This window comes from Aotus nancymaae, unplaced genomic scaffold, assembly GCF_030222135.1.
Source record: "Aotus nancymaae isolate 86718 unplaced genomic scaffold, 86718_ANA_hifiasm-v0.15.2.pri h1tg000014l, whole genome shotgun sequence".
In the NCBI taxonomy this organism is placed as follows: domain Eukaryota; kingdom Metazoa; phylum Chordata; class Mammalia; order Primates; family Aotidae; genus Aotus; species Aotus nancymaae.
This window is the reverse complement of record NW_026988425.1, coordinates 92,794,570-93,310,156: the sequence shown is the minus strand read 5'-3', so window position 1 is coordinate 93,310,156 and position 515,587 is coordinate 92,794,570. Positions and strand designations below refer to the sequence as shown.

The 515,587-nt window shown below is 35.1% G+C and overlaps 1 protein-coding gene, 1 long non-coding RNA gene and 1 other non-coding gene across 3 annotated transcripts; 1 reads left to right on the top strand and 2 right to left on the bottom strand.

Annotated features, from left to right (window-relative positions):
• Positions 1-106,140: 106,140 nt before the first annotated feature.
• On the bottom strand, positions 106,141-106,281 carry LOC135274911 (U4 spliceosomal RNA). Its single transcript, XR_010342656.1, has one exon. It is a non-coding gene; the product is annotated as a U4 spliceosomal RNA (small nuclear RNA).
• A 117,359-nt stretch (positions 106,282-223,640) lies between these two features.
• On the bottom strand, positions 223,641-267,589 carry FAM174A (family with sequence similarity 174 member A). Its single transcript, XM_012459457.2, has 3 exons — positions 266,953-267,589; positions 246,337-246,471; positions 223,641-224,196 (listed from the first exon to the last, which is right to left on the bottom strand). The coding sequence occupies exons 1-3, from the start codon at positions 267,384-267,386 to the stop codon at positions 224,193-224,195; spliced, it is 573 nt and encodes a 190-aa protein (XP_012314880.1). The 5' UTR covers positions 267,387-267,589; the 3' UTR covers positions 223,641-224,192.
• A 93-nt stretch (positions 267,590-267,682) lies between these two features.
• Positions 267,683-450,151, top strand: LOC135274812 (uncharacterized). Its single transcript, XR_010342546.1, has 3 exons — positions 267,683-267,755; positions 404,390-404,532; positions 449,080-450,151. It is a non-coding gene; the product is annotated as an uncharacterized LOC135274812 (long non-coding RNA).
• The last annotated feature ends 65,436 nt before the right edge of the window (positions 450,152-515,587 follow it).

Sequence of the window (515,587 nt, the reverse complement as noted above, 5' to 3'; positions counted from 1 at the left end):
AGGCCATTTGAATCTCCCCCATCATATGTTATCAAGACTTAAATTGTTCTTACTCTGAGCCAAACATAGTTTTTAATATCTTATGTGTATTAACTGATTTAATACTAATAAGTTTATGAGATAGATTCTGCAAATATTATAATTTCATAGATAAGATTAAGGGAGAGGTCCTGTGATGTGCTCAAAATCATGCAACTCGAAAATGAGAGAACAAGGACTTGAACTCACTGACTTCAGTGTTCATGTCCCTAACCATCACATTTTGATGCTGCCTTTTTTAGCAGCCAAGAAGTTCTTTGGGAAACAGTTTGCAAAACAGATGAATATTTAATGAGTACAGATCAAAAATATAGGTACATATATAAAAATAATATGTAATTTAGACTTTGGGAAGGTCTAATTACTGATTCCTGCCCCCACATAGGACAATCATTTCTAATAATAAGAATATCTTGACTTCCAAGTCAGTGTCTTTCCCCTGATTGGTGCTGGATAAAAACTGCAAATTCTTGCTCCTGATTCTTCTTGTTATATTTTTTTCGTGCAAGCTGGATTACCTTTGCGTTCGAATCTGACTTTATGTATCACAGAATTTATTACATTACAGTTATTTTAAAGTCTAAATATGAACTTCCTACATAAACGTTTTGATTGAATGTGTTTTATTCATCTCCATTTGCAACTGTTTATAGAAATCTCTTAAAGTTGAACTTCTTGCAGATGGCTATGCTCACCCATTTGATACCGTTTTCATTTTGTTTTACCAATTTTTCTCTCTTCCTGGGGATAAGAGTAACATAATCTCCAAATTAAGGTGGCAGCTTAATGATTTGCTCTATAAACTAGCTTCATTGTGCATAAGCCCATGAGAAGGAAAAATAGTATCAGATATAAGTATCAAACTAACTTAACCAATTTTTAAAAGATAAACTATTTCAGTCATTTAATTGCTTAAATTTTAGAATCTCAATAAACAAATTATGTAAGAAAGTGAATACCAATACAAAAATAACTCTATTTACTTTTTGCTTCCAGATTGCTGATTTCTGATTCAATCATCAAAGTAGGATTTCTCATGTAAACACAAAAGAATTCTAGCCCAGGATGTGTGACAACTCCATACATTTCCCATTTGGAGATTTAGAAAATAGATTAACATAGTAAAAGAGGTGAGAACCTACAATAAAGAAAGAAAATTCTGTTGTTTAAAAAGTCATATATACTTTTATAAGTACTTCTTTTGGCTATGAAATTATCTTCTGAAGAACATACTTTGGATAACACTTCTGAATGTAACCAATGTAATAATACAAGAAGAGAGAACAAATAAGAGTTTCACGTGTAAAAGCTGATACTTATTCAGTGTTTACGTACCTACCAAATATTTTTAATAATATTTTCAAATATGAAAAATGTTTAAAGTGATATATTTATTCTCTAAACATTTATTAAATTATTTTTTACAGAAATTATTACTCTCTTTTTAAAAATATTGATCACACACCTACATGGTTCCATTCCTAAGAGCAGTCAAACAACTAAAAGCTATTGCTCATTCTAGGCCATACATACAAATCAGTTAACTTTCAGGCCTTTTTTGTAGCACAGGAAGAAACAAGTGCTATGATGCACTAGTTTGCATTTTCTAGAACAAGTCAGGATATTATAGTAAGCTCATTCTCTGCTGTCTGTCCAGCCCAGCTTCTTTGGCTCCAGCCTCTGGGCACCACACAGATGGGCTGACTATGAGCACATCTGCCACTGCTGCCAAAATGTAAACACACTCAGCTGGCAGCAGATGTTTTCCAGGAAAGATCACTACCACTGGAGTTGTTCTGCTTTGGATTCTCTTAGCTGATCTCCATGGTTGGCCGTAAGGCCATTCTATTCAAATAGATCATTTGTCTCCCAGGTATAGAGCAATAACACAGTAGATTAAGGCTCAACTATTTTATAATTACCATGTTCATATACGTAGAAATGTTGCTAAAGGCTCTCCTAATGGGTCAAGATTTTTCTTCTTATTTAAAGGTACTTATTTTACTTTAAGATCTCATTTACTGAGTTCTTCAATGGTAAAAAATAAAGTTTAGAGGAAGAAAAATAAGCATCTTTTCTGCTTTTCTATGGTCACTGGTATAATTTAAGTTAGTGTTCTCTTGTGATATTCTAATAATTATCTGCATTAATAGCTCTAGGCCTGCATTTTTATTGGAATACTCAGCATTCATTTGTGGTAAATGTTATTTAATACTGTAGACCTTGAAAGCACATTTTTATATGAGTTTATAAACTCATTTAATATGTATGTATTTGTAAATCTTGATGGCATATAAAAATCTAGAAATACTCCATCTTATAAAATTTTTACACTTATTCAGCATTTATAAAGTAATAGTAACTACTTGTCACTGTTAAACATGGAGGAATACCTTTCTCAAAGGCTATCAAGATTTAAATAGAAGCAGCATAGAAGAAAATAAATGATATCATTTTCTTGTCAAGTACCCTACTCATCATGTGCCCAAAGAGTTAGGGAAGCCTCAAGGAGGTTTCTGGATGAGGGACATTGATCGTGGCCTATACAAACGGATGTTCAAGAAAGCATCTTCTGACTAGTGGCTATTAAACTGAGTGTTAAAGGATATCTTTAATTCAGTTAGACAACTAGTATTGAGTGTTGACAACATGCATCTACAACAAAGAGCTAGTAATTTTTACATCTGCATGGCTTTATTTCAGTTATTTGAATGACAAGTCATATAATTTGCCTGTGTCCCCACCCAAATTTCATCTTGAATTGTAGTTCTGAAAATCCCCATGTGTCGTGGAAGGGATCTGGTTGGGGATAATTGAATCATGGGCGTGGTTTCTCCCATGCTATTCTCATGAGAGTGATTAAGTTCTCTCAAGTTATGATGCTTTTATAAGAAACTTCCCCCTTTGCTCAGCTCCCATGTTTCTCCTTGCTGCTGCCACGTGAAGAAGGACATATTTGCTTCCCATTCTACCATGACTGTAAGTTTCCTGAGGCCTCCCCTTCCTCGGCAATGGTGAACTATGAGTCAACTAATCCTCCCTCCTTTATAAATCAGCCAGTCTTGGGTGTGTCCTTATTGCAGCATGAGAACACATTAATATGACAAGCAACACAGGAACTCTGATCATCCATGAGTGCAGCAGTTGATTAGGCAGGACATGGAGCAGAAGAATTCCAGGACAGATCTGAGCCTGATGGAAGAACACCACTCTTTTTAAATAAATTGCCCTTGCACATCCTCTGCAAACTTGAAATGTCCAGAGCAGAGGACACAGGCAAAGTTGGACATGGTTTGTAGTCTTTGTAAAATCAAGACAAGGGATACTTCATTAATAGACAAACAATATTCAATTAAGACAGAAGACCAAAATAACAAAAGGCAGCTGGTTTTTCTTGTTTGTTTTTATAAATCTAAACATTAGAGTTTGAAAGAAGCTAATGATTGACCTAGAAAATTGAAATACCTAACAATACCTGCATTTGGAATTAAAAATTCTCTGAGCTCCCCTCATCCTGATCATATTTCTCCAGATTAACTGTTGAACTACAAGTTTGAATAAAACTGAAGCATGACTTACTACCAATACCAAGTAACTGCAGACTTTCTGAAATTATTTATTTTATGACACCCTTCACTTGCAAATATTACTGTTAATAGTTTGTGCTTCCAACTCGAAGGAATGACTCATAAAAGAAAATGTCTCTGACTTGATTCTAAATAATGAATTAAAAATTATTTTAATGACTTTAATATATGTTTCCAAATTATCCTAATTATGAAGTTTGATTTTTGAGTGATCCCAGGATCTGAAAAATCTACCTGCCAAAATTTTCATGATATACAGTTTGAAACTTCTAATATTACTTTGTACTCAATGACTAGTCCTCTCTCCTCTGTAGGCTGCCCTTTTAGGTCCTCCTCTAAAATACTGTGTTTCAGGGAAGATATTTTGGTCTTTTTAAAAAATCTCTAGAGAGCTTATCTGTTCTGATGTATTTAACAGATAAATGGACACCCTGGAGATAATAAAAACAAGGAATCTATTCATAGAACAATGTCCATATGCATGTCTTAGTCTAGGTCCCCCTAAAACATAGCTCAAGGGAATTTTAATGCAAATGGTTTATTGGGCAAATGTTCCTAGGAAGCAGAAGTGAAGAACCAAGACAAGTGTAACAGAAAAAGAGTGAAAGCCTATAAAAAGATGTTTTCAGATAGGCTGTTTCTGTAAATAATGGGTGCTCAATCCTACTTGGACTCTCTGAAGGGCCTTAAATAAGGATCTGAGGATTCAAGAGATGAAAGAGGTAATTGTCCATCAGACCCTCATCACCTATGGAGAGTTTCCCTATGAGTGATTAACTTCTTGAAATTCTGTGTTGTGCTTTTGAATTCTAAGCTAGCTCCCACAAGTTACTCATAGCATATGCCAGAAAAAAACTTTCGGTATCAAGGGAGGTAGAGCTTAACATGACGCACTGTATGCAAAATATTGTCTGCTGAATTAGTGACAGGAATCATGGGTGAAGCAGAGAGGAAGTTATATAGTGTATTAGAACACAGTCTTCCTAGTGCATCACTTGCATAGGCTCATGCACTCTATTAATTCCAATTCATAGACAACTCTCCAAATTGTTAGAAGGCCATCAAATTTATGGAAGACTTTATATAAGAGAGTTAGTTTGGAAACTGTAGCCCATCTATCTGTAAATCATTTCAGGATGACTGATATTTATCAACTCCTTCCATTATCCATTTTAGAGCACCCTCATTTCAGTTGGTGTCTGTTTGTTAACTAAGGGACGATGCAAACTTTTACTCCAAGGAGTCTGAGCACTTAGTTGACTTTTATTTGGTGGACTTGATTGCTGAAATTTTCCATTCATATTTATTTGTGGGCACTGAAGCACCAAAAGACACTTGGTGACTCTTCCAGGTCCCAAACATACTCTCCTCTACCTACGCTGTATAGCAGGTAACTCTAACTCTTTGTCATAATGAATGTCAATCACTCCTTCCAGCATAGTAACTCTTTTCCTTGCCTATTTGTTCACTGTGATGAGGAGCCCAATTTCACAAGGCAGTTGTTTTAGCTTCAAGTTGAATGAGAACTTCATTGTGTCTCTTGGAAGAAACATTCCTCCATTAGAAACCAGGACTTCTAATGTACCACACACTGAATTATGAATATAGAAAATTTGAAGTTCCAAAATGGATTAACAGAAGTAATTTTACTTTCACCTCTTGGTTACAGAACTGGGATTCTAGATACTGGAGACACAACATTATATATTAGCCTTTAGTTTAATGTCTATAACAAATTTTAAAGGACAGCCTCCCAAACCTGCTTGGTGTCATGGCCCCGAACTGTCATTCTGCAAAACATTTAATAAGTCATTCCATTGTATGATGTTGGCAGTTTGTGGTAATAAGCTATGTACTGAGAGAAGTGGATTCTATGGCAATGCACTTATCACCTCACCTTGTTTGCTAAGAAATTGTTAGTCTGAAACAAAACCAATCATTGTCCAGCATCCCATTCCAATAAATTAGTGATTTTGTAAGAGCCTTGATGGTAAGGTTTGCAGAAGTACTGTATATAAGAAAGCAAATCCACATCCAGATTTAATTATACCAGGGTTTAAAGAGTCCAACAGAATTGCACCTGTCTCATTTCAGCATGCCTCTAAATTATTCAACTTGAGTTGATAACATTTTATGGGTCCATATTGGTTACTGTATTTGACATTTTGTCCAATTAGCAATGTCAGTAGCTAACCAGCCTTGGTGAGAAGGAACCCATACTGTTGGGCCCATACATAGTTCCATTTCTACCACCATAAATGGTGTGTATATGGGCCCATTGTACAAACACCGTGGCAGCTGAGAAGCCAAATGACATCAGCAGGACAAGCCATCCTATTCAGTTACTGGTTTAGATTCTCCTCTATAATAGAAGCTCTCTTTTAGACATCAATGAAACACACAGTAATTCACAAACTTTGTACCGCCTCCCCATATTCATCTGCTTATAATATTCCCAACTTTGTCTGTTTAACTCCCAATTCAACTAGTAGAAATCATTTGCCATTTTGACACCAAAATGAATGATCAAGTATATTCTTCTTAACTCTGCTCACTGGGAGGATATCCCCTCACCACTGTCCTATAAGAGAACACCTGGGATGGGCTTAAGTATAATAGCAGTACATATGTAGTTCACATCATCTATTGAGCTGACCCATCTGAAAACCAGACCCAAATTCTCCATCACTACAACTTAGTCATAGGGAACTCCCTAGAAGACCATATAAGTGAACTAAAGGATAAACAATGGTTCAATAGAAATAGTTTACATAGAATTCTGGGCCAACTATTTGTGTAACTTAGGTATATACCCTAGATCAAATTAGGTCCTGCTATAGTCTGAGTATTTGTGTTCCTCAAAATTCATAGGCTAAAACTTTAACCTTCTAGGTGATGTTATTATGAGGTAGAGTATTTTGGAAGTATTTGGGTCATGAGGGCAATGCACATTAATGGGATCAGTGCCCTCATAAAAGAAGGTTTCTTCGCTCCTTGTGAGTACATAGCAAAAAGAGGCTGTCCATGTATCATTTAGTGGGCCCTTACCACACCAATTTTACCAACACCTTGATCTTGGAATTCCCAGCCTCAGAACTGTGAGAAATAAATCTCTTTTTTTAATAAGCCACCAAGTTTATGGTATTTTGTTACAATAGCCCAAATAGACTAACATGGGTTGTATCCTGATTTTCATTCCACATTTAGTTACACTTGTGTGATCTTATGACCCAGAGTGTGTGATAATACCCAGCTCAAGGTGGGCAGTGTTAGCTACATAATCCCTTGAAGCCCAAGCACAGCCATTCAGTCTTTACCAGAGTCCATTAGTATTCCCAGAGTTGCTTCTCAAACTGCAAGTAGTTATCTCCCAAAGAAGACATGACTCTGACTCCACAACACTAGGGATTTATGGTGTGACATTCCAACTGGAGTATTCCAGAAAATCAACACAGAAAACTTAGTTACTACAAAAATGTCAAGCATCATCTTATCTGATCATAAGGCCAAAGTAGTATGGTCAGCTTCCACTGCAGCCTAGAACTGCCACAGAATCCTCTGTCTTCTGCCATATGGGTCAGAGTAATTTTTCCTAGTCCATTGTATGCTGCATTAAAAATCCAGTGTCCCTCTGAGTAATATGCCTCTTTCTATGTCTGAGGAAACAGACAATGTAAAGAAATATAATCAATGAGAAATTCTATACATTTATGGGCCCTGCCCCCATGCTTATGGGGCTGTCTGTGGGTCTGCAGTGGAGTTTGATGTCTTCTACTGCCAAAATATTCTTTCTTTCTCCCTAGTTCACAGATAATCATTCCTGATAAATATGCAACACATAAAACTCCATCTCAATGTCTGCTCCAAGAGAATTCAATCTGTGACAATTGGTGTTAGAGGTGGCAGAGAAATCAAGCAATAAGATGCCACTTAGCTGACAATTAGGAATTCATTTTATCACTGTTGGTAGGTAGAGCACAGGTATCTGTTTGCATATATTGATGTTTAATTGTTATAACTCTCATCCAGTGAATTTAGATGATATAGTGGTGTCACATAACAGGCATAGGGAAAATAGTGATTATAAGAACAATAAGATTGAGTGACTCTTGTTAAGCACAATAATTTATGCTCTAGGAAAAGATAATAAAAACTACTTCCAAGTAATAGGCAGTTGAAAAGTAATGAGAAAGATAAAAAGATTCTCTGAGAGCGCACACAAACATTCTTTTGCAATGGGAAGACGCAGATAGGCCCAAAATCTAATTATCATAATGGCAGAGTAGCCCTTCTCCAATGAAGGTAAAACTCTAAGCCAAAGGAGCTTGTTATGTCAAAATCAGGACCCTGGTTGGGAAAAAATATGAGTCTAACACATGGGTCGATGCTTCTCAACTTATTGAATTCCTGGATTCCTCTGGACCACATTTAATGTGTTCAAGTGCAACATAGTACTAATGACTATTGACTTGGACAGGACAGCCCAGAACATCCCTTCTTTGATAAATTGTCTATGGACCTTCGCAGTCAACAATCAGGTTACATCTATGCAGGAAAGAGCCCCAGGGCTACAGGCCTGGTCTGATCCTAGCTCCTTTACTCATTTGCTGGGAAGTTTCTGATTTTCCTCATCTGTTAACTGGAGAGAGTAGTAATATCCTCATAGAGTCTGATACTTAGATATGTCAAGATGCCATGATTAATAGAAAATAATCTTAGCAGTGAGAAGAACTGTGTGATGTGCTGAGTGTACTAGATATTGGGAATAGTGTAAAGGAACTAGTTTCTCATAACAAATAGAATACAGAAAACTTAACATATACATTAACTTCTACTCATAACAAAATAGAATACAGAATACTTGGGTTTCCATAATAATTTTACCACACGCTTACATTATTAAATGACATGTAGTTCATTCTGCATGTCTTTAAGCTCAATAAAAGTGGATGTTTGTCTGTTATATTGATGTTGATACATGTAGCACTATTTGATACATTTTCGTTACTATTTTGTATTCTATTTTATGAATATAAATTTTTAAACAATTTTGGTTGGGATACTCAAATTGAAGAATCATTTGACAATATCCTGCCTTCAGCTTTCCCGATGTAAAACCAGTTTCTCTGCATGTGTCAAGATGCATTCCATGTGCACACCTGTATGTCTCAAGTCAAAAAGTTCTGTTAATTACAGGTTGATTCTCTAGTTAAACATTTTCTCTCACCACAAACATTTAATTCCGTTTTCTCCAAAGGAAGCAGACTATCTCAAGGAGAAGGTCCACTCAGGGTGATTTGGACTCTTACTGTATTAAATGATAGCGATTATGGATCTAAATGTAGTTTTCTGTTAATCTTTGCTCATCAACCCTTCAAGACCATTTTTTGTCTCTTTAATCACATTTCTTGATGGTTAACTTCATGGGCTGTAGGGAAAAAATAATTATTTTTCTCATCCATCATTAGGTTATGGCTGAGACCCCTTTAACAAAAGGAAGATAAACAAGAGAAAAACATATTAATCTCTTCAATATATGTTTCACACGACACAAGAGGCTTCATAAGAAAATGAAGCCAGAAAGAAACAGGGAGACCTGTGTGCTTTTATGCTTAGGTTTGATGAAGAGTGGGCAGTGATGGGGGAGTATGATAGGACAAATGGGGTATGAATGAATAGTGTTTAGAAAGGCCTGTTTGGATTCTTATCTGTGTTTTTCTGTGTCTTCAGAGAGAAGGATGTTCCTTATTTCCAGGTATAGGAGGGTACATTTTAAGTAGGGTTTTATAACATGCTACAGGGGAAACGGTGGGAGAAAGTCAGAGAATGGTCTTTCTAGATTTTGTGGTCAGCTTCAGGGAAGAAGTTCAATGGGAAGGTCAGAGTGACCTTCCTGCTGCTTCTATATTTTCAAATGCCAATATGCCATATTTTGGGGTAGCATGTCCTGGGGCCCATCAGGGCCAAACAGAATATTCTAGCCATACCATATTTAGTTAGTTTTCTATGTGCACTGCCCTTTCTCTATTACCTCTGGTTTATTTGTTTCAGTTAGAGTATATGATACCCCATTTTCACTACATATTATCTGGTTAGTATCTATATTACTTGGGTCTCAGCTCAATTATCAATCTATATGCCCCCATCACAGCACCATCCAAACTTTATTATTGTTTATTTATCTATTGAATTCATAAAATTATCAAAATAATAGTGGCAGATTTTATTTTATCAGTTAAACCTGTTATGACTAGAGGCCTCTCAAACTACCTAGCATATAGTAGGTCCTTGATAATATTAGATGCACTAATTATTTACTTGCTGTATTTCAATTAATTTCAAAGCACATATATTTTAACATCTCTAAAGTCAGAGTGCTGCTTGTGTCTTAGGATCATTAGGGTGTCACTTTTCTAGCCAGAAACCTCTGTGGCCAATCCTACCCACTTGGTCTTACAGGCTGCACTTGGCTTGCACTATCGGTCTAGATCCCACACCTGTCAAGGGCTAGTTGGGTGCAGAGTGATGAGGGGGTGTGTGAACAAATGCAGGGCCTGGCCACTGTGCACAGCCAGGCCCGGTGGCTGTGGCAGGGCAGGCAGCTCCAGGTACTGGCACAGGTGTTGGTTCTGTGCAAGCTGCAGCTAGACTAGACACATCACAAGAAGCTTCTGCTGTGGCCACCAGCATCTAGACAAGGGGAACACAATGGTGCCCAAAATCTCGGAGCCACCAGAGTATAATGCAGAGCCCCAAGGAGGGTGTTACTGTGTGTCACAGCCTTAGCTCGGGGAGCCCAGAATTCTGGACTCCCAGAGGGACCTCAGCTCTTCTCTCCTCGTTGCCTGAAGCATAGAAAGTTGCAGGGGGCGGAGGCGAGGATTGGTGGTGGTGTTTCAACCCTGTTTGCGTTACAGCTCTTTCAATCCCACCATTCGGTAGATCTCAAGTTCTTGTCCTATGTCCAGAAAGAATGAAGTATGCTGACAACTGCAGTATGAGCAAGGTGGAGAGGAGCTTCATTGAGTGACAAAATATCTCTCAGAAGACCAGCACTGGGTAGCTCCTTTCTGCAGGTAGGTCATACCAATGAATCTAGGAGACCTGAAGTGGGTAACTCTTTCCCACAGCTAGTAGCCAGTTTGTGGGAGTCAGGCTGAGTCTGGGGGTTTTACGGGTTCAGAAAGGAGAAAGTGCCTGCTGATTGTTCCATGGGCAGCCATGTGTGGGCCTGGAAAATTACCCTAAGTTCTCACTCTGGTGGTGGACTCCACCCACAACTGGCAGCCCAGCCCCTAGGCTTCAGGCCATCCCTGGCTTGACTGTAGGGTTTCACCAGGGACCTGTCCCTTTCCGCCCAGGATACTGTCTTCTACCTGCTGCCATCAGCATGCAATCGATGGTGCCCAGGCTGTTCATGCCAAGGGGTGCCTGCAGGCCCATGTGTAGCTGCCTTCTGTGTTCCCTTGGCCTCCCTTCCATGCTCATTGGGACCCAAAGTCCAGATAGGCTGAAGCAGCAGAGGCATGGAGTGTCAGGGTCATCCTGAATGTGTACACACCTGGCTGGATGGTGACAGCACCTGGGTTCAGCCTCAACTTTGCTCTGAAATTGGAGCAGGAGCAGGGAGGAGTGGGAGCAGACACGTCCAAGACTGTTGGGGAAGGGGGCTTTCCAGGACCTGGAAAGTGCAGGGATGCCCAGGTTCAGAGCTGCCTCTGGGTGGCTGCAGCTGCACTAGAAAATGTAGAGCTCCCACCCAACCAACTCAGTAGGAGGCAAGGCTCCTGCCTCTTCCCAGACTTGTTGAATCCACGGAGCACACAGCCTTGGCTGTACCTCCCCGTTTCAACTGGCTGCTCCTGATGGGCCACGGCCACCACATGTCTATACCGACCTTGTAGCTGCATCAGAATACAGGGACCCCACCAGTGCCTTGTTACAAAATCCAGACTTCTAGGGCTCAGTGGGCAGGAAGTGCTGGTCTTGTTCTGAGCTGTTGCTACTAAGCAAGCTACAAATCTTGTTCTCTAGATTTTCCTCAAGAATCAGACTCCAGTTGGCAAACCCAAGTTCTGGTTGTGGGAAAAAAATACCTGGATGGACACATAGATATTGGTCTTCACACTCTTCTTTACCCTACTACACAGATGAACCCGCCTTGAGATTTTCAGAATGATTGTCAAGATGAGAAACACATCTAGGTCTTCTAGGTCCATTTAGACCTCGCCTACATTGCTTTCGTTCCCATGCTCTTCACAAAATGTTCATATTTCTAAATGCATTTTGACAGTATGAACACTTATGTGACAAAATACAATAAAACTCTTTCTTGGCTCAGGGAGGAAGCTGAAGTTACAGGGATTAGACTTGTTTTGAAATGCTCAAAAGACTAGCTGTCAAATGAATCTTGATATTGAAAGAAAATGTATATATCAGAGTAGTGAAAATTTTTAAGATAAACGTAACCCCTCTGTCATCTCACTCAGACATAAATTCAGTCCTAACAATGGCCCAACAGGATCTGCTGCACTCTGACCCACTCACATGCTCTGATCCACTTACATGTTGCTCTTCCTCCTTCCCCTCCAGTCCACTGGCTCCCCTGCTGTTGCGACATGTAAGTCATGGTCCTGTCTCAGAGCCTTTGTCCTGCTGCACTCTCTCTTCAGTGTTCCTTCTGCTTGTGGATATCTCAGGGCTCACTTCTTCATCTTCCTCCTTCACATTTCACATTCTTACAGGGCTTTCCTAACTACATTAAATTAAACTTAAACCCACCTCTCTTTCTTAATTTATTTTTTCCCCTAACATTCATCACTATTGGATATATATACATTACTTACTTCTTATTCATTGGCTAATTTCCTTTACTAGAATGTTAGCTTTGAGAAGACAGGCAGTCTTGATCTTAGTGTCTGTATTATCCTTGGCATTTTAAACATTATCTGATATATAACAGGTGCTCGAAAAATAGTTTTTGAGAGAAAGAAATATTTTCAAAACATTTTAAGACTCAGGACAATCATGATATTCAGGTCCATAATTTTCATAGCTGATGAAAGGATTAAAGCGGAAAATATATCTAATTCAACAAGCCCATTCTCTATTACTAAAATTTATTAATTTTATACAATGAAATTCAGTGCAACATTCATTCCAAAAGTATCTCATGCTTTCAATTAAAAAATGTTGGATTAATCCTTTGTATTTTCAAAAATTTCTGACACTGTGATTACAATCATAGATTAAATTTAAAGAATCATTAATCTATTCACTTGTTCATTCTTTTAACATAGGGATATGAAATGACTCATCTGTGTTAAAGATTTTAATGGTCTCACAGTACCAACTAGTCAGTTTGACTTATCATGAAGCAACTTATAAAACAAAACAATAAATAGCAAATATAGACTTTCTTGTCTTAGGTTCCACAATTTCACCCCACAAATAAGACAAAATGAATTTTGTTTATCTGAGCAGAGTCTATTTTCTCTTCTTTCATGTCAGATATGTTTCTCTAAGAACATTTTAGACACAGGAGTCTTCTAATTTTTTTTTTTTTTTTTAAACAGGCATTCTACTAAAGGTAGAAGAGAAGTACGATTCTCAGCTTGGCAGAAAGTGTGCTGCATTTCACAGCTTACACATGTATACAAGCCAGTGTCCACACTGATGGTTTTGGCTGGTTTCTTTTATAACTTTAACTATATTATTATGGGTTTTAAGTTTTTACTATTAAAGCTCTCCCTGTGTTTTCAAGTAACATGGATACATGTAAACATTTTCCGTCAGGTCCAGTTATGAACATAGTCTCCATGGCACAATTGAAATTAGGTTAGAGTGATGTCTTGGAGTAAGGAAAAATAAAAGGTAAGAAAGAGAAATGAAAAATTTTTTTTAATGTGTTCTGAGAAAATTTTTGTTCAGACAGGACTCACTTTCAGGGAGGCTCCAATAGGTTTTGAGGGAGAGTCTGACAAAGTTTCTGGTGAGTGAAGAATAGTTAAAATTTAATCAAGTGTATTCAGGTATCCCTGGCTGATTATAAGTGGTTATGTAAATCATTAAAAGAAGGAAGGCAGCAGTAGAGATAGGGGGTAGATTTTATTACAATAAGTAAGTCCTAGATAAGTCTATCTATATTGCAGATATATTTGTTTCACCAATTTACAAAAATCTTTAAAATGCTAAGCAGCATACAATTTCATTAAGACTTTCACTTAAGGGTATGGATAAAATGCACTTATACAAATCAGTTCTTTAAGCTTACTTTTGCATTTGCACTTGGAATTCATTCATAGTAAGGTGATTATACAATGACACACATAAAAAGTAAAACCTTACATTCCAATAGATGGAATTTTAATTACTGCCAACTAGATTGAGATGCTGCTCCAGTTCAGGGAGTTAAGAAATTAGTGCAATGCTATTTATGTTCTTCACAACATATGATGCAGCAGTCCTGTCTTTCTATTAACTATTGTTTTGGAAACTGATTATGCCAGGAGCTATATAGCTTGTGAGGAAAAATTGAAATGCCCCCACCTATTTCTAATTAAGATTAAGAGAATCTTTTGTCATGTTAAGTCTATTTAGGCATAAAATTACAATTATTTTGACATTAAATTCCCATTATTGTATTTCCCCTGTGTGATCTTTTTACAGATATTTGTGGAAATGCTGACTGACAACCATATTTTCTTAAATACTATTCCCTTGTCTACTTTATTTTTTCTTACCTAGATGTTCATTCCTCCTGACACTAACACCACCCTCTTATCTGTCATGACCTTTGAAAATGAATAGTAGGAAAGAATTAAAAATGAAAAGAAGCATAAAATTATCACTTCCCCACTGGTTTATGTAGGAAGAAAAACAAAGACAAGAAGCAATCAGTAAAATCGCTGTCATACTAAATAGGTTTCTGAGAGCGCATTTTAGATGTGGTGAGGCTGCAGTGACAGCAGGAAGACACATTTGCAGTGCTCTGTAATACTGAGCCCTGGCAGCTGTGGCATCAGGGTTCTAATTTAGTGCCCTGGCAACTGGAATGTGGCCTGAGGTCTCAGATACAGACCAACCCACCCTCCAACCTTCAGTTAACATAACCACTGACGCTACCACCTAAGTGCTACAGGTGGCCCCTTGAGCAGTTGAGGGCAGCTTTCTATAATGTCCTGAGAACTTGCTCTTTTCTGCTGCACACAATGCCCCTGAACTTTTCTGTGCTTTCCTCTCCGGAAAAGATGACAGGCACAACCTTGGACAATGGAGCCTTAAAGGAGGCTTGCTGACTTTATTGTCTCTTTTAAGTGTTCCTTTTGAAGTGAAGGCAGTCAGTCCACAGTAATCATTATAGCTCCCTCTAGGATGGTACTGCAAGGTCAGCTCTGCACAGGAGTCTTGCACTGAAGCATGAGAATAAGATAGGAATATTTGACTTCAAACCTCCTGGCGATTTTCATTAAAAGATAAATCTACCTCAATCTATTTTGAGACTGGGTTTTTTGTAACACAATAATAAAAGAGTCATTGTGAAAAAGATTTCATTTCATCTACCATATTTTTTCTACTGCTTGATCTACTCTATAAATGCATTTAGCAACTCCAAAGGCAATTGGAAAGTGTGTAACATATGGTAGCTTTGCAGCCAGGTAAAATATTGCTCAATCCAGTTAGAAAATTCAAGATCTGACTCTCATAGAGTAAGTGTCTTTGTTCATTTCTGAGAACACCACAAAAGTCAACATACTCTCCATCTGAGTCTGTTCGTGTGAAGTGACAACATGATCGAGAGCTGCATTGTGTGAAAACACAGTGAGCAACAGAATGTCACCTACTATTTCAAAGCCATACTTCAGAGCATCTGAGCGTCTGAGAGATCCTGAATAGGTGATTTTAGTGAAAAAAAAAAACCTACCTTTAGTGGGCAATGTATCTTAGAACCCACTGCTTTTCCATGCTTTAGGGTTAGACTGTTTCTTGCAGAAGATCTTCTGCTGCTTGGAGTCAAGTCAGAAAAGATACAGTCATATGAGAAGGGTGTGATTATCTCTGATGGGATATCCAAGAGGCCACACATTTTCTGGAATGGCACATAAAACCTGACAGCATTTTAAAATGAATTAATTTCCAATATTTTGAAATACTTTAATCCATAAGACATACCAATTGTGATTAAAATGAATGACAATAAAGCACTGGATTTGAACTAAAGAAAGATTTGTTGTTATGATAATGGTATAAATAACACTAAAGGAGGAATTGCCTCCAATGCAATCATTAACATTTGTTTCAGGTCTAAGGCACCTGTTTACCTTTTATCTCTGTCTCACAAACTTTAATTTTCTTCTATTTCATTAATTTTTGAATTATTTCTTCTTTCTACTTTTTTCTATACCAATTCTAGTATTTTTTTTTTTTAAAGTCTTTCTCATGGACCCATATATTTCTTAAGCACTTATAAAGGTTTATAATAAGTCAATTATAAGCTTATTACAGGCATATCTGATTTTGTTGCACTTCATTTTATTGCACTGTGAGATACTGAATTTTTTAAATGTTGAAGGTGGGTGACAACCCTGTATGGAGTAAATCTGTGAACACCATTTTTCCAGTAGTATATACTCGCTTCATGTTTCTATGTTAAATTTTTGTAATTCTTGAAATATTTCAAACTTCTCATTATATTTGTTATCATGATTTGTGATCAGTGATCTTTGATGTGACTATTGTAATTGTTGTGGGGCACCAAAAACTGCACCATGTAAGATAGCAAGCTTAGTTGATAAGTGTCGTGATAGCGTATATGCTCTTACTGCTCCACTTACTGGTTGCTCCCCAGCTTTTGTCCCTCTCCTCTGGCTTCGCTATTTCCTGAGCCATAATAATATTGAAATTAGGCCACTTAATAATCCTACAATGACTTCTAAATGTTTAAGTGAAGGAAGAGGTTCAGGTCTTTCACTCTAGATCAAAAGCTACAATTGATTAAACTGAGTAAGGAAGGCATGACAAAAGTTGAGATAAGCTGAAAGCTAGGTCTCATACACCGAACAATTAGCCAAGTTGTGAATGCAAAGGACAAGTTATTCAAGGAAATTAAAAGTGCTACTCCAATGAATACATGAATGATAAGAAAGCGAAACAGCTTTATTGAATATAGGGAGAAAGTTTGTGTGGTCTGGATAGAAGATCAAACCAGCCACAACATTCTCTTAAGTCAAAGCCTAATCCAACACAAGGCCCTAACTCTCTTCAACTCTATAAATGTGGACAGAGGTGAGGAAGCTGCGGAAGAAAAGATGGAAGATAGCAGAGGTTGGTTTAAGGAAAAAATCCATCTCTTTAACACACAAGTGCAAGATGAAGTAACAAGTACAGATGGACAAGCTGCAGCAAGTTACCCAGCAGCCCTCACTTTGATAATTGATGAAGAAAGCTACACTAAATAACAGCTTTACAATGTAGATATAATAGTATTCTATTGACAGAAGTTGCTATCTAGGACTTTCATAGCTAGAGAGGAGAAATTAATGCCTGGCTTCAAAGTTTGAAAAAAGAGGCTGACTTTCTTATTAGGATCAAAGGCAGCTGATGACTTAAAGTTGAAGTCAGTGTTAATTTACCATTCTAAAAATCCTGGCGCCCTTAAGAATGATGCTAAATCTATTCTGCCTGTGTTCCAAAAATGGAGGACCAATGTCTAGTTGATAGCACATCTGTTTACAGCATGGTTCACTAATTTTTTTCTTTTTTTTTGAGACAAAGTCTTGCTCTGTTGCCCAGGGTAGAGTGTGGTCGTGTGATCTTTGTTCACTGCAACCTCTGTTTTCCAGGTTCAAGCAATCCTCCCACCTCAGCCTTCAGTTGTAGCTGGGACTACAGGCACATATCACCATATCCAGCTAATTTTTGTATTTTTTTGTAGAAATGAGGTTTCACCATGTTGCCCAGGCTCGAACTCCTGGGCTCAAGCAATCTGCCTGTCTCAGCCTCCTCCCAAATACTGGGATTACAGGTATGAATCACTGTGACCAGCCAGTTTGTGAAATATTTTAAGTCTACTATTGAGACCTATTGCTCGGGGGGGGGGAAATTATTTCAAAATATTACTACTCACACCTGTAATCCTAGCAGTTTGGGAGGCTGACATGGGAGGATCACTTAAGCCCAGGAATTCAAGACCTGCCAGAGCAACATAATGAGACTCTATCCCTACAGGAAAATTTTTTAAAATTAGCCAGACATAGTGGCACATGCCTGTAGTTCCAACTACTTGGTAGGATGAGATAGGAGGATGGCTTGAGCCCAGGAGTTTAAAGCTGCAGTGAGTTGTGATCATGCCATTGTACTCCAACCTGGGCGACAGAGCATGACCATATCTCAAAAATTATACATATTACTGCTCGTTAATAATTCATCTAGTTACCAAAGAGCTCTGATGGAGATGTACAAGACGAATGTTTTTATGCTGTTAATACAACAGGTGTTCCACAGCCTGTGAATCAAAGAGTAATTTTGACTTTCAAGTTTTGTTATTTAAAAAATACATTTTGTAAACCTATAGCTGCCATAGTGATTTCTCTGATGGCTTTGGGCAAAGTAAATTGAAAACTTTCTGGAAAGGATTCACCATTCTAGATGTCATTAAGAACATTCATGATTCATAGGAGGTCAAATTATCAGCATTAATAGGAGTTTGAAAGAAGTTGATTTCAACTTTCATTAATGATTTTGAGGGGTTCAAGACTTCAGTGAAGGAAGTAAGTGCAAATGTGATGAAAACAGCAGGAGAAATAGAGTTAAAGTGGGGCCTGAAGATGTGACAGGAATTGCTACACTCTCCTGATAATATTTTAACAGAAGAGAAGTTGCTACTTATGGATGAGCAAAGAAAGCAAAGACGCAATCTACTCCCAGTGAAGATGCTGGGAACATTGTTGAAATGACAACAAAGGATTTGATTATTATTTAAACTTAGTCAATAAAGCAGTGGAAGCTTTAGAGAGAACTAACTCTAAATTTCCAATTTAGAAGTTCTACTATTGGGTAAAATGCTATTAAGCAACATTACATGCTAATGAGAAATATTTCATGAAAGAAAGAGTCAAATTTGGCAAACTTTATTATTATCTTATTTTCAGAAATTGCCACACCCACATCAACCTTCAGCACCCACCACACTGACTGATCAGAAGTCATTATCACACAGACGAGACCTCCCCCTGGCCTCCACACCAAGTAAAAGACTAGGACTTGCTGAAGGCTCAGATAGCCATTAGCATTTTTAGCAAAGTATTTTTAAATCAAGGTATGTACATTTTAAAAGATATAATGCTATTGCACACATAATAGACTACAGCAATCACACCAGGGACTGGTGCTAGGGACTTTCTGCCATCAGGGACTAGTTTCATGGAAGACAATTTTTCCATGGACAGGTGTAGGGAGTGATGGATGGTAGGGTGGAGATGAAACTGTTTCACTTCAGGTTATCAGACATTAGATTATCATAAGGAGCACACAAATGCACAGTTCACAACAGCGTTTATGCTCCTATGAGAACCTAACGCTGTTAAAGCTCGACAGGAGACAGAGCCCAGATGGCTTACTTGCCTGTCAGTCACCTCCTGATATGCAGACCAGTTCCTAACAGACCACTGACTGGTACCACTCTGGGGCTTAGGGGTTGGGGATCCCCGAAGCTCACGATAGTCTATTAAGTAAAAGTAGTGTAGACATAACTTTTATATGCACTAGAAATCCAGAAAATTTTTGTGACTCACTTTATTGTGGTGGTTTGAAGCCAAACCTGCAACATCTCCAAGGTAAATATATATATATATTATTGCATTTTAGGTTTTGGGGTGCATGTGAAGAACATGCAAGATTGTTGCATAGGTACACACATGGCAGTGTGATTTGCTGCCTTCCTCCTCATCACCTATATCTGGCATTTCTCCCCATGTTATCTCTCCCCAACTCCCCACCCCTCACTGTCCCTCTCCTATTTCCTCCTGACAGACCCGTGTGTGATGCTCCCCTTCCTGTGTCCATGTGTTCTCATTGGGTAAATCTATATTTTTAATAGGACTTTTTTTTTCTCTGAATGACAACTCCTAGTGGTATCTGTTGTCAGAATCTTGCGGTCCAACTTACAAGGAAAGCGTCTCAGTGCCCTTCCCTTAAAGCCATCACAAAGAGTCAGGCCATCATGAGCCAATTGCTACACTGCAGGGATAGACAAAATCAAATCAGAAGCTGACACCAAACTAAACATTTTAATATCCAAAACTCCATCTTTGCTCTGAGAAGACCCTTAAAAAATCAAAGGAATTTATTCATTTTTCATTAAATTTTAATTTTGGACTTGATGAATATCAACTATATGCAGGGATCACTGCTCCTAATTCCAGGTAAGCCACTCTCTTTCACTTCTTCCCATGCTACATATTCTCTATTGGCAATCTCTTCCATTTGTGCAGTTTTCATGGTGGCCCCTTTATACCTACATCTTTATGATCTGATCGTTCACCCAGACCAGGCTCCTCACTTCAAGGCTCATAGAAACAACTGCCTATTGGCAAATGTAACATATTCAAAGCTAAATATTTTACCCCATTTCTGTCCCTTTCCTTCTTTTAATGTTTCTATTTTAAATGGTATAATCACCCATCTAACTGAAATTTAGAGCCATTTATTTTCTTCAATACTTAGAAATAATGAAATACCATTCACTAAATTTCTTAATACCTCCTAAAAATATAGATTTTTCTCCAGTCACTTTGCCACTGTAATAGTTCGTGATGCTATAATCTTTCACCTGAAAAATGACACGATGTTTTTGTGATGGTCTCCCTGACCCCACAATCTATTCTCCATACAGGCAGATACAAAGACAAAGCTGATTATACCTATGCTTTGCTTTTAACAACCATCCACCTTCTGACAAATTAACCCTACCTGATTTGCCTTGAAAAATCCTCCATTATCTGAATCCCAACTGAGATGGGGCAATATCTTTCCCACCTCAGTTTGTTCTTTCATTCATAAATCTATTCCTACATTTCTAAGATTTAGTTCCTAGACAGAACCAAATTCACTCCTACCTCCACATGCTATTTATTATTTTTTCTATGTTTCTGCCTTATCTCTTAAATTTATTATTTTTCTATGTTCCTCCCCTATCTCTTTAATTTGACATATTCTTGTTCATCACTCAAGATTCAGTCTAAATATCACTCTCCTTGTAATACTTTCCATTCCTTCCTAGAGTACTTTGTAAACCTCTAGGGTGTTTTTTAGCAAGATGACATATAGGTCATGATCACAAAATCCCGTTTGTGTGAAAATCATACCCAAATCATACTTTCAAATCATCTTAAAGCTTTCTTCTAAATAACAAAAAGAACATAATTTCTTTCAATACTGGAAGCTCACTCTCTTCTATGTGTAATGCTAAGTGCTTTGCATGCACTTTAATTCTTTCTTATAGCATGTACTAGTATCATCTCATTTTACTTCTGAAAGATCTGAGGCTACATTAGTGAAAAGTGAAACAGGAACTTAAAGGCAGAAAGTTTAACTCCTAAGGTTACTCTAGGCTCACAGATTAGCTGTGCTCACTCACAGTCTTTCCACAAAATAGCACAGAGATAGGAAAGGATAGTTGTGATTGAAAAGTCAGGAGTCACTCAGAAAAAGGAAGAGTTGTAGGAAGTTGAGAGTCTACAAATAAACAAACAAACAAAGAAGACAGTGAAGATAACCCCCACTCAGTAGATCACAAAGAGCTTAGAGTGAGTGCAGCCTGAAAGGATTTTCATGGTAGCTAATCCCTGAGGTGGACCTCGCCTCTCATTTCTACCTTCAGATATTCTGGAATAGATACAGGCTGTAAGTGTGCAGATCCCTTTTTTTGTCACAGAAATTGGGCAATTTTTCAACATGACCAGAGTTGCCCAGTGTCACAGACATTGGTTATGTGGCAAAAGTAAATCTCTAGTAGACACCAGCAAGTGCACTCACCCTCACCTCCGTCCTGACACATACCTTCAATCAGGAAATGGCCTCCCTTGAACTACCTCTCCCAACAACAACAAAACACAAAGGCATAAACAGCACCAGGTCAAGCCAGAATTTGCTGATGACTCCAGGCAAAATATCTCCCAAACACCCAGACTAATGTAGATATATATACACTAATAGTCTAACACATATGGCATGATCAACTCACACTTGTGGCCTAGGCAGGCAGATCACCCCTAGATAGGCTGCCCATTAATGACAGAGCAACAGTATAGAAACACTAACACCTCTGAATGTACAGACTACTTTTTTTTTAACAAAATGAAAATTCATGAAACATGGATGATTTGGCCATTGAGAATCCACTGAACTTTCCAGACATATTCACAGCCCTGCAAATATCAACTAGTCTGGACTCATTTACAGCCCTTACTGCATCCTAATACTTAGATGGACTCGATCTGTTCTGTCCCAGCATCCCATGGGCAACAAGTTAAGGAGGAGGTGCTTAGGTCATTTGGAATTCCCAGCAGGCCATATTACACCTTCATGTTTTTACTAGATTTAACAGTAGTGGTTTTTATTGAACATTTCAGTCATTGAGCCCACTACCCACCTATTAATTACAAGAAAGCTATGCCTTATGTCACAAATACTGATATCTATTTAATCACTTTGAACTCAGTCTGTGAATTTCTTAATATGTACTGTTAAGCATGTAATCCATGTTGAACGTTACATAATACATTAAACGGTATATAAAAATTGACTATATCACTGAGTATTTCATCAGGGTATTTTTTAAAGGAATTTATTTATATCTTCCAAATCAGAATTACATCACGGACAGCTATAAGTTACTTTTTCAAGATTTCTATAGCTGGATTCATAAGAAGCCATATCTGATGCAGATTTTTAATTGTCAACATTAAAATAGAGCATGTTAGGGGTTTATTAGTAATTATTTAGATCTGCCAAACAGTATCCTGGAGACAATTAGTTATTGTTAAATTTGGCATGTTAGCTCTGTATTCCTAGGTCTTAGTGTAATGTCAGGTAAGTAATACACCAAAGCATTGTTAAATGGTTAAATGAATCAATGGTTCCTCTTTCTAGAAGTTTCTACTCCAGATGAGAGTATGAAACAATAGAATCACAAAAACGGTACCATAGTGGTAACACTAAAATGTTAGAGACAAGATTGAACATTGTGGGAGGTAATGTTGCAGACACAGCTGAGTTTTAAGCCACATAAACTTGGTTTCAACCCCCTGCTCTGTTACTGAGTAGCCAGGGGACTTCAGGCATATGGCATCTCTTTTTGAGCCTTAAATTTCTCATCTGCGGAATGGGTAAAAAGGAAAGCACATTACTTTCCAAGATATTACTACTTTATAAATTAAAATAAAATTTGAGGGCCAGTAGAAATCACGAAAACGTTTGAAGAATTGGACCATAAACTGAGATTTTTAAGAAAGAATAGAATTTCTGATAAATGAAAAGAAAGGAAATGGAGACTGACTGTAGTTGCAATAAAGAAAGCAGGGTAGAGAAGAAAAAAAGTGTTTATGTGAAGAGAATTGTTAAGAAGCTATGTGATAAAATGGGGAAACATGAAGGTAGCTTTGATGGACGTAGTGGTGATGTTTGTATTGTATTGTATTGCATATGTGGATAAGTCAAAGATAACACCCATGTTTCTAATTTGTGAAACAATATAGAGAGTGATATAATTCACTGAGGCAAAGGACCCCAGAAAAGAATCAGATTGAAGAGTGGTAAATCAAGAACACTGTGTATGGTTAAGTTGAACTGCTGTAACTTTTTCATGTTACTGTGTAATTATTAAAGAATCAGTTGAAAATTAAATGTACTGATCTGGAGCCTAGAGGTTTGAATGATTAGCGAGGCGGCTGTTATTCACGGGGTAGAATCTGGCAGCAAATGCACCAAGGAAAAGATATTTCCCAAGTCCAGCCAGCATGATCAGAATAGGCTGGAAGCCAGAAATATAACATAGGATGAACTTGTAAAGCTTACGGATGGGGAGCGGGAAGTTTAAATAAAACCAAAAGAGATCTGCTGCCAAATAAATGAATGGAGAAATCTTAACTTAGTAGCAACATTTAAAGCCATAGGAGTATATACAATGTATAAGAGAGAAAGCATAGAAAGGGAACAGAAACTTGGCCGAGGGCCCCGTTTATGGGAGCAGAAGCGGGAAGAGAAATTGAAACAGGAAATGAAGAAAGCATGAGTCACTGGGAGAAAAACTTTAAAATGCAACTTCAGAGGAATCAAAGGGAGATAGTTTTTTTTGTTTGTTTGTTTGTTTGTTTTTGTTTTTGTTTTTGTTTTTTTTGAGGCTGAGTTTCTCTCTTGTTACCCAGGCTGGAGTGCAATGGCGCGATCTCGGCTCACTGCAACCTCCGCCTCCTGGGTTCAGGCAATTCTCCTGCCTCAGCCTCCTGAGTAGCTGGGATTACAGGCACGCGCCACCGTGCCCAGCTAATTTTTTGTATTTTTAGTAGAGATGGGGTTTCACCATGTTGACCAGGATGGTCTTCATCTCTTGACCTCGTGATCCACCTGCCTCGGCCTCCCAAAGTGCTGGGATTACAGGCTTGAGCCACCGCGCCCGGCCCAGGGAGATAGTTTCAAGATAGGCCCAATGAACATTTAAAAAGTCCTCAGAGAAACCAAAAAAAAAAAAAAGCTGAGAGATACCCCATGAAATTAGCAATTTTATCATACTTGAAGACAGTGACGGAGTCTATAGTCAATTTGTAAATAACGTGTGAAGTCTATAGATATTTCTCAAAATCTTTACTGGTTGTTTTCCCAAAAATCCAAATTCTTTCTACTAAACAATATGTCTTTATCTCCGGGATCAACATGAGAATATCAGAAAAACAAAATAACATTTGCCATAATAATGTATATGCATAACAATCTGTTACAAGCATGCATATTAGTTATACATGTTAACAGTTATCTGAATTACATTAAGATTAACATCTCCATTTCCAGGTGGATATTTTAAGGCCAAGGAGATGTCAGATGTCTTGACATTTGTTCTGGTAAATCAGAGAAAATGGTCCTATCATTTAATATTAATAGTATTGGAATGTCTTCCAATTTATTTGAATTAAGATCACCTTCTGTGCACTTTTAGATAATTTATTTTAAAATAACATAGCAAGGAAAAATTTTGATTTATTAAGAATAATCAGGTCTCAATTCAGGCTGATAGAATACTTTAGACTGGGTGGCTTAAACAACAAATATTTATTTCTCACTGTTGAGAGGCTGGGAGGTCCAAGATCAAGGGGCTAGTAATTTTGTGTCTAGTGAAGGCATTCTTGCTGATTTTCAGATGACTGATTTCCTGCAGTATCCTCACATACTGAAGAGAGAGGGAGAAAGCTCTCAGGGTCTCTCCTATAAGGGCACAATTCCCACTGATGAGGGCTCCACCCATACGACCTAATCACCTTCCAAAGGCCTCATCTCCTAATTCCATCACATTATCGGTAAGAATTTTAACATATAAATTTGGGAATGATACAAACATTTAGGCCACGATAAACCACAAGCAAATAAATGCTTCCAAACTTATTAAAAGCATTCTTCTCTCCCTTAAATTAATGTTGACACTAGAAGTGATTAGAGAAGACTATTTTTTTTTTTGTATTCTGCTGTTATGTGACTCAACAATACACACTTCTTCAATCAGCATCTCTCCTACAAGCCTTATATTTCACAAACAAAGGTTTGTGAAGGAAGTGTATATAATATATGTAATTATAGCAAAGAAATATTGTGATTTGTAAAGTATAATCATGTCTTAGTTCAGGCTGCTGTGACAGAATACCATAGACTAGGTGACTTAAAATATAAATAATACATGTTTTTAAGTATATGCATCAGAGACATTTAAAAATATTTTAAGCTTTAGGATAGAGTTGTGGTAGGGAAAATTTATATTTCTTTACCTATGCCGCTGCATTTTCAAAAAAAAAAAGGAACTAAATTATCTACGTTAAAGAAAATGCGTCACATTAGTTGACCCAATTTCCTTTTCTTGGTGCTTATTATCAGAATGGATTACTGTTTATTGAAAATACAAAAGTGGACCTCCTTCTACCCTGGGAATTTTTGCAATACTTTGAAGAGCAAAACTTAGTTTAAGAATTCTCTTTGAATTTAGACTGTTGTAAGCCTTAAGTACTTGCATTTTTATATATATTTGCAGGCAGATATCACACTTTCAGGCTTTTGTACCCTCTGGCCTCTACCCACAATGTCACTCTGCATGCCTCAGAAAACACAAAGAAGTAATGCCACTGGATAAGTAACTTGAAGTGAGACCCTGTTCATTGCTACGAAAAGCCAGCGATTTGTTTGACCCCTTGCTCTAGCAATAATATTTCTCTTGTCACTAAGCATCAGTAACATTTAAGGTCTATCAATAAAATAGAATACTATGTTTGCTCCAAAAATGCAGCAATTTTTATACCACATTTTGTGGATCATCTTCATTTTATCATTCTCTTAAACCTCCTACTTACTTTCCTTCTTTAAAATTCAATAATTTTATTTTTTGTTGTCCATTTTTGATATTCATTTTTTAGATCTTCTTTTCTTTTGTAATCAGCTGCTGTTTTGACCCTTCAACCCATCGCCACATACACCTTCTAAAATTTGATGAGTGTGCCCTACATATCATCATCAGAACGTCTCCTTCCTTGTGCCTAGTATCTAAGGAAGAAAGTAGATTATCATAACACTTAAAAATATGTTTTTTAGATGTTTCACCTTTTTGTGGTAAAACTATTTAATAATGATTTTTAACATTTTCTTGAAAAGATAAAGGACAGTCTTATATCACCATGATACAAATTGCTTATTTTCAAGAACAGAATTTACAGCATCTAGAGAGTAGAACTTGAGGAATCTCTGTTGCCACTTAGACTCTATGCTCTCATCTACCCTGTCCTCAGAAGGCCCAGCTAATATTGCCTGACTAGTAAACCATGAAAACAAAAGTGAATAACTCAATATATTTCATTAAGATTCCACTCAAAGGGAATTTCTACCTTGGGGCCAGTGTAGTTCAAGATTCGGCTAATGGTCTTATGCTAACTTCCAATTTTCCCTCCATCTATGTTTACTTTATACTCTTTAAAACGTATGAGCTATAAAGTGTAGGATAAATAAAAATAAAGTATTTTACGTGCAGATGGCAATACATGCAAATGTACCATCATCCCCCAAGATATGGTCCTAGCATAAATGGATCGATCCCAGAGAGGTCTGGACACTTTTGTAAATGATAGAGCCATAAATGGTATTGGATAGAGCATGTGAGTGAGTATTGTGCCATTCAAGTTTGAGTTCAGGCAAACAAATACAAACTGTATGGTAGGAGCCTCAGAATTCGTTTTGGAAGCAGAATTCGGAGCAAAATTACAGATAAAAATGGCCCTTCATTAGCTACCCAGTATCAGCTTAGTACCTTGGTTAAAATAGGCTTGCCAAATCACTTCAGGGGAGTTGTTTAATTCCATCTGATCAAATTTTACAGGTCTGTGATTCAAATTATTCCACGTTGTCGGCTGCAAGACTTCATCAGGAATGAATTTGTTCTGCTTGGAATCCTTAGTGTTTGAGAAAGATCTCTGTGATTAGCCAAATCAAAACTTTTCAGCGGTGGCAGCAGCCACATTCAGACTGAATTTCTGCAGCTGACTTATCTAACAAAACATTATGTTCTCTTTAATCAAGGGCCTAAACACATGATTTTGTTAGGCACTTTCAGTAAATAATTGAACTTTGAGCATAATGCAGAATCTGAAGGAGCTACAAGGAGACACGCCCTATCCCCACTCCCCAGGTGGGGGAATCTCTTCAATGACTCTCCACATAAATCCTCTCAGATCTTCTTAGTCCTCTCAACTCAGCTACTCATTCTGAGTGAAAGAAATGAGGCCTTTAGAATACTTCTGCCAAGGGAGCAGCTGAATGCACACAATCCAAATATGTGTGAAAAATCTTAACAGGAGCACATCAGGGAGGTCTCCGCCTGACCAAATTAGGCACTTCTCCCACATTTACCAGCCAGAATCTGCTTTAGGTTAATTGTTCTGCATATTGCAGGTAGCTTATTTCCTGGGGCTTCCAGGAGCCACAGCTTCTTCCCACTACATGCAGAATCTGGAGGAGCTAGGAAGACACTAGGTACATTTCACTAAGTCTTGAAGGAGATTCCAAATAGCCATCTTGTTTTTGGCTCAGACTTTCTTTTTTAAAAACAAGCTCAGTGACTGGCATCTCTCCTAGCTTAAGCATGCATACAAGTATAAAATTCTGATTTCTTGTTTCATGCACGGTTAGCTGTTTATTGTTATCATTTGCTGGTTGGCTAAGCTCATTGATGACTTTAGAAGGCAAGCAAGTACCTCCAGTTTACAGCTGAGTACCTTGGCTTGTGTGGAGCTGTATTGGATGGGAGCTTATTTGGATGTCTAGTGTTTGTTCACAGTTATGTGATGCTCTTACTTCTGCTTCAAAAACAGCAATTAATCAAGACATCTGACAAGTATTCTAGGATTGCTGTAGAACATCTAGCTGCCCAGCATCACCCGCAATCCTTCCACAGCCCCTAAGAGAGTAATGTTTCACTAATATTGCAGAAAATGCATCTTGATAATTCTGTGGCAACTCTACTCATAACTGATATTTTTCCTCCTAAACATGTATATTCTCTGCTCGATTCTTTTTGTGACAAACAGCTATTAGTTGACTGGATGTTAAAGGTGAAGTCTATGACATGTAGATAAAATAATAATGAGAATACTTAATGACTATTGTTATTGTTATTTAATCTTTATAATAACCATGAAAGATGGGTACAATTATTTTTAAATAAAAATATTATTATTGAGGATAAAATAAAAATATTATTGAGGAAGTAAAACACAAAGAGGTTAAAACACAAAGAGGTTAAAATACAGCTAAAAAGAATACTGTATTATTAGCAGAAGTTTTTTCCTTTGTTATTTCCACCTTAATTTTCCAAACCAAGCAGTGTATTCATCATCGTTGTAGGATGAGATTTTAGTAAAGTAAAGAAAGAGCTAGTCTCTGGCTTTTGCATGCCCCAAACCTGAATTTATTAATACAGTGTTTGAAGTAAATATCACAATAGAAATAATGACTTTTAGGAAAAAAATATCAAAATTTTAAAGAAGGAAAATGCCTTCCCATCTGCAACTTTCTAACCCCAACCCCTGGCTAAAGAAAAATTCTCCCACTTTAGATATCTGTGCATATGTGATGGATAAGAAATAAAGGTAAAGGGGGAAAAAAGATGAAAGTGGTCCTGGGTTGACACTATTGCTTCCTTAGAAAAACCAAAGCGATTGTTAATTGGTAATAGACTGGGACAGCAGATTGCCTGTGAGAGAGTCTCACATCAGAGGTGACAAGCAGAGATGGCTCAAATTCATTTAAATGTGAATAACAAGATGAATGATTTTGCATGAAGAAGATGTATGTTAGTTAGGTGTTCCTTGTATATTTGTGGAACTAGTGATGAACTTTTGGAAGAAAAGATAGGTTTTAATTTAGAAATACTGAGTTTGTATGACAGCAAGTCCTCCAGGATAAGATACCAAGGAAGCAAGTCTGCAATGCGGTATTGGTTATTAGGAGAGAGAGCCAGGCTAGGAACATCATTTTAAGAGTTAAGCATAGAGATGTGATGGTTAAAGTCACGAAAAATAACTGAAAAGGGACTTAATATAAATAGCAGTCATTTTCCAGTTACTTTTTTATTCTCAATTTCTTAAACAATACCTGACACTTCACTGATTAGACAACCCATTGGACAAATACGTGAAAAGAGTGGCTAGAGAGAGAGGGAAGGAGGTCAGAAACATTGGAGAAGAACTAGAAGCACAATCTGTCAAAAAATGAAAACCTCTCAAAGGTATCAAGATCTCACTGAATTTCAGGATAATCTTCAGATTAAAGGATATAGATTATTTTTAGAGGTTTCCAACCTGGCTAAATTTTCACATCACTTGGGGAACTTAAAAACAGTCAAATCAAATCAAATCAAATAAAGAATATCTGGTCAGACCACTTAAATCCAAATGTCATGCAACCGACTACAGATACCTGTCTTTTTAAACTATTCCTGCTCAGTTGTTTTTGATGTTCAGCCAGTCAAGAACCACTGGATTCAATGAGCTTTATAATCTCTTAGAACACGGAAATGTTAACTTTTAGAAATTTTTTAAGTACTTGCTACATGTCAAAATATTTTTTTACTTTTCAGAAAAAACTCAAGAACTATTGACCTTGACATTTCCAAGTCTTCTCTGTCTACATCGTCCTTAATCTCATCATTATCTTTCTGTTATCCAAAGACATTTTTGACCATTGTTACTTCATCTCCTACATTCCATCACTCATGAAATCTCACTGCTATGTTCCTTCCTTTATATTTTCTTTGTTACAGCTGTGGCTCCACACTACATGTCCCCTTCTTTCGTGTTAATAATTTGTGAAATGATCCCTTTAATTTGAAGTGTTGGTTGCTGCAATCTATTCCTTTCTTTGCTACCAAACTTACCTTCTCAAACACAGGTCAGATTGTGCCATTCCCTGCTTGGAAACCTTTTATAGAATCCTATTATTTAGAGAATAAACTCAAAACTCTGTAGTGACCTTCATGAATTAACTTCAACCGCCCATTTCAGCCTCAATTCCTGCATCATTCTCCCTCCCTCCCAGTGTTCTAGCCTCTAGAATACCACCTGCTCCACAAGCCTCACCATACATTAACTCCTTCATGTCTCACAGATTCCTTCCATCCTTTCCCTATCACAATGTGAACTTTGCAAAACAACTTGTTCAAAAACTACTTTCAGGAAACTTTTTCCTTCTCTAGCCAGAATTAATTCTTCCTTTTGTTCTATTCTCCTGTCACATTGTATCTATATTACAGAACTTAATACATGATGTCTTACTTTATAGTTAATTGCATTAAACTTCTTTCTCCCACACTAGATCGTGATCCCTTGGAGGCTAGCTGTCAAGTTTTACTATCTCCCTATCTCACATTTCATCTAGCACTGTGCTTTGTAGAAAGTAATTACTTAATACGGACTTATTTCTTTGACTTGAACGGAATTGACTAGCTTTATGCTAAAAATGTTTTTATATAAAATAATTAAAATAAATAAATATGCCCTAGGAACCTAGTAAAAATTTTTCCATACTAAAGGTATATTGACCTTTAATACGACTGATGTGATTCAGCTTCCTTTTTATTATTGTTTTGCAGTTATGAGAATGTCAAACAAATCAAACAGTTTTTGTTTTTTGTTTTTCACTTGACCCTATTTATCTGTCAAACAAGAAGCAATTAAAAAAAAGTCCTAAGAGAAAGGGTAGTGTATCTAACAAAATTGCCTTTGTTCTTTCGGGACTTAAGGTAAATTGTGTTTGTAAAATCATTTTGGATTTAGCCTGTCTTTTTGTTAGAGCTAATGGATTTCTCTTTCTATTTAGTAATTATTGTGAAGACTATTGCTGAATAATCATAGGCTTAAAAAAATCTAAAATGACAGCTCTTAAATGTTGGCTCCCCACCCTTTTAATAATACAGAAGTCAAAATTGCTCTCATTGTGTTGTCTAGGTTTTACTATGCATTAAGAAAACGTTCTTCCAGAATAAATAGTAAATGAATTTCCTAGCCACATGCCTTCTGCTTAACTTGAGGAGCCCTAATCAGAGATTGCTTCCCTGGGCACATAGGTGATACAATGGCATGGATAGAAGCTATAGATATAGCATTCATTTTTTATTTTTTCCAATGATTTACAGGAAATCACTTTCTGAATTATCTGAAAAAATACTTTATTAATAAGCCTTTCTAAATCCAAAATGTAATCTATATTAAAGAAAATCAAACAGTTCCCATTATATCCCTTTCTGTATTACAAAGAGTTTCTTTTCTGCTTTTCTAGTTTCTGTTATTTTGCCCATGCTGTTTGAATACAAAAACTAAAATGTAATTTAGAGTTGCTGCCAATGAATTAATATGCACCTCTTTCAGTTAATCAGAAGTTCAAATATATGCTGCCATTTTATAATATAGAAATGCATTTTAATGCGAATTATAATCACAATGGGAATTTCAAATGACATGAGGTATTTGGTAGTGGTAGTAGGCAAGAAAAGTTTTGAAATGTAATAGTCTCTTATCAGACAGGACATTAGTTTTTGCAGATGTGTGCTGCAAACCAGAGACTATTGAAAGGCTATATAAACAATTACACTCACTTTACCTGTTCTCATAAATATCTAAATTGTTATATTAAACAAAACAATATAATGTCCATCATATGTGTCTGTTATTTGGAGGGGGAAGACTAGTTTTTGTGTGTTTATCCACTGTTGTCCTAAAGGCTACAAAAATAAAAGTTGTATCCAGCATTTTTCCTACTCTGTTTTAACTCTACTCACCTGTCAGTCTTTCCTATGTATTTACTATTTCTGAACAACCTTATTAAGAATCTGTCTGCTCTATCACAGAATGCCTTTCCTGATCATCCTAATACATAATGGCACCCTGTATATTCCATTGTCTTTATGTATTATTCTTCCTCCCACTTATAATTACCTGATATTATTTTGCATATTTTAATTTATTTGTTTATTATCTATTTTCTGTCAGAAGGTAACCTACATGAAAGCAGGACCTTTATCAGTTGTATTTGTCATGGGATCCCCAGTACCTAGAACAGCTGCTGCCACAGTGCAGGTGATCTTTAAATCTACACAGAGTTTTGAATGAATGAATCCTAGGTATTACCTTTCACTCCCAAAACAGTAGGTACAAGTTTAAATAATTTGGTAAACTCCAGAAAGTTTCTACCTTCAAAAAGAAAATGTCCAATAGTTCAACAAAACATTGTTAACAAGTAATATTTTAACATTGGAGATGGTAATAAGTATTATGCAACTTCTGCATAATTATTTAGTCACAAAGCATCATTTTGTGTCTCTTTTGGTCATTTTCTGTGCTAGATTATAAAGATACAAATATGAATAATGCATCACCTTTATTCTTGTGAAGAGTATCTCTCTTCAAGAAGATCATGTGCTAATAAAGTAACTTAAGTAAGTAATTTCAGTCCTGTGATTAAAGAACAAGCAAAACAAAACCAAGGAAATTATAAGGAAGGGTTGTTCGGTGGGAGGTGTAATTACTTCTTTAGGGGAGGTCATCAGGGAACTGTGACAGAGTAGCTGAGTCTTGAGCTGCAATGTGTAGTTCCCTCTACTACTTCTTCTGGAACCCTTTACGGTAAGAGAGTGAAAAAACATTATAATTTTGCAAGTTATTTTGAACAAGACTACAGATTGTGGGAATCTTTCTTACACTGCCTAAAAGTTCATACAGAGATCTAAAACTTCACTTAGAGCTAATGAGTCCACACATAAAGAAACATTTTAATCTTTATCCATATTATTAAATTGAGCAGATTTTGACACAACTACTACCTGGGTTATTGAAAGCTCTAAAAATTTTCATCAGCTGAAAATGAGTCATTGAACAATAAAGTCATTGCTAAAATATAATAAGTAAAGTTTCAAGAGGCCATCTGCTCAATAAATAACTGGCTATGTTTTTAAGAAATTAAAACTTACGTATCTTTCTCTATTTGGTTCAAATGGTGGCCATTTGTCCATTGCAGGCAAATAGATAGGCAGACACTTCAGAGATTCTAGTTTTTTCATTAACCTGCTGTGAGTCCTTAGAAAAGCCAGTAATTATGTATTCTTTTCCTGTGCAAGGGAAGAAAGCGAGCAGTTCTCTTCTCTATAAGATTGTTCTGTATGACTGCTGCATGTCACTATGCTTCTCACTCCCATTATTGAAAACTATTACTACCACACCATCTTTGCCTCAGTACTGCATCTTAGCTAAACATTACCTTATTTAATTGTATTTAATTTTAAAATATCTATAGGAATAAAAGTGTGTGCTTTCTTTAGTTTTTTGTTTGTGTGTTTGTTTGTTTGTTTGTTTATTTTGAGACGGAATCTCACTCTGTCACCCAGGCTGGAATACAATGACAAGATCTTGGCTCACCTCTGCCTCCTGGGTACAAGTGATTCTCCTGCCTCAGGCTCCTGAGTAGCTGGGATTACAGGTGTGGTGCACCACGCCCAGCTAATTTTTGTATTTTTAATAGAGATGGGATTTCACCAGGTTGGTGAGGCTGATCTCAAACTCCTGACCTCGTGATCCACCTGCCTTGGGCTCCCAAAGTGCTGGGATTACACACGAGCCACCGCACCCAGCCTCTTTATTCTTTATGATAAAAATAAATAGTTTAGGTGGTCTAAATTTTAACTGTAGGGAATATAAGACTAATTTCCAGCATCTTAGGGCCACTACATTCCAATGGCAATAAGAAGTCATTTAGGGGTTTTAATAAGAAAACTGAAGTCAAGAATAAATTGAAGAGGTCCAAGTGAGAGGAAGCCAAGCCAAATTTAGGTGCAGCAATCTACATGATGTAGATAGTGACAATGGTTTTGATGAGAGAATTGATAGCAGGAACTGAAAGGCATAATGAATTTAAGAAATAAATTAGAGGTGGATTCAACAGGGATTTGAAATTGATTTAACAGAATAAAAAGAGAAGAAAGGTTGAGAACTCAAGAATAATATTCTAGTAGCTGACTTCAGGACTGCTAAACATGTAAAAGTAAAACTAGAGGGAAAAACTGGTTGGGAGCAAGAAGCAATAATTTAAATTTTGTAATTTTTGGATGTTGGGTTTCTAAGTCATTCACATGGGAGTAGTTAGTAGGTAGCTAAATATATGCCTGTGTAGAATTAGAGCTCAGAAGAACAATCTGTGTTGAAGACAATTTAGGAAATCAATACACCTGATGTCACGTAAAGCCCTGGGAAAAAATGAGTGATCTAAAACAGAAAGACTCTCATTGGCAGAAGAAAGATTATCTGTAATATAACTACAATGATCACCACTGTATAAGTGTAAAAACAGAAGATTCACTACAGGTTATTAGCAATGGTGGACAGACAAAAAATTTAAGAGAAGGGAATGTTTTTGAAAGCAGGGAATGTTCAACAGCATCTTAATCTACTGGAATTGAGGTAAATATGGACCTGAAAACAGGCACTACATTCAGAAGCAACAAGACTGTGACCATGGTAATAACAGTGTCAGTGTGGACCAGAGTAGCAGACATTCAATCAGATTGAGGAGGGTTCGTGGAACAGCACTACAAAATGGAAACAGCGAAGGTACCAGCCATTTTCCGGAATTTGACTGTAAGTGGAAAGAGAAAAGATGGCTGGCGAGAAGACATGGAACATAGACTATTCTTTTGGATTAAAGAGGCTAAGGCATATTCACGTGGAAGGAGGCAGTAGAGATGGTGAAGCTGAAAAGCAGGGAAGAGATGGTAAAATTCTTGTGGCAATGTTCCCCAATTCAAATTTTAAATCTGGGTAATGCTACATAATCTATTTCCCTTTGGGACATACTTAATATATAATGGCATTTTAATAAAGCAAGCCTCTGTGAATTTAGTTGTAAATCTGTATGATTTTGTGTATCCCAAGTTTTCTCAAACTAATTTCATCAAAGAACATCTAAATAAATAGAATTCCCATTTTGGAACTTTGTGGAAAGACTAGGTTCCTAGCTTAGGAAGAGAAAATAATGGGAAAGGGGGATTCATTTTAAAAGTAGGATAAATTATCTCAGTGTGACAAGATGAAAAGAAAGAGTTTGAATGCTACCTGGTTTATAAGCTTGATGGCAATAAGTTGATAAATTCTATTTATCTTTAAATTTTAAGACTATGTCTTAGCAACACATACACAGAAGTAAGCTCACAAATACATAAACTGAGCTACACACATACAGACCAATACACAGACATTCACATAAATACAAATCATACATAAACTCACAAATGCTAGCACTTAACACATAAATTCACACAAATGGAGACACTATATAATATTCAGATGGAAGAGGATTACAGTTTATACAAAGATACTATTATTGAAACGATCTCTGAAGAGAATGTCAGAAAAAGCTGGGTAGAATTTCTTAGCATTGTTGAATCCCAAAGTAATGTAGAGATCATAATTTATATTGACACTCATCTCCTTGCTAGTGCAATTTCTTCAGCAGCTTTAAATAGCTTCTTTTGTGGAAAAAAAGGAATTCATAATTAGGACTGATTCAGGATCAAGGTTTTTAAGGCTATGTACAGGAGAAAAATAAGGTGAAAGAACTGAGCATATTGGGAAAAGAAAAGTTGAAGTATTGCATAATAAATTCAATAGCATAAACATAACACTAATTATAATTATAATACAAGATTCTCAGAAGATCTAGAACCAACTTAGATAATCTGATTTCAGACTTTGTGCTCTAGAGAAGACTGACCAGACAAATAGTGAGATAAATTCTCTGCATGCCTTGATGGCCTCAAAGATCAGTTACAGTAAGTAACACTGAGTAATAAAAATAGGAAAAAAAAAGCAGCTTGTATTAGGCAATGTAATATTTGAAATTAGGATTTTAGAGACGAAGTTGAGGTGATAAGATCTAGGCTTGGGCAATAACAAATGGGTGATTGAAGTACAAAGAAGATTAATGTCACTGGAGAGAAGATTACGAGATTGTAAAGATAGAATATTGACTAGGTCATCTACATAGCCACTGGATTTACCTACTATAATGTTAGAGAGAGAGGGAGCAAAGAAGATGGTGAAGTCTAGAATTTCAAGGAACTGCAGGTAGCTGGGTGGCAAGGCAAGATAGAGAACATGTAACTGGAAGAGTAGAATAGCATGTCTCATATAAGCTGAGAATTATTTTATATGAAAATAGGGTTTTTTGGGTAAAATAATGTATGATTATCATTACAAATTCAAACAATGAAGAAAATTACAGAGAAAAAGAAATTAAAATCTAATCACATGGAAATTACTATTATTAGTATGCTTACATAATCTCTTCTAGCATGTCTATAATCACAGAAGCAAGGTTTTTTCAAGAGAATGGAGTTCTTATCAGGACGTGGAAAATGAGGAGAATGTCAAAGCCACATTCCAACACTGAGAAAAATTGGTTGTGGGAAAATGTATGTCCGCCTGAAAGGGGAAATAGTGGCTTAACGAGATAGCCATTCCCAGATATAAGAAAGAAAGAAAGATAATGTTCTTTGAATAGAAAGTGATTGTGATGATATGGTATTTATCAATAACAGAACATAGATTTCAGATGTCATGAAGAATGTTTGGAAGCAGGAAAACTGATAAAAGATGGGTCATGCTAAAGGGAGTGCACATCTGCATTGGCAAAAATGTGGGAGAAGAAAGATAATACAGAGATTCCGTTTCAGATGGCAACCGAAGAACATGACGCAGGGCAGATGAGGCTGATGCATGGCTAGCAATGCATTTATTCCAATGGTGTCTTCAGAATCTGGTGGGCACACATGCCTCTCAGGATTCAGTGGCTGAGATGGCACTCATTTATTCTCTCATTCACTCAAAAACAGGCTTTAAGCACCTAGTTTGGCCAGGAACTATATTCATCTCTAGAGTATACACTGATAAATATGAGAGTTGTAGTCCCTGCTCTCATAGTGAACAGAGTGGCAAAAAAGTATGTGTTTCTAAATGATAATTGAACATCTGAAAGTAGATAATATACAAAGAAATATGTCCTCCAGCAGAGGAATATAAGAAAAATTTTCAGTGAAGCAAGAACTGACCCAGGAAAGGAGAAATACACTTCAGTCATAGTTTTCAGATAAAATAGCTAAAAAGTTCAGCATCTCCAAACTGGTTTTAATTACCTGGACTCTTCAGTTAATAAATATCAGCATTTTGAATACATTTTAACACATTTAAACTTTAGGGAATTAGTATAACCACCCAGGAGTGCCCATGTTTTAAAAATATTAAGAAAAAGAAGATACTAAGTTTTATATATATTATGCACTTGAATCTTCCATATGTAATGACTAAGTGTTATTTAATAGACAAGATTCCTTTAATGTAATAAGACACCAGATAGTTTCATGCACATACACAAAGAAGGAGTCACTGGCTTTTTGAGTAATGATTTAATTCACAAAGACACAAAGCATGACTTTGCAAAACTATAGCAAAGCAGATCTGACATCAATAGCAATGTCATCATATGCATACCCAGAGGAGTTGTTAGTATGTCCAATATATTTATAAATCTCTAAAGACCACACACAGCAAATTTCTCCTATCAGATACTGTTTCATTTCTGAATCTTTCCTATCTTTCAAAGATAAAAATTATAATACTCTTTCAAAAAGAAGATTCAGTGATTTTGTACATTTATAGATTCTTCAGCAATGTATTCCAAATAGATTTTAAATAGTCTTTGGCCTGAAGAAATATCTTGTACTGTTAGCACCATGATTCATAACATAAGCTGTATCCATAGGTAATATTGTTAATTTGTTTTTTTATTTTTAGGATCTGATGGACTGTGGTTGAAACAGTTATTCGTAAACTAAGGAAATGTGATATGCTTGCCCGTGAGGAGAATAAAAAGCTTTTCAGTTTATTCCGGGGCAACTCTATTACAGGCAGTGATGCTCCAAGCTTTAGTAACATTTTTCTGAGAACAGGCACCACAGGGAGACAGAAGAGTGACAGATGGGTAGTGGCAGTTACATTTTAGCACCACAGAGTGAAGGCAATTGTTCACCTTTGAAGGCACTTGCTCCTGTGGCATTGGCTTGAATGTGGTCCCCATGACAGGACATCACCTGGTTCACCTTAGGCTGTGTAAATCAGAAACATACTGTCTAGCAGACGAGCTATAGGGATACAAACAAAACAGCTGAGATGTTTTAAAATTCTAATTTCTGATTACCACTGGCCTGAAAACTAATTTGTCAATAATCTCATTAAGAACAGCAGGAAATTTTTCTTTGTGTGAAGATGGTCTGGATTAACCTACTGAAATAGGTGGCTGTTTTTCCCCTACAGGTGGTTATATATCCCAGGAATAAGCCACAGAAGAGAAAATTCTGGGAATAATTCCAGCCAAGGAGAAGAAAAGAATCTCACTTAAAACTCCCTTTCAGTCCTTCCCCTTAAGCATCTAATTCTTTGAATAATTATTATATAATTTCATTTTTAATTGTTTTTCCTGACATTCATACAGTTAGGATACCAGTAGCTCTTCTGATTATTTTCTGACTCATTGTACAGGAAATCACGACACAAAATGGCTTAATATAAGATGTGTATAAATGAACGATTTAGACCTTAGTTAAAAGTAGTAAAATAATTTATGAAGCTTTCCCATGTGTGACAACTTTCTGGATGCAGAAAAATCCCAGGTATTGTGTTGATAATTAACATCCCTTAAGCATTCAACAGGGAAATAAATTCACTTAACATTTCAAATTAATTAAAATTTTAAAAGCTGGCTAATTTGTAGTGTACATACTCGTTGTTTGCAGAGCAAAAGGTGCAAATTCTGCTTTGCTGTAATGGTTTTGTTTGTATTGTGCATCTTCATGTTTCATTGACCTCATTTTTCATGTCTGCATCACACTTCATTTCTTGCTCATGTGTGCCTGCCATCTGAATGGTCGGAGTGAATGGAATGCAGGATCGTAGGCAAGACTTGGAAAAGGACTTCATCTTCTACTTACCCAATTCATCTAAAACAGGGAGGTAACCAGATAGCCATCAATAACCGAGACAGCCATTACCTCTCTTAAGAAAGCCTGTACTATATTAGGTGAATCAGAAGCCAATTTCCCTCACACCCCAACTGTACATTTTTCTTGGATTCTACTATCTGTAACATTTTTCCTTATGTATCCTTGTGGTTGGCTAGTCACAGAACATTGAAATCATAAAAATCTGGAGCTACTTAATATTTTTTAAAAACCCTAAAATTCCTATGTAAGATGTTACCCCTGAAAGTCACATCAGTTACATCCTAACTGCTTTCTACTCTTAGGAAAAGACATTACTTTACCTCTCAGACATCTTTGAAAAAACTAATAAAATGCTGAGACATAAATTGAGGACAAATGTAGTGAAAACAAATTCTTTTTTTTGTAAATAAGTATGGGTCATTTTCAGGCAAGGGTTTTGTCTCTGCACACACCAGACTTACTACCTAAATAACAAAATTGATGCTGCTACAGTTTGAATTTTATCCTCTCCAAACCTCATGTTGAAATTTGATTCACATTATTGAAGGAGGAGCCTAAGAGGAAGTGTTTGGATCACAGAAGCATGTCTCTTGTGAAGAGATTAATGCCTTCCCTCTGAGTGATGATTGCCTTCTTACACTATTAGTTCCCACTAGAGCTGGTTGTTCAAAAGAGCCTGGCATCACCTCCCTCTCTCTCTCGATGCCCTTCTCACCATGTGATCTGTGTACACACTGGCTTCCCTTCACCTTCCAGAGTGAGTGGAAGCAGCCTGAGGCCCTCATCAGAAGCAGATGCTGGTGCTGTGCTTCTTGTACAGCCTGCAGAACCATGAGCCAAATAAACCACTCCTCTTTATCAACTACCCAGCCCCAGGTATTTCTTTACAGCAACATAAAACAGACTGAGACAGATGCTAACATACGTTAAACACCCATTATGCATCAGGCGCAGTGGTAAGTGCTTATACGAAATAATTCATGAAGTCCTTCCACTCTGCCAATGGGTCAGGCACTATTATATTTAAGAAAAAGGAGACACAGAGAACTTAAGTGATTTTTCCAACACCACACAGCTACTAAGTTGCAGACAAGACTCAAGATCACAGAAATCTGCTGCCAGACTGCACGCAGCTGGTAACTCTTTTCAGTGTCTTTATCCACTAAGACACTTACTGGCACAAATCTCACTAGAAAACAAAAACTAATAAAATATATAGAAAGCTAGAAAGAGCAAGAAGAAGAGAAATTATGTTCAGGTTTAAATCCAACCCCAAGGTGCCATTCTGCATCCAGCATACCTAGTAATTCTTTCTTCTTCTTCTTTTTAATATAAGAAATTTGTGTTGAAACAGGACTAATTACCTACATGAAATATTTAATTACATGTGCCATTTGAACTGCAGAAAATATATTAAGAAGAAAAATTCACTGTGGCTTTTGACGATAACTACTTTCAAAGAAAAAACGTCAGATAAACATATCTGGGTACAGTTTCCAATTGCATAGCTATGTGTTTTTTCTGAAGTAATACAAATCAAATAAGATCAGCAAGTTATTCCACTGAGGAAAAACTCACCTTTAGAATGGAGGAATTTGTGTATCGCATATGCTGATTTAAGAGTTATACACATGAAAAGGAATCCCCATGGTGTCTGATCTAATCTTGACACTGACAGCATCCACAAGATCGATTGTCATTCGCCGCTCAAAGCTACTGCCTGGGGAAGAAAAAATGCTTTGATAACTCATTGTGTCAAAGAAAAAGATTTCACGGTGTGAAATATTGATTAAAACTTTAACGTAAAATTGGTACTTTCTGAAAGAACCTTGTAAAAGGAACAAAGAGAATAACAAAGAAAATCCAAAGGGCACTTTTTAAGATTGTTTTCAAAATGTTGATCTTTAAAAAAAACTTGTGAAAATATGTGCTTTACATTTTAATGTCTACATCAATATAATTTTTTCACTGTGGCACTATGCTTTCTTCATATTGTTATTATTTTATATTTTAAGGTCAGAGTGCATCACTGGTTAACGAAATAAATGCATTTGAGCTCTAACTTTCAGACCATTATTTCTATCAGTACAAACAAGTTAAGGAAAAGTCAATAGTGCCAATAGATGTTTTACAGTCAAGGAAGACCTGTGAGTTTATCTAAGCTTTTCAATCAATAAATATATTTATAAAATACTATAATGTACTCACAGTAATTTTTGAAGAGTTCCTATTGTATTAAGGGTGTGGGAAGTTATATAATATTCTAACAGTAAAGAAGTAATGGCAAATTGGGGCCCCTAAGGTGATTACATTACTAAGAGTGTTTTGAGAAATGTTTAAAACATTAAAAAGTCACCCTGGATATATCACACTGTTTTCAAAAAAATGGGGACAGAGTGGAAAGAAGGTAAAAAGAAAGGTTAAAGCAGGAAGCTCATGTTCAATCCCAGCTAAATGACTGTAGCTCTTCAGAGAAAGGTAAGAGCAAAGATATGTGCGTTGTCAGACTACCTCAAATGCCTCTTTCAAATGACTTATCACTCAGTCCTCCTACATTAACTGTGCACCCACTCTGATGACTGCTATAAAAAAGGTGAGTCTAAAAATATGGCTCCTACAATATGATTAAGAGAAGATTTCTAATGAAGTATTATAGTGCATAAGGTTTGTCTGAAGATATCCATAATATTTTGAGAGGACGTGATGAAATGGCAAATTATATTGGCATGGTTCCTGGGAAATAGTAAACAATCAAGAAATATCAGTTGATAATGGTGTAGAGACCACTGAAGATCCAAGGACATGGGTTGGATCCTACTTCTTTTTCTGACACTTCAGTGTAAGACCATGAGTTTGGGGCCCTATTTCTCCATTGGCGAAACAAAACAAGGACAAAACACTTCAAATGATGGATTCTCCCTCTCTAGCAATATTATTATATGAATTTTGAGAAGGGAAGGGTATTCTAGATGAAACAAAGGGGGAATGATGGCAGTACTAAAGATGGAGGTCAGAAACCAATTAAGAAAAGCAGCTAGGTTGAAGCTCTCAATTCGACTCCTAGAATCAAATCTTGTGCCTACCACCAGGAGTGTGATCTTGGCAAGCAACTTAGACCCTGCATCTCAGTGTCTCCACCATAAAATAGGAAGATAATTGTACTTCCCTTATTGAGTTAATGGACAGACTAAGTGAGTACATATAAGGCACTTAGAATTGTGATTAGAACATAACATATGCTCAAAACATTTTAGATGCTGGTAAAAATGACTCAGGTTTATAGCATCCTGGAAATTCACATGGTTCTCCTATTTTAATCTGGTAAGTTTGCAAGCATAAGTCCATTCTTCCATGAAGGCACATAGTCCTAACTCAACTTTGTCGTAATAGGATGGGTCTTTTTTAATCCTCTTGACAGGACTACAACCCAGAAGTAATGTTATACTACTTACGAAATAAAATGAAGAGATGTATATTTAGCTCATTTATTTAAAGAGAGTGACTGTTTTATTCTTCCTCATTTCTACATCTGAAATGAGTTTTTCTAAAATATCCAAAAATAAAGACAAACCATAAAGATTTTCTTTTAGTTGGTTTAAGATCTTTGCCTAGGTATTTCACATGACATTACAGAGACAGGCATGTCTGAGAAGCAGGGGGCAACTCTCAAAACACTCTTTTCTTTTCAACTTAGCCTTCCAAACTATTAGTCTTCTTTGTCCTTCAAATCATTTTATATTGCATAGCCAGACAAATCCAATTATTTTCTTAATGCTGAGGTCTGTGACTAACATTCATCCCTTTGGGATTTGGTTAGAAACATTAAACCTGCATGATGTATAATATGAAGCAGAGCATATTTACTAGCTGTGACCTTTATCATCCATAGTATCAATAAGCAGTTTAGACAAACTCAGGGAGAAGGTCAGGTTAAAGATAAAGAAGGTGGTCTCAGATAAAGCCCTTTAAGTGATATTTAATTTAATTGGCTGCCTTACCTTAAAAATTATGGAAACTTTCCCCTTCCTCCACAACCTAATATGTGTCCTACATCTCTCATTCTGTGATTCTAACTACAGTACAATTTTTCTTAGTTGTGCTTTTAAAATCAATTTTTTTATCATTTTGCTACATGACAATGATACTTTCTGATGTATTAGAAAAAATATCTTTTTATTTAAGATAATTAAGAGTTCAATGTGTGTAAATGTATGGTAAGTTTAATATTTCAACGTTTAACTTGCCCTATGTTCAGCATTTCTGAGAATGTGGTGTCAATACAACTAAATTACCCATATATTTAACTCTGCATTTCATTCATTCAACCAGTAGCTATCCATGCATTTTGGAGTACTAAGCATTCGCTCCCTAACACTTTTATTTGAACGTCACATTAGTTTGACTTCTTTACATAGTTGACCTTGTTTTGACACAGTTGTCACAAATGTAAATTTTTATAGGATCCAGGCAAATACAATTAATGCCAAAAGCAGGTATAAGATGGATGTTTGTATGTGTTAAGTTGTATTTTCAGGGAGCCATATAATACAACATGGAATTAACATTATTCTGCAAATTATAGCCTAAAATTTTTGAGATGATGTCCTTTTTTCTGTGAGCAACTGATTTGTTTAGATTTGGATGAGAAAAACTTATGCCAAGCTCTTACAACTATTTCAGAATTTCCTCAAAAAATTGTCCATGTGGAATTCTGGCCTGGACTATAACAGAGCTATCCCAATATCTAGGCTTTATGATTATACATCAGGACTCTTGCCTCGTTTGATTCTTGGAATTTTACATAGCAGAAATGGACTCTGTTCACTTTTAAGGCTAAAAGAGTATGTGGTTTTGATTGATGTATATTAATGCATCAAATCTCCAGGTACTGAGTTCCATCTTATAGAATACATTGCAGCATCCACAATAAGTTCACTGTATAGAACCCATGGAAAGATTCCCAGGTGCACATCATCACTTTTGTCCACAGGCGTCTTAGTATGCGGCCTTTAAGGATCTTGATCTTATTGTCCACTACATCAGTCTGGCCCTCAGATTCTTTTTCCATTTATTCAAATCTTTATACTCAAATCTTTATTATTTTCCAAGAAGAAAAAGAAAATCAAAGTACTATAAACCTTGTTACCAGACAAGATTCAAGTAGCAAATGATATAAATAAAATTTTAAAAATGCATACATAAAAAGAATACTCATAGTAACCTTAAAAGTTATTTTGGGGTGACATCAAGCTGTATTTTATTTAATTGTAATTTCTTTCTTTTCTCTTTTTATTTTATTGTATTTTTTAAAAATAGAGGCAGGGTCTCCCTATGTTGCCCAGGCTGGTCATGAACACCTGGGCTTAAGGGATTTTCCTGCCTCAGCCTTCCCAAGTTCTAGGATTACAGGCATGAGCCACCATGCCTGGACTTTAACTGCAATTTCTATTAAAAAATTAGCATAAAAAATCATGTCTTTACAGAAAAAAAATTCTTGAGATATGTTAGTAGGTGCTTAATTTGTTGTGGTACCACTGTGGTTAACTTTTACTCCATCACAAAGTATTTAAAAACAGTTGCTGACTCAGAAAAATGCTCCTCAGCCTCTGAGAGTTATGCAACTGCTCTCACTGCACCAACATTTTATCATGGTCCCCAGCAGTGCTATCCCCAGGTGAATAGTTTTTGCAGCATCTAGGAATTCACCAATATTTGATTTTTAAATGTATTATAAATTGACTGACTCATAGAGAGTATAGTGATTTATCAATGAAATCTAGAATAAGAAATACAGTAATGGTACTTATTTAGTTTTTGTTCAATCAGTGCTTATGAGATATCTTTATACTTTGTGTAAAGTGAATGAGAATCACCCCAAATCATTGTGTCAGCATCATTCTGATACCCTAATTGCAAACAAGTCAGCAAAAGCAATGTCATGCTGAGGAGAAAGAGTGGTACATATCTAGGCCTCATTCTTGGAACCCCAGCCCGGTCAAGAGGCAACATGGTCTCATATGCACAAGTCCTGAAACTCCTTGGCGCATGTGTTTTACTCCACTGGTCTGTTACACAGGCAGAGAATTAGAGAACTCCTAGAAGGGGAGAAATGGGTTCAGAGCCCACACATTTTTCCAGTTCAGCTTCTGGGTAAGGAAACAGCACTGCTTTCTTCACCTCCACCATGTCTAAGATGACAGCACTGGGAGACATAGAAAATTTCCAAAACTGCAACCCAAAGTCACAGCAAAGGCCTTATTTGCCATGGTCAGGGAACTATACTGGACCTCAAAGAAGACTTAAATCATCCCTGAACTAGATTCTATTCCCTACTGCTCAATGGGCACAAACTAATTGAAAAATAAAATTGCTTAGGTAAACTACCATTCTTAAGATGATCAAGAAAGCCAGGCTTGAGTTGTTTCTGTTACCAACTGCCTTATCCTACTTATTTCTATACCTACATCTCCCTAACTTGCTTTCCACTGTCAGTCTGCCCTCCTTTGTCTGTCTAGGTTCCTCCGGAGATTGTATCTTAACTGTTGCTGATTGCTAGAACAACTCGTCTTTATAAACAACACCTTTATATTCCCAGTCTTCCCAACACACTAGCACTGGCATGAGTCTGACTTTCACCTTATCTATTGGCTTTCTTCCTCCTCACTCTAAATATTATTAAATTTTACTTTCCTGAGCTCTCGGAGGAGATCCAAGATGGCCAATTACTAGCAGCTCAGGATTGCAGCTCCCAGTGAAAGCACAGAGAACGAGAGGACACCACACTTTCAGATGAATTTTTGTTGCTCACGGACCAGGAGATTCCCAGCGGAGGAGCCCCACGGGTCACCAGCACAACTCTTGTGGCCGGCACAGCGGTTCTCGGTGCAGGTTAAATGTGACTGGGTCCCCTTCTAGTCGACGTCTGGAGCTTTGGGAAGGCAGAGTCACCCAATCAGCTGATTGAAAAAGGGACTCAAGAGGGAAGCCAGACCAGAGATTCCCAGGCAGAAAAGCACCATGAATCTTAATGCCGCTGTTTTAGCCAGTGCAGTGGGTTGCTCAGATTTTGGTGCTGGGAATCAACAAGTTTGACGTCCACTCAGAGATCTAACTTGAAAGTCGGTAATTACAAAGATGACAGGTGGATAAATTTACAATGATGGGAAGAAACCAGCATAAAAAGGCTGAGAATACCCAAAATCAGAATGCCTCTCCCTCTACAGGGGATCACAGTTCCTCATCATCAGGGGAACAAGGCCTGATGGAGAATGAGTATATTCCATTAACAGAATTAGGCTTCAGAAGGTGGATAATAAGAAACTTCTGTGAGTTAAAAGAACATGTTCTAGCCCAATGTGAAGAAACTAAGAATGTTGAAAAAAAGTTTGACGAAATCCTAACGAGAATAGACAATTTAGAGAGGAATATAAGTGAATTAATGGAACTGAAGAATACAATACAAGAACTCTGCGAAGTATGCACAGGTTTTAACAGTCTAATTGATCAAGCAGAAGAAAAGATATCAGAGGTCAAAGACCAACTTAATGAAATGAAATGAGAAGACAAGATTAGAGAAGAAAGAGTAAAAACAAATGAGCAAAGTCTCCAAGAAATATGGGACTATGTGAAAAGACCTAATTTACATTTGATAGGTGTACCTGAATGTCATGAAGAGAATGAATCCAAGCTGGAAAATATTCTTCAGGATATTATTTAGGAAAACTTTCCTAACCTAGTAAGGCAGGACAATACTCAACTCCAGGTAATACAGAGAACACCACAAAGATATTCCTCAAGTAGAGCAACCCCAAGACACATAATCATTAGATTTACCAGGGTTGAAATAAAGGAGAAAATTCTAAGGGCAGCTAGAGAAAAAGGTCAGGTTACCCATAAAGGGAAGCCTATCAGACTCACAGCAGATCTCTCAGCAGAAACCCTACAAACTAGAAGAGAGTAGGGGTCAGTATTCAATATCCTCAAAGAAAAGAATTTTCAACCCAGAATCTCATATCCAGCCAAACTAAGTTTCATAAATGAAGGAAAAATAAAATGTTTTGCGAACAAGCAAGTACTCAGAGATTTCATCGCCACCAGGCCTGCTTTACAAGAGCTTCTGAAAGAAGCATTACATGCAGAAAGGAACAACGAGTATCAGTCATCCCAAAAACTTATCAAAAGGTAAAGAGTATCTTCGTAATGAAGACTCTATATCAACTAATGGGCAAAATAGCCAGATAGCATTAAATGCAATATTAAATTCACAAATATCAATATTAATCCTAAATTTAAATGGATTAAATGCCCCAATCAAAGACACAGACAGGCAAATTGAATAAAAAGTCAAAACCCATCGGTATGCTGTATCCAGATCCATCTCACAAGCAAGGACACAGAAAGACTCAAAATAAAGGATTGGAGGAAGACTCACCAATCAAATGGAGAGAAAAAAAACAAAAACAAAAACAAAAAAAACGGGAGTCGCAACTTTCGTCTCTGACAAAATAGACTTTAATAGTAACAAAGACTAAAAGAAACAAAGAAGGACATTACATAATGGTAAAAGGATCAATGCAACAACAGGAGTCAATGATCATAAATATATATGCACCCAATATAGGAACATTCAGATACATAAGACAGATTCTCAATGACTTATAAAGAGACTTGGACTCCCACACAATAATAGCAGGAGACTTTGACACCACATTGTTGATATTCGACAGATCAATGAGATAGAAAATTAACAGGGACATCTATGATTAGAACTCAGACCTGGAACAAGTAAACTCAGTGAATTTCTTCACCCCAGGTCCACAGAACATACATTTTTCTCATTACATCACATTACACCTGTTTTGAAAGTGACCACATAATTGGAAGTAAATCACTCTTCAGCATTTGCATAGCATTTCACAGACTTAAATGAAATATTTGTTGACTGTTTGTTTGTTATTTTCTTCCCTTATTCCTTCCTGTCTCCGCTGTTAAGCACAATTATCGGCATAAAAGAGTTTTTAATATCTATTTTTAGATTGCATTCCAGCCTGGGCAATAGAGCAAGACTCCTGTTCTCGCTCTGCCTTTCTCTTTCTCTTTCTTTCTTTCAAATAAATAAATTTTACTTTCCCTATGTCTGGTTCATGATTGTCAAGAAGCTATTTAATTAGAACAGGTTTGTAAAAATGTATTGGGAAGTCTGAGCAATTTAATGAAATGAGCTAAGACTACAGACTTAAATAGACTAATTTCAGCCAGGTGCGGTAGCAAATGCCTGTAATCCAAGAACTTCGGGAGACAGAGGCAGATGGATCACGACGTCAAGAGTTCAAGACCATCATAGGCAACATCTCTAGAGCCCCGTCCCTACTAAAAATACAAAAAATTAGCCAGGCATGGTGGCGCACACCTGTAGTCCCAGCTACTCATACGCTGAGGCAGGGGAATCACTTGAACCTGAGAGGCAAAGGTTGTAGTGAGCCAAGATCACACCACTGCACTCCAGCCTGGGTGACAGTGTGAGACTCTGTCTCAAAAAAAAAAAAAAAAGAATAGTTCCAAGTGTCTGCTTGCTGTGCTTCTGTAATACAGAGAATACACACACTTTGGGAGTTTTATATTTCATAAATGAGATGACTGAAATGACTAGCAATAGTATCTGGCACACGACTATTATTTTAAAGCTTAATAATCATTACAGTGACATGAGTCTCACAAAAGTATCTTTTGTGGAATCTAATAATATAAAAGACCAAACCCGTAGAAAAAATATGTGGTCATGTTAAAGGGCAATTGAAGATGAAACAGAGAGTTCAAACTTGGCTGTTTTCAGCTTTGAGGCACATTTACCATCATATTCCTCATCTTCATCTTTCTTTGAGCACTCACAAAGTTGGTTTGAATCAATGACCACAGTCAGACTTGGCTTTTAAAAATTTTTGTTTGTATCAGGAAGTCCTCATGTTCTACCATATTTTTCCCCCTAGCTAACATGATGTCTGAAAAATCTCACCTGTGAGGCCAGTATTTTGAGTCAATTGTGGCAGATACTTCTTTAAATCCAGGGAAGTTGTGTGAATGGTATAACACATTAAACCATTATCATTCCGTTAGTCTCTTGAACGAATTAGCTGTCACAGTACACAGAGTAAAGCCTCCAGGGAAAATGAGGGGCAAGCTCTGATGAAGAAAAAAGAATTTTCTGTGTTTAGATTTTGCTGTCCAGTTTAGCAAAGTTCACATGAAAAACCTGAATGAACTCTATATAACTTAGAGTTCCACTGAGGATGAAGGATCAGGAAGCGCAGAGACAGACTGTCAGAAAACAAGCCTTACAAGAGGTCTTGATCCTAAACATACATCTCCCAACTTCAAAGCATTTTTCTTACTTTCCCCTTTTATATTTTAGTAGGTTTAAAAAATCATCTATGTTTTATAATCTATGTGATTAATAAGGAGTAATATTTTATTGAAGGCAAGGTATTTAGTATTTATAATTAGAGTAGATATAGTCTCTGGCACAAAAATACACACCTATACTCAATATTTTTGAGCACTTGCCACACATCAGTTTCCTTGCCAGGAGAGGTAATTCAGAGAAAAAGAACTTCCGTTTTCTAGACCAGCCAGCATTAACACTCTAGTGGAAGCCAACACATACAAGACAACTACATTGCAGGAGAATCTCCCTTCACTATTTCAGTCAAATGTCTCATCTATCAATCCTTAACTTATCCAAATCCAAGGCAATTTGTTCATCCCCCTGTAAAGACATCATCTCTTGTACATGTCTTGCACTGTACTTACCATGCTGAGTAACAATCATGTTTACATTTCTGTCTCCAGAATTAAATCTTAAGCTTCTTTAAAGCCAAAGGTCAATTTTTGTTGAATTCTGTGCCCTTAGTACCTAACACAGAGTTTGATTTGTAATGGGCACTCAAATATTTAATGAATGAATAAATGAATATTATAATCACAAACTGTCTTTGAAGAGAGCATAAAAAGGCAAAACATTAATTCCAGCAAAGAGGAATACATCACTGAGGAGATGACCTTCAACTCAGATTTTGGAGGCTGAGCTAAATTATACTAGTATACAATTAGACAAAGCTCAACAGATTTCTAAGCTGATTCTAAATGCATTCATCTAAATTGCTTAGCGTGTCCAAACACAATCTAAAGACAGCTTATCAAAATAGAGATTGCTTAGAGAAATATGTTGAAGCTCAAAGCAGCAAAAGTATTTATTTTTCAAGCAGTGTAAGAAGGAATTTATGAGTGAGGGGGGAGCTAAGAAAATTCATATTAGTGAACTTCAATGAGCACCATATGCCACGGTGGGCCTTTTCCTTGGATTTCAGAGCACACAGCTGGAATCTGTGATGAGGCTGTGATGCAACTGATCCTTTAATAGCACAATGAAGGTGAGCTGACAGGTCTGTAGCAGTGTGTCATATGATTGACAGGATTTGGCACACTTTGGGTTCTCCTCACATGGAACTTGTAACCGGTTTTTAAGCTTATCTCTCTTCTTGCCTAAAGGGGGCAAATCAGCCTTCTAATGTTTTTCCAGATATTTTCATGCTGAGACCAGAATGATGTGTGAGGACATCTTGCCTAGAAATAGGAAAAATGAGTCAGGATATTATCATGGCCAATTTGACTTAGATTGGTCCAAGGAAACCAGATCTCCTGTGAAATAAGCTACAATAGCACATTCACTGTACTTAATGGCAACTTTGTGATGTATGACTTTGGAAATGACCTATCTATATATGGTGTATCTTGACAAGTAACAAGCCAAGAGTCTCTTAGTCCATAGAAAAAAAGATTTTGAGTATCATAAATTTAACTGTACTCAAAAATATTGTTTTATTTGTTTTAGTTTAAGGAGATTTAGATTCATGCCAGTGATGACGGTTAGTAGACTTGGGTAATTTTTGTCTGTTTTTTCAGTGTGCTACATTTTAAAGAGTTACGTTAGGTAAGCCATGGAAAGAGAACCCAACAATCATGTTTTAGTGGCCCCATGAAGAGGGGCTATGATTTCACTGTAGTCAATCTTTACCAGACCACATCTGAATTACTGGTTTTTCAGTTACACATGCAATATTTTGAAAGGATCAAAGATCAAATGGGTTGTGCAGGAAGGATAGCTATAATTGAGACACGTCTGAATATCATGGCTCATGAGGACAGATAATGTAGCCGGGGATATTAAACCTAAAGAAAAAAATGCTATAGGGATGACAACGATAGCTGAAGAATTACTGGGTATAAGATGAAATTAACCTTTTTTAAATTTTCAGAAGGCCTAGTTATAGTGAAAAGGTAAAAGTTACAAGAGGATAGGTTTTATTTCAAAGTAAAATGATCACGGGTAAAGAAACCTAATCAACATTGTGATAGGTTACCTGGAAAACTGTTAACAAGGCTGTGTAAATGACACTGAGGATGATCCATCTAGCTTATTGTAAGAGATATTTGGGTACTAGATGGAAATTTGGCCTAAATAACATTATTATTTCTTCATATCTAAAAAACTGATCAACTAGATAATTAGAGATTACAAAGTCAAATAATAAACATGGTATAGTATAAGACAAAAACAGACAATGGTTCAGTGACATAAAAAAGGAAGCTCAGACACAGAAACAAGAAGCTATAGAACCTAAATTTACAATGATTGGTTTACACAGATGAATAAATAAACGGTAAACTTTTATTCTATAATATTAGAAAAACTAGCACATTATATGGAGAAAAATAATATTGGATCACTACTGGCAACACATAAAAAAAGAGGATTCCAAAAGAATTAAATACTAAATGTTAAAGATAACACTGTGAAAATAATAGAAGGAATGTCAGGAAGTATCCTTGTGATAAGGAAGAAATTAAAATTTCAAAAGCCCAAACCCTAAAGCAAAAATCTCATTTAATTGTATTGTAAAAAATTAATAATGGATGTTTATAAAAGACTTGGAACAAAATTAGAACTTATGTAACAGATGGGAAAAAAAAATTGAAGCATACAAATAGTAGGGCAATCAAAGCTAAAATTCCTGAAAACTCAACAAACCAGCCACAATGGAAAAAATGTCAAAGGATGTGAAAAATAATTTTACAATGGAAAAATAAGAAAAAGCTAAGAAACATATAAGGAGGTGCTGAAAATCATTAGTGAACAGAGAATTCTACATCTAAAGTCAATGAGATATCATGTTTCACCTATTAAGTTGCGAAACAATTAGAAAGCTGATAATACAAAATGTTGGCATAGATATGAGATGTATGATTTCCATGTGCTGCTGCTGAGAATGTAGATTAGCATCTCTAAAGGGATACTGTCATTTCCTAAAATAACATATACCTTATGGTCCAGTAATTCTACTTCTTGGTGTACGTTTCTAAAAAATTATCACACAAGTCACCAGACAGATACGTATACAAACGTTCATTGCAGCAGTTAAAATTTTTGAGGAAACCTAAAAATGTTTTGCTAGAAGGGTAGAAAAGAAAATAAAGTACATGTATACCATGAAATACTCTGTAGTGTTGAAACAATGAATTAGAGGTATACAAATAACCATTAATATTCTTAGAACATACAGATATTTGTAGAACATCAATCATATGTAACACAATATCATTTAAGTACATTAAAATACATATACACACAATGATGCACATTTGATAAAACATATGCATTCAAAATATACATTAAACATTAATTTAATATTTGATAAGCAATGATGAATAGAATACAAGAATAAGGAAAAACAAAAACCAAAAAAAGGACTTTGGATGGATCTTTGATCATTGCATGGATCAGTGTCATGAAATGAATTAGCATAATTAATTCAGTCTATGCATCTGAGATACAGAAAATAAAATAACAAAGCAATATAGTTATATTTTGTTTTCAAGAGACCTAGAGACTGAGGACATACTATTTTATGTGGTTCTATACATTTTAGCTGTTATTAACCTATATCCTTTAGTCAGATCTCCTAGGAAGGTATACAATTTCATTATCACCACATGGAAAGTCTCAAGTTTTTGCCTATAAAATGCAGATGTTTCTAAGGAGTTTCTTCCAGCTTATGATGTGCATACATACATGAAAGAACAGCAAAAGAGAATTATATCTGGATTCTTCACTTTGAAACAGTTTCCAACTATGTACTAAAATATTTCAATCACTTTTAAAGGTTTAATTTTTTAATGGAAGAAAAGTTTAATTCGAAGATAATATGAAACTGCTATAATAGCTTTTTAAACATAAAGGATAAAAGAAGTAGTGAAGCTTTAAAATGGTAATTAAAAGAGCTGATGTGTGTCTAATGCATTTATTCAGCATCTTCAAGCAGTAAGTGAGGATAACGTTAAAAATTTTGCCTATATAGTCAAGTTATTATTACTTCTGAAATTTCTATCTCCATCAAATGTCAAAGTACTGTGCTATTACTGCATTGGAGCCACCAAAAGTAATAAATGATATACTCAGAAAACCAGACATGCGGACACATTGCCTGCTGCAACCCTACATCCTCCATATAGGGAAGTACACAGAGGCTGTGTTGCTGTCACATATCTGGGGAAGCAGAGTGGTGTGAATGTGACTTCCAGATCAAAGCGAAACTAAAAGTGACAAAAATAATTAAATAGTTCTCCATATATAGGACATCTACTCGTTTTAAGGATGCTTCTATGTTTGCAAAGAAATTTACATATATTAGTAATCCACTGCCTCATAAATGTCTGTGAGATAAGTGGAGAGGTATTATCTGGATTTTGCAGAAAAGGAAACTAGATCTACAAGGACGTTTTTGTAAATTTTCAGAAAGCCACATTGTTGTTATGCTAAGTGGTGATTTGAACACAGGTTTCCTGGTCACAAGTCAGAATCATTTTCTCTATCACAATTTGAAATCTCCATCAGATTGTAAACAATTTCCTTAAGTTCTTTAAGTTCTTTCTCAGTTTGAATCAGAAGTTACATTTCCCTAATGCCTGCCATTAGGGAGACGTATAACTTATACCAGAAAGGGTTGGGGGAAGAGGGTGAGACACTGTGATGGAATCAGAATATTTTGGTACAATGTATGTTTTGAAGTGATAGTTTCAAGCTGGATTTATGTTGATTTGGTTTAGTTTTATGGTAATAATTAGCAATTTCTGTGGAAGGATTAAGAAATACATATTTTCAATAAAATATAAAAAAAAGATTATGTTGGTAGATTGATTAATGCATACAGTGCCCCATCTTTAATTTTATTTATATGATTCTATTGCATAATAGTGTAGAAACAAAAAACTCACAGAAAACTAAATAATGAACAGAAAAAAATGTTAATGTAGAAATATAGTACGAGATTCTTCTGTAAATCAGAATAGTATTTTCCATGTCAGAATTGTGTTGACAACAACAAAATGACATTACGAGTCCATGGGATACAGATTTGTTTGTAGCAAGTCAATCTTAAGTGACTGTCAGGAGAAAGAAGAGACCCACAAGTCCTTGAACAAGCATGGAGTTTCAGAAATCCCTGTTCAGAAAAACCTCTCACATACTTTCTATAACTTGTGATTAATTTGGCTAATGGCTCCTTTTAGCAACCACAAATAGCCTAGGGTGAGAGAGAAGCTATTTTATAGAATATTCACAGCTTGGTATCAATCATTTTAATTAAATAGGGGTTTTACCAGTTGTAGATGTTGACCCACTAATGAGTCTCCATGAGCAGTTTTTAAACATAAAATAGAATGAAAAAATGAATAGAAGACTCAGGTGGTTTGTGTACAATCTGATCTGCACAATGTTTGTTTCAGTTACTTTATGTGTGTGTTTTTGTGTTTATATTTAGGATGTAAAGTCTATTGTTTATGGTTCCTAAATTTTTAAAACCAATGAATGCAGTGAATTTTATGCCAACAGCTTAAGAAATGTTGATGGAGGAGGACAAGAAGAAGTAAGGAACTGAAATAATAGGTTTCTTTGAAGCCTGTAACTATTTAGGGTCAAAAGAACCGTGGACACGGATAAGCCTCAGAAGAGTTGGGTATGACATAGGGACTAGACATTTGTGTGTGATGTAAGATCCTTGGATTAGTTAGGAATGCAACTCAATCCAGTCTTCCCCAACTCAGGCAATTTTCTACAGTTTAGATCAGGAGTCTGCAAATTATCTTATATAAGAGCTAAGATTACTTTTTACTGTTTTTAAGGACTGAAAAAAAATCAAAAGAACATTTTTGTGACATTTGAATATTATGTAAAATTCAAAATTCTCTACACAGCCAACACCCATTTGCCTATACCTATGATTTCTTTGGCACTACAACATCAGAATTGAATTGTTGCAACAATGTATGGCTAGCAAAACTTAAAATACAACAATCTGGCTCTTTGGAGAAAATATTTGCTGACCCATGGTTTAGGTTACTCCAGGTACATTACAATGTTTAGAACCATCTCAGACCATCAGACTGGATCACAGAGCAGATTGAAGCCTCTCCTCCTAACTCCATGTTTAAAGACATCACCTTGATAGCTTGGCATTACCATGTAGGAGAATTTACAACACTGAAATTAACAGGTACAAATTAGGGCCTTTTTTTTTAACCTGAGAACTGGTTGTTAAATATTTGTCAAACTATCACTGTATTAAACACATATGGAAACAAAATCTGTGTGACATTTTGTTTGGTAATAACCTACGTGAACCATATTTTTCTGTTTTTTAGCCTTGACCACTTACACCACACAAAATTGCTTTTCATCCATGTCCCTGCAAAGGACATGAACTCATCTTTTTTTATGGCTGCATAATATTCCATTGTGTATATGTGCCACATTTATTTTATCCAGTCTATTATTGATGGGCATTTGGGTTGGTTCCAAGTGTTTGCTGTTGTAAACAGTGCCACAATGAACACACATGTGCATGTGTCTTTATAATAGAACAATTCATAATCCTTTGGGTATATACCCAGTAATGGGATTGCTAGGTCAAATGGTATTTCTATTTCTAGATCCTTGAGGAATCGCCACACTGTCTTCCACAATGGTTGAACTAACTTACACTCCCACCAACAGTGTAAAAGTGTTTCTATTTCTCCGCATCCTCTCCAGCATCTGTTGTCTCCAGATTTTTTTTTTTTTTTTTTTTTTTTGAGACGGAGTTTCGCTCTTGATACCCAGGCTGGAGCGCAATGGCGCGATCTCGGCTCACCGCAATCTCCGCCTCCTGGGTTCAGGCAATTCTCCTGCCTCAGCCTCCTGAGTAGCTGGGATTACAGGCACGCGCCACCGTGCCCAGCTAATTTTTTGTATTAGTAGAGACGGGGTTTCACCATGTTGACCAGGATGGTCTCGATCTCTTGACCTCGTGATCCACCCGCCTCGGCCTCCCAAAGTGCTGGGATTACAGGCTTGAGCCACCGCGCCCGGCCCAGATTTTTTAATGATCATCATTCTAACTGGTGTGAGATGGTATCTCAATGTGGTTTTGATTTGCATTTTTCTAATGACCAGTGATGATGAGCATTTTTTCATATGTTTGTTGGCTGCATAAATGTCTTCTTTTGAAAAGTGTCTGTTCATGTTCTTCACCCACTTTTTGATGCAGTTGTTTGTTTTTTTCTTGCAAATTTGTTTTAGTTCTTTGTAGATTATGGATATTAGCCCTTTGTCAGATAGGTAGCTTGCAAAAATTTTTTCCCATTCTGTTGGTTGCTGGTTCACTCTAATGATTGTTTCTTTTGCTGTGCAGAAGCTCTAAGTTTAATTAGATCCCATTTGTCTATTTTGGCTTTTGTTGCCATTGCTTTTGGTGTTTTAGTCATGAGGTCCTTGCTATGCCTATGTCCTGAATGGTATTGCCTAGCTTTCTTTGTAGGGTTTTTATGGTGTTAGGTCTTATGTTTATCTTTAATCCACCTGTAGTTAATTTTTGTATAAGGTGTAAAGAAAGGGTCTAGTTGCAGCTTTCTGCACAGGGCTAGCCAGTTTTCCCACCACCATTTATTAAACAGGGAATCCTTTCCCCATTGCTTATTTCTGTCAGGTTTGCCAAAGATCAGGTGGTTGTAAATGTGTGGTGTTACTTCCAAGGCCTCTGTTCTATTCCATTGGTCCATATGTCTGTTTTGGTACCAGTACCATGCTGTTTTGATTACTGTAGCCTTACAGTATAGTTTGAAGTCAGATAGCATGATGGCTCTTGTGGAGGGTTTTATATGTACCAAACACTACAAAGAGTCAAAAGAAAAGTCAAAACTTCATTTCTTTTTTAGGAGCAATATAACACAGAAACTCCAACAGGCTTTTTTCAAGGTAGGTCTGAAAAGTCAAGTCAGCTCTCTGAATAAATATTACAGACAGGTTTTTATATAAGGTCAAAGCAACTTGCCTAGAGAGGATCATAAGCTCCTGTAATTTTCATTCACTCCTTTAATAAAGAAATAAGTAGGTATATGCATATATACATGTATATATTGGTGTGTATATGTTTATATACATTTGTGTATAAATATATATACACATGTATATATAGGTGTGTATAGATATATATTTTTACACACATGCACTTCTTCATTGCTCTCAATACATATATATATATTTATATGCATGTGTATATCAATATATACATATATATACTAACAGTGTACACCTGAGAACAAAGATGAGTAAGACATTATACCCTGACTCAAGAGAAATACTCGTTCAAGTGGTAGAATTGGACATATAAACAGATAGTTGCCATGCAACAGGTTGAGCACTAGAATAGAGCATAATCTCATCTTCAGAGGCAAGATTACCTAACGTAGCCTGAAACATACTCTCCCATAATTTATGGGGACTGGAAAGAGAATTTTCAAGTCTGCCTTATGTAGAAGGAGTTCCAACAGCTCAACAGGAAAAGAATAAATAATCTAATTTTTAAAAGAGTGAAATATCTGAATAGACATTTATCAAAAGAAGACATACAAATGAAAAAGAGGTGTATAAAAAAGTTCAACATCACTAATCACCAGAGAAATACATTTTGAAACTATAGTGTGACATCATTTTACTCCAGTCAAAATAGTTTTGATCCAAAAGACAAACAATAGTAAATGCTGGCAAGGATATGAAGAAAGGGGAATTCTCACACACTGTTGATGGGAATGTAAATTAGTATGACCACTATGAAGAACAGCATAGCACTTCCTTAAAAACCTAAAAGTATAACTGCCATATGATCCAGCAATTCCTCTGCTGGGTATATATTTAAAAGAAAGAAAGGAAATCAGTGTATCAAACAGGTATCTGCACTCTCATGTTTATTCTAGCACTATTCACAATAGTCAAAATATTGAATCAACCTAGGTGTCCACCAAAGGATGAATGGATAAAGAAAATGTGATATATATTCGCAGCACAGTACTATTCAGCCATAAAAAATAATGAGATCCTATCATTTGCAACAACATGGATAGGACTGAAGGACATTTTGTTAAGTGAAATAACCCAGGCAAATATCTTAGAAAGACAAATATCTTAGGTTCTCATATGCAGGAGGGAAAAAAAATTGAACTCATAAAGAGAGAGTAGAATAATGGTTACCAGAGGCTGAGAAGTATAGCAGGGAGAGGGGGCATAAAGATAAAGTGGGGATGATTAATGGTTACAAAAATACAGAATGAATAAGATTTAGTATTCTAGCACAGTGAGATCTAGCACAATGAGACAATGATAGTTAACAATAATTTACTGTATATTTCTTAAAACTAAAAGAGTGGAATTAGAATGTTCCTAACATGAAGAAATAATATAGGCTGGAGGTGATGGATACACTAATTCCCCTGATTTAAGCATTACATATTGTCTGTTTTAGAAATCATCACATGTACCCTATAAATATATACAACTCTTATGTTCCCATTATAATTTAAAATAGAAAATTTTAAAATAGATTCATTCCTTAGTTATGATGTCAAATCAAGATGTCTATGAATATAGATTTATATTTATGAAAGTTTATGTTTGATGACTATAAAAAACTAAAGTACATAATTTCAAGCTCTGGATTGTTTATTAAATACTACACTGGCATTTCTATTTCCTCATGTTTTATTGAATCATTATTTAGAAGTAGATTTTTTTAAAAAATCTACTTCTAAAAAGTAAATGTTTTAGCTTTTTCTCAGTTAACTTCAGCATCATCACTTCTAAGTAAAGCAGACTAGACAGGAAGATATTATTTCTTTGAAAGCATGACTCCTTTAAAATTTCTTGACAGATTTGACATAAGTTGCTATAGAAATGCAGAATTTATAACTTAAATTATTATTATCCTTTGCCACAAATAAAAGTATCTATACCATTTAAATAATATAGTTAAGTACTGACATTACTCAATATCTTCTAACTTTAAAGACCTCAGATTCAGCAAATGATATTCCAAATCATTACTTTGTTGACATATTAAAATTTTCTATTGAGTACCAAAAAGTACATATCATTATGATCTTAAAATATTTATGTATACTCATTAATCAAACTGATACTTTTTAACATTAAAAAATAGAATGAGCTTTAATTATTGAGATCAATAGAAAACTAAATATAGTATCCATAAATTGAATACTAGAGATATTTTCAAGATGCTATTTTTTTCATAAATTTAGTTTTACATCAAAATCAAAGTAAAACTAACCCTCATAGTCACATAAAAGTTTTATTTTTATGGTGATTTTTCTAAGTCCATCATAAAATGCTCTTATAAAACTGTATCATAGATTTATAATGATCAGAGTGGCCTAAGTGAGAGCCTGAGATAATTCTGGTACATGTCTGATATCTTAGTATACTTATTAGTAGTGCCTATTTACTTTCAAACGTGTCCTTTATTGAAAGATAAATTTTCTTACTATCCAAATTATAATTGAATATGAGAAAATGGCCATATTTCACTTGTGAATACACTATGTATCAGAAAAATGGGAGAAAAGTTTGTAATTGCTCCCAATTTTCAAACGCTAGATTACAGTAAAATTTTATTTTCAACAATTTGTGAGATTAGTTCATTAGCCATATTCAAATATACACCTAATAAAACATTTAATAAATAAAGTATCTTAATTTCTTTGGCTTAAATTTGCAACTACAAAAGAAATACCAAATTTGATTGACCATGATAAAGTTCACAATTATTCCTTTTTTATAAAACTATAAAATTACCTAGTTGCTTAACACCAGCGTAACTAGTGTAACTGCCTATCACATGCTTTCTTTATAGGGACATCAGCTCCATTGTCTTGCTGAATCACCTTTGATTCAAGGTTATCTTTGTAATTTGATCTCTCCATTATGCCAAAATTACTCTTACCAAGAATATCAGCCCCTTCCCTTGATATCAAAAGGATAGTTATTATGTATATCAATGACTGGAACTTTGCTACTAAGTATTATAAATTGCTAGGACTGACAAATTAAAGTCTTAAAATGTACTTACTTCAATTTGTTGAAAGTGCATTACGTTATTATGAAAGGAGCTACACTGAAATCTCCAAGTACCAGTCTACCAGTCTTTTCTCTGTATCTAAAGAACAAGTTGCTGCTTTTCATGTCATGCTTTATGGATATATTTCATAATATAAAAATCTATCAAAAGAAATTAGAATATAAATGTTCACTTTCTATTGTTTAGTCTTTAACCTTTAAGCAGTGTTTCACCACAATTGTACCCTCTGCCACGGTGGTAGTACAAATCAGTTTTTCAGTGATTTCATTTGTTGAATCATTGTAAAATCTTTGCTTATTAATAATCATCTTCATTTTCTCCTGATACAAATTTACAGAAAAAGAGCCTATGAAGAACTCTATATTAGTCTCAATATAATAACAATGAGGCAGATATTTGCTTCAAACATATCCATTGCACAGAATCAGAAATAGAAGAATTATTTTTGTATTAGAAATAGGAAGAAACAACTTAAAATAATAAACACATAAATTGACTTGATGTTCAATTATTTTCTCCTTAGCTAATACCCCAATTCTTTACTTCCATGTAATATTAAAAAATAATCGTTTGCTTATTATTTTATTAATCTGTAAATTCGACTATAATTCATATATAGAGTGTACGTTTTTATATCGAGTGAAATGAGAACACCATCATTTTAAAAAACAAATTAACGAAATAACACAATGTAATTGTTTTAAAATTAAACACAACAATTTGTCGACAGAGGCCAAAAATGTTAGAAAGCAAACTGTTATTTTTTTTTAAAGTGTTTTCCTTTTATGTGATCGTGTTGACTTAATGCTGTTGAAACAATAAAGAATGAGAAAAAGGATCCTTAAAATTTTTGAGACATGGACAACATTGACAGTTTGGGAAAAAAACTATAGATTCTTTCTCAGAAAAATACTTTTAAATGTATAAAATAAAATGTACAGAGTTACAAAGGATGCCAAAAATAATTCTAAATTAAATTCCAGTTTAAGATCCCTTTATGTAGAATATAGTAAGTTAATACATTGGTTTCTTCTCATAACAGTCCACCATAAGGCAAGTATATCAGAGTGATGAATGTCAACACAATTGACAGGAATAGAAACATGAGTTAAATCTCATATCTAAGGTATAAAGATGGATAATGAAGCTATTTTGAAATGATAGAATAATTAGCTTGTCAAAATTGTATACTAAATTTTGTGTGATCTGTAACAATCCAATCTATTCATGTACAGCCTAATTTATCCAGCTGTATATAGCAAACTGATTTTTTTTGTTAAATATATTAGTTTATTTTATCTGAAGTGCCTTTTTGCTAGTTTTTCTTTTTTTATTATTTGCTATTTTATTTATGCTTTTGTATTAATATTTATTAATTAGATGATTGGTTAAAGATTTCTTTGTTTATTTTTTTAGACAGAGTTTCGCTCTTGTTGCCCAGGCTGGAGTTCAACGGCACGATCTTGGCTCACTGCAACCTCTGCCTCCCAGGTTCAAGACATTCTCCTGTCTCAGCCTCCCAAGTAGCTGAGATTACAGGTGTGCACCACCAAACCCAGCTAATTTTTATTTCTTTAGTAGAGACAGGGTTTTACCAGGTTGGTCACGCTGATCTTGAACTCCTGACCTCAAGTAATCCACCCACCTAGGTCTCCCAAAGTGCTGGGATTACAGGTGTGAGCCACTGCACCCAGCTAAAAGTTTCTTTTGTAAAACAAAACAAAACAAAAAATCCATTTTTATTTTAGATACAGGAGACACATATGTAGGGTTGTTACATGGTTATATTGGACCCAGGTAGTAAGCACAGTACCCAGTAGGTAGTGTTTCAACCCATGACCCCAATCTGTCCCTTTCCTCCAATAGTCTGCAGTGTCTATTTTATTATATTTATGTCCATGTATGCTGAGGGAAAATATCCCTTAAATTAAAAATTGTAAAATATTATCTGGCCATGATATTAAAGAGTTCTCAGAGGTAATACAAAAGATAAAAGCATGTGGATTATAGAATTCAAATGTTTATCATACAATATGTAAACATAAGGAAAAATTAATAACAATAACAAAGCCTTTATAAGTTATGAAAAGTATACTAGAGGATAATCACTATAGGACAATTACAAAAAAGAGAAGAGTAGAATGAAAAAGGAATAAAATCAAAGTCATCAGCTTTCTAATTTTCTGTTAACTTTTAAATTAATAGCCTATAGAGTGTAATAGAGGAACACAGGTCATTCATTTCTTTTTATTTTAAACCTTGTGTAAGGAATAGAAAGACTAGGCTGTTTAACGTAGAATATAAAATATAATGAATAAATTAGGTGGTTTTCTATGCTATCTAATTAAATTGGCCAGAGGTTTGCTATTCCAGCTGTAATTTGACTTACTCAGAGATCACTGTATTTTTCAAGTTCTGAAGCTGGGGTCCTGGATAAGACCGGTTAAATTACCTCTCCAGGGCTGGCAGTATACATATTTCCATTTCATTCTCCAAGAAAGTGAACATCAGTGAAATTTTTCATCTATTAAAAGGGGTAATGTAAATTATTACCCCTTTTTATAGATGAAGATAGTGTGGCTCAGGAAGTTAAGCAAGGTTGAGGAAGCTAGTAAATAGCAGTATGGACTCAAATTTGATTTATCTGATTCCATCTATGACATTCTTTCCATTTGACAGTGAAACTTCACTATTATTAGTGGATTTTGAAATAAGACCTCAGGGCCACTGGTAACTCTTTAGAAATTACTGTAGTATAAAAAGGGTCTCTGAGGGATGCAAATGGCTAAATGCAGCCTAATGGAGGATGCTAATTTATATACAGGATATTATTGTGCCCTGCGATAAGACTGACAGCGAAATATATAAGGTTCTTAAGGAAAGTGAAGGAAAGTATTTTAGCAAGTGATACATAGAGAAGAATCTCATCCTTTCAATAAGCTTCCTGTCTACAAAATTTGGCTTTAATCAAAATGGGGGCCTATTTTAGGACCTTGAGTTATTTCAAGAAATTCTACTGAGGATGATAAAACCTGCCCTTCCAAGTCCCAGAAAGCGAGCAACTGGTTAGTCTGTCTTGTTTGGGAGGTATGTCTCCTCTTGTCTGTCTTGCTCTGCATGTTGGCTGCACCCACTTCTGAAACTGGGCTTTATCTTTTTACTCATAGCTTCTCTGCACAGGTGGATACGCCTCTGAGTACACAACATTCCTTTTTACCTTTCCCTGCTTTATATTTCTCCACTGAACTCTTATAAACTCTATACTCTCCTTGTCTATTTACCATCACTTTCCCTGACCAGGTAGCATCACATGGGAGGTATATTTGTCAGTTTGAGTCACTGCTGTGTCCCCAGTACTTACTTGGTAGTTGGCATATATAGACCCTCAATAAATATATGTTGAATAAATTAATGAGAGAATAATTAGATGGAGACTTCCATAAAAACTTAAACATTTTCCTGATGATTTGAGATTTACTGATATTGATCAGGAAATTAGTTCAAACTCACTCTTCAGGATCTCTGTTTGTCGTATTTGACAAACAAGATTTGCATTTACCTATTCTTAGGCTTCAGATATATTTCTTCCTAATTCTCTGGAATAACTAATATTATCGATTTCTTAACTTCTAGTTTATAGTACTGAGGCAGCATCATGATCAAATGGAAAGACCAATATACTTGGAATTACAGATTTGAAGTGGCAGCCATACATAAATCCTAATGTAGTTATTGTCTTAGGTGATGAAACACACAAAAGATATAGCCCATTTTAAAAGTGGTAATTATTAATTTTTTCTATGAAACTGTATCTTATTTATGACTATTAAAGTTGTTTTTAATTTAAGGCTATTATATGTATGAACATTCTGCCATAAACACTCATGTAAACTTCTTCTACATGAATGTTCACAGCAGTTTTGGGCATGTGCTGTCACTCACCTGGTTAAATATCTTAGAGCATAATGGCTGGATCATATATAAGATTTATGTTTAACTTTTTAAGAAAAGGCCAAATGCCAAATTATTTCCAAAGTTGTTTAGCACTTTACATTGCACCAGTGGTATGTAAAAATTCTAGATCCTCTGCATCACTGTCAACATTCATCATGTCTCTTCTTTCTAAATTTTGCAATTCTCACAGGTGCACAGTTATATATCACTGTTGTTTTAATTTGCATAACTAATGATATTGAACATTTATTCTTGTGCTTATTTTCCATCCACATATCTTCTTTGATGCAAAATCTATTAAAATATTTTGCTCACTTAGTTGTGTACTATTACTGAGTTTTGAAAGCTCTTTATTCTAGATATAAATCCCTTTTCGTACATATTATTTAAAGTATTTTTCTTAATGGCTTTCCTATATATATGTATTTATGTACATGTGTGTGTATATATACACACACACACGAAGGCAGACTGCTGCTTCATCCACTGCCTCATTTGGATGGTCTGGAGTCTTGGAAGCTTGACTACCCATATTCTCCTACAAATAGACCTTGAGAGCTTGTTTGGAGGTTCTAGCAGGAAAGCACAGCTGCTCGTATACCTTTGACCAAAGACACATCTTCCTCTATCAAGGATTGTTGTCTTCTTTGACCAAGCGTGTAGCTTCAGGAAGGATGCACATGGAGCAGTGAGGGAGGAAGGGGACGCACGCCTAGTCAGCTAGATCGGCGGAATCAACCTGGACGATGAATGGGGTGACAGATGTCACAGCCAGATCGCCTTCACATCCTGCCTTTATTAATATATTCTCTTAATGGTATTCTTAAAGGAACTTTTTTTTTAATTTTAAAGAATTTAAATTTATCAATATTTTATTTTACAGGTAATGCTTTTGGTATCATATCCAAGAAATATTTGCCTATCCTTGGATCTTTAAAAATATCCTATGTTTTCTTCTAGAAATCTTATAATTCTAAGTTTTACTTCAAGTCTATAACATACTTTGAGTCAATGTTTGTGTATGGTATGAGTTATGGATTTAAGTTCAGTTATTTTTACTTATGGATTTCCAATATTTCAGTAACATTTATTGAAAGACTATCTTTTTTCACTAAATTGCCTTTGTACTTTTGTTGAAAATAAGTTGTCAATTTCTTGGTTCCTTTTCTGAACATTGTATTTTGTTCTAATAATTGAGATTTCATTCATTATCTTACTACAAAAATGTCTTGTTGGTTATACTTTTATAATAATTTTTAAAATCAGTCACAGTTCATCTTCCAATTTAATTACTTTTTTACATAGTCTCTTTTGGTAATTTTAGGTTCTTTGAATTTTAATATAAATTTTAGTGTAATCTTATAAATTTCTACCAGAAAACTTTGCTGTTTTTTCACTTTGGATTGTGTGCTAAATCTATAATTCCATTTGAGAGCAATTGATAGCTTAACAATATTGAATCTTCAACCTGTGAACATAATATATTTCTCCATTTATGCAGGTCTTTAAACTTTTTTCTCAGCATTTGTTAATAGTTTTCAGTGTGTGGTCATCTTACATCTTTTAAAATATGTATTTTACATAATTCATAATTTTCATGTTACTTTAAATAGTATTTTTAACATTTTAACTTCCATTGATAGTGTGTAGAAATAGTTATTTTGTATTTATGAGTACTGTGATATTCCGTTATTTTTGCTTCAGTTTATGTGTTCAGCACTGTCATGCATTTTTAACTACTTCCACAGAAAGCAGTGATTTTCCACTCAACAGATTGAGAATTTTAGCAGAAATGGAAGAGAGGGACTCTCCATCAACGTGAAACCACAAAAATCCTGTTTACTTTGCACTTTCGGTTTAAGCATAGCTGAACCACATAGCAGCCAGATCAATTAGAAAGGCTGCTCTTTCTTCTTCCTGTCCCTGTCTTCTCTCATCAGTGCACAAATTCTAAGCCATGTGACTATTTGACTCTCCATTCTAGGATGGCTGTGCTAGGAGTCCATGTACTTGAAGAACATGATCTCATGTCTATTTCCTTTAGAGAGAAGCTCTGGAAATACATTTGATAGCGAAGGTTTGGAAGACTATTCCAACTTATCCTTCCAACACCTATTTTCATTACCTCTTTTTCTACACTGTTTCTTCTACACTATGTATCAGCCACATAGTGGCAAGGATAATCAAAGTTAAGCACATTTTAGGTTAAAAAAACGTATTACCAAAAACAAGCAATGGGGAAAGGATTCCCTGCTTAATAAATGGTGTTGGGAAAACTGGCTAGCCATATACAGAAAGCAGAAACTGGACCCCTTCCTGACACCTTACACTAAAATTAACTCCAGATGGATTAAAGACTTAAACATAAGACCTAACACCATAAAAAACATAGAAAAAAATCTAGGCAAAACCATTCATGACATAGGCATAGGCATGGACGTCATGACCAAAACACCAAAAGCATTGGCAACAAAAGCCAAAATAGACAAATGGGACCTGATCAAACTCCACAGCTTCTGCACAGCAAAAGAAACAGTCATTAGAGTGAATAGGCAACCAACAGAATGAGAAAACATTTTTGCAGCTTACTCATCTGACAAAGGGCTGATATCCAGAATTTACAAAGAACTAAAACAGATTTACAAGAAAAAAACAAACAAGCCCATTCAAAAGAGGGAGAAGGATATGAACAGATACTTTACAAAAGAAGACATACATGAGGCCAACAAACATGAAAAAATGCTCATCATCACTGGTCATTAGAGAAATGCAAATCAAAACTACATTGAGATACAATCTCACGCCAGTTGGAATGGCGATCATTAAAAAATCTGGAGAGAACAGATGCTGGAGAGGATGTGGAGAAATAGGAACACTTTTACACTGTTGGTGGGAGTGTAAATTAGTTCAACCATTGTGGAAGACAGTGTGGCGATTCCTCAAGGACCTAGAAATAGAAATTCCATTTGACCCAGCAATCCCATTACTGGGTATATATTCAAAGGATTATAAATCGTTCTAGTATAAGGACACATGCACACGAATGTTCATTGCAGCACTGTTTACAATAGCAAAGACCTGGAACCAACCCAAATGCCCATCGATGATAGACTGGACAGGGAAAATGTGGCACATATACACTATGGAATATTATGCAGCCATCAAAAATGATGTGTTCGCATCCTTTGTAGGGACATGGATGAACCTGGAAACCATCATTCTTAGCAAACTCACACAAGAACACAAAATCAAACACCACATGTTCTCACTCATAGGCGGGTGTTGAACAATGGGAACACATGGACACAGGGAGGGGAGCACTATACACTGGGGTCTGTTGGGGGGAAATAGGGGAGGGACAGCGGGGTGTGGGGAGATGGGGAGGGATAGCATGGGGAGAAATGCCAGATATGGGTGAGGGGGAGGAAGGCAGCAAATCACACTGCCATGTATGCACCTATGCAACAATCTTGCATGTTTTTCACATGTACCCCAAAACCTAAAATGCAATAAAAAAAAAAGCAAGTCCTAGTCACCCTCCTAATGGGACAAGTAATGTAGAGGATGCCTGTCACTTGGATTTACTGTCTGCCTAGTTCTATGAAGAGCATTAAAGTACCCAGTTAAAGTGGAAAAAAAAATGTATTATCAACTTTTCTCATAAATTATAATATACCTCTATGTATCTTTTTTCCTCTTTGCATTTTTATTTAGGTTACCATGCTTCATGAATTTTACCAAATAATACAAATTAGATGAGAATGTTAAGGTAGTTGGTTTATATGAGGATATCTGCCTTGTAATTAATATACTATTTCTTGCTAAAGTATTAATTTGTGTTCTTAAGTTGAACTTTTATAGTTCAGTATCCCATTAAAATGAAAAGAGCACAAAATTTAAAACAAGTAAATATTAAAATAAAAAAAAAAACCTCCCTCTGAAAATTCCAAGTTTTATGAAGGAGCTGATTTCACAAAAGGCCAATTTTGTACATATTTTAATTTTCTAAAATGTGATGTGCCACCTATCGTGTGTGTGTGTTTGTTTTTGCGCACGCTACATATTCTGTTTCCTAAAAATAAATTGGTTTATTTTGCAAAATCGGTCCTGCTTTTTGAAGCAAACTAGACTCCTTCTTTTCAAAGTTTGATACAAAGTATATATTTTTGCCTTTGAAGTTTCCAATAATTAACTTGGTTTGGAAGATAATGTTTGAAAGTATTTATTAAATTATGTCCTTTTTCCACCTTTGACATGTTTTATTCTTCCTTTTCCTACATTTAATCTCTCAGATAATTGAGAATATGAAATAACAGGGAAATGAGATACTAAACCATTTGAACTAATATAAACAAATTTCCAATATTCATCTCAAGCATAAAAATACTTATGGGATCATGTTGGGATTAGTTCTTAATTAGATCACAAAGCTCATTTTCTTAACCATATTCCAACAACTTTGAATGACATTTTAAATACTCCGTTGCCTTGGTGTTTTATATCAATTAGCACTGTTGTTTTCTAGCTTACTTATTATTCTTTACTTACGAATTTATCAGTCTAATGATTTCATATGTATATATCCTCATATTACCAGATGAATTTTGAATAAGTTTTTAAATTATTTTCATTCTTCTTTAATTAAATGGTCTCTACTGAAAACAAGATAAATTTGCATATATTCCATATGCATACTGAATTGAGAATGCAGGTTTTCTTAAGCAGTACCCAAGGTAGTTGTTATTTCATATTCAAGCATTTTGGCAATTTCTTTATATGCTGTTATTGACTTTCATTGGACTAATTTCTTTATATTCAAAAGTAAATGGCCAGTGTTAACTCAGAAGATTTTATAAATTTGTTGTTTTACATAATTATACACAAAAATAAATCATTCAAATCTGAAGAAGTATTGAAGCTTCAATAAATTATATTAAGTCAGAAAGTTAAAATCAAATATATGCTGATTTGGATCCAATAATAGGGACAAAATATTAAAAATTTAAAAAGGGAAGAAACAACAAAATAATAGAAAGTGGAGAACCTAAGATAAGCGTTGAAATATAGATGATATACTAATTTTTCCTGAAATCCATGTGGTTTTCTTCATTGTGTCACAAACAAATATATCAAATAGTGCTTTATCAAGATAGTATTCATTTTTATATTTCTGCTTTAATTAATCTAACATTTATTCAACAACATCTGTGTGCCAGATACTTAGGTAGGTACTGAGCATGCAAAGAGGAGCCAGCAATATCATGTGGTAACAACCTAAATAAACAACTGACTCCGTTCTCGTAGAGTAGCAATACAATCTGCCTAACTTGTAATGATTCTTTGACTTTTAGCCTTAATGCCACTTTTTGTAGACATTCTTCCTTGAGTAATATTCAACTGTATTAAGAGACACTGCTAGGTATTTCCTTAACATTGTGTTCTTTCTTTATTGTATCACTTAATGTAAATGCTTGTTTTAAAATTAAACATCTTGATTCTAAGTTTGGGACGACAGATCAAAACTCCATTGCTCATATTTATACCCCTTGTGCCTGTCACGATACTTGGTGCATGGTGTTTGTTTACTATATGCTAGATGAATGCATGCAAAAAGGAAGAGGGAGGGAGAGAAATAGAGAGAGAAGAAGGAGGGATAGGAAGGAAAGAAGAAAAGGAGTGAGGAAACAAATTTCACACTGAAAACTTCTATTAAAATCTGTTTTGCATGAAATTCTCTATTTTTAGGTAAGTTGAATTTACAGATGGAATGGTTTGACAGTTGAAGAAACTAAAATCTATAAAAACATTATTTTCCTGAAATATATTGTGGTGAGGCTTCTGAAGACAAACATGCACATGAGGTCTCATTCTACTTTCAATCTACCACTAAACTATTTAAACAGTTTGAAGAAGACTCAGTAATTAAATTGTAGATAAAAATGTCTATATTCATACATCAGTCAAATATCTACCCAAGCAGACCCAGACGTAGGAAAATTTTTAAATGTTATCTGTCTAAACAGACTCTATGAGATACCATTTAGAAACATCCGAAAGTCATTTTCATATAACAAACCCAATGTTGGAATTCCAAATAAGATATTCCCAAATCATTAGGAAATTATATATATATATATATATATATATATATATATATATATATATGTATGTATATATAAAATACATATATATATATATTTCATAGTACAAAGTTCACTTAAAATTAAAAGAGCAAGTTTTATATTTTCTTTGGTATATTTTCTCTCTGATTCTGTATTTTCAATATTTTCTACAGCTAACATACTTTGTATTTCTACTTATACAAAATAAAGACAAGTGTTAATAAAAATTAAAATGTGGAATTGAAATAAACATAAAATCATAGAGCAAAATATTCTCATCTGTGTTTATATTTAAATATACACATAACTATATATGTACACTACTTTGTCAAGAATAACATAGTATGTATTGAATTATGCCCTATTTAAAGCAAAGAGATTGTTTTTCTAAACTGGCCACAGATTTGTCTTGCCCATGTATTTTTGGTCTATTTGATTTTATAACTTTGCTGCAACATCTTCTGGAAATTATTTCAGTGAAAAGTTGAAACACCTGAGTCAAAAGTTTATATACTTTCCAGGATTTTGAAATGTTTTAATACATACTTTCTAGCCAGGTTGCCTATTTCATCATTTCTATAACAAAACTGATCATTATAATTCTTAAAATATGTGCTAATTTGATAGTAAATAAATGATGGCTTACATACACTCACTTCAATTTTGTTTTTGTTAATAGCATGACTAAATATTCTTTCATGTATTAATTAGAGGATTTTTGTACCAATAGTTTACTTGCATTATTTTAATGCATAGTATTTATGTATTTATGTTTCATACTTTGTAAATTACTTGTTTGAAAGATTTTTGCAAATCAAAATTAAGCTGTCAGCTGTATTCAGCGATATGTAAACCTATTACATAAAAATATATGAAAATAATAATTTGATCCAGATAAAGATTTTGAATCCAACTTGAAAATCAATATGTCTGAGCCATAAATAAACTATCTGGATTGCATTTACATGCTAAAATTCTAATCATTAATCTATGCTTAAGCTATATCAATCTGTATTCAGCTACCAGATTTTGGAAAATTAAACTATAAAATTAACAAGGTACAAGTTTTGCCAATAAATCTGTTGTTTTTACTGCAAGACAGGGTAACAATTTATAGTACAAAAAAGAATTGCTTTCAATTACTAATATGCTTCTTTTGAAATAGCATCATTGTATTTGTGGCAGTAAATGGTTCAAAGTGCATCTAATACATTCAGAGTTCACCAAATTCTTTGCATTTCCAATCTGACCCACATCATATTTATTGGGCTATAATGACTGTGTATCACAACAAATTCAGGATGTTTCTGGAAAGGCAAAACCTCTTCTATTAATAATGCAGCAGTTGGACATTAAAGTACTGTCACTATGTTAGTTTATGATGTGATAAAATTGTTAAAAGTACATTGCTATGTAACTACAGAGGTATATTTGGCCATAAGTGTATTTTAAGTACTGAAGAGAAAGAGGAATTAAGTAAGGAACATGGAAGCCTTTATAAAGGTTAAAAAAAAAAAGAAGAGGCATACTATGTGCTATCTGCCTGGAATGATAGTTTGTGTTTACGTAGTGTGCATGTGCTAAATGCATGTGCAAAACTCTGTATGTGTTTTAATACGTATGTGTGTACATGCATGTGTCCATATGTGTTTATCTACTTATATGATTGTGCTCATGCAACTGTGTGCAAAAGTGGCTTCCAGATTTCTCAGCTTGCAGGTGAAGGTGCTAAAGACATATAGAGTGGGTGAAAGGAAGTATGGTGACTACATGAAGTCAGAGTATGAATATTTCTGAGAATAAAGCAGAGAGTGGTGAAACCTAAGTAGCTATAATTACTAGTAAACCCTGCAAGATCTAAACTAGTTTGTAGCACAGTGCTGATTTCTCTCATGGGAATTATATATTTTTATAAAATTGATTTTGGGAGTTGTCTGTATTTGTTTCCTATCGCTATGTTACAAATTACCACATTCAGCGTCTTAAAACAGCACACATTTATACATCACTGTTTCTGTGCCTCAGAAGTCCAGGTACAGCTTAGCTGGGCCCTCTGCTCAGAGTTTCACAAGGCTGCATTCTGGATCTCTGCCAGGCTGCTTCGACATCAACAGCTTCATTAGGGAAGAATTTGCTTCCACGTTCATTCAGATTGTTGGCAAAATGTATCTCCTTAGCATTGTAAGATTCAGTTGGCCATTTTCTAGCTGGCTCTTGGCTGGGGTGACTCTTAGCTCACAGAAGTTACCCACAATCCTATGCCATGTGGCCTTTTCAAGACCAGGAGAAGAATCTCTTTAATCTCAAGAAGAGTGCATTTGCTGCTTTAAGGTCATTAATTTGAATAATTAGGCCCACAAAAATGATCTTTCTTCGGAATGAGAGGCTCTCCCCGTGGAGGCATGGTGCAGAAACCAGGATTTGGAGTGGGAAGGGGGCTTGCTCCACGGCAGTGAATCTTCATGGATCTTCACGGAGCCATATGAACCCTAGTTCCTACAGAATGGTGAATTTCTTCGACCAGCCTTTGGTATCTTTGGAGTATGACCCCAGTCTGTTATAAACTGCTTAAGTTTGTATAATTTTACTTTTTTTGTGTGTTAATGGTGTGTGCTCCCTCTCCCTCTCTTCCCTTTCCTGATCTTTAGTCTTTCACTTCCAATTTTGTGGAATGATATTTTAGGAGTAACACATTTTTAAAGAAGAAAAAAAGAAAAGGACTGAATTTCCTTGCTTACTTTGCATATACAGACCGGACTTTTTTTTTTTAACAGCCGTTTCCCCAAAGGAATGTGTCTTGTGTATTACTGACATTTGGTATGTTTCATTCATTGGAATATTTCTTATTTTCTATGTGTTTCAAAAGCCTGTGAGACAAACAGGATTTGATAACATTTTGAAGGCAGGAAAAACCCAAATTGTTTCTTCTTTGAGAGTCATGACTTCCTTCTGGTGTGGAGATATTGCCATTGGAAAATTTGACAGTTTTGATTCTCACTGGTGTATCTAAAAGCTGAATAAAAGGAAGAGAATTTTTCTTTTGATATAGGATCACAAAACAATTCTAAAAGCTACTGTTTTTACCACTGAAATTTAAATTGTTATATATAGGTTTTAAATGTCTAGAATGCAGCTGATAGGCTTTTCTTGAACTTAGTTTTAGTTTTTTTGAAATAGAGTTTTTTCATGTTTAATTTGTATTTGTAAAAAAAAACAAAAAACAAAAAAATTCCCCAAACCCAGAATAACAACCAGAGCAAAACTGTTGTGCCTTCTATTTATCTTTGATTTCAGTGTTGGCAGTTGTTTAAAGAAAAATAATTTTAAAAAAAATCTAGATTTGTTTTATTATTAGGTTCAGAGTACGTGGGGAATTGTAGAATCCCTCTTTCATCACCTTATATGTCTTCTGTTAACATATTTGTTATGCCTTATTCTAAAATTGAGTCTCAAACTGGAATGCCTTTGAAGACAGATGCTTCTATAGAGGTTCTTTGGCCTAAATAGTTCAGCATTTGTATTAAGTTTTATTCTGGTATCTAATCAGATTCCTAATCATAGCCCATAAGAAGGAATGTGACTTTAATATTGGACTTTGCTGATGTGCTTGTGTAAATTTTCTATTTTGTTATGGTTCTCTTTTATTGATGGGCATGCAGTGGGTGTTTCTTGGAAATGGCCAATTTTTATTAAAATATTTCTGGAAGAAAATTTAATCTGGCAATATAGACTAAAAAAAAAAAAGAAATCAGCTGATCTTATTTAACTAAAAATCAACCTTAATTTCATCTACAAAATCCTTTTATTTTTGCCTTATATATGACAGGAGTAACATCCCATCATATTCACAGTTTTCACTATACTCCAGAGAGGCATTATACAGGGCATGGGCATGTACCACAAGAGGCTGAATCTTGAGGTTCGTTTTACAATTCTGCCTGCCATGGTGTCCAAGCTATTTTAATAACCTATACTATTTACCTTTCCCTGATTATTCCTCCAATTACCAAGATTGTCATTTGTTTAGGAAATGTTTCTAATTGTCTTATTATATTATTTCTTCTCTCACTTTTATCTATTCTATTGCTTCATTTCTTGAATTTTTATGGTGCCAAGACCCTTAAAATTGACAAACTATTACACAGAGCTGCTGGCCGTGGATTAGTCTTCCCCAATATCTCACTGTACCTTGTTGCAGAAGCAGCATGAAAAATAGAGAGTAAATACATTTCCCACAGGCAGATCTGAGTTTGAGTCTTGATTCTTTTATTAATTATAAGGTCTTGAGTAAGTGATTTTACTTTTTTGAGTTTCCGTCTCCATGTCTGTTAAGAGAAATCATAGTGCTTACTTTTGTTATAACTAGAAGTAGAAACTATATAATGCATGTATAACACCCAGTAGAATAATTGGCTCATAGAAAGTAATCGATAAATTGGAAACCCATTTTCTGAGTACAAATATCCTTTAGTATCAGTCTAAATATTCTTTAGCATAGGTCTGCTCAGGTTTTGTATATATAATATATTTGTATATATAATATATCCTTTAGCACTGCTCAAGTTTTGTATAAATAATAACTTCTATTTATCAATATCATGTATGTTCTAGTCCATGTATTATGCATATTCTTCACAATTATCCCATCGAATGATGTATTACTTTTATGTGGTTGCTATGTTAAGTTACCACAATCTTGGCTTAAAATACAAGTTATTTCATAATTCTGGAAGCCAGGAGTCCAATATCAAGGTATCAGTAGGGCCACACTCCCTCTGAAGGCTTGAAGAGAGAATCCATTCCTGACCTCTTTTATGTTATGGTGGCTCCATGTGTTCCCTCCCTTGTGGCCACATCAAGTCAATCTCTGCGTCGTGGTCACATTATTTGTTCCTCTTCTGCATGACTCTCTTCTGTATGTCTCTTGTAAGGATACTCATATTAGATTTAAGGTCCACCCAGTTAATCCAGGGTAATTTTCTCATCTTAATATCCTCAAATTAACTTCAAATGCAAATGCTCCTTTTTCCAAAATAAGATATCGTTCACAGGTTCTAGGGATTAAAACAAGAATAGTCTCTTTAAGGGACATCATTTAGCCCACTACCAGTAACAATCTAAATTTTAAGTACTACTATTATTTTAACTTTATTGAAGAATGAACCATGTCTTAGAGATGTTTAAGTACTTTTCCCAAAATCACACAGCCATTTAGTGGTATAAGGGTTGGAAGAGAGGCTAGGTATACATTTCTGACTTCAAGCTTGTGTCCTGAAACCCACTGTGCCGTATACTCTGGCCCAACTAAGCAAGTCCTAGAATTCTTGGGAAACCATATCTTGGAGGACACATCCATCACTAAAAGAAGAACATTTTACCCTTTTTTCCTTATATAAGCTTAACTTGACTTTCTGAAACTGTCAACATTATTTCTTCCAGCAAAAATTAACCTGAATGTGGGAGTAAGAGTTGAATTGCTTTAAATTTGAAGATGTCAAAGTGAGGGTCGAGTAGATGCCTATCTTGGTTCTTTAGTTAGAAGATCTTAGAGATCTGTGATAAGGATTAAAAAGCAGGGTGAATCATTTCACCTTTGTGCTGTGATCTTTGATGCTTTGTTGCTGACCGTTCACCACCACAAATTGCAAAGGTCAGAAACTATTTGGAAAAGAAAGTTCTGATGTCTATAGAAGCAGGTTGTCTCCCACGCTTCCCCACCATTCCACTTTTGTCTCACCTTCCTAGCTAACCTACATTCCTCTCATCTACATACTGTGTTTTATTGGCAATTATGATAATTGGTTAATATGTCTCAACTTGTACCTATATTTTTTCTAATCAGAATAAATTTCCTTCTTAATAAAACTCTTACCAGATCATCTAATTAGTCTTCCTCCAACCTCAGCAACTAGAAGTCACTTTTATGTATTTGTACTGCATATATATTTTTGTGATGACCATCGAATAAATGTACAAGTCACACACTCTAGTAAAAAAAAGTCTTGGTCTGGGATAACAATTATTATCCATGTTCTAGTTTCAGTTCTGCATTACTTAATTGCGTGCCTTCATCTGAAGGCCAAGATGACTTTTTATGTTTTTGCTTTATTTGTAAAACTGAGAAAATTACTGTTTCCTGACTCAAGGCATTATTGTAAGTATAAAAGAACTTTTAAATGGATGTCAAAATGCTCAGTAAACAAAAAAAGTTGTATAATTTTAGCCAGAAAAGATAAGAGAATACAAAGCAATTGAAATAAATAAATTTAAAATCAACAGAATTATTTGGATGTTCTTCTAAGTCAGGAGATTCTCTACAGTTGTCATAGTCTATTTACATGCCTTGGCATTTTCTGCTAATGACATTGGGATAATCAAGATTTCAGAAGAATTTTAATGTTGTTAAATATAAATTTGACTCTACTGAATATAATTCCTCCTATAATGGCAATTCTGCAAATTCTAAGAAATGACTTTGGAAACTGATTCTAGCCTCCATTTCCTCTTAGCCCTGATTTGCAGAGTTATTGGAATACTTACTCTATGTGAAAGCTCATCAGCCAACTCCAGGGAGCTTTAATTCTCAGACAGTAACATCAATAGATAAGTGGTTGAATAGTAACCAAGGAGGCAGCCCCCTTCCAACAGAAGGTGAAGACATTTATAGTGAGAATGCAAGGCAGTTGAAAAGTATTTAAACTCAAATGATTAGTGGAACTGTCCAGGGTCCAAAGGGACTTATGTCAAGTGGATAGCAAAAAAGATTTTCCTGCTGTTTTTTACAGATAGTTCACATTTAAAACACAAAATAATTAAGTGTTTTAATTTTGATCCCCCTAGTGCTTCTCCTTTTAAGAGCACAGCAGGGTGGGTGAACATAATTGGCATAATTTGGAAGGTTGAGTGCCTAAGGTTGTATCAAGTTCTCTGTTTGTATCTAAAAAATGACATTTTGGTTTAATATCTTGCTGTACTTATCCATACTTTGTTCCTATTCTAATTATTAAGCAGAAAGTTTGTGCCTATCTCAACTTCAAAAAGCAGCTCAAATCTTCAAAAGCTTCATCTGAGAGACTTAACAGTATGTTTACTTGGGAAGAAACCCAGGCTAAAAATGTTTATGTGTGTATTTTTTTTCCTAATATCATTGTGACTCAGACAAGATGATACAGTATTTTTATTGTTTTATTTCACTCTAAAACTCATTCATACACTATTCAAGGCCTTCTATGGTCCCTTTGGTTTCCTTGTTAACTAAGCCTCTGAATTAGGCTCACATACCAAGAATAATTAAATAGCAAAATAGACCCTTTTTCAGTTCGTATAGTAATAATAGAGAAATATGAAAGAAGCAGCTCCTCTTTAAAAACAGACTTCTTTACCAAGGCACTGAAATTTCAAAATAGTGGCTGGCATGCTGTAATATGCTCAGTATAAATATTTGAAGGTTAAATAAATAAATAAGTTTTCACCATTATTTATTCCTGTTATGTAACAGCATGGCAGCTTCTGACCCTGCCCTCGGCTATATAGCTTGAAGATCAGATGATAGACATCGAATGGGTTAGATTCAGTGTTTCCGTGAGGATATTTCTATTTGATTTACCAGTGTCAAACAAGTGTTTTCTTTGCATTGCAGTTAGAGGTGTGTTGAATTAAAAAATAAAAGACCTTGATTCTAGATGATATTTGAATACATGGCCTATTTATCTCACATACAAAATGGAAATCTTAATATCTTTCCTACCTATTTTACCTAATAGTGATATAAGCCAAAGAGAGTAAAGACACGATCTTTCAGACCTTCCAAAGATGCTGTGTTATCCAGATGTGAGAGATTTTACTTTTCGGAATAAATGAGAAACACATAACCTGGGTGAATAATTCTTGTCATTATAAGAAAAAAAAAAAAAAAAAAAAACTCCAACATATGAGGATTTAGAAACAGAGTTTTCCAATCTTTTTTTTTTCATGTTGGATTGAATCAGAGAAATAAGCCTATAAATTGTTGACATTTTGGCATAGCTGTTTGTTAATGAAAAATAGTATACAACCAATACACCTATGATACTGTTTTCTAAACATTAAGATAGGACTATATTATTTAAAGCAAATAGGTAAATGTTGAATAAAAACAGTATTTCACCATACTCATTAAATATTTCAAACAAGGGCTATTCTTTTTTGAAATTTATTATTTTTTTAAATGCCATATAAAAGTACATGTATTTACTATGTACAATATGATGTTTTGAAGTATATATACATTATAGAATGGTGAAATCTAATTAACAAATTAATTACCTCAAATAGTTATCCATTCTGTGGTGAGAACACATAACATCCACTTTCTTAGCATTTTTAAAAAATACAATATATCATCGTTAACTATGGTTACCATGCTGTGCAGTAGACCTTGAACTTATTCCTCCTATCTAACTATATATATGTAGCTTTTGACTAAAATCTCCCCAACTCCTTGTCCCCCACTAACCACCCCAACCTCTGGTAACTACCATTCTACTGACCTTTTCCTTTCTACTTCTATGAGATCAATGTTTCTAGATTCCAAAGCTAAGAACTATTCTTGATCAGTTCACTGTTCCATATAATTATTCTTATATTTTTATTTATCTAATATGTATTGTTGTAACTCAACTGCAATTGATTAGTAAATAATAAATAAATACAACAAGATATTTCTTGTTTCAAGGGAGACAATTTTTAGAGATGTTTTAAAATTAGGGCATTAAAAAAATCACAGTACTGTAAAAGGGGAGATAAATTGAGAATAAAATTAAAATACACAATTTTAGAAATAATGAAACTAGGAATGCACAAAATTTGAAGCTTGTTGAAAGTAGTAATCTTCTAAATCAAAATGGCTTAAGAAAAACAAAGCATGGTATGGACATTATTGCATCACAAAATGAATGTCGAGAAATGCTTTGATCTTTAATTATAGCATATCTGGATCCAGTGCTCAAATAATATTGACAGAAAATGTTTTTCTCTCCATCTCTTGGCCTTGCTACCATTTAAGTTGGCTTCATTCTCAGAAAGGAAATATCCCAGCACCAAAATGGCCACTGACAGACCCAGACTACCTTTCAAAATCCAGCAACCTAAAGCAGAGTTTTGCTTCTATCAATAATTCAAGCAAAAGCCTCAAGACTGATGTCCATTCACTTGTATTGTTCAAGCTTAGTTCACACGTGTACTTCTGAACCAATCACTATGGACAGGGGAATATGGGAATCTCACTAGCAACTATGGATGATGGGACCAATGCAGGTGGTAGAAAGTGGGGTGAGGCTTACCAAATCATAGGAGCAAAAAGGCAAAGTAATGAGCAGTTACATAAAGAAGGGATAACCAATGCTGGGAAGGCAAAAATCAATAAATGTCCACCACAGAAAAAGGTACAGCACTGACATAACGTTTTAGAGAATGGAATGAAGTGTTTCAGAGAAACACAAGAAACATAAGAAGGCATCAAATAAATTAGCTGGGCACGGTGGCGCGTGCCTGTAATCCCAGCTACTCGGGAGGCTGAGGCAGGAGAATTGCCTGAACCCAGGAGGCGGAGGTTGCGGTGAGCCGAGATCGCGCCATTGCACTCCAGCCTGGGTAACAACAGCGAGACTCCGTCTCAAAAAAAAAAAAAAAAAAAAAAAAGAAGGCATCAAATACGCCTTAAAATTAATCTTAGAGGATATTATCCTGCAGAGTGAGGGCTGTCAGTTACTTGCAAGATGCTCAATAAGATGTCAGAAGAGTAAAGTTGATAAAATCATAAGAAAACACAGAAGCAAACCTGTTTTCATCATCCCTCAGAAAGAACAGTTTAAATTTCAGGCATGAGGAAGCTTCAGGTCACAGTTAAATTCAGTAAGTAAGTATTTAGTTCATCCAGTATCTTGTAGCACTAAGGAAACTGGAAGTATTTTAATGAATGTAACCAGCATTATAGTGACATATTTGAAAGCATCAGTTCTGGAGCCAAATTGTCTGATTTGATTCCTACATTTTCTCTTTGCTATCTATGTGACCTTAGGAAAGGTATATATGCTCTGTGTCCCTTCGTTTACTCGTTTAAAATGTATATAGCTGGGCATTGTGGCTCATGCCTGTAACTCCAGAACTTTGGGAGGTCAAGACAGGTGGATCACCTGAGGTCAGGAATTCAAGTCCAGACTGGGCAACATGGTGAAATCCCATCTCTAATAAAAATGCAAAAATTAGCTGGGCATGGTGGCGTGTGCCTTTTATCTAAGCTACTCTAAAGGCTGAGGCAGAATTGCTTAAACCTGGGAGGCAGGGATTGCAGTGAGTGATTGGGCGACAGAGTGAGACTCCATCAAAAAAAGAAAGAAAAAGAAAGAAAGAAAGAAAAGAAGAAGAAGAAAGAAAGGAAAGAAAGAAAAGGAAAGAAAGAGAGAGAAAAGAAGGAAGGAAGGAAGGAAGGAAGGAACGAAGGAAGGAAGGAAGGAAAGATAATAATATTAGAAACGATTTAACAGGGCTTTGTCAAGAATGTGAGTAGTCTGAAATTTTATTGTTGTCTCAAGCTAACAAATTATCCTGTTATAGTTTCATGAATGCTGTTAGAAGACCAAAGCCTCCTGGGTCAGAGACAAAGTACTTAATTACTCATGGCATATACCATTTCTTCTTTCCCTCAAAGTCCCATCAGAGCAACATAGAGCATTTCAGATGGATGCTACACATATGATGGATCCTCAGCTGAGGATCCCTGAGGACAGGAAAGCCCAGTCTTTTCTAATAAGCTGCAAGCAAAGCTACCTGAATCTTTTTCCTGAAAGGAGACATAATCTTTATTTTATAGGGTAAAAAACAAGTCAGCTTTTGCTCGGGAAGAAGACACAGTATCTGTCTTCCAAGGATGTTCCTTACACAAAAACTTTTAAAAAGATAATCAGAAATAAAAGGGCAATTATTACCTCTAATTCCAATAACAAAATAAATTCAAGAGATCTATAAAGGATTTTTTCTTATGTCTTTCACCAAGTTGTTGTAAGTTGAATAAATGTATTTTTATTATTAAATATTTTTAAACTAATATAGTTACAGATTTTCTTCCATCTATTTAGCTATCATGCATACGATTTATTATAATCATATCTGACTGGTCCAATTAGTGTGAATACGACAGTAAATTGTATAAGGCCCCAGATATTCAGAAATGGAATTAGGTCCCAAAATAACTTCCTAGGAAGTAATTATTTAATTTCTTTGTTCTTTTCTTAATAGACCTTACCTTACATGTCGAAGTTTCCCACTCTCAATTTATTTCCCCCATGCTGACTGCTATGGTTTGAATGTTTGTCCCCTCTGAAACTCATGATAAAACCTAATTCTCAAGGCAGCAATATTGAAAGATGGGGTTTTTAGGAGGTGATTGGAGTAATAAGCCCTCATGAATGAATTAATCTATTCATGGATTAATGGATTAATGGGTTAATATGAGAGCAGGAGTGGTGGCTTTGTAATAATAAAAAGAGACACCTGAGCCTGCATGGTAGCAGGCTCATATCCCTTGCCTCGTGATGCTAGGCACTACTTTGGGACTTTGCAGAGAGCAACTACCAACAGAAAGGCTCTCACCCTATTGACCCCTTGACCTTGAGCCTTTCAGCTTCCAGAAGTATATAAATTACTTTTTAAATAAATTACCCAACTTTAGGTATTCTGTTAAAAGCAACGGAACATAAACAAAGGCACTGACTTAGTGTACTTTCATATACGACCTTGTAATTGGCAGAATAATTTAATTTCCTCAATATATATGTAAACAATTTTGTGTATTATAAAATAATCTGTTGATAACAGTAATAATCTGGAAGAGTCCTCCATAAGAGTCCACATTATCTCTGCATAATACTTTTTTCTGCAAATTTCATGAGGAACTGCTTTTTTATAGTTAAATTAGAAATATTGAAGAACATTAAGAAATACTAATAGGAAAAGGTTAATTAGTAATATGAGAAAATTTAAAGGTTTAAAATTGCACAAGAAATGCTAGCATATCAAAAATAGTCAATGATAAATTCAGGGATTTTATTAAGTTAGAATAAAACAATTTACATTAGCCAGCCCTAAAATATGACCAATAAAGGCTTTTTATGCAGATGTAGAAATAATTTTTAAAAATCCAATATGTGTACCCAACATAGAAAATACATGGAATGAAGATCATACACCACAGGGTAATGGTGGCTAACAATGCAACTAAACCCAAACATCCATTAATAGGCTCACCAAGGGATAACCCTGTAGCTGCCAACAAAGTTGAATTTTCTGCCAGAAGACCAGATGCAGTTCTATTTAAATTAAAAGAAAATAAAGCCTCTGAATTACTCTATAGCCTGTGGGTCTATTTTCAAAAGTGGAATAAAACAATATCTAGAATAAGAATCAATAAACCTTTTTGTGAAAGCAAAAGTTAGCAAAAGAAAAGATAGTAAGGGTATGCTTGGGTACATATAGGGTTCTGTATATAAAATCTATTGCAAAATAATGATATCTCTTAATTGTGCAGTTTTTTATCCTTTTTAATAGAATTTTTAAAGTAATATATTGAAACAAGTAAGTTTTGTTATGGCTATTATTCTGCCATCACTTTACATGTAAAAAAGTTGATGTCAGAAAACATAAGTAACAAGTGACATCTAATAAAACTAATTTTAACCTAAGAACATAAATGTCTTAAAACCAAGAAAGCATCAAACTGTAAGTTAATAGATGCCAATTTATTTGGGAAGAAATTCAATTTCTGAACAGACCAATAATGAGTTCCAAAATTGAGGAAGTAAAAAAAAGCCTACCAGCCCAAAAAACAAAAAACAAAAAAAGTCCAGGACTGAATGGACTCACAACTTAATTCTATTATATGTACAAAGAGGAGCTAGTAGCGTTCATGCTGAAACTGCTCCAAAATATTGGAAAAGAAGGAGTCCTCCCTAACTTATTCTATGAGGCCAGCATCTTCCTGATACCAAAACCTGGCAGGGATACAACAAAATAAAGAAAACTTCAGGCCAATATCCTTGATGAATGTCAGTGTAAACGTCCTCAACAAAATACTAGCAAACTGAATCCAGCAGTACATGAAATAGCTTATCCTACCATATCCATCAGGTAGGCTTCATTCCAAGATGCAAGGTTAGTATAACATACACAAATCAAAAAATGTGATTCATCACATAAATAGCACTAAAGACAAAAACCACATGATTATCTCAATAGATGCAGAAAAGGCTTTTGATAAAATTCAACACCCATTCATGTTAAAAACTCTCAATAAACTAGGTATTGAAGTAACATACCTCAAAATTATAAGAGCCATCTATGACAAACCTATAGCCAACATCATACTAAAAGGGCAAAAGCTGGAAGCATTCCCCTTGAAAACCAGCACAAGACAAGGATGCCTCTCTCACCACTCCTATTCAGCATAGTAGTGAAATTTCTGGTCAGAGCAATCAGGCAAGACAAAGAAATAAAGGTATTCACATAGGAAGACAGGTAGTCAAACTATCTTTGTTTGCAGAGCACATGATCCTATATTTAGAAACACCCATAGTGTCAGCCTTAAAGCTTCTTAAGCTAAGAAATACTTCAGCAAAATCTCAGGATACAAAATAAATGTGAAAAAATCACCAGCATTCCTGTACACCAACATCTGTCAAGCCAAGAGACAAATCAGAAACAAACTCCCATTCACAATTGCCACAAAAAGAATAAAATACCTAGAAATAGAGCTGACTGTAGAGGCAAAAGAGTTCTACAAGATCAGCAAGCCACTGCTGAAAGAAATCAGAGATGACACTGACAAATGGAAAATCATTCCATGCTCAGGAATAGGAAGAATCAATATTGTTAAAATAGCCATAGAGCCGGAAGCAATTTATAGATTCAGTGATATTCCTATTAAACTACCATTGACATTCTTCACAGAACTAGAAAAAAACTACTTAAAATTCACAGGAGCGCAATTAGGTGATCTAGTCAACACAATCTTAAGCAAAAAGAACAAAGCTGGAAGCATCATGCTACCTGACTTCCAACTATGCTACAGAGCTACAGTAACCAAGATAGCATGGTACTCGTACAAAAACAGACACATAGACCAATAGAACAGAATAGAGGACTCAGAAATGAGACTGTATACATAAAACAATTTGATCTTTGACAAACCTGAAAATAATAACAAGCAATAGGGAAAGGGTTCACTATTCAACAAATGGTGCTGGGATAATTGACTAGCTATATGCAGAAGGTTGAAACTGGACCCCTTTCTTACACCACACACAAAAATTAACTAGAGATGATTTAAAGGCTTAAATGTAAAACCCAAAACTACAAAAACCTTGGAAGACAACCTAAGCAGTGCCATTCAGAACATAGGCAAGGGAAAAAATTTAAAGAGAAAGATGCCAGAAGCAATTGTAACCAAAGCAAAAATTGACAAAAGGGATCTAATTACACTAAAGAGCTTCTGCACAGCCAAATAAACTATGAACAGAGTAAACAGACAACTTACAGAATGGGAGAAAATGTTTGCAAACTATGCATCTGACAAAGGTCTAATATCAAACATCTATAAGGAAATTAAACAAATTTACAAGGAAAAAAAAACCACTCCATAAGAAAGTAGGCAAATGAAATGAACAGACACTTTTCAAAAGAAGGCATGCATGCAGCCAGCAGTCATATGAAAAATCTCTCAACATCACTGATCATTAGATAAATGCAAATCAAAACCTCAAGATACCATCTAACACCAATCAGAATGGTTATTATTAAAAAGTCAAAAAAAAAAAAAAAACAGATGCTGGTGATGTTGTAGAGTAAAAGGAATGGTTATACACTGTTGGTGGGAGTGTAAATTAATTTGTCTATTGTGGAAGACAATGTGGCAGTTTCTCAAAGACCTAAAGACAGAAATACCATTTGGCCAAGCAATCTCATCACTGGATATATACCCAAAGGAATATACGTCATTCTATTATAAAGATACACGCACATGTAAGTTCATTGCAGCACTATTCACAATAGCAAAGACATGGAATCAACTTAAATGCCCATCAGCAATAGACTGGATAAAGAAAATGTGGTACATACGCACCTGGCAAACTATGCAGCCATAAAAAGGATGAGATCATGTCATTTGCAGGTGCATGGATGGAGCTGGAGGGCATTATCCTTAGCCAACTAACACAGGAACAGAAAACCAAATACTTCATGGTCTCACTTATAAGTGGGAGCAAAATGAGAAGAACACATGGACACATAGAAGGAAGCAACACACACAGGTGCCTTTCAGAGGGAAGAGGGCAGGAAGAGGGAGAGGATCAGGAAAAATAAGTAATAGGTACTAGGCTTAATATGGGGGGGGGAATGAAATAATCTGTACAACAAACCCCCGTGACGCAAGTTTACCTATGTAACATACGTGTACTTGTACCTCTGAACTTATAATAAAAATTAAGAAAAAAGAGATATGCCCTCAAAGCTTTCTTCAATTTTATTCAGAATTTAATACAAAGGCAATGTTTACTCAGAAGGTGACTCTTGGCTCCTTTATCTTATCCAAGACTTTGTATTACTGAATGGCAAAAGTCTAATTGCTGACCACTTTTATTTGATGCATATGAGATAATCTTTATTTTAAAGAGTAATGTGTTTAGATTTGGTAATAATTCCATGATACCATTTTACCATGGCTACCTCGATTAAAATAACAGTAAGAAAATTGTTGGTCATACCCAAGTATATCACTTTCTCAAATATATTTCTATGGAAATTGTTTTTAATAATTAATAATTTCTTTTTATTCTTGTATAGCTGAAAAAAAATCACAATTTAATAAACTCAAATCATGACTATATTTTCTTAGGGAATGTAATGAAGGAAAAGTAAAAACTGAATTGGAGAGCATTTCAAATACCATAGAAGTTGCAGGCTTCCTTAACACACCTTTTAAAACATGTCAGTAATTATAGTTATTGAATCTCCCCAATTTATCTTCTCTGTCCAAAAAAACTCTATTAGGGGAACAGATGAATTTTAGTAAGCAGTTTCATGGCTGTAAACAGAAGTCAAAAATCACAAAACTGACTGAGCTGAAGCAAATTTAGAAAATGGCAGTGGTTGCAAGCATGAGGTCTTTTAGAGATATATCCCTATTAGTCGTGCACCAATCTGTATGCAAGCCCTGTCTCAGGATGAGATGCCAGGGAGGCCTAATTGGGTCATACTTGTCAAATCAGATATCGAAGATTAGTATCACGATATCACATGTAGGACTATTGTGCAAATAAATTTCCTTTCTTACCAAGTAATGCTTCCGTCGTTCTTTTCGAAATCTGCAAAATATAATCATAAAGTCAACACAAAACAAGAAATTTCGTGTTGCTGCTACTGAGCAACGATGTAGAGAAAAAAATTTACTCCCAGTAGCTGCTCCAAATTTTCATTGAATAAACGGGTAATTATTTTCAGGTATGCCCCTTTTATACCTTTGCCCTGTCACTCAAGTGGATCACAGTGCCCTCAAACTACCACCAGAAATCGTGTTTTATAATCATGTATGTATCCATGAATTAATTAATTAAACATATTTACAGATTCTTATATAATGTCATCATGGGCTCATTGATAGTCAAGATTGAACAGAGTTCTCTCTTGGATAGCATAGCCTGAAAAAAATAATGATTAGCCCTCCTTACAAGGTGCTGCCACTTGCCCTTCCCATTTCCCTTTTGTTCTCCTTGTTTTTAGCTTAAGATATCTTCACCAACATAACAGTAGTTAGTAATTACCTGACATCTTAATGTATCCTTAATAATATTTTAGTTGTATTAAACACAAGGATACAATAATGCAATTTTATTTTTAATTAGAGTGATCTAAAGGTATTCTAACCAAAGAGTAGAGGCATAGTAATATACTCATGCAGGACAGTTGAAATCTGTCACAAATCAGGTTTTCTTTATGTTTGTCTCCTCTACTTGATTACTAACTCCTTAGAGGCTAAAATTCATCTTTAGATCCCATACTCTCGAACAATGACTGGTAGTGTTTGTTGAAACAAATGGAATTGAATTGTAATGCAAAAACAGCTACTTCTACTTTTTATAGATTCTGCCCTAACTATAAACCATTTAGAAATATATTAAGAATTAATGGTTTATGAATTTCTGTGTTCTGGCTTGAGTTCTTTGCACGCATTTCAGTAAAATCATCCCTAACTTGATATAAACTATTAAAATAAGATCCATGCTTTACATATAGATAATAATAGGTGTTTTTTCTGTTGGTTTTTGAAATTATTTTAAATGTTCCTAATGATAACTAATGTTGACTCTAGAATGTTAGATATTTTTTAGAATATCATTTTCTTACACAAAATGAATAAATACACTCAAAAATGCAGTTTGGGGAATTATTTTTCACCATACATTAAAATTTTTCTTTATCTACATTTATTTTTCTAGTGTCCTGAATAAAAGTCAAAAAACAATTATATTTATATGTATCCAAAATACAGTGGTTATCATTAGCCAAACGTAGATAGTGCATCAACGAAAAAAATATTTAAAAGCCTACTTTTAGTTTGCAAATCTTATTTTTATTGCCTCTTAATTAGTCTCTGATTTCCTATATGCCACTCAAAATCCATTAGAGAAATAATGGCATGAAAGCAAGAGTGTAAGAATTCTCTGAGAAACTAGAGCTTCCAGATAGAAAAATAGTATGAAGAAGGGAAGAATAAGTTCCACTTGGTTCTTCAAATGTTTCACAGTTTTCAAAATTTATTTTCATCAGAATCGTTGTAGAGTTTAATGGATGAAGGTAAGACAGAAGACATTTTGTCACTGGCTTACTCATTTGTTAAACATTTTTTAATACCTTCTTTGTGTCACAGACCAAAATGGGTGTAGGGCATTCATTAGTGAGGAAACAAACAAACAAAAAATAAACAAACAAAAGCATGGTGTTGGCCTTCATGGTATTCGCATTTTCAGTAAGGACGTGTTAATTATGTAATTAATGAATACAGAATTGAAGTTTGGCCAGTTCTGTGAAGAAACGGCTAGAACAACAGGAGAACTTGAATTGAGATGCTTAGCTTAAATGACAAATATGAGTAACTTAGGCAGAAAGAACAAGGGTTTCCATTTTGCTTTTTAGAAACATCCTCATCACAACATATTCATAAATATTTTCACTAATATGCCCTTATGCAGAAGAACATTAATTCATATCCCAGAGACTTGAGGACACAGACAAAAGCTTTTCACATAAAGAAAGATCTCAGTGATTTAATTTACTTTCAGACTGGAGTGATCTCACCTTTCAGTCTGCCCTTAGTCATCCTAGTTTTATACCTGTTGTTCCAGCTTAATTTTTAATAGTTTACCAGTTTACTCTCAGAAGTGTAGTAGTTAGGACCATAAATTATACTATCATTACTTCTTTACATTCATATTTTATCCTAAATATTTAGGAAAGCATTTCATTTTGTGCCAGAGAAAGCCTGAGTTATACTATATACAAAAAGGTAATAAAGAAGACATTGTTCAAGATGAAATTATTAGTCTTAGAGTGGTTGCAATGTGACTGAAAGCAATTTCAGTCGATCATTTAAACACATAATTTTAAAGTGGTTTTTATAAATACATATAATACAGCCTCATCTTTGGTGTCTCCAAGGGATAGAAGATGAACACAAACAACTGACCACAATTACAAGAGAGGATGAGAGAATTACATAGTAACCAAGGACAAGGCAATAGTTATTACTGTTATTAATTTTAAAAATATCATTGTACATTTTCATTAATTTTCCACTTAATTTCACAATCATTAATTTATTCTCTTCTTTATTCAGCACATATATTCTGAACACCGATATATACATTAAGCATAATTCTGCTCAAATGTGGCCAGGCACGGTGGCTCACGCCTGTAATCCCAGCACTTTGGGAGGCCGAAGTGGGTGGATCACTTGAGGTCAGGAATTCAAGACCAGCCTGTCCAAACTGAAACCCCATCTCTACTAAAAATACAAAAAGTAGCCAGGCAGATGCCTGTAATCCCAGCTAGTAGGGAGGAGGAGGCAGGAGAATCACTTGAACCCGGGAGGCAGAGGTGGCAGTCAGCAGAGATCATGCCACTGCACTCCAGCCTGGGCAACAAGAAAGAAACTTCATTTCAAAATAATAAAAAATAAAAAAATTCTGTTCAATGTGTTGGAAATATGATGGGGAATAACAGAAAAAAAAAGATTTATCTTCATGGAGCTTAGAAGCTAGTATTTACTCACTTTTACATTTAAAAATAGCTAAAATAAAGTAGTACAGTATGTATGTGAAGATAACATTACGTAAGAACTTGTATAGCATCAAGGTTAAGGAAAAAGGAGTCAGACAAAACAGTAAATAATCTTTCCATGATTAGGTCTTAGATTGGTCTCTGGATTTTGTAGTTGAGAAGGAAACAAGGAAACTCCATTCATATCAGATTTTGCCATCTAAGGAAAAAAAAAAAAGCCCTGACAATGCCCAAAAATTTTTTAGCAACAACTTCTAAATACACATACACATACACATACACATACACATACACATACACATACACATACACATACACATACACACACAGGAAAGCACTTTAAAAAATGATAATATAAATCGTTCAGTGCTTCCAAAGCAAAGGTCCACAGAGTTGCTGCACATGAGAATAAAGCAGAAAACTTGAAAAAACAAACAAAAATAACAAAAAAACCCACAAATTCTCAGACATCTTTTCCCTAATATTTTAAAAATAGTTCTTAGGTAGTTCTGAAATACAGGTTGCTATGGGAAGCCCTTGTACTGGCAGAAATATTCAATAAAATTGGAGCAGACCTTATATGGTAAAATGTGTTTGAAAACAGAGGTTAATTTTTGACTGACTAGAAAATTAAAATATAATAAATATATAATATATAATAAACATTTAAAAATTAATTTATTAAATAAAGCTATAATAAATCTTGATACCAGTACATGACAACAAAAGCCCTAAAAGTAACAAATTAACTATTATTTTAGAAATAATAGTTATTCAGAAAAACATGGCAGTACTGGCTAGGGGGACGTTTTTGGAATTATCTTAGTGCCCTACTTGACCTAACTGGTGCTCACCCAGGCGGTTCCCAGAGACTTTGGAGCATTTGTTCCTCCTCGGAGTGTGCAGACTCATTGGATAACAATTTATGTTTTGTGTGGGGCTTAAAACACAAATACAGAAATTTTAGAAAATATCTGACTACATGTAGTCAGGAAGCACAGCTCCAACTGAGAGAGACCAGAGTCTCAAGTAAACCAACATATTTTAGACAAATATTTAGAGAGAAAAAAACAAGAGTCAACAGAGAGGCAACATAAAGACACTGAGGTTGTGTGGGGTTGCTGAATGCTCAGGCCAACTGCAAGCCCTGAATGGCTCCTAGAGAAAGGGATGAGTGAAGAATGGTGGGATAAACTACTCTCACTACAGAACTCTGAGATCCTAGCGATAAAAGATCCCACAACCCCCATGGACATCTGAACTGGCAGAGGGATCTGCCTGGAGAGTAGACAGAGACAGAGCTCCAGCCTGCATGGAGCCCAGGGGCTTTTTCATGCAAGGTAGCTGCAGTAGAATACAACCATGGGTACCCACCCCTCAAGCCTCCCTGTCTTTCTCCAAGCATCTCTAACCTTGGCTAACTGCTAGGCCAAGAGGAAGTAGGGCCAACTTTTCTGCAGGCCTAGGGTATATCTGTTCTGTAGTCCTTCCTGTTCACCAGTCCCTCCCAAGGCCCCTGCCTGACTGCTCCTGCAGGAACATGTGCACAGCACAGCCTGGGTAGTATTGGTTTTGCCTATAAAATATTTTATGGATGAGTAGAGCGAAGTAAGTGAAACATATCTTTTATATGTCACCATTAGGATTAAAAATCAGTATATCATTGTGGAACTAGCTTTGGTGGCCATATATCAAATGTCTGAAATATTTCCATCATCTCTTACCTAATGTTTCCACTTTAGCTAACTTATCCTAATGAAATAATATGAATCCACATTACATAAACAAAATGAGGCCATTGTGATTGATGAAAGTATAATAAACAAAAAAAAATCAAAGTGCACAAAAAGTAAAATTAAAACATTTGTGGCATATTTGTAGGCTGGAATTCTCTAGCTTTTATAAACCTTGTTTGCAACATTATATAATGTCTTAGAAACATCGTCATTTTTTATTAAGTGAAAATAAAAATACTTCAAAAGTTATATGAAATTATTATTTGGAGAAAAAGTTCCAAATTGTATTTTCAGTGTGGGCATAATTTCAAGGAGAAAATAAATTTATGCTGTCACACCTATTGACTCAATACTTGAGAATTAATTATAAGAGAATTCCAATAGAGGTTTTCTCTGAGAATGGGTATATGAGTAATTTTACACTTTTAATAATTTTCTGTATTTCTCATATGTTATTATTCTGAAAATGTAGTAAGTTTATGAGTAATTCTGCAGTAGCTTAAAAATATTTTGTCCTTGAAACAATTAATCTTTTAAGAACGCTATGTTTATATTATTCAGTTATGCAGACACAAGTGACATAGAAGAACTCAGAGGATGGGTTTCAAAGTTATTCTCAGAATTTTACATTATCTATAAATGTGACTGTTATCACTGGTTTGTCAACAGATAAAGAGAGGCACCAATGATTTGACTGTCATACATCTCTATATTTCTTTTCCGGAAACCATGACAGAAAGGGCACTGACAACCAGGATTAGAAATTCAACAGCAAATTTGTACCTTCTTGCAAATGAGATGTACTTAGTAAAACAATAATCTTCCCCCATCTCTACAGCTTAGCTTGCTTTGAAAAAAAAAAAAAAACTGCCATAAGCACAGAGGTAAACACTGTGTATGAGCATCTTATGGAAACATAATGTATATCTTCATAGAATTCAGATCACAATAAACTTTTAGTGTTGCTTTCTCCATTGTGGGTAGGATGTGTATTATTAAATGCCCACATGAGTAAAAGATCGTTTGAAAACAAGATTTTGCAATGTTTTCCACGGATAGCCATTTACAAACTTGCTGAAGGAGGAAGGAAATTGGGTAATAGTTTGCATTCTTAAAAGCCATCAACTCAAAATAAATATTATCCTCAAGAAGAGGAAACTGCACTTGTGTAGCTGACACTGAACCCAATTCTGTTTTTCAATGTGCAGTTGGCCTTCCTTAAATGGAGAGAAAAGAAATCTTCTCAAATCTTTCTTGAATTGTCTACAAGCCAGACTTCCATTTAATTTTGTAATAGAAAAACACACAGAACTAAGCTTATAATGATAAATCTCCATTTTCTCTGTAGTTACATGTAGTCAACAGTATGTGTGAAGACACATCCCAATAGCACATCAGGAATCTATCAATACATTATAAAACACATGCATATGCAGAGAAAAGCCTATAGTTTGCCAAACAATATGATAAACCCTGTGGAGGATACAGAAGAAAACTAAGGCATGATATTTGCCTTCAGCAATATTACAATTCTTCTGCAATGTAAAAATTTATTCAGTGTTTTCTCTCTTACTGAAACTGAGCTAAGCTCTTTGCAAAAAATTACCTTACTTAATCCTTAATAACTCTTGAAATAATACTATTATTCCTATTCTACAATAATAAAAACCAATTCTAAGAGGTTATATATCTCCCCTACAAAGACATATTAGCAAGTGACAGAGCTGGGATTTGAAACTCTGTTAGATTCCAAAATTTATGATTTTAATTATATCCAGGATTTCACCATGAGTTATCTGGATAATGCTGGTCTTTACCAATAGTATGACTTGGCTGAAATAGAAGACATTTGTGAAGAATGTGTATCATATTAAATGCTATTTGAAGCTATTCCCTTTTCTCTGGTTAGAGACATGGGCTTATTGAATCACAAATAATAAAAATTGTATATCAAATTTGAAACATTCTGTATATTTGCACATAAAGCTTTTATTATGTGTTCTGACCTGGCATCTAACTTCATTTCAGATTACTAAGGTTTTTAGTTTTGCTATAAATCAAGGCATGAATCAAATTGTTTCAACATCCACCTCTCCCCTTATGCATTATTGCCACCGCTAAGGTCAGCTAATGCACTACCTGCTGAGAGTCTCAAATTTCACTCACAAAACCATGATCGTATACTATAAAGAAATTATTTCATTTCTATGCAAAATATTATTTAAATTTAAATGTATTGAATTATCAATATGCCCCAAGCAGATGCTCTATTGTCAAATGTATATTACCTAATTTATTTTTAGTGACTTTTTTCTGATGAGTAATCCATTTAAGACTTATTAATAATGATATTTCACTGTTATTTAATACATATAAAGACAAGCGAAAAATATATATATACCAGTAAAAGATAATAATGACTTTTCACTGTCATTTAATATATATTAATACAAGTTATATATATAAGTAAAATATTATTTTCTGTAATATTTATTTCTATAATATATACACCTGACTACATGTGTATCTGTGTGTCTATATATGTGTGTGTGTGTGTGTGTGTGTGTGTGTGTGTGTGTATAGCTTGCAGAAGTTAGGCAAGTTGCAATAGGAAATTTTATTGGAACTATTCCAATTTCCTTATAGTGCTGGTGAGTGTCTAGACTGTGTCTGGCACTTATTCACCAAGAATAATTCTTAGTACTTGAAATTGTATAGCCCACAGGTCAAATCTATTGCATTGTGATAAAATACCAAACATTTACTAAACCATTAAACCATGATGAACTTAGTGTGGTAAGTCCAAATTAAGAGGAACATACTGGTTCCAGATCCTTGAAGTTTACATTGTTCATTTTTCTCCAAGTTGAATAATTTAAACTCTTCTCAGTTGTGTGCAGAAGTAGAGATTAAGTATTGATGCAAGTGTATGTAGAACCGAGGATCAAACTCTGGGGTTAACAGAGAGAAACATGAATTGTTCCTACAAAGAACTGACTGATATGGCTGAGTTAACTGATTATAAATTTCAATGTGACCTGGAAATTATTTAGATGTTTCCTCATATCGGAGTTTCATCAACATGGCGAAAATCCCATCTCTACTAAAAATTTAAAAAATTACGTGGATATGGTGGTGCACACCTGTAATCCTAGTCAAAAGTGTCAGATACGTTCAACGATGATCAAGGATTTACTATGAAGATATAATCGCAACTCTCCTTAAGAAAAAAATATGGAAACACAAGCTAGTATTCATTTCAGTAATGCAAAGGGCTCTCTTCATTTACTTAATAGACTTTGCAAAAAAATTATTTAAAATTTATATGTGTGGCAAGTATAATAATTTCCAGTCGACATACTCAGTTGTTCAATACAGGCACTACATAAATCTGCTCAACAACGTAAACACATTGCCTCAGAGCCTTCTTACAAATTAAATAGTTTGTTTCCTGGAGAGAGAAAAGTACAGAACAAAATTAATAGTATAGCTACTGTATCTCAATGGGGAGCTACCCTCAAGCCTGAATCATTCCAGAAGTGAACAGAGCTGATTTTAGTGAGCATGAGAGTGAAAAATGCCTGGGAACTCAAAAGAAAAGAGTAGGAGAGTTGAGATTCGGTACTGTGTTATTAATTAGCTAACTTAACAGAAATGAAGTCATGTAAAAAGCTAATTAAGTGAAATTGATGTGGATAATCTTCATCTTCATTTTTTAACACAGCCTAAGCAATCTCTGAGCTCTGGAATCCAGCTCTAGAGAACATGTTTCTATGGGCTGGATGCCAATAAAAGGCATTGATTTCAGCTGTTCTTAAAAGCATCCTTTTCATGCTCTAGTGGTTTGCCAAGCCCAGACATCCATGCCAGTTTTGTCTTGAGAGAAACCTGCTTTTTGTAAGATTGTCAGGCACATTAAAAGTAGGAAAAAATTGATACTGTTCTCATTTCATTATCTAATTATAATGCCCCCAGCCTTAGTTAGCTGCACTGTTTACTTACAAAGTACAATGAGCTTACCATTCCACCCAGAGCTGAAAAGTACAAAGTGTGGGACGTTTGTATTTAAAAAACATATGACTTTTTCATATTGCTTCTTATTTAATTAAGGCTGCATTTTATCACTTCACCTTGCACATATTAAACACGTATATGAGTGTTTATATGTTTATAATCCAAGGAATCTAAGAAAATGTGAAAATATTCCATCTTGTTTTGGGGTGCTCACTTTCGACAAATTTAATTGTATGTAAATTATAGAAATGAATAGAAGAAGAATGGGTAATTGTAGCCTAAAGTCTGTGACAATTTATATAATTCATCCTTGCACAGGTAACAGAGTAGAAACCATGAAAGTTCTAAGGTTTAGAGGAACTATTTGAATAAATTTTTAAAGTAATAACAGTGACCATTGAGTGCTCTCTACATTCTAGTGACTACACTAAGAACATAAATTATTTTATCATTTTCATAAAAATCCTCTCTTAAATTATAACTCCTCTCCAGGTATAGTGATTAATGCCTGTAATCCCAATATTTTTGGGAAGCCGAGGAAGGCGGATCACTTTAGGTCAGGAGTTTGTGACCAGCCTGGTCAACACGACAAAACCCCATCTCTACTAAAAGTTCAAAAAATTAGGTGGGGGTGGTGGTATGTGCCTGTAATCCTAGCTACTTGGAAAGCTGAGGAAAGATAATTGCTTGAACCCAGGAGGTGGAGGTTGCAGTGCGCTGAGATTGCACCACTGCACTCCAGCCTGGGTGACAGAGAAAGACTCCACCTCAAAAAATATATATATTTAACTCATATTTTTTAGTAAATTAAACTGAAACACAGAGAATTTAAGTAATTGTCTATGATCACAGTTAATAAGAGGAATAAAAAGGCTTCCAACTCAAGCCTCTCTTTATAAAGCCCATGCTTTCAATCTGAAATTCATAGACTGCAAAATATAAGAAGTCTTCTCTCCACTGGCATTTTTCCTTAAAAAAAAAAAATCTCATTTGAGAATTTTTCTCAATCATATCTTTTTAGCAAAGCTCATATTATTGATATTGAACACTGGTACAAAGTATTTAATATTCCAGATATTGCTGTTTCTTTTTAGAGAATTTTAACTAGTGTACATTATTAATATTTGATATTTACATTCTGAATATAGGTGACTAGATGAAATGCTAGGAAAGCCAAAACCTCTTTTATATCTTTTTCACTTTAAGAGTTTGAGAATTTATTCTCTCTTTTATTAGTTGTAACTATTTATATGCCTTCATTGTCAAGTTGAATAATTATTTATCAAAAAAAACCTCCTGTAAGATAAGGATTTACAGTTTTTCAATTGAGTCTAAGATATGTCTAACCATGGCATAATTGGGCATGTCTGATAGATTGATTGGGAGGGACAAGACCTAAGTGTTTTTGTGTGAGGTGCAAAGAACCCTCCCGGGAAAAACTTTACCCTTAGAGGACACCCCATAATTTTGCACAAGGAGAAAGCTTCTCTGGAGCTGTGAAAGGGATGGACCATTATAGTGAGATGCCTGTCACTCAAATTTGCCCTCTAACTCATCTGTTTTGGGACTAGGATTGATTTCCAGAGAAAGTTGGGCTGAAGTATATATAAAACCTGGTAAAGGATATTCCCTAAGAGATCAACAGCATACTGAGGATGCAAGATATCATACACAGTGAAAAGAGTATACTATGTTTATGAACACAACGTTAGTGTGCTGACTGCTCCAGATGATCTCTGGGTGTAAATGGTTGCTTTGACATATTGAGGGAACACACCTACACTGGCAGCAACAAGATCCAGTGTCCAGGTGTGAGGACTGGTCCTGCATTCAGTGTAGGGGACCTCAAGGGGAGTGGTGTCTAGTGCCTGTTATTTGGTAGCAGCAGACATTTATGTCAGTGGCAACATTGGTGCAAAAACTACTTTGGAGTTTCACAGGACCCCTTGGCACAAAAAGTAGATCCCCCAAACCGGACACTTAACTATTGCACTGATGATACAGTTTCTTGAATATGTATAGTGGGTTTTATTGAATGGAGAGCAAAAGAGTGAGGAGAGGAAATCGGCAGGCACAAATGTATGTGATAAAAACTACTCCTTGTTCATCTGGTAGCAGACTATCAACCAGAGTCTTCTTTCAAAACTAGGAGATGTTTTGAAAAGGAAAATATTTCTGATAAAAGTGAGTAGTTGTATGACAAGGGAAGACTACTTTTTTAAATTCAGGTTATAAAAACTGTAAGACCCTGGCTAGGAGAATACCAAAACTATTTATTGATTTTACTTTTGCAAATGAAACATTATTTATCTTAGGTTCATAATGATACATCAAAAACACCTAGGCTGATATACATTTGGTGTTTGCGAAACAAACATTACATAGTTGCCAAATAAAAACTATTTTGTCTCCTTTTCTATTTATGTGCCTTGTTCATAGTCATCTTATTAATATATGTCTTCAATTCCATTTTCTAGAATATCTAGCAAGAGGCCAGTGAGACCTAGTGTGCAAATTTTAAAGGGTCACTCACTTTCAGAGTTGTGCAAATGTTGACCTTGTCTTTTTAATGGCTTCACCCTAATTCCAGCTCTGGAAGACATTTGTGTCATGTTCTGATTTAATTGAAATGCTTTTGAAATTTTTCCATTTAGAATAACGTTTGCTATAGGTTTGTGAAAGGTACTCATTATTTGATTAAGAAAAGCCCTTTATATTTTTAGTTTGCTGTTATTTTCTAAATTGATATTGAATTTAAACAATTGCTTGCCTGTAGTAATTGAAATTCTCAAGTGTTTTTATAATCCATTATTCAGTCAGTGATATTAATATCATAGATATTAATAAATATCTATGATGTTGATTCATTGTTATGTTCCTGAGCTAACCTTGCTTTTTGTAAAGCCCAATTCAAATATCGCTTTTGAGCAGTCCTCCAAAAGCAATGTATTTCTCTCTCCTCTAAATTGCTACAGAACTATATTTACCCTTTACTTTAGCATATTCTACCTTGTATTGTATCTGGATATGTGCATGTTATCCCTCCTACTTCACTTTACCTCATACTGCAAAGAATAATGGATTGGGAGCCAGAGAAATTGAAATAGATCCAGGTCTGCCACTTTAATATTTCTAAAGCTTAATTTCTTTTTATGTAAAGTAGAGATTATAATTCATGGCTTGCCATCCTTATGTTTAAGTGAGATATGTTTATCACGGTATTTTGAAAATGTGGAAAGCTTCATACATATTACTTTTATTATTAATCGTTAAGCTTCAAAACCTGCAAAAATTTTCCTCACAGTTAGCTATGCTTAAAAGTAAAAATTACTTTGAAGAGGTCATCAGATTTCTATTTAAATATCATCCCTATGCCTGGAATAAATATGTAATAGCAAAAATTATATTGAATATTATCAGTGATTTTTTTCATGTACTGTTAATCAAATTGCCTTGTGGCTCACCATATGATCTGTGAATGGCAGCCACATCTTCCAAGAGATGGCAGCTACAATTGGAGCAAAGTGATCACTGATCTGCTTTAATCTTAAAGATTAGTTATTGAGATCCAGTGAAACAATTATCTTGAATGAAAGAACTTATAAAATGGGTGAAAGGGGTTTTTTAACTCTATATAATTTCCTTCTACACTGCCAAAATAAAGCTGAGTATCAGTACATCTAATCTTGTAATAAGAGTGGGCATAAAAAACACAGTATATTCTGTGGGGTAAGTAAAACGGAGCTATATTACTTTCATGAGAAGAAAGAGAACAACTCATGTATCAGCCATTGCTATGTAACAGACAATACCAAAACTTAGTGGTTATTGACTATTATTTCCTGTGACTCTATGAGTTACGAATTGCATTACTCTGATCTCAGCAGCTTGTGTTCTTTTTCTTCCCATGGTTTTTCATCTTTCAGCATTTTATCTCAGGCATGCTTTCGTGGTGAAGACAGAGGACCAAATACACAGAAGTAAACTATAAAGTGCTAATTCCCAGCACTTTATAGTTTAGTTCTGTCTATTAGGTCCTCTGTCTTCACCGTGAAACTATAAACTAAACGGGAATTTCCACAGTGTTACTTCTGCTGCTTCATCTTATTGATCAAAGCAAATAACTAGGCTAGCCCAAGTTGAAGTAGTAGGAAAATAGACACCATCTCTTGAAAGGCAGAATTGCAAATTCACAATGAGAGGGGTGTAAATACATGGAGGGATAAAGAATTGGGGGAATTTTTATAATGTTCACACCTGTTCATGGCAAAATTCTATAATGGAAGTACTGGATATGATAACTGAAAAGTAAAAAATCAAGAGGGCTTGGCCTAATTCTTATTGATGATGTGAAAGGTGACAGCCGCAGAAGTCCAATGACCGGTAGGAAGTTATAAGAGGACCGTTGGTTAGAATATTCATCTCTCACTGTGCCCATGTGTAGTGAGGTCAATCTGATTAGAAGTTTCTGTATGTCCTGTGAGAGACAAGATAGTGATAATTTTGATCATTCTTGAGAACTGACATTCATTCTGCAATCACATAGCAAGAAGCAATCTGCAGAAGCTGGGCTAGAAAACCAAACAAGAATGATGTGATGTTGCTAACACATACAGAGGTGTGTAGCATTGATAAGTGATTCAGGAAGAATTATCAGGCACTGGCTGTATGAAAAAACAATGTCCTTGATCTCTAGCTCATGGAACAGACCAGTTAAAATGCTGAAGTAGAGACTAACAAAGACCATAAAAATAATACACAAACTTAATTGTTTTACCTTCCCCTCTCACACATGTATAACAAATCAATTACACCATCCTGTATTTGTTCAGGATGAGAAAGATTTCCTTCTTGGAGAAGTCGGGGGTGGGAGCAGAACACTGAAGCCTGAACTTTTACTCTAGAGACAAAGTTTATTTGAAAAGGAGATGTGTATTTCAGAAAGCATTGAGGTAATACTATTTGACAAGGGTTTTGTTGTTGTTAAGTTCAAATTTGGATATGAAATACATAAACGTCAGATTTTCTTTGCATATCAGAGAAGCAGTAAGGGACAGTTCCAGGTTTGTGGAGGCTCTGTTAAGAATAAATACAACAAAATGTATTACTTTTACAAATTTTACATAAACCTACAATCGTGTGACTCCTTGTGAGGGCTCCTTGTAAGTTCTTAGAAGGGATTTATCCAAGTGAGGTGTCGGCAATTTATGCATCATTAGCTCCACGGTAAATCTTCATTGGTAGCAGCAAATGAACTATGAGTTTTTAAAAATATATGTGTATTATCATTATTCTTCTCTCTTCTTTCTACAGGAATGTTTCTATAATGAATAGGTTAAGTAGTACTTGCATATATTAGGTTGCAAAACAGAGGTATTCAGTTATTCAGAACAGAACATGCTATTGCAGAGAAATTCATTCTCCTCTAAGTTTGAATGAAAAGTATCATTTTAAATAGGTCTTTATTGAAAATTACTTTAAACATGTCTTCAAAAATCTTGAAGACTAAGTGTCATATGTTGGCAGCAAAGCCATATGAACAGGGTGGCTTCAAACCCCAGAATAAAGAGCCAAAATATCCTGGGTTTCAGAGGTTGTGGAAGAAGAGAACACCACTTCCCAGTCTCGACACAGTTAACTCTCTAAACTTCTCAGATGTAAACATCATAGCAGCTTCATAAGAGGGTCTCTGATATGCATTACAGACTTCTCACCTCTCCATATAATTGCCCTCTGATTATCTGAATGTAGTAGAATATTGATGTTTCTTGTTCTGCTTCTGTAAGCCCACATCTCTCTCTTTTCCTCCAATTCTGTTTAATCTTTCATTGTCCTCGTAGCTAAATTGTGTTTACAGCAACCTTTCTTTGCGGGTAGTAGTTAATACACTGAATGCTCTTGCCCAGATCCAGTCTTTAGCCAGGACCATGGAATAGGATCATCTCCCAACAGACTGCCTCCATCTTTCCCTTGGGAAAATGACATTGTCTTGGTCAATCTATGCTGAAACTGATCTTTTATGATTTCAGTCTATTGTGGCATCATAATTAATATACAATTCTATATTTTATTACCTGAGTAATTTTATTTTTCCATTTATATGTAATACAATATAACATACCCAATTAAACTTTATTCTATATTTTAATACTTTATAATTAATTAAAATTAATTATTATATATGTTATTTTATGTATTTTACATAAAATGAAAACATTTTATATAAATGCTTATGTGAACATTCCCACTTAAAATTCAGGGTTGTCATTGTCCTTATTTAGTTTTCATTTAATTAGTTTTTTAGAATCAGACTTTATGATTATGCATACTAAAAATTACAAGTTTTCATATTCTCCCATTAACTGGCTAAACAACTTGTCTTATATAGTCCATCTTTTTTTGCCTCATACTTCACTGAACTGTGAAAACCTACTCAACTAGATTTGAAATGTGTTTTGCAACATTTACTGATATAATCTGATATTCCAATCTGCCTGCTCACCATGAGATCATTCTAAAAGTTTCAGAGAGATAAGAAGATAGATAGCTATGGAGGATTTATACAGTATTTTATACTACTTCTTAAAAATTGCAATGTAAGGCAATCTGTTCATACAATTTTGACATTCTTCTTCTATTGTCAAGACTGAATTTAGGAAAACATACAGAAGTTGAATCTATCTAATTTTCAAGTCCTGAATAACATTTTCTTCTTAACAATGGCTAAGCTAATATGAATACAAGTACTTCCACTGCAGTAAGAAATTCTACAAAATAGATATCCTCAAAAACTCCTGTTTATATGGCATTTAGATCTTTTAACAATGATTCTGTACTTTTAGAAAGTACTATAACCATCATGTTAGAGATTTCTGTGACAAAAATGGCTCACATCATTTAGAGGGATCAAGGGATCAAGCAGGTGGACTTGGGCCCTCCTTCTAGAAATGTGAGGTGTGTCTGCCCAGTAAAGAATTATTAACTCCTCCATTTAAAGATTTACCAAACAATGTGAATGAAAGAGAAACAGTTTGTAAAGGAAATGAAAACCAATGAACCAATGTATATTAGATATTATAGAAGAAGAAAATTGTCAGAGGGTATAGAAAAAGTCAAGCTTGGGGGTATAGATTTGAATTTTAAGTATCTCTAACTCACACTCTGTGCGAGCCAGTCATGCCACTTTTTATCTCTAGTACTTAGACTCTTGGTATGTGGCACTCTGTGATTAAGCTCAATTAACAGTTTTCAAAATATGTTCCATAATCCCTACAGACATGAAATGATCTATGAAAATAAAGGAAAGAAAAGTAAGCAAACAGAAAAGAAAAATGAAAGAAAGAAAGAAAGGAAGGAAGGAAGGGAGGAAGGAAGGAAGGAAGAAAATATCTGAGGCGGGCAGATCATGAGGTCAAGAGATTGAGACCATCCTGGCCAACATGGTGAAACCCCGTCTCTACTAAAAATACAAAAAAATTAGCTGGGCATGGTGGCGTGCGCCTGTAGTCCCAGCTACTTGGGAGGCTGAGGCAGGAGAATTGCTTGAACCCGGGAGGTGGAGGTTGCAGTGAGCCAAGGTCGCGCCACTGCACTGCAGCCTGGTGCCTGGTGATGGAGTGAGACTCTGTCTCAAAAAAAAAAAAAAAAGAAAAAGAAAAAAGAAAATAAAGGGAGGGAAGGAGAGAGGAAGGAAAAAGGAAAAGAAATGAAAGGAAAGGAAAATAACAAAAAAAGGAAAGGGTCTAAGGAAGTTTAGAGAGAGTACATGCTAAATCAATAGATTAACAGTGCATATTTAATGAGACTGAGTAACTTGGCAGTAAGAAAATGTCTTATATTGTTTTGAAAAATTCTTTCTCAACACTTTTAATTGGAAAATCCCTTCATACACTCTTTTTACATAATTTATATTAATAAACCAAAGAAACACTACTCCAAACAACATATATTGGGAGACCCATGTCTATAAGCTTCCTCTACCTTTAATAGGTAATATGTTTTTCTGCAAGTGCTGCTCTTCAAAATTTCATTTTCTGATTTTAAAGATTCTGCATGAAAAATGTTCTTCTGTCTGGTACTGCACTCACCAGTTTTGCCTGCACAAATGTGGTCACTGCCTTGGAGTTAGTCCAGCTCTTCAGAGGGATGAGCCACACACATGAGTCATCTGATCGGCCCCTGCTCTGGTCATCTTCCTGAAATGTGTTCCCTTGTCCTCTGCTAAGGACCCACATGTCCCAGTCTAACACATTCTCCTAGAGTTCACAGCAGTCTACAACTCTACTCAGACTATGGTTAGGAGCACAGAGTCTGGGAAGCGCTGCTCCCCCTCCCCACTTCTACCACCATATCTAACCAGAGCTGAATTTGAGGTCTGCACGAGAAAGAGCATTCCATTGTAAGAGGATATAAAAAAACAAGCTCTTTTGTAATCTTCCACAAATTCACAGATGCTTAAGCTGCAAACAAACAAAACAGCATCAAGAGGAACAACTACAAGCAAAAATGTAACCCATAATTAGTATCCTCATACAGTACAATGGCTACAAAAAGATCTATTGTAACAAGCTGAAAAAAAAAAAAATGTTCTTTCTCTGTATTATACAGAGCTTATGTTTTGCCCCAGGCTGAGTAGAACTCATGATGACTGACTTTAGCCTCTCACCTAGTACTACTGCTTTTCCAACTTTTCTGGAATCCCTTTCCACTCACTTTTACTCCTTAAGGAAACACAGTTTGCTGTATATTACCTATATTAAATATATTATTTTGTGTAGAGCTAATACTTACTGAAAGTCTAAACCCTTCATTCAATAAAGTTTAATCTAAGAAAAATATTTCATTAGTTGGACATCTTCCTTTTTTTTTTTTTTTTTTGTACTTTAGGTTCTGGGATACATGGGCAGATCATGCAAGATGGTTATGTAGGTACATACATGGCCAGGTGGTTTGCTGCCTCCATTCCCCCATCACCTATATCTGGTATTATTCCCTATGTTATCTCTCTCCAACCTCCCCACCCCCCACTGACCCTCCCCTACACCCCCTGACAGACCCCAGTGTCTGATGCTCCCCTCCCTGTGTCCATGAGTCCTCATTATTCAACACCTGTCTATGAGTGACAATTTGCAGTGTTTGATTTTTTTGTTCTTGTGTCAGTTTGCTGAGAATGATGGTTTCCAGATTTATTAGTGTCCCTACAAAGGACATGAACTCATCGTTTTTGATGGCTGCATAATATTCCATGGTGTATATGTGCCACATTTTCCCTGTCCAGTCTGTCATCGATGGGCATTTGGGTTGGTTATAAATCTATTTTCATTCTCTGTAGATTCTGGATATTAGCCCTTTGTCAGATGTGTAGATTGCAAAAGTTTTTTCCCATTCTGTTGGTTGCTGGTTCAATCTAATGATTGTTTCTTTTGCTGTACAGAAGTTCTGGAGTTTAATTAGATCCCATTTATCTATTTTGGCTTTTGTTGCCAATGCTTTTGGTGTTTTAGTCATGAAGTCCTTGCCTATGCCTATGTCCTGGACAGTTTTGCCTAGGTTTTCTTATGTTTAAATTTCTAATCTATCTGGAGTTAATTTTAGTGTAAGGTGTCAGGAAGGGGTCCAGTTTCTGCTTTCTGCACATGGCTAGTCAGTTTTCCCAACACCATTTATTAAACAGGTAATCCTTTCTCCATTGCTTGTTTGTGTCAGGTTTGTCAAAAATCAGATGGTTTTAGATGTATGGCGTTACCTCCAAGGCCTCTGTTCTGTTCCATTGGTCTATATCTCTGTTTTGGTAACAGTATCATGCTGTTTTGATTACTGTAGCCTTGTAGTATAGTTTGAAGTCAGGTAGCGTGAGGCCTCCAGCTTTGTTCTTTTTGCTTAGGATTGTCTTGGCTATGCGGGCTCTCTTTTGGTTCCACATGAAGTTTAAGGTGGTTTTTTCCATTTCTCTTTTTTTTTTTTTCTATAATTCAGTCTCTGTAGAGACTGTCAAAAATTGCCAATGCCGACTATATTTCAAGTCGTCATGGCGGGGTATTGGGAAAAATTTTCAATCAGCAATAATTGCGCCTCGGGTAAAACTCATTGGCTATGATACTTCCACTGCCCAAAGCTTCCATTTCTCTTAAGAAGGTCATTGGTAGCCTGATGGGGATAGCATTGAATCTATAAATTACTTTGGGCAGTATGGTGATTTTTACAATATTGATTCTTCCTAACCATGAGCATGGAATGCTTTTCCGTCTGTTTGTGTTCTCTCTTATTTCCTTGAGCAATGGTTTATAGTTCTCCTTGAAGAGGTCCTTCCCATACCTTGTTAGTTGTATTCATAGGTATTTTATTCTCTTGTAGCAATTGTGAATGGGAGTTCGCTCTTGATTTGGTTCTGTTAGTCTGTTATTGGTGTATGTGAATGCTTGTGATTTCTGCACATTGATTTTGTATCCTGAGACTTTGCTGAAGTTGCTTATCATTTTAAAGATATTTTGGGCTGAGATGATGGGGTCTTCTAAATATACAATCATGTCATCTGCAAATAGAGACAATTTGACTTCCTCTTTTCCTAATTGAATACCATTTATTTCTTTTGCTTGCCTGATTGCTCTGGCTAGAACTTCCATTAATATATTGAATAGGAGTGGTGAGAGAGGGCATCCTTGTCTAGTGCCATATTTCAAAAGGAATGATTCCAGTTTTTGCTCATGCAGTATGATATTGGCTGTGGGTTTGTCATAAATAGCTTTTATTATTTTGAGATACGTTCCATCGATACCTAGCTTATTGAGAGTTTTTAGCATAAAGGCCTGTTGAATTTTGTTGAAGGCCTTCTCTGCATCTATTGAGATGATCACATGGTTTTTTCTTTGGTTCTGTTTATGTGATGGACTATGTTTATAGATTTACATGTGTTGAATCTGCCTTGCATCCCTGGGATGCAAGGAAGCCTACTCGATGGTGATGGATAAGCTTTTTGATGTGCTGTTGCATTCAGTTAGTCAGTATTTTGCTGAAGATATTTGCATCAATGTTCATCATGGATATTGGCCTGAGGTTTTCTTTTATAGTTGTGTCTTTGCCAGGTTTTGGTATCAGGATAATGTTGGTCTCATAAAATGAGTTAGGGAGGATTTCCTCTTTTTGTATCATTTGGAATGGTTTCAGAAGGATTGGTACCAACTTCTCTTTGTAAGTCTGGTAGAATTCAGCTGTCAACGTATCTGGAACTGGAATTTTTCTGTTGGTATGCAAACAATTGCTGCCTCAACTTCAGCCCTTGTTATTGATCTATTCAGGAATTCAACTTATTCCTAGTTTAGTCTTGGGAGGATGTAAGTATCAGGAATTTATCCATTTCTTTCAAGTTTACTGGTTTATGTAAATAAAATTGTTTGTAGTAATATCTGATGGTAGTTTGTATTTCTGTGGAATCAGTGATGATGTCCCTTTTATCATTTTTTATTGCGTCTATTCGATTCTTCTCTTTTCTTTTCTGTTAGTCTGGTTAGCAGTCTGTCTATTTTGTTGATCTTTTTAAAAAATTAGCTCCTCAATTTACTGATTTTTTAAAGGGATTTTGTGTCTCTATCTCCTTCAGTTCTGCTCTGATCTTAGTTATTTCTTGTCTCACTACAACCTCTGTCTTCTGGGTTCAAGCAATTCTCCTGTCTCAGCCTCCCGAGTAGCTGGGACTACAGGTGTACACTACCACACCAAGCTAATTTTTGTTCTTTTTGTAGAAACGGGGTTTCACCGTGCTGGCCAGGATTGTCTTGATCTTCTGATCTTGTGAGCTGCCCGCTTCAGCCTCCCTAAGTGTTGGGATTACAGGTGTGAGCCACCATGCCTGGCCAATTAGTTATTTTTTATACCATGTAACATGCCCTCTGCAGTTGATGGATCTTAGGGTTGACTCACCCTAAAGCAGCAAATCCATAGTCTACAAAACACTTTGGAAGACAATCAGACTCTAATCTTCAATGTTGAGATACAGTTAACTGTTGGAGCTGAGGCTGGAAGAATGTGCTGGTCTCACAGGAAGCCAAAGTTGTGAGGAATACGAAGTTGTGAGACAGAGAATTCACACAAGTTAGAAAGGGAAGATGGCTATTCTTAGTAAGAGTAGATAAGAAAGTAGAAGAGGAAAGATGGAAAAAACAAACAAACAAATAAAAACAGAAAGGCACAGAAAAATGAAAAAGAAAGAAAGGTATGTAACAAGTAGCCAAGTCTGGAATGCCTCCATTCCTAAAGGCTTCCATTCCACTTTCTGTGACAGCAATTCCACTTCTCATTTGATATCCCTGCTGTTAGTGTTGCTCTCCATATGTTCCTTCATAACTACATAACCCCTTATGTGTGGTATTTTCACTAAGTTTTTGTTCCATGTTAATGAGTGAACCAAACTGAGGAACGTATTACAAAATGATTATTTACTTGACTAAATAATTCACTCTGGAGCTGATTTGAAAATAGTTTGCTCTTATGGTATATTAAGATTTTACTTTAAAAATGTACTTGGCATGCAATTTGTTAAAATTAAGTGTTGTGTTCTTTTAGTTTGCCTTCCAGAAATTTGAAGAATAAAAAAATACAGTCTCCAAAAACGTACTAGTCTATTGCTAATAAAAAATACAGTTTTCAAAAATGTGTTAGTCTATTGCTAGACAAAACAGCCTTGGGTCAGCCATACCTTTGAGCTGGGGAAATGTGGTCTTTATATATATATGCTGTTTTTCTGACTGGTTAAGTCAGGGAAAGTTGAAATGGCAATTTACTACATGTGAAACAAGACTGTTAATTGGTTCACCAATTTATTATTAAATAAATACGAACTCTATTTCTAATTTACAAAATATTTGTAAAGGCCTTTAGATGAAAAATTATTAAACACTTCACTTCAAAATCACTGTTATTAAATATAATAATTTGATCCCATTTTTAAATTTTGGTATTAGTTTGATTGATGAAGTCACAATTATATTCTGGAAATGAATTATAATATCCTCCAGTACTTTTCTTTCTATTCTGGAAACAAAATGCGCATTTGGTAAGGTCACATATCTCACCAACAAGGCAGAGCTGCTGGCATACTGATCACAATCAGCATGGAAATTTGCTTAGAAGCAGGGGTTCTGTTCTCCTAATTGACCTGACAGTTTGAAATCTTTTCTTGGCAACTGTGACTTCCTACAGAGTCGAAAATATTGTCCACCTTGAGCTCAGATAGCATATTTAGTCTGAGATGACATGTTCTTCAAAATAATACTCCTTCATGAGAGATAAAAAATATCTATTTTTAATGAAACAATCAAAACTGTTGAATTCAATATTTTGAATACGTATTCAACATTTTGAATACATATTGACATATCACAGAGCTGTTATTTCTGAGGACATTTAAGCAGCTGTCTAATTAAAGTATAAATTTATGTGGAGAGTAAATTTTCTTTTCTATAAGAATTATTAATAATTGATCAATTAGTGTGATAAATTAATCTATAAGGTGTTTCTATGTAGAAAAGATAGACTTACAACTTTGCTTCTCAATGCATTTCTTCAGTCTGGATCTTCAAACACCATGAGCAGTTTCAAAAGTGTCTTCATGATATACCTAGCTGCCATACTCCTAGCCATGATAGCAGATATAGTTGGTCACTGGCTGTTTGGTACTCTTCCCTACCCTAGAGCTAGCTCTGTGTGCAACTTCAGCAGAAACTCTTGGAGTCTATAGGAGTAAGTTTCATGCCCTTCAAGTTATAGTCTCATTTAAAAATTTGGCAGGGCACAGTAGCCCATTCCTATAAACTTAGCACTTTGGGAGACTAAGGCAGGAGGATTGCTTGAGACAGGAGTTTAAGACCAGCCTGAGCAACAACAAATGACCCCATCTCTACAAAAAATGAAATAAATAAATAAATACATGGGCATAGTAGTGTGTGCCTGTAGTCTCAGTTACTTGGAAGGCTGAATTACTGGAGCCTAAGAGTTCGAGGCTGCAGTGGCCATAATTGCACCACTGAACTTCAGCCTGAATAACTTCAGCCTAATATATATATCTGAGACATGGACTCACTCTGTTATTCAAATATGTGTGTTTGTGTGTGTGCGTGTGTGGGTGTATATATGTGTATATATATATATACACACATATACATATATATACACACACACAAATATATATATATATATATATATATATATATATATATACATACTACACATGCACACATTAATATATCAGGTCCACAATCTATGTTTACTATGCACTACTGTGTTATATATTCCTGAATGAATAAAATCTGTAAAACCCAAAGTGACACCAGCAAGATGGTCAGCTACAGTTACCTGGTGCTTGTTTCCATTAGAAGATAAAACAAAAACAACAAATAGGCAATTGTATTTCAACTAGATTGACCAAAGAAATAAGATCAAGAGCACCAGGGTAGCAGCAAAATCCTTGTGGAGCACAGTAGCCCAAGATAGCACAATAGAGAAGAGAATGAGTCATCCTGCCTCTGCTACATTGTCTATCCTACTGGGATCACCTCAAAGTTGAGGGAGCGGGTGTGGCTCTTATGAGGAAAAGGTAAAGTGAATATTTCCAGTAGCCCCTATTGCTGACACGAACATCAGCAATCCTTCCTAAACGAGCAGCTCCACATCTTTACAGTCCCACATTCAGTTTGGAGAGTAGACAGAAGTTCACAAAGTTGTATTGTTTCAGGTAGAAGTCCACATTGAGCATCCCATACCATCAGTACATAAGCTGCTATGACTCAGTGTCATCTTATAAGTGGACCAACTACTATAGAGTGCAGATCCAGTAGCAACTGACTATCCATCCCTGATGCCCCACCGTCATTCTACCATGTTCTCACAGATGACTATAGCATCACAGGCCTGGCTGTTCAGAGCCTAGGCCATATGGAACAACTGAGATCCTGGCATGTGACCCAGGTGGCACACCACCCTCCTGGGAACAATTAAACCTGCACAGTGGCAAAGTCATTGAATAGTCAGCTTGCCACCTTGGCTTCACACACCCATGCCACACTGTTTTCAAATTTTCTCACCCACACATGCCCCCAATGATCTTATAGCCAGTCCTATGGTGGCCCTACCCCACAGACAGACCACTATTGAGCCACCTGGCCTCACTGCATATGCATGCATCTGTACCAAACTTGACAGCTGGTCTGGCAGCAGCCCCACTCCCCCAGACAACTTGCCAGGAAGCCACCTGGTCCTGTTGTAACCACATGCACCCATGCTAGGGTGCTACCTCCCTGGAGAGCATGCCAGTCAGACTGTAACCCCTCTGAGCTCAACCAACTGGTGTCTGCCTTGCCCTTCCTACCCACACCCCCGTTTCCACCCCAGCAAAACTACACACTCTGACTAAAAACTCCCACAACTGTCTGGGCACAGCAGCTCATGCCTGAAATTCCAGCACTTTCGGAGGCCAAGGCAGGTGGATCACAAGGTCAAGTGACTGAACCAATCCTGGACAACATGGTGAAACCCTTCCCTACTAAAAATACAAAAAAACAAAAAAAGCTGGGTGTGGTGGCACACACCTGTAGTCCCAGCTACTTGGGAGGCTGAGGCAGGAGAATCACTTGAACCCAGGAGGCAGAGTTTACAGTGAGCCGAGATCATGTCACTGCACTCCAGCATGATGATAGAACAAGACTCAGTTAAAAAAAAAAAAAAACCTCCCACAGCCTAGGCTACTGAGGCAATCACAGACAATGCTGACAAGGATCATAGCTAAAAAAAATTGCACAGAGATCATGCTACTGAGCCTATCCAGAAGCAAAGCCAATGCACTGCACCATACACTACCAACACCCTACTCTAGGACCCATCTACAGAAAAAAAAGTCTCCAACAAAAGCTCTTCAATAAAATTGGAATATACAAGTATTGTACAAGATGAACAGATATCAATGTAGAAATGCAAAAATCATGAAAAAGCAAGGAAACATAAAAGTACCTCCTCACAAAGGAGCACAATAAGTCTCCAGAAACAGACCACAAATAAAATAATTTTATGAAATGTCTGAAAATAAATTCAAAATAATGATTACAAGGAAACTCACAGAATAAAAGGAAACTCAGACAAAGAAGTCAGTAAAATCAGAAAAACAATTAATTGACAGAATGAGAAATTCAACTAAGGAGTAGATGTCATAAAAAGAAACAAACAGAAATATTGAAACTTAAGAATTTAATGTGTGAAATAAAAACTATATTTGAGAGCCTCAACAATTTATTAGCTCCAGCAGAAGGAATAGTTTTCAAACTTAAAATCAGGCTTTAAAAATAATCCAGCCAGAGGGAAGAATGGAAATAAGAGTATAAAACAATGAATAAAGCTGACAGGACTTATGGGATGTCATTAACTGAACAACTTTTCACATTATAGGAGAACAAAAGAAAGAACCCATGAAAGAAGGCACACACCTATTTAACAAAATAAAAGCTGAAACATCCATATTGAGAAAGCTCACAGATTCTCAATTTGATTAAACCACAAAACATTATCAAATTATAATAAAACTGTCAAAAGACAGAAAAAGAGGTAATTTTTAAAACTTTAAGAGAAAATTGTCAACTCACATATAAAGGAATCTCCATTAGACTATCAGTAGATTTTCCAGCAACAGCTTTGCAGAGCAGGAAATAATGAGTTAATATATTCAAAGTGCCAAATGCAAAAAGCAATTGTCAGCCAAGAATACTAGGTTTAGCAAGTCTGTCCATCAGAAATCAAGAAAAAATGAAGACCTCCCCAGAAAAGCAAAACACGAGGAACTTCATCACCAGTAGACAAGCCTTAAAAGAAATGCTTAATGGGGTGGTAAAACTGGAAACAAAATAACAATAATTACTATCATAACAACACATGAAAATATAAACCTTACTAGTTGAGGCAAATTTATTAACAAAACTCAGAATAGCTTGGTGATGTAATGGTGCTATGTAAATCTCTTCATCTTTTAGTATGATGGTATAAAGCTAAAAATAGTCAAAAACAATAACACATAATATATTTTAAAAAAGTAAATTAGGGCAATAAAAATATAAATTTTAGGGAAAATGAAAATAGCCTCTTTTTATGTGATCAAAATTAAGTTGCTACCAGCTTAAAATAGTGTATTATAACTAGAAGTCTCTTTATGTTAGCCCCATGGTAACCAGAAGGAAAAACGTAACAACAGATAACAAAATGAGAAAGAGAAAGGAAACAAAGCTTAGTATCACAGAAAACCACCAAACTACAGAGATAAAAAAATAGAAGGAAAAATAACTCACTAAGGATCTACAAAAGAACCAGAAAATAATGAACACAATGGCGTAGATATACAAGGAGTAAGCATGGCATGGATAGATAAGAAGTCCTGATATATCAATGACAGACAGCTTTGAATATAAATAAATTAAAGTATCCAATTAAAATATATTGAATAAGTAAATGGATAAAAATACAAGACAAGATTAGTCATATTTAGATAAAATAGACTTTAAGAAAAATGATAAAGGATCAATTCAACAAGATGATATAACAATTGTAAGTATGTATGCACCACAAAACACCCTATATAGATTCAAAGTGGACCTAACAGACATTTACAGTACAGCTGCAGATACATATTTTTCTGAACTACACATGGAACATTCTCCAAGATAGATCACGTTAGGCCACAAAACATGTTTTTTTAAAAAAGAGATTAATCAAGTATCTTTTCTGAATACTATGATTTAAAATTGGAGAACAACAAGAATAAGAACTTCTGAAACTATACAAATACCTGGAAACAAATCAACATGTTCTTAAACAACTGATACTATAATGAAGAAATTAAAAAAGAAATTTCAATGTTCCTCGAGACAAGAAGAGAAACACAGTATACCAAAGCCTGGTGTACACAGAAAAAGCAATTCTAAGAGGGAAGCTAATAGAAATAAATGTTTATATCAAAAAACAAGAAAGATTTCTAATAAGCAGCCTAATAATACACTTCAAAGAACTAGAAAAACAGAAACTAAATATGAAATTGTTAGAAGGAAAGAAATAATAAAATTCAGAGTATAAATAAACAAAATAGAGACTAAAATAAAACAATCAAAATTTAACTAAATGAAGAGATGTTTTCTTGAAAAAACAAACAAAATTTTCAGATGTTTGCTGGACTAAAAAATAGAATATTCAAAAAGATAAGATCAGAGCTGAAAAAGGACACATTACAACTGATACCACAGAAAAAGAGTCATAAGAGGCCACTAGGTACCATTACATGCCAACAAATAAAAAACATGAAAGAAATGTATAAATATTGGAGCACATACCACTTTCTAAGTTTAAATTATAAAGAAATTGAAAATCTGAACATATCATTAATGAGTGAAGAAATTGAATCAGTAAATAAAAAGCCTTCCATCAAAGAAAACCCAGGATCTGACAGATTCATTGCTGGATTCTGTCAAACAATTAAAGAATTAATACCAATTTTCCTTAAACTATTTCAGAAATTTGAAGAGAAGGGAAAACTTCCGAATTCATTTTATGAGGTCAACATTTCCCAGACTCCAAAACCAAACAAGGACACAACAACGAACAAACAAGCAAAAAACTACAGGCTAATATCCCTGCTGAACATAGATACAAAAATTCTTAAGATGCTAGTAAAGTGAATTCAGCAGAACATTAAAAAGGTCATTGTGATAAAATGGAATTCAACCTAGGAATGCAAGTTTGTTTAAACATTTGCAAATAAATAGATGTCATACATGACACTAGCAGAAAGACAAAAATATATATGATCATTTCAATAGAGAAAAGCTCTTGAGAAAAGTCGACATCTCTTTATGATTTAAAACTCTCTACAAATTAGGTATGGAAGATACCTAATAAAAGCCATATATAACAAACCCACTACCAATATTAGATTGCATGAAAAAAAAGCTGTAAATGTCTCCTCTAAGATTAGGAGCAAACAAGAATGCTTGCTTTCAATACTGCTGTTCAACATAATACTGGAAGTCCTAACCAGAGCAATTAGTTAAGAAAAAGATATAAAAGCCATCCTAACTGGAAATGAGAAAGTCAAATTATTCTTGTTTGCAAATAGTATGATCTTATACAGGCATACCTTGTTTTATTGTGCTTTGCATATACTGCATGTTTTACGATTTGAAGGTTTGTGGCAACTATGCGTTCAACACATCTATTGACACAATTTTTCCAAAAGCATGTGCTCACTTTATGTCTCTGTGTCAGCAATTTTTAGTAATAAAGTATATTAGATTAAGGTATATACATTGTTTTGTAGACATGCTATTGCACCCTTAATAGACTCTATAGTGAAAACATAAATATGATATGCACTTGGAAAATGAACAATTTGTATGACTCACTTTATTTTGATATTCACTTTATTGTAGTCATCTGGAAATGAACCCACAATATCTTCATGGTATTCCTGTATATAGACAATTCTAAAGACTACATTAGAAAACTGTTAAAACTAATAAACAGATTCAGTAAAGGTGCAGGGTATGAAATCAATAAATAAGATCTAGTAATATTTCTATATGCAAATAGTGAATTATCTCAAAAATAAATCATAAAAATAACTTCATTTATTATAGCTACAAAAAATAAGATACATAGGAATAAACTTAACCAAGAAGGTGAAACATTTGCACACTGAAAATTATAAGACTGATGAAAAAAAACTGAAGACATAAATAGATGGAAAGTTATCTTCTTTTCATGGACTGGTAGAATTAATATTGTTAAAATGGCCACACTACCCAAACAAACTACAGATTTAATACAGTTTCTACCAAAATACCCATGACATTCTTCACAAAAATAGAAAAAAAAATCCTAAAATCCATATAAAACCACAAAGCTTCCAAATAGCCAAAGCAATCCACAACAAAAAGAAAAAAGCTGGAGGCATCATATTACCTGACTTCAAAATATAAAGCTACAGAAAACAAAACAGCATGGCATAAAAATTGACCCATAGACCAATGTAATATAATAAGAGCCCAGAAAGAAATGTTTGCACCTATAGCCAACTAATTTTGACAAAGGTGTCAACAGCACACATTGGATAAAGACATTCTCTTCAATAAATGGTACTGTGAGAATTGGGATGTCCACATGAAGAAAGTGAGGCTAGATTCCTACCTCTCACCATATACAAAACTTAACTCAAAGTGGATTAAAGACTTAAATATAAAATGCAGAACTACAAAACTACTAGAAGAAAACAAAGGGGAAATGCTTCATGACATTGGGATAGGCAAGAATTTTTTAAATGAGACCTCAAAAGCACAGGCAACAAAAGCAATAATAGATGTGGCACAGAATAGAAGATAATTGTAAACAATATATTCTACAAGGGGTTAATATTCAGAATATATAAACAATCTAGGCCAGACATGGTGGTTCATGCCTGTAATCCCAGCACTTTGGGAGGCCAAGGCGGGTGGATCACCTGAGGTCAATCAAGAATTCAAGACCAGCCTGGCCAAAATGGTGAAACCCCATCTCTATTAAAAAACACAAAAAATTTAGCTGGGTGTGGTGGCAGGCACCTGTAATCCCAGCTACTCAGGAGGCTGAGGCAGGAGAATCGCTTGAACCTGGTAGGTGGAGTTTGCAGTGAGCTGATATCCTGCCATTGCACTCCAGCCTGAGTGACAAGAGGGAAACTCTGTCTAAAAAAAAAGAAATCATCATCATGATCATTTAATGACAGCAAAAAAAAAAAAAAAAAAAAAAAACACCCCACAAATAATAAGGTTAAAATGGGGGAAAAATGCCTTAATAGACATTTCTTAAAAGAAGAAAAACAAATGGCTAAGACATATGTGGGAAAATGCTCAACATTACTAATAATCAAGGAAATGCAAATCAAAACTACAATGAGATACTGCTTTAGTTAGAGTAGCTGTTATCAAAAAAATAAAAGAAAACAATTATTGCTGAGAAAATGGAAAAAAAAGGAAGACAGACAGACTATTGGCAGAAATGTAAATTAGCAAAGTCATTATGAAAAATAAGATGTAGTTTCCTCAAAACGTTCAAAACAGAATTGCAATACAACTCAGTAATCTCACTGCTGAATTTAGAGCCAAAGGAAATGACACCAATATATTGAAAAGATAGCCATAGCCAAGATATGAAATCACACTAAGTCTTTAAGAATAGATAAATGGATAAAGAAAATATGCTATATGTACAGAATGGAATAACATTCAATCATGAAAAGTAATAAAATCTTGGCATTTTTGACAATATTAATGAACCTGGAGATCATGATGTTAAGTGAAATAAGTCAGACACATACAGTTTGATCTCATGTGTATGTAAGACCCACATCCCACCCAACACTCCCCCAAGAGTTGCTACGATAGAACCAGAGTAGAATAATAGTTACCTGGTAGACACTAGATATGACAGAATGTGGAAGGAAGAGTGGAGAGGGGTTAGTCAATGGGTGCAAAGTTACAATTAGAAAGGAGGAATACATTCTGGTATTGTATTGCCCAGTAGGGTGACTATGGTTGATAGTAAAATACTATACATTACAAAATAGCTAAAAGGAAGGGAGTATCTTCATCACAAAAGAAATAATAAACATATGGGATGGTGTATACACTAATTGCCCTGATTGGGTCAGTTTACAACACAGACATGTATCAAAACATCAAATCCTATCCCATAGATAGATACAATTGTAATGTGCCAATTAAAATAATTTTTAAAATCTGTAGAGCTTACAATGTACTTCTTTTATTTACCAGTTCTTACCCAGAGTTATATAAAAATATATATTTTTTACCTTAGCCTAGGTATATTCCTTTTTAAAGCTTTGTTATGGATATTTAGCTCCATAGTAATAGTGACAAATTTCAAGGTTTATATTGCATCCGCAATTAGGGCAAAGCCAGAGACTTCTGTCTGAGACCCAAAGTGTAAAGTGGCTCTGGAGCCCTTGGATACTACAGATCATCTCAAAAGGTAGTAATTATGATAAAGGCTGCTTGTTGTCTTCTTTCATCTGCGAATTTTCAATTACATCCATAGGTTCAATAGTTTCTCTCTGTGGAGTTAGAAAATAACAAGAATCTCATGAGCTCCTCTCAGAATACACAGTGGTTTCCTGAAGTGTCTCTGAACCCTCATTATTTCCTGTAGCACCAAGCTCCACCTTTAGATGAAACCTAAAGGCCACCTAACAGATTAAAAGATGATTATGATTTAATCTTAAACAGCATAGAGATAATTGATTTTTTTTTTTTTTTTTTTTTTTTTAAGATAGAGTCTTACTCTATCGCCAGGCTGGAGTGCAATGGCGCTATCCCGGCTCACTGCAACTTCCTTTTTCCGGTTTCAGGCAATTCTCCTGCCTCAGCCTCCCGAGTAGCTGGGACAACAGGTGCGCACCACCACGCCTGGCTAATTTTTTGTACTTTTAGTAGAGATGGGGTTTCACCATGTTGACCAGGATAGGTTCGATCTCTTGACCTCGTGATCTGCCCGCCACGGCCTCCCAAAGTGCTGGGATTACAGGCGTGAGCCACCGCGTCCGGCCTGATTTTTTTAATCTATTTTGTTTCTTCTGATAAGGCAGAGACCTGGAGTAGGGATTGAAATATTTATTAATTCATCCTTATGCAGGTAAATCACCGTGATTTTTTTTAAGACCAAGAAGTTACGGTGTTATTAACTCCATCCTCAATCTAGTAGTGAACGTGGATTTAGATTTGTCCAATCACAGCATGCATGCCTCTAGTTACAGTGATTGGCTCAGGGAAGAATACGTGAGTTGCAAAGAGCCAGTAACATACATTATGAGAACATTTTCTCATATTGTTGAACAAAAGGAACATTTCATAGTCTCTCCCTCCCTCCCTTCCTCCCTCTCTCTCTCTCTCTCTCGCTCTCACTGTCTCGTGCACCCTCTCACTCTCTTTATTCTTTCAACTCTCTTTATTCTATCTTTTTGGTGGTGTTTGTGTGTGAATTTGGAACAAGTAAACATGAGTCTAGACTGTTGACAACAATATTTCTCCCCAAAGGGGAGCATTCTTAAGAATATAACTAAGGTAGAGCAAACCAAGAGATGAAGAAAAATCAGATCTTAGTAACATTGTTTGAGCCTATAGCTCCAGCCTGGCATAAAGTCAGTTCTACTTTTAGACTTTTGTGATATTTCAACGAGAATGTTTCCTTTGTGCCCAAAACAGTTTAAGAATTTATTTTTGAACTTACAACATGACAAGTTTTAATTTGTACTAGCCACAAACAGGATTATGATTTTTTGGCTGAAAGCTGAAGACAAGTTAGGTTTCCTTATTGTGGTTTCTAACCTTTAGCCTCAGGAACATTTGTATCTGATATATCTAGAATTAAATACAAATTTATAGCCTGTCAAATAGAACTTATTTAACTGCTGTAAACTAATACTTGAACTAATATTGTCTCTAGATGAGCCACTGAGATCGTATTTGGCCCAGGAGGCAGAACAGTAACAACAGTTAGATATCTATGAAAACTAATGCCAAGTAGCCCCAGTAGCTGCAAGATGACAGATAACCTCCCAGCACTGCATTCATTAGCTACTGCGACGAGTGCCAAGCGAGAAAGGAGAGAAATGATGACTGAATAATTCTCTGTCATTTCTACTCTGCCAATTACTACATGCACAAAAGCAAAATAAATAACACATCTGATTTTTGGCAAGTGAGTCAGTGCTTTAAATATCCCTCCTTAAGTTGTAGAAAGCATGTGTACTTTGGCAGGGATAGGCTTTGCTTTACTCTGCCTCGAAACCAGCTGTGTTTGTGTTAGCTTTAGAAACCCCATTTTAAGGAGCACTTGATTGAATATACTTTTCACTCAGATGAAGCATTAGCATTAATGAAAACCTATAAATCTTCTACACATTTCAAATGAAATTACCACAAATGTTTAGTCACTGGACTAGACAGGATATGCTTTATGGTATCCATGATGGAAACTTAAATTTGGGAAAAGGAGTAAAAACTGTCAGTTGTTATGCCCACAATTGTAGATTGGACTTAATGTACTTGAAGGGATGGGGGTATAGTCAAGTGACTTTTATTTGGTCAAAAGTTGGCAAGAAAAGCATGATTCTATTCAACATGTTCCAACCCACAATGGAGACTAAACTAAGCTACAGTTACCACAGGAGCCTCAGAAGAAAATCTGTGGCTGTGTTTTTGCCAATGTCTGAACGACACAAGGTCTACTAGACTGTACAGAATTTATGTATCCGTATAGATCAGAGAAGGCTTTGCCTCCATTCTTTAGCCATGGATTCATTGTGTCCCAATTCCATTTTCCCATTCTATCCCTATCATCAGCATAAAAGCCTCTTGGGTTAATTTCTTTCTATATATACATAGATAGATAAATAAAGAAAGAGAGATAGAGATTAAGAGTGTGTATGTATACATTTATATATACATATACATTTACACATTTATGTATATACATATACATTTAGGTATATACATATATAAAGCTTCCATGATGTTAAACAGTTTTGTATTATACAATACTTTTACATTTATTTAATTAGATATGTAATCCAGGAGCAAAATGGGAGGGGACTTGTCAAAGGCTTTCATGTAACAGAAAAACATACAGTTAGAACAAAAAGGGTCACAGTTGGCTGGGGTGCTTGGCAGATCTGATGCTTTTTTATTTTCTTGGGTGTGATAAAAGGTACCTGAACACATTTTATTTTATTATACTCTATAGAGAGATGATAATTTTTTGAAATATTCTTGAGGTTTCACAATTTATACTATATTTCAAGAGTTAAAATAATCAGATAGCTGTTATATTTAGATATGACTAGGGCCTACATTTGAAATAAAGTTTTGCCATATGCACATTGTTTGATTTATTTAAGGTCTCTTATTCATTGTAAGCCAGCTGTTCAATGAAGAGATGAATTAAATTTTCAGTTAACTGGAATATTATTATTTATAATCCCATCACATACAAGATATTTTGCTAGGCACTTTAAGGGCATACAAAGATACTGACTAACTATCACGTCTCTCAATTTGCATTCCAGTTAGTAAACAAGTGCTGGACACTGAAAATATAACAATGATTGCTGCAGTGATTGAAGCCACTGCTAGTGTTTGAGGGAGAGAAGTGATGCGAATGACTTTTCAGTTCAGAGAAAATCCCGCATCCCTGCAAATTTTTGAATGTCCGACTGGAAATGTAGTTTTAACATCCATTTAGAATTACATGAGTCTGAACTTCTGTTTACATATGTACACAATTCAGACAGATTTAGTTTCTATTGAATGTTCTACTTTAATATATGAATTAAGAAATTACTTTACTCTTATTTCCTGAACTTTGTCAGGACAGGTTTACCTTCTCAGAAACAAAAACCCCAAAGGAAATACTAGCATTAGAGCTGTCAAAATCATACACTTCTATCATTCTGCATTTGTGTTTGCTTCATTCACAGGATATGCATGTGTGTGCACACACACATAGATTTGTATTTGAAAGTGCCCAGTAGTATAAAAAACTCAACAATTATTTGAATTTCTAATATTATGTTCTATAGTGCTTCCTATAAATTGAATTTACAGCTCTTTAGCCAAGAATTTTGTTTTCTTGATGAAGTAAAGTATACAAACAGTTCGGGTGCAGTGGCTCACATCTGTAATTCTAACACTTTGGGAGGCTAAGGCAGGCAGATCACTCGAGCTCAGGAGTTCAAGAGCAGCCTGAGAAATATGGTGAAACCCTATCTCTACCAAAAATACATTAAAAAATTAGCCTGGCCTGGGGCCACCAGCCTATGGTCCCAGCTACTGAAATGGGAGGCTTGGTTGAGCCTGGGAGGCAGAGACTGCAGGGAGCCAAGATTGAGCCACTGCACTCCAGCCTAGGTGACAGAGTGAGACACTATCACACACACACACACACACACAAAATACAAAGTTAAATGACAATTTTACAATGAAAGTTGGCAAAGTGATGGAATATTTTCTCCAATTCAGCAGTTTGTAATTGTTTTGCCCCGTTTATGTATTCAATTATTTCCCATTTTTCTGTTTCTTATTATACAATAATCTGACTGTTCCATAAATATATATCTTAACATTTACTTTTTTTCTTTTCCAAATTTATTTTAGATTCAGGGGTTCAAGTACAGGTTTGTTATAGTGGCATTTTGCATGACGTCCACCTTTTGGGAATGATTGAACCTGTTACCCAGTTAGGAACATAGTACCCAATACGTAGCTTTCCAACTCTTGTCCCTCTCCCTCCCTTCACTTCTTGTCAACCCCAGTGTCTGTTGTGCCCATCTTTATGCCCCTGTGTATCCAATTTAATGCTTATTTTTGTATTAATGTGTAACAGAATCTCTTTTCACTGATTTTTTTATAGATCATGTACACAATAGCTTCTAATCTTTCCTTCTCAAACCTAATTATTGTAAAAAGGAGAATGAATGAAATTCAAACTTAATTATTGTAAATAGGAGAATGAATCTGAATACTTCATTGAGCTTTCTACTGTAGTCATGCTTAAACATTTAAACATTAAAATACATATAATTGCATTTCTTTTCTTTTAATTATCTTTTAATAAGAGAAAGTTATATTGATTTTTCAAAAAAAAAAATCTCGGTGCTTAAATATGTTGCCTGTCTATTTAATTTCAGGATAGTACAGAAGTCATTGTCAAACAGATGTTTTGAAAAGAGAGCACTGGGTTTGAAATCACTAAGATCCACAGACTCAGAGTTTTAATGAAAGTTAAATAATATGGTATATGTACATTGTTAAAAAATAATTGCCTTATAACACACACTCAATAAATATGAAATTTTATATAATAAGGAGATATACTCACTCTTACTTCATCAGGAATGGTCTCCAAACTGCACAAATTAAATTGCATTTTAAACAAAATATAAATTTTGATTATTTTTGGCAGGAATAGAGACAAAACTTACTTGATGGGTAAAATATTTGAGCAAAAATGTAAAGATATAAAAATACAATTCACAGTGTGTTCAGTTTTCCTCCACGAACTGAGTGTGATCCAGTGTTTGAAGCTTTAGTTGAGAAGTGTCTGTATATGAAAATGATACATCATTGGGCCAAAAATCCCAAGGAAATACCAACAGAAGAGATAAGATAGAATGGAGAATATGAATGTCAGAAAACTAGATAAAAATAAGAAAAATTTGTTAAGAGGAGGGTTTAAAGTATAGATAAGAAACAAAGCTATAGAAATTCCTTTCTTGAAAGAGGGTAAACTAGGTAAGTTCTCTCCAGAAAGAACTGGTTACTTTAGTAAGGGCAGGAGGGATGACAAGGTCTGAAAAACTTAAAAAACAAGGAGCACAGAGGTAAAGAGGAAGATTGCCCTGCAAAAACCCCCTACAGCTGCTTTTAGAATACAGACCACTTATTTTAAGAAGTGTACAAGGATGTGTGGATAAATTATGATAATATTCTTAATAAGTCAAAATCCTGGATTGATTGGTTAGTCTCCTTTGCCAATTTTTGACCTGAAAAGCCAGGTGAAAAAAGAAAGCAAAAAAAAAAAAAAAATAGGTTTTAAGAGAAATGAAATTTGATATGGTTTGTCCACATCAATATATATCAGTTCACAAATAAATCATTGGTTGAAAGAAGCCACAACACTAAAGGATGCTTCTTCAATATCATATTCTTGAGAAAAATCTGACTCAAGAGTTTTCTAAAGGACGAAAGTGGGAAAGTATATTTTCCATTCACTTCCAAAGATACACTTGCCCGGTACTGTCCTATTAGTGAGAGGGGTAATAAGGACCAAAGTCATCATGGCGTCAGCTGAGAAAATCAGTTCAAAAGACTGAAACATGATTTATCTTCCTTAGAGATGTTTTTTATATATAGAAAATGTATATATACGTAGATATGTGTGTGTGTATATATGCAAGATGAAATTTGCATTAATGGTTTGATTTCTAACTGTGATTTTCTGGTTGATTTCATCTACAGGAAAAGTGCGTATCACCATAACTCTCTAATAACTTAAAATATTCCTATAGGACCTTGCCTTTTCCAATTCAAAATACTAGTAATATTATAATAGTGGAAACAACTTTGTTTAGATGTTATTTGACTCATTTTACTTTTTGCACACAATTTTTGCACTCATTTTACTTTTAGCAAACAGGAAACAATTGTTTGAATCCCAATACTGAATAACAAAGAGTTTATGTGAACACTGTTTTTTTCCATTTAGAAAAATTTGGACTAATTCAAACGCTTATAAGAATATACAAATTGCAGCAATGCCTACCATAGTGAAAACGTTGAATAACATAATGGCTGTCAAAAGATTTGGTTAAGGCATGCAAAAACAGACTTAGAAGATATAAATTTTAATATTTGATAGTAAAGCAGAAAAATTATTATTAACAATGATTTATTGTATATGTCAGAATAGCTAGAAGAGATGACCTGTGGTGCTAACAACACATAAAAAAAGTAATAAATGTTTGATGAGATGGCTATTCCAATTACCCCAATTTCATCATCACACATTGTATAAACATACCAAAATATCATATGTACCCCCAAAATATATACAACTCTTATATATTAATTTAAAAAATGACTGGAGTAAAATAAAAGGCAATACAAATGCTTAAACTCATGCTAAAGACTTGTATTTATTGACTTTGCATAAACTGCCTATCAATAATCTCCTAAAGTTGTTAACAAATCAGTTTAGGGGTTCATGAGCAGTAAGTGTGTGTTTCTAGAAATTATGCATGTGTGTATTCGTAAAAGAATTTTTAAAACCACATAAAAAGATGAATATTCTTTTGGGTAAGAAGAATAAATAATTATAATAGTTCTATATATTTGCAGTAATTAAAAATAGTAATATAATAAACACCTTTGTATCTGCCACCCAGTTTTAATTTATCTTAACGTTCTGCCACACTGGCTTCAGATCTGTTTTGTTTTACACTGATAAAATTTTTCTGTACATTTAGAGTACCTTCCCTTTTTAAAAAAAATTATTTTATTTTTTCTTTCTTTGTAAGAAGTAGTCTTTATACCGAATTTAATTTTTATTTTTTGTTCAATTCTTCGTTTTATTCTATTTTATGTTCTGGGGTACATGTGCAGGTCGTGCGGGATTGTTACATAGGAATACACATGCCATGGTGGTTTGCTGCATCCATTCCCTCAGTCATCTACATTAGGTATTTCTCCTAATGTTATCCCTCCTCAATTCCCCCACCCCCGGCTATACCTCCCCTAGCTCCCCCACCCCGCAGCAGGACCCGGTGTGTGATGTTCCCCTCCTTGTGTCCATGTGTTTTCATTGTTCAACTCCCACTTATGAGTGAGAACATGAGGTGTTTGGTTTTCTGTTCTTGTGTCAGTTTGCTGAGAATGATGGTTTCCAGCTTCATCCATGTCCCTGCAAAGGACATGAACTCATCCTTTTTATGGCTGCATAGTATTGTAAAACTTTTGCTACATATATATGTTACTTGACAATATGTAATGTCTTTTGACTTGTTTTTAATCATTCATTATTAGATGTCATATTCGATTAATCATTTTCAACGTATTTTTCCTATTCAAAATTATGTTACTGAGATATGTCAACTTTATTTATGGGATTCTAGTTCATTCAGCACCAGAGAAGAAAGAGAGCAATGTGGTTAAGATTAAAGCCTGAAGACAGAGTAGTTTAAAATCCTGGCTTTGGCTGGGCATGGTGCCTCATACCTGTAATCCCAGAACTTCCTGAGGCTGAGGTGGGCAGATCACAAGGTCAGGAGTTCAAGACCAGATTGGCCAACATGGTGAAACCCTGTCTCTACTAAAAATACAAAAATTAGCTGGGCATGGTGGCTCGTGTCTGTAATCCCAGCTACTTGGGAAGCTGCAGTAAGAGAATTGCTTGAACTGGAACCTGGGAGGCGGAGGTTGCAGTGAGCCAAGATAGCGCTACTGTACTCCAGCCTGGACTATAGAGCAAGACTCCATCTCAAAAAAAAAAAAAAAAAAAAAAATCCTAGCTTTGATATTTATTAGCTGTGTGCTACCTTTTATATAGTACTTAACCTCACTGTATCTCATTTTCCTCACCTATAAAATTATTTAATAGTCTTTATTTGACAGACTTCTGATAAGTATTAAGTATGTTAATATTTGTATGTTACCTGGAGCAGCATATGACATGTGGTAATTTAAAAGAGTCTGTTAAAGACATGACCTGTATCATATTCCATTATATGAAATGTATTCATCATATTTTGTTGAATCTTTAGATATTTCTAAGTTCTTTTAACCATTGCACACTGTGCAATATTCGGTTGCTAATAACATATCTTTGAGGATGTCTCTGTGTGCATTTGCTCAGTCATTTCTCTAAGGTACGTTTGCGATGTGAAATTGTTGGGTCAGAAGATGCAGATGCTTGGTTTCTCCCATATTGCCATTGCACTAGCCATAGCTGTTTTCTGACTTACAGTAAAAGAATGTCTTCTATTACTGGAGAAAATTTAAATTTTAATGAAATCAAATTAATTGTTCTTTTCCCTTAAAATTTAATTTCCTTTGTAGTTTCATCATTTCATTAATAATGTATTCCATATCCTAAAGTTACAAAAATATGAAATAGGACCTTATTTCTTTAGTTATGGATGACTTGTCTACACTATTTGTTGAATAGATTTTTGAGAATGAAATTGTTTTATTTTCTTGTTTAAGCCATCTTCTATTTGCTATGTATTATTTCTTTATTAATATATTTTAAATCAGAAAAAAATAATTTAAAATATTTCCATTCAAGCAACAAATATTGAACCTTCAGATTTCTTAATTATCCCATTGCCTTAACAGTAAGGAGACAGAAGAGAGGAAAGCTAATACAAGTTGAGCCAGGTTCTAGGCTCTTAGTGAGACCTCATATACAGAAGAAAATCTTATCACTAATCTCCACTGACCTAAATATTAGAAGTACACATCACTCCCCATTTCCTGTGTTAATCATATTCTATTTCCGTGGCATTTGGTATGCTACATATTTCTGTTTTCACTGATTTTCAATGAACCAATCAACTACCTGTTTCAGCAGTGTAAGATAAGTGACTTTCTACTGTAAATCACATTATTTAATCCCTCTAAGATTCCTATGAAGTAGTTATAATTTCAACTTTCCTTTTTACAGAAAAGTGAGGATAAGAAAGATTACAATCATGCACAAGCTATATTTATATTTTCTTTGTTCCCCCCTTTTCCCCTTCTTTTCAGAGATCAAATTTTCCTCTCTCACCAAGTTGGGAGTGCAGTGGCATGATCACAGTTCACTGTAGCCTTGACCTCCCAGGCTCAAGTGATCCTCCAACCTCAGTTTCTCCAGTAGCTGGAACTGGAGGCACATGCCACCACATCAACTAACTTCTTTTTTTTTTTTTTTTTTTTTCATTTTTTTGTAGATGTGTGTCTCACTATGTTGCCCAGTCTGGTCTCAAACTTCTGGGCTCAAGTGATCCTCCTGCCTTGGCCTCCCAAAGTGCTAGGATTACAGGTGTGAGCCCCCATGCCTGACTCTAATATTTTCCATTCTCCTCTTAAGTGAACTAAAGTCAAAATTCTATGGCTCTAAATTACATGGCTTACCTGAAATGTAAATGCCTACTGGCACAGAAAGAAGTAATGAAGCTTTGATGGAATTATTCCCATCTCAGGGTTAACTACGGATATTTATTGTACAAAAAAAAACAAAACATTGTTTTCTAAAAAGTGAAATATAACGAAAGAAAAACATTAGGAACCTATTAAAAATAAAACATAAATCACCATTTGTTTCAATTTTCTTCAAAAATTTTACTTGAATTCACATTTCTATAAACATTTGGACTATGTTTTTTACAATCCAGTTACTTTCAGCATTGATGAAACAAAATAACACAAACACTGAAGGCTGTTTCTGAAAACTGAAATACAGATTTCGTAATAGCCAACCACATCCTGAGTCATGCTTAAATGAGTGACACAATAACAATGTATCCTTTCTAATGTGGAAATTCTTTCAATCACCAGGCCAGCTATTGTTTGTAGCTCCTCATTTTCTTGCACAATACCCCCTCCATTACTGTTTTCTGTATGTTTAATTGTGGGGCTCTCCGTACTGCTATTATGAGTTTTTGAGTGGTGGATATAGATGTCACATCAATTGCAACTCTATTTCATAGGTTATATGGACATATATTGTCTACCATCTACAATTGGACAACTGATTGCCATGCATGAAGTGCTCCTCCTTCCTTCTTTTATCCAATTTCAAAACAAAGCCAAACATATCTAGCTAAGCTGCAATGAGAACAGATCTTGAGGTGTGAGGACAAACTTCACACTGAATTCCCATTCTTGAGAATGTGGTATTGTTATTTCCTGAATGTAAGAACACTTGGGTCTCATAAATAAAGTCTCAGATATAAAAGACACTAGCTTTTCCTCTGCAACAACAGCAGTACTTAGAAATGCTTTCATAAGAAAAATATCTTGCAAATAAATTCTAATCCTTTCTTCCTCATAGTGTCTTTGCAAAGTTCTTCCTATTAATCTATTTTCAAATGAAAGCCTATTTTTGTACTACTCATTTATTTTTTATCTTGTCACTCAGAACTTTGCTAATTGACTGTAAAAATCAACTTTCTTTTTCAGGTTAGCAAATCAATATATATTTTTAATCTATAGGAATCAACATAAGATGGGCTCACATGTCAAATTGCTGGGTTCAAATATTCACACTGTTTTAACTAAATGGGTAACTGTTATTAAGTGTCTATTTCTCTGTGACCATGTCCTTATTTGTCAAATGAATTACAATTGGACAGATTTTGTAACTTAGGTAAAGCTTAAATTAGCTAATGCATGAAAAATATTTCGAAAAACAACTAGGTTATACAGTCAGGGATAACATTGAAAAATATTAGCTGTAATAAATTTGGCCATGTTAGTTATTAATAAAGTGCATATATACAGGCAATATTGGTAGGTTTTGATTCAATCTTTCTCTTTGTAAAGAACCCTTAGTTTCCATGTATTCCTTTTGTTTTTACAAACAAAAGGTATTTTGTTTGTATTATCATATTTATATTTGATTTATAATCAAAATAATTATATTTGATTTTGAACAGCATAAAGTATTATTTATGCTGTTCAAAATCAAATATAATTATTCTATCCTCATCCCATGTTTGTTGGATTATTTTGTTTACAAAATGCATTTATTTGTCTAACCTTTCAATCAAGTGACAAGAATCTTGTTATTTACTGCTCAGAATAAAGAGGATAGATGAAATAAATAAGGTTGGCCTAGAGGAGTGATTCAGATTTGCATATGTGTCCCTGCCCAAATCTCATATTGAATTGCTATCCCCAGTGTTGGAGGTGGAGCCTGGAGGGAGGTGAATGGATCATGGGGGCAGATTTCTCATGCATAGTTGAGCACCATCTTCTTGGTTCTGTCCTCAGGATAGTGAGTGAGTTCTCATGAGATCTGGTTGTTTAAAAGCGATTGCATCCCAGCCTGGTGCCATGGCTTATGCCTATAACCCCAGCATTTTAGGAGGTGGAGGTGGGGCGGATCACGAGGTCAAGAGATTGAGACCATCCTGGCCAACATGGTGAAATTCGTTCTCTACTAAAAAAAAAGAAAAATACAAAAATTAACTGGGTGTGGTGCCATGTGCCTGTAGTCCCAGCTACTCAGGAGGCTGGGGCAGGAGAATCACTTGAGCCCAGGAGGCAAAAGTTCCAGTGAGCTGAGATCATGCCACTGCACTCCAGCCTGGTAGCAGAGCAAGACTCCGACCCCCGCCCCCCCCACCAAAAAAAGGAAAAGAAAAGCAACTGTATCCTGACCACTCCAGCCATAGTTCAAAGAGGCTCAGGCACAGCTCTAGCTGCTGCTTCAGAGGGTGCAAACCTTAAGGCTTGGAGACTTCCACTTGGTTTTAAGCCTGCAGGTGCACAGAATGCAAGAGTGAGGCTTGGGAGCCTACACCTAGACTTCAGCAAATGCCTGGAAAACCCCAAGTGTCCAAACAGAGGCCTGCTGCAGGGTCAGAGCCCTTATGGAGAACCTATACTAGAGCAGTGCAGAGAGAAGATATGGGTTGGAGGCCCCACACAAAGACCCCACTGGGAAACTGCCTAATGGAGCTGTGAGAGGAGGGCCACTGTCTCCCAGACCTCAGAATAGTAGATACACTAGCAGCTTACACCTTCAGTGCAGAAAATCTGCAGGCACTCAACCACCTGTGATGGCAGCCTCTGGGGCTGAACCCTGCAAAGCCACAGGGGTGGAGCTGCCTGAGGCTTTAGGAGTCTACCCCTTGCATCATTGTTCCCTGGATGTAAGACATAGAGTCAAAGGAGGTTATTTTGGAGCTTTTTGAATGACTGCCATGCTGGGTTTTGAACATTCATTGACCCTATAGTCCCTTTGTTTTGGCTAATGTATACCTTTTGGAAGGGGAATGTTTATCCAATGCTTGTATTCTCATTATATCCTGGAAATAGCTAACTTGTTTTTCATTTTACAGGCTCATAGGTGGAAGGGACTTGCCTTGTCTCAGATGAAACTTTGAACTTTTGAGTTAACACTGGAATAAGTTAAGATTTTGGAGGATTGTTGGGAAGGCATGACTGGATTTTGAAATATGAGAAGGACATGAGACTTTGGAGGGGCGGGGGGCAAATGACATAGTTTGGATATGTGTCCCCACTCTAATTCTTTTATATTGAAATGTAATCCCTAGTGTTGGAGGTGGGGCCTGGAGGGAGGTGACTGGATCATGGTGGTAGATTTCTCATGAATGGTTTAGCACCATCTACTTGGTACTGTCCTCACAGTACTGAGTGAATTCTGGTTGTTTAAAAGTGTGCAGCACCTCTGTGCTGGCTCTCTTGTTCGTGCGTTCCCCTTGTGATGTACCTGCTATCTCTCTGCCTTCCACTGTGACTGGAAGCTTCCTAAGTCCTCCCTAGAAGCAGATGCTTCTATGCTTCCTGTACAGCCTGTAGAATCATGAACCAATTAAACTTCTTTTCTTATAAATTACCCAGTCTCAGGCATTTTTTAATAGATAAGCAAGAATAGACTAACACAAGGAGGAAACAAAAGGTGATGAATTGGACCAAGTACAGTATCATAAGAATAAGCGGAGCCTGTGATGAACATGATTGCCCCCTATGTCACCCTTTAAAAAGTCAATATTGAAATATTCTTGGGAGGATCCATCATGGCCGATTAGGAGGAAGTCGGGATTGCAGCTCCGAGAGAAGGCGCAGAGGGTGAGTGGACGCCGCATTTCCAGACGTATTTTTACTGCCCACAGATGAGGAGATTCACAGGAGGAGGAGCCCCACTGGTCGCCAGCGCCGCTGGTCTGACCAGCGTGGCCGCTCGGCCTACGCCCTGGGGCGGGGGGCAGCGGCTGGTTGAGCAGAGTGAGAAAGACTGAGTCTCCTCTGAGCCAGCAAGGGGAGCTGAAGCAGGAAGTCAAGCCAGGAGATTCCTGGGCAAGGGCGCACCACGAATCTCAGAGCTGCTGCTTCGACTGACACAGTGGCTCACAGGGCAGCAGATTTTTACTGCCCACGGACCAGGAGATTCACAGATGGAGGAGCTCCACAGGTTGCCAGCGCCGCTGGTTGGAACGGAGCAGCCATCGGCCAACACCTGGGGCAGGGGACAGCAGCCCCTTGTGCAGAGTGAACAAGACTGGGTTCCCTCTGGGCCAGCAAGGGGAGCTGAGGCAGGGAGTCAAGCCAAGAGATTCCTGGGCAAAGAGGGCACCACGGGAAGCACGGCTGAACCCGGGACGGTCCAGCTCAGTGAGGGAGGGGCGTACCCCACTGGAAAACACCCTGCAGTTCCCAGGGCAACTTGCCGTAACCAAGGTAACCCGCCACTACAGAGACTCTGTCACTACAGGGGCGGACCAACATAGCGGAAGCAGTTCTAACTACACCCATATAAACAGGACTTCAGGGAAGTTCACACGGAAGGTGGGCGGAGCCCACAGCAGCTCAGCGAAGCCTCTGCAGGCTGAGTGTGACTAGGCTGCCACCTTGTGGGCAGGGAAAACGATAGCAAGACAGCGGGAAATCATAAAGCCCTAACTCCCTGGGACAGAACACCTGGGGGGAAGAAAAGGGGGTTTATGAGTTCAGCTGCTGCAGACTTAAAATTACCAAAACCAGAAAGACAGCAACTACAAAGTCAATAGGTGGATAAATCCACAAAGATGGGAAGAAACCAGTGCAAAATGCATGAAAACACCCAAAACCAGAACACTTCTCCTTCTATAAGGGAGCACAACTCCTCACCAGCAAGGGAACAAGACTGGATGGAGAATGAATGTGATGAAATGACAGAATACGCTTTCAGAAAATGGATAATAAGAAACTTCCGTGAGCTAAAAGAACATGTTCTAACCCAATGCAAAGAAACCAAGAACCCTGAAAAAAGACTTGACGAAATGTTAATGAGAATGGACAACTTAGAGAGGAATATGAGTGAATTGATGGAGCTGAAAAACACAACACGAGAACTTCACGAAGCATGCACAAGTTTCAACAGCCGAATTGACCAAGCAGAAGAAAGGATATCAGAGGTCGAAGATCAACTCAATGAAATAAAATGAGAAGGCAAGATTAGAGAAAACGGTAAAAAGGAATGAACAAAGTCAACAAGAATTATGGGACTATGTGAAAAGACCTAATCTACGTGTGATAGGTGTACCTGAATGTGACGAAGAGAATGCATCCAAGCTGGAAAATACTCTTCAGGATATTATCCAGGAAAACTTCCCCAACCTAGCAAGGCAGGCCAATATTCAAGTCCAGGAAATACAGAGAACACCACAAAGATATTCCTCAAGAAGAGCAACCCCAAGGCACATAATCATCAGATTCACCAGGGTTGAAATGAAGGAGAAAATACTAAGGGCAGCCAGAGAGAAAGGTTGGGTTACCCATAAAGGGAAGCCCATCAGACTCACAGCAGATCTCTCAGCAGAAACCCTACAGGCCAGAAGAGAGTGGGGGCCAATATTCAACATCCTTAAAGAAAAGAACTTTCAACCCAGAATTTCATATCCAGCCAAACTAAGCTTCATAAGTGAAGGAAAAATAAAATCCTTTGAGAACAAGCAAGTACTCAGAGATTTCATCACCACCAGACCAGCTTTACAAGAGCTCCTGAAGGAGGCACTACACATAGAAAAGAACAACCAGTACCAGCCACTCCAAAAACACACGAAATGGTAAAGAACATCAACATAATGAAGAATCTGCAGCAACCAATGGGAAAAACAGCCAGCTAGCATCAAAATAACAGCATCGAATTCACACTTAACAATATTAACCCTAAATGTAAACGGACTAAATGCCCCAATCAAAAGACACAGACTGGCAAAATGGATAAAAAGCCAAAACCCATCAGTGTGCTGTATCCAGGAAACCCACCTCACAGGCAATGATACACAAAGGCTCAAAATAAAGAGATGGAGGAAGATTTACCAAGCAAATGGAGAGCAAAAAGAAGCAGGAGTTGCAATTCTCATCTCTGATAAAATAGACTTTAAAGCAACAAAGATCAAAAGAGACAAAGAAGGACATTACATAATGGTAAAAGGATCAATGCAACAAGAAGAGCTAACGATCCTAAATATATATGCACCTAATACAGGAGCACCCAGATACATAACACAAGTTCTTAAAGATTTACAGAGACCTGGACTCCCACACAATAATAGTGGGAGACTTCAACACACCATTGTCAATATTAGACAGATCAATGAGACAGAAAATTAACAAGGATATCCAGGATTTGAACTCAGACCTGGAACAAGCAAACCTAATAGACATATACAGAACTCTCCATGCCAAATCCACAGAATATACATTCTTCTCAGCACCACATCACACCTACTCTAAAATTGACCACATCATTGGAAGTAAATCACTCCTCAGCAAATGCAAAAGAACGGAAACCATAACAAACAGTCTCTCAGACCACAGTGCAATCAAGTTAGAACTCAGAATTCAGAAGCCAACCCAGAACCACACAGCCTCATGGAAAATGAATAACTTTCTCCTGAATGTTGACTGGATAAACAATGAAATGAAGACAGAAATAAAGATGTTCCTCAAAACCAATGAGAACGAAGACACCACATACCAGAATCTCTGGGACACATTTAAAGCAGTCTCCAGAGGAAAATATATAGCAATAAGTGCACACATGAGAAGAAAGGAGAGATCTAAAATTGACACCGTATCGTCAAAATTGAAAGAGCTAGAGGAGCAAGATCAAAAAAACTCAAAACCTAGCAGAAGACAAGAAATAACTAAGATCAAAGCAGAATTGAAGGAGACAGAGACATGAAAAACACTACAAAAAAATCAATAAATCCAGGAGCTGGTTTTTTGAAAAGATCAACAAAATAGACGGACCACTATCCAGACTACTAAAAAAGAAAAGAGAGAATAACCAAATAGATGCAATAAAAAATGATAAAAGGAATATCACCACAGATTCCACAGAAATTCAAACCATCATCAAAGATTATTACAAACAACTCTATGCACATAAACTAGAAAACCTGAAAGAAATGGATAAATTCCTGGACAGTTGCCTCCTCCGAAGCCTAAACCAGGAAGAAGTCGAAACCCTGAATAGACCAATAACAAGGTCTGAAGTCAAGGCAGCAATTAAAAGCCTACCACCCAAAAAAAGCCCAGGTCCAGATGGGTTCACAGCCGAATTCTACCAGACATACAAAGAGGAACTGAAGAGGGAATCCTACCCAAATCATTTTATGAGACCAACATCATCCTAATACCAAAACCCGGCAGAGACTCAACAAGAAAAGAAAACTACAGGCCAATATCCATGATGAACATAGATGCAAAAATCTTCAATAAAATACTGGCAAGCCAATTGCAACAGCACATCAAAAACTTATCCACCATGATCAAGTAGGATTCATCCCGGGGATGTAAGGCTGGTTCAATATATGCAACTCTATAAATGTAATTCACCACATAAACAGAACCAAAGACAAAAACCACATGATTATCTCAATTGATGCAGAGAAGGCCTTCGACAAAATTCAGCAGCCCTTTATGCTAAAAACTCTCAATAAACTAGGTATAGACGGGACGTATCTCAAAATAATAAAAGCTATTTATGACAAACCAACAGCCAATATCATACTGAATGGGCAAAAACTGGAAGCATTCCCTTTGAAATCAGGCACTAGACAAGGATGCCCTCTCTCACCACTCCTATTCAATGTACTGGAAGTTCTAGCCAGAGCAATCGGGCAAGAAAAAGAAATAAAGGGTATTCAATTAGGAAAGGAGGAAGTCAAATTGTCTCTATTTGCAGACGACATGATTGTATATCTAGAAGACCCCATCATCTCAGCTCAAAATCTCCTGAAACTGATAAGCAACTTCAGCAATGTCTCAGGATACAAAATCAATGTGCAAAAATCACAAGCATTCCTATACACCAATAACAGACTTAAAGAGAACCAAATTAAGAACAAACTGCCATTCACAATTGCTACAAAGAGAATAAAATACCTGGGAATACAACTAACAAGGAACGTAAAGGACCTCTTCAAGGAGAACTACAAACAACTGCTCAACGAAATAAGAGAGGACACAAACCGATGGAGAAACATTCCATGTTCATGGTTAGGAAGAATTAATATCGTGAAAATGGCCATACTGCCCAAAGTAATTTACAGATTCAACGCTATCCCCATCAAGCTACCAATGACCTTCTTCACAGAACTGGAAAAAACCACCTTAAAATCTTCATATGGAACCAAAAGAGAGCCCGCATAGCCATGTCAATTCTAAGCAAAAAGAACAAAGCGGGAGGCATCACACTACCGGACATCAAACTCTACTACAAAGCTACAGTAATCAAAACAGCACGGTACTGGTACCAAAACAGAGATATAGACCAATGGAACAGAACAGAGGCGTCAGAGGCGACACAACATATCTACAACCACCCGATCTTTGACAAACCTGACAAAAACAAGCAATGGGGAAAGGATTCCCTGTTCAATAAGTGGTGTTGGGAAAACTGGCTAGCCATATGCAGAAAGCAGAAACTCGACCCCTTCCTGACACTTTACACTAAAATTGACTCCAGATGGATTAAAGACTTAAACATAAGACCTAACACCATAAAAACACTAGAAGGAAACCTAGGGAAAACCATTCAGGACATAGGCGTAGGCAAGGACTTTATGACCAAAACACCAAAAGCATTGGCAACAAAAGCCAAAATAGACAAATGGGACCTAATCAAACTCCACAGCTTCTGCACGGCAAAAGAAACAGTCAATAGAGTGAATCGGCAACCAACAGAATGGGAAAAAATTTTTGCAGCCTACCCGTCTGACAAAGGGCTGATATCCAGAATTTACAATGAGCTAAAACAGATTTACAAGAAAAAAACAAGCCCATTCAAAAATGGGCGAAAGATATGAACAGATACTTCACAAAAGAAGACATACATGAGGCCAATAAGCATATGAAAAAATGCTCATCATCACTGGTCATTAGAGAAATGCAAATCAAAACTACATTGAGATACCATCTCACGCCAGTTAGAATGGCGATCATTAAAAAATCTGGAGACAACAGATGCTGGAGAGGATGTGGAGAAATAGGAACACTTTTACACTGTTGGTGGGAGTGTAAACTACTTCAACCATTGTGGAAGACAGTGTGGTGATTCCTCAAGGACCTAGAAATAGAAATTCCATTTGACCCAGCAATCCCATTACTGGGTATATATCCAAAGGATTACAAATCGTTCTACTCTAAGGACACATGCACACGAATGTTCATTGCAGCACAGTTTACAATAGTAAAGATCTGGAACCAACCCAAATGCCCATTGATGATAGACTGGACAGGAAAAATGTGGCACCTATACACCATGGAATATTATGCAGCCATCAAAAACGATGAGTTTGCGTCCTTTGTAGGGACGTGGATGAACCTGGAAACCATCGTTCTCAGCAAACTGACACAAGAACACAAAATCAAACACTGCGTGTTCTCACTCATAGGAGGGTGTTGAACAATGAGAACACATGGACACAGGGAGGGGAGCACTATACACTGGGGTCTGTTGGGGGGAGTGGGGGGGACAGCAGCGGGGGTGGGGAGTCGGGAAGTAATAGCATGGGGAGAAATGCCAGATATAGGTGAAGGGGAGGAAGGCAGCAAATCACACTGCCACGTATGCACCTATGCAACAACCTTGCATGATTTTCACATGTACCCCAAAACCTAAAAAAAAAAAAAAAAAGAAATATTCTTAAAATTGCTAGATTAGGCATTTTGAAGTTACTTCAAACCACTAATTTTTCAAGCTCATGTACAATGTATTAGGTCTAGAAATGGCTTCAAAAGTGTAAGATTTATCAACTTTAACAGAAGCATAGAACTAATATTTACTACACACATATTCTACTCTGACAATATAGGAGTAGAACTGACATATTCTGAAGTGCTGTTGTGTTCCTATGACCTAAAAGTTCATATTCCACAAAGGTAGGAAAAACACCTGCCTTTTTATATAATTTTCTTCCAAGCAAATTGAGGTGACACTGAACCCTCATTCTGTAGGATTACCAGGAAATGCAAGCTCACCCATGCGTCTGTGGTGAGGTCTTTATCCTTACCAGGAACATGTATACATATAGGAGGGCTACTTGTGAAAAAAAAAAAAGGAAAAGTAAGAAAGCCTGAAAAATATTTTTTAGATTGCTTATATGGTCCCAGGCAGGCAGGTGGTTTAAAGCAGAGTGTGAGAGACCATGGGAGAGATGTCCATCTCCCTGGGTGAGCAGGGTAGACAGAATTCTCAAGGCTATTTTATCTTCCTAGGGTATGGGTAGGAGTTCATGCCAATCTCAGAAATTTAATCAGACTTCTTTGCCTGTTTGGGAAAACATCTTGTTACTTTCATTTGCTTCTATTTTCTCTTTTACAATAACCTTTTTAATGAACTCAACCTTATAAGAACTAAAGGCAAGAGGGAAACATCTTGAGACAACTTCTCAGCCTAAAAAATTCCTCTGAGGTAAAAAAGCAAAAAGGTCTAGCTAAAATAACGAAAAGAATGGGGAAATATCCAGATTGCAAAATGTAAATAGCAATTTATTTTAATTTTTTAACTATAATAAAAACAAAAGTAATTAATATCCCAGCAAATTATCTTGATGTAGCCATATGTTTTACATATATTAACTTATCTGGTTTACATCACAATCCAATTTTAAGAAGAGAAAACTTCGCCTCCGATTTGCTAAAGCCCAATAATATGACTTAAAGAACCAAACAAGGTGAGATGTGATATGGTTTGGCTGTATTCTCACCCAAATGTCATCTTGAATTGCAGTTCTCATAATCCCCAAGTGTTGTGGGAGGGATCCGGTGGGACATAATTCAATCATGGGGGTGGTTACCCCTATGCTGCTGTTCTCATGAAAGTGAGTGAGTTCTCACAAGAGCTGATGGTTTTATAAGGAGCTTTTCCCCTTTTTGCTTGTCACTTCTCTATGCTGCCACCACGTGAAGAAGGATTATGTTTGCTTCTTCTTCCACCATGATTGTAAGTTTCCTGAGGCCTCCCCAGCCATGCTGAACTGTGAGTCAATGAAACCTCTTTCCTTTATAAATTACGCAGACTTGGGTACTTCTTTATTAGCAGCATGATAACAAACTAATACAAGGTCAAAATCTGTATGTGTCTTCCTGCATAGATCTTATTCCTTTTAATAGACCAGTCCATGGGTAGATATGCTGCTTTCTGGAAAATAGTGCTATCCTAACCTGGAGAAGCAGATTTGGTGGGGGGGGGGGGGGTGGTGGTGGCATAAATCGTACCACAGATCTGTCTGTTGATCTTCTTGCAAATGTGCTACAAGTCACTAGACCCTAGAGCTTGCTCTGGATTCCACCTTGCAACTAGAAAATGACAGTTTTTTTACCATGGACCTTAAATTTCTGGGCTTGGTGCATCTGATTGGTGTAACCAATCTCCTACTCTAACAGACAGGAAGGCTGAGTAAGCATTTGTCTGCCGTTTCAGTTTCAATAACACAAGGCAGATTTGCTAACTAACTAAATTTATGAAGTGAAGGGATCCTCAAATATTGGAAGAAGTTCAGATGCAGGTTGGGCAAAATTAAAGATAAGTGGCCTCTATATTGAATAAAATGCAGCTTAGACACTAGCACCTTAATAAAAACAAGAGTTTCATTTGGTGAAAAGATTTGAGATGGAAATGGATTGGTTCCCTTCAGAGTGGCAGCTAACAGAGCGGTTTTTGGAAAAAATTATTCCTAAATGCATTGGGCTGCTTCTTGCTTGTGGAACAGAAATTACTGACTATTGGTTAAAATGCCATGTGAATTAATTTTCAGCCTCGTTTATTCTCTGGCTAAGCATAAAAGCAATTTTGAAAGGAGAAAAATGGCCCCAATATGCGTTGCCACAAATCTTTTGAGATATGAAAAATACCAGCAACTAGTATAATTTAATTCCAGACTCAAACAACTGTCACTGTTGTAGTTAGCAGTTCTGGATGTGTTCTTTGCAGATTCATAGAAAAAGATAAAATAATTGTTTAATTTTAGATTACAATTACTCCTTTTAGTAGCTAATATACTTATAATTGCTCCAGTCTAAGATAATATATTTTAGCTTAGAATCCATCCTCTATAAACCTTCTCACTAGGGATTGGTTGGATGATTTAATTAATTCTCTTTTCTAATTAATTGTCTCCCCTCACCATAAGAAGAATAGTTCTTTGTCGATTATTGGTTACTGTCACTGTTTTCTATGACTACCATAGATTAAGTGGTAGTTTCTTTAATTACTTAAAATAATGTCACCAAACAAGATGAGTCTTATGAAGATGAAATGATGTCTAAAAACTGTGATGAAGCAGGTATACTTATTGCAGCTACTGAAAATGAGTGAAAAAGCCACATGGAAATGACAATCTTTGCATATTTCATGCATGCCTCTACTAATGAGCTAAATTAATATACATTCATTTCCAAATGACTGCATGAAAGTAAATTAAAGATAAAAACTGAATCTAAAATATAGATGATATTTACCATTTGCATCAAACCAGAATCTTCTAGGTAGGATAGTGTGGCTGTATTATTGCGATTTTTGATGTTAAGTTAGACTCAGATGACTAATTGCTTTATCATTTTTGTGGAGACTGAGTCTCCTTCTGTTGTGAGGCTGAAGTGCAATGGTACAATCTTGGCTCCTTGCAATACCTGCTTCCTGGGGTGCCAGCGATTCTCCTGCCTCAGTTTCCCAAGTAACTGGGACTATAGGTGTGCACCACCATGCCCAGCTAAGTTTTGTATTTTTGTACAGACAGGGTTTCACCATGATGGTCAGGATGGTCTCAACTTCTTGACCTCATTGTCTGCCCGCCTTGGCCTCCTAAAGTATTGGGATTACAGGCATGAGCCACCGCACCTGGCCTAATTACTTTACGGTAACCTCAAAGAACAAAAGCCCACCTTTTATTGGACAGACAGGACACTTTACATGAACTGTTTTTTAATTCTGCAAGAGAGAGATAGGAAAGATTAGAAAACAAGATTGAAAACATTTTAACCATCAGGTTAAAAAAATAAATCGGATTCTTTAAGTAATTTGTATCTGTACTTTTAAATTTGTGCCTTTACTCTTCTTTTTAATGAGGACTACAAACTGTTTTCAAACTTATTTTTTATTAGTAGAGCTCTTAAACAATCTGAGAGGCAATTGTAATATCCTCCTACATTGATGTACTACCATGAGAAAGTAATTCAACCATTTTAGTTTGTGGGCATTATAAAAGTATATTCTGGTGTGTGCTGATTGAGACATGACTGATCACAGCATGACATTTCTTTTAGGCAAGTTTTCTTATTTATTTTCTGAAGAGACACATTACATAGCACACCTGGGTCTCTGTGGTCAGAGGCTCTGATTAAAGAACAAAATGTCAAAACCAGTAAATTATAAACTACTGAAATCCTCTTGTGCATGTTATTAAAGAGCCAAAATGAAAGACCTGCTTCATGGATACAAATGGAGAGGTTGCTGCTGCCTCAGAGGCCAGGCCTACTGTTTATTCACACTGCATCCCAGCAGAGTGAGTTATTTCATATAAAATAACCCAGGTAGCTTAAGTGTACACTGTCATGATAAAGTTTTAAAGATTCTATTTAGCCAATTTAATTTTACATTTTTTAAACAACAGATTATATCATATGCTAATTTATAAACAGAGGCTATTGACTATAGTTGCAAGTTTTTCTGATATCTCAGGTTACCATTATTATTACTATGTCCAGTTATAACTCAGCAATTTGTCAAATTCAGCTTCCCTAGCTTCTTTGTTTTAAAATTATCAGCTATTATTTTCTCACTTATTTATTCTCCTTCTTAAGCAAGTTCTCCTACCTATTTTTAATTATTGGAACAAGACAATCTTATAGAGTAAAACAAATATTATTAGTTAGAAAAAATAAAAACATGATGATTTCTTTCAGTTTTACTCTAGAGTTCTAAGTGAATTCTCTGAAGAAAGTTTTGCATCTGACCAAGATATAGTGGGAACTGATTGATTCAGTTCTTGAGCAACAAAAGGATAAACCAAATTTATGAAACAATGGTGTCTAAGACACTGGACATTAGGCAATAGAAATGAATTCTCCCTCAGTCAGGAAGCAAATGAGATGAGTCTTATAATTATTCCAGCTTAGTGCTCAGAGACCATTTCCAGGCCATGACCTGAGGAGGGGATCGCAGTTGAATTGCATTGAATAAATGGAATATCCTGGAAATGGATAATATGCACACAAAACAAACTATACAATAAAGGTGAGTTTTTCTTTATCCACTTAAATTTGATACTTTAAGTACTATCTTTCTGGTTTCAGGTGTCATAACTTGATAGATGTTCTGTTAAATCATTCATATTTTTATTGTACAGCTTACATATACTGGAAGGCTTTTTAAAATACATCCTACAAATTCATTCTACAAAGCATTTTGAGCAAGCTCTTCGTGGAAGATTTTAGAGACATCATGAACAAAACAGACACAGTTCTTAACCACATGGTGCTTCAGTCCTGTGGGTTAAACAGTCACAAAATAATAAAAAAGGAAGTATGATCTGTGAATCAATTGTAATCCTAAAAACTTCTGTCATCAGCACCATGTCAACATACACAGTAGGCTGGTTCAATTTCTAGTCTTAATCTAGATGTTTCTAAAAGTCCATTATTGTGTTTTCATTGGTAAGATATCTAGAGAAAGTTAAAAATGAAAAAGGAATGCATAAAAATAGAGTTGGTACTTGAGATAGCAAATCTAAGTGTAGAAACCCATAGCTTGCCTTCTCTATGAGATTGTGAAAGTAGAATACGAGGGGTCTTGCTTTTAAAATGACAGTTATGTGTGTAAGAAACAAATGCCCTGGAGTTCTCATCTTGAGGGAAAAGAAACAAAGTAGCTGGACCTCTGACTTCTTTATAGTGTACTGCACAATGCTGAGGGAACCATTATGGCAAGCTTATAATAAAGTGCATGACTTGCATGAATATATATGGTGGCCTGAGTAGATTTCTATGTAAACTCGTACTTTAGACTTATGAAGTGGGATTTAAGCCTGTCTCTCAGTCTTTCCACTCTGCAGTGACGGCAAGTAGATCTAGATTTACTGGATTTACTGACCTATTCATACAGGGTGCCAACTCTAGTTAAAACAGCTGAGCTTTCCTATACAGTCAGAAGAGAGATTCTTCCCACCTAGTTTCTAATACCTTAGGTTAGTAACCTTTATCAAACAGAATTAGTGACAATTACATTAAATCAACAAATTCTTTAGGTAACCAGAGAGCTAGAACTAACAAGCCTTTAAGAGGCTGAGAACAATTGCATTGCCATCTGAGATGAATACCTGAAAAGCAGTTAAATGTGTGTAGACGGGTAAATACAATGAGTATAAACATTTCCAAAGATTTCATTTAATCATAATCATTCTCTCATGCGACTTCTTGGGTATGGCATTTTCCGGAATACTTTTGCTTCTATCTTGAAATATGAATAGAACTAAAAAAATGAGCATGACTCAATAAATTTGAAAAAGCCACTGGTTCAGTTGTAACAAAAGCCCCTGAAAGCCTTCCATTATGTTTAAATTTACATCAGCCAGGAATTGTTCAGGCATATAGCATGTGCCAAATAGGTGTCTGTATATGTCTTCAAAAGGTAGTATTTTTGGAGAAACCTAAAATCAATATTAAATAATATGATTATCAAGCTGACATGAATAAAAGTAGAGCAGGACTTATTTCCACAGGTCTAGCTGACCTAATACTTTCAGTAGATAATAATTAGTATAATCAAGGGCAATCTTTGCACTTTAATGCAGTAGAATTCAATGGTACTAAAGGTTGTCTTTCAGGAAAATTATTAAGGTTAAAAGGCAATAATGTTGAGAAAGATGTTAACTGATAGACATTCTAACCTCCACAATATTAGCAAAAATGCTCTTAACCCTTGCCTTATAGCTCCTATTCAAACATTGACCAAGATAGCCAGGAAATTCTAGTTTACTCCAATGTCTTTAGTCAACATTCCTCTATTCATTTCACAAATACTAATTGAGGACCTTTCATATTCTAGGCCCTGTGCTGGGTAAAAGAGATAAAATGAGGAGCAATAACACACCTAGAATCAAACTAAAATTAACTTTCTTTTGCATATAATGTACTATCTATAAAGTTAAATCAGGAGTAATTTGTAATAATTTCAATTTTTTGACAGCTCGAAATACTCTTATCTAAGCCAAAGAAGAGAAGTAAGAGGGGCAAGGAATGTGCAGCTATGAGGGGCTTAAGAGAAAATGAATCTAAAATCTGTTTCCTAGTGCTACCTTTAGGATGGAATCATGCCTTCTCCTTAGTTTACTTGGTGTAGTGTTAAAGTATAAGTAAGTCATATTCCAGATGTGAATTCCATTGTGATTATTCACTATATTCCTTACAGGCAGCAAAATTTCACCAAATTTCATAGCACTGTAACAAAAATTAGCATAGTTGCAGTTGGTGTTGCAATAAATATTAAACATGAATTAAAATACATATATATATACACACACACACAGAGAGAGGGAGAGAGAAGGGAATTAAATATTCATAAAATTAGACTGAACAATATTTACTTATTTTAAATACACTACTCATAAAACCACATGTTTACCACTCTGGTATTGTATGAAGTTTATGCTCTTAACAGTTTTTTCCAGATTTAGGATATGTAGGAAACCACGTCATGCATCTGAATGGTAGAAATAAGAAAGAAGTATTTCCTTCTCCACCAGAGGATACAGAACCTGGAAATTCCATGGATGAACATTGCTAAAAAAGAATGCATGAAGAGCTAAACTGAGGAAAGAGCAGAAATTTATAAGTAATTCAGCTCTGCCTTTAACCAGTCAACCTTCCTACCTTATTCCTGGAAATCTGGCTGCTGGTAACTTTTAGTGCCACAGTTGAGTCACAGGTGCATTCCATTCTCAAGGTCCAGTCCCTACTCTTAAAATCCACTCAAGAAGTCCTGGGAGAGACAAGAAGTCAGGCCAAAATTATGGACTATTATGCTAATAGAGAAGCTTTCACTAGCACAAGCAAACAATTTTTAAATGTTTATGTGTGTGAAGTAGAAATATTTTTCATAACAATGACCTTGTTTGGTTTCTTTTTTGGGATCTCTTACTCTTGGAATACTATACAGCTGTTAGAAAAAGATAAATCAATTCTTAGAGTTTGGGTAAATGAATTAGTAATGATTTTTCTTGATCATATTTTTCTAGACCTCTCTTCAGTAGCATGCAAACTGCCCCAAAGGCCTATTTTTCTGTTACAAAAGCTGATACGGATTAAACAAAAGGAATTCTTGTGCCTCAGATATGTTCTATACTTCTTCATAAAGTCAGCCATTCCATACAGATTTAGAGAAAGCACTAAATTCCTGATAACCTGCATACTTTTTTCAGAGATGTAAAGGGAGAAGTTTTAGAAGATATCTATAAAGACGTGACTTGAGGACTCTGTTCCTGGCTTAACACTTGCTACAATATTGTCCTCTGTCTTTTTTGGTGTTTGTGTGATAACAGCACCTGCTTCTTATCAAAGACTATAGGATGAGTCTTGATGATAAAGTAAGTGGTAAATGGCATACTTAGAAAATGTTTCTGCTCCCATGAAATGTATAGTGAGATAGTATCATAAATCTTTAGGTCTTCATTAATTAGAAAATGGCATATAGGAAGATAAATAGAAAAAAAGTTGTATTGTTCATTGTCTTGTTTGCAGTTCCTAACTCTACCCTAGGAGATAATACATGGTCTCTAGTACTGGGAACCATTAAAATACAATGACCCTTAGTAGATTTCATCATGCTAGTGGCTCATGATCACAAGAATAAATCCTTTCAATAAGGACGTCCAATAGAATGAAAATGTAGCCACCTTGACAACAGGGTCTTGTGATGCGTAACTGTACTGAAAGAAACAGCTGAGGACCTTGAAGCACATGTTCTCGGCCATAATGAAATGTGAGTCTTATGGCATGGAACAGTGTTTTACTCATTGCTCATAATGTGGAAGTATCACCCAAATCTACCTAAAACACTTCAAGTGATTGGCCTTGTTAGCTTAATGAAACTTGACCCATCAGAGAAATTGTCCTCATATGCAAGAGAGAATGTGTTTAAACTCTCTGGCAGTCCCACTGGGTTTTGCATTAATTAGTCAACATCCATATAATTACATATTTTTAAATTGATCCTGACAAAACATTCACACAGGTGCACAGAATATTGTCTTATGGAACTTCAAAAATCATTAGATTCATTGTCATAAAAAGAACCCTTGCAATCAAATAACCTGCTTCCAGGAAAGGAATGGCCAAAGCATATAGACCAGCCTGGACTTGCAGACAAAACTATGCTAATGGGAATCAATGTATTTAAATTTGAGTTTTAAACTGAACGTCTGCCAGAGAAGGAGACTTGATTTGATATATTTATATAATTTGTATTTTAGTAAACTAAAGTCTATGTATGTAGTCTGATACATGTAATAAATAAATAAATATGCATAATAAATAGCATGCCAGCATAAAGAGATGTTCTTTCTTTCCTTATTTTTCTAGTTATGAGGAGCACTGAGTTTAATGGTGAAGAGTGAGCACTCCACTATGTGTGTATGTGCATCTGGCAAGCTTGAGCAGAGTGTGAATCAGATAACAGTATTTTGACAAAGCAGAGTGAGACTATTGGACTCATTGATTGTCCTGTAAAGAAAAATGGGTTAGAGTTCTAAAGAGCTTGAATGCAAGTCAAGGGAGAATTCCAGTAGAAGCTGTGGCATAAATGAACTATAGAAATTTAAGAAAATTATTTTAGTACTCTGGTCTCTATTCTTACATGTGGAAATTTAAAAAACCAGATTACATGTTTTCTACAGTCTGCAAAAACTTATACTTCTTTATCATTCTGTGAATAAATTTAGTTAAATGCATCAAACAAGAATGCTGTAGTCACCACAGTCACAAAACCAGTCTGGAGATTTTAACTAGTGTGATTACACAAGAAAAGGTATGATTGTTAGGAGAAAAGCACAATAAATATTTTCAGACACAATATTTGCATAAATAAAAAATCAAAAAAGACATGTAAAATCTATGTAAAAGCCATAAAGTAAATAAGCAAATAAGAGTTTTTCCATATATTAGTAATAACAAATGTTAAATATACACAAATAATAAATATCCTTTTTAATTACAGAATATGTAAAATACAATAATAAATAGAGCAAAAACTATGTAAACCTGTCTAAAGAAAGCTGTGAAATATTACAGAAAGTTTCAACAAGATCAAAGTAAATGTGAAGTAATATACTGTTTTTGAGTGAGAAAAACCTAAGACTGCAAAGATATTAATTACATTGAGAATAAGCTATGCATTTAATGAAATCTCACAAAAATCCAAGAACATTTGGAAAATAATAATAAAGTAAGAAAAGCCATTCCAGTAGTCAAAATATACTGTTGAGTTTTAACAATAAAATAACAACCTTCAACTCTGGAATGGATAGAAAGTTAAGAAATGTATATAAAACAGAGCAGAGTCCAAAAATAAATCTTCAGTTAGTATTGAGAACTCTGAAAAAGTTGATTCTGACAATTTATGCCAGTTTTCTCACTGCTTTTATAGAAGGGACAATTTCTGGAGTTTCTTACTCCACATTTTTGTGGACCTAACTCCTTTCATGCAATTTAAAATCAGTTTTATAATTGTGGATGGTATCCATGGAGATCAGTAGAGTGATGATTTGCAAGTTCTAAATACCGTGTATACTCTAAAATGTAGTCACCACATTTAGTTGCAACTTAGATTTTTTTCTAACTAAATATTTTCTGGATTTCTTGCAGTTTTCCGCATTTCAACATTAATTTATCTTAGTGTTCATATAAAATATTTACAAGAATATTCTATCTACTTTAAGCTTTTTCTTCAAAAGCTTAACATGATACTGGATATGAAACTCTGGAAAATGTATGTGTATTCGAAAAGGTAAGATCTCAAAATCTTTTTGCTGCACACATGTATTAAATATCAAATGCATTTTTATCAAGTGAAAGATCATGATGCCCAAATCTCAAGCAAAAATATTCTTCTCTCCCTCAAGTATATTTTGATGTTAACAATTTGGAATGAGAGATGCTTTAAACAACTTTATTATAAAACTAATGTCTATAGAAGACTGGCTTAGAATCTGGGGGAAAAAAATGGAAAATGGTTGGAAAAAGATGATCCATAATAAACTCTCAAATTTTTATGATCATTCAAATATTTACTTAATACAATAAAATAATTACACAAATGATGTCAACATCTTTCAAATTCTGATATCTGCTTCGGAAGACAGATGGAAGGGGAGAGACAGAGAGTCTTTGAAAATAGCTAAATATACCTTTTAAAATATAATGTAGCAATTAGGACTTTACAACCAACCTAGTAATGTTTCTTTGGCAAAGTTTTAATATTCCTTTATGAGAAATATCTGCAAAAATTTTTACTACTTTTATGTCATAAAAATAATCTATGAAATTGTGACAGAACAGTCTTAAAACTAAAGTCACCAAGCATATTATAAAACTGATTATAATAACTCTAAAGGTATCATCAGAAGCTTAGTGATAACTTTTAATTTTTTAAAGTCTAGAATTACTCATTTACTCATACACATAATATGTCCATATGCAATACCATGCAGGTTAATATATTTGTAAAATAATGGTAAAAAATACAGATAATCTGTTGACTTTGGTCACCTTAGTAATCAATAAGAATTACTAAATATAACAGCAATGCAGAGCAAAGATCTGAAAAGAAAGGAATTGACCATATATGCAAATAGTAAACCATATCATTTTCATTTCTTTCTTTCTTTCTTTCTTTTTTCTTGAGATCTTGCTCTGTTGCCCAGTCTGTAGTGCAGTAGCATGATCTCAGTTCACAGCAACCTCTGCCTCCTGGGTTCAAGCAATTCTCCTGCCTCAGCCTCCCAAGTAGCTGGGATTGCAGGTGCCTGGCCTAAGCTTGGCTATTTTTGTGTGTGTGTGTGTGTGTGTGTGTGTGTGTGTGTATCCTTAGTAAAGACAAGGTTTCACCATGGTGGCCAGGCTGGTTTCAAACTCTTGACCTCAAATGATCGGCCCACCTCGGTCTCTCAAAGTGCTAAGATTACAGGTGTGAGCCACCATTCCTGGCCATTAAACAAACAACAAAAAATTACATCTATCCTTTTCCTTGATGTGCCTCATCTAGGAATACTAGATGCCATTCCAAAATTAAGCAATGTAAAATTTCTAAGCAGGCAGTGGCATAATAAGATAAGTGACTGTAAAATAGTCATAAAATCTAATAGTGATTTGAGATTCTGCCTAAGTTAGAGAACTTGCGTTTGTAGAGCACTGATATGGGTTGGAATTGGGTCTCTGCTCAAATCTCATATCAAAGAGGCGGGGGGTCTGATGGGAGGTGATTGGATCATGGAGGTAGATGATCCAAAGAGCCCCTTTTCTGTTCTAATGACATTGAGTGAGATTTCAGGAGATCTGATGGTTTAAAAGTGTGTAGCCCTTCACACTTTGCAGTCTTTCTCCTGCTCTGCTATGGAAAGGTATGACTTGCTTCCCATTTGACTTCTGCCATGATGGTAAGTTTCCCCAGCCATGCGGAACTCTGAATCAATTAAACATCTTCATTTTATATATTAGCAAGTCTCAGGTATTTCTTTACAGCAGTGTGAAAATGGGCTAATACAAGCTCTCTTTTAAATACACATAATATTTAAATTTTGTTTTATTCCAATATTTAAAAGAGGAAGTAAAGAGTAAGGCAGGCAATCTGATATTACATGAATACTCTTACCATGAAATTTCAAAGACCTGTGTTCTAGCCTTAACTTCTAATAATAATTATGGAAAATTATTTAACATCCTTGTAAAATTATTGGGTTGAGCCATCTATTATGCTAATAAATAATAAAACATACTAGCTGTACAACTATAATAGTTGTAGAGTTTTCAAAGTGTTTCATGTAACATTGCCTCATTACCTAAGGTCTCTTCCAGGTGTAGGATCTATGAAATAAAGCTTGAAGCATAAGGATTCTAATTAACTAAGGTATTTAATGTGAAACCTTTGAGGAACTTGGGAAGGAAAAAAGGGAATATCTTCTTTTATAATCCATCTTTCAAGACAGTAGAATTTTCCTTCAATCATACCAAATACCTTCCTTTTTGAGCAAGTGATGTTACTTCTAAGGAGGCACAACCAGAATTTTAAAAGACAATCAATTAGATATATTTTATGTATTTATTCGACTAAAACTCATGGTTCAACTATTGTTTAGAGGGTGTATTTCCTTTGTGTTATATGATGTCAATCTCCAAGAAGACATCTGTAATAAGTGACTCAGTTTCATATACAGAACTTCATCATAGAATCCTTTGATCCAGGCTGTAGACAGACCTAAGGGGTTTCCTTTCGTCTTTCTCTCCAACGACCAAACACAGTCGTGTGCTAGACCTAATGTGTCCTGGCAAAGGAGGGCTGATCATGCCCACCACTTCCCAACTCCAGACTCAGTAGCATCACATTACCAAAATCAGGCATGGTGAGAGTAAATACATTATGGAAATTAATAAACACTACTAATATAGGCTCTTTCTTAGGATGGAGAGAGGGACTCAGGGTGGCAACAAGTTTTCCAGTCATTACAACTTTACCATCATATTACTAGTCAAACCTTTGTAACTTCTGGCTGCAAGTAAAAGTCAAATGAAACCAACATTAAACATGTGGACAAAGGAAAATGCCAAGCTTTTTCTGCCTTTGAAACTAAAACTAATCACGAATCTCACAGTGATGTGATTCTCAAAGTGAAAAGCTCTCGAAAGGAAGCATTTCTTGCTTTACCTCTGAAACTCAGTGACAGAGGAAAGAATTTTAATATACTGAATTCTGAGAAGACACAGACTGACAAATTATATACTGAAGCCCATTAAGTGTTCTTGTCCTTGAGGAGTCTTAATCAATGATAGATGCTGAGCAGAGTAAAGGAAAATGACAGTTTCCTCTTATTCTGCCATTGCCCTCCCACTGGATGATGAACTCAGGTTAACTAAGCAGGTTTTCGTGCCTCTTTGAGTTTCTCCTGGGCCTTTAAGTTAGCAGCTTATTTGTCTCTATATGTAGATGTTGGAGTTAGATGAAGAGAGAATAGAAGAGACTTTAATTTATTAATTGATTGTTAAGTCAATAACTTAATAATTAAGTTATCTGACTTGTAAGGAATTTTTAAATTTGACATTAATTTTATCATAGAAGCAACTACAATTCCAATATTCTTTATTTTATGAACATAGGAGTAGATTTGCTAAAACAGTCTCTAACTTAACATATTGAGAATTTTTTTTTAATAATTAGAGGACCGTAGGAACATTTTATGTCAATGATGCTAATATGTGCTGAAAAATTTGATCATTATTTTAATGTACCCATATGTGTTAGAGAAAAGTAAAAACAGAAAAAAATTATTAAATGACTAGATAATAAATGCTATTTTTATTTATTTCATTTTCAAATTTTCATCTTTCCCACAAAATGCCTCAGGATAACAGTACTAAAATTAACATAAAATTAATCCAGAAAATTATATTTGTGATTATATTAGCACAAAATAGGTTTTTTTAAACTTTCCCTTCATTTATCATCTATATCTGGTAGCCAAATGAAAAATATAGTCATTATGTGCCCCTTTAAGAAAGGTGGGGAATATGAGACTTTACAATGTCACAGCAGGGAAGACATTACAGAGTTAAATGACCTTTATTGAAAACAACTTATATCCAGCTGCCTGATGTTTACATTTGAAGAATCTGAGAAGTTTGTGAAATGGAATTGAGTAAAAATATTAGCAACCTCAAAGAATCCAAGAGGAGGAAGAAATGAGTCAATTAATAATCTCATCCATTAATAATCTTTATACCATCCATATTTGTTGACTCAAAATGAGAAAAGTTTTAAAAGTTAATTAATAAGATCTTCAGTGAGCAAAAGAAATGCATCAAACTCCTGCACCCTGATAAACATTATCATTGAAAGTGTCATCACATTAAATGTCTGATACAGAATTCAAATTTGATAGGTACTTTCTTCTGTTAAAATTTTCAGAAATGTAACTTGTTAGATTTCTTAAAGCCATCTAACTCTAGGCATAATTCTACAAAGATGTATATCATAATCAGATCTTTGCTTGCAGCAACTCTTAGCTTCTACCTTGGGATCTTAGATATTGATTCTTATAGGATTTATTATAGTTATCTTTAATGAACTTTAAAAATCAGAGTTCTAAAAGTGTTTGGGACTTTTAGAAAAGCTGACTAAAGAGAAAGATTGTTTGTATATGCAGATGAAATGCAAGGGAGTAAGCAGGAGATGCTGTGTTCCCTGAAAGAACAGCCAGTTCTCAGAATTCTGTGAGAGTGTACTACTATGTAGTGAGAGTTCAGATGACTTTGAGAAAAACAGAAATCCAGAGACATTTGAGAGGGTACAGGCAGAGGGTACAGGCAGAGGTTACAGGCAGAAAATATTGTGCTTCCTTAGACAATAACTGAATCCAAAGAAACAGCAACAGTCTTGGAAGAAGTTATAATCTACCTCAAATGGACATACGAGATTCCTGGTAAGATGGTCAAATAGGATCAGCTCCAATGTGCAGCTCCCAGAGGGACACAGAAGGCAGGTGATTTCCTCATTTCCAACTGATATACCTGGTTTATCTCTGGGACTGGCTGGACCCTGGGTGCAGCCCAAGGTGGGGTGAGCAGAAGCAGAGTCAGGGGTCACCTCACCAGAAAATACAAGGAGCCAGGAACTCCCACTCCTAGCCAATGGAAGCCATTAAGGACTGTACCCTGCATTCCAGCCCAGATACTGTGCTTTCCCCACAATCTTCACAACCCTCAGACCAGGAGATTCCCTCCGGTGTCTACGACATTAGGGCCCTGGGTTTCTAGCACAAAACTGGGCAGCTGTTTGGAAAGACATCAAGCTAGCTGTAGCAGTGTTTTTGTTTTTTTTCATACCCCAGTGGTACCTGGAACACTAGTGAGACAGAACCGTTCGCTCCCCTGAAAAGGGGAGTTGAAGTCAGGGAGCCAAGTGATCTGACTCAGCAGGCCCCACCCCCATGATCAGTGAAATTCTTCCAGCTAGCGTGCAGTCTGAGCTACTCTTGGGACATTCAAACTCAGTGCTGGCAGGGGAGTCTGCCATTGCAGAGGCTTGAGTAGGTGATTTTAACATCACAGTGTAAACAAAATTGCAGGGAAGTTCAAACTGGGCAGAGCCCATGGCAGCTCAGCAAGCCTTCTGCAGGCAGGCTGTGACATTCCCTCCTCACTGGGCAGGGCATCTCTGAAAAAAGGCAGCAGCCTGTTGGGGACTTATAAATAAAGCCCCCATCTTCCTGGGACAGAGCACCTGAGAAAAGGGGTGGTTGAGGATACAGCTTCAGCATATTTAAACTTCCCTGCCAGGCAGCTCTGAAGTGAGCAGCAGATCTCTCAGCACAGCATTTGAGCTCTGATAAGGGAAAGACTGCCTCCTCAAGTGCATCCCTGACCCCAGTGTATCCTGACTGGGAGACATCTCCCAGTAGGGGCTGACAGACACCTCATACAGGAGAGCTCTGGCTGGCGTCTGGCAGGTAACCTTTTGGGATGAAACAACCAGAGGAAGGAACAGGCAGCAGTCTTTGCTGTTATGCAGCCTCTGCTGGTGATTCTCAGGCAAGCAGAATCTGGAATGGACCTCCAGCAAACTCCAGCAGACCTGCAGCAGAGGGGCCTGTTAGAATAAAAACTAACAAACAGAAAGAAATAGTTTCTACATCAACAGAAATAACGTCCACTCAGAGACCCCACTCAAAGGTCACCGACTTCAAAGACCAAAGGTAGATAAATCCACGAAGATGAGAAGAAACCAGCACAAAAAGACTGAAAATTCCAACAACCAGAATGCCTCTTCTTCTCCAAGGAATCACAACTCCATGCCAGCAAGAGAACAAAAGCGGATGGAGAATGAGTTTGACAAATTGACAGAGGCAGGCTTCAGAAGGTGGGTAATAACAAACTTTTCCCAGCTAAAGAAGCATGTTCTAACCCAATGCAAGGAAACTAAGAACCTTGAAAAAAGGTGAACTAGAATAACCAATTTAGAGAAGAACAAAAATGACCCCACAAAGCTGAAAAACACAGCACAAGAACTTCATGAAACATACACAAGTTTCAATAGCTAAATTGATCAAGTGGAAGAATGAATATCAGAGATTGAAGGTCAACTCAATGAAATAAAGCAAGAAGACAAGATTAGAGAAAAAAGAGAGAAAAGAAATGAGCAAAGCCTCCAAGAAATATGGGATTATGTGAAAAGACCAAATCTACGTTTGGTGGGTATACCTGAAAGTGAAGGGGAGAATGAAACCAAGTTGGAAAACACTCTTCAGGATGTTATCCAGGAGAACTTCCCCACCTAGCAAGGCAGGCCAACATTCAAATTCAGGAAATACAGAGAACACCACAAAGATACTCCTCGAGAAGAGCAACCCCAAGACACATAATTGTCAAATTCACCAGGGTTGAAATGCAGGAAAAAGTGCTAAGGGCAGACAGAGAAAAAGGTCAGGATACCCACAAAAGGAAGCTCATTACACTATCAGCAGATATCTTAGCAGAAACCTTACAAGCCACAAGAAAGTGGGGGCCAATATTCAACATTGTTAAAGGAAAAAGTTTTCAATTCAGAATTTCATTTCCAGCCAAACCCAGTGTCATAAGCAGAGGAGAAATACAGTCATTTATGGATAAGCAGCTGCTGAGAGGTTTTGTCACCACCAGGCCTGCCCTACAAGAACTCCTGAAGGAAGCACTAAACATGGAAAGGAAAAACCACTACCACCCACTGCAAAAATATACCAAATTGTAAAGACCATTGATGCTATGAAGAAACTGCATCAACTAATGGGCAAAATAGCCAGTTAGCATCATAATGGCAGGATCACATTCACACATAACAATATTAACCTTAAATGTAAATGAGGCAAATGCCCTAATTAAGACACTGACTGGCAAATTGGATAAAGAGTCAAGACCCCTCAGTGTGCTGTATTTAGAAGACCCATCTCATGTGTAAAGACACACATAGACTCAAAATAAAGGGATGAAGCAACATTTACTAAGCAAATGGAAAGCAAAATAAATAAATAAATAAAGCAGAGGTTGCAATCCTAGTCTCTGACAAAACAGACTTTAAACCAACAAAGATTGAAAGAGACAAAGAAGAGCATTACATAATGGTAAAGGGATCAGTGCAACAAGAAGTGCTATCATAAATATATATGCACCCAATACAGGAGCACCCAGATTCATAAAGCAAGTTCTTAGAGACCTACAAAGAGACTTAGACTCCCACAGGATAAGAGCAGGAGACTTTAACACCCCACTGTCAATATTAGACAGATCAATGAGACAGATAATCAACAATGATATCCAGAACTTGAACTCAGCTCTGTACCAAGTGGACTAAATAGACATCTACAGAACACTCCACCACAAATCCACAGAATATACATTCTTCTCAGCACCACATTGCACTTATTCTAAAATAACCACATAATTGGAAGTAAAACACACCTCAGCAAGTGCAAAAGAATGGAAATCATAACAAACAGTCTTTCAGACCACAGTGCAATCAAATTAGAACTAATTGGATTAATACATTTTTTTATTAATCTATTCACACTAATAAATTTATTATTTATTAAATTTTCAGGGATGTTAAAACTGTACAACTACTTGGAAACTGAACAACCTGCTTCTGAATGACTACTGGATAAATAACGAAATGAAGGCAGAAACAAAAATGTTCTTTGAAACCAATGAGAACAAAAATGCAAAGTACCAGAACCTGTATAATACATTTAAAGCAGTGTGTAGAGGGAAATTTATAGAACTAAATGTCCACAGGAGAAAGCAGGAAAGATCTAAAATCAACACCCTAATGTCACAATTAAAACAACTAAAGAAGCAAGAGCAAACAAACTCAAAAACTAACAGAAGACAAGAAATAACTAAGAACAGAACAGAACTGACGGAGATAGAGAAACAAAAAATCTTTCAAAAAATCAATGAATCCTGGAGTTGGTTTTTTGAAAAGATCAACCAAATAGATAGACTGCTAGCCAGACTAATAAAGAAGAAATGAGAGAAGAATTAAATAGATGCAATAAATAATAGTAAAGGGGATATCACAACTGATCCCACAGAAATACAAACTACCACCAGAGAATACTACTATGTAAATAAACCAAAAAATCTAGAAGAAATGGATAAATTCCTGAACACTTACATCCTCCCAAGACTAAACCAGGAAGAAGTCAAATCCCTGAATAGACCAATAACAAGTTTTGAAATTGAGGCAGCAGTTAATAGCCTACCAACCAAAAAAAGTTCAGGACAAGATAGTTTCACAGCTGAAATCTACCAGAGGTACAAGAACTGGTATCATTCCTTCTAAAACTATTCCAACAATAGAAAAAGAGGGAATCCTCCTTAATTCACTGTATGATGCAACATCTTCCTGATACAAAAACTTGGCAGAGATACAACTAAAAAAGGAAGTTCCAAGCCAACATCCCTGATGAACATCGATGTGAAAATCTTCAATAAAATACTGGCAAACTGAATCCAACAGCACATCAAAAAGCTTGCCTATCACAATCAAGTTGGCTTCATCCCTAGATTGCAAGGCTGGTTCACTGTACACAAATCAATAAATGTAATCCATCACATAAACAGAACAAAAGACAAAAACTACATGATTATCTCAATAGATGCAGAGAAGGCTTTCAGGATACAAAATCAATGTGTGAAAATCATAAGCATTCCTATACACAAATAACAGTCAAACAGAGAGTCAAATTATGAGTGAATTCCCATTCACAATTGTTACAAAGAGAGTAAAATACCCAGGAATACAAATTACAAGTGATGTGAAGGAACTTTTTAAGGAGAACTACAAACTATTGCTGACGAAAATAAGAGAGGACACAAACAAATAAAAAAAAAATTTCATGCTCATGATTAGGAAGAATCAATATCATGAAAATGACCACATTGCCCAAAGTAATTTATAGATACAATGCTATCCTCATCAAGCTACCACTGTCTTTCTTCACAGAATTGGAAAAAAGCAACTTAAATTTCATATGGAACCAAAAAAGAGCCCACATAGCCAAGACATCCTAAGCAAAAACAACAAAACTGGACATATCACAGTACCAGACTTCAAAAATACTACAAGGCTACAGAAATCAAAACAGCATTGTACTGTACCAAAACAGAGATATAGACCAGTGGAATGGAGCAGAGGCCTCAGAAACAACACCACACATCTACAACCGTCTGATCTTTGACAAACCTGACAAAAACAAGCAATGGGGAAAGGATTCCCTATTTAATAAACAGTGTTGGAAAAACTGGCTAACCATGTGCAGTAAGCTGAAACTGGATCCCTTCCTTACACCTTATACAAAAATTAACTGAAGATAAATTAAAGATTTAAATGTAAGACCTAAAACCATAAAAACCCTAGAAGAAAATCTAGGTGCTACCATTCACGACATAGGCATGGTCAAGGACTTCATGACTAAAACACCAAAAGCAATGGCAGCAAAAGCCAAAATTGACAAATGGGATCTAATTAAACAAGAGTTTCTGCACAGCAAAATAAACTATCATTAGAGTGAACAGGCAACCAATAGAATGAGAGAAAATTTTTGCAATCTATCTATCTATCTGACAAATGGCTAATATCCAGAATCTACAAAGAACTTAACAAATTTACAAGAAAAAAAAAACCATCAAAAAGTGGGTAAAGGATATCAATAGACACTTCTCTAAAGGAGAATTTTATGGCGCTAACAAACATATAAGAAAAGTCATCATCACTGGTCATTAGAGAAATGCAAATCAAAACCACAATGAGATACAATCTTATGCCAGTTAGAATGTCAATTCTTAAAAAGTCAGGAGATAACAGATGTTGAGAGGATGTGGAGTCATAGGAATGCTTCTACACTGTTGGTGGGAGTGTACATTAGTTTGACCATTGTAGAATACAGTGTGGCAATTCCTCAAGGATCTAGAACTAGAAATACCATTTGACCCAGCAATCACATTACTGGGTATATACCCAAAAGATTATAAATCATTCTATTATAAAGACACAGGCACACATGTGTTTATTGTGGCACTGTTCACATAGCAAAGACTTGGAACCAACCCAAATGCCCATCAATGATAGACTGGATAAAGAAAATGTGGCACATAAACACCATGGAATACTATGCAGTCATAAAAAGGATGACTTTATGTCCTTTGCAGGGACATGGATGAAGTTTATATCCTTTACAGGGACATGGACAGGGACACTATCATTCTCAGCAAACCGACATAAGAACAGAAAACCAAACACCACATGGTCTCACTCATAATTGGGAGTTAAACAATGAGAACACATGGACTCAGGGAGGGGAACATCACAGATCGGGCCTGTTGGGTGTTGGGGGGCTAGGGGAGGGATGGCATTAGGAAAAATGCTTAATGTAGATGACGGGGTGATGCATGCAGCAAACCACCATGGCAAGTGTATAACTATGTAACAAATCTGCATGTTCTGCACATGTACCCGGAACTTAAAGTATAATAATAAAAAACGGACACATGAGAGGAACTTCAGTTTACAAGAGTTGCTGGACACATGGCCAAGAGCGGGGAGTGTCTGACACTGTAATTCTCAAGCTAAGGTCAACTTAACCTGAGAAACTGAAGCTTTATATCCCCATATTTTCCTTATATTCACTGAGTTTGTAACCCAAGATTCTGTTGCACTTTAGGAATTTGTTCATTGTGTTGGTTGACTGTGTGTGAAATGCAGCAGCAAGCACCATAGGGTAGAGGGATAATTAATGAATCAAAAGCTTAGAAAGTTATTAGCACTGGGGGTGGAGGCAGATTTATTTTGAAGATACTGAGACTTCAGCTTCAGTATCTCACTTGCACCAGTCCCTTTATGTGGGTTGGTCTCAGTGGCTGCGGGCATTATGAGAATTCAGCTAAGCTACAGATACAGTTAATTTGGGTTTAGTGAGATGTGTATATGTGTGCTTTACAGTTATTTCCATTTATAGGTAAGGTTTTGCTTGTTACAGTGTCAAAATGTCTTCCAGAATATGCCTACCACTACTGTGCCAATTCCCTTGTGTTCTGAAATGAAGCGGCAGGACTCAGCATAAATCTCATAACTCTCACTACAAGGAATTATTTGAATACTAACAGATGAATGAGTGTCACCATCACAAACAGCATTTAAACTTAGTCACTGTTGAAGACAACTCAAAGTATCTGAAATCTCACAGTTCATTATATAAAAGAAAATTGATAGAGATTTGTCCAAATTTTAAAATAAGTTTTCAAATTTAGGGGGAAAACACATTTACAGTAGTGCAGATATAATTTTGAACAGCTTTGTTAAAGGCAAGGCTAACTTATCCTTCTATTTTCTCTAAGGAAAATAATATCATAAATTGTGGGCAAATAAATAATCAAAAAGTGTGTGTGAAAAAACATTTTAAATGGTTTATTTTCAAGGCATAATAAATCTACATACTGGCAGCCAGCCTGCGGACATGACAAAGCACACAGCTCATTCATCTAGAAGGTCACAATAAGTTAACAGAATGTAGAGGAAGGGTCAGCCCATAAAAGGGAAGAAAGCTTTATTACTGGAAAATCAAAACTTAAGTGGGGAAAGGACCGGGGTATAAACTTACAAGGGAGATAATGAAACTTAGGCGACATCTGGCAAGACGGTAACTCCATAGTACTTGACCAATGAAGAACTGGGGGAGATTCTTGTGTGCTATGAGGTAAATTACCTGCTGTCACTGCCCCAGGTATGCCTGCCTACCAGACACCTAACCTTACAAGACCATTGTTAAAAGTCTCGCTTCTGCTGCTCTCGGTGTCTCCGAGTCCATTCTTTGGGTTTGGACAGGGTGAATGTGTTTCTCACAGTTTGTAACCAAAATTTATGGTGTCCCCCAAATTTTGGGCTGCCTGGGTTGTAGCATGTATAGGGGTGCAATCCCCAGATTCATCTTTCAGAACAGAAGCTTTCATTCTTCTAGTGGCTGGAAGTGGTGGCTGCTTTTTGCTCATAGCTGCAGCACCTTCCAGGAATTGCCCAGCTTGATAGCAGCTGCCTTGCCCAAGATTACACTCCATTCTGAGTGCAGCCCACCTCCAAACCAGGTCACTAGTCAGGTACAAAGGCCTGCTTTTCTTGCCTGCCAGGAGCACAGGGCTGATAGACCATTTCAGATCTAGAGTTCCCAGGGGATTGGACCATGCCTGTGTTGCTTCTGTACCACAGGTCAATCTGTCTTTCTCTCTCATCCTGCTTCCTTTCCTCCTTCACGATGTCATTCCTAACTCTACTCCTCCAACATTTTTCTATACAATCTCATTCAATGTAATTTTATTTAAGACAACGGTATAGTTTATTTGTTTTAGTTTGTAATTTGTTAAGAGTTTTTCTCATTCTAAGGAAATATTAAATATTTTATCTAATTTTTTATTTATAATTTTGAGTCTTTGTTCTTAAAGTGAGCTCTCAAAATTGTTTAAGCTTCAGGGCCCAAATAGCATAGATTTGGTCTTTCTCTCTTTGAAGGAGAAAACCTCTCTGGTTTGTCCTCCAACCTGTGGCAGGAGAAGCTATTCCAATCACAGCAGAAACTGGTCACAGAGCATTCTGCATGAGTGAGGTCTATAGCCATAATGTGCTTCACCATCAGCCACTATAATGATCCTTCTTCTGATTGCATCACAGCTGAGTCTTTTACATATTATCTTGTTCCACACCCCATAAATTTAACATTGTTCAAAAATATATTCTAATATCTATAGTCAAATATATCCAGTTATCCCTCAAATATCTTTATAGCATTTTTTGACCTCTGTTAAGGACTCAAGCAAGCAAGATTGTGCATTTTAACTCATTGTAATATTCTTTTACTTCTCATTAATCTCCAAGAGCCTTTGCATCTTTTATTTTCTTTCATAATACTAATATTTTTGAAAAGTTTAAACTGCATTGTAGGATATTCTTCATTCTAGATTTGTATGATTATTTAGGACAATTATATCGTAGGATAGTTAACAATCTCTATTTGCTGGTTGTTTTCTCATGTTTAATTGTAAACCCTTTGGTAAGAATACCATACAAATGACGATGAGATTTGTCCATGACATCACAATATTACAAACATAAAGTCAGTTTGCTTTTCTGTCTCATTGATCATGATGTGAAATTGTATCACCTTGTTGTTTGCCTGAGTGTTATCCTAGGCTTCCCCTTTGTGATTGATGAGTAATCTGTGAGGATTGGGGGCTAATACCTTAAAACTATGTAAGTATCCTTGCACTGATTTTTATAATTTGAATTTCTCAATGAATACTTAACTACTCATTGTATTCTACATATTAAGTATTAATGAGCAACTCATTAAGTAAACTAGACTGGAAAGAATGATTCTTTAAAAATCCAAATTATAAAGTAGAACCATGTATGTTTTCCTGTAATAAAATGATCAGAGCTCAGGTGGCGCCTGTCTTGACAGTGTTGAGATTTACTGACTTGCCATGGAGATTCCTGTGCCAAAGTCAGCCATGTGTTGCTGACAAACTGTACCATGTGATCAGTGTAATAGTGGCCAGATCCAAGTTTTAACCTAACTGGTCATTAGTTCCAGGTTTCTACATTGCTCTTGAGCTGAATCTGCTCCTTTCTGCTTAATTGTGTGCATCCACATTTTCCAGGAAATACTTCTGCAACACTTATTGAATTCCTGGTGACAGTGTCACAGCATGTTTCCAAAGTGCACCAGCTGCCCAGCGTTGTCAGGACAGCTGGGATCACATTTACCTGAATGTTTCACACATCCTTCTTGTCTGGTTTGACATTCCTTATAGTGTAGGAAAGCTTATTTTGTCTAATATGCTAATTAGGTTCCAGTTTAAAGCTATCATTTAACAGGAGAAAACATGGCTTTGTCGTCTTCAAAAATTTTAAAGGGTCCACTGATAGCAATTTTAAAACAAGTTTGCTGTCAATATAGTGAATTCGTGGCTTGTAAAGTATTTCCTTCCACCCTGCAGCCCTTTTAGCAACCAGCATAGAAGCAATCAAGAAAAGTCTAATGTTACTTCTTATTCGACAACTGAAGATTTACTCCATAATTTTGTATAGTAAATATTATAAAATATATTTTCCCTCTTACTACCTTTTCCTCACTCCTTAGTCTCCCAACCTGATTTGTTCATATATTTCAGAGAAAAAAGAAAGGCTGAGAACAGTTAGTGTTTTCAGAACACCTTTAAGGATTTCTTAAAGTGAAGTGATAAACATATTCCCACTCACATCCTCTGACTCATTCTCAATCACATGTGCAATTGTGTTTCCTAGTAAAGCCGTGTAACACATTAAATGTTAAAGACAATCTGAGCAGTCATACCAAATTGGCCATTCAGCTTGGAGACCCAGTGGGGGATAATGGCGTAATCAGTCTGCATTGTTCTTTTGTCATAACACAATAGTTAAATTGAACAGTGACCACAGCAATGGCTCAACATTGCCTGTGCGAGGGAATGATTTGCTGTCTTTCTTCATTGTGAAGAAATAAAGCAAGCCTAAAAGTTTCCCAAAAGAAATCAAGGAAAAACCACAGTCAGATGTACCAACACTGTTCTTTCTGTGCCTCATAAATCCTAGAGGAATTTTAGAAATATATGAGTACCTTCTTTTTTATTTGTGTATATGATCCTTAACCACCGTATTATTTCTCCAGGGAAACAGAACCAACACACACACACATATACACACACACACACACACACACACACATATATATATACACACACACATATATATACATATATTCTTATATGTGTATATGTGTATGTATATATATATATATATATATAGAGAGAGAGAGAGAGAGAGAGAGAGAGAGAGAGAGAGAGATTTATTATAAGGAATTGGCTTACCCAATTATGTAGTCTGACAATTCCCAAGATCTGCAGGGTGGCTGTGCAAGCTGGGGACCCAGGTGAACTGATTGTAGTTCTACTCAACAGAAGGAAAAATCCTATGTCCTACTTTGAAAGTCATTAGGCAGGAAGAATTATCTTTCCTTGTCAGAGTGACAGGTTAGCCTTTTTGTTCTAGTCAGTTGAGGACCACATACACTACTGAGGACAATCTGCTTTGCCCAGTCTACCTATTCAAATGTTAATCTCATCCAAAAATACCTGCACAGACACACCCAAAATAATGTTTGGCTGGGCACCCCGGTTTATGACACATAGAAATAATCATTCCAACCATCTACTCCCCCTGGGGATAGCATGGCTTGCAAATGCTTATTTTCAAATTACTCACCTTCTTTTCACTTAGCATACATTTTACTCTCATTGTCAAATTGTACATAAAGTGTGAAATGACCCTTTTGGATGGTGCCTACTGAATTCAACCATCTAACCATCTCATATAAAAATACTTCTGATGGCAGGAGATGTTGCAGGACTTTTCCTTAGTTCAGCTAAAGACAGGCTTCTTGTCTGTCTCACGGCCACAAAAATTTAGGCTAGCAAACAGCTTAAAAGGTGAGTAAAGCAGGGTTTTATTGGGTGAAAAGGGAAGCAGGGATTCTCACAAGGCCAGAGTCTCTCTGCTAGAGTGCTTCCTGCCTGGCATTCGAATCTCAGGTTCCACACAGCAAGAGGAGGCGCCCAGCTCATTCCCACTGCAAAGAGCATGAACTTGTGTGGTTCACCTCAGTGGGCAGGCCATTTGGGGTTTCTCCAGGGACCTCCTCCCACCTAGGTGTCTTATTCTCCACCTCTAAAGAAGTACATCTAACTGCTGTTAGATTAAGGATAGGGACGAAGACCAATCTTAGCTGCTTCCTGCTGATGGGGGTGCTGTTCTGAAGAAACAGTAGTCAGAGCTCCCTCATAGACCTATTTAAGGGCTTCCAGCAGAAGCGCCATTGTCAGAGGCTCTAGGTGCATGATTGTTTGGGGTTTTATGGCCTGAAGGTAAGAATAGACAAACTGTGTTATTAGAAAACATGTTTCAAAATGAAACAAGGGGAGAGGTAAGGACAGCTCAAAAATTCCAAGGTCTTTTACCAGTTTGCACAGGGAGAGGGAGGACAAAAGCCCACTGGCAAAAAAAACTTTACTCCTTTACTGACATGTCAGGCTTCTGAGTTCCCTTCCCCTGAGCTCAATCCTAAGCCAACCAGTTTAAGGTTTGGGAAATTAACTCTTTCCAGTTTGGAGGATGCATCCAAGGGGTGTGTCTTGTAGTGTGGAGACAAAATTATCTATTCGTAAAGAGAGAACTGAGGGGAAGAAAGGAAAAAAAATGAAGGTGCCTTTTAAAGGAATCTCAGGGGTTCAGGATGCATTCAAAAGATTTAGAGACTGATGATGAATGGCTACCCATCTGGAAAGAGGGGAGCAGGCATTCCTAGTTTCCTTCTCTTCCTAGCAGATTCCCAGAGTACATGAGGAAGAGAGAGAAGAGCGTTCTCTTTCCCTCTTCCATTCTTGCAACCCCAAGTTCCCATGACCTTGGCAGGTCCCGACATGAGCTCCAAAGCAGCTTACACCCATGAAGCTGGGGAGCCTAGAGAATAGGAATTATTCACTCTCATTTATGTCTCCTTCCTGTCTAATGTCAGTAGACTTGGAGTTCCCTAGACTTCATTTATGCCAGGAATGTTAATGTGACCTTTATCCCTGAAATGGAAAACCCCAGGGTTGGGTTAATCAGCAGAAATCAACATGCTCACTGTGCTGTGCCTTTTAACATCTTTGTCATTTGCCTCTGGATCCCTTAGATCTAGTTTTCTTTCCTAGGGCTTTGACCCAAAGCTTGGAATTGAGTCTGGGACAAAAATGTATCTCAGGAGGGTTGCATAAGCCAACTCCTAAGGTGAAACTATCATAAGCCAATTCCCAAGGTGAAACTGTGGAACTGAGTCTTCCTCCAACAAGGGGGAGGAAACGATGTCTTTTGACACACCCAGATGACTGGTACACTATGTTTGCTAGGATTTGGGTGCATGGTGCTTGGTTTTGGTTAGCTCCCTTGGTCTTACTTTCCCAAAAGGAAACCTCCAATTGATGGACATCCTATTTATTCCAATTGCCTGACAGAATTTACAGTATAATTGCTCATAACTAGAACATTGATCTTGATCAAGATTTCTACATTACCAATCCTTATTGTTCCTTCTGAGCTGCAGCTGGAGATTGCTGGTTGGTTAACAGGGATGAGCAGGGTTCGTATAAAATGTAGGCAAAAACTTAAAAACAATTAGTGAGATTAGAATTTAGAGACAAATGTATGTTAAGTTTTGGAACATAATTCGTCTCTCTCCAGTTCTCATTTTTGCTAAGAAACAAATGACCATAGGACTGAGTCGTTTGCAAAATAGACTTTAGTTTTATAGTTGGCCTGGTTATTTGCATAAAGTCCAGCAAGAATAATCATTTCTACGTAAGGTTTTTGGATTGGCTTTGATGGAAGTGTGTTCCACAAGGAATCTCAGATTAGACCTTTTAAAGCTGAGCCTGACCATGGGTTTGTATCCTGAAACACCTGTGAATTGGGTGGTTCTTTCTTCTTAAGGTTCCAAGATAAACTTAGAGCTCCTGGACCTATTAGGAAGTGACATTATTTACTGATCACAGACAGGAACACTGTACAGGGACTGTGTAGGCAAGTATATGAGGCCAGTTTCCCCACTGGGCTTTTATTGGCTCTGCAAGTTGAGATTGACTCCTTAAAGAGAAGCATACCCTTCTAGTAAAAACCTTGGTAAAATAATCATTTTCTCCAATTGTGTTCTGTTGAAAAAGAAAAATGGATTCTTATTGCACTGATGCAAAAAAACCATATTACCATAAGAATACTCACAGATAGTTTTCAAATTCTAGAGGAACCAGGCAGAGAAAAATAAACGTACTCCAAATTTTGTTCATAGGAATTTAACTTAATTATTAAAGGTTGTAAATAGTTAAAATTAAGTTTCCTTGACTCTGAAAAACAAAACAAGGATCAGCACCATTCTAAGCAAATGTCAAAAATATTTGCTTCAGCTTTCTGAGTTCAGTCCATTCAGTTAAATCTTGTTTTGCTTGATATTTGTGAATATTTCAGCTCTTTATGAGTCCTGTACATTTTCCTTTATTCCAATGTTACAATCTCTAAAGTTATCAGAAGCCTATATTTGAGAGCATCTGTTAAAGTTCTATATCTCATTATAAACCATCTTGAAAAAGATTAGAACAAGGCAATTTTCTGTGAATAGAAAAATGTCCAGGGCAGTTACAGTTAGAAACAGCCCTGACAAAGAAGTTTGGTTATCTTTGTGGTTTACAATAATTTAACATAAAAAAAAAACTTGATTATAATCAGAGGATTTTAGAAATCTCATACAATTCTGGAACATATATAAGCATTATTTACTAAGATATAACCTAAAGAAGATTGAACATCATTTTGGCAGAATAATTCTGTTTACCTTTCTTTTCTGGACACATCAGGGACCCTCTGAAGTATTCTAAAAGCTAGGTGCCAGAAAAGACAATTTTGAAAAGGAAATTTGATTTTGATAAGGCTGTTAAATGTTCAGGGTTTAAAACACTTGATATTATGAAACTGAATTCTAGATTACCCTGTTATTTATTTTGCCAAAATGATGACTCAAAATTATAAAGAAGCAAAAACCTATAATCATTTACAAATTTTGCCAAAAAGCAGATGAGTGCCTTAGGAAAACCTTATTATACCTTTATTTCAATAATCAATTTACAAAAAAACCACATAATACCCCTTTTTTAATTTAGTTAATATATTCACATAGAGAACCTCCTCTGCAAAATTAATTTCCACAATTGCTCCACCACTTCTTTGAACCTTCAGCTTTTTCTGAATTTAACTTAAAACAATTCTTTAACCTAAGCAAAAGTTTACATTACCATACCTTCTTATAACCTTTTACTAAAAAAGACGTTTTAATGTTCTTACACACCTTGCATATAAATCTATTTCTAGTAGTTCAATTAATTCCTAGCAATTTTTAATTTTAAGGTAAAACTTGGTATATTGCTTTAATTGTGTGCTACCTGGAGCCAATGTTTGTCTTCTTAGGTAAGGGCATGGTTAGTTCCCCAGGCCCAGGCCTAGCTGTGAAGCTGGCAAGTCATATAATTCTCAAAACCCAAAAAGCAGTTTGTAACTTCAAACACTTAGCAAACCTTGCATCTGACCTGCCTTTACCAATAGTGTTTATGGTTGTATTTATTTCTTAAAGATTAAAGTCATGTGAACTGAAAGATACCACAGCATTTAACTTCCCTTAAAAAACACTTGATTCAAGCACGTGTCTTTCTTTAGGCCAAATTAGAGCTCGTTTTACAGACATCATACACGGTACATACACAGACAGGCAGAAGAAAACGTGGTCTCTGGGTGGGGTCCTTTAACAGAAAGAGCTCGGAAAACATGCAGATATTAAACCAGAGGAGGCTCAACCCCTAAGGCAGCATTACTAAACAAAGCCTTGCCAAGCAGTTACCAGCCATGCCCCCAGGATTTAAAGCAAGATGGAAACTTGATTTCTCAACCAAAACTTTTCAGAAAATACCGTGATATTTGGTCAGCAGTGGGGGTGTGTAAAACATATTGTAAAGAAAAAAAATTAAGTTAACTTGCTTATGAGGTAGGGAAGGGTAAAGAAAAAGGAACCATTAAAAAATTTCTGGGGAAGAACCTCTGATTCTTAGGCAAGTGGTTCCTCCACCAGGATAAATTGCCCAATGGAGCTGAATCCCTTGGCCAGGAAAGAAGAAGGCTGCAGCAGTGCCTGGCTGGTAACCGGCCACTGAGTATGCAGGAACTTTGTGACATATGTTCCAGTCCAGCAGGGAAGAGGAAGTGGCAGGGAGCTGCTGCTCACTGGTGGGTCTCAAGAAAGGGAGGAAAAGGCCATGAAAAGGCTCAGGAGCATTGGGGGTTAGAGGCATGGTTTCCCCCACCCTAAGAAGTCGGAGGATGAAAGGCTCAGAAGCAACAGTCAGAGGTTTTGAGTCCTGATTTCACTCATGGCTTCTTGAGCCCCTACTTTGCATGCCAAAAATGTTGCAGGACTTTTTCTTAGTTCACCTAAAGACAGGGTTCTTATCCATCCCAGTCATGAAAATGTAGGCTCGCAGAGAGCTTAAAGGGTAAGGGAAGCAGGGTTTTGTTGGGTGAAAATGGAAAAAAGGGGGAAACAGGGACTCTTGCAAGGCCAGAGTCCCTGCTAGAGCACTTCCCACCTGGTATTCAAATCTCAGGTTCCACATAGGAAGAGGAGGGGCCCAGCTTCTCCCTGCTGCAAAGGGAGGGAACTTCTGTGGCTTCACCCCAGTGAGCAGGATGGTTGAATTTTCCCAGGGACCCAGTCCCACCTGACTGTCTCAAAACTATGAGTCCTTATATTTTTTAGATATATATAAAATCATGGCTCAAGTTATTTAACTTGTCCTTTGCACTTATTTGTAGGGGAAAGAGTAATATCTTTTCCTCATCCATTACAAGTTTATGATCAAGACATGGGAGCCTTCAGAACTGAAGACCCATAGAAACAGGGAAACCTATATTTTTATGGACAATCATGGAGAGGTGTGATTGGAGAACAAAAGGGTATGATTTAATGGTAATAAACTGGAGAACAAAGTGTGTCCCGTTTGTTCAGATTCTTCTCTGTCTCTGTGTCTTCATTCCTCTCTTCAGAGTACAGAGGGAACCCTCTGGAATGAGGGTTTTATGACTTTAGAGGAAGGTCAGATAATTGTTCTATGGTCTGTTTCAGGGGAGAATCGTGAAGGAATGTCAGAGAGTCCTTCCTGCTTCTATTGTTTTCTAAAACTCCTTTATGTTAAAATACTCAGTATGCCATGGTGCCATAATTTGGGTATGGTGTCCTGAACCCCATCACAACCATTCACATTCCTGAGCAAGGAATTGTTACAATTTAAATCTTAAATGTTACCTATGCTTGAGGAAAATTGTATTTCTGAGAAAGGTTTTGAAAATAGCCAAGCTCTTCATTAACATTATAGATAAGAATCTGAAGTATGAAGAAATGAAATCTCTTGTCTATGGGAATAATAGTGGGATACCTGGAAGTAAAAATCAAGCGAGGTTTTCTATTACATTTTCTTCTATGCTGAAGCATGTAAGGACAAGTCAGTCCAAAATGCCACAAAATCTCACAGTCCTCTGGATAGCCCCAAACCAACTTTCCTTCTATATTTAATGCTTATGATTACTCTTATCTAAATCATTAAGGAAACATATCAGTAAATGAAGCCAACCTTGCTATAAACAGTTGCTGAATATATGTAACTACAAATATAGTACAGTGACCAGTGCAAGTCTAATTTTTTTTACCATGTATAATAATAGACGCTTCTACTAAAGAATATTTCAAAATTATACTGCTATTATCTCCAGGAAAGAAATGCAAAACAACCTATAAAAGGGATATATTATAACTCCAAATAATAACAATGCCTGCTTGGGCAGTATCTCCTTCCTTGCAGGCATAGTTACACAGCAGTCAGACCTAATGAAAAAGAAAATATAATAATAATAAAAAATTCAAACTTCAGGGTATTGTCAGAGATCCACTTTATTTTCACAGTAAATTTATCTTAAACTTAATAGACAAGGAAAGAGAAAGCAGAGACTACAACAAGGAAAGGTATTTTAACCTTTAGGATCTAGTTTACTATTTTTCTTAAATCTATTTGTTTCAAAAACCAGCTGTGAAGATGAAAGATAAACAGTCATCAAAGTTAGTTAGCTGCAAAGCTACATGAAGGGCTTCCCCTCACTTGAATTCTCCTTACATTCCTCTAAGGACCCAAAGTGCACTCAGTGTAAGTGGCAGCTTTTCTGCCTGTCATATCTGAGAAGAGCGTCACTTTTTCATGCCTGGTAAACTCTGACTGCAGGGAAGATGAAAGCTGATGTCAGAGGAGGAGGGAAACAGCTGATGGGCAAAGGGTAAAGACCAGAGCTTGCATTGTCTGGGTCAGCAGTAGACCTCACCAGAGGCTCAGCATCAAGTAGTCAAGTACAGAGAATATGCAGACTGAAAAAGAGAGTAAAAGAAGTGAGATGCTTAACATTTCAAAACGGTAAATTGAAATAGACTTGCTGTTATTGTACAATTTTCTTAGGGTGTTTGCATACTGTTTGTTCTGTAAGATCTTCAGGTTTTGCTACAAATACACGAGTGATGAGAACAATATGATTATAAGACTGGAAAACTATCTATCTTTTTTTTTTTTTTTTTTTTTTTTTGAGACGGAGTTTCGCTCTTGTTACCCAGACTGGAGTGCAATGGCGCAATCTCGGCTCACCGCAACCTCCGCCTCCTGGGTTCAGGCAATTCTCCTGCCTCAGCCTCCTGAGTAGCTGGGATTACAGGCACGAGCCACAGTGCCCAGCTAATTTTTTGTATTTTTAGTAGAGACGGGGTTTCACCATGTTGATCAGGATGGTCTCGATCTCTTGACCTCGATCCACCCGCCTCGGCATCCCAAAGTGCTGGGATTACAGGCGTGAGCCACCGCGCCCGGCCCTTTTTTTTCTTTTAATTCTCTACCTATGTTTTAAAAATTGGCCTATAGAATAATGTTGAGCGTAATGGCATTTCATCACATGTTTCAAGGATGACCTTATTCTGGCTCACCTTGGTCTGAGAAAGAAGCCTCAGTTTAATTCCATGTTAGAGTGGTTTGGAATTGACCCAAGAGTTTTATTCCTCATACAGAGGTCTTGTGGAGAGGTATAAGACAGGGATTTTTAAAAATACAACCCAAAGGACTATTACAAGCCCTAAGAGGAATGGATCTTGTCTTCTTTGAGCCTATAAAATTAAAAATAAAATACCAAAAATTATTTTGAGACTCTATAAAACTACTGGAACTAATTTCTATCTCAGTATACTAGGTCTCTGAATCTCTATAACTGGATCAAATAAATTTAGTATTTAGAGGTATAAAGAAAATTCTTAATTTATTTTCTATATTAAATGTGAATGTTTAAAGTATGAAAATGGCTCTGACTTTTAAGAATCAGGTGGTGAAACAAAAGCACATTTATTCATCCAGAGAGAGGGGAGGCAACTAGTTTAATCAGAGGGCAATGAGAATAATTTCTCCTTTAAAATATATTCAGAAATACTGTTTATTCAATTAATTATTTTTTTAGAGACAAGGTCTCACTGAATGATCACGGCTCATTGCAGCCTCGAACACATAGGCTCAAGTGATCCTCCCACCTCAGCCTCCCCAGTAACTATCACTGCAGGAAAACATTGCTTTTTAAACAGAAGAAGAGTCTGAAGGCAGAACTGAATAATCAGGATCATTTGCTGCTCAGTTAATAGTGAATAGAGAAAGGATTACTGTTGTTGAAAATACTATCTACCTAGAGGCTGAACATCCAATCCAGTCAAATAAAAAGAAAGTATATATAAAAAGATGACCCTTAAAAACATAGTAGATTTTTATCTCTAACAAATTAAGGTAAACTCATTTGCCTGACTTTTAAGGTTGTGGCCTAAATTTGTACAAGTCTTCCCATACACATGCCCTGGTCTTCAGTCAAATCAATTGCCATTGCTTCACACATTCAATCTTATGCTACTACATCTTGGTTTTTCCTTTCAATCTGAGCACTACAATCTGTGCTGTCAAAATTCTATTTACTTTTTAAGCTCCATTTCTAAAATGTTATCTCTGTTTTATGAAGATATTCTTATTTTTTGATTCATTTAATTTACTAAAAGCTAAAATGTTTATCCTCCCCCTTTTCACTTCTGTTCCATTAAGATGAGGACAGAAATGATAGAGTGAATTAAGAAGATTATTAGGAAAAGATCTGAAGTTAGATTAAACCTGGAATTGAAAAACTAGATTAAAACACAGTACCTTCCCTTAGAAATTCCATAACTAATGGACAAGAAGGATTTGAACATTACTAGACAACAAAGACAGAGAAAATGGCCAAAGCGAAGCAAGCCATTAGCACATCACATAAAATTTTCATAAGCTTCCTCATGTCTAATTTACTCAAGATTCATATTGTTGAGTTTAGTAAAGATTATTTTGTCATATCATTCATCACTGAAGATACACATTAGTCAGCTAGAAACAAAAACAAACACCAGAAACAAACAAAAAAAACCGTATACATCTTGTTTATTGCCCTGGGTATGTTTAATCTTTCTCCTCAGTTTCATATTTTGCAGATTTCATATTTTATAGCTCAGTTAGCCCCTGTGAGTCAGATGAAACATTTCAAAAAACTATTCTTGACTACTTATTTGCATATGCATATATGTTATAAGCTTGGAATTTTAAGTTTTTGACCACAGTGTTGAAATCTCATGATAGAGTATGAATATTTTTAGCAACTTTCTCTATAATTCATTCTCTAAAAGTATTTTCTTATGCTAAGCCCATAAAATGTTTAAATGTGTATAAAGGTAGACAAATATAAACTTAGAACAAAACGTAATAGAGCCTCAAAAATTATTTAGAATGCTCTATACAAGAAAATATTTGCTCCTTTTTTCCATGAAGGAAACATGTAAAAACTTAAACTGGAATTATTAAGGGAATTGTAAAGTCTTACCACTGGACTCTTGGAATAATGACTTTATTTTCTGAGTAAAAATTAATCAACTGTGTGACCTTGAATCAGCAATTAACCTCTCTGTACTATCAATTATTCATCTGTAATATTGAGCTGAATATTCCTTCACATTAAAAATGTTTAGTGGTAAATTATGTCCTTTAGAAGGAAAGTATTTTGGAAAATTCAACAAATATTGACATGTTTTTCAAGTATCAGTAATTAGGTGAAAACAAAGATTAACTAAAACTATAATTGATGGACATGAAAATATGCATCTGTGAAAAAATCGCTTTCCCCTTTGATAACTTACTCCAGAAATCTCAGAATATAAATAATTAAAATATAAAATAGATTTTCCCATGTAAAGAATACTGATGAAAAGTTTATCAGCCATTATCCATGCCCACTGTCTACAAGTGACCTTAGCACCTTGGCTGACACAGAGAGAACTCTGGACTCTGATATCCCTGAATTTCAGAAGCCTGATATTATGATCTTCCCCAGGAGTTTGAGATTATAATAGATACTCATGAAGATTCTTTCCTGAAAGAGAAAGGCATTTAATTAATTGATTCATTACTTGTTTATAAATGACCTGCAGTCAAACGATCAGGAAACAGAAGGCAGAGGCTTTGGAACAGCGCCGACGTTCTCCAAGCCAATTCTGTTCAAAGACAATCTGTGTTGGTAACTCCACAGGTGCAGCCCTTTGGGAATCTGGGTGGCAGGAAATGAAGAAAGTATAGTTTAACTTGTTCAGCATCCCAAGTCACAAAAAGAATTTGTTTAACTATATGAATTTCTTGAGAGTTCCTGGATCAGAAAAAGTTACTGCAGTAGATTTGGTTATTGTACTACAGATTTGGTTATTGTATTAACCAGAAACAGTCTTAGCAGGAAAACAAGACCTGGAATGAAGGTTTATTTTTTTTTTTTTAAATATTGCTAGAGGTTATAGCTAGATAAATAGTAGAAAATAGTAGAGAGATGTTACTAATTTTCATACTCTAAAAATATAACAAGGGTAGAGATAGTATTTATATAATATGGCTTATTAATTGAATGGAAACCTATAAACAGTGGTGGTAAATCTTATGAGAGGGAAGACATGATAGCTATAGATGTCACCTAAAAGGATTATATTGAAATGACAATTTAAATCAGTACAATCTAGCTAGTCAATTAAAGGCTTACCAAAAGATTCAAATTTTGAAAAACATTAGAAAGTCCAATTTTATAAAACTGTCTTATTTACTTGATTCTTGGAATTCATGTAAAGATGAATCAGTTACTGGATAGCTAATTCAAATAAGCATATAGTCATGCCTCTCTTATCGCTTCATTAATATTCACCGGTCAAAAACGTAGGTTTTTCAATTCTATCTACCAAACAAAGCTATACTTTGAAATGCAAGGGTTTTCCTGATATAATATGAAAAATAAATTTAAACATATAAATAATATATAATAATAAGCTGACTTAGAGCTCATATTTCTGACAACCTCAAATTTCCAATACATCTGTATAGCTACAGACAAGTAAGCAAGATTCTCATAGGCAAATGGGTTTAAGAACATAGATTCGTAGAAGAAAAGACTACCCTCATTTTCTGAACTAGGACTATCTAATTTTATAAATAACCTGGTGTATGTGCTGTTTAACAAGTCTTCTTCAGGTACAATAGCAGCATGTTGGAAATTAAAGGTAGAATGACAAAAGTTGAAGAGGAGAAGTCATTCAGACGGTTAATAGAATCCTATTGTGAATAGTAATATCTGATATTAACACACAATAGAGTTATAAAGTATGAGAAAATACATTTATTTAAGAGAACTGGAAAAATATAAATTACTACAATATATCCCCTGTCCTCGTGCCTTTAAAAGGAAACCTCCCAGTGTGATGTTTCATATATTTTAGAAAAGACAGAGTTTGAAGGCACTTTTATTTTGTGTTGCCAACTCAATTTGGTCCTGTTTCATCCACTCCCATTGTCAATAATTTCATTCAGTCCACCTTCATCTCTCTCCTTATTATAATAACTTTCAAGTGCTTTTTCTGTAATTTTTTCTAGTTTTGCCTCATCTAAACTAGTTTCTGACTTGTGACCTAGGTTATTTTTATGTAAATAAATTTGATGATCTCAACACCCTATTTAAAATTCATTCATGAGTACCCAGTAAACCCAATATAAGGTTATTTCTCTGAAAATATTCTTTACTACACATTTCACACTCTGCTAACAATACCGTCCATCCTAACTCTTTTTCAGTTCTGCAGAAATGTGTCATCTTATAGGCTTCCCCTGCGTCATTTGTGCTGGACTCCACTCCAGTAACACTCTCTCTGTCTTTGTCTAGCTAACTCTTAGCTCTTACATTTATTCCAGATATAAAGGCAGTGACCTCCATTCCTTGCCTTTTATTTCACTTATGTTCTTTTATAGCACCTACCAAGACAGTAATCCCATTGTAGTTATTTGTTTAATTATCATTTGCTCCACTAAAATATGAGTTTTTCAAAACTAGGCACTATGAAAGCAGTGTCTGAATCCTTTTCAGTACTCCACTATGTCACATTTTCATCATATTAAATGGCATAAAAATATACAATTGTAATCACTGAATGGATACAGAAGTTAATAAATAAATGTAGTATATACCAAACTAAGTAGTAAATATTTTAACCAATGAATATCAAATATATTTTTCAGGACCCAAGAAATATTTATATAAATGTTATATATCATTTGAAAAGGAAAGCCCAACAAATTCTGGTAAGAAAATATTATATGAACTACATTTCATGCCAAAATTCCATAAAACTATGAACCAAAGTTAACCAGATATAATCTACCATTTAGAAAGTTTAACTTACTGTTTTGTAAAATCTCCTGAGTTAAAGAATTAACGACAAAATAGAGAAAGATGTGTGTAGTTGATGTGAGGGCTCTGGAAAACTGAAAGGCTGAATTTGTTCTCATTTTTTTATGACCAGTTTTTTTTTCTTCTCTGAGGAACAGAACCTAAATACCTTCCTGAGGTCATTAAAGCTTTGATTTTAAAAGGGAGACAGTGGACCAACCTGACTTTCATATTTACAAGACCCAGGGTAAGAGCACAAATGGAAGTTGCTGACCTCCCACTATTACCTTCCCACTCTCCAGCTCCAACATTACTCCAGGCCATATTGAAGCTCTGTAAGCAGGTTCACTGCTGCTGTGTCAGGGGATATCTGAACTCAAGCATACAGAATGTGGTTAAAGGATGCAGGAATAAAAATTCATTGAATCCAAAGATTTCTTATCTTAAAGATGAGTGTGCAGCTTAGGACAGCAGTAGTTGCCCTAAAATTATTTTAAAAATCAGGGTACTATTAAAATAAAGAAATATATAAAGTATATATTAGGTATAAATTTTGACTGGAGTGTTAAAGAAGGGCTCTTTAAGGAAGTAATTATTATTCTAAGACCAAATGGATGTAGACATTAGACATAAGGTGGTTTAAAGAGAATTCTAGCAAAAGTGAGTGTATGAACATGACTCTATGATAGCTCTGAATCCTCCAAGAGCTTGTCAACCTCAAGTAACTCAAAAAGTTGCTTTTAGTAGCTGATAATTGAAATAGGCAGACACAAGATCAGGCAGGGCCATATAGACCAAATTAAGACATTTTTATTTTTCAATGCTTGAAAAATTTGAAGCAAGAAATTGCAAAAATTTTTAAATTATTATTCTGTTCTGTGAAAAATGAACAGGAGGGAGGCAAGTGCAGAGTTATGGAGACATTTCAGAAGGCATTGCAACAGTTTGGATGACAGAATGATAGCTCATGTAATTACATTGGAGATGACAAAACATGGATGGCTTCCAGATATATATTGCTAATAGAATCAAGAAAATTTTATGATTGATTGGTGTAAATGGTGAGGATGAATAAGTTATTTTAAAAAATCCTCCAACTTTGTTCTTTTTGTTTAGGATTGTCTTGACTATATAAGTTCTTTATTGGTTCCATATGAAATTTAAAGTAGTTTTTTCTAATTCTGTGAAGAAAGTCAATGGTAGCTTGAAGGGAATAGCATTCAATCTATAAATCACTTTGGGCAGTATGACCATTTTCACAATATTGATACTTCCTATCCATGAGCATGGACTGTTTTTCCATTTGTTTGTGTCCTCTCTTATTTCTTTGGACAGTGGTTTGTAGTTCTCCATGAAGAGGTCCTTCACATCCCTTGTAAATTGTATTTCCAGGTATTTGATTCTCTCTCTCTCTCTTTTTTTCTTTTTTTGAGATGGAGTTTCGCTCTTGTTACCCAGGCTGGAGTGCAATGGTGCGATCTCAGCTCACCGCAACCTCCGCCTCCTGGGTTCAGGCAATTCTCCTGCCTCAGCCTCCTGAGTAGCTGGGATTACAGGCACGCACCACCATGCCCAGCTAATTTTTTTGTATTTTTTAGTAGAGACGGAGTTTCACCATGTTGACCAGGATGGTCTCAATCTCTTGACCTCGTGATCCACCCGCCTCGGCCTCCCAAAGTGCTGGGATTACAGGCGTGAGCCACCGTGCCCGGCTGGTATTTAATTCTCTTTGTAGCAACTGTGAATAGGAGTTCACTCACGATTTGGCTCTCTGTTTGTCTATTATTGGTATACAGGAATGCTTGTGATTTTTGCACATTGATTTCGTATCCTGAGATTTGGCTGAAGTTGCTTGTCAGCCTAAGGAGATTTTGGGCTGAGAGAATGAGGTTTTCTAAATATACATGATTTAGAAATAGAAATCATGTCATCTGCAAACAGACAATTTGATTTCCTATTTGAATATCCTTTATTTCTTTCTCTTGCCTGATTGCCCTGGCCTGAACTTCCAATACTTTGTTGAATGGGAGTGGTGAGAGAGGGCATCCTTGTCTTGTGCCGGTTTTCAAAAGGAATGCTTTCAGCTTTTGTCCATTCAGTATGATACTGACTTCAAACTATACTACAAGAATACAGTAACAAAAACAGCATGGTTCTGGTACCAAAACAGATATGTAGACCAATGGAACAGAACAGAAGCCTCAGAAATAATGCCACACATCTACAACCATCTGATCTTTGACAAACCTGACAAAAACAAGCAATGAGGAAAAGATTTCCTATTTAATAAATGGTATTGGGAAAACTGACTCCCATATGCAGAAAACTGAAACTGGACCCCTTCCTTAAATTTATACAAAAGTTAACTCCAATTGGATTAAAGACTTAAATGTAAGACCTAAAACCATAAAAACACTAGAAGAGAACTTACGCAATATCATTCAGGATATAGAGTTCATGACTTCAAAGACTTCATGATTAAAATACCAAAAACAAACTATAGCAACAAAGGCCAAAATTGACAAATGGGATTTAATTAAACTTAAGATCTTCTGCCCAGCAAAAGAAACTAGCATAAGAGTGAACAGGCAGCCTATAGAAGGGGAAAAAATTTTGCAATCTATCCATCTGACAAAGGGCTAATATTCAGAATCTACAAGAAACTTAGAATAAATTTACAAGAAGAAAACAATCCCATCAAAAAGTAAGTAAAGGATATGAACAGACACGTCTCAAAAGAAGACAATTATGTGGCCAACAAACATATGAAAAAAAATGTCATAATCACTGGTCATTAGAGAAATGCAAATCAAAACCACAATGAGAAAAAAAAAAAAATCCCACAATGAGATACCATCTCATGTCAATTAGAATGGTGATTGTTAAAAAGTAGGAGTCAAAAGATGCTGGAGAGGATGTGGAAAAATAGAAACGCTTTTACACTGTTGGTGGGAGTGTATATTAGTTCAACCATTGTGGAAAACAGTCTGACAATTCCTCAAGGATCTAGAACCAAAAATACCATTTGACCCAGCAATGCCATCACTGGGTATATACCCAAAGGATTATAAATCATTCTACCATAAAGAGACATGCACACATATGTTTATTGCAGCACTCTTAATAATAGCAAAGACTTGGAGCCAACCCAAATGCCCATCAATGATAGACTGGATAAAGAAATTCTGGCACATATATACCATGGAATACTCTGGAACCATAAAAAAGGATGAGTTCATGTCCTTTATGGGAACATTCATAAAGCTGGAAGCCATTATTCTCAGCAAACCAACACAGGAACAGAAAACCAAACACCACATGTTCTCACTCATAAATGGGAGTTGAACAATGAGAACACATGGACACAGGGAGGAGAACATCACACACTGGGACATGTCAGGGGCCAGGGGCTAGGGGAAAGATATCACTAGGGGAAATACCTAATGTAAATGATGGGTTGATGGGTGCAACAAGCCACCATGGCACATATATTCCTATATAACAAACCTGCAGGTTCTGCATATGTGTCCCAAAATTTAAAGTTTAATAAAAAATAAAAATAAAAAATAAATTCATGATCCCTGGCTTGAATAATCTGAAGGGATGTGGGTGTCCTCAAATAAGATGATGAAATATGAAGCACATTTTGGATGAGGACTAATCATGTGTTTATATTTACATATATTACATTTCACATGCTTGTGATATGTTCAAGCGGATAACACTCAGAGAAGAGGTCAAGGTTGAAGATACCCACTCAAGAATGTCCAGAATGTATATTGAATATGAAGCCGTGAGCCCAGAGGAGAACAACTAGGGAGAAATTAGAAAGTAGTAATAAAAGTAACAAATAACAGACTTTAAGACTGAATCCTGAATTATTCCAACATTCAAAGACAAAAGCGAAGGAGCTAGCAAGGGAGACTGAAGAAAAATGGAGTAAGATAATTAGGAGTGGTAAAACTAGAGTGTGAAATTTTGGATGTCAAAAGAAAAAGAGAGGAGGCCAGGCGCAGTGGCTCACGCCTGTAAATCCAGCATTTTTGGAGGCAGAGATGGGTGGATCACGAGGTCAAGAGATCACGATCATCCTGGCCAACATGGTGAAACCCCGTCTCTACTAATAATACAAAAATTAGCTGGGAGTGCTGGTGCACGCCTGTAGTCCCAGCAACTTAGGAGGATGAGGCAGGAGAATCCCTTGAACTCAGGAGGCAGAGATTGTGGTGAGCCGAAATTGAGCCATTGTACTCCAGCCTGGGCAACAAGAGTGAAACTCCATCTCAAAAAAAATAAAATAAAATAAAAAAAAAAAAAATAAGAAGGAGTAGGAAACTTGAACATTTTTGAAAGAACAAAAATATCAGTACATTAAAGTGCCCATTAAATATGTCATCCTAGAGATTCTCTGAGCAAGAACAGTCTTAGTATTGAGATAAGAGAAGAAAGTCCTAATGTAAATGTTAGATTAGTGGATGAAGGCAGTACTGTTTGAATACTTGTTGTTGAATGTTGGGTTGATCTCCATTAGCAGCTAAATATTCAAGTGCTTCCCTACCAGACTCACACTGGGCCGATCTCACAGACATAATGCTTGCCCATGCAACTTGCTTTGGCCAATAACATGTGAGTGGAAATGAGGCAAGCTATCCAAGCAAAATCATTAAGAGTTATCAGATGGTTCCACCACGCTTCTCTTGCCCTGCCAGACACCTGGTATGTCTTTTTAAACTGGGGCTGCATCATCATCCTTGGTACCAGTGGGAGAGAAAGCCGACCCAAGACAGATGTATAACATGAGATTTCAGGATGAACTAGTAAAAAATAGTTAAAGAGGGATACTGTTGCCTTTGCTGTCTTGATTTGGGCTTGATGATGTGTAATCATTGTGCAGCAATTTCCTACAGGGAAAAAAGTAAATATGTAAGAGGAGATGTAAGTACATTCCTTAAAATATGTAGAGTGATACTTTTAAGGTAGAACAGGCTAAAAGAGTTAATATTATAATAAACGTTATAATAATAGAGCAGAATTATACAAGCTGTATAATCAGGATTATATAAGCTGCATATAGATATATTTGTGTGTATTTATATTGTATAAGCTGCATCTATATATATGTTATCTATATGCTGTATATATATATATACACATAGATATATATATACACATAGATATATATATACACATACACACACAATAGACACTAATCCAACATAAATTGTTATTCTTAAGAGACTCTGTAAAAATCAAATGGTGACTAGATTCACCTACATTTTTCTAACCTACTTTGCTTATGTCTGGTTGTTCTATTAATCCAGGAACTGATGATGAGGCTTTAAATGGTTCAGAACATAAAATTTTGCTTATTGTATAATTTGTTATATATAAATTTAAATATATGCTATTTGGAAAATTATTTTCTATACAATTATTTTGAGATAAGCATAAATTTCCTAATTTTTCTATTTTTCCATCCTGTGTAGCTCATTACTAAAAAAGTTGTTAAGATTGGAGCCTAATTACGTTTTACTGCCATGGAGATTTATACTCTTTGTTTAATCATATCAAATACCTTCCATTGGAAGCAATTTTACAATACTGCATTTATTTAAAAGTAATAGGGCCTTCCTACAAAAATCTTACATAGCCTCCCTTTAAGAAATTAAAGTACAGTATTTCCAAAGATGGGACTCTGTAAAGCTGCCACATCATATGCTCCAGTTTCCTCTCCCATCAGTGACTTTGCTATCATATTCACTCAGTTGTTACCAAGTTTTTTTGGATAAGGCAGGCCATAGTGCAAGCTTAACTACTTATTTGAAAATCAGTCCATGTGCTTTCCACTTTATACATCATCACCAACAATAAAAATCCTGAGATCAGGATGTTACTGGCAGCATTTTGACACTGCATTAGGTAGAATAAAATCCAACTTGCTTTTTGAAAGTTCACAGCTCAGCATTGATGATAATGGTGCAATTGTTTTCTCTTCTGTGAAATAAGCAGACCCTATTTTTAAGGCCTATCAGGCTGAATAAATGTGCAGTGAAAAAGTGCTATTTCAAGTTTGAAAGGAAACTTTTCTGATCAGGATATTACTTTTCAAGTAATGTACTCCATTCAAGATAATAGAAATTTCAGTGTTGCTAGTGGTCATGAAGAATTATGGTTACATATAAAAAAGATTACTCTATACAGGCTATGTGTGAGAATTCAAATTTTCAGGATTTTAAAAATTATATTCGATAAGTAGGACAGAGCTTTCTGTGTCCATCAACTACTGTGTTTTTATTCTTCTCACCTGTGGCTGAAAAACCTTTTCCATTATTGCTGTTGTTTAGAATAATTATATACTAAAATCTGTTCATATTTGCAAGAAAATATTTTGAGAGGTTGCTACCAAAAAATATTCATGGGTTATACTTTCTACATTGCTACCAAGATAGCGTCAGGACACAGGATCTGGAATGAAAGAGAGGAGGGGCAAAGGACAGAAAACAGGAGGAGAATATGGAGAAGGAAACAAGCAGAACAAAAGTTGTACTTGGAGCCTGGCCTTGAACCTGTTCAGAACCCAAGAGGAAATAAATGTTTGTCTAAATCCCAGAAACTAATATGCTTCGATGATCAACAAGTAATAAGACGGTTTGCTTGTCCATCAGTATGTTTTTGGAAATAAATATAATTTGTATGTAGACACAATGGAGGAATTGCATAAGCAAGACCGCCAAATGCCTAGAATGACGAATTAAATATATATGTGTGTGCACACGCATGTGTATGTATGCATATAATTATATATGCACATTAAATATATATATACACACACACATATGCACGCGCGCGCGCGCACACACACACACACACATATTCTCCAGTTTCAGGCATTCACAATCTGGGACAGTCTCCTTGACACAGATACACAGATTTTCAGAAATAGGGTTAAATGGCAGTATACACTCATGCCTCAAATAGCAGTTTAGAAATTGAATCAAAATATAGGTCACAATTAGAGATGTGGATAACTAGAAATCTCTGAATACCTCTAAATGTCCTTTTGCAGAACAATTATGTCCTTGAGGAAGAAAAGAATATACACAATTTCCTTTGGCAAGCTGTGAAAGTTTACCATCCTCAGAGGATATTTTTGAGAAATAAATTATCTATATAAATGTGTGGTAATAGTTATAAAAATAATTTAAAAATTTTAAACATCTGGACTTCCCAAGTTAAGACAAAATCTCAAATACACTTCTCCTAGCGTGAATGACAATCACTATATATAATGCATTTATAAATATATAATTACTTATCATATATAATTTATGTATGATATACAATTTACAATGTATATGTATATAATATATATAGTATATATGCACAAAATGACACGTGTCATGTGTATGTGTGTTTAGTGCAGCCACAATGCCTGCTACAAAGAAAGTGTTTGAAAAAGCTGTTATTATTTCTTTATAAAACAAGATATCCAGAGTGTTGAGCTTTTAAAATATGCATAAATGTGCCATAATTATATGAATAGTACATGATAATCTTCATTTATGTTCAAATTAATAGATTAGGATTGATATGATTGAGTTGGGGAAATAATGCTTTCCTTGGAATAGTCTATAAAGTACTTAGACAGTAGCCACATATGGTTATACAGGTTGTGCACTGTGCAAAAATACCCAACTGAGGAGAATAAGAAAGGACAGAATTTCAGCATTCGTGCCATTCAGGAGATGAGCTTTTTCAAGAGGAATGATTTTAAAAATATTTATCAAGTTGCCTTAAAGGTTAATGTGGTAATACTCATAAAATAATTTTAAAATATGATCAACTAGACTTCTCGAGTTAAGAAAAAATTCTCAAATACCCTTCTCCTAGTATGAATAACAATCAAAAAAATCCTAGATTGATGTGCAAACAAAATTGTTAATTGTAAAACTTCAGGTGATTTTTTTTTCTTTTTTCCAGAATACTAATATTCATCTTAAATATGTTTTATTATTAATCTACATGAAGTAAGAGAAGCATAAATAGGCACTAGTTTTAATTTGTTACATGAGGACACTTGGTAACATTTTTGGAGTATTCTTGAATATGAACATTTTAATGGGTTAGTCGGCTAATATTTTTCTTAACTCCTTTGTTCTTAATGATCATTAATTATGCTCAGAAAATAATGCCAGCATCATTATATATATAAACCTCAATGTCTGATTGACATACATTAGTTTAAAGTCCTCTGGATTATGATCATCCTGCACTTCCTGTGAAGAATTAATTTCTCACCCTTGCTTCTATCGCCTCTATCAAAAATAGTTCTGGGTCTGTTGTGACTCCTAGTGGCTTAAAGTAGCAGCTTTCCCTGCTTACTTCATACTGATGTGTCTTACTTCTCTCCACTTTCCCTTCACTGTATTTTATGTCTTAGTTCCAGCGATTTACACATATGTATATCTTCATCTCCTTCTTTCCATTGTTACTTCCTCCCTGTACTCAGCTTTTTTCTGAAGAAAATGGAAAATCTTTCTCTTCTTTTTTCCACAAAAGTCATCCATATGCCCTTATCTTTCTCTATTAAACCAGCTTTTCCCAGAAAACATCCTTGAAATGTCGAATTGTGTTGTTGAGTAGCTTGGCTTATTATTTTGTCTTTTTTATAATAGCCACCCTAACAGCTGTGAGGTGATTTTCCATTGTGGTTAGGATTTGCATTTTCATAATGAATAGTGATGTTGAACATTTTTCATATACCTGTTGGTCATTGTATGTCTTCTTTGGAAAATTTTCTACTCGGGTTATTTGCTCATTTTTAACCAGATTATTTGTTTTCTTATTATTGGATTGAGTTCCTCATATATTTTGAATATTAATACTTTATCAGATATATGGTTTGCAAATACTTTATCCCATTCTGTAGGCTGAATCTTCACTCTGCCACTGTTTCATTTGCTGTGTGGAAGCTTTTAGTTTGGTGCGGGTCTAGTTGTCTGTTTTTGCTTTTGCTGCTTGTGCTTTTGACAATTCTTTTCGAACTTTGAATCTTTGAATAATTCCAAGGAACAAGCAAGATTCTGATTCTTTCGCAGAGGTTCTGTGGAGGTGAAAATATGCAGGTGTGGCTGCAAGTACTCAATGCTGGTGGTAGCAGTGGCAGAATCATGGGCATATCTTACTGTGGAAGGATTTTGGTTGCTCTCATCTTGTTGAGATTAGAGTCTCTGTAGGTTTCCCAGTATTCTCCTTGAACATCCAAAGCTCCTTAAATTCCTTCCAATAAATAACTTTGTGACAAATTCTTTTATTGCTACAGTTAGCCTTACTGCCATTGTTAACAATTGAAATGTTGACTGCACAGTCATTTCTCATAACATTCTAAAGTAGGTGGACCATGCTAAAGGGCTCCATCTTAGTGACTGCAATGAAAGTTCCAGACTTGTTACTGAAATTTTGAGTTTTGATCTCAGAATCTGATAATATTTATTTGCCCAATCCAGGAAGAAGAAGTGTAATTTTAAAATAATACCAGTGTCTGTAGTATAATATACTTTTGATAAGACCATGAAGAAACAGATTTCAATGGGTAATATTCAATTAAGCCTGCTTCCAACCACTTTTCATGAACACCTATTAATGTTTGGCATTGGGCTTAAAATGACCAATCAAGTGTTATACTATTCCTCACAAAGTTTAGAGTCCAGAATAGTGACATAGACATAGATCATAACACTCTTAATACAATGTAAAAAGAGAGACACTGCATAGCTATTGCTGAGGGTGCAAAGTTCAGGGATAAAGTGAGAAAACAAAGAGCAATATTTTCTCTTGTCTTAATTTGAGACAGTGAAGGATGCTGAAAGAGGTGATAACAGCCTTTACACAAAGAGGAGTGCTTGAAGGCAGAAGTAGTAAATTATGGAGCAGAAAGGAAAAAAAGAATGAACAATAAGAGAATGTGAATCTGTACTTTTACAGCTTTTGTTTGTGATGATAAAACCAGCATGTTCAGTGTCTATCAGATGTGACATAAAGCAGACCAAGATGCTTGCAGTCACTGGGGAGGACTGTGTATGCAGGATGCAGGCATAAAGGAGACATTGAAAAAGGTCCACAGCACCACGCTGGACGGTCTCTCAAGTGTCTTAGCTTTAGCATCATTTTTCTACTTGCCATGAGCATAATTTCTCAGTGCTATAATCTTCATTATGTAAGCACTGCTATTAGCTATTAGCTATCACGCAGAGAGACAGAGGAGCCCAGCTCAGGTGTAACAGACAGGCTGCCTTTCTCCAAGGCTGGAGGGAGCCTCTTCTATTGGTTTGTTTATTTGTCTGTTTACAGGAGACAGTGCTGACTGTCAAATACATTTTAAGGATAAAAGTTGAAGCAGAAGAAAGGCAAACATTAAATCTACAAAAGTGATTATCAGATTTCTTAAAGCTGTGATCATACTCATAATCTCTATTGACATTTACTTCCCCATTTTCTCATGTTTAAAAATATTTGCTTTTCAAACAGTTTCTCCATATTTCAAAATTTTAGGCAACATGTGTGAAGTTCTTTTGAAGCCACAGGAAAACATATGTACATATACATATATATGTGTGTGTATACATGCTTATATATAAAACATATATACACACATATACACGTAAGTTATATATATGTGTATATATGTTTTCCTATGGCTTCAAAACGTTGCCCAGAATTTAAACTATGTATATATATAGATATATATGTGTGTGTATATATATGTATATATACACTATAAACATATATACTAATGGTGGATATGTAAATTTTGTGTGTGTGGACACATATAAATTATTTATATGTGTGCATATTACTATATATAGTAATGGTGGATATGTAAATTTTGTGTGTGTGGACACACACAAAAAATTTACATATCCACCATTACTATATATAGTAATATGCACACATATAAATAATTTATATATGTATTATATATACTGTTTGTGTAGTACTATGTAATACACATGTATTTATGTGTATATATACATAAATTATAATTATGTACATATGTGTGCATGTATAATACTATGTATCTATACTATGTATACATATAATATATAATATATATGCATATATTATACATGTAATATTAACACCTATAAATATATGGATTATATATAATACCTATATATGTATATATAGTATACACACATATATACATAATTTACATAGACACCATTGCTATATAGCATATATATACACACACACACACACAAATGTATAGTAATAGTGTAAATAAACCATCTTACTTGAGACCTTGAGGTATAACTCAAAATTTTCAGTGGACTGGTTTGAAGTTTACCTGGGATGAATTGACCTCATTTTAGTAGGTAGCACAACTTAATGCCTAAGAATAGAGACAATTTTTAAAGGTCATTATACATGAACTACAAATTTGAAATTCTCTAGAAACATCTAATTACATAAGGGTAATAGTTATAAACTTACTAAAGCCATTATACGATCTTATGTACCATACAATTATTAAATTACATGGTTAAAGATTCCTAAAGTAATACTTTGTTAGGTTGGTTTGAATTATAGCACATGCTCTAGAAGAGCAAATTGGTATTTATTTTAAATTAGTAAAGATTTTACTTTTTCCTAACAATTGTTGATAACCTCACAGATGCATGAATGAATAACATTTTATTATAACTTCAAAACTTACTTATTTTCTTAGCTATTCCTAAAACACTTCCTAGAACATATTCAAGCTATTTATAAGCCTTGAACTATCTGATTGTTATCTTGTCACAGTAAAATTAGACTATCTATGGAAAAGACAAGCAACACATTTTTTAGTTCCATCTATCAACTAAATTAGCAGGGCACACCTGATATTTAATATAATATTTTAATAATTTTTATCAATTATACTAGATGTAAAGCAGAAAGAACCACTTAATTTTTAAAGTGAAGATTGAACTTCAACACTGTCAGAAAAAAATATCTTGTTTTGGCCTGTAGAATGGTCATATTTTCTCTGTAAGACACAGATGGTAAGAAGATAAGAAAAAACAGAGTGTCATCTTGAGAAGTCCTTTTTTGACCAAGACTAGAGGGTAAATTCATTTAGAGTACAACTGTAAGTTTGTTTTAACATTGATTTTTAGCACAAAAAAATTAAAACGTAATTACCCTCACATGTTTTCTTTCTTTGTGTTTAATTTGTTTGGTTCTTGTGAAAATGAGTCAGATTCAATAGAGACCTGCAGCTGAAATCCCTACTGGGGACTCTCAGCCACACTGATGAGCACAGGTTGTAGCTCCAGTCTCCAAATAAATCAGGTAAAAGCAAATCACTCCACTACTGTCAATGCTCTGGCTATTTCTTTATTTGCTATACTCTCAGAGCACTTGAAATCATCCTTTAACTTTAGTCTCAAAAGCCTGAAATATAAAGATGTTTGTATTAGATTTAAATTGCTGCCTTAAAAACTGCTACAAACTCAGTGACATAAACCTATGCAAACTTATAATCTTGCAATTCTGAAGGTCAGAAGTTAAAAATGAATTTTACAAGAATAACATAAATGTGTTAGCAGAGTTTCATTTCTTCTAGAGACTCTAACAGAGAATCTTTGCCTTTTACAGTTTCTAAAGGGCAGTGCATTTTTTGGCTGGTGGCCCTTTTCTCCATCTTCAGAGCCAGCAGCATAATATCACCAAATCTCTCTCTCTCTCTTTTTTCCTTTCTCACAGGCACAAAATAATGTGTCTACAAAACTTTTTTCACTCTGCCTCTGCAGCCTTTGTGATTACATTGGGCCTATACAGATAATCTAGGAGGGATAATCGATGGTAATCAATAGCAACTAGTGAATAGTAAGAAGTTATTTAAATTTCCTCTTGCTGATATTGAATATATTCCATTATATATTCCATAGAGGAGATAATATGTATTTTATCCTCTATGAATTGCCTTTTTATATTATTTCCTCATTTTCCTAATAATAATATCTATTTGTATGTTTTCAATTTGTATGGACATTTTGAATACTAAGGAAAGTAATCCTTGCAGTGTCGGGTGCTTTGCAGTATTTTCCCAGTCTATGAGTTGTCTTTTGATATTATCTCTGAAAGTTTTCCTGCTAAATATTTTATTCATTCATTTATTCTTTCATTCAGAATTCACTCACTCAATGAAGGAGAAGGAAGGAAGGAATGGTCTAAAGAGCACACATGGAAAGAAGGTGAAGATAAGTAAAGAGTTAGTTAAATATAAAAACATGTAAAATCTCATTTCATTCTACAAGAGTCTAAAAGTGTAGACAAAAGCTTTTCAATTTTGCAGCTTAATAAATGGAGGCTCAGAGTTTAAGTTATGTCACTGAGATTTAAAACAGTATCTGAATGGCTTAAAAAGCTCTATTATTAAACTATGCTACCAAATGTGATATTGCTGCAAATCTGTTCAATGTTAGGCAAGTGACCCTTTTATCCTACATAATCCAATTGAGTTGGCCTGTCATGTTTTATGAATAGTAAAAGAACTAACCTTAAAAAATATATGTATTATGAAGTAAGCAACCTCATATTTCAAATAAAAAACACACACTCACACACAGGTTTTCTGATCTTTGTTTTAACACAGATATTAAGTGACTACAAACACACAAAATATTGAGTATGCAAACGTAAGTTATCTGAAAATGACTAAAAAATCAATGATTAAATTAAATTTACGTGTTATTGTAGGATTTTATATTAAATGTTCTTTTGTCATTGCAGGATGAAATACTCTGAACATAATTTTAGGAAGAATTGTATCATAAACAAATTTATCTGAAGGAAGTCATTTTTGCATTATGCATCTATTTAAAAGTATGTATTAATAAATGTGCTTACCAATATGGTAAAGAAATTACAATGTGAAACCACTTTTCTTTTAAAAAAAATGGATATAAACAAGGAAATACACTAATTCATATTTTAACCTAGGTCTTACGTCCAAATTATGTATTAGTACAACTGGGAAATTGATTACGTAAACCAGTTCTACTTGTAGGAGGGCCTGGAAGTCACTCAACTTGTTTGTTCTTTCCCACAATTTCCCTGTGGTGTTAAACTCAAGTAGCTTCATCTCTAAATGCGTATTAACTGCTTATCATTATTTGAATCACTTTCTTAAATCCTACCAATGGTTTCTGAATTTCCCAAATAAACTATTACACTCAAACCCCTGTCTTAGAATCAGCTTCTGGGGAATCCCAATCTAAGATACTTGGTTCAAGAAATGTCCTAAAATTCTGATCCTTAGGATAGAGTTATAAAATAGAAGCACAAATTGGTAAGATGGCAGCAGGAATCCCATAGCTGATTGTAAGTTGGGTGTGGAAAGATATCACTGGCATGCTATAGTGTCATTATTACTATGGTGAACTGAGATGTGATGTAGTTAAAAAAGGAAACATCGATTTGTGTAATATCTCCAGTATTCAGGCAAAATGAAGATAACAGTGACCTCAATGATTGCAGAATTGAATGGTTATTAAAGAATTACAGTGGCAAGTTCAACCTAGAGAATACATAAGTCTGGGCATGGTGTAAAAGCCAGAAAGCCTATAAAGAGACTCAAGATCTACAGTGGGAAGGTAGATTAGGCAGAAAATCAAGCCCAAATTATTACAGTAATAGAATTACAAAGTAGTCTTAATCCAAGACTCAGCAAGTCTCCTAGGCTAAATTCAGGGTCCTAGCATGGGATTAGTGAGACGTTGAGAGTTGGGAAGGATGTCTTCTGTTCTATTCAACCCTATGAACATGCAGAGCTGTCCCACACCCTTTATAGAAGATTGTAGCCTCTCTTTACCTAGATACCATGGAGGAAAGAACTCTGAAACCTCATGACAAGTGTGTTTTGCAAGGATTTCCTCAAGATATCCCTGAAGTGAACTAAGTTAGTTTACATAAGTAACAGTACCCAAGTACTAGTACACTGATGCAACAGGAATACAAAGTGTTTTTGAGGACAGTTAAATTAAGAATCTGAGCTGAAACTAATATTGGAGTCTCAATGATTGCAGAATAATGGAATCTCAGTGGTTTGAGTTTCAATAATTGCAGAACATTGGAGTCTAAATAAGCATTATAGTTCTCCTATCCACATAACAGCAGGCGAAGACTAAAAACTAAATGGAATAATGGCACAAGTACAACTCAAAGTAGATTTAATACCCATGAATGCACCCTGTGGTCATTTTATCAGACTCTGAGCACATAATTTGGGTATATGTACTTAGTAGCTGCTGAACCCTTGTTTTGTTTCCTGATGTTGAATAAAGGCTGTAATTACAAGAAATGCTAAGAGGAAGACTATGAAGCCACCCTCTCACCTACTGAGATAAAAAACCAGAAGGAATTGTACATCCCAAGTAAAATAAAGAAGATTAATTCCAAGATTATGTTGGTGGGTCCCATCTTATCCTTTTTTAAAAAACCCACAAGTCTTGTGTCCACAAAATATCAGATGAATTTGGCAGAACACAGTGGAGCATGAAGTTAAACAGTGGTGGCCCAATATCAGCTACTGGGAGGAGTGTCATATCTTTACTAGAATGTATGTTTGCAAAAAAAAAAAAAAAATCCCATTATTTTAATAATCACCTGGTATTCCATGGTGTGTATGTACCACATTTTCTAATACACTGTTGATGGGAATCTAGGTTGATTTCATGTCTTTGTTATTACCAACAATACAATAATGAATATATACATGCACATATCTTTATGGTAGAATTATTCATATTGCTTTTGGTATATACACAGTATTGAGATTTCTAGGTCAAATGGTTGTTTTGTTTTCAGTTCTTTGAGAAATCTCCAAACTGTTTTCCACAGTGGCTGAACTACTTTACATCCCCACCAGCAGTGTATGACTTCCCTTTTCTCTGCAACCTAGCCTGCATCAGTTATTCTTTGAATTTTTAATAATGGCCATTCTGATAGATGTGAAATGGTATCTCACTGTAGTTTTGATTTGCGTTTCTCTAATGATTAGTGATATTGAGCATTTTTTCATATGCTTACTGACCATCTGTATGTCTTCTTTCGAAAAATATTTGTTCATGTCATTTGCCCATGTTTCAATGGTGGTGTTTGGTTTGGGTATGTTAATTTGCTTAAGTTCCTTATAGATTCTGAATATTAGACCTTTGTTGGATGCATAGTTTGTAAATATCAATGCGCTGCTGAATTACGTTTTCTCCAATTCTGTAGGCTGTCTGTTTAATAGTTTCCTTTGCTGTGCACAATCTCCTTAATTTAATTAGGTCTCATTTGTCAATGCTTTCGTTCCAATTGCTTTTCACATCTTTGTCATGAGATCTTAGGCAGGATCTATGTCCAGAATGGTAATTCCTAGGTGTTCTTCTAGGGTTTACCCATTTCTGTTTTACATTCAAATCTTTAATCCATCTTGAGTTCATTTTTGTATAACGTGAAAGGTAGGGGTCAGTTTTAATCTTCTGCATGTGTCCAGCCAGCTATCCCAGCACCATTATTGAATAAGGAGTCCTTTTCTCATTGCTTGTTTTTGTTGACTCTGTCAAAGATCACATGATTGTAGGTGTGAGACTTCCAGGTTATCTAACCTGCTCCATTGGTATATGTGTATGTTTTTGTGCCAGTACCGTGCTGTTTTGTTTTCTGTAGCCCTGTAGTACGGTTTGCAGTTGGGTAATGTAAAGCCTCTGGCTGTGTTCTTTGTGCTTAGAATCACTTTGGCTATTTGGGCTCTCTTTTGGTTCTACATAAATGTTAGAATAGTTTTTTTTTTCTAATTTTGGGAAAATGTCCTTGGTAGTTTGAAAGGAATGGCATTGAATCTGTAACTTGCTTCGGGAAGTATGGTCATTTTAATGATATTGATACTTCTTATAAATTAGCATGGAACATTTTTCCATTTGTTTATGTCATCTCTGATTTCTTTCAGCAGTGTTTTGTAATCCTTATTACAGAGATTTTTCACCTCTTTGGTTAGCTGTATTCCTAGGTATATCTTTTGTGGTTATTGTGAAAGGGATTGCATTCTTGATTTGGCTCTCAGCTTAGATATTATTGGTGTATAGAAATCCTACTGATTTTTTATGTTAATTTTGTGTCCTGAATCTTTGCTGAAGTTGTTTATTGGATTTAGGAGTTTTGGAACTAAGACTACGGGTTTTCTGGGTATAGAATCCTATCATCTGCAAAAAGAGATAGTTTGACTTCCTCTCTTCCTATTTTAGTGTCCTATATTTCTTTCTCTTGCCTGATTGCTCTGGCCAGAACTTCTAGTACTATGTGGAATAGGAGTTGGAAGAGTGGGCATTCTTGTCATGTCCTGGTTCTCAAGGGGAAGGCTTCCAAGATTTATCCATTCAATATGATGTTGGCTGGGGGTTTATCATGCATGACTCATTAATATCAGGTCTGTTCCTTCAATGCATAGTTTGTTGAGGGTATTTAACATGAAAAGATGTTGAATTTTATCAAAAGCCTTTTCTGCATCTATTGAGATGATCATGTGGTTTCTGTTTCTAGTTCTGTTTATATGATGAATCACATTTATTAATTTGCATATGTTAATATAATCTTGTACCTAATGAATAAAGCCTACTGATCATGAGGGATTAACTTTCTGATGTGCTGCTGGATTTAGTTTGCTACTATTTGATTGAAGACTTTTGCATCTATGTTCATCAGAGATATTTGGCTTGAAGTTTTCTTTTTGTGTTGTTTCTCTGCCAGATTTGTTATCATAAGGATGCTGGTCTCATAACATGAGTTAGGAAAGAGCCTCTCCTTCTCAATTTTTTTGGAATAGTTTCAGTAGGATGAGTAGCAGCTCCTCTTTATATATTTGGTAGAATTCAGCTGTGAATTTATCTAGTCCAGGACTCTTTAGATAATCTCATATTTCTAAGAGAGTTTATTATCATTTGTTCTTTTTTCTTTATATTCTTCTGGCTGAATTAATTCAGAAAACCAATCTTCTTGCTCTGCAGTGCCTTCCTAAACTTGCTCTTACTGCTGTTAATACTTCCAATTGTATTGTGAAATTCTTGTAGTGTGTTTTTCAGCTCTATCAGTTCCATTTGTTTCTTTCTTAAAATGTCTATTTTGACTTTCAGGTCTTGTGTCATTTTGCTGGATTCCACAGATTTCTTGGTTTGGGTTTTGACCTTCTCCTGAATCTCAATGATCTTTATTCCTATCTAGATTCTGAATTCTATCTCTGGCATTCCAGTCATGTCAGCCTGGTTAAGAATAATTTTTGGTGAGCTAGTGTAGTCAATTGGTGGTAGGAAGACTCTCTAGTTTTTGAATTGCCAAAGTTTTTGCACTGGTTCTTTCTCATCTTAGTGGGCTGATATTCCTTTAATCTTTAAAAGAGCTGTCTTTTTGATGGGACATTTTGCTTCTATCTTCTTGGTGCCCTTGTGGATTTGACTGTGGTATAATGTGGGTTCAGTCAGCTGGCTTCATGTCTTCATCTTCATGTCTGGAAGATTTCATGGGGCCGAGGGTCAGTTCAGCACTCCTTGGCTGCATGCTTTAACCCTAGGGGGCTTGTACCAGACAAGTTGCCTTGTTCTCTGGCCCCTCGAGGTTAAGCACCTACTGCACTGGAGGGGCCAATGTGTTTTCAGTCCACTGGCAACAACATTCCTGAGAAGTATCCTTAATGCCTTAAAAAGACATATATGTATGTTCAGAAAGTGAGAGATAAAATCTAAAAATTTAGAAACCTGCTATTGGTGAAGATTTTAGTCATCCAGTTGTTTGAGGAATGTCAGGACATCACCTCTGAAGTGTAAAGCATGTTACTGTACTGTGTACCTCCTGTCACTAGGAAAGAACTCATCGGTTGACCCAAGAGATCCCAATTAGCCCTGTTGCTTTCACTTTAAGCTGGCAGATGCTGTTATAATCTCTAAACATTCAGAAAAGAGATATTTAATTTAGAAAAGTAATTCTAAATTCTCAAAATAAAAATTTAAATATTACCCAAACAGCTATATCTTGAAAAAACAAGACAAAACCATCAAAATCTCTACCATTCATTAAAAAGATATTTAATTTAGAGAAAATAATTTTAAATTCTCAAACAAAAAATTTAAATATTAATCAAAGAGCTGTATTTTGATTGGTGTAGATATGTTTATTGGAGCCATAAAAAAGAAAATATTAGGAGTTAAGAGGGACTCTTGAGAGTTAGAACAGGAAATCTACCAAAGATGAATGAAAGTAATTATAAAACATAAGTAAGGAGTCAGTTCAAGTCACAAACATCAATATGTATTTACTTTAGACAGGATGGTTACATTATTCCCTCAATAACACTCAGTGGACACATAGGAGGAGAGAAGACATTATTTATATAATAAAGATTATTCATTCTGGATATCAGCAACATACACTGGGGATGGACACTAAGGAAATGTGGGAAGGTAAAAGAGTGGAGTGTGAATGATTTTAATTAAATTTAACTGTATATCACATTACTTATCATAACCAGGAAAAAAATTCAAATGGTTTTTAAGTACAATTCTGACTATACATTATTAGTGAATTATTCCTTAAGAATAAAATATAATTTCAAAGAAATCTTATAAATCTTGTATTTCTCTCAGTAGCTTTATTGTTAATGAAAGTATTAGAAAGTAAATAGAAATGATATGCACTGCAATTTTATAACAATTGTATATTCAAATTGCAGGCCAAACCAAATAAACAAACATATTCTTTTTTGTACATTTTACGTTTTCTTGTTTTAAGACAGAGTCTCACCCTGTCACCCAAACTGGAGGGTAGTGGCATGATCACGCCTCAATGAAGGCTGAAATTCCTGAGCTCAAGCAATCTTCCTGCCTCAGCCTTCCAAGTAGCTAGGACTATAGGTACACACCACTACACCTGGCTAATTAAAAAATCATTGTAAAGATAGGTTCTCACAATGTTGCTCAGGCTGATTTTGGAATCCTGGGATCAACCAATCATCTTACCTCTATCTCCCAAAGCGCTGTGATTATAGGCATGAGAGTCACTGCACCCAGTCATATTATGGTTAATAGTTACTAAGATTTTTCATGTCAAGTGAAAAGAGATGCAATTATAAAATCAAAGAATTTAAGAAAAAAGTCTGCGACCATCTAGTAGTAGTGAGTACTCCTCTAACTTATATATCCAAAGTTTGGTCTCCGTATGGTCTGCTAAAATAAACTTTGGACACATTCCAAAAGTATATCAGAGAAAACACAACATAAACCTGGAACTTCTGCGTTGGAAGGAAACCAGGGAGCCTAATGGAGAAGGTTATCAAAAGGACACAAAATTAGCTAACAAAGGTTCCTACTGGCCACATTTCGAATAATTAAAGCATCATAAGTGACAAGATGAAACATTGATACACAAAAATCTATGAATCCATAGTATCACTAAAAAATGATAAAAATGTTTACATTTATACAACAGGATAGATTACAAACATAAACATATTACTATATAAATGTTCAATAAATGCAAATCATTGCATTGCCTATATTCAGAAAACAAGTGATTTCTAAAACACATTGATCAATTTCTTGGTAAGTATGAGAGGTTTCACTTGTAATAATTTTTACTTTGCCAAAAAATGGAAGGTCATAAACTTTAATATCTACATTACACAATGTTTAACACTTAATTATAGGATAAATTCAAAATTACTTGTATATTTCCTACTGGTACAAATCCTGGTTTCTGAAAACTCATTACTACAGAGGAAGATAAATTAAATGTATATGAATTGTGAAATATTTTCAATGAAAATTATATACTCTTAAATAAAAATATATTTAAGTATTAATATTTATAATACTATTATAAAGTCTTTTTTATAATTATAACAACTTGAATGATTTAACGTAAAAATAAGAAAAATTAATATTTTTATCACAACAGAGATGCAATTTTTAAAAATGAATATGCCATACATCTGTCTAAAGAAAATCTAGAAGGAAATTCTCAAAGATTCTTCAATCTTGCAATTGTTCATTTCTAATAAATACAAGTAGAGATCCATCAATTCACAGGATAATTAAAAATCTCTTTTATTCAGGAGGATGAATATGAAGAGATCATAAATTCAGAGCACTAACAAAAGAGAGCAAATGTCCACAGTTTTTATTTAGCTGTAAAAGTCACAATGGTGTCTTTAAATAATTTATGTGGCTGGGTGGTCACTTAGGGAGCTGCAAGTATGCCGTTTACTATCCCTACTAAGAATCTGCATAGTTTCTCCGTGAGAATTATTTGACTTCCTATGAGAATTGTCTTTTTTTTTAAATAACTGTGCTTTCTGCTTATGAGAGTTTGATAAAATTCCTGTTTCTGTAAGTTCTCATAAAACCAAATGCATACATGTGTAAATTCATGACATCTCATTATTCAAAAGTTATTACTGTTGCTTCTCTATGTATTTTGAGTCTGATTAGCAAAAACAGAAGAGCTGACAGAAAGAGTTTCTTTGTTATAGTTATCTGCCAAATGAAAGCAAATACTTGTCAATTCTAAATATATGTGGCAAAGGGAACAGGAGATAGGGATAATTCAAAGCATTTCCCTTAGGAATTTCGATATAATGCTGCATGTAATAACATTTCAATTATAAAGGTATGTGGAAAGGCTTCACGAGTTAAAAAAAAGTAATCCAGTAATCCAAACCTATCAGTCTGTGACATGCTTCAGAATGCAAAGAACAACGTTTAAGAGAGAGAGAGAGACAGAGAGAGAGAGAGAGAGAGAGAGAGAGAGAGTGTGCAGGCATACTTATGCATTGTGTGGGGAAGAATTCCTCTAGTAACCTCTCTGGAACTATTGTTTCTCCTGTGTAGATAATATAAAATTTTTTGACCAATGTTTTAAAATGCCTGGACTCAATGGGTATAAGCAGACAGAAGAAAAGACACAAATAATCAGAAAAGAGCACTTCTAAAAACATAAAGGGCTTTCAGAAAATTGAGGAGAATTTTAAGCAGCATGATAAATATTTAATACCCAAGAATATGAATTAATTTGCTTAGCTGGTGGAATGTCTTCTGGTACACAAGCAAGTTTTCAGTTCAGTGTTTCTCATTCTTGGGAAATTTATTCATTTATGTCTTCATAATATATTGATGCAGTTCTATGCCAGACACTACACTAGAAATTGAGGAAAAATAATGAATGATGTGAAAAGCTTACCTACATGGAGTACTCATTTTCATGCTGATGGTGAGAGAGAAAAAGACATATAATTAAATCAAATAAGTAAACATATAGGCTAATTTTAGACTGGAATTACATACAGCAAATTAAATAAACAAGAGCGGTATTAGGGGAAAACTTGGCTGGACGATCATCAAAAATCCACAGGGGAGATGTCTTTGGAGAAGGGACATTTAAGTTGACCCTAAAAGATAACTGGATCTGACTAGCTATGTGAAGAACCAGTGATGACTTCCTTTAGACTAAGTAACTTGCCCATAGCCAACTACTCCATTAGAATAAAGCTTAAACTCAAACTCAGGTTTTCTTACTACCAGATTACTCTGCTTGGCAGAAAACATTTCTATACATGTAATCACATCCTATTCAAAACATTCCAATTTCTTTTCTTTCCCTTTTATCTATCAACTTTCAATGTTGGAGTGTCCCAGGACTTGATCTTTGACACTTCTCTTTCACCTACCTGTGCTACACAGTATGACCTTTGCATTCAGGTTTCAGCTCATGCTTTAAATAATCACCTATAAGCTGATGACTAAACATATCCTAAAGATATCTCTCCAGTCTAACTCTCTCTCTGATCTTCAGATTTATATTCCTAATTGCTTACTTGTTAACAGCAGTGTCTAACAGATATACCAAAATTAACATGTCTTGAAGTGAAATATTGGTAGCCGTCTTCTAAACTGACTTCATTTTAAACGCAATTTCATCCTGTCATTTGCTAAATCAAAACAATTTGGAGTCATTCTTGACTTGTCTCTTTCTTTTATAAGCTGTCTCCAATTCATGAGCAAATCTTGTTAGATATACTTTCCAAATATGTCCAAAATAGGTTACTTCATAACAGAGTAATTTCTTCAAATATGTTTTCCAGTTTCCACTATCTATATTCTGTGATTTTAGTATATTGTTGATTTTCTTGTTCTAATATTGTGTACTTTTAATTTCTATCAGTTCCATTTTTCATTCAAATTTGCCTACACTTTTCTATTAATCTTTATTTTTTCCTCATCTTTGTAATTGTCTATTTCTTCTTTATAATCATGTAGAAAGATGGTCTAATTCCTTATTAAAATTATTGTATTTAATAATATTTTATGCAAAGCCACATAAATCCTCTAAACGAGTGATCTCCCAACCTTTCAGCACCTGGGACTGGTTTGGTGGGACATTTTTTCCACAGGTAAGGGAAGGGGTGAGTGAGGGTGGTTTTGAGATGAGTCAAGCACATTATTACATTTATTGTGCACTATATTTCTATTATTATTATTAAATACATTGTAATATATAATGAAATAATTATACAACTTACCATAATGTAGAATCAATGAGAGTTCTATCCTTGTTTTCCTGCAACTAGACTGTCCCATCTGGGGTGATGGAAGACAGTGAGAGATCATCAGGTGTTAGAGTCTCATAAGGAGCATGCAACCTAGATCGCTCACACGTACAGTTCACAATAGGGTTCGTGCTCCTATGAGACTCTAATGCCTCTGCTGATATGAGACAGAGCTCAGGCAGTAATGCAAGCAATCGGGGGCTGCTATAAATACTGACGATGAAGCTTCACTCTCCCACCAGCCACTCATCTCCTGCTGTGCAGCCCAACCTGGTTCCTAATTCCATGGACCAGTACTGGTCTGTGGCCTAGGGGTTGGGGACCCCTGCTATAAACTACTCTTTGTTTAACCCTTAGTATTACAAATATGATACTTTATTTTTACTATTACTCATATTGCCTTGAAAACTCCTGTGTTTTGTTATCTTTGAGTGTGAGCTAGTGACTTTATTTTAATTTGTGGAAGTCCTATGGGTGTAAATTGGGAAAACTTTCCTGCAGAAACCCACCAGCTACTTCTGGTAGCTGGTAAGTACCAATTACGTGGAGATTCTCTTCAATCTTTTGCTTTTTTTCCCAGGTGAATATTCTCACTAAGAAGTCCCACCCATAGTTCCTTCATCTTAATTTTGGCCCATTGCTCAGTATTCAGATAGTCTTTATAGTACTAATATTGATTTTGCCTTTACTGATGCCTGCATCTCTAGCACAGCTTCATGTTTTGTTGCTTGCTTACCTATTCGAGCAGGAGTTATCCTTGGAGACCACTGCTACTTCGTATGAGACCAGCATTGCCTCAAAAAGTGTGTCATGTCTATGATCTAATTGTTTTAAAGTTAGAGGGTTTTTTATATCACCAATCTAGAGTAATATTGGACAAGGGGAAAAATAATATTTCTTATATTTTAGTTTTATTTTCAAAAATGGGTATTAAAAATATGCTATGGTTGTTAATTTGTTTTTAGCTTAAATAGTTACCTTCAGTTTTACCTTATTTTCTCTAGGCTATGCTTTCAGGTACATACAAGTGTATGATTGGTATTATTTTCCTTTTAAAATTAAGTAAACTCCTTATATTCTATAATTATTTTGCCTTAAATTATATATTTTAGATAATGCCACTTTTCTTTTGAATCTTGAATCTTTGTCTAATGAATCTTTTTTCATCCTTTTATTTTCAGTCACTTTATTTTGTTTTACAATCGGTGTACTTTTAATAGAGTTATATTTTTATAATTTCAACTTCAGAGTTTTTTATAAAAGACAAGTATATTTTATCTTATTGTGAATATTAATATTAATGTATATATTATTTTTTTGCAATTTCATTTATATTCCATGCTGTCTTTGGTACATTATTTTCTTTTTACCTTTCATTGAATTCATAAGCTCCTCCCTTTTCCTATTACTCATAATTAAGTTATACCTTCTATTTTTAACCTTATTGATGAACCTTAAATATGAAACAGACTTATTTACTTTCAAAGTTTTCTGATAAATTTCAAAGCCAGCACAGAAATATATTTTACTTTCTTTCCTGTTTATTTTTCCATCTTCTTCTCTTTCTAAACTTATTTGTATTAAACAACATAGTTTACTAAGTAACTTTTTAATCATTTCTTCCTGCTTTCCACTCTGTTCTTCTGGATTTATTTTATTTCTTGTTGAAGTGTATCTTTTAATATTTTTCCTTAAACTACTCACATCTGTGAAACTCTTAATCATGTTTTGCCTATACATGTATTTATTTTATATCTACTTTTAATAAAAGATGATATGAATAGAAAATTCTAGGTTGCACAATTAGAAACAGAAAAGGGGATACTACTAACCCCAGATAAACACTTCTCTGCACACATATTAGAAAATCTAGAAGAAATGGATAAATTTTTGGATACGCTCCCTAGACTTAATCAGGAAAATTAAATTTCTAAACAAATCAATAACAAACTCTGAAATTGAATCAGTAATAAATAGCCTACCAACCATAAAAGCTCAGGACCAGATGGATTCACAGGCAAATTCTACAAAGAAAAGCTGGTACCATTCCTACTAAAACTTTTCCAAAAATTTGAGGAGGAGGGACTATTCTCCAACTCATTCTATAAAGTCAGCATCATCCTAACACCCAAACCTAACACACACACACACACATACACACACACACACACACACACACGAGAAAGCCTCAGGTCGATATTTTTGGTGAACATAGATGCAGAAATCCTCAACAAAATAGTAGCAAACAGAATTCATGAGCACATCAAAAAGCTAATCCAACACAATCAGTAGGCTTTATCCGTGGAAGTAAGGTTGGTTCTACACAAGCAAATCAATAAACGTGATTCATTATATAAACAGAACTAAAAACAAAAACCACATGATTATTTTGATAGATTCAGGAAAGACTTTCAATAACATTCAACATTCTTTTATTCTTTTATGTTAAAAATTTTCAATAAACTAGGTATTGAAGGAGTATACCTGGAAATAATGAGTCATCTATGAAAAATCCACATCAAACATCATACTTAATGTGCAAAAGCTATAAGCATTCCCTTTGAAAACCAGCCCAAGACATGGATGCCATCTCTTACTATTCCTATTCAACATAGTATTGCAAGTCCTCGCCAGAGCAATCAGGCAAGAGAAAGAACAGAAGTCATTCTAAATAGACAGAAAAGAAGCCAAACTATGCCTGTTTGCAAACGACATGATCCTATACCTAGAAAACCCTAAAGTCTCAGCCCCAGAGCTCCTAGTGCTGATAAACAACTTCAGCAAAGTTTCAGGGTACAAAATCAATGTACAAAAATCACTAGCATTCCTATATACAAACAACAGCCAAACTGACAACCAAGTCAGACACAATCTCATTCATGTTTAACACTGAAAGCCAAGTTGGGAACACAATCTCATTCACATTTGCCACAAAAAGAATAAAATACCTAGGAATACAGCTAACCAAGGAAGGGAAAATCTCTACAATGAGAATTAAAAAAAAAAACACTGCTGAAAAAAATCAATGAGTATACAAGCAAATAGAAAACATTAGAAGAATTAATATTGTTAAATGGCCATACTGCCCAAAAAATTTACAGATTCAATGCTATTCTTATTAAACTACCAACAACATTCTTCACAGAAGTAGAAAACAATATTATTTAAAATTCATAAGAAACCAAAAAAGAACTTGAATGTCCAAAAAGAACAAAGGTGGAGGCATCACATTACCAGATTTCAAATTATGCTAAAGAGCTATAGTGAACAAAACAGCATGGCACTGGTACACAAACATGCACATTGGAACAGAATAGAGTCTAAAAATAAGGCTCCATACCTATGACCACCTGTTCTTCAACAAAGCTGAAAAATAAGCAATGGAGAAAGAACATCTTATTCAATAGATGGTTCTGGGATAACTAGCTAGCCATATGCAGAAGATTGAAACTAGACCTCTTTCTTACACCATATACAAAAATCAACTCGAGATTATTGGAAGACCTAAGTGTTAAGCCCAAAACTATAAAAACTCTGGAAGATAAACTAGGAAATTTTGTTCTTGACATAGGACCTGACAAAGATTTCAGGATAAAGTTAACAAAAGTAATTGTAACATAAGTAGAAATTGACAAATGGGACCTAATTAAATTTAAGAGCTTCTGCATAGCAAAAGAAACTATCAACATAGTAAACAGACAACCTACAGAGTGGGAGAAAATATTTACAAACTCTGCATCTGACAGAAGTTTCACGTCCAGAATCTGTAAGGGACTTAAATAAGTTAACAAGCAAAAAACAAACAAGGCCATTAAAAAGTGGACAAAGTACGTGAACACACACTTTTCAAAAGAAGACATACATGCAGCCAACAGGCATATGAAAAGAAGATCAACATAACTGTCATTAGAGAACTGCAAATAGAAACCACAGTGAGATATCATCTGACCCCGGTCAAAATGGCTATATATCAAAAAGTCAAAAAATAACAGATACTGGTTGTGGATAAAAAAGATTGCTTGTAAACTATTCCTTTGCCTGTAAGTTAGTTCAACCATTATGGAAAGCAGTGTGGCAATTCCTTAAAGAGCTAAAAACAGAACTACCATTCAACCCAGCAATTCCAATAATGAGTGTAAACCCAAAGGAATATAAACTGTTCTGCCATAAACACATATGCATAAGTATGTTCGTTGCAGCAGTATTCACAATAGCAAAGACATATTTTAATTTTAAAACTTAAAAAATATCTGTTTATACTACAGTTCATATATATTTATGTATTTGTAAGGTTTTGTATGTATGTATGCAAAAATATCAAGTTGTTTTACGTTTGTGTTCTCTTAAATTGCCATCTCCAAAATTTGTATGACAAATATTTTTAATCTCAGAAAACATGATAAAATGTGAATTTTCAATGGTAATGACAGACTTTCACAGTGAAAATAGAGTTGGTAATAACTGGCAATATACTTAAAAATATATGATTAAGATATTGTTTAGATTGTGAGCTGTTCATTCTACTGTTTCTGGCAAAACAAACAAACAAACAAAACCAATACATATGCTTACTTACAACACTCCAGGACTAAAATCTAGGATACTAAGCCTGCTGGTTCATCTGGCATATATGTGAGAAACAGATGGATCTTCCATTATGCCCCAAGAGCCAAAAAAAATGGGCTCTTACAAGCAAAGCAGTAAATTACTTGCCAACTTCTTCATGGTTTAATTAATGACCTGATAGATATTAATAAGTAAATCAATGAAATATGTAAAGTATATTAAGTGGTAGCAGTGTGAAAAATTCAATGACTACAAAAGAAAGTAACAAATTGTTCAATAAATCAGTAGAAGAATATTTGCCATATAAACATACATTCCTTGGAAAACTCTAGGAGAAATAATAAGTGAGAGTGGAGGAAAAAAGCATTGGTAAACAATTAGTTTGGAATCATCATCATATTTTTTTTGGTCACATGTATGATTAGAAGAAAATTAATATAAAAAATTTTGTTTTGATCTATGTCTTAAGGAGACATATTTGAAACACAATGATTTTTACACAACTAAAGAAAATACTGGGTTAGATTTATTTTAAATCACTATATATAATCTAAGCTTCTTAAGGGCTGGACAAATAATTCTCACTTTCAGTTCCTAATTTGTCAGTCTAGTAATCTCCATGTAGTATGTAATCACTAAGTCATTGCCAAATTAAATAAAATTTATTGAATTTTCCAGAAGTAAAAAATAGTAAAAACAATTATATACATGTGAAAAATAAACTTTAACTTAGAAAACCTAACTTTATTGGATATAAATATTTTGACCTTTAATTTGTATTTGTCTTATAGAAACTGTCCTTTAAAAGTATTTGGATTTTACAAGATTTATCTTTGTTTCAATTTTTCTTGTGCCATATACTTATTTACTACCATTTTTAGTTTAAGAATTGGGAGTAGCATGTCAGTCAGATGGCAACTGTTAAAAAGTCATGAAACAATAGATGCTGGTGAGGCTGTGGAGAAATAAGAACGCTGTTACACTGTTGATGGGAATATAAATTAGTTCAACCATTGTGGAAGACAGTGTGGTGATTCCTCAAGAAACTAGAAACAGAAATACCACTTGACTCAGCAATCCCATTACTGGTTATATACCCAAAGGAATATAAATCATTCTACTATAAAGACACATGCACGTGTATGTTTACTGTAGCCCTATTTACAATAGCAAAGATATGGAATCAACCCAAATGCCCATCAGTGAGAGACTGGATAAAGAACATGTGGTATATATACATCATGGAATACTATGCAACCATAAAAAGGAATGAGATTATGTCCTTTCCAGGGACATGGATGAAGCTGGAAGCCATCATCCTCAGCAAACTAACACAGGAACAGAAAACCAAACACCACATGTTCCCACTTATAACTGAGAGTTGAACAATGAAAACACATAGGCACAGAGAGGGGAACAACACACACCAGGGCTAGTGGGTGAAGGGAGAGAAGCTAGATGACAGGTCAATAGGGACAGCAAACTACCGTGGCACACGTATACCTATGTAACAAACCTGCATGTTCTGCACATGTATCCCAGAATTAAAAGTAAAACAAACAAACAAAAAGAACTGGTAGTAGAAGTGAATTTTCTTTTCAAAGTGAAGCACTTAAAAACTAAAAATAAGGTGTGTTAGCACATTGGCATAGAATTTTACTTATAAACCCAAGAATTGCCCTACTCTGTAAGGCTGATGTATCCCTATTCTTTGAAGGCAAAAATAGCTTTAAGCTTTTCCAATGAAGAGAAAAAAAGAAAAGAAGAGCAAGCATCCAACTAGAGGGCAGCTATGTTTATGAATCCTGACGCTCGGCCAATAGATGTTTTTGCATAAAACAAGGCCTGCTAACCATGGAAACGTAAACCTAAATCATGTTGCCAGCCAACTTTGATGGTGAGACACAGCTGTAATGTAGAGCCTGACTGCACCAACAGCCTTGACAGCTTTTATGCTGCTTCGGTTAATATACGTAAGTACTCACTCTGCAAAGGAGCATGTTAAGAACCAAAGGCATGCAGCTAGGGTACAAAGATGAAATAAAGAAATAAACAGAAAACAAAATGTAGATCCCCAACATGGAACAAACAGAACTTATTAAAATTCCCTTCATGATATGTGTCACATCAAATATCATTCTTCTTTATTGCTAATTCTTGTATCTAATTAAGAATTTTTGATAATGACATTCATTTTTTAAAGACAATATATTGGTATCAAACTATAGAATAGGTCACTTAAGTACATGGTGATTTCTTTTTAATTTATCATATTTATTTATGATTTCATAAGGTATATATTTTGCAGTCTACATATTATATGTTTTGTATCTTATTTATAATATTCTCCCACGACTATATATTTCATACTATTATTACCTGAGCTGCCTATAAAATCTTAATAAACTGCATTATAGTAGGTATTTAACTCTTTAAAAGTTGAAACTGTGTCTACAACCAATTTTCATAATCCATAGAAAACACAAATAATCATGGGCCCTATAATTCACTTTTTAAAACCACATTTCATGAAAACACAAGACATGTTAAAAGATTAATTAGAATTTATTTTCATCATTCATTTTTAATTTCCACTTCTATTTTAGACGTGGGAGTGCATCTGCAGGTTTGTTACATGGGCATATTGCATGATGTGGAGATTTGGAATATCGACATTGTCACCCACATAGTGAGCATAGTAACCAATAGATAGTTTTTCAACCAATATTCCCTCCCTCCCTACCCATTAGTCCTCGTTATTCTAGTCTTTGTGTTCATGTCTACTAAATGCTTAGCTCCCACTTATCTAGAATCTATAAAAAACGTACACAAATCAACAAGCAAAAAACAAACTACCCCATTAATATATAGGCATACACTTCTTAAAAGTGCATGAAAGAATCAAAGAACAGACACTTCTTAAAAGAAGACACATGAGTAGGTAACAAAAATATGAAAAAATGTTCATCATCACTAATTATCAGAGAAGTGCAAATCAAAACCACAATAAGGTATCATCTCACAACAGTCAGAATGTCTTTTATTAGAATATCAAAAAAAAAAAAAAAACACATGCTGGTGAGGCTGTGGAGAAAAATGAAAGCTTATACACCGTTAGTGGGAATGTAAATTAGATCAGCCACTGTAGAAAGCAGTTTGGAGATTTCTCAGAGACCTTAAAACAGAGCTACCATGTGACCCAGCAATCTTATTACTGTGTATATGTTCAATAGAAAATAAATAATTCTACCAAAAAGTCACATGCATTTGTATGTTCATCTCTACAGTATTCACAATAGCAAAGACATGGAATTAACCGAGGTAACCATCAGTGGTGGATCAAATAAACTAGAATAAATAAAAGAAAATCTACCATCCTCATAACCTCAGTATTTTGTTTATATTGTTTTATTGTGATAAGAACACTTAACATGAAATCTATCCTTTAAACAATTTCTAAATATACAATACAGTGTTGTTATCCATAGGCATAGTGTTGTACAACAGATTTCTAGAATTTATTCACTTTCACAAATGACATTTTATGCTGTCCCTTTCCACCAGTGCCCCAGGTCCTAAAAGCCACCATCCTGTTCTTTGATTCTGTGATTTTGAGTATTTGAAATATTGCATAAAAGTGGAATAATGCATTATTTGCCCTTCTGTGGCTGGCTTATTTTGTTTATCATAATGTCCCTCAAGGTTCATCCACGTTGTTGCCTACTGCAGAATATCCTTCTTTAAGACTGAATAATATTCTATTGTATGTATATACCACTTTAAAAAATCAATTTGTCCATCGATAGACATTTAGTTTGTTTCTGCATCTTGGTTACTGTGAATAGCACCATAAGGAACATGGGAGTTCTGTCTCTTCAAGACCTGATTTCAATTTCTGTGAATAAATACCCAGAAGTGGGACTGCTGAATCATAAGGTAGTTCTATTTTTTCCTTTTATTTTTTTCTTTTTGAGATAGAGTCTCACCCTGTCGCTGATGCTGGAGTGCAATGGCACTATCTTAGCTCACTGCAACCTCTGCCTCTCCCGTTCAAGCAATTCTTCTGCCTCAGCCTTCTGAGTAGGTAGGATTACAAGCCTGCACCACCACACTCAGATAATTTTTTTGTATGTTTAGTAGAGACAGGGTTTCACTATGTTGGCCAGGCTGGTCTCAAACTCCTGACCTTGTGATCCACCCGCCTCAGCCTCCCAAAGTTCTGGGACTACAGATGTAAGCCACCGCATGAGGCCAGTAGTTCTATTTCTAATTTATTTGAGGGACTTCCCTACTGTTTTCCATGGCAACTGCACTATTTTACAATTACACAGTGAACAAGGTTCTGATTTCCCCTCATCCTTGCCAACACTTGCTGTCTTTTGTTTTTTGATAATAGAAAAACTAATAACCCAATTAAAAATCAAGCAAATAGTTTAATAGGTATTTCTCTAGAGAGGTCAACAGGTGTATGAAAAAATGTTTAAAATCACTAATCATCAGGGGAATGAAAATCAAAACTACAATTATATCACATCTATTAAGATGGCTATTCTTGCAACCTCAGTTTCAAATACCTCACAACCTCAAGTTATTTCCCATTCAAAAGCCTCACTTTAGTAGTATTCCCATCAAGTGCATAATACTTTGATTTCCTCAAAAAGAAACGAAAAAATGATGACCAACCCATTGATCTCTCCACTTTCACTGCCCATCACAACTATCATTTTTTCATTTCTTTTTCTCTACAGCTTAGATTCCATTTCCAGTCATTTTTCATGGAAAATGTTCAATTTTTTTTAACTTTTAAGTTCAGAGGTACATGAGCAGGTTTGCTTCATAGGTAAGCTTGTGCTATGGGGGTTTGTTGTACAGACTATTTCATCTTCCAAATAGTAAGTCTAGTACCCACTAGTCATTTTTCCTGATCCTCTCCCTTCTCCTACTCTCTACCCTCTGAAAGGCCCCAGTGTTTGTTGTTCCCCTCTATGTGTCCATGTGTTCTCATCATTTAGCTCCCACTTATAAGTGAGAATGTGCAATGTTTGGTTTTCTGTTCATGGATTAGTTTGCTAAGGGTAATGGCCTCCAGCTCCATCCATGTCCCTGCAAAGGATGTGATCTTATCTTTTTTATGGCTGCATAGTATTCCGTAGTGAGTATCTACCATATTTTCTTTATCCAGTCTACCACTGGTGGGCATTTAGGTTAATTCCATGTCTTTGCTATTGCTATAGTGTTGCAATGAACATATGCATGCATTCAACAAAGGTCTAATATCCAGCATCTATAAGGAACTTCAACAAATTTACAAGAAAAAACAACCAAACACATAAAAAAGTGGTCAAAGGACATTTGAAAAAATGCATGTGGCCAATCATTATATGAAAAAAATCTCAACATCACTGATCATTACAGAAATGCAAATCAAAACCACAATGAAATATCATCTCGCACTAGTCAGAATGGCTACTATTAAAAAGTCAAAAAATAACAGTTGCTGATGAGGTTGTGGAGAAAAAGGAAAGCTTATACACTGTTGCTGGAAGCGGAAATTAGTTCAACCATTGTTTAAGATGGTGTGGTGATTCCTCAAAAACTTAATTACAGAAATACCATTTGTCCCAGTAATCCCATTGCTGGGTACATACCCCAAGGAATATAAATCATTCTATTATAAAGAAACATTCTAGTCATTTTATTATCACTTGCAAATACTCACAAATGCTTTGTCTTCTGTTTTTTTCTTTTGCACTCACTTGACAAAACATCAGCATACTTTAACCAACTCTAACAGAAATAGCGTATTGCCTGCACAACAGTCATTACCCATTTCCTGTAAAAGAGAACTCCATTTTTTTTCTTACAGTGATACCATTCATTATATCCAGGTGATTCAGGCAAAGCTGACTCAGGCCCAGAAATAGGTCCTAATTAGACTAAGCTAATCATATTTTCCTAATCCAGTGACTGGGAAGAGGTTGAAATGTGAAAATACGACTGTTTTGACTAATGAAAGAACATTTTCTATGTGGCTTCTGAAAGCAATTTCTTCACACTTACAGAGACAACGGTGTTATGATCCCTCTTCTTTATCTAAACGCTGAATGCATGTGGCTCCTAAAACTGTGGCAGGCATTTTGCAATCATGAGGGGAGCTAGTCATAGAAAAGTCAGCACCAGAAAAAAGCCGTGTGAACTTAGGTTACTATGAATCACTGACTTAACTAACCCTGGTACAATGCAATGTTGGGACTTTGTTTTGTTTGAGAAAATAAATCTCCCTTACTGCTTAAGTTGTTTGGAATTTTGTCTTATGTGTGGCCAAAAGTATCCTGAGAAACCCAAGATATTAACCAGCAAGGAATCACATACCTGGTTTCACTTTCAAATTATGATATATCTTTGGATAGGCACTATTCACTATCCCACAATCTTCTGGTAATTTTACTTTCCTACTGGCTCAAATTGCTATTTTATCCATCTGTTTTTAAAAAGATGATCATTTTCATGGCTCCACTCACTCTACTGATAGTTTCATCAAAATCTCTCACTTTTGCATTACCATTTTTAGTCTTATCAGTATCTGCATCCAGCTTCTTCTTCTCTCTTGTTACATCTTAAGAAAAGTTTGTGCTCATATAAAATCCCAAACCCTCCACTTGAATTCTAGATCCCTATCACTCAAGCTTTCTAAAGGACTTTGATTTCTTCTCTGAGTCTCATTTCTTCACCAGCATTTCTGGAAAAGAATAAGCATTTCTATATTGTCCCTCTATCATGTCAAATGCAGTCTTCAAATTACCTTTATCTGGCTTATGTCCCCATCATTGATACTAATCTAATAAGGCCAGTGATAACCTTCATATTTCTAAACTCAATATATAGTTTTACGTCATGTTATTGAAATTTTCAGCCATCTCTGATACAGTTGACCACTCTATCTTTCCTTAAAAATGTTCCTTTCTCTCATGATATCACTACTCTTATGCTAATTTTCCTATGTCAGTAGTAATTTTAAGATTCTTCTGTGTATCTGTGTATCTTCCTCGACTATGCCTTTGAAAATAGAAATTTCTCAGAGCTCATTCTGGGCCCTCTACCATTCTAAATCTATGTGCATTCCCTAGGTAATAGGTGATCTCATCCATTCTCATAACTTTTTCCCCCTAAATCACATACTACTCACACAGACACATACATACAGTTCTTTTTCTGTAACTTGTAGCCTACTTAGTAAAAAATATGTAAAAAGAATTATTCACAATCTCTGGATGAGGTTCCTCAAAAAAAGATTTTATAATTTCTCTTTTCTACAACTAAATCTATGCAATCTCCCTAGGTTATTTCCTTTTTTACCCATGATCAATATTGTCATTATGTTGATAATGCACATTAAAAAAACTCTAGTCAAGAGCCATGGATGTAAATACTATGGTATTTTGACAATATTCAAAGCATATTTCAATATCTCTGAGTTCCTGATCCATACCCAATTGTCTACTTGATATACTCACTTAGCCATCTTATCCAAATCTCTGTTTTTTTTTTTTTTTTGAGGCAGGGTCTTGCCCTGTTGCCCAGGCTGGAATGCAGTGTTGCAATTTTGGCTCACTGCAATCTCGGCCTCCCTACAGCCTTTGCCTCCCAGTAGCAAGCAATCCTCCTGCCTCGGCTTCCTAAGTAGCTGGGACTATAGGCATGCACCACAACAACCAGCTAATTTTGCTTTCTTTGTAGAGACGGTGTTTTGCCATATTGCCTCGACCTACCAAAGTACGGGGATTACAGGCATGAGTCACCATGCCCAGCCAAAATCGTACATTTTATATTTAATACATTTAATATTTTCTCAATTTCAAGATTTTCGCTTTAATCATGTTAAATGTAGGATTCAAAGAGAAACATGAAGTGATACACCTTTTAGAAAAAGGCTCTTATAGCTCTCCCTGAATAACCTGAGATACCACTTCTCTTTTAATACCCCCAGATACTCTTATTTCTAGCTCTTAACTTTTCTTGCTACCTGTCAATATTCTAATACTCAGGATTATTTATGTTTATTTAAACCATGTCTCATTCTAAAAAGAAAATTTTAAATGTCTGAAGTACCTTTACAAAATAAATACCAAGAAAATTTCATATTGAGAAAAATCAAAGGAGATTGCCTCAAAGAGGAAGTAATGTATCAGCAACTACCACTCGGTGAGAATTTACTTCATATAGGTATTATACTAATAACTCTTCATGCTATCCTTTATTATCTTCCCATTAAGCTTATAATATAGGTGACTTATCCAAGTTTTTCAAAAGGAGGATACTCAGGTTTATAAAAATTAAGTAATACTGAGAGCTATACAGCTAGTGAAGTATAGCTGTCACTGAAGTCTGTGTGCTGAACCTATTATGCTGTATTTGTCACTATGTTATGTTGTTTTTCAACAAGGAGAGAAAATACAATGAAGCCAGATATGGCAAATTCTACATATCCACTTATTTAACATCCATTCTTGCATCTTTTTTAGCTTGCCTTTCTGTAACGTTGAGTCTGAAAAGCTAAAAACAGCAATCTCTAGGCTGCTTTGTAATACCAAACACAAGTTTGATGGAGCAAAATGAGGCAGCCTCTGGCAGGGAGATCTGAACCTTTGGCACCTTTAATCACAGAGGTCTTTTTTTTCAGGGGCAGCTATAGCAGTTCCTTTATCCAGTTCCTAATGTCACAAATGTTAAGTGACAAGTGTGGCAGCAAAGATGTGTCCCTTTAGACAATTCTGTCCCTGGCCAATCTAAGGATTTTAAGAGATAACAGTTGCCACTTAAATTAGCTAGAATGCATTGTTGTTGCACTAAGTACCTCAATTGATTTAGTAATTGTTACTAGAAATACATTGCTACAAGTAACAGAAACTAAATTGGAGTTTAATGGAGAAAGTGGAGAGATGAAAATTCCGGTTTTGGACACCAGACACAAGAAAGCTGAACAGACTTTATATACAATGGAATATATTTGGATTAAATTGTCACTTGATGTACTTTGTAAAGCAAAATATATACTGACCGAAGGTATACCATTTGAAAGAGTAGGGACTGATTAGAATATTGGCTAGTGCTGGCTCCTATTGCCACCATTAGGAAAATTCTACAAGAGCAAGATGGACCCAAGTGAGAAGTAAATAGCCTGCAAGCACAGACGGCGCAAAATGCCACTTAGATAAGGAAGCACTGTCTGCCCACAGCCTGACATTTACATTGCCAGAGAATCCTATAATTTGAAGACATAGAAAAAGGAAGAATAAAGGCAATTTTAATACTTTAAATAGAAGCCATTGCGAAGATAGCAAAGCAACGAACTTAGCAAGAGATAAACTCATAGGCAGCCAGGAAAATGCAGCTCATCTGAAGGCAAAAATGAGGGTAAGTGTTTAGCCTCTTCCCAGGTATATCATTTTTCAATTATCCCAAGACAATGGACATAAAGGCCCAATCATAAAGCAAGAATATTCAATGTAAAATATTTTGACTAGGTAAGATCTTTAGCTATAGTTACTCCTACAGGATACTGACTAGATACAAGTAAGCTACAAATGCTCTAACAGAACTGTATAGTGACCAAACACCCTGTCTGGACTGCAAACTTTCATGATTGTCATTGCCCCACTTAAAAATTTACCAAAGAATCACCACACTCGTTCCAACACACAACCGCAGGCAGTAGTTACTAGGGGCTGTATAAGAGTTCTTCAGGCTTTTAAAGTATCAGATCTGTACAGTATCTCAGAGGGCAGAGCCAGGGAACACAGAAACTGAATGATGGAGTAAAAGACTGACTGACCAAGAGCTTCCTCTGCTGTTGGTCCAGAGAGTCTTTGCCATTCCAGATCAGCAGGATTTGAGAGATGTGAGATCAGTAACCTCTCTATATTTGCTTAATCCCTTCTTTTCCTGGATTACATTTCTCAAAATAGCTAATCTATTTCTTCTCAAACATTGTACATGTTTTGGGAATAGATACTTTATCTTTTAGGTAATACAATGCCAGACAAGTAGGAACTACTAGTCGTTCTATTGTTGAGATTAAATATCACCAAGGTCACACACTTTGAACTCTGAGTTGGATGGCATAACTAGAAGACAGTTTGAGATGTCTCTACTGGAAAAGAGGCAATTATGTTACATTATTTAAAAGAAGACTGTTTAAAGAATGTTAAGTGTTAGTTAGCCAATGTATGAACTACCGAAAATTTTGTTAGATTCCTATCAAATATCCATTTTCATCTTTCTCACTAAGAGAACCCCTCATTTGTTTGTGGTTTGGCAATGAACACACACACACAAACACACACACTCACACATACACACAGAAAGTCATATTTTCCAGTACTTTGCTGCTCGCTTTCTGAAATAGGAAACAATTCTTTTCAATGAGAAAAGGTTAAAATGTGCTGAGGATTTCTGGGAAATTTTTGTTTTAGTGCATTAAATAATCTCTGACAATAACCCACCATAAATTGCCTCCCTTTCTTTACATAAATGCTCCATATACCAGGAGGTGAAGTTTAATTTACCTTTTCATGAACCTGAGAAGGCCTTAGTGACTAATTTGGCTGATGGAATACAGCAGAAGTTACATTCAGGAACTTCTGAGACTAGGTCTCATAAAGCCTTTCAGTGACAAAAAAGTTTATTTTCACAGCAGTCAGAATTTATAACATGCTGCAGTAATACAGTAAATAGAAAATGGTCATAATGAATTCTATATCAGGTTAAGATTTCCAGGCAGAATGTTGAAAGTATCAGTTGGTTTCTGTTAGATGCATAGCATTAGGTACTTACAGAAAGAATGAGATTTTTCAAAAGACAATATTCAGTGTTTTATAGAAAAATTAAGGGGAAAAAAGATTTAATACTTACTGTGTTCAAAAATAGAATTATGTATCATCGCTAGGTTCTCCAAGCAGCAACATTTTTCCCAAAATAAGAAATATCCTCAGAGTAAAACTCAATCCCAAAGTGTTTTTAGTAACACATGACATCAGGGTAGAGTTCATTTCAATAGAGCAATTGGAGGACCCTTTACTGACATCTCAAAAACATTTATGGCAGGGCTGCAACCAGAAAAAAGGCATCTGTGAATATGAAGGAGTATTTTAAAGACTCTCTCAACTAGACAACAGGGCTCCTAGGAATCTTAAGGCTGTGAATTCACAGTATCAAGACTCTAATTCTAAAATGAAGAGGACCCTGTCTGATGAATAAATTGTGGGGCTAGCATTTGTCTAATGGCGTGAACCTCATTAAGACTGAATTAAAAGTCGGAGAGGCAGTTCAGAATTTTTCTTTTAAAAAAAGAGCCATTGGGGACTCAAACTTTTTCTAGGAGAAAGTAGGCTGTGAAAGATATTTAACAGCAAACACAGGTCGTTGCTAATGGAAAAGAATGGAAGTGTAGGGCACAAAGACAGGTGCCTGTAAGGCAGAGCCAAGTGGCATAGAGACACATTCTCTGGGGCAGGACTGGGCCTCAATCAGGGAACTGGTGACATGTGCTCAGTTAGACTTCAAAATTGCCATCCCTGAGTGACTGCTACCTGTCTCCTGCCAGAGCACAGTCTTCTATAAATTGATTTTTTTTTTTGCCAGTTTACTGGCCTTGTATCACCATTGTAATATGGAGCATTCAGTTGAGAAGATAACTTAATGTGCTACTGAGCAGGTAACTTGTCTCTTTGGTTCAAAATTCTTCTGTTAAAAACAAACTATGCTTGAGGAATTGCACCTGAGAAATTGGACCCTCATTCCCGTTGAACTTTATTTGAATGATGAATCCTGGACTTCAAACCTTAGTTGATTTTGCATGTGGGAAGAACATGAACACTCGTAGCCAGAGAGCAGACAGTGGTGGATAGTTTCCAAAAATAGTCACCATTGAATCCTTTCTCTGTGCCCTCATATGCTATTTTTCATATGATGAGGTGGGATCTAATTTCCTTCCTGTGAGTTTGACCTCACCTTAGATATTTGCTTGACCAATAGAATGTGATAGAAGCAATATTCTTAAACAAGTGAAACCAGATTATAAGAAGACTTGCCACTTACACTTTAAATGCTTACTACTGGGAGCCTTGCTCTCAGAACCCAGCTGCCACGATATGAGAAGCCAAAGCTGTGTGCAGGCATTTCGGCTGAGCTCCCAGCCAACCGCCAATATCAACTCCCAGCCACATGAGTGAGTCATCTTGGACTTCCAGCTCAGCTCAATATTTAGATGATTCCAGTCCCAGACACAATCTGACTGTAATCAGATGAAAACTCTCAAGTGAGGAAAGCTAGTTAAGCTTTATCAATACACAGAAGAAAAGATGACAAATATTTTCAGCTACTAAGTTTTGAAGAGTTTTATGTGAAATAATAGAAACCTGAAACAGCTGATCAAAGAGCCAACCAAATTTCTTTCAGTCTTTCCTCCCAACTTTTGCAAACAAAGGCAGGATGGTTGAGCTGGAACAGTCATCTTAAGATCATAAAGAAAATAGCAAAGCATTTTTAGAGACCTTTGAGCTTGGATCACCTGAGCTATAAAGAAGCACTAGCAACCACAGACTCCCTGAATTCAAGATATTAGAAAACAGAATCTCCTATTTGGGTTTTTGGTTACATGTAGCCACATAACCAAACTGATACTTAAAGGAAATTCTACAAGAGGAAAACAATGTAGTCAACTTGTACAGCTGTTGGCAGTCTGAATTAACTCATGGATAAAATTAAGAATATAGAGAAATTAGGGGTCAGTGATTTCTGCTGCCAGTCTTTATAAAAATCTCTTGCTAGTAAGCTTTGGATAAATGAAGCTGATAAAATCTTGCAGTGCAAACATTATGTGTAATTAAAGATGGACTCAAATGCTTAGATGGAGATAGAGTTCAAATTCTCTAATGGAAATTGGAGAACCCAATTAGTGTATATGCCTGGATGGAAGGCCCCAATTCAATCTGGAGATTGGCTCAGATGGTACCCAGTAGAAGAGTAAGGACTTTTCTCATAGAACATTTCTGTTCATTTCACCACAAAACAAAAGACGCGGAAAACTGAGATGTTAGTGGTCTAGCCTATAGAACATATGTCCAATAATTTTAACTTGAAAAAGTTAATTGGGTATTGATAATTTCTCTGTTTGATTGTATGCATATAAGAACAAGGTATTGCTTGGGGTATGGAAGGTGATGGAGATGCTAAGGGAAGATTGCCTGACTTCTGGCTTGCACACTTGAATGAATGTCAGTGCCCTTCACTGAGATTAGTAACACAGAGACTTTGTATGAGGATGATAATGACCATCAGTTTGAGGTATCTCTGGGCCATCCATGTGGATTGGAAGGTGTATATATATATATATGTGTGTGTGTGTGTATATATATATATATATACACATATATATATGTATATATATCTGCTTGAAAATATCAGATAACATTTAAGGAAATCCACGTTTCTGATTAATCTGCTGCCCAAAACAGCATTAATGTTCCCTTCAGCTTGACTGAACTTTAGACAGGCTTCTATCTAACTTGTGGCCACTTAGCTACTTTTTTGCTTTTTTTCAGTATATGCCTTAGACAACATAATTATAAATTTACTATTTGCACATTTCAGATGTAAATATTTTTTAAAGCCTCTTGACAAATTTAGGACCCAGGCATATTTTACTCAAGGACCAAAAAGTCACCTTTTCAAAGTCTAAATAAATGTCAAGGGAGGTAGCACCAACAGTTTCTATGAGAGAGTTTATGACACTTTATGACAGATGGTAGTTTTTCAACTTGGCTCCTATCTTCTTGAAGCCAAGTTGCAAAACTATCCTCTATCATAAAGATGTGAGAAGTTTACTTTTCCATTGGGTAAAGCCAATTAGCAAACAAACACAGATGCCCTATGATTCTCCAGTACGTTTTGACCAGGCATCCCAGTGCTTAAAAGCCATTCCTGCCTTTTGTTCCAGAGAAGTTGAGTTTAGATTTAGTTCTGGCATCTCACCATTGCAATAGCCTTGAATAAAATCTTCCTTGCCTGTTTAACATTGGTGCAATATTTTATTTGAAACTGGATTAATATCATAACTGAAGTGATGGGTGGTTATGACCAGGGAAAGATGAGTGTGAAGATGAGAAGATCTAGGAGAAACATGAGAGACAAAGAGATACATAAGTACAAGGAGATACAAACAAAAAGAGAAAGAGAGAAGAAAAAAACAAACGAAAAAGGAGGATATCAGAGAAACCAAGGAAAGATAGTGACTGTTTTTACAGGTTGTTTCATAGACTGTATTTTGGGAAAGGCTGCCTTAGATAGCATTAAAACTTACCCTTCAGTTAATATAAACTATTAAATGGTTGTAAACAAACAGGATTATTTTGCTTCTCTGAAATGAATTTTACTGTAAGTACATCTAGTATAAGACACACTAGTCTGTGTTAAAAGGCATTATAAGAAAGATGTGCATGATAGTTTTCTGGAGTTACTATAGATATATTGAGGAAAGTGTTCACTACTTTATACCATAGAATCTCCTTATATTACTCCTTGAGAACCTTGGAAAACAAATTTCCTCTGGTTTCTTCACTAGCAGTAACTGAACAGCTTTTGCCTCTCTCTTGAGTGAAATTTATGGCACATTTTCAGCAACTTACAGATTTGAGACCATGAAATTATGCTGTGACCTAATTTTCCTACTTTTTGTTTTCCTGAGTCTCAATTTCCTCACCTCCTCAAATTGATTCTTTTTATTTTACATGCATTTACAAACAAACTTTTCCTTTCTTTGGAAACAAACTGAGATTTTCCATTGACAAAAATAAATTTTCTGAACTCATTTAGCAGGTCATTTGATTACTTTTTAGCTGTTTGATTTGGAGCAAATTCTGCAATTTTTCTGAGGTTTAGTATCCTTATTTGCAAAAATAGGGATAACAGTCCCTGCCTCAAAGTTATTGTGAGGATTGAATGAATTAACAAATCTAAAACATTGAACACACTAGTATTCAATTAGTCTTAACCATTAATTGTATGTGGAAAACAGTGGACTGTGGAAAAAGAAGCAATGAAGATAAGTAAGATTGGAAAAATAATGGAGCCAGAATTTAATATAAGGTATGGTCACCTCTGAACTCTGCTTTAGATCACAGTGTGATTATCTACACACTAACAGAAGTTCTCCATTTGGAGTTACAATAGAATCACTCATGGAGCTTTCTAATTGTTACAGATATTTAGGCCACTCCTTATGGCAATATAACATGAATCTGTAAGGATTGGACTAGTACACATCTATTAAGAAAATGTATGTATTTTCATAGGCTAGGTCCCATCACATTTCTCCTACGTAAGTTGTCTTGCTCTTCAGCACTCCTATGAAGAGTCCCTTTTGGTCCTGAAAGATAACCAAAATTTTATCTTTCAGGTCCTTAGATATAATTTTATACAAAGACAGCAAAAAAGAGGTAAAGGGTAAACTGTGCACAGATATTCATTGTAGGTGCCTTTGTTAGGAATAATGTTCAGTGCTTATCAACTAAATCAGAAGCAATAAGTATTCCTGTGGATGCAAGAAATAAAATTGATGGAGCTACCTTATCCACAAATGGCTAGTTCACCTGTAGAAAGTTAAAATAATAAAAGTATGTGATATTTTAAAATAATTCACATATCTTGAAAATGGGATACTAAAATTCATTAGAAAATACAAGTCAAATAACTGGACTGCTTATTTTTGGAGCTAATCTAGCCGTAGTCTAAGAATAAAATAATTATCAGCAGAAATGATGCAGAGTTTGTCTTTTCTGAAAGATTATACCTACTGATTTTATCTTAGGACTTAGGATTTGTTAAATCCATAGCTCTAGGTATATTGTATTGCAGATCTGACAAGTCAAGGACAACTAATCAAAAGTCACATCTGTTGCTTGGAAACAGGTAAATCTGCAGACTTCCTGGCCTTTCTGACTACACTGGGAACAGTCTACCTAAACATTAGCTTATTTATCTGTGAGAAACTATTGGCTCATGATAAGTTTCCTAGTACTGGGAAAATAGAGTTAAAAAATTTGTCTGAGGGTCCAGTTAGAAGATGGAAAGTTGCATTTACTTGTGAGGCTGGCTGAAAGGGCACAATCTATCCTGTTACAAACAAGCAAGCAAACAAACAAACAAATAATAACTGGAGTAGGGAGTCTCGCTCTGTTGCCAAGGCTGGAATGCAATGGTGCGATCTTGGCTCACTGCAACCTCTGCCTCCTGGATTCAAGGGATTCTCCTGCCTCAGCCTCCCAAGTAGCTGAGAATACAGGTGCCTGCTACTATGTCTGGCTAATTTTTGTATTTTTAGTAGAGACGGGGTTTCATCATGTTAGTCAGGCTGGTATCAAACTTTATATTTTAGGAAGGGGGCTTGGACCCTGAATGGATGAATAACAATATATTCAATCATGCACAGATGAATAACAGTATATTCAGTAAGCAACATACATAAAAGGAGGGAATAAGAACCAAAGACTGGAGCTTAAAACATTCTCATACTTCCTGCTTTGGAGACAAAGAATTAGAAAAAGTCAGCTGTCAACCAAAGCTGCATGCTATATCAAGAACTTTTTTCCAGGAAAGGACTGAGAAGAGTCAGAATATGAAATAAACTTCCATTCCTCTTTAGGTAAATAATAATACCTGTGGGCCCAGTTTCACCTAAAAAGAACCCTGACAGATTATGAGAAGTAATTATCAGAGCTAGTTTGCTTACTTTGCTTCAAAAAGCCTATTTAAGAAAAACCACCTGAGTAATTTCAACATATTCCTGATGATACGACATGGGTACTGCAGGAACTCGCATAGTAAGAATGAAGTGCAAATATAAACCTATATACTAGAATTTGATGCAAAAATGGAGCCAGAACACCTGGCTACAGATCCTATACTGTGGATCTACAATGGGATCTTTCAATGGGAGATGCAGCAGCCATAGTTTCTTATCAGCCAGACATGAATGTTTTAGAGACAGTTCCTCCCCAAATTCCCTCTCTTCTACCTTTACCTCCTGACATGGAACATGTGACTGGCATAGACAGACAAAATATGTTAAAGACAATGAATTTAAAATATTCAACTTCTAATATAAGAAATGGTGAGAATTAATGGAAATAACATACATCTTAGCAAAATTGGTATTGAGAATACTTTTTCTTGATTCTTCTAAGGCACAGAATATAAAGCTGTTTATTTAAAAAAAAAATCCTTGAAAATGATGGGATAGCCAAAGGGGTATTTAGGGAAATGATTACTCTAATTGCCCATTTTTATGGAATGGATCATTCCGCTGCCTTCATCCCTTCATTTATTTCCTTATAAGCTATTTTTCACTTCCCCACATAAGAGAAAAAAACTGTATTTTCTTTATTGCTTCACTTAATGGAAGTCATTAGATAATTTTAGAAAATAGAAAAGTAAATAAGGTAAAAATGATAAGACTACAGTGAGTAAATTAAAATGAATATAATTCAAACTAAAGTACCAAAGAAAAAACATTAAGAAAAAAAAGACAAAGAGAGGATAGGTGATAAAGGACAGTGAGCTATATCCTTGGTAAAATAAGGAAACTCAACTAGAGTCTGATGAGGTGCAGGCTGACCATTCAGCCAAGGCAACCCACGGGTTTATTTCCCTAGCAGTGGGTATCCACATAATAATTAAGAGAAGGCGGGCAGAAAGACGCTACTTAATTTTCTACCTCCACAAACAGTGGGTTGGTCAGAAGCTTCAAGCGTAAAAGAACACCTATAAGTTATTCCAAAACATATTCTTTCTTCCCATTTTTCTCCTGCTGAGCTATAGACTCAACTATACCAGCTGTACTAATCTCTAACTCCTAGGTTTGGCTAAAACCAATAATACCACTAAAAGGAGGTACCAAATGGGAAAGGAGAATAACAGCATGTTTTTGTTATATCTAAGGTTTCACCAGTTATTTTTAAAGGTACACATAAAGTTTTAGGGTTTTAGGTAAAAATTCTAACAATTTCATCACCATGCTTGTTATGTATCTAAAGAAGCTCAAATTCAGCCTAACAACTTTGTAAGTGATTTTATAGGTGTATTATCTGGCTCTTTAATAAAAATGTGGCTTATTATGATAATTATAACTAGATTTATAGTATAGGAATGACTATGTGAAAATAATAAAGGCATTTTTAACAAACATGACAAAATTTCCATGTCTATTTGAAGGCTATCCTTTTCAAAGTAGTCATCTAGAGAAACTGTATATTTCTAATTAAGTCGGTGCCAGTGATGAAAACATTTTGGCAACATCCCCTTTAAAAGCAACTTGGAGAGCATTTAAGAAAATAATCCTTTAAGTTGCCTTGTCAGAATTCTTATTCTTTGATTCTTACTTCTAATTAGTGTTAATGAAAAAGCTAGCTTATAAATGACAGCAGTTATTAAATGAATTATTTCTAAGATACTATAGTATATGATTTTTTCCATGTCACAAAATATGAGGTATGGGGTCAAATTTAATCCAAACATGAGTTCTGTACCAATAAACTTTTAAAATAGGGAGATTTCATATACAATATCTAGAGTCTTGACTTCTCTTGGAAATTAAAAACTAAGAGTTAACAACACAGGCAGGTATTTTCTCATGGTAACTATTAGTGGGATCTCAAGAGAGGCCGATTCCTTTAGAAGAAGAAATACCTTCCACTTTAGTCCCCGCTCATACATTATACATATATACGTTGCCATGACGTTGACTTGATTCACTATGGAAAACCAGTTGGCACACAGTTAAAAGTAACTTTGCATTGTGGATTGCCAAATACTCCAATTTACTTCCTTGCTAAAGGATTATCTATCCTTGCCTTGTAGAACTTGGATATAGCTTTAAGGTTTGTTTTGGCCAATAAAATATAGGTGAAATTGAAATTTATCATCTTGAGGCAGAACCTAATGAACTAGCATGTGGTACATTATGTCTGGATGTTTAGTTATGAGCCAATATTTGGGGCAGAGGTTTCCCAACATCTTTGGTCCTGGAGAAAAGACTACAAAGAGGAGAATCAGAGTTCATAACAAACATGTAGCAGAAGTGAGAAATAAATCCTTGTTGTAACCCATTGTGATTTGGAACCATATGTTAACTCTCTGTGACCTAGCCTATCCTGACTTACATTCATATTTAAATTACTTCCATGGTTCTAGTAAGCAACAGAGTTCACAACCCAGCTTTTCCTATAAATTCTCCTCTAACTTCTAAAATGTGAAAAATTGAATCTCAATGAGGTTAAATAATTGTTCAGAGATCCTGATGTTGGTCTCTGCATATAGATCTGACTCCAAAGTCTATGTGTTTACTTTAATTCCTCAATCTCCTGTTGCATAAAACAGTCAAGTATTTGAACTATGCCATTATTTCCATATTTACCTCTTACTGTACAGTAAAGATATAATATGGCTTTGAAATTCACAGGTTTCTGAAATACTTAATCAAAGTACATATATTATTTTCACATAGTAGTTGTTAAACAGAAGAACATTTTGATAGATTTTCTAATAAATCACTTACAAAGATATATATCAATTTTCAATTCTATAGTCTTTAAGTTTATTTTATAAACACATTATCTGGACCATTTTAAGAGAATTTTAAATCATATTTATTGTTTTGCAAACAATAACTTAGACATTTCTTAATATTTTAAAAACCCCAACACAAAGTAATAAATTTGGCTTTTCCCCACAAAAAAATGGGAAATACCTTTCAGTAAAGGAAATTTTAAATTATTTTTACACACCAGTTGGTTGTTGGAATTTACAGCTCTTTAACATATGACACCAGCAAAAAATAATTAGCATTAACTAATTAATACATAAAAGAAAACAGTTTACAATCATATGGTAAGCAATAAACAAAAACTGATCAGAAAACACCATTTTATAGCAATTGTCAAACTGACAAACTATTACAGTATAGTTTATCCCCAACATCTCTGAGCCTAACAGAGTATTTCTATACATATAAAGATATTATAAAAGAATACAGTATTTATTGCAACAACAAATTAAAGGTTGTCATAATGTATGAAACTTAAATACCCCCCCAATATTGATATAGTGGCTTCTTATTCCTTAAACATAGAAATTCCACTCTTCACTGTAGAAAGATAAAGTCCTTTCATCAAAAGGCACATTCTTATCTGCAAGAAAAAGAAAAAAAAATAATATAAACGCCCTTTCTGGAACACTTTAAAAACATTTAAAAATATTCAGAAAGATTTAGATAGGAAGAAAGAATATAATCAAATTATTTAGTCTTTAAAAAATTATTAAAAAGAACACCAATAAAACACATGCATGAATTGTCTAGATTATTTCAGAAATTATCTTTTAAATTGAAATTCTAACTTTTTAAAGGACTTTTATATTTTACTACTGTGAGTAAAGATTATGTTATATTCACAATAAAGTTTACCCTCATATAATATTCATAAATGACTTTAGTTGACTTCAGTATACAATACAGTTGATGGTTGAATGACATGGGTTTGAACTGCTTGATACCACTTATGTGCAGATTTTTTTCAATAAATACATTCTAAAGTTTTTTCGAGATTTGAGAGAATTTGAAAAATATCACAATAAACTACATAGTTTAGAAATATCAAAAAAGGCTAGGCGCAGTGTCTCAGACCTGTAACCCAGCACTTTGGGAGGCCGAGGCAGGCAGATCACTTGAGGTCAGGAGTTTAAGACCAGCCTGGCCAACATGGTGAAAGCCCATCTCTACTAAAAATACAAAAATTAGCCAGGTGTAATGGCGCACACCTATAATCCCAGCTACTCAGGAGGTTGAGGCAGGAGAATCACTTGAACTTGGGAAGTGGAGGCTGCAGTAAGCACTGTACTCCAGCCTGGGGAACAGAGCAAAACTCCGTCTCAAAAAAAGAAATATTTTAAAAAATTAAGAAAGAGGTATGCCATAAATTGATAAAATAAATATAGATGCTAGTCTATTTTATTACTTATAACATATATATAAATCTATAAACTGTTAAAATTTATCAAAATTTATGCACATAAGCACAGATTGTACATGGTGTTATTTGTAGTCAAGATATGTAAGTAAATGTAAGGATGCAGTATTATAACTGCATAAAAGTAACTGTAGTACATAGTATACTACTGTAGTAATTTCACAGTCCCCTCTAGTTATTCTTATGGTGAGCTCAAGTGTTGCTGGTGTTTACTTAAATACCATGTGACACTAATCATCTCCACATGGAAAATTTGTATCTCCAGTAAATTGTGTACTGCAGTAAAAGTGATCTCTCATGATTCTTGCATAGTTTCTATTGCATTTAGTGCAATGTCATAAATCTTGAATTACGTGATGGTACCCATACAAAATGCCACTAGTGATGCAGGAACTGCATCTGCTGGAAGCAGAAAAAGGTCATGATATTACAAAAAAAAAAGTTGGATGGCTTGATATGTATTGTAGATGGAAGTCTGCAGCAGGGCTTGCCTGCCATTTCAAGAAAAATGAATCCAGCCTGAGGATCACTATAAAAAAGGAAAAGAAAAAGTTGTGAAACTGTCACTGCAGCTTCATCAGGAGGCACAACATTTTTGCACTTTTTGTCAAATAACTTTTTATATCATATTAAAAATTCAGCTTTTACGTGGTTGCATGATTGCTATAAGAAAGGCAAACCTACAGACTCTAATATAACTCAAGAAAAAGCAAAATCATTATACTGTAATATAAAGCAAAAGGAAGGTGGAAGATCTAAAGCTGGAAAATTTAATGCCAACAAAAGATAGTTTAATAATTTCAGAAAGAGGTTTGGCTTAAAAAAATATATCAAGATAAAAGGAGAAGCAGCTTCTGCTGACCAACAGGCAACAGACAACGGTTCCCAGAAATCACTGAGAAAATCATTGAGGAGAAAGGACATCTGCCTAAACAGTTTTTAATACAGATGAAAGTGCCCTATTCTGGAAAGAAAAAATGCCACAAAGGACACTTATTAGTACGTATGAGAAGTGAGCAGTATGATTTAAGACAGAAGGGACAGACTAACAGTACTGTTTTGTGCAAATGCAGTAGAGTTTCTGATCAGGATTGCCCTTACATACAAAGCTGCTAACCACTAAGCCTTGGAAGGAAAAGATAAACACCAGCTGCCAATCTTTCAGTTGTACAAGAAGACCTGGACAATGAAAACTCCTTTTTCTGGACTGGTTCCACTGATGCTTTGTTCCTGAAGTCAGGAAGTACACTGCTAGTAAGGGACTGACTTTTAAAGTTCTCTTAACACTGGGCAATGCCTTTGGCCTCAAATAACCCCATGAATTCAACACTGAAGGTGTCGAAGTGGTCTACTTGCCTCCAAATACAATGTTTCTAATTCAGCTTTGAGATGTATTTTAAACACACATATTTTTATAGATTTTAATTCTAATTATACAACTTACTTTACTACTAATCTAAATCCTGGCTTCCAAAAAAATTCCTGCTAGTAAGAGCCATCATAAAGAAAAGCATTCAATCAAACCAAATTAAAAAAACCCAAAGTGTACAGATTTTGCAAACTTAACAAATATTCCTTTATAATCATCCATGACATTTAGAACTTCATTGGAAAAACATCTGAAAACAAATAATGCTGTTTTTCATCTTGTCTTATCTGAATCTTTAGTCAGCAATCTGTAATAGTTCTCTGAATGATTAGTATAAGCTACTGAAGTTCTAATATATTTTTACTTTGAAAGTAAATTTAATCCTTTAAAAAATATACTGAAGGTTATTTAAAAAATAACACTTAGAATTCTTTTGCACAGTTCTTGTCCTTTTAATGCTTGAAACCGATAATATTGATAATAAATTTGTGGACTATGAAAAAAAAAGTCAATCTGTAAAATCAAACTTGCAGTTTCATAACTTCGGAAAAGAACTCAAAATGACTAGAACCTAATCCAAATTCTATCACTAAATAGCCTTTTGAACTTGACCATATATGAGACCCTAAGGAATATCTACAAGATTTTTTTCTAATAGAAAAGTACCTACCACATAAAGAGTTTCTTAAGGCATGGTTTCAGAAAGGTATTTTGAGACTCATAATTAACCCCAAAACATATGCAAATAAGCATAACTGTCTATTTTGATCTACTAATACATTGTGCCCAACATTTTCTTGAACCTGTTTATATTTATAAGACTGTATGACCAGTACTCTCATTTAGAGTATTTCATTCCTTGAGTGGGAATTTCCTCAGAATTCCATTCTAGATGTTTTCATGCTGTTCAACATCTACCATAGGAACCACCACTCCCCACTCCCTCCCTGGCATGACTCAACCACAAACCAAATGTAATACTGAAGAAGGCATTCTTAACTATATGCCCAATTGAAAATATTTTTAATTCACCAAGAATTAAGCCAATTCTTTTCCAGTCTTAAGCAGTATACTCTTAACTCAAATAATGATAATGTTATCCATTTAGTCACCACTCCAATAGGAGCAGTGAGGTCATCTCTACTTTTCATGTCCTGAGTATTGCATAGTAACATTATCTTGTCAAGGTTTTTCAATTCCTTACATTGCTAAACTAGCCTCTGCCTCAGCTTTGACACCTGTCACCTGAACAACTGAAATGACCTCAAAATGTTGGACCTTCATTTTTTTTCCCAAACTTTAACTCAACTTGCACAACGTTACCAGCATCATCTTCTAGAATACAAATGTGACAATTTCACTTAAAAGCATTTGATGATCCATAAGCATTTTTACAATGGATGAAACCCACACACTTAGGAAGGTTTTGTTGTTGTTGTTTTTGTTTTTTTAAACACGATCTTCCTGATTTGGCCCCAACTCTAACAGTTTATCTATGACCCCACCATATACCCTACACTCTATAGAGAAAGTATGCATACATTCCCAAACACGGCCATCCCATGGATCATATTTTCAACTCAGCTTGACAGGCAACTTTCTCTCTTTTCACAGGCGTATTCTTTTCTTTTTCTTTTTTTCTGTTTTGAGACAGAGTCTTACCCTGTCACCCAGGCTGGAGTGCAGTGCACAGTGCACAAATTATGTATGCTTCCACCATATATCCTGCACTCTATAGAGAAAGCATGCACATATTCCCCAACAGGGCCTTTCCATGGCTTATATTTTCAACTCACTTGACAGGCAACTTTCTCCCGTTTTATAGGCTATTTTCTTTTTCTTTTCTTTTTTTTTTTTTTTTTTTTTTGAGATGGACTTTCATCCTATTGCCCAGGCTGGAGTGCAGTGGCACGATCTTGGCTCACTGCAACCTCTACCTCCTGGGTTCAAGCATTTTTCCTGCCTCAGCCTCCCAAGTAGCTGGAATTACAGGTGCCTGCCACCACGCCCAGCTAATTTTCATATTTTTAGTAGAGATGGGATTTTACCATGTTGGCCGGGCTAGTCTTGAATTCCTGACCTCAAGTAATCCACCAACCTCAGCCTCCCAAAGTGTTGAGATTACAGGTGTGAGCCACCATGCTGGGCCTTCATAAGCTCTTATTTGATTAACGTAGCTTTTAAAAAATAACTGTAACTCAACTGCCACCTACTCAAGTGAAATCTGTTTCGCTGTCCCTCAGTTGCTCTTTCTCAGGAATCCCAAAGCAGTTTGAAAAAAGCAGAGTATTAACATGGTATGAGAAAAATAGCTAAGGATTCCTATTCCCTGGAGAGGTGATATACAAGTGTAGAAGGTAGACTGGTTGACTCAAAAAAATGCTAGCCAGGTGCGGTGGCTCATGGCTGTAATCCCAGCACTTTGGGAGGCCAAGATAGGTGGATTACCTGAGGTCGGGAGTTTGAGACCAGAATGGCCAACTTGGTGAAACCTCGCCTCTACTAAAAATACGAAAAACTAGTTGGGCTTGGTGGTGGGCACCTGTAATCTCAGCTACTTGGGAGGCTGAGGCAGGAGAATTGCTTGAACCTAGGAGGCAGAGGTTGCAGTAAGCTGAGATCGTACCATTGCACTCCAGCTTGGACAACAGCCAAAATCTATATCAAAACAAACAAACAACAAAAACAAACAAACAAAAAACTCTGCAGACAGAACCAGAAGTGCAAAGTATAATCCTAGTTGGTCTGTTAACAGGAGGCTCTTTTGGCAAGAATAGCAGGGATAGAGGCTGTTGTCCAAAACCAAGCAGAACAAGCCATCCCTCACCTGTGGCCAGCAAAGATAGAAGACTGTAAGTGTGATGGTTGATACTGAGTATCAACTTGATTGGACTGAAGGATACAAAGTATTGATCCTGGGTATATCTGTAAGGGTGTTGCCAAAGGAGATTAACATTTGAATCAGTGGGCTGGGAAAGGCAGACCCACACTTAATCTGGGTTGGCACAATCTAATCAGCTGCCAGCATGGCAAGAATATAAGCAGGCAGAAAAATGTGAAAGGAGAGACTGGCTTAGCCTTCCAGCTTGCATCTTTCTCCCATGCTGGATGCTTCATGCCCTCAAACATAGGACTCCAAGTTTTCAGTTTTGAAACTTGGACTGGCTCTCCTTGCTCCTTAGCTTGCAGATGGCCTATTGTGGGACCTTGTGATTGTGTGAGTTAATACTTAATAAATTTCCGTGTGTGTGTGTGCGTGTGTGTAATCCATTTGTTTGTCCCTCTAGAGAACCCTGACTAATACAGCAAGTATGACCTCTCCTATGAACAGTACTATATTTCACAGTTTAGCAGACACATGTTTTTCACATTTTAACATCTCTGAACTTCAGATGTATCTTTCAATTGATGGCATCTTTCAATAGTTGTCAGACAGTTGGCAGTTCTTACATACTTGCCATCGCCTGTATGTGTAGATCAAAGCTCTTTGCATTGTTGTCACTTTGAGGGAATTACATGCATTATTGGTATTATAAGGATGAATTTAATGAGGTTTAAACTACCTTCAAAAAGTTTATTTCATGAATCACCATTGAAGCAAGTTGTTTTTTTTTAATATATAGAATGACATAAAAGAGAATAGTAAACTCTTTAGCACTGAACAATGGCATGAATCCCATATATTCTTGCCAAAAAACAAATATCTCTTAAGATAAAAGATACCCCAGATAAATGAAAACTCTGCTAGTTTCTGTTTTGAGAACTATTATATACCAAGCAATGCAACTGCAAATATAAACAGCCAAATTCTGTAGAAGGAAAGCACAATGAAAAAGTACTGAGAGGCTAGTGTGCATGATTCTTGTATAATTTGAAAATACTGCCAGATTATTTTACAATTTCATTGACAGCTATTTCTTTTCTTTCTTAATGATATACTTAAAATTAATGGTGTCTTAGATTAAATGAATAATGAAGTATGCCTTCACAGAACTTGGATCAATTTCAAGTGAAGAGGAGGGGAAAAACGGGTAGAATCTTTTACTAATGATATTTACATCCTGAATTGACAAAACTTAAGAGGAAAATAACTGAACAGGAAATTTTCAGTTTTCCACCATTATAATATAAAATGAAGAAAAACTAAGAATGTTATATTCTTGCTCAACTACATTCTATGGCAGTGATATGGATTATGAGTATACATAAATCTATTTCAAATATATAGTCTTACATGAAAACAAACATAGGTAACCATAACATTTAATGCCTTGATGGCTTTCAACGTATTTGAAATAGGTATGCAACACATTGGGCTATGCATGCTGCTAAGTTTAATAGGTACAAATATTTTTTAAATTGCATTCATTCTTTTAATCACTAAACATGTGTTGAGTTTTTATTAACTGTGAGAAATATTGCTTGGTACTGAATGGGATGATGGAGATCAAACAATAGAAAAAATACATTTTTTAAAAAGAAAAACATAATCTCCTTCTTTATTACTGTAAAACTACAAATAAACTTTGGAAATAATTCAGAGGACAAAAAACTCTGGCCTAGAAGGGAAGCCTGAATTCTAGTGTCAACTTGATTAGTTATTGCTGGACATTCTCAAGTTTTTTGGATTTTTGTTGAGGTTTTGGATAAACTAAATAGTTTTCAATTAAGATTAAGGATTGTCTTTTTAGGGTAGTCTTCAAGATTAAAACAGCCAATTACAGAGACTAAAAACTGGGGAAGATTTAAAAGTGCAGTCCAATATATTATTTGGCAGGCAACTTGGTAAGGAGGAGGAATCAAGATTCAAGAGATTGGTCTAAGGGCATTCAGTCAATAACAGGCGCTCAAGAAACACTTAAGTGTATATGATTATGCTCTGTTACTCCTTATTTTATCATAATACTTCAGTTCTGGAGGGTTTAGTCATTGAAATCTGAAGATTAGATCCTATGTCAAATACTCAGTTTTCTATCATTTACAGAACTTCCACTGTACTAAAAAAAAAAAAAAATGCTACTCTGGTTATAGCAATGAATTCCTATTTCTTCTACAAACAAACAGACTATAAAATAATAAAAAACCAAGACATTCTACTAGTATGGGCTACACTCTATCCTGCTTACTTATTGTCCTGGATACCTCTTCTTCCTCTACAAAACTGCTAGTCATGAATAATGACTTAGCATTCATGCCTTCATTCAGTGACTCCAATCCCAAATATTTCTCTTTTATCAGTGGACAAATTTAACCTTCAAAAAATATTTTGAAGAGTCAAATAGTGACATACTATAAGTTATCTACTAAATATTTATTTTCTTTCTTTTGTTCACTAATAAAAATGTTCGTGTGTGTGTGTGTGTGTGTGTGTATGTGTATGTGTGTATGTGCATGCATGTGTGTGAAGGATTGGAAATTCTGATTTCCAGATACAGACGCAAATGTGTGGATTCTTGTTTTCCACCCTCTTGTTGCCTAAAACACAGATGTGATGGCTGAAACTACATCAGCCTTATAACCAGCAAAAGACAAACATAAAGAAAGGTTTGAGAAAATTTAGATCTTGTAATCAAAGGGCCATTGAATTAATACCAGGAGCCAATCACTGCAGACTTCTTATGACACGAGAAAAACTTTTAAGCCTCTGTAACACAGGGTTTACTATTACTTGTAGTAAAAGACCATCATCCCATCCTACCCCATAAAATCTTTCTCTATGAGGCATAGCAAGTATATGGTATTAATACATTTCATGGAAACCTCAGTTTGACTATTTCCCAAGCTCCAAGAATGTTCTACCTCTATATATCACATGATGACATAATTAAAAACATAACAGACATTTAAGGATAATTTAAAGCTAATACAGATAAACTTAAAGTATCTAAATGGCTATAAATACAAATTCAGTTTGAATAGACAAATTGTTCTAGTGCAGTCAAGGGTATCGTCACTGTTTGTTCATTTAAATGAATTTGCAAATATTAGACTCTTGGAGTTTTATTCTTCCCAGGTCCTTTTAAATAAGATAGAATGTCTTTCAATTTTAGATAACATACACTGTTTGAGAGTGCTGGGAAAAGTTAACACCTAATAATTGCATTTAGGACTTTTTCTTCCCATAGACTCGAGGTCCTGGTTTTCATGTTGTCCTTCAACCCCATCTACAGTTGGCAATATTCTCTCTCCCATGTCCATCCCTTCCACTTTACACCTTAAAGTTTCTGCAATCCAAAAAAAAAAAAAAAAAAAAGAGAGAGAGAGAAAAGACTAATACAGCATATCACTTACACGTGGAATATAATAAAGTTGGATTCATAGAAGTGGAGACATATATGGTAGTTACCAGAAGGTGCTGTATTTGGGAGGAAGGGAATGGGGAATTGTTATTTGAGGGTGCAAAGTTTCAGATACATAGGAAGAATAGATTTTGAGATATACTACACAGCAGGGTGACTATGGTCAATAATAATGCATATTTGAAAATAAATAAGAAGGCAAATTTTCAAGTGTCTTACCATAAAAAATGATAGGTAAGTGAGATGATGAATATGTTAGTTATTTCATCATTCCACGTCATATGTGTATAGGAAAACATCAAACTATACCTCATAATTATGATTTTTTAATCAAAGTAAATTTTAAAAATAAAAAAATTCTGCAATCCAAATAATTACAGAAGAATTGAAATCTGAAACTAAAGTAGAAACCATTTTATTAACTAAGTCAACTACTATATGAGTAAAAACCTGTAAGAGCATTCATTTAATAGAATTCATTTAAACTAGATCAACCAAACATTTGCTCTAGAACTGTGAATGTCCAACACAATAGCTACTAGCCACATCTGGTAATTTGAATTAAAATTTCAATTAGCTAAAATAAAATTAAAAATTCAGTTATTCAGCAGCATTAGCAGCATTTCAAAGGCTCAAAAGCCACATATGGTAACTAGCTAGCAAATTAGCACATTGTGATGTCTAATTGTTAATGGAGCAAGGCAAATTTTCTCCTGTGGCTCAACGTCCACAGAAAAGTAAAACTCACAGAAAAAATTTATATGAAAGTTTTTTGCTACCTGTTTAATGATAGGCACAGCAAAGTTCCCTTTAAGAGAATAAATATATAAGAATTATCCTACTAGTAACATACCAGTGGACAAACTAAAATAGAAATTTCTAAAGTAAGTATGAGTACTTTAATATAATATTATATTCTATTTACTTTGACTAAGATTAGTGCTTATTCTGATACTATGCTATACCCAACAGTTAAGACAGTGTTTTAGAAATTAGAACTATAGTATTTTCAAATTGATAACTATTTGAATAAGACCTTAATGAGGGTTTCTCACTAAACACTTATATCAAATCTGCAATCTGATTCTGATATACTCATGTTAATAACTAGAAAATATTTTATGGCCAAGTACCACATTGAGCACAAAATGTAATCAACACATACGATACAGTAGTATATTTAATGAAGCATAACAGCAGTAGCCAAAAATCAAATTTAGGGCTTTTTAAATTACATACTTGGCAGAAATTACTACACTAACCTGAAATGACAGACATACTAGCTTTTAGAAGCTGTTACCAAGATTGTCAAAATGTCCTCTAGTTTATATCATTATAAAATAATAATTATTTAAATTATAAAATAATTTTAAAACTTAATTTTTATTTTTAATTATTATGGATATATAATAGTTGTACATATTTATAAGGTACATGTGATATCTTGATACAAGCATACAATGTGTAATAAACAAATTAGGGTAATTTAAAAATAATTTCACTAAATCCAACAAAATAGCAAGAAGAGATTGTTTCCAATTATTGTTTTATGCTGTAAAGCATTCTTTTAAACTGTGTTTCTTGAGACTGGTTATAATAATTTATCTCCCTTTTGCTTTGAGAAAAGAAATAATTTTTAGTCAGCATATGTGTCCTCTGATTCCTCATCAGTTTTTCTGTCTGGAAAGCTGAAAACTCTACTAACAGTTCAAGAACTGAGATTTGTTTTTCAGTTTTATAATTCTTTTGTGCAAATGATTCAGCAACTAAACAAAAAAAAAAATGCCTCATCATTAACAAAATTAGGATAACAATAGCACATTCAAGAAAAGTTATATTAATCAAGCGGCACAAACTCTTTTTTCTCTGATACCTACAATATTTTCCCCATTTGATTGTATTGAACCTCAGAGGTTAACATGCAAGAAATAGTTGGTGGAATGGTGGTTAGCTACTCAATATCTGCTCCACCTCAACTGATAAATCTGAGCTAATTATGGTACTTCCATTTTCCTCCCGAAGTCTTAGTTTATGAATGATCTCATAACTTAATCCTGGACAATGATGTGAAAAAATAAAAATAAAAAACAACTGTGTTGGAGGACCTTGGGGAAGGAAACCTTTCTCATTCTTAAAGAGACATAGAAGAGTGTGCCCCTAACTTCCAGTTAAAGTTAACATCTGTTTGTAATTATAGGAATTGCCAGCATGATCCTCTTATCAGCCTAAGAATAAAACCAACACAGAACAATGAGCAGAACCAAGGGAATCAGAGAGAAGAGACGCAAGAGCCCTGAGGTTCTGTGCCTGGAGAAGCCCCTATCTGTGACATTCTGTTACATGACAAAATACACTTCCTTTAGGAAATTTATATTAAACCATATATTGGCATTTCATATGGTTCAATCTAATATGAAGAAACAGAGAAAATAATTATCCCACACATCTTAATGACCAATAACCATCTATTCTGATGTATTTAAGGCCACATTAAAAACACCCCTCTCAGAAAGAGCTGACTACAAAAAGCTAGTTTTGTAAAACTGTAAGCAAGGAAATTCATTTGCCTCTCTGGAAATGACTTGCTTCCTGTTACTTTGTGGATAGAATTTGGAAAATGAAGAGGAACTAATTTCAAAAACACTTAAACAATGAAGACAGCACCAGTAAGGGATGATCTAACAACAATTATTAAAAGTTATACTGTAGACTAATTAGATTCTGTACTGTAATTGAAAAGGCAGACAAATCATACTACTTATATGCTTTATTTTAGGAGTCTGTATTTCAAAAATTAACAGTAATACAAGTAGTAGTATAGAAGAGAGAATGAACAGAATTTAGAACTATCCTCTTTATGTATAAATCAAACAAATATTAAACAAATGGAATGAGATTAATTGCAGGATACTGCAGATGAAGTCACTTGAACTAAGCCTCAGTTTTCCTATCTTTCCAATGAGAGCAATAGGAACTACTCTGCAAGAAATGTTTTTAATGATTTCATAGTGCATTTGGATCCTAGCATAATGTCTGATACATCCTGCACTAATGTAGGTATTTATTAACAAGCAGCTGTCACAATTACTCTTATTGTAGTTCTGTTACTTCACTCTGTTCAGGCCAGAAATAAAAGTTCTCTTTTATGAAAAACTACACCATTTACTCAGATATTCTTTTCTGCTCTTTTAGTTATTTGAATATTATCCCCGCTCTCCCCAGTAGAATATAGGTTCTTTGCTAATTTTTATTCAATAAGAATCAATTTTGGGTGAAGAATTTTAACAAGAGAGAAGTAAACAGGAATAGAAGTAAAGCTAAAAACTTTATTGCTAAACAAGTTAAGATAGATGAAATATGACTTGGTAATTTCAATAAAATATTTACTCCAAGAGTGAATGCTGGACCAAGTCATCATAAATTTGAGGCCAGGAGTGATAGCTCACGCCTGTAATCTGAGCACTTTGGGAGGCTGAAGCAGGTGGATCACCTGAGGCCAGGAGTGCCTGACCAGCCTGGCCAACATGGTGAAACCCTGTCTCTACTAAAAATGCAAAAATTAGCCATGTGTGGTGGCACACCTCTGTAATCCCAGCTACTCAGGAGGCTGAGGCACAAGAATCGCTTGAACTTGGGAGATGGAGTTTGCAGTGAAAAACTGTAAGTTTGGAAATCTGTGGAACTGTATGTTTCTTTGTCCTTTAGAATTCAATTCAGTAGTACACTGTGCTCATATATAGAGTTCATTAACCAAGTAAAAATAATCATTGTTTTATACATGACTGTCTTAACCATGTGGTTAGGATGTTTTCAGAGAGTTTTAAACTGGCTCAAGTGTTGTTTTAATAGGAAATGTCACATTCTGTTAAGAAAAAAACTTAACTTGAATCAACTTTACTACATTTAATTAGACAGATTAATATAACTTCCAACAGCAGGAATACTACCAAACTGATTTATTTATTAAATCATATTGGGGCTTGGGTGTATTGACAATGATATTTTAAAGTACTTCTATAAAACTTTCAACAGTTCTAAAAAATATCAATCAGAGTCAGTAAGGGAATCATCCTTTCAGTTCAATGGTAAAATCCAAACTGCAACAGTTTTATGTTTCCTGATATTCTTTGATGGCAGACTTTAATTTGCTTTGGTTAACAAAATATGTGACTAATATAATCAGTACAGCAATATATAACACATGTAACCATAGCCACCAGAGACTTTGCTGTAAAAATGGTTGTAAAATCTACTCTATCCATTGCAGGATACTTGTAGCAATCTTTGCAATTGAAAGTAGCTTTATTTATAACAATAACAATGATAAAAGATGCCACATTTCTCGACCTTTCTATTACTTTATGATAAAGTAACAGTAAAGTAATTGTGTATACACACACACACACACGAATATACTTTATATATTGAAGTATATTTCTTGTAATATATAATCATAAATATATAAATATTTTTATATATTTTTATTTACTGGAATATATATGTATATACTTAAGTATTTAAATAATCACAAGGAAAATCAGTTATGTGAAAATTATGCACATAATTTACCACTTAATTGTTTTCTGAAATCCAGTATTTTATGGGCAAATTTCTTGATAAAACAATTTACAATTACATAAGAAGTAACAGAAAATCTGAATAGCTCTATGTCTATTAAATAACTTTTCCCATCCAATAAAAAAGTTCATTCCCTTAACAATTTCAGTCATTTGTTCTATCAAATACTAAAGGCAGAAATAACAGCAGTGTTACACAAAGTTTTAAAAGACATAGTTGCAACGGGATCACTTCCCAACACATTTTATGAGAAATGCAAACCCTAATATCAAAATATGACAAAGATTCTACAAAACACACACACACACACACACACACACACACACACACACACATGACAAAGGAAGACTGGTCTCAGGAATATTATTTTGGTTTAACATTCAAGAGTCAATGAAATTCAGCATATTTATTGACTAAAAGGCAAAACACAATCACTTTCAGTACATGCAGAAAAAGTATGTGACAAAATTTAACACCATTTATGATAAATACTCTTAGCAATCTAGAAATAGTAGGAAATTCATTTATGCTGACAAGCAATATCTCCAAAAAAACAGACAGCTAACCTTCTACTTAATATTGGGGCTAGCCCTATCTGATATCTACTTCCTATAATGCTATGGCAATCAAAATAACTTGATATATAATATGCATATAATCCAGGATGTCCATCTATTTTTAAAAGCCACGTATTAGCAATCTAATTCCCTCTGCAATCTTTGGTCATCTTTGTCATGTAACTTAACTGATTTATAGGATCTAAGGAATTAGGATGTCAGCATTATATGGCTGTTCTAGGAAATCCTTGGTCAAGTTCCTCTTTCAGGGCCAAAAAAGATCTTATAATATATATTCACATAAGTATAGACTTTTTTCCCCCCCCAATTTACTGGGGGGAAAATGGTATTAACCATGAGTATCATTTGTTACTAAAATGAGCCACAGTAAGATCAATATGCAGCTTTCACACAAGATAAATGTAAAATGTTTAATGAATTGATAGCTTGATGCATGTTTAATCTCTAATATCAACATTAAAAAATCAGATAGGGTTCTGCCTATTAAATTAAAAAGTCAGATGGGGTCCTTCTTCAAATAAAGTAATGGTGTTTGGAATGTATATCTCATTATAGAAAATAAATTCTAAGCCACAGAAGGTAATAGGAATAAACACACCTCTTCTCACATCTCTTTAAAAATGCTGTTACATGGTAGAAATGTGGCTGCCTTCCCCAAATTACACTCATACCGATTCCAGACCTCTGTGCTTAGACCTTGAAAAAAATAGCAGAGGTCTAGAATCAGTGTGAGTGTAATTTAAATGATGTTTCATATTGTTTCAAGAAGAGAATAAAAGGAAAACAGAAAAACTGTATGACCATTCTTTGCTTCTTTGTGTCCTGAAATATCCATCCTTATTGCTCATTTTTAAATGAGAAAAGTAAATCTGATCTAGAGTAAAGCATTATTCTGGAGTTAGTAAAAAACCAAAAACTGTGAACCCCAACTCTATATCTAAGACTCCTTCATTCTGTATTGTGGGCCTATATATATATCCATTAGATTTTTAAATGCATGAGACTCAGCATTTTGTCCATTTTTGTGCACTACTGTATGCATCCCAGAGCTTAGTAGAGTGCCTGAGGCACAGGGTAGATAGTCAATCAGTGCTGTTAATGAAAGAATGAATCTATCCAATTTGCTCTGCCCAGTGGGATATCATCTTATAGGTACCTTCAATTCCTCATCATTAGAACTGAGTTCACATTATCTGACCCACTATTCTGTTCCCAGAAATTTACCCTTAAAATATGCCTCCAACAATACAAAAATACATTTGCATAAAGTTATTCCTTGCAGTACTATTTGTAATTACAAAATGACTAAAAACTACCTAAATGTCAAACCACAGGTGATTGAATAAACCATGGTTATTATGCTATAGCCACTTTGGAGTAATATGGAGCTGTAAATTTATATATATATTACCCTGTATTGAGTAATATGTAACTCCAAATAGTATCATGTATGTTCATATATATATGGCATAGTATATGGTATGACTTACAGCTACATATTACTCTATAGTGAGTATAATGCATACACATATGGTATGACTTACAGAAAATATCAAATACAACAAAAAGTATAATAGAGCATATATAGCATATTACATCTTATGTAAGAAATGAGGGAAACATAAGAAATACATATTTCTGTCAACTTTTACCAAAATAAAAAAAAACTACAGGGAAGATAAACCAGAAAATAATGAAGTTGATTATCTACAAAGGATGAGGTAGGATGAATGGAGTGGAGAGTGGAAGGTACACGAGAGACTGGAACTTGTTTGTGTGTCTGTATATATTTGTATGTATTTAAATTTTCTGTATAGTATTAACTTTTGGAAGCATGCTAGTGTTTTTCATATAAAAAAATAAAAATAGGAAAGGAAGTGGAAACCTAAAACAGAAAGCAAACTAAAATAAATTAAATTATATTTCAAATGACTACTATGAGCACACTGAAGAGGGGTGTGGGAAAAAACTAAGCCAAATTATTTATGAACACAGTATCTGACTACATACCCTCAGTGCTGGACATGATGGGACTGTGAGGAGAAAACTGCAAACTTTCAAACATTTTTTTAGACTAAAGTTTTTTTTTAAGCAAAGCAATTCTTTACTAAGCAAAGAAACTCAGAAACTAATTCAGTTTTATTATAAGACTGAACAAATTAGTAAAAGTATTGAAGCCAGAGATCTCATGACAATAGAAAAACACAATTATGGAAAGGAAGAAGGCAAACAAGAACCCGGTAGAGATAAACTGGGATGGGAGGTATGAAGTAATAGTATCTAAAATAGTATGTATATGAAAGCAGATGGACACAGGTATATTTATGTATATATACATACATTTAATGGAACTGTGTGCTGAAAGGCCCAGAAAAAAAGTCAACCCAATTCCAAAGACTTTACCTAGTGTCCATTCAAAGAAATCAGGGCTCTATGGAGAAATGCCTCATTTCAAGGCTGAGTCCAAAAGTGCCTAGATTGTCTTGTGAGGTTGGAAAGTAAGGTACTTAAAAAAAAAAATGGGACCCAGTTACAAGGACAGAAACTATTTTGAAGAAGCTTCCACTGACCACATCTGGAACCACATGTGCACTAAATTAAGTACAGCAATTAATTATGAACAACTGACAAAGAGAAAATCATCATTACATTTTGATGATAAGGAAGAAGGGAAGGTTTTTGCTTATAGGAGAATGTCAATGCTGATTGGTAAACAGAAAAGAAATAATTAAGTTTGAATTAATTATGTTCTAAGTTTTCATAATGAAGATTAGGTTAGGCAAGAATTGTGATGAATAGATGTTAAACACAGGGAGAAATTTAGATGAGAAATAGGATATTTCCATGATTGTAAAATGTTTCCTTATTAGTTATGGAGGGGAAAAAATCATTAACAGAGTGGAGAAATTGGACAAAGCTTAAACGGATTAAGTACAAATGGACATGTGTTTCCAGATATGATACCTTTAAGAGACAGCATGAACTAAGAAGTATTTCAACTAAGAATGAGGAACCTGAATCTAATTATGAAGAAACATCAGAACATCAGATAAACACAAAAAGAGAGGTATGAATTCTTCTGTATACATATTATGACAGAAAAAAGAACACATAAGAGAATAGGATAAAATGCTAAGAACTAGTAAATCTGAAAAACAAGCATATAATATTTTGTACTGTTTTTATTCTTGTAAACTTTCTGTAAGTTTAAAATTATTTCCAGACAAAAATAATTTTTTAAAAAGTAATGCGTGAATATATGCTCTTTGAAGAAAAACGTCAGATAGGTACAGAAGGAAAACTGAAGATGAAAGTGAATTGTTAACCTCTCTAACTCATCTTTTCACAGCCAATCTTCACAAAGTCAGAATTTTTTTTGTTTGGTTTTGTTCTGCTCTCAAAGGTATCTCAAACACCTAGACCAGTGCTTGGCAAATAAATAGCTGCTACATCATTCATTTGTTGGATAAATGAATGAACAGGTAAATAGAAATGCGCTGTTCCTGTCGGTTTATTTAGATATATATTAAAGTATTTTCTTATTAAGTAAATTGGGTCAGATTATTAAAAAACTCAAGATGATTTCATTCTTATCCCTGAAACATGCTTTACCATTATTATAACCAGTTCTCACTCTTTCACTCTCAAAACAGGACATCTATATCTTGGTTAAGATGGTAATTAAGGAAGGTAATTTAATACCTTCCAAAGCTGCTTAAATAATTGACTCCTCTCTGCCTTTCCTGCTGTAACTGTAATGCAAGTCATCCCATGCATCTGCACCATCTAACTACTTTTATTCCTTGTCATCTTACTCTTTATCTTGGTCTCCTTCAACCCATGCAAGTCAGAGTAAAACACAACTTTGTAATCAAAGTTTCCCTTGTGTTACAATTTTCAATATGACTTTTTATGACCTATAGAATTGATGATTAGCATAGATTACAATTGTTTCATGAACTTTTAATTTTTCCATCTTTACTGAGGTCCAATTGTCAAATAAAAATTGGGTATGCTTAAGGTGTTTACCTTGATTTTATGATATACATATACTATGTGAAACAATTATTGCAATCACACTAATCAATATATCCATCACCTCATGTGATTACCATATTTTTGTGTGTAACAAGAACACTTAACATCTACTTTCCTAGAAAACTTAAAAGTATGCAATAGTGTATTGTATTGTAAACTATATTCACATTGTTGTACATTAAGAAGTTATTCATCTTTCATAAATGAACTTACTCATTTTGCATAACTAAAACTTTGTACCCCCTGACTAACATCTTCATATTTTCCCTCCTCTGTAGCCCCTAGCAACCCCTACTTCTATTCACTACTATAAGCTTGACTATTATTTAGATACCACATATAAATGAGATAATGCAATATCTGTCTTTCTATGTCTGGATTGTTTCACAAAGCATAAATTCCTCCGGGTTCATCCATGTTGCTGCAAATGTCCAGATTTTCTTCTTTTTTTAAGGCTGAATAATATTCAATAGTGTATTATACATATGATTATATATATATTATACATACATATACATATCATACTTTTCAAATTTATTTACCTGTTGATATGGTTTGGCTGTGTCCCTCACTAAATCTCATCTTGAATTGTAGCTCCCATAATCCTCACGTATCATGGGAGGAACCTGGTAGGAGGTAACTAAAACATAGGGGCGAGTTTTTCCCATGCTGTTCTCGCAATATTGAATAAGTCTCACGAGACCTGTTTCATAAAGGGCAGTTCCCCTACACATGCTGTCTTGCCTGCTGTCATGTAAGACATGCCTTTGCTCCTCCTTTGCCTCCGCCATGATTGTGAGGCCTCCCCAGCCATGCAGAACTGTGAGTCCATTAAACCTCTTTTTCTTTATAAATTTCCCATCTTGAATATTTCTTCAAAGCAGTATGAAAATGGACAAATACATCTGTCAATGCACATTTAGGTTATTTCCACAACTTGGTTAATGTGAATAATGCTGCAGTGAACATGGGTGTGCAGATCTCTCTATGCAATACTGATTTCCTTTGGATAGATATCTAGCAGTAAAACTGCTAAATCATAATTTATCGAGGAATTTCTATACTGTTTTCCCTAACAGCTGCGCCAACTTACATTCCCCCAGAGAGGTCATGTGCCCATTTTAAAATCACATTATTTGAGATTTTTGGCTACTAAGTTATATGCATTCCTTATAAATTTTAGATATTAACTCATACATACATACATATATATATTACATATATATATGCATTCCTTATAAATGTTAGATATTAAGTCATACATACATACATATATATATATATTTATAATAATATAAATATTTTGTCCCACTTTTTAAGTTTCTTTTCACTCTGATGATCATCTCCTTGGCTGTGCAGAAGCTTTTTAGTTTGATGTAACCCCATTTGTCTCTGTGGGTAGCACTGTCAAATGCTTTTTCTGTGTCTACTGATATGATCTTGTAGTTTTTTCTTTCAACCTATTACTGTGTTCTATTGCATTGATTTGCATGTGTTGAAAGATCTTCGCATTCCAGGGACAAATCTCACTTAGTCATGGTGTATCATAATTTTAATATGCTGCTGAATTTAGGTAACTAGCATTTATTGAAGATTTTTGTATCTATGTTTATCAGAAATATTGGCCTGCAGTTTGCTTGCCTTGTGGCATCTTCATCTGGCTTAGGGAAATACTAGCCTCATAAAATGAGTTTTAAAGTGTCTCTTCTTCTATTTTTCAGCATAATTTGAGAAGGACTGGTATTAATTCTTCTATAAATGTTTGTTATAATTTACCCATGAAGTCATATGCTCCTGAAAATTTCTCTGTTGGAATGTTTTTGACTACTGATTCAATGTCCTTATTTGTTACTGGTGTGTTTGGACTTTGAATTTCTTCTTGACTCAGGTTTCGTAGATTGTATGTTTCTAGGAATTTATCCATTTTTCTAGGTTATCAAATTTGTTGGCATATAATTGTTCATAATAATCTCATGCCATTTATTTTTTATTTCTGAGGCATCCATTGTAATTTCTTCTCTTTTATTTCTGATTTTATTTATTTGAGCCTTTTCGTTTTTTCTTAGTCTAAAGGTTTATTGATTTTATTTATCTTGTTTAAAAACAAAATCTTAATTTTATTTATTTTTCTCATTGTTTTTCTCAAATCCATTTAACGTATTTCTACTATAATCTTAATTATTTTCCTTGTTTTAGGGTTATTTTTCTTTTGCCACTTTTTTAAAGGGCAAAGCTAGGTTGTTTATTTGAAGTCTTTCTTCTTTCATAACATAGGCATTTACTACTATAAACTTCTTTCTTAGCACCGCTTTTGCTGCATCCTGTAAGTTTTGTTATGCCATGTATTTTTAGTCTCAAAATAGCTTTTAAAATTCCCTTTGATTTCCTATTTGACCCAATGATTGCTCAAGAGTGTGTTGTTCAGTGTATTAGTCCATTCTTTCATTGCTGTAAAGACATACCTGAGACTGGCCAATTTATAACAAAAAGAGGTTTAATTGGCTTATGGTTCTGCAGACTGTAAAAGGTGCCGACATCTGTTTGGCTTCTGAGGAGGTACCAGGGAGCTTTTCCTCATGGTACAAGATGAAATGGGATCAGGTACTTCAAATGGCAAAAACAGGAGCAAGGAGGAGCAGGTACTACACACTTAAAATAACCAGATTTCATGAGAACTCACTATCATGAGGACAGCACCAAGCCATGAGTGATCAGTCTCCATGACCCAAGCATCTCTCACCAGGCTTCACTTCCAGCATGGAGGGTTACAATTGACATGAGACTTGGCCTGGAGTTATATTCAAACTATATTTTTTAGTTTCTCCATATTTATATATTTTTCTGTTTTCCTGATGTTATTGATTTATATTTCTATTCTATGGAGGTTGAAAAAGTTACCTGGTATAATTTCAATCATCTTAAAGTTGCTAAAACTTTTTTGTGACCTAACATGATTTATCCCAGAGTGCATCCCATGAGCACTTGAGAAGAATGTGAATTCTTCCGTTGTTGGGTGCAAAGTTGTATATGTGTCTGTCAGGTCCATTTAGTCTATAGTGTTGTTTAAGTCAGTGGTTTCTTTATTGATTTTCTGTCTAGATATTCTATTCATTATTGTAAGTGGAATATTAAAGTCCCCTAAATTATTTTATGGCTATCAATTTCTTGCTTCAGATCTGTCAATATTTGCTTTATAATTTAGGTGCTCTGATATAGTCATACTAATTGTCATATCATCCTGTTGAATTGACTCTTTTATTATGTAATGATCTTTTTTTTTTGTCTCAAGAGATAGTTTTTGACTTAAAATCTATTTTGTTTGATATAAATTTAGCAACCTCTGCTTTGCTTTGGTTACCATTTGCATGGAATATCCTTTTCTGTCCCTTTTCTTTCATCTTACATGTGTCTTTAAATTGAAAATAAGTTCTTAATGAACAGATACAATTGTTTTATTCATGTTTGCCTATAAAGACTGTAATACTATTAAAATGTATAACTGATGAACATATTTTTATTAAATGAATAAATGACCAGCATTACTAAAAGTTCCTTTGTGTGTGTGTGTATATATAAACAGCTTAGCTATATAGATAGACAGATGTAGATACAGATATACAGGATTTAATAGTCCAATTTTTGTTGAGTCATCATCCTTTCTGTATTCCCAAGATTTCTGTTTTCTCTGCATTTGTACCTGACTCTGGACTCTAATTCTCCTTCACCCAAGTAATCCCTCTGTATTCCAATATGTCTTTCCTTATTAGGTTGAATCTTTGTTGTCCTTTTTTTCCCATTCTATTTGCATTGGCATTTATTTTACATTCATGTCATTTTATTTATCCAAACCTCTTAGGAAAGGTCTTAACACCTAGTGAGAATAGATCTCAGTATAGATATTACAGCTATATGATCAGACCATAAACAATTAGCGCCCCAATTCTGCAAGGCAGCACTATTTACACAACACTGGAACCCAAACTAAAAACCAAGTATCTTCAGAATACAAAAAGGAAACTAAGTTTACTAAGTATCACACACACAGACACACACAGACACGCACACACACACATTAGTACAAACTGCAAGAATGAAGAAGTTAATGGGTTCTAGGGTTAATACCTGGGTGATGAAATAATCTGTATGACAAAACCCCATGACACAAGTTTACCTATGTAACAACCCTGCACTTGTACCCCCGAACTTAAAAGTTAAAAAAAGGAAAAAAAATTTTTAAGAATTATTTTGACCTGGTATCTATCTCAGCAAAACAATGTGAATGTGAGCTATGGGGTAGACAGGAAAAATAACTTCATTAAACAGAACTGAAGAAAATCTGTGTTGGAATATAAACTGTTAAATGAAAGTCTACTTTACTTCTTCAGTTTACTTTGCAAGTCTTGCTTCCAGATTCATGGAATTAAACTATTGGAATACTTACCTTCGAGGATGATTGGCATCAAACAATGTGTTATCATCATCCTCATCATCTTGTTCTAAAGGAGTCAATTCCATGTTTTCTATGTTAGTGTCCAAAACTCCGTATCTCCTAGTCTTTCGGTTTCTTCTTCTCATCCTATTAAATATAACAAATTAATGAATAAAAATTATTTAATATGGCATAGATGATCCTTAGTTTATATTTATTTGTAAATTAAAATAAATTTTTATTCTGTTTCTGACATAGAAAGCACTCAATATCAGAATGGTTACATTTCAGATATGCAACAAATTTACCATCTGGGATTAAACTTCATGAAACAAAACCTACTCCTACATGTTTATGTGCCATCACCTGTTTCTTCTGTTTGACATACTCTCTTCTCCCTGTGTCAACTGATGTTGTTGACAAATAACTTTTAAGCCTTAGTTCAGGTACCATACTTCAAGCCTCAATTTTTAAAGGCTCAGGTCAGGTACTTCTTTACTGAAACCTCCTGTTCCAGCCTGTTGCCCATGTCCTTCATTCTTTCCTACCCCTGTGTAGATGCCCCTCTAAGAAACTGTATGCATATCCATGTTCACAGACTAGACTGATAGCTCACAACTCTAGCCATACACCAGAATTACCTGGGGGTATTTTTTAGAGCCCCATGTTTAGGCCATAACTGAATCAAAAAGCACAGCAAAAAGAATTACATATCAATATTTTGTTAAGGTTCTAAATGTGATTCCAATGTGATATAAAACCACTATCTGAGATCAGTGGTCCTTGCAGTGTGGTTCTCTGGATCAGCAGAATAACAGTTACCTAGGAACTCATAAGAAATGTAAATCTTCACTGCTAGCCCAGACTTACTGAATAACAAACTTTGAAGATGCTGCCCAGAAACCTGCGTTTTAACAAACATTTCTTATGCTTTTGATGCATACTCAAGTTTGAGAACCACTGCCTTAGAGAAACTGAAAAGATTCAAGGGTGCTTAAGATTCATTATTATTAGCTGTGTTTATGAAATCTCATCATTTAGAGCCCTACTTCCAGTTTGTGTCTCAAATAACTTATTATTTTCCTTCAAATCATTTACCTTAATTTGCATTCCTATGTGCCGATGTATATGTCTATGTGGTGTTTATTCACCTGTCTCTCCCACTAAGTGCCATATGAGCAGCAACCAAAACTGCTTTATTCACCACTATATAACCACTTTCTAGTACAGTGATGTATCAGTTAAGATGTTCCTCAATTAATTATTGAGGGTCTGAGTGACTTCTACCGTGGCAATCCAAAACCATGACCCTGCAAGGAATGCCTAAATCATCTCCAATACAATAACTTCAACTCCACACATAGGAAAATGTGTTTCACAAGAGTGTCCATTGGAATTTAAAAACAAAATAGAAAATATTTCAGCAAATTATCACAAATAAAATCAGTTTCCATAAATTCTGATTTACTCTGCATAACATAGTAAGTGGGATAAGAAATACTTAAGCTATAATATCAACTGTAAAGAGCAATGTGAGCCTCTTCAAACATGACAGTGAAGTCCCTGGGGGGAAAAATACCTTGAACAAATACTTGAGTCTTACTAAGCATCAGGCATGGTATTAGCTTGTGGGTATAAACTGCCTGGTCTCAGTGTTATAATTTATAAAATGTTACTAAGTGTGAACGAACACAAACCAAGAGAATTTCTATCAGTCATTACCTATAGAGCTATATATATACACATACAAAGTGATGGAACAGGAAACAGAATTAAGCATAGTATTTAAAGTTACAAATGTACCCAATTAAAGAGTCAATAAATATTAGTACTAGCAAAAATGAAGCAGTATGAAGTAAAAAGTACTAGTTCTTTTATAGTGAGAAATTAATGTTTAGGTTGTTGCATTAAGTATATGGGTGTGTGTGAGTGTGTGCACACACACTATGAATTCATTTAAATTTTCATTTTGTTTACCACCCTTAAAAATCTATAGATAGATGATAGATAGATTGATAGATAGCTAGACAGATAGACATTCTTAGCTGTTAGGCCTTACAAAAACATCAGCAGAAGGAATTTGGCCTGTGGGCTATACTTTGCCAACCTCTGATTTAGACTCATAAAAGTAATTAGCAAACAAACAAAGAAAAAAATAATAAAACCATTGTCTATGGAAAGTAGAACTAGAAAAATAGGCCGGGTATGGTGGCTCATGCCTGTAATCTCAGCACTTTGGAAGGCCGAGGTAGGCAGATCACCTGAGGTCAAGAGTTTGTGATCAGCCTGGCCAACATGGTGAAACCCTGGGTCTAGTAAAAATACAAAAATTAGTCAGGAATGGTGGTGTGTGCCTGTAACACCAGCTACTTGGGAGGCTGAGGTAAGAGAATCGCTTGAACTCGGGAGGCACAGGCTGCAGTGAGCTGAGATGGTGCCACTGCACTCCAGCCTGGGTGACAGAGTGAAGACTCTGTCTCAAAAAAAAAAAAAAAGGAAATAGAAAAATATAGGGAAGTTAGTTCACTATTGTGCTTTTGAACCATATGATTTAATGATACCTGCATGCAATCATTTGATTTTTAAAATGATTACATAAGAGTGAAACTAGTTGGCAATATAAGTTAAGGATATTGAGAGCTATAATTTCTCTTTCCTTTTGTTAGTCTTTTGCTCAGTCTTCAAAACCATACAGGTTCCAAACATTCTGACAATTTTAGTCAATGAAAAAGAAGTTAATGCCATGTGAAATTATTTTTTGGAAATAAACTAGATTCTCCCAGGTCATATATATCAAACAGTCAATATGTTAACCTGTCACTGTTAGTCACAGGACATGTTGGCAAGTCTTAAAACAAAAAATGATGAACATAGAGCTTAAGGACTTCAACATTTAGCTCATCTGATGTTCTTCTCTACATCCAAAGTTTTTACCATACCTTCAATGATTTCCAATCTTTCATTGAATGGTCAAACTAGTTTGCCTAATAATACTATTTTCCCTATCCATGTATAGCCTAAACATTTGACTGCAGTGGTTTGGACCTTTTATTTTATTCTAGCTTATACTGTTCTTTAACTTAATGGTGTATGTAAATACTATCTTCTAAAAATGAATGCAAACTATTTAGAAACAAGTTTGGATTGTTGTTTAGAATCTATTCCATATACAAAAACACACATACCATATTACTATATGGGATGATTTAACTCAAGGAAGGAAAAAACAATTATAAAGCTTTCAAATAATTTGGGTGATTCAACAAACACTACTGAAAATACTAACAAACATTAAGTGTAAAATAAAATACACATTAAAATACACCAAAATTTTAAGTAAAAAGCCAACTTTGTCTTTTAATATGCATTGTGTATTATTTTTTAACAAAAGAAAAAGAGCTTTAATATCTATGCAATTTTAATAGCCACAGTTCTTTTCTTACAAATGAATGTCTTTATTAAGCTCGTGACCCCCAAACTCATCTATATGTGTGCTGACAATTACAAATATATGCACACACATGTAGATACGGACATAGATATGCACACTTTTCTACTAGACATAGTAAATGCATTTGGAAATACAGAAACAAATGTTGCCAGCTTCTAATGAAAATAAAAATAGGGACTTTATCTACAAGTGTTTACAGAGGAAAGTATAAAAGCCTGAGCAGGCAAAAGAAAATATTTATATGATTACTCATATAAAATTACATTCACTCATCACATGGTATGATCAGATAAGTTATCCTGCTCAGACACTTCCTAGGTATTCAAGTTAATATTCAAATAGCTGCCTTAATATAGATGGAGATTCCTTAATGTTCCAATATACTCAGGTTGGTAAAAACTATTTCTCTTCCAATAACATATATATAAGTTAGAGTATCAAAATAAAGCTAAACCACAAAAGTAAGCTTGATAAAATTTTATGTAAAAATAGATGATGACACATAAACAAAACAGAATAAAATTCCATTTCATTTCACTGCTCTATGAAAGGGAGAACACTGATCAATATAAATTGCTGTAACTTGATATATCCATCTAGTTTGATTTAAGTTTGTTGTAACTTGCTATATCTACCTGATTTTATTTTTTCCCTTCTGTTTTTTTTTTAACTGAGCATCTGTAGGGTAATATAATTCTTAATTTCTTTTTTAGCACATTTAAAATTAGACTGAGGAATATATTATTTACTATACAGACACATACACTACCCTGTGTGGTTAGACATAAACAATGAAACAGAGTAAATAATAATCTGTAACTAAAACAAAATTTTTGTCTTGACTAGTTTTAGAAAAAAGTGAACTAGTGACCAAAAATAAATGTGAAACTTCTTTTTTTACCATTGAAATATAAATGAATAAATATTAGTGAATCACAATTGTAGTTGTCTATACTATTCATCAGGCAATTCAACCCAATTGAATATATGACACATAGTAAAAACTCTTTTGACGAATTTGACATCAAGTTCATCTTTATTCCCCATTTCCACCACCCAATCCATCAGCTGTCAGTCTGACTTCTTCAAGAATCAGATACTAATAAGGGATGTGTTTGCATGTTACAGGTTGAATTATGTCCTCCAAAAATTCATATGTTGAAGTCCTTACCTTATTTAGAAATAGGGTCTATTTCGAGGTAAAAGACTTTATAGAGGTAATCGAGTTAAAATGAGATCATTAAGGCAGGCCCTCATCCAAGATATACTTATAAAAAGGAAAATTTTGGAGATAGATATGCACACAGGCAGAATGCCATGTGAACAAAAATGTCATCGAAAAGATCAAGAGAGGCCCAGAAGAGATCCTTCCCTCATAGACCTCAGAAGGAACCAGCCCTGGCAGTACTTTGATTTTGGATGTCTTGCCTCCAGAACTGTGAGACAATAAATTTCTGTTGTTTAAGCCACCCCACTTGTGGTACTTTCTTGCAATAGCTCTAACAAATTAATACAGAATACAAGAGATGTATTAGAGAAGGGCCTATGGAGGATAAAGAGACAAAAGGGAAGGTGAGGAGTTCTCACAAAGGGTGATATAGGTCTGACACCTGTGAAAAAGTGGAAAGGAAGGATGACCAGCTAGAAAGAGCTGTAGCTTGCAGTGCACTTCTAAAAGAGTCTTGACCAGGCCAGTGGCATGCCTGTAAGCAAAGGTTGCCCATTAGAGGAGTTCCCTGTTAGTGAGGACGGCCAGGCTCTGCTCTACTCGGTCATCGGCTAGGGACAAGCTTAGGAGTTACTACCCTGGCATGAATGCTGTGATGGACCCAAATCTGTGGCAGCAGGAGGATGTCAACCAACTTTACTTCCCGTAGCATGTTCTCTTGAAAGGAGGTCTGATCCGTGTATCTCCATGGCTGCCATAATCACAAGGAACTATTGATTGTACTTCCTAAGAAACATTTATATTGCTTCACCATACCACTGCTATCCTATCATGTCTTCCTCTGTCGACTAAAATAGTTTCCTAAATCACTATCTCTACCTACTCCAGTCACCCACTAACATTCCCTCCATCCTCTAAAACCTTCAGTGGTTTCCTATTATTCAGCATCAAGTAATGAGTTTGTAATATATGGCCTACAAAGATGAGCACAGGATGGCTCATACTTTCATCTGTAGCCTCACCTTGCTCTTCACTCCACATTCCACTCCAGGTTCTCTACTTCAGCCACACAGCCTTCTCTCAGTCCCTCATGATGTCCATGCTTTCTCTGCCATTGGCCTCACACTCTTCTCCCACCTACCACAATACTGCTGTGTGAATGCCTGTTCATCTTTCAGCTGTCAGTTTAAATACAACTTCCTCGGAAACCCTTTTCTGTTCTATCTAGCTAGGTCACAGACTTCTACTATTGACTTCCACTGAACCTATGTACATGTCCTTTAAAGTGCTTATGAAAAGTTCACTTGTATACTTATTTAAGTAACTATTTGTCGTCCCTACTAGACATTTGGTTTTGTGAGAGCAGGAGCTATATCTGTTCTTATTCACCACAGTAGCCACAGCACACAACTTCTGCTATATAGTTGATGACTGATAAATATTGCTAAATAAATTGACTAAAATATATATATTCACAATATATCTTCTATTCTCTCTGCATTAAAAAGATATCTAAAATTGTACATATAAATCATCACCTTGAATAAAAGAAGCCTGAAAGAATATTTCCAGATACATACCACAACAAAATCTAAGGAAGCTAGCCAAATTTTAAATCCTAATATAGACCTTTGGAGATCAACAGTTTTCTGACTCAGGAAAAAAAAAAAAAGTATTAGAATATTTAAATATATTAAACATGTACTCACATCAGGAGTTCTAAGACTTCACTTAGAATGTTTTAGGTATAGTCATAATCTACCCTAACTAGAATCACTAATATTTAGCTTTTATCCTATGCTGAGTAGTTTTATTTTTGTCCTTTGGGTATGTAAATTTACCATATTCTAAAAACACAGTTTTCCTTCATAAACACTATGAATAACTGAAGTTTATCCTTTCAAAAGCCAAACTGGATTTTTGTTCTAATTTTAACTACTCAGCATTCTATATGGAGCCATATTCAATGCTAAAGATATTCCTGCCTTCCTATACAGAAGATAATGAAATTTTTTAAAAAGTCTCTTTTTAATCTCTCAGGATCATTATAATTAGTGACCTTGATGTAAACTCTCGGGAACTATTAAAATGTATGTGACTCTATGTTGCAGTTCACAAACTACTGTATTTTGAATTCCTTTAGCATTTTTCATCATTTTTTAAACCCTTTCTATTAGCCTGACAGTTAACAAGCTCTGTCCCCTACCACAATCTTGACCATGTGCATCATTAAGTAGAAAGTTCCTCCAACAAGGTATCTTGCTACTGCTGAGTTCTAGTAAAGTGCTCACTGCTAGCTCCCAAAAGTAAAAAAAAAAAAAAAAAAAAATCAAAAGCATGTTCATGCATGTTCAGAACACTGCAACCTTGTTTTCCTTGATAGATACCTTTTCTCTCCCAACTCCTTGTAATTCAGTACATATAATCAGTTCCTGTGCTTAGATTTGTCTCCTGTTTGAGAGCATATTGGCAAACACTCCCAGGTAAAGTAAATCCTAAATCATTGTTATATAGTTTGGCTTTGAAGTATTCCATATGAGAGTATGTAGCACAGTTTCCTTGTCATCTCTCCTCTTTGTCTGACATGGATTTGTTTTCCCTTTTAGGCCCTAAAGCTCAGAATGTGAGTCTTGATAATTCTTCTGACCTCCATTTCTAAAAGTTCAGCATGGATTTATTTCACAATCAACATTGAAGTCCTATCTACATGTTCAGTACCCCCAAGATTCATCCTTTGTGGCTTCTCACTGGTTCTATAACCAATGCTTTCCGAATTATCCTATAATCTCCTTTTATTCCCCTTATACTGATACTGTCTACAGCCCCATCGGATCTACCATCTTGCTAATTACAGCTTCAGCAGTCAGGTACCACACAGGTATACATATAGATAAATATACATATATAAAAATACATAGAGATTTAAGATATAAATAATACAAGTATACACATATTTATAATGCATAACATTATTTGTATATATATTTAAAGCTTCTATTTTATAAGTGAGAAAATTAAAGTATAAAAATAAAAATGGTGATATAATAGCAATGATTTATGAGATGGAGATATTAAAAACATTATGGTAAAACTCCCCAGATAAATTAGAATTGCAATTCTAGATACAAAAACATCTGATTATGAAGAGCTGATGTTTTCTGTTCATGCACATATGTCAGGCATTGAGCTAAACAGCTCATAAACACTACCTGATCCTCACAACAATCCTACAGGTTAAGTAGCCTCATTTCATCCATAGAAAGGCAGAAATTACAGAAAATTACATTTGGGACAGTGAATGGTAGAGCTAAGAGTCATACATAAGTAATTTGACTACTGAATCTGAGTTTTAAAACATTGAGACAAAAGGTATTCCTAAGGAATCTAAGTAATTTTAATCAAGGTCACAAAATTAGTTGACAGAACAGTCTGCTGATCCTCAAAACAACTATCTTACATTATACCAGACTAGATAATTGTTTTAGTTGAGCTATATTGTCTAGTTCATCCTTATGTAGTAAAAAATAATAACTTGGCAGCTACTTGCATTAACAAGTACAATTATGTTGTTTTGATTAGTTGTTGTTCTGATGAGTCTCTCTCTTAATTTTGATCAGAGTAATAGAACTGCTTTGTTTAGAGGCAACTTTCTTCTGGCTTAACAGAAACATGATTTTGTTTAGAGAGCAATTGAGCCCAGCCCTAAGGAGTACATAATGGCCATAATAATCAATTCAAACCAGTCATGAAAATATAATTTTCCTTTTGCTAGTCATTGTCTAGGAGTAAGCAGATGAAGCAGTTCAAACAAATGAGATAGAAGGGGATGTCTCTGGTAGTGGGGTTTCCAGGAAAGATTTTTCTCCCTGATTAAAAAACAAAACAAAACAAAACAAAACAAAACAAAACAAAAGCATAGAGAAGGCCTCTTTTCATGGTCCTTTCCCTCCTTCCTGCTTAAGATACTATTGTGTGAGAATATATTATTTAGAACAGAGGTAGCCATCCTATAGAAAAGCAAGGATAGAAAAAAACAGAATTATTATTTTTTTGAGACAAAGCCTCACTCTGTTGCCCAGGCTGGAGTGCAGTGGCATGATCTGAGCTCACCGCAACCCCTGCCTCCTGGGTTCAAGCAATTCTCATCGGAACAATTTTTGTATTTTTAGTAGAGATGGGTTTTCACCATGTTGGCCAGGCTGGTCTCAAACTCCTGACCTCAGGTGATCCACCTGCCTTGGCCTCCCAAAGTGCTGAGATTACAGGTGTGAGCCCCCACGCCCCGCCAAAATATGGAATTCTTAATCATCTCCCAAAGCTACTGAACCAAACCTGGACCTGTTCATACACATGATAAGTAAATGACAACAACAAAATATTTCCTTGTGTTTAACTCACTTTTAACTGGATACTATATTATTTACAGCTAAATACCTCCTAATCGGTAAGGACAATTAACATCTTAGTTTCTCTGAGCCACATTACTATTGTATGTCACCTAGATGTATGTTTCCTTGTGACACACTTTAAGAATCTTTCAGGCAGCTTCTATTAGCAATCCCTCCACTTTGAATAAACTAATAAAATGTTTTCTCAGCAATTTTCAGTCTAAAATAACACTGACACAAGAAAGCCCACTAACTTTTCATAGCTTCATTTTATACTAATTTTCTCAGCCTAGCACAGTTTTCTCATCTCCTTGTAGATCATCATATCCTTTCCACCACATTCTTTCCTCAGAGATTTGGCAGCCCAAATTGAAGAACATGACTGTTTTCAAACTGGGCTCTTTGGTGTCCTAGGTTTCTGTGGAGGTGTAGCCAATCAGTGCAACGGTGCTTTTAGTTAGCTTATTCATTAGGATTCCACCAAAAAATATGGAAAAATTATTAAAACAATGCACAAGACATGACATCATGGAATCTCTCATATCCACTGCCCCTAGTTCTCAGAAAAACTGCTCCACTCATACTTTTTTATGAATGGGCAGCAATGGTTAATCATATTTTCTACCATGAAAAATTGCTTATTCCCACTAGTAACTAATATAAGCCTGGGATGAGCACCTTTCTAAACTAGGACTGTCAATCCCTAGGCTAGATTGTGAAGGATGGATGATGTGGCCTAGCTTATAAAGATAAAATAACCCAATTGGAATATCGTTTAGGAAGTCAATATGGAAGAAAATATGCACATATACATGCACACATAAACATGAGGCAATTTTAATGGGTGATTAAAGGAGTCAAAATGATAGTACATAGAATAAAGAGAATGACGAGCCATAGATCACAAGAAAGCAAAAACTCAGAGAAGCCAGAAGCTATGGAATAGAAAAAAATATACATAGTAAGCAGTGGACAGTGAGAAGAAAATAAGAACAGACAATTAAAGAGTAGATGCATTTTGTTGATTATCTGTGGCAGCATCACTTTTTGAAGAATTAGGATAGTTTTGCAATGGGTATCAATGTGTATCTGGTATAGTACATATAATTTATAGGACAACACAGGGAGACTGTGCAGATCAAGCAATGGTAAGTGTGTATTATTTCCAGGCTCAACAGAAATTTGTTTTACTATTTTGTAAGATGCAAATTTATACCAATGAAAGAGTAAAATATAATCAATCAATCACTTCAAGAACTCACTGAATAATGTAGAAGAAATGACAAAAGTAGAATTCAAACTCTGAGTTCTGCAGGAGCTTGGGCACTCTTCCAGCAATATGGCCTTTGGTCTATCACTTCATATGGTAGATATTATTAGTGTTTCTCAAATCTTGACCTCCCTCCCCCACTTAGTACCTACTTGCTTCCCATAGTAGCCTCGTCACTAGGACTGGTCAATAAAACATGAACAGAAGTAACTGTGTCATTTTTAGGTCAAGGCATTTGAAAGCTCCTGTGCATTCTCTAATGTCTCTCACCAAGCTCCAACAACTGCGAAGAACATATGTTGACATGGCAAAACCAAACATTAAAGCCAGCTAAATTGCTGATACCACATGGAGGACAACTGTCTTGGAGGATAGCCCAAATATGCAGCTGAATTTTCTTAAAGGAAAAATAAAATTTTATTTTAAAGCCATTCAGATTGAAGTTTTTTGTTCAACTGTAGCTCGTACTATCCTGATTAAAATACTTAGCTTCTCATATCAGTTTCCAAATTTGAAAAATTATCTATTCACCTCAGAGTGAGATAATATCTCAAATGAAATAAGATAAGGTTTATCAAATAATTTTATAAAGTTTTCTGTATACATCTATATAAATTTAAGGTGTCTACAGTATACCTAATGACAGGAAAAATAATAGTTCCTTTAAACAAGAATTATAAGTAATAACACAAGGTTATACTTATTTCATATTTTATTAACATGTAACATATATTAACAATGTGAATGTTCTATACATTCTAGTAATAAAAGAAAGTTAAAACTGAAACTATCATATTAACTAGAGGAATAAAGTGTATATGAAAAATTACACACATATATATAATTAGCACAGAAACATAGAGACAATTTTATCATTTGGATGTTTGCTTTACTATTGAAATGACTGATGGATACATAAAATTACAACATAACTAAAATCAAACCATACTGTATGTTACCACTTTTACATCACAAAAACATAACACAGTTCAGCTACACAGAAAGAATTGACATTACATGCCAACCAAAATCTTCTAATCGTCAATATCTTTATGTTATTCTATGAACTGTTAACTCTATACTAATTTTTTTTTCCAGAAAAAAAAAGGAGTATTAAAGAATATAGCAATAAAAATTTCTCCAAAAACACCAAGGAAAAACTGATTTCTTAAGAAAATAAGTTACTATAAGATTCTCAATTTATGATTGAAGTATTTCTCTAGATCTTTTATATCATACTGAACAATGCAAATTACCAACATATCTTTCAACCCAATTTCAACATTTTACTATATTTCTCATATTTTAGAAAAGATCAAACATGAGTTTTTTTTTAATGTAGTCTTCAACAAAGATAAAATTAAAATCAAATGCAATAATATAGAAGAAAAATACTACAATAGGCACTGGAGATCATGACAAAAGAACTTAAGAACTTTGAAAAGTAGGAGTAGAGGTGATACTCAAGATATTTACCTATTTAACAAATAGCATGGCATAAAGACCATCTAGTCAGAACAGATGCTTTCTGTAGCAATCGGTCCAGATACACTGGTGGAGTGTATTCATAGAGCACTACCACCTGAGCACTGCTGCCAGTTGATAGCAATGCTCAAATGCTGTTGATTTTGTTTTCAAAAAATCTTTGTAATAACTAACCAGAAGCATCTCAATCGAGGTTCTCCATTTTGTCCTAAAGTCAACCTCTATCAATTACAGGGGAATGCATTTTCTGGTTGTACTCTAATAACCTGAGGACTGCATTCATATTATATATACACTGGTGAATTATCTGCACATTATCTTGGGTAAATACATGCAAATAATATACATCTGTTTAAAAAAAACAAACAAATGACTTTTATGCACGACCACGTATCACGAGTTTTCAGTATGGAATTGGAATGAGTTAAAATGACTATATTATTGCAGGATTGATATTAACACCTCTCTCACATAGCTACCTGATATTTCTAATCTTTATTTACATGTTTTGCTTTTGATTTCTCATACATTATTTCAGTTTTTATTCCTTTCCTTTCTCTTTCCTCCTCCTCCTCCTGCCCTCTCTCTTTCTTTCTTTTTTGGCAGGATCTTATCTGTTTCCCAGGCTGGAATGCAGTGGTGTGAACAGGGCTCACTGCAGCCTTGATCTCCTAGGCTCCAGTAATTCACTTCAGTCTCCTGAGTTGGGACCACAGGTCACCACAATTATTATTATTTTTTGGATTATTTTAGCAGAGATGAGGTCTCATTATGTTGCTGGTCTCGACCCCTGCACGCAAGCAGTTCTCTTGCCTTGGAATCTCAAAATGCTGGGATTACAGGTGTAAGCCACCACGCCCAACCTGATACATTATTTCTAATTTCCTTTTGATATTAATTCAGAAAATGTGAAAATCTACTATTTTCTAAATAAGGCATAAAAAACAAACAGTGCAGCAGAAGCAACTACTATAGTACACTGGAAATAATGTCATAACACAAGTATTCTCAAAATGGTCTGTTATCACAGAGATTTCCCCGTAGAGTACATGTTCCATTTCATCTTCAAAGACAACCAAAAGTTAAACAAGAGAAGAAAAAAAGAATGAATGCAAAGAATTCCACTCCTTGAAAAATGTACTTCCCTAAAAATATAGTGCACTAGAGGCTGGAACACAATATAAAATTAAAAAAAAAAAGATGAGAAAGAATCTGATTAAGGAGGTAATTAAATACTAAACTAGAGTATAAACATTATCCTATGAAATGCCATAGAACTGTGCTGCCCAATAGAACTTTCTGCAATGATGGACATATTCTGCATTGTCTGTCCAATATAGTTGCCACTAACAACATACGATTATTTAGCTCTTAAAATGTGGCTAGTCGGCTGGGTGAAGTGGGTCACACATATAATCCCAGCACTTTGGGAGGCCAAGGCAGGCAGACTACTTGAGCTCACTAGTTCAAGACCAGCTTGGGCAACATGGCAAAACCAAATCTCTATAAAAAATACATTAATTAGCCAGGTGTGATGGCATGCACCTGTAGTTCCACCTGCTTGGGAGGTTGAGGTGGGTGAATGGCTTGAACCTGGAAGACAGATTACAGTGAGCTGAGCCAGACCTTGTCTCTAAATACATAAATAAATAAAAGAAATGTAGCTAGTGTATCTAATGAACTGGAATTTTACATTTTATTTTTCATTGACTTAGGTTTTGTTTGTTTGTTTGAGACAAGGTCTTACTCTGTTACTAAGGGGAGAGTGCAGTAGCGGAGCGTGATCATGACACACTGCAGTCTTGATATCCTAGGGTTGAATGATCCTCCCACTTCAGCTTCCCAAGCAGTTGGAACTTACAGGCCTACACCACCATATGCAGTCTACAGACACACACACACACACACACACACACACATGTTTTTTTACACATACACATATACACATGTATACATACACATATATGTGTTATCAGATAAATATATATATATATATATATATATATATATATATATATATATATATATATTTTTTTTTTATAGGGTCTCACTATGTTGCCCAAGCTGGTCTCAAACTCCTGCACTCAAGAGGTTCTCCCACCTCGGCCTCCCAAAGTGTTGGGATTACAAATATAAGCCACTGTACCCAACTAATGTAAGTTTTTAAATAGCCACCTGTACCTAGTGGCTACCACATTGGGCAGTATAGCAATAAAGGATTATAAGCACATACATAGCATGACAGATTTACATCTCAGAGGGAACACCATCTATTCGGTGTGGAAGATAAATTGAAAAAGAGACAGTTGAAGTGGAGAAAAGTTAGAAACAATTGCACAAAAACCTAGTGATGTGAACCTAAACTAATGGAAGGTTAATTGAGCTCACAAAGCAGTTATGTAGTCAAGAAACAGTTAACAATTGAAATTGGATGACTGTTTGTAAATCGTAAGAAAAAGAGAGACATGGGATGGCTCAGGTTTCTCATTTGAGAAACTGTGTAGATGATGGTGTTATTCACCTTATAAAGAGCATGCAACAAGATTTGTCCAGGGATAAAAATGATTGTTTCAAGCTTAAACTTGAAAACAAGTCTGAATCATCTATCCAGTAAGAAGTTGGCTGGCTATACATGTCTGTAATTCAGAAAGCAATTAACAGCTTAGAGGTGGTCATTAAGGAAAAGAATTTTCGACGGATCACCCAGGGAACATGGACAGTGAAAGCAGAAAAAGTTTAAGAAAGGGCCCAGAAAACACTGACAGTTGTGAGGTAAAAGTCTTTCTCTTCCACAAAAATTCAGTGGATCTCTGTGTATTCTAGGAACTAGACTGGGTCTTTAGGGGCCAAAGGTGAGTAAGATAGAGACCCTGCTCTCCAGACATTAGTGTTGTACAAGAGTCCTAATTAGGAAGAAGAGTTCATGGAATAAGAAATTCATGAAGAAGCTAGGGATGAAATACTCAAGGAGGTAAGAAGAAAGTCTGAAGAGATGTCTCAGAAGCCAAAGAAAGAACCAGTACACTGAGTGCTACAGAAAAGAGGGGAAAATATCCATGAAACCGAGACAATGTGGTTATTAATCATCTTCTGCATGAGTAATTCTAGAGTGCTAGAATTAGAAGCCAAATTGCAAAAAACATTAAGAGAGAATGAAAGGTATGGAAATGGGGACATTTCAATGGAGAATCTCTCTCCTGTCCTGTGGCAAGAGCTTTATTTATTCCTGTCTTCTAAATCTTCCTTTCACATATCTTCAATATTTCCTTCTGTACTGGCTCTTTCCCCATTACTGGCATTTAAACAAAACTGTATAGCCCATTCTTAAATGGGCCCCTTTCTATAGCTCTCATCTAATACTTCTCCCTGGCCACACAGTTAAGAGTGAAATGAAATATATCCAAGAAGTAAAGGTCAACTGAAAACAGATTAAGTTACAGGGCAAGTTAGTAAAAGATTCACACTGACTAGAGTTAAAGATTTCAGTCTTCTACACGAATATAATAGTTTTTGCTATGCCATAAGTGACTTTTCAACTAGCCTTGTCCAATGGAAATGAGATTCAAGAGCAGCCTTCTCCAAATGGCTTGATTTCTTGCTGCCATATTCTCAAAAGTTCAGTTTATTACCGCAAAAACCAGTGGTACTCCTCCACTAGATAAGCTCCTTGAACATAAATATGATGTCTTTATTATCTTTTAAGTCCTAATGTTCAGAACAGTTTGAGATAACATTCAAATTTATCAGAAACAGATTTCTGTGGGTTTAAAGGTAGTTCATATATGATAACTTGTCAAACTACTTTACATAGTCCACATTCAGTATTGCCCTACAAATCTCCCCAGCCAGGGTGCCATACAAGCAAATGGTTATTGTTATAGTGAGACAAAGATCTCCTCAGCTCTTGAGAGCACTAGGCAGGGTCACAGGTGGATAACATCAGGGTAGGTAGTCTCATACATTTACCCAATAAAAATCTCTATGTGTGGCATTATATGAGCAAGGTTAGGGAGCACTGCCCTGGCCTCAACACCCCCAACAAATTAGTACATCTTCACTTTTACCTCCTAGAACGGCACACATAACAAATATCACTTAAAAACAGAGCATCATGTTATCACTTTACACTGATCCCCATGTCAGTTATGTCATCATCTTGGTATTTTGGCACTTGACCACATAACAAACTAACTTGATACTTCACAATATTTTAAGTGTATGAGTAAACATTTTGTGAAAGGAAGTTTCATCATTGCAAAACAATATCCATTACTTGAGAATTTGTACTTGTTAAACACATTTCCAAGTTTCTGGGTCTCTTTATATACAAAACATTTAACATAAACTGCCTGGCTAAATAAATAATGGCAAACCAGGACAATTTCACAAGTTAGGAAAACTCCACTTTCTAAGGATATATAAACAATTATCATGGAAGTTCCATGAAGGCAGGGATTTTCCTTGTGCACTACTAATCCTCATCACAGAGTTTAGTACTAGCACATAATAGGTGGTAAATAATATTTACTCAATTAGTGACAGTTATTAAATACATAAATGGTTAAATAGTCAAAGGTACTCCTGGTTTTGCTTAAATTAAGTGATTTCTAGGGATGTTTTATAATTTTGAAAATAGGGTTAGAACATAGGACTTGTAGGAAAAAAAAAACTTAACTCATATTCTTAAGTAACCAGACAAAAGAGAAATGGTTATTAAACTCATATGCATAAATCATTAGTGACTTGCTTCACTAAGGTGGAAACATGTGTGACCATATTAACAGATGTTTCTTTAAAATATTACCATTCCCTGACTATGTCTAGTAAATCAGGAAAATCTTTGGATGAGGGAAGGAATGTAGGGAGTTGAGGTAGGAAACTAAATTATTTCACCTTGGCACAAACATGATAATCAATAAATGTTAACTGATTTTTTAAAAAAGTAACATTTGGAGGTTTAACATCCAACAAAATTATATGTTTTAAACCAAAAGGCACTGGGCACATACTATCCACTTTATTTTTCTCCATAAATAAGCTAGCCATCTTTATGTGCAATATCGCTTTAACTTGGTTACTTTAAAAGATTACAGGAAGTGGCATGATGGGTGAGCATGTTAGGTAAGTTCCAGCAGGTCCTACATGCACACCCTCGGGCAAATTATTTAACCTTGCTCAGCCTAAATTTCCTTAGCAAGAATAATATTACTTTGAAGTTTTTGCAAGAATTTGAAAATGCACATAAAGTATGTGACATTATATCTGACACATAAATTATCAATCAATAACTATCAGCTATTATGATGGTAAGTAAAACCTCAAAAATAATCTTTCAGTTACAAAGTATGGTTCTTTGAAAAAACCTAATGTTGTGTCTTAGCTTATAGGGTTGGTTAAGCATTCAAAGTAACTTAATAATGTGTATTTTCTATACACCATGTATTAGTAGGATCTGCATTTTAATGCCTTTTCATAGCACCCCTTATGTACTTATCTTTGTGATTATTTGATTAATGCCCCTCTGCTCCTCTATTATAGGTTGTGGAAGCAGAAATGCTTGTTTTGCTCAAAACTCCATCCCTAGTGTCCGGTACTGGTCAGCTGAATAAATACTGACTGCTTAAATAAAAGCTATCATGATAAATTTCATGCTCATCTCCACCATATGATCATGAGCATCATATTTTCTTGAAATTGGAAAGACACTTGCTAAAGGGCATAGAGATTTTTTTTTTTTTTAAAGTAGAGGGTTAAACTCTAAGCCTTGATTTCCTTCCAATATAACAAACTGAATAAAAAGTGAAAAACCAGTAATGGCATGGCATGAAAAAGGAAATAATTCCCTGCTTTTAAGGTAAGAATCATTATTCAATTATGACAAAAATTGCTTTTATATAATTATCATACATGCTCAAGCTAACAACCATCTAGAGTAATTTCCCCCCGCCCCCAGCCTTATACAAAACTGTGGGGAGAATGTCCTACTGAGAGGAAGGAAATATAAGTATTAATTTAGATCTTCACATTTCTTTGTTCTATCAGTAAGTAGCAATTATTCTAAAATTTCCAAATCCTTACCACCTACCTGTTCAGCAATATAATGGAGGAAGAGTGCTCATTCACTTATTCAGTGCCCATCATATGCTGCACATGATGTTCGGCACTGAGGATAAAGGGGAGATTAAAATAGACAAGTCTTTTCTCATAGAGATTAAGTGTTCATTTTACGAAATCTACTTTGTCCCTACTTTGTTCCTTGTATATGTATATATTTTACAGGGAGAATCTGACTGTTCTTTGGCATGTTTACTCAAAAAGGAAGTTACTGCTACCCACATATTCATTATAACTGAATTAGCTGAAAACAAAACAATTTGAAAGTCTCCTGGAGTTCAGTGTAATAACATTTTACAAGTAAAATATTTTCCGCATCACCTCAAATCAGTTAAGAAAATAATGATTTTGGCCCATTTTTTTCCCTTGGCACAAATAACTAATTTCAGTGCACTGTCACACATAGTTTTGAAATGGGAGCCAAAATGAGCATTCACCAAAATAATGAAGAAAATGATAATCTGGAAGCAAAAAGTATGAGTTCTGAACATTGCCCAGACACTGTTAGCATCAATCAAGCCTTGGATGCAGGCAGCCAACTAAATGTAGGACTCGGACTGCATGAATGTGTTAGATGCTGGTTAAAGAAAGCAGTTTTTATTAGCCACAGTTCAGAATTTGGCTGTTAACACACATCATGTTTCTGAGTCATCAAATAGAATCTGATTGGAAAGACTGTATCTGTCCAAGTTTTACAACAATAATGACAGAAAATCAATGGCAATAAATATGTGTATTTAAAATTACTAAAAAGGTGGAAGTAAAAGGAAAAACAAGCAAGGACTATCTCCACCAAATTATCATTATACCCATAATTTATATATTGAAGAGATACAACACTCAAGAGGCCATGCATTTTTATAGGAACTATATACAGACAGCATTAAATATCCATTTTATAGGAATTATATATACAGACAGCATTAAACATTAGTTATATAGTGAGGAAAATAATTTGTTTTAATATTCTTTTAACCTTTCTTTATATCAAGAAGAAAGTCTCAATTTGGTGGTAATATGTTTTAAACACTTCCAGAACATTTTCTAACTTCTTTAACAGAGCGTGAGCAGATTTGCTAGCCTTTGTAAACCAACATTATCTAGCTTGAATAATATTGCTTATACCCGTGGTTCTCAAATGTTTTGGATTTCTTTACATTCTTAAAATTACTCAGGACCCTGAAAGAACTTACACTGATGTGAATTACACATATCAACTTTTAACATATTAATTAAACCGGAGAAAACGTATACATATCAACTGATTTAAAATAATAAGAGTAAATACAAGTTAACATAACTCCCATGAAAAGTAACTATATTTTCAAAAGAGAAAAAAATTTAAAAAGAATGACATTTAGATTTTTATTTCCAAATCCCTTTAATATCTGGCTTAAGGTGATAGAAGTTGGTTAAAAATAGAAGCAAAAATAGGAAACAGATTTTTATATTTACTTCTCCATTAAATCCTTTGCAATGTGTTGTTTAGTAGAAACATACAAAGTAATTCCATCTTCACACGGATATAAACTTGTAATAGAAAGAAACATTTTAATAGCCTTTTAATATACTACTGGTTATTTCTTTTTCATACTACTACACCAAAACTTGACAAAGAGTTTCTCAAAAGTTAGTTGCAATGTGGAATCTGAAAGAATATCTATGAACTACTTGTAAGGCCTTTAACAGCATGTATTATTTTGAAAACAATTTTAATACTGTAGATCCCCTGAAGAGGTCTAAGAGGTCTAAGTGAAACTCCCACCTCTGTGGTTCCCTGGCCCACATGTCAAGAACCTCTGGCTTACACTATTTTTTAACCAGCCAAGTGATGTTGGTTTTCCATTCATGATAATAATGACTTGTTTAAAGGGAAACTTTTGCTTTAAATAATCAGTTAAAAGAAATATTTTAAATTATAATACAGAGCATAATTATGGGAAAAATGTGAAGTAATTTGGAAAACAAAAAACCAGCACAATCTGCAAACCTACCCTCTACGCTTATTTTACAATGAAGGAAACTGCTAAACAGTTTTCCTTCACCTTGTCTCTTTGCTGGCTTCTCCTAATTGTGAGGTCTTGGCTCTTTTTGCCAACTCTTCAGGAAGGTGATTCTCAAGTAATTAGGTATAAGCGAATTACTTACGTGGCAGATTAAAGGCTAATACTAGGAAACACTGATGGTAAGGAAGAAGTTATCTTCTCCCGAATTTTATAAAAATAAAATATCCATAATAAGGCACCTCTATACTACTATCAATCTACTCAAATACATATTAATTTCCTATTAAGTGGCAGCACTGTACAAGAATTTATAAGACTCACAAACCTACTAGAAAGATATCCTGTCTTTAAAGCCTTCACATTCTGATTGGCAAAATTTTGACCATTGGCAAAATGTAGAGTAGAAAGGTAGAAGTATTTTACAAAGCAGAGTTGTCGAAATTCAAGGGAATAAAGATTATCTTCCCTTCAGAGAAAGGGTGCCTTTTGAGGCTGACGTGGGTCGTAGGTCAGATGAAGAGATTTGGAGGTAGGGCGCTAATTTATAAACAAAAGGCAGCAATTAGTTGTAGGTTTAAATTGCCCCAAAGGTAACAGGCCTTTAAGACAGTCAAGTCACATTCTTAGGCAGGAACCCCTGATGTTGGGGAACGGGGAAAGGGTCACAGAAGTCAGCCTTGCTGGAGGACATCACTGGCCTGCGCATCTCAGGCCCACGGGGGAGCCCCACCGAGGCTTTGCCTCACCTGACCGTCCTGACCACGAAGTACACCAGCACCGCGCCGCTCACCACCATCAACACTGTCAGGGCCCGCTGGGTCATGGGCTTTTCGCCAGGGTTGGGGCTCACAGCAAGGCCGCCACCCACCGAGCCTTCCCCGGCCTTCCCTCCGTGATCCTCCGCCTCAGGCCCGGTCCCAGGGCTGCTGCCATTGCCGCCCTCGGAGCCCCGCGGCCCCGCAGCTTCAGATAGACCACGGCCCGGCTGCTGGGCAGCGGTAGGGCCCGGTGGCAGCGGCGGCAATGTCCGTGGTCTAGGGTCAGGAGGCCCAGGACCTGGCGCGGCTTCGGCTGCCTGTAACAGCACTGCCAGGGGCCCGCTTAGCTCAGGCAGCAGTAGCAGGAGGAGGACGGAAGCCAAGAGGTGGCTGAGACAGCAACAGCAGTGCGAGGCCTTCATCGTTCCCAGACTGCTCTCTCACCACCCGGGGGCTGCCGGGCCCGCCACGCTGGCTCCAAGAGGGACCATAGGCGCAGAGGAAAATGAGGAAGAGGTGACCAAACGCCAGGGAGAGGCCCGGTCGTGGCAGGTGGCAGAAGCTCTGGCAGCTGTAGCTGCCGGGAGAACCGGAAGTTCGTACATCTCAGCGGCCACTGCTGCTAAGGACGCCTTCGGTTGCTAACTTGTAGGGGCGGGGTGCACTCGGTGACGTCAGAGGCCCAGCGCCAAGTGCGCACGCGCACTTGTGGAAAGCACAAGGACGTGTCTTCTGGAAGCTTTGCTCTTTTCACTGTTAGTGAGGAGCGGTCAAGAATGCGTATTAACAAAGTAAGTGGACAAAAAAAGGTTGTGTAACATGTACAGCAACTCTCTTCTGCAGGAACCTTAAGAGAATGGAAGCTCATAATCTGAATTCATTGTTGTCAAACTGCAATAACACATTTAAGCAGTAAGCCAGAGGGGCTTAGTTTCCCTCAGCTTGATTACCAGCCTTAAGCATGTGGGTCCCTCACCTCCCTTTCTAAAGAGCGTTTACTTTAGAAAACTTTACCATTGTAATTTTTTTCCGCTTTCCTTTTCAGATGTAAATGTTTTTAAAAAGTTGTGGCCAGTTTTGTAGTTGAAAACTATCTCAAGGTTATGGAAGCCATGCCTTTGAAATATAATCAGCAAGAAGATAGTGAGCCATCTCTATTCTGTGGGAGGATAGGCGCCTAACCGCTGTAGGCTTCTCCCTTCAAATCGTAAAACCACCTCCTCTCGTGGAGGAGAAAATTTACTTTTCCTTTTGGTAACGTCAATCAGCAAACTCAGGTAGCCCATGATCTTCCCAACATAGCTCTTAAAAATTCTCCACTGCTGAGTTTTTTTTTTTTTTAAGTTGAGCTTAGAAGAGTTCTATCCCCATTCCCGACTGCCAGTATTCTTCAATAATGTCTTCCTTGCCTGTTTGACTTAAGTAATATGGAACTTCGATTTGTGCAGATAACAAACGAAAAATCTGAACAAGATCAGATATTAATATTTGCCAACTTATTAAAATGTGTTTATTAAACAAATTGTTTAGAGTTCCTACTCTTATTTATTTAGAGATGGAGTCTCGCTATGTCACCAAGGCTGGAGCGCAGTGGCGCAATCGGCTCACTGCAGCCTCTGCCTTCCGGGTTCAAGTGATTCTCCTGCCTCAGCCTCCTTAGTAGTTCGGATTACAGGCACGCGCCACCACGCCCAGCTAATTTTTATATTTTAGTAGAGACTGGGTTTTACCATTTTGACCAGGCTGGTCTGGAACTCGTGACCTCTAGTGATCTGTCTGCCTCGGCCTTCCAAGGTGCTGGGATTACATTTTGATTATTGAGTAGTGAACAAATGTGACTGATCCTTGCTTCATAGAAGTTAGGTTCAAGTGGTGGTAATAATCACACTAATTTTGAAATCTGAATTGTGTTTTTAAAATGAAACATACAACATCTATACTACAAATTTTGTAAACTGCTCTTTTAGGTAGAGTGGACAGGATGGTATGTCTTTTAGCGGCTTTCAGGCAGCAGGGTGAAGCAGTTGCTTCTGTCTGGCAGAATTGCAAGGATTAGGAATCTTAATGTTGAGTTTCAGTGTAAAGAAGCTCATTTGTGGTACGCCCTACCTAATGTCAGCTTCCAAATGGCATTTATCAGTAATAAAGTAGCCCTGGTGATTTCCCATCTTGCTTACTCAGAACTTCATTCCACATTACAAATGGAATAGAGTTAGTATTTAATGCCTCTCCCCGCCCCCCGCAAAATGGAATAGAGTTAGTATTTAATGCCACCTCCCCAAAATGTCCAACATCCAACTTCTCAAAAAAAGGAAAGAAAAAAAGAAAACGTGCATTATCTTTCCTTCTTTCCAAAATCTGATTTTGTCATGTGTTCTTCATCATGATTAATGGCATTATTCTCCCAGATGTGCAGGCATAAAACCTTTGTATCATTCATTACCCCAAATTCCCATCTGCAGCAGTCCTTGGCAGTAACTGGGACATGCAAAGTGCTAAATGATTCTGAAATCTTAGAGTCAAACTAATGTTTCCAGATGATTAGAGAAAAGCATGTTTTAATGTTTCTCAAAACGTAGCCCTCAACCCAAAGCAAAATCAGAAAGGGAATTTGTTAAAATTGAAGATTCTGTATCACTATTTCAGAAATTCTAGACAGAATTTTTGGAAGTGGGGATATGGACTATATATGCATTTTTAACAAACTCTTGGAGTGATTTTCAGGTACACTGAAATTTAAGAATCTCTTTCCTTTCCCTTACTACCTGTTTGCAGGTATTTTCATATCCTGTCCATTTCCCTAACTTTTTTCCCATTAATCCATTCCTGTAGGCTTCTAGAGCTCTTAGGGCTACATACTAACCTGTTTGGTGCCCAGAGCTTTCTACCTTCACTTAAACTGGCTATATTACTGCCAAGATAAACGTTTTAAGTGTAGATCTCTCTTGCTATAGCACCAACCAACTAAACAACAACAAGAAGAAACAAACAGATTTTTCGGAGATACTGAATTCTCAACAAAAGTGATCTTAAGCAGGCAACATACCTGGAAGTTATTTTGCTCTTTTTAGAATACCGTATTATTTGTAAAACATCATTATAGGATGACATCTTGAAGCCTGTCATAGGAATGACGAAAAATTTTTCTGAGAAAATATTGTTTTGCTTGTGTGATACCAAGTATAATTTTGAGCACAAATGTCAATTTAAAATATCTTTCAAACTAAGTAAAGTTGATTTTTTATGAATTTTTCTCTTAATTTTAATATACTTGTTCACTTCTTACCAGTTGGCTTGCAAACAAGTTACCAAGCACAAGAGATAAACATATGAGGGAAAAAAAATTCTTAGAATGAGAAATTTGTGTCAAGTTACTTAAATTCATCTGCATACTGGGAAAAGACCAACATAATTCTAAAGGAAAGCAGTAACATAGCTGACAGAACAAATATGTTTCATGAAAATATACTTAAAAACTATTGGCCTGCTAAGTAAAAGCTGAACTTTTCATTCTTGTATTGAATAATGATTGTGAATTCTACTTAAGTACTTAGTATGTACCAGATATTGTGCTATCAAATATTAAATGATTAACTTGTTTAAGCCTCAAAAATACCCCATAATTTTTCTTACTTTACAGTTGAAGAAACTGAGACACAGGGTAATTGATTTGGCCAAAATTCACATGATTATTAACAGTAGAACTGGATATTGAACTCTGGCAGTCTAGTTACAGAGACAGATTATTAACTGCCACCTTATTATATTCTCCTAGTTAAGTATTTCCATGATTTGATCCTAGCTGCTCAATCAACTATTGCTAGAATAATGTGGCATAACCAATAACCATAGAAATATCAGTGGCATACAGCAAATCAGCATTTATTTCTCACATGTCTTTGGCCAAGCTGTGGTTGACTAACTTAAGTTAACCTTGGCTGCATTTGGTGCCAGGCTATAGGTTTAGTTAAAATTTATCCCAGTTGTTATAGGTTTAGTTGTTATAGGTTTAGTTAAAATTTATCACAGTCTCCTAGGATCAGAGCCTATCAAAGATATTAAGGACCTGAAACTTTGAATTTCACAATTTTTATCTTTTTAAAAAATATTTTTTACTTTAATTTTTTTATTTTCGTCGATTAAGGGATACAAGTATGGTTGTGTTCTATAGGTGTATTGTGTAGAGGTGAAGTTTGGGCTTTTAGTGTACCCATCACCCGAGTAGTGTACATTATACCCAATAGGTAGTATTTTAAACCTCACCACCCTTCCTCTTCCACCTTTTGTTGTCTTCAATGTCTATTATTCCACTCTGTATGTCTCTGTATACTCACTGTTTATCTCCCACTTGTAAGTGAGAACATGCAATTATTTCCTTTCTGTATCTGAGTGATTTCACTAAGGATAATGATCTCTAGTACCATTCTTGTTGATGCAAAATACATGATTTTATTCTTTTTTTTTTGTTTTGGCTTAGTGGTATTCTGTGGCCCTCATACACACACACACACACACACACCCCCCACAGACACATATCAAATTTTCAGGTGGCATACACACACATACCCCCCACACATACAACATTTTCAAATGTCAACTTAGAGCTTTGCTGATGTGGCCAGAAAGTGGGGCAGACTGCCTTATTACTATGGGTGTAAAGCAGCTACAATACCCTTAGAGGTTACTGGGGATATTCATGTAGTGCTCAGTACAGATTTGGTCCATTGAAAGAAGGAATAAATGAATGAATTAATCACATCAAAGCACATGACATGTTTTTAAAATGTTTATCAAAAAGCTTAGAATAATACATTCTTAGAATGGGATTATTTTTTTCTCTGGTGACAAGTAAAATAATTTTTAACATAGTGTCTTATGATCAGCATCATTCTTGAATACGTGCCTTTTTTTTGTTTCCATCCCATATATTTGTCTTGGCTTCAGATTAATCAGAAAGCCTTTAAATTACAGAGTTCGCTTTTCATCTTTCTTCTGCTGCTATGAGAGAATATGTAGTAATCACATAACAGGATGTTCAGTGTATGTTTCTAGGATTGACAGATTTATTAGTATCCTCTTGTCATTCATTATGAACAGAGATGTTGTTAAACAAAACATAGGAACAATGTAGATATTAACACTGGAATTCCCAGTTTCTATTTCCCTTAGCTTATTTTCTTTAATTGAGTAATATTTTCTTACATATATCTAATTAGACATATAAAAATTTTATTCATGGTTATATATATGTATTCTGTAAACTTTTCAAAGCTCTTTTTAAAAATTTTTAATTAACAATAATTTTACATTTTTATAGTGTACAATGCGATGTGTTGATACATGTATACATTGTGTAATGATCAAATCAGGGTAATTAGCATATTAAGCACCTCAAACATTTGTCTTTTTTGTGTGTTGGGAGCATTCAAATTCCTCTCTTCTAGCTATGCAGAGATATTCAAAATTACAATTAGAATAAGTTCTGATGTTCTATTGCACAGTGGGTTGAATATAGTTAATAATATGGTATTGTAAATCAAATCCCTTTCTTGAGGTTGTAGGGCACTAGGCTAGGATGTTGACCAAGAGTAATGTATGTATCTTCAATTTCAACCTAAGTCAAAAAAATAAAAATAAAACAAGAAGTATACCAAGAAGCTATGGCAGATTGAATAAGCAGGTCAGTGATGCTGGGTAAACATCTAAAACTACATCATGTGCTTGGGGAATGTTTTGTGTGCTGATGAGAAGAATGCATATTCTCCACCTCTTCGTTAGAGTGTTCTGTAAATATCTGTTAGGTCCATTTGTTCTAGAGTGCAATTTAAGTTCATTATTTCTTTGTTGACTTTCTGCCTTGATGGATTGTTCAATGCTTGTGGAGTGCTGAATATTCAACTAATACTGTGTATCTGTCTGTCTCTTTTTTTAGATCTAGTGGTAATTGCTTTTATGAATCTGGGAGCTCCAGACCTAGGTGCATATATGTTTAGAATTGTTATTTCTTCTTGTTGAATTGATCCTTTCATCATGATATAATGGTATTTGTTGTCTTTTTAGATTAAATCTTTTTTTTAATTTTTTTTATTTCAATAGGTTTTTGGGGAACAGGTAGTGTTTGGTTACATGAATAAGTTCTTCAGTGGTGATTTCTGAGATTTTGGTGCACCCATCAACCAAGCAGTGTACACTATACCCACATATAGTGTATGCCTCCCCACCTGCACCTTTATGCCTCCCCACCTGTACCCTTTCCCCCACATCTCCAAAGTCCAATGTATCTTTTGCCTTTGCATCCTCATAGCTTAGTTCCACTTACTAGTGAGAACATACGATGTTTGGTTTTCCATTCCTGAGTTACTTCACTTAAAATAATAGTCTCCAGTTCCATCCAGGTTTCTGCAAATGCCATTTTTTCATTCCTCTTTAGGCTGAGTAGTATTCTGTGGTGTGTGTGTATGTATGTGTGTGTGTGTGTGCGTGCACACGCATGTGCGTGTATCACATTTTCTTTATCCACTCATTGATCGATGGGCATTTGGACTGCTTCCATATTTTTGCAATTGCACATCATGCTTCTATAAACATGCATTGCAAGTATATATAATGATTTCTTTTCCTCTGGATAGGTACCAAGTAGCAAGATTACTGGATCAAATGGTAGATTTACTTTTAGTTCTTTAAGGAATCTCCATAGTTTTCCATACTGGTTGTACTAATTTACATTCCCACCAACAGTACAAAAGTGTTTTCTTTTCACTGTTTCCATGCTAATACCTATTATTTTTTGATTTTTTGAATGATGATCATTCTTTCAGGCATGAGGTGGTATCACATAGTGGTTTTGATTTGCATTTCCCTTATAATTAGTGAGGTTAAGCATGTTTTCATATTCTTTTTGTTCATTGGTATATCTTCTTTTGATAATTGTCTATTCATGTCCTTAGTCTATTTTTTTGATGGAATTTTTTTTTTCTTACTGATTTGTTTGAATTCCTGTAGATTCTGGATATTAGTCCTTTGTCAGATGTACAGATTGTGAAGATTTTCTCTCATTTTGTGAGTTGTCTGTTAACTCTGCTGATTATTTCTTTTGCTATGCAGAAGCTTTTTAGTTTAATTAAATCTCATCTGTTTATCTTTGTTTCTGTTGCATTTGCTTTTGGGTTCTTGGTCATGAAGTCTTTGCCCAAGCCAATGTCAATGTCTAGAAGGTTTTTTTCCCAATGTTAACTTCTAGAATTTTTATGGTTGCAGGTTTTAGATTTAAGTCCTTAATCCTTCTTGAGTTGACTTAGTATAAGGTGAGAAATGAGAGTCCAGTTTCATTCTTCTTCATGTGGCTTGCCAATTATCCCAGCATCATTTGTTGAATAGGCTGTCCTCTCCCCACTTTTTTTTTTTTTTGCTTTGTTGAAGATCAGTTGACTTTAAGTATTTGACTCTATTTCTGGATTCCATGTTCTGTTTCCTTGGTCTATGTGCCTATTTTTAAAGCAGTACCATGCTGTTTTGGTGACTATTGCCTTATAGTACAGTTTGAAGTTCAGTAATGTGATGCTTCCAGATTTGTTCTTTTTGCTTAGTCTTGCTTTGGCTATGTGGGCTGTTTTTTGTTGCTGTATGAATTTAAGGATATTTTCTTTATAGTTCTTTGAAAAATGATGGTAGTATTTTGATGGGAATTGCACTGAATTTGTAGATTGCTTTTGGCAGTATGATCATTTTCACAATATTGATTCTACTCATCCATGAGCATAGGATGTGTTACCATTTGTTTGTGTCATCTATGATGTTTTTCAGCAGTATTTTGTAGTTTTCCTTGTAGAGGTCTTCGATGTACTTGGCTAGGTATATTCCTAAGTATTTAAATTGTTTTTTTTTTTTTTTTTTTTTTGCAAGTATTGTGAAAGTGAGTGAGTTCTTGATTGGATTCTCAGTTTGGTCACTGTTGGTATGTAACAGAGCTACCGATTTGTGTTCATTAATTTTGTATCCTGCAACTTTGCTGAATTCATTTAGCAGTTGTAGAAGGCTTTTGGATCAGTCTTTAGGGTTTTCTAAGTATACAGTCATAACATCAAGCAAGCAGTTTGACTTTCTCTTTACCAATTTAGATGCCTTTTATTTCTTTCCTTTGTCTGATTGATCTGGCTAGGACTTCTAGTACTATATTGAATAGGAATGGTGAAAGTGAGCATCCTTGTATTGTTCCAGTCTTCAGGGAGAATGCTTTCACCTTTTTCCCATTCAATATAATGTTGGCTGTGGATATGTCATAGATGGCTTTTATTATCTTAATGTTTGTCCCTTCTATGTCAATTTTTCTGAGAGTTTTAATCATAAAGGAATGCTGGATTTGGTCAAATGCTTTTTCCGCATCTATTGAGATGATCATGTGATTTTTGTGTTTAATTTTGATTGTGTGGTGTATCACATTTATGGACTTCCATATGTTAAACCATCCCTGCATCCCTGGTATGAAACCCACTTCATCATAGTAGATTATCTTTTTGATATGCTGTTGGATTTAGTTATTTAGTATTTTGTTAAGGATTTTTGCATCTACACTCATTAGGGATATTGGTCTGTTGATTTTGGTTATGTCCTTTCCTTGTTTTCATATTAGGGTGATACTGGTCTTATAGAATGATTTAGGGATGATTACATCTTTCTCTGTTTTTTGGAATAGTGTGAATAGGATTTGTACCAATTCTTCTTTGAACACCTGATAGAATGCAGCTAGGAATTCATCTGGTCCTGGGCTTTTTTTTTTTTTTTTTTTTTTGGTTGGCAATTTTTAAATTACCATTTCAGTCTTGCCACTTGCTAAAGGTTTGTTCAGAGATTCTATGTCTTCCTGGTTTAATCTGGGAGGGTTGTATACTTCAGAAATTTATCTCTCTCCTCTGGGTTTTCTACTTTATGCACATAAAGGTGTTCATTGTAGCCTTGAATAATCTTTTGTATTTCTATGGTTTCAATTGTAATATCTCCCATTTCATTTCTTATTATTTTATTTTTATTTTTTTGAGAAAGAGTCTTGCTCTGTTGAGATCACACCAGGCTGGAATGCAGTGGTGTGATCTCAGCTCAGTGCAACCATCACTGCCAGGGTTTAAGCAATTTTCCTGCCTCAGCTACCCGAGTAGCTGGGATTACAGGCATGCACCAGTATGGCCAGCTAATGTTTGCTTTTTCAGTAGAGGCAGGGTTTCACCATGTTGGCCAGGCAAGTGTCAAACTCCTGACCTCAAGTGATCCACTTGCCTCAGCTTCCCAAAGTGTTGGGATTACAGGTGCGAGCCACCACGCACAGCCCCATTTCATTTCTAACTGAGCTTATTTGGCTCTTCTCTCTTCTTTTCTTGGTTAATTTCACTAATTATTTATCAATTTTGTTTATCTTTTCAAAGAACCAGCTTTTTGTTTCATTTATCTTTTGTATTTTTTTGCTTGTTTGTTTGTTCCAATTTCATTTGGTTCTGCTCTGATCTTTATTACTTCTTTTGTTCTGCTAGGTTTGGGTTTGGATTATTCTTGTTTCTCAGTTCTGTGATGATAACCTTAGATCATCTATTTTTGCTGTTTCAGACTTTGATGTAGGCATTTAATACTGTGAACTTTCCTCTTAGCACTGCTTTTGCTGTATCCCAGAGGTCTTGGTAGGTTGTGTCACTATTATCATTCAGTTCAAAGTTTTTAAATTTCCACCTTAATTTTATTATTTATTCAATGATCATTCAGAAGCAGATTATTAATTTTCATTCATTTGCATGGTTTTGAATGTTTCTTTTGGAGTTTATTTCTAATTTTATTCCACTCTTGTCTGAGAGAGTAGTTGATACAATTTCAATTTATTTTTTTAAATTTACTGAGACGTGTGGCCTTTCATATGGTTTATCTTGGAGAATGCTTCATGTGCTGATGAACAGAATGTATATTCTGCAGTTGTTTGGTAGAATGTTCTGTAAATATCTGTTAAGTCCATTTGTTGTAGCTATAGTTTAGGTCCATTGTTTCTTTGTTGACTTTCTGTCTTGATGGCCTGTCTAGTACTGTCAGTGGAGTATTAAAGTCCTCCATTATTTTTGTGTTTTGGTTTATTTCATTACATAGGTCTAGGAGTAATTATTTCATAAATTTGGGAACTCTAGTGTTAGATGCATATATATGTATAATTGTGGCATTTTCCTGTTGGACTAGTCCTTTTATCATTATACAATGTTTGTCTTTTTTAACTGCTGTTGCTTTAAAGTTGGTTTTGTCTGATACAAGAATAGTTACCCCTGCTCGCTTTTGGTGTTCATTGCATAGAATATCTTTTTTTACTCCTTTGCCTTAAGTTTATGTGACTCCTTATGTGTTAGGTGAGTCTCCTGAAGACAGAATAAACTTGCTTGGGGATTTCTTACCCATTCTGCCATTCTGTATCTTTTAAGTGGAGCATTTAGCACATTTATATTCAATGTTAGTTTTGAGAGGTGAGGTACTATCTATTCATCATGCTACTTTTTGCCTAAATACATTTTTTTTTCATTGTGGTGGTGGTGTATCGGTCATGTGCGATTTATGCTTTAAGGATGTTCTATTTTGGTGTCTTTTGAGGATTTGTTTCAAGATTTAGAGCTCCTTTTAGCAGTTCTTGTACTGCTGGCTTGGTAGTGGCAAATTCTCTCAGCATTTGTTTGTCTGGAAAAGACTGGATCTTTCCTTCATTTATGAAGCTTAGCTTCACTGGATACAAAATTCTTGTCTTGTTAATTGTTTTGTTTAAGGAGGCTAAAAATAGTACCCCAATACATTCTAGTTTGTTGGGTGTTTCTGAGAAATCTGCTGTTAATCTGATAGGTGTTCCTTTATAGGTTACCTAATGCTATTGCTTCACATCTCTTAATATTCTTTCCTTTGTCTTGACTTTAGATAACCTGATGACTGTGTGCCTAGGCAATGATTTTGCAATTAATTTTCCAGGTGTTTTTTGAGCTTCTTGTATTTGGATGTCTAGTTCTCTAGCAAGGCTGGGGAAGTTTTCCTTCATTATTCCATCAAATATGTTTTCCAAACTTTCAGATTTCTCTTCTTCCTCAGGAACATTAGTTATTCTTAGGTTTGGACTTTTAATATGGTTCCAAACTTCTTGGATGCTTTATTTTTTATTCTTTTTACTTTATCTTTGGTGGATTGGGTTAATTCAAAAGCTTCGTCTTTGAGCTCTGAATTTCTTTCTTCCACTTGTTTCATTCTATTACTGAGACATTCCACTGCATTTTCCAATTTTCCAATTCTCTAAGTGTGTCCTTGATTTCTGGAAGTTGCGATTATTTTTTATTAATGCTGTCTGTCTCACTGAAGAACTTTCCTTTCTTGTATCATCTTTTTAATTTGTTTTAGTCGAACTTCACTTTTCCATGATGGCTTTTTGATTAGCTTAATAATCAACCTTTTGTATTGTATTTCTGCCAATTCAGAAATTTTAGCTTGATTTGGATCCATTGCTGGCTAGCTCGTATGATCTTTTGGGGGTGTTAAAGAACCTTGTTTTGTAGTACCAGAATTGCTTTTCTGGTTCATTCTCACTTGGGTAGACTGTCAGAGGGAAGATCTGGTACTCAATGGCTGATGTTTAGATTATTTTGTTCCATGGACTGCTCCTTTGATGTCGTGTTCTCTCCCTTTTCCTAGGAATGGGGCTTCCTGAGAGCTGAACTGTCATAATTATTTTTGCTCTTCTGGGCCTAGCCACCCAGTGGAGCTACTGGGGTCCAAGTTGGTACTGGGGAGTGCTGGCAGAGTCCTGTGATGTAATCCATCTTCAGGTCTTGCAGTCATGAATACCAGCACATGCTCCAGTGGAGGTAGCAGGGGAATGAAGTGGACTCTGTCAGGGTCCTTGGTTGTGTTTTTGTTCAATGCACTGGCTTTATGTTTGTCGGGCTCCAGCCAGGAGGCGGCGCTTTTCAAAAGTGCATGGGTTTCAGTCCTATAGTGAGGATACAAACTTGCCCTAGGGACATGTGGTTAAGAAATCAGGTTTCCCAGGTGATGGGTAGTGCCGTAGGGCTTCCAAGAGATTATGACCATTGTCTTTGGCTACAAGGGCCATTAGAGAAAGACCATGTCTGAGTTTATAAGCTCTTTGGATGGGGCTCGCTGTAGCTGCTGTGGGGCTGGGGGTGGGATTCTAGACCAATGGAGTTATATTACCAGGGGGATTATGGCTGCCTCTGCTGATTCATACAGGTTGTCAAGGAAGTGGGGGAAAGCCATTAGTCACAGGCTTCATCCCACTCGCACACACCCCAAAAGAGACTGTCCAAAAGGCCAGTCTCACTCCCACCATGCCCCCTCAACACCACCAACTGTATTTCTAGCAGTTGATGACCAAGGCTGAGAACTTGCCCCAGAACATGAGCCTCCCTGTTGATAAAGCATGCAGACTCACAGTTTTTTTGGTGTCTCAGGGAGCCTGCAATGGTGATCCAGTTCCTTCAAAGGAAGGAAGTCTCCATAGACTGCTCTGCTTGTATGAGTAGGCGCTGCAAGCTAGTCCTGCCTCCTGCCCTTTGTTATCTCTTTGCTATTGCTTTAAAATCCATTTTATCTGATATAAGAATAGCTATTTCTTCTCATTTTTGGTTTCTATCTGCATGAAATATTTTTCTCCCCTCCATTTACTTTGACTCTACAAGGATCCTTACATGTTAGGTGAGTCTCCTGAAGACAGTAAATATTTGGTTTGTGATTTTTAAAAAATCTATTCAGACAATGTATCTTTTAAGTGGGTTACAGAAGCCATTTATATTCAACATTAATGTTGAGATGTGAGATACTGTTCCAGTCATCATATTGATTGTTACCTAGTGACTTTGTTTTCTGCATTGTGTTACTGTTTTATAAGTCCTATGAATTTTATACTTTCAGGAGTTATCTATTCTGGTGTGTATCAATCTTTTGTTTCAAGAATATGAACTCCTTTTAGCATTTTTTGTAGGGCTAGCCTTGAGTGACAAATTCCCTTAGCATTTGCTTGTCAAGGAAAGACTTTATGTTTCCTTCGTTAATGGAATTTAGTTTTGCCAGATACAAACTTGGCTGACAGTTATTCTGTTTAGGAGGTATGGGGCTAGGGGAGGGACAGCCTTAGGAGAAATAGCTAATGTAGATGATGGGTTGATGGGGTACACCAAACCACCATGGCATGTGTATACCTGTGTAAGAAATCTACACATTCTGTACATGTACCCCAGAACTTAAAGTATAATAAAAAATAAATTAATTAAAATAAGAAGACTGAACGAAGTACCCCAATCTCTTCTAACTTGTATAGTTTCTACTGAGAAGTCCACCATTAGTCTGGCAGCTTTTAGGTTACTTGATGCTTTTGTCTCACTACTCTTAGAATTCTTTCCTTCACATTGACTTTAGATAGCCCGATGACTATATGCCTTGGTATTGTCCTTTTTGCAATGAGTCTCCCAGAAGTTAAGTTTCTTATATGTGGAAGTCAAAAGCTATAGCAAGGCCAGGGAAATTTTTCTAAGTTCTTCCCTCAAAAAGTTTTCCAAACATTTTGCTTTTTTCTTGCAAAGAAACATCTATAATGATTAAATTTGACCATTTTACATAAATCCATATTTCTTGGAGACTTTCTTCATTTATTTTAATTCTTTTATCTTCTTTTTTTTCTTTTTATCTGATTGGGTTAATTTGAAAGCCTTGTTTTCGACCTCTGAAATTCAATACGGGGTCTATCTGTTGTTAAAACTTTCAGCTGCATTTTGTAGTTCCCTAAATGTTTCTTTTATTTTCAAAAGTTGTGATATGTTTTTCTTTAGGGTATCTACCTCTTTTAAATTTTTTACTTATATTAGCTTTTTTTTAGAAAAAGATTCTTTATGTTGGTTTTCACCATTCTCTTGTATGTCCTTAAGTAAATTAGTAATCAACCCTTTGAATTATTTATCTGGTATTTCAATGATTTTATCTTGGGTTGAAGCCACTGCTGGAGAGTTAGTGTGATCTTTTGGGGGTGTTATATAACTGTTTTTTCATATTTCCAGAATTATTTTTCTGGTTCTTTTTCATTTGTGTAGACTATTGTAATTAATTCTGAATTTAATTTTGATTTGACTGTTTTTTTTTAAATCTACTTTACTTTAGGTATATACTATATCTGACATTTCTCCCCCTGTTATCCCTCCCCACCCTCCCCTCCCTCCCCACCCTGTTGTCTCTCTCCTACCCCCTCAACTGTCCCCTGTGTGTGATGCTCCTCTCCCTGGGTCTGCGTGTTCTCATTGTTCAACACCCATCTATGAGTGAGAGCATATGGTGCTTGGCTTTCTGTTCTTGGGTCAGTTTGCTGAGAATGATGGTTTCCAGATTCATCCAAGTCCCTACAAAGGACACAAACTTATTGTTTTTTATGGCTGTGTAGTATTCCATGGTGTATATGTACCACATTTTCTTTGTTCAGTCTATCATTGGTGGGAATTTGGGTTGGTTCCAGGTCTTTGCTATTGTACACAGGGCTGCAGTGAACATACGTGTGCATGTATCTTTATAGTAGAATGATTTATAGTTCTTTGGGTATATACCCAATAGTGGGATTGCTGGGTCAAATGGAATTTCTATTTCTAGATCCTTGAGAAATCGCCACACTGTCTTCCACAATGGTTGAACTAATTTACACTCCCACCAACTGTGTAAGAGTGTTACTATTTCTCCACATCCTCTCCAGCATCTGTTGTCTCCCGATTTTTTAATGATCACCATTCTAACTGGCGTGAGATGATATCTCAGTGTGGTTTTGATTTGCATTTCTCCAATGACCAGTGATGATGAGCATTTTTTCATGTTTGTTGGCCTCATATATGTCCTCTTTTGAAAAGTGTCTGTTCATATCCTTTGCCCACTTTTGAATGGGGTTGTTTTTTTCTTGTATATCTGTTTAAGTTCTTTGTAGATTCTGGATATTAGCCCTTTGTCAGATGGGTAGACTGCAAAATTTTTTCCCATTCCGTTGGTTGCCGATGCACTCTAATGATGGTTTCTTTTGCTGTACAGAAGCTCTGGAGTTTAATTAGATCCCATTTGTCTATCCTGGCTTTTATTGCCATTGCTTTTGGTGTTTTAGTCATGAAGTCCTTGCCTATGCCTATGTCCTGGATGGTTTTGCCTATGTTTTTATGGTGTTAGGTTTTATGTTTAAATCTTTGATCTATCTGGAGTTAATTTTAGTGTAAGGTGACAGGTAGGGTTCCAGTTTCTGCTTTCTGCACATTGCTAGCCACTTTTCCCAACACCATTTATTAAACATGGAGTCCTTTCCCCATTGCTTGTTTTTGCTGGGTTTGTCAGAGATCAGATGGTTGTAGATGTGTGGTGTTTCTTCTGGGGTCTCTGTTCTGTTCCATCGGTCCATGTCTCTGTTTTTGTACCAGTACCATGCTGTTTTGATTACTGTAGCCTTGTAGTATAGTTTTAAGTCTGGCAGTGTGATGCCTCCAGCTTTGTTCTTTTTGCTTAGGATTGTCTTGGCTCTGTGGAGTCTTTTGTGATTCCATATGAAGTTTAAAGTGGTTTTTTCCAGTTCTGTGAAGAAGGTCTTTGGTAGCTTGATGGGGATAGCATTGAATATATAGATTACTTTGGGCAGTATGGCCATTTTCACAATATTGATTCTTCCTAACCATGAGCATGTAATGTTTCTCCATCTGTTTGCATCTTCTCTTATTTCATTGAGCAGTGGTTTGTAGTTCTCCTTGAAGAGGTCCTTTACATCCTTTGTTAGTTGTATTCCTAGGTATTTTATTCTCTTTGTAGCAATTGTGAATGGGAGTTCGCTCTTGATTTGGCTCTCTGTTTGTTATTGGTATATAGGAATGCTGGTGATTTTTGCACATTGATTTTGTATACTGAGACTTTGCTGAAGTTGCTTATCAGTTTGAGAAGATTTTGGGCTGAGATGATGAGGTCTTCTAGATATACAATCATGTCATCTGCAAATAGAGACAGTTTGACTTCCTTCTTTCCTAATTGAATATGCTTTATTTCTTTTTCTTGCCTGATTGCTCTGGCTAGAACTTCCAATACTATGTTGAATAGGAGTGGTGAGACAGGACATCCTTGTCTAATGCCTGATTTCAAAGGGAATTCTTCCAGCCTTTGACCGTTCAGTATGATATTGACTGTAGGTTTGTCATATAAAGCTTTTATCATCTTATGATACGTTCCATCAATGCCTAGTTTATTGAGTGTTTTTAGCATGAAGGGCTGTTGAATTTTATCAAAGGCCTTCTCTGCATCTATTGAGATAATCATGTGGATTTTGTCTTTGGTTCCCTTTATGTGATGAATTACATTTATGGATTTGCGTATGTTGAACCAACCTTGCATCCCCGGGATGAAGCTTACTTGGTCATGATGGATAAGCTTCTTGATGTTCTGTTGCAATCTGTTTGCCAGTATTTTATTGAAGATTTTTGCGTTGATGTTTATCATGGATATTGGCCTGAAGTTTTCTTTTTTAGTTGAGTCTCTGCCTGGTTTTGGTATCAGGATGATGTTGGTGTCATAAAATGAGTTTGGGGGGATTCCCTCCTTTTGTATTGTTTGATACAGTTTCAGAAGGAATGGAACCAGCTCCTCTTTGTACATCTGGTAGAATTCAGCTGTGAACCTGTCTGGACCTGGACTTTTTTTGGTTGATAGGCTATTGATTGCTGCCTCTACTTCAGCCCTTGTTATTGGTCTATTCAGGGTTTCAGCTTCCTCCTGGTTTAGTTTTGGTAGAGTACAAGTGTCTAGGAATTTATCTATTTCTTCCTGGTTTACTGGTTTATGTGGGTAGAGCTGTTTGTAGTAATCTCTGATGGTAGTTTATATTTCTGTGGGATCAGTGGTGATATCACCTTTATTGTTTTTTATTGCATCTATTTGATTCTTCTCCCTTTTTTTTTTTTAATCTGGCTAGCGGTCTGTCTATTTTGTTCATCTTTTCAGAAAACCAGCTCCTGGATTTGATTTTTTTGAAGGTTTTTTTGTGTCTCTATCTCCTTCAGTTTTGCTCTAATCTTAGTTATCTCTTGTCTTCTGCTAGCTTTTGAGTTTTTTTGATCTTGCTCCTCTAGTTCTTTCAATTTTGATGATAGGGTGTCAATTTTAGATCTTTTCTCTCTTCTCTGGTGGGCATTTATTGCTATAAATTTCCCTCTCGATACTGCCTTAAAGGTATCCCAGAGATTCTGGTAAGTTGTGTCTTCATTCTGGTTGGTTTCAAAGAACATTTTTATTTCTGTCTTCATTTCATTGTTTATCCAGTCAACATTCAGAAGCAAGTTGTTCAGTTTCTAAGTGGTTGTGCAGGTTTGAGTGTGTTTCTTGATCCTGAGTTCTAGTCTGATTGCGCCGTAGTCTGATAGACTGTTTGTTATGATTTCTGTTCTTTTGCATTTGCTGAGGAATGATTTGCTTCCAATGATGTGGTCAATTTTAGATTAAGTGCAGTGTGGTGCTGAGAAAAATGTATATTCTGTGGATTTGGGATGGAGCGTTCTGTATATGACTATTAGATCTGCTTGGTCCAGCTCTGCATTCAAGTCCTGGATATCCTTGTTAATTTTCTGTCTCGTTGATCTGTCTAATATTGACAGTGGAGTATTGAAGTCTCCCACTATTATTGTGTGGGAGTCTAAATCTTGTTTTAGGTCATTAAGAACTTGCTTTACGTATCTAGGTGCTCCTGTGTTGGGGGCATATATATTTAGGATAGTTAGCTCTTCCTGTTGGATTGATCTTCTTACCATTATGTAATGTCCTTCTTTGTCTCTTTTGATCTTTGTTGGTTTGAAGTCCATTTTATCAGAGACTAGGATTGCAACCCCTACTTTTTTTTTGTTCTCCATTTGCTTGGTAAATCTTCTTTCATCCCTTTATTTTGAGTCTATGTGTGTCTTTGTATGTGAGATGGGTTTCTTGAATGCAGCAAACCGATAGGTTCTGACTTTTTATCCAGTTTGCCAGTCTGTGTCTTTTGATTGGGGTGTTTAGGCCATTTACATTTAGGGTTAATATTGTTATGTGTGAATTTGATCCTGCCATTTTGTTACTGGCTGGTTTTCTTTCTCATTAGTTGACTGATTTTCTTCATTGCATTTTTGGTCTTTGCCAACTGGTTTGCTTTTGCAGTGACTGGTAATTGTTCTTTTCCATGCTTAGTGTGTCTTTCAGGAGCTCTTGTAGGGCAGGTCTGGTGGTGACAAAATCTGTCAATAATTGCTTGTCCGTAAAGGATTTTATTTCTCCTTCACTCATGAAGCTTAGTTTGGCTAAATATGAGATTCTGGGTTGAAAGTTCTTTCTTTAAGGATGTTGAATATTGGCTCCTACTCTGTTCTGGTTTGTAGGGTTTCTGCTGAGAGATCTGCTGTGAGTCTGATTGGCTTCCCTCTGTGGGTGACCTGACCTTTCTCTCTGGCTGCCCTTAGCATTTTTTCCTTCATTTCGACCCTGGTCAACCTGACGATTATGTGCCTTGGGGTTGCTCTTCTTGAGGAATATCTTTGTGGAGTTCACTATATTTCTTGAATTTGAAATTTGGACTGCCTTGCTAGGCTTGGGAAGTTCTCCTGGATAATATCCTGGAGTGTGTTTTCCAGCTTGGATTCATTTTCCCTGTCATATTCAGGTACACCGATCAATCAAAGATTAGGTTTTTTCACACAATCCCATATTTCTTGGAGGCTTTGTTCGTTTCTTTTCACTCTTTTTTCTCCTGTATTGCCTTCTCTTTTTATTTCATTGAGTTGATCTTCAATCTCTGATATCCTTTCTTCTGCTTGATCGATTCGGGTATTAAAACTTGTGTTTGCTTCACTTAGTTCTCATGCTGTGTTTTTCAACTCCATCAAATCGTTTATGTTCTTCTCTAAGCTGGTTATTCTAGTTAGCATTTCGTCTAACCTTTTTTCAAGGTTTTTGGTTTCTTTGCATTGAGTTAGAACGTGTTCCCTTAGCTCTGAAAAGTTTGTTATTATCCACCTTCTGAATCCTGTTTCCGTCAATTCTTCGCACTCCTTCTGGGTCAAGTTATGATCCTGTGTTGTTGAGGAGTTGTGATCCCTTGAAGGAGAAGCGATGTACTGGTCTTTGATGGTTTCACCTTTTTTGCACTGGTTTTTTCCCATCTTTGTGGATTTACCGGGCTGTGGTGTCAGAGAGCTGCTTGATGAGGTTGCTTGTCTGCCTGTGGGGGTGCTACTGGGTTTCTAGGGACTCCTTCAGGTTACTAGGGAAGCTTCCTGTGTCTTTTTTGTTTATGCTGGGAGATTAGGCCCGCCTTTTCCGCTGACCTGTAGGCGCTGCTGGGTTGTCAAGAACGCTGTCTCGTTGCTACGTAGGCTTCCTGTGTTTTTTGTTAAAACACGTAGCCCAGTCCCACCCCTCTAGTGGTGGGTTGTGCCCTTCCTTCACTGGGCTGGATCATTCAGGGTTCATCTCAGACTGTGGCACTGGCTACATAACCCACTAGAGTCAGAGCTTCAGCCCTCTAGGGTTTGTAGGGGAGGGTAGGGACCTGCCCAGCTGCACCAGGCCTTCTCCCCCTTTCAGCTTCATCTCTATCCAGTCACGGTGTAGGGGCTGCCCAGCTGCTCCGGCTTACAGCTCCCTCTCTCTCCGGGCTGGGGAAGGGGGCGATAGCTCAGTCTGCAGACTCTTATTCAACTCCGCACTTGTAATTCCCTGCGCTTGACTGGCAAAGATCCCCTGTTCTGTGTATTGCTGAGGCTTTGGGGGAAGTGCAGTATCTGGACCAGAGCTCCAGAGGTGGAGCCTCTCACTCACCGGTCAGATGCACTTTCTGGGTGAAGCAGCACCCCTCCCCACCTTGGTCTGCCCTGGGTGGGCTTTGCTCACCCTCGGACCAGACCCGTTGAAATGCTCCTGGTACCTTGGTTGGAGCTAGGAGGTCTCTGGGTTTCTGCATCTCTGTTGCTGGGTGTTGTGCACTGGAGTTGTGTCTAATCTACCATCTTGGATCCTCCTCTCGATACTAGCTTGACTGCTTTTTTTTTTTTAATTTCCTATTTTTTTCCCCTTGAGGATGGCACATTATTGATTATTGTTTATTTTCACCTAGTTTTGGCTCTGGGTGTCTTCAGTAGCAAAGACTCTGTATGAGTTCCTTGGTTGTAGAGAAACTTTAGCTTTCTCAGACACTGGTTTTAATAATGGTGTACTAAGTGCCGGAGTAGGTTCACTGTCTCTTGTGAGGTTGGAATAGCTGAGGTTTTGTGAAGCTTAACTTATTCCCTAGTGGTGTACACCTAAAAATATTTTTCCCCCTAGTATCTTATTCACTGCTTTGAAGAGTTCAGGCATCGAGTCAGTAGGAGGTACACATGCATAAAAACTGACTGTGGATAAACAGGTAGGTAAATGCAATGCTCCAATGATGGGCAAGAGGTCCCAACCTTAAATGAGGTGTCTGGGGAGTTCTCAGCAAAATGCTCTGAGATCTTTTCAGGAGAAAGGGAGGGAGTCACCACAGCTTTCCATTAGGCCAGCAACAAAGTGTTTCACCTCCAAGGCACAGTCCTGATGCAGTGTTCCAGCTATTTAGATCAGACAGGCACCTCTTTTCATCTCCAGGAATGCTGATGTTCTGTGTAGACAGGGATTGTCACTCTACCTCTTGTCCAAGCATGAACCTGGGGGGACTCCTGTGAGAATACAGTATGAAAGGCTATCTACAGATGCACCCTTGGTGGGTTACCATGGGAGAACCCCCAACTGTGTCTGCAATGGTGAGTGAGGGGAAGAAGTCTCCTTCTCCAATTCTCTTTGTGAGCCTCAGGGCTGTCTGACTGTTGGGATAGAGCTGTAGACTTTCCCTACTGGACCCAGCATTGCACTTGTGCCTCTGCTGAAAGAAACGTCCCACAAATCGAAAGCTCAGGGACTCAAGGTTCCGTGGGGTGCTCCCTTAATGTGGTACACTCCCTCTTCCCCAATGAGTAGAAGTCTGCTGGGTACATTGTGGACCCCATGGTGGTGACTGAGCAACCCCAAGCTTCTGGAAGAATTGGCAAAACCCGAGCTATCTGATATAACAAGAAGAAATTGCTGTTAATTTTTAACCTGTAAATTCTCTTAGAATTTTGTTTCCCTAAAATGAGTTATTTGCTTTGTGATGCTTGTTGTTTACTGTGTTGATTATATATGAGAAAATGAAGAATAATGTGAAAAGCTGAGCTGTAACTTGTAACTTTGGCTCTGCTGAGCTGTAACTTGTAACTTTGGCTCTGCTGAGCTGTTCTTGTAAAAACAGGAACTCTGTGTAAGAGACAAACCACATAACCTGACTGCTGAAGCAAGATAACAGCACGTAATAAGCTTCTCGTTGCAGAGAGCCTATAAAAGGACGTGTAATGGAGAGGCTTATTACCTTGATTCCTTTCCCAGGAAAGGCATATTGATTATGGCCCTGGAAAGGGAATGTGACTCTTAAGGAGAGCCTATAAACGGATGTATGAGGGGCATCTGTCGTGAGGAAAACCTCTGTGGTAGAGACTAGGATATAAAAGTCTTTCTTCTCTCACTGCTCCTCCAGTCCTCCATGGGGGTCTCCCCCTTCTTGCAGTTTTGTGGTCAGCCTGGTTGTCTTGTGTCAGATCCTGTTCCCCCTGCAGCTGTGAGCCTAATGCTTTTCTTGCTGATGATTTTAAGTTTATGTTTAACCTCTGTTCTTGCTAAGGTTTATGGTTTCTGTGCTGACATTGTGATCTTTGTGTACCAATTTTGCAAATGTATTCCTTTTGTTGATTATTACCATACTGTTGTGTAGCCTCACTCCCCTCCCCTATTGAAAGAGCCTAATAAAAAACTGAGGTTTCAGAGGAATTTTAGACCTCCATGGAGTGGCTTTATGTAGTGTCTCCCCTGGGCCCAGCTTTGAAGAAAACTGTTTCTTTGTCTTTTTTTTCTTTTTCACCGACTACTCAATCACTTTGAGAGATCTTGAATCCACGTTGATATATTGGGAGCTGGTATTTCAATAGAAGTCCCTGAACAAACTACTGTGAGTCCTGCTGCTGCCGTGGATCTAGTAGCCCAGTGGAGCTGCCATACTCCAGGCTGGTTCTAGGAAATGTCTGCAAGGAATCCAGTGATATGACCTATTCTCAAGTCTTCCAGCAGTCAGTACCAACATCAACTCTGATGGGAGTGGGAGGGGAGTGACATAGACTCTTAGATTTCTATGGTTATAAATAGTTTTGATGTGTTGGCTTTTTGAAATGTCAGCTGCAGTAGTAATGTACTGAGCACATGGACAGGCTCAGGAGCTCCTGGTTGCCCAAGGTAATTCAAGCAATGACGATGGCTGAGGTTGAGCAAAAGTTTTCTTTCCTGAGTGCTGTTATTGTGCCTGCAGATGTTGTAATGGGCTGTGCCAGCTGGCCTCTAGCCAGAAGATGGCACTTACAAAAGAGCACCAGCTGCATGGGTAGTGGTGGAATCTGTGCTTGCCTTATGTTACTCAGGTGAGGTCCTCTGGTACCTCAGACAGTGGAAGGGGCCATGGAGCTCCCAAAGATCCTTATTCCTTGGTATACTACCAGGGCCTCTTGTTTACAATACCAGGACAGGTGGTAGGGCAAAGCCAGGTGGGGGCTGGGTCAGGTAGTTCCATCCTCTGGCTTCCTATATGCAGGTGCAAGCAGTAGCTCCAGTGAAGACTGGGGAGAGTTTCCTGTCTGCTGGAGTGGTGTTCTAGGGAAGAGCACAGCTGCCTCTGCTACACAAAAGAATCTGCATGTTGCGTGAAAGGTTAGTAGTTGCCAATGAGCCCCACTCAACTCCCACATACTTGGCAAGGAAGGTCTCTCACACACGGTGTTCTGCTAGGAGCTAGCCTAGTTCCCAGGCATTCACTCAGAACACAAAACTGCCCCCAGGCCACAAACCTTTTTGCTGGAGACAGAAACTGTGGCTTTCAGGTTATGTTTTTCCCAGTCCACCCATGAAGCAGGGTTTTTCAGCTCCTGCATCCACGACAATAGCACATTTCCTGCTCATTTCTCAGTTCTGGCCAATGGAGTTCATCCCCACTACAGATTATATCACGAATCTAAGTTGGGAGCTTCTCTCAATCTATGACCACCACCTGAGTTAGCTGGCAGACTTTCACAAGTTCCCCTGTGCAGTAGGATCAGGAATGATTTCCCTCCATGCCCACTGGAGTCTCTGAGTGCACGCAAAGCATCCTTCTCATATAGTCTAGACTGCTCATTAAATCAACTCCAGCACTGGGTAGGGTTATGGTCTTTCTCTGTGATGTGGATTTCCTGACCCTCCCATGGGAGCGTATGTCACAGTGGCAGTCTGTCCCTAATCTCGTGCTCTGGAGACTTAGTCTTCTCTCTGGTGAATGATGTACGTTCTTTCAAAGGCTCTGTGGTTTTAAATGAAACTTTTCTGTTAAGTTCCTTTGTTGCCTCTTGGAAAAAAGTTTGCAGTGTGAATTATTTTTTCTTTCCAAGTAAGAGATGCATGCTAACAATGCCTACAATCTTCCATCTTCTACAGATAGTTTCAAAAGATTACTTTCATTTTTCATTCTTTGCTCTTAGTTGACAACTACAATTTTTTAATATTTTTAAATGTCTTCAAATATCTCAAGTAGTAACACAAACTAAAAGTGATCTTAGTTTAATTAATTTTTAAATTATTTATAGGATGTTCATAAGTAGTTTGATGAGATTATAACTGTTTATATCAACTCCACAAATTCCACATCACTGTTATAAATTACTTTATTCCCTAATTTTTCAGTGAAAATTCAAAATTACCATGGAAACTTAAAATATACCACATATACTGTTTATCTGTAAATGCCAGAGTGACTTTTGCCATACAAATGGAATTACACATTAATAACTGCAAGGGGAAAAATCAAAGTTTATGATTGACATATAATAAGTTTTCAAATTGTCAATATTAAAGGTTTCTGATGTCATTTCTTCATGAGCAGATCTTCTTAGATTTGAATAAGTATCTTTACGAGTACTTTTTTCTACCTTATTTGACTTGTCAAATACGTCAAAATATGATTGACTAGCATGCCAGCAATGATTGGATAAGATGCCACACTTAGATGTCTGTGGCAGAGTCTTCTTACTACAATGAATATATTGTTTGACAAATGGAAATGCATAGTATATTTTTAAATTTCTTTAGTTTGCCTTCATCTGTTGACTCAGTATTCATGTTTTATTTTGTGGATTTCAGATTCACAGAGATACATTAGTTTCACTTTTTAGATTTTCAGAGTCTATTAACATGAATATAAATAAAATGATGATATAAAATAGTGTTGAAATGAGTAACATAAAAATTGTTTCAGTCATCTTAAAATATTCTTCAGTAAAACATTTGGGGCAATGTTTTCAGTGATCTATTCATACTTTGGAATATGCTATACATTATGTTAAATAAGGGAAGTGAAACACTGGAAGCAAATTCTAATGAACTTTCAGAATTATAACTTTGAAACAGACAAAACAACAACACAAACATTTTTAATGTATTTTTAAAAAGATCGATTATATATTGTATATATTTAGGATAGATAATTCTCAGGGTTTTAAAGGCATATACAAATAAATGCCTATTATATATGTATATGTATATTCATTGAATGATTTTGTTCATTTTGTCTCTCTAGATCCTTATTTTCTTATTTAGTTAAAAAGAATTTTAGTTATAACATGCACTATGTATATACATATATGCATAGTATATATGCATATGCATTTAAAATCTTGATAATTATCTCTCTTAAAATTCTTTTTTAACTAAATGAGAAAACAGAGTTCTAGAGAGATAAAATAATTTGCCCAAAATCATTCAGTCACCTAGTTAGTAAAGTCTTCAGGTTGTTGCTTTAAGTTGTTTTTTTTAAAATCTCCAGATCCTGTGTTCTTTCTACTAGAAAATTGAGTTCATCCCTAAACTTAATGTCATAATGTGCTTTTTTACACAAAAGATTAAATAAATATTAATCATTCTGCTAATTTTAACTAAGGAAATCCTATATAATATCACCGTATTTATCAAGCCACATAGGTATAAATATGACACTTGTGAATTGAAAATAGTTGAACAAGGAGAGGAGCCTGTGTGTGTTTGTGTATGTTAGTTATGCATTGTTCCAAAACAACTACAGTACTCCAAATCATAGTAGCTTAAAACAATTTATAATGTATTAAGCCTCACAAATCTTCAGTTTAATTGGATGTTTCCTCTTCTGTTTTTACCTGTGCTCCTTCATGCTGCTAAGTCCAGCTAAGAGGTTGGATGGAGGTTCAGCTGTAACGCCTAGATATCTGGGCCTCTCTCCATGTATTTTTTATTCTCAAGGAGACTAAATCAGTCTGGCCTTCCTCACATGTGATGTCTGCATTTCTAAGAGAGTGCATGGTTTCTTGACTATAGCTCAGAAGTTTCCCATTTTCATTTCTGACGTATTCCATTGGTGAAAGCAAGACTCAAGACCAGATTCAAAGAGGTAGACAAATACAATTCACCTCTCAATGGAAAGAGCAGAAATGGCACATTGTACTAGGGTTTTCAAACCAGGCCATGATTGCAACAATCATATTTACTTTAAAGTATGAATTCAAATATATTAATAAAACTGTGTATTTCAAAATGGGTTTATGAAATAAAGCTTTTAATACATATGAAATTTCCTCTTTTTCTCTCATTATGAGATGCCTTTAGCAATTAAATTTGGTTCTTTGTTATTCTCTTTCCTTCTTCTTTGGAACACCTTTCAAATATATATTACTTACTTGGGAATTTATAAATCTGTTTTACAGTGTCACTGCATCAAACTCTAAATATCTAAAACTAGACTTACCTTTACAGCATTCCTAATTCTCTGTCAATGCCACAACTCCTTTTCAGGTTCCCCCTCAATCAGTAATTCAGAATGGCATGTTTAAGTGTTAACAAATGAACAATGTTTTTCCCCAAAAGAAATCTTACATGAAATCTCAGTAAATAAAATTATAATCATGGTGATGAGTGAGTGTAAACTTATTTGTAAGATAACATTATTTATTATATTTCAGTCAATGAGAAAACTGAAGCAGTTTAGTTAAAAATACTTGCAAACAAATCACAGTTGCTTTATATTGTCTTTTTCATTTGTTTTGGTTGCATAGGAAAGGTAAAATCCTGATTCAAATGGGGAAACAGCTACAAATGCTAACTTGAAATATCAAGATATTTTTTAACCTGAAATAAATGCTTATAACAAATGTAATGGTAAAGTATATGCTTCAAAGTAGAATTCCTGTCCAGAACAAAACTACTGGTACTCTTTATAATTAATCTGAAAGATAAACAGTACCTCAAAGTCTGAATAATAAAAAAATAAGACACTGTTTTCATGATAGGGCTTGTATTCATTTATAGTTGGTAAGTATTTACTGACCTAGATGTAGATGATCCTGAGTCTTGGTTAGAAGTCATTCCACTAACTTTCGTGGATACATTAGTCATCAGAAGTAACCCAGAAAATATTTTCTTATCTGTTTTGTATTCAGGCAAAGGGTATGCTATGACAGATTTATTTAATTGTACAGCTATTTCAATTTTAACATTGTGGACACACACAAGTCTATGTGTACACACAGGAAATATTCTTTCTTAGCCTGTATCAAAGATAGCAGCTTCTTAACCCAGGATAAAATCCTCCAGACATACCATATATAAAAATTGGGTAAGTCAAGACTTTGCTTAGTCTCTGCTACTGGTTAGAGCCAAATCAAACTCATAGGTTTGGTGTAAAAATCCATATATCTGGCTCCTTAATAACTGTCTAACCTCATATTTCACCCTTTCAAATTCACCACACTTCTTTTACAGTCTGTCTTGTAGAGCAGGTTAGTTTTCATTCTATCCCCTACTCTGTTGTTTCTCCTGTTTATAATATTCTATTTCTGTCTCAACAAAAAGTAAATATTTTGTGTATGTATATATGTTTGCTTGTATTCACTGTTTACTTATTTAATGTGTGGTTCAGAAAAGTTTCATCTTATATGGGAGATTAAATTTTAAGGTCAAAATTATCCTTGAAAATGTCTTCATTTCTCATCATCGCTTCTAATCACATTTTATTTTATTTGCCAATATTGTGAAGTCCTGCTTTTTGAAAAATGCCAAGCTACAAATGTAGAATAATTTTCATTCCAATGTTGTATTAATGTTGACAGAGGGTTGAAATAAATAGAGCAAGTAAGGGAACAGCAATTTTCTACTCACATTGTACACACCTAGAATTCATGCTCATCAGGGAGATTGACTAAGTGAATCAACAACATCACTCATGTTATTTCTCTATCCTAGCATACACATATAGATTAATTCAGTAATTTAATAAATGTACAATTTGATGTCACCATTATCTCCTTTCTCTATATATCATGTATCCTAAATAGCTAAATGATCATAGGGCTATAGCATGTTCTCTATCCAGTTTCTACAGAACACCAAGTGCAATACAAAACACAAAGTTCTCAGTAATAATTGAAGCACTGTTAAAGCAAGAATTAATCTAACATATCAGCAATCTATCAAGAAGCTTGTATCTTGAATTTTAATAATATAGAAGTTGACCTTTTGAAATAAACTCAAGATCACCAAATACTACCTATAAACATAAATATTGGTTAAATGTGTAAACTAAATCTCAGAGTCGAAAATTAATGAATTACTAATGCCTTTTTATTAAGAAGCTTGGGAAGAAAAACCAATAAAACACCACATATTAAATATATATATATGTATACATATATATTTTCTATATATGTGATCAATTGATTTTCAACACAGATGCAGAGACAATTTAATGGAGAAAGGAAAGTCTTCAGTAAATAGTGCTGCAACAATTATACATCTATATGGGAAATAAGTACCCTCAATCCTTACTTTATAATTTACACAAAAATTACCTCAACATGAATTATAGAAGTAAAACTCCTTTGAGTCTTAACTTACAGAAAACATCAAAGACTATCTTTGTGACTTTGGATTAGTCAAATAATTCTTAGATAACACAGTAAAAGCATGACTTATTAAAAAAAGAGAAGATAAATTTGGCCTTCATGTACACTAACAGCTTTTGCCTTTTGAAAAGTATGTAACAGAATGAGTAAGTCATTGTTAAGGATAAAATATTTTGATGTTGTATACCTAAAAAAGGACATGTATCAATAGTACATATAAAAACTCATTAAAGTTTAAATAAGAAAAGCAAGTTTAAGAGAAGCAAAATATTTTAGCAGACGTTTCATCAAGGTAAAAATAAATATATATGGCAAATAAACACATGAAAATATGTTTAATATCATTAGTCATTACCTAAGTGCAAATTAAAATTGCAATGACATACTACTACACATCTATTAAGAGTGTTACAATAAAATAAATACACAAATAAATATTTATAAAAGCTGAAAAGGATGTATTTTGCTCGTGAGAATGCATACTGGTACAGCCTATTTTGAAGTCAGCTTGTCACTTTCTTTTAAAGTTCAATATATAGTTACCACATGACCAGATACCCAACTCCTGGATATTTATCCAAGTAAATGAAACAAGTTTACACAAGTTTACACAAAAATCTAAAGACTAACCATAAAGATTTTCAGTGGCTTTTTTTCATAACCACAAAACTGTAAACAACCCACTTGTATGTAATTAAATAATCACAGCAATTAAACAAACTTTTGATATACAAAGTAATATAGATGAATCTTAGATGTAGTATGCTAAATGAAAGAAGCCAGACTCAAAAGGCCACATGCTGTGTTATTTCAGTTATAAGAATGTTAGAGAAAGGCAAAACTATAGGAGCAAAAAACTAAATGTTTACAGGTGTGTTTTTTTCTGAGACCTATCTCCTTGGCTTGTCCAGGACCACCTTCTCCCTGTCCTTGCTTGGCCTTTCCTCTGTGCCCCAGTTCCTGGATGTCTCTCTGTGCTCAAATTTTCTCATCTTATAAGCACACAAATTAGATTGGATTGGGGCACATGCTAACTGCATCAGTTTAATTTACTTACCTCTATGAAGGAACTATCTCCAAATATTCTGAGGTACTGGGAGTAAAGCCTTAATCGTATGAATTTGAGAGAAACACAGTTTAGCCCATAATAATGTGTTTGTCAAAAGTTACAGAATTTTTTAGACCAAAAATGTTGGAATGATTTCATTTGCATTACACCTAAAATAAACAAAAACATAATCAACCCCACTGGAATTAAGATGACCTACAAAAATGTAGTTACATCCTGAAGGAAATACAGGACCTTTTCAACATGTACTAGGAGAAACTAGGAAGAGACATTAAGGCTCGATTCTTGGGAATACTGAAAAAGGTGACAATACAAATTTAATGTAAATTTACGTAAAAGAGGGGTAAAATTGAGATAAGAGAATTGCCAAGATAAACAGGTTTTAAACAGCATAGTAGAACCCTGACAAATGATGAAAACTTGCTGCTAGGATTACTCCTGTATGTATCAATATAATTATTGTTAATGTTATAATTTCATTATTATTAATATTATAATTTAATTATGACACTCTTTGACGTGTTTTTTATTGGTGGTTGTCCCTGGAGTTGACTGAGTTGCTCAGATCTGTACCTTTGTATATGTCATGAACCTAAGAATATATTCAGCCAATACCTTAATGTCTCTTCAAAATTTTTTTTTCTAACATAACTTTATTTTCTTCTGGTACCCTAATTACACATATAATTGACTTTTCAATATTATCATATAGGTCAGTGAAACTGGTTCTAATTTTTTTCAGCATTTTGTCTTTCTTTGCTTCAGTTTGTGTAGTTTCTACTTTTTTACTCCTGGTTCACTGTTCTTTTCCTCTATAGTTTTTAATTTAGTGTAAAGATTCTTCAGTATTTGTTTTAGAAATTATGGTTTTTCAGTTTCATATTTTTCCAGTTTTTTTTGTTATAATCTCCATTTCTCTATTGAGATTCCATAATTGTTTTGTCCTTATGATTAGGAGTTGCCTAAAAAACTTTAACTAATTTTTAATAGCTGTTATAGGACATCTGCTAATTCTGACAAATCCGTCATTTTTAGTAATGGTTAATGTTTCTCCTGGTTATGGGTCTCATTAACTGCTTTTTGCATGTTTTTAATTTTTTTACTTTATATTGAGCATTACAAATATCATCTTGATTATTTGGATTTTGTTTTTTTCCTTAATAGAGAAAGCTTCACTTGAGGGCTTCAGTAGACCTACCACTAAAATGTAGCCTCTCTGCTACCTATTGTCCTAAATAATAACTGGCTAATTAGACTTAAAACATCTGTTCTGTGCAAGCTGAAACAGTTGTTCAGCTCATGACTTCCTAGTAGTTGCACTTCCTCTAGCAGTCATTCTCTAGCCTTTGGGAGTGCCAGCTTACACATGTTCCACTTGGTATTCAGCCAAAGACTGAAGGCGATTCATGCAGATTTCTTAAACTCCTTCTTCACACACATATATTCTCTCCTGTACACTGCTCTGAAAATTTCAGCCATCTCAGTAGCCTCAAATTCTCGTCTTTTTTCTTCTCAGCTAGTGACACGAGTCTTGGGCTTCCTTTGGCTAGTCAGGAGCATGCATTCACACAGAAAACCAGTATAACCATGTGGCTAACCTATTTTGTTTATGTTCTCTCAGTGATTGTAGTCCTGTGACACCTATTATCCAATATCTGGAGACAGTTCATATATTTCCCAGTTTTGCAGGTATTTGTGGTGACAGACCAGGTCCAGTAGCAGTTACTTTTTGATAGTAGAAAGTGAGTCATAAAACTGTACTCCACTACATAGATGTTGGTAACACAGCATGGCAGAAGCTCCAACATTTAATATACATATATCATAGTATCCACAGCAGGAGGATAAAATTGGAAATATTATCCAAAAATTGTCTCCAAATTATACAGACTCCTTTTGTAGACAACAAGTTAACATTTCTAAGAAAAATGTAGTTACAGGCTTCATGAATATGTAGAAAGAATGAAGTTGCATATTAATGTGTCCTTATTTAAGGCATAATCAGAATAAAAGCATTGTGCAGAAATTTAGACAGCAAAGAGTCAGGAATATACAGGTTCAGGTTCTCAAGTTTGTGTGTCCGAGTCTTATGGATACCACGGGCTTAGTTAGGCAGAGAAGCACATCAAAATTAGCAGAGAGGTTATGCAGAAAAAATCTCTAATGATTTTACAACACCAAGGAATGATCAATATAAGACACACCATGTACTGTTGAACTCTGTGTGCTATTCTGTTTCACTTATGGCAGTAAATACATAACTTTTTGTCTACAAATTGTAATCAGGCCCAGAAGAAAGTGAGAATCCTGTGGAGGATTATGGCAATCGGAAAACAGTTTCTCCCCCTAATTATTGTAGGCAAAGGAGAGTGTACGTTATCATAATGTTAAAAAGTTTCACTTATCTCACTGAAGAGCAAAGTAGCATTTGTTCTCAGGAAAACCTTGAAAGGCTGACCATTAAGAGGTTTTAAAAGCTGAATTTAACAAGGTCTTGTACTTTACTGCCAACTTGCAGTCACTAACAAGATTTGAATGGACATTTAAACAAAAGATACAAATATCTAATAAACACACAAAAGATAAATTAATCATATGAGAAATGCCAAGTTAAACCACAGTGAGATGTCATGTTACACCCACTAAAATTGCTGTAATAAAAATACAATAACAGGTGGTGAAAATGTAGAAAATTAGTACGTTTCTACCATGCTGAAATTGATGTAAAATGGTGCAGCTACTTTGGGAAACTTTAGCAGTTTCTTAAAAAGTGAAATGTACATTAATCTAGTGATTCCATCCCTAGATATCTACCCAAAATAAAAATATGTCCATAAAAGAACTTATATGTGAATGTTCATAGCAGCATTATTTATAATAGACAAAATTTGGAAAGGAAATTAAATGTCCATCAACTGGTGAATGTCCAAATAAAATGTACCATATGTATATAATGGAAAGCAATTCAGCAACCAAAAGGAACAAACAACTGGTTCATGCTAAACCATGGATAAGCCTCAAAAACATTATGCTAAGTTAAAGAATTCATAGAAAATACGGAACTGTATAGGATCCTATGTATATGAATAGTGTAGAAAGAGAATTTTAGAGATAAAATGTACTGACCACAATTAGTTGATAATAGCGGAAATGGGGATTGTTTGCAAATGAACACGGGATCTTTTTTTGCATTTATGGAAATGTTCTAAAACTGGATTGTGATGATTGCTCTACAACTCTAAATTGATGAAAAAATACTTAATTTTACACTTAAAATGGATGCATTTTATGGTTTGTATTGTATGACTCAATAAAGTTGTTAGAAAACATCAATAACCTGACATCTAAATAAAAAATATGACAAATTAGAATGACATTATAGCATTTAATTATATGGTCAGAGATTAATTTTTAAAAGTAGCTTTTTAGCACCTGAAATTTTTTTCTTATCTTCTGTCACCTGTGGGAAACAATCGAAAACTTCACTTTACTGTAGGTGAATGGGAAGTGGAAGGATTTTTTATTTCTTAAGTTAGAAAAGAATCACTTATGGAATAGTTCTTCTAAATCTCCCATACATATGTTTTAAAGCCATTTTTGTGTAATAACATTAATGGAACAAAATCTGGTGAAGTGATCACTGAAATTCTGTATTAATGTAGAAGTTTTTATTAGGGTGGTGCAAAAGATAATTGTAGTTTTTGCCATTATTTTTAATGATCACTCACTGAAAATAAAAAACAATGAGTTTCATGTTACTTTCAATGGCAAAAGCCGCAATTACTTTTGCACCAACCCAGTATATCTGCTACATGTTTAGTTTTTTCTCAGTGTTCCATACCCTGAAGTACATAAGTTAAAATTAACATCCTTTGCTTCACATTTCATATTATTGGTTCCTTGAAATAAGGTGACCACAAAAGGAAAGGTTATACTCTGTGTGAGACCACTACCTTTCAGATACTGCCATATTTACATGTAAACTCTTTAAATAAGTTCTTCATGTAGGAATGATTGCCCAGAAAAGGCTGTTGCACAGTTTGGAGGATTTTACTATTTTTTATTGTGACAATTGCTTTTTCTTCTCCTAAATTAACTGTATCTCCCAGTTACTACTTCCTAGAATGCATTTGCTGTGTAGTGAGACAAACAGTATAAAGAACAAAAGAGAAAGGAGACTAAATAATTCTCCTTGTGCTGCCCATGCTTGCCATGTCCTTATGTGAGGTGTCCTATCCTTAGTTCAAAATTATTTTAAGATTTGCTGAAATTAGATGTTTATTTTTCCAAGATCAATATTCAAAAAATATTCAGATTTACTCAGACTTACACATAAAGATGTCTATTAAACCTATGAATTCTATAAGCAGACACATACTCTTTAAAGAAATGTAAAATTCCGAAAAGTATTATATTAGGCAGGTGTTCTTTGCAGTAGTCTTCAGCATACATTATTTACAACCAATTGTCTATGTGTGTTAGTGTTCTCTACTAATTCTCACATGAAGGAAAAGTCATTATGTGACTGGTAACCAGGAGGATATGATGTCCCTTGGGTTAATTTCCTGGAGTATTCCTTGTAGTATTATCTAATATTCTCATAGTCTGTGCAATCAATTATCCCAAATATGCCATTGTCTGTTTCAGTTTCAGGGTCACACAGCTGTGAGAATTGTGGTCATATACTTGAATCTTTATATGTAAGTGTCAGGCACATCCTTAGGCAGAAAAGGAAGTTATAACACAAAGATTAAGTCCTGGTCACATCCTGCATCTTCTTTAGTAAACACTCTGGTTGGATGACGATGAAAGCCAACAACCTTTTGATTTCTCTCTTTACCTACATCAGCAGACCCAAATACAGTGAATAGAAGCGTAATAGTTCCCAACCATCATACCCATTTCAACAACATCCATCCAAATGGAAGATGTCTTGATTGCAACAGTGTCTGGGGAATAATGCTGTAGGTGTTTGATAAACCCTGTTTTTGATGATGTTGATGAGAAGTCTTTTTATTAGCATACATCAATGAATTAGAGAAATCTGTGTCACATTGATACATTTGCCTTTTATCTACTTGTTTATTGACTCAGTTGTTCTCAAAGTATAATTTATGGATCCTGGGCAGCCCTTAAGATCCATTGAGGGTATCAATGAGGTCAACAGTTTCATAATAAAACTAATACATAATTTGCTTTTTTAACTGAGTTAACATGCACATTGATGTTGCAAAAACAATGATAGTAAACCTGCTTTTACCTTAACATGAAACAAGGTAGCAGACCATTATATCAGTAGTCCAATAGTCCAATAATCACTGAATTTTTATTGCCATATACTAATACTTTAATGAAATAAATACTGAGTTTCTCATGAGAATGTTCTTCATGAAGTAGTAATACTATTAATTTATTTAAATCTCAACCCTTCCATAGATACTTTTTCAATAGTCATTATGACAAAATGGAATTTATGCATAAATCATTTGTGCTGTATCCTTAAGTATGATGACCACCTCTGATAAAAACACAGTTGTTAAGGTGCAAACATAGTAAACTTCTTTTTAGTGAAATACAATTTTTACTTAAAAACACAGCTAACAAACATACTATAATTATTCTGTCAGGCTTTGACAGACATTTCCTCAAAAATTAGTAAAGTGAATCTCATTTCAAGGAAAAACACTGACAGTATTTGTTGCAATGACAAATTTCAAGCTCTCAAGGAAATAGAATTTTTGAAAACATATGTCTGCCACCATGAATGTGACAGTTTCCCAATACTCAGATAATATTCCAATGAGAACACTGGTGATGTTAACAAATGTGATAATGAAAGGTGTCAGTTTTTGGAAGATCTGTATAATTCAGGTAACCAATATTTTTCAAATAACCAGTGGATGATGTTACAAAGTTATTTGTGGTAAAAGTCAATTCAAGTGCAAGATAGATCAACATGTTTCATATTTGTTTATATTAAATATTTGTTTATATATTGCAAAAAGCTTGTTAGAAACCATCAATTATCAAGTTTTGTATAGTGTCAAAAAATCAAAATTGTCTAAAAACATTACAATCATCCTTTCTTTTGCACATATCTGTGCAAACCCAAAAAATTCCTTATGGTTCAGTTGAACCAACATATCAAAAAGTTGGATGCTGAAACAGATATAAGAATCCAGACATTAAAGCGAATGGCAAAAATATAGACATTGTCACTTTCCTCAACATTTTGGGAAAAAAATAATTTTATATGATACGTTACATGAAATGTATTTTAATGAAAATAATTATGCTATAATGAGTAATCAAGTATTTTTAAATTTTCCAGTTAAATTCAAATGTAGAAAATATTGATATAGATAACTCACATAATCAAAGTTGTTTGAAGTTCTAAATAATTGCCAAGAGTGTAAAGAGCTCCTGTTTGAGAAGAATTGCTATAATTAAAATATACCTATTTTGTATTTCAGTCTAATAGTTTCATCATTAACCAGTATATACAATCATTTCTGTTCTGGTGCTTCAAAAACTCGTCTTTCACAAACCCTCACATACCCTTCCATACTGGAGCCCCTGACAGTTTACAGTAGACCCATACGTGCTTGAACTGGAGGCATTCCCCATGAGCAGCAGTAGGAGCAGCAACAGCACACATACATTTTTTTTTTAAAGCTGAGCATCTGCTAGGTTCTATTCTCGTGATGTTATCTCGCATTTTATTTAATCTTCACCACAATTCTTTGATGTAGATTGTTGTGTTACTTAGAGTGTTTTAGTTATAAATAAATAAAACCTTAAGGATTTGCTTAAATTGTAGGGAGCAGTTATTGTATACATAACAACAAACCCGGAGAAACATGTTCAGCATTGATTTGGCGAGTTAAAGATGTCAACAAAAACATCTTTGAGGGAGTTGGGTTGAGACGGTGGGTTAGAAGCAGCTCATGTGAGCTGCTCTTACAGGAAACAAAAGGGCTAGTGAGCACTGACCCTGCAAGCCAGTCATCTAAGGAAACATCTGGATCCATCAAGGCAGCAAGAGAACACAGCAGAGAGGAGCAAAGCTGGGCAGCAGCACATATGGAATCAACCTGAAGCCAGGAGAAGCTCCCTAACACAGGAAAGGGTGAGTGAGTGAAAGCCTCCCAAGAGAGGGATGTACTGTCTCCATGGGAACCTGGGCAGGCCTGGAAATGGGGGAATTTCCCAGCTTTGCTGCACACACCCCCTTAGCCCCCACACACCTGCCCTTCTAAACTGAGTTAGAGAGCCACATGAGGTTTTTACAGAAGCAACTGTCAAGTCCATGGAGACCTCTAAAAGCCTTGGACCCTGGAACAGACTGACAAACGTTCCGTAACCCCAGTAGAGGCCACAGTCATTGGGCTTGGGAGCAGTAAGATTGTCCTACCCACCCCTCACCAGACAAGACTCAGGGAAACAACTGGATGGCAGATGAGCCAGGGCACTCATCCCAGCCACTGATAGCTAGCTGGGCCACATGTGCTAGAGTTTCAGCCTAGCAGTCCCACTTCTGTCTGAACTTAGCTGGTAGCACAGCCTGCTGTTTTTCTGGGAAACCCCCAGACAGCAGGACAGGTGACTCCACCTACTCCTGCTGCTGGTAGCCAGGTTGACCATGCCTACTAGAGCTTCCAATGGTGGAGTCCTGCTTCTGCCTGAATTCTGCCAAGGTGCCAGCCAACCTCCTGTTGTCCTGGAAGCACACAAAGGGCGTGGCAGGTGATTCCTCATAGCCAGGTAGGCTGCATCTGCTAGAGCTTCCAGCCCAGTGATCCCACTTCTGCCTGAACTCTGCAGACAGGTACAACTCTGTGTTCCCCTGGGAAGCATCTGGAGAGTAAATTAGGTGACCCCATTCAACCCTGTAGCTCGTAGTCACCTGAGAACTTGCTGCTTAGGCAATGCCAAGCAGGAAGGAGCCCTCACTCTCAGATCCCTGAGAGAGGTGAGACACCCGGGTTCACAAACTGGTGGAGTAGGTTATGCCTCTCTCCACAGGCTGATCTAGCAAAGGTATGGCCTGTCTGCCAACTGCAGCCCCTGCCTGAGGGAGCCCCGTGGACTAGAACACTCAACAACAAAATATGGGGGCATGAAGCCAGTGACTGTAGGAATCTCCTCCAAGGACCAGGAACAGACTACACAAGGGGGTCATCTATTTCCCCTAGCACCACAGAGTACTACTGCAAACTGCACCAAACACAAAAGAGCCATGCAGCAGAGTAAGAGCCTGTCTGCTGGCTGACACTTTTAAGCACCACCTACTGAATTGCAGCCCAGAATATAATATCAAAGTATCTTGCCAGTGTACAGCAACTTTGAAAACTAAGGCGGTTTCTCTCCAGTGCTCTGCCCCAGCCAGTGCACATGCACCCTGCTATGCCACCATGGCTGCTGGCACATGCAAGTGAGCACAGATCCTGCTGCTATCATCCCAACAAAGCACTTTATCCAGCACCCAGCCTATAGGGGTGTTGTGGCCAGCAGATCAGGAACACTTCAGCACCCATGGTGAGGCAGGTTCTTAACCTAGAGGGACCAGAAAACAAAGCTAGTGGCCTAGCAACAGCCCCCCAGAGTTAGAGAATGCAGCCCAGAATTGCTGAGCTGAGTCTTGATTCCGAGAAATCTTTCAGAATTTAAGCCAACTGACTGAGCTCATACCTAAATCAAATCCCCATGGGCATTAACAATAAAGATAAAAGTAAAAAACCCTATTCAAAGGACAGCAGCCTCAAAGATTAAAATAACATCAGCCCACATCAAGGAAAAAGAACCTATGCAAGAACTCTGGAAACTCAAAAAGCTAGAGTATTTTCTTACCACCAAACAATGACACTAATTCTTAACCAGACAGAAGTGACTGATGATAGACATATGATAGATATAGAATGGAGAATCTGGATAGGAATGAGTATCACTGAGATTCAGGATGAAGTTGAATGCTAATCTAAGGAATATAAGGGGTACAGTAAAATAATACAGGAATTGAAATACAAAATGGTCATTTTTAAAAAGAGCCAAACAATTTCTGTAGAGCTCCAGGAATTTCATAACAGAATAGTAAATATTAACAGCAAAATAGACAAAGCTGTGGAAAGAATCTCAGAGCTCAAAACTACTTCTCCAAATTATCTCATTCAGACCTAAATAAAGGAATTGACAAACCAGTAATATTGGATTATGTGAAAAGACCAAATCTCCTCACTGGCATCCCTGAAAGAGAGGGAGAGAAAACAAGCCATTTGGAAAACATACTTGAGGGTATCCACAAAAATTTCCCAACCTTTCTAGGAGAAGCCAATATTCAAAATCAGGAAATGCAGAGAATCCCTGTGAGACACTATACATGACCATCCCTAAGACACATAGTCATTAGATTCTCCAAGGCTGACATGAAGAACAAAATATTAATGGCATCTACAGAAAAGGGGCAGGTACCTACAAAGGAAACCCCATCAGTCAACAGCAAATCTTTCAGCAGAAACCCTACAATCCAGAAGAGTTTGGGGGCATATAGTCATCATTCTTAAAGAAAAGAAACTCAAACTAAGACTTTCATATTCAGCCAGAGTTTCATAAATGAAGGAGGAATGAGATTCTTTTTCAGGCAAGCAAATGCTAAAATAATTCATTACCACCACACCTGCCTTAAAAGAGGTCCAGAATATAACGCTAAATATGAAAAGGAAGGACCATTGTCAGCCATTACACATTTAAGCACATAAACCACAGAAAACAAGTCTGCATAATAACTAGCTAACAACACAAATACAGGATCAAACCCACACATACCAATACTAACCTTGAATGTAACTGGGAAAATGCCCCAATTAAAATAAACAGAGTGGCAAATTGGATAAAGCAGCGAGACCCATGCCACATGCAGTGATACTCATAGGTTCAAAATAAAGGAATGGAGAAAAATCTACCAAGCAAATGTAAAACAAAATGAGTAGGGGCTGCTATTCTAAACTCAGACAAAACAGACTAAACCAACAATGATTTTAAAAAATACAAAGAAGGGCATTACTTACTGGTACAGAGTCCAATTAAATAAGACATAACTACTGTAAATATATATTCACCCAATGAAGAGACTTAGATAACTACAAAATAATAGTGGGACACTTCAACACTGCATTGACAGTATTAGATCATGGAGGCAGAACACTAACAAAATATTCAGGATGTGATTTGACACTTGACTAACACTCCAGCAAAACTGTTAAAAAATAATAAATTCAGTAAATTTGCAGGATACAGAATCTACATTCCAATATTAGTAGCATTTTTATACACTAATAGTGAACAAATTTTAAAAAATTCCATTTAAAATAGCTAAAATAGAAAGAATACCCAGGAATAAATTTAACCAAAAAAGGTGAACTATTTAAAATTATAAAATGTTGAGGAAAGACATTGAAGAGGACTCAAATAAATAAAAAGCCTGTGCTCATGGATTGGAATAATTTTTATAGTTAAAATGCTCATACCTAAAGCAATCTACATATTCAATGTAATTTCTCTGACGATAGCAGTGACATTCTTTGCACAGTAGGAAAAAATCCTAAAATTTGTAAGGAATCACAAAAATTCCAAATAATCAGTCATCTTGAGAAAAAAAAAAATAAAGCTGAAGACATCATACTACTAGACTTCAAAATATACAACAAAGCAATAATAACCAAAACAGCATGATAATGGTATAAAAACAGACAAAGCCCCAAAATAAATTCATGTATATATAGCCAACATGTTTAAAGATGTCAAAAAACTCAGTTGAGGAAAGGATAGTCTCTTCAATAAATGGTACTGGAAAAACTGGATATTTACATGCAGAAAAGTGAAATTGGACAACTATTTTTCACCATATGCAAATATCAACACAAGATGGCTAAAAATTTTAGTACATAAGACCTAAAACTATGAAACTACTAGAAACAAACATAGGGGAAATGCTTCATTAATTGAACTGGGCAATATTTTTTTTTTGGATATGACTACAAAACCACAGATAAAGTAAACATGGACAAATAGGATTACAGCAAACCAAAAAGCTTTTGCATAACATTTACAATTGCTACAAAGAGAATAAAATACCCAGGAATACAATTAACAAGGGATGTGAACGACCTCTTTAAGGAGAACTATAAACCACTGCTCAAGAAAATAAGAGAGGACACAAACAGATGGAAAAATGTTCCATGTTCATGGTTAGGAAGAATCAATATTGTGAAAATGGCAACACTGCCCAAAGTAATTTATAGATTCAGTGCTATCCCCATCAAGCTATCAATGACTTTTTTTTACAGAATTGGAAAAAACCACCTTAAACTTCATATGGAACCAAAAAAAGAGCCCGCATAGCTAAGACAATCCTAAGTAAAAACAAAACAAATCAAAAAGCTGGAGGCATCACACTACCTGACTTTAAACTATATTACAAGGGTAGTGTAATCAAAACAGCATGGTACTGGTACCAAAACAGATATATAGACCAATGGAACATAACAGAGGCCTCAGAAAGAATGCCAGACACCTGCAACCAGTTGATCTTTGACAAATCTGACAAAAACAAACAATGGGAAAAGGATTCCTTATTTAATAAATGTGTGGGAAAATTGGCTAGCCATGTGCAGAAAGCTGAAACTGGATCCTTTCTTTACACCTTATACAAAAATTAACTCTAGATGGATTAAAGATTTAAACATGAGACCTAACACCATAAAAACTTTAGAAGAAAACATAGGCAGTACCATTCAGGACATAGGCATGGGCAAGAAATTCATGACTAAAACACCAAAAGCAATGGCAATAAAAGCCAACATAGAAAAATGGGATCTAATTAAACTTAAGAGCTTCTGCACAGCAAAAGTAACTATCAATAGAATGAACTGACAACCAACAGAACGGGAAAACATTTTTTACAATCTACTTATATGGTAAAGGGCTAATATCCAGAATCTACAGAGAACTTAAATAAATTTACAAGAAAAAACCCCATCAAAAAGTAGGCAAAGGATATGAACAGACACTTCTGAAAAGAAGATATTTATGCAGCCAATAAACATGAAAAAAATCTCATCATCACTGGTCATTAGAGAAATGCAAATCAAAACCACAATGAGATACCATCTCATGTCAGTTAGAATGGCTCTCATTAAAAAATCTGTAGACAACAGATGCTGGAGAGGATGTGAAGAAATAGGAAAGCTTTATCACTTTTGTTGGGAGTGTAAATTCAACCATTGTGGAAGACAGTGTGGCGATTCCTCAAGGGTCCAGAAATAGAAATACCATTTGACCCAACAATCCCTTTACTGGGTATATACTCAAAGGATTGTAAGTCATTCTTTTATAAAGACACATGCACATGCATGTTTATTATGGCACTGTTCACAAAAGCAAAAACATGGAACTGACTCAAATGGCCATCAGGTTGATCATCTGAGGTCAGGAGTTCAAGACCAGCCTAGCCAACGTAGTGAAACACCGTCTCGACTAAAATACAGAATCAACCAAGTGTGGTGGTGCGTGCCTGTCGTCCCAGCTACTCACAAGGCTGTGGCAGGAGAAGCTCTTGAACCTGGGAGGCGGAGAGATGGTGCCACTTCACTCCATCCTGGGCAACAGAGCGAGACTCAGTCTCAGGAAAACAAGCAAAACAACAACAAAAGGAAACCTACTTTAATGGACATTATAATAAAAAGAAGACATACAAATAGCCATTATGCATAGCAAAAATTCCAGACATTGCCAATCAGGAAAGTGAAAATGAAAACCACAAGGAAATATTACTTTATCCAGTTAAATGACTATTAATAAAAACACAAAAGAAGATAAATGTTGGAAAGTGAGCCCTTGCACGCTGCTTAGTAGTACAGACATTATGAAAAACAGTATAAAGGATACTCAAAAAATTAAAAATATTACTACTATGTGATCCAGCAATCCCACCTATGTCTATATATCCAAATAAATGAAATTAGTATGTTGAAAAAATTTCTATACCTTTATATTTATTGCAGCACCTTTTGCAAAAGCCAAAATGTGGAATTAAACTAAGCGTCCATCAATGATATATGGATAAATAAAATGTGGTGTATATATACACAATGAAGTACTATTCTATTATAAAACATAATGAAATTCCATCATTTACAATAACATGGATGAATCTGGAAGACATTATACTAAGTAAAGTAAGCTATACACAGAAAGATAAATAACGTATTAGCTTACTCATATGTGGAATTTAAAGCATTTATCTCATAGAAATAGAGAGTAGATCAGTGGTTATCAGATAGGGAGAAATAGGGAGACATTCTTCAATGTGTAGAATGTTACAATTAGAAAGGAATAAATTCTGGTGTCCTATTGCACAGTAGGATGACAATACTTAATGTATTTTATATTTCAAACTAGCTAGAAGTGAGTATTTTGAAGTTCTTACTACATAAAAATGATAAATGAGGTGATGAATATATTACTCTAATTTGATCATAATGCAATGTATGTATGCATGGAAACGTTATATTGTTTGGACATTATAATTGTCCAAAATTACCCTACAATTATGAGGTAATTTTGGACAATCGTAATGTCCAAACAATGTAATGTAATGTCCAACAATATAATTATAGGATAATTTTGGACAATTATGTGTTAATAAAATAAAAAAATATGGAAGCCTTCACAAATCTGGATGTTTTAAACATTACTTTCTCCAATTAGAGAGGCCATTCCTCTAGACAGATTAACCTCTTCACTTTTGCTGAACGATGAAATGTTCAAACACTTTTCAGTGCTGTGTTTTGTCCATTTGGAAGAATACTCTTAAGACTTACAATCTTATTGTACTTTAACATTTTATTTTAAATTAACTTAGATTTCATAATTTATAAATCAAAATTTATGCATAGTTTTGCTAAAAGTATCTGTAGTAAAGAGGAGACACTTGAAATATTCAAGCAGTTTATCTTTTCATGGACATGGTCACATGAAAGAAAAAAATTTATGTACAATTTCTTTTACTTATGCATCTTGAACATAATTAAAAGGTTTTACTAAAACAACTAAATTAAAGTATTAACCACCAAATATTTTTAAATAGAATGGGAAATGCATATACCTATTTCTACATATCAGTTTAAGTTTGTCCTAATTTAAATAATAAAATTCCTGAGAGTATTTTTAGAAAATTTCAGTTTTTGAAAATGGAACTCTTACCTTGATAAGTTTAGAAATGAAGCTTTATTAAAAAGCAAATTTTTGTATTTCTTACACCGAAGATTAAAAAAAAAAGTTTATTCAGCTGTGAAAACAAAAAAAATGAGATACACAGATAACTTTTCTTTGCTATTCTCATATTTTATAAACTTCATGTGTTATATTTCAGAAGTCTGAAACTGTTTATGTTACTAAGACAGAAGTTCAAACATTGCCAAATACATCCTTTACATTTTAGTTTGACTTAAAACTAAAGAATACTTTTTAAGTATTCCACTTCTTTTCCCATGAGTATCAGTTTAAGGGTTTTAATGGTCCTGTTATGACCACCATCTTCTCTTTAGACTTTGTGCTTTTCTCTAAGCAAAATAAAATGAGATTTCTACAAAGCAATACAGTCATTTGATATGATTGTCAATATTTTGGTGGAAGAAGTAAGTGGTAGAAAATATCAGAAGTATAAATTTAAATCCAGAAAGAAAAAAATCTCTTGACATTTCATAAAATTGATGAGGTTGATTATGGTTCCAAAAAAATCACTGAATTTATTATGATATGTTCAAGTTTTCTAAAGTCTCACTCCTGCATTTAACTGCAATTGTTCCTTAGGGACTTCTTACTCAGTATAGTATCTTACAGTGAAGATACTGTGATTTTAATGTTTGCATTGTGCTCAAATATTTTAAAATTTCTAATTCTTTTAATTGAACATAATTAAAAAGTTTTACTAAAGCAACCAAAGTGATATTAACCACTACTCAATATTTTTAAATAGAATGGGCAATGCAAATATCTATTTCTATATATCAGTTTGTTTGTCTTAATTAAAATTATAAAATTCCTGAGAGTATTTTTAGAAAATTAACGAATTACCAGTTTTTGAAAATGGAACTTTTCTAAATGAATATTAGTTCACAAAATTGCCTTAATAGAAAATCTTCATTGCCATCTCATCTATAAATATTTTATCTTAAACTTTCTTGCAAATCATCTTTACTAAATTGCTACACATGCTACACAGCTAGCTATATAGATAGAGAAACATAACTGATTCTGAATTAAGTTGTTTAGAGGAGCTTCAAAAGTGGCACGTTCTTTTTTCGTATTTCAAACTACTTTTTTGTGTATAACAGAAGAATAGAAGTATTGATTTTCTGCTTGGCAACTGTACAAATGATTTCTATACTGATTTGCTATACCCTTGCTGCTACTGTTAAGGGAGATGTGATAATAGTATCTAAAGGCAAATCAACTTAGCCCTTTAATGCGGACTGGCTTTAAACTAATTGTAATAGGTTTCAGTGATATAACTTAGTGCAGTAGGTTTCTGCTGGTCTTTAAATTAGTGTTGTCTTTTTGAGAGAACTCATATTCAGCATTTCCTCCTGTAGGTCAAGTGGGACCTGTTCCTGGAAGAGGACATGAGTAAATGGGTTAAGAAATCTACACAGTTGGGGGATGTAGGGGAGACACAACACGGGGTGGGGAGGGAGAGGGGAAGGGAGGGATAACGTGGGGAGAAATGCCAGATATAGTATGCACCTAAAGTAAAATAAATAAATTATTTAAAAAAAAAAAGATAGCAGAGCAAAAACTAAAAAAAAAAAAAAAAAAAAAAAAAAAGAAATCTACTAGATTGTGAGGAATTATTTTGGTTGCTCACCTTATCTTTCCATTTCTGTGATATTCTTCCATTATAGGGGCTGGAAGCCTGGGAACTATATTTGTAAGAATTCTGCCAGTATTGTCCTAAGCTATGTTTTGCCAAATACAGGAACCAGTACAATTTTGGAAGGCATAAGGGAAGTAAAAGCAGTTATTTTTCTTACAGCTATAGCAGCCATCACCCATTCTTCAGCATCAAAGTTTTTCCAGTTTTCTGGTATCCCTTAAATCACCTACTTTGGTACAGTAGTCAGTGAAATCAATGGCAGAAGTTTTATATGATTTGGCCATTTTCTGATTTTCTGGATGGTAGAATGCCCTCCCTATCATTTTCTTTCTTGGACCTTCTTTTTTTTTTTTTTTTTTTTTTTTAAATTTCCTCTACTATGCCATGTCTTGTTTTAAATTTCCGGGGTGATTTTCATTTTCCTGAATGAATCCCAACTGATGGAGAGCCTCTGAAAGAAAGGGGGAGGGGCTTAGAAATCATATGCTTCTTATAGCCCTTTGGTGGTCCTTGCTGAAGAAAAGAACCAAAGACCGCAAGTGAGAACTTGCCAAAAGAAACAGAAAATAATGGGTTGATGATTTATGATTAATTTGAGTTGTCCATGTGGGGAGAGTTTATTTGTCCATGTATGACAAAGGATAAAAAAGCAGTTTTCCTAGGTACCCAGGCACAAGGGTCATGCTTCAAGATTACTAACTGGCCATGCAATTGACAACTGAAAGGTATAGTTTTAAAACATGTAAGGCCTTTGCTTGTTGAGTACCTTTGCTTGTTGAGTAATTAAGATCAGCAAAAGAATGATTGAAGCATTAAAGATAAATGCTTAATATCTCATCTTGATGCCTCAGAGAAATGGAAAAGCCATCCTTAGCTAGGTTCACCCTCAACATTTTCACCAGTGGATATACAAATAGACATGTATCTGCTCTCTTTCCTTTTCTTTGGTTGTGGAATAATGCCATGTGTACCAATGCAAGTCCTCCTTCTACTTTATCCGTGATCTTTAGCTTTTAGTTATCTTGCCTCCCTATATCTTCAGCATCTTTGATATCAACAGTTATGTTAATAAGCATGTATTTATGTTTCAGGAATGCACATCCACAAAAAGATCCCCTTTTACGAATACTAATGTCTATTTAACCTAGTCTACTATTGGTCGAACTTTTAAAAGAAGGCATTTTTTTTTATTAGTTTGGCTAATGATCTATTTTGTTGATCTTTTTAATAAACCAGCTCCTGGATTTATTGGTTTTTTGAAGATTTTTTTGTGTGTCTCTTTCTCCTTCAGTTCAGCTCTGTAGTTATTTCTTGTCTTCTGCTAGCTTTTGAGTTTTTTGATCTTCCTCCTCTAGCTCTTCAATTTTGATGATAGGATGTCAATTTTAGAATTTTCCTTGTTTCTCATGTGAGCATTTATTGCTATAAATTTCCCTCTCAACACTGATTTAAAGGAGTCCCAGAGATTCTGGTACATTACGTCTTCATTCTTATTGGTTTCGAAGAACATCTTTATTTCTGCCTTCAATTTATTGTTTATCCAGTCGACACTCAGAAGCAAGTTGTTCAATTTCCAAGTGGTTGTGTGGATTTCAGTGTGTTTCTTAATCCTGAGTTCTAATCTTATTGCGCTGTGGTCTGATAGACTGTTTGTTATGATTTCCGTTCTTTTGCATTTGCTGAGGAGTGATTTGCTTCCAATGATGTGGTCAATTTTAGAGTAAGTGCAATGTCATGCTAAGAAAAATGTATGTTCTGTGGATTTGGGGTGGAGCATTCTGTATATGTCTATTAGATCCACTTGGTCCAGCTCTGCATTCAAGTCCTGGATGTCCTTGTTAATTTTCTGTCTCATTGATCTGTCTAATATTGACAGTAGAGTGTTAAAGTCTCCCACTATTATTATGTGGGAGTCTAAATCTCATTTTAGGTCATCAAGAACTTTCTTTATGTATCTGGGTGCTCCTGTGTTGGGTGTGTATATATTTAGGATAGTTAGCTCTTCTTGTTGGGTTGATCCTTTTACCATTATATAATGCCCTTCTTTGTCTCTTTTGATCTTTGTTGGTTTGAAGTCCATTTTATCAGGGACTAGGATTACAACCCCTGCTTTTGCTTTGTTCTCCATTTGCTTGGTAAATCTTCTTCCATCCCTTTATTTTGAGTCTATGTGTGTCTTTGTATGTGAGATGGGTTTCCTGAATACAGCACACTGATGGTTCTTGACTTTTTATCCAGTTTGCCAGTCTGTGTCTTTTGATTGGGGCATTTAGGCCATTTACATTCAATGTTAATATTGTTATGTGTGAATTTGATCCTGCCATTTTGTTACTGGCTATTTTTCTTGCTCATTAGCTGACTCATTTTCTTCATTGCATTTTTGGTCTTTGCCATTTGGTCTGCTTTAGCAGTGGCTGGCACTTTTTCCTTTCCGTGCCTAGTGTTTTTTTCAGGAGCTCTTGTAGGACAGGTCTGGTGGTGACAAAATCTCTCAGTAATTGCTTGTCATTAAAGGATTTTATTTCTCCTTCACTTATGAAGCTTAGTTTGGCTGGATATGAGATTCTGGGTTGAAAGTTCTTTTCTTTAAGGATGTTGAATATTGGCCCCCACTTTCTTCTGTCTTGTGGGGTTTCAGCTGAGAGATCCGCTGTGAGCCTGATTGGCTTCCATCTGTGAGTGACCTGACCTTTCTCTCTGGCTGTCCTTAGTAATTTTTCCTTCATTGCAACCCTGGTGAATCTGATAGATTATGTGCCTTGGTGTTGCTCTTCTTGAGGAATATCTTTGTGGAGTTCTCTGTATTTCTAAAGGAAAGAGAGAAGAATCACATAGATGCAATAAAAAAAGATAAAGGGGATATCACCACTGATCCCATAGAAATACAAAATATCATGAGATTACTATGAACAGCTCTATGCAAATAAATCAGTAAACCAGGAAGAAAGGGATAAATTCCTGGACACTCATACTCTACCAAGACTAAACCAGGAGGAAGTTGAAACCCTGAATAGACCAATAACAAAGGCTGAAGTTGAGACAGTAGTCAATAGCCTACCAACCAAAAAAAGTCCAGGTCCAGATGGGTTCACAGCTGAATTATACCAGACATACAAAGAGGAGCTGGTTCCATTCCTTCTGAAACTATTCCAAAGAATCCAAAAAGAAGGAATCCTTCCTAAACTCATTTTATGAGACCAACATCATCCTGATACCAAAACCAGGCAGAGACTCAATTAAAAAAGAAAACTTGAGACCAATATCCATAATGAATATCAATGCAAAAATCTTCAATAAAATACTGGCAAACCGAATGCAACAACACATCAAAAAGCTTATTCATCATGATCCAGTAGGCTTCATCCCAGGGATGCAAGGCTGGTTCAACATATGCAATTCCATAAACGTAATCCATAACATAAATGGAACCAAAGACAAAATCCACATGATTATCTCAATAGATGCAGAGAAGGCCTGCTACAAAATTCAACAGCTCTTCATGCTACAAACTCTCAATAAACTAGGTATCGACGGGATGTATCATAAAATGATAAAAGCTATATATGACAAACCTACAGCTAATATCATACTGAAAGGGCAAAACCTGGAAGAGTTCCCTTTGAAATCAGGTACTGGATAAGGATGCCATCTCTCACTGCTCCTATTCAATATGATATTGGAAGTTCTAACCAGAGCAATCAGGCAAGAAAAAGAAATAAAGGGTATTCAATTAGGAAAGGAGGAAGTCAAACTGTCTCTATTTGCAGACTACATGATTGTATATTTAGGAGACCCCATCGTCTCAGCCCAAAATCTTTTCAAAGTGATAAGCAACTTCAGCAAAGTCTCAAGATACATAATCAATGTGCAGAAATCACAAGACACAAACAGATGGAAAAACAATCCATGCTCATGGTAGGAAGAATCAAAATCATCAAAATGGCCATACTGCCCAAAGTAATTTATAGATTCCATGCTGTCCCCATCGAACTACCAATGACTACCTTCACAGAACTGGAAAATAGCACTTTAAACTTCATATGGAATCACAAGAGAGCCCCCATAGCCAAGACAATTCTAAGCAAAAAGAACAAAGCTGGAGGCATCACACTGCCAGACTTAAAACTATACTACAAGGCTAGAATAATCAAAACAGCATGGTACTGGTACCAAAACAGAGATATAGACCAATGGAACAGAACAGAGCCCTCAGATGCAACACCACACATCTACAGCCATCTGATCTATGACAAACCTGACAAAAATAAGCAATGGGGAAAGATGCTCCATGTTCAATAAATAGTGTTGGGAAAACTGGCTAGCAATGTGCAGAAAGCAGAAACTGGACCCCTACCTGTCACCTTACACTAAAATTAACTCCAGATGGATTAAAGATTTAAACATAAAACCTAAAGCCATAAAAACACTAGAAGAAAACATAGGCAAAACCATCCAGGACACAGGCATAGGCAAGGACTTCATGACTAAAACACCAAAAGCAATGGCAACAAAAGCCAAGATAGACAAATGGGATCTAATTAAAATTCAGAGCTTCTGTACAGCAAAAGAAACCATCATTAGAGTGAACTGGCAACCAACAGAATGTGTAAAAATTTTTGCAGTCTACCCATCTGACAAAGGGCTAATATCCAGAATCTACAAAGAACTAAAACAGATTTACAAGAAAAAAAAAACAAACAACCTCATTCAAAAGTGGGTACAGTATATGAACAAACACTTTTCAAAAGAAGACATATATGAGGCCAACAAACATGAAAAAATGCTCATCATCACTGTCATTAGAGAAATGCAAATCAAAACCACATTGAGATACTATCTCACACCAGTTAGAATGATGATCATTAAAATATCTGGAGACAACAGATGCTGGAGAGGATGTGGAGAAATAGGAACAGTTTTACACAGTTGGTGGGAGTGCAACCATTGTGGAAGACAGTGTGGCAATTTCTCAAGGATCTAGAAATAGAAATTCCGTTTTACCCAGCAATCCCATTACTGGTTATATACCCAAAGAACTGTATATTGTTCTACTATAAAGACACATGCACACATATGTTCATTGCAGTTCTGTTTACAATAGCAAAGACCTGAAACCAACCCAAATGGCCATCAATGATAGACTGGACAAAGCAAATGTGGCACATGTACACCATGGAATACTATGCAGCCATTAAAAATGATGAGTTTGTGTCCTTTGTAGGGACTTGGATGAATCTGGAAACCATCATTCTCAGCAAACTGATACAAGAACAGAAAACCAAACACCGTGTGTTCTCACTCATAGGAGAGTGTTGAACAATGAGAACATATGGACTCAGGGAGAGGAGCATCACACACTGGGGGCAGTTTTGGGGTCTAGGGGAGGGACAGCAGGGGTGGAAAGGGTGGGGAGGGATAATGTGTGGAGAAATACCAGATATAGTTTGCACCTACACAACCACCCTGCATGACCTCCACATGTACCCCAGAACCTAAAGTAAAATAAAAAAAAAAAAATTAAAAGAAGGCATTTATATATATTGCATCTGTTTTATTACCATCAGAAATTTGTCAACTCGTTTCAGTATAGCTGTTTGAAATTTTCAGTATTCTTCAAAAACCTTCTCTGGCAAAGATAGGTAACAGTATGTTAGGAACTAAATATATGTAAAAAATAAGTAACTAATTCTTGTGTTGATTAATGATTTGTGTGTTGCAAATACAATTAGCATCTTTTATCTTATTAATTTCTACTTTTAAAACAAAAACATTAATGCAACTTATTAGAACAGTAAAGAAAAATAAGGATATATGAAAGAAAATATAATAATCTCTAGTTGATTTTAATAATTTGGTATAGATTCTTCCATACATTTTTCTATACTCATATTATGCAAGATGAAACATAAAGTTCCTGATACTCTATTTTTCATTTACAAAACAGCAATATCAAATGGTCCAACCTAATACATATGCATATGCATAAAGATTTTTCTTTATTTTAAATAGTTTTGAGGAATGTTCCCATAATAGTTTAATATATAAATGTTTTAATAAATGTCATATGTGTTCACCTTCTTTGAGGAAATATAATTAAAAACAGAATCTCTTGCCAACCTTTTTGTCAATCTTCTCTGTGGAGAAAACCTCTCTACAAATATAGAAGTGAGAGAAAAACAGCTTTATAATTGAAAAACTTGTGGAAGCATTCAGCCAGAATCTGGTGAGCATCAAAGAAAAGTCACTAAGTGACTGCAAAGACAGAAAGAATGTCACCTTTTCATATAGCCAGGCATATACAACCCATTGCATACAGGTTCTCAAAATAAGTATCAAATAAGAAGACTTATTACCACTATTGCTTTTTCATAGTTTATCTTAAATTCATCTAGCTACTGGAGTAACCTTCTGTGTTAGTTAATTTTCTTTGTTAAAAAGTAAATAAACTCATATATTTATGGCAGGAGATGGTTTTGCAATTAGGTCAAGGTTCACAGAAACTAAGAAGTTAGGGCACTATCTTTCTTGTTGATTACATTTCAATCACATAATTTCCATGTCCTTGATAAAGCCATTCCTGCATTGTAAAACTGGGAAGGGGCTTATTTAGCCTTTAAAAATTAGTCATATGTTTCAAAGAAACAATAAGCTACGTATTGAAGGAAGACATCTCAAAATAATAAGAGCCATCTATGACAAACTCACAGCCAACATCATACTGAATGGGGAAAAACTAGAGGCATTCCCCTTGAAAATCAGCACAACACAAGGATGCTTTCTCTTGCCACTTCTATTCAAATTAGTACTGGAATTCCTGGCCAGAACAGTCAGGAAAGGGAAATAAATAAAGGGTATTCAAATAGCTTTCTATTACTGAGGAAGTCAAATTATCCCTATTTGCAGATGACATGATTGTATATTTACAGAACCTCTTTGTCTCAGTCCAGAAGCTCAAATTGATAAACAAAAAAATCAATGTACAAAAATCACTAGCATCTCTAACACCAATAATGGCCAAGCCAAGAGCCCAATCGGGAACAAACTTCAATTCACAAAAGCCACAAAAAGAATAAACTGCCTAGGACTACAGCTAACCCTCAGTGAACTGAAAGATCTCTACCATGAGAATTTTTACAATTCTGCTCAAAGAAATTGGAGATAACACAAACAAAGGGAAAAACATTTTATGCTAATGTGTAGGAAGAGTCAGTATCATTAAAATGGCCCTACTGCTTAAGGCAATTTATAGATTCAATGCTATTTTTATTACTTTCCCAATGACATTCTTTACAGAACTAGAAAAAACTATTTTAAAATTCATATGAAACCAGAAATGAGCATGCATAGCCAAGGCAATCCTAAGCAAAAATAGCAAAGCTGGAAGCATCATGTTGCCTGACATCAAATTATACTACAGGGCTACAGCAACCAAAACAGCATGCTACTGGTACAAAAACAGACAAACCAATGGAATAGAATGGAGACCACCATCTGGTCTTTCATAAGGCGTAAAACAAGCAATAGAGAAAGGACTCCCTGTTCAATATATGGTGCTGGGATAACTGGCTATCCAAATGCAGAAGATTGAAACTTGGTCCCTTTCATACACCATATAAAAAATCAACTCAAAATGAATTAAAGATTTAAATGTAAAACTCCAAACTGTAAAAACCCTGGAAGATAACCTAAGCAATACCCTTCTGAATATAGGCACTGGAAAAGATTTAATGATGAAGACACTAAAAGCAATCACAACAAAAGCAAAAATTAACAAATAGGATCTAATTAAACTGAAGAGTTTCTGTACAACAAAAGAAACTATCATTAGAGTAAATAGACAACATACAGAATGGGAGAAAATATTTGCACACTATGTATCTGACAAAGGTCTAATATCCAGTATCCACAAGGAACTTAAACAAATGTATAATAAAATCCAAACAACCCCATTGAAAAGTAGGCAAAGCTAAGCTATGAAGATGCAAAGGCAAAAGAATGATACAGTGGGCCTTGGAGACTTGGGGGGAAAGGATGGGAAGGATTTAGGGAATAAAAGACTACAAATTGGGTTCAGTATATACAGCTCATGTGATAGGTACACCAAAATCTCACAAATCACCACTAAAGAACTTACTCATGTAACCAAATATCACCTGTTCCTTAAAAACCTATGGAAATAATAATTGAAAAGAGTTACTACCGCTCCAATTGAAACAGAAACAACACACAAAAAATACAGCAGTAATTAACAACACGCAGACACAAAAAAATGTAGACAAAAGTCGTGAAACGACACTTTGTGAAAGAAGACATACATGCAGCCAACAAACATAAGAAGAAAAGCTCAGTTATATATCATTAAATATATAATAAATCAGCAGATAAATGCAAATCAAAACCAAAATGAGATGCCATCTCACATCAGTCAGAATGGCTTTTATTAAAAAGTAAAAAAATAACAGATGCTGGTGAGGTTTTGAAGAAAAGGAGACACTTATCCACTGTTGATGGAAGTGTAAATTAGTACAACTATTGCGGAAAGCATTGTGACAATTTCTCAAAGAGCTAAAAACAGACAGCCGTTTGACTCAGCAATCCCATTTCTGGGTATATACCCAAAGGAATATTAATAATTCTATCATAAATGCACATGCATGTGAATGTTTGTTGTAGTATTACTCACAATAGCAAAGACATGGAATAAATCTAAGTGCCCATCAATGATAGATTCGATAAAGACTTGGGAGGCTGGGGCATGAGAATTGTGTGAACCCTGGAGGTGGAGGTTGCAGTGAGCTGAGATTGTACCACTGCACTCCAGCCTGGGCAACAGAGTGAGACTCTGTCTCAAAAAAAGAGTTTAATAAAGAAAATCTGGTACATATATGAAATGGAATACTATGCATCCATAAAAGAGAATGAGATCATATATTTTGCAGGGACATAAATGGAGGTGGAGGTCATTATCTTTGCCAAACTAACACAGGAACAAAAAAAGCAAATACTGCATGTTTTCACTTATAAGTATGAGCTAAATAATCAGAACTCATGAACATAAGAGAAAAACAATAGACACTGGGACCTACTTGATGGTGTAGGAGGGGAGGAGGAAGAGGATCGGAAAAAATAATGGGTACTAGGCTTAGTACCTGGGCCATGAAATAATCTTTACAACAAACCCCCATGACGCAAGTTTATACAACAAGCCCTCATGTACCCCTGAACCTAAAATAGAAGGTTTTTAAAAAAATAATCAAAACATTAGCAAAAAAATTATCTTACTATATAATTAAATTTAATCTCCAAAACTTTGAATAATTGGGTTTTCCAAAGAAGTAAAGGTATAGACAGCTGAAAGGAGATTATTGATAGGTTGGAGAAATACAAAAATTTATAGGTTTAGAGGAATGATTAGGAAAACAAGTCCCATAATTAGTAACTCATGTAGCTATTAGGGCAATTGAGCAAGTAAAACTATCTGTATACAAATAAATTTCTGCCAGTTTTTATGTTGGGTAAATAATCATGATCAAACTAAATAACTTCTATTCATTATTTCTGTTAATAGTTTAACAGTAAGAGCACGATTGTTACAATAAAAATGTATACACTAGGTCTTGATAAAATTAAAATGTTTTCACTTTTTTATTGCAGATACTCAATTATATCTTGAAAAACCACAATTAGTAATAGATGAAGGCAGAAATAAAATAAACCACAGTTGTACAGACAAGGAAACAGCTTATATATTTCTCAGTATTTATTGTATGAATAACTACATAATACTTTTCATTTTTCCTTTCAGGCTATCACATGTACATGTTCAGTTAGTATGCTTATCTTGTTAAACTATATTTAATTTCATATTCCTGATACTTGTATTATATTTCCTGGCATAATGACAGCCCCCAATAACTGCTTTTTGGATAAAATTTTGGAATGACTTTGGTTTAAGCTTATCCAAAATCTTGTGATCTTTGTCTACAGTTTTTCATTAAAGGAATATTAAACTTTCAAACTAAGCCTAAAAGTGGTTATTTTAATTTCCTGAATATTTTTTGCACTATAAAAAGTAGCACAAAATTTTATTTATGCATTAATGTTTTATTTATTCCTGTTCAGTGTCATCTCGGTCACAGCTAATTGTCACCATTTATTGGGTGGTCACTGTATACCTGATAAACATTTTATGAACATGATCATACTTAAATTATGCAATCTGTTAGTTGTATTTTCTAATCTTACATTAGAGATGGTGAAAGTAAAGGAAATTAGAGAGTAAGTAACTTGATCAGGGTGATACAGATGAAAATTGGTAGAGCCAAATTTAAACCTAGATCATTCTGAGTATGCATGCTCCAATTTGTTTGTTTTTTCCCACACATAACTCCCTTCTGATCCGGGTTGTATATGCCCCAGGCCATACAACTTGGTTTAAAAGGCAGAGATGTGTTGGCGAGCAGTCTCTGTAGTATCCAAGGAAATGGCAAATTTTGGCTTGTCAAGCCAGTGTTAATTTTCACGATTGCTTAATCTCTGGTGTAGGGAAAAGACCAGGGTGATTTTCATGATAAATATTCTCAGTCAAACAGGTGGTAATACCATGGTTTTGGGTAACTGGCATATTCGTAACAGAATAAAAGGTGTTGAGTGTTACTGATTTGACCCATGAGGAAAACTGTGAGCAGTTTACGTATAGGAAACTGATTTCTGAACTTGTGGAAGGGCTTTTTGCAGGTATGCAAAGAGTGATTACACTAAGACAACTGAGTTGTGGTCCAGGAGAATTTCCTCAGTAAGACCTTGAGTGAGAAGTGGAAACTGACCAAGGGGTCAGAGAAAATGCAATGGTCAGTTATATTCCACTGCATACTATGCAGTACAATCAATTCAATAAACTTCAAAGCCTTATTGCTCCTGGGGATGAAGATACTGTTAATTCTGTTGAGCCAATGTCTCTGGCTACCTGGCCAAGGCTGAGAGTGGTCTTGACAGAGCTGTGGAAGTCAGGATATTCATTGAGGTGAGGGATGATAGTAGTTGAGTGGTGGAAACACCCGATTTTGTAGCAAAGACACTCATCTTCATGCAAGGATTATTTTTATAACAAGTGAAAGAAACCGATTTTATATTACCTTGATTGGGGAGAATTATTTTATGTCATGAAGATGAATCAAAAGAAAATCAAGGCTCAAATTTGCCTTGAACATTTAGAACAAATACATCCAATATTACCTCAACTTTTTCTTGTCCAACAGCAGTCAGAGCTGCAGAAACCTTCAATTTTTAATTTTCACATTCATAAAGCATTGAAATAAGAGAAAAATGATTGCCTCTCATCAATATTTTTAAAATCCTAGAGAAATTCATTCAAATTCATTAAGGACTGTGAATATGGAGGTAAGATTCCAAAAATTTCCATTCAAAACATATGATAAGGATATGGGAAGGACATTCAGTTCCTTAAAAAAATGGGAAGGCCAAGTGAATTCTGAGCTTGAAAACCACTATATGTTGTGTCTAATGAGTGTTATAGCGAGAAAAACAGTGGATTTCAATATGTGTTGGCAGCTACTATATGTCCTATTAACTCTAACAAGTATGCAGTAAGAAAAATAATTATGAAGATAAATGGGATGATACTGGGAAATATATTTTCCCTATATGTTCTAAAACAGAGTGAAACATTTTTATTAGGATAGAAAAGAGTGATATATTCTTAAAACATTAACACTAAGGTTTAACTTCTGTTAATTTTAGGATTGCTTCTTTCTCAAAAGTATGTAATTCAACAAATTCAGTTTATACGGGAGCTAAGATTTGCTGAGTACTACATGCAAACACTTTAAGTGCATCATATCATTTAACCTTCACAAAAATACTATCATATAGGTGCTTATATTTCTTTTTTTATTTCTTAAGATATAGGCTAAGTTACTGAAGCAAAGGGACCAAATTTAGAAACAATACAGGTTTATATTTTTGTAAGAAACACTTAGATATACAGAGTGATCCAGAATGAGTTACCTAGAGAGGACTCTGGCAGAGTCAAGGTAGAGCTTCCATCTCTGTGTACAAGATGTTGCCATGTTCCAAGTTCAACTCTTGCCATTTCCCAGTGAATGAAAAGGGGTGGGGGAAAATGGAGACATGGGGTCTTTATTTTAGGCTATAAGCTGGAAATTGTGTATATCACTTGTGTTTTTCTGTTAGCTAGAAATCATTCAGATGATTACACTTCAAAGAAAGCAGGCTAAGCAATGTAGCCTCTAGCTGGGAGAGCAGGAGCCCTACTAAAATATGTGTGCATGTGGTGAAGTTGGCCAAGGTGGATTAGCCAAGGTTGGATAGGTTTGTAGTTGAAATTTGAACCTGGGTCTCTATGGCTCACTGTTTCACCTGTTATATTTCTACTAAATCAAGTATAACTATCTTCTAGAAGCTTATTTTCTCCTGGAATTCGGAGAAATGTTGGACAATGTAGAAATTGCAAGGTGATTGACTATATCACTTTGTTTCTATCTGTTCAGATAATCTTAATAGACAACATGAAAGTGAAAGAAAACAGGTGAGACTCAGCTGACAAGTTGCCGTGACAGCCAGTTATTTGGGGTGATGCCACTCTCAGATTAACCCAAAGGTTAATAACACATATGCAGTCAAAGATCTGATAGATAGAGGCTGTGAACTCTGTATCAATAACTTACAACAAATGCCTGGAGGTGGCAGATGAAGAGGCCTCTCATCAATTAAGTATGGCAGTCCAATTTTATAAAATTGTCAGAAGGGATTATTAAATTTTACATCTTAGCTTGCTTGGGGAAAAAGTCAAATAACACTAAAGGTTGCATTTTAAAAACAACATTTAGTGTAAACTTTTCCTTCTGGCCTCATGTCAAGCTGTCAAAGAGGTGCTGTATAATTTGATCCATATTTTCCATTTTTCCATTTTTGAACCAAATTATTTCTTTATACTGATTATTAATCCCAGAAGTTTAAAAGATGTTTGAGTAATAAATTTAGTTTAAAACTGTCACAACTTGGAGAAACATTTAATTATGAAGAAAACAACTTGACAATCTGAATAAGAGTGTATGTTGAACATTTAATTATTCAGTCTATCAACTTGTGATGATTATACATTCCTCAAAGTTAAATGCTGTAACCAAACATTAAACAACACCTTTTTTTTTTTTTGAGATACAGTTTTACTTTTGTTGCTCAGGCTGGAGTGCAATGGCACGATCTCAGCTCACTGTATCCTCCACCTCCCAGTTTGAAGCAATTCTCCTGCCTCAGCCTTCTGAGTAGGTGGGATTACAGGCATGCAACACCATGCCTGGCTTATTTTGTATGTTTAGTAGAGATGGGGTTCCTTCATGTTGGTCAGGCTGGTCTCAAACTCCTGACCTAAGGTCATCTGCCTGCCTTTGCCTCTAAAATTGCTGGGATTACAGGTATGAGCCACCGCGTCTACACTCAACCCTTGTTTTTTAAAGACGTTTTCTTATTCAGAGTAAATTTAGAAAAGCAGCCTACACTAACACAAAAGAACTCAACGTGGACTGTGTGTAGATAACACTTTTTAAATTTCAGGACTGAATTCAGAAGGCTCTATCTAATTTGAGTTCAATTTACTGTGGATCAGTTTAATTACCAAGATGTCTATAGCAAATCTTAAACTTTTTTTTATGTGTGTGTGTATGTGTGTGTGTGTGTGTGTATATATATATATATATATATATATATATGTATATGCATATATTATTGCGCTTTAGGTTCTGGGGTACATGTGCAGAACATGCAGGATTATTGCATAGGTACATACATGGCAATGTGGTTTGCTGCCTCCATCCCCCATCACCTATATCTGGCATTTCTCCCCATGTTATCCCTCTGCAACCTCCCTGCCCCACACTATCTCTCCCCTATTCTCCCCCAACAGACCTAGTGTATGATGCTCCTCTCTCTGCATCCATGTGTTCTTATTGTTCAACACCCACCTATGAGTGAGAACATATGGTGTTTGATTTTCTGTCCTTGTGTCAGTTTGCTGAGAGTGATGGTTTCCAGATTCCTCCACGTCCCTATAAAGGACATGAACTCATCGTTTTTTATGGCTACATAGAATTCCATGGTGTATATGTGCTACATTTTTCTTGTCCAATCTATCATCAGTGGGCATTTGGGTTGGTTCCAGGTCTTTGCCATTGTAAACAATGCCACAATGAACATTTGCATGCATGTGTCTTTATAATAGAACAATTTAAAATCCTTTGGCTATACACCCAGTAATGGGATTGCTGGGTCAAATGTAATTTCTATTTCTAGATTCTTGAGGAATCGCCACACTGTCTTCCACAATGGTTGAACTAATTTACACTCCCACCAACAGTGTAAAAGTGTTCCTATTTCTCCACATCCTTTCCAGCATCTGTTGTCTCCAGTTTTTTTAATGATCACCATTCTAACTGGCATGAGATGGTATCTCAATGTGGTTTTGATTTGCGTTTCTCTAATGAACAGTAATGAGCATTTTTTCATATGTTTGTTGGCCTCATATATGGCTTCTTTTGAAAAGTGTCTGTTCATGTCCTCTGCCCACTTTTGAATGTGTTTCTTTGTTTTTTTCTTGTAAATCTGTTTTAGTTCTTTGTAGATTCTGGATATTAGCACTTTGTCAGATGGGTAGATTGCAAAAATTTTTTCCCAATCTGTTGGTTTCCAGTTCACTCTAATGATGGTTTCTTTTGCTGTACAGAAGCTCTGGAGTTTACTTATATCCCATTTCTCTATTTTGGCTTTTGTTGTCAATGCTTTTGGTATTTTAGTCATGAAGTCCTTGCCTATGCCATGTCCTGAATGGTTTTGCCTATGCTTTCTTCTAGGGTTTTTATGGTGTTACATCTTATGTTTAAGTCTTTAATCCATCTGGAGTTAATTTTAGTGTAAGATATCAGGAAGGAGTCCAGTTTCTGCTTTCTGCACGTGGCTAGCCAGTTTTCACAACACCATTTATTAAACAGGGAATCCTTTCCCCATTTCTTGTTTTTGTCAGATTTGTCAAAGATTAGAAGGTGGTAGATGTGTGGCATTGCCTCCAAGGCCTCTGTTCTGTTCTATTGGTCTGTGTCTCCATTTTTGTACCAGTACCATGCTGTTTTGATTATGGTAGCCTTGTAGTATAGTTTGAAACTCAGACCAATATCCATGATGAACATAGATGCAAAAATCTTCAATAAAATACTGGCAAACCGATTGCAGCAGCACATCAAAAAGCTTATCCATCAAGATCAAATAGGCTTCATCCTGGGGATACAAGGCTGGTTCAATATTTGCAAGTCTATAAATGTAATCCACCACACAAACAGAACCAAAGACAAAAGCCACATGGTTATCTCAATAGATGTAGAGAAGGCCTTTGACAAAATTCAACAGCCCTTTATGCTAAAAATTCTTGGGTATATGGGGTCAGGGCGTTGCTTGAGGAGGCAGTCTCTCCCTTATGGGAGCTCAAGTCCTATGCTGGGAGCTCTGCTGTCCATGCAGAGCTGCTGGGCAGGTACCTTTAAGTCTATTGCAGCTGAACTCATAACCGCCTCTTTTCCCTGGTGCTCTGTCCTAGGAAGGTTGGCTTTATTTGTGAGTTCCTGTTGTGCTGCTGCCTTTTTTCATAGATGCTCCACCCCACACAGAGTAGTCTAGTCACAATCTGCCAGCAGAGGTGTTACTGAGTTGCTGCAGCCTCTGCCCTGCTGCTGTGTGAACTGCCTCAGAAGTGGGGGATGCCCTTCCCCACACTGAGCTGGATGGTCCTGAGTCCAGCTGTACTTGCTGTGAAACTCTCAATCCAGAGCATTTCAGATTGCTTGTTTTGTTGGGGTGGTACCTGCCGAGCTAGATCCCCTGGCTCTCTGTCTCAGCCTCCTCTCTTTCAGTTGAATGGGTGGCTCTGTCTTCCAGGCGTTCCAGGTGCTAGTTGAAATGGCCAGACTTTTGTGAGTTTCTGTGCACCGACGCAGCACTGGCTGAAGCCGCCGCACTGAATACTCTTGGCACTTTTAGGCCCGGGAATCTCCTGGTCTGTGGGCAGTGAAAATTTGTTTGGAATTGAGGTGAGCACTCACCCTCTGTGCTGTTCTCACTGGGAATTGCACTCCAGAGCTGTTTCTATTCTGCCATCTTTGATCCTCTCCCCCATATATTCTTAAACAGACATGCAAGAATTTTTTGATCTATACCTTGCTGTAAGAGAAGTTCATTAGACAGTTTTGGTCAGATTATATACAAGGGCAGCTGTTTGTACTGACTCAATAATAGATGCCACAGCAATGCTGGCAGTTGCCAGGATGACTATGGCTGAGACAATAAAGGCCATAAGTGTAACTATGACTCTTTCATGTCTGACTTGGGGCAGGGTATGCTCTAAGATGGCAAAAGCAGAGGAATCTTGCCAATCACATGTTAAATTGACTAATAGGAATGCCTCGGATTGTCTTCTTAATACTGTGACCTTCTTAATACTGTGACACTAGTAATCTTTAAATTAGATATGTTGTGATTAGTGATACATGAAGCAAACCAAGCCTGTCCCTGCACCCAGATTACAAACAGAGTTTTGGAGTATAATGTAAATGTTAGTTCTCATAAGGAAAACATATGGATGGGTAGTGCAAATCAAGCACTGATCAGTGTGATTATGAGGAAAGGTTCTAGTATAGTTGTGAATGGAATTATGAGATGCCCTGTGCCAAGTATTAAGGGAGGTACTAAGATGTCCCAGGTGCCGTAAGGTGCCTTGGGGTAGCAAGGACTTCACTTATGGTCTGGGATATCCCATCCACCCATCAACCCAAATTATAGGTGAAAGAGACATGGCTATGAAATCGTGATTAATGCTATGATGGATGAAGAGATTAGTAAGGCTGCCCTGCAAACAGCCATGGGGGATCCAGTCTAAGATGTTATAATTGCCTAACTGGAGGATGCAGGCTTGTTTCCTGTGACAGACCTTCCAACTAAAGTGGAATCCACTACATTCCCAGCTTTGTTCTTTAGCACAGGAAAGAATGTTTGGAAAAGCAGCATTGATTGCATAGCCTCATTTGAGGCTACCTGCAGCTGAGAATGTTAAAGCATTTCCTTTGCCATGATGTAGCCACACTTGTCTTTGGGCAGGTACACAGTAAATGTTAGAACCTTGATAACACACATAGTGGGAGAATAATGGAGTGATATGTAGTGTTATCTGGCACCTCAGTCCAATATGTGCCATTATTGAGGGACCCCACTGAGAGTATTTCAGTTCTTTTTAGGCAAGCAGTTGCATTGTTAGAAGCTGGGAAAGGGGTGTTTGTCTAAGTAACAGAACAGAAAAAAGGCAGATTAGGAGATAGGCTCAATAGAGTATGGCAGATACAAGTTGCAGGCAGAGTGAGAGAGTAAAAAGAAAACAAATTATCTGAAGTGAATTATGTCTGTGTCCTGAGCAGGATTACCTTAACCTCCTGTGTTGTTTTCTTCGGCATTCCCCAGGTGATGTCCACAGTATGTGTCATCTGTGGAAGCTGCATCATACAGGGTTGCAGGTCCTGCAGAGTCTTTCCTAGGCTGGGTCAAGTTTTTTTCTTCTTTCTATCTTTTATTGAGGATGTAGTCTCCAGGCTGGTGCTGGTGGACTAGGAATTCTATGGGTTGCATAAGAGACCTTTTGCAATTAAAGAGCAGGTTAGTGCTTTAAGAAATACCTGTTATACCTTATTTTAATGTCTAGTTTACAGGAAAACTGGATGATACTTCTTTTTTTTATACTTTAATTTCTGGGGTACATGTACAGATTGTGCAGGATTGTTAACATAGGTATACACATGCCATGGTGGTTTGATATATCCATCCCCCTGTCATCTACATTACGTATTTCTCCTAATGTTATCTTTCCCCAATCACCCCACTCCCTGCTATCCCTCTCCTAGTCCCCCCACACCCCAACAGGACCCAGTATGTGATGTTCCCCTCCTTGTGTCCATGTGTTCTCATTATTCAACACCCACTTAAGAGTGAGAACATGCAGTGTTTGGTTTTCTGTTCTTGTGTCAGCTTGCTGAGAATGATGGTTTCCAGCTTCATACTTCTTTAAATTTAGTCAGTATGTTTAAACACAGAATTTCTTGCACAATTAAACTTTTAAAACTTTCTTAGACCTTAAAAACAAAAATCATACATTTCTTGCATAAATTCCTTCCTATAACATTTTTCTTTCTTTTTTTTTAAATCAGTCTCCATGACTTTCACAATCTTCAACATGCCTTAACTTTCTGACTTTGTTTTATAACTTTCCTTCTTAATATTTCTTTCTCTTCTTCCTACTTTGTCTCTCTCCTTTGTCTTACTTTTTGTATCTCTTTTTGATCTCTGTATCTTCTTTTCTCTCTTTTACTCATTTTTTTCCATTTCTCTCTCCAATCTTTTTGTTTCTGTCTTGAGAGGTTGTAGCAAAGTGCTTTTCTACTGCTGATTGAAATTTGTCATCTAAATTTAAAAAATTAAGGGTAAATAAGGCTTCTTCCAATAATGTTGTTTTTGTAAGATAGACAGGTTTTGCAGCTTATCAGTCAATTAGAAAATTCTTTTCTACTGAGGAGCAAAGCTATATGGCTGGCTTTTAATTGCTCCTTACTAATTCATTGACTAGCTGTAATTTCTCTCCCTTCAGAGGCTATTGTTCTACTCTAATAGGATTTTAAGATAGCCACATTAGAGGTAGGGTTAGAATAACAATGGTGGCCATTATTAGAAAAAAGTCTTTCAAATTCTTCAATTTTATTTAAATCTTAGCAGAGCTTGTAAATAAGAAGCGTATGAAATTTCACCAGGAGTCACCCACAGAGCCAGAGGGCAATGGCGTGGGTCCCAGGAAGGCAGCCACTTTATGCTTGTGCGCTCCCCGCATGGCTGCTGCACGCTGGGCAGAACTTCCTGCAGGAGCCTCCTGTCCTCCCTAGCATGCTAACTCCAGCATGCTGGGTCTGGCTCTCTGTTGCTGTTGCGGCCACATAGGCCAAGTTCCCGGGAGAATTTGCTGGCTCCAGGTTAGTGACCTTTCTTGCTGTTGAACCTTTCCTTCTCCCCACTCTAGCATTGGTGTGTATCTTTGGCCTCTAATGCTTTTACTCATCTTTATGTACCAGATTGTCTTCTTGATTCTGCACGCTTTGCTTCTAAAGCTGCTTGTTGAAGACAAGGTCCTACAGCTGTAGTGTATCACTTGTCTTTTTTCCTATTTATTGAAAGAGGGTGCTCAGCTAAATCCTCCCTTTCCTCTTTCTTACTTTGGCCTGGTGATAACATTACTGGGACCTGTTGCCCTTGTGCATGATGCTATTTAAGATTTCTCTTTATTTGTTCCCAGATTTCTAAATCTAACATGCCTTCTTCTGGGAACCATGGATTAAGTGAAGCAACAATTTGCATTCAGTTTTTTAATAGAGCCTGTGAAACCGAGGCTCTACTAGTCTTCAGCAACTGTTTTAATATTTTTATATACTGTTTCTGTTGAGTTGATAATAACTGTTGTCCCATGATGAAACCTCAGCCCGAACAAACCCCCTTGAACTTGGTAATCCTAGGGCAGTACCAATGACTTATTGACTCACTGTTTTACTGACTTGACAGTGCAGTTCTCTTAACCTTCATTTTTGGAGGGTCCATTGTGATCTCTTCGCAGTAATAATCACAGTGGGGTCCTCTTCACCTGCCAAGTTTTCTCACAGGAGGCACCACTGTCTGGGTCCCCACCTGCAGGGGTCTGTCCTGCAGACCTTGACTCAGTGACAGATGAATAACGTACACTCAAATACAGAATACAGTGGAAGAGTGAGCTGGGGTGTCTGGGCCATTCACTCAAAGAAGTTAATGGCAGCAGCCTGGAGCATCCCCTACTCAAGGCTTTTATTTCGTATATCAAAGGACACGGAGCTTTTGATTAACACCATTAGAGAGTAATTAACTTCTGCTGACCCCTGAGTAGAGGGCAGTTAAGCACATGTGGATGATCAAAGGTTTTGCTATTGATCAAAGGAGGTGAGGGTAAACAGACTTATCTGGGGAAATTTCTTTTAAATTTGCTAGTATTTACTCTACTGTCCTAATACCTTAGTAAGAGTTTGTTGCCTTCAACCCATTTAATCATTACAAGCTATTTAAACCTTTGGCCCTCCACAAAGGTTTGTAACTATTCCTTAAAGCTATCTCTAATACTTTTCCTTTAATATTTTTGCCACCATCCTGACTGAACTCCCACATTTCCCCCTTTTCTTTGGCTTTTCCCTTGCTTTTATAATTAGTACATATTTGTTTCATGAGGAGACATTACTATTGTAATTTTGGTTTTTGTGGAGTAAGGATAATTAGAATCATCTTTTTTATATGGCCAAAGGATAAAAAATGATTATACAAATTGGAGTAATTCCTGTCACATTCAACTAAAAGTTGAGAGGCCATGGTCAAATGCCTGTTACAAGAACTGTCTCACAAGCATAATAACCTGCTATGATTTTAAGACTAATTTTATCTAATATTAGTCATCATTTATCAATCAGAGTTAACCAGTGTCTGCATAGTAACAATGAACTTTCTTTCAGAACAATTTTTATAACTTTTCTATATTCCAATAAAATCTCACCTTCTTCTTTATTCTTTGCACATACCAGAGGCCACCTCAGCCTATTTATATGCCTCCAAAAGCAAATCTATCCTTTGTCTATTTCCATGCAAAGACTTATGCTTGGAGAGATATCCCTTTATATTTTCTTTATAATTTTGTTTTGGTTTTGTCTGCTTATTTTTTAGAGGAAAAAAAAATCATTTTTTTTTTTTTTTTTGCCCAGGTTGGTCTCCACCTCCTGAATTCCTCTTGCCTTGGCCTCCCAAAGTGCTAGGGTTACAGGAGTCAGCCTCTGTAGTTGACCTATATTTTTATCCGATATCTGTATTACCTGGTGTCAGAAGTGGGATCCAAAATGAAATCATCTTGGAGAGATTCAGTATTCCCTGGAACTGACATGCAGTATTCACAACAGGGCCCGTTAGCCTCATGCTTCCATACATTTTCTTTTTCCCCCAGTGAGTCTTTCTTGGATCAAAGTCACATTTTCTTTTGGTTTGAGTTTCTAAATTTTACTTGAAATTTGATTTATGAAAGGCCTTTCTCCACTGGTTTATGAGGGGCTTTCCTCTCCTGCTTATGAGATACTTTTCCCTTCCTATTAAGGAAGGTTTCCATCCTTTCTGTTGAGTATGTACTTTACTCTTTGGTTCATTTTGCATGACCAGTTCTTACGTTAGCTTTTGTGTATTCATCTTTGAACCAAATCACCTAGATAAATTTATTTATACAAAGAACTCCCAATATTGAAAGACATGCTAAGATATCCCTGTACTGGAGACCCTAGATGATTATATGTTTAAGCATTATAGCCCATCATCACATGCATTCTTATCTTGATGGATTGATTCTATGGAACCATTTCATAGAAATTACAATTGGTATCATTGGAATATTTTAAACTCCCTAAATTTACTTTTCTTGAAAATAAATGAGAGGGCTGTGGCTACAAAACTAAACAATTCAAACAAATCACATACCATAACAGGACTCTTGAGGTGTCCAAATGTATTCAAGACTCAAAATTGCCATTCTTCAAAATACTGTCTCTAAGTTAACTGTGACAAATAAACAATTAAATAAAAAAGTCTTTAGAAGTGTAAATGCTTTCTGTTTTGTAAGTGCTAACTATTGTCTTTTTTCTCCATCCCTTCCTGTTTGAACTTCTCTTCTTTCCTGATACTTTCTTTTCTACTTTTCCTCAGCCTTCTACTTCCCAATTCTCAACCTGTAAAAACTTGCCCCTTTACAATTAGACCCTCTAATGATCCTGAGGTTCCCCAGATTTCCTATGACCCTTGAACTAAAACTAAATTCTGTGCTATAGCCAAAGAATTGCCTAAAGTTACTGAGTATCCAAATTGCTTTGCCAATAAATTTAACATTAAAATTCAAGCTCACATGCTCAGGATTTTTTTTTCTTTTTTTTTTTTTTTTTTGTGAAATTGAGTCTCACTCTGTCACCCAGGTTGAAGGGCAGTGGTGTGCTTTCAGCTCACTGCAGCCTCCACCTCCCAGGTTCAAGTTAGCCAGGCTGGTTTTGAACTCCTGACCTCAAATCATCTGCCCATCTTGACCTCCCAAAGCGCTAGGATTACAGGTGTGAACCATCATGCCTGACACAGCTCATTTTCAAATTGTCCACATACTTTGGAAAGAAGGCCAAGCCCAATATGAATAGTGAAAGCCAATTCTTCCCATCCCTGACAGGATTTATGAAGACCTGTCCCTGTTTTCCCAGTAGCTGGCCTACAACATTGGCAACAGGCTTGGCAACTAACAAGAATTTTACATAGGGCCATCCTTGAAACATTTCCTAAAGCCATACTTTGAAATAAAATTTAAACTTATACTCAAAGACTAAATCAACCAGGTATAACTATCAGACTTCAGGTTATATTCAAAGAAAAGTCTGGCCTTTGCATTGGTGTTGACTCTACTAAGGTTGGCTTTAATTCTACATTTCTTAATGATCTCTCAGAAAGTTACTCTCTTAGTAAAAAGGGCTTTTATGAAATGGAAAATCATTCAAATCCCTGACTTGTTAATTCGGCAAATCAGTTGGCTTACATTTTAGGGTACAGCAGAATAAAAGAGCACTAAAATTCTAAACCTCCACTCACAACAGATGAACATTCCCAGAGAAAGCAACTGGAGCTCTAAATCGGTACAACTCATCTAATCCACAAAATAAACGCTTCCTGTCATCTGTCATCTTTGTCAATTTTCTTCCAAGCCACTTGAAGAAAAACTATCACAAACTTAAGGAATCACAGTAGTCTGTTCTGTAGTTCAGAGGTTTATCTCCCTAAATTTCATGTTGAAATTCGATCCTCAACATTGGAGGTGGGGCCTAATGGGAAATGTTTGTGTCATGGGGTATCTCCCTGGGAATGACTCAGTGCCATCCTTCCAGTAATGCCTGCATTCTCGCTCTATTAGTTCTCATGAGAGCTGGTTGTTAAAAAGAGCCTTGCACCTCTGCTCCTCTTGCTTCCTCTCTCACCATGTGATCTCTGCACATGCCAGCTTCCTTTCCTCTTCTTCCTTTACCATGATTAGAAGCAGCCTTAGGCCCTCATAGATGCAGAGGCAAGTACCATGCTTTTTGTACAGACTGAAGAACTGTGAACCAAATAAACATCTTTTATTGATAAATTACTCAGCATAAGGTATTCCCTCATAGTAACACAAATAGACAAAAAGCCTTCTTGATTTAACCCTTCAGCTTCTTCCTTCTAACAAAGGGGCTCTAAGGGGCTTTGAAATCATTGCCTTTAATCACCTTGAGGAGACTACTGTTCAAATTGATAGAGATCTTGACTGTTCTCATAGATACAGGAGCAACCTTATCAGTGCTCAACACCATAAACCACAGCAACTCATGCTTCAAGTAATAAAAATATTCAAATGATGGGATCTTCTCATAAACTACCAATGGTTTTTATGTCCCAGCCCAATGCTCTTCATATTGATCCTTTACTGGATACTCATCCTTTGTTCCTGGCAAAATCTTTTCTAGGTCATTTATTCAGATGAGACTTCTTGAAAAAAATACCATGCTGACATCTATTTCTCCAAAAAGGGAAAAATGCTAGAGTTTGGTAACTCCAACAGTTTACTGGATGCTACCAATAATATCCCACTTACTTGTTACGCTGTTCCATCTATCAAAGATATTCTCACTGGCTTTAAAAGTAGGGATATTTAGAAAATCCTTCTGCATTGAAGATCAAATTTAAACATGAGGATTAGAGGGACAATTTAAACTATAGCAAAGATAATTTCAATTGTTTGAATGTATGACAATTTTTTTTCCATTGCCTAGGTTGTTTACAATAATGACAGATGCCTAGGGGTGATTATTGTGGATTAGATAAGAGGAGTCATTTAGAAGTTTCCTAGTGGATCAAATACCTGTCTTTTCATGGGCCGTTTAATCAACAGATATTGGTGGAATTAATAGCATATCCCTGATCAAAATATATCCAAACAAGCCCTTGCCTAAAATTAAACAATATCACTTGAGGCCAAAACAAAAAAACCAACCAAACAAACAAACAAAAAACTCCACTAATGGTTAAAGATAAAAATTTGTTCAAAATCTCTGAGCCATATATACTATTGATATACCCCATTATCCTATGGTTCTAAATCCCATATTTGTTGCCTTCAATAGCAACCAAGAGTAAAGATTTTACTGCAATTGACCTCTATACTGTCTTCTTCAACATTTTTGTTGATCAAACTAGTTACTACATAATTGCTTTCACCTGAAAAGGACAGCAATATAATTAAACTTATATTGAAATGCCTCAGAATTACATTGAAAGCCCTTTTAAAATTTCTCTTACATTCTAAATATGGACTTAAAATACATAACTTTTCCCTAACACTTGTCCTTACTATGAATAAGAATAGATAAGTTATGTAAATAATTATTTCTTTTCACTTGCAGACAGCCTGTAGGATAAACAGTGTACATTTATTAAAACTTCTAGCTACAAAAGGTCATATGTTTGCTAAAGAAAACTTACAGCTAGTCAAGTCCCAAGTTATATAATCTGGATCATCTAATTTCTAAAGCAAGACTACCTTTGGACCTTAAATTGATCAAAGGTGTCCTTCCCTAAACCCAAAGCTACATAGCTACTTTGAGGTTTTCTTGAACTCACTGGATACTTCAGTAACTTTGTTCCAGACTTGTATTTGATTGCTGAACCTCTACCTGCCCTATTCTATTCCTCTAAACCTGATTCCATTGCATGGAAAAAAGTCTAAAGATATTTATGCTTACTGAATTAAAGGAAGGACTTTTAAATACCCCTATCCTGGGGCATCCTAATTATCAACACCTTTTCTTCCTTTTTACTTATAAAAAGGAAGGAAATTCCTTAAGTGTCCTAACACAAAAACATGAAAATCAACATTGCTTTTTTGGATATTGCAGCCAACAAGATATTGCAGCCAACAAGATATTGCAGCCAAGAACTAGAGCCAGTAACTGAGAGATTGAGCTGTTGAGAACTATACCAGCTATTGCCCTGTTATTTAAATCCACACATCAAAAAGTCATGATACCTTTTCTGACCATTTTTGTTACCTACACTGTCAAAGATTTTCTAAATTTATGTCATACCTAATTCTCTCTGCCAATTGTTTTACCACTTAAATACTTTTTTTGATAGCCATGGCGCAAATTTTTCTAAATGTAACAATCTTAATTCTGCTACTGTTTTATCCCTTTCTTCTGATAAAACCTTACCATGGCTCTTTGACTCTACCTGACTGCCTTTCAGCTCCCCAAAATGATTTACAAGAGACTGTTAGACAATACAAAATATAATGGTTTATAGATGTATCATATGTAAAGAATGTTATGGATAAATACTGTACAGAATATGTAATTGCCACTTCTTTTAAAGTTACTGAGTCTGTCCCCTTACCCATGGTTGTCCTTGCCCAACATGGTGAACACTTTGCCCTTACTTGCTTCCTTGTTGTAAGAGATCTACTAAGATATACAGATGATAGATATATGTTTAGGATTGCTCATAATTTTGAAATGTTATGGAATTAGGGATTTCTCACTTCCACTACAGGCCAAACTAAGAATGAGTACTATGTCTAAGACTTACTTGATGCCATCTAGCTATCAGTTGCTTTAGCTATTATCAAAATTATTGAATATTAAAACTAGACCATGTGAACATTCAAACTAGAAAAAAAATACCATGCTGATAATGCAACAGAAAATGCTGCTATTAAAAGTTCAATTGATTACTCTGTCATGGACCCACAAGAAGATCCTTAAAAGATGATTTAAGAACAATTATCAAAGATGCACAAATTGGACACCAAAAGCTGAAAGACAAAATTGGAAAAATTATTGATTAGATTATTTATTGATTATCAAAAATAATTCTGATTTGGATCTGATGAAAAAATGCTATTTCAAATTCAATAATATATCTGCTCTTAACTACAATACAATACAAAAAACTTGACTTATTGGGCGACTAATAAATTAATTTCTAAAGTAAAACGGTATTGGTGGGTGATGTAAAAACCATCTTCCCAAAGTGCTTATTTGACTTGTGCCACCAGTACTGTTTAATCCAGAAAAACCTATACGTACCATTCCTGGCCATTTTAATTTACCCAATGGATCATTTGAAGTTTGGCAAATAGATTTTAGCCAATTACCTTCCTCCTATAGGTATACATATATATTTATTATGATCTATAAATGTTTTATTGCATGGAAGCCTTTCTTTATAGACAAGCTACTGCTCAAGTCATGGTCAAAATTCTTCTGAGATAGTTATTCCCACTTGAGTAATTTTGCTAAAACTTCATGGTGACTGGAAGACCCACTTTACTGGGTATGTAATAAAACAGGTATATTCAGTTTTACCAATCGTACATTTCCATTGTGCCTACCATCCCCAATTTTCTTGCTTGGTAAAACAAGCAAATAAACCTATAAAAACCCGGTTGACAAAATTTATGAAAACTTCATACCTCCCTGGCCTAAGATTTTTCCCCTTGGTGTTATTAAATTTGAAAGCCATCTGCTTCAGGCTTCACCAACTTTCACAGGCCATTCTATGTCCTTAGCTTTCTCTACTATTGACCCTCAGTTAATAAATGGAGATGTACCCCAGTATTCTAAGGGCATTACTAAACCAATGGATAAAGGTTATACTTTAATAAAACAGTCTTTCTACAGTGTGTTCTTATGAGATAAAGACATAAGACACCATAATCTACAAACTGGTGATTTTTGTCTACTGAAAAAGATACCTAAGTAAGGACTCTCTGCAGCATCATTTTTAAGTATCCATATCAAGTCTTTCTCACTAATCCCTGTGTTGCCAAATTCAAAAGTATTGACTCCTAGATCCACATTTCTCATTTAAAAAAAGCTCCTATTCCTTTTTGGACCAATATGCCGACAGGCAATTTAAAGCTGAAGTTCACCCAAATTAAAGCAGATAATAGCTAGACTACTATTCCATCTATACTAAGATGTCCTGATCAGGCCAGTATGCTCTTTTCCTTTTATCATTAGTCTCTTAAGTGCCTTTGTTTTCCTACAAAAACAATGCTTTAGTTCATGTTTCTTCATCTGCTACCAAAAGGGGGAAACTTAACCTTGAATTTGTCAGCAGCCCCCTGATCTGTCTATGATACAAGTGAATCCTTGGTCTTCCTCATAACAGATTTCACTAATATTCCCCATGTAACTGTTCAGATTGTACACCCGGTCCTTTGTAGTAGGTCGTGCCCTATATTTGTATTTCTTGCTTCACTCTAACAATAAAAATTTATTTTAAAGTGAGGTTAGCAAAAATACTTTAAAATTAGATTAAGATTATACTTTTTAAAATGGTAAAAGAATTTAAAAAAACTTGGCAGGTTACAAAAACATTTAGACTTTAGTCTTCTAATAACTGATGGCCTTCAATCACAAAATAGTTCAATAATAGAACCTTAGATAAATACTACTGAAACCTTGCTATGAGTAACTATTAATAGACAAATTACTTCATATGCAATTAATTATTGTTTGTGCTTCATTTGTGTAAATTTTCATCTGTGGAGTATTCAACAGTCAACCATATACATGGACTATATCATCTCTCAATAAATGATAAAAGGAAAATTAGGTTTATTGTATTTCTAAATTCAATTTAAATTAATGAAATCTAATCATTGGATGACATCTCTTAGCTTGTACTATTGATATGATACTATTGAGATATATATAGTAGAGAGATACTATACTCTACCAAATATACAATTTATACTTTACCACAAAGCCAACAGAATGAACCTCATTTATTAAATTCCATTTTGTGTAGATTGGGATTATTTACCTGTAAACAATGATCAAAAATGTATTATTAAAGAAATGGTCTATAGCTCACTCCATAGCTAAAGACATGCGACTCAACAAATGTATCTAGATTTTCTTACTAAAGTGATATTACATAAAACAATTATTGTAGATTGCATATTAGCTAAACAAGGTAATATTTGTTCAATTGCTAACACTACTTACTACATATGGATAAATTCCTCTGGGGAAGTAGAATCATAGTTTTATAAGTTAAGAGAGCAAGCCACTTGGCTCCAACAAATTTCATGGAATATAACTGAAATTCTCTATTTGTTCAGTTGGTTTCTGAAAATCTGAAGTTTTTGATCTGTTCATGGTTTAGAACAATTATGCAAACTAGATTTGTTATATTTTTGCTGGTAATTTTTTACATTGTGATATTTAACCTTTGTTCTTGTTGCCTATTTGTCATAGTCAATTTTTTACATTGTGATATTTAACCTTTGTTCCTGTTGCCTATTTGTTTCCTGTTGAGAGACTAGCCTCTCAACAGGAAAATGTTAACCCAATTCTTCTAGACGATAATTAATGCCTATGGTGCTAAAAAGATGGAACATGATGCTAAACTCCAAGAGAAGCTTCCCTGGGAGGGTTTCACTTTCTGGCTTCTTTGTTGCTCAAATGTGGTCTTGGTCCTTGACATTCACTTTCATGTTTTCTCTCTTACATGAGACCAGAGACAACCAGGACAGACCCATTCATGCATGAATTGACAATTTAACCTAACTTCAGAGATGATTGGTCAGCAATGCTTTTATAAAAAGCTATTCAACAAAATGTGAAAATTGATTATACAAATGGGAGTCATTTCTGTTACACCCAATGAAAATAGAAACGGGAGGCAACGAGAAAAAACACTCAGGTCACAAAGGCCTGGGCTCCAAGAATTGTCTCCAGAGCAAAATGGCCCACTGTAAGTTAAGTCTAGTTTTACCAAGTAATTGCCACTGGTCACCAATCAAAGCTCACCAGCTCCTGCATAGCGCCACAAGTGCCAATGAACATCCTTTCAAAACAACTTAGGTAACGTTTCTCTTTCCCAATAAAATCTCAATCTTCTTCTTTGTTTTTTGAACATAGCAGAAGTCAACTCAGTTGATGTGTGTGTCCTGAAAAACAATTCTGTTCTTTGTATATGCCCAAATAAAAGCTTTTGCTTGGAGCTTCGTTGCTATATTTTTTTATTTTTGGAGGCAGAGTCTCCCTCTTCACCCAGGCTGGAGGGCAGTGGCACAATCTCAGCTCGCTGCAACCTACACCTCTCAGGTTCAAGTGATTCTCATTCTTCAGCTTCCCTAGCAGCTGAGATGACAGGGGTGCGCAACCACACCTGGCTAATTTTTGTTGTTTTTAGTAGAGATGGGGTTTTGCCACGTTGACCAGGGTGGCCTTGAACTACTGACCTCAGGGGATCCACTTGCCTTGGCCTCCCAAAGTGCTGGGATTACAGGCATGAGCCACAGCACCCAGGCTCATATTGACCAACTGATCTCTTCTTTTAATGTCTTTATCAATATGCACTGAACCTAAAAGTGTGAGCATGTAGGTTCATTGACTTCTTTATTCCATTCTCTTTTTCATTAGGTAAATTGTGTTATATAAATTCCTTTCTTTTGTAACTATAGCTACAAATAACAAAATACAACATTTATTTTGGATGAACAGGAACAAAAAGACTCACCTTTTTATTTGATTATGATGGTTAATACTGAGAGTCAACTTGATTGGATTGAAGGATGCAAAGTATTGTTCCTGGGTGTTTCTGTGAGAGGGTTGCCAAAGGAGATTAACATTTGAGTCAGTGGTCTGGGGAAGGCAGACCCACCCTCAATTTGGTGGGCACAACCTAATCAGCTGACAGATGATATAAAGCAGGCAGAAAAATGTGAGTAGGCAAGACTGGACGAGCCTCTCAGCCTACATCTTTCTTCTTTGTTGGATGCTTCCTGCCCTCAAACATCGGATTCCATGTTCTTCAGTTTTGAGACTTGGACTGGCTCTCATTGCTCCTCAAGCTTGCAGACAGCCTATTGTGAGACCTTGTGATCATATAAATTAATATTAAACCCCTCTTTTCATATATATATATATATATATATCTATGGTAAATATATAGAGAGAGTAAATATATGTAGTGTGTATATATAGTACATATATATACAGTAGTTATTTAGTTCTGTCCCTCTAGGAACCCTTACTAATACACTGACCAGTGACTCTTCTTTTAACATCATCATTGTTGTGCACAGATTCTAAAAATGTAAGAGAAAGATTCCATTTTACTATATTCAGAATGATTCTTTAAGAAAACTCCTTCTAGCCTAAAAGTTCCCTCGGAAGATCTCCCGCTTCCTGATGAGAACTGTAGTTTAATTTCAGATGTGACTGTTACTTTTTTTTAATCTTTCAGATAATTTTTTAATGCTCTATAAAGAGTTGAGGTGTGTGTAGGGGTTGTAGGAGTAAGCTGATAGAGTACTAACCATGGATTTTATATTTAAATTTCTCTTACAAGTTATGTGCATCATGTATTTTTTTCTTTTTTGCAATATAAGACAGATGTGAGTTCCCGCTTGGCTTCATGGGTTACAATTTTTCTTTACACTTGCCTAGCTGACCTCTTGAGACTTGAGGTCTGAGCAAGATGTACATGGAACAACCTTGCATAGACTCTGTACCAATTGTGTGAGGTGAAAGTCTCTATAATACATAAGTTATTCTATATCACTCATCGTGATTCTACTTCTTGTGTCAAATCCTGACAGACAGATAGTAATGTAGAGACTTCAACAAATTTATCAAAGAGATTAATCCCAAATATTGGCAAAGGGATGTAGCAGAAGAATCTGGAAGCATTACTTTATGTTCTTGAAACTGGTTTCACATCTCTGGATGCATATTTCTATCCTTATTTTAGTTTAGAGAGTATTTTATGCAGTAACACTGCGTTTCTTCAGAGGTAGAATATAGCTCCTAGTAGCTATTTCTTCAAATGTTCACTCTCAAGCCTACTAGACTTTTCAATCTCAAGTGTCATCATTTTACTTTTACCTGCCTAGTTGGTGACTACTTGGAGAGTTTGTTCTTCAGTCTATGTTAACAGCCCTTAAAAAAGACAGTCACACACTTTGCTCTTTGTGTATTGAAGTCTTTACAGCAGCAATTCACCTAGGCTTATAAAGGAAGTGATGCACACATTTTCTTCGTCTACTTTAAGAGCTAATATAGATCTGATACTTTTGGTAGAAGCTGAGTAGAGCAATGAACACGCCTTCTAGCTCAGCACTAAATTATTCACAATGTGAGAGGGAGCAGTAGATAACAGCTTTTTGACTAGGAGTTGCCAGATAGTCATTTACTTCTATTCCAGCAAGCTTGGTTTTTGGCACACTGGGCACTTCATTTTTTTCTCCCTGCCAGATATATCTGAGTCACAGGTTCACTGTATAGGGCCTTTATCCCCTCCTACAGTGGCATCAATTATGCTACAAGTATTCTCTTAACACTTGTCATGTACCTGTCACAGAACTAAGCCTATACCTAGGCTGGAATGAGACAAATGGTATGAAAGCCGCTTCCATTTGTGTAACTATATAGCGTATTTTTGGGCACATAAGCTACCCTCCAAAAGAGATAGCTTTTTTTGAGGCTAAAAAATAAATGTGGTAGCTTTCATTGAGGCAATAAATAAATAGTGGTACTTTAAAATTTTTACCTAACTTGGGTTTGCCAGTTTTATGTAATATAAACCAAGTACTCATTCCTTTTTCTGAGTAAGACTCAGTGTTTCCGTTACAACACACAGCATATGTGGCTGGGAAGAAATGGTTTAAGGCAGATCCTTAGGGTTTGCTTATTACATATGCTATGCCCAAGACTTTGACTTTCATTTACCCAGCAAATATCTGTTCAAATGATTATTCTACAGAAAGCACTGCAGATTGGGGAATTCTACTTAGAAGATAAACAGAAAAAAAATTATTTGTTTTTATTTTCTTTCATTAGTCCATCCTACAACAAGACAGTAAGATGATGGTCAGCAAGGTATTTGTATGAAGCAGCATCAAAGAAGTAGTACTTATTAACTTTTTACAAATGCAAGTTTAAAACTAAAAGAAAAAAACAAACTATATAAATCACTGAATTTGCCTAAAACAAAAAGCTCAAACAAGCATATACAAAAAAGTAAAATAGTGTACATTAAAATACATCCCAAGGCAGGAACTTATATTTTTATAAGCAAAATACAGGGTAGACATTATTATGAGTGGTATATTTAATTTTGTTATATTTTCTAAATAAGTCACTGCAATGTAGCACATCTATCAAAACAGGAATGTCTAAAGTATGTTTTTAAACCTCAAATTGGGGCAGGAGAGAACTTTCTTGCTTTACTATTCGAGTTCAAATTCTTTGGATTCATTTTCTTAATGTTGGCTCCTTTTCTCTTATTATTTCATTAAAGTTACATTAGAATCTTTTAAACTTTAATAAAATATAATTATAATAAAAAATTACAAAAGTTTAGTGTGCATTAAAGAACTATTCCTGAAACCACATTAAAAATGTGGACCATGTGAAAAGATGTATAAAACAAACAAAATCATTTATATTCTGCCTCAGTCATTATTATTATTTATTTATTCATTTATATTTGTACACTCAGTGCTTTTGGAAATGATTTACGGAAGCTTATAAAAATACATAGTGTACCAAAATACACATCAAAAAGAAGTAAAGAAACTTTACTTGTGGCAAAGATAAACAAGGTAGGAACAATAGAATAAATTCAAAAGCAACAAAAAAGGTATGCCCTGGAATACAATAGCTTGCATCAAGGCTGGGATCCGGCACTGCACTAACAGTAAAGCAAGAAAGAAGAGAGAAACATGAAAACAGTTTCTTGAGCCATGCTTCAAAAATATGAAAACAGGCCAGTTTTTCAAGAGATACATTTATTGCTCATCCAGACACCAAACATAAATATCTTCACTAGACCAAAGTTCATTATCTGTGTTCTCTTTGTTGGTGTTGGTTTTAATATTTTTGCTCCTGCCTGTAATCCCAGCACTTTGAGAGGCAAAACTGGGTAGTCAGGTGTTTGAGACCAGCCTGGCCAACATGGTCACACCCCATCTCTACTAAAAATACAGAAATTAGCAGGGCGTGGTGGCATGCACCTGTAATCCTAGCTACTCAGGAAGCTGAGGCAGGAGAATTGCTTGAACCTGGGAGGCGGAGGTTGCAGTGAGCCGAGATCACACCACTGCACTCCAGCCTGGGTGACAGAGCAAGACTCCATCTTAAAAATAATAATAAGTAAATAAACATACTTATCTTGCACACAATTATATATGTAATTCTGTGAGTAACAAATTCCATGTACACAGCTTTATAGACTTTTAAATTAATCCAAATCAATTAGTTTTGAAAATATCAGGTGAGATGATTCTCCAACAATTTCTTAGTTACAGACAATTTTGAATACCTGATGAAAATAACAGACTGTCCATTAAGATTAATGTGCATAAAATATATGTGCAATTTGAAGGTGTTATTATACCTTCCCTTACTTAAAGTTTAAGAATCTTCAAGCAAGAAAAATTAACAGACTACTTAATTTACGGGATATACTTTCTAAGTACTATTTATTTACACAAGATTTTTGAGAAATTTACCAGTAGTGAACTTCAGATCACTTTTATGTGTTCTGTGATGGTACTTAAACCAGAAGCAGATAGGAAGTTTTTTTTTGTCGTTGTTGTTTGTTGTTTTTTTTTTATTTTGGCTTGGGTTCATTCATAGTTTTTTTTTCTTATTATACTTTATGTTCTGGGGTACCTGTGCAGATTGTGCGGTATTGTTACATAGGTATACACATGCCACGGTGGTTTGCTGCATCCATCCCCTTGTCCATCTACATTAAGTATTTCTACTAATGTTATCCCTCCCCAATTCCCCCAACCCCTGCTATCCCTCCCCTACCCCCCAACAGTCCCCTGTGTGTGATGTTCCCCACCATGTTTCAATGTGTTCTCATTGTTCAACATGTACTTATGAGTGAGAACATGTGGTGTTTGGTTTTCTGTTCTTGTTTCAGTTTGCTGAGAATGATGGTTTCCAGTTTAATCCATGTTTCTGCAAAGGACATGAACTCATCATTTTTTATGGCTGTGTAGTATTCCATGGTATATATGTGCTACATTTTCTTTATCCAGTCTACCATTGATGGACATTTGAGTTGGTTCCAAGTCTTTGCTATTGTAAACAGTGCTGCAATAAGCATATCTGTGCATGTGGCTTTATAATAGAATGATTTGGGTATATATCCAGTAGTGGAATTGCTTGTTCAAATGGTATTTCTATTTCTAGATCCTTGAGGAATCGCCACACTGTCTTCCACAATGGTTGAACTAATTTACATTCCCACCAACAGTGTAAAAATGTTCCTATTTCTTCACATCCTCTCCAGCTTCTGTTGTCTCCAGATTTTTTAATGATCACTTCTAACTAGCTTGAGATGGTATCTTAATGTGGTTATCATTTGCATTTCTCTAATGACCAGTGATGATTTGCTTTTTAAAATATGTTTGTTGGCTGCATAAATGTCTTCTTCTGAAAAATGTCTGTTCATATCCTTCACACACTTTTCAATGGGGTTGTTTTTTTCTTGTAAATTAGTTTCAGTTCTTTGTAGATTCTGTATATTAGCCCTTTGTCAGATGGGTAGCTTGCAAAAATTTCATTCTATTTTTTTATTCTGTTGGTTGCCAATTCACTCTAATAATAGTTTCTTTTGCTGTGCAGAAGCTCTTTAGTTTAATTAGGTCCCATTTGTCTATTTTGGCTTTTGATACCATTGCTTTTGGTGTTTTAGTCATGAAGTCCTTGCCTGTGCCTGTGTCTTGAATGGTATTACCTAGGTTTTCTTCTACGGTTTTTATGCTGTTAGGTCTCATGTTTAAATCTTTAATCCATCTGGAGTTAATTTTTGTATAAGATGTAAGGAAGGATTCCAGCTTCAGTTTTCTGCATATGGCTAGCCAGTTTTCCCAACACTGTTTATTAAACAGGCAATTCTTTCCTCATTGGTTGTTTTTGTCAGATTTGTCAGAGATCAGATGGTTGTAGTTATGTGGCATTTATTCCAAGGCCTCTGTTCTGTTCTATTGGTTATATTTCTGTTTTGGTACTAGTACCACGCTGTTTTGATTACAGTAGCCTTGTAGTATAGTCTGAAGTCAGGTAGCATGATGCCTCCAGCTTTGTTTTTTGTTTTGCTTAGGATTGTCTTGGTGATGCTGGCTCTTTTTTTGGTACTATATGAAGTTTAAGGTGTTTTTTTTTCCAGTTCTGTGAAGAAGTCAATGGTAGCTTGATAGAGATAACATTGAATCTATAAATTACTTTGGGCAATATGGCCATTTTCATGATATTGATTCTTCCTAACCATGAGCATGGAATGTTTTTCCATCTGTTTGTGTCCTCTCTTATTTCTTTGAGCAGTGGTTTATAATTTGCCTTGAAGAGGTCCTTCACATCCCTTGTTAATTGTATTCCTAGGCATTTTATTCTCTTTGTAGCAATTGTGAATAGGAGTTCACTCATGATTTGGCTCTCTGTCTGTTATTGGTGTATAGAAATGCTTGTGATTTTTGCACATTGATTGTGTGTCCTGAGACTTTGCTGAAGTTGCTTATAAGCTTAAGGAGATTTTGGGTTGAGATGATGGGGTCTTCTAAATATACAATCATGTTGTCTGCAAATAGAGACAATTTGACTTCCTTTTTTCCTAATTAAATACCATTTATTTCTTTTTCTTGCCTGATTGCTCTGGTCAGAACTTCCAGAACTATGTTGAATAGGAGTGGTAAGAGAGTCTTGTTCCAGTTTTCAGACGGAATGCTTCCAGTTTTTTCCCATTCAGTATATTTTCTGTGGGTTTGTCATAAATAGATTTTATTATTTTGAGATACATTTCATAGATACCTAGTTTATTGAGTTTTTAGCATGAAGGGCTGCTGAGTTTTGTAGCAGGCCTTCTCTGCATCTGTTGAGATGATTATGTGGTTTTTGTCTTTGGTTCTGCTTATGTGATGTATTACGTTTATAGATTTTCATATGTTGAACCAGCCTTGCATCCCAGGGATGAAGTCAACTTGATTGTGATGGATAAGCTTTTTGATGTGCTGTTGGATTTGGTTTGCCAGTATTCTATTAAGGATTTTTGCACCAATGTTCATCATGTATATTGGCCTGAAAGTTTCTTTTTTAGTTGTGTCTCTGCCAGGTTTTGGTATCAGGATGATATTGGTCTCATAAAATGAGTTAGGGATGATTCCCTCCTTTTGTATTGTTTGGAATAGTTTCAGAAGGAATGGTACCAGCTCTTCTCTGTACATCTGGTAGAATTCAGCTGTGAACCTGTCTTGTCCTGGACTTTTTTTTGGTCTGGTAGGCTATTAATTTCTGCCTTAACTTCAGACCTTGTTATTGTTCTACTCAGGGATTCAACTTCTTCCTGGTTTAGTCTTGGGGGGATGTAAGTGTTCTGGAATTTATCCATTTCTTCTAGATTTACTGGTTTATGTACATAGAGTTGTTTGTTGTAATCTCTGATGGTAGTTCGTATTTCTTTGGAATCAGTGGTGATATCCCCTTTATTGTTTTTTATTGCATCTGTTTGATTCTTCTCTCTTTTCTTTTTTATTAGTCTAGCTAGTGGTCTATTTTATTGATTTTTTCAAAAAAACAGCTCCTGGGTTTACTGTTTTTTTGAAGGGTTTTTTTGTGTCTCTATCTCCTTCAGTTCTGATCTGATCTTAGTTATTTTTTGTCTTCTGCTAGCTTTTGAATTTGCTTGATCTTGCTCCTCTAGTTCTTTTAATTATGAGGTTAGGGTGTCGATTTTAGATGTTTCCTCATATCCCATGTGGGTATTAGTGCTATAAATTTCCCGCTAGACTGTGCTTTGAATGTGTCCCAGAGATTCTGGTACATTGTGTCTTGGTTCCCATTGGTTTTGAAGAACATCTTTATTTCTGCCTTCATTTCATTATTTATCTAGTAGTCGTTCAGGAGCATATTTTTCAGTTTACTTATAGTTGTGCGGTTTTGAGTGAGTTTCTTAATCTTGCATTCTAATTTCATTGCACTGTGGTCTGAGGTACTGTTTGTTTTGATTTCCATTCTTTTCCATTTGCTGAAGAGTGTTTTACTTCTGATTATGAGGTCAATTTTAGCATAAGTGTGATGTGGTGCTGAGAGAATGTATGTTCTGTGGATTTGGGGTGGAGAGTTCTGTAGATGTCTGTTAGGTCCTCTTGTTCCAGATCTGAGTTGAAGTCCTGGATATCCTTGTTAATTTTCTGTCTCACTGATCTAATATTGATAGTGGGGTGTTAAAGTCTCCCACTATTATTGTTTGGGAGTTCAAGTCTCTTTGTGGGTCATTAAGAACTTGTTTTATGTATCTGGCTGCTCCTTTATTGGGTGCATATATATTTAGGATAGATAGCTCTTCTTGTTGCATTGATCCTTTTACCATTATGTAATACCCTTCTTTGTCTCTTTTGATCTTTGTTAGTTTAAAGTCTGTTTTATCAGAGACTAGAATTGTAACCCTTGCTTTTTTTTCTCTCTCTGTTTGCTTGGTAAATCTTCCTCCATCCCTCTTTTTTGAGCCTATATGTGTCTTTGCACATGAGATGGGTCTCCTGAATACAGCACACAGATTGGATTTAATAGACTAAGCAGAGAGATACATAACAGCTGTTGATATGGAGGAAAGAGAGAAAGAGAAAAACAGAGGAGGGAATAAGAGAAAGAATAAAAATGATATATACAGAAAAGGTTAATTTAGTAGTTCTCTTATTCTCTGCATTGAAGTAGAATGTAGAAGAATTACTCAGGCCATAGGGTTTTCACAGGGCAATAGAGAAATCATATCATCAAATGAATCCATTAAAAGTGGAAGTTTTAAAGATCTGTAGCAAAATTGATGGTAATGAGAATATTAACCTAGAAAATATGTGCAGCCTATTTTAAGTATGTATTTGTGTGTGTGGGTGTCTGGGTGTATTCTCTGGTGAACTAACCATGCCAGTTTTTATAATTAAAGATAATAGTGCATTTTCATATGTGTGTGTGTGTGTGTGTGTGTAATTTCTGGATGCATGCAAGCAAATTGTTGGAAGACATCTACCAAAAGCCAAAAGATATCTTTGGTTTTGGAAGACTTCCCTGACAATAATTAAATAATCAATTCAGTTAGCTCCAAATATAAGAAAATATGTTTCTGTTAATTGGATAGAAGAGAATGTGAATCTTTCTATTTTCACTATAACTGATGTGTTTTCTGTTCACTTAAAAGTGGAAGCAAGTCAAATGTTTTCCTACCAAATTTGGGTTTTTAAAAAGTATTAAAATGTAAGTGCTGCATACAAGTCAATAATGAGGCTTCGATGTTGATTCCAAATAGTTTTCTTCTAGGTATTTTATAAGTGTGAGATCAATTTAAATAATATTCTCATAAGTTTTAGATCCATCCAGTCAAGAATAATCTCTAAAAGTAGAATTATGTTTACAGAGACCAGTACATTTAAAAAAAATTATAAATTAAAATACTTTAAGTTGAGTTTTGGTTCATTGTAACCAAACAGTACAGATGTATGTAGCCGATAATTGAGTCCAAGTCACTGAGGTAAAGGTAAGGTCAACAGAAGTCCCATATTATTTAATATTATTCTTAACATGTATTTCCAGAAAGTGATGAATAATATAAGTAGTTAATATAATGAAATCAAAGAGTTTTAAGCTAGATTACTTTTCAAATAGAAATAAAAAGGCTAGATTACCAATTTTTTTAAATAGAGCTTATTGATCATTTAAAATTTAGCATCTACCAGGTTAAAAGGATATAATTTATTGGAAGTAGAATCTTCCTTTAAAAATGGGTAAATTAGTTAATTCTTTCAGCCATTCTCCTTTTACTCCACTCTGTCTGGCTAACTTCTTATCTTACAGGTCTGTGCTTTAATGTGTTTTCCAGAAAGCCTTTCCTTAAGCCTATACTTAATCTGTAAGAATAACTACAATAGAAATTGGAGATGCAGTCTGCAATTTTTGCTTACATGGCACAGCCTGATTTCAAACTTCCTTTGCTAATGCTTCTTCTTTATTACTCTTAGATTAATTAACACTGTAGCCCTTAAATCAACCAGTATTTCCTTTTCTCATTAACTGAGCAACCAGCAATTATTGACATTTTCACTTTGTCATTAAAATACTTTGCAATGGTCTCTTAGTCGATATATAGGCTATACTTAAATATTATATTTTAGTATTATCCAATAAATTTATGCTATCAAAGAGGTAGACTGAAAATCTGAGGTGTTTAGCAGAATACCTTAAAAAATAGGAATATCCCCCATCCACATTCTCTCGTGGAAGCCTGTATTCCCCTCCTAAACTCCATCTCTCTCTCTATTCCCTTCCACTCAGTATGGAAGCTACATTTCTCTCCTGGATTCCATCTTTCTGGATTCTCTCACTCAGTGTGAGAGTTAGCTGTTTCTCCTTGTCTTTTTTCTCTCTAAATAAATCACTTTCTACAAACAAGGAAATAGGAATATCAAAATATAAACTCTGGAGAATGCAATCTAGGACCATATACTGTTAATAAAAGGCAAGGATTATAAGGATAGGCTGACATCTCCTTATCAATATCCTAGGATGTCAAGATGATATGAAGGGAATAATCCAGGAAGGTACACATGTATAGTAATTTCAAAATTCCAAGCACTGTTTGAAGTACTTTAGACACATTTACTCATTTTATCTCCCCAACAACCCAGTACTATTATTTCCCACTTATACATATAGACTATTGCAAGAAGCTAGAATAAGTTGAATAAAGGACAATAAATATGCTTAATTGCAGGTTGTAAACCCATACAGTTTTCAAAGAGATAGTTCCTAACCTTAGCACCTACTATGTATCCTAGACATCATGAAGCAAGTAAAATAAATTCCATCTATAAATGAGACTATGCAGTATATCTTTTATTGTGTCTAGCTCATTTCACTTAGCATAATGTCATCCAGGTTCATTTATGTTGTCACAAATGTCATACTTTCCCTTTTTAAAAAGGTAGGATAAAATTTAATGTTGTATATATACAGCATTTTCTTTGTTCATTCATTTATTCATGGACCCTTGTTTCCATATCTTGTCCATCGTAAACAATACTTCAAGTAAACATGGTAGTGCAGATATCTTTTTGAGATAATCATCTTATTTTCTTTGAACATATACCCAAAAATTGGATTGCTGGATTACATGGTAATTCCATTTTTAATATTTTGAGGACTTTCATACCATTTTCCATAATGGTTGTATTAATTTATTCTAACCAACAATGTATAAGTATGTGTTCCCTTGTCTCCATGTCCTCCACAGTGTTTGTTATCTTTTGCCTTTTTGATAATAGCCAATCTAGCAAGTGTGAGATAATATATCTCAATGTAGTTTCAATGTGCATTTCCCTGATGATTAGTGGTGTTAAGCACTTTTTCACATAACTGTTTGCCATTTATATGTCTTTTTTTTAAAAGAAATATCTATTTATGTGTTTGCCTGTTGTAAAACTGATTTATTTCATTATTATTATTTTTAGCTATTGAGTTGTACAAGTTTCTCACATAGTTTAGATTTTAACCTCTTATTAGATAAATGTTGAACAGATAATTTACACAATTCTATAGGTTGCCTTCTCATTTTGTTGATTGTTTCCTTTGATGTGCATTACTTTAATGTAGTCCTTATTGTTTATTTTTGCTTTCATTGCCTGTTTTTTGGGTATCATAGTTAAAAGAAATTGACCAGACCAATGTCATGGAATGCTTCCTCTATGCTTTCTTCTAGGATTTTTTCAGTTTCAGGTCTTATGTTTAGGTCTTTAACACATTTTTAATTGATATTTGTGTATAGGTTAAGATAAGCATCTAATTTGGTGCTTTTTAGAGTGGATATCTAGTATTTTCAGCACCATTAATAGAAAAGACTATATTTTCCCTATTGTATATTCGTGCTGCCTTAGTTCAGGATTAGGTGACTGTATGTGTCTTGCTTTTGTTCTCTTTCATTATTTCTTGTGTTTTTTTAATGCCTGTACAATTCTATTTTGATTATTGTTTTGTAATATATTTTGAAATCTGGAAGAGTGGTGCCTCTAGCTTTGTTCTTCTTACTCAAGATTGTTTTAGCTTTTTGGATTCTTTCATGGTTTTATGTGATGAGTTTTTGTTTGTTTGTTTGTATTTCTGTGAAGAATGCTATTGGAGTTTTAATAGGGGATGCAGTAAATCCATAGGTTGCTATAGGTAGTGATATGGTTTGGCTGTATCCCCACCCAAATCTCATCTTGAATTCTACATGTTGTGGAGGGGACCTGGTGGGAGGTGACTGAATCATGGGGACATGTCTTTCTCATACTGTTCTTATGAAAGTAAGTCTCACAAGAGTTGATGGCTTTATAAGGCAGAGTTTCCCTGCACGAGCTCTCTCTTTGCCTGCTGTTGTCCATTTAGGATGGACTTGCTCTTCCTTGCCTTCCACCATGATTGTGAGGCCTTTTCAGCCACGTGAAACTGAGTCCAATTAAATGTATTTCTTTTGTAAATTGCCCAGACTCACATATGTCTTTAGACAGCAGTGTGAAAATGGAATAATACAGTAAATTGGTACCAGTGGAGTGGGATGCTGCTGAAAAGATATCCAAAAACGGGGAAGTAACTTTGGAACTGGGTAACAGGCAGGGGTTAGAACAATTTGGAGAGCTAAGAAGAAGATAGGAAAATGTGGGAAAGATTGGAGCCACCTAGAGACTTGTTGAATCACTTTGATCAAAAGTCTGATAATGATTTGGAAAATGAAATCCAGGCTGAAGTGGTCTCAGATGGAAATGAAGAACTTGTTGGAAGCTTTTGTTTTAGCAAAGAGACTGGTGGCATTTCCCTCTGCTTTAGAGGCTTGTGGAACTTTGAACTTGAGAGAGATGATTTAGGGTATCTGGTGGAAGAAATTTCTAAGCAGCAAAACGTTCAAGAGGTGACTTGGGTTCTGTTAAAGGCATTTATTTTTATAAGGGAAGCAGAGCATAAAAGTTGAGAAAACTTCTAGAGTGACAATGTGATAGAAAAGAAAACATTGTTTTCTGAGGAGAATCCAAGCTGGCTGCAAAAATTTCTATAAGTAATGAAGAGTTGAATGTTAATCCCTAAGACAATGAGGAAAATGTCTCCAGCCATGTCAGAAGTCTTCATGGCAGCCCCTGCCATCACAGGCCCAGAGGCCTAGAAGGAAATAATGGTTTCATGGGCTGGGCCTTGGGTCCTTGAACTGTATACAGCCTAGGGACTTGGTGCCCTGCATCCTAGCTGCTCCAGCCATGGCTGAAAGGGGCCGATGTAGAGCTCAGGCTGTGACTTCAGGGGGTGCAAACCTCAAGCCTTTGCAGCTTCCACATGGTGTTGAACCTGCCAGTGCACAGAAGTCAAGAACTGGGGTTTGGGAACCTTCGCCTAGATTTCAGAGTATGTGTGGCATTTCCTGGATGTCCAGGCAGAAGTTTGCTGCTGGTGCAGGGCTTTCATGGAGAACCTCTGCTAGGACAGTGCAGAAGAGAAATGTTGGGTCAGAGCCCCCATACAGAATCCCTACTGTGGCATTGCCTAGTGGAGTTGTGGGAAGAGGGCCATCATCTTCCTCCCGACCCCAGAATGGTAGATCCACTGACAACTTGCACCGTGTGTCTGGAAAAGCTGCAGACACTCAACACCAGCCCATGTAAGCAGCTGGGTGGGAGTCTGTACCCTGAAAAGCCAAAGGGATAGAGCTGCCAAAGACCATGGGAACCCACCTCTTGCATCAGCATGGTCTGGATGTGAGACATGGAGTCAAAGGAGATCATTTTGGAGCTTTAAAAATTTGACCACCCCACTGGATTTTAGACTTGCATGGGGCCTGTAACCCCTTTGTTTTGGCCAATTTCTCCCATTTAATGACAGCATTTATCCAATACCTGTACTCCCACTATATCTAAGAAGTAACTAACCTGCTTTTGATTTTACAGGCTCATAAGTGGAAGGGACTTGCTTTGTCTTCAATGAGACTTTGGACTGTGAACTTTTGAGTTAATGCTGAAATGAGTGAAGACTTTGAGGGACTGTTGGAAAGGCATAATTGATTTTGAAATGTGAAGTCCTGAGATTCTGGAGAGGCCAAGTTGGAATGATATGGCTTGTGTATGTCCGCACCCAGATCTCATCTTGAATTCCCACAAGTTGTGGGAGGGACCTGGTGAAGATAACAGAATAATAGGGGGGGATGGTCTTTTACATGCTGTTCTCGAGATAGTGAATAAGTCTCATGACATCTGATGGATTTATAAGGCAGAGATTTCCTGCACAAGCTCTCTCTTTACCTGCTGCCATCCATGTAAGATGTGACTTGATCCTTCTTGCCTTCTGTCATGATTATAAGGCCATTCCAGCCATGTAGAACTTTGAGTCCAATTAAACTTCTTTCTTTTGTAAATTGCCCAGTCGCTGGTATGTGTTCAACAGCAGCATGAAAACAGACTAATACAAGTAGTATTGACATTTCAGCAATATGAATTATTCTAATCCATTAAAATGGGTGCTCTTTGCATTTATTTGTGTCTTCTTCAGTTTTTAAATCAATTTTTTATTGATTTTTATTATATGTAAAATTTTTCATCGTACAGATGTTTCACCTCATTGCTTAAACTTATTCCTATGTATTTTATTCCTTTTGATGCTGCTGGAAAGGAATTGCTTTCTTAATTTCTTTTACAGATTGTTTGTTGTTAGTATATTGAAATGTAACTAATTTTTGTATATTGGTTTTGTATTCTGCAACTTACTGAATATTGCTTATTATGACATAAGATGTCATAAGATTATGTCATCTTTAAACAGAGACCATTTTATTTCTTCCTTTCAGATTTGGATGACATTTACCTATATATTCTTACCTAACTACACCAGCTAGTACTTTCTATAATTCATTGAATAGAACTGATAAGAATAAGCATCATTGTGATATTCTTGATTGTAGAGGAAAGATTTTCAGTTTTTGACTATTGAGTATGATGTTAACTGTGGGCTTGTGATAAAATTGGCCTTTATTGTGTTGAGGTACATATCTTCTATACCTCATTTATTGAAAATTTTTATCATGAAAGATGTTGAATTTTTTAACTACTTTTTCTACATATATATATATAGTTAATGTAGTTTATTACATTTATTGATTTGGATATATTGGACCATTTTCGTATCCCAGGGATATATCCCACTTGATTAGGGATAAGCTAAAATAATCTTTTATATCACTTATTTAGAAAACAATCATTTCATAAATAAAAATATTATGTTCCAGTGCAGATGAAAATCACCCATATTACTTCTATATCACCACTTAACTGATTAATACAAAACGTAGTGACTCAAGACAAGAATGTCGCACAGTCTTTGATAGTATTTCATAAGTAGACTAATCAAGTGGTTCTGGCTTTGGGTCTTTTATGAGGTTGCAGTCAAGCTTTTGGCTGAGTTGCATTTCTACACTCAGCTTAAGCAGCAGGAACTGTTCTAAGCTTACTCATGTGGCTACTTGTAGAAGATTTTACTTCCTTTCCATGTAGGTCAAACGATAGGCCTTTCCCAAGATCAAGTTGTCTAAGAGAGACTTTTCCAAGATTCAATGATTTAAGAGAGAGAGAGAGAGGAATCAAGAGGCAAGTTATAAACTCAGAAGTGGCATATTATTACTTCTGCCATATTTAGTTCCTTACACACTTCAACCCTAGAACAATTCACAATAAGGGTTGTAGGGCATTGAAATGTTGTCTTTAAATATGGATAACACAGAGCTTTTGACTTGTCATCCAAAAACTAGAGTTACAATCACTGGTTAGAAAAAAAAATACTCTTTTTATCTGCCCTCTCCAAAAGTAATATCTTTAGAAAAGATGATCCTAAATGTAAATTGTCTTTCCACTTCTGAGTTTTGGATATTTCCCTGATACTTTCTTATCCTTGGCAAACATAAAGTAATAGTATATTTGAGCATTGAAGAGATAAACTGAATGTCCCCCTAAAATTCTGAATTCCCTTGCTTTTGTGTATCCTCCAGCTAATTCAATGGGTTTACTAGAAAAGCCTATTGTTAAGCAGAAGCTGAGGTAGTTTTCTTAATGCAAGGAGCTGAGCAGAGTGGCAGAGTAGTTGTGATACACCTTTAAGGAATCAGTCTCCATTCTTTTCGAAGCTTGTATTTATCCTATTGGAATTCATGAAATAGTTTAGCTCTTCAAGGACTTAAGAAGTCTTTGATGTGTTCCTGAGAAGTTTACTATATGCTTCAAGACAGAATATTAAATTAAGTTAGTCTCAAGGCTAACTTACACATTAAGCTGACAATTCCCATACTATGCTTTAGTCAGTTTAAATTAGGCTAGTAGGAGTGATATAATCTGGAATGACAATTATGTTTTTGGCTTGATATTATAAGCAGTGTTTTACATATTTCAGACCTTACTCTAAGTTTGCCTCTTTAAAAACATTTTAAAAAATAAGACACATATTTTAAAATGTATTACTAGGCACAACGATTGTATAACATTTAGGATAGGCTCAAAATCAGAATTAGAACAATAGAGACATACTTTTGTGCTGAGCTTTATTGCTCAGAGTAACTACTTACATGGAACAAATGTGGTACAAATATTAACTGGTGTCTTTATTTTAAGATAGGTCTTTTTTCCCTTATTGATTTTTCTATGCTCATTACAGATCACTTCATCTCCCTTTGATTTGTTTCTCTTACTGACTTGGCATATCTTGTAGGTGCTTCACTTCTTACTAATGGCAACTGCTAGCTATTGACCAAATATGACATGACTAGTGAATCGAAACTTTTTACATCATTATAGTTCAATATTGGTAAGTGCAGTTTTATATGCTCTAAATTTGGTCTGCAAATGACATTTGAAATGTAGTGACCAGCAAGGACAAAATCATAATTTAAATGTCGAACAATACAATCAAAGTTTACATATCTCTTAATATTGTTGGGTAAAATAATTTTACTGATTTAGAATTAAATGAAGAAGATAGTTCACAGATATTCCTGTACTTAATGGATTTCTATGTTCTTTCACTGGTATTTTTGTTTTACTTGGAAACAAAATTGCAAAAATGAAATTAATCTTATGTAGTAAATATTTTGCCAGTGAATAAACAAGCCAAATAAAATACTGATTTTATTTACATTTTTTTTTGTTGTTTAGATATTACATTTGATAAGCACAACTGTAAGGACAGTAATTGCTCTTTAGCCTGCTCTGTCAGTTGGCAGTAGCAGAAAACAGATAATATTGTGTATTATGTTCACTCTTTTTAATTTACTTCTATGACCTAGAACAGTTATGGACTTACTTTTTTTCTATAGGTTGCTTTTATAAAACAACTTTCCAAAAGATATGTACCTGTAGCAAAAAATAAAATAGATTTGTGAAATGTGAATTATTTGGAAATATGGATAGTCAGAAGATGGATGAGTTATAAGAAATGTTATGAGAATATAAACTAAACAAAGTTGAAAAATTCAGGATATCTTATGGCTTTTCTTATTTTTGCCAAGGCCCCAAAAGTGATGTACTCATTTTATACAGGATACCCTAGTGGAAACCAGAGGAAGCATAAAATACAGAGCTGTGTATTGAGAATTTATCAAATTCTTATTTGGATATAGATCTTTTTATTTTTTGGCTTGAGCATATGACTACATGATTATTTATATGCATGGAGTAGGTCTATCCTTTCTTACTGGCTTCCTTTCCCATTCTCTTCAGTGGTTGTATTATATATTTACTCCTATCCTTGAATACTTGGCCTGCCTCTTGACTGAAACACTTGCTTTGACCTTCATATATGCTCAGTCTTCTTTACTCAGAAAGTGGACAGAAAGGTGGTATATTTTAGCTGCTGCTTTCTCCTCTTCTAGCACAGACACATAACAGTAATCTATACCCACTGTTTCACTCTTATGCCTTTCAGTGAGTATTTTCTTTCCTTTTAATAGGCTTTATCTTTTAGAGCAGTTTTAGATTCACAACATAAAGAAAGAAAACTAGAAGGCAGAGAAATTTCCCATATATGTGGTGTGTACACATGTGCACAGCCTTCCCCATTACCAACATCCCCACAAGAGTAGTACATTTGTTATAACTGATGAATCTACATTGACATATCATTATCACCCAAAGTCTATAGTTCACATTGAGGTTCACTTTTGGTATTGTACATTCTGTGGGTTTGGACAAATTTATATGACATGTATATACCATTAAGTATCATACGTAGTAGTTTTACCACCCTAAAAGTCCTCCGTGCTCTGCCTGTTCATCCCTCCCTTCCCATAACTCCTGAAAACCATGGATCATTTTACTGCCTCCATAGTCTTGTCCTGTTTAGAATTTGACATGATGGAAATTATATAGTATGTAGACTTTTCAGGCTGGCTTCTTTCATTCAGTAATATGCATTTAAATTTTCTACATTGCTTGATAACTCATTTCTTTTTAGTGTTAAAAAGTATTCTGTTATCTGGATGCATAACAGTTTATTTGTACACCTACTGAAGAATATCTTGTTTGCTTTCACGTTTTGACAATTATGAAGAAAACCTACTATAAACATGTTTTTGTTATAAAAATATTCAGGTTTTTGTGTAGACATAAGTTTTCAACTCCTTCAGATAAATACCAAGGAGTACAATGGCTGGATCCTATAAGAAGAGTATATTTATCTTATAAAAATCTGCCAAACTATATTTCAGTGTAGCTGTAGCATTTTGGATTACTGGGAGCAATGAATGAGAGATTCTGTTGTTCCACCTCCTCAACAGCATTCAGTGTATTCTGGAATTTTGCATTCTAGTAGATGTGTAGTGGTATCTCATTGTTGTCTTGACCTTCCTGAACTGTTTTTCCTTCTGGGATTCGATTGAAACTGCTTGAAACTGACCCCTGGATTGTCAAATAGACTCAATTTTTAGCCTTCCTTGATTTCTTTTTGATATCTGTCTTCCTAGAATTCTCTCCTTTCTTGGCTTAACTGGCAATAATATTTTCCTTCTTATCAACTACTGTTATTTATCTGGCTGATTGAGCATTAGTTTTTTTATCTGCTCTGTTATCCACAGATGAACATCTTTTTCCTTGTTATGATCTTCCTACAGTTATTTCTATGATACAAATGTACAAAATTTTTTCTCCACTATTGTATTTTCTTCTGAAATAAGAGTAATTTTAATTCACCTAGAAAACTCTGATCATTCATGTATTATCCAATAGAAACCTCAAGTATAGTATGCCCCAAGATAGAAGTAGTATTAATAATAATGGCAATGATAGAAATAGTAATATAGTTTACAGACATTATTTCTTTTAATCTGCGTAAAAACCCCTTGACAGGAAATTACTCCATGTCTTTTACTATGGACAAAACTGAGAATCGGAATTCATTATGTAATGTGCACAATGTCAAAAAGCCAATAAGAGTAAATACAATTATTGGAATGCAAGTCTATCTGATGGCTAAACTCTGCAGCTTCCTAAAAGTAATTTTATATACAGTAAACCAACCTTTTTTGTTGTTGTTTAAAGCTCAGTTAATGACTTTAGCAGCTACCTACCACTTATACTTGAAATCTAAGATACATCTCTGACTACTCCATCTCCAATACCATTCAATTTGTTTCTGAGTTGTGATAAATGGGTGCTAAAAACTATTAAAATAAATTTCCTGCTTTTATTTTTTTCTTCCACTACCCTTTTTCACAGACTTTTTGATCCATCCTCTATCTAAGTCTTCTTCCACACCCTAATTCACTTATCATTTTGAAATGCAAGGCTTTTTATTTCATTCCCTTGAATAAAGTTTTTTAGTTATTCTAATTGTATACAAGAGAAAGTCCAAACTCCCAATCTTCTGATTCACATATCTGATGTAATATCTAGTTTTATCCCTTGCCACTCAGCCCCATGCTCATTTGGCTTTAGATTTATCCTATCATTGGTGTGTGAACCTACTAGTCACTTTTATGCAAACTTCACTTATTCCTTTGCTCCTGATCTTCTTTCTGTCCTTATTTTCTTTCCTCACTGAGAATTCGTTTCATCTCTTTTCATCACTGGCACATTTATATTTAGATAGGTTGCTATGGCTCCATCTCCAAATAAACTGACAGGTTTTCTGGGAAAAAGTCAGGTCTTCATTTTCACCACCTTACTCTCTTTTCTGTAAAGGCCTCATTGTCTACAACTTCTTGCACAGAAGGCTCAGGTTGAAATTTTTGATTCACAGCCACAGTGAGAAAACAAGAGACATGTTCAAAATCCATATATAAGGTTTTGAGATCCTAAAAAATGATATAAGTAAGAATAATCATAATAATTAACTTTTTAATAAATTACAATGTGACAGTGACACATGCATAACTTCCACCACAGCATTACCTAGTAACATTTAAGAGCACTTAAAATACAGAATAGAACCCAACAGACTTCAGATATAGAAACATCAATTGTATATAGTAGTTAGGAGATCAGAAAAGCATTTCACTTCTCAAAATTTATAGCTGTAAATATAACTAGGAAAAAACAAAAAAGCAATAAATATTTATATTTATTAATATAGTTCCTCTATTATAAAGGAGCAAAATATATAAAGTATTAGAAACAGTGATTATTTATCAGGCACTCCCAGCAAAAAGCAATTCATTTTAGGAGATAATTGTTAATTTTTCTCAGAATTTGATAAGCTATGGAGACCATAAAAATGATAATGAGATTTGATTATCATCCTCAATACTCCTATAATTTTATACCATTGCATGAATATATATTCTTTTAAAATTTACAAATATCAGTTATGAAATTATATCTTTTGCCACAAAAAAAATCTCAGTAGTATTTTCAAATGGTAACTATAAAGGCAATATCACATGACTTCAACACAATAAAATACATTTAGACAATTCATATAAAATAAGACATTTTCAAAATGAATTCTCCAGATTTTTTAGGAACCTCCAAACTGTTCTCCATAGTGACTGTACTAATTTATATACCCACCTACAGTGTACAAGGATTCCCTTTTCTTCATATCCTCACCAGTATTTATTACTGCCCGTCTTTTGAATATAAGCCATTTTAACTGGGGTGAGATTATAACTCAAAAAATAAAGAATATTAGCAATTATAATAGGAATACAATGACAGATGAAAATAAGACCACAGTTTTAAAGGAACAAAATCATTTTAAATTAAATAATACACATTATTTCTATTATATTAATTATATTATATTTACAAGATATGTAATAGCATATGCTACCAGAGCTGATTTTAAAGTGTTTGAAACTGAAATAAACCAATTTACTTTAAATAAATGGAAAAACGAATCAATGATCTACTTTGTTCCTTGAAAACCCCTTTAAATACTCGTAACAATGTAATACATTGTCTATAGTAACAGTAATAAAAATGATTTAAGCAGCATGCTGCTAAATTGTTCTAATCACAGGCCAACTTAGAGGAATCATGAGGAGAAGAAATATCAACATTTACCCATCCCATATCTGGAGATCTATCTTCCTAGTAATGATAGCAATTCATGGAGTAGGGAGATAAAGTGGATATGAAGCTGCACAACTTATTTCCTATCCTAATTAGACTAGAGTAAGGAGGAGAAACAAAAATGCTTCAATATTCTGAACTTGCCTTGGTTACAGGTCCTTAAATTAGCCACTTGGAGTTCTGTGTGATAATCCATCACTCCTGCCACAAGAAGAAAAGGTGCCTCCACTTTCTGCAGTGTCCTTTTAGCACCCTCTACTGTCAAGGGAGAAAGATTTACAAGTTCTAGGATTATGACCAGGGCAATGGAAGTGAGAGGAACGGTTTCCAACTACCTTTGTTGACTTTTGCAATTTGTCTCTGGAGGTCTTTCAAATGTTGCCTGACCTGACTACATGTAGGCTTTATTATTGAGAACATGTGCATTCCAAAATGTTCTATCTTCTTGATCTATTTTTGCTTTAACAAATATAATGTTCATATACAGATATGGATACAAATATATAGATAGGTGTTTTCCACTTTGAGCTCTATATTGTTTGTCCTTAAAATCATTACTCTGATTTCTTTTACTTCATATTAGTCTGACACTTTTCCACTTTTTTTTTGCTTTGAACTTTACACATCTTATTTTATGCATCTCTCTCCTGAACAAAAGTGTTGGGTCTTATGTTTTTCTTGATAACCAATTGATAATTTCTATATTTAAATTAGTGAGTTAAATCATGTTTGAATTCTGCAGTCACCATTATAGTTTGACTTATCTAACTCATTTTATTTTATATTTTTCATTTAAATACTGTTTTTGTTTTTATATTTTTTTCTGTAATACACTAGATAGGTAGATGAGAAGTAATGGAATAATTAATTTGATTCATTAATGTCTACAGAGCAAACATCAAACATTAGAAATGAAAAGACAAGAGAGGAAGGAGGGAGAGAAAGAAGGAGATTTCTGGAACAACTCAGAACCAAAACTGTAATTCATAATAATGTTCCAGGGGAATAAAGGAGGCTGTAGCAAAGGAGAATGGAAGGAGGCAAGAGTTATTTTTATGTTCAGTATTTCTGCTTTATTCTTTATAACTTCTTGTTTCCCCTTCATGCTATCGATATTCTCTTCATTTTTTGAATGTATTTATTACGATTATTAATTCTTGTTTGTTTAGGCTGCAGTGCATTGTCTTTTTGTTATAGGTCTGTCCCTCAGATGTCTGATAATTTTTTCTTGTAAATTGTGGGAAATGGATAAAAATCCAGACATGCATTGATTTTGACAATTCCTGTTTGTTTTGGAGATGTGGAATGCCCAAGGCAATGTCCTGTAACTTCTCTGCTTTAAAATGCCTTCATTTGATATCCCCTCAAAAGGTGATATAAAGAGCCACCTTTTGAGGGGATATCAAATGAAGCCCGTTAGATCTGTTAGAGCTCTTAAGATACTGTCTTCCAAGAGCTCACTCTATAAATGCAGTGCTTCCCACATTTGGCTATACATTCTAATAACCTGGGATACTTCACAAAATATTTGATGCTCACTCCTCAGAGAGTCTCATTTACTTGGTTAAAGTTGTGTTCCTGGCATCAGAATTTTTTAAAGCTACCCAGGTGACTATAATGCGTAGTCAAGGCTGAAAGTACTACTTCAGCAGAAGACAGTTTACAGAGAAAAACACCTCTTATTACTCCATTCCAATGTTTTTGCATTTGCAATATTCTACTTGTAGTGGTGCTTAAACTATAGCATGCTTCAATGAAAACACAGATTCCGAGGCCTACCTCGCAAAATTCTGATTCAGTAGTTTGGACTGGTATTTGCGATTTTTCCTTTTTAACAAGGCCCCAGGTAATGCTGTTGCTATGGGCCCTACTGTCTAAGAGAACCACTGTCCTACTGTTGATATTTATGCATATACAATACTTAACTTCCAACAAGTACATTAACAGGTTGCTGGTAATTATTTTCTCAATATTTAAACAAAAATTATTTAAGACAGTATAGCATGAGCATTCAGTAAAAATAATTTTAACTTAAATGAATTAAAAGAGATTTTATAAAAGAAAATAACTTGAAATTTTTGAATATTCTTATAATGAAGTAGAAAAATCATAGAATGTTAAATAACTCACACTGGAAGTTACTATTCTGACTGGAAAGCTGGAAAATAACAGATTTATTAAAATTGGTAATGATCTTAAAGTTTTTCTATAAATATCTTAATTTTATTAGTGCTTAAAGTAGAAACATGAACACATCATTTCCTAATATACCCTAGACTAAAATAATTTTTAAAATATTTTAATAATCATAACAGAGCTCAAGCTATTTTTTTACTTAATTAGTCTTAATTAAATAAACTGAATAAAACTATCATTTTTGATAAGTTTTTTTTAAACCATCTTGGAGATGTAATATAATAGTTTTTTTGTCCTATTACAGCAGATCATATTATAAATTGAATCATGCTAAACTTTAAATGGATTTATATAATTGATAAGTTCAGTTTATATGATATAGATTTGTGTGATGTACTATAACATTGATTTTTTACAAAATGGAGATAGGGTCTCCCTAAGTTGGCCAGGTTGGTCTTGAACTCCTGTCGGCCTCCCAAAGTGCTAGGATTACAGGTTCGAGCCAGCACACCCAACCATATAACATTGCATATTTTTCATAGCTAAAAATCTAAGAAAATGTCAATAGTATTTAAAATTTTCAGATGTGACTGCTAACACATGGCCTAATAATTCATTTTTTATGTTCCCTACATTATGTGTGACAGAAGCTTCAAAGCTTCCGTTTTCCAAATAGCAATTCTGCATGTAAGTTACTCTTGACATGAAATCCTAGCTTGTAGGTACATGGCATTGCACTGCTGAGAATCATGACTTTCACAAGAGGCTTTTCAAAAAGGATCATGAAAACTTCCATGCTAGTGTAACCATTTTATTAAATCTAAACTTGGGCTAGAAACTTGAAATGGTTTTATTTTTTCCCTAGTTGCTGCATTTAACCATATTCATCAAGTGTCTTTCTCCACAATTAAGGGCATCTTTGGGTTCATAGTAGGACAGGAGTGATAGTTTCCTCAGATAATCCTGGAGGAGTGTTTGGCCTCATATATTCTCAGCTCTCTTTAGAAAACATGATACTGAAGTCTCCTTATACTCAGTTCTGTTTCCTAGTTATCAATTCCAAGGCCACAAAAAGACCTACTCACCAGTCTGTACATTTGTTGCAGAAAAGTGATCATGTTAACCACAGAGCATGAAATACTAATGCAATTATTTTTTTTGTTTTTACTTCAAATCTGTTTTTAGATTCAATTAAATAAAAAGTTTTTCTGATAAACATCTATGTAAGGTTTAAAGGCAGTTTTCCTTAAATATACAAACTGATTTATTTGCACAATTTAAAATATTATTTAGAAATACATTCGATTGGAGATGTTATAGAACTAATTTGTTTGTTTGATATTCCCCTATCTCCTCCACTATCACCACTCATATCAAAAAAAACAGAAGAAATAAATGTTAAAGAAAAGAAAGAAGGAAAGGTATTTATCTTAAACTCTTTCACCAAACCTACGCTTTCCTATAGAGCCATCTCAATGACAGAAAACTAAATAGAACATTTGACTTTAAACATCACAGAGTGAATTTTTAGAAGGGATGTGGGTGACCCCATACATAATATAGGGCACAAATAGTATATACTCATATTTATAACTTGCAGAGTTAAATTGATAAAAGTTGAGCAAGAGACATTAGTACACTAAAGTTGTGGAAGATATTCCAGAGAAAGAATGTTTTAAGTTGAGTTCTAAGGAAATAAGAGGTCCAAAAAATTAAAGATGATGTACTCTGGAGAGTAGGCAAAAGGAACAGTTATATCAGGACTGATACAATGAATATTGAGGCAGAAGGAGAGACTAAAAATGCCACCTCTGATTCACTCAGATTAACCACTAACAATTCAACTTCCAACTATCCTCTCCCAGCTTTCATTAATGTAACTTCTAAAATCCAATTCTTTCTTTTCCTGAACATAGTAGGGAATGGAGAATGCAAATTCCTGGAGTGTGACAGACTCACTGACTGAAAGGGTAGGTGGCTTGCATCTCACTGGTTGTTCCTCAGCTTTTGAGCCCTAAAGAAGACTATTGTCCCAATGTCTGCTCTAGATTTTCTCTCCCTATTAATGTAAAACAAGCATTTTAAAATTATTCAGTAAGCTAAATTTAATAAAAGCTATATGCCTAGTTTATTGAACAGAAGGTTAACCACAGGTGAGAGAAAATCATCTCCTCAAACTAGTAAACCACAGAAGAAAGGGCATTCCTTTTCTAAGGGTAAATATTATTTTTAATATCTACTTTATGTAAAAGAAACAATGATAGGAATTTCAGCATCTTCTTATGAAAAATGACGAAACTCAAAAGACAAGATAGTAATTCTAAAGAAGCAGAAGGAAAAAAAAACTATCAATCTAAAATTCTATACCCCAAAAATATTTCTCAACAATAAAGTAAATATATTTTTAGACAAATATTGACCTTTTTTTAAGTAGACCTGAACTATAGGGAATGCTAAAAGAAGTTATTCAAGCTTCGAGAAAATGATACTATGTGAAGACAAAAAGGTAAAGTACTTACGTATTTGTAGGAAAATATTAAAAAATTGAATAAATACATGTAAAGAACTACACTGTTATTAAGTTAAATTATGGAAACATAGTATATAATAATGAAAGAAAACATAATTCATTATCTATTTTTTAAAAAAATCCAGAAGAGTGAAATTGCAATGTGCCTAATACAAAGAAATGACAAATGCTTAAGGTGACGGAAACTTTAGTTACTCTGATTTGATCATTACATATTGGATGCCTATACAAAAACATCATGTGTACCCCATAAGCATATTAAGCTATTATCTGACTATAATTATAAAATTTGTTTTTTGAGATGGTATCTCACTCTATCACCCAGGCTGGAGTGAGGTGGCGTAATCTCAGCAGACTGCAACCTCCGCTTCCTGAGTTCAAGGGATTCTCCCACCTCAGCTCCCCGAGAAGCTGGAACTACAGGCGTGCACCACCATACCCAGCTAATTTTTTTATTTTTAGTAGAGATAAGTTTTCACCATAGTGGCCAAACTGGTCACGAACTCCTGACCCCAGTGATCTGCCCACCTTGGCCTCCCAAAGTGTTTGCATTACAGGCGTGAGCCACTGTGCCCTAAAAATTTTTTAAAGTAAAATATTTTAATTTCTTAAATGAAGTTTCATTTTTAGAGGTTCTCTTTGGTTCTTGAAATAATATCTAGCTCTTCTTTCAAATCCTCTTCCTTTTTATAGTTGACTAATAAGAATTTACTTCTGTCAGTTTGCTATTGGTTTTCTATATGCCTTATAGCTTTTTTTGTTCCTCATTTTCTGCATTTTTATTTCTTTTTCAGTTTATTTTCTTTTTGTAATAATTTTTATATTGTTTTATTTCCTTTTGTGTATATTTTATATCTATATTCACTATAGTTATTTTATAGATTATATTTAATATCCTCAAGTTATATACCAATTTAGATTTACACAGCTTAATTTTAATGATATACAGAAACACTGATCTTTAACTTCTTTGTTCCCGTTCCTTTCACTTGTTGATGTCACAAAATTATATCTATATATTTTTTGTTTAAAAACATAAACTAATATATTGTATATTTTTAAGACAGTCTTGCTCTGCCGCCCAGGCTGGAGTGCAGTGGTGCAATCTTGGATCACTTCAGCCTCTGCACCCGAGGTTCCAGTGATTCTCCTGCCTAAACCTCCTGGATAGCTGGATTACATGCATACACCACTATGCCTGGCTAATTTTTGTATTTTTAGTGGAGACAGTGTTTTGCCATGTTAGCCAGGCTGGTCCCGAACTCCTGACCTCAGGTGATCCACCCGTCTTAGCCTCCCAAAGTGCTGGGATTACAGGCATGAACTACTGCACCCAGCCATAAAGTATTTTTTAAATGCATTAGTGTCTTATGTAGAAAACAAAATGTAGAGCTACAAACAAAAGTTAAAATAACACTAGCCTTTAAACTGATAATTATTTTAAAAAAATATATTAGTGACTTTCTGTTGAGTAGAGAACAAAACGTGGAGTTACAAACTGTTGTTATCATATTACTAGATTTTTAAAGTGTTTAAGAGTATTTACTGTTCATTTTCTTTACTCAGATCTTTATTTTTTATATGACTTCAAGTTACTATCTGGTTTCACTTAGTAGAATTAAACTAGACAGTACTATCTAGTTACTGTCTATACGTTTTAAAATATGTATATATACCATATTTTTAGATCCAATCATCCATTGTTGGACACATAGTTTGATTCCATGACTTTACTATTGTAAGAGTGCTTAATGACTTGCTTCTCTTTTGTTCCTCTGAAGATTCTTTTTTTTTTGTCTCTTGAAAGTTTCATTAAAGCATATCTTTATACGTGTATCTTTCAGTGCATCTTATTTGCAGTTCATTAAGCTTCTTGGATGTTTATGTTCATATCTTGTGTCAAATTTGGGAAATTTTCAACCATTATTTCTTCAGATCTCCTCTCTTACCCATTTCCTCTCTTTTTGTACATTTACTATACCTGCAATACGTATGTTGGTCAAATTGATGGTGTTCTATAAGTTTTTTTTGACTTTGCTTACTTTTCCTCAATATTTTTTTCTTTCTGTTCCTTAGAATTGATAATTTCCATTGTTCTGCCTCCAGATTTGCTGCTGTTTTCTTCTATCTGCTTAAATCTGTTTTAAGATACCTTTAATATTTTTTCATTTCCATTATTGTACTTTTCAGCAGAATTTTTTTTGTGTATCTTTTTAGGTTTTCTCTCTTTTTATTGACATTTCATTTTGTCCATACACTGTATTCTTGACTTGCTCCATTTCTTTATTTAGGTCTTTGAATATCTGTAAGAAGTTGCTGTTGTTGTTTTTTTTTTGTTTTTTTTTTTTTAAATCATTATCTAGTAGATCTGCTATGAGATCTTTCTTTAGGGATTGCTTTTGTTTTGTTTGTTTATTTTGTTTTGTTTTTTGTTTGAGTGTACCATAAATTTTGTTTCTAAGTATTCTTTGTGTGTGATTTTTTTGTTTGAAATTGAAGATTTGAATCTACAATGTGGTTACCTGTGGAAATTAGATTATACCCTTTCTCCAAAGTTTGCTCTTTGTTATTGCTATTTTTATTGCCTTAGGCTGGCTCTGTGTTGAGGTATGTAAATGTAAAAGGTATATTTTGCTCACCCTAGCTCCTACAAACTACATGCAAGCTGCTCCGGGAACAGGTGCACAGCTGCCAGTTATGGGTTGAAGGTGGAGGTAGTCACTGTTGTGCTAAGAGCTGTGACTGACTAAAATTTATCTAAGTTTACTATCCAAGCCTTCCTCTAGAAGTTGCAAGCCTTCAGTAAACTCCAGAGTTCCAAAATAGTGTATCAGACAGATTCTGCCAGTTCAATTGTTGTCAAGGTGGGAAGACAAATTCCCTGTGTTTCCTGCTCACCACTTTCCCAGAATTCTCTTTAAATAAAATATTTTTTTCTTTATATAACAACCTAGGAAGGAGTGAACAAAAGTTCTAGGTTGTTAAGACTATCTAAAAGCAGTATTTTTAAATAACAGGTTAAGTTCATTATTAAAATACCAGAAAATTTTGGACTGTAAACATATTTAAATGTGACAGCTTCACTATGCATTAAAATGGGTATTAAGTTATCACATATACCCCTAAAATATGTACATCTATTGAGTATCATTTTAAAATTAATAAATAAAATGAGTAACAGATACATTGAACTTTGTTTTACACTTGAAAATATAACATTTTTGTTAATTAAAATTGTATTTTTGAGGAAAAAATTTCCATAATGTTGCATAATTTTTTACATAATGTTTTATATTTGCACAGAAATGACTTAAAATGTTTTTTTAAACAATATATCGTACTTCCAGATGAATCTCTGTTGCTTATTTACCTCATGTTGTTTCCATCATGAAAATATTCTTCATCTACAAGCTTCAAAAATTCACATTAAATGGCTAATTTGTTTTCTCAGAAACTATGTAACAAACATTTTTTTGACTATGTTCTTAAAGCTAGATATTGTTCAAAGTGCTAGAGATTAAGGAAAAAGATAAATAAAACAAAATTTTTCTCAGAGAATATAGTCTATATTCTGACAAATATAAAAATAAATTCCACATAATGTATTAGATGTAATAGATATTTAAGATTTAAAAATTATAAAATAATTTTGATGTCAAATGCTAAACATTATAATAAAAATTTGCACAAGTTACAAACATAGAAATATGGATGATATACATGTGTGGAAGACATGAGAAATGATTAAGTCATTGAGACCACTTAATATAATTGGAGGAAATATCTAGTCCCAAGTTTTTGAAGATCATAGATACTCATACAGAGAGTAATAATAAAAAGGACATTTTAATACATAAATAGGCACGGAAAAATGAGACAAAATAGGGTATTCAAGTAACTACTAGTTTATATTGCTAGACTGTGATGTCCAAAGATTAGAAAACAACAAAAGATGAAGAAAGGAGACAATTTAAAAAGCCAGTGCAGTGATCCAGGCAAAATGCAAAGAGAACCAGAACTAACTTAGTGGCAGAGACCTAAGAAGGAAAAGAAAAATAGCTTCAAGGAATACTAAGGAAACACGAATTTTGGGACTTGTTGATTATTGAAAAGTAGGGGATATTTTAATCACTTTATAGTTTCCAGAGCCTTATTGATCTTTAAATATGAAAGCTGATATTATTAGAACAAAAATATCTTTAGGTATTTATATACTAATCATTGTATTTATATGCTTGCCATTTAAATATGTTAACTGTTAATAAAATTTTTCACCTATAATCTAGAAATTTTATTGATGACTATGCAGAGGGTAGTTAAAATTATTAATACAAAGTGAAATATTTTTAAAAATAACAATAAAAGATTAAATGTAATGAGTCTAGATTTATTTAAATCCCAATGTCAGTTAAATAACATAGAACAATATTTTTATAATATGCAAAACTTTCTAAATTCTCTTGTATATTTTGAGAATATTCTTCAAAAATGCTCCACTAACCTCTTTGCTTTTAGTTAGTTAACATAAAAAGTAAAGTAGAAATTCTTTTCTGGCAGAGTGCAGAGAGACATTTTAGGTCCTTTTCTCATTAAATGCACACACACACGCACGTGCACACACACACACAGAGCAACTTTTCTTTATTTGATGTATTCAACTTTTTAAAATATCTTCATCTGTATTCCCTTCTACAATGTAACTAATTTAATTTTTGTTTTCTTATAAACCACAAATGGAGTTGTAATGTCCTGGTTACTAAAAGTGACTGAAGTAATGTAATTCTTGTTAGAATTCATTTGATTACAGGCTTGTTCACTGTAATCAAGCAACAGCAAATACTTTTTTTGTTAAGAACAGGAAATAATTTATAAAACTCAATTGGAAAATTTTTTTTTTGTTCAGGAATAGTGTTTGCTAGGCATAATTTGTTGCTAAAAAAGAAAAAAGGAAGTTACAATTTAATCATACAAGGAGTATTTATGAGGATATATCAACTGTCTTTAGCTTCATTCTAATATACAATCAATATTCAGTAATATCTATGGGTGTTGGATTTTATGCATATGCACGTTTGTATGTATGCATACATGCACATATATGCATGTCCATAAATATTATATATAATCCATAGGTATGTTTATTGGCCATCTTTTTCTGCTTAACAAACAACCACAAAACCTAATTGATTTAAAAATGTTTTTCAGCTCATGATTCTGTGTATTATCAATTATTGGTTGGGCTCAGCAGGAAGGTTCTCATGATTTAACCTGGATCTACTCTTGCTTCTTTAGTCAGCTACTGATTAAGAGGGAAGAGCCGCATTTAAGGGACTTACTATTGGCTGGAACAATAGGTGCAAGTAGGCTATGGGTCTCTTATTATCCAGTAGGCTAGTTCAGGTTTGTTAAAGTTGTGGTGACAGATTTCAAGGTGGAGAGAAAGCAAGCTCTGATGCATAATTACCATTCAAGCCTCTGCAAGGGGCATACTTGCTACTGTTCCATTGGTTAAAGCAAGTTGCATTTAATATGGCAAAGTATAAAATCCATGTAGGATGGAAATTTCCAAAAGGCTAGGCATTCAGTGAGACATGAGCAAATTAGCAGCAATTATTGCACTAGTCTACCACAACATGTCAGTCTGAAGGCAAGCTTGTCGATCTCTCTTTTTCTCTCTGTTTCTAACTCTCTACCTATAAATGAAATGACTAAACAAATAAGATCAGCTCCCACATTTAGCAGTACAACTTCTGACTCATGATTGGCCATTTCACTGAAGCCAGTGTCATGATTTCAAAGAGAAGTAGACAGAACAGCATTATATTATAGGACCTGTTTAGCTAGCACTTTTTACATTGTGACACTTTCTTCCTAATTATTACTTTATCTACATCTTTTTATTCTGGAAATGTATGTATAATATGTGTATTATTTTGCAAATTTCAGTAGCAGAGATACCCATAAGGTGACCCCAATATTTCCCACTTTCTGGCATTCACGCCTTTTATAATGTCCTCATCTGCGACTTGTAGACTATGGCAAATTGAATGTCATTCTCATGATTACGTTGCATTTTGTAAGACTCTATCTTGCTAGCAGTCTTGCTCCCATTCTTCTGCTGGCCTTAAGTTATTTGCCATTGTGAACTGCCTATGAAAAGGGCCACATAACAAGGAACTGTGGATGACCACTAGGAGCTGACAGTGTACAGCAAGAATCCAGGGCCCTGAGTCCTAGCTTGTAAGAGGATTATTCTCCAAGTAAGTCTCTAGATGAAAAAGTAGCTTTGGTCACCATCTTGAATGCAGCCTTGTGAGACCCTATGCAGAAGATCTCAAATTTTTGATCATTTGTTATGCAGCAATAGAAAACTAATACACTGGCAAATATGTACGTCAGTTAATATCCACATGAAAAAAATCTCAAATTTGTCCCTAGCTCTTTTTGTTTAATGCTACTTTTTATACAAAGCCTATATTAAAAAAGTAATGGCATTATGCATTTGAAGCAAATGGAAATGTATAGATTTGCATTACACGTTTTTCACTCTCCATATATTTTCATATATTATACTTCAGATCAAGACAGAATTAACTTTTGGAATAGAAGACTTAATGAAACAGTTTAAAAATTGTATTTCCTTACTGTGTTCAGCATTTTGCCATGATATGGCATATGTGTTTACAACCTTATTTCTTCCAAAACAGTAGGGAATAATCATTTTCATTGTATAAAGAACTGTGAATTTACAATGGCTAATCTCTCCAAGTTATTATGTATTTAACTGAAAATATTTTGAATATATGCAGAGTTCTTCATATTTTATGTCAAGGATAGGTATTCTCTTCAACTCTTCAAGGATTAGTTGGGTGAAATAAAAGTATCAGTTTTTGCTATTCATGGGCCATAGGAAAAAATTAAAACTAAAAGTTCATATAGTGAGATTGTTTATAGAATAATTATTTTAGCTTATCAAAATGTATTGATTATAAGTAACTTGTATGTTCAGGCAGACAATTAAGAGAAAACTGTTCTTAACGTATTTTATTTATTTTCATCTTCTATTAATATGCCCATTTAATGTTGTATGAAACAAGAGTCAACTGGGGAAAGATCGTTTTGATGTGATTTTGATATAAATCCATTCTCTGCCCTACAATTAATGCTATGATGGTAATGTTAATGAGTTTGGAGTCTGATAGAATTGTAAGGGAAATAGGAAGAACAAAGCAACAGTATTATTACTATTAATTTTGAAAGTACCTTCCAGTTATTTCACCTTTAAAACATATTTTTTACTTTCTTTCAAAAATTAGCATGTCTAATTGAAATGGAAATTTCAAAATCAAGTCTTATGATGCTATGTAGTATATTAGTAGAGGTAAACAGAGCTTTAAAAGATGCATCTGTTTTTTTTTTTTTTTTTTTGAGACGGAGTTTCGCTCTTGTTACCCAGGCTGGAGTGCAATGGCGCGATCTCGGCTCACCGCAACCTCCGCCTCCTGGGTTCAGGCAATTCTCCTGCCTCAGCCTCCCGAGTAGCTGGGATTACAGGCACGCGCCACTATGCCCAGCTAATTTTTTGTATTTTTAGTAGAGACGGAGTTTCACCATGTTGACCAGGATGGTCTCGATCTCTTGACCTCGTGATCCGCCCGCCTCGGCCTCCCAAAGTGCTGGGATTACAGGCGTGAGCCACCGCGCCCGGCCGATGCATCTGTTTTAAAATAAAAAATATTTCTGTTGCCCTCCAAAGTTACACTTAGAAGAAAGCAAACATTGAGAGTAAGGAACAAGTGCCAATGATGACAACCCAAGCACTATGTGAATGATATGCAAATTTTTAGTTCTAGATGACAGTCACTCAGTGTTACAGGTAGCTGCAGCAGTGGACACATCCTTACAATCGTTTAAAGATACTATTTAAAGGTTATGTTGTAGAGGTAGAGAAAAACAGGGGAAATGGAAGAAAGCAGATTAGACTGAAACTTTGTGTTTTCTTAGAGGCCGTTATGGTGTTAGTTAGAAATTAAGCTACCTACAAAATAAGACCAAAGATTAATAAAATCACAATGTTTTGGCAGGAAAGAGTCTTCATGGGTGTGAGCAAGAATCAAGTAGTGTCAGTTTGCATTTTTCCAAAACCTATAGAGCTGATTAGGGAGAGAAATTCATGATTATATTACATATACCATTCCACATTCTCATGCATTTTTCTGGGTCATTTACTTAAGCAGAGATTTCAGCAAAAGTCAATATATCTTGTTTCATTTAGAATGCCAAGATAGTGTGACATTTGTGCAATGGAAGTAGTATTGGTAGAATAACAAATTCAATACTTGAAAAATATCATTTTCTCAGCCAAGCAGATTTAAAGATTGAGTATCACAAAGTTAATTTCCAATAAAAAAAGACAAGAAGTAGAACCATGTGGATAGTGAGTATTCAGGTTTTAAGAAATGACAATCAATTAAGCCAATTAGAATTTTACAATATTAAATAAAAAAAATACAGGACCATAAAATAGATATACATTGCAGCAGAACAAACAATAGCATCTTTTAAAAACACAAGATTTACATTCAAAATATTAAGTATAAATGATACTGTAATAATGTCATTCAAAATACTCTTTTTCAGTTGAATCGAATGCAACACATGTATAAATTAAATATATTTATATCTCATAGGATATATGGAAGAGAATAGAATTCAGAAATAATCTAATACAGTTTTCTTATTGTCTCAATGAATAAACTGAAGCCAAGGATAATCAGTCATCCTAAATTATTAATTTTGGCAGAGTCAGAAGAAGGATTCTAGACATCTGACCTTAACCCTTTACTCTTTATATATTATGCTGGAGTAATTATTTAATTTTTCTTTAATATGAGAAAATCAATATGTTATACCTCTCAATTTAATGCTTTTACATTAATAACATTTTGTGAGTATACAGAAGATAACCTATTTATTACTATATATCTGTAAATGTTTACTATAAAAACAGACTGTGTACAAGCATTGTAAAAACTATAGCTCTTTTTATTGTAACAAAATATTCTTTAAATAAGGTTGATAGTTTTAATATTTAAACAAATATTTGTTCAATAGGCAAATGGTACTGTGTGACTTCATTTCACAAATCACTTTATGATATTTTTATATTATGAAGATAATATTTGAATGTGATGAATGCTAGTGCAACTAGATGCACTAACATGCATAACTTATTATACAATAATATCCATAATTTCTTGACTTATATTATTACTGAGGAAAATGATTCTAATTGTATGTCTTCATCCATTACACTCTTACTCATTATTTTTTTCTGAATAATTTGAATGAGGATTTATAAAACATGCTTATCAAATTTTGTTAGAATATATTTTAACATGATAGTTTCTTTTTTTTAATATCAGAGACGGAATCTAGAAATACTGCAGAGAGAGAAAGAATAAAATTAATAAAATAAATTTTAATAGAAATAAATGTAAGACTTTCTGCATAGAAAAAATCAAACTGAATAATTATCAGCACCAGATTTTATACAATAATTCTGATATTTTAGTCCATCATTAATTATCTCAATATAGGGCATGTAAATGGCTTATTATAATGTCAGGGCAATTTCTGGTTTTTCCTAAGTACTCAATTAATTCACAGATCAGTAAATGGAAGTTGCAAGACACTAAGTAATATGTACCACTAAAAATAGTTTTTCAACATGGGTGTTGAAATTCAAGATATTATATAATAAAATATTATTCACAATTTCTGTCAGCTTTTTGCTAATTAATATCTTTATACTGTCTTATATATAAGTTTCCAAGCAGTGGATTTTGTCTTCTCCTATCCAACATCTTTCAGAGATGTAGATAAAACTAGTTAGATAACAACAACTTTCTCCAGCTTCCTCCAAATCCATCAGTTGTTTACATTCCTGAGAGAGTAAACAGAGTTGATCTTCAATTACAACTTTCCTTTCACATTTAAGAAGTGGGCATCCTCTGTCATTTACAGATATTTTATAAACTAACAAACATGCAAAACTCTCATGTCAGGTAACAATTTATAAAGTCAAAGAGTATGTCACATTTTTGTTCCATTACTATACACATTATCTAATTGCAAGTGGAAGGCAAGGCTTATTTTGCTGTATTCTCCCTGTAATGTAAATTGAGATAGTTTATACTCATCTCTGATTCTTTTTTAATGAACTCACTGTATTATGCTTAGCTTCTGGCACCAAATTAAAAAAAAACCTCAATAAATAAAAGAGCACATAGAAATGATTATGATGAGATAGAAGCATGTGCCAAAATAATGTGACCATGAAAAAAATAATATAGGAAAATTTTATCTGAGTATGTTATGGTAGCTGCTTTCAAATGTGTTTTTGTGCAACTTTAAAAGTAGAGTTAGTAAAATTAGGATACATAGATATAAAGTTAGGTGTAATAAAACAGAGCTCCCATAAAATAGAAAGCTATGTAACCATGTATTCTGTAGATGACATAGGTATTCTCAGAATTTAAAAATTTCTGCTTTCAGAAAGGGTTTATGTAGACACTTGATAGTCATTTATAAGATGCTGATATTTTAGGAAAGGGGTGAGCAAAATATTGAGTAGTAAATCCACTTATGAGTAGTAAATTCACTGTTAATTGTTTCCTTTGCTGTGCAAAAACTTTTTAGTTTGATAAAATCCTAACTGTTTATTTTTGCTTTTGTTGACTATGCTTTTGAGATCTTCTTTATAAAATCTTTGCCCAAATAAATGTCCTAAGCATTTTCTCTATGTTTTCTTTCATTTTTTTCATAGTTTTGGGTCTTACATTAGGTCATTAATCCATTTTGAGTTTTTCTTCTATAAAGAAAGAGATGGGGATTTAGTTTTATTCTTCTGCATATGGATATTTTAAGTTTTCTCAGCAAAATTTATTGAAGATACTGTTGTTCCCCTGATGAATGCTATTAACACCTTTGTCAAAAATGCGTTGGCTGTAGAGGCATGAATTAATTCTGGGTTCTTTGTTCTGTTCCATTGGTCTGTATGTCTGTTTTCATGCCAGTACCATGCTGTTTTGGTTACTATAGCTTTGTAATGTATTTTGAAATGTGGTAGTGTGATGTTTCCAGCTTTGTTTTTTTAAAATTAGGATTGCTTTCCCCATAAGAGTTTTTGTCATGGTTCCTACAAATTTTAGAATATTTATTCTATTTCCATGAAGAATGTCACTGATACGTTGATAGCAATTTCATTGAATCCATAGATTTCTTTGGGTAGCATGCTCGTCTTCTTAATTCTTCTGATTCATTAGCATGGTGTATCTTTCCATTTGTTTGTATCCCCTTAAATTTTTTTTTTTCATCAGTGTTTTATAGTTTTTCTTGTAGAGGTATTTCATCTATTTGGTTAAATTTATTTCTAAATATTTTTTACAGCTATTATAAACGAAGTTGACTTATTGGTTTCTTTTGCTGGTAGTATCCACCAATAAATTAAAAAAAAAACTTACAGGAAATGGACACAGCCCTGGATAAATGCAACTTACTAAGATTCAACCAAGAAGAAATAAAAATTGTGAACAGACCAATAACAAGTAATTAATTTAATAAGTAATAAAAAGTCTCTCACCAAGGAACAGCCCAAGTATAAGTAGTTTCACTGCTGAATTCTACTGAACTTTTAAAGACGAATTAATATAACTTCTTCTAAAACTATTCCAAAACACTGAAACAGAGGGAATTCTTTCTAACTCATTCTGTGAGGCCAACATAACCCTGATTTCAAAACCAGATAAAAACACCACCAAAAAGGAAAATTACAGGCAATATCCCTAATAAACATACATGCAAGAATTCTCAACAAACTATTACCAAACTGAACCCAATAGCATATCAAAAAGATAATACATTGTGATCAAGTGGGATTTATCTCCGGGTTGCAAGGATGTTTCAACATATGCAAATAAATAAACTAAATAAATGTGATACATCACATCAACCACATGAAGTACAAAAAGCAAATGATCAATTCAACAGATGTAGAAAAGTAATTGATATAATTTGACATTGATGTATGATAAAAGCTCTAAATAAATTAGGTATAGAAGGAAAGTAGCTCAGTGTAATAAAGGTCACATATGACAAACCCACAGCTAACCTAGTAAATGGGGGAAAAGCTGAAAGCTTTTCCTTTAAGAACTGGAACAAGACAAAAATGCCTACCCTCACCACTTCTGTCATAGTACTAGCAGTTCTACCCAGAGCAATTAGGCAAGAGAAAGAAATAAAGGGAATCTAAACTTGAAAGAAAGAAGTCAATTTATCTCTGTTTGCAGATGACAGAAGCTTGTGTGTACAAAATCCTAAAGATGCTACCTAAAAACTCTTAGACCTGAAAAAGAAATTCAGCAAAGATGCAGGATACAAAATCAGCATATGAAAATTGGTACTATTTCTATACGTGAACAACAAACTAGCTGAAAAAGAAATTTTTTTTTTTTCTGAATCTGGTTCTTACTGTTGCATTTCTTGTCGAAGTATTATTCATGCTCCTTTATTCTACTTTGATTATCATTGTTCAAATGTATTCAAGTTCTTAGCATTTCTTATTTAGCACTGTTTATTTAAAATTATAAATTTGAGTCAAATACTTCATAAGATAATATTTAACTATATTTATTACAGTGTGGAACATGAAAAGGTTCAGAATTTAAAAAGGCGAATGTCTTAAAGGAGCAAAATTTAATTACACTCTGAATATTAAGTACGTTTGAGAGAGGTGTCTTCAAGTTTAAAGTTCTTTTTTTTGGATTCCACATCTGGAAGAAATAAAATGCAAAGTTTAAAAAATTTATTTTAAACTAGCTTCTTAATATCATCTCTGATTTTTATAATTTTCATCAGGTCACATATCTGAGAGCCACTATTTCATTTAATTAGGGGCTTATTATTCTCTGCCCCATGGGCAAATAATTTCTACATTTTGATTCTAGATCTCAGACAGACAGCAGTGTTTTTGCTTGAGACTCGATCTATTCTAACATTGACAGTTTTCACTTTTTTGACATTGTCATATTCTGATTTCTCAGTCAGAGGAAAAAGTTCCCAAACCTTGAACTCACTGGAGAATTGAAAAGTTAGTTCTTCTTTAAGTAATACCTTAGAAATATAATAATTTGAATTGGTATAGCTGTCCCTTAGGACTATAACTTATCAACCAGTTTTTACTATGCAACTAAAGCCCATAATTTATACAGTGATAGGATTAATTTGCAATATGCTAAAAAAATGAAGGTAGTCAACATGTGCATAAATCACCTTGTCAGTATTTCAAATGATCAAATCCATTTTACAAAATAATGTCAATCCTGAGCTGAAAAAGATCTTTTACATTTTTTTTTAACGTAGGGGGAATGAGACAACCAGTTTAAATAATTTCAAGGCTTCAAGACCAATGACACACTTTTGTTATTTAAGCAATTTAAGTTACCTGGGTTAAGATACAAGCTTTTTGAAACTATTCATTTTTGAAACTATATACCTTGTAATTCACAGTACTTTACAGATCATGTATTAAATACACACACAAAGCCACACACAAGGTTAAACAAAATTCAAAGCAGGCAGTGCATCAGGTAATTAGACTAATATGTTGTTTGGAATTAAAGTCAAATTCTTTTAATTGGCACATCTCAGTGGGAATAGAAATACAAACTTGTAATTAAGTGATTGGCCTGATTATCAAAGCCTCATTGGCATGGATTGTGCACAGAGAGTCACTTTTTTTTTTTTTGGCTTGAGTTTCTCAAACAACTATAGCATGCTATGAGAGATGCATAGTATAGCTGTAATAGGAATTTGATGTCGACTAAAATGAACAAATGAATATAGAGTGAATAATCTAGGCTATTCAAAGCTATTTCACAACTGTATGTAAGAAATAGTGTTTTCAGAAAAAAGTGTTATTTTAGTAAAATAATATATTTTTTATTTATAATAAGTTAAATATACTAAACTAAAGCCTCTACCAGTTAAGTAGGTTTGCACAGTATTTGTCATTATTAGACACACAGCAGTTTCAGTTCAGATATATACTCTGGAGTCCAGCCACATTACTGTGGGATATACAGATGGAAGTCAATAAGCAAGAATGAGAATTTTTCTTCATTTTAATCAAATGTAAAAGCCTACATGGGGGTGGGACAATTCAATGAAAGTCATTCAACCACTCTAAATTAGGAATTTGTAGTAAAACAGAAAGAGTCAGAGCAGAAGCTTAAAATGAATTGTAAATAGCAATGAAAATTCTCATAAAATCTTAATATACTGAAATATTTAAGATACTACACTGTATCAAGTACTTTAGGAAACTTATTTGCATTTAATTCCAGTGCTGTTTAGGAATTATTTTTAACTGTTCCTAATATGCTGTTTGGATATCCTATTTTATGTATATATAAAACATATATATAGCTGAGCCTGAGTGTTATGTGAGTGCACACATTTGTATGTATATTAACTCTAAACTACATTTCCTACCAATAAGAAAAGTTCTATGACCTATAAAGAAATTATATTAAGTGAAAACATGAAGGACAAAATTTAAATATGTGAGTTACAAATTATTTTCCTTGTCAAATATGCTGAATGGTAGTGTTATCATTTTCAAGAAACCATTAAGGTCTTACCTTTAAAAAATAGGAAGCAACTTACATTTTGTATTTATACTGCATGGACAGGTGTTCTGGGTGAGATAGATGCTAGCTCACCCCCAATCATTCACATTAGCTTTCCTTGCAGTCAAAGACTATTTATACTGTGAAGATTGTTGTTATTTTATAATGAAAATTCAACCCAATAATGCTTTATGTAATATGCTCTATTACCTGAAAACAATGTTAATAGACATGCTAGTAAAATATAGAGATGAACTTGGACTGTAGTTTGGGTTAAAAGGTCACCTCAGCAAAAGATAATCATTTTCCATTAAGGTCGAAATCACTATGCACTTCACTGAACTATATGGAAGGACACAGTGTCTTATTAGAAGATTACTTTATATTATGGGCTGACAGGAATGGCTTGTAAAGTGTGATTCATGCTCTGAAACAGCACACTAAAGATCATTTTTCCTCTGTCTTGTCTATAATAATGAAAATAACTAAAAACTACATCCTAGACTTTACAGGTCTATAAACATATAAGGGAATCAGGTCACCCTATGCCACCACTGTCACTCCCCATTCATATGTATTGTAGTTGTTGTCTTTATCCAGGACCACACTTGCATAGAAGTGGAAATAGACTCTGTTCAGTTTGCAGGAATGCTTTCTCATTTTCAGAATGAAGAAGATATGGAGCACTAAATGATAAGAAGAGAAACCCAATTAAATACGCTCTGTGAATTTATTCTATAATTTATCTATTGATATATTCAGAGTAAGAATAGTTTTGCCCAATTAATGTAGTTACTCATGGCCAAATAATTCAAAGACATTAAAATATTTAGAGAACTCTCAAAATAGTTTAAAATAATGGAAACAATCCATGATCCTTGGTGTCAGGAAAGGTATAGTACAGAAGGATATCTAGTAGTGCATTTATTATTATAATTTTCATACTTATTGTATAGATTATATATAACTCTGGAGGAGAAAATTTACAGTAATCCTCTTCAATATAAAAAATTCCATATTGTAAGAAAGATATAATTATGAATTGTCAGCTTTATATTTATTATAAAACTATATAGTTACTGTATAATTATAACATTAGACAATGAGTAGAAATTTAATAACCTTTTAAAGTATACTGTTATCTAACAGGATACATCTTAACTGAGACAAGTAATATTGTTTGCTAGATTATATGCTGTTATTTGCTAGTTAGACAAAATCTACAATTGATGGTTTCCTATCATATAAAATACAATATCACTTTACAAATTGTGTTCTTAAAAAAACTTACTCTTCAAACCCCAGTTTATATGCCGTTTTATTAATAGAAATTTCACTGACCCATTCTCAGAAATAATTACTCTGTTTCTTGTTCATTTCCCACTATAATTCATCTATTTACATATAGCCTCTCTATCTAACTCTTGAATTTATGAAAATAATTCATCCAGCACAATGATAATACAATGATGTGTGTGTGTGTGTGTGTGTGTGTGTGTGTATTTAATACACAAAGATATTATTGGTTATGTGGAACAAGACTTCTTAAAAGAAAACTGTAGTGCAGCCAAATCCAAGAGAAGAGGATACATTGGGGAAAATTAATCACCAGCATCAGAGATAAAAGTTGAGGTAAATTGCTGAGTTTTTAGCTTTTTATAAGCTGCTGCCTGTATTGGCATGAACCTTACTGGATCTATTCAAATTTTACTTTTTCCTCAAAAAGATATAAAATATATAAATTACTTAAAAACTTAGAATAGATTAAATGATTTATTATTGTCTGTTGATAACCATACATTAATTGATACAAAAAGAAACTTCAACTAAAGATGTTTGATCTTTAGCCATCTGAAAAAGGTGTAATTCAATTGTCAATATATTGAGCTCAGTTAAACACACCTTAAAAGCCTGGACTAATTATAGTCTCTTTATTTCATACCAAAGAAAGAATGAGTTTGTATATTCTTCTAGAGAAATAAAGTTGGTAAGGAGTCCAGCTCCTAGTTAAAATCTGTGTCTGATTTTTCAGGCCTGACAACAGGTGATTTCAAAGGCTTTACCTGGCAGGTCCAGGTCACACACAGACGCTGTCCTCCCTACACAGACAGGGTGCATAGCTGGTTCTTGGCAGCCTGAGTAGAGTTGCCCTCAAGATCCCAGCCCACCATTACTCCTTCTGTTCTTCCTATATTTACATTCCTTGCCTGGTAAGAGCCTTCATTCCCAAATCTCTTTTTCTGAGGCCTTGGGGAGGAGTCTTCAGATGTCTTTGCCTAGGCCTCCTCATGGAGGGAGGAAGGGGAAACATCAAGACACTTTACTCTGACTCAATATCACTCCTAACCCTTCACCCTTCACCCTCACCACCTTTTCCACATACTTCATCCCAGATTCCATAGGTACTGCCACGGCCTTTTGTTCTGGGCACCCTCAAAACTGAGATAACTCTCAAGTCTGTGCTGGGCCAGTACGCTGTTTCATGAGGGAAAATGAAACAGAGCAAGTCAGTGTTCTCTCTGGTTTTAAACTCTTGCTTATACCATAGCAAGAGGTGACTAAAAACTGAACTCTTTTTATTTCTGTCTTGCTGATTTAAATGTCTACTCTGACAGTTGATGCCTGCTCAGCTGAATTATCCAGGTGTGATAACTCATAAAACAAACAAAAATCCACAAGATGTAACAATATGCAGAAATCAATTACCATTTTGAAATGTCATGAAAAGATAGTGGTAACTGGCAGGTATATTTAAGTCAGAGGTTGATACATCATCCCCTCTTGATATTTAGGCCAAGGGTCACATAGTAATATTCTCCAAAAGTAATGGCATTTTTCTGTGCTTCCTTTCACCTTCAGCTATGTTGAAATGAATTCTTTAGAATGCAGGAATGTTCCCTCTCCTCTTGATGAGGGATGCCTACCTAGCACTTGATGAGAAGGAAAACTACAAGGAGGTTAACATGGCAATAGGACATACGATATGTGTACTCCCATCCATTTTTGCAAAGCTTCTTAATTAGGCATTTACTAAAGGTAAGTTAACTTATTATCCTATTCTGTAAAGGAAGTCAATGGTAACTTCATGGGGATAGCACTGAATTTATAAATTACTTTGGGCAGTATGGCCCTTTTCATGATACTGATTCTTCCTAACTATGAGCATGGAATATTTCTCCGTTTGTGTCCTCTCTTATTTCCTGGAGCAGTGGTTTGTAGTTCTTTTTGAAGAGGTCCTTCACGTCCCTTGTTAGTTGTATTCTCAGGTATTTTATTCTCTTTGTAGCAATTGTGAATGGGAGTTCACTCATGATTTTGCTCTCTGTTTGTCTGTTATTGGTGTATAGGAATGCTTGTGATTTTTGCACATTGATTCCGTATCCTGAGACTTTGCTGAAGTTGCTTATAAACTTAAGGAGATTTTGGGCTGAGATGATGGGGTCTTCTAAATATATAATCATGTCATCTGCAAACAGAGACAATTTGACTTCCTCTTTTCCTAATTGAATACCCTTTATTTCTTTTTCTTGCCAGATTGCCTTGGCCAGAACCTCCAATATTATGGTGAATAGGAGTGGTGAGAGAAGGCATCCTTGTCTTGTGCCAGTTTTCAAAGAAAATGCTTCCAGTTTTTGCCCATTCAGTATGATACTGGCTGTGGGTTTGTCATAAATAGCTCTTATTATATTGAGATACATATCATTGATACCTAGTTTATTAAGAGTTTTTAGCACAAAGGCTGTTGAATTTTGTCACAGGCCTTCTCTGCATCTATTGAGACAATCATGTGTTTTTTGTCACTGGTTCTGTTTATGTGATGGTTTACATTCATAGCTTTGCATGTTTTGAACCAGTCTTGCATCCCAGGGTTGAAGCTGACTTGTTCGTGATGATTAAGCTTTTTGATGGGCTGTTGGATTCGGTTTGCCAGTATTTTATTGAGGATTTTTGCATCTATGTTCATCATAGATATTGGCCTGCAATTTTCCTTTTTAGTTGTTTCTCTGCCAGGTTTTGGTGTCAGGATGATGCTGCCCTTATTAAAAGAGGAGTCCTTCTTTTTCTATTGCTTGGGATAGTTTCAGAAGGTATGATATCAGCTCCTCTTTGTACGTCTGGTAGAATTTGGCTGTGAACTTATCTGGTCCTGGACTTTTTTTGGTTGGTAGGCTATTAATTGCTGCCTCAATTTCAGACCTCGTTATTGGTCTATTCAGGGATTCGACTTCTTCCTGGTTTAGTCCTGGGAGGGCGTAAGTGTTCAGGAATAAATCCATTTCTTATAGATTTACATCTCTGATGGTAGTTTATATTCCTGTTGGATTGGTGGTGATATCCCCTTTATCATTTTTATTGCATCTATTTGATTCTTCTCTCTTTTCTTCTTTAGTAGTCTGGCCAGTGGTCTAACTATTTTGTTGATCTTTTCAAAAAACAAGCCCCTGGATTCATTGATTTTTTTGAAGGGTTTTTTATGTCTCTATCTCCTTCAGTTCTGCTCTGATCTTAGTTATTTTTTGTCTTCTGTTAGCTTTTGAATTTGATCTTGCTCCTCAAGTTCTTTTAATTGTGACATTAGGGTGTGGATTTTAGATCTTTCCTCATTTGTCTTGTGGTCATTTAGTGCTATAATTTTCCCTCTATACACTGCTTTAAGAGTGCCTAGAGATTCTGGCACATTGTGTCTTCATTCTCATTGGTTTCAAAGAACAACTTTATTTCTGCCTTCATTTCATTATTTATCCAGTAGTCATTCAGGAGCAGGTTGTTCAGTTTCCATGTAGTTGTGTGATTTTGAGTGAGTTTCTTAATCCTGAGTTCTAATTTGATTGCACTGTGGTCTGAGAAACTGTTTGCTATGATTTCTGTTCTTTTGCATTTGCTGAGGAGTGATTTACTACCAATTATGTGGTTAATTTTAGAGTAGGTGTGATGTGGTGCTGAGAAGAATGTATATTCTGTGGATTTGGAGTTCTGTAGATGTCTGTTAGGTCTGCTTGGTCCAAATCTGGACCTGGATATCCTTGTTAATTTTCTGTCTAACGTAGACAGTGGGGTGTTAAAGTTCCCACCGTTTTTGTGTGGAAGTCGAAGTCTCTTTTTAGGTCATTAAGAACTTGCTTTATTTATCTGGGTGTTTCTGTATTGGGTGCATCAATTAGAGGCAAGTCACAAAACAACAAAGACGTAACAGAGAAAACAGGACAGTAACTGTTGTTTGTGGTGAAGTTTATTTTTCTATTAAAAGGCTAGACTATAGCTTTTTTACTGATTTTACTCATACATTAAGTGAAATGAAATATATGTATATAATATATACAAATATATATAACAAATATAATAAATGTAAATATATATAACAATATATAATATATATAATAGTAAACATAAGTAAAACAACAAATAATATATATAAATACAAATATATAAAAAGAGTTGTTCCATCTTTATTACCTCCCTAATGGATGAAGTGAACTTCCTACCATGGCATTTGTAGCCTTTGAGCAGCTCCAAACTTCTTTTCCATTCTCTTCTGCAAAACTGCCATAGATCTGTTTTGGCTAAGAGAGTTAAGAGGTTGTAAAATGAGGCTAAGTACTTTCTCATTACTAAATCTTATTTTCATATCTCATTCATTCTTATAATAATCAATATCTGCTAATGATTTTTCTAACCTAGCTAAATACTATGTTGTGAATTACTAGAATGTCATTTTGATATATGTAGTCATTTACTCAATTATTAATTCAGCAAGCATTTCTTAAACGTGATTATTTAGTAGGCACTCTGCCAGATTGGAGATGTGAGGTAAACTGTAAAACTGATATGGTCCTTGTCTTTATGGGCAGCAACATGTGTATTTGACCCTGTATTTTCCTTGCTTCTACCTACTACAATTCCCTGCCCCAATATTTTATCTTCTATGAAACCGTAACACTGTTTGCCAAATCCAGCACAGTTCAGTTCTCTGTGTCTCATAGACTTGCTTCTGTGCACTATTAAAACAAATAAAAATTATATTTGTATCTGATGTGGACATATGCAACTGATATTTGTTTTGAAATGTTACTAGTAATGAAGCAATATACTGAGCATGGATACCAAATTAGTACCTATAATTTTTTTTTCTAAAGCTTGATGCACAAAACACAATACAAAATAGGTTACATTTCAGTATTCCTCTGGACACTTATATTCGATATTTAAGAACACCTAATTATAAATAGTTGTCTTTTTAAAATTTATTTAGACCCTAGAGCTAGTGCACAAAATAGATACATTTGCTTAGCTCTTTAGTTTTCTTTTTTCTCCTTTTCTCTCTCTCTTTCTCCCTTCCTCCCGTCCTTTCTTCCTGCCTTCCTTCCTTCCTGCCTTCCTACCTTCCTGTCTTCCTTTGACAGATTCTCACTTTATCATACAGGCTGGAGTGCAGTGGCACAATTTTGGCTCACTGCAATCTCTGCATCCTGGGCCCAAGAGATTCTCTTGACTCAGCTCTTGAGTAGCTGGGATTACACCACACCTGGATAATTTTTGTATTTTTAGTAGAGATGAGGTTTCACCATGTTGGACAGGCTTGTCTCGAACTCCTGACTTCAAGTGATCCACCCACCTCAGCCTCCCAAAGTGCTGGAATTACAGGCATGGGTCACATGCGCCTGGCCTCCCTTTCTGTTTTCTGTCCAATCTAAGTCTCCAGCCAATGAGTATCAAACAGCTATCTGTACACCTTTAAATTTCTCAGTCATGTCTGAATGTAATGGATACTATGAAGGGAACTGAATAGGACTGAAATTTTGTCTTTCTTCCTGAGAATTTTGAATGGCAAGTGTCATTAGTCATTGCTTAGTCTTACTCAGGGTAATCAAGATCAAATAAATTATTAAATCTGTGGTACATGCTTAGATATTGCGTTGTATGACTAGCACAGATTCAGGAAACTGCATGTTTATATTTAAAAGTCTTCTTATACATATAAGAATGCACAAAATTATTTATGAGCAAGAGATAAACATGATTATATTACACATGTGTGCTCCACAGGGGACAGTTTCTATTTTTTTTTTTTTTTTTTTTTTTTTTTTTTTTTTTGAGACGGAGTTTCGCTCTTGATACCCAGGCTGGAGCGCAATGGCGCGATCTCGGCTCACCGCAATCTCCGCCTCCTGGGTTCAGGCAATTCTCCTGCCTCAGCCTCCTGAGTAGCTGGGATTACAGGCACGCGCCACCGTGCCCAGCTAATTTTTTTGTATTAGTAGAGACGGGGTTTCACCATGTTGACCAGGATGGTCTCGATCTCTTGACCTCGTGATCCACCCGCCTCGGCCTCCCAAAGTGCTGGGATTACAGGACAGTTTCTATTTTATTTCATTTATTGTTTTGTTCTTCTTCCAACCAATATCTTTTCCAATCTCCTTCAGTTAACCAGTGAAATCAAGTTGCCAACTTAGAAAATATTCTTTCTTATTCTTCTTTAGGGCCACCTAATATACATTCCCAGAATCTTGCTTTTCTCATTTAATAATATTTTGTGAAATATTTTCAAGTCAGCTGGAATATTTCTCACTAATTTTTGTTAATGGCTGTTGATGTTTTACGGCAAGGATATAATGTAACATTGTTAAACAATTACTGTATTAAGAGTCATTACATATTTTTTGCTCTTTCATCACTGAAAGCAATACTATAATAAGCAACCTTTTTACACACAACCTTACCTACTTGTAACTTTACTTTAGCAGATGAGTTTACAGCATTGAGATATACATGTATGTATGTATTCCTCGTGTGTGTGTGTGTGTGTGTATATATATATATCGATGTAACAGATAAGTTTATAGCTTTGAGAAATACATGTATGTATGTATTCCTCAGATATATGTGTATGAAATTGTCATTTTCCCTAAGAATTTATGTATTCCTCATATATGTGTGTATGAAATTTAATATATGCATTAATATAATTGGATATTATGTTTTTCAGCAGTCACCCTGTTCGACCCTGATCTTTGTATTGGATATTTGGAATTCATCTGATATTTAATGCTCAATATTTAAATTTTATGTTTTTCCTGGGTTTCTATTTGGGTGTAAGGAATGCTATTCTCTTTAGATTAAGCTACTTAAAAATTTGGTGATACATCTTTCCTAGTTTTGATTGATATTTGTAAAATATTTGTAATATCATTAAATATTTTATGTAATTCTATGTTATTTTATTTATTATTTGTATCATTATGTCGTTGGAAAAAAAACCACACCAGTGTTAGTGGTCATAAAGATACTCATTAATTCAAACTCATGGAATTTCTTTGACAAAGCTGTCTCCTATCCATTGAAGAACCAAGAAGAAATTCAGTGGGAAGACATACATTTAGGACCTTCTAGTGTGATGCAAGTTAAATCTTAGCATAATAGTATTTTTAAAAAAATATTTTTAAATGTTATTATTATAATTCTTGTTATATCAGACTGTCTTTAAAATATATTTGACAAAATTAGCTGAAATGTCATTGAAGCATGTTATTAAGATACTTAACCTTTTCTTTAGACATAAACTAATTCCTTCTTTTTATTGAGAAAGCCAAGTCCATGTTAGCTGTCTCACCAGCAGCAGATCTTGAGGAAAAAAAATAGACATACTACTGCTTTAAAAGTATCTTGATAGAGACAATTTTTAATACCACAGCACAATTAGAATCTGAACCCCCAAAATATTATGTGTATGCAAAATGGGAGAAATTTATATAATTTTTCTTCATTATTTTTTACACAAATAATAGCAGACTTTCTGTGTGTTTTTTGTATGTTTCACTTTATATTTTAGAAATCCTTTCATAACACTATATAAAGAGCTACCTTTTCCTCACTTTTAACAGATATATTATTTTTCATCATGCGAGAGTCTCATAATTTAATTTTTTCCTCTTGTTGATAGATTCAGTTTTTTTCAAATTCTTTGCTAATATAAACAATGCCTTGACGAACAACCTTATACATTTTGCACATATGTGAGAATGTCTGTAGGCTGATTTCCTAAACTACGATTGCTCGAATATTTATAAATACTGTCTAATTACTCTCCACAGATAGTCTACTTTTAGATTTTTGTCATTTTGCTATGTAAAAAATGGTACCTCAGGGCAAAATTAATTTGCATTTCACATATAATGACTGTATCCTGTACTGCATTTTCTATGACTTTTATTATGTTTTCCACATATTTTCTATTGGCTGTCAGTCTTTTTCTTACCATTTTTCAGGAGCTATTAATTTATTGTAGACTTTAGCCCTTTTCTTTTGGAAATCTTTTTCTCTCCTTTTGTCATTAGTTTCTAAATCTTGCATGTGATGATGGGTGGTCAGGCAGAAATTCTATTTATTTTTAATTTTGATGAAGCCATAGTTAGAAAAACAATTATTTGATGTATTATTTTGGCACAAGTCAAAATTCTGCTGTTAAAATTTTCAGAGTTAAGTGAAATGAAAGATAAACCCAACAAAATGATTTAACAATGTGATATATGATAAGGTATAGGGCAGTAAAAGATATGAGTGTAGCTCTGTCCCAGCTATGAAATCTGATATAATCAATAATATTCTACCCACCATACCTATAAAATAATAATATTGTGCATGTTACACTCAATTTTACCTAGCTAATAAAAATCTTCTCAAGTTGACGTTTTTCTTCCTTATATAACTTCATTCTCCTTAAGAATAAACACACACTGTTTTACTTTAATGCCCTCAGAGAGTGAATGTTATATCTAACTTTCAATAAATATACTGACTGAATTAATGTAATCTTTGGAAATTGATTTCCCTTCTAAGACATGGGATTTTCTGTTTGATATCTACTAAATGAATAAGTCAGATAGAAGGAACTTAGGTCCCTTGAATCAGAGATCAATGTAGTACAATAATTTATGGTAGCATTAGTCCAATTGTTATGACAAAGAAATGTGTGCCAAAGGGAAGATGATAGCTCTGTAAAGTCTATCTCTGTTGATTCAGCACAAGCTCCTAAGTTTGCGGAATAGTATCATGCATTAGTGAGTATTCTCCAGAGAAACACAATCAATAGAATATATATATAGATACATTGGAAGTGATTTATGATGGATATTGGCTCACGAAATTATGGCAATTGAGAAGTCCCTGGATCTTCTGTCTGTAAGCTGGAGCACCAGAGAAACTATCGATGTAATTAAGTCATAGTCTGAAGATCTGAGAACCAGAAGAACCAATTTTTGAACTTCCAGACTAGAGCTGAATGTCTGATAATTGGGGATACTTGTAGTGTAAGTCCTCAAATCCAACAGCCTTAGAATGAGGAGATCTGATGTCCAAGGATAGGAGAAGATGGATGTCCTAGCTCAAGAAGAGAAAGAGTCAATTTGTTTTGCCTCAATCTTTTTGTCCTATTCAGGTGGGCCCTCAATTGATTTGATGATACCCATCCACACTGGGAAAGGTGATCTTTATTCCATTTAGTATTCAAAGATTAATCTCTCACAAAAACACCTCACAGACACACTCAGAAATAATGTTTTACTAACTATCTTTTAACCCAGTGAGTGTGACACATACAATTAATCATCACGTATGGCAACAGTGTCATCTTCATTTTTGGCATATATAGTACTGAGTTCTTCAACTACCAACATATCCTATGTACATTTCTGAATTTGTGTATTCAAACAAATGCTGCCTCTGTTTTAGACTGAGATATATCAGTCTGTAAATTGCTGCATTAAGGATAACCATTGCAAAGAAAAATAGTAACAAATTTAAAGAGATTACCATTCACTAAGCATATACTATATCCCACATTCTTTATTTCTAATTTTACAATGATCTTAAAAGTTCATCAAATAAAACTGAGCCAGAAATAGTACATAACAGGCTTAATTTAATGTGAGTCTCTAATAGAGCTGGAATTCACATTTATGTCATTCTGATTTTAAAACCATTTTTTCATCACATCATGAACTCAACAGGGCTTTTTCTGAGTTAAGATTTCAGAGTGTTCATTCGAGTATTCTAGATTAAATTTCAAATGATGTGATTGGACCCAATTCTACATATTTAAACAATAGTAACAGAAGACATTATTAATTATATTTGTTGCTGCTATTTGTATAATTAAAAACATACATAATTTCCTCAATGTATGCCTTCCTCTAAAAATATCTTTCTTAAAGTTTTGAATCAAGCAGGATTTTACATAAAATAGAATCCATTCAGATGGTTTCAATAAAGGTAATTTAAAGATGGGGCTGGTTAAAGATGTAGCAGTATTTAAAAAAAAATAAGATTACATTATATCACTTCTTGAGAATCAAAGACTGAAAATGAAATGGTGAGAGCTGGAGCCAAGGGTGAGAGGCTGCTTAATAGGAAGTAAACTCACATCACAATGTACTCCAGCCAGAGAAATAATTCTAAATAAACAGGGGGTTGGAGGTAAATGTTACCAATTCTCACCTTTCTTATTTTGCTGAATCTAAGTAGTTAACCCTAACTATGAAGTAGCTGGTGAGGGAGCTCATATGAAGCAGTCTATTGGTTTCAGCTTCCTAATGTATAGAGCAAGACAAAGATGGGTGGAGACCAGATAGGAGGGTATGTGTAGAAGCAGAGGAATCAAATAAAAAATAACCAACTCAAGCTTTAACATTGATGATAAAGATATGTCTAAAAATACTCCCTGTCTACAATATTAGAAAACTTACAAATAAAAATTCTTTACCTAACCGTAATAATTTAAATTATCCCAGGTATTCTCTAACATATATTATCCTGCTTTTCTTAATTTTGTTTTTTCTTCTAAGTAACAATTTTATGTTGCACTGAATTTAGAAAATGTAGTGATACTGAAAAATGCAAGATATAAAGAAAAACTAATAATATAAAATAAAAATAATATAAATGATATAACTAATATAAAACTAATAATAGTACAAAATTCATAACAAATCAAATGTTAAATATGTTTCACAGATCATACAAAATGCAAATATAATTATATTAATAATCTTAAAAATATTTTGTGTATATTAGAAAATTATAAAAGTAAATGTATAATTCTCATAACTGGTAAAATAGTAATCATTGTCTTTCTTTTTCTACTTCACAAACTGAATATTTTTAGCAAATGTTGCTGAAATAAAACCACTGGATGACAACACATTAACTTAAACATACTTGATGACCTCTAAGAGATGTAAAAGGCAACTATAGACTGCTAAACATGAAGGCACAACTCCAGTTGTTTTTACTGATGAGGAAATTGAGGCCCAAACATTTCATATAACTCGTCCAAATGTCAGATTAAGATTAGAACCTAGATCTTTTGATTGTTCTGTTCTTTGCCTTAATCCCAAGAGACTTCTCATATACAAAGTGCATTTTCAAATTCTGTCTTTACATAAAGAACTTTAAACAAGGACCCACAGCATCAGAGCATATCTCATATTTGTGTACTGTCTGTAGTTTACTATGAAGGGATAAGGCTGGAGGTGGGGGATTCAGATGAAAGAAAATAAATGCTTAACAGGATAAAAGAACAAGTCATATTTGAGAGCAATTAAATGCACAGAATCTGTTTGTGTCCTCTCTTATTTCCTTGAGCAGTGGTTTGTAGTTCTTCTTGAGGAGGTCCTTCACATCCCTTGTTAGGTGCATTCCTAGGTATTTTATTCTCTTCGTAGCAGTTGTGAATGGGAGTTCAGTCATAATTTGGCTCTCTGTCTGTTATTGGTGTATAGGAATGCTTGTGATTTTTGCACATTGATTGTGTATCCTGAGACTTTGCTGATGTTGCTTATCAGCTTAAGGAGATTTTGGGCTGAGATGATGAGGTCTTCTAATATACAATCATGTCATCTGCAAATAGAGACAATTTCTTTTCCTAATTGAATACCCTTTATTTCTTTTGCTTGCTTCTGATACTATGTTAAATAAGAGTAAGGAAGGTGAGAGAGGGCACCCTTGTCTTGTGCCAGTTTTCAAAGAGAATGCTTCCAGTTTTTGCTCATTCAGTATTATATTGGCTGAGGGTTTGTCATAAATAGCTTTTATTATTTTGGGATATGTATCATCAATACCTAGTTTATTAAGAGTTTTTAGCATAAAGGGCTGTTGAATTTTGTCAAAGGCCTTCTCTGCATCTATTGAGACAATCATGTGGTTTTTGTCTTTGGTTCTGTTTATGTGATGGATTACATTTATAGCTTTGCATATTTTGAACCAACCTTGCATCCCAGGGATGAAGCCGACTTGATCGCGATGGATAAGCTTTCTGACATGCTGTTGGATTCAGTTTGCCAGTATTTTATTGAAGATTTTTGCATCAATGTTCATCAGGGATATTGGCCTGAAATTTTCTTTTTTAGTTGTGTCTCTGCCAGGTTTTGGTATCAGGATGATGTTGGTCTCATAAAATGAGTTAGGGAGGATTCCCTCTTTTTGTATTGTTTGGAATAGTTTCAGAAGGAATGGTACCAGCTCCTCTTTGTACGTCTGATAGAATTCGGCTGTGAACGCATCTGGACCTGGACTTTTTTTGGTTGGTAGGCTATTAATTGCTGCCTCAACTTCAGACCTTGTTATTGGGCTACTTTGGAGTAATCTCTGGTAGTTTGTATTTCTGTGGAATTGGTGGTGATATCCTCTTTATCAATTTTTATTGCATCTATTGGATTCTTCTCTCTTTTCCTTTTTATTAGTCTGGCTTGCAGTCGATCTATTTTGTTGATCTTTTCAAAACACCATCTCCTGGATTCATTGATTTTTTTAAGGTTTTTTTGTGTCTCTATCTCTTTCAGTTCTGCTCTGATCTTAGTTATTTCTTGTCTTCTGCAAGCTTTTGCTTGATCTTGTTCCTCTAGTTCTTTTAATTGTGACATTAGAGTGTTGAGTTTAGATCTTTCCTCGCCTCACATGTGGGCATTTAGTGCTATAAATTTCTCTCTAGACAATGCTTTAAATGTGTCCCAGTGATTCTGGTACGCTATGTCTTCATTCTCATTGGTTTTGAAGAACATCTTTATTTCTGCCTTCATTTCATTATTAATCCAGTAGTCAGTTAGGAGCAGGTTTTTCAGTTTCCATATAGTTTTGCAGTTTTGAATGAGTTTCTTAATCCTGAGTTATAATTTGATTTCACTGTGGTCTGAGAGACTGTTATGATTTCCATTCTTTTGCATTTGCTGAGTAGTGATTTACTTCAAATTATGTGGTCAATTTTAAAGTAAGTGCAATGTGGTGAAACATTCCATGCTCATGGTTAGGAAGAATTAATATTGTCAAAATGGCCATACTGCCCAAAGTAATTTATAGATTCAATGCTATCACCGCCAAGCTCCCACTGACCTTCTTCATTGAACTGGAGAAAACCACCTTAAACTTCATGTGGAACCAAAAAAAGAGCTACATAGCAAAGACAATCCTAAGAAGAAGAAAAAAAAGCTGGAGGCATCACACTATGTGACTTCAGATTATACTACAAGGCTACAGTAATCAAAACAGCATTATACTGGTATGAAAACAGAGATATAGACCAATTGAACAGAACAGAGTCCTGAGAAGTAACACCACATGCCTACAACCATCTGATCTTTGACAAACCTGACAAAAACAAGCAATGGGGAAAGGATTCCCTGTTTAATAAATGGTGGTCGAGAGAGATCCAAGATGGCTGATCACTAGCAGCTCGGGCTCCTAGCTCCCAGTGAAAGCGCAGAGAACGAGAGGACGCCACACTTTCAGACGAATATTTGTTGCTCACGGACCAGGAGATTCCCAGCAGAGAAGCCCCACGTGTCGCCAGGGCAACTCTTGTGGCCGGCGCGGCGGTTTTGCTGGTGCCTTAGCGCGCCAGTTTTTGGTGCAGAGTCCGGATATTCCCGGGCAGAAAAGCACCATCAATCTTAGCACCGCGGTTTTGGCTGGCACAGTGGACTGCTCAGATTTCGGCGCTGGGAATTAACAAGTTGGACGTCTGCTCAGAGACCTAGTTAGAAAGTCGGTAATTACAAAGACAACAGACAGATAAATATATAATGAAGGGAAGAAATCAGCGTAAAAAGTCAGAGAATACTCAAAATCAGAATGCCTCTCCCTCTACAGGGGATTGCAATTCCTCATCAGTAACGGAACAAGGCTTAATAGATTACGAGTGTGTTCCAATAACAGAAGCAGGCTTCAAAACGTGGGTGATAAGAAACATCTGTGAATTAAAATAACTTGTTCTAACCCAATGCAAAGAAACTAAGAACCTTGAAAAAAGGTTTGACGAAATGTTAACGAGAATGGACAATTTAGAGAGGAATATAAGTGAATTGATGGAGCTGAAAAACACAACACGAGAACTTCGCGAAGCATGCACAAGTTTAAACAGTCGAATTGATCAAATAGAAGAAAGGACATCAGAAGTTGAGAACCAGCTTAGTGAAATGAAACAAGAAGACAAGATTGGAGAAAAAAGGATGAAAAGGAATGAGCAAAGTCTCCAGGAAATATGGGACTATGTGAAAAGACCTAATTTACGTTTGATAGGTGTACCTGAATGTGACGAAGAGAATGAATCCAAGTTGGAAAATACTCTTCAGGATATCATTCAGGAAAATTTTCCCAACCTGGCAAGGCAGGGTAATATTCAACTCCAGGTAATACAGAGAACACCACAGAGATATTCTTCAAGAAGACCAACCCCAAGGCACATAATTGCCAGATTTATTAGGGTTGAAATGAAGGAGAAAATACTAAGGGCAGCCCGAGAGAAAGGTCAGGTTACCCATAAAGGGAAACCTATCGGACTTACAGCAGATCTCTCAGCAGAAACCCTACAAGCCAGAAAAGAGTGGGGACCAATATTTAACATCCTTAAAGAAAAAAACTTTCAACCCAGAATTTCCTATCCAGCCAAACTAAGCTTTATAATCAAAGGAAAAATTAAATCCTTTGCGAACAAACAAGTACTTAGAGAGTTCACCACCACCAGGCCTGCTTTACAAGAGCTTCTGAAAGAAGCACTATACATATAAAGGAACAACCAATATCAGCCTTTCCAAAAATATATCAAAAAGAAAAGAACATTAACACAATGAAAAATTTACAGTAACTAATGGGCAAAACAGCCAGCTAGCATCAAATGCCAGTATTAAAGTTATATACATTCTAATCGGATAAAAAGCCAAAACCCATTGCTATGCTGCATCCAGACCCATCTCACATGCAACGATACAAAAAGACTCAAAACAAAGAGAAGGAGGAAGATTTATCAACCAATCAGAGAGTAAAAATAAACAAATAAAAAGCAGGAGATGCAATTCTCGCCTCTGATAAAGTAGACTTTAAAGTAACAAAGAACAAAAGAGGCAAAGAAGGACATTACATAATGGCAAAAGGATCAATGTAACAAGAAGAGCTAACGATTTTATAGATCAACGAGACAGAAAATTAACAAGGACATCCAGGACTTGAACTCAGACCCCGAACAAGTAAACTTAATAAACATCTATAGAACTCTCCACTTCAAATACATAAAACATACATTACCACCTCACACCTATTCCATAAGTGACTACATAATTGGAAGTAAATCACTACTCAGTAATTGCATAGCATTACATAGGTTTAAATGAAATATTGGTTGGCTGTTCCTTCCTGTTTACATCAAGTATAATTATTGGTATAAAAGAGGTTTTCAATACCCATTACTAAACTGCATTCTAGCCTGGGCAAGAAAGCAATACTCCCATTCTCTCTCTCTCTTTCTCTTCCTTTTTCCTCCTCTTCTTTATTCTTTTTCTTTCTTTCTTTCAAAAAATAAAAATAAATTAAAAAAATAAATGGTGGTGGGACAAATGGCTAGCCATGTTCAGAAAGCTGAAATAGATCCATTCCTTACACCTTATACAAAAATTAACTGCAGATGGATTAAAGATTTAAACATAAAACCTAACACCATAAAAAGCCTAGAAGAAAACCTAGGCAATGCCATTCAGATCATAGGCATAGGCAAGGACTTCATGACTAAAACACCAAAAGCAAGGGTAACAAAAGCCAAAATAGACAAATGGGATCTAATTAAACTTAAGAACTTCTGCACAGCAAAAGAAACTATCATTAGAGTGAACTGGCAACCAACAGAATGTAAAAAAAAATTGCAATCTACCCATCTGACATAGGGCTAATAACGAGAATCTACAAAGAACTTAAACAAATTTACAAGGAAAAAACAACCCCATCAATAAGTGGTTGAGGATATGAACAGACACTTTTAAAAAGAAGATATTTATGCAGCCAGCAAACATATGAAAAAAGCTCATCATCACTGGTCATTAGAGAAATGCAAATCAAAACCACATTGAGATACCATCTCACACAGTTAGAATGTCAATCATTAAGAAACCTGGAGAGAACAGATGCTGGAAAGGATGTGTAGACATAGGAAAGCTTTTACACTGTTGGTCGGAATGTAAATTAGTTCAACCATTGTGGGAGACAGTATGGCGATTTCTCAAGGATCTAGAAATAGAAATACCATTTGACCCAGCAGTCTCACTACTGAGTATATACCCAAGGTGTTATAAATCCTTCTATTATAAAGACACATGCAGAGGTATGCTCATTGCAGCACTGTTTACAATAGCAAAGAGTTGGAACCAACCCAAATGCCCATCAAAGATAGACTGGATAAAGAACATGTGGCACATATACACCATGGAATACTATGCAGCCATAAAAAAGAATGAGTTTATGTCCTTTGCAGTGACATAGATGAATCTGGAAACCATCATACTCAGCAAACTGACACAAGAACAGAAAACCAAACACTGCATGTTCTCACTCATAAGTGGGTGTTGAACAATGAGAACACATGAACACATGGAGGAGAACATGAAACATGACACACGGGCCTGTTGGGGGTGGGAGAGCTAGGGAAGAGATAGCAGGGGGTGGGAGATTTGGAGAGGGATCAGATTAGGAGAAATACCTAATACAGATGATGGGGGAATGGATGCAGCAAACCACCATGGCATGTGTATACCTATGTAACAATCCAGCATGATCTGCCCATGTACCCCAGAACTTAAAGTATAATAAAAAGAAAAAAAATAAAGAAATGCACAGAATCAATATGACTTGTTAATTTATTGGGTGAGGGAACTAAAATAAAAACATAAAGCATAACTCCATGTTTATGGATTAAAAAACTAGGTGGATAGTGGTTGTCATTCACTGAAATTTGAAATGAACTGGTACATGTAAGTGTGAGCCAAAGACAAATAATTCCATTCTAGATATGTCAAAGTGTAGTGGCTGCAAGTTATCTACATAGACACTGGGTTTGAGATAAAAAATACAGAATTTTCCATCATTTGCATCTATCTCTGAAGCCTTTAAACTGATAAATGATTTTAGAAGAATTCTGAAAAACCTGCAATGGTAAACAGTAGGTAATGTATATTTATATACACCTTTCTAGAAGAAAGTTTGTAATTTTCATTAGTTTATAAAAAGTTTCTCTTCTGCATATGGCTAGCCAGTGATCCAAGCACCAGTTACCTGTACAAGCAACCTCCATGACGCAAGATTATCTACATAAGAAACCTACCCATATACCCCTGAACTTAAACTGAAACTTAAAAAATAGCTAATAGTGGCAATGAGAAAAGTAAAATGTACATGGTCATGGAGGATATTAAAATAATTACAAGAAAAAAAATCTGTAGTCCATTAGTGCTTTCTAAAGTCTTGCCAAAGAATGAAATCATTATAATCTAGGGAAACTGACAGATGAAAAAGAAGTGACTATATTACATTTCTTGAACTAAATTTTTTCTTCATATTGAGTGGTATAAGGCCTCTGAATTTTTGGGTGATAACAAGTTTCCTCAGCAGGAGCATTGTAATATGCTTTTGATTGTATCCAGATTTAGATACTTTAAAAATCCGTGGTCAACAAAATGCCAGAGACAAGTGTTCTCTACTCTATATAGTTCAGAACCCTTCTCAACCAAGACACTCTGGAAAAAAAATATAGTCATGTTTTTAGAATATGTTTTAAAAATACTATAATTGAACTTTTCCAAAAGTAGCTCACTGATATGTCAGTGTACTACTTCTTTTGGGTGTGAGTATAACAGAGAGATGTCTTGTGGAAAAAAAGCCCTAAATTATGTACATAGGAATCCCATATTTATTCAGACTTCTATCAATTATTCCTATCAGGGAAATGTATCATCATCTTATTTCTCATGATAGTAAATTAAAAAAATAGAAAGAGAACATTTAAAATTTGAGTATATACTGCTGCTCACCTGAAGCATTGAAGTCAATTCCATTTCTCCACTCCCCCAAAGTAGTGGAAAACATACTCCAGTTTTCAGTTTCACAAACTAATTTTTGAAATGTGCTTTATATAAGATGTCTTTGATGCTTTTTCAAATGTCATATAGGCTAAAATATTTCAATTCAATATTTATATTTTAAACCTTGAAAATCGTTTGCCTAGCACCTATAGTTCCCATTACATGAAGGTATTCTCTGTAGTGTGTGTATTTAGTAAGTGAAAAAGAAGTGTGATGTTAAATAATTGTATGTTAGATGAAATATTTTAATCCAAATATCATAAATGTATTGATAAAGAAAGATGCCACCTCTGACATTGGAAATGAAATAATTATAAGAATAAGAATGATGGCTGGAAGGATAGCATTTTGCTTCATTGTATTTCTTAGTCTTTGTTAACTTCTTAATAAAATACTAATGCAGGCACAAATAAATGATGAAAATAAGTCATATAAAGGTTTACACTCAAACAATTGTCAGAATTAAGGAAGAATTTCCCTTGACTACAAGAGATAAAGAACTATAATAACTGGCTGATGTTAGCATATTGTCTGCTGTTTGAGAGTAAATTGCTTTTTCAGATGACAAAGGAGAATCTACTTCTTTCCTAGTTATTTATACTCTCGCTTAAAGAGGCTTATGAAACATCCAAAAAATGAGGTGCTCAACCTGTACAGTGGGAGCTCATTCTAATACCACCTTCACTATTTTTCTTTCTGTATATATACAGTATAAATTAAATATATATTCATTGAGATTATCCTGTATTCTAGAAAATGTGTTTTTCACCAGCAATAATGAACACAACATAGGTTCTGGTTTCATAGATATTATAACTTAAAGTGTGATACAGACAAGTAAACAAGTAATTATAGAGTTGTTTTGAATGTTACGATATCCGTAGGTTGATAAGTGTTCTGGGAGTATTCATTCAGAAAGCATATAACCCACTCTTTGGGATTTCTCAAAAACAACTGTGTAGATCTCAACTTTATCCCTTGTAATTGGGTAACCATTGAATGGTTTTAAGCAGAGCAGAAATATAATCGTGTGCTCTTACAAAAGATCAGTAGTGTGTTACCAATTCTTGCAATACCAGTACCTCTGTCTACTGTCATATTAAGAGTTCATTTCTCGGGCCGGGCGCAGTGGCTCACGCCTGTAATCCCAGAACTTTGGGAGGCCGAGGTGGGTGGATCACAAGGTCAAGAGATTGAGACCATTCTGGTCAACATGGTGAAACCCCGTCTCTACTAAAAATACAAAAAATTAGCTGGGCATGGTGGCGCGTGCCTGTAATCCCAGCTACTCAGCAGGCTGAGGCAGGAGAATTGCCTGAACCCAGGAGGCGGAGGTTGCAGTGAGCCGAGATCGCGCCATTGCACTCCAGCCTGGGTAACAAGAGCGAAACTCCGTCTCAAAAAAAGAGTTCATTTCTCAATAATAGATCTAAATAAATTTATTTAGATCCTCTAGTAATTGATAGAAGTATAAATAAATTTATTTAGAACTTCTAGTAATTGATAGAAATCTAAATAAATTTAGACCTCAATACTGCAACCTGACTAGCAACAGGAAAAGGAAAGGTAGGAATTCTTAGATTTCAGGTATGTGAGGTCAATGCCAGGAAGCACTTTGGTTCTAACTATTAAGAAAATAACATTGCTACCCAGAATTTCAGTTAGGATTGTATTTAATCTCATATCCAGGATAACCATATGTTGTGGTTTGTCTAGGACAGCTGATTGCTATCTATTGTCTTTTAGACCCCAAATCTATGGTCATGTTTATAAAATTCTTAAATAATTATGGAGTAAAGTAAATACATGCTCCATTCTGAGTCAATTTAGAAATCAGAAATGAAATCAGACACTTTAACATGAAATAATTTACTACAAAATGGTTTTAACCAAGGTATCACAAAGATAATAATTGCAGGTGACAACTGAAATCTTTAGGACTGGATAACCAAAGGGAAGAGACTGAAGTGATTACAATTTAGTGACTTGGAGAAGGCTCCCATGACGATGAATATCAAATTTCTGAGGAGTGGGTGCTGAGCAGTAGATGCTAGTGTTTCTGAGGGCCTGTGATGGAACTGATTCTGCAAGTGTTGGGAAAAATGCAAATTCAATTCAATTGCTGGAGCTATTAGAACAAATTTTTTCCCAAATGTCAGAAACCTGGGCCTGAGTAAAGCTGAAAGGAACAGAAAGTAGGCAGAATGCTCAAGGGAAAGTCTCTAGCCCTGCAGTCACCCTCTAGCTCCCTATTGGCAGAGCCTAACTGGCAATGCTGATGGTCAAGGGAGAAACGTCTTTTTGTACATGGAGTCCCAAAACTGCATGCTCATTTACTGCTCATTTATTGGCACACTAGAAATTGGCACACTAAAGAAAAATGAGGATAATTTTTAATTTGATTTTTAAATTTTGGCCTATGTAGTTAAGGATATAAGAATATCAGAACAATGAACCTTGTTTTTCTTCAAAGTCTGCCTTAATGCACATTATTTTAAAAGGAATATACAGTATATTAAATATTAGATTGGATATTAAGATGCAAGTAAATGCCTTTTATATGATACACAAAGGCATTTACTCTCACTAATATACTTAGTCTATATTTTCATATGTGAAGTAAGTTGTCTTAAGTGTAATAGATCCACATAAACATTCTGCTTTTGCAAAATTAAAGTTTGCTGTGCTCTGTTTTTACTGCACACAGGCACACATAGATACGCCTTTAGGTATACCCTTAGTAAAGATGATTGAATTTTCACCTTATTTGCAAGCATGGCCATGTTTCTTACTTTGCATGTCCTTCAGGCCTCATCAGAGCACAAAGTTCCAAGTGACTTCAAAGGGTTTTCTGTACTCGGAGCAGCTCTATGGGGCATGGAAGATGAGAAATGAACCGACACCAGAGGTGCAATGAAAGGTAAAACTCATAGTATCACCACAGCTCTTAGGTAAGTGGCAGGCTAAATTACTGCACCTGGATATATGAATCTCATGGGTTCATGATGGAAAGCATGATAAGCATTTAAGACTGAAAATAAATCTGAGTTTGTTCACTGGTTGCAGGAAAAGTTTTCCTAACCAACTAATGTGGACAACATTTCATTATTAGTATGGAAATTTGTCCACTTCCATGTTTAGAGAAGGAAATAATAAATAAATGAATGATGAAACATAAAAGCAAAATATAGCATCCACAGTAGGCATTCCATGTATGCTATTTAGATAAAAACAGTCCCTTCAAAGTCCAGTATGATTTTAAAAGCCTGGTATTTACAACGGTATGATTTCTAGGGAAATTGAGAAATTAAATACAGACCCAGAAACATATGGAAAAAACTCTGTATATCCATTTGTACCAGCCTCTCTTCTCTCTGAAAGATTGGCCTTTGGAAAGTGAAGGAAAATTGTATTCAGACACTGTGTCCTCTGATGCAAATTGTTGCAATAACTTGTCATAAACAGGAAAATATAAAATTAAACTCAGTGTTTATATAACATATAAATGTTAAAAAGAGCACAGTATTACAAAATGAAATGGTTTATACTTTAGGTAGATTGTATGTGTACTTAATGAAATATTATAAAGATTTGCTTTTTTGAGAACTTAAATCTTTGAATAATTGTGATTTGATATTAATCAATCTGAAATCTATACTCTGGGATTTAAGATTTTTATTCTCTCTCAATTTAAATATTTGCACCTGTGGACTTCTCAACTTTTTCTTTATTTTCATGAAGATTCCCACATTACAAGTATCACTTGCAGAGTTCTTAGGGATCATATTAGTATTGTTTTGCAGTTTATTGATAATGGCATGATTTTGGAAATCATCAGTCTTTTGGAAGGTTATAATCAAGAACACATTTCCTTTTTTAGTTGAATGACAGGATATCTGTTTAAAATGAATACTTAAAAGCAGCTTGAATTTCATTCTTCATGCTCATCATTTACAAAATTTTCTACAGGAATATTATTTCATCTGGAATGTACCTTAAAATACAAACAATAAAAACTGAATGAGAGATATGTTAGGCTCAACAAAACACATTGCAATTATTATTTCTTCAATTATGTCTAAAACGATTGCTTGTAACACAAAATTTTATGAACATATTGTCTTAAAATCAGCTATATTCCATAAATCTCTTCTTACTATCTTTCTCTCTAATGTGTTAGCAATCATTCTGTACAGTTTGTATTAATGTATCTTATATTCTACCTCTATCCCTGTTATCAACCTTCTCTTTAACTAGATATTCTGGGTATTCTCTTTACCTGGAAATGAAATTGCGTAATTGGAAGAAGAGATTCCCTATAATTGGCAATAGGTTTCCTACTCTAAAATGATAGTTTTTTTGTTTTCTATATTCTGGGATGTGGATGTGGCCTCTTGGTACAGATTGAAATTTACAGTGTTGTATACTGCTGGCGATTTTCTAATGACTGGCAGCTTAACGGGGCCCCAGTTGCAGCTGCTGCTGCCATCATGTTCTTCAACTTTACTTCTTGAAACAACCTTCTCCACAGTTTCATAAGAGCATCTGCTTTTCACTGCATGGTATTTGACTCCAAAATTCACACCTGCAGTTCTGATATCTTTTATTTATGCTTTATTATTTCTGCTTGAATAACCTACTTTTATTAGAAATTTAGCCCATGAAACTTTGAAGATACAGGGTGAGAACCCACCTATGTGGCCCAAGGACCACATGTCTTGATAAGAGAAAGATTATTTTAGATTCAAAACAGTAAGATTGTTCCCAGTTTAGTGTTTATGAATTTGTTTTTCATATTAAAAATACAAAAGTAAAATGAATAAATGAGGAAAGGCTGAAAAAAGAAAACAGAAGAAAATACAAAAGAAGGAATAAAGGAAGGGAAGAAGGGAGGGAGGAAGGGAAGAAGAGAAGGAGGGACGAAGGAAGGGAGAAAGGGAAAAAGGGAGGGAGGGAGAAAGGAAAGTTCTAACTGGGGAGCCCACTGTGAGGACAAAGCATCAGCAGTGTCATTGCCAGCAACCTTGGCAGCAACAGGAGTCAGGGATATTCCAATAGGCATCAATTTTTCACGCATTGTTACCAGTCTTGGCACAGTCATTAATAGCATTAGAGGTGTCATCAATACTTTCAAAGCCTCTTTGTAGAGACAGCCCCTTCAGCAGACACTGATGGAAATTTCAATGATTTACTTCAGAGGACTTGGTGGTTTAAAAAGTTCAAAGTAACTAAAGAAAACGATAGATGTCATATGAATTATTCCTAAGAGTAGATTTTGGATCACATGTAAAACACCCTCTAGCAACTTGCAAAACTGGAGGAAATTGATAAGCATGGTTGGAGTGTCTGTAAAATGTGTAGGAATGGTGTGAAAATAATGCTATATTGTAACATTTATTGTGGCTCCTTATTTACTTCTTATTCAGTGCACCTTGTGAGTTGCAAGCCATGTGAAATTCTGACACTTATATAGTCTGTTGTTCTTTATTTTCTTGCTGTGATGGTAAATGGATACACAGCAGGATTTGGGATTTAATTTCTCCAGGAAGATGCAAACAAGTGTTTCAAGTTGTTAATTTATTCATCCAAATTCCTCACAGTAGGTGATCTTTGCTTCATGCTGTAATGTTTAATATTAGATATTTCTTCATAGTCTTAATGTAAAATTGCTTTCATTAATACAGATATTCCTTCATAATTCCCCCAAATCTATATGGCACTGTCTTCCTTTTAGTATTCCAGTTTATAAATTTTAAAGGCTTTTTTTTTTTTCTGAGACAGTCAGCTCACTGAAACCTCCATTTCCTGAGTTCAAACAATTCTCCTGCCTCAACCTCCCCAGTAGCTGGGATTACAAGTACTCGCCACCATGCCCAACTAATTTTTATAGTTTTAGTAGAGATGGGGTTTCACCATGTTGGCCAGGTTGGTCTCTAACTCCTGACCTCATGATCCACCTGCCTTGGCCTCCCAAAGTGCTGGGATTACAGGCATGAGCCACTGCGCCTGGCCTTTAAGTCATTTTTGACTGCATATTATTGTGACTCTACATCTCAGTGCATGAAAGTCAGTAATTAAAACATCTGAAATCACTAACATACAATTTTCCATCTAACTCCCATAAGCAGTGAAGAGAAAAATAAAATCAAAGAACAAAAACAGAATCAGTAATAGTTAACATTAGGACTAGGTCATTAAGAAAAATCGTAGTAAGAAAAATAAGTAAACCCAGCTTAGCCCAACTAACTGCAGCTGCAAACTTATATCACAGCCCACATTCCAGGCTAGTCATAAAACCTGTATTTAGAGAAAGTAGAGGTAAAGCAGACCTAGCACAACTCCCTCTCTACTTAGATAAGAGCATCAGAGCATCTTTAGGTCTGCAGTCTGCACATACTTCTGCAATTCCTATTTTTCTGGTCTCCTTGGGTGTTCTCCTCAACTATACAACCTCCTACTTCAGCTACAAGGTTATAAGGTCAAATAACCAGGAAGCCCAAGATTGTAAAACTTCATTAACTGTCTTTGTCTGAAACCTGTTTCCTGCCTTGTTTTCCAGTCTCGAATTGTATAAAGCAATACGTTCTCTTTGTTCAGGGCTGGGAGGCCATTATGGGCAGCGAAGCCATATCAGCCGGAGCTCCAATAACGAGATTCTCTTGTGTCTCTTGGTCTCTCTTTTCTTCTCAGCTGGAATTTTCACAATAGCAGAACATGAATTGAGATAATTATTTGTTTCCATTTCTGGATAATAATAATAGCTTCTTAAGCATCTCTCTAACTTAGTTTTTTTCTCTTTTTAATTATTCATTCATATTACTGCTAGATTAATCTTCTCAAAACTAATTTTATCTTGACATGTAGTAGGGGAATAATGTAATCCTCTGTTCAAAAGCCTATAATATCTTTACGTTGCCTATCACATTAAATTTAAATTCATCTGATCTGTGTGATTTTTCAAATAATTTGGTTCTAGATCATTTCTCTCAATTTAGCCCATTACTTAATTAGGAAGTCTTTCAGTAATTTAGTGAGTATAAATACTAATTTGGTAAGTTCCGCTTTTCCAATGAGAATGCAAACTTATTGAGGGCAAGGATAATTCCTAATACTTCTCTTTTATTTTTGACAGAAATTACAGTAATTTCAAAAATGTAGTTTTTAAAATAAGCATAGATTTATAAATGAACTTTGAAAAAATAAAGTCAGTTTCAAATGTTGCTAAAACATTTATTTCATATCAACTCTAAGTCATGTAAAATAAGAAAGTTGAAAGCAAAAAGTTTGTATGGTTCAAGAATTGTTATTACATCATTCATATTTTAATGTTCTTTGTTCATAGTTGAAAAAATAGCTCACCATGTTTTCTAAAAGACAAAATGGTTTTCTATTATAAATTGTTTATAGACTTGTTTTCAAACCTCTATCCACTGTCTTTATATGAAAACTGCTTTGTATATTTCATAATAGTTGTGGAAATTCCAATGTACAGCTTACACCTTCTTTGATAATTGCCTACTGCATTGTCATTGCATATGTCAAGCTCCCGTACAGAGTGAGAATTTAGTGGAACTTAAATAGTGTTAGTGTTGTTTTGTTTATTTATAACACATCTTGTTCAATCTACTTTCCAAAATACATTTTTTAATAATGAAAACCAACTTCTGCTCACCTAAAAATAACAGTATGTTTCATGTCACAAAACTGTCACAGCTTTTGATGTATACTCTCAGATTTTAGTTTATATTTGGTATTATGTAGGGAAATGAGTTTATTTGTTCAAAAGACATTAAAGACTTTAAACTAATGGTGTTAAATCCATTGCTTTTATCCCACTGAGACTGTTTTTCTTCTCCATTGTGCACTCAAGTAGATGCTATTTTGTTGACATTTTATACTTAACATATCGGAGATCAAGTTTATTACTTTTACGCAGCAAATTTTTCATTTCTCCAACACCTGGAAGTTTTCAGTCATAGTGAAGCAGCCTCACTGTCTGAGGTAAATACCAAGGTTCTTGGTCTAATGGCCAAGGAAATCCAGGTCATGGACACACACACCTAGAGTGAGATTGGAGCAGAAGTTTAATACACAAAAGGAAAGAACAGCTCTCTGTCACAGGGAGGGGTCCTGAGTGAGTTGCCAAGTTGTAGTAAAAAGTCAAGGATTTAATACATGGGCTAGTGAGGTGGGGTGTCTTACTTTCCTAAGGCCTGAAGATTTAGTTGGGACCAGGTGTGTTACATGCATAGAGCAGGGTTTTCTATCAGTTCTCATCCCATTCCTTGATTACTTAGGCAGACTCTTAGTTTCCACAGCTCTATGCTGTTTTGTTTTGCTTCTCTGAAAGGGAAAGTTTCTGTATCTGTTCCCAGACATCTTCTTGCAGCTGCAGGGATTCCCTCCCCACAACCCCCCAGTCTGCTTTTAGCTTCCCTATCTTAGTGTGCCTAAAGGAAAGGAATGTGCTTATTAAGGCCCATTGTTTGTACTGGGGTCTATTTTATGAGTATGAAGTTTGGGGATTACCCAGGAGACTCCCCCAACCTCTTTGTGTGCCCAAGTTGTTTATCTATGTTTTTACAGTCTGATCTTTCAGGTTGCTCTTTTTTAGGAGAGAAATGATTTCTTTGAACTGCATGAGGTTACAAAGGGAGCTATGCTCAACTGCTTTTCGTTAGAAGAAAGTATTCTGCCAAGGACTCTCTTTACCCTGTTTACCAAAATAATTTATTTCTATCTGCTATAACAAACTCCTCCCCTCAGGAATGAAATTCCTAACTGCTGTTAGGAGGTATTGGGCAAGAAATTCTTTGGGTTACTTCCTGCTGGAGAAGGATGTGGTATGGGAATAGCAGCTAGGGCTCCTCCTGGGTCAATCTAAGCATCCCTGGTAAAAGGGCAGTTTCATTTTCAGCTCCATTTGCAGGACCATTTGATGCTTGATGGTTTCTAGGTGAGAATAAATGAACTTTCCAAGGAGGTTTAGGACATAGGGTTTACAGGGAGGGGAGCATCAAACCCTAGGGTCTGTAGGGGGGAAATAGAGGACGGACAGTAGGGGGTGGGGAGTTGGGGAGAGATGGCATGGTGAGAAATGCCAGATATAGGTGATGGGGAGGAAGGCAGCAAATCACACTGCCATGTGTGTATCTATGCAACAATCTTGCATGTTCTTCACATGTACCCCGAAACCTAAAATGCAATAAAAAAACAAGAATATAGGGTTTAAATATGAGTATTAAGACTACGATTATTGGTTGGGGCACAATAGGCCATAACCATGACAACAGTTAGTTTGATACCTGTGAGCCATTTACATGCGTTGTGCTGTTTTAAGTGAGTGTATGGGGCTTAGCTTTGTTCAGCTTTCTTGATCTTACTTTCCCAAAAAGGAAAAGCTTGGGATTATAGGCTACCTGGCAGGATTTATAGGATAATTGGCCATAACTAGAGCATTGTTCAGATTTTTACATTACCCATCCCTTTCTGTTTTATTTGAGCCACAGCTGGAGATTGGTGGTTGGCTTACAGGAATAAACATGGTTAGTTTAAAATGTAGGCAAGAATTTTAAAATGACTAATGAGACCAGAAGTCAATTACAGGTATATAATAAATTTTCAAACATAATCTCTCTCTCTCTCCAGATCACATTTTTGTTAAAAACTATTATGATAGGAGTGAGCTCTTTGCAAAATAAACTTTAGTCTTATACTTGGCCTGATTAATTGCATAAAGTGAAGCAAGAATAATCACCTCTATATAGGCCTTTTTAATTGGCTTTGATGGAAATCTGTGTTCCACAAGGAATTTCAGATAGGACTTTTTAAAACCAAGCCCAGCGATGGGTTTGTACCTTCAAATACCTGTGAGTTGGGTAAACTTCTTTCTTCTTGAGGCTTTACAAGCATGGGGTTCCTAGGCCTATTAGAAAGTGACATTCTTTACTCACCACTGGTCAGTAATCTTATACAGAGACTGTGTAGACAGGTATGAGGCCAGTTTTCTAAGGGGCTTTTATTGGCTTTGCAGGTCAAGCTTGCTTCTTTAAAGGGAAACACACACTTCCACTGCAGGCCTCCATAAAACAAACAGTTTTTCCAATTATGTCTTGTTGCAAAAGAAAATGGATTCTTGTTGTACTGATGCAAACAACTATATAGTTGTAATTTAAGAATACTGAAAACTAATTTTCAGATTCTAGAGGAACTAGGCATAGAGAACAAATACGTTTCAAATCTTGTTCACAAGAGGACATCTTGTTTATTTGTTAAAAGTGTTGAAGAAAGTTTCCTTGACTTTGAGAAACAAAATAAGGATCAGCAGTGTTCCAAGCATAAACTAAGAATACTGCTTTAGTTTTCTATTAGTTCAGTCCATTCTGTTAACTCCTGTTCTGCTTAATATTCCTTGTGTCTCAGAGTTCTCACTCATAGTGGGAGTTGAACAATAGGAACACATGGACACAGAGAGGGTAACAACACACACTGGGGCCTGTTGGGGGTGGGAGGCAAGGGGAGGGAGAGGATTAGTATAAAACCTAATGCATGTGGGGCTTAAAACCTAGATGATGGGTTGATAGGTGCAGCAAACCACCATGGCACATATATTCCTATGTAACAAACATGCACATTCTGCACATGTATCCCAGAACTTAAAGTAAAATAATAGTAATAATAATAAAGAAATTTGTATTTTACCATCATAAAAAATATTTTAGCTTTTTATGAGTCCTGTACGTTTTTCTGTTATCAGAAACCTGCATTGAAGAACACCTGTTAAAGTTCCACAGCTTGATTATAAACAATCTTTTGAAGAGAATTAAAACGAGACAATTTCTATAAATGGCAAAATATCTAGAGGGGTTACAGTCAAGAACATGATCGACAAATTTGGTTATTCCCATAGCTTATAATAATTCAACATAAGAACCTTAATTGTGATTAATAGCACATATTCAGACACTAAAACCTTAGACAACCCATACAGTTTTGCAACATGTGTTGATATTATTCCCTAAAATATAACCTGGAGAGTATTAAACACCATTTTGGCAATTTATTGTGCCTAAACATGTTAAATAATCCTGTTTACCTCTCTTCTGGATGCTCCAAGGGCTCTCTGCAGCACCTAAAAGCTAGGGGTCAGGAAAGATAGCCCTGAAACTAAAGTTTGATTTTGGGAAGCCTATTAAATATGTTCATAATTTAAAACACTTGATATTATGAAATATAATTTTAGATTACCATAAGTTATTTGTCTTGAATGAGTCAAAAATTTGAAAAAGCAAAAACCTTTTGTCAGCATTACATGAAAATCCCATTCAAGAGAGAAATTTAAATTTTACACATGCATTAGTTTGCTATTAATGTTAACCCTAAATTTTAATGATATCTTATAGACGATCCTACTTAATCTTAACCAGTTTGATCATGAAGTGAGATTTTCATGAACCTTTTATAACCCTCTACAAATTTTGCTCAAGAGCAGATTGGCATCTTAAGACAACCTTGTTCTGCTTTTATTTTAGTGTTTAATTTACAGAAAAAAAAAACAACATATACCCTTTTGAATTTAGTTAATATCTTCACACACAGAGTTTCTTTTGAAAGATTTTTATAATCTTTTCACAATTTGCTTAAATGTTCAACTTTATTTATTTTAAGACAATCCTTTATTTCTAGGCAAAATATACGTTTCTATACCTTCTTATAATCTTTAAATAAAAACACCTTTTACTGTTTTTTAATACATCTTGCATGTAGATTTATTTTTCAGTAATTTCAATTACATGTCATAATCGTAACTCTTAGCAATTTTCAACTTTAATGTAAAATCTGGTAGGTTGTTTTAATTATGTGCTAGATGCAGATAACGTTTGACTCCTTTTAGCATAGTTAGGGGCATGGTTACTTCCATATGTTCCCAGACCTTACCAATTGTGAAACAGGCAAGTTGACAGTTTTTAAAGGCCAAAGGAGAGTTTATAACCTTAAAACATTTAGCAAGCTAATATCTGGCATGCATAATTTAGACCATATTTTTACACCTTGAAGTCATTTGTGTTTTTCCAATAATTCCTAAGACTTTTTATTTGTAAGGATTAAAGTCACCTGAACTGAAAGATACCACAACTTTTACTTTCCCTTAAAAATATTTGATTTAAGCATTTATTGTTCTTAAGCCAATTAATTAGAGCTCCTTTTAATAGACATTACACACATAACACATATATACCCACACAGACGATCAGAAGAAGATTCAGTAGTTATGAGATTTTTTTCATTGTCTAGTTTCTCAATTGGATTATTAGGCTTCCTGGTGAGACCCTTTAAAAACAGGGCTAGGACTGCAATTTCCAGGGCCTCGTAAAAAGCGTAGCTGGGAAGACAAAGACAGATTTTGAGAGGTAATTATTTACCTCTAATTCCAGGGGTTCCATGAGGAAAACAGATTTTTCCCCAAATGGGATTTGTGGTGCCTTTTCTGTTTTTCCACGGAGTCCCAGGCCATCAGAAGTCATTTTAGGGTCTTTAATGCATGAACCAAGAGTGGTGAGACACAGTGAAGAAAGTAATTTAGTAGACTGAGAAAGAAAACCTTTTCTAGGAAAACAAGATCTATGAAGAGAAAAACATAAAGGCCTTTTAAATATATCCATAGTTTGGATATCCACTTTCAATTAAGAAAGTGCCCTTTCTTTAAGAAAATCCTTTTTCATTAATTAAAACTTTACAGAGAATGCAAACAGTGATCCTTATTTTTTCTTTTACCAGTTTGCTCCACTACCTGCTCACAATTATGTTCAGGTTCTCCAGTTCTCTCTTGGAGGAATGTGTTTGGGCTCAGGTAAGGGCAGGTTTTCTAGTGAACTGTGTGGGGAATCCATGAGTCACACACATTGGTGCTCCAGAATTTTGGGATCCATGAGCCCCACATTGGGCACCACAATGTAGGGAGCCAGCCCTACATCATCCGTGGGTACCCCGAGTTTGGTGATGACAAAGGAATGAGAAAAAGACAGATGAAGAGAAAAAGTGGGACCAGGAGACCATCACTTTATTACCCTGGAGGAAACAGTGAAGGCCCCATGCTCTGATCATCCACACTATTTATTGATTACAATCACTTTCATCTACATGGTGGGGTGGAGTGACGGTGGAGTGAATTAGTGAGCTGGAAATGAATCGGTGGTGGGAACTGGTTTATCATTTTAAGGGTTGATAACAGTGGCGGTTTGGGAGTTTCACAAAACAAGAACATGTGGTTATCTTTAGCTTATTATCTATGTACAGCTAATGGAACTCGGGCCTTACAAGGAGGCTACAAGTCTGGCCACGTCATAGTGCTACGAAGGGGTTTTACTTCCTTGAGCACCATGTTTATGGTAACAGAGCCGAGGTCACCCTGCACCAGAACATGAGGCATGCAGAGGCCTTCCTCCTCAGAGGCCTCCTGTGGTCTTCTGCAGTTTGTTGTTCCTTGTTTATACGTTACTCATAACCAACTTATGTAGGCAATCTGTAAGTCTTTTCTCCTTTGCAGCTTTTCCCAACAAACTGCAGATCCTTTTAGCAGAAAAGATTGATATTTGAGGAGGCAATTTTCTGTTAGCCAGAGCCTTTCCTTAAAGGACAGCAGTCCTGCTATACTGTGTGGGTGCAAACAGTTAAGTTATTCTCCATGGTTAACCCAGTGGCCTCTGGCACTAGCAAAGCCACCACTGTAACTGCCTGGAGGCAGGCTGACCATCCTTTAGCCACCAAGTTAGGTTCTTTGCTCAAGCACCTAATAGCTGTTAAGTCAGACCTCAAGCCTTAGTTTAAACTTCCAGGGCTATTTCTTTCCTTTCTGAGACAGAGACTGAACATTTTTCCTATGGGATTAAGGAAGGAGATCCTTAATCACTCTTAATCCTCTTAAGCTTTGAAGACCACTTCAACCTAGACTTCTGCATTGAATTTCAATAGGAGAGGTAAAACCTAGCAGACTGACCCACTCTTAATCGCACCCCTATAGATAGCAGGCATGATATTGGAGGAATCTTTCCAGATCAAGACCTTTTCACATGTAATTTCTAAGATTGTGAGCCTGTAAAAGGGGACAGAACTTTCTAGTCCTGGAGATCGGTTTTTAGGGCATTCAGGCCCGCTGCAGATCCTGACCGAATAAATCACCACTTCCTTCCCAGTTCAGTGTTCGAGAGGTTTGTTGGTAGCCTTTCCTGCTTCAGGATGACTGCAGGCTGGTGTTTTAAGTGAGGCTTACTTTAGCTGGTTAAAGGCTTTTTGGGCCTTAAGTTCCCCCAAAAGGGGATGGGGTAACTTTTAACTATTTCAGTTTCTCTTATGAGGTAGTACAAAGGATGAGCCATTTCCCTGCACCCAGATACTCAGTCTGCAATATCCTGCAATCCCCCCAAAATCTTCTTAGTCCTCGTTTAACTTCTCTTAGTGTGCCTAAAGGGAAAGAAATGTACTTATTAAGGCCCACTGTTTTTACTGGGGCCCATTGTATGAGTGTGAAGTTTGGTGATTACCCAGGAGACTCCCCCACTTCCTTCTGTGCCTGAGTATTTATCTGGGTTTTTACATTCTGATCTTACAGGTTGCTCTTTGTTAGAAGAAAAATGATTTCTTTGAACTGTAGGAGGTTATAAAGGAAACTATTTCTGGGCTGCTTTTTGTTAGAAGGAAAGTTTTCTACCAGAGACTCCCTTTACCCTGTCTACCCAAATAATTTCTGTCTCCTGTAACAATACATTCCCCTCTTTCTACTCCAGATAATTTGCTAAATAATATCTTTTTTAAAGATCATAATATTGAGTGAGAAATATATCTAAAATTTGTGGTAGGTAGACATCAGAAAATTCCAGTTGTTCCTGTTGAATATTAGTTGAGATCTGGTCATTAAATTGACATAATAATGTGTTCCCTTCTGTAGAAGTCTGGAAACCTGAGACCTCTATCAAGAAGTAACTGAAAGTTAGTGGTTCAATCTGTTTTCTTCTCCATTCCCTCATTTGTATAATTCAGTTATTGAAGTATCTCTTTGAAGTCCTTTTAACACTGGCACTGGCCATAATTCACTGGTTGGTGGAAATTCTGTGAGGTGCATCTCTGTAGCTGAACGATCATGGATAATCAGTATTTGAAATTCCACTAACAATATTACCTACAAATGCAAGTTTGCCTCAGATAATTACTTGACACCTTACATACATATTTTATATTAGTAAATAAAAAGTATTATGACTTTTAATCATAGTACACTTACATACATTTCTTATATAAATATGGATTATTATAATTAGCATTTCTCCTTAAAATCATTTCGTTTTTCTTGATTTTAATTTTTTTACTAATGTGAAATAGGAGATTCATTTTATCCTCTGAAAATAGAAAACATTTAGAAATCGAGAAAGAAACTATGTTCCTTTGGCAAAATCCCCTGGGCTAAGATGCCAGACTCATTTTTCTTCATTGTTCAGTGTTAATTTGGTTCAGCTTTGTTTGCTGCCAGTGAAGTGTCATTTGAAATCCAGAAAACAAGAAAAGAATTTCCATCTTAGTAATTCAATATATTTGGCCCATGGGGAATTTTTGACTGCTGAATGTTTGATAATTTATTTATTTACTTTAATTTATGATATAATCATTGGAAAAATGCATTTTAATATAAAGAACATTGAACATATCTCTCTGAAATGTCCCATATAATGTTAAATGTTATACCTCCCTGATTAGGTCAGTTGACTCACAAATTTATAGCTATCATTTATTATCTTCTCACGAAGAATTTAAAAAAATATGAAAAATCTATCAACAAATCTATGCTTAAAAGAAGAAATGATTATATTTTCATAACTTTCTGTTGAAATTGATGTGTCTAAATACATAATTATTTTGGTATGGATTCTACAATAGATTTTTATGGAGTACATTCAAAAGGAAATACTACTAGTAAAATTTTCTTCCATAACTATTTGACACATGAAAAGAAAAATATATAGTGGTGTTACCACTAATGATCTGTTTGGTTAACTATCAAAAAAGAATAATTGTCTATTTTTGGCTTTTATTTCAGCTGCATGACATTTCCTTCAGACCTGGGTATGTGTAAAAAAGGGTTTTAGAATAAGAAATATTTCTGAAGAAACAGTACCATTTAAATACATTTTTAAAGAAGCAAGTTTACAAGAATAAAAAGTGATAGCAGCTTTAAAAATTACTGCCCTGCTGTCATTATCCTAATTGCCACTATACTACTTTATCTCTCCCATGCTACACAGCTAGTGAGGCTTAGAGTCTGGTAGCAAGGCCTCAGATTGAAGTGGAATCTCAATGAGAGAGCTGGTGTATTAATTTTCTCCACTGGGCTTAATATCACTTTGGAACAAGTGAAGGGAAATTAATGATGAAAATCTAAAGAAATCAGATGGATTCCAAAGAGAAACTGGCCTGTGGATATCCTAGATCGCAACCCTCATACTGTGAGAGACTGCATCTTTTTCTTGAGTTCCTCATGGAGGACTAGCTGTTTTCTGCACCAGAGGAGGTGTGGGATAAAACACTGGCATGTTGAGTTCTCTGTACCCTAAAATGTAGAGTAACACGGAACTGAAAACTTGACTGTTGTTTCTTCTTAGTCAAGGAATACATTGTTTTGCACCTCTCTCACATCACTGCAGTGTCACTGCAGTATTAGGAATGAGCTTTAGTGAGAAAGCGAAAGAAGATTTTATGTTGCTAAGGCATCCCATAAGATAGAAAAAGCAAAAGCAGGAGGACAGACACACATAAGACTGCTCTTAGAAGATGTATATTTTCAATAGAGTAACAGTTTCAATTTAACTTCAAAAAATTGTATTTTAAACAAAAACAATAAGCATTTTACATCTGTGGCTTGATAATATTGATCACATTTGAGAAGTTCACAACCAATATTTGTTCAGTTACTGTTCTTCCCTATTATTTCCCTTCTATTGCAAATTCAATTAGATGAATGACAGACCATTAGCTCTTTTATTATTTTCTTTATTTCCTTTGATACTTACTTCTCTACTATCTTCTACTTCACTTGTCTTCTGTTATTCTACTTTTAATTTACTCACTAAATGTTTAATTTCAGTTAGCTGTATTTCGCAGGCTTAGCATTTCCAAGATTTTCTATTTTTATAGATTCCAGTTTTCTGGTATGAATCTTCAATTTTTCCTTTTTCTCTTGAGTATATTAATCACAGTAATTTAAAAATTTGTGTCTAAAATTCTTATACCTCCATCATCTCTGCTTTGTTTCTTTTGTCTGATATTTTTTTCTTTTTAATTTCTGTCATTTCTATTCCATCTTCTGGTATTCCTGGAAATTTGCTTTATATTTGGAAGAAAGATAAACTTTTCCTGGTCTAAAGAGGGATACATATTTCAGTCTTTGTGAAGGTTAGCCAATTTCTTTTTGGCTTTTCTATGGGCAGTCCTACTGTATGCCTCTTTTCCTGACACACTTGCTAAGACATTTCTTTTTACAATCAAAATGTTGGGTTGAAACAGGAGTCAGCACACTTTTCCTTTGAATAGCCAATTAATTAATATTTTAGGCTTTGTAGGTCAGACAGCACATACATAAATGTCTGTGTCTTTGTTCCAATAAAATTTGTATACAAAATCAGGTGTTGGGATAAATTTAACTTGGATATCCCAAATTGCTGATATCTAATTTAGATCTTGAATATATGTTCCCTCAATATTTTAGCCTTTGCCCTATGACTGTATGAAATTGCTAACACCTCAAAGATAAAAACAGCATAGAAAGGCAGGCTCATTTTTCCACATTTCCCTTTTCCACAGGATCGTTCTCCTGTAGTATTAAAATAATTTGTAGGCTTGCATTGAAATTATTTAGCCCCTAACCCTTGAGACCACCATAAATTCTGAACCACAGTTTCTGCTTGTTTGCTAAGTTTTCTATTGTTATTAATCAACAAATATTTGGAAGGAAAAGAGGCAGAGAATGTCTGGCTCATGTCAATACCTTGCTCGCCAAGATCCTTGCCCTATAAAATTCAGGCTTTCTTAATTGCACTCTATCACATTTAATGAGCAGCCTTTGGCATTTCTTACAGTGGTTTTATTTCTTCTTGAAAGGATAAGTTGGTCTAATACAAGTAATCTATCATAAAGGGCAGCAGAAGTACCGAAAGGGAAAATTGAAATGTAATTTGTAGCATCTTGAGTAAATCAACAAAATATAGAGGTGAAAAACTATAATAACAATGACATATTTAAAAGCAAACACTGAATAAGAAAATAGAACTAAAATCAAATATATCTAGAATTATGCCATATATTGAAAACTGCTTAATCTTACTCAATAATGCAAAAGACAATATGAATGATAGAATGACACGCTGTGCTTTTGATAGGAAGATTAATGCAATAAAATTGTCAATTCTTTCTGAATTATATTACAAATTTAAGGTAACTTCCATTGGAATCACATGTGTTATTTTTTTGGTTGGGTAAAATTATCTGAAATTCCATTTGAAAAATAAATGCCTGAGAATATGCAGGGCACTTATAACAAAGAAGAATGGTTATAGAATAACAGACTTACACTAAAACAATGCAAAACCATCAGAATTTTAAAGTGTTACTACTATAAGAATAAAATAATCCAAGAGTGAAACAAATGGATTCTAACACATGCATAGTTAAAAATTTTATGTTTGACAGTGGTGTATTTTAATTTTGTAGAAACATAACTGAATGAACAAATATGTTGACCAAAATTACATTCCAAGTGAGAGAAAATACAGATAATTATGCCATACAACTTATAAAAAAACATTTTAGGTAAAACGTAAACTAAGGGTAAAAATTAAGCATGTTAAAATAAGATGTAAGAGATTAAACAAACATACTGTTAGTTGGAAAACACTTATAACCATGTCAGGAAACCCAGAAGCTATGAAAAAAATAAAAGTAGACATATTTAACTATATAAAGTTTTGTTTTGTATAGATAGCTTCATGCTATGTTGCCTAGTCTGCTCTCAAACACCTGGGCTCAAGCATTCCTTCAGCTTTGGCCTCCTAAAGTGCTGGGATTACAGGTGAGCCACCATAGCCTGGCCTAAAGTTTTAAACATATGCTGATTCACAAAATACAGTATAAACAAAGTTAATATACCTATTATTGATTGGAATTAGTATTTGCAACTAAGTTAATACCTACAAGACTACAAGGTCATGCGTTCTGAAAACTTAAGGCAAATAAATAGCTTATTGTTACTGCATTTCAATAAATGATATGTTCATTTTTTTTTTCTCATTAGCAACAACTAATGTTGATAGAACAAAGGATAACATTACAATATATTGCTAGTGGAAATATACATTTTACAGTACTTGGAAATCTTGGTGAAATGCATTAAAATGTAAACGTGTATATTTAACATGTCTTCTGTGAATATATCCTATGGAACTACAAGCCTCAGTCATATACCTGCAAGGATGTTTATTGCAACTGTATTGTGGAAAACAAAATAAGATAGATATTAATCTGTAAGAAATTATTAAGTAAAATATAGAATATTTAAACCGAGGAAAATATGAAGATATTAAAGAGAATACTCACTCAGAAGTTCTTTCCTTTTGTTCCATTGAGTGAAAACTGTAAGATACTGAGCAGAGTATATGTAATATGATAACATTTTAAAAGGCAAATAAATATATTAAAAATGTACTTACATCAGTAAATATAGTATTTTGTATAATTTTCTTAGTATGGAGAAACAATGGAGGTGAATATGTCTTAGTTTCTTTGCATGCAGTTGGGACAAGGAGATGTGGCCCCGAAAGAGGAAATTCTCAATTTACTTAGCCCTTCCAGACAGAACTCAGCAATAAAGTCCATGTTTTAAGAGATTTTAGAAAGTAAAATTCTAAATAGCTTGAAAGAAGATGAATAAGAGATCTTCACACATTGTTAGGTACAAGTTTATCTGGAACATACAAAGAAGGATCCTTGGTGGTAGCAGAATTAATCCCTTAACGACACTTCTTATAAACACTTCCTTAGAGCCTTGCTTCTCAAAGTGTGACTTCTGTACCAGCAGCATTGACATTGTAACCATGTGGCATGAGGGGACAGGGCTCAGCTCCTTCCCCGATGGGATGTGCCCTGAGGTTCTTGGCCTCCCTTGCCCCAGGAATGGGGAAGAGGGCCCTGGCAGCGCAGTGAGCTTACCAGTCTAGTAAATATCAGACCCAAAGAGTTTTGCAGAGAGAGAAAGAGAGAGAAGCAGAGAGAGCTCTCACATTGTTGTGGGAGGGGATCCCAGAGAAGGAAATCCGCTTGGGTAAGGTGCAATGGAGTTTTGACTTTGAAATTATTCCCACCCCATTCATGTTTTTGTCCAATGAAAGGAGTTCTTTTAAGCTTCCTCTGGAGTGATTGATTTTTGACTCTGATTCCAGATTGGTTGCTTGATCCCATGATATACCCCTCCTTCCAGGACTTTTGGTTTTCTGAACAAAGGAAGCTTACCTGGATTTTTACCTAGCCAGCAGAAGGGAAAGTTAGACAAAGAACTCTAGGTTCCCTGATGGGGAGGTGGATGGAGGCATGGCGCTGGGAAGTTATTGCCTTTGAAACCACTCTCATCCTGGAACTGTGAAGAGAAGTTAACATAGTCCCTCAACATTACCTGGGAACATGTTACAGAGGCATATATCTGGTATACCCCATAATTATTTTTCAGAATCTCCATTTTTACCAAGCTCCCCAAATAATTGGTATGTACATTAGCATCTGAGGAGCAATGTCTGGTGGATGACAGATAGACTAAAGTGAGAAGAATGTATTTTTTACTATTTAAGTATTAGCACATATAGAAAAGTGTGACACGTTCTTATTTTTTAAAATTTGTATAAGAGACAAATTCCATTTTAATAAAGACAATACAATGAATAAAGCAAAGGTAACTGACATATTTTTGTGGGACACAAATAATTCATTGTTAGACAACATAGATTACTTATCATTGAAGTTACTAGAGTTTAGTTATCTCAACTTCAATCGGAATCTTTTTTTTTCTTTTTTTAAAATAACTTTTACTTTTACTTTTTTTTATTAAATAAAATAAAATTACTGTTCTGGGGTGCATGTGAAGACCATGCAGGATTGTTGCATAGGACATACATGGCAATGTGGTTTGCTGCCTCCATGCCCCCATCACCTATATCTGGCATTTCTGCCCATGTTATCTCTCCCCAGCTTCCTACCCCCAACTGTCCCTCTCCTAGTCCCCCCCAACAGACCTCAGTGTGTGATGCTCCCCTCCCTGTGTCCATGTGTTCTCATTGTTCAACACCTGCCTATGAGTGAGAACATGCAGTGTTTGATTTTCTGTTCTTGTGTCAGTTTGCTGAGAATGATCGTTTCCAGTTTCATCCATGTCCCTGCAAAGGACATGAACTCATCATTTTTTATGGCTGCATAGTATTCCATGGTGTATATGTGCCACATTTTCCTTGTCCAGTCTACCAATGATGAGCATTTAAGTTGGTTCCAAGCCTTTGCTATTGTAAACACTGCTGAAATGAACATACATGTGCATGTGTCTTTATAATAGAACAATTTATAATCCTTTGGATATATACCCAGTAATGGGATTGCTAGATCAAATGGAAATTCTCTGGCTAGATATTTGAGGCATCGCCACACTGCCTTCCACAATGGTTGAACTAATTTACACTCCCACCAACAGTGTAAAAGTGTTCCTATTTCTCCACATCCACTCCAGCATCTGTTGTCTCCAGATTTTTTAATGATCGCCATTCTAACTGTCGTGAGATGGTATCTCAATGTAGTTTTGATTTGCATTTATCTAATGACCAGTGGTGATAAGCATTTTATCATATGTTCTTGGCCTCATATATGTCTTATTTTGAAAAGTGTCTGTTCATATCCTTTGCCCACTTTTGAATGGGTTTGTTTTTTTCTTGTAAATCTGTTTTAGTTTTTAGTAGACTCTGGATATAAGTCCTTTGTCAGATGGGTAGATTGCAAAATTTTTTTCCCATTCTGTTGGTTGCCAGTTCACTCTAATGATTGGTTTTTTGCTGTGAAGGAGCTCTGGAGTTGAATTAGATCCCATTTGTCTATTTTGGCTTTTGTTGCCAATGCTTTTAGTGTTTTAGTCATAAAGTTCTTGCCTATGCCTATGTCCTGAATGGTTTTGCCTAGGTTTTCTTCTAGGGTTTTTATGGTATTAGGTCTTATGTTTAAGTCTTTAATCCATCAGGAGTTAATTTTAGTGTAAGCTGTTAGGAAGGGTCCAGTTTCTGCTTCCTGCACTTGGCTAGCCCGTTTTTCCAACACCGTTTATTAAACAGGGAATCCTTTTCCCATTGCTGGTTTTTGTCAGGTTTATCAAAGATCACGTGATTGTACATGTATAATGTTGCCTCTGTTGTATTCCACTGGTCTATATCTCTGTTTTGGTACCAGTACCATGCTGTTTTGATTACTCTAGCCTTGTAGTATAGTTTGAAGACAGGTAGCGTGATGCCTCCAGCTTTCTTCTTTTTGCTTAGAATTGACTTGGCTACGTGGGCTCTCTTTTGATTCCCTATGAAGTTTAAGATTTTTTTTCCAGTTTTGTGAAGAGGGTCATAGGTAGCTTGATGGGGATAGTGTTGAATCTATAAATTACTTTGGGCAGTATGGCCATTTTCACAATATTAATTCTTCCTAACCATAAGCATGAAATGTTTTCCATCTGTGTGTGTCCTCTCTTATTTCCTTGAGCAGTGGTTTGTAGTTCTCCTTGAAGAGGTCCTTTACATCCTTTGTTAGTTGTATTCCTAGGTATTTTATTCTCTTTGTAGCAATTGTGAATGGCAGTTCGTCCTTGATTTGGCTCTCTTTAAGTCTGTTATTGGTGTATAGGAATGCTTGTGATTTTTGCACATTGATTTTCTATCCTGAAACTTTGCTGAAGTTGCTTGTCAGTTTCAGGAGATTTGGGGCTGAGACGATGGGGTCTTCTAAATATACAATCATATTGTCTGCAAATAGAGGCAATTTGACTTCTTCCTTTCCTAATTAAATAGCCCTTATGTCTTTTTCTTTCCTGATTGCTCTGACTAGAACTTCCAATACTATATTGAATATGAGTGGTGAGAGAGGGCATCCTTGTGTAGTGCCAGATTTCAAAGGGAATGCTTCCAATTTTTGCCCATGCAGTATGATATTGGCTATGGGTTTGTCATAAATAGCTTTTATTATTTTGATATATGTTCCATCAATACCTAGTTTATTGAGAGTTTTTAGCCTAAAGGGCTGTTGAAATTTGTTCAAGGCCTTCTCTGCATCCATTGAGATAATCATGTGGTTTTTGCCTTTGCTTTTGTTTATGTGGTGAATGACGTTTATAGACTCGCTTATGTTGAACCAGCCTTGCATCCCTGGGATGAAGCCTGCTTGATCATGATGAATAAGCTTTTTGATGTACTGTTGCAATCAGTTTGGAGTATTTTATTGAAGATTTTTGCATCTATGCTCATTGGACTGAAGTTTTCTTTTCTTGTTGAATCTCTGCAGCGTTTTGGTATCAGGATGATGTTGATCTCATAAAATGATTTAGGAAGGATTCCCTTTTTTTTTTGTATTGTTTGGAATAGTCTCAGAAAGGGTGGTATCAGCTCCTCTTTGTATGTGTGGTAGAATTCAGCTGTGCACCCATCTGGACCTGGGCTTTTTTTGGTTGGTAGGATATTAATTGCTGCCTCAGCTTCAGCCCTTGTTATTAGTCTATTCAGGGTTTTGACTTCTTCCTGGTTTAGGCTTGGGAGTGTGCAAGTGTCCAGGAATTTATCCATTTCTTCTAGGTTTACTGGTTTATGTGCATAGAGTTGTTTGTAGTAATCTCTGATGGTGGTTTGTATTTCTGTGGAATCTGTGGTGGTATCCCGTTTATTATTTTTTATTGCATCTCTTTGATTATTCTCTCTTTTCTTTTTTATTACTCTAGCTAGTGGTCTATGTTGTTGATCTTTTCAAGAAACCAGATCCTGCATTTATTGATTTTTTGAAGGGTTTTTTATGTCTCTATCTCCTTCAGTTCTGCTCTGATCTTAGTTATTTCTTGTCTTCTGCTAGCTTTTGAGTTTTTTTGATCTTCCTTCTCTAACTCTTTCAATTTTGATGATAGGGTGTTGATTTTAGATCTTTCCTTGCTTCTCATGTGGGCATTTATTGCTATAAATTTTCCTCTAGACACTACTTTAAATGTATCCCAGAGATTCTGGTACATTGTGTCTTCGTTATTGTTGGTTTTGAAGAACATCTTTATTTCTGCCTTCATTTCTTTGTTTATCCAGTCAACATTCAAGAACCAGTTGTAAGTTTCCATGAAGCTCTGTGGTTCTGAGTGAGTTTCTTAATCCTCAGTTCTAATTTGATTGCACTGTGGTCTGAAAGACTGTTATGATTTCCATTCTTTTGCAGTTGCTGAGGAGTGATTTACTTTTGCAGTTGCTGAGGAGTGATTTACTTCCAATTATATGGTCAGTTTTAGAGTAGGTGTGATGTGGTGCTGAGAAGAATGTATATTCTGTGGATCTGGGGTAAAGAGGTCTGTAAATGTCTATTGGGTTTGCTTGGTCCAGGTCCAATTCAAGTCCTGGATATCCCTGTTAATTTTCTGTCTCCTTGATCTAATATTGACAGTGGAGTTTTAAAGTCTCCCACTATTATTGTGTGGGAGTCTAAGTCTTTTTGTAGATCATTAAGAACTTGCTTTATGTATCTGGGTGCCCCTGCATTGGGCGTGTATATATTTAGGATCATTAGCTCTTCTTGTTACATTGATCCTTCTACCATTATGTAATGCCCTTCCTTGTCTCTTTTGATCTTTGTTGGTTTAAAGTCTATTTTATCAGAGACTAGAATTGCAACTTCTGCTTTTTTTTTTTCCTCTCCATTTGCTTGGTAAATCTTCCTCCATCCCTTTATTTTGAGCCTGTGTGTATCACTGCATGTGAGATGGGATTCCTGGATACAGCACATTGATGGGTTTTGACTTTTTATCCAATTTACCAGTCTGGGTCTTTTGATTGGGCATTTAGCCCATTTACATTTAAGGTTAATATTGTTATGTGTGAATTTGATCCTGCCATTTTGATGCTAGCTGGTTGTTTTGCCCATTAGTTGATGCAGTTTCTTCATTATATCAATGCTCTTTACCATTTGGTATGTTTTTGGAGTGGCTGGTACTGGTAGATCCTTTCTATGTGTAGTGCTTCTTTCAGGAGCTCTTATAAAGCAGGCCTGGTGGTGGTGAAATCTCTGAGCAATTGCTTGTTCATAAAAGATTTTATTTCTCCTTCGCTTATGAAGCTCAGTTTGGCTGGGTATGAAATTCTAGGTTGAAAGTTCTTTTCATTAAGGATGTTGAATATTGGTCCCCACTCTCTTCTGGCTTGTAGGGTTTCTGCTGAGAGATACGTTGTGAGTCTGATGGACTTCCCTTTGTAGATAACCTGACCTTTCCCTCTATGGGTTACCCGACCTTTCCATCTGGCTGCCCTTAGCATTTTTTCCTTCATTTCAACCTTGGCAAATCTGACGATTATGTGCCTTGTGGTTGCTCTTCTTGAGGAATCTCTTTGTGGTGTTCTCTGTATTTCCTGGACTTGACTATTGGCCTGCCAAGATAGGCTGGGGAAGTTCTCCTGGATAATATCCTGAAGAGTGTTTTACAGCTTGGATTCATTCTCTCCGTCACATTCAGGTACACCTATCAAACGTAGATTAGGTGTTTTCACATAATCTCATATTTCTTGGAGGCTTTGTTCATTTTTTTTTACTCTTTTTTCTCTAATCTTGCCTTCTCATTTTATTTCATTGAGTGGATCTTCAATCTCTGATATCCTTTTTTTCTGCTTGGTAGATTCAGCTATTGAAACTTGTGTATGCTTCACGAAGTTCTCATGTTGTGTTTTTCACTCCATCAATTCATCTATATTCCTCGCTAAGCTGTTTATTCTCATTAGCATTTTGTCAAACCTTTTTTCAAGGTTCTTCATTTCTTTGCATCGAGTTAGAACCTGTTCTTTTAGTTCAGAGAAGTTTGTTATTATCCACCTTCTGAAGTCTGTTTCTATCAGTTCATCAGACTCATTCTCCATCCAGCTTTGTTCCCTTGCTGGTGAGGAGTTGTGATCCCTTGGAGGAGGAGAGGCGTTCTGGTTTTGGGTGTTTTCATCCTTTTTGCACTGGTTTCTTCCCGTCTTTGTGGATTTATCTACCTATGGTCTTTGTAGTTGGTGACTTTCATATGGGGTCTCTAAGTGGATGTCTTTTTTGTTGATGATGAAGTTGTTTCTTAGTTTTCCTTCTAACAATCAGGCCCCTCTGCTGTAGGACTACTGGAGGTCCACTCCATACCCTGCTTGCCTAGGGATCACCTTCAGTGGCTGCAGAACAGTAAGGGTTGCTGCCTATTTTTTCTTCTGTTATTTTTGTCCCAGAGAGATACCCACCGGATGTCACCCTGAGCTCTCCTTTATGAGGTGTCTCTTTGGATATATGGGGATCAGGGAGCTGCTTGAGGAGACAGTCTGTTACTTATAGGAGCTCAAGTGCTGAGCTGTGAGTTCCATTGTTCTGTTCAGAGCTGCTGGGCACGTATGTTGAAGTCTGCTGCAGTGGAACTCATAACCACCTTTTTTTCCCAAGTGCTCTGTCCCGGGAAGGTGGGCTTTATTTGTAAGTTCCTGATGTGCTGTTGCCTTCTTTCAAAAATGCCCTGCCCACTGAAGAGGTAGCGTAGTCACAGTCTGCCAGCAGAGGTGTTGCTGAGCTGCCATGGGCTCTGCCCAGCTGCTGTGTGAACTTCCTTGCAGTTTTGTTTATAGGGGTGTAGTTAGAACTGCCTTGGTAATGGTGGTCTGCCTCAGTAATGGTGGACTATCTCTGTAATGGTGGACTGCCTCAGTAATGGTGGATTGCCTGGGTAATGGCAGACCGCCCGGGTAATGGCGGACTGCCTCTGTAATGGTGGACTACCTCAGTGATGGTGGACTGCCTTAGTAGTGGTGAACTGCCTTGGTAATGGCTGACGCCCTTCACCCCACAGAGCTGGACTGTCCAGGGTCCAGCTGTGCTTGCTGTGAAACTTTCAGTTCAGAGCGTTTCAGATTGCTGGTCTTTGTAGGGGTGGGACTGGCCAAGCCAGATCACCTGGCTCCCTGTTTCAGCCCCCTTTTTTTCAGTTGAGCTGGTGACTCTGTCTCCCAGGCGTTCCAGGCACCAGTTGAAATGACGCCTGGATTTGTGTGAGTTTTTGTGCGGAGACCTGCTGTGCCGGCTGTTTCCATGCTGGAGACTCATGGCACTTTTCTGCCCAGGAATCTCCTGGTCTGTGGACAGTAAAAATTTGTTTTGAAATGCAGTGCTCACTCACCTTCTGCATTTTCGCAGGGAACTGGAATCCAGAACTGTTCCTATTTGGCATCTTGGATCTTCTTTTTGTTCTTTAATCAAAGTTCAAGTTTATAGAATTTGGACATTTTGAATTCAGAATTTTTTTTCTTTCTTTTTTTATTTTGGAGACAGAGTCTCACTCTGCTGGCTAGACTGGAGTGCAGTGACACAATCTCCGCTCACTGCATCATCTGCCTCCTTTGTACCTACAGTTGGAATCTTAATGAAGTAAACCTGTTTCATCAGACTGTCATAACAAAAAGTGTATGAAAAATAAATATTGAAAAGCTTTACATAAATATAATGGAATTGTTTTCATTGTGATTCTAATTAAATGCACATAAATATTTCCTTTTTCTTCCAGTCTTTTCTCAAATTGAAATTTCACAGAAGATCATGAAAAAAATTTTAGTCAATAAAGAAAATTAAAGGCATAAAATCTTATGTACCTATTTATTGACACATATTTAACAGATTCTTAAAATTTTGCCTTCAATTCTGTTTCTGTTTGCCCCAAAATCTAGTTTTTGTGATTTGCATTAACCTAAAACTCTGTTTATAAACATTCTGTAGGTTTTTTTTTTTTGAGACGGAGTTTCGTTCTTGTGGCGCGATCTCGGCTCACCACAACCTCCGCCTCCTGGGTTCAGGCAATTCTCCTGCCTCAGCCTCCTGAGTAGCTTGGATTACAGGTATGTGCCACCATGCCCAGTTAATTTTTTGTATTTTTAGTAGAGATGGGGTTTCACCATGTTGACCAAGATGGTCTTGATCTCTTGACCTCGTGATCCACCCACCTCAGCCTCCCAAAGTGCTGGGATTATAGGTGTGAGCCACCACGCCCGGCCTTGTAGTTTTTATAATTTAAAAAATGCATGAATACTAAATGAAATATAACATTATAAACTGGGTTATTTCAACAGAAAATATATCTAAAAGATAAAATAATCTGATCTGTGATTTTGAATGTGCCTCAAGAAAATATAAATTGCAAAATAAATTACAAAACATAAATTATAGTAAAATGTACAATCTTTTAGTAGTAAATGAAATAATTTACAAGTTTTCAAATTATTAGTCAGCTAATCACAATGCTAGTCACATTGTAAAGATGGCTGTGTTGTATAACGTTTCCTTTTGGTCTTTCCTATATAGCAATATTCTCATTTCATATTTGGTTGACATAAAATATTTCAAATATTAAATAACTATCAAAAATTGATTTATAATCATTTTAATAAACTGCAAAAATGTGAGCATGTAGTTACCAGTTTACAGATATTGGGTTTGTTACATGAATAGCTATAGTATAAGCTGCTATGAGGCTGATCAAGGAAAAAGCAAAAGGAAAAAAAAAAAAAAAAATTTAAGAAGTAGCATTGGAATAGCTATTATTGAAGAGGCATATGGATAAATAAAGAAACATCAATGCTAGTAACAGAGAAATAACTGTGTAAGCTCAGAGAGGGAGCAGAGTCTATACAATGTTTCAGGACCAGTAGAACAGTTAGTAAAATGAAGGAACTAGGGGAAATAATTAAAAAGTTCAGAGAATACTAGAATGTACAGTGCAAGCACAGAATAAACCTGAGGGTAAAACTGATGTCTTCAATAAGAAGGCTGCTATGAAACTATAAATCACAAACCTAAAAGCTTTTTATTCATTCCAGTTAAAAAATAAAGCACGTATGACAAAGATTGTTAATAAATATTGCAAAAATAAAATTTTACTCATGTAAGGTTCTAGACCTACTTTTTGTAACATAAAGCCTTCATTCCTATGTTCATAAGAATTCATCTAGGTCAGCCATCAGTTCTACCTTCAAACCAGCAGGGTGGAGAACAGAAATTGAACGGAGAAAGCTGTGGCAATGGAATTAGCATTTCTGCTCTGTAGCTAGAATAGTACTTTCAGAGAGCCTTTCTCTCTCACTGTTTTTCTGCAGTTTTGCAGGGACAATGGCAATGGGAAAGCATTCCTGTGGTTTGTTATTATGTTGCCTGGTACAAGGAAAAACCTAACCAGAGGTGAATTGGCAGCTATGTATATCAAGTGGGTTAAATTATCAAAGATATTTGCCTAATTGAAAGTACAGAGCTTACGGATTTACCAAAAGGTTTGTAATTTTCATCATTGATCAATAATCTATATCTTTGTTTTTAAGATCATTTCTTAGGTTAAATTTTTATTTCAGTATAATTCTGATAAAAGAAAATTATATTCTTTGAAACTGAAAAGTTATTAAGGTATTAATTAATGCATTAGTAGAAAATAATATTCTACCACAAATAGTATATCAATTCTCTTAAAAGAGAGCTAAATATTTACAGAGAGCAGTGGAATTCAGGATTCAAAGATGATGCTTACTCCAGAGAAAGAAGTCATTTGTGGGATGGCACATGGATACCTTAGGCAATTATTGAATGATGAAAGAACTGCCACAGAAGGTCACTGAAAGAAATATAGAGAGTTTCATGGAAAACTTTGTTTTATCTAGAATTTTGTATAGGACATTTTCATGCAAATGAAAATAAAATGCATGCCACTTACTTTTTTCTCCTGTTACCTAAAGTAAAACAAAGACTTTTTTTTATAAGCCCAAGCTCTGACCCATAAATAATAAATTTTAGCTCATGCAAAGAATATAGCTTTTAGAATTATGTGAATTCTCTATCACAAGTTTAGCTCTATTACTTGGGCAAATTATTTAAATATTTTTTGAACCTGTTTTCCTATTTCTTATCAGCACCTAATCTTAAATCCCTCCAACTTTTTTATTTTTACGATCTGGGAATATAACATTAAAATAAACTTCTAGTTTTCTCAGTATTTTGTAGGCTTTCTATAAGATTATTTTTATAAAGCAAAAATAATGATGAGTGAACAGGATATTGTGAAAAAGGCACATTTGAGTCAATTTTAGAAACACGTGTGAAACCTGTTAAAGAGGAAAAATCTATTTTGCAGGGACCACATGACTCAATAATAGGAGTCTAATTAGAGTTATAAAGGCCAAAATTCAAATCCTAAAGTTTCCAGATATTCTCTTTGCAAGGAGTCAGGTTGGAGAGAATAGAGCAAAGTGCTAAGTATGGGCTCTGGAGCTCAACTACCTATATACTTAAAGTTCTCATGTATCAATCCTTTGACAATGAGCAAGTTTATTTAACTTTTTTGTGCCTCAGTTCACTCATGTGTAAAATGGGAGTTTTGATAAAGAGGTATTGAATCTGTGTATAGTGCTTAACAGAGTGTCTAGCATTTGGAGGTTACTACTATCTTTATTTTTATTACTAAACTACTGCCATAACATTGTAATGAAAAAATATATTTGACAGTCAAAAGAAATATCAAACCATGGTGTAGGTGTTGTGAGAAAATTTAGTCCAGGTCCTTCTTTTTAGGTTTATGAAACTGTTTCTGAAGTATAAAACCTCTTTTATAGTAGAGTGCCTATTACACTGGTAGAGGGGGACAGGAGACAAATGATCAGTTTTTATTATATATTTTTTAAGTGAAAAGTTTAGTTTTCAAAAGTCTGAAGAGACAAAGAGTTGAGCCCCTGGGCTTAGGGAAATAAACATATATTATTGAGGTCACTTGGGAGAGGGAGAGTGTCAGCATTCTGGCAATAGTCTGGGTCAGGGAGACCATGTATGGAAAGGGATTGCCAAGGTACTTCAGCATCAGCAGTGCCCGATGTTCAGTTTATGTTGTGTTTGGATCCGTACTGTAATTATTATTTAGTATCTTTAGCTTTTGGTAAAAGACTGCTAGATATAATTGGCTTGTGTTGGTTGAGGTCTGAGGAATGAAAGAGGCCAGAAGGCTCCTTCCTATCCCAAACCCTACATTCTGCTCTTAACGTGGTAAAGAGAGTGCACAGAAACACCTTATAAGAATGAGAACGATGCTTACCCAGGCAGTTAAGATTTGAACCAGAGGCAGCAATTCACAAGAATTGGTAAACTGCAGTTAGAAATTTAAATCTTCTACCAGTTTTAATCAAGAGATTCCACCTTCAAATCTAGAGAAATATTTAGGAGGTTGCTGAAGACTCAGGTATTTTATTTTGTTAATGAAGAAGAAGAACATTTTCTTCTTTATGGGAAGAGAAAGGAAGTAAATACAATGTCTTATAGGAAATATGCAAAAATCCTTCAAAAATGTACCATTTTCATTAAAACAAACTACTTTCAGTATCAAATTTCTAAAAACATCTACTCACTAAAATACAAGCCCCATGGAAAAAAGTGTTATCAGTTTTGTTTACTGCTAAAACTCTAATTTTAAAACATTGCCTGACACAAAGCATAGAAATTTATGCTTTAGCAGTTAAATATTTTCCAAATATTGAAGTTTTTAAGTAATTTATAGCACACTGATTTTTTAATTAATATTTCAGAAAGTAAAGATTTACCTCTCTATAGATCCTCATATTTTTAAGCTACATGTAATTAAATCACATTAAAATTGAGACAGTGCAATATTTCCAAACTATGCATCTTACAGGTATTAATATCCAGAATGTGCGAGGAACTTAATGAAGTAAGCAAACAAAAAATGAATAATCCCATTTAAAAGTGGATTAAGAACATGAATAGACACATTTCAAAAGAAGACATAAAAATGGACAAGTATATGAAAAAATGTTCATTGCTAATCATCAGATAAATGCAAATTAAAACCATAATGAGGTATCATCTTAGTCAGAATGGTTATTATTAAAAAGACAAAAATAACAGATTTTGGTTAAGATGTGGAGAAAAGAGAATGCTTATACTGTGTTTGTGGGAATATAAATTAGTATAACCTCTATGGAAAATAGTATGGAGATTTCTCAAAGAACTTAAAGGAGAATTACCATTTGACCCAGCAATTCCATTACTGAGTATATACTCGAAAGAAGTAATTATATCAAAAGGATATCTGAACTCATATGTTTATCACAGGAATGTTCACAATAGCAAAGGTATGGAATCAACCTAAGTGTCCATCAATGGCAGACTGGATAAACTATCATATATATATATATATATACACACACACACAGACACACACACACACACAAGATTATACACACACACACACACATACACACACAATGGATACCATTTAGTCATAAAAGGAGGGAAATCATGTCTTTTGCAGCAATATGAGTGGAACTGGAGGCCATTATTTTAAATGAAACAACTCAGAAACAGAAAGACAAATGCCACATTATTTCATTTATAAGTGGGAGATAAATAATGTGTACAGATGAACGTAGATTATGGAATGAGAGGAAATGGATACTCAGAAGGGTTGAGGGATGGTAAGGGGTGGATGATGGAGAATTACTTAAGAGAGTACAAACTAAGTTATTTGAGTGATATATACATTAAAAGCCCTGACTTCACCACCATGCAATATATTCATGTAGCAAAATTACGCTTGTACCACTTAAATGAATACAAATAAAACTCAAAAATAAATTTAAAAATTTGAGAGTACAGTTCTTAAAAAATATGCATAAATAATTTCTTTAAGTTAGATATATTTTATGAAGCAAATAATTCAATTTCTTTTTGCATTTTTAACTGAACATTTGGATTTTATTTTAGTCTCTAAAATGTATCTTTTCATTCATTTTTCTCTGAAGACCTGATGTTTCTTCCATGGTTAACTGAGAAGAAATTTTAAAACTTTATCAGAAAGCAACTACTAAATGAATGCTTTTCAGGGAAACTCGGTTGGTTCTCCTTTGGAGTTCAGCCAGAATTAGTTAACACTAAGAAAATGAGACAATATTTTTGTTGTTCACACACCCCATTTGTCACAAGCAGTAAAACTTCACATTGGCTACAACAGCAGTTGGCCTGACATTTTCAGACCCAATATTCTCAGCTGTATGGTACTGCCCCCTGCAAAATGATGGTAGAGCAGTTATTGTTGTCTCTTGCCAGGATTAGAATTTTGAAGTGTAACCAGGAAGTATTTTCCCCATTTATATGCATGTTGATAATTAGGCTCAAGGAAATGAAGTGCATAGAATGGGAATTGAGATTTTGTTTTTTAATGTGAACTTGTTTGATATCAGCTTCCACTGTTCTCTGACAGATGGATTCTTTTTGGCAGATGATTATGCAAACTGTTCCTTTTGTGCCTGTCTATATGAAATGTATTCTATAAACACATTGAAGCATCATGCTCCTCTGAGTCCTCAGTGCTTGGGAATGTATTAGCACCACAATGATTTGGATGACAGGATTCAAAAGCATCTGAGAGTGGAAACTGGGGGAATACTAGTGTGATTGCTTTGGTTCTCTCAAGGGCACTGGGAGATAATAATGTGTGGTTCCCTTGAAATTTGACATAGGACATTTTTATGTCAAAGCAAAAGAAGCAAACTCATAGATAACAGAAAATTTCAAATGAGCAAACTCTAAATAAGTTTTAATAAGTGTTTTAACATATACTGGAAAACTGAAGCATTTGGAAAGTAGTAGTAAGAAAATTTAAAATTCATGACAAGCATGTAAGGACTAATTCTGCCTTTCAATATTTAATTGTCAAGGTCAGTTTTCCTTATGATTTAAGTTTTATAATGATTGCTCTAATACATTGATCACAAAGAGACTCTGCCTTTTATATTTCTGCAATCAAGGGTATAACAGCTGAATCAATTGTACTTTTACAACCCAAATTTTTTATGATATTTTAAGTTCTGGGGTACATGTGCAGATCGTGCAGGATTGTTACATAGGTATACATATGCCGTGGTAGTTTGCTGCATCCAGAGTGGTTGGAGACAACCCAAATTTTAATGGGTATTTTCGAGAAGAACTATCTCCCCCTGGCAAAAAGTAAAAAAATAAGTAAAAACAAATAAAAGCTGTATTTTAGGAGAGAAAACTAGATTGCTTCAACTGAGCCACAGGTAATGTTAGTTAAGCACATCTAGCCATTTTCTTGGGCAGTATAAGAGTGCTATATTGTATACTCATTAGATAAATAAAATGCTACTTTACACATCTGCTAGTCAGCCACTTACCTAAAATTCTGAAAGTTAGTCTCCCTGAGGGGATTCCTGGAGCCTTAAGACTTCTTTGTTATTCATTGATATTGTCAGGAACTTTGTAGAATAAAAAGAAGGAGATGCAAATTAAAAACTTTCTGATATCTGTTTAATAACGTTTTGGTAAAGACACAGGGCACTAGTGGAACTAAAGAGAAGAAAGGGGTATGTCTTCTAGATCCCATAGGCATGACATTTTCTCTCTAAAAGTTAGATTAATTAAAAAAACTATGATCTTTTATTTTCCAATAACTAAATCCACACATTGGAAAAGGTGACAACAAGAGTGCTCTGAATTAGGTAAAAAGAAGTGGAGGAAAGCATTTATGTTTTTGAGTGTGTGTGTGTATGTGTGTGTGTATAAAACTGTAATTTAACTCAAATATGTGAGATTAGAGAGGCAGACAGGGCATGGTGACTCTGCCTGTATCCTAGCATTTTGGGAGGCTGAAGCAATAGGATCACTTGAGCTCAGGAGTTCAAAACCAACCTGGGCAACCTGGGCAACATATTGAGACCTTATTTCTACAATACAAGCAAACAAGCAAGCAAACAACAACAACAAAACAATTAACCAGACATGGTGGCACACATCTGTAATTTGTAGGTACTTGGTAGGCTGAGTTGGGAGAATCTCTTGAGCTTAGGAGGTCAAAGTTGCGGTGAGTGAGGATGGTGCCACTGCAATCCATGAAAGATACTCTAACTGCAGTCACAGATTGGATTTCTGTGTGTGTGTGTGTGTGTGTATGTGTGTGTCTGTGTGTGTGATTGAACTGGAGATTTTGATGTTGATTTTTCTAATTTATCATAACACATTTAACCAGGTCAAATCAAATTACATTGGTTTGCGATTAACTGACCAACATTGTAACTATCTGGATATTTGGTTTATAGGTGTAAGATATCATTGTCATTGGTCAATTATGAAAATTTGAGTCATTTATAATCTAGTTTCTTAATCTGATGACTCAATATTTGAGAAATAATAAGAAAGGATTTGGGAATGCAGAAGATGGACCTATAAGATTCTAGTATTCTCTGTCTCTGTTACCACATAATCAGATCCTCTTTGATAGTAAAGTTATTAGAACAGAATTAGTAATTCACTCATTCAATAAATATGTACTAAGAGCATGTATATTGAGATATTACTCTAAGCGAAAGTGATATAGCAGATAACAAGTCAAACAAATTCCCTTCATTTATGATACCTGTGTTCTGATTATGGCAGTAGTGGGTATATACAGATAATAAAGACTTAACAAAACAAACACAAAACAAAAGATGTAATTGGCTCGAAAGTATAAAGATACCTAAGACTGAGTATGCATTCTTGTGATAGTTAATTTAAGTGACTACTAAATAGTGAGCAAAACTAGCTCTTCAAAGATTTTTGTGAAGATAACTCCACATGGAGAGAGCAGAAACATTCTACTGTGAAAATACTCTGGGATTTGAATTATCTATTTCTGGGTAATAATGCCAAAACATATTGGCTTGAAATATAAATTTTATTTTGCTCCTGACTTTGTGGATGAAGAATGTAGGATGAACTGTATGGTTTGCAAGTCTTTGCTCTGTGTGCTGTAAGCTATGGTGACTCAACTACTTACATATCTGATAAATTGGTGCTGGTTGAGAGCTTTTATCTTAGCTATGGCTGTCAGCTTGGGGCCTCAATTCTTCCTCATGTGGGTTTACCTCAGCTCCCTCACAAGATGGTAGCTGGCACATAAGAGTGAGCATTTCAAGAGACAGGAATTGAAAGTTTTCAGTCTCTTAATCTGTCACTTAGACTATACTCAAATAGTCATAGAGTCCACAGATTCAAGGAAAGTGGGTATGGACTCCAACTCTCCATGAGAGAAATGTAAAGAATCCATTTGACCTGTCACAGTAAACCTCTGGCCAAAAGCTCTTTACAATATTTCCACATGAAGAATATACTTGCCCCCTCTCAAGACCCTAGAAATTTTAGTCCAATATAGAATTAGCTTCAAGATTAGGATTCATAATCTAAATCAGGTTTAGGTGTTGAGGAGTTTCCTCACAAGGAGAAGCAAGTCAACACTGGCTGCTCAGCCAGGCTAGTTTCCATGAGGCAGCTATGGCTTTCTAACAGCATGATAGCTGACTTCCAAGAGTGAGTGTTCCAAGAAACATGAAGTGGAAGCTGCCAGTCTCTAAAGGTTTAGAGGCAGAAACAGGTGTGCATGCACACACACCCACCCACCCACCCACACACACACACAAAAGAGAGAGAGAAAGAAAGAAATCCTCCAATACATTGTATTAGTCAGAGCAGTCACAGAGCCTACCCACTTGATGGGATGGTATCGATAAATTTGTGATTTTCTTTAATTCTCACATCTGGTATATCCAAAGAACAGAAAAATGAATGCTTAGTCTATATCTCTTACTGTCCTTTGTGTACTTCTAATTTAAAATCAAATTCTTTAAAGAAATAAAAAATGTAGATAGTGCTCTAAATGGTATCTTTGATTACAAGATATCTATAGAAGTTATAAAATTACTTAACTGTGATAAGTCCATTTGGAGTATCAGTCAAGTCAATGGGCACAGAAGTCTTACTTTTAGAGTGCAATGAGAGAAGTATAGTGGCCCAAAGTAGTCAGAAGCAGAAGGAGCAAGAGTGCGATTAAGAGCTGAGTACTGAACTGCAGTTGAAATTAGAGGCATCTGAGGTGAAAGTCCATTGGTGGAGCATGACAAGAGGACCACAAATTGAGCAAAACATTAAAATTTCAAGATCAAGTTCAACTGAAACACAACAGGAAGTGGGAACAAGGGGAACAGGAAAGTAAGAGAATTTAAATTCATTGTCATAAGCAAGACTTAGTAATAGCTTCCTAATACTACCTCCTAGTGCTACTATAAATGGTTAGGTTTAAAAGTACATAGGTAGGAAAGAAAAAATTAATGATTTCCTTCCTCTGGAAATAAAAAATAGATAATTATATATTGTTTAGAGTAAAATATTAAACAACATATGGAAAATATGGATTACCAAGCTCTAAAATATTTACAAGTTCTTTAGGGGATCCAATGGGGACCTGATTTAGTAATTTGGAGGATACCCTTTAAACTAAGCTTATGGAATTTCACTGATGATTCTTTTTTTAAAATGCATAAGTTAACATTGGAAAAAAAAACACACAACCTCCAATCACAGTGAATAGACTAATCTATTTTCAAAGTGGGCATGGTCAAGATGATTTTAATTGTTCAGTGTTTTTTTTTTTCCTGCACATAAACAAAGAATCCACTTGGTGCTAACTCCTAGTCCTATGGCAAGACAACAGTTTTCTTTCCTTTTGAAACTTTCTTTTATGTCTCTCCATTTCTTTTAAGGTGAACTAGAGCATCTTCAATGTTCCTTTAGTCATCTTATGTCTAATATTATGACTTTTGGATTGTACTTAAGAATTATACTTAATTGTTTTCTTTCGTTATTGTGAAAATGTCAGCCCAGTAACTGTTTCTAATTGCCATAGATCTGTTCTGTTCAATGTGGTAGCCATGAGATACACAAAGAAGTTATTTAAATTTAAATGTAAAGTGCTATTTAAACTTGCATTAAATTAAAATAAATTTCCTCAGTTGCACCAGCCACATCTCTGGTACACAATAGTCATGTGTGGCTAGTGGCTTCCACTTTGGAAGGCATAGATATAAAACACATCTATCATCGCAACAAATCTGTTAGACTGCTGCACAAAATTTTTCATAATTTTTATAGAATGAAAGAAAAATAAGACTCAACATTGTTGCAGGAATTTGACTTCATGTAGGAAATTGTGAAAACAGACATAAACATATATTTATGTACACACATACATTCATACTGAATTTCAGTTTTTTTGGCATGGTATTGTACTGAAATATAAATAAAATTTGAAATATAAATATAATCAACATAAATTCATTCATGAAATATAAATTAGAACTTATGCATGCTAAATAAAAGCATTCCATTTCACAGAAATGGTTAATGACCACATTTAGCAATCAATTCTATTTACTTCAAAGATTGTTTGGATGCTCTAGCTTGGTTATTTACTAAGATTAACTGGTGTAATTTTTTTTTTTTTTTTTTTTTTTTGAGACGGAGTTTTGCTCTTGTTACCCAGGCTGGAGTGCAATGGCGCAATCTCGGCTCACTGCAACCTCCGCCTCCTGGGTTCAAGCAATTCTCTTGCCTCAACCTCCCGAGTAACTGGGACTACAGGCGTGCACCACCACGCCCAGCTAACTGGTGTACTTTTTAATGGTTCATATTGAGGATCCATACTGGGGGAAATGGAATGGCTAAGTGAGTGAATCTTATAAATCTATACCATACCAAACCTGAATTTATGTCACACTAAAAGGTGCCTTGTTACATATTTAAATTTATTTTTTTTAAAAGCTTAAGCTGTAGAATCCTTTCAAAAGGTAATCTGAGAGACAATGATATAATGAAAACTGGTCAGAGTTACAAAAGTGCTTTTCACACAAAAAGATCTAGGTCATATGAAAAAAATAGCTAGAAATCAGCAATTAAAGGGAAATAATTTTCTGATGGTTTTATTTTTAGCTCTTTGGAAAATTACAGAGCTGATCTCATAAGTTGTTCTTTTATTCCTTGACTCACTTGAATAAGATAGTAATGACAAAACAATTCAAAGAATGTGCTCATTGGTCCTTAGTGGAACCTGTGCTCCTGCTACTGCTGAGTGACTCTCCAGATTTATGCATTTTGCTTCCTTAGTTGAAAATAATCACAGACCTTCAATTCTACATAAATAGGGGAGAGGAAACCCCTATACTTTGTGAAATATGAGATATTGAAAATTAAATATTGATGGAATAGGAAAATTTCTAATTGTATGGGAAAAGTTAATACATGGTGGAATAGAAAATGAGATCATACCTCAAAACGGTCTTAGATACATGAACATTTACTAGTTGTATTTTTCCATATAGATGGTCATATATGACGGGATAAAATTTTCATTTTCCTCATGTGGATGTTCCTACATTGAATGCTTTCTCATCTCTGCTATTCTTTTATAAATATTCTGAAGACAGCATACTTCTGGTTTTATAAATAAAAAAAACATTCTTTTTGGTTACAATGATTATGCAAACAGAGTTTATTGCTTTTACTTATACCTGATAGAAATCCATATATTCAAATATTTATTTTACTTCATATATTCTCCACCCTTATTGATTTTTTTAGATTTTTATTAACATAGCTGTACATATTTTGGGGATGTTTGTGATCTTTTGATATGAATATACAACATGTGAAAAATCAAGGCAATCAGGATATCAATTACTTCAAATATCTATCTTTTCTATTGGACCATTATAATTATATTTTCTAGCTATTTAAAAATATACAATAAATTATTACTAACTATAATTCACCTTTATTCCATCTATATAATTTCATTTTTATGACCCTTAACCAATTTCTCTTTAACCCTTTTTGTCTTTTAATTCTACATCCCATAACCTGTCTCCTTTTCCAATGCTCTTTTTTATCTATTCCTATAGACAGTAGGCCTTCCCTTTGGAACTACAGTGTAGTCTTTAGCCATGCTGAAGTTTTAAAATTTCTCTCTAAGGTAATCAGATGGAAGATTTTGAGTGATGGAATAATGGCTCCTGGTATATAAAAAAAAAGAATCCACGTATTATAGCTTATCCTAACATAAAATCCAAGGTCTATCTTTTGGGAACAACAATATTCATAGTGAAAACAGAAATAAGCATTTTAAAAATTCTTTGTAGCATGATTATTATATGTTAAAACTTTATCTTGTTAAAAATTTTAATCTGCCCAATTATTATTAAAATATTTTAATTTGGTCATGACTTTTGGTCAATTTTGTATCATTGTTTGTATTATATACTCTATTATATTTTTCTAGAATTTTTGAATTTGACCCACTTTTGTTCCTTCCCACTTAATTCTATATAGATAAAATCAGAATCTGCATGTATCATTGATATCATCTTAAATTTTAATTGGTCTTGGCCATCAAATCTGATTTTGAACACAGATGGAATGACTCAAGTATAAAACCCTTTGGCTATAATAGTAATTTTCCTTCGCATTCTGGCCTCACCAAAAATTTTTCAACGTCAATTTCTATTATAGCAGTTTTGGAAGCATAGGTAACTGGACATTTGGATGATAAAGAGTTATCTTTCAGAAATATAGGAGGTCTTATGGGAGAGGGATCCTATGAAATTGTTGATATTTGAAGACAGCAGAGGAACTCTTTGACTCTATTTTCAAACAGCAGTTCCAATGATATTTCTGTAGCACAAGTATATGAGCATATCACTACTACTCTGATTTCATAGTTCCATGTACTAGCACCTCTGGCATAAATTTCAAGTTCCACAGCATGGTTTACAAGTTTTGAATATGTTCCCTAATTATTTCTCCAACTTTATCTCCATTCACTTCCTGCCTTTCATATGCTGCTCCTAATAAGCAACCTATCGTTCTATCATAAGTAACCTGCTGTCCTCCTAATCATCATACTCTCCTTCTTAGGTGTTCGCATGTACACTTCCCCACTGCCTTGATATCTTAGAATATCCCTTCTATATCCCTGGCAGTCACTTAGCTTCTGTTCTTTTGTGTAACTTTAAGTATCTGCTCAGCCCTTTTTTTCCCTGTGAAGTTTTTGACTATTCTTTGCTCCATACACAGCCAAATAACTAGAGTCTTTCCTTCATGAACTTGGAATAGATAGAGAAAGGGTGAAGAATTGTAATTTTTTTCAACAAGAAAGAAAATAAAAAGTTATATTATTGCATCTGGATAATGTATGATTCCCACTAAGTATTTTGATCATGGAATATACATGAGGCCCTCTTTTTAAAATCTCTCCAAATGCCTTGTTTCCCTCTAGGGAAGCGGCCATTACATTTTATTTTGGTAGATATACAGACACATTTTGCATGTCCCCATGTAAAGAATAACTTACTGTCAAGCTTCACGGAGTGTGTTAGTATGTAGCCTCTATTTGTGAGCTTCTTCAGGATCTGCCTTAGCTGTAGAAATTCACCTTGCCTGAGGTTGTAACTTTTCCTGGGCAGTTTGTCTGTTGACTGTCTGTGGTAGGACTTAAAGGCCTAGCTATTTACTTAAACAAAGAAAGAAAGAAAGAGAAAACAGTGGTATAAAGGAAAAGAGATAACCAGATTAGAAGATTTAGGACAAAAAGGTATGGAGTTAGATGCATATATCAATGGATATATGGGAGCAGCTGCAATGTGAGAGAATCTTTGTGTTACATATTAGTTAGTGTCTACCAGAAAGCATCTACTGCATAAGAGGCCATGCACAGCAAAGTGGACAAAATAGGTCCATTAGATGATATCAACTTGTATATGTCATAGACTCTTCTAGTACCAACACAATGAACATATGCATGATGTTGACACAATGGTTGTTATGGAGGCTGCACATAAACCAAATAGCACATACTCCATCAAGTTTGATCTACAAGGAGCCACCATCAGATACCAGTGCTGAGCCTCCGATAGAGACCCTCTCTCAAGGAGACAAAGTGGCCATTTGGTGTCAAGTTGACTATATTTTCCTCTTTGCATTCTAGAAGGGTCAGTGGTTCATCATAAAAGCAGACACATATTCTTGGTACATGTTTACCTTTCCTGACCTCAAGGTCTTAGCTAACACTACTATTTGAGGGCTTACAGAGTGTTTGCATACCTGGTACTGGATCCCACATAATTTCATGTGACATAGATGACTCACTTTATACAAAGCAGGTCTAGGAATTTAAGCCCTCATATACCATAATATCCAAGCTGTCAGCATAAGAGAACGTTTGAAAGGCTTGCTGAGACCCAGCTGAAGAGGAAGCCAGGGTGCAATATGCTTCAACTATGGAATGTCGTATATCAATATGTAGTATAGGCATTTAGTTGAAAATCGTTATTTGGCTCTGTGATTGCAATAGGAAGAATATGTGGTTCCAAGGACCAGGAATGAAAATAAGTGTTCCCTCTACCTTTACTCTCAATAATTCACTGTGGGATGTTAATGATAAATTAGATGCCGTAAACATGAGAAGGAGAACGCTTTCTCCAGGTACCACAGCAAGAATCCCATTGAATAAGTAAGGATGTCACCTATTCACTTACATCTCCTGTATTCAGGGATCAAGAGGCAAGAAGAGGAGTTAACTATATTTTCAGAGGTAATTGACCGAGATAATTGGAAGGAAGTAGGCTACAAATAAACAAAGGGACAACAAAGAGTATTTCTTCAGCAGCTTGCATCTGGTGACTGACTGAGGCTGAAAATAAAGACCTATTTCACCCCCATGTGGGACACTTTGATGCTCAATACTTTCTTCAATGCTCTCTACTGAGTTAGCAACGTTTCTAGTTGGTCTCTACTTGCAGCTCAATTCTTTCCCCTGCCAATCCTGTTAACTTCCTTTTTGTTTCACAAAGTCTGGCCCCTAATAAACACCTTGCACCCCAAATTCCATCTTAGTGTCTGCACCTGGACAATCCAACTTGTGACAATATTGCAGTAGTGCCTTTTGTAGAAAGGATACTTTTGGGGATGTGAAGTTGAATCAAGATTACCATGTTATCTACATGGTAATGTGGTAAATGTAACAATATTACCATGTTATCTACAGAATCATCACATGTGGCACTTCACATGTTCTCAGTAAAGAAAAAAGTAAAAAGTAAACATGCAAGAAAGTTAGAAATATGTATGTGCTACAGAGTAATGCTTAAATTATATTTCTAAGAAAATTATAGTTCAAAAAGAAAATTATTTTAGTGACAAGGTAACAATACTACATAATTTATTCTATATATACATGAGAATTACTCCATGATTTTCTTGAATCTATAATGTGATTAGATAAACAATAGATATTTCTAAAATTTCATGATGCCTTTGTAATAATACTGTTGTTTTCTTTGAGATCATTGATATTTCTAAGTAATTAGGAGAAGGGAGTATCTAAAATTAATCCACAAATGGAAGAAGAAGTGGTAAGGTCACTCTAGATTTCTGCATTTTTAATTTTTAAATTTTCTTAAATATGGGGCTCATATTATAGCAAAGAAAACAGCATCTCCTATCATTGTCAGCAAACACAAATTTTTGCTTTGGATTTGAATTTTGTTTTAATGTAATTCTGCATGGTGTAAAAAAATTTTTCATAGTAGAAAAAGGCAGATATTGTTACACCTTGATAATTTATAACAAATTTATAAAACAAGAGGTTTGTATATTTTCCCAAAAGGGTCTCTTGAAAAAATGTAAACATTTTATGAACAGGTGTAAATAAGGAATTTCTGTTACTGAAATATCATGCTGTGTGTTTAACAAGTAGAAGAAGGATTGAGTTGATTTCATGAATGGCTGAAAGTTTTTTGTATATTAGAATTTTGTAAAATTTTTAAATAAAAGTTTTTTAATGAAAGAATGAAATAACCATTGTTTTATAATGTTTGTTTAATTAATTAAATGTATCCATGTAGAATATATTTACACTGTCAATATCAAATCAGTAATATGAAAAAAGCTATCACAAAAGCAGCATAACTGAACAGTAAATATGGTTATGGTATAGAAAAGAGCAATTATCTTACTTCATTTTAACTTTTGTGGAATAAAATCAAGTATTTCTTTAAAGTATTTATTATGTCCTTGCATTATGGGAATATTTTGAAAGTAGAAGACACAATCTTTTTAAGAGCTCTATAATTTGTTGTAATGCCTTCATAATGGAAAAAACACACTTGTAAAAAATACTACAGATCAAATTCTGGATTAGCCAATTCCTAGCTATAATATCTGGGCCAATTACTCATTTTTTTTTTTTCTGAGCCTCAGGGCCCTTGTCTGAAAAAAAAAAGGTGATAAAATTACTTAACTTTCAGGATTATTGTTATACTTCTTCTCAGCCTCTTTAATAGTCTTCTCTCTTTTAACCTGCCATAAAAACTGATAGGTGTGTTCCTTAAATGTCTAGTTTTGGTACACTGTTTTTCTCTCTTTTCCCATTTATGTTTCCTGATTCAACCAACTCACTTTTTCTCACTATCTATTTACTAATGGATACCAATGTTAAGCCTCCAGGCTGGTTGTCTCCTCTGAGTTTGAAATTTCTTTTCCACTGGGCATATTAACTTGGTTGAACCCACAAACACCTCAGACTTAACTGCACAAGTCAGGTCCTCATCCCTGCTGTTCTTCACTCCCAAACATTTTATCCACAACCAACACCTTCGTTGTCACCTTATCAGGACAGTCTTTTCAAATCACATTTTCACTCTGACAGTTTCAGTACTCCTAACTCCTCCTTCACTCTCTTTATCAAACATTTTTTCATGGAATGTCCACATGCTATTCTAGAGCATATTCACCTATGTAAAATAAAATAAAATAAAATAAAATAAAATAATCACTGTCTTGGTTACAGTGTTCAATATGTCCCACTTCCCCGGTACACTTATCACCACTTAGATTAGCAGGTAAGACCTTTTATGAGCTCTTTTCTATTTACAGCAGCTGAAGACACTCTTCTCTCTTCTGTAATCTTTGATAGTAATATAAAACATATAGAATTACCTTGATTCTTTTCACAGATCATATTGTTTTATACCTGTACATTTGCCTGTACTGTTTTCTCTACTTTGTATATCCTTTCCAATATTCCTCTGACTAACTCTTTGGTATTTAATTGAAACATCTTCTCATTTAGAAGGCCTTCCTCTGAATCTTCAAGTTGAGTTATCTTTCCTTCTCTTAGCATGAATCATATTTAAAATTATTTGCTTACATACCTGTTGTCACCCTAACTCTCCACATACATGGATATGGAGTTTAAATGGCAGTTATTTGTCTCTTTTATTTTATGTCCACTCAGTATCTAGCAAAGTACCTGGTAGTAATTGATAGCACTAGAGTGCTCAGTAATTGGTAGCACTGCGGCTCTAAAGAGTAAAAGGGTAAGAAGTTGCTGGGCTGAGAGGCTTTAACCAACACTATCTCCATTAGTTACTTTCAAAAATAACCCCAATAAATATATCAAGGTAGTGAAAGCAGTTATTTACTAGGCAGTAGTACAGATTTATAAATAAATCCTTAGCCATCAACTTCCAAACAGAATATCACATACATTCATTGAATATAAAAATTGCAGAGATAATATTAAGTAGTGTTTGTATTAATTACTTTAAAAACGCTTTAGTTACTTTTGTAAAAATTAATCTACTTTTATTATAATTATTATCATCCTGAGATGCGGTATTGCTTGAAATCACAAATTAGTCACAAATTTTTGAAGGCAATGCTATAAAAATATATTTTTTCTCACTCACAACACTTGCCTACTTCAGACAACTTATTTTTGAAGATACTTCCTTTTTCATCAAGTATATATCTATCACAATCAAAATACTCTATCATTTACAGATAAGAAAGTAATACCAAAGTGAAAGAAAAGTGAGTTTATCAGCCTTATAAATCTAAGCTTAAATTATTTTCTGCTACGCTTGCTGTTAATTTATGTATATTTCTGCAAAATTAAATTTTATGCTAAAAAAATATGTTGTTTTAACATTAAATAAAATGTTTATATTCGTTGTTTGAATCAAAATAGTTTTTGTTTCAATATGACAGTGTATAAACAAGAGAATAAAAATAACCTAGTTTTTTTAGTTTTTTCTAATGTCTCATCAAAGAAAAGCTTTTAAAGTCTTAATACTTTCTAATGGATTATTTTGTTTTAGGTAAAAGCATTTTTACATTTATAAAAGACTTTCAAAACCTGCTGCAATTTTTTTAATGGGCCTAAATGGATTCACAACTTACACTAAGCCCATCTTCAGCTATTCTTAGGTATGCACTTAATTGCAGAACGACAAGACTCTGCTAAGGATATGATTCATGTACCTGAAGACCCCAATTATAAGAAGAGGTCAACTAAAATCACCAAACCAATTACTAGGAAAAAAAAAAAGGAACGGAATATTTTTAACAGCAGGAAAGAACAAAAGGGAAAGTAATTATTATGGTCCTATAATACTTATCTTGGTTGTTAAGCACAATTTGTTAGCTGCTGTGACATAGCACACCTTGTTTACTTTACTCCTGTTGGGAAAATGTTAATATGCCTGAGTTGTTGCCAAAGCACACAATCCTAGTGATAGTGAAGCAAAGGACTACTTGTTGACATTAATGACGCTAATGATGGCATTATTTGGTTTCAACAAACATATGATTAAAGTTTATCATAAAAATCATAATCCAGTTGTTTATTCATGTAGATAATTGCAGTCATTTCATACTGAAGATAGTATTTTATTTTATAAGTTCTGGGATACATATGTAGGATGTGCAGTTTTGTTACATAGGTAAATGTGTGTCAGGGTGGTTTGTTTCATCTATCAAACCCTCACCTATGTATGAAGCCAAGCATGCATTAGCTATTTTTCCTGATGCTCTCCCTCTCCCTGCACTCCCCCAACAGGTCCCAGTGGGTGTTGTTCCCCTCCCTGTGTCCATTCCTTCTTATTCTTTAGCTCCCATTTGTAAGTGAGAACACACTGTTTGGTTTTCTATTCCTGTGTCAGTTTACTGAGGAGAATGACTTCAAGCTCTATGTCTCTGCAAAGGACATGATCTTGTCTCTTTATGGCTGCATAGTATTCCATGGTATATATGTACTACATTTTCTTTATCCAGCTTATTATGGTGGGCATTTGACTTGATTCCATGTCTGCTATTGTGAATAGTGCTGCAATAAACATATCTGTGCATGTATATTTACAATAAAATGATTTACATTGCTTATATTGCTTTGGGTATATACCCAGTAATGAGATTGGTGAGTCAAATGGTATTTCTTGTTCTAGGTCTTTGAGGAATCACCACGCTGTCTTCACATCTATAACCATCTGATGTTTGACAAACCTCACAAAAACAAGCAATGGGGAAAGGATTTCCTATTTAATAAATGGTGCTGGGAGAACTGGTTAGCCATATGCAGAAAACAGAAAATGGACCCCTTCTTTACACCTTATACAAAAATTAACTAATAATGGATTAAAGACTTAAATATTAGTTTCTATTCAAACATTTAGATATAACATTCATCAATAGCTATGCTTTTTTGCTTTTCAAAATCTAGACTAACATTTAAAAAAAAAGGATGATAGCATTTATTTTAAAAAAACAGGAGATTATACTATTTACCATGGAAAGATTTCAAACATATTCATGTTTCTGGAAAATGAAAAGATATAATTTAAAATGTCAGCTTTAGATATACGAGCAAGCTTTCCATAATCTATCATCCAAAACAAACTATTATTTAGGAACTCTGTGAAGGTAGAAAAGCTAAAATCATGTTTCATAAATGAAAAGGTTTACACTAAAGTGTGTGACTGTCAAGAACTAAAAATGATTTTTAAAGGTGTGTATGTGGGCTGCTGTTTTTTGTTTAGTGGTACTAAAATGGCTTCATATATCCAAACTCTGTTTGCAACGCCTTCTCCAGTTTCTGTTAAAATAATCTGGCTAGTTAATAAAATTGATGGAAATCTATGTCAATAGTATTGGTGAAGGAAATAAAGCAAGTTACTAAGCAATATATATATATATATACACACACACACACACACACATAGGGTGATCTTATGTGGAGGGAGGTAGTAAATATACACATATATATTTACTGTGTATATTTTAATCTGAATTAAAGAGGACTTGCATATTACACATGTTCATGGTGTTTAATTTTTTAGTAGATTTACCTAAATTACATCTATAATTAGAAAAAATTCACAATTTTGAAAGTAAAATGGTACATGTGTAGATACTGCAATTCACTCTCAGTGGCAGCTTTCCTTGACACCCTCACTAAAATCTGCCCAATTTGCATATTCCTCCATTGTTGCTTCATATTTTTTTCCTTAGCGCTTTGCCTTAGCCAAGATACTATATTATCTTGATTATATAATACCTTACCTATAAGACAATATAATAGATATATACTATACCTATTTATTATGTTTATCCTTTGGCTTCGTATTAAGTATATAATTTTGGGAAGGAAGAGATTTTTATCTACTGAATCTAGTAAATCAAAACAGATATATAATAGCTAGGTGCTCAATGATACTAGTCAAATGACTATATATAAATTTACTCATTAATTTATGCAAAGGTATGCATATATGCATACTAACATATAAATTATATGTCATATAGTAAAAGTCACAGTCCTCTACTTTTGTTTGTTCCCCTATCTGACTTTTTTAAAAGGAGGAAAAGATATATTAATACACATAACAAAAATTCCAAAACCTTATGAAGAATGCTGCCTCTTTATGTAAATAACTGCTACTTTTAGGCCACATGACAAAGTTCAAAGAGTGCTCCACAAAAACATTTGAAAAGTACTTTTTAAAACAACATAAGAACAAATGAGGCATTTGCTATATTTTTTTCTTGTAGGTATAATTGTTTCCTCCAAGTATGAATGTATCTGAGTTATTAAAATTTATCTTATTTTGATTAGAGTCCTTGAAAATAAAGCAGTTTTCCATGATGTGCACACTGTTTGCTGCATCCTGCTATGGAAGAATGTGTATCCAGAATGAAAAAAAAATGCCATATATTAGGACAGTTGCCCTTTTTAGAATTTTGAGGCTTTAAAACTTAAACTATGAAATTTCTTAATTCACAAATATCTTTTATGTGCTAACAGAATTAAAAGGTTGTGATTAGTATTTTGAAGTCAGAATCACATGCTGACTTTTATATATGTGTATGAATAAGATGATATATGGTTATCTATTCTTGCTAGAGTGTGTAATTTAAAGAGTTTAGTGAAAAATTATTAAGAGCAGACTATAAACAGGGTATCACATAAACCTATAGGAGGAATAAAAACATGAGCACCACATGGTGTCTTAATAATAACATTTGTGTCTACAATAGTTGCCATTTATTCATCACCTATCATCTACCATAAGACTTTTACCCATAAGATTATTTCTTGAAATATCCCTTTGGAAAATTTATTGTAATCATCATTTTACAGAAGAAGAAATTGATATTCAGAGTTCAAGTTATTGATTTCAGAATCATCTGATATTAGTCACCCGTTTAAGTAGGCACCTCTTTCTGTGAGAACTTCATCACCCATAAGTAATATAAGTTATACTTTCCATGTTTATAATGTGTAGTCCTTTGTCAATGCCAATTTGTTTGGTCACTAGTAGAAACTGGAACATTTATAATATTAATATTGCTTTAGGAATTTGAAATTGGAATTGAAAGATTCCAGTTCATTTGCTCATAACACTTAAAACTCCCTGAAAATGAACAGAGGATTTATTGGATGATGCTACATTTACAAGGAGAAACAGAAAAAGCAAATCTCTAAGGAGAAGAATGAAGCAAGCATGTAAAACAAAGGAGATATGAGCCATTTTTGGCAAGAATTTTAATTTCCTTTTGTCAAGATAATCAAATGTATCTTCATTTGATTCTTTGGGCACTTTGCTCTTTTGAGAAAGATTAAAGAAAACTGCTGTGCAGCTCAACAAACATCTGCAACCATGCAATAGTAATTTGCTAGTATACAAACAGTTTCCAGTCTAGTGTAATATTGCTTTTATATCTATCACTCATAATTTTAATAAGGAATTGATTTACTCAGCATGCTTGCTTGTTTATCTTATGTTGATACATGTTCATTATGATAACTAGATTTTTTTGTAAATTCCAGTACATAGAGGCATTTGCATACAGTGAACAGATCAATGATATGTCCAATTTGGCTATTTTAAAATAGTTTTTATATTATGTCATCTTGGATCTTCTATATGTATAATTAATCAATTTATTTGTGAAAGAGAAATTTTTGTGATGCTGAATCCACAGATCTATTAGAAATCAATGACTAAAAGATATATTAAGAAATATGTAATTGGAAGAGAATTAATAGCCATGTATTTTCATTCACTGAAAAATTTAATGCAACAAAATAAATGTTTTAAAATTTATTATGTGCAGCTTCGTTACATAGATAAGCCAGTATCATGGGGGTTTCTTGTACAGATTATTTCATAACCCAGGTATTAAGCTTAGTACCCAATAGTTATTTTTCCTGATCTTCTCCCTCCTTTCGCCTTCCACCCTCCAATAGGCTGCAGTGTGTGTTGTTCCCCTCCATGTGTCTATGAGTTCTCAACATTCAGCTTCCACTTATAAGTGAGAACTTTTGGTATTTGGTTTTTCTGTTCCTGTGTTAATTTGCTACAGATAATGGCCTCTAGTTCCATCCATGTCCTGACAGTGGACATGATCTCATTATTTTTTATGGCTGGATAGTATTCCATGGTGTAAATGTGCTACATTTCTTTATCCAGTCTATCTTTATGGGCTTTTAGCTTAATTTCATCTATTTGCTATTATGAATAGTGCTGCAATAAAGACAGTGTAGCATTCCTCGAAGACCTAAAGACAGAATACCATTTGATCCGGCAACCCCATTACTGAGTATATACTCAAAGGACAAAATAACTTTTAAATTAAATTAAATTAAATTAAATTAAATTAAAGTTATGTGCAGATATCACAATACGTATTGGAGAAAGTAGTGCCATTTAAACACTAGCATTGCTATTACTATCTACTACTGCTGCTATTAGTACTGATTTTAGTACTGAAACTTTTATTACTAGTAATATGACAGATAACCATTACATAGTACTTATTATGTATTAGCATTGTTACAAAAATTAACTCAGAGCTCTGAACATAAAATCAGACAGCATTAGTTCATGTAGTCTGTATTTTGATTTAGTACTGTTTTATATTTGAGTTGGGCAAGTCACTGAAATGCTTTGAGAAATGTTCCTCATCAGTAAAATTTTAGAAATTTTAAAACAATTAGATTATGCATACAAAAGTGCTTTTTAAGATTTACCACATTCTACATATTCAGTTATTTATATTGTGCTCTGAGTAGGTATTTACCATTGGAGTTATTAACCTTAATTAACAGTAAAGAAATTTAAACATCTGTTAATTGAAAGTCATGACTACTCATATGTTGTCCAATTATCAATTATGAATAGAAATTTCTATCAATTCGATCTTTCAATTTATTTATTTTCCAGTCACTAAAGTGGTTAGGAAATCCCTCTAACCGTACATTAAATATCTACTATTATTTTAATTTCTTTTACTTATGTAATAGATTTGGATTTCCACTTCAATCAGTGTACTCAACGTCAACATTTGGTGTAATGGATTCCTGAGTTTCTTCAATATGTTTCACATTTATCCAAATGAAATGAGCAGCTCTGTTCCATAATTAATGATACAATATACTCCTTTTAAATAAGGATTTTTATCAGCCTATATAACTAATGACAGAGTCACCTAAATGATCAGTTGGCTTCATTAAATTTACCAACTACTGTGCTATTATCAGTTCCAATTAAATCCTAAGTATGTCTCTCACCAACATGTAAACACATTTTCTAATTGGGAAGTATCATGAGTAAATTTAATGGTGCCAATTTGGCTGCTTAAATGATTTAGTAGTTTAGTGTTAAAATTTGGCTCTGAAGGCATGCCTTTTTCTGTCCATTACATTTTGTTGCAGTTGGGAATATCCATGTGATAAAGTTTGCCAAAGAAACTAATACTAGCCTCATCTAAAGCATATTATTTGTATTTGGCAATGATTGTAGGTGTTTCCAGAGAGGATATGTTAACACACCAGCTGAATTGAGCTTACAAAGACCCAAAAAGAGATGCTCAATAGTCAACAAAAAGTATATGGAATTAGTAAGTGTCAGGAGTTTGACTGGAAGTTGATGCTGGATAAACTATTTTTCTCCATGAGGTATTTAAACAAATTTGGGCAGCCTTCTGCCCTTTTCTTATGTGCCTATTTATCCTCACATTTTCCAATAACTTTATATCTCTCCACTAAAAAAAAGTTATTTTATTTTACTTGCTACCAAATTTCAGAGAAGATTGTTCAAAATAGCCCAAGCCAAAAACAGTACTTTTCAAGACCTATAGGTGACATTGTGCGTGGGGGACTCAGAAAGCCAAAGTAGGGTAGTTTCTAACCCTAATTTAACATTTCAGCCCTGATTCTACAATTGTTTAATGCTTCTTTCTATAAAAAAGGTGTATTTCCTCACTTTTAGCTAAAAGTTTTGGCACTTTAATTCCCTTCTGCCAAATATTTTCTTACTTAATTTATGCTGCTCTAGGAAAATGACTTCACACCTCTGTCAAATTTCTTTTGGTTACATCTTCCTCTTTGTCCTATTTAAAATTCCAGGATAGCTGCACTAGACTTCATGTAAAATCCTTTCTCGTAGTTGTCTCTGTGACACAATGTGCTTCACTCATATTCATTCATACCTGATCTTTTGATAGTATTTTGCATAATTTTTCATCAGTCTTCCATGTTGTGAAGTTGAAATACCATGTTTCTCACCACACACACACAAACACATACCCACACACTGATTTCTTATGATTGATATCTCTGTCTTTATTTGTTGGAAATTGAATTCATGAAATAATTATAAAGCCAAGACACCAAGGAGCCATGAAAGTAGCTACACCTTAAGAATAACTGGAACCTGGAAATCAGTCACAATGAGGACTTAGCTTCAGTTTGTTTGTTTTGTTTTGTTTTTACTTGTCACTGCCCTCAGCTCTGCAGACTGGCTTGCTTAACCTGACAGGAAATATGGCCAACAGCCATATTATATTATGTTCCCATCCAGTTCCAACCACTTCCTTATACTGCTTTCTCATGACATATCAAAAATGGAAGGAAGAAATTCATCCCAGTTTGGATCAGTGTTACCAATTATGACCATGTAATGCATCCCACACATAATATGAGTCACAAATAGACATCTAAATGGTATTTTTGGTGGAGGGATACTTCAGATATGAGGAAAAGAGGGGCTTCTGGGAAGACAAATTCCTGGTTTTCCATTTAAGCAGATTAACGACTTTTCATCCTTTATATATTTGCTAAGATGTTATTTTTTTCTTGACCATAGAGACTAGAATACGTATTTCTTCTCTTGTTCTTGTACCTACTCCCATCACGGTAAACAAAGAAGTGTATTTCATGTGCTTGTTTCCTTAATCTGTATCCTTTACAAAATGATAAGTTCCTTGAGGGCAGAGACTTTTCATCGAAACTCTAATAGCACAGGACTCTTGGTCCAACATGGCCAAATAGGATAAGCTCTGGGGTGCAGTTCCCAGCAAGAACAACACAGAGGGTGAGTGATCACTGCATTTCCAAACAAGTTTTTACTGCTCAAGACCAGGAGATTCCCAGGCCAAAAAGCACCATGAGTTTCCAGCATGGCTGTTTCAGCTGGCACCATGGGTTTCCAAACAAAAACTCACACAAATCTGGGTGGCCATTTCAACTGGTGCCTGGAATGCCTGGGAGACAGAGCCACCCAATCAACTGAAAAAGAGGGGCTGAAACAGGGAGCCAGGATATCTGGCTTGGCGAGTCCCACCCCCACAAAGACCAGCAATCTGAAACGCTCTGGATTGATAGTTTCACAAAAAATGCAGCTGGACCCGGGATGGTCCAGCTCAGGGTTGGGGGTGGTCTGCCATTACCAAGGTAGTCCACCACTACCGAGGCACTCTACCATTACTGAGGCAGTCCACCATTACCAAGGTAATCCACTATTACTGAGGCAATCCACCATTACTGAAGCAGTCCACCATTACCCAGGCAGACCACCATTACCAAGGCAGTTCTATCTGTACCTGTCTAAACAAAACCACAAAGAAGTTTACACAGTAGCTGGACAGAGCTCGTGGCAGCTCAGCAATGCCTCTGCTGGCAGACTGTGACTGGACTACCTCCTGCTGGGCAGGGCATCTCTGAAAAAAGGCAGCAGTACATCAGGAACTTATAAATAAAGCCTCACCTTCCCAGGACAAAACACCTGGGAAAAGAGGCAGTTATGAGTTCCACTGCAGCAGACTTAAATGTACCTGCCCAGCAACTCTGAACAGAACAATGGAACTCCCAGCACAGCACTTGAGCTCCTGTAAGACACAGACTGTCTCCTCAAGCAGCTCCTTGGCCCCAATATATCCAAAAAAAAACCTCATAAAGGAGATCTCAGGCTGACATCTGGTGGGTACCCTTCTGGGACAAAGATAACAGAAGAAGAAACCAGCAGCAACCCTTACTGTTCTGCAGCCCCTGCAGGTGATCCCCAGGCAACTCCAGGAGGTCTGGAGTTGACCTCCAGCAGTCCTGCAGCAGAGGAGCCTGACTGTTAGAAAGAAAACTAAAAAAAAAACAAAAAAATAGCTTCATATCAACAAAAAGGATGTCCACTCAGAGACCCCATCTGAAAGTTACCAGCTACAAAGACCACAGGTAGATAAATTCACAAAGATGAGAAGAAACCAGTGCAAAAAGGATGAAAACACCAAAAACCAGAACACTTCTCCTCCTCCAAGAGATGACAGCTCCTTACCAGCACAGGAACAAAGCTGGATGAAGAATGAGCCTGATGAATTGACAGAAACAGGCTTCAGAAGGGGGGTAATAACAAACTTCACTGAGCTAAAAGAACATGTTCTAACCCAATGCAAAGAAACTAAGAACCTTGAAAAAAGGTTAGATGAAATGCTAACAAGAATAAACAGCTTAGAGAAGAATATAAACAACCTGATGGAGCTGAAAAACAGCATGAGAACATCTCAAAGCATACACAAGTTTCAATAGCTGAATCAACCAAGCAGAAGAAAGGATATCAGAGACTGAAAATCAAATCAATGAAATAAAATGAGAAGGCAAGATTAGAGAAAAAAGAGTGAAAAGAACTGAACAAAGCCTCCAAGAAGTATGGGATTATATGAAAAGACCTAATCTACGTTTGATAGGTGTACCTGAATGTGACGGAGAGAATGAATCCAAGCTGAAAAACACTCTTCAGGATATTATCCAGGAGAACTTTCCCAATCTAGCAAGGCAGGCCAATATTCAAGTCCAGAAAATACGGAGAACACCACAAAGATATTCTTCAAGAAGAGCAACTCAAGGCACATAATTCTGAGATTCACCAGGGTTGAAATGAAAGAAAAAATGCTAAGGACAGACAGAGAAAGGTGGAGTCACCCACAAAGTGAAGCCCATCAGACTCACAACATATCTCTCAGCAGAAACCCTCCAAGCCAGAAGAGAGTGGGGGCCAATATTCAACATCCTTAAAGAAAAGAACTTTCAACCTAGAATTTCATATCCAGCGAAACTAAGCTTCATAAATGAAGGAGAAATAAAATCCTTTACGGACAAGCAGTTGTTGAGAGATTTCATCACCACCAGGCCTGCCTTAGAAGAGCTCCTGAATGAGGCACTAAAAATGGAAAGGAACATTCAGTACCAGCCACTTCAAAAATGTACCAAATGGTAAAGACCATCAACAAAATGAAGAAACTGTGTCAACTAACAGGCAAAACAGCCAGCTAGCATCCAAATTACAGGATCAAATTCACACATAAGAATATTAACCTTAAATGTAAACTGGCTAAATGCCCCAATCAAAAGACCCAGACTGGCAAATTGGATAAAAGTCAATATCCATCAATGTGCTGTATCCAGGAAACCCATCTCACATGCAAGGATACACACAGGCTCAAAATAAAGGGGTAGAGGAAAGATTACCAAGCAAATGGAGAGCAAAAAAGCAGTGGTTGCAATCCTAGTCTCTGATAAAATGGACTTTAAACCAACAAGATCAAAAGAGACAAAGAAGGGCATTATATAATGGTAAAAGGATCAATGCAACAAGAAGAGCTAACAATCCTAAATATATATGCACCCAATACAGGAGCACCAAGATACATAAAGCAAGTTCTTAATTACCTACAAAGAGACTTAGACTCCCACACAATAATAGTGGGAGACTTTAACACTCTGCTGTCAATATTAGACAGATCAACGAGACAGAAAATTAACACGGATATCTAGGACTTGAACTCAGATCTGAACCAAGCAGACCTAATAGACGTCTACAGAACTCTCAACCCCAAGTCCACAGAATATACATTCTTCTCAGCACTACATCACACCTATTCTAAAATTGACCACATAACTGGAAGTAAATCACTCCTCAGCAAATGCAAAAGAATGGAGTCATAATAAACAGTCTCTCCGACCAGAGTGCAATAAAATTAGAACTCAGGATTAAGAAACTAACTCAGAACCGCACAACTTCATGGAAACTCAACAACTGGCTCCTGAATGTCAACTGGATAAACAATGATATGAAGGCAGAAATAAAGATGTTCTTAGAAACCAATGAGAATGAAGACACAGTGTACCAGAATCTCTGGGACACATTTAAAGCAGTGTCTAGAGGGAAATTTATAGCAATAAATGCCCACATGAGAAGTGAGGAAAGATCTAAAATTGACACCCTATCATCAAAATTGGAAGATCTAGAGGGGTAAGATAAAAAAAAATACTCAAAAGCTAGAAGAAGACAATAAATAACTAAGATCAGAGCAGAACTGAAGGACATAGAGACACAAAAAACTCTTCAGAAAAATCAACAAATCCAGGAGCTGGTTTTTTGAAAAGATCAACAAAATAGACAGACCGCTAGCCAGATTAACAAAAAAGAAAAGAGAGAAGAATCAAATAGATGTCATAAAAAACAATAAAGGATATATCACCACCTATTCCACAGAAATACAAACTACTTTCAGCGATTACTACAAACAATTCTATGCACATAAACCAGTAAACCTGGAAGAAATGGATAAATTCCTGGACACGTGCACCCTCCCAAGACTAAACCAAGAAGAAGTTGAATCCCCAAATACACCAATAACAAAGGCTGAAGTTGAGGCAGCAATTAATACCCTACCAACCAAAAAAAGTCCAGGTCCAGATGGGTTCACGGCTGAATTCTCCCAGACATACAAAGAGGAGCTGATAGGACTCCTTCTGAAGCTATTGCAAATAATACAAAAAAGAGGGAATCCTTTCAAATCATTTTATGAGACCAACATCACCCTGATACAAAAACCTGGCACAGACTCAACAAAAAAAGAAAATTTCAGGCCAATATCCATGATGAACATAGATGCAAAAATCTTCAATAAAATACTGGCAAACTGACTGCAACAACACATTTGAAAAAGCTCATCCATCATGATCAAGTAGGCTTCATTCCGGGGATGCAAGGCTGGTTCAGTATATGCAAGTCTATATACGTAATCCACCACATAAACAGAACCAAAGACAAAAACCACATGAACATCTAAATAGATGCACAGAAGGCCTTTAACAAAATTCAACAGCCCTTTATGCCAGAAACTCTCAATAAACTAGTGATCAATGGAAGTTATCTCAAAATAATAAAAGCTATTTATGACAAAACCATAGCCAATATCATACTGCATGGGCAAAAACTGTAAGCATTCCCTTTGAAATCTGGCACTAGACATAAAAATGTTTAGACTTCAATTAAAAAACTGACTCATGATCCCAAGGATCAGGATGATCTCAAGCTGGAAACATACACAAAAACAGTAATGTTATAACAACTGAGATACCAGAGATTTCAGAATTATCTGAACAATATTTTAATAGAGTCATAATATAAGTGTTTCAAAAGGGAATTACAAACCCACTTGAAACAAATAAAAATCAGAAAGTCTCAGCAAAAAAAAAAAGAAAGAAACAAAAATTCAGTAAGGAAACAAGGAAGAGTAAAATGGAAATATTGTAAAAAGAAATATAACAACTAAAATAAAAAGCTCAGTGGATGAGCTCAAAAGTAGAATGATGAGGGCAGAGGGAAGTATCTGTGGGGTGGAAGACAGAGCAGTAAAAGTTACCCAATGTGAAGAACAGAGAAAAATAAACTGATGAAAACATTGAACAGAGCCTCATGAATCTATGTTTCTGAGTCTCTGAAGGACAGGAGAAACAAAGATAGGAGAAACAAGTGGATCTGGAAAAAGTATTAGAAAAAATAATAGCAGAAATGGTCCAAATTTGGAAAAACACATAAATCTATAGGTTTCAGAAGCTGAGCAAAAATTAAATATGGTAAACCCAAAGAAATATGTATCAAGACATGCCATGATTAAACTTCTGCAAATGAAAGACAAAGAAAAATTCTTGAGAGCAACCAAAGTAAAGGTCACCTTTCATACAAGGGAAAAAAACAACTAGAATGACAGCAGATTACTAATCAGAAATCAGAAAGGCCAGATGGAGGTGACACAATCTATTTTCAGGTGCTAAATGAAAATAATTGTCAATATAAAAACCTATGCCCAATACAAATATTATTTAGGTGTGAAATGGAAATCAAGTCACTCTTAGAGGGGAAGTCCTTAGCAAATTTGACTCCAGATCTACCCCAAAAGTTATCTAAAGAGAAAAGAAAAAATAAAGAGGCAACCCTAAAATATCAGGGAGAAAGAAAAACAGGAAAGCAAAAATCAGGGTAAATACAATATGTTTTTCTTCTTTACCTTGAGCTTTCTAAATTATGTTTTATGATTCAAGCAACAGTAAAAACACTGTCTGATATGATTCCAAAGTATGTGGAGAAATATTTTAGACATTTATATTAAAAATGGAGAAGGGTAAAGGAACTTAAAAAATGTTAATACTTCTACACTTCTCTATAGTGATAAAATGATGACATGGGTAGACAGTAAAAATGTGCATATTTTACCACATATGTATTTTACTATAGTCATATGTTAAATATATATATATATACACATGTTTAAAACATAATACATATATACATGTAATATATATCTGTTACAAAAAGCTATATAAAGCCATTACAAAGATGTACACTCAGGACAGTGTGAATAAGTCACAGTGGAATTCTGGAAAATGTCTCTCACAGTAAGGCAAGGATAATAAAACAACAAAAACACTGGAAGAACCAACAGAAAACAAAAATTAAATTGCATACTTATTCTCTAATATGTCAATGATTACATTAAATATATTATCAAAATGCACCAATGGAACACAGAGAGGGATGATGTGAATTTTAATTAAGTGATACTTAAAGTATAAACCAATGTCAGATGGAAAAAGCGAGGAAAACACATACTCCAGTGGTGCTTCTTTTTCCTATTGATCTCCTGATGATTCCCATTAGCTATACCCATTAGAAATACCAAGAACAAGGGTATACATTCCAGAGAGCATGTAGATCTGCCTCCTGTGGCAGAAAACATGAAAGCAAATGGAAATATGTGATACATTAGTTTAACTGAAACATAAATATACATATTTCTAATTTCCTTTCCTGCTTCCATACTGTTGCTTCCTTCCCATACTGTAGAGTATGGGTACCCTATTCTGTATACAGCTCTAAAATACAGAGTTAGTTCCCTCTATAACTGCATTTAGAGTCATCATGTAATATTTAATAGAATGAAAATATTTGGTCAATACAATTTTACCTATAAAACCTGCAAAATATTAATTGAATAAATATATTGCTTCTTTCCCTCTCTCCTTCCTACCACACACACACACACATACACACACATATACTACATATTGAACATGTGTATGAACATTACATATATGTTTATATAAACAGAAATGCATATATAATATGCAGACTTGACAAGGTCATGGGAAAACAGACATTGTAGTGTAATGGTTGTCAGTGTAATTAGTCACAGCTTGTCTTCAGGTAAATTTGAGTGTGTGGGTGTGAATGTGTGAAAACTCAAATGATTCCATACTTTCTATAAAGTATATCTACTTCTATAAAATTATCTTAATGATATAATTAAAAATATGTGCAAAGATTTTACTATAAGCATATTAAGGATGGTCATTTATGATTAAAAATATGGAAATTTAATAGTTATTCTATAATACAGTCCTGATGAAATGAATTTTTATACATATATAAAAGAACTAGCATACATTTGTAAAAATGTTATTATTGAGTATTAGTTATTGACAATAAAATAATATTAGTCTAGCTGAGTTTGTTAAGGTTATGTGCACAGTACAGTGTATAAAAGCATTTTCATCTGTAGTTTACCTTCCAACTCTATTTTTTTCTAAAGTTTACATTTCAACATATATTAGTTATTCGACCTAGACTATTACATAGTTTTCATAAAGTCATTAAATTGCATATAAAAATAAGAGCAATCATCTCATAGTGTTATTTTGCTAACTTTAATGAAAAAGTGAATACAAAGTTCAAGAAGCTCTGGCATATAACGCATGCACTATAAATCAACAAGAAATATGATCAGGTATCCAAAAGATTTTATTGGATAATCTTGAGTCATTTAAATATGCAGGAAAAAACCATGTAATTGAAAGTTTTATATATTTGAGATGTATGCTTTTGAGCACTTTTAGAATTATTTGGTTTATCATGAATATTAGTAGAAAGAAGAAATAAAGAAATAGAAATGTCATTAATTCTGAGGACTCACAAGTAGTGTTTTGAGAATGCACAGCTCCTTAAAAAAAAAGAGATCTAGAAAGGGAAAATCTACCATATACTTTATTTTTTCTTACTTTTTATTATACTGGAAATAACCATATTTATCTTATATAAGTAATTTTCTACTTCACTAATTCCTTTGAATTTTTTTAAGTCAAGAGAAAATGTTCCTCATTATATCTTAGTAAGTGATAATAATGTTTAAATGTTATGAAGATAAAGTTAAGTCCAACAGTTGAATAGCCTGGGTGTTTTGTTATCTAATGCAACTAGATTTACCACTTCTCAGATGTTAAGAGTTGATCTAAGTAAGAACTGGCAGGCAGACTAGAAGCTAAAAGAGTGTCTAACCTGAAAACATATTTAATGCAAAATGTAAATACTTTTCGTACTCTAGTTCCAAAAAAAAAAAAAAAAAACTAGGAACATATTGATTCAAAGGAAAACTGTTTAGCTACTTGATACTAAAAGAAGATTTTCTAACAGGTATGACTTCAAATTGCAAGGTCAAAGATCTTGATTGGAATTATGAATTCTTACTTATGAACAACCAACCTGTAAGGTTAATTAGGACAAAACTCCATTTTACATGTAAGAAAACCATGTCAACACAAAGGGAGCATCTTGCCCAAGTTCAAGCTAATTTATTTCAGGGATGATAATTGAAATGTGCTTTCTGGACTCCCATAGCAACATTCTTTCTATCATATTATGTTTTATATTCATAAATATGATGATACTCACATGATAAATCTATACTGTTTCTCAAATGATTATATTAATATAAAATTTATATATAAAATAAATATTTTTCTTTTCTAAAATGAAAGATAATGGTCTACATAATGACGACTTTGACTTCTTTAATGACTCCTCTACACAAGCCATGATTTAACTTATTTTTCAGTATAATAAACAGACAATTAAATATTTTATGTAATAAATTTAAATAAATTGATCTTTATCTGGGTTTCATTGGTGTAGTTTAATTGGCTTTATTAGTGAAGACACTTTGTAATAATAGTTAAAGATGACTGTGTAACCTAATTTTTTTACCATGAATATTTAACCGACGCCTTAACTGAATAATTTGATTTAGTGATAAAAATAAGTCAAGGTAAATGTATAATTATCTTATAAATATGCAGATGATAATTAAAATAACAGATTTTTAAGTGCTTTCTTTTAAAAAATATGGAATTGAATGTCCCTCTGAGAAATTTTTGCATTAAATATATTCTTAATTATAACCACTGAGAAATAACAGAAAGCAAATGAATAGAAAATGGCAAGAGACTAACCTACAGATACATGAAAATCTAAGATAAGAATGAGAGTAGGGCAAGTAGTGTGATGAGAGATCAGCAGTTTTCTCATATTTATCCTGCCTAGGTTAAGTTGGGTGAGAAGTGGCGGGAAGCTGAAAGACATTTTGGTCATTAGTTAAAAAGTTCTAAAGAACTTCAACTTTCAACATTGTGTATTTTTAGTATTATTAGTAAATCCAAAAACTTTCACCAATTCTCTTAACATAAAAACTTCAACTGTATTTTAAAAATGTATGTTTATTTTTTAATTGACATGTAATTGTACATATGTATGGAATACAGTGTTTTTGATACATATATATGTTGTATAATGATCCTCAGGGCTGTTAGTTTATTCATTACCTCATGCATTTATCATTTCTTTGTTTTAAGAACATTAAAAAGCCTCTCATAGCTTTTATATAATGTGCAATACTTTCCTATCAACAGTAGTCACCTTCCTGTACTATAGAGCACCAGGAATTATTCCTTCTATCTAATTGCAACTTTGTACTCATTGATCAACCATTCCCTATCCTCTTTTCTCCCCTTCCCAGCTCACCCGATTTCTGGTGCCACTGTTCTCTTTCTGCTTCCATGAAATCAACTTGTTGCTTTAGATTCCACATATTAGTGAAATGATAGAGTATTTATCTTTCTGTCTTTCTGTGTCTAGCTTATTTTATTTAATATAATATCCTCCAGGTTCATACATGTTGTCAAAAATGACAGGATGTCATTCGTTTTCACGACTGAATAGTGTTCACTTGTGGACATACACTACATTTTCTTTATCCCTTCACCCTTTGTTGGATATGATTCCATATCTTGGCTATTGTAAATAGTGCTGAAGGAAACATGAGATTGCAGATAATCTCTGCCATACTGTTTTGATTTCCTTTGGACATGGACCTAGTATTGGGATTGCTAGATGATGAGGTAGTTCTATTTTTAATATTTTTAGGAACACCCACACTGTTTTCCACAATGGCTGTAATAGTGTTCAATCCCAGCAACAGTGACTAAAATTCCATTTTCATCACATCCTTGTTAAAACTTGTTTTATTTTGTCTTTATAATAATATTCATTCCAGTTGGAGAAATGGTATCTCATTGCAGTTTTAATTTGCATTTCCCTGAAGATCGGTGATGAGTTTTATACTTTCATGTATTTTCATGATAGCAATTTTCATCCATGTATTTCCAGTTTTTGCAATCTTTAAGCAGTGTGAAAACTGGATATGCATGGATTTCTTGTGAGGCCTGTCTAGCAGCATGAATTCCCTCAGCTTTTGCTTGCCTGGAAAAATCACTATTTCTCCTTAATTTCTGCAATCCAGCTTTGTTGGCATAGTATTTTTGTCTGGCAGGTTTTTTTGTTTTTCTTTCAGCACTTTGAACATATCATCTTATTTTTTTCCTTGCCTGAAAGTTTCGGCTGAAAAACGCGCTGTTTAGTCTAATGAAAATTCTCTTATATGTGATTCGATGCTCCTTCCTTAAGCAATTAGAATTTTGTCTTTGACTTTTGATAGTTTGATTATAATGTTGTTAGATATGTTCCTCAGAGAGGATCTCTTTAAGTTGAATCTACATGGAATGGTTTCAGCTTTATATATATTTTGATGTTCATATTTCTCTCAAGACTTTCGAATTTTTCAGCTATTATTTTATTAAATACCCTTTTTATACCTTTTTCTGTCTCCTAGAAGTCCCATAATGCAAACATTCATTTAATTAACGATGTTGCATAAGTTTTGTCAGTTTCTTGTTATTTTGCATACCTTTTTTTCTCATTTTTCCTCTGACTAGGTTATTTCAAAGATTGGTTTTCAAGTTCAGAAATTATTTCTTCTGTTTTATCTAGTCTGATGAAGCTCTGAATTGTATTTTGTATTGCTTTCATTAAGTTCTTCAGCCTCAAATTTCTGTTTGGTTCTTTATTATAATACCTATTATTTGGTTTAATTTCTCACTCAGATTATATATTTTTTGGATTTCAATGGTTTCTCTGTATTCTGCTGAGTTTCCTTAATATAATTATTTTGAATTCCTTTTCAGGCATTTTGTAAATGTCCTTTCTTTGGGATTTGTTCTTGGAAATTTACTGTGTTCTTTTGGGTGTATGTTGCTTTGCTTTTTCATGTTTCTTGTGTTCCTGTGTTAATATCTGTGCATCTAGTAAAATAGTTGCTTTTCTAATTTTTAGAGTGGCTTTTTTGGAGAAACAGGCTCTTGATAGGCTAGTGGGAGAGGTGAGATGGACCACTAGGATGGCCGTTGAACTGAGCTTGGGTATGCAAAGGCAAGGTTGGATTGGGCAGCTGTGAAACTCTCTCTCCTGGGAAGTGAGGCCACCACCAGACTAGCTGTCAGGCCAGGTATGAGTTCATGTGGCTTTGACAGTTTTGAGAGGCTGGGCAGTGGTCTGTCTGAAGAGGTGGGCCACCTCTGGACCAGCTGTCAGGCCAGGCACAGATGCACTTGGGATCATCTATCTAGTCAGTTGTGTGGTGCGATTGAGCATGGGTATGGCAGGCTTGCCAGTTGTTTGGTTAATTTCCCACTGTATAGGTCCCCCTGTTTCCTGGGAATATGGGTTGCCACATTGGTATAGACACTCGGGTCTCAAGGTTGGTTCATCTGGCCTAGGCTCCAGGCAGCTGAAGTCATGGTGCTATAGGTATTTGTGTGAACGTGATGGAGTAACAATAGGGTCTCAGGGATTAAGAGTGAGTTGCAACTGGTCCCCAGGAAGAATGCACTCTAGCAGTGGGCTAACTTTCAAGATGGAGCCATGCTATAGCAGCTTAGGTTGTGGGTGCTCAAGGTTGGCTCCTACTCTGCGGCATTGAAGGTGCATGAACGTCTACCTACTCTCCAAATTGAAGATGACTGATGTACTGGGAAACCTTTCTGTAACAAGAATTCCTGGTGTTTGTGGCAATAATGGAGACTGTTAGGGATCTCTAGCTTAGATTTTCCTCATACTAAGAAGTACTCCTCGACCCTGAGCTGATCTTGGTGAAGAGAAAGTATGGCAAAGTCAGAATGTCTTGCTTTCCTCCCTATGTTGCTATCCTGGGATTCCATGTTTCACAGGGATGTTATTGCTCTCTTGGTACTCTCCAGTGTACTTACTCAGTAACACCTGTCAAAATATAGTTGTTTATTCTTTTTTTGGGGGCCTCTTTTGGTGGTGGTAAAAAATGTCAGGTAACTGTAGTTAGCCATCTTGCCAAAATCATCTCAATGATATTCCTTAAAGAGATGAAATGGTTGTTTTAATAATATAAATTTCTAATATGTGGGGCAAGTTGAGTTGAACTGAAACATCTCCTATAAAAAATATGCTATCTTCCTAAATTATTGGAAAGTCATTGTAGACCATAAATATCCTTTCTTTTTCCCTGTCAGCTCCAGTTTACATACAAAGGATATCTTAAAAAGTTAAAATGTAATAAAATGACTTAAATAAAAGGTTAGGTTTTTTCACACTTATAATAATGGAATAAAATATATAAATAATAAACAAAATATTCTTCAGGTTTATCTAAAATCCTTTCTGAAATATGTATATTTCTTTTGAATTCATTTTGAGATGTTTTTGAATGTTTGTTAATTCTTATTAATATTTTAATTACTACATATCATTCTTTTTTCCAATATAGGGTATCCCATATCACAACTTTATTTTTGCATAATTGCTTTTCATATGATGGGACAAAACTGCACATGCATTAAAGATAATTAAATATTAATTTAATAAAGTCTTTTTAGTGATCATGCTTATGCTTTCTCATTTAAACTAACACATTATATCAAAATTACTCATATTTCTTCTCAATGACCTTTTTTCAACTCTTACAAGTCATTATGATACATATTTTTATTTTACAGCTCAGCACAACCCCTTAGTGTTAGCCACATTACTTACTGATGCTGTGAAGAGTTCAGGAATAATTTTCTTCAACTTTTATTGGCAAAAATTTTCTTTATATACTTAAACCCATCTTTATTAGTACTTTTTAAATAAAGAGAAACTATAAATATTGCAACATTTATTATGGTTTTTTCAGTTATACTACATGATACATATTGGAGGAGTATTTCAGATACTTTGTTAGTATCTACCAGAGTTTCACAACGTATGTCCAATGGATAGAATTCAAAGATTTCTAAACTTAAGAAAGAATATTACATCTTTATTTTCACTAGCCTATGATTGAAATTTAATGTTTCATTTAATTATAAATGTAGATGACAAATAATGCAGTGTTAATAGCACCTGTATCTTTTATATCACATTATGGCAGATATATGGACATATTACTTATGATTATTATATTTCATAATTATTCCCCTACTTGCAGTCTTTCTGACTTCAGGTGCTTATGCAATGTCAAATGTGGTTAGATAACTGTGGGGCAATTCTATATCTAGATTGGCTTCCAAAGGTTGAAGATTCACATTATCACATTGAAGATTCAGACACCTAGGTTTCTTTTCTCCATTTTATGCCTTCTTCTGTTTGTTAATTAATATGTGGAAGGCAGTGAGTCATTGTCATTTTCTATCAAACTTTTTCAAGCATAGATAACTCAAATGAGAATTACTCTTCATTAAAAATATTGAAATATGGATATGTGTAGCTGCTGTAAATATAACATATAATGGGAAAGTTTAAATATATCTAACTCTTGAAAAAACTTTTTGCAAGTTATTAAATGTAACTAAAAAATTATTGCTGACATATTATACCTCAATATGAATTATTTTATCATGCTATAACTTCTAAAGTTCTTAATTTCCCCCTCCCTTTTTTGTGCATCATATGTGTTATGAATTAAAGGATTTAACAAACATGTTTCATAAATGGTATTTGTGTATTACAATTCTGTGAAAATGCTATACACTTAAAATATAACTTTGTAAAACAATCTACAAAGAATATCAGAAATTAGAATAATTATTTTTAGAAAGGTCTCAAAATATATATTTATTTTTTCCCAGCCTTCTACTTTAACCATATAATTTTATTTATATTGAGCCTTATGTTACTTTTATCAGTGTTACATAATTTTGGAGAAAAATAATGTAACCAAAAGACAGTCTTCTGATCTATCACTTTCCTGTATGATGAATGACCTCAGTTTTAAAAAGGCAAGAATAATGAAAAAATGGGTTAGAATGATAAAAGTATTTTGGAAAATAATATTACTAAATGATTGGTAGATAGTTTGGGTGATTTAATCTCAAAGTGTAATGATGCAATGTAGCTGATACAATAAATAACAAAAGACAAAAGAATATCATACCGTGATAGGTGGTAATGCAGTAATACATTGGGAATTTAAAAAGATGCAGGGGAATAAGAAAATTTTCCCAAAGTTTTAGCTTGAGCCATATATATATTTTACTGTGTATTTTTAGAATATATTGAGCTATTATTTTGATATAAGGCCTTGCTATTTATTTTAAGACAGCTTCTGGAGAGTAAAGACAAGGCTTGACATCTAATAACAATTCATCATGTTCTAATATCACTATTCTTAAAACAGACTTACTTTTAGTGTATGTGGTTTAATGATTGAATTATTTTCAATTACCAAAGCCTGTTAGGCAACCAATGCAACTTGTAAGAAGCACATACCTAATTTATCCATAACAGTTTTAACTAAAGATATATGGTTTGCGAATATTTTTTCTCAATCTTTAGATTGTTGTTTCATTTTGTTGATTCTTTCTTTGGTTGTGCAGAAGTCATTATTGAATTTCTCTAAGAAAAAAATGCTGTTGCTCTGAACAATGAACCATGAATAAATATGTTCTATACTTAAAAACATTCAGTTTTGGTTATTATTAAGGTTAAAAACCTGATATAGGGCATAAATCATAATGATAGATAAGAAATTATAAACAAAATTTTATTTTTTCATTTATTTTAAATTTTTATTTATTTATTTATTTTTGAGATGGAGTCCTCATCTGTTGCCCAGGCTGGAGTGCAATGGCACAACCTCAGCTCACTGCAACCTCCGCTTCCCGGGTTCAAAAGATTACCCTGCCTCAGCTCCCCAAGTAGCTGGGACTACGCGTGCAACCATGCCCAGCTAATTTTTTGTATTTTTAATAGAGACGGGCTTTCACAGTGTTAGGCAAGATGGTCTTGATCTCCTGACTTTGTGATCTGCCAGCCTCAGCCTCCCGAAGTGCTAGGATTATGGGTGTGAGCCACAGCGCATGGCCAAATTTTTAATAAAAATTATTTGATAATTAAAATATTGAGCTAGTTATCAACATATTTAGATAAGAAAGGATGTTAAAAACTGTTTATTTATATACCAATTAGCATAAATGTACAAAAGCAAGGAAGATTAGCCAGATAGGCTGTTGATTTTACATAGGTGAAATTGAATACAAACTCTGTTCTTGAAATTAAAATTTATGTTAATTTTATAACTAAAATAAAATTACATTTATCACAGGTTTACTTTCAGAAACATAACTCTTATTTTAATAATCTATATTTTCAAATATCTCTACCTCTGTCAAACACAGTCTTTACTTTTAAACTAAATAAAATTCTGTATTATAAATAGAACTCTGTATAATTCCAAGTAACTGATTGCTACCTCTGTGCTTTTACATCTAAAAGTAATTTCTTAATTTCCACTATATGAATCTCTTTCTGAAATTTCAAGCTAAAGTGATATGCATGAAACTTTGTCTTAATATTAGAACCCATACCAGTTTCTCGCTTCTTTTAAAACCTTTAAGACAATAAAAGCTGTAGACATTAAAAACATTTCATTTTACTTTATTGTTAATTTTAACTGTTTTGTGTGTATACTTTGATTTACTACTTGACTTCTTTTATTTGTTCTTAAAGAAGAGGAAAGTTTTGGTAGGGAAAAAGAAACTGGTAAAGTAAGTGCAAATGTATTGAGAAAGCCATTTAACCTGGTTATGCCTTGTTTTTTTCCTCTATCCAATGATTATAATAAGTTCATTGTATTAGTCCATTTCACGCTTCTATAAAGAATTACTGGAGACTGGGTAATTTATAAAGAACAGAGGTTTAATTGACTCACAGTTCCACCTGCTGCACAGGAGGCATGGCTGGCAAGGCCTTAGGAAACTTACAGTCATGGTGGAAGGGTGAAGGGGCACAAGAACATCTTCTCGTGGTGACAGGAGAGACAGAGTGAAGGGAGATGTGTCACACACCTTTAAACCATCAGATCTCATGAGAACTTGCTCAGTTTCACAGGAACAGCAAGGGGGAAATATACCACCATGATCCAATCACCATCCATCAGGTCCCTCTCCCAACACTGGAAATGATAATTCATCATGAGATTTGGGTGGGGAAACAGAGCCAAACCCTATCATTTATTCATCAAGGTTTTAGTAAAAAATGAATACATTAACACCTAGAACAGTTTCTGGCTCATAGCAAATAATCACAAAATGTTAATAATTTACTCTACCTAGCCAAACTAAAATTCAAATGGACTTTGATCCTGCCTTTTCTCTGAAAATGAGATAAGAGCTGAGATATAAGTGAAGGGCTGATTATGGTACTGGGTTTGCCAAGATCAGGCATGGATCAATGATGGACAGAGTCATGGCTATATAATGCTGTTTATTCAGAAAGAGAAATTGGGCATGTAATCCTGTTAAGCATTAAAAGCTTCCCTTTAGCCATGCTGAAATAAGTAGATTAAAAAGCTATCTAAATTTGTTTTCTATTTGATATAGTTACATCTTGGGTCTTTAGAAACACTAACAGTTTCAGTATAGGACTCATCAGTAAATCCTATGGGCCCTGGCCATATTTTTGCCTACAAATTAATTTCCTTTAGTACCCAGTAAAGTGCTGGGCTTACAGCTAGTAACAATAGATTGATTTAATTGTTTAGTTGGTTTATCATCAAATACCTTTGGAACAAAGCATTATTATCTATATTTAATATCTTTAAGATTTATCCTCCAAAGTGCAAAAGGTTATTAAAATAGCAATTAAGTGTTTAATTTGACTTGCTATTATGAACTTCAAGAAAATTTTGCCTGGTTAGGACAACTCAGAGTTCCTCATGGAGTAGCATTAATGGGCATTCTTAAAAATTGATGATTGTCATACCCAGCAATTTCTCCACATGTGTTCTGTTAATCACAAGGTACACTAATAAGCACCTACTCTATTAATCATTGGATTGCTAAATTTCTTCCAAGGCCTTATTGAAGGCAAGATAGGCAGTATCTATTTATTGTGTCTTCAAATATTCAAATAGCCAACAGTCAGGATAAAATCTCTAAGTAACAGAATTTCCAAACCATTGTTTTACTTTAATTTTCTTTATATGGGACTTGTATTGCTATTTTTCAAAGCAGAAAATGTTTTTTAGTTTCCCAAATTGAACTTTCATGGTGTCTTTTCATTTCAAAATACTGTATCCATTTTGTTGAGAGAGAGAAAAAAATAATGACCCATTTTTTTCTTTGGCAACAACAGTAATATACATTATGGTAGAGAACTTCAACCAGGCTGCAAATGATAGCCTTTGGTCAAGAAATACATGAAACCTTTGTAAATTTATGGATCAAGAATTTAAAATATATTAGTTTATAAAGTAGCAAAATTTAATTGTTTGAAGAACTACCTGAAACTCATTCCTACATTAAGAATTGGGTGAGGCATGCTAGTCTTGTTTTGTTTTTTGTTTGTTTGTTTTTTGTTTTTTACATAGCAAATGGCAAAAATGACTTGTCTCCACACCTTTCCCTAATCCGTGACATGTAAAGTACTGTTTGAATATAAATGTTTACTTGAGGATGTTGTGTGTTGATTTTTTTAGGCCAGGAGAGTTCTATTTTAGGATTTATCCCTCCAGTGCCTTAAATGATACCTTAGTGCTCAGAAAGATTAATGCAGTTTCTAAAAATGCCAAAATTTCTCCAAGAAAACAATTTATTCTATTAGATTTTGGCATTATCTCTAAAATAAAGGATATAAAAATAATCAATTTAAGGACATATATTTTTAGCTCAAAGATAATGAATCTATGTTTTCCCCACATTAATTGAATTAAGATTTATTTCAACATTTAATTTAAAGTGATTATTGAAATTATTTAGCCAAAGTATTAGGCATGAAAGAAAGTTTAAGAGAGTCACATATTTCTAAATAAATGTCATCTTGTAATATGTCTGCTTTACTAATTTAAAAAAATTAGTCTATTTTTGTTCACCCTTTCTTCATCATAGCCCTCATCACTGTAGCCCTTCCAAATATCCAACAAAATATTTCTTAGGTAAAAAAACAGTGTTTTTTTCATCAGATTTAATTAGATTCCTATGTACTATCCACAGTTTTGCTGTATAGTGTTGGAACATTTGCGTAGCTTATCATCCAGAAGCTGGTGTTTTATGATGTGTTTGTGGACTGGATGCTGTCTGCTACATGATGATCAAGAAAGAGATGGAATCACCATCAATGTTGCATTCTCGCAGTTGAAGTTACTTAATAGTCTCTCCCTCTGAAATAATGGGGTTGCAGAATTGGGAATGCCCACTAAGCCTTTATCTGAACCAACAAGACAAATCCATTCTCCTTCTTTATGGGTGTAGGTGTGGTCGCTTAAAGATGCTGGCACTACCTGAAAATGTCTACCTCATTTCTCTGGAGAAAAATGAGTAATGGGCTTGAAAATGTGTCAACTAATGTGGGTGTTGGCAGGTAAAGTTATTTCTCACTTGTCTTATAGGTTTGAAATTTTAGTGGGAAGAAAGGCCATTATTGCCTACCAGGTTGTGTGATGGGTAAAAACTGTGTAGAACCAAAAGCATTGGCAACAAAAGCCAAAATAGACAAATGGGACCTAATCAAACTCCACAGCTTCTGCATAGCAAAAGAAACAATCGATAGAGTGAATCAGCAACCAACAGAATGGGAAAAAATTTTTGCAATCTACCAATCTGACAAAGGGCTGATTTCCAGAATCTACAAAGAACTAAAACACATTTACAAGAAAAAAACAAACAAGCCCATTCAAAAGTAGGTGAAGGATATGAACAGACACTTTGCAAAAGAAGACATACATGAGGCCAACAAACATGAAAAATGCTCATCATCCCTGGTCATTAGAGAAATGCAAATCAATACAACATTGAGATACCATCTCACTCCAGTTAGAATGGCGATCATTAAAAAATCTAGAGACAACAGATGCTGGAGAGGATGTGGAGAAATAGGAACACTTTTACACTGTTGGTGGGAGTATAAATTAGTTCAACCATCGTGGAAGACAGTGTGACCATTCCTCAAGGACCTAGAAATAGAAATTCCATTTGATCCAGCAATCCCATTACTGGGTATATATCCAAAGGATTATAAATCGTTCCACTATAAGGACACATGCACACGAATGTTCATTGTAGCACTGTTTACAATAGCAACGACCTGGAACCAACCCAAATGTCCATCGATGATAGACTGGACAGGGAAAATGTGGCACATATACACCATGGAATAGTATGTAGCAATCAAAAACGATGAGTTTGTGTCCTTTGTAGGGATATGGATGAACCTGGAAACCATCATTCTCAGCAAACTGACACAAGAACACAAAATCAAATGCCACATGTTCTCACTCATAGGCAGGTGTTGAACAATGAGAATACATGGACACAGGGAGGGGAGCATCACACACTGGGGTCTGTCAGGGGAAAACAGGGGAGGGACAGCGGGTGGTGGGGAGTTGGGGAACGATAGCATGGGGAGAAATGCCAGATATAGGTGATGGGGATGAAGGCAGCAAATCACACTGCCATGTGTGTACCTATGCAACAATCTTGCTGTTCTTCACATGTACCACAAAACCTAAAATGCAATAAAAAAAAAAGGACAAAAAAAAAACTGTGTAGAAATCTTTTTATAAAAAAGTATGCTTTCAAAATGCATGAACTAGTTTATATATGCCATAAACTTTCAACCCTAACAGTAATTATCTACTCTTTCTCAATAATTACATTGGACAATATTTAATTTAATCTTTATAACCTATTAACAAGCTATTTTTGTTTAATTTGACCTTAAAAAGACCCAGGGCATAGAAAGTTAAAATCAGGTTCATAAGATGAAAGTTAGGATTTAAACTTAAATGTATGTGATTCCAAAGAGCATGTCTTTAACCACAACCCTACCCTTGCCCTTCCTCTTCTTTCTGAGGACTGAGATGCATGTATCTGAGATGGGTGGAAGGATGGTTGAAAAGGGTGATTCTGGGAAATTCAATCCATTTCATCATGGAAGACCTTTGGAATTTGGACTATTGAGTCTTTACAGTTAAATAAAGAACCTTTGGCCAAACAAAGTAGTGAGTTTTTTTTTTTTTTTTTAACCTTTAAAGCATCATATTGCCTCATCACAAATTATCTGCTAGTGAACAGAAAAAGTAGGAATGTCTTTCAGTTTACCCATCACACTTGTAGAAGCCTAAACAAAAACAAGAAAAAAAAAGATGTAAAAGAAAAATAATGGCCTATCTTATTGTTTCATATTATTTTAAAAAAATCACGTTAAATTTAGCAGAAATTTTTAAGACTTATCTAGTACATTGTGAAACCCCGTCTCTATTAATACAAAACAAATTAGCTGGGCACGGTGGCGCGTGCCTGTAATCCCAGCTACTCAGGAGGCTGAGGCAGGAGAATTGCCTGAACCCAGGAGGCGGAGGTTGCGGTGAGCCGAGATCGCGCCATTGCACTCCAGCCTGGGTAACAAGAGCGAGACTCCGTCTCAAAAAAAAAAAAAAAAAAAAAAAAAAAAAAGACTTATCTAGTATGACTGAATAGAATAAATGGAGCAATATAAAGCAATCTCTTATAAATCTCATTTCATCTTCATAAATTTTCAAAAACGATTTCTGAAATTTAAAAAATTCTAATAGTATAAAAGTTCATAGCAAACCAAAATATAAATATTTCATGAAAAGTAATATGTATATAAAATAAAAATAGATATATTACATATTTTTGAAAACTAAAGGTCATTGCCAATATATTCTGCAAAAAAAAAAAAAAAAAGTTTCTTGGCTGGGTGCAGTGGCTCATGCCTATAATCCCAGCATTTTGGAAGGACAAGGCTGGTGGATCACCTGAGGTCAGGAGTTCAGGACCAGTCTGACCAACAAGTTGAAACCCTGTCTCTACTAAAAATACAAAAATTAGTCAGGTGTTGTGTCAGGTGCCTGTAATCCCAGCTACTGGAGAGGCTGAGTCAGGGGAATCACTTGAACCCAGCAGGTGGAGGTTGCAGTGAGCTGAGATTGCACCACTTCACTCCAGCCTGGGCGACAGAGTGAGACTCCATCTCCAAAAACAACAACAAAAGATTTCTTTATTACCACCACTTTAATTGTTCTGAAATTCTGAAACAATAAGAGATCTAGAAATACTGACATAAATATATCCCAGAAATTAATGGTATGCCAAAATTTTAGTCATATGCACATCAATGTCCTTCAAAGAAAAGGTCTGTTATTCTATAAATAGAGCAGTGATTTTTGGTTTGCTAAAATAACATTCCCCTAGTTGACTTATACAAATTGAAATTTAGATGAATATAACTAATCATAAAGAAATGAATTATAAAATAATTAGAATATACTCAAGTGGCTCATATCTGTGAATAAGGAAATCACCTCAAAACATAAAAGAATGGAAGGAAGCAGTAGAGATTGGGACATGTGACTATTAAGAAATTTAGAATTTCTGCATGTCAGAAAATACTACAAAATTACAATGCAAGTGACAGCTTTGAGTCTGGAGCTCCCAATGCCTTTTGTGTTTTGCCTAAGAAGTCAAGCCTGAGATGCATCCACATACCAACAAACGCAGGATGAAGGGACCAGAGAGAGTTGAATTTGACACTACTTAACAACTCACAGTTCTTAAATTGCAACAGTCACCATACCTGTAATAAGTTTGTACCTTCTGTTACACAGCAGCTAAAATACTTAGAAGAAAAATGTCAATGATCAGACAACTATCTCTGCTAAGAGAGAATCAGATCAATAAAAGATGTAATTATTTAATCCATCTTTCAAAATCTCCACTAAATGGCTATGGTTAGATATTGCTTTACTTAATGTATTGAATCCAACTTTCCAATTTTGAGATAAAGTTGTATCTAAAACATTAGAATTCCCAAATTAATGATTTTGAACAGAAGCATAATGATTTGACTTGACAGTGTAAGCAAATGTTTAGTCTCCTAAAAGTCAAATGCAAGAACAAAGTAAGGCAGACATCCAAAATTACATAGTCCAAAATCAAAATATTTTCAATGTGGCTTAGGATATATGGAGAACTTCAACTTTATATTGGAAATAAAAATTACAAAACTCAAGTTTATCCAGGAAGGAAAATGGAAAGGAATGTGGAATGAGGACTCAGTTTTTACTTTTTTCATTAAATCTAAAGGGTCATAAATGTGTAAATGACAGGGAAAATTCCATATTTTTTTCTTTTCTTTTCCTTTTTTTTTTTTTTTTTGAGACAGAGTCTTTCTCTGTAGCCCAAGTTGGAATGCAGTGGCACAATCTCAGCTTACTGCAACCTCCGCCTCCCGGGTCTTGGTTCAAGCAATTCTCCTGCCTGAGCCTTCTGAGTAGCTGGGTTTACGCACCACCACACCCAGCTAATTTTTTATATTTTTAATAGAGACAGGTGTTTCACCATATTGGCCAGGCTGGTCTTGAAGTCCTGACCTTGTGATCCACCCACCTTGGCCTCCCAAAGTGCTGGGTTTACAGGTGTGAGCCACCGTGCCCAGCCTCCATTTTTTTTTTTACTATTATATATCTTGAAAGGAAACTCCAGGTTTTAATATAAATCTTTTGAGAATTTTTTCAGCATTACTAATTTAATGCTATGTATTATGGACAAGGTTTCATATTTCAAGTGTTCGTTGTTCTTCTAGAAGCTGAATTACTGATCGGGAATTTTGAATTTGACTTATTTGACTTGCTGTAGAATTGTCATGTGCCAGAGCAGTGATAGATTGGAATTTTCACCAAGTTCAAATTTAATTAGTAAATTTGCCCTAAACACTATAATGTTGAAAGGTAAATAGTTTCCATCTAACAAAAATGTGTCATATTTATTGGGCTACCATAGTTACTCTAACTCAAGAATTAATTTAACTCAAATTACTTCCAAATGCTGTTTTTTATTTCATCATATGGAGAATATTGAGGAATCGTAAGATGATCCATGTTGAAGGCATATTTGAATTTTTTTTTTGAAAAATAGACAACGTAGTAAAAAAGAAAAAGACATCAAGTATTTGTAATATAAAGACTAGAAGCCCACTGGCATTACTAATTTCAAATACTTTCTAATACTTTCTGTAAGTATTTATAAACAGCTTTCAGAATTACAATATCTACAATTGGAAGACTTAATCTATTAGTCAATATTTTTAGATATTTAAAAAACCAGTACATAGGCTACAGTCAGGTTAATTCTGGAAAGAAAAACATGACCTATGCTTCTGGGGATAGGCAACTTGTTTTTAAGTTTTAGTTTTTAATTTTTGTGGGTACATAGTAGTTGTATATATTTATAGGGTATCTGGGATATTTTGATGCAGACATACAATGTTTAATAATTACATCAGGGTAAATGGCATATTCATCACATAAATCATTTACCATTTGCACTACAAATAAAACCTGCATGCTCCATGAAGTCTTTGGTTTACAGAGTTCCAAGTTGATGCTTACCTGTTTCAGTGGCCAGTAGAGCCAGAGGGATTTTACATTTCTAAAGAAAACAAGTATTTTCTGTCTGTGGAATCCAACATAGCAAGAAGCCAATCATGTCAAGTTCGAGATATTGTCTATAATGAACATTATGCTTTATATTTTCTGCCCTTACCTGTTTTGTACTGTACATTGTGTTTGTCTAATTACGTTTCTTTGAAATGCATGTAGTATAGTTTATTTATATTAATCACACAATGCAATTTTAAAAAAGAGCTGAAAAATAAAAATAGAATATAGGTTAAATTGCAATATATTTGATCAATAATAATTTACAATATTTAAAATATTTATAAGATTTCAAATAAGAATTTCAATAACTGAATTGGGAAATAGGCAACATTTAAAAGTGGGCAATTCAAAAGCAAATTTTAAAGTAAAATTTTGAAAACAATTTAATTACACTAGATTAAAAGGAATTCAAACAACTATGAATTTCCAGGTTTCTTTTCATCATATTGGAAAAGATTCAAATCCAATAATTGTATCAGTACTTACAAGAGTGTTATAAAATTGGCTTTTCCATCTATTGTTGGTGGGAGTGTGAAAAGGCATAATTTTTGAGGTAAATTTCAGAAATATACATAAAAATTATAGCCTTTTACCCTTTTACTCAATTATTAAAGCCCTAATAAATAGTTTTCCTATGAAATAACAATAGAGTTTTATAATACATTTTTAAATGTGTTTTTAAAAGATGTACTTTTAATAAAAGTAAACTTTGGAAATACATAAGGGAACTAACATAATTACTTCTACTGCTTTTCAGAGAATACAGCTAAAGTCATATTTTTCAGGAGCTGACATTGATATTGTAAGTTGAATTTAAAATTATGTCTTTTAACAGAAAAATTTGCTTTTATCTCTTAGGCTAACATTCTTGGTTCCCAGGATATTTTGATGTAATTACCTATTTGTTTTTCCTATAATATACATAAAAATGCTTTAAACTGACAATAACACTAATACTACTAACAATTAGATTTTTTCTGCATTTAAAATTTGTTTCTGTATACCTACACAAGCATGTGTTTGTCACAAATACATATCACATTAGTGATATACAGTCAAAATTTAGTATTTTAAATTCACTTGAAATAGTATTTTCTTTGTTTTATGTTGTCAATAATTTTATACACAGTTGGTTAACTGCTTTCAGTATATGTTCATATTTTAGGGATTTGGGGACTTTTAAAAAAATTATGCAAAACATTCACATACTTCAAAAGTCAACATTAGCAACCAATATGTAAAAATTAATGTGTAAAAATAAAAATAAATATGTAAAATTCTCACATCCTATTGTTTCTATCCTTTTCCTACTTCCTGTGTATACACACACATAGGTATTCATACATATATATGGGAATGTATATGTATGTATCTTTCTCCTCCCCTTTTCTTGCATGAAAATTGGTTTGCTATAAATATTTTTATAAACCTTGTTTGCTTTTTTTACTTAACAATAACCTAACTATTATATCATAGTAGAATATAAAAATCTTTCTTTTCTCAGTTAAATTGGCCACAATAATGCTCTAAACAAATGTCTGTGGTAAACAACAATAAATTTTGCTTAATGTGATCCTTTGGTCAGCTGGTTCTTTGTTCAGGTGATGTTTCAGTTAGGTTGAATTTGTGTCACTACTGATTGCAGTTGGGCTTGCTCATGTTTCACAGTTAGTTAGAAGAGAAGACGAGCTGATCTTGGCTGCAGCAGTTTGGCTTTGTTTCATATGTCTGTCACCTTTTTACTGGGACCAATAATCTACTAAGATGCAGTTTTTCTCAGAACAATGGCAGAAGTGCTAGAGAACAACCGAAGACACACAAGACATCTGCCTTACCCTATTAGCCAAGGAAATTCACGTGGCCAAAAATAAAGTCAATGAGTAAGAAAACCTGACTCTACCTTTCTAGTGGAAGATTTTTTAAAAAATTATACTTTAGGTTCTGGGATACCCGTGCAGATTGTTCAAGTTTCTTACATAGGTATACATGCGCCATGGTGGTTTGCTGCATCCATCTCCCCTGCCTCGCCGTCATCCACATTAGATATTTCTCCTAATGTTATCCTTCCCCAGTCACCCCACCCCCTGCTATCCTTCCCCTAGCTCCTCCACCATCCCAACAGGCCCCAGTGTGTGATATTCCTCTCCGTGTGTCCATGTGTTCTCATTGTTGAACACCCACTTATGAGTGAGAATATGCAGTGTTTGGTTTTCTGTTCTTGTGTCAGTTTGCCGAGAATGATGGTTTCCAGCTTCATCCATGTCCCTGCAAAGGACAGTAACTCATCCTTTTTTTATGGCTGCATAGTATTCTGTGGTATAAGTTATAGGACAAAGGATATAAACACAAAAAAGAGTAAAGGATTAGAAACACAATTTAATTTGTATCGTCTTTATTCTCTTACAGCTACAGAGTACTTCATTGTGTATATAACATCTTTTATTCATCATCCCCCATTGAAGTCCAAATTATGCTGCTTTCAACCTTTAATTATTTAAAAATAATGCTGCCAAAAACATCTTTGTGCAATGGCCAAATTGTATTTTTTGCAATATGATGAAAATTTCTTGGTGTAATACATGTTTAATTAATTTTTAATATACAAAATATTACTGAAATACAAGATAAAATTATGATTATATTTTTCTATTAGTCAAAAATATAGTAATTGATTCAAAAGTTTACAGCCTCAAAAAAGACTTTTATCTTACTCATAAATGCAGGCTGTTTCAAAGTTATCTTCTCTCAAATATTCCTTAAGTATGTGTGCAATGAATGGAAAAAGAATGTTTCCTGTGACAGTTTCAGTACTTCTTAAGATGACACTACAGAGATTTAGAAAATTAAATATTTATGTATAAACAATATTTTATTGTAAAATGAAAAATATAGCACTTTACATATTTTGTTGTGGCAATAGTATCTCTAAGCAAGATGAAATGCCTACGATATGACAAAAAATATTTGAAAACATGACAAAAATTACCACAAAACAAATCTACTATAAAATGATATAAAATGAAGTATAAAATATAAAAATTCCAGCATAACTGATAGATTTGATATAACCAACATTTGAACAAATCAAAAATTTAAAAAGAGTAACAACTAAGTAGAAAATATACAAAAACAAATTTGTATTAAAATGAAGATGAAATATTGCTTTTATACTATTACATTGTCAAATTTCAATATGTTTGATCACACAGTGTTCTAAGGGTGTAGGAAAAACTATTAGCTTTCCTTGCTAGAAAAATAAATTGGTCTGAAGTTTGGAGAGGAATTTGGCAAAATTCATCAAAATCTGTGTCACAATCCTCTTTGATGTAGTAATTTTAGTTCTAGTTCTTATCATGTAAAATAAACCTTTGTATGAGGTTTTATGAAGGTGGCTGAATAGGAACAGCTCTGGATTGCAGTTCCTAGTGAAAACGCAGAGGGTGAGTGATCACCACATTTCCAAATGAATTTTTACTTCCCACAGACCAGGAGATTCCCAGGCAAAAAAGCACCACTCGTCTCCAGCTTGGCAGTTTCAGCTGGTTCAGCGGGTCTCCGCACAAAAACTCACACAAATCCGGGTGCCGTTTCAACTGGTGACTGGAATGCCTGAGAGACAGTGTTGTCTGTTCAACTGAGAAAAAAGGGTGCTGAAACAGGGAGCCAGGTGATCTGGCTCAGACGGTCCCACCCCAACAAAGACCAGCAATCTGAAACACTCTGGATTGAGAGTTTCACACCAAGCACAGCTGGACCCGGGACGGTCCAGCTCTTTGAGGAGAAGGGCATCTGCCATTACCGAGGCAGTCCACCACTACCAAGGCAGTCTGCCATTACTGAGGCAGTTCATCATTACTGAGGTAGTCCGCCATTACATAGACAGTCCGCCATTACTGAAGCAGACTGCCATTACTGAGGCAGTTCTAACTATACACCTATAAACAAAACTGCAAGGAAGTTCACATAGCAGCTGGGCAGAGCCCACAAGAGCTTAGCAACACCTCTGCTGGCAGACTGTGACTAGGCTACCTCTGAAGCAACACCTCTGCTGGCAGACTGTGACTAGGCAGGGCATCTCTGAAAAAAGGCAGAAGCATGACAGGAACTTACACATAAAGCCCCACCTTCCTGGGACAAAGCACTGGGAAAAAAACGGTGGTTATGAGTTCTGCTGCAGCAGACTTAAACGTACTTCCCCAGCAGCTCTGAATGGAACAATGGAGTGACAGATCAGCACTTGAGCTCCTACAAGGGACAGAGTGTCTCTTCAAGAAGCTCCCTGACCACCATATATCCAGAGACACCTCATAAAGGAGAGATGAGGCTGACATCTGGTGGGTATCCTTCTGGGACAAAGATAACAGAAGAAGATACTGGCAGCAATCCTTACTATTCTGCAGCCACTGCAGGTGATTCCCAGGCAAGCAGGGTCTGGAGTGGACCTCCAGCAGTCCTACAGCAGAGGGACCTGACTGTTAGAAGGAAAACTAAGAAACAGAAAGAAATAACTTCATCATCAACAAAAAGGACGTCCAGAGACCCCATCTGAAAGTCACCAACTACAAAGACCACAGGTAGATAAATCCACAAAGATGGGAAGAAACCAGCACAAAAAGGATGAAAACACCAAAAATCAGAGTGTCTTTCCTCCTCCAGGGGATCACAACTCCTCACCAGCAAAGGAACAAGGCTGGATGGAGAATGAGTCTGATGAATTGACAGAAATGGGCTTCAGAAACTGGGTAATAACAAAGTTCTCTGAGCTAAAAGAACATGTTCTAACACAATGAAAAGAAACTAAGAGCCTTGAAAAAAGGTTGGACGAAATGCTAACAAGAATAAACAGCTTAGAGAGGAATGTAAATGCATTGATGGAGCTGAAAAACACAACACAAGAACTTTACAAAGCATACACAAGTTTCAATAAGCGAATCAACGAAGCAGAAGAAAGGATATTAGAGATTGAAGATCAACTCAATGAAATAAAATGATAAGGAAAGATTAGAGAAAATAGAGTAAAAAGAAATGAACAAAGCCTCCAAGAAATATGGGATTATGTGAAAAGACCTAATGTACATTTGATAGGTGTACTTGAATGTGACAGAGAGAATGAATCCAAGCTGGAAAACACTCTTCAGGATACTATCCAGGAGAACTTCCCTAACCTAGCAAGGCAGGCCAATATTCAAGGCTGGGAAATACAGAGAACACCACAAAGAGATTCCTCAAGAGGAGCAACCCCAAGGCACATAATTGTCATATTCACCAGGGGTGAAATGAAGGAAGAAATGCTAATGTCAGCCAGAGAGAAAGGTCGGGTTATTCATAAAGGGAAGCCCATCAGACTCACAGCAGATCTCTCAGCAGAAATACTACAAGCCAGAAGAGAGTGGGGGCCAATATTCAACATCCTTAAAGAAAGAACTTTCAACCAAGAATTTCATATCCAGCCAAACTAAGCTTCATAAGTGAAGGAGAAAGAAAATCCTTTATGAACAAGCAATGGCTCAGAGATTTATCACCACCAGGCCTGCTTTACAAGAGTTCCTGAAAGAAGCACTAAACATAGAAAAGAACAGCCAGTACTGGCCACTCTGAAAATGTACCAAATGGTAAAGAGCATGGACACAATGAAGAAACTGCATCAACGAATGGGCAAAACAGCCAGCTAGCATCAAAATGGCAGGATAAAATTCACACATAACAATATTAACCTTAAATGTAAACTGGCTAAATGCCCCAATCAAAAGACACAGACTGGCAAATTGGATAAATAGTCAAAAGCCATCAATGTGCTGTGTTTAGGAAACCCATCTCACATGCAAGGATACACATAGGCTCAAAATAAAGGATGGAGAAAGATTTGCCAACCAAATAGAGAGAAGGGGAAGAATGATTCCTTACTATCTGATGGTAGTGGAAGCCTAGTACTAGATGAGCCTTCCCATATGGTCCCACTGACATTATAATGGGGGTTCATTGCCACCCCGCTTGGATGATAGTCCCAGACACATAATCTGACACTACTGGCAGAAATGTGGAGTGAGTCATTGCAGCCTAATGAGTGTGGAAGTTCTGCCTCTCTACTTGGCCTTTCTGGGGGTCTGGTGTTGGTTCAGCAGTTTTTTCTTTAGTGGTTTTCTGAAGTATAGTAGTTATCGTATGAATGTTACTTGTCTTGCTGGGCTGCTGTTTCCTGGTTCTTTGAATAGAGATATAGTATTTTATTGGGGCATTTAGAGTTTTTTATGTCTGTACCTATTGACATTTTGGAGTTGATGCCTTCACCAGTATCCATACATACACTTGAATTATATGAGCCTAAAAGGAAAACCCAGAGAAATCATCACTGTCCTCATGTTCTGAGATCCCCACTTAATCTACTTTTTTATTTGCACCTTTCCTATGATGTATATTTTGACATCAGGGTATTTTAACTATCAAAAATTGAAAGAAAAGAATGGAAAACAAAAACAAAAGCAATTCAATCAAATAATAGGCAGAAGGCATAAAGAGACATTTTCTCAAAGAGGCTATACAGATGGAGAACAAACATGTGATGTTTAACTTAACTAACCATTGGGGAGATGCAAATTAAGACCACACACAGATATTACTACACAACTATTAAATCATTTAAAAAAGTGGTGACAATACCAAATTCTGGAAAAGGATACAGAAAAACTGGATCTCTGATGCACTGCTGGTGGGAATATAACAAGAGATAGTCACCTTGGAAAATAATTTCACAGTTAAAAAAAAAACAACAAAACTAAGCATGCAATTACTATGTGGCCCAGATATTATACTATCAGGCATTTAGTCCCTAAAAATAAAAGCATACAAATGAATATTTATTACAAATCAATTTGTATTAGTTAAAACCTGCAAATAGTAAAAATTTCTCCTATTGTAGCAAATAATCTTTGCTACATCTACACCAAGGAGTACTGCTTAGCAATAAAAAAAAGAATGAAATACTGACACATGAAACAACTTAGATAAATCTCAAGGGCATTATCCTGAGTGAAGAATCTCATCTCAAAAGTCACATACTCTTCTATTCAATTTGTAAAATCATTTTCAGCTGGGCTGTGTGGCTCAAACCTGTAATTCCAGTAGTTTGGGAAGCCAAGGCGGGCGAATCACTTGAGGAGTTCGAGATCAGCCTGGCCAAGATGGTGAAACCCCTTCTCTACCAAAAATATATATTTAAAAAATTAGCCAGGTATAGTGGTGCATGCCTGTAATCCCAGCTACTCGGGAGGCTGAGGCAGGAGAATTGCTTGAATGCAGGAGGAGGAGGTTGCAGTGAGCTGAAATGGCTCCACTGAACTCCAGCCTGGGCATCAGAGTGAGACTCTGTCTCAAAAAAAAAAAAATTCTCTAAATGACAAAATTATAGAGATAGAGAACATAGTGGTAGTAGTCAGGGTTTAAGGATGATGGCGTGTTTACTTTTCTAGGGCTGCTATAATGAAGTACCGCAAATCAGATGATTTAAAACAACAAAAGTTTTCTATAGCACAGTTCTACAGGTTAAATTTATGAAATCAAGGTGTCAACAGGATTTCTCCAAAGGCCCTAAGAATCTGTTGTATGCTCCTTTTAGTTTCTGGTGGCCGCTGACAGCCGTTGGCATTCCTTGGCTTATTGCTGCATAGCACCAATTTCTGCTTCTGTCTTCATTCAGCCTTCTCTGTGATGTTATGTGTTCTTCCTTTTATTATTAGGACACCAGTAACTGCGATTAGATCCCATCCTAAATCTAGAATATTTTCATCTCAAGGTCCTTAACGAATTATATCTATATTAAAAAAACCCCATATCCAAATCAGCTCACATTCAAAAGTTTTGGGTGGAAATGATGGTGAAGGGGAATGAGGTGAGAGTGATTTAATGGGATAGTCTGAAACATATCTTATGGTGATTAAATAGTTCTGTATCTTGGTTGATACAGTGATAGTCACACAAATCTACACATGATAAAATGGAATAAAACTACAAGTACACACTTTTCTGGTTTTGATATTCTTTTATAATTACACAAGATGTAACCATTGGAGAAAGCAAGCTAATAGCTACATGGGACCTCTCCATACTATCTTTGTAACTACTTGTCCATATTATCATTTCAAAAATTATAAATGGGTCTGATAATTTACTTACAGATGACAACTTTCCCCTATTTATGTCTCTCTTTGTGTATATATATGTATTATATATATTCCTCACTTTGCATTGTAGCTAATACAAAAAACAATGTTATATGCCTCTTCAAAAAAGGGGAAACAATTGATAATTATTAAAATGTGTCATTAGTCATGTATCCAATAGTTTAAAAATTTGCTTATATTGTCAAAGAGTTTATACATTTGCTCAGAAGGTTGTAAGAATGAGAGTGACTGACTGTCTTATTGAGTGTTCCTGTTTTAAATATTAGACCTAGAGTGTCACTGTCTATATAATGAAGTTAAATTAAGACCCAAATTAATTAGAAAGTGTCATAATGCATCTTACATAGTCAAAACTCCTTTCTATCCTCAAACTGATTTATGTATATTTAATGGTTTTAGTTAAAAAGAGGACAATTGAATGATTAAAGGTTTTTTAAGATCATAGAATCTTTATCCTAAAAATAAAATGGGAACATGAGCAATCTATTTGCACAAATCTTTTACACAATGGACAAGATAGAATCTCGTACAGGGACAATCATTCGCATTGAATATACTGGATATATATGTACACACACACACACACACATACATACACACACACACACACACACACTCCCTGTCTCCGCATTGTAAATGTGTCCTTTAAAGTGTTTTAAATATGCTATTAGTAAAATAATTATTTTAACATCATTTTGCCTACTAAAACATTTTTATTTTCAAGAATGTATACAGGGAGTTCTTCATGGTTTAAAGCCAAATTATATTAAGGTAGCTGACTGGCAGTTGTCTGTTTTATTAGAAATGAGATTCCTCCTCCTCTGTCCACAGAAGCTTAACACAAAATATGTCATCATTGAGAATTTAGTATGATTAGGATTGACACTTCTTTTCAGAGAAAATCTCCATAGGTGGAATCAAAATGTCATAAGGGAAATAAAGCTGTAACAATAGAGCAGAACTGCAAAGAAAGAAAAACGAATCACAACTCAGGTTACAGATCATTTGTGAGAAGGATGACACTATTTTCTGATTAGACCTGAATTTCCAATTGTGTGTTTACAGACAGAAATGAGTCATGAATTATAATTTTGAATTATCATTCTTAATCTCAATCACAACAGATTTACATTTGTAAAATGACAGTTTTCCCACTTATCAGAGCATACATATTAATATCAAAAATTGTAGCCTAAATTTATCTAGTGTCTTCAATGACAAAACATCAAAAGATATTGTAAAGATTAAATTGCCTCACTTTTATGGTAGAACTCACTAAACGTTTAAAAGCAGTGTCAGTACATTGCAAATTGATCTCATATGTAAAGTGAAGTGTATAATTTACTTTTCAAAATCAAATCAAGTTAAAATTGTTAAGATAAAATAATTGAACAAATAAAAGTGTTAAATATTTGTTATAAATTAATATTGAGCTAAATATGAGGACCATTCTATTAGACAAGCCATTTCAAAATTCTAGGATGTTATTCAGGATTCAAATGTGTTTCAGCATCCTTATTGTGCAAACTTATTGGCCATGACACATGTGATCCTGAAGGTGAATGGGGATTATTTAGGAATGAGAACTTTCAGTCTGGACCTTTGTGTGAAAAATTTTCCTTTCTAAATTACATCATAATGCAATAATTTAAAGTAATTGGGAAAGTTCTACAGAATTTTTTTTTTTTTTTGAGGTAGAATTGCTCTTGTTGCCCAATCTGGAGTGCAGTGACACAATCTCAGCTCACTGCAACCTCCATCTCTTGGGTTCAAGTGATTTTCCTACCTCAGCCTCCCAAGTAGCTGGAATTACAGGTGTGCGCTACCATACCTGGCTAATTTGGATTTTTAGTAGAGATGGAGTTTCTCCATGTTGGTCAGGCTGTTCTCAAACTCCCAACCTCAGGTGATCCGCCTGCCTCAGCCTCCCAAAGTGCTGGGATTACAGGCATGAGCCACCATGTCCAGCCAGAAAAGATTTTTTAATGATTTCTGTGTTTGTTATTTCAAACTATTTCAAGTCATAAAGCCAGTTATTGACAGAATCCAAAATATACGTAAGCCAGACATTGCATTGTGTCATTTTCCTCCTTTGTTCTATTCTATTTACTTCTGTTTTATTCCTAACCCCAGCCTCAAATGCTGTCTTGTCTAAAGTCCTTCACTTTCCATGTCAGGATAAATCTATTGATTCATAGCACTGTGTTAATGCTTATCAATGTAGTACAATAATTTAAATATTTATTTCCTTCAGTAGTCAGCTCCTTGAGAATAAAGATTATGAATTATTCATGTCTGTTTTTCCATATGCCCAATGCAGTGCCAAGTACATCTGACAGCCTTTTGTTTCAGACTATGTTCTCAATGATGTTCTTATACCAAAAAATGTTGGAAGATAGATATAGTGTCTACTTCCAGAGCAAGAGCATACTTTTCAATTGTCCAGAATAGTAAAGGTAACATCACTCTTCCAGGCAAAGGATCAGTTTGCTTGCAGTCCATTATAAAATGTTTGTCTACCCTAAACCCAAAGCTCCTCAGTTATGATTCAAATACACTGCAGTCAGGTATCTACTTGGACTATTCCATGTTGTCCCCATGGGACTTAATGTTGAAGAAAAAAAAAAATACAGCTATGAAATTCATCAGATTCTTTGTGCCATGAATAATATAAATCCTTTGTCTGTCTCTAGAATCTCAGATCTCTATTAGCATCCATGAAACTATGAGAGGCTAACTTACTAGCATTCAAATAAAGTAAAACCTCAGACCCTGCACATTTCTTGAAACTAGTTACTCATGTCATAGATGTAAACTATGAATGCAAAGAAAAAGGAAAAAGCAAAACTAAACTAAAAGCCCAATCAACGATCTGGTCTACACATTACCCATTTCACATATCAGGAATCAGAGGTTCAGAAAAGTTGTGACACCCTCTAAAATGATGCTTAAAACATATTTTTGTGAATGTTTAGTAATATATGAGTAATTATTAAATTATATCAATACATTTTCTGATTATACAGAAAACAACTATAAAAGCATGCTTCCATATGATGTTAGGACTGATATCTATCATTTGCATGCACAATCACATTGGCATGGTGACGTACTTCTTTAATTGTTCAGAATAAAAGAACAAACAGAGGAAAAGTATTTATATACATATACAATATGGTGAAATCAGGTGATATGTTGTGACATGCTATGTAAAGAAATTTTTGAGTAGTCTAATTAGAAAAAACTGGAATGAGAAATTTTTAAAATGATCCATCATAGGAAAAGCATCTGAGTTTTAGCAAACCTACATTATCTCACATCTAAGTCTATGTTGTCCAACAAACTAAATCATGTTATTAATTTAAATTTTACTGATTTTTAAATTAAGGTCATATTCAATTGGTATTTTGTTTTTTCTAAACCTGTATGAGCTATAAACATGAGGAAACTCTTACTATATTTTTACACTTGAATGTTATTTGTAATGATTTAAATTAACAAGGAAAGTTCACAAAAAATATTTTTAAAGAAATCTGTGCATGTACATTAACTTACCTTTTAGAAACTCGGCCCTAAGACGTACACTCAGTTACTGACAGGACATATACTATAGCTGTTCCTTGGTGTATGTGGAGAAGTGATCCCTCCCCCGATACCAAAATCTACAGACTCATGTTTAGCAGTCAGCCCTGCAGAACTCGCATTTAGATAAAGTAGGTCCTCCATATAAGTGAGTTTTGCAACCTGAGAATACTGTATTTTTGATCTGTGTTTGGTGGAAAAAATCCATGCATAAGTAAACTCATATACTTCAAACGTGCCTTGGTCAAAAGTCAACTGTATATTAAAACTAAGCTCTTTTCATTGTGTCATTTTTACTCTCTTTTTACTTACTATTTATCTAGAGAAGAAAAGTAGAAAAAATTCACTCATCTATTAATCAGAGATAACATGAAATAATTTCTGAATCAAAAGTTATTTGATTGTAGACACTAGTAAATTATCTAGTAGTTGTGATCCAAATGTTTGAAGTTCTACTGACAAAATGGTATGCCAAAAATATAAATCATTACCCTAGTATTATTGATTTTGTATGCAATGTATTTGAACACCGATTTGTGAAAATCAGTGCTTAGCTAAATTTTGTAAAATCTTTTTGTTTTCTTACTATGCAATTATGACATAAACACATAATTAAGATTCCAATGCCTTCTTAAACACTCAGTCCATGAAAAGTTAAATGCAGTCATTTTGGATATAATCTCATCTTTTGGTGAAGTGAGTACCCTGTGTGCTTGGTTTATTCATTTAAATTGTTATCACATAAAATGCTCATTACTCCATGCTCAGTATTTGTGACACAATTTAATTAGGCTCAGATGTCTGTCTATATATCTTTGTTATACTTTTCTTACCTTTGATTGCTACTATAAGGTAGGAGAATAAAGTAAAAAATTCTTAATAATGATTCTTAATTTAATTTATGTAAAAAATAAACATGTATTTTCTAATTCTGTGCATTTTATCATATTTTACTTATTTAATTTAATTTGTTAAACTGGAAAATCTGCTAGTCCAGTTCTAAGACAGCTTTAACACTTCAAATTGTATGTATTTTAAATTGACTTTACATATTTAAATTTAATCAGTGGCTTTTTTAAAAACATGATTTACATCCCAACTCTGATGACTCTTGTCAATACCAGTGCCAAAAAGAATGGATCTTTTCTTGCCAGATGTTAAACTTAAGGATTTATTTTCTTAAAACATAGTAACATTTCCTTGCCAATATTTAAAATGCTGTTGACTTTTTAACAATATAAATCTTAATAACAAAATTCTGCCAAGAGGACTGGATTGGCTTAAAGTTGCTTAGAGAATTATTCTGATGCTTGTTAAATTGGACTGAATTTTGGTTTCCTAGGGAAATGTGTATTGTTAACAAACAGAAGGAGTTTAAGAGAAAAAAACCAATTATACCTCTCTCTGAAAAATAACATAATAAATTAGCAATCTCAAATTCTACAATTTTTGTGACTCAAAATCCATTAATTTCCCTTTATTGATTTTGGAAGTCGCAGTAACCTAGTGTCAACATAACTCATGGAAATAATATTTAACGAACTCCAAGTCCTAGAAAGTGGGGAAGGGAAAGATCTGAGTGGCTCTGGAAGCTCATTTTGACAGTTTAGTTTAGAACTTGCTTAGTAGGTCTGATTTAGCTCAAGAGAGGAATAGGCTCTGTGTCCTGGAAATTGACTCATTCTAACCAGGACACTTTCTGAATAAGGAAATGTCTATCATCACATATTTACATATTTCCCCAATTTCCTTCCTCTATCCTATTCCTATAAATATATAAACATAATAAGGATGGGAGTTTTCCCTATTAAGACATTTATCATGATGCACATAGATTATTTTTGCCCAGCATAAGCTATAGGATAATGAAATTATCTGGATATGCACTGTACACTTTTCTATAGTCTGTTTTAACCTAATAAAACTCTTTCATATCTGAAACACACATGATAAACAACAAAACAACAAATAATAATTTATATCAGAATAGAAAAATATTAAAAATATATTTTAAATATATATGAGTAAAATAATACTTTATAGCTTTTTATTTAACTTTATCATGGTTCCTAGGAAAGAAAGGCATAGCAGTTGGTGTGTAACTCATTTTCTCTATCCTGGAGGTGTCCAAAGAGAAATCATGAGGTTAAATCTCCTTTTGAACATATCAGATCTTCACAAAGTAATATTAATGGAAAGATTACTTTATCCCAGAAATTTTTAAATGAAGTGTATCTAGGTTACTTATGATAAATACATTTGAATAAATCGATTTGCAGAAACTGGGCCACTGGAAAATGCAAGTATCAATTCTATAATTTTGTAAGTCAAAAATAAAGATATTTCATTACTGATTGTTCTTTTTGTTTCGGGGATGCCCTGTATGTATTACTTAGAGTTGTTGTTGTTGTTGTTTGAAAAAGCATCAGGCTGGAGTAGCTGGGACTACAGGTGTGCACCACCACACCCAGCTAATTATTGTATTTTTAGTAGAGAAGGAGTTTCACCATGTTGGCCAGGATGGTCTCTGTCTCTTGACCTTGTGATCTGCCTGCCTTGGCCTCCCAAGGTGCTGGAATTATGGCTGTGAGCCACCACACCCAACCTAGAGTTTTTAAATATTAAATCTGAGCCAAGGGTTATTCTTACATCCCAGTGAAGGCCACTAGCAGTGCAGATTACTGCATGCTTTGTATGTGCCTAACATTTTTTTGTATTCTTTTAATTTTTAGTGAAGTTTAGTGCTGGAAAAGATATCTTATTCTTATGAATATTATTTGACAATTTAACCCTTTGCATTATTTCAGTTGTACGGTGAAAGAGACTTTCTTTGCTTTGTCCAGATAAATGATTAATGTTGCTATTCCAACCACTATGGCAGATCAATGGGATGACATAAGATATGGTGGAATAAAAAATGCTCATTAGTGTAACCTTAGGTGTCCTGAAAATCTTCCAACTTGCAGAAGAAAATATTATCTACAGTTTACTGAACTCTTACTGAGTACTTGGCATAGGCAAAATCCTTTGCCTACATAATGTCATTGCTTCATAATAGCAAACACTGAGTCATGTATTAATACCTCCTTCAACAGATGAGAAAACTAAGACTTAGAAGAGGCAACCAAACTCTTATTTGGAAACACCAGTTATTATCAATGAATGAGAGTTACTCTGAGCTACTCTTTCCAAAATATCAATTGACAACAATACTATAAAATGTTCAAAAATGTTAAATTTTGTACATAGTGCTTAACAAAGAATGTCTTTTCTTAACATACTGAGTTTCTCTTAGCATATTGTTCTAAATAAGTATATAAAATGACATATTGTCCCTTTAGATATAGATAATTATATAAATTTTATTATTTTAAGTGTTGTCTGTTACATAAGTTTTTCAGGAAAAAAGTTTCCTCATGAAAGCACTGTGGTAAAAAGCAAGAATGAAATTGTAGTTATGACTGTATCATACAGAGAGATTATATCACCAAATTATGTGGTTTTTGGCTATACTTTCTATAACTAAAATATTTTATGGAAATACTCTGCATCAATTAATTCATTTATCTTCCTACATGTACACAGAATGAATGCATTCAGTCATGTGAATAACAAATTTGCATATTATATTTTAATCTTAGAAAATCACTTGTAGTTAATTTATTTTCTATAAACCATATAATTTTATTTACAAAGTTTTACTCTGCTAGATAGTTAAGGGTATAGGTAGAGGTAGATTTTAAAAGTTCCAATACCACTTCCCTGTGTCTTCATGTATTAATTTATTCTTTCTGAGCATGTTTTTGAGCACTTACCATGTGACACATTCTATTTTAGGAACCATGGATATAACTGAGTGCAAAACAAAGTTCCTGCTTTATTGAGCTTATATTCTAGAAGAAAAAGACAAACAATAAACACGAACCTATAAATACCAGGCAATTACAAGTGAAATAGAGCCATAGAAGAAGATAGAGGGATAGAGAGATGGGGATGGGGGCTATTTAAATACGGTTGTCTAAAATTTGGAGACAATTGGGACTAGTCCTTAAGTGAAATAAGAGAGGGAAGATTGAAATATAAAAGAGTAGGGGAGAGTAGAGAGTCATGGGGCTATTAGAGGAAATTAGTAAAAGCAGAAGAGAGATAATTCACTCCAGATTCTCTCAAAAAGTAGAGTTAAAGTTCCGTTTTCTGACAGCTCTGTCCTTTCTCTTCCTTTCTTTCTGAGATTGGGTGCAGTTGAAAATGTGTCTTTATCTGGCAATACAAAAGAGACATAAAGCCAACATTTTATCCTTTCAGCAGAACCCTGGCTGAGGTGTCTAAAGCCCCATTGTCTTCTCATTAGTCTCATTATTCTTACTATTGTTGTTTTTGGCATGTCTTCTGGTGATAAAACTGGCCACCCTGGCCTTTGGGTATAGCATGTATTGCTGCTGACTCTAGGTCCTGCCATCTCTCCAGGCATCAAAGCCTCATCCTTGAACAGCTCTGTGGCCAGATTACTCCTTTATGAGTTCCTTAATATCTGATCCTTCACTCTTAATTCATTTATCTTTGCCTTTTTATATTTCATTGGTCATAAAGGATTAACTTACAACTATTTCCTTCTTTATGGAAATGATTCATCTTTGATACAGCCTCTTCCTTTCTTGAAGCACTAACTGTGGGGCAACAGTAACTGATGTGGTGAGAGGATCAAACTTTACTTATTAAAGACAAAGCAAAAAACAACAAAACAAACACATGCATGCAGTCATTGGAATATACTTAAAAATGGTGTTACCTTTATACATAAAGTTTCATATAAAATAGCCTTGCTTTAAAGTTAAGGCTAGTTTGTTACTATTATCCATTTGATGTCAGTCTCTTTCTTCTGTGCAATTATTTCTAATTTTAATAAAGTAGCTATTAAGTACTGATTATAAATGTTATTGTTCACACAATTTCAATCTAGACTGAAACTCTACCATAAAAAGAAAGCAAAAGTAAATGATTTTAATGAAAGTTAAAATACAATCATAGCACTTAAAACACTACTAGGAAGCCAATAAAAAATGACTAATATAAATTAGACTGAACCTTTTTACTTTTGCCTACTACAAGTGGGATAGTTGTAAAATTCCAAGAACTAGAAAACTGAATCATTCATCTAGCCAAAAAGGTCAATTTTTAAAAAATAATTATTGATAAAATAAAATACACAGCAGAACATTTCAAACAGTTAGGCTTTCTTCAAATTCTGCTAAAAAGAGATATTTGAATTTTAGTTATATTTCTTTCCTTTGTCTAAGAAGAGGTGCAGTAGCTCATGCCTGTAATCCCAGTACTTTAGAAAGCAAGATTTGAAACCTGCCTGGCCAACATAGCAAGTCCCTGTCTCTACAAAAAAGAATATAACAGTGATAATACTAATAATGGGTCATAATGGTGCATATCTGTAGTCTTAAATACTTGGGAGGCTGAGATGAGAAGATGGAAGGATTGCTTGAGCCCATGGGTTCAATACAGCCTATGATCATGCCACTGCACTCCAGCCTGGGTGAAAGAGGAAGATCCTATCTCTAAAAAATAAAAGTAAAAAATGAAATGAGAATTGAATTTTAATACATTAATTTCGGCCTTATCTCTTCCAAGAGGTGGGGAAACACTCGAATATAGAAACGAATCACCCACTGTCAATGGAAAACATCAGAAATATGTATTTTCTTTCTCAATGTGCAATGTCTCAGTAGCTGTTAATGTCTCAATACCTTTAGAGCTTTCTACTTTCAGCCATAGGTGATCAGTCAGCATGGAGATTGCAACATCTTGAGATATATGAATATTAGTTTGCTTGTTACATTGTATATAAGGTAAACCTAAAAAGTAAAAGACAAAATAAAGAGTACACTGTTAAGTGATATTTACAAATCTTAACTGTGTTTTGGAATCATCTGAAGAGCTTTTAACAAGTCTAAGTATCACTTCTGTGATTTGATTTAATTGGTGTTAGGTATGGTCTGCACATCAGGCTATATAAAATCCCTCCAGGCTATTCTACTTTGCATCCAAGGCTGAAAATCACTAAAGTCAAATTTAATTTTGAAAAATTGAAACATTTCAGATGAAAACTAAGTGGTTATAATTGTAAATAGAACATACCCCATTTTCACATGATTCAGCTTCAACTTGGGTTTAAAATACCATTAAAAATAAGGCCTCAAATAAAAATAGTGTCTGTTCAAATAAAATGTATTTGATGTAACTTCACAAACCTTAAATTATTTAAATATAAATTTATACATAAAAACAAATGTGATCCTCTTAGAGGTTACCATTTCCTAAGAGTATTGGTGGCTATTCATCATTCATTTTTCAAGTAGAAACATATTTGTAACACACAAAGGGAAAAAAATGAGACAGGAGAAGCAAGGTTAAATTGTTTCTTAATTGTTAAGCATGTCCACAGCAGAAATTCTTCGTAGGTTTATTTAAAGCACTTTGTATGCTAGTTAAGCCCTCTGTCAGAGGCTGATAAAATGCAACAAATTATACTTTAGACTTGTTACGATAAATTAACATATTTTCTTACAGTTTTCTCTCTATGCAAATGTTATTTTACTAGATTGTAACTACACCGCATATGCAATTTACATATTAATAAAATGATATACTTTAAACAGTATAGTTAACAATAATTCTCCAGAGAACTATAGCTGATTTTGTTAAGAGATTGGGTCATAATTGTATATGTAATGAATTCATCTCAATTGATATTTGGTTATATTACTTGTAGATAATTTTAGATGTAAAAAAAACCTTTTTCTAAATGAATTATTTCTTAAATTCTTTTTTAATTGTTTCTCATGTATTCACTATTATTTTCTATACTCTTTGGCCTGAAGTAAGTGGTCAACAGAAATGAAATAAACAGAGGTTGTGGAAGGAATAAATATACTTAGTCCTTAATCCATGAAACTCACTGAGTGACTTGGGTGTCTACATCAAAAACATGTTTTCCATTAACATGGGCTTCTCATCACCCTCACTCTGGTAGTAGTGTAAAAGATGAGAGTGTGAATAAATGACTATATATGTTTAGTTTTAAATTTTTTCTTAAAACACGAGTAACATAAAATAAAAATGACATATTGATGCTATTTATACATACAACTTTTTAAATACATAAATTCCATTCTGAGCAAGCATGACTTACAGAACATGATAATAAAGTAACTTAGGCCAATGCTACCACTGATCATTCTTAGCATATAGGAAGTTTTGTGCTTGCTTAACATTGCAAAATACATTATTAAACTATAAATTAAAACTTTAACTCAACATAATAATCAAAACTTGAAACATAGTTTAAAATTTTGTCACCTTCACCTCACTCGCTTAAAGGGTCTTTGAGTTAAGGAGGCTGAATTCAGGAAGGAAATGTGGTAAGTTATTTATTTCAGATTCTTCTTATCTTTGGAGATCATGGCACTATTTTTCTGTGTAAAAGGTTTTTAAATAAACTTAATGGACTTCTGTCATATACATGTAATGAAAGAATCCCAGGGTAAGGCCCAGATATCCATCCTTCAACCTATTTATTCATCCTTTTATTTGTTTAGATCAATCTGTCTAGCTATATACTTATTTATATTTTCATCCTATATCTGAAATAAATTTTTTAATTCATATAAATAACCATTCAGCAAAATAAAATACATAAAGAAGTTCAGCAAAGAGATCACATAACTACAGAAAAATAAAGGAAGAAAGAAAAAAAGAAATGAGATTTCAGTACCAGCAAGTAAATGAACTAATAATTCACACATGCTTAAAGATAAGTTGCTAAATGTCTGGCTTTGGGTTTTTGAATAGGTGAAGCAAATAAATCAATGGAGTGTATTAGTCTGATGCCCATAAAATGAAAGCCAATGAACGGATTAGGACAAGCAATTGAAGGCCTGGAAGAATTTCGTCCTCTAAGGCCTGATAAAGGGACACTAGCTAATGTTATGGAAAAAGATCTCAGTGTTAATGTACAGTTTTTAAAACTAAAATTTATCACTTTCTTGTCAACATAAAGTTTCAAATATCCTATCCAATTCATTAATTAAAGTGGAATCAGTAAGATACTGTGATAGCTCCAGAGAATATTTGAAAAATTAGGTATTTGTAGGTAAAGTTAGGATAAGATTGCTGAGTTAAATACTAAATTGTTTAATTTCCAATACAGCCATACAATATGACCTATAGGGTTATCTCTTTTCCTGGAAATAAAATATGTGCACATTTATCAGACAAAAATTTATAAGTCAATAGCACTTGATACACTACAGATGTGTGTCCCCTCAAAATCTCATGTTGAAATGTGATTTCCAGTGTTGGAGTTGGGCAAGGTAGGAGGTAATTGGAACATGAGAGTGGATCCCTTGTGAATAGCTTGGTGCCCTCACCCATGTTAATAAGTGAATTATCATTCTTACTAGTTCACGTGAGAGCTGATTGTTAACAGAGCCTGACATCTCTCTTGCTTTCTTTCTAACCATATGACACAGCTATTCCTCCTGCTGCCATGATTGAAAGCTATCAGAGCCCTCTTTGGAAGCAGATGCTGGTTCTGTGCTTCCTGTATAGCCTGCAGATCTATTAGCCAAATAAATCTCTTTGCTCTTTAAATTACTTACCCAGTCTCAGGTATTCCTTTATAGAACTGTAAAATGGACTAACACAGCACTGAAGAGTTGTGAAGATATCCTAGAAGACAGAAGAGTCAAGCTGGACACTACACTGAAAATTTATCCTTTTTTTTCTTTGAGACAGTCTCACTGTATTGCACAGGCTGGACTGCAGTGGTATGATGTTGGCTCACTGCAACCTCTACCTCCCAGGTTCAAGTGATTCTTGTGCCTCAGCCTCCCAAGTAGCTGGGGCTACAAGCATGTGATACCACACCCTGCTAAATTTGCATTTTTAGTAGAGATGGGGTTTCACCATGCTGGCCAGGCTGGTCTTGAACTCTTGGATTCAAATGGTCCACCTGCCTTGGCCTTCCAAAGGGGATTACAGGTGTGAGCTACTGTGCCCGGCCAATAATTTCTTAATATCTCATCAAAGCTCAAGAGAGCATTATAAGAGACTGAAGATGTCACTGGAAAATAAAGAAAAAAGGGAAAGTGGGTGAAAATATTCTGAAATCTAGATGAAAAGTAGCAAGATAAAAAATAGTATAATAATGATGAAAATGAGAAACAGGAAAGTATATGCTCGAAAAATATTTAAAGTCTCTTTCTTTTAGTTAAAGATTGCTTTGAGTGCAAACTTTCCCATAACTAATATAGTTAATTCAAATATGCTCTGCCTATGAATCTTATATAAAAATTTGTTTAATTAAAGAAGGCTCTCATGCATAAAATCATTTTCCTTAAGAGAAGAAATGAGGAAATACGTATTTATTTTAAATCTCTTTAAGTCATTTTGAAAGTTCTAATTCCTAATTATGATGAGCTTGTTATCCTCAGAGTTTTATATCTGTATTTGATCTTCAATTAAATGTACATCACAAAAAACTAAAAAAAAATCAATTATTTTAAATGAAAAGAATAGAAAGATTCAGTGGAAACTGTCAAAAGAGTATATAAGTGTCAAAGTCCAATAATTTGTCTATTTAAATACTTAGGGGATGTTCCTCTTTAGTATCAATCATCATTTACATGATAAAATTCTAGAACTGAAAATATTCTTGGAAATTATCTGGCTGTACATTCCAAATGGTAGAGAGACATTTCTAGGAAGTTATCTTTAGACATTGTCTTGACTACATCCAGTTTTTGGAAACCTGCTACCATATAAGGCATCATTGAAACATTTTCTAACATTCAGATTAAATCTTTATCTCTGCCATTTTTATTTATGGGTTCTATTTATGTTTTGAATCAAAATAAATAAAAAACTCGGAGCAGCTCATGTGCACTGCTCTCATCATCTGTCTTTAACATGACCAACAGTTAAATATGTAAATTGCATTATTATATTATCATGGCTTGCCTTAATATTTTTGCTGTATATACAAAATCATCCAACAGCTTTCGATTCTTCACATGACTTAGCTCCCTGAATCTACTCCATTTTGTTCCCATACTTTGATCTGAATCAAATTAATCTACAGTCATAATAAAATGTATTGTCTAAATTAGATAACATTGTTTTAGAGTGTGATTTCTACCCCTATTCAAAGTTCATGTTGATATGCTACACATTCATATTTAAATTTTGGCAAGTGTTTCCACTACTGGATGGAATAATTAATTGCAAGCCAACATTTCAACTTAGTAGAACTAAAGCAAAAAAAAAATTGAGTTTTTTAGCTTAGTAGAACTAAAAAAAAAATTAAAATGATGAGTTCTTCTTTTCAGTTAGAGAATTGAAAAATCAGAAAGGACTGCAGTGACAAATTCAAGAGAAATAAGAAGCTTTCATTGTTGATCTGCAGATGCCTTTAACTAGAAGGAGATTTGTTAATTCTGAGTAGGGGATAAAATCTGAAAATTTGGATATCACAAGGGAAAGGGCCCATACCCGGGACGAAGAAAACTTCAGAACGTTTGACTCCTTTGACTGGCTCACAGGAGACATTGTACATTTGAAAGTCCTTAAATACGCGGACGTTTTCCTCCTTGAGATGTTTGCTGAATTCTATAGATGAAAGGAGCTTAAAGCTAAGGAGCTGAACTGAAAAAAATTCTTAAAAGCAGACCAAAAATTCCTACAGTGTCTTCTTCCACAAATGAAAAGTACATTCCAGGATTTTTACTGCAAGCTCTGAAAAGCAATGCTTTAGGAATAGGAATGAATCAGGAAGTAGTCTGATAATTACCAAAACGGTAACCAGTCTCAAAGCTGCTCAGCTCCATTACTAGATTAATGTGTTCCAATCTTAAGTTTTTCCATTTATCATTCTTTTTGTATTTTTATTGATGTATAATAGTTGTACATATTTTGAGAGTACATGCTATGTTTTGATACATGTATACAGTGTGTAATGATCAAGTCAGGGTAATAGGCTAACCCTAACCACAAATACTTATCTTTGTGTTGGAAACATTAAAACTCTCTCCTAGCTCTTTTGAAATTTACAGTAAATCATTGTTAACTATCATTTTCCTATAGTACTATTGAGCATTACAATATATTCTTTCTATATAACATAGTTTTTGTACCCATTAACCAACTTTTCTTCCTCCACTTCCTCCTTCACTTCCTAGCCTCTAGTAATCATCAATCTATTCTCTATCTCCATGAGTATGCTTTTCTAGCTCTTACATATGAGTGAAACATGCTATGTTTGTCTTTCTGTGCCTGGCTGACTTCACCTAACATGACCTCCAGTTTCATCAATGGTGCTTGATACAAGCATGACAGGATTTCATTCTTATATATTGCTGAATAACAATACATCCTGGAAGATACTAGACTAGAAGCAGCTGATCTGCACTACTCTCCTGAACAAGAAACAAAGGAGCTAGTGAACCCTGACCCCGAAAGCCAGCATCTGAGAAACTGTGTAAGGACCCATCAAGATATCAGAGGAACACTGAGATCGGAGAAGAACAAAGGTGCCACCAGCCTATCTGGGCTCAACATGGAGCCAGGAGAACCCCTCTAAAACAAAAAATGATGAATGAGCAAGAACCCCCAAAGGAATTCATGTTCTTCACAGAGACCTGTGCAAGACTGGGAAGAGGAGAATCTCCCTACCCCACTCACTCCCACCCCCACATCACCTTACCATGCTTCTAGACTGAAGCAGAGAGTTACCTAGACACTTTGCAGGGGCAACACTTGAGTACTAGTGGACCTCTGCAAGCCTTGGGCCTTAGAGCCGACAAGCACTCATGCCATAACCGCAATAGAGGCTGCAGTTCCACTGCCTGGAAGCAGTAAGATTGTTCCAACCTCCCCACCTTGCCTGACTGGGCTTGCTATTAGCTTCCTACCCAGCACTCTGGTTTAGGCTCAAATGCAGCTGGTCCTCCACCTATCCCCACTACTGGTAGCCAAGCAGGTAACACTTGCTAGAGGTTCTGGTCCAGTTAACTCACTTCTGTGTGAGCTTACCTGAAGGAAACATTCATACATTAGAGTGTGCAACCTCATCAGGCCCTGCCACTGGTAATCAGGTGAGTAATGCTTGCTAGATTTTCTGTGCCAGTGGTCCTGCATCTATGTGTACTTAAGTGAAAGGTGTAGCTTCCTGTGGTCCTGGGAAATACCCAAAAGCAAAGTGTATATAAGCCAACCCACCTTGGCCACTGGTAGCCAGGCAGGCGACACTCCCTCGAACTTCCAGCCTAGCAGTCCCACTTCAGTGTGAACTCACTGATGGGCACAGCTTCCTGTTTTTCCAGAAAATACCTAGACAACTGAGTCCATAAATCCAACTACCCCCGCTACTGGTAATTAGTCACACAACACCTGCTATGGTTTTTGGCCCAGTGGTCCCACTTCTTTGGGAGCTCAACTGGAGGACACAGCTTCCTGTTGCCTTGGGAACACTTGGACAGCAGAGTGGGCATCTCTACCCATCCCCACCCCTGGTAGCTAGGCAAGCCATGCCTGCTAGAGCTTCCATCCCAGTAGTCCTACCTCTGCTTGAATTTGCTGAATAGCACAGCCTCCTGTTGCTCTAGAAACACCTGGATGGCAGGGCAGGCAACTCCACCCACCCCTGCCTTTTGTAGACTTTTCCAATCTAGCAGATCTGCTTCTACCTGAATTCTGCAGGCAGGTGCAAACATGTTTCCCTAGGAAGCACAGGGACAGCAGTTTAGGGCCAGCATGGCAAGGATATAGCTTGTCTGCCAACTGAGGCCCCTGCCTCAGGGAGTCCCATGGACTAGAAAATTAGCTTTAATTTTAATTTTTCATTTTTATGCATATATATTATAGTAGGTATATATATTTATGAGATTCATGGTATATTTTGATATAGTCATACAATTTTTAATAAGTACATCAGAGTTAATGGAGTATCCATCACCTCAAACACTTATTATTTCTTTGTGTTACAAATATTCTAATATTATTTTAGTTATTTTAAAATTTACAACAAATTATGGTTAATTGTAATCAATGGTTGTGCTATTAAATGTTAGATTTATTTATCCTATATAATTACATTTTTGTACCCATTAACTATCCACATTTCCCTTTTCCCACCCTGCCACCCCAACTACCTTTCTCAACCTCTGGTATCCATCATTCTAGACTCTGTCTCCATAAATTCAATTGTTTTAATGTTTAGCTCCCAGAAATAAGTGAGAACATATGAAGTTTATCATTATGTGCCAGGCTTATTCCACTTTACATAATGTCCTTTAGTATCTTCTACGTCATTGCAACTGATAGGGTCTCATTCTTTATTATGGCTGACTATTAATCTATTGAGTATATGTATCACATTTTTTAAATTCATTCATCTGTTTATGTATACATAGGTTGACTCCAAATCTTGGCTATTGTGAACAGTGCTGCAATAAACATGGGAGTGTAGATATCTCTTCAATATACCAATTGATTTCCTTTCTTTCAGGTATTTAATGAGCAGTGGGATTGCTGGATCATATGGTAGTTCTATCTTAGTTTTTTCAGGAACTTCCATATTCTCCATAAGGGCTAATCTGCATTCCTACCAACAGTGTACAAAGGTCCTTCTTATCACATCCTTGCTGGCATTCATTATTACCTATATTTTGGATAAAAGCTATTTTAACTGGAGTGAGATATACATATCTCTGATGATCAATGAGGTTGAATGCCTTTTCATATACCTGTTTGCCATTTGAATGTCTTCTTTAGAGAAATGTTTATTCAACTATTTCCCCCATTTTTAAATCAGATTATTGGTTTTTTCTTCCAGTTGAGTTGTCTGAGCTCCTTATGTATCCTGGTTATTATTCCCTTGTTAGATGGATAGTTTCCAAATGGTTTGTCCCATGTTTCCAATTGAGTTGTCTGAGTTCTTTATATATCCTGGTTATTAATCCCTTGTTAGATAGTTTCCCAATAGTTTGTCCCATTCTGTAGGTTGTCTCTTCAATCTGTTGTTTATTTACTTTGCTGTGCAGAAGCTTTTTAAACTTAGTATAATCTCATTTGTCCATTTTTGCTTGAGTTGCCTGTGTTTGTGGGGTATTACTCAAAAAATTATTTGCCCAGACCAATTTCCTGGAGAGTTTTCCCAATGTTATCTTTTAGTAGTTTCAGATAGTTCACTGTTTCATACATATTATAATGATAGTCTTTATATGTATTGGAATATCATACATATTATGTAATGGAATATCATACATATTGTAATGATAGTCTTTTCTGTATTCATAAAGAAATATTAGATTATATTCTAGGACTGTATATATAATACACATAAAATGTCCAAAAAAAATGTTCCATGCTGCTGGAGTAATGTTCCATGCTGCTGGAGTAAAATCATAGGAATTCAAAACAAGTCAGAGACATATTTTTTCTTTGAAAATTTTCCCAAAAGTAGGAGGGTGATTTACATTAAAGATATTAAAGATAGGGCTTTCATCTCTGTCCCTGCCCATATACAATTTGACAGAGATATTATCTCATGTCAAATTGGAGTCCCCAGTGTTGGAAATGGGGCCTGTTGGGAGGTGATTTCATCATGGGAGCAGTTTGTAATGGTTTGGCACCATCCCCCTCATTCTGATCTTGGGATGGAGTTCTCACAAGGTCTGGTTGTTTAAAAGTGTGTGACACTTCCCCCGCTCTGTCTTCCCAATCTTTCATCTATGTACCATGTGTAATGAGCCTGCTTCCCATTTCTGCAATAATTGTATGTTTTCTGAGGCCTACGCTGACAGAATCCTAGAAGATGGACACCATCATGCTTCCTGTACCCCCTGAGAAATCATTAGCAAACAAAACCTCTTTTCATTATAAATTACCCAGTCTCAGGTATTTCTTTATAGCAATGCAAGAGCAAACTAATGCAATGAAATAAGATTCAAATAGAGGAACCACATGGATCATTTTCCACTCAAACTTCATCTTTAATGTGTATCATGAATTCTTAGTGTAATAATGTCTCACAGATGACAAAATGATAAATACAAAATGATAATATAAATGGGGACAGTTAACAGCTACATTTAATGTGCTATATATTTTATTTATTATTTTATTAAAGTGCATTTAGGGCAATATTAAAATATGAAGACCTTTAGTAAATGAGTAAGATATACTTTCGCACTGAAGTATTTGTGGTGCAGAATAGTAGACTCAAGGAATGTCACTACATATTCTTTGTTATTTCAATTAATGTAACTGGAAGATTTTTTTCATATAAACCCTGGTTTTCAATAAAACTACCTTCTGAGATAATAAATTATTTCATCTTGTCTTCATACATTTTTAAATTTGTCAGTGACTGATGAGTTAGAGTAGATCTGAGCTGGTGACCTTGAGGTAGAAGACTTAGAGTTCTGTTATAAATCAACCCACTGAGCCTTCTTTCACCTTATTTGGGTTTTGTTGTTTAAACTGATATTACGTGAATACCTGAATATGGTTATTTAAAGATACATCAGTGCTCTTAAGTACTTAATACTAAGCAACCATCATTGCTCCATTTTTTCCAGAAGAATGCATATTAAATATTTACCATTAGAATAAACAAAAAACTACTTACACTATCATTGTGATGCTCCAAAAATAAATTTGATTATATAAGTGTACTAAACTACCTGTCAGCATTCAGAAATATGTTTTTATTTCTAAACTAAAAACAAAACGGTTAACATAGTAGTGTTTTTGGATATAATTTAATTCAAGGATCAGATTTTATCATTCTTTACCTAAGTTAGCAAGAAAAATTCTAAAAAAGTATGTTTTCCAAAGAATAAAATCAGAGCATACAAAATTTTCTTTTTGAAAAGACCCATCCATTTATTTATTCATTATCCATCCATCCATCCATCCATCCATCCATCCATCCATCTTTCCATCAGTCCGTCCAAGAAGTATTTATTGACCTTTATTATACCCCAGATACAATTCTAGGTGACAGAATGAAGCAAAGCCTTTGTTTATATAAAACAGTACATTTTCTATAAATTTTCTTTTTGCTTGACTGGACAGAGTAGGTTTTCTGGTTTTTTCAATATTTGGAATGCTAGGTGACACATAGAGTTTTAGACATTCTGGATTTATTTTGACCTACTTACTTTTTAGTGCATTCCCTCTTTCTTTCGCTAATGCATTTTAAAATAATTCTCCTTTTTGAATTTTATTTTTCCTTCCCTGCAATGCATTTGCTCCATTTCCTCTATGTCTCTATTTTTCTGTTGCTGATTCTCTTTGTCTATTCTGCTAAGTATATTTAAATATCAAAATATATGTTATCTAGTATTGGTAGCTAGTATGGGCTCTTGAAATCACATATTTATATCATAATTTGATTTTTCTTGGTAAGTCATGCTCAGTCTTGAATTCTAATGATGTGCCAGTGCTGAATGGTGTAGTGCCTTCTTTAGGTCAGTGTAAAATTGTCTTTTCTACTTCAGTGGGAGAAAGAATAATGGCCTTAGAGAGAGCTTATTCTTCAAATCAGCTAGAAGCCGATAGGCAGGTAGAACTCTCCTGTGTACAGGGAGTAGGGATGTCCCTTCAGTAGTGGTCTCTAACAGGGGGGATGTGGTTGGTAATTTTGGCATTTCTGGAGCGTTTCCTTCCAAGCACACTAATTTGAGTAGAAAGGAACAAAACCCCTTAGAGTGAGGGTTTGGATGCAGAAATTTTAGGCCTGTCAACACAGCATATTCCTTCACAACTCTTTTGCTAGCACATTTCAAATTTCCAGATGGAACAGAGATTTATCTTTCCCATTGGAGTAAAGAGCCGAATTTATATGCCTAGGTCAACTATTCTATGTCCACGTTTAGAGTAATTTATTTTGGAGTCTTTATATCCATTAGGGCTTTAGTATTGCTTCATACATATGCAATACATAAACATTAAAATATTTCCAACAGTTAACTATTAAGTCTATAGAAGAAAAATATGAAGGTCAAATATAATTTATTTTTTGAAAATAACATGCTATGTTTTGCTTTCTTTTGTGAAGCTTTTGAAAAGAGACCTTAAGAGATAATACTTTGTATAACTTTATAAATCAGATAATATTTATTTCAAAAAGAAACTAACGCATAATCATTTAAGCCTTGTTTTTATTCCAACAAAAAAACTGTCCTTTTCTAGTATAGTCACCATTACTCTCAGATTCATATATTTAAATCCTGATTCCAGATGTGATGGTATTTTGAGGTGTGACCTTTGGACTATAATTTGGTAATGAGTGTGGTGACCTCATGAATGGCTGTAATGCCCATAGAAGAAGAAATAGAGAAATCTCCCTCTCTGCCATGAGAGGATACAGCTAGAAAGCATAGTCTTTAAACCAGGAAAAGAGCCTCCACCAAGAACCTGACTATGCTGACATCCTGATTTCAGACTTTCAGCATGCAAAACTATGAGAATTAAATGTCTGTTGTTTAAGCCATGAAATCCATGATATTCTGTTATAAGCCCAAACTAAGACAAAAATATAGATAATTTGTTGTTGTTATTGTTCTTTTGACTAGAATTAATATATTTTTTAGATAATAACTTGTCATGGTCCTTGTATTATATTATCTTCAGTAAAAGTATTTTATTCTCTTATATGACACTCTAGAAAAAAAAACTAGACTGGTGGAAGAATGTATGGAGACATCTTTTTTTTTTAAATCTACTCTACAACCCTTCTTGTGTTCCTTTGGTAACAAGACCGTAAGTTTTGCTTTGAGAAACCATGTAATCATGGACATATTTGGAGGGGATATAAATAAAAATGCTCAATCCTTTACTTGTCAAAAGATGGAAGAGGTTAGACAGCCATCCTCTTTAGTCCCTTCAGGTTCACTGTAAAAACTTCTGCAGTATAACACAAAAGCTGAAAACCATAGCAATTTATATTTTCCTAATATGACCTTTTGGGACACTGTCCAGTACTTATTGCTTCTCTAGTTTATTTTATGAAAAGGCTGGCTCTTATTGTTTTATTCAGTTACCCCGTATCCATGACTACCTTTGCACTTATGTTTGATAGTCATTTTTATTATTATTAATAAAGAATTATGTCTCATAGAGGAGGTGGAACAGAAGATACTTTAGATTCAAATAAAATATATAAATTCACGTGAGTCCTTTGTTTCTGTACTATGTGTGAGGATTACTGAGTAGCACTAGTACCTTGCTACCCCAGAGCATTGCAGTTATTACTATGTGCAGCCTTGTTTGATTATATTAATGTTTCTTTACTGTGCTTCAGGATATTTTATAATTATTCAGCAGCATTGTTATCTTCAAATGAGTCCCCAAAGGATGCTTTGCTATTTTTTAGATTTCATATCATTCCTTAGATGTAGAACTTAGTAAAAATTGTGATGCTTCATTTTATTCCAGAAGACCGGAAAGAATGAATGTGCTTTTGAAAAAATGTTGCACCTCAAAGCCAACAGAGAGTATGTCACAATTTCTCAGGGGCATGTCAATGAACACAATTATTTAACTTCGAGCAATTAAGTCATATATAGCAATAGCATTATTTAAATACGATTTAAACTATAAAGGCAGGCTCATTTGAAAATGAATTTCTCAGTAGCTCTCTACTAAATCATTGTTTCAGCCAGAATAGACAATAGAAGGGAATATGAACATTTCTGTTATAGTCCTGGAAAATATATCTACTAAAAAGAAAGCATTAACTTTATATATTATCAAAGAAAAATGAGACAAATCCTGCCATTGAAATTGTGGAATAACTTATTTTTATAAAGCTGTACCTTTTCCTTTTGTTATTTTCTTTTAGAGTTTCTCATAATTCATTGGATCAGTTCATTAAAAAAAGGACTAGAAGTCAAGATTGCTGAGATCCAATTCAGGCACAGACTTTTATTGATAAACAATCTTGATTTCCTTGTCTTATTCAATTTGTGTAAAACTTTCCTGCATACAGCTTTCTGAAAAAAAAATCTATCTTAAGAACTTATCAATCATAAAAAAGTAAGAAAATTTGAGGGGAAAGAGGAATATAAATGCATACTTCAATGCACTTAAAGAATGTTTGTTTGCTTTATAAGACACAATAATTCTACTTTATACTCTCCATATCCTCCATCATCTACTTATATTTTATCTCAAACAATACTTAAAGAAAGAAGGTTAAGGAAGGACAGAGGAGCATTACCAAAAAATAGCTTAATATGTTCCAAATAATACATTTAAATTTATGTCCTGAGTTTCAAGTTGTAAAATATGAAGACGGGAATAATCTCTGTAATGCAAATCAACACTTAACATGTGCACTTTATTATTTCTGAATAAGAATGCTATTTTCAAAAGATACCCACTCAGCCATCTTCCATGAGCCTGTCCTGGAACCTCCTAGAATGAAGATATTGTTAGAAAACCAGGATAGCGAACAAGAGAGAAAGAACAAATAATAAGTAAACACAGTTAACAAAAAGGAGTGAATAGTCTGCAAACTCATTGTAATAACTTTTTTTCTGATTACTCTGGGTTACTGGCTCCGTTTTTTAACAAGTTTAATATTTAGAAATTATATTAATTATTTTGAATGTCAGTATTATATGGTAAATAATAATGTAATGCGATGATTCTAATGATTTTACGTACAAATGTCTAGTTATCAGTGTTTGCTCCAAACATGACTGAGATTAAATGTGGATGTGATTCACTACTTACTACCTTGTTCAGGTACAGTTTTTATATGTGGGTATGTTTCAGGAAGAATAACGGAGTAAGTCTGATTATTATCTTGGTAATTGTGTTTCTAATCTTGTTTAGAATACCTCCATGATATATGAAGCACCATTAAAATGTAAGTTATGAGACTGAAAGCAAAAAGAATAAATAGAAAGACATAAGTTGCAACGGTTACATTGCTATTTCCATTTGGGAGGTGGTTTTGGAGTCTTTGAGTCTCTGAAAATGGGTTTTAAAATGTGTTTATGATACTTTGCAATTAGCATAGTTCCTCAGAGAGGGGAAATGATGTCCAGCAGAGTTCTCTTTCTATTTTATGAGGAATGCTTTGATAACAATGACTCTTTCAACATTTGTTTTATTTCATATTAGTGAAGAGTCTCCTGGCTACTGTCACCTTGTGAAATGGAAGCTTAATTCATTTGCCTAGCCACAGAAGCCATCCTTGAAATTTGGTCAGAGTTCATTATGCTGCTTGTGCCTCATTTAGGCCCAGGCATGGAGAAGCATAAAACTAAAAACTTAGCTGGAGGCACACAGAGAATGGATTTCAGTTTTGTAAGGAATTAGAAATTGCTTTAGGATAGATGGATTCTATAGAGATAGGAAATAAATGTCCTTGAAGAAAAACTAGCTGGTAGAGAGAAAGAGTGTAAAGTATGAGAAGACTCCTGGGAGAAGGGACAAGCACACACAGAGAATGAAAATGACAAAGGGTTGTATATAAAAAGCCATTAAGAAGGAATGTTATGAAAGTGTGCATACTAAAACAAAAAGCAAATACAGCACTAGCAGTCAAACTAATGCTTGTATATCTAGCCAGAGCTGTGAAAGAAAATAAATTTGAGAAAGGCGATTATCATTGAACATGTATACAAAACAAAAAAAGGCAATAAAATACCTAAGATTAGGAATCATATGCACTTTGGTGTAAGAGTAATATTGTGAGAGTAACTGATATTTGACAGAAATATAAATAACTAGAGTATCAATATGGCAAAATATAAGCTGTTTGAGAAATACTCAAGGGGTGGTGAGCAGATGGAACTCAAATACATACTCTTCCTATGGAAAGTATATATTACTTTCATATAAGAAAGTATATTATACATAAATTTTATACTCAATGTATTGCCTTAGTGAATACAAACTGAAGTTTTATTACATTGCTGTGCTGGGTCAAGGTTAGAAAGTTAAAAGAAAAAATAACATAAGCATGCTTTTAATGATGCTGGGTTTTTAGTTCTTCATAAATGTACACTGCAATTTTTCTTTTCCTGTGGTTTATTAATTTTTTTGCCATTTGCCTTGTGACCAATTTTTCCACCCTTTGTAATATCAAAATTGCTGCCACTTTTTCATAGTGCTCAGCTACTTATCTTTTTAATCTACCTATTAACTATTACCGACTTACCTGCTTATTGTTTTTCTAATTTTATTTAATATATATTTATATGACATATATAGTACATATACATTTATTATTTGAAAATTGTATTTGTTCTATGACAGGCTGAGATGCTGTTAAGCATTTTATCTAAGGAACTTATGGGCAAGATTTGGGAATTTTGGTAAAGTCACCTTGTAAATTAAATTTTGCTTTGCTTTATCACTTTCTATAATGTTTGTCCACCAAATGAATACATTCTTATGGAAATGACTCACAAGTACATAGACTGGTTCTTTGGTTACATTAAACTTTCTAATGTCTTAGTAGATTTTTTAAAAATTATTTATAGAAATCTGTATTGAATGCTTTTTTCTTTTGTATCTAACAGACAAATATGGCTTATAGCTTCCAATGCACCACTTTTTAGTTGGATGAATGAGGCAAAGTGGCTTCACTACTCTAAATCTCCATTTTCTCATATATAAAATAGAGCATATAATAAAAACTATCTTGCAATGTTGTTTTTAATAAAATTATAAATGTAAATGTTTAGCACAGTGCCTAACATGTACAAAGTACTCAATCAAAGTTGGCTGCTATTATTATATGATGGTTGCATGTATTATATATATATATGTGTATGTGTGTATATGTACTATATATATGTTTACAGAACTATACATCAAAATTAAAAGGCAGCTCATAATACAGTCTTCAAACATTCCACTTAATACAGTTGGTGAGGGAGATGCCAAGATGGTTTACAGACATTAGGGGAAGGCTGGAGTAGGACCAGAATGTCGAAGGCATTATTAGCAGAAGTAGGAGGTGTGTAATACCCATGAAGGCAGAATTTAACACACCTTGATTCTAGAAGAATGACCATGCAGAGTGTCTTGATTTAGTAGCTAAATTGATTGCTTTACATAAATTAAGTTTTGTATATAGTGATTGTATATATATCCTGGAATCTTGAATTTTTATTTGGGCCCAACTGGAATGTCTTGTAGCAAGTCTGATGATGTGCTTTGTCCAGAGAGGTGAAACAGCTCTCAACAACTAGAGAACTGAAACTGTCAGATTTTTCTTTTCATTAACAGTTTTCAGTCTGGTTATGTCTTTGAAAATAGGATGCTTTGTACTGTATATTACCCACCAAATTAAGGAAAAGTTTACATTAAAAATTTTTGCTTGCTATTATTTTCTTTTGTCTTCCTGAAACTCTCCCAAGAAGGTGATCTTTGTCAGAAGTAAGAGTTAAGAATACAATTCTGTGTATTGGCAAATTCTTAAACATTTATAATCTCATTAGAATTGATAGATACTGTTAACAGAAATATAAGCAACATTTCAGCAACCTGTGTGAAATATTATTCCTTCCTTTGTTATATGAAAAGCAGCCATATACCCCTTTTCTAAACTCCAAATTAAAAAAAATAAAAAAACTTCAGAAGGTTGTTTCTCCCTGGTTTGCACTCTTGTGTTCCATTAGTTGGAAAAGCCTTAAAGTTAAAAGTAAATGGAGAAGTATTGATTCATCTCAGGCTGAGAGAGACTCTTAGAAAAATAAAATCATATGATTGCATCTTACATCTTTGTTGTAAAGCAATAATTTCTTTCTTTGAACAAATGTACTTTCTAAAATAAGTTTGAAGTTATTCTTAATATACACTTCAGAAACTGCTTTTCTCAAAATCTAGGCACATTGTATTACACTGAATAGGTTAATAGTATTTATAGGCAGTATTTAAAATATTTTTTAGCAACTTGCATTTTCTCTTTAAAATCAATGTGCTTTGTAGGAAATATGGTGATCAACTGTCCCACTTTGCCCCAGATTGAGAGGTTCCCTGGACTGGGCTTTTAGTGCTCAAACCAGTCTTAGGAAAACCAGGATGGTTGGTTACACTAAATGTATTACACAGAAAAAAAAATGTAGTGTATGCAGTTAAACATGTTCAAAGTGTAACTTTCATTGGAATGTCTATGATCACACTCAAATGAAATACACATGGACAAAAATTTAATATTAATGATAATACTAATGAAAGTATTACAGTTTAATTAGGTAGGAACATAAGTGCATTTTGAGTTGATTAAAAGTGGAAATATAAATACAAATATAATATGAAACTGAGCAGATGGTAGGTCACAGATACTAAAGGTAGAAGGAAGTAATTAACATATGTATTTGAAACTCATCCTTTTTATTTTTATTTCTAAATGCCAATTTCATTTCTTGAGTCTTAAAATTTAGAGTAGCAATTTAGGAAAACCTAGATGATAATCTAGGATAATTTGTTTTAGCTGAAATATTGATAAAATTATAACTGACTCAAATTTGGCTGCCTGCTGCTGGGAAGCCAAAGCAGGAGAAGTAAGGTGTGGTAAAAGGACATCAGCTTTTACTCAAATGCTAGCAGTTGGGAGAATGGCTAAGCTCAAGCCTCAAAGAAATCATATCAAATGTTAAGCTGGGGGGAGAGGGGTATTAAAAAAGGATTCAGGACTCTTGCTGAGTAAAGGTCTATGTTTCTTGTTCTGGTGACTATCTTGAGTCACGATCCACCGTGTGAGCTGATGTAATATCCACAATGGCCTGGTTATAAATTAATTGCTTTGAGGTAATCCCTGGAATTTCACAGTTGGATATCCATGACTGGTTTGTCTCAAGATTAGATCTGAGATCATATAAGCAAGCACAAAATTAGATAAACTAGCAATGCAAGGGAGTGTCTGCTGGGAAGGGAAGGAAAAAAATGTTTTAAGGTATGTTTTCAAGGTTAAAAGCCAGAGAGGAAAAAAAAAGTTTCAAAATGAATTTTGAATCTAAGCTACTCTGTTATATAGCCATGCAATATTTGTAGGAAAAAAAAAAAAAATATATATATATATATATACACACACACACACACATAGTTTGGAGATGGAGTCTTACTGTTTGTTGCCCAGGCTGGGGTGCAGTGGTGTGATCTAGGCTTACTGCAACCTCTGCCCTCCCACTGGGCTCAAGGAATTCTCATGCCTCAGCCCCCGAATAGCTGGGACTACAGCCGCATGTAACCACGCCTGGCTAATTTTTGTATTTTAATAGAGATGAACTTTCACAACTTTGGCCAGGCTGATCTTGAACTCCTGACCTAAGATGATCTGCCCACCTTGGCTGTCCGAGCCAAAAAATAATTTTTGTTATTTATGAACATTATCTAGTAGGCAGGTTATGTACTGCTTCAACTATATTGATAAGGAAACATGACACCAGTAACCATAAAAGGATAGTTAGAAAGTTCTGAAAGTCATTTAGGACATAATTTTTTTGTATATAAAATTTAAATATACCCTGATTCCAATTAATTATTCCAATACTGCTACGTTTCTTTGCTTTCTATCCACACAAAAACTTTGTATTTGTGTAGCTCCTGTTTTTAGTCTACCTTCTCATACATCATTTCTTTGTATATATTTATTTGTATTTCTAGCAATGTTTTTTTTCAGTGTGCTCAAAATATGTAATGAAATGGTCAGTGGCGTCTTCATATCTTTACTTTGTTATGACATGGGCACCTCAAGTATAAGAAGGCAACATATTATTTTTTATTCCAATCCGTGTCTCTGTCTTTCTTCTTCATGTTTGTAATAGTCTGTTTTCATACTGCTATAAAGAACTGCCTGAGACTGGGTAATTTATGAATGAAAGAGGTTCAATTGACTCTCAGTTTTACA

Excerpts from the sequence above, each read along its gene's own strand:
- FAM174A (XM_012459457.2), bottom strand. The coding sequence starts at position 267,386 with ATGAAGGCCTCGCACTGCTGTTGCTGTCTCAGCCACCTCTTGGCTTCC. Across the intron at positions 246,472-266,952 it reads TTCGTGGTCAGGACGGTCAG|GATGAGAAGAAGAAACCGAA; the intron begins GTGAGGCAAAGC and ends TATATTTAATAG.